Source organism: Sminthopsis crassicaudata, chromosome 4 (genome assembly GCF_048593235.1).
Source record: "Sminthopsis crassicaudata isolate SCR6 chromosome 4, ASM4859323v1, whole genome shotgun sequence".
In the NCBI taxonomy this organism is placed as follows: domain Eukaryota; kingdom Metazoa; phylum Chordata; class Mammalia; order Dasyuromorphia; family Dasyuridae; genus Sminthopsis; species Sminthopsis crassicaudata.
The window spans coordinates 74,905,863-75,482,578 of record NC_133620.1 but is presented as its reverse complement, the minus strand read 5'-3'; the positions used below and the strand labels follow the sequence as shown (position 1 = coordinate 75,482,578).

Sequence of the window (576,716 nt, the reverse complement as noted above, 5' to 3'; positions counted from 1 at the left end):
AAAGATGATCTAGTAGTAACACAAGATTCAAATTTGAATCCGGCCATTTTTCTGTCTGCTTCTCCTGGAAAACATACATTACTAGAACATGATTGTATTGATGTAGTAGATTTACAGACTAAAGTGAGGGAAGATTTACAAGAGGAACCTCTCTCAACTGAAATTCAATGGTTTATAGATGGTTCCTCACGGGTAGTAAAAGGAAAAAGACAGAATGGATGCTATCATTGATGGAGGAGGATTATCAGTTGTTCAGTCAGGATCCCTACCTGATAGCTGGTCAGCCCAAACTTGTGAGCTATATGCCCTTAACCAGGCACTGAGAAAGCTAAGCAGAAAGAGTAGAACAATCTATACAGACTCTAAGTATCCCTGGGGATAGTACATATATATGGAAAAATCTGGGAGGAACAAGGTATGGTCAACAGTAAGGGATTGGCACATGAGGCCTTGGTAACCGAGGTTTTGACCAATTTGATGTTGTCTAAGCATATAGCTGTTGTTTATATTAAGGGACACCAGGTAGGAGATTCCTTCACAGCTAAAGGAAGTCGTTTGGCAGATGAAGAGGCAAAGTGAGCAGGAGAGGGAGGATCTGCTGGCCCTGAGGACATGATGGTATTAATACCAGCCCTCCACCATCCTATACCCCAGGTGAGAAACAAAAGCTCCAGACTCTTGGAGCCCAGGAGGATGCAAAGGAATACTGGTTCTTGCCTGATGGATGAGAAGCACTGACTAAAGCAGGTATGAGACATGTACTTCAACGCTTAAATCAGGGCAGCCCTTGGGATGTTCAGAACCTGTGCTCATAAGTATGTGACATACAGATTGAACACTTTGGCTCGTCAAGTGGTAGATGGTTGTCTCACTTGTTGAAGGACGAATAAGGCAGCTCTCCATGAGCTCCACCAGGCAGAAGACTCCCTGGCATTAGGCCCTTTCAGAGCATACAAGTAGATTATACCGAATTACGCCCTGTGGGGCATCTCAAATACCTGCTGGTCGTAGTGGACCACCTGACCTCTTGGGTGGAGGCCTACCCTTTAAGCCACTCCACTACCTTAGCTGTGGCCAAAATCCTGATAGAACAAATCATCCCAAGGTACGGATTGGTGGAGCACATTGATTCAGATCAGGGTACACATTTTACAGATAGACTCTTACAATCCTTGGTCAAGGCATTGCAGATAACCTGGGAGTTTCACACTCCATGGCACCCTCTATCCTCAGGAAAGGTAGAGAGGATGAATCAGGAGATTAAGAGACAGTTTACTAGATTAACTTTGGAAAGCCAGTTGTCTTGGACTAAATGTCTTCCCTTAGCTTTGCTGAGGATTAGAACAAAACCTTGAAGGGATATTGGGTTATCTCTTTATGAATTATTGTTCAGTTATCCATACTCAGGGTCACTGAATCTGGAGAAGTCAAACCCGATTTTTGAGGCTAAAGATATCTTTTTGAGAAATTATATTGTAAACCTTGTAGATCATTTACAAAATATACAATGGAAAGGTCTCATTGCTCATAACCCCCCTCTAGGTTTTGCTGTTCATTTATTCAAACCTGGGGACTGGGTCCTAATTGGCTCTTGGAGGGAAGACTAGTTGACTCCGAATTGGGAGGGGCCTTTTCAAATGCTCCTGACTTCGGGCACTGCTGTTGAGGACTTGTGAATGCGATTGGACTCATCACACCCGAGTTAAAGGACCAGTAGAGGCTCCTAAGGAATGGACTATAGTTCCTAAGGGAGATTTGAGACTACAACTCAAAACGAAAACTTGTTGAGACACAATGATCTTTTTCTGCTACTGTGACATTATTATGTATATCATATTATTCTAATTGGGATTTGCCCTTTCAGCCCCAGTTCACAACCCATTATTAGGGAAAGATAATAGCTTTCAGTACCCGATACAGACAATTGCTGATACTTTCTTCTTCCAAGATTGCTGAATTTGTGGAGGACCTCAACAATTCGCTCAGTGGCCATGGGTAGCTGTCCCTCTGAGCCCAGCTTGGCTCTTGAGCAAAAGGTTGGATGTACACAACAGGATGGGGTTTTGGTCTGACAAAGAGAAACATCAATGGCAACTAACTGAGTCTGTCCCTGGTAGATGTCTGAATCAGACTGGAGAAAGGGAGTGGTTGGGAAGCAATGAGTGTGATTGGACTTACTCTGTGGAAGCCAAGACAACCCAATTAGATTGCACAAAATATACACATAGGGGAAATCAAACCCACGTTCAGTGCAACAATGGTATATGGCATCCTTGCAATAATTCAGGATGGGAACTAGATTATTGCCAATTTCCACCATGCCAAAATCTGAATTGGCCTCCAAATCGATGTGACATTGTTTTACTCATTGGGGATAAGCATGGTATCCGTGTGGGCCCTGGCAAATAGCAGAGTGTATGAGATGGGAGGAAAAGGGAATTTCAACCCAACCTTTGTATCAGTGGGCCTGGCGAAATTCAACCTGGGCTGGATATTTCACTTCCTTCTGGAGTATAATGGATAGATTTGAAGCTAACATTATGAGTTGTAGTTTTAAGGGGAAACAGCAATTATGAAGATGTCAATATAAGGACTATATATGGACTCTTTATCAGGGTGGTCCATTGGGGTCAGGACTCTTAGTATTATCCTATAGTATTCAATAGGACCAAAATCTTTGAATCAAACAACTCTGTATTGAAGAGGCATTATTGGATCTGTGGTCAAACTGCTTATACCCACCTACCTCTCAACTGGACTGGTGTGTGTTATGTTGGGCTAATCAGGCCAAAGTTTTTCTTTTTACCTGGCACAGGTGGGAGTTATTTAGGGGTCCAATTGTATGATGATTTAGAAGGAGAGAGACAAAAATGCTAATGGATGGGGGGACACATGACCTCTTGAGAGGATAGTTCAAGAATATGGGCCAGCCACATGGGCTCAGGATGGTAGTTGGGGATATAGAACTCATATATATGTATGTATATATATATATATATACATATATATGAGATTAATTTGGCTCCAGGCAGTTTTAGAAATTGTCACTAATCAGACCACCACGGCTTTAGACCTATTAGTTGAACCAGCCACCCAAACCAGAGAAGCCATCCTCAACATAGGTTAGTTCTAGATTACCTGCTGGTGGAAGGCGGGAAGGGGGGGGCGCGGTATGTGGAAAATTGAATCTTTCTACTTGTTGCATGCAAATTGATGATAATGGAAGAGTTGTAAAGAAAATTACTAAAAATATCAGGAAACTGCCTCATGTTCCTGTACAAACTTGGAACTCTCCATTTGGTAATTCGTGGTGGATTTGGTTCGATGGCAGCAGGTGGAAGCAAGTATTGTGATTTGACTGATTGTACTTAGTGGAATTATATTGTTACCAATCTGTCTTCCTTGCTTAATTTGTCTCATCACTAGAATGGTTCATAAAACCTTAACACAAGTTCTAGGGACCAAGAGCAAGATGCGTATGCGAATGTTACAACATCAGGGATGATCACCGGTTAATAAGGAGGATACTAGTGATGAAGACACTGATATTCAGAGTAACATGTTATTACAACAATTTCTACATGAGAGATCTTCAAAATGTCAGAAAACAAAAGGGAAGACTGAGTGCAAGTAGCTGAAGTGAAGATCTCTCATAATCATTGACTAAAGTAGATCAAGCCAACAGACCTAAGTTTCAGGTTCTTGAAGATCTCTCATAACCATTGACTAAAAAAGCAGGTAAAACCTGCAGGTTTAAGTTTTGGTTTCTTAAAAATTATGTGGTAGGGGGTGAAGAAAGATTTATAACCTGTCAACATTCCAGTTCCTAATCAGGGAGCACAACCTATATAACCAATCAGAATGTATGATAGGGGTACCGGGGGTGGGTCTGGGCTTTTTCTTGAGGTACTCTGTATAAAAGTTGCAAGTAGGCACTAGGCAGTGGCTCTCTCCTGCCTTCAAACACATCCCTTTTGCTCGGAGGTTGGATGACCGCTCAGCTCTTGCAAGGCCCTTATAAAGCTTTTGTTCTATACCTTGAGATGCCACTGAGAGTTTGATTTTGGATAAAATTGTCCCACACATATATATATATTTCTACACATATGTCTACATATATATTTTATATACATATGTCTTAATATATCTATATTTCTATATATATATCTTTAGCTATTTATATCTATCTATCTATCTATCTATCTATCTATCTATCTATCTATCTATCTATCTATCTATCTATCTTAAGTGAAAAAGAAAGTGTTAAGGGAGGAAAATGCATAGCTAGACAACTTAAACTAAAGCAACCTGCCTGTCTCCAGCACAATTGCCAGTTCCCTTCCTTGTCAATGATGTTCTCAGGTGATATCCTTGCACACATCTCTATTATTTCTGCTTTTCCTGGGGGGCATCTCCACTGAGGTGCTTTCTGAAGCCACTTGCAGGTCTTCAACTGCTATATCGCCTTTTTACCTGTAGGGGAGTGTCCTACTCAGCATTTTCAGTTTACAATCCTACTCAATATCGCCTTCTTTGTGATGGACACCCAGCTGGGCTCTCTGGTATTCAGGAAATTCCCTTAAGTATTTTCCTTTTCTTTGCCCTCATGGTTTTTGCTGTAGTCTGCTATTGTGTACATTCCTTTCTACTCTCATGATGATAATTATGTCTCATGAACATCTCAAACAGAGATTAACTTTTATGAGTAGATCTGGTTTCAAGAACTTGTGAATGGAGTTACAATCCATAAACAACTGACACTAAATGACCAAGATGCTTTCATATTATTTAGGTGATTCATACAACACAGGATGCAGCACTTTAGCTCTTTTACCCTCAAATGACTGATATTTCATATAAGGAAATTCCTTACTGTCTCTCTTCCTTCAATTCCAGGTTTACAGAATAGTTTAGAGCTGGGATGAACTTTAGACATCATTGAACCCAACCTCCTCATTTACTGGGCAGCTGGATGGCACAATAGATGGATCATTTGGAGCGCAAGAAGATCAGAGTTCAAATCTAGCCTTACACATTAGCTATGTGATTCTAGGCAAATCATTTTGTTTCTGTTTGCCCATCTCTAAAATGGGATAATAATAGCCCCTACCTTCCAGAATTATTATGAGGATCAAATGAGATAATTTTTGAAGCGCTTAGTGCAGTGCCTGGCTCATACTAAATACTATATAATAATTAGCTATTATGTTATTATTGATGAGGAAACTGAGACCTATAAAGAAGAAGTGACTCATCCAAAAGTCACCAAGAGGCAGACCTCTGGACCTGGAGTCCAAAAGTTGTTGTTTTGTTCATTTTTCAGTTGTATTCAACTTTTCATTATCCCATTTGGGTTTTTTTTTTTCTTTTTTTCTTTTCTTTTCTTTTTTCTTGTTGGGGTTTCTTGGAAAGATATTGGAACAGTTTGTTATTTCCTTCTCTAACTCATTTTACAGATAAAGAAACAGGCAAGCAAGGTTAAGGGATTTGCCCAGTCATAGAACTTATGACCCCTTTTTCCAACTTCAGGTCTGGCATGCTATCCATATCCTGAAGTCAGGAGGACCTGAGTTCAAATCCGACACACGGGCAAGTCACTTAACCCCAATTGTCTCAGCAAAAGGAAAAAAAAAAAAAGATAAATGTGAGTCATTTTTATTATTGAACCTCTCTGGACCTCACTAAAATGAAAGGATCAGATCTTGTTCTTAAGGTCCTTTTCTGTTTGAAACCCCCTAATTTCTGGTATCCACAATGATATTTGTAAGGCAATAAATGATTCTGAAATTAATTCTTACAAGTTCTAAAGAAAAAAAAAAGTTACCTTCAGTATAATTATATAATTCATTTAAGAGACAGTGTTGTACTTTGGAAGGAGGACTAATGTTAGAATTCAGATAAATCTAAATTCAATTTGATTGGGACTGATTGGATAAAGTATTTCTCAGTATTGAATCACGTGACCTGTGGGAGGCAGCCAACATTAGTGACCATTGGTCAATGATGGTTATGTCCTTTTAGTCTATCCAATGAAAAGGCTCAGGTCTTTTGCTTTTAAACCCTGGACAAGTCTCAAGTTAGTCAGGTCCCAAGAGTACATGGTGGAAGGATGCCACTTTGCATCAGTAGAGGGAGTCTCATTCAACAAGCATTTATTGCCTGCCTGTTAAGCTAAGAATTCTTTACAGCAGTCAAATCACAGGTCAAACAAAATATATTACTGTAGTCTCCTTCTTTGTATATTGGCAATCCACATTATATTATGTAGCCTCTGTAAAATAATTTTGGTGGTCCTTATTCCCACCTATCACTGATATGTTGATCTCTAGAGTGCGGGAGCTATATCTTCCCCTTAGGATTTTAGGGTTACCCCAGACATACAGTAAGTGCTTTTTTTTTTTAAATCACTTTATTCCTTTCTTCTTTATCATTTATTCTTGTTTACTTTTTTTTTTACTTTCAAAAGTTTTTGGCTCAAGCCCCCATTCTGCTATATTCGTTTTAAAATCAGTTGCTAGTTATCATTAGCATTTCACTTATATCATTGATTAACAAAGTGATTAGCATTTTAATAACACCAATTGGTAAGATACAATGTTCCAAAAGCCTTTCCACATACTATCTTGGTCCATGGAGAGAGTAGGCTCAGTCTTAGGCAGTTACTGAAAGTTTTCAACCCAGTAAATTCAATAGTATGAGTGACTTACTTAACTGCGGGATGAGTCTTTCTCTTGCTGCAGGGCATTAACAATTTTGCTATCAGGCTGATCTACCTGTAGATACTTAGGGTTGTGCCAGCTTATTGGGCTTGGCTGCTAACAAACTTTGGTGTGGACTCCAGTTTTTGGACCTTTGGTTCCTCACTCTTTTGAAGCTTACAAAGTCACAGATATCATCAATACTCTTTCATAATAACTAGTATTTATATAGTGCAAATGCTTTACAAATATCTTCTCATTTTATCACCTAGCAGCACAAAAAAATTGACACAACAGAGAGAGAAGTTCATAGGCCTTGGCCCAAGTCAGGGATGGGGCTTTCAGTTCTTGTCTCACCTGGAGGCCCACGGCAGTTTGCTCTCCTCACTCAAAGGCAAGCTAGGAGAAAAAAGGTCTTGTTGCTCCCAGGTTTTCCTCACTATTTATTTTCCTGAACATCTGCACATTATCTGTGTTAGGGAGCAAAGCTTTTCTATTATACATACCACTCACTAAACATCCATTTTTATCTTTTGAATATGCTTCTAAGACTGAACTCTCATTGATCAGTTTTTACATAAATTAAAATTTTTTCCTAGACAAAATATTTGACCAACAAGAACACTACATTCTTCAATCTTGTTCAGTGGCAGAGTCTGTTGTGCTTATTATCAAGCTATCATATCTGTTTGATATGACAGAGATTTTATGCTTGTTGTTAGACCAAAGATTTCTAAATTTGGGTGGTCAGTATAACAGCTTTAATAAATTCTCCTTAGATCATTTGATTTGAACCATTGTAAATGAAATATTCAGGAGAAATATTAGAACTCTGAAACCAAAAAATAAAATAACACATTTCTTCATGTAGTCTTCAATTTTGTAAGAATTTTAATATAAAAAGGTAAGCTGTCTGTGGTCATTTTAGAGACATGACTTCATTATAAACGGATCAGCCCATAATGGGTTTCCTTTCACTAAATCATATGTATCATGCACATCTGTTAAAGAGCCGGCAAAACGTCTTGTTTGGGAGGTCAATATGGTTTTGCCATTACATAATCCACATAGGGAGACAACAACATAGTCATTTCCAAGCTTCTAGTTGAAATGTTGAGGAAATCTGATATTTCTCTTTAATCCCTTCCCTGCAGAGGGTAGTTCCTGTTGCACCTGGATTGAGGGATTTGCACAATTTAAGGGCAAATATCCAGTTGGAAAAGTAGGAAAGACTTCAAGAGATGGAGTTTGTAACTCTCCAAGACCCACCAATATGCAGACAATTTAATAGTATGACTTAACAGTGACACAGCCAGAGTTCCCAGAAGAAAATAATTTCCATTTCCCTTGATGCAAGTTTTCATGAAATAGGGATTGTTAATGTGCCTGAACTTAGACCAACATTAGGAAGAGCTCTGAAAAATAAGTGATTTTCCAGTAATTTTCTCTAAATGTGACAGGGGAAAGTGCTGGCTGAATACTGATGAGTATGTTCTGAATTCTGTGATATGAGTGTGTATAACGGAAATTTTTCTTTCTTTCTTTTTTTTTTTTTTTTTTTTTTTTTGTGAAACCAAAGAATATTCTTATAAAATCGCTTACTTTCTTAAAATAATCAAAGATCATAAAGGTAGTACCAGAAGATTATAGGTAAATGGGGAGATCCTTGGTTAATGACAATAATAATGCATATTTTATTTTTAGACAAAATGTCAAAAGTCACACTGGATGATAGCAGCATAAAAGGTCATCTCACAATATAGACAAATAGCAGAATTCTAAGTAAATGCTTTCTGAAGTGACATAAGTCAATTATTTTTCTTAAAGAGGAAAGGTTACTTTAAAACTAACATATGTAGAAGCAGTATAATCTTTAGAGAGAAAAAAATTTGCTTGAGTTCTGTTTCTATAATCCCAGTTACTGGCAAAAGAATTAACAAAGCATAGTCCTTCTGCCTCTAATGCAAAAGTCATTTTTCTATTCTTTCTAACTTTCTACTTTGAAGGTTTCATGTGATCTCAGTAATGAACAGTTCAGTTTTATAATGGTACACCTATTTATATTTAAAAGTTATAAAATCAAGGCTTTAAACTTTAAGCTTGTTTTCTGCCACAAAATTATACTGAATTCCAATGTAGCATTCTTGAATAGGACTCTTGAATTGGATTATATTAATTTTCCCCCCTTTCGTAGTATTTTATTTTTCTAAATACACATAAAGATAATTTCCAACATTCATTTTGGCAAGAGTTTGTGCTCTAAAATGTTCTCCCTCCCTTCTCTTTCTCTCTCCTCCCCAAGACAGAAAGCAATCTAATAATAAATTAAATATATACAATCCTTTTAAATGTATTTCCATATTTGCCATTTGTTACAAGAAAAATCAGACCAAAAGGGGGAAAAAACTACAACAACAAAAAAATGCAAACAAATAAAAGGTAAATTCACATTCATTCTCCATAGTTCTTTCTGTGGATGCCGATCACATTTTCTATCCCAAGTCTATTGGACCTTGAATCACCACATTGTGAGAAGAGCCAAGTCCATCACAGCTAATCAGCACATGGATGATACTCTTATATAGGAAGTATGAATGTCATACAGAATTAGTTATTTTAACTAAATGTGAATAGAATGAACTCTTCCTATAAAATGGAAGAAGATAGCAGAGTGGATTGAAAGCCAAAATCCTACAATATGTTGTTTACAAGAAACACATTTAAAGCAGAGTGATACATACAGAGTGAAGGTAAAGGGCTGGAACAGAATCTATTATGTTTCAGGTGAAGTAAAAAAAATCAGGGATAGCAATCTTGATCTCAGATCAAGTAAAAGCAAAGATAGATCTAATTAAAAAGAGATAAGGAAGGAAACTATATTTTACTAAAGGGTACCACAGAAAACAAAGCAATATCAATATTCAACATATATGCACCAAGTGGTATAACATCCAAATTTCTAGAGGAGAAGTTGAGAGATGCAAGAAGGAATAGCAAAACTATACTAATGGGGGGATCTCAACCTTACTCTCTCAGAACTAAATAAATCAAACCACAAAATAAATAAGAAAGAAGTTAAGGAGGTAAACAAAATGTTAGGAAGTATGAATGTGATGTAACAGGGTCTGAGACATGGAGTGTTGAAGGGAGAATTAGAAAGAAGAGCATGATACAGTGGAAAAAAGACTGGCTCTGGGGTCAAAGGATCTGAATTTAAATCTCAATCATTTAATTTATGTGTAACTTTAAGCAAAAAAAAATTTGGGCCTCATTTTCCTCACATATAAAAATAAGGGGGTTAGACAAGATAACCTCAAAGATTTTCTTGCTCTGAATTTATGATCCCAAGATTTGGGTTAAAATCCTTCCTCTTGACCCTTCTGTGCAACCAGAGGCAAATCACTTAAGCTTTTTGAACTTCATTTTGAAATCAGTTAAGCTTTTTGAACTTCATTTCATATATAAAATGGGACTGACAAGTATTTTCCTTATGGGGTTGTCAGGATCATATAAGATATATGAACTGTGGTTCAGGATGTCCCAAGGATTCTGGACTCACATAAATCTATCCCCGTCTTTGAAGCCTAATTGGATTAATCCGGAAAAAATATATAAGATAACTTTTTTGTTTGTTTGTTTTGCTCTTATTGAACAAAAGTGGATAGTAGAGACCCTTTCTATATAAGTATACTTGATTGCCATTTCCAAACCATGATGCTACAGATGTTAATATCTCTCGCTACTACCCTCCTAGCTCCCCAGTTTTTCCTAACTTCATAATATTATAACTTTCATAATATTATAAACTCCAGGGAGGGCAGGGACATACTAGAAAATATGGAAAATACTTTGCAAAATGATGACTGTCATATCTACCCAGCCTTCCCCAAACTTTTCTCCTGATTTCCAGTAATGCATCTCCACTTGCCTTTCTGATATCTTGAAATGGGTGTTCAATAAATATCTTAAATTTAAACCAATATTGAATTGATTATCTTTCTGACCTCAATCTGACCCTTCCCCCAATCTGTTGCCAATGTCCATTGATTTCAAGTTTACGGTATCTCTTGAATAAGCCTCCTTCTCCCTTCTTATATAGTCACCACTTGGGTGCAGGACTTCCTCACCTTATTGTTGGACTATTGCAATAACCCTCTAGTGGGTCCATTTACTTCAAGTTTTTCCTCTCTCAAATTCAGTTGACCATTCATCTAAGTGTTTTTCCTAAAGTGCAAGTCCAACTCTGTTACCATCTTTATTCTGGAATAGTGATTCCCTATTGCCTTCAAGATCAAATACAAAATCCTCTGTTTGTCATTCAAAAACCTTCATAACCTAGTTTTCTTTTCCTTCAATTTTCCAGTCGTCTTATATCTTCCTAACATATAGTCTTTAATCTAGTGATACTAATTTCTTTGTTGCTCTCAAACAAGATACTCTGTCAGTGCTGTACTTTTTTTCTGGCTGACCTCCAATCCTAGAATGCTTTTTCTTTTTATTCTTCCTTCAATTTCCTTCAATTCCTAACCCAAATCCCATATTCTAGAAGAAACCTTTTCCAGTCTTTCTTTTAGTGCTTTACTTCTTTTAATTATTTCCTATTTTTTTAAATATATTTTTTCTTCTCATTAGATTGTTAGTTCCTCAAGGGCAAGAGCTTTCTTTTGCCTCTTTTCCCCCCTATCACCAGTGCTTAGCATGGTGCCTGGCATTCAGTAAGCACTTAATGAATTTCTGTTTATTTAATAAATTTTATTTATAATAATAACAATAAATAAATAATTCATTATTTAATAAATATTATTGATTATACAAGTATCAGTTTATTGTAGCTTTATCTGATGCAAAAATATAATTAGGAGTTTTGCAAAAAAAAATGTTTAAAGTTCCTACAAAAACCATTCCCACTGATATTACACATTGTAAGTTCTCATAGCATAAGGCAAGTGAAGAAATTCAGACCCAATGTTGGACAAAACTATAGTTTCTGGAAATCCTTAAATGTCAGGATTTTTCCCCCCCCTGGTATGCTGTGCTTGGATCATTAGATGAAACTTTATAAAACCAAGGTTTTCCTTATGGCATCATATCCTTCTGACATCTGGGTCTAGTCTATCTAATGCATATATGTTTTATTTTATGAAACACAAGAAATTATTTTTAGCTGTGGTTCTGCTTTTGACGGGCATCATCAATAGCACTTTCTCCATAGCACGGAGAAGGATGAGGAAGTTATACATCATTTTTTATTGAGTGCTTCTTAGCCAAAATTTCCTCAGGTCTCTTGACACTTTTATTTCCATCATTTCTCATTGGTAATATATTTATTTCTTAGGATTATATAACATTTTTCCTTGAAAAGAGAACATATTTTTAAAAGTTGTCTTTTTTACTTGACTGAAATAAAACACCTCATAATTATTTGGTTTCAATCAGAAGCCTTGGAAAATGTAAGGCAGCCAGTTGGTGTGTGAAGGACTGGATTGGGAATTAGAGGCCAAGTTATATAGTCCTAGCTATGCTACCTTCTAGTTGTGTGACTGGGAGCAAGTCACTTAACCTATTCTCATCTGTAAAAGGACAGTAATCACATTTTCATTATTAACATTTTGAGGTTTTTCTGAGAGGTGTAAACTACAAAAAAGGTAGAAACTAGAACTTGATTTTATTAATAAAGAAAACTTTCTCTATCAGCTAAGATTTATGCCTTCCTTACAAGAGATTGGTCATCCAGTTTCTGCTTAAAGACCTCTAATAAGGAGAAACCTACCTCCTGAGACAACCCCTTCTATTAATGGATAGTTATTATTACAAATTTTTTCCTTATGTCAAGCACAACTCCATGCATTGCTCCTTGTTTTTTTTTTTTTTTTTTTTTTTCTTCTGAATGTTTTATAACTGCATTCATATAGTTCTTATGTATGTCCTGGTAGGTAGGCTGCCAAGTATTTTTAACTTTGTGCAACTATTTTAAATGGAATTATTTTTCTATCTTTTCTTGCTAGATTTTGTTGGTAATATACCAAGTATTGATGATTCGTGTGGGTCTATTACAATTTTGTTGAATTTGTTATATTTTCAATATTTTTTAAAGCTATCTCTCTAGGGTTCCCTAAGCCATCATCTGTAAAAGTAATAATTTTGTTTCCTCTTTACCAATGATTATTCACAAATTTTATTTTTTTGTTATTATAGCTAGCATTTTGCATTGTTGAATAGTAATAATGATAATGGACATCTTATTAGGTTTGAATCCATTACCGCTGCCACCTTGTCCTTAGTTTTTAGATGTCAATCATGTTGAGGAAAGATCCATTTATCCTTTTGTTTTCTTGAATTTTTAACATGAGTGGGTATTGTGTTTGTCAAAAACTTTTTCAAATAAAATTTTAAAAAAATTAAATATAATAATGTATAATCTTTATGATTTGTTGCTGTAATCTCCTTGCTAATATTTTATTTAACATCTTTACATTGGTAATAAGTGGCACATAGTCTTTCTGTTTCAAATGTGCTTCTTGTGTATAGTAAGTCATTGGAATCTGTTTTCCAATCCATTCTATCACCTTCCAATGTGTCCAATAGGGTAGTTGGTCATGTGAAACTAATTTGTTTGGGATAAAGAATAGGAATAAAATGTAGATATGTGTGGGCATAGGAATTATGATTAGATTATGGTCACTATTGAGAAAGTGTCTAGAGAGAGAAGAGGGCCCAGAACAAAGCCTTACATAATATTTTTGGAGAGAGAAGCAGTATGACATGAGTGATGAGATAGCAAAGGAGCCTGAGAAGTAATTAAATAGTTGGGAGGAGAATGAGGAGAGAGCAATATCATGACATCTCAGAGAGAGAAGAAGGGGTGGTCAAACTGTCAAATTCAGCAGCAAGGTCAAGAAGGATAAAGGCAGAGAAAAAGACCATTAGATTTGGCCCTTTAGAGAGTGTTGGTAACTTTGGAAAGAGCAGTTCCTTCAGACGGTCCAAATGTAGCATGAACACAAGGACCTTCTATATTCTGGTTGCCTTCTTTTAGATGTTTTTCCAGATTGTCACTAGTGTTCGTAAACTGTGGTGTTCAGTACTTAACAGGATGTGATCTCAGCAGGACACAAAGAATACAGTAGGACCTCCTTGGACTTCTCTTGAAATAGCCCAAGATGATTCTAGCTTTTTGATTGCCATGCTACACTGTTGACTAGTGTTGAACTGGCAGTTCTTCAAAACCTGGAGATGGTTTTCAGAAAATTGGTTTTGAATCATATATCATTCCTTTCAGTTAATCAATAAACATTTTTAAAGTTCCTTCTATGTATAAGTACTGTTTTGAACTTTTTTTTTTGACCCAACTGTAAAATGTCACATAGATCTTTATTGAATTAATCTTAATGAATCTGACCAGTTTTCTACTCTTAACATTGTTTCAAATCTCGAACCTCTTAAATTGTTCAAAGCTCTTTTTCCCAGCTTTGAACCATCTTCAGATTTGATAAGAATGTTCATATAAATCTTTATCCAAGGCATTGATAAAAATGTTAAAACAGTACAGAATAAAGTACAGATTCCTGAGGCCCTCTAGTGGACATCCCCTTTCAAGATGACATCAGATCAATAATGATAGCTGAGTTCGATCATTCAACCAATAAATCCACTTAACTTTTCTTTTTTGAAGTTGGCATCCCTCTACCTTTTCTTTTCTTTTCTTTTCAAGGGCTCTTTATCTTTTCCACAACAATAACATGAGATAGTTCATTAAATGCCTTGATAAATCTTGGTAAACTCCAGCTAATGCATTTCCCTTAGTTGACCAAGATGATGCCATTTTTCATCTTTGGGCTCCACTGCCTAGCACAGTATCTTGCATATGAGAGACATTTAAATGCTTGTTGAATCTTCATAAAGAATTTTTTTTTGTGGGTCTTACTTATCAGAACATCCCCAGATCAATGTTTTAAGATTTTCCTGACCAATTACACTGATTAGACAAAATAATGTGAAGAGCTTGGATAATGTCTTCAAATAGTGGAAAAACAAAATATGGTCACTAGTCATCTAGTCAATTTTATCTCACACCAGTAATCCCAACTTCTTAGTAAAATCTATGTAATCAATCAATAATTGTTTACTAAATGCCATCCTGCCTGACAGACACTTTCCTATGTGCTAAAGACATGAAAGCAAAAAGCAAAAATCCTCAAACCAAAACTGTTCACTGCCTTCAAGGAGATTAAATTCTATTAGCCTGGAAATGGAAAGAATGCAGGATATGGAGTCAGAGGACATGGGTCATAGTCCAGTTTTGTTACCGATTACCTGTGACATTTTGGCAAGTCACTTAATCTCTTTGGGCCTCAGTTCCTTGTCTATAAATTGATGGAGTGGTACTAGGTAACCTCTGGGTTCTCTTTAAAACAAATGACTTTGTGATCCTGTCCTATCAGGAATTGAGGGTTACAATTACAGGGCATTTAACCAGAAAAGAAAACTTGATGCTCCTTTTTTTTTTTTTTTTTTTTTTACTTTTTCCAGCCTCATGTGGACAAAGCCATTTCTTTCCCAACTCCTCCCTTCCCATATTCTTGTAATTTGTTTTCTCCTTATTCTAACAAAGCCTTTCCTCTACTCCTAAGTATAGAGGAAGGGTTTTTTAAGCTTGTAGCAGGAAATTTGTCTGGAGGAACAGGTGGTCAAGAATCTGAAGGGAAATAATGGGAAAAAAGTAGGAGACCTAATAGTACAAATCACAAAAGTATATTGCCATGCAGTAATCCTCAAAATGATTTGGTGGTACCAGAAAAAAAATACAAAAGGAAATTAGGCAGAACAGATTATAGGAAACAAATCCAGTAGTCTAATGTTGGATGAACCCAAAAACTATAACTAGTAGGTTAGAGACTCACTATTTGATAAGAATTATTGAGTTTTGGAAAGCAGTTTAGTAGAAATTAAATTTACAGCAACATCTCATACACAGATACTAAGATAAACAGTTCCAAATAGATACATAAGTTACATGTGCATATTTGCAGCATGAGTAAATTAGAGGAGCAATGAAGAATCTGCAATTTAGGTCTTTGGCTAGGAAAAGAATTTATTACTAAACAAGAGTTAAGAAAGGATTGTAGAAATTTGGTTGCATAAAATTAAAGTTTCTGCACAAAAAAGATAAATGTATCTAGCATTAGAAGGAAAACAGTAAACTGTGAAAAATATTTACTGAAAGTTTCTTTGGTTAATCTCTCACTTCCATATGTTTCAAAACAGAGGAAACTTGTCAAATTGGTAAAAATAGAGCCATGTCCCAACTCATAAATGAACAGGCAATTTTCAAAGGAATGAATACAAGTACCAATAGAAATACAAAAAAAAAAGCTCCATTTAATAATTAAATAACTGAAAATTAAAGTAATGTTGAGGTTCAACCTAATACTTATCAAATTGGCAGTGACTAAAGGAGAAAAAAATAGCAATTATTCGAGAAATTCAAGAGTATAGGCATATTATAAATGTATTATTGGTGGACTTCTGAATTAGTCCAAGCAGTCCTGGAAAGCAATTTGAAACAGCGTCTCAAAAGTCATCAAACTGTGCATACTGTTTGCCTCAATGATACAAATGATTAAATAAGCATTTATTAAGCATATACTGTATTCCATGTATTATATTAAACACTGCAGATATGAAGACAAGCAAGATATGCATGTACTTTATAATTATTAGTAATATGTTTAATATGTATATATTATTATATGTTAGTGAAATATAAATATGTGCTCTATATACATAAATATTTATTATTATATAATATGTAATTTACATGCTTATATGATAGGGAATTATAAATGAATGTCCTAGGTATAAGTATGTCTTTTAACATAGATATAATGTAATATGTTTTTTTAACAAAAAAAATTAATACTGAGATAGTATATAAATTAAAAATTATAACTTTATCAAAAGTTGTTTTTTTTTTCATGCATACAGGAAGTAGTTTAAATAGAATATCAGCTTTGGGTGTTGATGATGGGATGTAATGCCTTCTTCCTGATGCGTCCTAGGAAGGGGTGTATTGTACCATTCAAAACGTAGTCTCTCCCTACAAAGAGCTCTCATTTTAATAGAGGAGATAATATGGAAACAACAATATATTTTTTGTATATACATAGTTATAAATAGGTATAAATGGAAGTAATCTCAGAGGGGAAAAGCACTAGTAATGCTTTTGGGGGGAGGTTAATGAAAAAGACATTACAGAAAATGAGATTCAGCCATCTTGAAGTTAAGGAAGCTAGGAGAAGGAAGTGGAAAGGGGGAGAATTTCAGGCATGTGGGGTACGTAGTAAGAAGGCTTACAGTCAGGAGATAAGAATGTCTTGTGGGAGGAACATCAAGAAAGTCAATGTCACTTGTTTGTATAATATAGGGAGGGTTTAAAGAATAAAGTATAAGAATATTGGAAATGAAGAAAGGGTCAAGCGTGTAACAGGTTGTAAGTCAAGAAGAGGATTTTATGTTTGATCCTGGAGACAACAGGGAGACACTGGAGTTTATTGATTAATTTAGTGGTGTGACATGGCCAGATCAATTTGATAGTTGAGTAAAAGGTAGACTGGAATACGAAGAAAACTGTGGCAGGGAAACCTACAAAGCATTGTCATAGTCCTAGAGTAGCTACTGTGTCAGAAGAGAGGAGAAGAGACATATACAAGAAACGTTAGGAAGGTAGAAATGACTCTTCTTGCTATAGTTTGGATATATGGAGTTAGAGACTATAAGGATGACAACTGGATTATGAGTTTGGGCAAAGGGAAGGATGGTGGTCTGTCAACAGAAATAGAGATTCAGAAGATGGGAGAAATTATGGAGACAACTGAGTTTGATATTTCTAATAGAGAATTGGAGATAGAGACTAAAGAACAGGAAAGAAGTTTGAGAATCATCTATAAAAGAATGATACTTGAACCTGTGGGAGTTAATTATATCCCTGAGAAAATGTAGAGAGAAAGGAGAAGGGAGTCCAAGACAAACTTTTGGGTTGTTTTTGCAGTTGTTATTGTTCAGTCATCTTAATCATGTCTGATGCTTTGTGACCCTTTTTAGGGTTTTCTTGGCAAAGATATATTTCCAGCTCATTTTTTCAAATGAGGAAATTGAAGCAAACTTGGTTAAATCTGCCCAGGAACAGACACCTAGTAAAAGTCTGAGGCCAAATTTAAACTTAGGAAGATGAATATTCCTGACTCCAGACCTGGCATTCTTTCCACTGTGCTACCTCACTGCTTTTGGGTATATCCATAGATAATGGGTATGATCTTAAGGAAGATCCAGCAAAGAAGATCAAGAAAGAGGAACCATATAAGAACAAATATAGGATAAGGTCATGAAAATCTAGAGGAGAAAGCTGTGTCAAACACTGGACACAAAAAAAGCAGAGAAGTAAAAAATAAAAAATAGACTGAAGATTGAGAAAAGATTGTTTGATTTGGCAATTAAGAGGACACTGGAAACTTTGGAAGCAGTTTCAATTGCATGATGAAGTTGGAAGCCAGCCTGGAGAGGGTTTAAAAGATACTGAAATCAGAATAAGTCTAGGATTGTGTGGAAAGATATAGACTGTAGACTGTATTCATGTAGAATGGTAGTAAGGATCAAGTGAGTTTAAGAATGAGTTTAATTGAAAAAAAAAAAAAAAGAATGAGTTTAATTGCCAAATTTAGGATGAGGAAGATTTGAGCAACAGGGAAGTAACCAGTAGATGTGAGACACTGAAGATTGGTGAGAGAGAAGGGATGTCAGAGAGGAACAATCTCCTGGAGAAATTGGGATGGGATCATATATGTATGTAAAGAGTTTTGCCTTGTCAATGAGAAGGGTCACTTTTCCATGTGAGAAAGAAAAAGCTAAAAATGGCATAAGACATTTAAGCAATATGAGTTGAGGAGCAGAGAAAATTTGCTCTTGGCAAATGACTTCAGTTTTTGTTTTTGTTTTTTTTTCCATGAAGAATGAGGTAAGATTCTCAATTGAGAATAGAAAGGGGACAGGGAGGAAGTAACTGAGAAAGTTTGTGGTGGGATGAGAAATTTGTGAAATTTTTTTTAATATTGTCTTTAATAACTTCAGGATGATATAAATCTGTGATATCAAACTCAACTAGAAATGAAGGCCACAAATCAAGTTTTAAATTACAATATTATCTATATTTTTATTGTTTCATTTTGTTAACTATTTCCCAATTATGCTTTAATCTGATTTGAGCTTCATTTGGAAGTGTTATGGGTTGCATATAGCTGTGTATTTGATACCTCTGATGTAGATAGCCCAAAATCTTTTTACCTATTTATTTTAATTTTTTTAATCCCATCAAATTTTTATCACAGTGACTTCTTTTGTAGTAAATTTGATGGTGTGGAATAATTAATTGATAGTAACTTCTTGGATTCAAAACTAGTTGAATGATTGGATCTAAAGAGTAATCATTAATGAATCACTGTTAAGTTGAAGAGAACTGTCCAATGAAATGACCTAGGGAACTGTCCTGAACCTCATCTTTTTCAAATTTTTAATTAATTACTTGGATTAAGGCATAAATAACATATTGTCAAGTTTATAGAACTTCCCATGAAGCTAGAAAATATAATCAATATATTAGGCAACCAAGTTATTCTTCAAAAAGATATTGGAGATCTATTAAAGTGAAATTCAAGAGTAAATGTTAAGTCATACTCTCAGAGCAAGTAGAGGATTAACTGTTAGACTACAATTAATGGGATCATTTCATAGTTTTAGTGACCTGTAAACTTAATATTAATGAATAGTATTATACAATAGTCATAAAGGCTAATAGGACAAAGTATAAGTAGGCATCCTGAACAATAGCAGTAGTATTTATCTAGTACTTTTCACTGATCATATCATATCTTAAATACTGTGTTTATTTCAGGGAATTAGATTTTTAGGAAGGACTTTGGCAAGCAAATTGGATGGTGAGGAAACTATAAAATAACACGCCTCATGAGGATCAAGAGAAGGAACTATGAATTACCCTGGAGAAGAGAAAAGTTAATGAGAACATGATTGTTGTCTTTAAATATCTGAAAGACTGACTCATGAAAGAGGGATTAGACTTGTACATGGCCCCAGAGGGCAGATCTAAGAGTAGAGCAGATTTTGGCTTAATGCAATAGTAAAAATTAACAATATACACAAAAAGGAAAGGGTGGTTCAGGAAATTTACTTCATTAGAAGTCTTCAAGCAGAGTCTGGATGGCTATATATTGGATATATTGGAGCAAGCACTGATTAAACTTAGATTCCTTCCAACTCTGAGATGATCCTGTCTTCAGTTCATTTTGATTTAACCAGGCTATTAGGATTATGTTAGTGAATTAAGTAGAATAGAATTAAAGTTATTTTAGTTAATGCTGTGAGAATAACAATTATGATTAATTAGCCCACTGTTTATTGATGCTTATTATTAATTGTATTTATTTATTAGATACTTTATAAAAGTTAAGCCTGTTATAATTACAACTATATATTGTGTTGAGAATTTGTTCCATTAGCAATACCCCATCACCCTCAGGAATTGCTATTGCCTCTCATAGGTGACCTTTGTTTTGAAACCCACAACTTCCTTTGTTCTTTAGGATAGTATTAGACTAACACTAATATTTGTAGGTTTATGGGGAAGCCTTTCATAAGATGACCTGTTAAGTGACTTGAGAAAGGCATGCTGACAAAGTAATTGTGATTGGTGAATATTGCCCCTAGCCAGTTAAAGGAGCTCCTTTTCCTCTCCCCTTTTCTGAAGATTGGCCAATCAGAAGTTTACACTCCTTCTGAAAAGACCTCTTATGGTCTTGCCAAGATCTATATAACTCAGCTCTTTGAGCATTGGGATCTATGATTGAGAGGAAGGTCTAATATCCAATTACGTAGAGACAACTGGTCTTTCTAATAAAGTAATCATTGTTTGGAGCTCTACCTCAGTTGTATTTTGTTGTGGATTGGAATTTTGTGGTCCCTATATTTGGCAAACCACCTAGGAGAGCAAAACCCTGATCCCCAGCCCTCTTAGTTCACCCTCTCAAGGGGGACCCAATAGGAAGTGTTCTCTGGACAAGTTTTTCTCCATTGGCTTTCCTAAGGACAGCCCTGGAAATTGGACTTCCCATGTCCTTCTCACCCAAATTCTTTGAGCTACAGATAAGCTTCTCCAAATTGTATTTGGTGAATATACCTTTATTTTTAAATCAATGATCTTTTTACTTTCATTTTGACCCCAGTCTATAGATGGACTGAAAAAGGACCTAAAAGTAATTTACCGATTAAATTCAGTATGTCTATATTAGATGGATTGTAGAGCAATCAGGTAAATTTTAAAAATTAGATGAAAAATTGAAACTCATAAAAAGCTTTCAGTTTTAAAGCATACACAAAACTGACTTTTTTCTTCTTTCTTTGGAAAAATGGCCTTTAAAATTTTTTTGGACTATTTGGACTATTTTGGACTAACTTTATAATCCTCATCACTTCTGCTTTTCTGCTAAGTGTCCCCTGGTCAACCAAAAGGCAGAGAAACCATCCAGCAAAGTCTGGGACAATAGCCATCTTGGGCTAGCAACAAAACTTGATTTTTTACTTTGGTTTCATTTTTCTTTTAGAATTTTTACGTATAAAGCAAGGTTTTTAAAGTGTAAAATTGATTTTAAAACGTGTCTTTCCAAATCTAAACCTGCCTTTTATTTTGGAACTTGTTTCTGGGTTTTTCTATGGATATAATATAGCTGTTAGTTATAAGCTAGAGTGCCAGAATTGGGACTTAGCCTGATTTTTGGTACCCCAGCCAGAGGCTCCCAAACTCTATAAATTGGTGCTCAGGTACTAAGGTAGCTAGCTCTCCTGAGATTGTTATAAGGGAACAACAGTGATTGCAATCTTGAAAGCAAGTACTGCCAACTAGAAAACCTTGAGCTGTCAGGAGAAAATACCTATTAAGGCTAAAGGTCTTCTCCATAAATCTAGACCTGTGGGAAACACCTGTTAAGATCCCTAGGGTCTCCTTTACATTTATGAAGTGGAGACTGTGACTAAGACTTCTTGAGGTATTTCTGCCTCTATAGATGAAAAATTGGTCTGGCCACAAAAGAATCATGGTTACCATATCCATTAGGCCAGCAGAATTAGACCAAGGAAGAGACTAAAGGAGATTGAATTAATTAAAACCGGAGATCCTAAATTCCCAATATCTAAAAAACTAGGAGAGACTAGAAGAGAGGTTTTAGGGTTCCTAGAAACCATCAAATTAAGCCTCCCAAAGCAACTCTAGTTTGTTTTGAACTGGAGAGCCTCAAAAGACTGGAAAAGTTTTTGTCTCATAAAGAACAATCTCTTAGATAAAGAAGAGAGTCTAATGCAAATAGGATTGTTCCTTTTACAAAAAGGTGAACTATTTTATCTGCAAATAAGAGAATCTTTCTGAGAAGTGGAATAACATCATCTCTATCTAGGAAGTATTTTAAGGACCCTAGACCAATAACCATACTATAATGTTAAAAAACAAAAACAAACAAACAAAAAAAAAACCTACTAAAGATTCTTAAGATACAGAACTGAACATTTATTCCTTCCTCATCATGAGAATTAGGGATATGGTGCCATTCCCATCCTCCCATTCCCCTAAGCAATCTGGAAAATCCATGTAAAATTTCTCAGCCCTCTCTTCATACCAAAAAAGTCTGAATCATTATGATATTAAAAGATAATGTATGTCTATATTTTATAAAATTAAACATTTTATGCATTTAAATGTTTTTGTTTCATGTGTGGCTTCCACAAAACTCCCCAAAGATTCTTAATAATTTCTTATATAATTTCTTACAGTTCTCTAGGAACTGTAAATTGAATGATACCCTTCAGATGGAGAGTGACTAAATAAGTTATGGTATATGAATATACCATATGGAATGGACTATTATTTTTCTATAAGAAATGATGGGCATCCCGATTTCACAGAAGGCTAGAAAGACTTGCATGAACTGATGCTGAATTAAGTGAATAGAGCCAACAGAACATTATACACAGTAACAGCAAGATTAGGTGATGATTAAATGTGATGGATTTGACTCTTCTTTATAATATGGTGATTAAGACAATACCCAAGACAATAACCCATTCCTTCTGAGCTACTGTTCAAGTCACAAGCTCTTTATACACATTGAAAGACCAGTTCAAGATGAGAGCATGCTTTTATTATCATAGTTCAGGATATTTCATTTGGAATTGCTTAAATAAAAAAGTGAGATCAGGGAATCCAAAGGTTCACTAGATTCCAGGGAGAAAACAATAATAGAATTTTGAGATCACCAAATAATAATGGATTTGCAAAGTCCCAAGAACAAATTGAGAAGGGTTTTATACAGCTAAAAGGAAATCCTCTCACAAGAATGCCTAGGGGAAAATCAAGGACTGAAACACTTAAATCTGATGTTCTTCTCGCTTTACTCCAGTTGCCATTCCCCAAACAAAGGAACATAAGATTATCCTTAAAGATTGGGAGTACCTATTTTGATACCAGAGCTTCTAATTCTATGTTAAGGAAGAAATTCAGTTCTATTTACACTCCTGAGGGGCCCATAGACAGCTAGAAATGAGAGATTTTCCAAAAACAGATACCTCTCTTGTCACCAGAAGAAATTACTGCTGATCTTCTGTCAGTAATATATTACTTTTTATGGAAACCAAATACATGATTTAATCTATTAGAGTGAGGCCTTTTATGCAAATTAGACACTACATCTCATACTTTCCCAATAACACTTTAACTTTGCATTTACCAGATGACACAACTTCTTTTTTCCTGGTATCAGTAGATCTTAGCAATGATTACTCTGATGAAGAAACTTCTTCATTGTTCCCTTTCTTTGTTCTGACACATCCATAATGGAGAAGGCCTCTGTATCCCTTCTGGGCTCCTTGTATCCCTTCTGGGCTCCTTGTATCCCTATGAGTTCCTTTGTATCCCTCCTGGGCTCCTTGTATCCCTATGAGTTACTTTGTAACCCTCCTGGGCTCCTTGTATCCCTATGAGTTCCTTTGTATCCCTCCTGGGCTCCTTGTATCCCTATGAGTTCCTTTGTATCCCTCCTGGGCTCCTTGTATCTCTATGAGTTCCTTTGTATCCCTCCTGGGCTCCTTGTATCCCTATGAGTTCCTTTGTATCCCTCCTGGGCTCCTTATATCCCTATGAGTTCCTTTGTATCCCTCCTGGGCTCCTTGAATCCCTATGAGTTCCTTTGTATCCCTCCTGGGCTCCTTGTATCCCTATGAGTTACTTTGTAACCCTCCTGGGCTCCTTGTATCCCTATGAGTTCCTTTGTATCCCTCCTTGGCTCCTTGTATCCCTATGAGTTCCTTTGTATCCCTCCTGGGCTCCTTGTATCTCTATGAGTTCCTTTGTATCCCTCCTGGGCTCCCTGTGTCCCTATGGGCTGCTTATCCTCTTATGTAGGACTTCAAAAAGTCAGCTATTCTGATTACTATTGCTGGTAAAAGAGGTCCATTACCATCCGTACCTCAAAACCCTTACTAAAGAAGATATTGTGTCTATTATTGACTTTCTTAGGAACCAAGATATTGTTGTACCAAGCAGATCTCCTTGTAATACTCCTATATTAGTAGTCAAGAAACCTAAACCAGGTCCGAGATAGATCTGTTTATTGTTTTATATAAGATTTATTTGCTTTTAATCCTTATGAAATACCTAGATAACCTCTAATCCCTAACCTTGCTATGATTGATTAATCCATCTCTTGTGAGGCTATCCACTTTCTTGAGAGAGATTTATGTTCTGCATTTTTTTTTTTTTTAAGTATTCTGATTCACTCAGATCCCCAGTACCTGTTTGCTTTCACCTGGAACAATAAACAGTAGATGTGGACTCACTGGCTTCCACAGTATGTTAAAAGTTCAAATTTATTCTTCCAAATTTTGCAGCAAGTTCTACCTTTGATTGTTTTCACAGCCTCTGTCCTAGTCCAATATGTTGATGACATTCTTCTAACTTCACCAACTACCAGATCTGTCAAGAAGATAACTGACATCAGAGGGACCATCCGGTCTCCACATCAAAGTTGTTCAAATGCCTAACATATGTTTGCCTAAAGGGCGCTTTTATGGAAAATTCACATAAGGCAAGCACCCACATGGAGATCAGAAAACATGATGTAAAGACGTTCTTAGTCTCTTTGAAGAATTTTTGGTATCGATTGTGAAACATAGGAGATGCACAATGTGGTTTGATCACATCAAAGAAGGGACTGTACTCTGTGAGCAAAGCATAATTGCAATAATTCAAAAGAAATTTGAGATGTGCAAATTGAGAGACATCTCCCTCCCAAATTGTCATACAGACTATTTGTGCCTGACCTGTGGCAGAATCTTCCATTGGTCTGATTAGCCAAAATCTAACATACTATGTTGACCCTGACATTGTGATATCACTTTGGTAATCTTCAAGCACTAAAGACAAACAACCACTGACGTCGGACTGAGGTAGAGTATCTTGTCTGTTTCCCAAAAATGTGGATAGGTTCTTCAGCAGTTATCTCTGCCCAAGAGTGAGAAGCAGGTATGTGCCATCCTTGGAGCAGCAGGAGATTGTTGGTAGTGAATCCCATCATTCGGTAAGATTACTAAATTTCTTTTTGCTCTGACTAAATATAAATACTGAACTTTTACAACGTGATCCTGAACATCTTACTGCTTTGACCAACTCTAAAAAAAAGCATTAATGTTTGTTCCTGGCCTCTCTAGGTATGTGAACAAAGAAAGGTGGCTTCCAGGATCTTTCTGTGTGTTTTGCTTTGCCTGAGGGCTGTGCTAACTATTACCCTCTTAGAGAAAAGGCATTCCTAGGAAATCCCTTAGTGGTGTAGAGCATTCCTACGAAGTTGAGACTTTACTGCTTCACCCCCACACCCAGACCTTTTCTGACCCCAGGCTTATAAGGGAAGAGATATTGCAAGATTTTGCATTTGTTAGTAAAGATGTCATCTTAAAATGGAGTTTTATTCTCAGTGCTGCAGACTTTTAAAATATGCCCATAGCAGTTCACTATGCTTTCTTGTGTTTGATGACCAGCTTACTCAATGGATTGAGATGTATGCTTTTTAAAGTCACTGCTGCCTTTGCTACCAAAATTCTCATCAAGGAAATTGTGCCCTGATATGGCCCGCCAGCCCACATAGACAGGATAGACTGTCTCATTTCAATGATTCAGTTTTCAAGTTTATTCTCATTTTGGTATTATTCAGAAATTCCACATTCCATATCATCCTCAAAGTTCTGGCCAGGTTGAATATAATGAATAAGGAATTTATGACCGTGGATGGCAAATTATGCTTTGAAATCTGTTTGAAATATCCTGATGTTCTCCATTTGGTTTTATTCTACATATATAATAGACCAAGATGGGAAATTACATATTTCTCCTAATGAAATGCTTTTTGGTCACCCTCCATAAGTGCAAAACCCTTTCCCCTAGTGTACGCATCATTTTTTTGGTGGCAATGCTTCTGTTGCCTCCTATCTACAATATGGAACAGATTGAAAGAGCTTCATGACATAGGAGCAGTAGTACAAACTGAATCTTTAGAGTTCATATTACATGACTTTCCTCCTGATGACAACATCGAGAACTTTTAGTGAATTATGGGACTCTGCTTGTTTGGGAAAATCCATTTTAAGTTCTATAGAAAATGTCTGCTGCTATCATGCTTGGAGGAGAGGACTCATGGATTTACTGTTTAATTGTAAAACTGATGTCATTTTCTGATTTTGACTCTTTTGAGTTCTGTATTTTTTCTAATCATAAGATTCTTCTAGTTAAAACAAAACTACCATTACCTGTATGGGTGTGGGTTGCTTTTATTTCTGTAATCCTGATTAGTTTTCTTTTTCTTTAGTTTATGATGATGATTGAGATAATATCTGAATGCAGATAAGGGTTTTTTATGGAACATTTTCACTTTTGATGTAGCTACCTACTATTTGTCACATACATACTCTCCCTTCAGGTTATATTTGTACCTGCCAGGAAAAGAGGAGCTTAGTTTGACAGCTTATGTTAAAGCATCTCCTTCATTTCTCCAAAGATGGCTACAGATTGCTTGATATTATGTGGGAATGAGAAAGATCATGTAGAAATCTTGGTCATTGTCTTGATTTCGGCAGCCCCACTTATCCTTTATTCTGACACTCAATCTACTTATTGCAAGTTGTTGCAAGTTGTGCCACATTGTTCCAGTCACTGGGCCAACCTTCAATCTAATTCCCTCTCCAATTTACAGTTTTTATGTTGTTCCCTTCATGGTACATGGACAGACTATAATTTTCTTGCATGGGTTTCAGTGATCATTAGTCATTATTATATTGATATCATTGGGAATTTAATATTGTTATAAATGATTTACTAGGTGGAAACATGACATTTCTGACCTAAGTAGAAGTCACATGTTCCAAGAATGGCCCCAATCCAACATAGATCTTACTAATATAACCAGATAGATGGATTTGTTCTATAACTAAGGAACTGTGTTCTGAAAATAAAACAGAAAACATATATAGATTGCCCAAGTCTAGCTCTAGTGAAACAGAGTGTGAATCTGAAATGAATATCTGAGGCCAGGTGGAAGATATGCTTTACAATCTCCATTTATTAATCCAAGAACTAGGCTTTATGCCATATACGTTCCAGGTTAGTACATAAACCATACTTTGACATTTCAGTATCTACCTTAACTATCAATACTCATCAGCAAAGAATTGTAAATAGTCAATAGTGTAATTATGATGCTCATCAATACCAACAGAATTGTAAATAGTTGTGATATTTATCAATACCAAAGTACTTGTGAAACAGAGTTGTAAATAACAGAAATTATCATAGTAATATATTTGCCTCAAGTATGTCTTTAATTCATTTTAAGGGATAAATAGTATAGTTGAAAAGCCTTGTTCCTGTCCTGTAGTGTTCTGGTTAGTTTTCTGGAAGTCTTGGAACCAGCCTTCATTTTAGCTGAGTAATCACCATGAGAATAGCCAGGTGTTAAAGTCCAAATTCTTTATTATCTCCTTCAGAGTCCAGTTTCCTTGCCTGGGACTTCAGCTAGCTTTCTTGAGGCCCTCCAGAATGTGTCTTGGTTTCTGTGGGGGAGGCAGGAGGACCACCATGACAGTCTCTGTCTTGAAGTCTGTCCGAGGGCTTGTGCTCCAGCTTCCAGCCCTCTGTCTTCTCCCAGTCTAACTCCAAGCCCCCTTCAAGTCTGACTCTGGCCCTTCTGAGTCTGTCTCTGGCTGAGGTTGTCCCAGTATATATACAATATACTGAGTATAAACCAATCATTATATCACTAAGGAACCATTATTTGTTGTAATATTAAATTAATCATACTGAACCAGAGAAGTATTAATCACCATGCTAAACTAGATAAGCATTGTATTATCAATTCAACTTAGTTAACACCTTGTTTAAATCAATCATACTGAGACATAAGTATTCTGTCCTTTACCCTGTCCCTTGAATTCTCCATCAAGATTATGCTAAATTTATCTCAAGTATGACTTTAATTCATTTTTAGGGAGATTGTGAGCCAATGCTTTGAATTGCTAGCCCTAACAGAGAGCAGATCTCAAGTAATACCTGGACTGAACTCTTCCTATTCAATACTGAATATCTACAATAGCTAAATAAAAGTGACATTGAAATAAAAGAATCAGAATATGAGGGTTTTGAAATGCTTTGGGGTATGAATTTTTCAGTTATAGTTGGAGAATACAGAAATGTGATGGCTTATTCAATTGAGGGCCCCAAACAAAAGCAGAAAAAGAAAATTACAATTCTCTGGCAATATAATCCCTGTTGTGTGGACCTGTTTATTTTGTCCTCTTGTCCTTGGGATTGGTAAGTATCTACCTAAGACAGAATATGCTTTCACAAAGAAGCTAGCTTGGAACTGAGGACAAAGTGAGAAGATGATGAACATAATAGTGAAGAAGGCATTGCAGAACAGCATCTTTTCAACTCTGTTACACATATCTGTGCCCCCAAAGAATGCTGGGATCTTGTCTATGCTGGCATAAGGCAAAAAGGAAACTTTCAACCTCACCCAAAGCAGAAGTAGTAATAAAATGGGAGTAGGGGATGGATTAAACTCTGTAACTCTGAGTAGACATATTTTCTTGGATCAATTATACCTATGTTGGAAATTCTTCATTTTTATCCATTGAAGTCCTTTCTTTATCTCAGAATGAAAGGGTTTTAAATAAGGCTTTTATTGGTAAACCTAGCCACATAGGTCATGAACTTCATCATGCTAAAGCTATGGGGTCACAAGATTTATCAGCAAATGCATCAACATACTACTGACTCTTGGCTAGCTTTCCCTGTTAATGCAAGTGAAATTATGGCATAAATAATGGGCAGTAGTATTTTTAAAAATAATCTTTTATATACAAAACATATGCATGGGTAATTTTTCTTTTTCTTTTTTTATTTTATAATTATAACTTTTTTTTGACAGCACATATGCATGGGTAATTTTTTACAACATTATCCCTTGTACTCACTTCTGTTCTGATTTTTTCCTTCCTTCCCTCCACCCTCTCCCCTAGATGGCAGGTAGTCCCACATATTAAATATGTTAAAGTATATGTTAAATACAATATATGTATACATATTTATACAGTTAGCTTGTTGCACAAGAAAGATTAGATTTAGAAAGAAGGTAAAAATAACCGGAGAAGAAAAAACAAAAATGCAAGCAAACAATAACAGAAAGAGTGGAAATGTTATGTTGTGGTCCAGTGTTCTTTCTCTGGAATGGGCAGTGATCTTACTATTTATTAGGCAAGTTGTACTTTTTGTTTTTGTTAGATGTATTGTAAATAATTCATGGGAACCAATAAAATTGATGAGATTAGAGTTCCCTTGATTTTCGGTAGTCAGGGAGCCAAATGAGGGAACCAAATGAAGAGGTTTGGCTTCCCTAGATCCCCCTAAGATTCAGCACAGGGCAGGGAGTTGTGGGAATCCCCTTCTAGCAGTGCAGAGGTCCTTCATAAAGGAATTAATGAACCCAAAAAGCTAAACTGGTAAAAGAGGTTTATTATTGGCATTGGGAAGTCAGCCTTTGCTATTCATGAATAAAAAGGTTGAATTCCTTGGTGGCAAGGTCCTGACAGAGAAGTAAAGTTTCTAGTGGAGGAGTTCTGACAAAGAATTAAAGTTTCTAGCAGAGAAATCCCAACAGAAATATAAAGTTTTGTTAGGGAGATAGGTGAAAAAGCTACAGAGAGGGTAATGGTGAAAGAAAATATAATTTCAGCAGGCAGAGGATTGCTGCTATGCCAGAGAGAGAGAGAGGTTCCTTGGCATGGTATATTAGGTCCTCTGCAAGGATTGAGACCCAAGTTTGCTCATTGTATAACAGAAGCTTAAGCTAGCGCTCTTGATGGGGGCTGGGATCAGTTTGAGCTGGAATCAGAAAAAAATTTGGAATTGAATGAGTGTCTCTGGCTAATTTTCACCTCAATAGGGAGCTTAATCAATAGTGAGTGTTATCAATGGAGGGTGATCCCTGTCTCTCAGGATAATAGAATGAAGCTATTTATCCTGTTTCCCTCAGGTGGGGTCTTTTACAGAGGCCAGGATTGAAGGAGACTTTCACCTTGAAGAAGTTTTCAGAGAAAGAGAGTTTTGGGGTCCCCCTTTGTCAAAATAAGCCACCTGAGTCTCTGTGAAAGTTAAACCCCTCAGAAATTTTCAGATCAAATTTCATACTTTATCACATCATAATGTAGCTCAAGTGAATTTTAAATATAGACTTCTTTTGCTTACTGTGATCCATCCTATAACAAATTTTATTCTCTGTATTAAAAAAGGCAAAACTGAAAATTCTAAAATTAATGTGGGAAATTCAGTAAAATACTATTTTACTTTCACCATCCCAGATGCCAGTAATGTGTCTTCCTTTTTGTGTGTTTTAATCTTTTAAAGGAAATAATGATCTTCCTGCAATGTGGACAGGTGAGAGTAATTTGATAGTGCACATTAATATAGGTTGTCATTTTTTTTTTTATGGACTCTTTTTTTCTTAAGCTGGGAGTGACTACAGTAATAGATTTAGTCAATAATTTGTCTGCTGAACTTGAAAGACTTCCTCAGGATATATCTGGAGCCATTCAACTTACCATAGCCATCATCTCTAGATTAATAGGTGGAGATTGACTTTGTGGATCATATGGATATGGAAAATCAAATCTTTACTGCACAAAGCAGAGCCTGCTCCATTATTAATCAGTCCTGTTGCTCCTACATCAGTCATTCAGGTGATATCACAAATGTTCATGAGCTTCAAAGAATTGTGAATGACACTCAATGAATAATAGTTAAAGGAACTCATGTGGCCCCAGGTAGTAAGAATTGGTAGAACCCTTCATCTTGGCTTTCTTAGATTACTTCTTTGTTTCAAGGTAATAGGATCTTCTTTTTTATTCTTAGATGGACTTTATCTTGTTATTATTATTGTTTTCTGGATGTATATTAACTGCTGTATTACATGTATCTTTAAAACTGGCTTCAAGATTGGTCTCAAAGTCTAACGGTGAATACTAGTTACTACTATTTCTTATCTTATTTAACTAACAGAAGCTTTTCTCCAGATGGCCCAGAAACAACCCTTTTATGAAGTCCAGTTAATGGATATCTGTCCACCTCTTCAGTATCTGACTCCCCAGAACCAATCAGGATTCTCTGAGACTTAGCCTGCTGCTTCTTCTCTTTCATTTCTCTTCCATATACTACTCTTCCTTTGATTTTTTTTTCTTATAAAATTTGTGGAGAATTTCCTTTCAGGTATCATTATGGAGTTTTTACTTGTGAGAATTATAAAGTAGTTTTTAATTTTTTTTTAGCAGATTATAGAAAAGAAGCATCTTTTAATATGTACTACCTTGATTAGTACTTGCCTTGTTAATAAGAGGAATTAAAGTACATCGTGCCATTTACCAAAAAAAAATATTGGCTAGGTATGACAAAAGAGAAAAGAAAGCTAGTGGACCTAGTCTGAAAGACTTTTATTAAGCAACAATCGTCAGAAACTCCTACAATCATCAAGATTACCACTAATCTATCGCTAGAGATAGAAATCTAATCACTCACAAGCCAAACAGATTACTCTACATGGCTTATACATCATTCTGTTAGCTCTCATAAAGATCACACAAATGCTTTAGCTCAACACACAAATGTCCTAACACAAATGGTTATACAAATTATGGAACAATCCAGTTTTATATCTTCCTTAGCTCATCCTTTGGCTCATATGTTACTCTAATACTTTACACATCCACAAATAATAGCTAATGCTTTCTCAAAGGTTTTAATCTTTGATTCTTCAAGCTTGATGACTACTCCATACTGTGAAGGCAGCCTGCAATCCCAACACACTCAAGGAGAATGGTTTGTTTCTGCTTCACCTACCTCCTGTTTCTCTTCATAGCCACCTGTCACTATAGCCCAGTGACCTGTCAGACATTTTGGCTGTGAGATGCATTTCCTGGAAACTCTAACCTCTGAGATGAGAGAATGAGAGAAGAGGCCTTATCAGGATTCCTTAATTCCTTTGCCTCCTTCTTTCAATCTGAATGTCACCCAAGCACCTGTCTAGTGTTTCGGGAATGCCCCTGCCAGTCTTCATTATAGGATTTTTACCTGTCTGGTTTGTCCTGAATTTTTTGGTCATCATCTATTGAGAAAAAACGGATTGAAATATGTGTGAGGCAACAATTCCTTCATTATTCCCTTTAGCAGGAGGTGGTGCTCAGTGTGCTGTTTAAATAAATGCTTTCTTTTGAGCATAATCTTTTATTCTAGTCTGCCAATAAACTTAATTGCTCACAGATCAGCAATAATATCCTTTTTATGAGCTAAGAGAAGTCCTTGTGAAAATGAACATAATGTCTCAAGCTTTCCTTTTACTATATCCACTCTGCTGATCTATGAAAGTCTAAAAGTAGACTTTATTTATTGACTTACATTTATAGAATTCTACTGGCTGCTCTTGGTCCTCCATCCCTGCTGTCTGACTCTAACCCAAAGGAGGACAAAAACTATGTCTTTGCTTTATTCACCATCCCTCCTGACTTGGTCTATTTTCCTCCTCTTATCTTGTCTGACTCCTCAACCACACTCCTGAAGAGTCATCCCCACACAGGTCACTGATTGTACTTCAACACTGAGACCATCTCACTTTTCATCAATGGGAGTCTCCTCCTTACATTTGGTCTTTCTGTGTGTGACCTACTATAAGTTTCACTAACAATTTACCTTAACAGACTCCTGTGCTGGGCCATCATATGGGTATGTCTTTAAAAACGCAGTAAAGAAAGAACGTTTCCAGGTGCAAAAACAATAATGATTGTATCACCATCCCGATAACTCACCTAAATTGTCCAGCATATCACTTGGAGACATGGTTTTTAAGCTACCTTAAAGATATGTTTTTTGCATCGTGCAAACACCTCACAACTGCTGAGCATCTTGCATATCCAGGGGACTTGGCTCACTGATTGCTTGGTCATGAACATTAGGAAGATGGTCCCATTATTGCCTCTCAACCAGGGCTTCCTTATTTCCAATCTCTTTAGCCACCTAAATCTTCTGCTTTGCAGCAACCACTAAACCTAGCTCTTAGTCAATCATAAGATTTCTTCCATTTCTGAAACATAGGAGTTTTCTTCATTTCTGAAGAGACCTCCCAAAGAATCCCTGAATCATTGAACATGGGCTATTTGACCAAGACAAAAGTTTAGGATATAATTGCTTAGAGACCACCTACCTCCCTAATATATTGATTGTTCCTCAGAGCTTTGCCTCAGTTGTATTTTGTTGCAAATTGGAATTTTGTGGCCTTCAATTTTCTAATAAGACAAATTAGAAGAAACATACTGGAAATAAGACCAGTTAGGTTTTTGTGACTTTCCAGGTAGGAATAAAGTGGTCAGCCCTTAAACTAGGATATAGGCAGTGACATGGGAAAAGAGAGGAAGAATTGCAAGACTCAAAGAAAATGAAAGAAGACTCAAGAAAATGTTGAAATATTCTTAATCTGGTGAAAATACTTAGAAATTGAGGAATAAAAAAACCCCCAGCAAGACTAAAATACGGATCTATATGCAAAAAACCATTACATTTTTCTAAATTTAATTTAAGCACAGTTAAGACTTATTCAAGGGATCAGTTTTTTGTTTCGTTTTGTTTTGGAATGTTTAGAACCAATCAGTAAACATTTATTAAACACACTATCCCAGGCTCTGTGGGGTTTCAAATACAAACAAAACAGATCCTGCTCTCAAGGTGTTTACAATTTAATGGGGGAAAACTTGCAGCTTATGTAAACCAAAAATTGGGAGGGAAGGCAGGACACTGCTGTGGAGCATGGTGGAAGAGTCAGAAAACTCAAACTAGTATGAAATGAAAGGAAAATAGAAATGAAGGGAAATGAAATGATTTAATCTGAGTTCCTTCCTAAAATGGAGGTAAAACCTCCATTTTATTTGATATTTGATCTTGAGTTAATTTTGGTTGGAGACCTTGGAATTAATTTCTTCTAGAATAATGAAAACACAAGGTTTCCAAACACTGAATCAAATATGTGTAATTAAATTTTAAATTCAGAATGGGAAAAACATGTGATATTGATTTTTCCAGGAGAAATGTGAAGGTGGGGAAATGGAACTGGAGACATTTAATATGTAAGTATCATTGTTTTGAAAATGTGTCTAAATTTGCATAGTATGACTTAAATATTTGGATCCTGTCATATGGGAATTGTAAAATGTTGTAAAGGAGGGTGTTCAGACACATTTGTCAATGAAACCAATTATTATTTATTAGTGTAGAGGGATAAAAACATTCTTTTTGTTATCACTATCTGAATAAAATAACTCCATTTAAAAAATAATAATAATTACTTAATGTTCCCCTCCCCCCCCCTTGGGGTTAAGTGACTTGCCCAGGGTCACACAGCTAGGAAGTGTTAAGTGTCTGAGATCAGATTCAAATTCAGGTCCTCCTGAATTCTAGGCTGGTGCTCTATCCACTGCACCACCTAGCTGCCCCAATAATTACTTAATGTTGAGAAATAAGAAAGGTCCCTGAAGAGTTGATAAAGTAAGCACAGACTCAGCTTTGACTTTGTTTTAAACAGACAATCTTAATGGACAAGGAAGAATTTATCAGAAAAATATTGCTTATAAGGGAAAGAAAAAATGTCTAGCTCCTCAGAGTATGAAAGTGCCAGCTCTTGTTTCACTGATATTTCTTCTAAGTTACCAGGCTAGAGCCTTGTAAGGTTATGAACATCTGGCTTCATAGATCATCTTCTAAAACAGAATCCAAACTAGGGTTTTATGTAGGCAGAATCTGTGGCCATCTCTATTTGAGCCATAGTGACGGAAATCTCTGCTTCCCAGCTTCTCTTCTACTGGCTTGTCTTAGGTGCGAAAATGCTCACTAGTAGAATCATTCTTCAGGCAAAATTAAAGCTTCATGAACAGAAGCCCTTTCTTAAAGTACACATATGTTAAATTAAACATGTTAAAAGTTGATTATAAGAAGTTATCAGATTGACTAGCTTCAGAGAACACAGTCTTTAGGAAATGAAAGTGGGAAGTATTTTATGATGAGAAGGGTAAATGTGGGTAAGCCTGGTGGGATCCTACAGTTGGAACCAGCGATAAGAAAGGGCAGCTGGTGTTTGGGGAGAAGCATTCATTGAGGGAGTAAAGACAGTTCTAGAAAGGAAGTTAAACAACATCTATATTGTTACAGATCTGCCTGGGATTGGTCCTGATCAGTAATAGGTGATGTATTAATTTAATCAAGATTTTCATGGTATTTACTTGTACCAGCATTATTGCCCCAGGTTCTTTATTAAGTAAAGTTTAGTAATATTCTGCTAAAGCAGGAGATTCATTTCAAGATTGGCATCATTCAAAAGCTATGCTGACAATCTGATAACCTTGGTATTAATTTCAGCTTAGTCCTGATTGCAGAGGCTTTGTATATTAATGCTGGACCTTTAAAAGGATCACAGAGATTTTGGAAGATTTTCCTAGAGACCCATTCTAGCCTTTACTTTGTTTAAATACTTATCCATATTACTAAATTATTTAATATTGTCAATAAATTACATGTCCAGTAACATTCTTTTTTTAAATTTTGTTTTGTTTGGAATTCAGGGTTGAAGACTGTGAGAGTAAAAACCAATTTATGGAAAAAAACATTTGCAAAAAGCTAGAAAAAGACCCAAATTAAAAACTCCCAATCAAATACTAAACTTGAAATTCTAAAATTAAAAGGAGAAATTAATAATATTGAAAGTAAAAAAAAACTATTGAATTAATAAATAAAACTAAGAGTTGGTTTTATGAAAAAAACAATAAAATAGATAAACCTTTGGTAAATCTGATCAGAAAAAAGAAAGAGGAAAAATCAAATTGTTAATCTTAAAAATGAAAAGGGGGAACTTTCCACCAATGAAGAGGAAATTAGAGCAATAATAAGGAGTTACTTTGCTCAACTTTATGCCAATAAATTTGATAACCTAAGTGAAATGAATGACTACCTCCAAAAACATAGGCTTCCCAGATTAACAGAGGAGGAAGTAAATTGCTTAAATAGTCCCATTTCAGAAAAAGAAATAGAAAAAGCTATTAATCAGCTCCCTAAGAACAAATTCCCAGGACTAGATGGATTTACATGTGAATTCTATCAAACATTTAAAGAACAATTAGCTTAATGTTATATAAACTATTTGAAAAAATAGGGAATGAATTCCTTTTTTGACACAGACATGGTACTGATACCCAAACCAGGTAGGTTGAAAACAAAGAAAGAAAACTATAGACCAATCTCCCTAATGAATATTGACATTAAAGTCCTAAATAAGACATTAGCAAAGAGACTACAGAAAATCATCCCCAGGATAATACACAAGTAGGATTTATACCAGGAATGCAGGGCTGATTCAATATTAGGAAAACTATCAGTATAATTTGCCATATTAATAACCAAATTAACAAAAATCATATGAAAAAGACATTTGCTTGGTTTACTTTAGTGTGGGAACATGACTAATTAGAGGAAGTTTTGTCATTTTGCTAATTAATGTTGTATACCAACTAAGCTACTTTTAAAACTTGTGAGAAAAAAATTCATAAGGAAACAAAGCAATAGCAGATAGAGGAATAGAAAGTTGATATACTTTCCCCCAAGAATACCCAAGATGCAGCAGTATTAGTACACTGGCTAGAATTCTGGGCCTAGAGTTATTAAACACTAAATTCAAATCTGCTCTCAGACACTTACTATCCTAAAGATTTTGAGCAACTCACTTAACATTTACTTCTGCTCCATTTCCTTTTCTGTGAAATAGGAATAAAATTAGCATCCACTTTCCAGGGGTGTTGTGAGGATTAAATGAGATAATATTTGTGAAGTGCAGTTTAGTACTGTCTGGCACATTGTAGGCACTTAATGCTTATTTCCTTCTTTTTTTTTCCCCAAGAAATGTTGCTTATACCTTGCATTAACTCCCCAGGTCTGCAGAAAAGTTACATAACTTTTCTGGGGAATTTTGTATTGTAAAACAAGAAGGTTGAACTAAATGTTGGAGCTAAAAGTTCTTTTCCATCTCTTAAATTTTATTATGACAGTGAAAGATTAGTGAGCACATGAAGTTGCTCATACTTAGGCAACATTTAGCTAATTCTGTGTTTCAATCTAATTTCCAACTCTTATCCAAAAGACTTGAACATTCACTGGCTTCCCTTTGGCATCTGACTAAAGTTTAGTAGTCCCCTTTTGGTAGTTCTGCATTTCTTTTGTTTATATTTCGTGAACAGTAGTATAATTTTTGTCACAGACCATTTATTCATCAGACATTTATTAGGCACACCCTATGAGCAAAGCATTGTTCCAGGCACTCAGAGATACAGTAAGAACAATAATAATATACTTGCAATCTATTCATAATCCCTGTGCCTCCATCTGGGTTACTACCCTACTTTGTGTTTCTGGTTGTGTCCTCCATGGGAATGAAATGTCACAGATTTAAGATATTCTATCAAATTCTAGAGGGAATGTGGGAAAATAGGTATACTAATCAATCAAGTGCTGGTAAGAGTTGTGAATTGTTCCAGTTCTTTTGGAGACCAATTTGAGCTGTGCCCAAAGGACTATAAAACTGCACATAAGCTTTGATCCAGCAATACCACTACTAGTTTTGTATCCCAAAGAGATCAAAGAAAAAGGGAAAGATATATATATATATATCTATATATATCTACATATATGTATATATGTAGATATATATGTATATAATGTATATATAATAATATACATATATATATATACACATAAATATATAAATATAGCAGATTTTGGGGGGAAATAGCTGAATAAGTAGGGTTATTTATTTTTCTTTTTATTAAAATTTTTTTATTAATTTTATAATTATAACTTTTTTGACAGTACAGATGCATAGGTAGTTTTTTTTTTTTTAACAACATTATCCCTTGTACTCCCTTCTGTTCCGAATTTTTCCCCTCCTTCCCTCCACCCCCTCCCCTAGATGGCAGACATTCCCATACATATTAAATATCTTATAGTATATCCTAGGTACAATATATATGTGCAGAACCGAATTTTGTTGTTGTTGTTGCAAAGGAAGAATTGGATTCGGAAGGTAAAAATAACCTGGGGAGAAAAACAAAAAAATACAAACAGTTTACACTCATTTCCCAGTGTTCCTTCTCTGGGTGTAGCTGATTCTGTCCATCATTGATCAATTGGAATTGGATTAGCTCTTCTCTATGTTGAAGATATCCACTTCCATCAGAATACATCCTCATCCAGTATCATTGTTGAAGTATATAATGATCTCCAGTTCTGCTCATTTCACACAGCATCAGTTGATGCAAGTCTCTCCAAGCCTCTCTGTATTCCTCCTATTGGTCATTTCTTACAGAACAATAATATTCCATAACATTCATTTACCATAATTTACCCAACCATTCTCCAATTGATGGGCATCCATTCATTTTCCAGTTTCTAGCCACTACAAAAAGAGCTGCCACAAACATTTTGACACATACAGGTCCCTTTCCCTTCTTTAGTATTTCCTTGGGATATACGCCCAGTAGTAGCATTGCTGGATCAAAGGGTATGCACATTTTGATAACTTTTGGGGCATAATTCCAGATTGCTCTCCAGAATGGTTGGATTCTTTCACAACTCCACCAACAATGCATCAGTGTCTCAGTTTTTCCACATCCCCTCCAACATTCATCATTATTTGTTCCCATCATCTCAGCCAATCTGACAGGTGTGTAGTGGTATCTCAGAGTTGTCTTAATTTGCATTTCTCTGATCAGTAGTAATTTGTAGCACCTTTTCATATGAGTGAAAATAGTTTCAATTTCATCATCTGAAAATTGTTCATATCCTTTGACTATTTATCAATTGGAGAATGGCTTGATTTCTTATAAATTAGAGTCAATTCTCTGTATATTTTGGAGATGAGGCCTTTATCAGAACCTTTAACTGCAAAAATGTTTTCCCAATTTGTTACTTCCCTTCTAATCTTATTTGCATTAGTTTTGTTTGTACAAAAGCTTTTTAATTTGATGTAATCAAAATTTTCTATTTTGTGATCAATAATGATCTCTAGTTCTCCTTTGATCACAAATTCCTTCCTCCTCCACAAGTCTGAGAGGTAAACTATCCTATGTTCCTCTAATTTATTTATGATCTCGTTCTTTATGCCTTAATCATGGACCCATTTTGATCTTATCTTAGTATGTGGTGTTAAGTGTGGGTCCATGTAAGTAGTAGGGCTATTTGACTGGCGTGGAACACTATTGTGCTAAAAGAAATGATAAGAGGGATCTACACAGTAAAAGCAATGTTGTAATGCTGGACGTATATGGAGTTTATTAGTACAGATGCAGACATAAAGGGAACAGATGTAGTTAAGGTATGTGGGAAAACATACAACTTATGTTATGCATTCAATATTTTTTCTACATGCTACATATTTTTTCTTGCTGTTCTTGGTTGGTCACCATGGAATTATGGTCTCCTCTAGACTGTTCTGCTAGAAGTTGCTCCACTGGATGCTGCCAGATGCTTCTTGGCCCAACATTGCTCTTCTCTGATAGTTGTTGTTAGATACTTTCTGACTCTTTCTCTGTCTTCAGCCTCAGTCTGCTGAAAACTTTGGCTGGGATATTGCTGTGCTCTTTCAGAAAGCGAGATAGCACTATGACTGGCAGAAATCTCATGAGTTTTATCCCACTTAGAATCTAGACACTGAGACCTTCCATTTCCTGTGCAAGAAATTTTCATGCCTAGTTTCTAACCTTTCTGCAAAATGTCAGAATATTTCCAGTATGCTAATGACTGGAAGTATAACTTCTTTTTTAGATGACTTTTCTTAGTACAGAGCTGGTTCCCCTTGGGCAAAGGCATTATCAAGGATTCTTACCTTGGGATCTGTGAACTTATTTTTTTTAATTAAAACTTTTTATTTTCAAAATATATGTATGGATAATTTCTAACATTCACCCTTGCAAAACCTTGTATTCCAAATTTTTTTCTCTTCCTTCACCCCATCCCCTCCCCTAGACAGCACATAATCTAATATTTGTTAAATATGTACAATTCTTCTATACATATTTTCACAAATACCATGCTGCACAAGAAAAATTAGAGCAAAAAGGAAAAAAAAATGCGAGCAAACAAGAACAAAAAGAGCGAAAATGCTATGTTCCGATCCATACTCAGTTCCCATAGTTCTCTCTCTGGGTATAGATGACTTTCTTCATCATAAGATCATTGTAACTGCCCTGAATTGTTGAAGAGCGTCCCATCCACCAGAATTAGGTTGGTCTTCATATGGTTCTTTACCATTCTGGGTGTTTTTCTGGATGAGGGTATCCAGAAATTTATCTGTAAAATGTAGCATTTGGACTTAACTATCCCTAAGGTGTTTTTTAAGCCTTAAATTTTGACTCTATGATTCAGGATATAGTATAGGTATTATTATCACTACTTAATAGGTGAGATAACTTAAACTTGGGCTTAAGGCAAATTTCTCATGATTATATAGATAGTAGATACCAGGTGTGTATGGGGTGTTCAGGAAGGGCTAGCATTCTGGAGTGAAGGATTGATGAACCCTAAATGCGCGCTGCTTATCCACCTTTCATCCAGTTCTCTCCTGTGGTACCAGGAGTCTCTGCTAAGTGTAGTGGCCGCACCTCAGTAAATTGTCTTGGTAGATGTGCTAACACAAGTTGAGAATAATTAGTAGTCCTCAAACCTATTGCTGGGTTAAGGAGATGTTTATTCCAACCATGTGAAAACTTCCTTCAGTGGAACCAAGCTGTAGGATGCTTAGAGCTTGGTCAGTTATGGAAGGTGCTAAGGTCATCCACTTCATCTTGATTTTTGCCTTTTGGATTTTGATGGTCTGGAAAAGATGGTGAGGCTAATGATTTTGTGCAACTATTCCTCACTTAAGTCCAATTCCTGCACAAATCACGACATCACAATTTGTTGTGAAAATGAAGGATGAACTATAATAAGAGGTCTTAGAAAGAGGGACTTAAACTTAGGTCTTCTGATTTAAGGTCAAATGGTACCAATTAATTGCTTCTTCTCTCATACTCTTTTTCATGTTGGTCTATAATTTGTTCTTCTGTGGTTGTTTATGTCCTCTGGTCCAAACTGAACCACATTTTTATGTATGCCAGCACAAATAGTTATAAATTTTTATGTAGCATGTAAGTATCTTGTGTCCAATATTTCTACTATGACTACTAGTTACAACCAATTCTGAGTGAATGCCAATGTGGAACTGAAGGCCACTCCAATAGGTTTGTTTCTTCTATGTAACATAAAATTCAAATATCAGAAGATAGACCATGCATTCAAAATATCCTTCAATTCTATTAAAGCACAAATTGAAGAGAATAAGGAAAGTAATGAAAAGTCACATTTAGAAATGAAGGACAAACAGATGAAAAATTGTGCATATTTGTCACTAGGGAATTCACATTAAGTCCTAAATTGTGGTGAGTAATTTAATTTGATGTTTTAAATCAAATATCTTAAGTTTAAAAGGACCCAGCTAAATATATTAATATTGTAATTTTGATAGCTAGAAGCCCACAGAAGTATATTTTATTTAGGAAGTATTAAAATTTTTTTCTTTAAATATAGAATCTTTGTCCTATAGATTTGAAATGCCTGTTTGTAAGCATGAGAAATAGGTGTTTTTCTACTTAAATGGAAAGTAGCCTAAATATAACAACAATACTGCCATCATAACTCAGGGCATATCTGTGCTAGGACATTCACAGATGACCAGATCTAGAAAATATGAGGCTGACCATCTTTCAGGGGATCTAATTTCCTGCCCAAATTAAATAGTGGGTCACTATGTACTTAACCCAATGTAACATTAAAAACATAGTGAAACATTTGTGAGCAGGAGAAAATATATTTCCCTGGAGTCTAAATGAACAAGTTGGACTCAGAATAAGAGCTAATTTAGAGGGAAGGGAAAGTTCTTTGGCCCCATTAGATAATTGAATCATTCTGTTATGTTTGATAAATCAAAGTTGTTGTTGGGGGTATGAGAGATGTTTCAAAGGGAAAGTGAACAAACCTTAGCAACAAATTGGATATGGGAGGTGAGAGAGTGAGGAGTTGAAGATGACATCTAGGTTTGGAGCTTGAGTGATTGGTAGAATGACGTCCTCAACAGTAATTGGAAAAGTAGGATGGGGGGAAGACTTCTTTTTTGAGGGGGTGGTAAAATATGAATTTAGTTTTCACTATTGAGAAATGTAAGCAAGCAGTTGGAAATATATTGGAAGATAGTATAGATTTGAGAATCTTCAGCACAGAGATGATAATTGAATGGGAACTTATGAGAGTACCAAAGAAAATAATATGGAAGGAGAAGGGAGCCCAGGACATAGCCAAGGGGAAGAACAATTATGATTAGGAAATAGGACCTGGGTGAAGAAAAATAAAGGTCACATAGGTAGAAGTAAAACTAGGTGAGAATAGTGGCCTAAAAACCTAAAGAGAAGATAAGAAGAATAAGAGAGTAATACAACGTTCTCTCCACTCTTCAGTGTGGTTTGGGTCAGAGGCACATTTCTTTATGTACTCAAACTCACATTACCTGTTCCTAGCCACTATTCATTTTCTATTTTTCTTTTTGGAGAGGAAATCAAAAATCCAAGAGAGTTAACTTGGCTATCTCAAGAGATGGCAATATCTGAGGCAAGGGTGTGCTGTAGCCAGCTCCAATAGGTTACTAAAACTAGATTATTAAATTTTCAGTGTGAACATTTACACCCCGAAAATCAGCAAATATTACAAATAGGAGATTAATTTATTGTTTTGTTGTTTGTCTAAACCTAAGAAAGTGTGCTAGCACATTCATCATCTGAGGAAAGAATTTATGATAGAGGCAGAAAGATCGTTCCCCATGTGGCCTGAGAAGGAAATCCTTGAACTATTTTGTCCTGAATCCCAGCATTCTAATTAAAGAAGGAAAATATCCTCCAACAGTTACCTCCAACTTTGAAAATTTGAGCAACTAACATATTATTGATAGGATGGGATTTTCTTGAGAAATATACTTCTTGGAAAGAGAAGATGAATATTTTCTGCATCCACTTTTGGGAGGACAGTCAGAAAGGTTTAGGACATGGGAAAGCAAGAGACCCAGACCTTTCTCTCTCCTAAGACTATTAGTTATATTGATGTTGCAGGTTAAGTGAGAGGGGGAGGGATGCCTTTTATCTGTATATTATCTTTGGGCAAAAGAGGGAGTCACTGAAATGTCAGTTTTGCTTATCTATCCACCTTCAAAGTTTTTCTCTTCTTAATGTGTCCAAACTCTCGAAGTGTTATAAAGTTGAATGTCTACATGTGGGTTTAAAGAAGTACTCATGAGATTTACATATATGATTATCTATAACCTAATCTCCACTTGTCTACTATTTCCTTCCACTAAGGTGGTTGAGTTTTGCTTTCCTCTTAAGTTTAGTACTCTTGTAGGACTGTAGCTTATGTCTTGTCTTAGTCCAAAGCTAGAAAATTTGTTCATTGCTTTGATATCATTTCATAAGAGATACTTTTGAAATCAGCAGTTAGATCATCCTAACAACTTGAAATAAGGTCACTTTTTGAAAAGAGATATCAAGAAAGAATGTGAATTAAAAGCATTAGAAAGAAAGAAAGAATATCAAAGAGATTTTGAATTTATTTTTAATTAGAGATAATTCCTTTATTTTATAGGTGAGGAAATTGAGATGCAAAGAGATTTACAGAAGATTACACAATTTTTAAATGACAGAGCTTTTGACTCTTCTGTTTCTCAGGTCAGTTTTCTTTTCATTTCACCAAGGTGTTTTCCTTTTTTATTTTTTTAATTGTTGGACCATTCCAATTTAACAAAAAAAATACTAACCAGTAGTTTATAGAAGTAGAGCTATACATATCAGACTGATAACATAATATTTTACAAAGATAAAATAATAAAATAGTTTATTTGAAGAAACAAAATATATTAAATATAAATAAATAATGGAGAATATAATTGTAACATAGGAACTAAGGAAAACCTCAAACTATATTATAAAGCAGAAATAATCAAAATTACTTAATAGTATTTAAAATATATAAAATCAGATAAATAAAACAAGCTAGACAAAGAATTGATTACAATTGAATTAAATGGGGCAGTATTCAACATTTTTGAAAAGACAAATTGTCTAGGAAATAATTCATTTTTGATCAGAACTACTGAGATTGCTGGAAAGCAGTCTGACAGGAATTAGACTTAAATTGACATATTATACCATATATGACAAATATTACAAAATGAAGATATGATCTGAATATTTAAAAAAAATAGCACTTTTTAAAGAAGCAGATCATAATCCTTTTATAGTTGTGGGCAAGAGCCAAATTATTAACTAAACAAGGAATAGAAGCAAAAGCAAACAATAAAATGTTATTTTGATTAAATAAAATTTTAAAAGTTTTTGCAAAAATTGTATTGTTCTTGGTTCGGTTTTCTGGGGGTCTCTGGGGCAGTCTTTCTTTCAGCAGAGCAATCACCACAAGAGTAGCCAGGTGTTAAAGTCCAAATCCTTTATTATAACTCTTTCAAAGTCTTGCCTCCTTTCCTGGGGCCGGGTTAGCTTTCTTAAAGGATTTCTGGAGTCTTGATTTCAGGGGAGAAAATGGAGGAGAGCCTGCCACCAAGGTGGTGTAAGATGGGATGAATGAATCTGAGTCTAAGGGCTTGTGCTTCAGCCTCCAGTCCACTTGTCTTCTCTAGCTCTCTATATCTGCATGAACCTAGCTGACGCTCCCAGCTTATATGCTTTTTACTGAGTATAAACCAATCATTATATCACTAGAAAACCATTATTTGTTGTAAGATTAAATCAATCATACTGAATTTAGAGAACTATTAAGCACCATGCTAAACTAGATAACCAATGTCTCAATCAATACCTTGTAAGAATCCTTGTTTTTGGAAGTTGAATGGATGTCCATCAATTGGAGAATGGTTGGGTAAATTGTGGTATATGAAGGTTATGGAATATTATTGCTCTGTAAGAAATGACCAGCAGGAGGAATACAGAGAGTCTTGGAGAGACTTAAATCAACTGTTGCTGAGTGAAATGAGCAGAACCAGAAGATCACTATACACTTCAACAACAATACTGTATGAGGATGTATTCTGATGGAAGTGGAAATCTTCAACATAAAGAAGATCCAACTCACTTCCAGTTGATCAATGATGGACAGAAATAACTACACCCAGAGGAGGAACACTGGGAAGTGAATGTAAATTGTTAGCACTACTGTCTATCTACCCAGGTTACTTATACCTTCGGAAGCTAATAATTAATGTGCAACAAGAAAAAGGTATTTACACACATATATTGTATCTAGGTTATATTGTAACACATGTAAAATCTATGGGATTACCTGCCATGGGGGGAGGGAGTGGAGGGAGGGAGGGGATAATTTGGAAAAATGAATAAAAAAAAAATAAAAATTAAAAAAAAAAAAGAAGGAAAAAAAAAAGAATCCTTGTTTTAAGTTCAGAGTTCTGGCTCATAACAAAAAATCAAATGAACAAATTTTGGGTAAGAAGAAAAGCAGTACACTGGGGAAAATATATAATTTTTATTTTTATTTTTATTTTTATTTTTTTTGTCAAAGGAATATTCTTTATTGGGAATTCCCTATAGAAATTAAATTGTAAATCTGGCACAAAAATAAATATTATTATTAAAAGCTGGTGCTTTATAGCACTCTAAAGCTTTCACAGTGCTTTATAGACATTGTGTCATTTAGCAAATTTACTTTCCGTCATTCTTTTTAATTTTTGCATTTCTTAATGTATAAATTGACTTGTGAATGTCATTTTGTATGTATAGTTTTTTTTTTATTATATATATATATATATATTTTATAATATTATCCCTTGTATTCATTTTTCCAATTTACCCCCCCTCCCTCTATTCCCTCCCCCCGACGACAGGCAATACCATACATTTTACATGTGTTACAATATAGTCTAGGTACAATACATGTGTGCGAATATCACTTTCTTGTTGCACAATAAACATTAGAATCCGAAGGTACATGCAACCTGGGCAGACAGATATTAGTGCTAACAATTTTCATTCCCCTCCCAGTGTTTCTTCTCTGGGTGCAGCTACCTCTGTCCATCATTGATCAACTGGAAGTGAGTTGGATCTTCTTTATGTTGAAGATTTCCACTTCCATCAGAATACATCCTCATACAGCATTGTTGTTGAAGTGTACAGTGATCTTCTGGTTCTGCTCATTTCACTCAGCATCAGTTGATTTAAGTCTCTCCAGGCCTCTCTATATTCCTCCTGCTGGTCATTTCTTACCGAGCAATAATATTCCATAACCTTCATATACCACAATTTACCCAACCATTCTCCAACTGATGGACATCCATTCATCCTCCAGTTTCTAGCTACAACAAAAAGAGCTGCCACAAACATTTTGGCACATATATGTCTCTTTCCGCTCTTTAGTATTTCTTTGGGATATAATCCCAGTAGTAGCGCTGCTGGGTCAAAGGGTATGCACAGTTTGATAACTTTTTGGGCATAATTCCAGATTGCTCTCCAGAATGGCTGGATTCTTTCACAACTCCACCAGCAATGTATTAGTGTCCCAGTTTCCCCACATCCCCTCCAACATTTGTCATTATTTGTTCCTGTCATCTTAGCCAATCTGACAGGTGTGTAGTGGTATCTCAGAGTGGTCTTAATTTGCATTTCTCTGATCAGTAGTGATTTGGAACACTCTTTCATGTGAGTGGATATAGTTTCAATTTCTTCCTCTGAGAATTGTCTGTTCATATCCTTTGACCATTTATCAATTGGAGAATGGTTCGGTTTCTTATAAATTTGGGTCAGTTCTCTATATATTTTGGAAATGAGACCTTTGTCAGAACCTTTGTTTTTAAAAATATTTTCCCAATTTGTTATTTCCCTTCTAATCTTGTTTGCATTAGTAAATATATAATTTTTAAATAAAGGATTGATATCCAAAATAAAAAGGTATTTAATAGAAATCATACAACCATTATACAATGACTAAGTGTTAAAATGAAATGAATAAAATATTTTCTAAAATAATAATATTAACAAAGTCATATGCATGGGTTCTAAATTACTAATAATAAGAGAAATATAAATATAAACAGAGCTGGGGTATGGGGCTTGTTATCTCACCATCAGCAAACTAGAAAAAAATTCCAAAAGATGGGAAGTTAATGTTGCAGAATTTATGGAAAGTCAAATATTTTTGTGGATCTATGTCTTAGTACAACCAAAGTTGAAAGCAATATTAAGTTGTGTAAATTTTTTAATCATATACTTTTTCCTAGTAAATTTATTTTTAATATAAAATACTTTATGAATTGTGTTGGGAGAGAAAAATCAGAGCAAAAAGGAAAAACCATAGGAAAGATTAAAAAAAAAAACAGAACAAAAAAGTGAACATAGCATGTGTTGATTTACATTCCATTTTCTTAGTACTTTTTCTGGATGTAAAAGACATTTTTCTGTCCAAAGTCCATTTGCTTTGGATTGCTTTGGATCACTGAATAACTGAAAAGAACCAAGTCTTTCATAGATAGTTGATCATTACACATTCTTGCTGTTATTGTGTACAATGTGTTCCTGGTTCTGCTTGTTTCGCTCAGCATCAGTTCATATAAATCTTTCCAGGCCTTTTTGAAATCAGTTTGTTCATCTTTTTCATAGAACAATAATATTCCATTACCTTCACATACCATAATTTGTTGACTCAATTCCCTAATTAATGGGCATCGAAACATTTTCCAATTCTTGGCTACCACCAAAAGAACTACTATAAACATTTTTATATTTTAGGTCTTTTTCCCTCTTTTATGATTTCCTTGTAGTACAGACCCAGTAATGGCACTGCTGGATCAAAGGGTAGGCACAGTTTTGTAGCCCTTTGAGCATAGTTCCAAACTGAACTCCAGAATGGTTGGATCATTTCACAACTCAACCAACAATGCATTAATGTCCCACTTTTCCCACATCCTCAACAATGTTTATCATCATCTTTTCCTGTCACCTTAGCCAATTTGAGAAGTGTGAGGTGATACTTCAGAATTGTTTTAACTTGCATTTCTCTAATCAATAGTGATTTAGAACATTTTTTTCACATGGCTATAGATGGCTTTAATTTTATCATCTGAAAATTGTTCATATCCTTTGACCATTTATCAACTGGGGAATGACTTGGACTTTTAGAAATCTGACACATTTCTTTATAAATTTTAGAAATGAGATCTTTATTAGAAACACTGGCTGTAAATATTTTTTCCCAGCTTTGTATTTCCCTTTTAATCTTGTTTCTGTTGGTTTTATTTGTGCAAAATCTTTTTAATTTAATGTAATCAAAGTTGTCCATTTTGCTTTTTATAAAGTTCTCTTGTTAAGTTGTTTTCCTTATTCCAAAACAATTAAACTCGGTCATTTCAGCTAATCAGCTAATCAAAGCAACTAAAAAATAAACTAATTAAATGATATAGAATCAGTTTTATTACTTGGTTTCTACCACCAAATGATTATTTGACTTCAAGTTCTACTTTTTAAAACTGATTTTGTTATCTGAATATGGAGCCATTTAGTGCCATGGGAAAGATCATCACTGCCAGACCATGGACAGATTTTTAAACTTTTCTTTCTTAGAGTGGAAAAGTCTATGGTTTATGTTTTAGCCTTTTCTGCCATGTCCAAACACCATTTAGCCTTGGACTTTCTGTGATCTTAAAAATTATACAATCTATTAGTTTGAAAGGCATTTTATGACAATGATAGAAACTCCCCAAGGACAAAGAAAAACCATGTATTATACTTCCTTTTTATCCCCCATAGTGCCTGGCATGACATCTAATGGATAAGTAGATGATATTATTGAAAAGAAATACAGAGTGATGAGACATATTTTGGCCAGACAAAGTGTCTGACAAAGAAATTTGGCTGTTTTCTAAGGGATTGGTAAATTCTGGTCTTTGCTGTTTTGTTTGTTTTTTTTATATCGAGAAGCTCCTGGGCAGTCTGTTTACATATCATGACTTCAAGGTCTTATGGTACCCAGGGCTTGGAAAGTAAAAGAACCACTATTGACAAGTGTCAACTCATTTTCAGATATCATCTGAGGGCACAATCTGAGACATTTTTTGAGCTCTGTAATATTTTGTTTCTGCACTGGACCTTGAAGCAAATATATTTCTGGACACACCCAAACCCAGGAATGTTCCATTCTCTGAAGTGAATGAGAAACTGAATATGTGATCACTTTTGGAGTCTTCATCACATAATGATAGTAGATTTCTAGCTAATGTGCTTTGTATATGTAATGTCATTTGATCTTCATAACATATCTGGAAGGGAGATGTTACCTACTGCTATCCCCATTGTAGAGATAATAAATTTGAGATAGGCAGAGATTAACTGATTTGCCCAGGGAAGATCTGTCTGAAGGAGATTTGGGCTCTGATCTTTTTGATTCCACTGAAATATCCAGCTGTTCATTGTGCCATTTAGCTGCCTGATTGTAGAAGCTAAAGGGAGCAGCTGCCATGGTGTGTCTCCACAGGGACTGCTTCTCAAGAAAATGGCTGAACTATAATGAAACTTGGACATAGTGAATTTGTTCTATATAAAATCATTTCAAGGATTTTTATTGTATTTCAATATCTATTAATCAATATTAGTGTGATTGGTTTATAGTTCTCTTTTTCTATCTTGTTCCTAGACTTAAATATCAAGACTATATTTGTTTAATAAAATGTGTTTGGTAGTATACTATACTTTCTGTTTTTGAGAATTTTTTTGGTTGTTGCAGTATGACTTGCTTAGTTTCAAGAAATGCTGTTTTCTTTTCTCCCCCCTTTCCTAATCCTTTCCCCTTTTAATATGTTCCAGGATCTCTTCTCAGAGATAAGTTATTTCTTGATGTAGCTGTCAGAGTTCAGTGGAAAATGTTCTATAACTTTTGTCTATAACCCTTTTTCTTTTCCATTTTGATGTCAAGCTACCATCCCACCCCCACCCTTTTTAACTTATTTGGGTTGTTCTTCAGGTCCCAAACAGTTCCTTATTTTTAGTGCAAGTTAGAAGAGGTTGATAAACCTGCCGTAGGTGATTTCCTGAATTATTAAAAAAAACCCTCCAATATAAATGATTGTAAGATCCTTTTCTCTTTCTTTCATGCAGCCTCTATGATATTACTTTACAGTTACTAGATCATTTTATTTCTGTTTGCTGTATCCAGTTCCCACTTCTCCTTCTGTAATATGTCAGTCCCTTAATGTTCTGTCTTTATTCTCTCACTATCCAGAATGATAAAGGAAGAAATTTGGGTCTCTCTTCCATTTTTCTCGAATCCTGGCTAGCTATTATCTGCCTCTCTTCTCCCCATCCTATTCTCTGCTTTCCTCACCAAGTGAAATTAGCCTAGATTGTTTTACCTCCTATAATTTCTTTTGATGAATTGAGGTTAAGTAACTTGCCTAGGGTCACACAGATAATAAGTATTAGGTGTCTGGATTTGAACTTAGGTCCTTCTGACTTCAGGGCCAGTATCTATCCATTATGCCATTTAGGTGCTTTTTATCTCCTATATTTTTGAAAGAGGGAATAGTACTTTCCTCCTGAAATGAATATTCTTTCACTTTCTTCACCTGCGTCCCTGCTTTTTTTTTTTTCCTGGTATACATTTTCCTCTTTTGATTTTTTTTTTAATCCTACTGATGCTCTCCTTGACTTTTCAATCTTTTATATATAGTGCAATTAAAAAAAATAAAATCAAGCAACACATTTTCCCTTTCTCCTTAGCCAATATAAAGATTTTTTCTTGTTTCCTGTCAAGTTTATTCTTTGATATTATAATTCTGCATTTTGTGAAGGATATTTTTTAGTGAATTAAACATAGGCATGATGGGATTCATAATGATATTCTATAAATCTGTATTCTGATGTTAGAAGTTAATATTATTGAATAAGGTGTGTGTGTGTGTGTGTGTGTGTGTGTGTGTGTGTGTGTGTGTGTATGTGTGTGTGTGTGTGTATATCTCATAGTTTGATATTCAGGTTTTCTTTTAATATTATTTCCTCAATCCAGTCTTTAGGTTCATGTTCTTGTAGAGCTTTTATATGTTCTTTCTAGTTTTGTTTTTTAAAACTTTAATTTTATTGTTTTTCCTTCTAACTCTGTATTTTTACATTCTATTTCTATCATTTTCTTCCACAGAATATATTGTAATGGAGAGCATTAATTTTCTAAAAATACCCTAGTGACTTTTGGAGCTGTTCCATTGTTTCAGGGGACCCTGTGACATAATTTTATCTCCTTTGAAGGATTTTGATTCCATTTCCTTCCTTTTGAAGTATTTGATCATTATATGTTTCTTGGAATATTTGTTCATTTTGTCTTTCTGTCAGCTTTTGCCTATTTTTATTTTTATACTACTATGTCTGTAAATATACTTATCATTAAGCTTTTCTTCTCTGAAGGATAGTGACCTAGTGTAGTTGTACCTTTCCTGTAACCCTTGTTACTTGTTCTCTCTTCTTTCAGACCATCAAGGTTGAGTGTGAAGAATGAGTCTGACTATGTGCTATTACTACTGTAATGAATGGGAAATGCAAGTGAGAAGCAGAATTTCCTGAAAAATCAGAACTTTGTTTAAAGTACTCTCATCTATTTCTTTGTGTTGTTCAAGTAACAGACCACATTATGATTGCTTTATGCATCCCTATTTCTGAATATTTTGCATTTATTAAAAGGGATCTTGCTTCATTTTTGTCTTTATGTCCCCAACACATAGAAAAGAACTTTTCACATGTGGGTGCTTAATAAACACATATTGATTGTATTAAATTATTATTTTAAACTTCCTTATTATTATTATTATTATTAATTATTATTTTTACTCATGTTTATGTGCTATCGATCAGTATCTTGGGAGAAGCTTTCCAGAGTCCTTCAAGTCACCTTGATATGTGGATACTTGATTATAGCAGTTAGCATTTTTACAATGCTTTAAAAAGTTTGCAAACTTTTTTGGGCATTTTATCTCATTTGAACCAAAACATTAAATAAGTTGGGGTTTGTTATCAAATTATTTCAGATATGATGATTCATAAAATAACCTGAGACTCAATAGTTGGTTTCCAGCTTTAGCAGAAATTGTGCATGGTTTTTCCAGGGATATTTGTGCATTAATCAGAGATCATCCCAAATAAGGACTCTCCTATCCAAATCATGACAGCTGATTAACTTCAAAAGACCCTTTTCCAAAATGATTAGTTTCTTCTTTCTGTTTAGTGAAGTCAATAATTTTGAAAGTTTATATTAAAAGTTTTATATACCAAGCAGGTAAATGTTTTTGCTTAATTAGGTTTAGTGGAAGATAGTGTACACAAGAAAGAAGGGTGGGGTTCTATAGCTAGAAAAATATTTTAGTCTGTGCTGAGCATGACTAGTTGATATTTTTGTTTGAAAGAATAGTTTTCTGTTTCACAATTGTTCATCATCTTAGTTGCTACAGTACTGATGAATTTTCTAACTGGCTGGATATTAAACCAACCATTTATAATAAATGGAAGGTCATCCCCATGCTGTTTGTTTGCCCTGACTCTAAAGGAATCCCTGTTGGAGAGTATCAGAATAGAGAACTGCTTGCTGCTACCTCCCAGAGTTTGGTTGCCTCTAATTGCTGTAGCATTGCCAAAAGAAGAAAAAAAAATCCTGTTTGTGACCACCATGTATATGTAGTCATGCTATGTATAATTGGAGGGTGGAGTCTCAGATTCCAGGCTCATAAGATCATAAGACTGACTGAGACTAATGTTTTTTTATGGTAAGATTAAAAATAGTGTTTTCCTTTAGCTGGGTAGGGAATAGGTTATTTGTATTGGGATTGCAGGGCATGGTGGGCATAGATGGGATTATGGGTGATCCAATTCCATAAACTGGGTTCCATTAGTATGTGAATTATTAACCCAGAATTTCCTGAATTAATCAATTCAATTGATCCTTATGAGATAACTTTTGTTTATGATCATGTTCTTTAAGCCTGTAGCACTATTTACTTGAGAAACTACTTTCTTCCTGAGTGCATAAATTGTGCATACAACTGGTATGACTATTTTGAAATATAAATGTCATATCATATATGATATACAAATATCATAAATAAATTAAAATTATATATAAATAATAATTTATTTAACATCTGCTTATTTGGATGAATTTTCTGGATAAATACAATTGTAATTGTAATTACAAGTTACAATTGATTATGTGTAGACTCACATAGCCATCTTTTCAGGGGGTTTCACAAAGATTGGTATTCCCATAATATATTGTGAAAAAGAAGCATGATTATTATATTTATTAATTTAGCAGTAAGAGGCAATAGTGCTAAGTAGTCCCAGAGACTGTTGGACTTGAACGATGTCTTCCTGGCCACTATTCATTTTCGGGGGCTTCTTGTTCTAGGATTATTTCAGCCAATCATGTCTCCTCTAGAACAGGGCAGGTAAGAGTGGACTGATGCATTCAAATAGCCAGGACTACTCTTTTTTCCATCCTGATATGACAGAAATCCCTAGATGTTCACAGACAAAACTTTACATACTTATCAACTAGCTGCCTTTTAATGTATTTATCAACTCAGATAATTCCAGAACTAGTACTTCTAAAACTCAAAGACAAATATAGACCATATCAGAATCAACAGAATTCTGTGATCCATAAGATGGATGATATGAATCTTTGACCATTCTACACACTTCCCTCAGAGTTGTCAATTACAATATTTTCTAACATATTAATTTAGAGTCAAATGAAAACCTAGAAACTTCAGAAACACTTCAGGCCATTTTTACAACTAGTGTTGATTCCCAACAGGCTAGTTATGGTGTGATTCCCTTTCCCAAGGAAAGACAGCAAATACGGCAGTGCTCTCAGACACGCAAGAATAGGATGGCTGTTAACATATGTCAAATTTTCTAGCAGTACATGTCACAAGAATATGCATATAGATATCTATAAATTATGCTATATCTCAGAATTTATTTCCTTTACTCAAAATCTAATATTGTAGGTCTGGTGAAAATTAGCTTCAGTGAAATAGAACTCCTCATTGGCACTCAGATCTTTTGTCCTCCAAGTGGATGGACTTATGGACTGGAAATGTTTGTAGTTGAATTTGGAATTAAATGACACACTTTTAGATCCTCTAATAGCCAACAAAAGCTGATTTTCTTAGATGTTTTGGGAGAAATATATTTAACAATGATAATGCATTAAGGTCATCTGGGTAGATTCAGCTGAGTAAAGCTTCCCTGTTTGAGTTGCCCTTTATGATATACCAATCACGTACCAGAGAACACCAGTAGCTCCTTTTTGTACTGCAACAAAATGATAGCAGGAGCCTGAAATTTTTGTCATCTGCACAATAGTTTCCCATTTTTACATTTGCCTCTCTAGATTTCAAATTTAATCTTTTCTTTCTCTTTTCCTTCTTACTTTGGAGGAAGAAATATCTTTTTTTTTTCCAAGCCTAATGTTTCCAGTATGGATTTTATTCTGAATTTCTATTTGATCAGTTATCTACTTTTTTATATTATCAGTCTCTGCTATCTTTTTCAAAAATTTTTGTAAACATGCTCAAATACCCTTTAATTTTCCTCTTCTTCCCCATTAATAGTCATTATATCCTAATTTTTTGAGTAAATTGTGCATGGTCACTGCTCTTACTTCTTCCTCACCCCCTGCTGCTTTAACCGCTATATTCTAGTTTATGCTCCAACCACTTAACAGAGAGTACTCTTTCGAAGTCATCAGTGATCTAAATGCCAAATAACAAAACCATCTCTTAGCTTTTATCTTCCTGTAGCATTTAACATGACTAAATATCTCCTTAATACTTGCCTTTGGTTTGTGGTATTAATACTACATTACCTTTGTTCTTTTTCAAGCTTTTCTTGATTGGTTCTTCTTTCTTTTTTCATATTACTTAAATGTAGGAATTTTCCAGGATTTTATCATTAGTCTTGTCTCTTTTCATTCTTTGTCTCAATGATTTCATCTATTCCACTGGCTTCAGCAGTTACATGGTATGCTGACTCATAAATCCTTATGCTCTGCCCTGATATATCTCCTATAGCTATAACAATTACAAAAAGAAATGTTTTCTTCCAATCAGTATCACACTCTCCCCTATGCAACCAAGAAGAGAGTCAGATTTAAAATAATTTCTTCAAAGCATTTGTTCACCAAATTTACTTCTGACATGTAACCTGGTGGATTTATTGTTCCAGAAAATGTCATTTTGGCTTCTGAGTCTGATTTGCTGTTCTGGGTTCTACAAGTCTCTTTTCATTGCTTCACTGACATTCTAGATGTCCTTCTATTCTTCCAAGCTTTTGAATTTCACAAGGTTGCAGCATTGTTCAAAACCCCTTCATCCTAGATCAGTAAGGAACAAATGCAAACAGGAAAGACTAGAATGAGGAGATAGTCTTCTGGCAGCAAGACGCTACTGCCATCATTGCTATTATTAGGGTTGGAAAGGGAATTAAGATCAGAAGCAGGATTTGGCATTTGACAATTGTAAAGGCTTAAGTGGAATAAGAATTCATTTATTGGTAAAAATTGTTGGGAAACTAGAAAGCAGTATGACACAAACTGAGTATAGACCAATAACTTACTTCATTTATCAACCTAAGATCAAAATCAATATATAACCTTGATTTAGAGAGAAATTTTTACAAGAAAAATAGAAGAATATGGAACATGTTACTTATCAGACTTTTCAATAGGCATATAAATGGATAATTTCAACTACATTAAATTTAAAAGTTTTTGTGCAAATAAAACAAATATAGCCACGATCAGAAGAAAAGCAGAAAATTAGGAAAAAATTCCTATAGATAGTTTACTGTAACGTGCTGCTGTCTCCAGAAGCTTCCCATCGCTCTCTGGGAGGAGATCTGCTGTGTCAACTCAAATCTCTTGGACAGATTCTTGTTCCTGTAGAGAGCCGACTTCCCTTCCTGCAGAGAGCAGCCTCAAGTCTCGTCCAGACAAAACTCTCCCTTTCCTCCAGACCTGTCCTTTTTTATCCTCCCAGAGAATAGGCGTGGGATAATTCAAGGGCTTCTGGGAAAAATTACTTCAACCAATGAACTTGCTCCTCCTAAGCATGCAAGCTCTTCCCCAGGAATTCACAAGTAAAAACTCCCAGTAAAGGCCAGAACTAGAGAATTGTCAAGTACCTACTTAGCACTTAGTAAGAACCTAATATCTCATTATCTCATTAGCACTTAGTAAGAACCTAACAGTTTACCAGATAAAGCTCTTACATGTAAAACATATAAAGAATTTGTTAAATCTATAAGAAAACAGTGTATACTCCAATTGATAAATGGTTAAAAATATGATATTTTTGATGAAGAAATAAAAACAATCTATAGTCACATGAAAAATGCTTTAAATAATTATTGATTAGAGAAATGCAAATTAATAATCTTATATCTATTTTATATGATTTATTTTATTATTTTAATATTAATATTATCATTTTATTATTTATTTCTATCTAACAGATTGGCTAAAATGATAGAAGGAGAAGTGGCAAATGTTAGAGGATGTGAAAAAATTGGGACACTAATTCTGGGGAGTGATCAGGAATTATACCCAAAGAGTTAATATGCTACTTATACCCCTTTAACCCAGCAATATCACTACTTAGTCTATTTCCAAAGATAATGAGGGGAAAAGAATCTATATATTCTAAAATATTATGTCAGTTCTCTATGTGGTGGCAGAGAACTAAATATTGCAGGGATGCCTATCAATTGGGAAATTACTTAAACAAGTTTAGCATTTGATTGCAATGGAATACTACTGCACTATAAGAAATAAGCTCAATGATTTTAGAAAAACATCAAAATATAAATGAACAGGCCCTGCCACTTTGCCATAGATACTGTGTCTGAGTCAATTATTCGTCAAAATCCATAGCTAGATCCCTCACAAAGCATTGAGTTTATAATTGAAGGATCTGTATTCAAGTCCCAGTTCAACTATGATTTACAGTTATGTAAAATCTTGATCTTGTTCCCTAATGTCTTTTGGTCTCAATTTTATTTTTTTTAAATCAGTCTCCCTGTTCCAAGAGTTTCTTCTTTCCATTTTACAAACACAAGAATGTAAATGTGGATTTGGCAGTATGAGTGTTACTGTTCTTGTCTGAAATTAAGGAAACCTCATTTGGATTCCTGGACCTCATAACTCCCAAAGTTTACTTTGTTTTGAAGCACTTAGGATAGCTGATTTTTCAGGTCTAAGATTTTATGATTCTGTGGTGTCTTTATGGGGACTACCTTCCCCTACTTGTATTTACAGTATGGGTCCCCAAAAAGTTGATACAAAGAGTTGAGCTATTCTTTGGGTTCACACTGACTCTTTTAATTTATGATCCTCCATTGTTTCATTTACTTACCCTTGTCAGGCAGTTAACAAAATTAATGCAAATGAAAGGCATTTGCTGAAGTGGAATTATGGAAGAGTTATATCAAAACTATGGTATACTCTCCTGTATTTACACCCATTATAAAAGGGAAGAGTATTGACATATGTACATTAGAAAGCAACACACAAAGGAAACTCATGGCTAAAGCCATTTCTATGTAAAACATTTTAGGGTCTCAAATGTCTTTTTTATAATTTTATTTATTTTTAATGTATGGAATAAAAAAACATTTTAATAGCATAGTAGAATTTTAGAAAGATGATTGTATTTGAAACTGCAAATCTATTATGTATAACTTGCTATTCCTTCTAAATATATAATAAAGTTTTTTTTTTCTTTTTTTCTTCCCTCTCATCTCTGTTTTAGAGATAGCTACCATTATACACAAGGGTGTATGTGTGTGTGTGTGTGTGTGTGTGTGTAAAATTGTTCCATATTTCTTTATCAATTCTTTCTCTGGATGATAAAACATCTTCCTTCATATGTCTTCTGCAGTTAATTTGGGTATTTATGATAGTCAAAATGACTTAGTTGCTCAAAGTTATTCTTAAAACAATATTACTGTTTATTGCATACAGTGTTCTTTTGGTTCCACTCATTTTCCTTTTAATTATTTTGTGTAAGTTTATCCATTTTTTCTAAAATCAATGAGTTCATTCTTTCTTATATTACATTTCAATTATATTCCACAATTTGTATAGCCATTCTCAATTAATGGATATCGCCACAATTTCTGTTTTTTGCTGCCACAAAGAGAACCAGATCTCTTTCCTCATAGGGGATTGTCAGTTCTTCCTCTGGGGTCAGCATCTCTTCTTGGCTCATCAAATCTCAACTTTACTTCTCAGCAAAGTGTGATTCTTGAACTAATTCTCCTCTGGGAACCCCCCCCCCACTTAATTCCACTTCAGTTTGGGAGAGGGCTAAGTGAAAAGGTAAAAGGTAAAGAGCAGTTTCAAAAAATGGATTCTTCCTCATAGTTGGCCTTCTTCTTGGACTGACCTAAGTTATTCTGTAAAAATGAGAATGATTGACAGATTTTCTTCTCAAAGACTCATTAGGAGAGTGAGAGATCTTTCAGTCAAAAAATGACTTCTTGACACTCTATAATTTCATCAAGTTTGATTAACAGACTTCATGCTTCAAATAACAACAATCAATAAGCATTTACTGTACAGCAGAAACATTAGAGAAGTAAGGGGACATATATGAGAGAGATCATGAAAGTACAATCAGCAAGACTTGACAGATTTGATCTGGAGAATGAGAGTGTGAAGAGTTGAGGATGACTTTTAGTTTGTCAGTCTGAGTGACTAGAAGGATGGTGATGCCCAAGAGAGTATTATAAAAATTAAGAAGAGGTAAGGTTTTATGGAAAAAATAACGAATTCACTTTTGGACACATAGAGTTAAAGTGCCTGAGATATATAGTCCAGAAAACAGTTGGAGATTTGAGGTTGGAGATTAGAAGAGAGTTTAGGATTGTATAAAAAGATCTAGGATTGATCAGCATAAAAATAATTGAATTTATGAGACCTGATAAGATCATCAAGTGAAATAATAATAGTGGGAGAAGAGATAGTCAAAGTAATATTTATATTTCATATTTCCTTTATATCTCATTGATAGTTCTATGCTCAGAAACTTCTCCATTATTCTCACTAAACTAGATTATGGGCCTTCTTGAACCTGGCTCACATTTTCTCTAAATGTCTGTTCAGACCATTCCTTCCTCTTGAATGATCTCACTATAATTTGTGGCCTTTGAAATAGTATTTGGCTGGGTGGGGAGGATTGTAGGAAGATGGCTAAGTCAGAAAATTCCAACCTCTCCTGCATTTCAGGGGTAACTAGACTAGAGAAAAACAAAACAAATAAGATTTGGGGCAGATCCAGAGTCTTTCTAGGTCAACAAGAAAAGCCCCCCCCCCCAAAAGACCCCAGAATGGAGAATTAATGGGTGTGAATCACAGGAACTTTTATCTCTCAGACAGATTGGAGAGTTGAATGTCTGAGCTGGGAAAGACTGAGGGAACCTCTGTTGATAAGGAATTCCAAGTCCACCTGTGCTGCTGAAACATATTCTAGGTGAGAAGGGATCAGCATACTCCATGAATGCAGAAGCACTGGGGCAGGGATGCTGCCCCTATTAAATTCTTATTTTAAAAAATGATCAAGCAAAGGAGAAAGAACCCAACCATATAAACTTACTATGGGAATAGGGAAGATCAGGATTCATCTTCAATGGTGGATATTGAAGTTTAAAAAAAAAAACCCTCCCTCCTCCAAAGAGTAATATTAAAAGGCTGCCAGCCCCAAAAGAATTTATAGAAGAACTAAAAAAAAGACTTTAAAAATCAAATGAGAGAGATGGAGGAATTTTTTAAAATCAATTCAAGAAAACAAGAAGATTATGAAAAAGAAGTCAATGAACTAGTCAAGAGTCCACAAAGTAATAAGATAAAATATAAAGATGAAAAAATAGAAGAGAATATGAAACATCTTATAAGGAAAACAAGAGATCAAGAAGAGAAAACATAATAATTGGACAATCTGAAAGACATGGCCAAAAAAAGAACCTTGACACAATAGTAATCAAATAACTGTCCTGAAATAATCAGAGAATTGTTCTGAAGAGAGCACAAGCAGGGAAAGTAGAAATAGAAAAAAATCTACCAATCACCACCTCAAAGAGACCTTACAAGGAAAACATATAGAAATATCACTGCTGTATTTTGAACTTCAGATATGAGAAAATTTTACAAAGAAACAAAAAATTCCAAATATGCTGGACCTACAATTAGAATTGCACAGGATTTATCAGCAGCTACAATAAAAGACTGCAGGGCCTAGAAAACTATATATGACAATCAAAAAAACTAGGGTTGGGTCTGAAAATATATTCAACAAAATTATGTATAATATTGAATGGGGAAAAATGGACATTTAATGAAGTCAGATTTTCAGGTTTTTCATCTTTGGACACATACAGTGCCCAAAACTTGAACTCAATAGAAAATTTAACATATAACTCAACAAAGACTAATTTCAAGATATTCAATAATTGACAAATTATTTATATTTTATACATGCAAATGTAAACTATGTGTCTAAAATTGACATTAGTAATTGAGTAGTCCAAAAAGAAAGATTGGGGTAGAGCTATGATATGATTCTACAAAGTAAAACTGTCTAGGAAAAGGCAAAAACAGTAATTATGTTATATGAATGAGGTGTGAAAACAGGAGCCAAGACAAAAGAATTAGATGGGGGTGGGAGCCTGGTAATTCTGAAAAGATACTTGCATCGGGCATGGGTTAAAGAGAGAATAATATATCTCTATATACCTATACCTATACCTATATCTATACCTATACCTATCTATATCTATACTTATATCTATATCTATATCTATATCTATATCTATATCTATATCTATATCTATATCTATATCTATATCTATATCTATATCTATATCTATATCTATATCTATATCTATATCTATATCTATATCTATCTATCTATATCTATATCTATATCTATATCTATATCTATATCTATATCTATACTTATACCTATACCTATCTATATCCACATCCACATCCACATGTATACCAAGAAGAGCATATAGCATCCTCCAAAAATCTATAAAGAAATAAGGGGGGTCAGCTAGGTGGCACAGTAGATAGAGTACCAGCCCTGAAGTCAGGAGAACTTGAGTTCAAATCTTTGCTTCAGACACTTTAACACTCAATAGCCATGTGACCCTGGGCAAATCACTTAACCCTAAATGCCTCAGAAAAAAAAAAAAAGAAAAGAAAAAAAAAGAAAGAAGGGGGGAGGGATTAGAATAAGGTAGAGGTAGGCATAGAAGAGTATTTAGATTAATGGGGGTGGGATAAATTATATACATTAATAGGAATGGGATGAAGAGGAAGGGAAGAACTAAAAAAAAAAAAAAAAAAGAAGATTTTAAAATCAAGTGAGGGAGGAGGAAAAATTACCCATACATTTATATGTGTGCATGTGCATGTACACACACAAAATTACATATAAATATATCCAAGCTTAAGTGCAACCTGCTTATGGGAATTAAGGGGGAGGAAAGAGGAAAAAAGTAAAAAGCATACAGCAGAGAGCAAAAGCAAACCTATAAGGAAGCAAAGAAAAGATGGATAATTATGAATACAATGTCTTCTATTATTATAATATATGCTTTATTGAAATGGAAATTTATTGTTATATATTTTGAATCCTTCCTAATATTCTATGAGCACATGACAGTTTTTCTTTTGTTTTATTTTTTCTTTTTCTGTCCTTTCTTTTGCTATTTTGTTTTTTTTCTTATTTTGCATTTAAGTTTTAAATTAAAAAAAAAACAACTCATTAAAAAAAACAAAACAAACCCAATGCTATTTATTCTATAAACTCTTCCTTGATTGTCCAAATGGAGGTGATCTTTGCTTTTGAGTCCTCTGGTACTTCAGACTTCCCCTATAGCTATTGTCATTATATATTTTCTCTTCTTCTGCCTTGTTGTAAGCCCTTGAGAAAAACTATTACATCTTCATATTTTGGCTTCTTTCCTCAGTTTATGACATGGTATTTCACCTACAATAGAACCATAGATGTCTTTTGAATGAATAAATGTTCAAAGCTACACATTACAAGCCATTCTTATCTTCTCTTCACTACCCATTCTTATATCCTTTTCTCTTTGTGGTTAAATCTAGCTTTACTCAATTTTATTTTTCAAATATGATGGATCCAAGAAAAACTTATCAGAGCAATAAAGGGTAGCACCCTAGTTGAAAATATTTGAAAGTCACTGCTTTAGGCTAACCTTAAATATCTTCCCTTTGGAAGATTTTAGAGTGGGGAATGATAGGAATAGTTGCTGATAAATGTGCTTATCATTTTGAACCATTGGATGTCACTCTTTGAGCAAAAAATATGTTTTCAGGCTAAAGAATATCCTTTTATGTTCAATTGATGTTTGGGAATAGTATGGAAACTACTAGTATTGTTAAGATGTTATACTGTTAATTCTTGCCTGACTTCATTGAATCATGTGTAAACTTGAAATTGAAACTTACTGAGAGATAGAAAAAGAATTGGAAGAAAAGCTTTGAAAAATTGTATTTTATCTCTAGTAAATAGGGTTTGCAAACCACTGGAATTTGGAGAATGCCCATTAGTCATAATTACAAAATGTAATTTGGATTTGTTGTTTGGGGAAGTCATGAAAGCAGATAGTCCATTACAAATGATTACCATGATATTTCTGACTAACTGAACTAAGTTACATGTAGAACTTGATGGAATCTCTTATATTTCAATACAATAGAAAGTTTTGTGGTTTTTATGTTCTTAAAACAGTTTCCAACTTTCCCCCTGTTTTTACAGAAACTTAATAAGAACCAGAACATCAAAGATATTTTGCTTTCAGAGTTTTTACATAATAGCAAAATTCTTTAATCTATCATTCTTTGTATCTTTGTAGTCAACAGGGGGCATCACATTTAAACATTTCGAGACACTACAAGTTCAAATGTAGGATTTTTGTTAATATTTGTCAAAATTAGATTTTTTTTCTAATCTTAGTACAGTCCTTTAATTCCTAATTGATCCTCTATTCCCCCTTCATATAGAAACTACTCCAAGCCTTCTTTTCTCTCCTCAAGCCTCTTCCTATAAATATCCCTCCATCCCAAATGAAGATCTTGCCATTTACTTTACTAAGAAAACTGAGTTTTAGATGTAAGATTAATTTTCTTCCCTTCTCTTCATTCTCCAAACCCTTGACATCATTCTTATCACCTCCTTTTTTTTCTCTACTTTTGCACTTAGTCCCATCCTCTTTCGGTTTCTCCAGCAGATTGTAATATCAATCATACCCCTCTTTCAAATGCTCTTTCTTACCACCTTCAAACATTTTTTCCTCCCATCCTTAAAAAACTTTCCTAGATTCTACCATTCAATCAAAATATCATACTTTCTCTTTCCCTCTCCTCTCTTTCTTATCTAGATTATTATAAATGATTATCTACACTTAGGGCTTCTGATTCTTCTCCTCTTATTCTTGCTCAGCCCTTTGCTATCTAGTTTTTGACCTTATGATTCAACGGAAACAGTTTTCTCCAAAGTTACCTATAATTGCCAGATATATGGTCTTTCTTTATCATCTTTTTGACTTAGTTGCTTCACTTGATACTGTTTATAACCTGCTTCTCCTCCATATTTTCTCCTCTTGAATTTTTGACACTATTCTCTTCTTCATTTTTTATCTGCCCAACTGTTGCTTCTCAGATTCTTTAGTGAGCTTTTATTTATATCTTGCTCCTTTAAATGTAGATGTTGCCTAGGTCTCTGTCCTGATCTTTATTTTCTTTCTTTTGGTGACTTTATTAGTTCCCATGAGTTTAATTATCTCTGCACATAATATTCATAAATTTATATGCTACATTAGTCAAGTCAAATATTTATTAAGTGCTACTTTGTATCAGGCATTGTGATAAGTGTTAGGGATATAAAGAAACCCCAAAACAGTCCATACTCTCTACAAGGCTCACATCCTGAATGGACGACACAATATACAAATTATGTACTGGATAAATTGGAAATACTCTCAGAGGGAAGGCATTATGACTAGAGAGGACCCGAAGGCTTCTTGAAGAAGGCTGGATATTAGCTGAGAATTGGAGGAAGCCAAGAAGCCAGGTCATAGAGATGAGGAGGGAGAGAATTACAGAGATAGGAGATAGTCATGAAAATCCTTGGAATAGAAAGATGGAATATTGTATGAGAAATAGCAAGGAGGCCAATTTCACTGGATCATAGTGGATGGCAGGAAGAGTAAGATGTAGAAATTCTGAAAAGGTAAGAAGAATTAGGTTATGAAGTACTTTCAAAGCCAGATGATTTTATATTTAATCCTGGAAGTAAGTGGGTGACATGATTTGACTTGTACCTTAAAATCAATTGAACAGCTGAGTAATGAGTGAAAAAAGATTTGGTCTTATCTTTTGCCCTGAATTTCAGCCATACATTATTAATTGCCTATTGTGCATTTTAGACTGGATATTGCAGAGAGATGTCAGTTTCAGAATGTCTAAAATAAAACTTGTTATTCATCCCTCAACCTCCCCCAAATCAATACCTTTTCAAAACTTTTCTCTTTCTATCCAAAGTATCACCATTCTGCTGATCTTTAAGATTGTATTTAATATTATTCTTGATTCCATACTTTCCCTTATACTATATAAGTTGATTGTCAAATCTCATTTTTTCCCCTCTACAAAGTTTCTCACATTTGACCATTTTTCTTTACTTATATAGCCTTAAACATTTCTCCCCTATATTATTTCAGTATTTCCCTACTTGATCTCCCTGCCTCAGATTCCAACCCATTCCAGTTTATCTTCTGCACACAATAACAAATATGATGATAGTTACCAGGACATCTCATATCCTACTGATCTCTGTTTTTCTCCTGGTTAGTCCAGATTCCTGCTAGTTATGTAAGTTAATGCAACTAAAGTCATTCTGTAACTCTCTACTCAGTCACTTTCTATCTTTGTTCCTTTGCACCAGCTATCTCCTATGTTCAGAATGCAGCTCTTCCACAACTCTACCTCATCTTCATCCAGGTTACATTCACTATCAGTTTTCTCCAGTGTTCTGTCCTGTCTTGTCTTGGATCTTTTCTCTTTCCCTTATATACTATTTTGTGTGGTGATTGTCATCTGTTCCCATGGATTCAATTGTCTTTTCTATGATGATGATTCTCAGATCTACTTATCTTAGCCTAACTTCTCCCCAACTTCAATTTTTGCATCTCCACTTTCCTCTTGGACATGTCACTGGATGTTCTTTAGATTTCTTAAAATCAACATGTCTAAAACTGAACCCCATCTCAAGCCTTTATTTCTTTTTAAATTTTTTTATTTTAATAGTATTATATTTTTCTCAAATCACGCAAAAATAGTTTTTGACATTCACCTTTGCAAAGCTTTGTGTTCCAAATTTCTCTCTCTCCTCTCTCCTTCCATCTCCTCAAGACAGCAAGCAATCCAATATAGGTTAAATATGTGCAATTCTTCTAAACATATTTCTGTATTCATCAAGTTGTGCAAAAAAAAATAGAATCAAAAGAGAAAAAAAACATGAGAAAGGAAAAGAACAACAACAAAAGATGAAACTACCATACTTTGTTCCACATTCAGTCTTCATGGATTTCTCTCTGGATGTGGATGACACTTTCTGTCACAAGTCTATTGGAATTGTTTGAATCACCTTGTTGTTGAAAAGAGCCAAGACCATTACAAATGATTATCATATGAACTTGTAGTTACTGTGTTTGATGTTTTCTTGGTTCTGCTCACTTCACTTAGCATGAGTTCATGTAAATCTTTCCAGATTTTTCTGAAATCAATCTGTTCATCATTTCTTATAAAACAACAATATTCCATTACATTCATGTATCATAGCTTATTCAGCCATTATCAAAATGATGGGCATTTATTCAATTTCTAGTTCCTTGCCCCTACAAAAAGGATTGTCACAAACATTTTTGCACATGTGGGTCCTTTTCCTTTTTAATAAGCTCTTTATGTTACAGATCCAGTAGAGATACTGCTGATCAAAGGGTATGCACAGTTTGATAGTCCTTTGGACATAGTTCCCCATTACTCTCCAGAATGCTTGGATCAGTTCACAACTCCATCAACAATTTCCCATCAAATAATTTTCTATCAGTTTCCCAGTTTTCCTACATCCCTATCCAACAGTCATTTTTATCTTTTCCTGTAATTTTAGCCAACCTGAGAGGTGTGAAGTGGTACACAAAATTGTCTTTTGTTTCTCTAATAATGATATAGGGCATTTTTTTTCATATAACTAGAAATAGTTTTAATTTCTTCATTTGAACATTGTCTGTTCACATCCTTTGACTACTTATCAATTGGCTTGTATTCTTGTAAATTTGAGTCAATTCTTTATGTATTTAAAAATGAAGCCTTTATCAGAAATGCTGTCAGTAATAATTTTTCCCTTAGCTTTTTGCTTTCCTTCTAATTTTGGCTGCATTGGTTTTGTTTGTGCAAAACTTTAAAATTTAATATAATCAAAATTATCTATTTTGCATTTCATAATGTTCTCTAGTTCTTCTTTGGCTATAAATTCATTCTTTCTCCACCAATCTGAGAGGTAGACTATTTGTTCTTTTAATTTGCTTATTGTATTGTATTGTATCACTCTTTATGTCTAAATAATGAACACATTTCATCCTTATCTTGGTATAAGGTGTTAGATATTGGTCAGTACTCAGTTTCTGTCGTACTATTTACCAATTTCCCCAGCAATTTTTGCCAAATTGTGAGTTCTTATCCTAGAAGCTAGTCTTTGGGTTTTTCAAACACTTGAATACCATAGTTATTGACTAATGTTTCTTATGAACCTAACCTATTCCACTGATTTGCTATTGTGTTTCTTAAGCAGTTATCACATAGTTTTGATGACCACTGCTGTACAAGCCATCTTCCCTTGTATTTTCCTCCACTAATTCCTTTGAAATTCTTGACCTTTTGTTCTTCCAGATGAATTTTATTATTTTCTTTTTCAACCCCATAAAGAAATTTCTTGTCAGTTTGATTTGTATGGCACTGAATAAGTAGATAGAAAATGCCATTTTTATTATTTTAGTTTGGTCTATCCATGAGCACTTAATATTCTTCCAGTTGTTTAGATCTAACTTTATTTGTGTGAAAAGTGTTGTGTAACTGTGTTCATATTATTCCTGACTTTCTCTTGTCAGGTAGACTCTCAAATATTTTATATTATCTGTAGTTATTTTAAATGAGATCTCTTTGCAACATATCTTGTATTTTCCCCCTTCTCTGATATTGCTTAATATACTGATCCTTAACCTTATCACCTTATGCCTGAAAATATTGTAATACTGTATAATATTGTATACTATATACTGAATACTATAAAATATTCCTGGTTCATCTACTTTCTTCACACCTCTTTCCATTCTAGTCCTTCATCTTTCATACTCAGCTTTAACATTGATCTTCTAATTAATCAGTATAGATCTGTTTACATCACATAATGCTCCCCTCCCTGCAAAAAAATCTCCACTGACTTCCTTTTTCTTCTCAAATCTTCTGGAATCAGATATAAAATCTGTTTGACCTTCAAAGCCTGGCCTTTTCCTATCTTTTCAAATTTCTTACATTTTATTTGTCCTATTTATTCTTTTCACTTTTTTCCTCCCATTCAATGATTGACACTTGCCTTATTGATGTTTCTCATATTTTTAATGGCTAAATATGTTCTCCATGCCTGATGTATTCTTTCTCTTAATTTTTTTCTGGCTTCCTTGGTTTTTCCTTTATATTCCAGCTAAAATACTATTTTCCATAAGAAGCCTTCTCTGATCCTCCTTTAATTCTTATTTCCTTTCATCTATTGATAATTGTTTGAATGTTGTTTCTTCCACTCATCAATGAGTTCCTTGAGGATATGGGTTGGTTTTTGCCTTTATTTTTGTCTTCTTAGAGCTTAGCATAATGCCTGATAGGTAGGTAATTAAAAATACATATTGACTTGATGTAGTGCAAGAACCATCTTTCATATAAGGACTTTTTTGATCCTTCCAATTGCTAGTGCACTTCCTCCCAAACTAACTTGTATTTGCCTTCTATATGAATTCTATACACATATATGTGTATGTATATATACAAACGTGCTGGTCTTCTTCATTTGAATGTAAGCTCTTTGACAGTAGGTATATAATCCTGTACCTGGCACATAGTAGGAACTTAATAAATCCGTGATTGATTATTTCTCTTGGGAAAATGACATGCCAGCCTAGCCTTTTGATTAATTTTTGACTTCAGTTCCACATCTCCCATCCCATTTCCCAATCTCTCCTCATCTCCTGCATTCTTTCTCCCTTACAAAATCCCAAACTCATTCAGCATCTACCAGCCCCAGTCTTTTGAGAACTGTAGCAGCTTATGCTTGACAAGCAATCAGGTTCAGTCCATAGACCTGGTCCATGTTAGTGCTTAAAGAGAGTCAAATTCTCATATTTTTACCATGGTGCCAAAGACATATTCATAATGAAGTGCTATTCTTTAAAGGCATGGCCTGTATTCCATGCGCGTCTTTTTAAAACACAATTGAACCAGATGATAGTGATTTTGATGTCAAGGAAGTAATTACCAAAAAACCAAACAATGCTGTAATACTTTGCCTGAGTGTATGTCAATTGAGGACAGATGAATGTTTTTGTTCTAACCCAAAGCTCAGAAGGCTGCAATTTTATTTGTGTAAAACCCAGATGTGACAACTGATACCTAAATGTCAGCTTTATGGGCAGGAAGCTCCTGAAGTAGGAAAGAGTTTAAGGGCACTTTCCCTCATATTCTTGTGGGCCTGTGGAACCCCATATTTTTTCTCACTGCAGAAGGGTGAAATTATATAGAAAGGCTGTTACTTCCTCTCATTTATTTTCATTAGCTTTGAATGAAAGTCAACTTTAGATGAAATTTCCTCTTGAATGTTACCTAGAAAAAAGGCCACCCATTATTTTTGCCCCAGGAAACACTTTCTCAATGTTTTCCTGAATGATTATAAGTTAATGTCATTAATACAGAAATATCATTTGAATAGAGAAATTAATGTTTATTGTATGAGATTTTGTCTTCATTTTTCTAACTCATGGAGTGGGTCTTCCAGAGATGGTGATCCCAAGTTCAAGGTACTGTGTGGATCTGCCTCTACTAAAATCATACTTCATGAGCCCCTCCAAAATGAATAAATTAAACAGTCTGCCAGAAAACATGGTTCATCCCAAAATTATTTAATCCTAGTATAGAGATGCTGTTCATGTGGGATTCATAGGGCAAGGACACATTCTCTTTTCTGGCTTGTACTCAGCTAAAAAATTATGAACAGGGTTCATTTCTCTGGTATCCTGTTTATAATTAGGGATATTCAGATGTCCTTTCTCACATTCACTGGCTCATTAAACCCTTACCCTAGCACCTGGCATTCTGGGGACAACATTACTTTTTGGCTCAGGTCTAGAGCCTTGCCTCAAAAGGGAAACAGAGAAGGGATTCTCAGTACAATGTGAATATGGGATGGAGTGGAGATGGTAGAGCAGCAGGAGGAATAACGAGCTCCTCCCTGCCCCCATGTTATTCCAAAACATATCTAGAAAATGTACCAGACTGAATCCTGATTGAGAAGTTTAAAAAAAAAACACAGTGGGACAGCTTTTTGGACGTTAGGGATAGGATCTGGCCAGGATCACCAGACTATGTGCCCAGGGAACAGAGTCCAAGAGTAAGTGAACTGCCAGACCCCAACTTTATGCAGACTCTGAGAGTAGGTCCTTACTGACATTTTTTGTACTTTGTATTTTGTGTACTGCTCAAGTCTAGATCAAAGATTCAAGACATACTGAAGAAGGGGTCTACACACATAGAGCAAGGAGGAGGTTCAAAAACAGGCAGCAATAATAGGGTTCATACTCCAAGGGTAGAGACAAGTCTCAGTTCCAGCTTCTAGCCTAGTCTGAAGCCTGCAGAGGAATAACCAGGATGAGAATACCAGACCAGAAGGAAGCTGAATCTGCAAAGCTCTCTAGCATATGGGGGCCGAGTACAGCAGTAATCCATTATTGCTCAGATCCAAACCCATGTTCAACCAGGGGAAATAAATCACTATTTACCCTGGTTTAGACTCCATTGGGAGCACTGAAAGTTTGCACATCCCCAGTTGTCCCTGAGAATCTGGAATAATACGATATTCTTCTATATTATAAGGAATGCAGCAATAGGAGCAGCTCAGGCCTTCCCAACTGAACTGCACAGAGCCTGGCCCTAACATCAAATCTGAAGTTGGAAAGTAGCTTGGATGAATGAGTAAAAAACACAAAAAAAATCCCATTATAAAAAGCTATTATGGTGAAAGGGATGCTCAATATACACATCCTGAAGAGTATGACTGTAAATAACCTCCAAGGAAAGCCTCAAAGAATATTACAGCATGGGCAGGGAAACTTTGGCTTTTTCCTCTCTGAGAGTAACATCTTTGTTCCTTTCTGTAGTCATAGTGGAAAAATACTACTGCAGGTGGCAACTAGCTAATGTCCCTCAATTACTTATATATTGCCTTCCAAACAGAGGGTGAGTTCCTTTTGTATCTTCACAAACTGACACAGTGCCAAACAGCATTAGGGGTTTAGATTTTAAAATTGTACAGTTCCATAACTATTCTGTTTTTCCATGTAGATGATTAGGTAAAGAAAAGGAACAAAAAATAATTGAGCTAAGGGGAAAAGATCATTATCCTTAAGTACCTACCTGATCATAAACTTGACCTTTCATGTGTAGGGTTTGGTTGGTTCAAAATAAAATTCCTAATTTGTAAATCAGACATGACATCTGATGGTAAAATTGACATTGGGACAATAGACCAGAGCTTCTGAGGTATGCCCACTGCTCATTTAAGGCCTCTTCCACAAAAGCATTTAAAGGGGGCAATTTTCTATTGGCAGAAAGAAGGAAGATACACTTAGAATAAAATGGGAGGACTCTAATTCACTGTTAAGCACTACCGACAATCCACCAACAAAACCTAACTCTAGAAAGGGCTTTTCCCACACAATTCATAATCATTCTCCATGTTCTGTAGTGACTGTTGGATTTAGAAATAAGTTGAACTGAGTTCAAGTCTCCCATCTGGTACTTACTAGATTTGGTATCAGGGCCAAATCACTTCTCTGAGTTTTAAATTCCTTTTATCTTGTTTTTTTTTTTTTTTTTTCCTGGCAAGGAGAATTATCTTTAACAAGAAAAAAAAAGAACAAAAATGGCTAATTAAATATTGTTATCAAAGATAAATAAGAAAATCATAAGAGAGCACTAGCTGCCCTTAAAATGTTTGTCACTTAAAGATTATGGAACACAGAAGGGTAACTTCAAGATTGGAGAAGAAAAGCAATTGTTTTCTTGATTTAAAAAAAAAAGATACTGATCTTCAAATAGAAATCATTTATTTGACTTAGGTTCCTGGAAAATTTTTTGAATAGATTATAAAAGTAATAATTAGTTTAATTTTGGAAAAAGAAGCAGTGATCCCAAATGATTCTATTAGAAACAGATCATACTTAGAAAGGAAATGTAAATAAAATACTATAGTATATAATTTTAGTGAATAATTAAATATAATTTATATTCCTTGAAATCTTAATTAGTAGATAGTACTATTCCCAGTATTCCCATTTTACAAATAAGGAAACTTTGAGAGAGGTTAGTAACTTGTCTGTGGTCATCCATTTTGATTTGAAAATCAATCTTTTCATTGTACCATGTAATTTTCAGATTTCTTACAAAAAAAATTCACAGTTTTCAGTGCTTAATAAAAACTCACACTATCACAGACTTGCATAGTTTATAAAAAACCTTTCCAACTTCATGAAGCAAACAGTATCATCAATAAATCAACCAGTAAACATTTATTAAATACTTATTAGGGGCCAATCATAGTGTTAAGTGATGGGAATCCAAAGGCCCAAATTAAACAGTCCCCTGTGCTTAAGGGGCTTATTGTATTGAGGGGTACAAATATTCTCCCTGTTTCATGAGTCAGGAATTGATATCCAAAGAGGTTATACCTTGCCTACAATCAGCCAATTGCTCCTACGTGCCTTTTGGTGTGACAATATCAAAATTTTAAACTTCCTATAAAGTCCATTTTAACTAAAGAATTTCCTGTTAGAGATTATAAATTAACTACAGATTTCATATTATGAGAATTATGGTGAGAGAACAGGAGTCTATCTTGGGGATAGCCTCTAAAGACCCTACCAGCTGCAGATCTGTGATCTGGCCTGATTGTGTGGCCAGTGCTTTCCAGTCAATCAGAACTGTTCTTCGCAAGTGGCCTCTTTCTCTTACTTTCTCATAGGGGTCTGGTCCCCGTAAATCACAGTCTTCGTGGAAAGCACCTCAAATGGAGAACACTGGGTTCTAGGAAGGAATCTCCATTTAGAAATACAAGGTCTCAACTGGAAACTGTATATTAGGTATGTAAAATTAGTATCTGCAAGCCAGTTGATAGATAAAAAATCTTGAACAGTTCCATAAACAGAAAAAAAAATGAGACAGAAAAATTACTTCCTAGAGCTCTATTTTTGCTTTTCTATTCAAAAGTGCTATTTCAGACACATATTAAACAGCATTGTGTTATAATGATAAATAGATGCCTCCTCTCCCCCCACAATACTTTGACATTCATTGTCTCTGTATATGTTTATATAAATTACTTTGTGGTAAGATGGAAATCATTGATAACTCTTTTAAAGGCTCTCTTTTAGAAAAATGCCTAAATAGAATGCCAAAATACAGACGATTGTAAGCTATAAATATACAGACAGGTAAAAATATATTTACAGGAAATGATTTCCATATTTCCATGGCTTGCCTAGTGGCCCTCTTCATTAGACATTTGCTCTAATATAATCACAGTTCTACAAGAAATGATGAATGAGGAGAAACAGGTAGTCTTATGATCTGATATTGAAAAAGTAATCAGGATCATAAAGACAATATATACAACTACAAAGATGCTAATGGAAAAACCAAAAAAAGAGGTGAAGGACTGAACACAAATAATAATGACCAAGCTTAACTGTGGAAATGAGTCGGGAAAATTCCTTTCCTGCTTTTTTTTTTTTTAATAAAGTGAGATAATATAGATGTAGAATATTGTACATGCAGTCAGAAATGATTAATGAATTACTTTTGCTGAAATTACTTTTTGTTTTGAATTCTTTGTTATAGAAGGAGTGAAGAGGATATATTTGAAACTGAAAGTATTGTAAAAATTACGTCAATAATTTTTAAAGTCCTGTTCCAAAGTCTCACTGTGACATGGAGGTAACCCTAGATTCTTAAAGCTGTGTCAACAGAGTGTGGGTTTTGGCAGTCTTACCGTGTTGGAAAAGTTTTAGATCCTCAGAACCATATTGAGTTTCACCCTCTAAATAACCAGGAAAGCTGACAGTCTGCTCTGAAGTTGATTGACTCTAAGGTATCACAGATCCTTCAGCACACCAAAGTTATTAGTTGGGAAGCTCTGCTTGCAGTGTCTCAGATAATCCACTTTTTAAAAAAGGTATATCTTTGGAGTACTTATCCCATATCATCTTGAATACAGGTCTTAGGACTATAACTAATATGAATTGAGCTCAGCTTTCTGAACCCCAACAACATGTCATTCTTCTGTAAAATGGGATGAAAGAGAAAAAAAGCAATTTCTAGGCTTTGGGGAGTAAGAGATACTGAGAGCTCATATTAACCTATGCACAATCTTTACAGAACCTGAGAGTATAGGAGATGTCAATGAGTCTCTTTAAAAATTTGAAGAGATAAAACCTTTCCTATGCTTTCTTCATTCCTCTGTCTCAATTTCCTGAAGAGAAAATAATTTCTTCTCATCTCTCCCCTTAACATCGTCCCTATCTTTCCTCTCCTGTCTCTTGGAAGAACGCCCATTCTCTTTGCCTGATTCAGTTCTATTCCTTCTGTTGATTTTCTCTTGTTCTTTGACAGTATATCTTCTTGTTAAGTGATTTTCATAAATATCATTCCTTCACTGTTAAGTCCTATTAGACACACTTTCTCTCTCCCCATTTGTTTAGCTTCTCACAAATGATACTAAATCAATTATAGGAGATTAGGGAATTTAGTCTATTGGTTACTAATTCAATCCTTTTTCCTTCCTTTATGATTTTAAGTTCCCATTAAATCTTTACTTTTATCTCATGAATTAATCTTTCTTTTTTCTTTTGAATCTTTTAGCTTTTTTGCACTCTGCTATGCATTTTTTCTTTGATAGTATTTTATTTTCCCCAAATACACAATATGAATCTGAAATAGTTAGCACTTTTGAAAAGACAAGTAAAAATACAAATAAGGAGAGTGATATAAGGAATAATTTTCCAATGTTCATTTTTATAAGATTTTGTGTTCCATTTTTTTTCTCCCTTCCTTACTTCTCTCCTCTCTCTCAAAGATAGCAAACAACCTGATATAGTTTAAACATGTATAGTCTTTTAAAACATATTTCAATGTTTTTTCATGTTGTACAAGAAAAACCATGAGAAAGGAAAATCTACTATTTGTTTCCACTTTCTTCTGTGTCTGCTGATCTCTGCTAACATCTTCCTTGATGTCATGATGGCCAGATTCTGTCTTGCCAACTTGAGGTATCATTAAGAGTTTATTCTGACATTCAGTACCAGTACCTGGCTATACCGCAAAGTGCTTCTCTGCTTATACATTTCTGGCTCTGTCTTGACCAGCAGAGTTTAAGGCTTGCTCTGCATCCTTTTCTGCTCAGACCACATCTCGAGTAATGTATTCACTGATAAGTGCCCAATTTTAGAAAGGACTTTTGCAATCTGGAGCATGTCTTGAAGAGGGTGACTAAATTGAAGGGAGTCGACACTATGTCAAGGTTTGATTGAACTTGAGATGCTTTAGCATGGAGAAAAGAAGACTTGCGACAAGAGGAAGAAAATAATGGCTGTTTCACAGTATTTTATAGACTATCAGAGAAAAGAGGGATTGCTCATTCTGCTCGACTTCAGAGGGCAGAGAAACTTGAGCTTTCTATGAAGAAAAAACTTCCTAACTGAATGGTTCCAAAGTGAAATTGGAACCTCAGGTAGCACTGTGCTCCTGATCTCTGAATGATTCAAATGAAGTCCTGTAGGACTGTTGTAGATAAGATTTCTCTTGAGGGTTGGATTTGGTGGTCTTGGAAATCCTTCCTTCCCCTTTATAATCTTTATTTTAGTGGTTTGTTCCTGTGCGTGTGTCCTAGAAACATCACTGATGGGTACTAGGAAGACGAGACAATACTTAATAGGATATGACTCATGTTGTTGGGAACTGGCAGCTTAGAAAGGGGAGGATGTTGGCAAGGGATCCGATGCAACAGGCTAAGCAGAGCCTACTGAGGTAGAAAAGGCCAAAGGAGGGCTTGGGAATGAGAGAGGAAGGCAGCAGTTCAAAACACATTCTGGGGGCTTTCCCAGTTCTCAGGCATTATTCTGAGAATACAGATTTTGAAACAGAGAAGTTGGCAGAATATGGTAATTGGAAAGATAGAATCATTTCCACCAGTTATATGTCCTGATGGTACTCCCTCGTTGCCAGTGTGCTCTATGACTAAGTTTGGAAGCAATTAGTACAGAACACTTGGCTTCTGTGTGTTTCCTCCAAGTGCAACTCTAATGTTGCACCTAATCACTGGACCAGTCACCAAAAGGTCGTTTGATATTTTAAAAATGTGTATTAGCCAAAAAAGAAAAAAAAAAGAATAAGAGTCTGAATGTAATGTAATTATAATTTTGTACTTAGGATTGGAGGGAAGAATGTGTATTTCTGTCTTTTCCTCTTAGAAAGAGGAGAATGATGAATGTTGAACACTGCATGTACTGTCAAACTCAGTTGATGTGTTGGTTAGTTTTGTGGAACCACTTTTTTACCTCTAATTTTTAAAAGGGTTTTTTGTTTTTATATCTATCTATGTCTCTATATCTGGATAAGGGAAATATGGAAATGAGAGTGATATAAAAACAAAATATCAATACAATTGTTTAAGTGATTTTAAAGATTATAACATGATATTCAAAATGTGGAGGAAGGAGAATAAGAATTAGTTATACATTTCAAATATAATGCTCATGAATTTTCCCTCACTTTTATATTAGTATAGATATAGTTTTTCTTTTTTAAAAGAAAATATTTTAGATATCCAATTCAGTTTGTTTTTGCATTCTTTCAAATCCCTGCAGAGCTGGAAAAACTCATGGCTAAATTCAATCTTCCATGTTGTTGCTCCTACACATGGAACATCTTTAAATATAAAGTTTGGTTCAGCAGATGTGGATTCCATTGTTGTTGTTTTTTGCTTTGTGCTTGATTGAGAGTGAGCTGGAATGGAAGCCATAGGGTAGACCCTATTAGTCTAAGGACACCATGGGGCCATGCAGTTGTAGCATAGCAGCAGGAGCACTAAGGACCTTAGATTATAGACCTAGAGCTGGAAGGAACTTCAGTTCTCATCTAATCTGATGACTTCTCTTTATAGATGAGGAAACTGAAGTCTATAGAGACTTAAAATAGCTAAAGTCACACAGATAATATACAGTAGCATTAGGACTTAAGTGCAAATCCAGGATTGTTTCTTGTTTATTATGTATATTTAGGATATTATGTATATTCTATGTTAACTTTTCCTTAGGGACTTCAGTTTCCTTAGGGACTTCAGTTACTGTGGCTATCATTTACCAGTCCTGTGACTTCAATAAAGTCATTTAGTCCCACACAGATAAAACACTTTGTCTCCTGTAAAGTACTCTAAATTTCAGTTATTTTTAGTACTGCTATTCATTCAATAAATTTATAGTTGAATATGGTAGGGAACTTGAAAACCAATAAGAATAGAATAAAAGATTCTAATTTCTCTTGTACATAGGGTAGCCCAGTACCATAATTTACAGATAGCCTCACTTCTAAAAAACTGTATCATATGAATAAAGAAAAATGGACTACTAGCACTGTAACTAGGGCAGGACAACTGGAGTTTTGCCTCAGAGTAATGAAATTTATAGGGCATTGGTAGCACTTAGCATTAGACTTTGACCCAAGGTCTGATTCCCTATAGTGGAGCATATATATTCTATCATATAAGCTAGGCTAGATTTCCAAGTTTATCTCACCCAGTTTAGGCCAGTTTTTCCTCTCTTTTCTCTCTCTTTAATAGGTTTTGAAATCATTCTGGAGATTTAATTGGCCTTATGGGTAAAGCTCCAGGCTTTGAGGTGTATTTCTAGTCTCCCAAGATCCTAAAATAGGCCACCATACAATTTAGTAGATGATTGTCTCTAGAGTTCTGTGGCCAACATTTTAATGAGATAGGATCCAATTTGATGATGAGCCTCTCCAAAATTAGGTTTTACTTGTTGACAGTAGACACATAGTTATAGGGTCTATCCTTGAAAACTATTTAGAACCCTGAGGAGCTTAGGCCCCTTAAACTTGGAGATGTTTCAAGGTTGCTAGAATCACCATACTCTTCCCTGATGATCTGACTTGTATTTTTCTGTATGTACAAACAGTTGGACCATATTTTTCTGTACTAGTGCTATATTTTTGCTGAAAATTCATCCTATGATATGGATAATTAAATCGCCTACTGCTAACTAATTTCAGGACTGAATTATTTATATTGGCCTATCCTTGGTGTTCTTTCCCTTGGCAATCTCATTCTTGCCCACTTAATACCACAAGCAAATTATTTCCACATTTATCCTTACCTCTGTTTGAAATTCCAGATCTGTATCTCTAAATTTCATAATACTCCTAGGCATCATATTGGCATTTCAAACATAGGTCTAAAAATGAGCTCTATCTTTCCTCCTAAATTTACTCTTCCTCCTGACTTGACCTCTTATCTATAACACCATTTTCCCATACTCACAACTTTTTTCTTTGATTCTGTATTCCCCATCAGTTCTTTTATCTCCCATCCAAGGTCATGCTGATTGGTGAGAACTCCCTCTGTCTAGCTGGCTCCAGTCTCTTACCTATGCCTGTGTTCTGCCATGCTGCTTGTTGCTCACTTTACCTGCCCACCTTTGCCTTTTAATATTTGTAAAGCACTTAGCCCAATGCCTGGCACATAGTGCTTAACATGTACCTGTTCCCTTCTTGACCCTTTCCCTATCTTACTCTAGGAACAATAATTTAGTCAAGACTAGTGTTGTCTCTAGAAAGGACATACCAATAGTTGAATGTCCTTTTGGCTTCTTTTACCAACCCTGTGACTTACAGCTTCCAGACTACTCTCCCCCTATATTTAGTCTTTTCCAACTAGAATGTAAACTCCTTGAAGGCAGTGGCTGTTTTGCTTCTTTATTTGTATCTCTTCATTCCAGTGCTTAGAATGTAGCAAACTTTTAAAAGTGAGGGAAACTGAGGGTATAAGCATAATAGATAAAAGGAATCAAAATGATTTATTTTTGTAGGGGATATGTTGATTTACTTTGTAGGTTGGATATGTTGATTTACTTAGCCCTAAATTCTAAGGCTCTGTGTGTGTGTGTGTGTGTGTGTGTGTGTATGTGTGTGTGTGTGTGTGTGTGTGTGTGTGTGTGTGTAAAGAATAGAAGGAAATTAAGCCCAAAAATAAGATTAGAAAATGGCTTTGCCGCATACTCCTTTTGAGAAAGATTAAAGAAAAGGAGCTTATATTGTGCCTTCTCTCCCTTTTGTTGATGTAACAAGATACTAGAAGGAATTGTGATTTTTGAAGTATGTATCACCTTTAAAGTGAAATGTCCAATTTGGATCCCAAGAGAGTTGTTATTCAATTTTATCTATGTTTTGTACATGTTTGTTGTATGAATGGAAGATAGGATTTTTTATAAGAATTGATATTCCTTATAAAATTAATTTTCTAAAATGACAATACTTGTTTTTAAACTGAAGTAAGATCTTACTATATGCATGAGATTGTCATATTTTAAGTCCGGTGTGTTCAAAAGATATATATTTCAATGAGTAGTTAGTTTCTTTAAGTTTTTTGGGAATAAACTGTTGAAACATACTATTGCTAATATCTGAAAGATGTGAAAATTTTAAAGATAATTTTTTTCTGGAGAATTTGGGAGATTCATCAATCAATAAATCAATAAGATTTGTTAACCCTCTACTGTGTATTGTATATTAGAAATATACATATAGAACATCAGTACTCCTGGCAGGAGTTTATGTTATAATGGGGAAAATAAATGCATATGTATGTTTTCCCACATATACTGGGTATAAGCATATCAATAACAACAATAATAACTAGGAATTATATAGTATTTTGACGTTCACAAAGAACTTTACATATGATTTCACTGTTCCTTACAGTAACCCTGTGTAGTAGATGCTATGATCCTCATTTTAGGGATGAGGACAGAAGTTAAATGACTTCATCATTTTCATCCAGCTAGTAAGTATTTGAGCAAGATATGAACTCAGGTCTTCCATCTTCTAAGTCCATAATTCTTTCTGCTATATTCCCTAGATTCTTATAAATACTATAAGTACAGATAAATGCATAGTTAAATATAAGGTCACTTGGGAGGAGGGTATTAGCAGCGGGGGAATCAGGAAAGGATTTATGTAGAAGGTAATGCTTGTATTATACCTTTTTTTTTATAATTTAAATTACAGAATAAAATAAGCATTTCCATAACATAGTACAATAAAAGAGATGATTGTACATGAAACTGCAAATTTATCATGCATACTGTGCTATCGCTTTCAACAAAATTGTCATATAAATTTATTTTATTTTCTTCCCTTTCCATCTCAAACTTGCACTGCCTCTTGAAGGAAGTAGATATAAGAAGGGCTTGAATAGAGACATCCAATTCAGAATCCATTGACTCAAATTCCATTTAAATTCCCAGCATGCCTGAACTAGATTAAATGTAATTGGAAAATCTTTAACTAAATAAAAATTTCATACAACATAGATTGTATTAATTCGAGGTTTTATAAGTCAATATATGGCTCACATTTTCTATTTCAATTAGACAGTATTGGTCTTGGGGAATGCCAATGCAAAGACACAGAGATGGGAAACATGACTTCATGTGTATGAGAAAGAAAGAAGTTTGGCTAGATTCCAAGAATGAGATGGAGTGTAGTTCCCAGTAAGGTTGCTAAGATAGTTTGGGGACAGGAGGTAAAAGATCGAGTTAATAGTTATCATAGAGGTAAGGGAACCTCTGAAGTGGATTCAGTAGGTACTGATAAAGTCAGATCTGTGCTTAAGGAAAATCCCTTTGAAAATAGTGTGGAGCATGAATGAGCATTGGGAGAGACTTGAGGCAGGAAGACCATTTAAAAGGCTATTATAATCTAGATAAGAGGTAATTAGACCATGAACTAAGGTAGTAGCTATCTTAAATGTGAGAGATGTTCTGGAGGTAAAAAATGGCAAGGTTTGGCAAGCTAGTAGAGATCTATCTATCTATCTATCTATCTATCTATCTATCTATCTATCTATCCATCTATCTATCTATCTATCCATCTATCTATCTATCTGTCTATCTAATCTATCTTCATCTTTTTGGAAGAATGAAGGATTTGGGAAAATATCATAGTTAAAAACTTGACAGAAGCACCTTCAACAAATGTAGGGAAGTTAGCAAGAAAGGAAGGTTTTTTTGGGGAAATTTAATGAATACAAATTTTTAAACCAACAAGTAAAAGTATTGGTGTTTAGCTATCCCTAGGACATCCCATTTGAAATGTCCAATACACCATTGATGATATGGAACTGAAACTTGGTGGAGAAGCTAGAACTGGAATAGAAATAATAAACCCATAGAAGTTGATAAAAAATGTGTGTGTGTGTGTGTGTGTGTGTGTGTGTGTGTGTGTGTGTGTGTAAGTGTGACACAAAGAAAGAAACAGAGAGAGAGAGGCAGGGAAGGAGGAAAGGAAGGAGGGAGGGAGGAGGAGACAGACCAGAGAGTGCAGAGAGGGAGAGTAAAAGAATACACATGCCCAAGATGAAGCTGTGTGGAACTCATATTTGGAGATATTCTAAGGATGATGAGACAGCAAAAATGAGGACAACCAATACTGTGATGAAAACCCAGAGAGGAGAGACTGAGTATTCAGAAGGCATGGGTGATCAACTGATAAGTACTATCTTCTCCTTTTATAGATAAGGATTGAATAAGTGATTTGCTGAGAGCTAGTAAATAAGTACACACATCTAGTAAATATCTGAGGTACAATTGGAACTGAGCTCCTCTTCTCTCCATGACAAAAATTTTTTAAAAATCCCCAAATTTAACCTCTGACCAACTTTATTAGTCTACATTCTTCCAAAGCACTTTTATGATTTATTTTCTTTATTCAGCTAAAATTTGCTCTTCTCTTGTTTCTCTCATAGCTTTCTCCCTTTAAGCCAGACATATAAAGTAAATATAACTATCTGGTTGGCAATCAAAGGCATCCAGAATGTAGCTCTACCCTACAGAGCTATTGTTTTATTGTTAAATCATGTCCAGTTTTCTGTGACTCCATTGTGGGGTTTTCTTTGCAAAAATACTGATTTGCTATTTCTGTCTCTAGCTCATTTAATAGATTAGGAACTAAAGCAAACAGGGTTAAGTAATTTGTCCAGACTTGAACTTGTAAAAACCAGTCTTCCTGACTCCCACTATTCTATCCATTGAGCCCACCTTCCTACTCACAGAGCCAATGCTATCCCTACTGTATTCCATTAAATTTTTTTTTTAATCAATGAAATCCACTTTCTCTTCTCAATTCAAAAATAAAATTAAATCTTTGTCAAAAGCATACATAGCAAAGGAAAATAAATTCCTTCATTGATCATGTCCAAAAATATGCCTTAGGCTATACGTTGGGTTTGTCTCTTCTCTATTAGGAGGAGAGTAACATATTTTGTCAAGAATCCTCTGGAATTATGATTTCTCAGATTTCCTAAGTCTGTTTTTATATTTCAATTGTTAGAGTATAAATTGTTCTCCTGCTTCTGCTCATACAAATCTTTCCATATGAAACCATTTCCATAATTTTTTACAGCATAATAACTTATATCATATCCATATACCATATTATAATATGTTTAGCAATTCATCAATTGGTGGGTAACCCCTTAGTTTTCACTTCCAAATCACCACAAAAGGGCTACTATGAATATTTCTGTACATCCTTATAGTTTGTTTTGTTTACAACTAATCCCTCTATTAACCTGCTCTCCTTATTTCTCCATCTTCCTTTCTTCCTTCCCCTCCTGTTTTCCTGTTGAGTGAAATAGACCTGTTATAATTTGAGTGTATTTTTTCTTTCCTGTTTTGACATGTTCAGATGAGAATGAGGCTCAAGTTTTAGTCTTTCCCATCACCCCATCCTTCTTATACTTGTGCATTCTAATTTTAATTTGGGAAAAAATTTCCCCATCTTTTTCCTTCCTTCCTCTTCATTAGTGTATTCTTTCTTTCCTTTTATATTCTTTTAGGGTCTTTGACATAACAGAGTTTTGTAAGCCACATTCTCCTTTTAGCTAGCTCAGCCACTGACAATATGGCTCAAAATGAGGAAAATTTCTATCAAGTCCTGCCTCTGACACACTGTGTTTTATAAATAAGTATGGGTAAATATGGGTATGACTTACTGGGAAAGTCACTTCCTTTCTGGGTGCCCCAACTAACCATTTGAGAATATAACAAGTGATTTGCAGAACTTCATCTGTAGAGGGAATATCCACAGTAGGAGATATCTGTTCTAATGAAATCACAGGTCTGAGGTAAACCACAAAACCAAACTGGATCCCTTGGGTTTGATAAAATTTTGAGATTTTGGCTTTGTTGCATAAAGCTTTGATTCCTGAAATTGAACTAAAACAGATCAGATAGAGCCAAGATGTAACAGTTAAGGAACTGAGGTATATAATGATTTCCACATTTATTACTTCCTTTTAGCAAGGAAAGTATTCTTAATGGTAAAAAGTATCACAATCTTTTGCATCTCACATTCATCAAGGTCTTTGGGCCAAATATAGTACATCTGCATAACCATTGCCACATGGGAAAATCTGGTTCCATTACCTCTTCATAGTTCTGCCCTCTTTCTGGGCTACCCACCCTCTTTACCCAAATGGGCAGCAACAGAAATAAACTTTCTTTGCTGTAAAAGTTCCCTTAAGATGAGTTGCCTTGAATAGAAGTGTTTGGACAAAAAAGACCTACCCAATTTGACTACTCAGAGATTACTCATAGAAAGCAGAATTTATTAGAATCTCGAGAAGTGGACCCCATCCTTGTCTGCAAGCTGAAGCCCACAGCAGGACAGAGAGCCACTCCCTTAAAAATGTTCACAGTTTTAATACATTTCAGACAAAGAACCCCCCCCAAATTCCACCCTCTATATGGTGTGATTGGTCACATAAGTCTGTATTCCCTATTTGGTCAGTGGAATGCAATAGATAAGATGATGTATAGCTTCTTATTTTTAATCCCTTCTTTGGATAATGAAAGGTAGTCTAAAATCACATGCTTCTGGAGAAGCTGAAACTAAGGTCTTTAAGGCTTCAATTAATTTAGCTAACAGTCTCTGGTCAATATGTACTTGATCTGTAAGTTCTTCATCTTTTCCATACAGAAGAAAAGAGAGCACAAATGAAGAATTAAAGCACAGGAAAACTACCTCGAAGTGAAAGATACTTGGTTTAGCTATCACTTGCTGAATTCCTAGTTGTGGCACTTTCTTACTTTAAAAAACAAATAAAAACACTTCCATTCAACAAATTATTGTTCTTTCACATACACGTGAAAGAATCCTTTGGGTTTTTTTGGGCAAAGATATTAGAGTGGTTTGCAATTTCCTTCAACTCATTTTTCATTTGAGTAAACTGAGGGAAACAGGGGTAAGTGGCTTGCCCAGGGTCACACAGGTAGTAAAGGTGTGAATCTTGATTTGAACTCAGAGCTTCCTAACTCCAAGCCTGGTGTTCTGTCTACTATGCCCATTTGAGCATTCCTCCAGAAGAAGAAGACTTTGATTAGAATGAGATCATTACTATCTCTCTGACTTTGCAAGTCTAATTTGTATGTTTCCTAATTTTTAAAATGAGAAAACTAAATATCACCTAAAATACCTTTTAGCAGCATATTTACAATCCCATGATCTCTGAGTCTCAATTTCCACATTTGAAAAATCCTCAAGGATCATTGTGAGACTTATATAAAATAACATAAGTGAAACTTTACAGGCTTTAAACTGCTCTTTAAATGATAGTTATTCTTATTTGCTTCACTTCTGGCATCTTTTCTCTTCTTTAACTACTCTTTTTGTTTAAGTGTTTTTACTTGATTATAGTTCAAGGTTTTTTTTTTGTTTTTGTTTTTTTGTTTTGTTTTGTTTTGTTTTTTACTATCCTCACTTTGGTTTTAGTTTCTCATATGTTTTAAAAACTGGGCATGTCAGTTTGAGATTCTTCCTTTTGGCTATGATAGAAATGGAGTTCACTTTTATATAGGAGGAAAACAAGTGACAATTTTTTTTCTTCTAAAAGCAGGGAAATAAAGGAAAAAATGGCCCAGAGAGCTGAAAGTACAGTCTTATTTGTTTAGCTTAGTAGTTTGTAGGCTGAAGTACTCTAGTCTGAATAATAATGATAATGATAATAGCCAACATTTATGTGGTACTTTAAGATTTATAAAACACTTTACATATTATTTGAACTTCCCAATCCTGTGAGGAGGTTCATATTGTTAATTATTATTATTATTATTATCCCCATTTTTCATATGAGACTACTGAAACTGAGGACAGTTAATCAACTTTGCTAAGGATCATTAGATTTCTTACCCCATCTTACCCTAGCAAAGTTGAGAATATTTTGACCTAGACCTGAACACACTTTTCACTACTGAATCCTGGGGTTACTAGGCAGCAAGTTATCCATAGGGGGGTAGAGTCATTAATTAGACTCATTTATTAAGGACCTATTATGTGCACTGTGCTAAGTCCTGGAGATGCAAAAAGAGGTAAAAGGCAGTCTATTTTTTAAGGATCTTACAATTTAATGGGGAGAAAATTGCAATCAAATATATGTAAAGCAAGTTATATATGTTAAATAGGAAATCATTGGCAAAGAGATGGTACTGAAATTTAGAGGGATTAGAAAGGCTTCCTGTTGATGGGATTTTAGTTGGGGCTTAAAGGAAGCTGGGGAAACCTGGCTCCAAAAAATTGGACTCAGAATAAGGAAGAGTTGAGTCCCAGCGTTGCCCAGTTCCATTTACTAGCTATGTGACTCTTAGCAAGTTATGCACTCTTTCTAACTTTCAACTTTCTCATTTGCAAAATAGGCATAATTAATTTATCTAATCCAGAGTTCTTCTGAGGCTCAGAGAATATAACATATGTAAAGTAGTTTGCAAACCTTAAAATGTTACATCACATGTCAATTTTTCATGTGCCAGATCAGAAACAAAAAAAATTTTGCTCCTCAGATAAACACCCCTGAGATATCCCCTTCTCTTCCACCAGGTCCAGCTTCTGCTACATCTATGAAAATATAAACTACCGACTTTGAGCAGTTGTGCCTTACTTATATCCAATTCACTTGCATTTGTCATGTCATTGGCTCTCTAACAATATCATTTATGCATCAAGTAGGATATGTCTCAGACTATCTTGATTGGTAAAGAACAATATATAGACATTATATAATTTTAAAATCTTTTTTTAATTTTTAAAATTCATTTGTGTAATTGGTATTTCATAAAGGGCATCTGTTCTTAATCTGTCCCCTAGTTTACTTTCTTTGAGAGTACTTTCTTTTTACATCAGTCATTATGTGGAAGTAAGGCAGGAAATTGTGTTCTAGTCTTCTTGAACTATAATACTAACATCCAAGTTGTTGGAGGGCTCTTCTCAGACTGATTAAAGTCAATAATCCCTAACCCAATTAGTAGGTAGTATCATCATTTTGGACTTGGAGTTCAGAAGTCTAAATTCAGATCCTTCCTTTGATTGCATTTATTTGTGGCCTCTTTCATCCTCAGTTTGCTTATTTTAAAAATGGGGATAAATAATAGGATTTACAGAAGAAAGTATTGTTGATTATCAAATGCAATTATGATAATGCATATCAATTGCTTTGTAAACCTTAAAGTACTTTGTAAAAGGGAGCTTATCACTAGAGCTTTAATGGGTAAAAAGAGCCTTTAATGGGTAAAAAGAGCCTTTAATGGGTAAAAAGAGCCTTTTCATTGCATTAGGGCATATCTAAGGAAGGAAATTTCCTTCTGTAAATGGAGGCTGTTACCTTCTCAGCAACTTCTAAAAGTTGCTTATAGCTCTGAGAAATTGAATGATTTGCATCTGATTACAGCATGTGTTTGAGGCAGCCTGAATCCAGGTCTTCCTGACAAGTTTTGTACATGGAAGAAAGAAGAAGGAGATGTAAAAGAAGGAAGAGGAGGAGAAGAAGAGAACTAAAAGGAGACCAGAGAAGAGGAGGAAAAAAAGAAGAGGAAAAAGAGAAGACAAAGAAAAAAGAGGAGAAAAACAAAAAGAATATGAAGAAGAATTTTCTTGTAGAACACTGGACAGGGGGATATGGCTTCTTAGACTTAAAGAATCTCAGAATTGAAAGGAATCTCAGAGGCTCTCCTAACCTGTCTCTGACATCCTTGACAATGATCATCCAGCTCTATTTGGAGTCCTTTAGTGTGAAGGAAACTCGATCACTTAAGGTAGTCATTTCACTTTTGTATAGCTCTATTAGGAAATTTTTAAATTATTCAAATCCTAAATCTGACCTGAAACTTCACTTATTGTGCTTAGTTCTGCCCTCTGGTGCTAAAGTGAATGAATTTAATTCTGCTTCTTCCACATAACAACATTTCAAATTACTTGAAGTTGCTATTCATAATCTTTATCCATCTCTTGCCCCTCTAAATTTTCTGTCATGTAACCTAAGTATCCACAGTTTATTCAACTAATCTTAATATGGTTTTGAATCCCTTCATCATCATGATTATCCTCCAGTTTATTAGTGAATTTCCTAAGACGGATCCAGAATTGAAAGTGTTATTTCAGATACAGTCTTACGGTACAGACCAAGGCTATATTTTCATTTTTGGCTGACATGTACTCCTGATTCATAATGAGTTTCAGTCTGCCATCTCCTCCCTTTCCCCACATCCCCCAAGTTTTTTTTTGAAAATCATTGTCTAGCCATGTAGTTGTCATTTTGGTCAATTCGACAGTTGATTCTTTACAAGTAAGCCTTTTATAATTTAAGTAGCCTTTTAAAATTTCATCTTATTAAATGAGATTTCCATTTACCTGATCAAGATTTTTTTGAGTTCTAAGACTTACCTTCAATTATATTAGCTATCCTTTCTGTCATTTGCAAATATGATTTATATTTTTCAAGTCAATGATAAAAATAGGAGCAAGAAAAAACTATAGGACATACTCCTAGAGACTTTTCTCCAGATTGGCATCAATTCCATATACTTTTAGAGTGCTCCATAACTTTTAGACCATCTATAAATGTAAATTTAACTGTTGGCATATGCAAGAACACTCTCCAGTAATTAATGAATTGGCATATTGCCAGAAGACTGAAACCATCACAATAGTGACAATCTTGCTAAAATAGAAGCAAGAAAGCTTAAGGAAATTGCAGCAGGCCCAGAGATTCTTTTTAGAGACTAAAACAAAGAAATTGATGGAACCGATTTAATCGTGCAATAATAATAGCAATTTAAAGTTTGCAAAGCACTTAAAAACATTATCTCATTTGTTCCTTACAACTCTATTAGGAAGGTACTGTAGCTTATCCTTGTACAAATTTAAATTTAAAGGTTGAATAATTTGCATAGGAATGAAAAATTAAAACCATGGGAGCTGATGTAGTTTTAAGATAGAGCATAAAGAGAGAAGTAGATTTAGTGTATGTTAGATTATATCCATAATTAGGATCTATCATTCTGATGATGAAATACAAAGGAAACTTAGAATTAAAAAGTTAGACAAGTATGTGGAAAGTCAAAGGAGATCTGTGTCATGAAAATCTCAACAAGACTATGAGATCAACCGTGTCTGAAGTTGGATTTAAAACCAAGAATTACCGACTCCAACTCCAGCACTACAGCTACTATGGCACATGTATCCAAGGTAGCAACAAGGATCATTTAATGGATCACAGCTTCATCTTGCTTTGTCTTTTCATGATTGGTTGGTTAGTAGTTATTGTCCTTCCTGCTTGAATAGAATCAAAATGTTATCAATGTAATGGGGTCATGGTATGATGTGTCCTGACTGGATGAACCCACCAATATGAGCCCAGAAAGTTCAAGTTAGGCATAAATAATCCATTTGAACATTTGGAGTAGAGCTGGATCTCAATTTGCCCATGATAAGCATAAATAAAAAGACTGTCATAATAATCGAAACTTTTTTTATCTTTCAGAGGATAAAAAATTTCAAAAATGAACTAGTCAGAATCACACACAGTCAACATGTACATTGAAACTTAATACGTAATAAAAAAATAGATATAAGGAAAGGTAATGAAAATATGTTGTATATATGTTTCTGGATTCAATTAAATAATCCAAACTATCTACTTATGTCTCTGATCTCACCTCCTTTGGTCTTCTCCACCATCCTCTCTTGGTAATTATCAACCCCTTCCTATTTATTGCTTCCCTCGTTACTGCTTTCAACTATGCCCAAGTCCCTTCATTCTTTAAAAAAAAAAAGCCTTTGCTATATTCTAAAACACCTCCAAACTATCATTTTACCTTTCCACATTTTGCAGCCAAAATTCTAGAAAAAATATTTTCTACTTCTTGCACTTTTTTCTCTTACTCTCTTCTCTACCATTTAATGACATCCAACTACATTACTCAATGGAAACTACTCTCTCCAAAGTTATAAAGATTTCTTACTGTACAAATCTGATGGCCTTTTTTCAGTCCTCATCCTTCTGGAAACTGCCTACTAAATTTGCTACTGCTAATTATACTCTCATTTTGGGCTTTTATGACACTATTCTCCTTTGGCTTTCCTACTGTTTCCTTTTAGATCATCTATAAATGTAAATTTAACTGTTGATATGCTATATGTGAATTGCCTTTGCTATCATCAAAATAATAATTATTGGTTATGGATATAATCTAAGATTTTGACCTAAAAATCCTACTTTTCTCTTTATACTATATCTCTTGGTGACTACATCATCTCTCAAGGGTTTAATTTTTCATTCATATGCTGATGATTCCTAAATCTCTATCTCCAGTCCTACTTAGTCTTTCCCCAAGCCTCAATTCTTCATTGCCAACTGCCTAATAGATATTTAAATAGTATATTCTGAAGACATCTTACATTCAACATGTTAAAAAAAAACATAAAAAATATACCTCATTGTCTTTATCTCCAAATTACTTCTCTTCCAAATTTCCCTATTTCTATCAAAAGTATCACCATGTTTCTAGTATTCCAAAGTTGTAAACTTGGTTATTTGTGACTGCTCTTATGACCTATATCTAATCAGTACACAAATACTACTGTTTTTGTCTCTACAATTTCTCATGAAACTAAACCCTTCTCAAATATAGATATTTATGACCTCTCACTTAGATTATTGAAAAAGCTTCCTGTTTTGGTCTATGTTTCTTATTCCTTTCCTTTTCTAGTACACTAGTATCAAAGTAATTTTCTTTAAGTGTAGATCTGAACAGATTACTTATCTGCTTGATCAACTCCAGTGATTCCCTATTGCCTCTATGATAAAATATAAATTCTTTCTAGCTTCTAAAGGTCTTCACAATCTTGCCCCCACTTATATTTCTAGTCTCATGTGATTTATTTTTTCCAGTGATACTCTTTCATCAAGCTAAACTGATTTGCTCTGTCTTCTTCCATCTCAGCGAGTTTGCACTGGCCATCTTACATGACCTTTCTTACCTATGTCTCCTCTTCATGTAAGATGCAACTCAAACACTACATTCTATATGAAACTTTTCATATCTCTTCAAGGGATATGAACCTTTATCTCACACTACTTTGTATTTATTTTATATATCCATCCATACATGTATACATAGAAATATATGAATGCATATTTAATTTTTTCTATCATAAACTAAAAAAAAACTTTTTTAATTCAATGTTATTTATTTTCAGGTCCAAATTCTTTCCTCCTTCCTACCCTTCTACTTCCTGACCAATTGAGAAACCAAGAAAAATAATTGTAATTTTTATTATGTTGGCTGTGCTTATCTACAAGTAAAGAAACAAATAGAGGACTTGGTACAATGTTTAGCACAGTATCTGATACATAGTAAACATTTAATAAATCCTTAACACTCCCATTTCCTTCTTTAGTAATGGTACAACTATCATGGGGGAGAAAGATACTTTTTTAAAAATATTAAAGCTCATACTTGAAAAAGCTAACCATTTCATACCATTATATGTCTGAATACAAGGTCCTGGATCAGCTTCTATCTCAAGGTCTCTATGTGTTACGAGTCTGTATGAATTTGCATTGTGATACTTGTATGCTATCTCTTAACATCTTGTAAACCACTTTACATCTCTTTTTAGACAGGTTATTCAATTCATTTGAAGAAAAAGAAGGAAACATATAATTCTGATTACATTAATTAAAAATTTAGGTTCTCACAAAAATCTTAATAAAAGGGATGTGAATCTTTATTTTGATTGTTTTGGCATAACACTTTTTGGTACAGTATTTTAATAAAACAATCCACTGAGATATTGCATAGAAAATACACATAAAAGTAACATATATACATTTGTTAAAAATAGAATACATCTTGGCAAATTACTTCCAGAGTCTGTCACCGCCTTGTACAGTGTTTTGACGTTGAATGTTATGCTAAATCAAACTTGCTGGAGTTTGGAGGAAAACAGTTCCATTAGTTTCTTTAAAAAATCTTTTTAACTGCCCAGGTGTATAAAGAATACTGGAATGTAAAAGTTGTGGCATTAAATGAATGGAAAGATTATGTCAAAATATTAACATTTCAGATCCATGCCATAAAATATTCTCTGAGGAAGAACTCATGGTTTTGGTTACAATCCACAAATGGTTCAGCTGAGTTCACATAATCACTGAAAGATCCATATTTAGAAGGTTAAGTAAAACAGATGAACATCATTTGGGACAGAGTAATCCTTCTAGGAGTTATGTTCTTTTTTGAAGTAAGTGGTATGTCTTTTTTTTTAATTTTTGGAAATGAAAGTATATGTATAAGTCCTATTATAGAGTATAAATAGGAAGAAAAGCATGATCTTAAGTTATAAATATTGAATAGATTATTTGGTAACCAGCTTCATCATTCTAAATATGGCCAAATAACAAAAAAAGGCCTTTAATTAACATTTGCAAAGGAGAAACATGGTTGTAATAACAGTTCAGAATACTAAACTACTATGTCAAATATCCCCTGATGCGCACTGTTGGGTGTTCAGAACAATCTTCAGAAAGTTACTGCTCCAGTGTAATAAATAAAGCAAATAATATAGTTTCTTCCAAACCTCCTTAAACATACACAGACACATGTACACATGCACACATGCAAACACACACGCAAACATACATGCACACCTCTCCCCAATCAACGGAATACTGGAAACAACTCAGCAGTGCCGAGGCAGGCATGAGAAGGAGCATAGCACCATTTTCAAGTTGCAAAGTTTACAACTGTTTAGAAAGAGAGGGGAAGGTCAATGTGGAAGAGCAAGATATTTCCACTATGAACACTGTTAAGCTACATGCGTTAATATGGATAGGCAGATACAGCTATATAAACAATGAATGTTGTCTGATATTCAATGGTCCCATTGGCACTGTAGGATAAGGCTCTAACCCTCATCCGGTAAGTCTCTGCTTCTCGCAGAGGTCGAGTGGTATATACAACACCTTTCAAGTTTTCATCCCTGAGAGCAAAAGGGACTGTCTGGGCCTCATCCACCATGAGGAATGTCGTCCTGGGATGCATCACTCCATCCTGTGTGTATGCAACCAACCGGATTAAGTCTTGATTGGCGGCTATTCCAAATGGGAGGGAGACAAGTTTGTATTCCAATGCATATGGGCTTAAGGCACATTCCAAATCATTGGGTGGACAGTTTTTAAGACAGAACCTGGAGATGATAAACACATATAATAAGGCAGTTATTTGTCTCTGAATTAGGAGAAAGTATTATGCAGGTAATTCTCATGCATGACAATTTGGAGGCTTTATAAAATATGCTATGTGATTACAGAATAATGAGGTCTAATCAAAGTTCTAAATTCTTGGCTCTAGACAAATGCTGAGTGTAAAAATTTATTTAAAGTGGACTAGCCCTCGTTTCCATTGGAATTTGAAGCCATATTCAATGTGCACAAACAAGGAGTGCAAATACTACAACACTTTCTTCTAAATATTGGGCTGGTGTTACATGATGTGTGTTTCTCAATGCTATCTTTAGCTATTTGCTCTTCCTACAGGTGACAGGGTAGGAATAATTGCCTAAACTAGATGATTACTGCCCTAATGTTGTGTCCAAGAAAGGCTCTATTTCTTTGGCTAAGGATATCTTGTGTATTTAATTAAGATACAGTATATTCATGCATGCAAGAAACACTTTTCTGGGGGGGAGGGGATAGACCATTTATGGACATAAGAACTTTGAGATCACAGTGCCTTTAACTGTAAGACATATTAATATTCAAAACTGCTTGAGTAAAACGGCATTGACACTAAAGCTTTGCTAATCATTTTGTTGTCATAGAACTCTTTGGAAATCTGGTAAAGCCTATAGACACTACAGAGAATAGTATGTAAAGTCAATGAAAGTTATGAGATTCAAAGCAAACCAATTATATAGAAATAAAGTTATTTATTTCCCAAAGTTCATAGACCCCCAAGTTAAAAATCCTTGTACCACATATTGCTAAAGAGAATGAAAAAATATATACAGGATTGTTTTCATTTCTTTTTGGGGGGTACATTTAAAATTTTATTTTAAACTTAAATATAAAGTGAGAAAGGGAAAAATTTCCATGTATTCAGCAGAATGAGAGAAAATTCAATATAAAAATAAATTTCCATTTTAAGAAAGTCTATAAGATGAATATTACACATTGTTTTCAAAGATGACCAATTTTTCATTGTTTCCTTGTTGGCTTATTTCTCTGTTGTGAACTTTTAACTTTTTTCCCCCCTCTCTTTATCTATCTCACCCTAAAGAAGGTTACATTTAAACATAGTTGTGTGTGTATATATATGTGTATATAAATATATACATATATACACACAATGGTATCTAGAAACATATACACATGTATACACTTATATACATTCAAACACACACACACACTCAAACCCTATTATGTTTATTTCCACTTGCCATCTTATTCTCTGAAAGTGGACAGCATCTTTTTAAGTCCAAGTTTTTTCATGTTTTTCTAAATTAACCAGCTCATCATTTCTTATATCACAGTAGTATTCCAACCTAATCACATCCTATCTGAGAGATTGTCTATTAAAATTTTCCTCCAGGGGGCAGCTAGATGGCACAGTGGATAGAGCACCAGCCCTGAAGTCAGGAGGACCTGAGTTCAAATCTGGTATCAGATACTTAACACTTCCTAGCTGTGTGATTTTGGGCAAGTCATTTAACCCTAATTACCTCAAAAAAATTCCCCCCAAATTTTCTGCATTCCTTATATTCTTGGCTACATAGATTTTATTAATTTTTATTAATTTATAGTCATCAGAATTATCCATTTTACACTTTTATTAATTTATAGTAATCAGAATTATCCATTTTACACTTCAACAATTCTCTCACTTTATGTTATAATTTAAGGTCTGATACTACTGAATCCATTTCCTTTATATCTTTTTCCCCCTGACCTTCTGTTCTTCCAAATGAAATTTAAGTATTATTTTTTCTAACTCAGTAAAGATAATTTTTAATGATTTATTTGGGATGACATTAAATTAATAGATAAGTTAGGTAATATCGGCTTTACTTATCCTTGAACAATAAATATTACTTCAATTTTTTAGCTCTGACTTTATTTGTATAAAAAGTTTCTTATATTTATGTTCCTATAGTTTCTATTTTTGTTTTGGCAGGTATATTCTCAGGTTTTTTATGTTGTCTAGTTATTTTAAGTGGTCTAAAACAATGTTGATAAATAGTATAATTTTTCTATTTCTTCTCTTTCAATTAAATCTACTTTAGCTTTAACTTTGAGTACATGATTTCCATCATTGTTTTTTTTTTTAACATAAAAATTCTATTCCTGCCCTTTATTTTATTTTTATGTGTATCTCATTTTTATTGTGTTTCCTGAAAGCAACATAGTGTTGAGTTCAGAATTTTAATCTGTTATCCATTTCTATTCTATGGGTAACTTCATCCCATTTATGTTCTAAGCTATAATTATTTTTTTGTGCATTTTCCTCCTTCCTATTGTTCTTCACTATCCTTCTCACCCTACGTATCCTGTCCCTCTTTACTCCTCTACTTTACTTCTACCTGGTACCTTCCCCTCTTATTTCTTAACTTGTACATCCCTCTAAAAAGTCTTCTCTTATTTTCTTTCCCCCTGCCCTATCTCTTTGCCTTCTTATTTCTTTCTATATTTAGGAGATTTTTATACTCTTCTAGTTATATATGTTATTTCCTCTTTCACCCATTCTGATGAGATTAAGATTCTAGCACTATCCTCGCCACTTCTTCAGTATGTTTTTTTTCCTTTTATACCTCATTTGTATGAGATAATTACTCCCTTTTTATCTCATATATATGTATATATATATATATATATATATATATATATATATATATATATATATATATATATATATATATATATATATATATATTTAGAACCACTCCAACATACTTAGCTCAGCCCAGACCTTTTTTTTTTCAAATTACCTAAATAATGATGACAGCTAAAAAAGTACTGATAATGATTTCACATATAAGAAGTAAACAATTTGACTTTATTGATTCCTTTATAGTTGGTCAGTATTTAATAGAATAAGTTTCTCATTGCCCAATTCTAGATTTCAAGGAACTCTTTCTTAAATTTTTGAGTCTCTTTCAAGTTGGTTGATATTCATAATTTTCTTGGATTGTTCTTATTTTTTCCTAACTTTTCCTTGATATCTCGTATTTGATTTTAAAAATCCTTTATAAGTTCTTTCAAGAATTCTTTTTGTGCTTTGGATCATTTGGTGTTTCTTTTTGAAAAAGGAGTGGCTTTTAAAGCTCCATTATCTTCCCCAAATATTAACCCAGGTCTTCTTCTATCCTTATAGTGGCTATGGTTAGGTACTTTCTCTTTTACTTACTAATTTTATTTATTATTCTTGTTTTATTTTGTTTTTTAGGAGCTATTAGTATAATTAAGTTTTAATCCTTAGGTATGGAGACCAACATTCAAGCCTCAGATCCTATTATTTTCTGACGTCTCTCCTGAAGTTCAAACTTGAACTTTCAATTCCTACATGGACAGGGCCTCTAGTCACTGCCCAGCAAATGATCTTGCTCTTTGAGTTTTCTTTGGTGACTGCAAACTACAGCTCTCCTTTCTGTTCTGGAACTAAATCAGGAAGTCTGCTCTTCTACAAGTCTCCACAGCCAGCAGGGTCCCTGTCCCTCTGCCACTGTTCTCATCAGGTGTGTTATCTTCTTCTCCACTGCAGTTGTAGCCCAGCCCAGGATGCATGTGATCTACGTAATTATTCTTGAAATCCCTCAACAATGGAAGCTTCTTCAGTCTTTTATTCAACTGTCAGATCCACTACACTGTCCACTAGATGAAAGTTTCTAAGGCAGAGACTATCTCCCAAACTTAGCTGTCCCCAAGGTGTTGTTTGTTGATTCTGCAGAGGCAACCTAAAGGTGTATGCACTTCATTCAGGCTGAACCCTAAGTCCTGGAGGTTAGGTTTTTCTTGGAGTCTTCTCAAGTTGTTTTAGAAGGGTAAATGACTTATCCCAACTTGCATTTATTTCTATTGTTCTACATTCTAGCTGAAGCAATGTTCTTTTTTTTTGTTTGTTTGTTTGTTTTTTGTTTTGTTTTGTTTTGTTTTTTTTTTGCAGAGGACATTTGGAGAACCAAAGATTTTTTAACCTACTCTGCTATCTTCCACGATCATTTTCATTTCAATGAATCATTTACCTATTTTTCCCATTTAGTACTCTTCTGTTTATTTAATAAAGTTAAAACTTCTCCCCTCAAGAACCTTGAAAATGATTCTTGATCACATATTAGAAAGCACAGATTTGGCCATGATACTTTGGGGTTTCTGGGCACTATCAAGAGGAAGTAGAAGGTTAGGCTGCAACCAGCTTCTGATTGTTGGACATTTATATTCCTATGCCATTTAATTAAACCCATTATCAATTCCTAGTGTCCATTAGACTTTAATTATTATTAAATACTTCCTATTAGCTGATATTAGAATATAGATTGATTCCAAATAAGTCTTTCTTTGCCATGAACATAAAATAATCGTTCATCCCAAACCCAAAGGAGAATAATGATGTAAACAACAGGAAAGTTACCAAAAAAACTAAGGAATTTTTATGCAGAAATGTTGACTCATCTTTCCATATTCCCATTCTCTCAATGAAAAACAATAGAAATGGTCCTTTAAGTTCTTTAAATCTAAAGAACTTAAAGCCCTGCAGCAAAATGAGTGAAACAAATATTTCAATGGATAAGTAAGCTTTATTATTTAATAAAGTTAACTACCATGCTAGTTTTCTATTGGGAAACAATAGCAACCAGGAGTGATAGCTCTTGCTTAATCAGCTTTTATGTGATTGCACTATTTTTCAATAACAAGAAAATGAATAGATTGTAGTATTGCTTCTCTTTGAAATAGTGAGTACTAGACAAGTTGGACAAGACTATCAGATATTATTTGTTGGAAGGGAAAGGATTTGGGAATGATTTGAGAAAGAAAATTTAGGATAAGAAAGTTAGACCTACCCTGAAACAGGCTCTCGTTGATAGTTGGGTGGACATGGTGTGTCTATACACTGGTAGCTTCCTCTCATGTTGAAACACATTCGATTGGGTCCACAATGAATGTTCTGTTCCAGGCACTCATCAATATCTAATTAGATAAAAAAGTACTATCTATTAGTATGTTGGGTTGGAAAAGTTGTGTTTAGTTATTATACTGGACAGTGTCCTCTTGCTTTTGAGACCACTGGGTAAGGGCACACTTACTTTTGAAATTATTTATCTACCGTTCCTGGTTGAATGAGCACTGGAATGAGATTGTAAAGGACCATGACATAGGAGACAGAGGAATTGGGTTCATGTTCCATAACAAGTACTGGCTATATGATCCCTGGGCAAGTCACTTTAACTTTTCAGTGATCTAGGACAATCTCCAAGACCGTGATTAACAAAGAACATGGTAGCCTGCATTAATGAGATAGTTTTCTTCCTGAAGTTCCCTATACTAATAAAATTAAAGGTTTAATCCTTGTCCTATGTCTAAAATTTCTTATCTGTAAAATGAGGATTTAAAACATCTGGATACACTAAATAGAAACTATGGATAGACAGGTGCTTAGGAATAGAAAATTTTCAATGTGACTAATGAGTCATGCAGTTATCATGAACTAGTCTCTCAAAAACCTATCATTTAGAAGTCCTGTATTTGATATTAATAGTAGAATCTTTCAGAAAAAACTCTTCTGAACAGTGGAGACAGGACTCAATGGTTTAGAAATTAAAATACTTGATTTCTAGTTCACATTCTGTTATGAATAACTCTGTGACCTTGAAGAAAGCCCTTACCCTCTTCTGGGCATTTATATTCTCAGTAGCAAAGTGCAGGAAATAAGTTCTCTCTAAGATTTTGTGATTTTGTAACATTTTCTAATTGACCTCCTCATTCCAATCTCTATTCTACCCTACTTCATTTGAGTAAAACTTTAGTAGTAGAAAAAGTAGTAGTAGAGAATGTGCCTTTGTACAGAAGTTTGGTGGTTATCCTGATAGGACTGTCAGAAAAATAAAGAGTGAAATCTATTAGAGTAAATAACCAGAGCTTTTCATTGGTTAGATTTGACCCAGATGGGACCATGAAAAATTATAGTACAAAAATATGCTAGCACTAGATGCCCTAAGCCATGATCCCAAGGATTGTCTTATATGTTTAGCCTGATTTTACAATGTTTTTTTAAAAAAAATTTATTTCACTAGAACTTTTGTATGGTTTAAGACTTTGGAGACTTCCTAGGGTGCTCATTTTTGTTTACCAAGGCAAAAACAAATTCAATTAACAAAAACAACTATCACCACTGCAACCAAACCAGTTAGTAGAACGAGTAGTGGTGCAAACTGCCTATGTGGTAATTTACATTATTAAATATCATAAACAAGTTCATTTATTCCAGAAACTGAGAATTCCTTGAAGCCAAAGGACTGTTTTTTATTTTTCTTTATATCCGCTGTCTAGCATAGAAATGATTTTTTTTTTGTTGATTGATGATAGTATAAATATTAATACTACCAGAAGCCTGTCCATTGAGAGATGAAGGATTAGCAACTGTAAAAGCTTTAAGTACAAGCTAAGTCACAAAGACACCTAGACCAGGTGTTTGCTGCACATCATTCACAGTCCCTTTAAGAATGCCCATCAGTCCAGAATACAAACTCTTGAAGTTAGTGGCTTATATGTTTGTGTTTCTTAGTGGATAGAGTGCTAGGCTCAAATCAGTAAGACCTAAGTTTAAATCTTATTAGATATGTCAACCTGGTCAAGCCATTTATTTAGCTTCTGTTCATCTTGCTTTCTTCATCTTTAAATGAGGATAAAATAACATCAATCTCTCAGATTTTAGGCATGTATCAGATAAAATGAGATAAAAACATGTATGCCATTAAATAAAGTCTATTAAAATACAAATGTTATTTCAAGAGGGAAAAAGTGTTAATTACTGGAGGAACTAGGAAAGATATTATATAGAAAGTATTAACTGGATTGTGGTTTTAAAGATGCCAGGAATTTTATAAGTATGAAAAAGGAGTGTATTTCAGAAATGAAGGAACACTTGTACAAAGGGATGGAGGTAGGAGATGGAAAGTTACAGAAAGGAAATAGATACAAGGCCAATTTGATTATAATGAAAAATATGGCAAGAGAAATGATATAAATAAAACTGGAAAGAGATGGGAAACAGATTGTAGATAATTTTAAATTTCAGGCTAAAGATTTTGTATTTTATATTATAGGTAAAAGGAAGTTAATTAAGATCTTTTTGTGTCCGGAGACATCAAATAGATCTGTGTTTTTATAAAAGTCAGTATGGCAATTGTGTGTAGTATAGAGTATAATGTTTAAATGATTAACTTATGATTAAATGTAAAATTATTAATTTTTTTTAGATTTCAGAGAAAGAAAAAAAGATTCTTGAAACATCTGGATTTTCAATAAAGGAGTACATTATAATCCAAATATTCATAAAATCAAAGATCATTTCTATACATAGGGACAGATTAGCCTGCTGCTGTAAGTCAATGTTAATAGACTTTAGAATATTAAATAAATAGAATATAAATTCAGAATTGTTAGAAATTTGAGAGAGACTGAACATTGATTAGAGAAATATAGTTTCCTGTTCCCTATGCCTAAGAAAATTTAAGATTGTGTTCTCACCTTATAGATTCCTACTATTTGAATATATCATCTGTCCTCATGCAATATCAGTTCCATTATGATTTACTTCTTTCAATTATTGATTTATTTTATATCGCTAAATGTTCAAAAATAAGAAAAAGCCTGAGTGAACTAATGGCAGCCTTTTGCTCCTCATAAATACCTTAGACATTTTTAAGAGATATAAAAATATCCCAAATTATTTTTTTATAGTTGACTTTTTAGGGACATAATTATTTTCTCTCATGTCTTTATAAAACCACAATAACATAAAACACATTTAAATTGCAAACATTTCACATTCCACCTGGTTTTAATTTTTACACATGATTTTCCATTCTCCAAAGCACAACTGAGATCTGAAACATAGTTTGAATTGAATGAAACTGACAAGAATAACTGAAAAAACAAACTGGCATAGAGAAGAAACATTATTTCTCAAGGACTCAATAGAATTTAAGCTTGAACAAATTGTTTCCGGTTGCAATTTGGTTCCTCCAGATATTTCAGTATTGAGTAGGTTGCCTTGGTATAGTAGTCAGGAAGAGGGATAAGAAACCATGGTAATGACCAAATATACAGCTTGAAGGAACTGTACCTTCAACAGCTCTGATTGTTCTGCCAACTGTGTTGCATTTATTTAGGGAAGGTGCTACAGAATGAGTTTGAAAATCATAGCCAGTGCTACACCACCTCAACATCTCTATTAACTGTTGCTACAAGTTCAATAATCTGTCTGCTTATGGTATAAGACAGTCAGAAGAGCTTTGGACTTGGTGGGAATCAAGAATTCCATGTCACTACTTGCTTTATGATATTGGATTTTACGATTAAAGAGGCGCAATTCAAATCTAAAATTCTATGAATTCTCTGAACTTTGCTTTCTTTAGAATTAATGTAATAATGTGTAATCTGCTTATATTTCAGTTTTTTGAAGAATTAATGAAACTATGGCCTTTAAAGCATAAAGTTATTAAGCAAAAATATTATTATTATTTTACTGTCTCAACCTGGATGTAAAGAATATGTAATTTTTTTGCATTATTAATGTCCCATTATGCTGTACATATTGCGTTTTTGAAGGTTATGCCAGTGGAATTGATGTATTTCTGTTCATAATAACTCAGGAAAAAATATATGGTGAGATTTGGAGGCAACATAGTCTGCATTGTATTGGGTGGGGAAGTATCCATACTGGTGAAATTAAAATATTTTAAAATATTTGATTGCAATGAGATGAACCAAATCAGTTCCATTTGTTCAATAATGAAGAGAACCAGCTACACCCAGCGAAAGAACTCTGGGAAATGAATGTGAACAACAACATAGCATTTCCAGTCCCTCTGTTTTTGTCTGCTTGCATTTTTGATTTCCTTCTTAGGTAAATTTTACCTTATTTCTAAGTCTGATTTTTCTTGTGCAGCAAAATAACTGTTTGGATATGTATACATATATTGTATTTAACATATTTAACATGTATTGATTGGTCTACCTGCCATCTGGGGAATGGGTGGAGTAAAGGGGGGAAAAGTTGGAACAGAAAGTTTTGCAAGGGTCAATGCTGAAAAATTACCCATGCATATATCTTGTAAACAAAAAGCTAAAATAATAAAAATAAAATATTTGCTTGCATAGGGTAGGAATTTTCAGCATTCAGGTCTATTTATCAACTCTTCATTATTTTCTAAATGGACAATGGGGAATGTGAATGTTTCTGTAAGGATGATGAGAGGAAAGAAGGCACATGACAAAAAAATCTATTAAGCTCCATTCTGATGAAAAAAAAGCTAATTTTTCCTCAGAGAATACCCTTTTAGAGAAAGAACACTTAGGGGAACATGAGTGAAAGATTTAAAAAAAAGTTACATTCATATAGATTTTAGTAACACATATGATTTAGACACAGAATAATGAACTCCTAAAACAATTTTTTTAATCTGTAGAAGCAGTGCAGTGCAATAGAAAAAATTCTGGACTTGAAGTGAAGTAAACCTAGATTCAGCACCTCCCTTGACTACTTGATAAATGCTTGACACTTAACAAGAAACTTTAAGATTCAATTTCCTCCATGTACTATAAAATGAGGATAATCATACTTGGAGTATCTCTATCACAGGATTGTTAAAAAGATCAACTGAGATAAGATCTATAAAACACTTTGGAAACTTTATAAAGTAATAAAAATGGCAGCCATTATAACTTAAGGGCATGTCCAGGTTTCATTTGGAAGGCCATCTGGTCTAATTTGCACTTAACCAAGAAACCTCTTTACAACTTCCCTAACAAGTACTTATCTCACCTGCCCTAAGAGGAACATCACTTTCTTAGTCAGCCCATTAAATATTTGAATAGTTGTAGAGGTTAGGAAGTTTTTCTTTAAATCAAAACTGATATGTTGTAGTTTATTAAATGCTTGTTCAGCTCAAGTGAACTGAAGGAGAACCCAACCAATGGGAAAGGGGATTGGGAAGATAAAAGATGAATTACTTGGGAAAAGAATAACAACAACCACAACAACAACAACAACAACAACAAAAACAAACATGTTTTGCTCTTACTGCTTTTTGATTGGGTTTTAAATCAATGTGAAAAAATGTTCTTACCTTGACATGTCTTGCCATTTGGCATAAGCTGATAGCCTGATGGACAGACACATCTATAGCTTCCAAAAGTGTTTTTACACTCATGCTGACAGGAATCTCTGTTTTCACATTCATCAATATCTATTCAGAAAAAAAAAGTGTAACCCTATAATACAAACAGGATATCTGACAGACTAAACTATTAAAAACCAGTTATTACTTTGCAATTCCCCCTCCCCCAAATTTCTTTATGAATATTACTGCAATCTATTTTTAAAAATTAATTCACGCTAGGCTAAGCTGCATTCTGTATGGACCTCTTTTTTTGTACATATGGTGGCTATAGTCCAAAATGGAATAATCTGCAGGTAAAATAAGCAGGTTAAAAAAAAAACAAAAAAACAAAAAAACTAAACACCACATAGTTCGCTAGGACCCATGAAGTACTAAATTCCCTACATTATCCAGAAAATTCAGTTTCTGTTTAGTTTAGTTGGGTAATAGCAATTACAATTATAGTTTGAACTTTTGGCTGTTAATACACACATGTGCTGAAGTTTATAATACATAGAAATGTGCATGTGAATGCCTTTCACCACTCCAATCCACTAACACACTCTGTTGCCAAAGTTGTTCTTTTAAGTGCAGATGAGACCATATGACTCCTTTACTCACCAAACTTCATTGGCTTCCCATTGTTTCTAAGATAAAATACAAACTCTTCTGTAGTTGTTAAGACCCTATAAAATCCAACTCCAATCTGTCTTTCCCTCTCATACTCTCTGAACCAGCCAAATTGATCTTTTCTCCTTGTTCCTCGTATAAATTTCCTGTTCCTGCTTTTATAGGGCCACCCCAAATACCTGGAATAATGTATTCTCCCTCCCCCGCCCCTTACCTATTTTTCTGAGTCCCTCTCTTCAGAATGCATTCTGGAAACCATATTTTTATATGAATATTCTACATGATTGTCCTGACCATTAGTTGCTTTTCCTCACAAATCACTTTATATTTATATAAACTATAAATACATTTATATTTATTTACAAACTACAAACTACTACTATTTACAAACTATATATTTAAACTTATTAACTTAATATGTAATTTTTACCTCCCCCTTTAGAATATATAATTATTATAAGTAGATATTATTTTATTTTTTGTACTGTATCTTCAGTGCCTAGCATAGTGCCTGACAAATACTAGGTGTTTAATAAATGCTTGTTAGTTGATTGATTGGAGTACAATACAGACACTCACATAATTTTCTCAAGACATAAAAATCTTAAGTTAAATATTTGATTATGAACTCTATATATTAAAACCCACAATTTTTCAAGAAAAATGGTGCAAATCAATTTTGTTACTTGTCTTCACACTCATAGATAATTTAAAACAGCTCTTGATAAAAAAAATCTACTGTGGGCTTCAAAATATGATTTTCTTGGTCTCAGATTTTTCTTGCTATATAAATTCTCCTTTGGGCTTATAAATAGTAACTTTATTGATTGACTCATAATAGTCACTATCTCTGGATACACATCATTTAATGGCAGAATGAGGATGAGACAAAGAAATGAATAAATCATACTACTGAAACTATCAGGGGATTTAAAAAAGGAAAAACAAATTGTTATGGATGAGCCACAAAATGCATAGCTGAGAGTTGTTGTTTCTTTCAAATGTAATATGCAATGACTTCAAAAAGAAAACCATTAATATTTACAAAGCACCTCTATATTAATTAAAAATAATTATCACAAATATGGTCATTTTCCATTTGGAAATTAATTTTTATTTCATCCCTTCATAATTTACCTCATGCAAACATTTAAAAAAGAGCAATAGAATGGATTGAAATTGCTGTAGTAGATTCAAATGTAATTTCTATAAAGAGAGAATTGCCTACAGAAGTGATTCTGTAGTCATCCTTCATGTTAAACTATGGAATGAATTTAAAAAAAAAAAAAAAACAAACCTCAATTTTAGTTCATTTCTGACTGGATATTATGATTTTACTTTGATCCTTAACTTAAAGCTGATTCAAATGCTTACTAAAATCATGCCTTCTCTAGAGGATTAATGAAAATACATTTGGGTTTATTGTAATTTATTCTTGCTATGTTCTGAAGCTGTTTGTGATTTTACTGTAAATCTTTTTAAAAATGCTTACTGTTGTAAAATAATTTGAATTTGAATAGTACTCTGAAACTTTTCATGGACAAAGTCCATTAATCATAAACTGAGTCATCTATTAAAGAAAAACACTCTTTATCCTCTAAGTTTTATCCCTCAATAGGATATTGTACATTTAGGTGTAAAGCACCTATTCTGTGATTAGTTGTACCTCCAGAGATTAGAAAATAAGTGTACAAACAGAAATATCTAAAAATACGAAGTTCCTTGGAACTTTAAAATTTAAAATTAATTAAAGAAAGAGAACTTGGTGGTTTGGCAGATATAAACAGGAAAGTTGTTCAATGCCTTTGGCATAGACCAGGCAAAGATTTAGATAGGGAGGATATCAGTTAGGATAGAACAAGAAGTTCCTTCACATTTATTATATTATATTATATTTATTTATTTATTTTTCCATGAGGCTGGCTTAAGACTTGCCCAGGGTCACACAGCTAGGAAGTGTTAAGTGTCTGAGACCAGATTTGAACTCGGGTCCTCCTGAATTCAGGGCTGGTGCTCTATCCACTGCACCACCTAGCTGCCCCCACATTTATTTAAAAAAAAAAGTCAAGAGGAATCAAAAAGAGGAATCAAAATGGGATTTGAGGAACAAGCAGTGGGTGAAATAAAGGTACTGACACTTACGGTAAAGAGGCATGAGAAGGAAGCATGAGAGAAGAAATAAGTACATTTTCTATGCACAATCAGATGACATATTTAGAAATTTAAGAACAATGAGACAGACCCTTTAGATCAAAATTTCAGGGGAAAAATGAAGGATGGAAGAATGATTGGTTAGTAAGTTATATAATATTATATAACAATTATATAGTAATTATATAACAAATAAATTATAAGATGAACTTCTTGCTAAGGAGGCCCTGAAGAAAGCCTCTGGGAATATTAAGAAAAAAGCCAGTGGAGTAACTGGATTGATTACAGACATCACAAGGATCAAGGTTTAAGAGAAGAATAGAGCCAAAAGTTTTAAATATTAAAGAAAGAACTAGAATGATAGTGGAGTAGAAGTCTTTTTATTTGGCCACAAAAATCTGATTTTCACAGATCACAAATCATTTTAGCTTTTGATTTATTTAGTCATTGAAGGAATGTCCAATAACTAAGATGTATTTCCCATTCCCTGTAAAGTATATGTAACACAGATGATTGAATCTGTGATTAAAACAAGGGCATAAATCTTGACTTAGAATTTTAAAGCAAACTTTTGAAAACAAATGAAATTGCAGTTCTCTGAATTTTGTGAAACCTATTCAAAAAATCCATTTAAGAGTGGTGGCGGCAACTTTATTTCATCCCTTCCTTCATCTTATCTAATAATGACCTACAAACTAATCCAGCATTTAAAAAATTAGTCAAACCAGGTGATGTATGGCATGTAACAAGCACTTTGTTAAGAACTTCAGTGTTTGACTTTTGAATCTGTTCTGGTGAAAATGGTCTGTTTTGACATCTCCCTGAGATAGCTATTATCTAAAGGTGTTACATTTTATGATACTGTCTGTGCACCCTTTTTTTAAAAAAAATATGTATTTTTAACACTATTTTAACACAACACAAATTTAACACAATGAAATTTGGGGGAATTTCATTTTACCACATCAAAATTATTTTTAGTAACAAAATAGGAGAGGAGATTTAAATGAAATAGAATAAATGATTAGATTAGATGAATATTATACAAAGAATTTCTTCAAAGTAAATTTGTGATCACTTTAGATGTCATAATGTTTCTGTAGCTTCTGAAATGAAAACTGTAACTTGCGATCATATGTGGTCAAGTGCACCCCAAATTATCATATATATTTCAAATATACTTATTTGTAAACTGGCCAATAAGTGAATCCACAAAAGGCAATGTGATATGACTGACATTTACCTATACATGTGTGATTTCTTGCCTCATAGCCTTCAGGGCAAGTTTTCCTAATATTCCTTTTAGTCCTGGAGATAGATGTTCTGCTGTTTCTATACTCTGAGTAGGAGCTGTAGCGATTTGAGTACTGTCTGTAATGCTGTTGAGGTTGATTGTTGTCTCTCACAGGGGAGAACTGTGCAAGATTATAACTACTGTAACGGGCACCATAATTTGGCAGCCTCTCCAATCCAGCGCAAGATTTCCCATCACCTAATAAATGTTGTCCAGGTGGACAGAGGCACTTGAAGCTGCCAGCAATGTTGGTGCACTGATGTGCACAAGGTTTAGGCACCTGTTCACACTCATTAATGTCTGCTCATGTGACATAATCCATAAAAAGAAAAAACACACACACACAACACAGAAACAAAACATCAGTCTGTGGAAGAAACTGAGGACATGATGTTATCTGCAACAAAAACATGCCAGAGGGTTCTTCTATTTTCAATGAGTTTTTCTAACAAATTTTCTCCTAACAAGGCCCTTATATAAAATTTTTAAATCGTATCACTTTAAAATATTTAGGTCTGCTTCCAAAAAATTCCTATGTATAAAGATTCCCCCCTCCCCTTTTTTTAAACATTCTATCAGAGGCAAGATGAAGAGAAATTAAAGTAGTTAGATTAGAACAATATTTTTATGGTAATGCCCTAAAATCCTTATGAAATTTCATGATTTTCATAATTTTCATGAACTTTTTAATTTTTTCATGAATTTTCATAATTTCTCTTCTCTTCATCCATATGAAAACTCTACTAATCTGTCTCTGGAAGAATTTTATCTTGATATATATTTAAAACTATTGTTATAGGTTGTTGTTTAGAAATTCTCATAATAAGTGAATTTGGTTCATTTATATAAATTGTGAGTTTATATACATGTGTAAGTTAATGAAAATAATATAAATTCAACTTCTCACGGACCAATCTTTAATCCCCAATACCTAAGAAATTGGAAAAGAACAAACTATCAGAGATCCACAAATATTTGTGATGCAAACAGAAAGAGATACAATATGTCAAAAAAAAGTAAGACTTGACTATACCACAACTTTCAACTTACACATTTGTGCTTGCAAAGCTAACTATTAATATGGGCAAGTAAATGGTGCCGTTGTGTAGAGTCAGCCTGAAGTCAGGAAGATTCATCTTGAGTTCAAATTTAGCCTTAGATACTTATTAGTTGTGTGACCCTGAGCAAGCCCCTTAACCCTATTTGATTCAATTCCTCATCTGTAAAATGAGTTGAAGAACAAAATGGCAAACCACTCTAATATCTCTGGCAAGAAAATCCCAAATGGTTTTACAAAGAGTTGAGCACAACTGAAACGAGCAAATAACAATTACAAACTATTAACATGACAATAGATTCTAGCATACTATGAGAATAGGACAGTGAAAGAATCCTCTTGATTCTGGCTAATACAAAGTGTACTTTATGGTGTATATAATTGTGCATCTATTTTGGGTAATTTAAACAAACAATTCTTACATTATGAGTATTGAGGGTCAAATGCCATATCTAGTAACTTTTTATTAGCATATTTGCTTAGAATTTGCATTTTGTTAATGTTATGCTTAAAGAAACACAAACAAGCATCACAAGTATATATTTTTAAATTTACTTTTAAAACTCCCTTAAAAAGTAATCATCATTATTATTATAACATTGGAGTGTTGCTATAAAGCAGGTAAACGTATTCAAATTGTATCATAGATTCTTTAAATTAACTTAGCCTTTATCATACTAAGAAAATTAAGAAATAAATATTGATGAATTTTGGGTTCATATGGCTGAATTCTTTTAATTTTCTGAATTATCAGACATAATTTTCCTTAATCATAGAATTCAAAGACAAATGGATAATTTATCAACTTTAAAAGGGATAGTGTCTCTATGAAAACTTTAGTGTATATAACTTTAAGCAATAAGCTGGATCATGAATGTGTTTCAGTAATAATTTTATTTATTTAATAAGATTTCCTGTTAACTCACCCATACAGGGTCTTCCAACTCCCTGAGACCGATAACCTCGTGGACACACACAACGATAGCTTCCTTTTGTATTTTCACAGATCTGGTTATATCTGCATTGATGAGTGCCATCTTTGCATTCGTCAATATCTATAGTTAAAGAGATAAAAAGAAGTGATGACATTTCCATTTTCAAAAACTAAAGTTCTAATTTTCCATCTTAAAACATATAATTGTTTCAGTTTCTTAAGACAGTAGAAAGGTTGGTTACAAAAAAAGGTTTAATTTGACTGCTACGTTTCTCTACTTTTATGAAACTCTTTCCTTCACTTCTGGAAACTATAACATCATTGTTCTCCTATTTCTTTGAATCACTCCTCTATTTTTTTCTACACTGGTTTCTCTGTTACTACTCCATCTAGTGTTTCTGATTGCAGATTATACATGCCTTCTTTTCCTGTTTGATCTTTGTCCATGTCCTATGAATCCTTCATAAAGTACAGTGTGGTGCAGTAGAAAAAACATTAGTTTTAGATTTGGAGGATCTGGGTTCAAATTATAACTCAGAATACTTTTGTGACAGTTTCTTTCTCAATAAAATGAGGGGGTTATTTTAGGTGGTTCTTTCCAGTTCTAGATATATAATCCTGGTTTCTATCCAATGTGGCATTTCCTTTGACACTGCGAGGAGCACATAGACTATTTATTTGGTTCTCTCTCACTACATGAATATGGATAACACATAACCTATCTTATTTTGACCATGCATTTCTTTGATTACATGTCATAGTTTGATTCTTCTTTGTAGATCCTTATGTGAAAGGGAAAGGGTAGGATAACAGATAAAATGCTGCTCTTGGAGGAAAGAGATCTGGGCTCAAACTATCTCAGGCATTTTCTAGTTACATGACTTTGAACAAGTCAATTATTCTCTGTACTGTAGTTTCTTTATCTATAACCATAAGTGGACTCTACAGCTCCCTTTAGCATTATGAAAGCAATATGTTGGCGCCCACTTTCATGCACTATTGCATTTTTCAACTGCTTTCTGAGTCATACTCATTTTTATTACTTTGAAGAGTAGTATTCCATAACTGGTGGCCATACAATGCTAGCTGCATACTGGATTTTAAAATATGAGCCTTTGTTTCATCTTGAAGTGTGATGTCCTTAAATGAACTTTGCAATTCTCCAAAGACAATCCAGTCTGCTTTACTTCTGTATTCAATTCTAGATTCAACCCATTGTTCATTTTTGGTCTGTGATAGAAGAATTTTATAAGTTCTCCATTTAACTACATCAGGGGTTCTCAAACTACGGCCTGTGGCCCAAATGCGGCCCGCTGAGGACGTTTATGTGGCCCCCCAGGTTATAGCAAATGGGCTGAGGGGCAGAGACAGAGTATGAGTTTTTGTTTTTACTGTAGTCCAGCCCTCCAACAGTCTGAGGGACAGTGAACTGGGCCCCTATTTAAAAAGTTTGAGGACCACTGAACTACATGCTATAGTCTAGAAAAATAGGCATTTATATCCATTTCTTCTCAATGGAATTTATTATTATTATTATTATTATTATTTGTTTAGGCAATTGAGGTTAAGTGACTTGCCTAAGGTCACACAGCTAGGACTTGCTAAGTGTCTGAGGTCACATTTGAACTCAGGTCCTCCTGACTTCAGGGCGGGCGCTCTATCCACTGAGCCACCTAGCTGCTCCCAGGAATTTATTTTTAAATAAAAATATATTTTGTCTTTTTTCTACTTCCTCCCTTTGGAAACAAAAAACAAAACTCATATTACAAATATAAATGGTTAAGCAAAGCAAATTTTGTTTTGTCCATAGCTAAAACAGATACATTTCCTTATATACCTTGAATCTATCATCTCATATCTGGAGATGAGTAGAATGATTGCTGGGTCAATGTATTGAATAGTTATAGATTTCATTCAAGATACTCTACAGTGTTCAGGGGTTTAATCAATCAACCAAGAAGCATTTATCAAGGATTTACTATGCTCTAGGCACTGTTTTAGACATTGAAGAAACAAAGATAACAAAATATTCCCTGCCTTAAAGAAGCTTACATCTCTATTAGGGGAGACATTTACACATATTAATTAAATACATGGTAAATGCAGAAGGGAAAACACTAACAACTGGGATACCGGGATGTCATAATGTCATCTATAAACAGAAGCATCTAGATAACCTCTTCAACTTAGATGTGCTCAATGTAACAATGGTGAAACCTTTAGGGAATCATAGTTCTCCCTATTTTATGCCTCAGCCTCCACTGGTAATAATGATCAGAGGATCATTAGATAGGGTTATTGGTGTTCACGTTTTCAAGATATCTTGTATAATTTTCATATATGCATTGGAAACACCTTGTTGGAAAAGTTCTCTGTAAGGCAGAATTTTGCTTTACTGATTAAAACATTTTTCTTTTTGGTAATCATCTAATAGTAAGTACTGTAGTATTTCATATTTCATATATCTTTCAGTCAATTGTATAATAATAAAGATATGATCAGATTGCTTGCAAAACTGAATATTGACTACTCTTTGAGAATGCCCTCAACAAGGATGCACAATACTATGTTTGGATTATTTTTATAAACTTTTTATAGTGATAGGAATATAGTCATACTAGTTGCTGATGTTCTCTTGGCCATTTTTGGAAAGTATTAATGAGATCCAAGGTATTTTTCCATGCTTTAGTTTTAGATATCTTTCCTTACTTTGTGTATCTTCTGAAATTATTCCTTAATAACCATATAACTTTCCTTTTGCACAAGTTTCCCCTATGTGTATAGGTCCAATCTAGTTGCTTTTTTTCATGTTTATTTATCTTTTCTACCATTTTATTATCTTAAAGACACATTCAGAACTAAAATGCAAGTGTGGGATTTACTGTTTGACAGCAAAAAAGATTTATAAAAAATATTTGCAAATCTTTTCCATCTTTCATCTGTTTGTTATGCTTCTTTTAGCTTCATCTTTAAATTCATTTGGGAGGACTTTGCTTAGTTAAGTCTCTTGCCAAGTTTTCATAAGACTATTTTATCCTACATTGCTACTTTCTGTTTTATGAGGCAGTACTCTTACAATCTTCCACCATCCTTTCTATGAGTTTACAGATGAGTTTATTTTCTTAAGGACTATTGCTTTTGGCTGCCATAGAGCTATGTTGGCAGGTAAATCAAATGTTTATTGCCAAAGATACTTTTTAGGTTCCTTTGGTCTTCTTCTTATTGCAATTTTGATATATTTTTTATACTTCTATATGAAATTATCATGATATGAATATTTCTTTTTTTACATAGTCCATTTGGCAGAAGCAATAACATGTTTAAATATATCAGATTGGGATTATTTTAATTAGCCACTGTATGGTCTTATTTTTATTCTAGTTTTATACTATTTTTGGTCTTTGTTCTAACAAATCAGTGGTTTCGTTTCTAGGGAGAGTTGATTTAGGAATGATTCTCCCAACACGAGCTCTTAGTATCACAGTTTTTGATATGGAATTGGGTAGTCCAATAATCTTTTTATCTGCAAAATAAAAGTAAGTGCTAGTGAGATTAAGTGACTTGCCCAAGATTATAGGGGTTGAGCCTGTCACAATAGCATGAGACTTAAATAAAAACCAGGTTTATTACAAGAGAGATGAACATGCATGGGGAACCCAAAGAGTTCACAGTCCTTGCGAAAATTTGTATATTTATGACAGTACTACAACAGGAGAAAAAGAAACAGGAAGGAGCATGGTATGGGAGGGGAAAGATACAGTTACCTCTCCTGAAAGGGAAGAGCAAGGAAATGGCAAAAGACACATTCTTTCCCCTTTGGGAATCCTTAGGCTTTGAAACCAAGAGAGTCCATTTATCTTCAAGGGACCTCAGCTGTATAAATAGTTCCCCAACCTGACACAGACTTCATGGTGCCTGTTTTGCCCCTCAAATATTAACAAAGAATTCAGTTTAGGGAGCAAACAACAAATTATGTCAGCTGAGGTGGGGGATGGGCTATGTTCTTGATGTATCCAGGTCCTCCGACATGCTCTGGAGTCCAATGTTTTTGGAAAATATGACAACTCAAAAAGACAAATTCAGAGGATCCCTTAATAGCTTTCAATATCTTCCCCCAATTATTGGTTAAAGGTGACCTTTGGGAATGCTGATGACCTCAAGAGGCCACAATTCAAACTTAGGTCCCATCACCAAAATCTGTGTAGTACACTGAATCTAACATGTTGTAGCCTATCTATTAAGAGTATTGTTCCTCAGAAAGCAGATTTATTATGTTGTTGGGAGGATACTGAAAGCATTCTTAGAATGGCAGAACTTATTGGCACTTGAACTTTGCCGGCATAGTCTTTGAGAACTCATATTGTCTTTTTAACTACACTGTGGCACTAGGATGCTACCAAATTGTTCTTAACTAAACACATCTTTGATAGAACTGTTCTTCTCAGAACCTCTAATGGTTTCCTGCCACTTAACACATTAAGTTCAATTTTCTTATAATCTGTCATTCAAGTTCAAGGCTTTCTGTATTAAGACCTGAGAGTACTACTAGCCTTATTTCTTATTATTCTCCAAAGAATTTGGGGACAGTTTGGGGACAAAAACCTCACCTTTTAAGCAACAAGACTTAAACAAGACTTCAGTCAAATTGGACTACTTACTTTTTCTCATATATACAATGTATTTTTTCAGTTTCCTGCCCTTCTTAATATTGTTCCCTATGCTTATAATATACTATCTTCAATGCTTATAATTCATTTCTGTTTATAAATATCCTATTCATGATTTGGGACTCAGTTAAATGTCAGCTTTTTTATGAAGCTTTTTCTAATTCTTCCTAATTGGAGATAATTTTTCTCTCCTATAAATAGATGTAGAATATAATTTGTACTTTTGGAGGCATGTATAAACTGCCATGAATTAGATATATTCATGTAGCAAAAAAATCCCCTCATCCTTTTGTTCTTTGACCATAATAGGAAATAAAAATAAAATTTTTTCAAGAATTATGAAATTTTCTTTCAATTCTTGTTAATAGGATCTTAAAAATCTTCTGACAAAATGAAACAAAGAGGAAAAATTGATTTTAATTGCTGGTCCTCAAAATTAAAATAATTGTTTACCTTTGAGATCAAGTTTGTTAAAAGTTTTAAAAACTAAATTGCTTACTTGGCTTGGTGATGATCAACTTTCTGAGATTGATCTTGATTATGGAACTGCTCATATACCTACCAATGCAGGTTCCATTTTCAGCTTTGGTCATTCCATTTGGACAAAGATCAATGCATTTATAGCCACCACGTGTATTTTTGCAATGTTGATCTGGTCTGCACACATTTTGTCTGCACTCATTCACATCTTGATAAAAGAACGAAAATAATTCAAATTGAGAAGGTATTTCCTCCTATATGGAATAAGCAGCTTAGGTTTTCAAAAACAACCCCACCATCATGAATCTCAACCAATGAACCTCATAAAGACTAATTTTGCTCAGAGTTGACATTAAAATCAAGTAAGACAGTGTATGTGAAATTATTTTGAACAAATACAGAAACATACAAATACCAACTGTTTACTATAAATGCACATATATACCTATATATAAATACATACACTTAGGCTTAAGACAAAGTATAAATTTATTTAATCTTTATTCAATTTTAAATGACATGATTTATATACTTTATATATTTATATTTATGCTGCAAATCTCCAAAGCAGTCACCAAAAATACTACAGTAATAATAGTACATTGAGAAAAGAAAGTATAGAATTTAAGGGTAAAAAAGACTTGTAGTCAAGAAAGAAGAAAGTAAAATAATGTCCTGTAGGATTTGTCTTCATAGTGTTTCTGAAATGACCATATGAATATCATATTGGTTTTTTTTTGTTTGTTTTTTGTTTCTTTATTTGTTTGTTTTTTGGTGGAGACCATGCTTTCTTTTATGTGGAAAATTACCAGTGAGGAATTTCATTCACCTAATGTGGACTGGCACTTGCTAATTAGAGTCAAGTTGTTAGAAAGTTGTGTGATGTACCTAGAGATTAAGTGACCAGTTCAGTGTTACACAGTTAATGTATATCAGAGTCAGGGCTTGAATCCAAGTCTTCCCTACTCTGAAGCTGGCTCTCTACCCATAGTGTTAGACTGCTGCTCATAGACATTATATGTCCTGAGTATACGTCTGACATAAGAAGTAATATAGAGTTGTTTGGGCTACACTATAAGGTTACAAAAGTCATAAACTTGAAATTAAAAGTCCATTTCTTACCCATGCATTTTCTGCCTTTAAGTTGATAACCTGGTTCACATCCACAGTGGAAACTACCTATGGTATTGAAGCAGCGCTGGTGACAGGAATTAGATTCTTGACATTCATTAACATCTATATTTAAAAAAAACAACAACCCAACACCATTAAGAATAAGCAATGTTGATTCAGGTAAATTTACCCAAAATACTTAGTATTTTACATCCTGTTTCAATAATTTATACTTACAATCTCTAAGAACTTCCTAAAACCAATCTAACAAATTATTTAAATAGGAACTATTATCAGTCTCCTATTATGTATTATTGAGACAATCTTTGAAACTTCCTGTTTTTTGTTTTTTTGTTTTACTTCTTCTATACTCAGTTAACAAATCCTACCAGTTTACTCTATACTGCAACTAACTAGATAGCTCCTTATATATGGATTATACTCAATGTCCTTTGCTTATACTGCTCCCTTTACTTTGACTGTTCTTTCAACTGTCTATCTGTTGAATTCACACCTGTCCTATAAAAGATTCCTCAAATAATGTGAGATTCAATGAGGAGGTTCTATAAAATGCTACTGTTTCTAGATCTCTCTGTATGGGTAATGATTATACCTCTCAGTCCTAATATAACACCATCTAATGCAAGGGTTCTTAACATTATTTTGTGTACATATCATGGATTCTGTTTAGCAGTCTAATTAAGCCAGTGAATCTCTTCTTTGAATGTTTTTAAATGCATAAAGTAAAATACAGAGAAATATAAAAACAACCAATTATATTGAAATACAATAATTAAATATTAACAAAAACAACTTTATAAATCTCAGGTTAAGAACTCCTGCTCTAATTTGGAATTATGCTCAAAAAGTTATCGAGCTGTGCATACCCTTTGATCCAGCAGTGTTACTACTGGGTTTATATCCCAAAGAGATCTTAAAAAGAGGAAAGGGACCTGTATGTGCAAGAATGTTTGTGGCAGCCCTCTTTGTAGTGGCCAGAAACTGGAAACTACGTGGATTTCCATCAATTGGAAAATGGCTGAATAAATTGTGGTATATGAATATTATGGAATATTATTGTTCTGTAAGAAATGATCAACAGGATGATTTCAGAAAGGCCTGGAGAGACTTACATGAACTGATGCTGAGTGAAATGAGCAGGACCAGGAGATCATTATATACTTCAACAAAAATACTATATGATGATCAATTTTGATGGATGTGACCATTTTCAACAATGAGATGAGCCAAATCACTTCCAATAGAGCAGTAATGAACTGAACCAGCTACACCCAGCGAAAGAACTCTGGGAGATGACTATGAACCACTACATAGAATTCCCAATACCCCTATTTTTGTCCACCTGCATTTTTGATTTCTTTCACAGGCTAATTATACACTATTTCAAAATCTTATTCTTTTTCTACAGCAAAACAACTGTTTGGACATGTATACATATTTTATATTTAATTTATACTTTAACATATTTAACATGTCAACCTTCCATCTGGGGGGGGGTGGGAAGGAGGGAAAAAATTAGAACAAAAGGTTTGGCAATTGTCAATGCTGTAAAATTACCCATGCATATATCTGTAAATAAAAACTATTAAAAAAAATAACTGCTGCTCTAATGAATTTATTTTCGAATAGAACCCTAACTATATTTTAGTCACCTATATTATTTTCTTACCCAAAGAGACATTAAGGATTGCACTGACTATCTTACCCAAACTTCAAATTTCCCTGTATGCCTAGCCCTGTGGTCTTCATGTTATGTATATTGCATAAAGATTTATTTAGTTTTGATATTGTAAGTGACAAGCATGATAAACTACTGCCTAGTCCATTCCATCATTATACAAATTTAAGATACTTCTTTACTTCAATTATCTCCCATTTCTCTGACAAGCAAAGTTAAATTGTGGAGAATTAATTACATGTTAGAATGACTATTACAGAGGGGCAAGAGGAAGATTTTTGTAACATCTTTTGATTCATCCTTCCCTCTGTACTCGACTGCTATCATATTCATTATTTCATGACTTGCTACAGTAGCCTTCTCTTTTCTCAACTTTCACTTTGCAACCATGGATTATCATTGACAGATTAATGTTTTATGATATGATTTTTATTAAAAAGTTTTTTAAGTGGCAGCTAGGTGGTGCAATGGATAGAGCACCAGTCCTGAAGTCAGATTGGAGGACCTGAGTTCAAATCTGACTTCAGACACTTAACATTTCCTAGCTTTGTGACCCTGGGCAAGTCACTAAATACCAATTGCCTCAGGAAAAAAAAAAGTTTTTTGATTAAGACGGAATAATGGTTCATTATTGTTTCATGTACCAAACATCCAAATTAATTAGTCTGTAATTCAAGGCCTCTTTACTTTGTCTCTGATTTGAAATAATTCTTACTCTCTCTCTGCTCTCATTGATGGCTTTTCTGTTTCTTATATAAGGCATCTTTATTTCTGTCTGTGCTCATGCTATTCTTTCTCCCTCCAATGCTATTTACTAATTTATCTTCTAATTCATGTCTTATACTATCTCTAAAAAGATATCTCCATATCTTAGCTTCTAGTTTGCTAAATTTCTATGGTTCTTGTCATCTTTGTCACATAAGCTAGCACTTGGTTATAATTCATCCTTGCATTCTTTTCTAGCTAGCTCACAGATAGACATCTTATTCCCTAAATAAACTGGAAGCACCTGGGCCCAAGTCTTCTGCTTCTTTTATGTCTTCTACAATATAATAGGTACTTTATGAATTGAGGGGAAAAGTTTGTGTCTTTATATTAGTATGGTAAAAATCATTTCACCACTACTCTTAATTTCACCTTTAAGATTTTTTTAACAATTCAAGAAAATAACTTAGTTGTAAAGGGAGCATGGAGTAAATACTATTCACATTTTGCTGTAGGTTTCTTCCCCTCCCAATGGCAAAGAATAAGATCTTATTGTTATAACATGGTATAGGGAGAATTTATGGAATCCCAAGTGCATTAAAATTAGAAGGGGGGAATCAATTTTATCTAATTCAAGGGTTTTAGAAATAGCTTTTTTGAAATGAGGTAAAAGACAAGTGCTTTTGCTTCTTAGTGTAACATGTCCTCATACATACCCTGACAACTCAGTCCATCAGTTGTTCGCCGGAAGCCACTTCCACATCTGACTACACATCGATAGGAGCCAATGGTATTGTCACAGTCCTGACCTGTGTGGCAACTATATCCACCCAAAGCACATTCATCAATATCTGCAACAAAGTGTTTCGGTTAATTGGGGTGAGTTGAATACTTAAGCTAAGAAACCATTAAAGTTGAGAAGTATGAGGTTAACTGCTAGACTTTCTTAAGAAAACTGTTTCAAAATTGAACATAAGTGTCTTTTGGTTGGGAGTTGGGAGGCCAAAAGTGGAAAGGAACATTATATAAGGTAGGTAGATTTTCACTTTTGAGTATAGGAGGGTGCCCTCCTAGGTAGAAAGTAGAGAAAAACCTTCTCTCCTTCCCTTTTTTGCCTTCAGTCATCAAACTCAGAATTTGAGTAGAAGCTAGGGCTGAAATATTAATTGTTTTTTGCAGCTTTGGAAAAATCTTTGTCATGCTCATAATATCCCTAATACTTGTAGTTTTGAGAATACCTTGACAAGTTCTTCCATCAGCAGCTATAGTGAGGCCTTTGGGGCAGGAACAATAATAAGTTCCCATAGCATTATGACAACTATGAGAACAGGGATTTCGAACTGCACATTCATCTTCATCTGAAAGAAAGAACAATCATGTCTAAACATCAATTAAGAACTGCACCTTTAAGACTTTTAGGATCAAAGTCTTGTTCAAATAGTAAGCTACAATCATTCTTGCATATTGAAAAGGGAAATAATTTTAAATATAGCTGATGTCATCCTAAAACATACATACTAGAAGCACTTACTAAAAATAAGTCTTTCCCCCTCAATTCCCCCAAATGTTTTTTACAGCTATCAGACTTACAAGTTCAGTTGTCTAAAAATCTAGAGCAACCATTGATGAAAAGCAAACGTGCTGCATCAAAGCTTCCATTCTCTGTGAGCCTGTTCCGCAGATGCTTGGAAGCCCTGATCTGTGGTTGTGGTTGCTCTGTGGTTTCCTGATACATGGGCAGGTGGGGTGACTTGGCTCTTAGTCTCATTCCTATTGTCCTATTCTAAGTGTTTAGCAATTCTGAGGGTTGGGTAAGTAGGTGGCTACACTATTACCATCACATATGTGACAGTTGTACTATCCCATCCAAAGTGTTTTCTATGTAAACACTCCAATCCTGGCCTTGGAAGTCAATCCTGGAGAAATTTACCAGACAAATTTATGCTTGTTTTTTCACTCACCAGCACAGAAAGGTCCAGCTGAATCTAACACAAATCCAGAAGGGCACTGATTGCTCCTGTCTCCTATCATGGAAGAAACCAAAATTTATTGGTGGGCAAAAACATAAACACTTCATTTTTTTCAATGTAACCTACACTGTAATAATGTTACAACACAATATTTGAAAACATGTTAACAGTGGAAAATTTTCATGTTTTTAATCTAAATACTGTATGAACTATAATCCCAAGGCTGTTGACATGTTGTCACCAGCTGTAGATTTCTGCTTAATTTGTTTACATGAAGTCAAAGGAAAACTTTAAAATGTTATTCAGGGGTAACTATAAAACAATCAAATGACTGTTGACATGCCAGACTGACCACAGAACAAAGTCCTCATTACCCTTGAAAACATTACTCAGAACTTTCCTCTTAATAGGAGTGATTTTTGTCAGGCAACCTTAAGGAGTCTGCTGCAACACATAATTTTACTTTCAGAAAAACATAGAATATTAGAGCTAAATGATACTTAGAGAATAGAGTCCAAATGTCTTGATTTGCAGATAAACAAACTGAGGCCTAGAAGAGTAAAGTCACTTATTCAAGATTATATAGGTACTATATCACAGAGTCAGGATCTGAAATCAAGTCCTGTCATTTCAAATGTAGTGCTTTTAAAAAATTATACCATATATTTTACATCTATAGACCAAATGACTAAGAATGGAGGAATTAGATTGTAAACTTTGTGAAGGCAGAGACTCTTAAGCTCCAATCAAACTATTCTTCATTCCAATCACATCCTGCTTTCTTCCTCACCATGTATTTATAAAGGCTATACCCTTTCCTGTAATATATTTCCTCATATCTACCTATAGAAATAGAATCTTTCAAGGACCAGTGGAGCTATCATTTTCTCTAACGTGACTTCTCTATTCTCACATTTTTCTAGAACATATTATCTAGATATCTTTTTTATCTCTTTAAAAATATCTATTATTCACAATAATTTGTGTTCATGTCAAATACCTTCATGATACTATGAAATCCTTATGGGTAGAGACTACATTATTTTCTTTTTTGTCCCAAGTGCCTGCTGTAGTGCTTTGCATATTAGTGAATTTAATTGAATAAGGACTGAAAATGCGATATATGGATGGGATTATGTATTTGATATTATGGGCTCCAAGCACTCAGGAAGTTCAAGAATATAATCTACTCACACTCAACAAGAGATAGACTACATTCCAATAGTCAGGGATTCTAGAGTGTCTGTGGACATACATGATCACTACTATCATCTTATGGAGAGAGAGGATAACTTTCATTTCCCTAAGCATTAGATCAGTGTTGTTATACTTCATCTTATCTTCTCTTTGTTTAATATATTAGAAATTTGGAAAGGATGGTCAGAGGCATTATTCTGAAAAATGTTCATTGCAAAATTGCCTTAGATGAATACTTTACATTTACAAAAGACTCACATTTATTCTGGTCAAATCCTAAAAAAACAAGATTATTCCAAGCTGTACCTTTAGAGATTTGAAAATTTGTTCATTGTATAGAGATTTTCAATAGTAAAAATTATGTTTGATAATTATAATTATAATTATAATTATAAACTCATACCCACCCACTACCCTGTGAAACATAGAATGTATCAAATGAAGATTTTTCTTACATGGCAATTTTAAGATGTCTAACAGTTGATCCACAAATTAATTGTTCTACATGGTTCTCAATTTAAAAATCCCCATAAAATAAAGAAATGTTAATATATTGAAATTTATATGTATATACATTTTTTTGCTCTATTTCATCTTCATTCTGGTTTTCCTGCAGGGCAATAATCTTTTAAATTAATTACCCATAAAGCTATAATCATTTCTTTGCAGCAAAAACAACTAGGTGAGCTACGTTAGGAGAGAGTCATAATTGATGGCAAGCATATCATCTGCATAAAGCATGTATAGCATAAATTCTTGCTAGAAGAGACCTTAGAGATTAGCTAAGCCAAGTTTCTTTATATAAATAAGGAAGTTAGATATTTAAATTAAATATGAAGAACTAGGACATAAATCTGATCAACTAAAATAATTAAAACATAAATTTGAACCAATGAACAAATTTAAGGGCATTCTAATTATTTAACTTGCATACAGGAAAAAGCAAAACAAAACTATTGTTAAGGAAAATAAATTGTGAAAGCAGTTTCACAGGGCAAAGTTTTGGGTTTCCTTGTCCCAAAGGAATGATTTAATTTGATTTAAACACTTGAGAATAATATGGCACAAAGTGAAATACCCCAGAAATCTCTACTTGACTTTGTGCCTGTTTGACAATTTTATCAAAAACTTGAGAAAGGAGATAGACGGTATATTCATCAGACATGCAGATGTCACAAAATAATCTTGACAGGCTTAAAATAATGGGTTGAATAAATTTCTCACTATCTTTTTCTTTTCTTTATTCAACATGGCTAATATGGAAAGAGGTTTTGCATGACTTCACATATAAAATGGATATCCTATTGCTTTCTTAAAGGGTGAGGGAGAGGCAGGAAGGAAGAAGAGAATTTGGAACTCAAAATTTAAACATGCATATTAAAATCAGGCTAAATTAAATTTAGTAGGAGTAAACACAAAGTCTGAATTTAGGTATAAAAAATCAATTCCATATATATATAATATATATATATGATAGGGGAGTCATGGATAGATAACAGGTGTTCTGAGAAAGAGTGACAGCTCCATATATTGATATGTAGTCAGCATTATGATATGGCAGTCAAAAATGATAATGTAGTCTTGGGCAGTGTCAGGAAAAGCATAAGCTTCCAGGATCAGGATTGGGAGGTGGGAGGTGAGGAAATGAGGGGGGGATAATCCCATTATATTCTGCCCTGATTAGACCTTATCTTTTATACTGTATTCACTTCTGGTTATGTGATTTAAGAACATTGATAAAACAGAGTGTCTAGAGGAAGCACTCAGGATGTTAAAGGGGTTGTAGTTCATGATATATGGGAACTGGTTGAAGAACGTGAGTATATTTATTTAGTAGAGAAGAAGAACAGGAGGTGGGCTCAAGAACTTGAAGGCTTGTCAAGTGGAAAAAGAATAAGATTTGTTTTCTTTAACCTCTATTGGACAAATTAAGAGCAATGGATGGAAGTGGAAAAGATGCCAAATTAACTTTTGATGTCAGGAAAAACTTCCTAACAGTTAGGTTGTCTCAAAGTGGAAAATTTTTCCTTGAGAAGTTATTTTGATTTACAGCTGACATGAAGGGATAACTAGGTGGAACAGTGGATAGAGCACTGGATTAGGAATCAGGAGGACTCATCACTCTGAGTTGAGATCTGACCCCAGATATTTACAAGCTGTGTGATCTTGGGCAAGTCTCTTAAATCCTGTTTGCCTTAGTTCCTCATCTGTAAAATGAGTTCAAGAAGGAAATTGACAAATTACTTCAGTACCTTTTCCAGGAAAACCCCAAATGAGGTCACAAAAGAGACCTCATTTTCGTTCTTGCCTGAAAAGTGACTAAGACAACAACAAAAAGCAGGGATCAATAGTTAATAATTATGTATAAAAATGTTTTACCCAATCAAAACCTGGAGACACACACACAAAAGTGAAAATGAAATTGAAAGTGGCTAAGGGAACAATACATCTATTATTTCTGATTTGTGCTTCACTATCTCAGATCAGACAAGAAAGACAATGGATCAAAGTGGAAGAATATCCATTTAAGTTTAAATACTATGCTAATAAAAGCCAGAGAAGCAAGTTTTAGTTGTCATGTTATTACATAATTTGTGTCACTTAGTTAATTTAAAGAAAGGCTTTGATTTTTGATAGAGCTGACTTTAAAGGTAAGCTGTAATGCTTTTCAGTGAAACCTGGAACTGGGATGTGCATGCTGGGTATAGAGATGATCACAGAGAGTCGGCTCAAGAGAAACAGTTTCATTCTAAGTCAACAGTGTATTTCTGAGGAAATAAAAAACCCAATCTTTTTTAAGGAGGGTATTAGAGATGTGGTGCATAATTGAGATGGAAATTGGGGTAGGATTTGAAAATCCTGGCTGGCACCTAAGAGACTGAATTGAATGATTGAATCTAAGAGCTCCTCTCTCCTTTTAGGAAACTGGCACCAGAATCACTTTGAGACTATGATAAGCCTCCTCCCCTAAGGATTCACATTTCCATACTGTCCTTATTCTGAACCCGAAAGCCGAATCCTCCAACTACTTTCATGAAGAAAACATATATGTGCACAATGAGGATCAGAGCAAATAAGGCAAATTCTTTTTGGCAATTTATATCCTAAACATGGCAGCTGTGCTGTGGGATATCTGCTGGGATACATTCTGAAGAAGCAAGAAAATAATCAGAAAAGAACAATGTGGATCATTTTAACTTGTGCCCTCACAGCTCAGAGTTAAAAATCATGCAAACATTTATTATCTATAAAATAAAATCATGGAATACTTGGAAGAAATTTCAGAACTACAGAAATATGAAAAGCTAATTAATGTGTTCTTTCTAATTGAAAAGGAAAACTTCACAGAGAGAGAGAAACATTAAAGCACCACATGGCATAAAAAGAATACAGAGATGAATTGATGTGAACTACATTTGCAAAAGAAAATTAGTCTAAAATATAATCACTTTAAGCAATTCCAGGCACAAGGAAAGATGTTCAAATCTGCTGATTCTTGCTTTTTCAATATTTGGGGTTTATCCAGAATTTGACCAGTTAGATCTAAAACATAGCTTTATATAATTTTGCACAGATTAAAACTATCATTTGGCAAATATATATATATTATATTTGGCTGAGGCAATTGAGTTTAAGTGACTTGCCCAGGGTCACATAGCTAGGAAGTGTTAAGTGTCTGAAACAGATTTGAACTCAGGTCCTCCTGACTTCAGGACTGGTGCTCTATCTACTGTACCACCTAGCTGCTCCATCATTTGGCAAATATTTAACACAAAAATAACATTTCTCTATTTTAAGGATTGCAGAAAAGTGTAGTTTGCTTGTTTAACTGCATGTATGAGTGAATACTATAAAGATGTTGACAAATTAAAGAAGGAAGCATTCCATTAAAATATTAGAAAACTTGACATAGTTCTTTCATGCATTCTAACAAACACGTAGGTGCCTTCTATTGCTTACTATATATCATTACAGTACTATTACAGAATAGTAAGAGAATAAGAAACAAAGAGTATCTAACACTGCATGATAAGTGCATTAGAAAGTTATAAAATAAAGGTTATGTGAGTACTGACAAAGAGGGTCATGGACTGGGAGAGCTCAGAGAAAGATTCTTGAAAGAGGGAGTAATTAAACTGGATTTTAAAGGATGGGTAGGAATTCAGCAGGTAAAGAAGGGAATGCAGAACATCCCAAACAGAGAGAAAAATAGCATGAGTAATATGGTGGAAGCAGGAATGTTCATGGTATGTATAATAAACAAAGAAAAGTTCAGTTTAATTGGAATGGAGAGGGAAAGAATATGAAATAAAATTGGAAATGTAGGATGGATGGGACCTGATATAGAAGGCCTTAAATATACAAATATACACATTTGGAGAGAGAGTAAGAAAGAAAAGCAGAGAGTTCTATTATATATGTATATCTGCTAGGTTGACTGCATCTAGCATTATAAACAACATTGTTTACTTTATTATCATAGTAGTTCTTTCTTATCTGTTCTTTGGGACTCTTCATCAATATTTCCCCATTATTCGTAAGTAATCTTTTCATTTACATTGTTGTAATACTTACATTAATTGCTTTTTTGATTCTACTTATTTTACATATATTTTAGATATGAAAATAAGGTAAAATCAGAAGACAACACAAATTTTTAGAAAAGACAAAAGGGAGTTTATAGCTTACTTTATTTCTTATTTAGACATTTTAAATTTTTTTCCATTTTGTTAGTTTAGGCATTTTATATTTTTATTGATTTTCTTCAATTTCCTTTTAATTCTCAGTTTTGTTAATATGTGACTACAAGATTTGGTGGTTCCTGTTTACTTTTTCTCTCTTGTAAATTCAACTTGTTTATTTTGTAATTTGATTTTCTACTTTCTTTTTCTTAATCAGGCTACTAATGCCAACTTATGGTAATTTGTTAAATGTTGTATTCCAAACATTCTAAATCTTGGGAATATATACATACACACAAAGCAAAAAAAAAAAAAAATTGGTCCTTGCCCTCAAGGAGCTCACATTCTAATAGATAAGCTAATGTGCAAACAACTATATTCTAAAAAGATGTTTATCTATTTTCCTTTAATTTTCAAAATTTCATCTTCTGTATTTAAGGTAACTATTTTAAAAAAATCTTTTAAATTTCATAGTCAGATTTTTAGTCCTCTTGTTACCCCTATTTTATATGTTTTAAGTTTTCAGAGAAATAAATTTTCCTGGGAGGACTACCTTAACTGTGTCCAATCAGTTTTGGTATTATTTCATTTTTGTAATTATGTTTAAATATTTATTAGTTCTGGGAGTTATTAAATATAATGAATGAGTCAGATATGTCACTATTGAGTCTCCTTTTAGATCTGTATCTTTTGTTCATATTTCCTTTATTCATTTCTATTTTTGTGGCATTGGCATTTATAAACAGTTTTTTAAAATTATATTTGGCTTTTCACATTTACTTATGTTTCTTTTATGTACTAGCATATGATCAATTTACATAAAAGCATTATGAAATGCTGAGAATATGCATATTCTTTAATAGGCCAATTTAGAAGTCACCATAGAACAGTCAAATTTAATTTATTTAATAATTCACAGACTCAGAAAAAAAAAGTGCTACATAATTTAAGGTATATGGAACATTTTGTCTTTGACTTTTTTTGGGGGTGGGGAGGAGAGAGAAGGGAGGTATGTCTTTCTAAGCTGCTTTCCAGAAGGGTTGAACCAATACAAAGCTTTCAGACTGGGGAAGAGATCTCAGAGGTCACCTAGTCCAAACCACCTGTTTTACATTCTGGAAAATTGAGGTTCAAGGAGGTTGTTGTTTGCCTAAGGTCACATATGCAGTAAGAATTTGAACCTAGGACCTTTAAATGGGAGTTAAAATGATCTTTTAACCATATCATGCTATGCCTATTAAAAAAAAAACAAACTATATATTTAAACAATAATTTTTGTGTTAATCTTTTTTGTTGAATTGTATCTATTTTTGAAAAAAAGAGTATTAAAATATCCTATTATTATTGTGTTGGTGTCTTTTTTACAATTCATCTAGCTTTCCTTAGGAAATTAGTCACAATTACATTTAAAATGTGTTTATTATCATTTTTTAGAATTGTTCATGGTAATTGTAAGCACCGTAGATGTTATTTTATCCCCTCATCTGTACTCTGTATGCTTTAAATATGTTTCTTGTATGCATAAAATTATAAGGTTTTATTTATCACAGAATTTAATCTATTCATATCCATGGTAATAATTATTACCTTGGTGATTTCTTCTATTAAGTTATTGCTCTGTGTGTTTTTCTCTCTCTGTCTCTCCTAAAATTCTTATTAGTTTTACTATCTTTTCTTCTCCCCATTGAGAAGGATTATTCTGTGCAGTTTTATTACTTATTATATTGATGTTAATGGGTGGTGGTTTAATAGATTCACAAAATAGAGGGGGTCTGATGTAGTGAACAAATTTGGATTCAGGGACCTGAATGTTGAGTTTTTCTGTACCTCAATGTCCTAATCTGGAAAATGAAAAGTGGTTTGAAAGAATGACCTTTAAAATCTCTCTTCATTCTAAGTTAAATTATTTTATTGGGAAGACTTGTTGAGAAATTAATATTATAAATGGTTAGTAGTGAAGTGCAAAGTTGATGGCAGTAGGGAGAAAGAAAATGAGACATATTTGGAGAGATGTTACAGAGGTGAAATTCAGTGTATGTGGTAAATGATTAGATTTCAAAGGTAAAAAAGAGAACAGTGAAAGACATTACCAATTCTTGGAATATTAGAAATTGGTTCAAGGATGATGGCACAGAAAGTATAAACAAAAGCAGGTTTAGGGAAACAATTTTGGATTAGACCACATTGAGTCTGAAGTATTCATGAGTCCATAAAGATGAAGTTGTATGATAGATAAGTGGTAGATGCAATTCCATAGTTCAGAAAAAAGGCCAAAGTGAGACATTTTAATTAGGATTTATTTGTATGTAGAGGGTAGTCAAAACCATAAGAGTGATTGAGATTGCAAAGGGAGAGAATTGAAAGTATAAGGTGAGAAGAGAAGATAAAACCTTGGGAAATACTCAAGATAAGGAGACAGGAAGAGCCAAGGCAGAGAAGCAGAGAAATAACCCCACATCTAGATTTGTGCATCACAAGGTCGTAGGTAAATTTTTGAAACCCAGTTTCAGTAGAATGATGAAGAAAAATGATATATTGCAAAGGGTTAAGGGAAAAGTGGATTGATTGGATGTATGCACATCTTTCAATAAGTTTAGCAAGGAAGGATAGCAGACAGATTTAATGGTAGCTGGATGGGTTCATTAGTTGGGTCCCACAGGTAGAGGGTATATTCTTCAGTGACCAAAGGGAAGAAGAGAAGATAATCCTGCAAAATCCTGAGGAATAGGGGAAGGGACAATAGCAAATGGTTTAAATATTTTCAGTGGAGTACAAAGTTCAGCTCTCTTCAATTAATATGGTGGAGAGACTATCATGTCAGTTTAGAGGAGAAATGAAAGATTTTGAATGGCTCCTGTGGGAAATGAAAGAGGGAGTTGAATAAAGGAGAATTGTCATTAAGAAACAATGAGAACACATTGAAACACAATAAGTCATGGCATATTCCTGAAAGAATAATATGTTTTAAATTGTATAAAGAAGAGTTCTGCAAAATTATTTCTAAATTTCTTTTCAAGCTCTACCATTATATAATCCTAAGTGTATACAATGAAGTCTTATATTACAAATTTAGGATATACCATGAATGCTGAGCCTGTCTCTTAACATCCTCAACTTACAATTGTTTTTGTCCTTTTAGTAAGGAAACAGTGGTATAAGAATAAGAGTCTTTAAAATTACCTTTAGAGATTGAAGCATGAATTTTAAAACCCAGAGTTTCTTCTAATTGGTTGTAATCAGATGCAATGGATGAAGCATGGAGGGTTTCTACTAGAAACGGCATTCTTCCCAGAGCCTGATCATAGGAAATCGTATGATTCCAAGTATATGGGACACTAACACCATCAACTGTGAAAAGTCTGGTGGAGTATGCATATAGTTGGCCAGGACCTGTTTGAATGTAGTCTTCTGTGTAATCCTAAAATGAACAATATGTATTGGAACATTAGTACCTAAAAGCTTGTAGTACTTTTTCTTTCTGAAGATTTTCCCCCAAAGCAGAATTTTAAAATGCTTTGTATCAAAAAACAATGTAGTCCTAAAACTTGTGATTATAGAGTCCTTCATGTTATATTTATATTGGTTTGACCAGGTCACTATTAGAGCTAGAGTATATAGAGTAAGGCTTGGAAGGGGCATGGGAATCAAAAATACCTGGGTTCAAATTCTGCCTAGAAAACATACTGGTTATCTGACACTGGAAAAGGTACTTCACCTTTTACTGCTTCAGGTAATGCTCTAAAATTACAGATTCTAGAGAAGATGCTTATAAAGGGCATTTCCTCACTGGTTCTATCCTATTTTATTAACAGCTCATATACTTTCTCCCTCTGCTCTGCCAAAGGCACTGAACTAAATCAAAAGTTAGCAAAACTGAGGTTATACATGTTGAGAAAGAGTCCTTAAAGATGACAATGCTTACCTTTAAATTATCTACCAAGTGACTTTTATGTGTATGTAATACTAGTTTGTCAAATATAACTACAAAAATTTAAGACAAGTGATCTAATTTACTACATCTTAATATATCAGGTAACAAACTACCATGAGGATATAGTAGGTCATGGTGGAAAATATTAGAGCATTTTTCCTTGAAGAACTTATAAAAAACTCTCAATAATATAACCTCAGTGATTTTATACAGTCTTTGTTCTAAAGCTGAGGAAAACTAAATGAAGTTGGATCAGATGACTTCTCTATAGTCCTTCTTGTTTTCTTCTATTTTTGACTCATTGATGTAGAATAATTAGACTGACCTCTTCTCTAAGGAGAGGACAGAATTACTGATGAATTAGTGAACACAGATCCAAACGAATTCTACTAACTTAATAGGTCTTTACTCCAGGCATTGTGTTACCTGTGCATCTTTTTTAGAACCAAACCAATACTGAGCCCAGCCATGATGCTATCCAATGCAGGTGCACTCCATTTTGTGCCACATCTGAACCATGAAGGTATTCATCTTGATCTACAGATTTAACTTGACTAGCGAGGCAGGAATACATGTCTTCCTACGATTTAGATTTAGTTAGATTAAAAATAGGTATGGCTATGTCCTTGTTTTCTGAGATTCAGAGTCAGACTATGCTTACCAAATGAATTAGTTACAACTTCCTGAACATCTTAAATTTAACATATTTAAAACTAAACTCATCAACTCTCCCCTCCCCACTCTCTCCTCTTCTTAATTTCTCCATTATTGTTGAGGGTATTACCATTCTTGACAACTTATTTTGACAACTTAGTTGTCTGAGTACTGTTATTTCTACTTTTGTAATATTTCTTGCATATTCCTTTTTCTGTACTTTGACATGACTACCATCACCATCAAGGCCTTCATCATCTCATTTCTGGACTATTGCCAGCTATAATCTGTTGGTTGGCCTCTTTGCTTTGGAGTATCTTCCTACTCCATCCTCAATTAAGTTATCAAATTAATATTTCTAAAACATAGCTCTAACAAAGTCACTTTGCTTCCAAATCCCCAGTCACAGTACTGACTCCCTCTCCTCTCCAGGATCAAATATAGAATCATGTTTGTCTTTTAAAATCCTTCATAACGTAGTCTTTACCTACCTTTCTAGTCTTTATTCCAAGGCATTCTATCTCCTACTTTCAGGCACTTTTCCTAATTGAGCTCTATGTGTGCGATGACCTCTCTCCTCATCTTCACCTCCTGGCTTCCTGCAAGGCTCATTTAAAACTGCACCTTCTTCAAGAAGTTTTTCTTATCTCTCCTTAATCTTAGTGCCCTTATGCACCTGGGAATATTGCCAATTTATTCTCCATCTACTTTGTTTGCATATTCTCTCCTGCATTAGATATGATGATGTTAGACGACTTAAAAACTGGGACTATTTTTGCTATTCTTTGTATCCCAGCACTTATCACAATACCTGGTATATAATAGGTGATGAATAATTGTTGTCTGACTGAAGCAGTTCTGACAGAAGTGATTAAGAGCAATGCAAATATCAAAATGTACTGGGAAACACAATGTTGGTAAAGGGACTTTTCTTAAATAGGTCACACCAGTGACCAGTGAACCAGTAACCAGTGAAGTTAGAAGTCTGAAATTATAAGCATTTTACCTTTACAGTAACATCTGCAGGTGACTGAAGTTGTAGGACATAGCCACTCACTACAATATCTAGCATCAAAGTTCCATCTGAATCCAAACCACGAGCAATGTGAGTCATGCGCAGAATTTCTCCTGTGAATTTCAATGCACTTCTTTTAACAGATGAAAGAACAATAATTTATGAAATCACTTGATAGATCTTCTCTATCTTCTAGTTCAGTCATGTTATTTTAATTCACAAAACACATCAGATATGGGAATTAAATTAAAATTTAGCTTGGAAATCACATAATTTTCTAGCTAACCAGAGCAGAATGTTTCTTCTTAAGCTCAAATTAACATATACTCATGAAAAATCACCTTATTTTTTATATTATTACAAAATGATTCTAAATATTTAGGCCTATGAGCAATGATTAATTATCTTCACAAAAGTTTTGGTGATTACAGGTCTCTAACTAGAGATCCTGAAATCAGTATGCGATAATAACAGTTAACATTTATATAATGAAGAATTTTCCTCAATTATGACAAAATTATTATCTTGGAATAGTAGGCTCAAAGTCATAAGTGACTTGCCCATCATAACACAATTTGAGAAAGGAAAGTTCTTGACATTCTCTTCCCAATAAGTGAAAAAAACTTGTTTGCCCTAGACTTCTGGTATCACTGTTAATAACAGCAAGCAAGCTGACTACAGCTGTACCACAGAATGGACAGATTTTTGTCTGAAAACTACCTAAATTCTTACCATGAAAATTACTATTATTTATTCATCAATTTTTGGATTGGAATAAAGTATAAACTGTTATGGTCAGGGAGATCCAGATATATTTTAATTTTTTTTATTTCCACTGAAGTCTCAACTTGATTACTTGACATTACAAAGTGTAAAACCCTTGCCAATACCACTACCCTAAAAAAACTTTGCCTTCTGAGTGTGCCTTTTGTTCAAGGACCTGCCTTATGTTTGAAGAAGTTCACCACCAGAAAGTTTCACTCCCAATCCATCTGTGGTAGATACATTTTCCACACCCCTAAGCACCATGAAATCTTTAGAAATATTAAAGGTAGTACCATAAGTATCCATTGAATTGAACTGAATTATTTCTTTGTTTCTAGATACTTAACAAAGAACTTCATTATCACTACTGGTAAACTCCATAGGAAATAAACCTATTATTAAAGTAGACTCATTATCATAAATTAGGTCAGATTGCCTTCCTATCGGAGATTTAAAATTCATTCTGACAACTTATGACCATGATACAATTCAATAAACTTTTAAAAAATTGTATACTGTATGCAAAGTACTTTGTTCCACACTTGGGATAAAAAGTCAAAAAAAATACCATGTAATTTAGAAACAATGGATTTAGTATAGATCTAGCTTCAATACAATTTTCACTGGAAACAAATAATTCTTTTTAATTATTCCTTATGATAGATTGAATCAATCATTTTGAAATTCAATCATCAAAAATGTAACATATAACATGTTTTATTTAATTCACTCAGCAATATCTTATATTGAGAGATGTTTGAGTTCAGCTGTAACTAACCAGTTGCAAATTCCACTTGTGTTTCTCTTTTGAAGACAGCATTAGTGAGGGTAAAACCATTGACAGCTTCTCCTATTTCTTTTGCTGTTGTCCAATAAATGGGATTCAGGATAGAAACTATCTTCCTCATTGCAGGACCTTAGGAAATAAAGTATGTACAATAAATAAGCCAAACATTTATTAGGTCTTTTTTTCCCCCAGTAATATAACTCAAGACTATGAATCATTAGGAACCAGAGTTCTTAAATACTTACAGATTCCTAAATACAAATTGTATCACTCTTTTGAAGACTATGTAGTGAGGATATTCTTACTAGACTAGGGAAAACAGGAATCAATATAATATATTTCTTAAAAGCCAACTGAAGAAACTAGTAAGGACCTGCTGTCTTGAAATTCTGTATAGCTCAGGGAGTAACTTTTAAAACTTTTGACACTTCAGGGGAATTTCTTAAGAAAATAATTTAATATACCATGAAGTATGTCTGAAAATCTACAAATAAATAAAACCAATTTTCCAGTCTTAGTGGAGGACAGGGATAATCTTAATGAAAGCAAGCAGGGTTCAGAGAGTACTCTCTGGAGCAAATTTGCAAATGTTTTTAGAACCTATTTTCAACTTGAATGAGCAAAGAAACTTACCAAGACTGCGAGGCACATTGGTAATTTTGGCTTGTATTACTCTAGTGTCAGAATGAGGGCTATCTATCACTGTGGCATTGAGGAAAGCAATTCCAAATTCAACATCATTAATATTTCCAATAACACTTCCTCTGGCCTGCTGTGGCCCACCTGTTGGGGAAAGGAGTTGAAGAAAAACATCCGTAGATGAGAAAACAATTGCATCAACAGTATGGAAGAAAAGAAGTATATTGTTTTCAGACACAAGCATTCTAGAGAGGCAGATAAAGAATAACTATGCTATCAAGAAGACCTGACTTCAAGTACCATCTGTGCCACATACTGATTGGTATCTCTCTGGGTACCCTTAACTTCTTGGTGACACAAGCAGCTATCCTATACTTTAGATTGCAGATTGGATGGGTAAAGGGAATATCCTTCCTCAGAGTACCCTACACTGATGAAATCAGGTTGAAGACCCTGCACACCCAGAGTCATATCAGAATTTGAAAAACAGGAATAAAGCCAATGTCCAAGCTTGTTAGCTTCATCTAAGAGCTCGCATTTTCAGAGAAATCTGGAGGATCTCCTTAGCAATTTTTCTTCATTTATCATTTTAAATTTTAAATGACATTGCATCTTGGTCTTGAGGTTACAATTAAGAATGAGGGAAAAGCATTTGACAACTCAAATGAAAAAGAAAGTTCTTTAACACAGTCAGGAACTAAACTTTACTACATGTTACTTATTTTATTTTATTTTATTTTATTTTATTTTATTTTATTTTGAGGCTGAGGTTAAGTGACTTGCCCAGGGTCACACAGCTAGGAAGTGTCAAATTTGAACTCGGGTCCTCCTGAATTCAGGGCTGGTTGTCTATCCACTGTGCCACCTAGCTGCCCCCTACAACCTATATTTTAGATGAGGATGAATTTCAGAAATTATTGGCCAACATATTTGGCTAATAAGTACCTAGAGATGGTATTTGAACCCAGATCTTCTGTCTCCCAATACAGTGCTCTTTCCACTATATATAGCATAACAGTTCAAAGGAAGAATAAATTCACAATTAAGCCTTGTGTGGCAGGAGGACAAGTTACAAGACTTAGTTATGAAAATAACACTGATTTGTGAATCTTATTAACTTCCCTACCTGGACATGTTTGTATATTGCATCTGGAAAGCTGAGTAGCATCTCCTGGACAAGGGCGTCCACCTTTGGATGGAGCTGGATTATTACAAAGGCGTTTCCGAGTTTTTTCTCCTCCTCCACAGGAAGTAGAACACCTGCTCCAAGTCTGCCAGTTTCCCCAATTTCCATCCACTGTATGTGTGCAAAATAATGAGTATTTATCTACATTTATATGGCTCTTTTCAGTTACAGAGGACTTTAGATACATCATTTCTTTTCTGATAATGTATCAGAATAAAACAAATGGTCAGTGTTATTTGTGGTAATTCAACTGAGCTAGTTTTTATTGTGCAATTTTAAGAACAATTAGGTCTATCTTCAGATATCACAAATTTAATGACAGCTATTATATAGACTCGGAAAATATAAGCTGAAAAGAAATAAAAAGCTTACTGGGTGGAGCACAACATAGCATTTTCACACTTTTTATTGTTGTTTGCTTGCATTTTTTTTCTTTCTAATTTGTTTCTTTTTTTGATCTAATTTTTCTTGTGTAGCAAGATAATTGTATAAACATGTATATATGTGTGTGTATACATATATTATATACATATATACTGAATTTGACATATATTTTAAACGTTTAACATATATGGTACTATTTGCTATCTAAGGGAGGGAGAAATTTGGAACACAAGGTTTTTACAAAGGAACAATGTTGAAAAATTATCCATGCATATGTTTTGAAAATAAAAAGTTTCAATAAAAAAAGCTTACCAGGGCACATGTCAATATTGCATCTCTGGATCTGAGAGTCTGCTCCAGCGCATGCCCTTCCACCATTGGCTGGATGAGGATTGTCACAAGTACGATATCTTCTCATTTGCCCTCCATTGCATGTCCTGCTACAAGTTCCCCAGCCACTCCATGGGCTCCAGCTACCATGAGCTGAAAACATAATGTTATTTGACATGAAGAAGAAAACTTTCTTCTAGTAAATACTGAAGTGTATTAAAACGATCATGGAAGTACTCATTAGGTTTAGCTGAGGTCCAAAATGGATATAAGGACCATCTTGAGAAATTTCATGAGATGTCTTCCAATGATTTTATAATAACAATCAGGATACCAGACACCAGCTGTTTTTAAGCCAAACTCACATATGTGGGCATTCATTTACTTTTGGCCTCTGCACTTCGGCTCTGTGACTAGAATGAAGCAAACAGATGCTCAATAATGCATTAATGACAAGTACTCTTTAAGTTGTCATGCATGTATTGTACATGATCTATACTAATATAATCTCTGCTAATACCAATCAAATAACATTTATCATATAATGTTTTCATTTAAAAATTTTTGAGTTTGCTATATAGACAAGGCATTGTAATAAGTACTATACTATCCTTGAAAAGATTAATCAACAGCCATTTAGGAAAAAACTCTCTTCTGTCCCTTCCTCATTCTCTTCTGTCCCTTCCTCATCCTCATCTGTCTGAAGCATCCCAATCTAAACCTGCCTGCCTCTTCTACTGTGTCTTCTGAAATTTCCATTCTATAGCAAACAAATTTCCTTTTATCTTGGACCTTTTTTATACTCTTTACTAACCTTGAAGGGATACCTGTTTTTCTGTCTCCCCCCTACCTTCCACCTGGGCTGACTTTGCATTCCTGGATATTTTCTCTAGTACTAACTGTATCGACTCTCATTCTCCTCAGTATACTACACTGGAAAAGGAGTAAAACAACTCCTTGTTCTCCATTATCACTTACGATATTCTACCTTTCCTTCCTTCATTCAGTAGTCTTTTTTTGAAATCCATAATTAAAATTTTCTGTGCAATCAAAATATTATCCTTTTGCCTCCTTTCTTAAGGAGTTTAGTGTCTGCATCACTAACTTCATCTCTTTCTCAACCCCTGTCCTTAGAAAACTTAAATTTCATTTCTTCAGGTTTCTTAAATCTTTTAACTACTCTTGTCTACTGGTCAAGTACCACATCTTGCCAATCCCCACAAGTGTTCCACTTCTTTAATTAGAAAGCCAGACATTTCTCTACTTGACCATAATATCCTGTGATTATTCCTCTCCCTATGTTTTTCACTTAATTTTCTTTGCTATCATAGACTCTTATTCCCTTCAACCTTCAGTACTTTCTCAAGCCATCACCTTGATTCTTCATTCTTTCTTCAACATAAGGAAAGCAATTAACTATTTTAATTTTATGCTCTTAAATTCATTGTCTTTCTAAAATCATTTTCATGTTTCCTTTTGCCAAACTTCACTCATAACTGAATCTTATCATTCATGAACTGCCAAACAAAGTTAGGGGAAATCTCATAACCTTTCTGCCTGGAATGGTTTCAGATAAACCAGAAGATTTTTATGAACTGATGCAAAATGAAATGAATAGAATGAGAATATTATAATAACAACAATATTTGTAAAGACAAACAACTGTGAAAGACTTAGAAATTCTAATCAATATATAACCAACCACAATTTCAAAGAATTCATGATGAAATACCCAACGCACCATCAAACTCCAAATATAGAGGCAATGGGTTTAGAGTGCAGACTGAAGTTTTTGTTGTTTTGGACATAGCCAATGCAGGAATTTGTTTTGTTTGTATGTCTTTGTAACAAATTTTAATTTTCTTGTTTTCTCAATTGGGTTGGGGAGTGGTGACAGGAGGTGGAAAGGAGATAATTTGCACTTGAAAATAAAATAAAATTTCATTAAAAAAAAAGATAAACAGTGAGGCAGCATGGTACAGTCTAAAGAATGCTAAATTTGGAACCAGATGAAGTAGGTTTAAAGTCTGGATATGACCCTCACCACTTGTGTGATTCTGGACCACCTCACTTAATGCCATGGGCATCAGTTTCCTCTTTTGTAAAATTTAGGGGTTGAACTACATGACCTCTGAATTCCTTTCATTGCCTCTACATCTATAATTCCATGAATTACACAGAGGTGGAGGTGAAGAGAAGATACTTCTTATAGAAGAAATACTGTAGGACACATTAGGAAAACATCTAGAAGGCCAATTTTATTAGAATGCAGTAATGAAAGGGAGTTATAGGAGATAAAGCTGGAACAGACACAGGTGAGGGGGCCTTGCATACCAGGTGAAAGAATTTGCATTTTATTTAGTAGGAAACGTAAATTTTTTTTCATTAGACTGGGAGAGTGTGTGCAACAATCTGAAATGTACTTAAATAAGATAAATTTGTCACTAAAAGGGGGAAAACAAAGAGAAAATTTCAATGGACAATTTTCTAATGTATTGAAGGCAAAATAATTTGATCCAAGTAAAAATAATTTGTACAGTCATGCAAACAATAGGATGGATTTAAGTATATATAGGAAGAAAATAAACATGAAGGAGAGCATTCACTACTTCCTATACTCACTTGGACAAGGATCGCTATTACAGAAGTCAATCTGGACATCATTTCCTTCACATCTGTGTCCTCCATACTCAGGGGCTGGATCAGAACAATCCCTTGTTCTCTGTCTGGAACCTCCTCCACAGGATACACTACAGGCACTCCAACTGGCCCAGGGAGCCCATTTGCCATCCACTGGAAAAACATACAAGACCTTATGCTATCTGTAAAGATGATCAGTGCTATTAGAGAGGCACATAATTGGGAAGTATTGTTTTAAGGGATCCCAATTTGGACATACATAGCCAAAAAGGTGAGATTTAATAGCATGCTGGATTTGCAGTTAAGAGGACTCAGTTCAAATTCTGCCTCTAACATTTTATACCAGCTATATAACTAGCTTATATAACTACAAGTCTCTCAACCACTCTCAGCCTCAATTCATTCACATGGAATATAGTGATACCAGAAATACTGATTTCATAGTATATAAGACTACAAGAAATAATGCACATAAAATATTTTCAAATCTTGATGTGCTATACAAATGTCAATTTTCATGAGTCATTATCTTTTTATTTTTTAAAGGCATTCTAAAGAGTATTTTTTGTAACATACCTGGACAGGGTCTTTCATTACAAACTTGCATTTGTGTTTCTGCTCCATCACAGTAGGCTCCATCAAATGATGGAGGAGGATTATTACATAATCTCACTCTTGTCTGAGTGCCTTTTCCACAACTTTCGCTACATGATCCCCAGGGCAGCCAAGTGCTCCATGCTCCTTGAACTGAGAACATACCAATGATCACAGTCATGTTTTTCTATGTTTAAAAAAATTCAACAAATTTGTTCATACAAATACAAAATAATATATACACACACCAAAGGCCTAAAATCATTGATTTTCTTTGGAATTAAAAACAAAGAAATATCTTCTTTTTCATCTCAGTTTTATATGAGAACTTCTTGGTATATAAATTTTGAAATTCTGTGGTAGACATGATGCCAAAAAATGATTTAAATAAGAAACATCCAGTCAAACATTATTTAGTAATCTTTAAACATCATCATGGAATTTTAAACTTAATTTGGTCAAGCTGGTGTATGCAGGCACAGTCCGAATGCTTACAACATCACCAGGCAATTTGTTCTCTCCATTACTGCCAGGGTGATGGAGAGCAGTTGGGAGAAAGTGACAGTAACTACAGAGGGTGACCTTGTTAAATGAAGTAGAGGTCAAAGTAGATTTTTCAGGAAGGAAAATTTAGGTGGAAATTTGAGGAGGTTCTTTGTGTTAGAGAGCTGTTTTAATACCACAAGAATTAGCATTTGCATTCACAATAAAATGATTATTTCCTTAGCAGTAACTCTTCTAAAATATTTTTCTACATTACATAACATTCTTGAATTAAATATCCTGAATTAGACTCTAACCCATTTCCTAAACAACAGCAATAACTGACCAAAAGTTTCCAATGACATGTATTAATGTTTTCCTTTTGGTATCTTTAATACATGACATTAGTGGACTACATGAGTGGGAGAACATCATATACCCTGTCAGGTGGATGGATGCACAAGGTTGGGAATCAGAGTTACTGTTTATTCTATGTAAGTAATTGAGAATTGAATGCCTCTTGTTGGTGACAGGCCAAATGTCAATATTACGAGGGCTTCCATGATCCTTGGCTCATTCAGTATTTCCATATGGAATGGTGGTACTGACACAGTTACTCTAAACATCTTAATCAATATCTAGGTGAAAATATTATACTAGGGCTGTAATATTGCAGATGAAAAATATAGATAATCAACTGATTGTTAACATGTAGATAACTGTTAATATGTTCATAGCTTGATATATCACCCTTTTTTATTCTAGGGAAATTTTTATTCCTGTAGCCAGTTCATGTTAGAGCATCCTCTCCTTTAAACAATGCTGAAGCCACACTGATAAAAAACTTTTCCAGTTTTCTTTTTCTGTCACTTCATGCTTTGGTCATTATAATATTGCCTTGTGGGTCACAGCTTCCCAAATGATAGTAGTTGTACTTTTGGTTGACTTCTGACTGAAAATTTTAGAGGAACACATTAAAAAAATTTAGCATATTTTATCTTAGACTTTTACTTCAATACTTGTTTTTATTTTTTGCAGATGACTAATGTTCATCATATAGGAATTACGATTTCTATATAATATTGAAATATTATACTAAGTTCGGAGGTATGGGTAGTTCCGGAATCTTCCCAGATGCTGGAATTAATCTTTACTTCTTGCATCTATGATTCTCTTATACAGGCAGATTAGTGGGTGAATGTCAGAGAAACATAGATTACCTCTGATATTAGCTTATAAGCTCCTTAGAACAACAGTATGCCATCTTTATTTCCTACTGTATCCAGTACCCATTACTCTGTGCATAGTGAGTAATTAATATAAACTTGCTGAATGAATTTATTAATTATAATATTAGAGGAAAGCAAGAGTTTTAGTTCTAGGGCTCATTATTCCTTTCTCTGTTCTTACTTCAGGTGATCTCAGATGTTGTTTTTGTGTTTCACTTTTCTTATTGGTAAAATGGTAGACCAGAATATCTTTGAGCTGCCTTTCAGCACTAGACTTCTTCGATGCTACAAGAATCTATTCTCAAATTTATTTTATCAACTTTGTAAAAGAAAACAAATCTTTGGGCTCTCTTTTCAGTTGAAATATTTTTATGTTACTTATAGCAAAACCCAAACTTTTACAATCCTATAGGCTATAGAATGAATGAACCCAAGATTGGTTATAAGAAAATGTATTTGTGAAAAGGAAGGAAATAATGACAAAGAACAGTGTGTTCCTATTTTAGAGAAACATCCAAACATAATGGAGAGTCACTCTTGGATGCAGGAAGATATGGAGTTACATCTGATTTTTGAAATTTAGCATAGTGCATGGTACAAAGTTGGCACTTAATAAATGCTTGTTGACTTAATTTGGCTTGAAACATTTTGACTGTGAGACCATGGATAAATTAGTCAGGAAAAGATGCTGATCAACATCAGTGAAGACATTTTCAACATTGAAAGTACCTCTAATTCATGAAATAGATTCTATCCATATTGAACAGATATTTTAATGTTACTGTGCATATTCTTACCTGGACAAGGTTTAGTGTTACACATGAATATGTCCACAGCATTTCCTTCACATGGCTTTCCATTATGCTGAGCTGGAGGATTATTACAAGTTCTGGTCCTGGTTCGGTTTCCTTGTCCACAAGTCCTTGTACACTCTTCCCAAGAGCTCCATTCTGACCAGTTGCCATCCACTAAATAAGGATGAAACTTTTCACCATCAAGTTTGTTTCAATTTAAGCTTTAGGGAAGGCTATAAACATGTCTAAGGTGTGAGAATCTGAAAAATATGGATCTAGCAGTGATTATTAAAATCTACCTGGGCAAGGTTTGCTTTGACAGTTGCGCATTTCTGAATCTGGGCCTTGGCAAGGCTTCCCACCATTGGCTGGAAAGGGGTTACTGCACTGACGAATCCTTTTCTGAACACCTTGACCACAGGTGACACTACAAGGTCTCCATTCAAACCACTCTGAAAATCCACCATGCACTGAAAAGAAATCCAGCTAGAGTCAATATGAATTCAGTGACTCAATTAAAAACAAGTAATTATGAAAGGCTCTGAGAGACATACAAAAATAAGATCAAATAATAAGAGAGTTCATAGGGGAAAAACACTTTTTGCCCTGAGGGAATTGGAAGAAAGCTTTATAACATCTGACATAGCCAACAGATGATTGGTAGGTGTCAGTAATGGAAATTGGTTGGAGGGTAGAGACACTAATGTCTCTGTACCCATCCTATCATATTTTTCTATGGTCTTTCTTCATTAAAAAATACACCAAAAAGTTGATTTATTTTAGTTTGACTCATTAGATATTTTCCAACAACCATCTAAACAAATTACCTTACAAAGTACATTCTCCACAAATTAATTGGTATCTCTACTTTTTTCCAAAGACTCTTACCTTTGTTCTAAATTTCATTCCTCATTGCAACTCTTCTGGGAAACTTGGTCTCCTTTCTTATATCCCTTTCCATTAGTTGCTTTAAATCTTTAAATTTTCACAGTATATTTTTTCTACCTTAAATCTTCTTCCCTTGATCATCTTTCTCAATGTTCCCTCAAGATGCTATCCTATTTTTTTTTTTTTTGCTTACTATCACTACAAAATATCTCAAACTAGTGGCTAACATCAATTTCCCCTATTTCTCACTTCTTTCCTCATCTTTGCTCATTTTACCCCTTGTAATCTGGCTTCCATAATCTTTGCCCAACTGAAATTATACTCTCAGAAGTCTGAATTGATATTGCAGAATGAAAGTTCACATTTTAAGTAGAAAACAGATGATCTGGAACATGTCCAGAGGTCATAAATTCTGAGCAAAACAGAACTCACATTATGTGAAAAAATACTAAAAGAACTGAGGATATTTAACTTAGAGAAGAAAAATGTTGTGGGAATATATTACTACTTTTAAATATTTGAATGAGAATCATATTCAAGAAGATTTGTTTTGTATATCCAATGATCAGTAATAGGATCAATAAGTAGGAATTACAGAAAGATCTTAACAATGTAAAGAGCTTTTAAAATTTTACGAAGACAATTTTATTTATCTCAAGTGGATCCTTGTGAGGTAAAATAAGTTCCTTTTCATTCTGGGTTTTAAATCATCTTCTGAACAATTATTATATGAGACTGTTGTAGAGAGCACTTATATTTTGGGAAGGGATTGAATAGATGATTTTTAAAATCCCTTCCAACTTTAAGAGTCTGTGATTCTCTATTCTGAAGAAACTAATTGCAATGTAGAAATAGTTGCAATAATAATTCCACTATAAAAAGCAGTTATTTCCATATACCTCCAAGTCTCAAAATTCAGACTTCTACAAGATAGAAAGCCTACTAGGAAAATCTAGTCCCTTTAAGATGCTATTAATAACTCCAATTTAATCTGGAAGAAAAAATTGTATGTATATATCTGTGTACATGTTGTCTCCCATTGTGGAGTATGAGCTGCTTTTTCCTTTTTTTATGTACCCAGTGCTTAGCACAATCGTTGGCATATAGTGAGAATTTAATGAATGTTTGTTGACTGGCTTGAACTGTGCAATGATTACATAGGACATTAAATTTAAAACAATAAAAGGATGATAACTTATCCTAGGATCATTTCTATCCGTATCTCATTAAACAAGATGAATTTTTTTTTACTATAGTAACAACAACAATAAGAGGACTAGCAGGAGAAATTAAACTCGTGGGTAAAGAATGAAATATTTATCATCTCTATCATCCTGTTTCTGGATTTGTCCAGAAGATATTTTCAGTTAGACTACAGAAGATTAGCTTGCCTCCCAGTATTCATTTAATTACAAAAAAACCAAAAACAATCATTTTAGTCACCTGAATAGCTTTCTCCAGAATATGCAATATACAAAGATAATAGGATAGTGATTTGTCCTCATAGTGTTTATTTCAAACCCCATAAAAACACAAGAATGAGGTAATACTAATAACAATGAAAACATAATAATAACTGACATTTATAACATAATACTTTTAAGTTCCTAAAATGCATCATATCATCTGATCCTCACAACAACCATGTAAATGCTTTTATTTTGCTCATTTTTCTAGTAAAGCTCAGTGAAATGGTAAATTGGCTGTGGTCACATAGCTAGTTAAGTGTCAGAGGAGGCACTAATCTCAGGCCTCAAGATAATGCCAGGGATCTAATAAATACTTAATAAATGCTTGTTGACCTGTGACTCTTCTTGTTCTCAGGCCATAACTAAAAATAGACATATTCTCGCTAATTATAATATAAAATAATAGAACACAATATTTATGTAATCAAGGCATACACAGTAGTGCAAAATCAAATATGTTAAAAGGAAAGAACATTGCAACGAGACTTGAAGTCCAGATCATCCTCTGATACATTCTAGGTTGATGGAATTGATCAAATCTCCTGACCTTTCTGAATTCATCGTCTTTATTTAGAAAATGGGGGCGGGATTGGATTTGTAATTAACGATCTTCAAGAAAGCAGTTTAAGCAGAATCCATCATTTGAAAGAGATGAGGAAGTAGAAACTGCATATTTTTCTAGAATTCTGTCAGTTCAAGTGGTGAGAGACAGCAGTTTAAAGGGATCATTTACAGTAAATGCTTTATACTTTGTTTTTAGGATGAGGAATATCTAAAAATGTTTTCAGGCCAAGGGGAAGGAACTAACTAGAAGCAAAGGAGAGGCTGAAAACACAAATACAAGAGGCTGTTTAACAAATACAGCAAGCTTCCAGCACAGTGGAGATAGCTTGGTCTTAAAAGGGTTATTTCTCAGAGACGGAAAAATGGGAGGAAGGATAAGCAAGGATGAAGAAGTTTTCAATTAGGAATAAACCCATAGGCTTTATATTTGCAATAAGTAGTCAGTATGATCACTTTATATAAAAAGGGAATAGAGTTAAAACTATAAACATTTACATATATACATATAAATTATATATATTATTATAAAGTGTATAGAGTTAAAACTATCAAAATTTATGGATTTTTATTAGGCGAGCTATCATGTAATTTAAGTGTAGGTAGATGATCAAGTTAGATAACACAGTTATATAGTTACATATATAGTTATATAGTTACATAACCACACTAATTCAGTGTTTGGGATTCTGATTTTATGTCCCGTTAGAGGGTGCAGACTTATCATAGACCCTAATCTTAAAGAAGACATGTAAATTTCTTGAGGTACTTTTTGATCTAGTAAGAGGCTGATTAAGGATGAATAATTATGTCTCAGAAATTGGAGGCTATTAGATTAGCCAAAATTTTTGTGGTCAGGAGATACCATTATGTACTGACACTATAAAAAGGGTTCTTTAGGGCAGAATTATCTCTTGGTTGAATGAATAGTTGGAAAGATCCTGACAAAAAGTACCATGAAGCTAAGAGAAGGACAGAGGGGAAAAAAGAATCAGTCACTTGCTATTTATTGTTATTTATTACATTTTACATGCACTCTGCCAGTTTTTTTTCTCTGAAATTATATATCTGCTCTGTATATAACTTATATATTTATTTATTAATGTACTGTGTCTTCATTTGAATGAAAGCTTCTTGAGATAAGGAAATTTTATTTATTTATTTATTTTTGGTATCACCACTTTAACATGATTATTTAGAAAGTTAAAAAAAATTAGTTTTTTGAAAAGATGGACTGCAAGCCTGAGTCTGATGATCAGTTAGCAAATCAATATTTTATTCAAGAGTGAAATAACTGATTTCAGAAAATGGGGTTCATTGAGTTGATACTATATAGCCAAAATACATTCACTTTAGAATTTCTAAATGTTAGTTCAATCCTATATAAATATGAATTAGGAATTAAGCTCTTGGCTTATAAAACGGTACCAACAACATTGGACCTATCTTATTACAATAAAGAGGCAGAAAAATATGATAGGTAGGTGACCTTAATATTTTGTTACAAACTTTGGGTACATCACTAATGGATGGCTTCTGATACTTACTAGCTGTGTGACTTTGGGCAAGCCATTTAATTGTTCTGAGCCTCAGTTTCTGCATCTGTAAAATAGAGATAATAGTACCTGTAGTACCTACCTCACAGGGTTGTTGTGAAGGTTAAGTGAGATAATGTGTAAAAAATACTTTGAAATGCTTAAACCATAAATGCCAGCTAGTATTATTCTCTGTGGCCATATTTTTCTCATATTGTAAAAGGGATATTTACCATTATTGTTCTACTCTAATTTTGTGATTCTACTGAAATCTAGAAGTACTTTCAGTAAAAAGAAAATAAGACTCAGGTTTTTGCTTAAATTTCCTTAGACTTTGTAAGCTAACATTCAACTTTTTGGTTGCTTACCTTGGACAGTGACAGGTACTCTGACAAGGACTGAGCCCATCAAGTTTCTAGCCACACATTCATAATCAGAGGTATCTTCTTTCTGAGCTACAGCAATCTTCAAGGAGTTGTTGGACAGCAGAGTAACTCGATCATCCCAGAGGAGAGGACGTCCTTGCCGAGACCATTCAATGGTTGGTGGAGGCTCTCCAATGGCTTGGCAATTCAGCACAATTGTGCTGCCAGCATCAGTAATAGTCTCCATTGGCTCAATAGTGATAATTGGAGGACCTGATGAGAAATACACAGAGAAATGTCTCTCTCTCTCTCCATATATACATACATACATACATACACACACATACATGCTAACTGACCCTCAAAAATACTTTTGCTATCATATGACCACAGATAACAGTAAACTTTCATAGCCTTTCTATGAATGATGACAATAACATATGATCTTTTTTTTCTCCTTTAAGTATTCCAGTTCAGTTTAGCAAATGTAATTCAATTAAATTATACAAATATTTATTGAGTCCCTACTATGTACTCAGTGGTATCCTAGAATTATGGAAAATACAGATAAATATATTATTGTTTACTTTTTCATATAGCATAGAATTTAGGACTAAAAAAAAATCATCTAGTTCAATTGCCTCTTCTTATGAGGAAAGTGTTCTATGCTGATAAAGTGACTTGTTTAAGGATATTCAGGTACCAAGTAGCACAGTACTATGCTTTGTATAATTCCAAATCCAGCTCTCTGCCTCATAACACACATGATAATAGGTTTTAAAAGGATCATTAAGCAATAATCAAGACCTTGCTAATTTAAACACACTCTAGTGGCCAACATTAAAAAAACTATTTGGCTAAAGAAGCAGGAAAATTCTAGGTAACGTTTCTTGATGTAAATGACATTCAATTTTGTGGCTTACTCTGAAGTGTTAAAGTCATGCTGCGCTCCACCACACCAGCATCATTTGTAGCTATACATTTATAGTCACCTGCATCTTCATTCTATGGAGAAAAACGATTTTGCAAAGATATGATTTAGGTCATGATTTTTTCATGACACATTAGTATTGATGAGATGGTATTGATTAGAGCAAACATTTAAGAGAAGGAAAGTACCTTTAATTTAATCTTAGAAAATACAAAACTTCTTTAGACCCATTTTGTTTTTTAATAACCACTTGTCCTTTCTCATAGAGCATGTTGTTATTAAATACAAAAAATAGCAACATTTTGGGGGTATTCATTTGCTACAGTTAAGGTGTCTATTCTCAATACTACCTTAAAGATATTCTTTATCAAATAAAGAGAACATTTTTTTTAACCAAACATCTACCATTGGTAGGTGGTTAAAAATTAAAATAAATGGTAAGCAAAAAGTCTTAGTGGGTTAAATAAGATTTGGGAAACCCTTGAGTTGAGGCTAGGAAAGAAAACTTGATTTTACAGACAATTGTGGGATATTGAAGGCTTTGGAAGAAAAGATGATATGAAAAGAGGGAAGATTTAGGAAGATTAATATGTTAGTGATAGAGGAAAGATGGGGTGGGGAAAACAGGAAAAAAAAGGAAGGTATTGAAATTCTTAGTGGGGTAATAAAACTCTTGTTCAAGAATGTGAACAAGGGCCTAGTATAGTGGCGTTGGAAATAGAAAGAAAGGAATAAGTATGAAAAATAATATGAAGGAAAAATTGACAGAATTTAATGACTAATAAAATATGGGAGGCACAAAAAAGAATCACAAATAATTCTGAGTTTTAAAGTCCTGGAGAAAGATAGTAAGAGAATTAGGGAAGTTTAGGTGAGGGAAAAAGAAAAGATTTAAATTTAGACATATTAATGATGGTGGTGACAGTGTGATATTTCTTTGAAAAGCTCAAACAAGTTATTGCAAATATAGTTTGGGTATTCTGGAGAGACATTAGGGCTCAAAATAATTTGAGATACTGAAGAGGTGATGGGCATGAATATAACCTTTGACAGAATATAGCGGACAAAGCAGAGCTTTGAGATAAATGTTCATTTTTATATAGAAATGTTAAGGGAAAACAAAGCAAAGAATAATCTATAGAAAGAAATTGCAGAAAAGTCAGATAATAAGGATGAGCATTGAATTTAGTGATCAGGAACCTATATTTTTGTTGAATCTATATGTAAGTGATCCTTGAAAACATCCTGAAGTGCTTTATGAAACGTGAGCCAATAAATTACTGGCATATATATTAACAGAGAATTTGCTAGAAGAATGGGCCACAGATCTGGTACTAGGAGTGAAAGAATTTAAAGAATAGCTGAATTTATGTTAAAAGTCTTTGGGATAAAAATGTTTATGGCAGCTCTTTTTGTTGTAGCTAGAAACTGGAAGTTGAATGGATGTCCATCAATTGGACAATGGTTGGGTAAATTGTGGTATATGAAGGTTATGGAATATTATTGCTCTGTAAGAAATGACCAGCAGGAGGAATACAGAGAGGCTTGGAGAGACTTACATCAACTGATGCTGAGTGAAATGAGCAGAACCAGAAGATCACTATACACTTCAACAACAATACTGTATGAGGATGTATTCTGATGGAAGTGGAAATCTTCAACATAAAGAAGATCCAACTCACTTCCAGTTGATCAATGATGGACAGAAATAACTATACCCAGAGAAGGAACACTGGGAAGCGAATGTAAATTGTTAGCACTACTGTCTATCTACCCAGGTTACTTATACCTTCGGAAGCTAATAATTAATGTGCAACAAGAAAATGGTATTTACACACATATATTGTATCTAGGTTATATTGTAACACATGTAAAATGTATGGGATTACCTGCCATCGGGGGGAGGGAGTGGAGGGAGGGAGGGGATAATTTGGAAAAATGAATAAAAAAAAAAGAATGTGAAAATAGATTTTACATATAATTGGGAAAAATATTATTAAAATAAAAAGTCTTTGGGATAGTCTAATTGAGCAAAATTATCCTATATTAAAACCTATGTCATGGAGCCCATCCTGCAAGATCACATAAATCTTGAAACTCACACCTAGTCATTATACCTGGTCCCCAGGGTCTCTTCCTTCCTTCAGAAAGTATAGTGTAGAAAGCTAATATTTCCATACAGATTGTCCATTTTTGGGTGCCTGGCAAACCATTTCTTCATTTTTCCATCCAACTGTATTCCTCTGTGCCAGGACCTTCCTGACCTCTTCAAGCTACTTTTTTATGTGTTATCTTTCACCATTAGATTGTGAACTCCTCAAAAGCACTGTCTGTTACCTTTCTTTGTACAGCCAGAGCTTACCACAGTGTCGGGCACATAGTAGGCTTTTAAATTTTTTTTTTAAATTAATTTTATAATTATAATTTTTTGACAGTACACATGCATGGGTAATTTTTTTTTCGCAGCATTATCCCTTGTACTCACTTCTGTTCCGAATTTTCCCCTCCTTCCCTTTACCCCCTCCCCTAGATGACAGGCAATCCCATACATGTTAAATGTGTTATAGTATATCCTAGATACAATATATGTGTGCAGAACCGAATTTCTTGTTGCACAGGAAGAATTGGATTCAGAAGGTAAAAGTAACTTCGGAAGAAAGACAATAGTGTAAACAGTTTACACTCAATTCCCTGTGTTCCTTCTCTGGGTGTAGCTGATTCTATCCATCATTGATCAACTGGAACTGAATTAGATCTTCTCACAAAGTAGGCTTTTAATTAAAGTGGACTGACTGAGTCTCAATGTTGCAGACTGATCCTATGATCTTTTATTTGCTTGATGAGTTGAACATAGCATTCATGTTTAATGATTTAAAATTAGCACTTAGGAAAAAGTTTCTGATTAAGTATTCACAAATAAGCATTGATATGACTTACTACAGTGCCGTAGATGGCCAGAGAACCATTGCTGAGCTGTCGGATCCTATTGCTTATCTGTACTCCAACTCCACTTCTACTCCATTGTATTGTTGGTGGGGGATCACCGTTAACTTCACAATTCAGGATCACATTACCTCCAAGGGGCTCAATCCAATTAGAGTGATAGTCCCCTTTGAAAACCGGAGGTTCTGAGAGGAAGATACATGAACATAAGACAAATATTTAAAGCTAAATGCAAAGAAAAATAATTCTAGGCAATGTCTACCCAATACAAAGTAAGCAATGTTTTGACTATTATTTTGTTTATTGAACAAATTAGCTGTCCAGCTTAAAAAAAATCCATGTTGGAAGCTTCTTGAATCTTCCAGATTGCAATAGCTAATAATCAACTTAACTATATAACTGACAAACATCTATTTTGATTTTCTGGTTTGTTTAAAAAAAAAAAAAAGAAAGAAAGAAAGAAAAAAAGAAAGGTTATATAACATAGGTAGCAAATAATCTGTTTACATATTTTATTTGCTATTTAATGCCTAAACTCTTTTTTTTTTTTTTTTTTTTTTTTTTTGAGGCTGGGGTTAAGTGACTTGCCCAGGGTCACACAGCTAGGAAGTGTTAAGTGTCTGAGACCAGATTTGAACTCGGGTCCTCCTGAATTCAGGGCTGGTGCTCTATCCACTGCGTCACCTAGCTGCCCCCAAGGCCTAAACTCTTAAACTTTTATTTTGTCTCTAAAGAAGACAAAGCTATGAGATAAAAATGACTGGATAAACAAATTGACAATATTGTAGGCTTTAGACAGTACAGTAACACTCTAGTTAGCTGGATCTTTTAAGCAATTTGCACCTCTTTGGAATGGGCACAGAATACTCTAAGAACCATTGTGTAAAGCCTTTACACAAAAGAAAAATATCTTTATTTTTACTTTGAAGAATATTTTATATGCTAATTATAATCACCAAGATATAGTTAGATGGCATAGGGGCTAGAGGGCTGGATTTGAACTTAGGGAAATCTGAGTTCCAATTATAATTAGGTCATTTATTAGCTGTGGGACCCTGGCATATCACTTAATCTCTTTCTATCTTAATCAACTTTTTCATCTGGAAATGGGGATAATAATAGTTCCTATTTCCCAGGATTGTTATGAGGATTAAATAAGGAAAATTTTTGAGATCTAAAAATATTATATAAATATTTATCATTATTTTAAATAAGGGCCGGGGAATCAGTTTTGGAGGATATGGCAAGTAGAAAGTCAAGTAAAATACTATATTATGTATGCAAGTTATAACATTACAAATTTTCTTTTTCTCTTAAAGAATATTTTCAATAAATGATTCTACCTGTGCATTTTAAAATATAGAAAAATATAGTTTTGATGTAGAGAAAGAAAATTAATCAGTCTTCTGTCTAGGTTTAATTTGTAAGCTAAAAAGGGATGACAAATTCAGACATATCTAACAAACATCCACCCATCCATCCATCCATATATATATGTACTGTAGGTGTATGTGCATGTATAAAATTACTGTTTCTTTAAAGCTGATTTCTCTACAATTTTTAACAAATAACCAGCAGACTACTTCTTAGTTTCATGTCAGTTGTATTCTTAGCCTTTTCAACTTAGTAGGATGTAGTAGACCTTGAGCTCTGCTGGTACATGTCCAAAGAACCCAGCACCATCATAGCCATAAGAGGAGAATATTGCTAAGTAATGTGAATGCTCCTTTTAAAGGTAATACATAGTACCTCTATAGTACTTACACCTACCTTTCACATATACAAATCCAATAGCCTTGACAAAACCAACTTTGTTTTCTGCTGTACATACGTAAGTGCCAGAGTCTTCCTTTGATACTCTTTCAATAATTAGTTCACTATGTCCATTTACACTGTCAAATTGTGCTGAAGAGAAAAATTAAGAAATTGAACAAATGTCTTTACAAATATTACAAATAAAGTATTAAGCAATTATTTATGAAAGCTAAATATATTATAGATCTAGGGTTAGATATGTAATAATAACAGATATAATAATTTGATAATATTATATATATATATATATATATGAAATATACTTCCTTAAAAGCACAATACAAATTTTATCTCATTTGATCTTTCCAACTCTGGAAGGTGGGTACTATTATTATCCCCATTTATAGATGAGGAATCCAAGGCCAACAGAGGTGAAATCACTTGTCCAGGGTCACACAAATTGTTGTAGCTGAGACCAGAATTGATTTAGAGTTTTTTTTTTTTTAATTCCAGTTCCAATATTCTACCTATTGGGCCACCTCATTGTCTCATTTATGGAGCAATGGTAAGATAATGAAAAAGTTTCTATGAGTATGTTGAAGATTTTCACAGGTTTCTTCTCTTTGCTTTTTAGTGTCTTTATAAGTATTTTTCCTCTAGAGAAATGGAAAAAACAAACAAACCAGCAAAAGCAAATAAAAGAGAGAAGCTTCTAAAATTAAAACTAATACCATTTAGAAAATTGTTTTGCATTTCCAGTATACTTTTTGTTCCTGGAATTTCCCTAAAAGTTGACTAAAGATCACTGTTTCATCAGCATTTAGAGACCTGGCTTGGAAGTTAGAAAAACTAAATTCCAGTCTTACCTCTGACTAATACTGGCTATATGAGCATTGGCAAGTAGTGCCATAGACAATTTCCCAAGGCTCTAAGTTGCAGAAAAAGTAACAACCTGAAATGGGGGGGGGGTTTCCTTATTCAGGAATTATATTAATGAAATCTCAGGTCAAGTTCCTATCTATTTTCTTTGTTTATTATGAGTTTAAATACCCAAAAAAGGATATTTTCATATCATAGAATTTCAAAGGAATGTACTTTAAAATATGTTTTCAAGATGTTATTTTCAAAGCCTTTTTCCTTCTGAATTTCCACTTTCTCCCTTTCAGTTTATATACATACATACATACATATATATATATGTATATATCGTGTGTGTGTGTGTGTGTGTGTATCACTGTTATTGATCTTACACACTTATCCTGTTCCTCAGTTTAAAAATAGAGGGGGAAAAACACCTTTGTTACAAATAAGCATAATCAAGTAAAACAAATCTACATAGCAACTATTTTTCACAAAACGTATGTCTCTTTCATTTTGAGTCCATTGTGCCTTTCATTAGGGATGAATACCATGCTTGAATCATAGATTCTCTAGGAATGTGATTAATCTTTGCTTTGACCAAAGTTCTTAAATATTTCAAAGGCATTTGAATTATTGAATAAATTGTTCACCTGGTTCTGCTCACTTCACTTTATATCATTCAATAAACATTTATTAAGCATCTATTATACTACAGGCACTGTGCTAAGTGTTGCAAATACAAAGAAAGGTTAAAATAAAAAAAAAAATCCTGGTTTTCAAAGAGTTCATAATCGAATGAGGGAGTTAACATGCAAACAACGATGTACAAAAAACCCTATATATATATGTGTGTGTGTGTGTTTGTAATGTGTATATATGATATGATATGATAATTGAATCACTGAGCATTGATGATATCAAGTAAAATAGTATAGAGAAAAGGGTTCAAGATGAAAGCTGAAGAATGTCCATGTTTAGTAAGCATGACTTTGAAGAGAAAATAGTAAATAAGAACGAGATGGAGGAGTCAGGTAAGAAGAAAATCAGAAGAGAGTAATATCAGAAAAACCCAGTGAGAAGCAATTATCAAAAAGAATACGATAATCAACAACATGAACAACTTCAGGGAAGTCAAGAATGATGAGAGTTGAGAAAAGGTCATTAGCTCTGGCAATAAAGAGAATGCTAGTAGTAACTTTGGAGAGAGAATTGCATTGAATGATGAGGTTGAAAGCTAGACTGTGGAAAGTTAAGATAATAAGAAAAAATGAGAGGAAAGGAAATGGAGCCTTTCTAAATAGCCTTCTCAAGAAGTTTGGCCATAAAAGGGAAGAGGTATATGGAACCATAGCTACTGAGGATGAATGGATCAAGTGACTTTTTCAGAGGATAGTGTAGATACATATTTGTAGGCAGCAGGGAAGCAACTAGTAAGTATAGATTTTTGAAGATAAGGATGGGATGGGATCATTTGTACATGTAGAGGGATTTGCTTTGGCAAGAAGGGCCATTACATCATATAAGATGGATGAAGGAAGAGATAATGGCAGAAGACATTTGAGATGAGGATAAAAGGAGGAGGGAGAACTTTAGTTTTTCTGATGATGTATGAGTTGAATTAAATTCAGCTAAGAGGGTAGATACTGTAGGAAGCTTGAGAATGGAAAAAAAGATTTGGAAGAATTGCTGTGGTGAATGGGATAATGACTTAATTCAGGAGGATTTAATAGGACTCATCTAGTCTCATATATGGCAGAAGTAAGATAGAAGAGTTGGTCATGGAAAGTGAATAGATTGAGCAACTGAATGGCTAGGTATTGAACACTTCCTCAAGCCTTTCCGACTGATCTATCCTTCATTTAGCCTCTAACAGGATTTTCCTAAATGTACTGTCCTATTCATAAACTCCAGTGGCTCCCTGTCACCTCCAGGATCTAGCATATAATACTCTAATTAATGTGCAAAAATCTTCAGGTCTCAAATCCCAAATCCCATATTCTTCAAGAAGCATTTCTTAACCCTTCTTAATTTTAATGCCTTCCTTCTTTTAATTATTTCCTATTTATCCTGTCGATATCTTATTTGTACATATTTGTTTGTTATTCTCTCTTTGATTAGATTGTGAGCTCCTTGAAGGGTAGGAATAATCTTTTCTTCTTTTTGTATCCCTAGCACTTAGCTTATTGTCTGTCACAAAACAGGCACCTTTATGTCTACTGACTTATGGAATTTCCCATTTTATCTTTATTTCAAAATTCAGAAACGTGACAGAAACTCCCATTTTAATTAAAAGAATTTGGCAGATTTGAAAAGAGAAAGGTTAAGCATCTTTCAGCTTTATGGTGATATGATTATTTATTTTATAACATCTGGGACTATATTTACTCTGCACTCCCAAATGATGACACAAATATTTGTGGAGTAATTACATGTTTTGGACCAGGTCAGAAGTAAATACCCTCAGTTCTTAACAAATGCTTACTGATTGATTTGATCAATCAGCATCTTTCATACACCATGCACACTACTCTAGGCATAGGAGATACAAAAACAAAAAACTGAAATAATTGTTTTTTAAGAAATTTAAATTACATTTTGAGTGAAAAATAGACTATGTAAAATATATAAAGAAAAATATAAAATAAGTGCTAAGTGTTAACAGAAGGCAATCAGGAGGTAGGTCAGTATAAAGTCAGGACAAAGAAAAGTTTCCTGTACATACATCTTGAAGAAAGTTAAAGATTCTGTGAGGTGGATCTAAAGAAGGAGTGTACCACATGGAGAATGACCAAGGCAAAAATATGGAAATGGGAGAAAAAATGCTTGTGTATGGGGAATAGATAAAAAGGTAGTTTGGCTGAACTGCAACATTCAGGAAGGGAGATAATGTATAATGAAGTTAGAAAGACAGATTTGTAAAAGCCTTTAAAAGCCTTACAGAAATCATCTAGCCTAATTTCTAACTAAAGCATGAATATTATCTATGACATCCTCAATGAGAGGATTGATTCTCCAGAGTTATTTTTTTTCAAACATACTCGACTTCAAGAAAGATTAAGCCTTAAATGTCAGTGACAAAACAGTGTTCCAATTTTTTTTCAGATGGAGTTATTTTTGTGGTATGGAAATGCAATATAATTGTCACAACAAGGAAAAGAAAGCTCCAAATATTAAATAGTGTTTTTCATATGTCATCAAAATCTTAAAGGTTCTAAATATAAAATATTGTTGTTCATGTGTCATCAAAAGCTAAAATGTTGATAAAGAAGCAGACTAGAATGGAAGTTTTACATAGTTCTTTAATGAAAACATGCCCTTTATTGTTTCTGAGGCACTGCTCATTTTTGTTTTGTTTTGTTTTCCTCACTGGGCAATTTCAGGGAGGAATTTATTTCCCAATGTTCATTTGTACTTGCTTTTAAAACAAACCTCAAAGAATTTTCTGGGGGCACTTAACCTCACTTCAGTGGGGCTGCATTAATAAATCAGAAGTGAATTTTAGGATGTGATGCCAGTTCTCTATCCATTATACTTTACTAATTCAGTAAAATCTTTACACTGAATTTTGTGCAAACATGTATTCTGGTTCTTGCTTAAATATTCCTAAATTAGGGTGGAAAAAGGAATGGAGAAGAAGGCTGTGTAAGTACCTTTGAGTGATAAGGTGAAATTTAAATTTTTTTTGTTTTCATAAATATATCACTTACCTGGGATAATATTGTTGTTAAAGGTCCATGTCAACTTGGGCAGTGGAAGGCCAGTGGCTCTGCAGCTCAACCTCAGCTCATCCCCTTTATTTAAAGATATGTCTCCAGGAAGTTCCGTAAATGTAGGTAGAACATACACAGTCAGGGTGATAGTATGTGTGTCCTCACCTGCTGCATTATTAGCAACACAGGTGTAACTGCCAGAATCCTCAGGCTTAAAGAAAAAAAAATGCTTTCAAGCATCTGTGGCATTGTATAGCAATTATAAAGCTGCTTAAATTTCTGCAAGTTCATTGATGATCATCTTTTTTTGCCCCTGAAAATTACTACCTAGTGAAAAAATGACTAAGAAAAATACAAACTAGAACATATCATATACAACTATACAAATAATTCTTACAATAATTCTGTATTATAAAATTTTCTTAGCTACAATAAATACCTAAGAATGATTTTTTTTACACTATCTGTACAAAAGATTGGGAAATCTGAGTATTCTGAGACTTCTGGTAGTCAGTACATCAGATTTTTAGGAGAAGATTGAATCCTGGAGCTGTGAGGAAAAGGGGGCATTATTGTGGGAAGGCAAATGTGACTAACTGCAATGCAGGGATATACTACTGACTAGAGAGGATTTTAGAATAAGCTCTCTAAGAGCTCTCCCATTTTTCTCATATTAGAATTCTAAGATGGGAACTTAAAGCCAAAAGATTTTAAAGTGACTGAGAAAGACTGCAAAAGATATCAGATGAGCCCTACTGAGTAACAGAAGAAAAAAATGAAATTGAAATATGAGCCTTTGTCAAACAATAGATATTTTTTAAAGGGCATGCATAGTTATCGTGGACTAATTAAATTTATTTTATTATCCTGTGAACTAGCTTTTTGAGTGAAAACTGAGGCCTTAAAGAACAACAGATTTTCTGAAAGTGAAACACTAAAAGAAAAAAGAATCCAATTATATTTACTACAACCATATCCAAACTTTATTGGACTTTTACCAGTCCTCATCCTTTTTTAATTTTCTGAAGAATTTGACACATTTATCCCTCCCTCCTGGATTCTCTTCAAAAGATTTCTATCAGTATTATTTGCTGGATGATCATCCAGGCCTTACCTTTTATGTATGGGTGACTCCCTACAGTTTTATCCCCTTTTTTGTTGATCTTGACTTCCTGTGGGTTCAGTTAAAATTTTTAGCCAGATGAAATCCCCATCTGTATAGTTCATCTCTCTATTAAGCTTCAGTAAATGCCTTTGAAATGTTCTTATATATCCTAAGGGCATCTCAAACTCAAATTCTAAAACAGAACTCATCTTTTGCCCTGAATCCAACCTTCCTTCAGATTCTCTTGTTTCAATTGAAGGCACTACCTTTCCCTTAGGTCACCTAGGTTTACAACTTGGGAGTAATCTTGATTTTTCATTCTTCCTTTTTCTTCCCCATTTACAATCAGTGATCAGTTTTTTTTAAATTCTATTTTTAAAACATCTCTTGCATCTATCTCTTCTTCACTCACATGGATATTACCCTATTTCAGATGTTTCTCATCTTTATATTGGATTATTGCTATAGCCTTCTATTTTTCTTTCAGTCCAACCTCTGTTCTTTTGAATCTATCCTTCACATAGCTGCCCAATTCACTATCCTGCTTTAGGAAACTTCAGTGGATTCTTGTTGCATCTAGGACAAAATATGTTCTACTTTGCTTGGCATTTAAAATTTATAATCTGGCTCATATATATATTTCTAGGCTTCCTTCATGGTGCATTCTACATCTAGACAAACTGGCTTCTTTTGTATTCACACATGTTCTCATCTCCACTTCCATGGGATCACAGGAACATGGATTTAGAGTTGGAAGGCAGCTTAAAGTCCACCTAGTATCATCCCTTGATTTTACAGATGAGGAAATTGAGACTCAGATATTAAGTAACTTACTTGCCAAGGTCACAAATCTTTTCACAGATTTTCTCCCAGTCCTCTGAAGATCTTTGTTCTTACTTCTGCCTTTTAATATCCCAAATTCCCTTCAAGGCTCTATTCAAATGGTTTCTAAAATTAGTCTTTACTGACTAACTAATTGTCATTTTCCTCTCTCCCACAAATAACATTGCATTTACCTTATATGTACTTTGTATTTCTTTTCCCATGTATATGTAATGCTTTCTTTCAGTAGAATGTAAGTTACTCGAAGGCAGGGACAATTTCATTTTTGTCTTTGCATTCCAGGAACATAAAATGCCACTTGGCATGAAATAGGTGCTTAATAGCTATTTGTTGAATCAAATTCTTGTCTGTATCTTTATTTGGCATTTAAAAGATGCACTAATATGATTTATCTTTGTATACATATATATGTATATATATATATATTATACCTAGTAAATATTAAGCATTCTATAAACATTTGTTATTGCTGGTAATAATAAATGTAGTACTTAAATGACAAACATTTGGCAGAAGTAAAAGCTAATAAAACTGGAATTTTTAGGCTAGAAGAGAGCCATGTTTATAGGCAAATAGGGTCTATTTCCTATGCTGTTTCACTTATACTTTGAATTTCAATTCAGTTTGGTTCAGATTAACTTGACAAATAATGACACAATTAAACATTCTAATTTACAAAATTCATTAAGCTCTTGGTTTTGGAAAAGACCACAAATAACCTTAAAAGATTTGTGGTACTCTAAGTATATGCAGTACTAAAAAAATTATATCTGTCCTACCTGGGTTATTCCTAAAGCCTTCTAATTTTTCATGTAATCCCTGGCTCATAGAATTCCCCACAAAAACACAGATTTATGTATATTTTGGGGTATATAGGTCAGTATTTTTATGGCTAAAACCACATTTTCAGGGCGAGTAAAAGTATGAAGCCACTTTTGACAATCTGTTCAGCTTTTTTAAACTTACAACAGCATTTTCCAAAATGAGTTCTCCATATGGCTCGGCTGTGTATTTTCCCAGTAAGTCAGTTAAAAGAATGTTGTCTTTCTTCCAGTTTATTGCTGGTGTAGGGATTCCATCAGCCACACATGGTAGAATAGCTTGTGAATTTTCATTGACTGTATATTGTACCTCTGTAGTACGGATTCTAGGTGGCACTAAAAAGAAATTTTTTTAAAAAAGTTCATTTGGGAATTTCAGTTTAATCTCTGAATTCATACTATAAACTTATAATAAGAATGAATTTTTGGATACTTTAGCTGGTGCTTCTCAAAACCATTAAATAATTTGCATCTTTTTTGCTATATGCAAAAAAACAGAAACAGCAGGTATTCCAAATGGAAACAAAAATAGGTCATGAAGCCATTTTTCTGTTACTAATACCCTAAATATGCTTAAATTTGGTTTTATAATAAAATTTCTATTCCAAGCTTAAAAATCTCTATATCTCATTTTTGTGCCATCTTACTTGAAAAGAGTTAGAATTTTTATTATACCTTTACAAAATATGCTTTTGAAAGGCTCAAACTCCTGTCATTGTGAGAGCTCTGATTTTCATTTTTTATTGTGTACATACCAAATCCTCTACAAAATTCTTCCTTAAATGAGTCTTTGTTGTATGCAGACGATTCTGGATTCTTGAAGGCTTCATCAGCAGAACACAAGCTCTGGCAGATCATACTCAATTGGCAGTGGACTATATATACCTCAGTTTCATGAAGATTTAGAGAGACTTATTGCTAGATTGGCTGCAGTACAATTTTCAACCACAGTAATTGTTAAAGATCAACTGCCAAGTTGTAGAGGGGTTTGTAATCTAAGTTGGTAAAAGTGTCCATATGGGTTAAAACATGGATTTTTTTGGTACTAAAGTATTTTAATATTTTGATGTATTTTTTATTCCATTGGTATAAGTGTTCTTCTCACTGCCATACATATCAACAGCATTGGATAGTAGAAAGAATACTGGCTATTGATTGAGTTTTTGTCAGTTACCATCTGGGTAACACTGGGCAAGTTCCTTAACCCTCTGGGCCTTGACTTCTTCATTAGTAAGATGGGAGGGTTAGATTGAGAATTATATTATACAGCACTACATTTATGAGCTTTTTTCTTAGCTCAACATCCAAAACCCCAAAAATATGCTTGTGTTCATTGCATGGAAGAACAGTTAACACATTCATAAATTGGTTTTTGTCTGTATTTAAATTTTTAATTTTAATTATGTGGCCACAAATTTAAAATGGAATAAATAATTCTGTCAACTGAATGGTTTCCTGATTTTCCTCTTGTTCTATCTCCTTAATATACTAAAATAATTTAGTATAAACTATTAATACAGGATTGTATCATAGAATTACTGCTAGGAATAACCAATAAAGTCACGATGAAGCAGTTACCTAATTCATACTAAATTTCATAAAAATGCTAAGGAAAAATACCATTTAAAAATGCAAGTATATTATATTCCATTATTGTACCACATCCAAATGAAACCAGATTAAGACAATGAAATTCACCTTTTATATTTACACAACTAGAAGAATTTTAAAATTAGCTTCGTTTGTGAACCATAACAAAGTCATTTACTCAATGTGCCTTATTTAAACTTGGATTTAAATATCTTAAAAAGTACTGAAGAAGGCAGATTTAATTCTTACAACATCAAAGTAGTATCTGTGCAACCTGAAAACAATGTTATTTCTAAAGGATTTAGATTAAATATGAATAACCTTTTGTGCTTTCTCAAAAACCTTGGAATTAGTGGGGTTTTCTTGGCAGGAATACTGGAATGGTTTATCTTTTTTTTTTTTTTTTTCAATGAATAACTGAGATAGTATTTAGTAATTATCTGAACTTTTTTTTCCCTGAGGCAATCGGGGTTAAGTGACTTGCCCAGGGTCACAGAGCTAAGAAGTGTTAAGTGTCTGAGGCCAGATTTGAACAGAGGTCCTCCTGACTTCAGGGCTGGTACTCTATCCACTGCACCACCTAGCTGCCCCAAAATGTTAATAGACCAAATATTTTTTTTTTTTTCCTTTAGTAAGTATCTAATGATGGATTTGAACTCTTAAATTCTGGACTCTAAACCTAGTGATCTGTCCAGTGCTCCATCTAGCTGCTCCTCCAAAGACAAGTTAGAAAACAATTTCCAAAGTGACTGATAGTATCACATCCATTTTAACAACCAGTTATTAGAGATTTCCAACCTGGGGTATAAATTCTCCCAGTATGCATAAGAAACTTGCCAAGGTTGTATAAGAACTATTTGGTAAACTATTATATTATTCTATTAACATATTATTATTATTCTATTAATTCTATTAACAAGAATGGTCAACTCTAGAATTTATTTCCTTTTATATGGGTAGGGAAGATTTACTGAAAACCAAGCGGCAGGGAAGCTAAAAAAAAATCTAAGAACTCTAGAGCTAAATTCCTTCTCCCACAAACTTAGAAATACTTGGTAAGTATGAAGAATATGTTGATATGCAAAAATTCCCACCCCATTCCTTTCATATTTACACTCAATAATTTGTCTTCTACATTTTTTAATATTATTTTTTTCTCTCTCTTATGCTATTAAAATGAATCAGCCTGAGACAATTTTATCTTAGTACAACTTACCATGGACAGTGAGGCTGGTGCTTGAGCTACGTGATCCTGCCACATTTGCTGCCATGCATGTGTATTGCCCTGTGTCCTCAGGCTGAGCAAATGCGATATGTAAAGCCCCAGAGCTGAGGATTCGCTGGCGAACTGATTCTGTCACTTCATGCCCATCTTTATGCCAAGTGATGTCAGGAGGTGGGGAGCCCTCAGCCTCACACATCAAAGTGACAGGCTTATCCACAGAAACAACATATTCCTTTGGATGGGAACGAATGACTGGAGGAACTAAAAGATACTTACAGAGTTAAACTTAGACATATTTTGCATTTTGTTTATTTGCACATTTATTTTATTTGAGCAAAACAAATGAAATGCTGTGTAAAGCTATTGTTGTGGTTGTTGTTGTTGTTTTGCAAACTTTAAAGTCCCATATATATGTGAGCTATTGTTATTATTGTTTTGTTCCAACATCAAAATTGGTTTACTAAGCTTTCAAAAGAAAAGATTATGGAAAATACAATCTATTATGTATTAACTCAGGGAAGAGCATATGTGCATATACCACTGGTGATTTGTAAATTTCATTTGGTATCCTGATGAAAATGTTAATTTGAACATCTGTATTGTCTGAATTTTCCCTTCCATCTATACTAGATACAAAAAAATAAACTCCTTGTAGATTTGAATAGAAGAAAAGTGTTCATCTCTTCCAAATACTTTTTCTTAATATCCTATCCTGCATTGTCCTATTCTTCTCCCTTCTGTCTTTCATTTTCATCTACATATCCTTCAAGAATAAAATCAAATTCTACCACCTTCATGGTAAACCTAATTACCCTAGCCAGAAGTAATCCTCCCCTATCTCAATTTCTATACCACTTAATGTTGGTAACATCAAGACCACTGAAGTACTAAGTTTCCCTTTATTATAGTTAATTTTGTACATGTCTAATTTTTCCTAATTTAACTATAAGCTTCTGAAAAGTAGGGACATCTTAATTATCCCCATAATGCTTAGTATGTCTTTTACTTTACTACATTACACATTTTCTCATTATTTAAAAAATGAATGAATGGAAAGAACCTTGAGGATTTATGGTCAGTGGACTAAGCTGAAAATGGCCTATGTTTTCTATGGAAATTTCAATTTTCCCAAAAGTATTTTATAATATTGTAATAGTAAAAAAAGCTGAATACTCACAGTCAACTCCCTATGGATGACCTAAAGTTAGAAACTTTAAATCATGCATTGTAACTTGTGTTTTGTAATTACAATGTTTGAACATATATGTATATAGAATACATCTTAGATGCAGAATCAGCTTTAGATGTCTTTGCATCGATGGCAAATTTGTTCCAACTACATATAAAACTTCAAAAGATGAATAAGTATATTAATTGAAATGAGAAAAATGTTTATATTTTATTTCCTTTTCCATAAAATCCAAAGTTATTATTTATTTTGCCTTCATTAATAATTTTAATTTTACCTTCATGAATAATTACTCAAGAGTAAAAAGAAACCAAAAGAATTATTCAAGAAAATTGAATTTATAATTACTAGAAAAATGTGACTTATAATTTCTGGGAAATTCATCAGAAGAATCATACTAAAATCAATCAATCAGCAAAAATACATTATGAGTGACACAATAAGAAAATATAAATCAAATAGTTCAGGATTCATTTCTAGCTGTCCTTTGTACCTTAAAAAGTTGATTTCAATATGAAACTCCCCTTGAAGTAAGCCATTGTATATATAATGCAAAAAAACTTCATTTTAAAATCACCTATCTATAAAACTAAGAAATTAACTTAAAGCTTTAGCTTTCTTCTAGATTGCCATAATAAAAAGGGAAGGGGGGGGAACAAAGTTATAAAAATTCTTAAGTATCTTAATTAAATATAGCCAATCAAAGGATTATTTTGTCTGAAATGCAACAATTAGTTTGGCTTTTTAAAAAGTACTTCACTGAATTGTCTGAATTGCCTGCATGCTCTGGTGCTTTATAAATGGTTTTACTTGAAAATGCTCAATTTCATTCAAAAGTCAGGTCAGATAACTATCCAAGAAAATTTTGAAAGGAAAATTCTTTATAAAATAATTTAAAATGTTTTCTATCCTAAAACTGCAAAAATACTTCAGTATATGACCTGTACTTTAATGGAGATAGACACAATGATTACCTTGCACTAACTGTTGAGAATCAAATACATTCCAAAGGTGATGTGACTTTTCCAGTTTCTAACATGAATAATGGGGATATCACCTGCTTCTTCCATACTTTTTAAAATGATGTAAGAAAGAAAGGAAATGTTTTATCCTGTATTTTGAACTTCTTGGGGGAAAGAATGACAATTTTAATTATATTTGATACAATATAATAAAGTCTAAATAATACAAAAATAATCCAACATACCTTGGACTTTTAACTTGATCTTGCCTAGGGCTGTACCAGCTGGATTTTGAGCCACACACATATAAGTACCAGAATCATCAATAACAGCCTTGGTGATTTGTAAACCACCACTAGGAAGAACTGTATAACTTTCTCCTACATAAAATTTTTGGAAAACAAAGATTTAGAATCCTTTTTAATTAAAAAAAATCAGAACAATTTCTTAATTGTAAAAGAATGGTTGGATATGTATCATATAGGAACTGATACCTGAGGTGATGATATTAATGCCTTCTTTTTGCCAAGTAATAATGGGACTGGGCGTCCCTGTTGCTTCACATGGTAGTAAAATCGGGTTGTTCAGAATGACATCTAGATTGCTTGGCTGGGACTGAATGATTGGAGGCTCTAAGAAAAACCAAATAATGCAAAGTTTGGAATGCTTAAGTATTTGAAATAAACATCTATTATAGACATAGAATTAGGCATGTCTTACTTCACAATTCTAGAGAATTAGCAATTGAGCAGTTCTAGAGAAAGACAAAGACCACATTGCATGCATAATAGCTTGCCAGGATAGTGAGCTTCTACTCAAAAAATAGCAACAAAAGATAAGTAGGACCAGATTTCATAAAGTCAAGAAAGGAAATGATCAGAGGACCATAGATTTAAAGCTAAATGGGCTTTGGAAGCTATTTAAATTAACTTTTCTTTTACAAAAGAGAAATTAAAGCCCAGAGAGGTTTTGTAGGTCACCAAGTTCCCTGACTTCAAATTCAGTATTCTTTCCATTGTATATTAATACTAATAAAATTCAGGAGCTATTCTGTAATTTATCATTTTCTACCTTTAAAAATCAGTTTTTAATTATTTGACATACTTTTCTAACCATAATCTGGATTTACTATACTGGACAGTAATACTGTTTCAAGAATGATTAGAATTTTTAAAAATAAGAGGGCATTTATTGCATAAATGACCTTCCTTACCTTGAACATGAAGGTTTACATGCCGATGTGCAGAGCCAGCTGCATTCCTAGCCACACAGGTATACCTTCCAGCATGGTCTAATTTAGCAGCTGTTATTTCGATTGCCCCTGGGGAGAGAATAGACACAATGACATGATGCATATTGACAAAGTGCTGGATGATGCACTATAACAACTTTTTTTTTTTTTTTTTTTAGCTGTACTGTCCAAATTTTATCTCATTTACATCTCAAAATTTTGTTGGGCAACCAAGATAGTAATATATTCAATCCTTCTACTTAGAGGAGTGTTTATCTATTTAGAAACAAGTATATCTCGGAGGGGTCCTACTGTGTCAGTTTCTATTCTGGCTCATCTCTTTGACATCTCTCCTATGTAGAGTAAACCTTCACATAGAGGAAAACAATTTTTAAATGCCCCCTTGTATCTGTTCTTGATTAATATAGATATGCAAATTTCATTCATTCCATAAATATTGATATACAAATTTCATCCATTCCATTGAACATTTACTTTGTACTTAATAAATAATTATATATAATTCACACCTTAAAGTTCATGAAATGTTTTCCTCTCAAAACTCCTGTGAGAGAGTACATGCATTATTACCATCTTTTCCCTGATTTATTCCTTCCCATTAATGATGCAAAAAAGCTTAATTTCATCTTTTCTGTACACTCTCCCCTCTATGAACTTTCTTATTTTTATAAAGGTTACTACCATCTTGGAGGTTATATTATACAACCTTAGCATCATTTCAACTCCTCCCTTTCCCTAACAACACATATTCAATCATAGCCAAATTGTGCTATATCTATGTCCATAACATCTCTTGCATCAGATCACTTTACTCCTCTACCACCTTAATCCACCTCTTACTTGGACTCTTACAATGGCCTCCTAATTGATCTCTCCCTGTCCTCTGTTTTTACCTCACTGGAATCCGTTCTCCATACAATTGCAAAGTGATTTTCCTAAAATACAGTTCTTACCATGTTGTCTCTTCAGTCCTACTCTACTACTCATTCCCCATTCCTCAGATACAACTGGCTTTTAAAGACTTCCCCCTACTTGATACTAACCCATCTTTTCAACTTCATTAAATATTATTTTACTTCTTAAACTTTATGTGCAGCTAAACTGGTTTCTCAGTTCCTCAAATGGTACTCTACATGCCTTTGATGGGATTCTGATTGATGACTTGCTCCCAGCCCCAAGGCCCACAGAAATCATTAATCATGGGTCTCACTAGAACAATGAGCAGACCAGCATGTTCTGTAACCATATAACCAGATCACTACATCATGGTTATCACAAAATATAATGTGGAAATAGCACCAACAGGATACAGAACAAGACACTGACCTGCAACTCAATAAATCTTTCCCCCTGCACACTTCCCTTTCGTTGCTGCCCTTGGGTAAACCTATGCTAGTTAAGCTATTATTACCATATATTAATATTCCACTAAGTGGGTTTTTTCTCTATACATTCTGGTTAACCACATGCATAGTTCTACTCGGGCTTTAGGACCTTCTCATGTTAGCAAATTCCTCTTTTAATCTAAAATTTTATAAATTGTGATGTAGTCAGCACCATTTACTCTCTTAAAAAACCCTTACCTTCCGTTGCTGAACTCCTGACTTTTTCAAGGAGTTTGGTCCAGTCACTGAGCACATAAACCTTATTAAAAAGCTTTTGCTTGGGTTGGAGACTGTTTGAACCTGAATTCTTTCAGAGGGAACACCACATATGCCTGATAGCTCAAGACCTTTACATGTCCTTTCTTTATTTCTGTCTCAGAGAATTCCCTCACTTCTTTCAGGATGTCATTCAAGTAGTATCTCCTATATGAAATATTTTTGATCCTTTCCAATTGATAATGTCTTCCTTCCCAAAGCTACCTTGTGTCTATTTTGTATATAGTACAATCTTAAAATGATAGCTATCATTTATGTAATACTTTGAGTTTTGCAAAGCACTTTCATTTGTTTTCTGATTTGATCCAATAATCACATTAGGAAGGTATATATATATATATATATATATATATATATATTCCCCTCCCCCCCCAGGCTGGGGTTAAGTGACTTGCCCAGTGTCACACAGCTAGGAAGTGTTAAGTGTCTGAGACCAGATTTGAACTCGGGTCCTCCTGAATTCAAGGCTGGTGCTCTATGCACTGTACCACCTAGCTGCCCCCATTAGGGAGGTATATTATCCCATTTTATAGAAGAGGAAACCACAGCTGAAAAAGTTTAAGTGACTTGCTTAGGCTTATTGAGCTAGTGAGTATATGAGTAAATGTTTTTCAGACTCAGGTTTTCCTGCTCTAAGACCTTTATCCACTTTGTCACCTAGGTGCATGTGTAATACAACCAAAATTTAGTGTCCTCATATGTAAAATGGTGACATGGATTAAAGTGACATAGCTAAGCTTACATAGCTAGAATGTTTGGGGCAGGATTTAAAGGCAGATCTTTCTGAATACTCTAATGTCTAGTGTTCTCTCCACTATTTCTAACCCAGCTGTTTTCTTTTATGTATGAATACACTGTCTCCCTAAAAAGAATGAAAGTTCCTTGGGATCAGAATTATTATTTAATTAATGCACTTAAAACACTTAACACAGCGCCATGCACTTAATAAATGCTTACTGATTGGCACTTTCCCATCACTTCAGTTCTACCATCTCTCACAAACAAATGATAATTTAGCTAGCTTGAGCTTCCTCATCACCCTAACTCCATAATACAAAAATCCCCTCACATGTTTACTTGTCCATTTGACCTCCATCCCTTCCTGATTCCTTACCATACTGATCTTTCTCTCATTTTTAGACTTGATCTATCTCCTTGTTCATTCCTTGCTGCCTATAAAATGCTCAATTCTCCCCCATCCTTAGAGAACCTTAATCTAGCTAAGGCCATTATAGGCAGGCTCATTAAAAGACTCATGTCTAGTCATGGGCTATACTGTACTGCCTAGAGTTGAAAACAAAGAATATAATTCTACTATATTCATACCTAATCTGACCACAGCAGGAGTACTGTATTCTATCCCAAATGTCAAAGTTGAAGAAGGGCATTGTGAACAGAACTGGCATCATGAAGTTTATCTCATACAAAGATAAATTGAAAGAACTGGGATTGTTCTGGAGAAGAAAAACCTTAGAGGCTAATCCAAAGGTAAAATGGGCTTCTTCGAGTGGTTGCAGATTCCCTATCCCTATTTTAAGAGAAAGCTCTTGCTATTTTGGGGTTATACTGTAAAAGAATTCTTCTTTAGGCATTTGAGGTCCTTTTAATCTTTAATTTATTATTATTTTTATATATAACTCAGGATACTTGGGTGGGAACCAGCAGAGTTAAGGACCTTATTACCTAGTTGCATAAAAATGTATAGAAATGACTATAATTTAAAAACAAAATACAAGTATATGTTACTGGATTAAAATAAATTCTATAACAAAGATAATTTCTGGCTAGAGAAATCATAATTCACTTAAACCACAGATTCTATAAACGGACATTTCAGTATTTCAATACCCTAGTGGAAATTGTGTTTTCATATGATAGTATACCTGAAGAAAGAATCCTGTAGCCATCTCCTCTGGGAAGCAGTCTTATTCCATTCTTTGACCAATGAATTGAGGGTGATGGTACACCTGAAGCAGTACAGGTAATCATTACAGGAGACAATTTAGTTACTAACAGATCGGTAGTCTCATCTGCTATGGAAGGTGGAACTAAAAAAGAAGAAAAAAAGAAATTATACTATAAGTATTTTTCAAATTTCCAAAATATTATTAATATGCAACTTTTTCTTTTTTTCTTTACAGTGAATGCTATTTGATTGCAATATTTGTTCATATTCTTTTATAAATTATCTAATGAGGAATTTCTGATTATATCAAATATGTTATTAATTGGTTATATGTATTGGATAACAAACCCTAATGACAAATAATTTATACAAGTATTTTTTTACCCGTTCAACTATGCATTAATTTTGTCTATGAACAAGGTTTTCAGTTTGATACAATCAGAATGATCTATTTCAACTTTTAGAAGTACCTCTTATACTTGATGGGCTAAGAATTCAAGTCTTACCTTTAGGAATAAGAGATATGGATTAGCTCCTGTTCTAATTTTTTTATAGTATAATTTGACTATTAAGTTCATGTATCCATTTAGAATATATTATGATATATGCAATAAGGTATTAGTCTAAGTCTGCCACACTGCTTCAGAGTTTTTTCAAGGGATCTTATCAAATATGGAGTTCTTTCCTAGGGAACTTATGTGTTCCACTTTATTCAATATTGTAGTTTCTGCTACTTGAATGCTACTTGACTACAGAATTGAGAAAGCCACAGAGGTGGGTGATATAATAGCAGTTATAACAAAGTAAATATGCATGTTTGCTGTGATAAAACCATACCTTGTACAGTGAGTCTCATGACTCTCTGATCCTCTCCAGCATCATTTGACACAGTGCATTCATATACTGCAGTGTCGTCTACAGTAGGTGAAATGATTATTAGAGATCCTGAAGACAACAACCTAGGAAAGAGGTTTCAAAAATCTGAATTACACAGGACGTAATGAATTGCTCAGTTTTTTCATAAAGAGTTTTTATTTCATAAGGCATTGATTAAAACACATGGATTTAAGTAATTATTATAGACATTATAAAAAATTTAAGTAATTATTATATTATAATTATATATATTATAAACATATAAAATTATTATAAACACATTATTAAGTAAAATAATCAACTATCCTAGAAATACCCAAAATCCAAACTGTTATGCTAGAAAAGATGAAAAAATGGATTTTTGTATCTGAAGTCTAGATGTTTTCCACCTCATCCTACTTACTTTTTGGTTTAGAAAGTTCATAGTGATTGCAAAAATGATTTTATGATTTTATGAATCTTTAAATAGAATTAATAGTATAAAATATTGTGTAAAATGTGCTTTTTTAGGGAAAATTTTCATGATTCCTAAAGATAATTAGTATATGGTTTTATGTAGAGTCCTGAAAGAATAGGATGAATACGCACAAAAATATTTACAACAGTTCTTTTTGTATTGGCCCCAAATGGAAACTAAGGAAACAATTACCTTTCAGGGGATGACTAAAGAAATCATTTCTATGGATGTAACTGAATATTCCTGTGATAGTAGTAAGGCAAATGGATTGTTTGAGAGGGAACAAGGAAGATCTCTAAGATCTAATGCAGAGTGAAACAAGTAGAATTAGGAGAATAGTCTGCATAATGCAACCGAAGAAAACAACTTTCAAAGAATTTAAAACTGATTAATGCAATCATAATCCATGAGTCAAATAAACTGAAGATGAATTATAACCATCTCTTTCCTGCTAGAGAGATGATGGATTTAAAATCTAAAATGAGACATGTATTTTTGGATGTTGGACTATGTTTGCTGCATGATTAGTTCAGTTGGGATGGGGCAATGGAAAAGAATAATAATGGAAGCTTTAAGATAGATTAATATTAAAATAATTAAAGTCCACTTTCAAGCAAAATCAAGAGAACAATATGCACAAAGATTAAAATAGTATATCTGAATAGATCACTCAAAGAAGTTGAGATGTGAATAATTGAAGAAAAAACCTTTTGAGAATCTCACAGAAAATATTGATAATGAAATTTACCTCCTCTCTTACCTTCCAGAGAAATGGAAATTAATGAATACTTTATCAGACAAAATTTCTGTATCAGGTTTTTTTGTTTGTTTGTTTTTGTTTTGGGGGGGGGGTTTGCTTTCTTAATTTTTTTTTTAGGAAAGGAAAAATTCAATGTGACAGGATAAGGTATGGTTGCATTATACCTACTATGTGTCAGGTACTGTGTTAATAGTAATTGGTAGGATGGCAAAAAGCATCAGCAATATGTGTGCATGTGCATACTTAAAGCGATTGGATATGCTTATTAATGTTTGCCTTGGAATTGGCATTGGTTCTTTAATAAGTCACAGGAGAATATTAAGTTATTTTAGCTGATGCCTTGAAATAAAACATTGATTTAATTAACTTAAATTTTGATTTGAGGCATCTTTGTGAATGTATAAGATTCATTGGACATTGTATGTACTGTTGGTTTTAGGTTCTGCCACAGTAACAACATTTAAGAGAGAAAATAAGGCTCTCTTCAAGGTGAACAGATAGCAGAGAAGTCAAGAGTATCAGATCTGGAGTCAAGAAAATTTTGAGTTCAAATTCTACATTAGCCACTGCTTATATGATCTGGGGCAAGTCACCTAAGTTCTCTCAGCCTCAGTTTCTTCATTTGTAAAAGAGAGATAATGGCATCACCCTCCTCACAGAATTATTCTAATCATTAAATGAAGATACAAAAAGTGCTTTGTTAATCTTAATGCCTCTCTGTAAACATATAATTCTAAATCTGATACAATAGTCTTGAAATTTATTTTGAATATATTAAAATTTTTAATTTATGTTCATCAGTAGCCCTAATAATTCAAAGTTTTGATTTCCTCAAGATTTACATATTCAGAGGCATATAAACCTAGAATGGAATAAAAAGTTATAAAAACAATTATTTTAAGTCTCACAGAAGAGTTTGATCCAACAAATTTTTATTTCTTCCTTTTATGACTAATTTGAACATAACAGTTTGGAAATTGATATTTAATATGTAACAATTAATATTTTGTTTAAAAAATTTTTTTGGATATAATTATCTTTCTCTCTAGACATTTGTATTCACAGAACTATATTTCCAGCACTTAGCACAATGCCTTGGACATAAGCATATGCTTAATAAATATTTTCTTATTCCTTCATTTTATAAGAGAAGATAATAAAGACAAGGGAGGATAGGAACTTATAAAGAAATTGCTTTTTAGCATGAAGCAGTAAATCCTATTTCATGGTAACATGAAGATAAGCCTGCATTCTTAAATGTCACATTTGTATAATATAATCTCTTGTAAATCCTACCAAATTGTAAAACATGCAAAGTTTTGAGTATGGCCCCATTGACAGACTATAGAACACTGTTCTTTAAGAACCAGAAAAGCTAAATTTGTATAGGCTTGTGACCATTTTGTCTAGAAGGTGAATCTTTCACTGACATGAAAGATAGTGTGACAAGAAAAATTACTGAAATCAATTTACTTATTCACAAAGGAGTTGTGATCAGTATTGGTGGACAGAAATCTAAACAAATCAAATAGAAAATAACCTTAATGGGTAAGGCAATAATAGATGGGAGTGGGGTATGCATAAAGGCCTTTCAAGATAGATAGTTGAGCTGAGTCTGGAAGGAAAGAAAGCATTCTAGAGAGTAGAAGAAGAAAAGCAAGCATTCCAGATGTGGAAGATAACCAGTATAAAGTCCCTACTATGGGAGATGGAATTTTAATGTGTGAAAAACAATATGATATTGATAAGGCAGTGGACTTGAAGTGAAGAAGACCCAAGGTCATAATTTCCCTTGGTCAGCTGTGTGAACATGGATAACTTGCCTACTATCACATAAACTATGAGTATCTGAGGTTGTATTTCAATTCAGAGCTTCCTGTTTCTGGGCATCCATTCATTATTAAAGTATGCTCTTAGCACTCATAAGAGAAACTATAATTTTTGTATATTTGCTTGGAATAATATCTATTCTTAAAAACCACAGAATTACAATATAGCAAAAGTAATCAATGAAATGAAAAGAGAGCATGCCATACATAATTTAGCATAAAATCTAACCCTCTGCTGACAGAGAACTGTCTTAAGGTGGTGAAATCAGCTCAGTCAGGTTTCATCTGGTCTATGTTGGACTTTCAGATTCAGTTTAGTGGAATCACACATGCATGACAAACTGCAGTCATAAAATGAGACCACACCAACATAACTGCTTTCACAAATAATTTACATATCATTACATATAGGTTTTGGGTTATGCACAAAGAATGATACTTGAAAAACACTAAAGAAAAAAGAGAGCATCCAAGAAAGTCTTGCTTACACACCCAGTGGATAAGATTCTAAGACCTGGTAAGGTAAGAGGTCAGATAAGGAGGAGAACCAAAAGGCAGAAGAGTTGTGAAAAAGAGTGTACAGAAGGAGAGGGTTTTTAAATATCGCAGAAGATATGAAGAATGAGAATTAAGAGAAAAACTGTTAGATTTGACAAATAGAGGTCTGGACAGTTTGGGGAGGATTTGGCAGAAATACATTGTGCGTGTGTGTGTGTGTGTGTGTGTGTGTGTGTGTGTGTGTGTGTGTAGGATAAGAAACAAATTTCTACAATTTGCTTATCAGTTAACTTTCCTTAAGTTAGGTACTTTCTGTCCTGTTGTCACTGATGAAAATTTAAATTTTCTTTTCTTTTTCTTTATTTCCTCTCTCCCACTGTCAAATGGGAAATGAGATTTTAGGATGAATTACTTCTCACCTGTAGGAATTTTGATTCTGATCCACATTAAGAAATTGTCCATTCTTCTTCCAGCTTACTGATGGTCTTGGGATTCCAGAAGCTTCACATGCCAGAGTGGTTTGAACGTTTACAGTAACAGTAATATTGGTAGGTCCAGGAGCAACAGATGGAGGGACTAAAATGTATCACAAAATAAAAAACAAATAGAATGTATTTTGCTCCTGTATTCAAATACTTCATTTGTAGCTTTTCTTATATTTCTAGCTAGTCATGTAATAAGGTTCTCTAAATTTATATACATGGCTCATTGTTTTAACCTTCAGCAGAAATTCTTGATTATTATAAAATGTAATATACTTAAATAACCCAGAATGTCAGGACCTTCATGAAAACTGTCAGTACAAAATATCAACAGCTAACTTATATCCTTGAAGTTTTCCAACTGTATTTCTGGATGTTTATAGACACACTTATTTACCATGGACTTGTAAATCAATTCGCTTGCGTTCTGTTCCTGCAGCATTGGTGGCCATGCACAAATATCTGCCAGTGTCACTGACATGTGCTGAGTGAATATGAAGGAATCCATTCTCTGAGACAGAATATCTAAAATAAAAGCCACAAACAAAGCTAGTCATGTTCATAACATGCTGAGGAGAATAAGCATCAACTTTTCTCAATTTGTCTTACATAATTTCCCTTATTTAAAAAAAGTTTGTTTAGTCAAATTTCTCTTAGTCATGACCCTTTTTCTAGGTTGAGTAAATTTCCAATAATTCAATAAAATTAAGCAGACAGATTACCAAATCTCAGAGCAAAAGGGCCTGTATTTGAAGATCTTAAATATGAAATTTGTTGTAAAGCTCTGGTTATATATCTTAAATATTTCATACTCTTATCCATAATTCTTTAATATAATTCCACCATTAATATATTAGAGTAAGGGGAACAATGGTTGCTTCAAACATATAGTAGGCTTACAATAATGTACCAAAGGTACAAGAATTCATACTTCTAGTTTCACAGCATGTCATTTCTCTCAAGAACAAGACTAGGTTATTTAAAATTAAACATTACTCTCAATATTACCTGGCATTATTCCCAGTTAGAAGAGCTCCATCTTTTCTCCAGGTAATTCTTGGAGTTGGTACACCTTCAACTATGCATTCCAAAATAGCCGATTTATTCAAATGAACAACAACACTCTGAGGGCCACCTTTTATGGTTGGAGAAACTGTATATAAAATATTCAGTTAATACTAGAAACACATCCTCACTTAAGATGTTGAAAAGGGTAAAACAAGTTAAACTTTGAGTTAAATATGTAGATTTGGCTTCAACTGATTTGTGTTAATAGAACTACAATCAGTTTTAGTTCTGAAAATTAAGGATGCCATTACTCAAGATACCTTGTATCCAATACAAAGAAGAAACTTTAAAACTCTGATATCATGTGAGAAATCTAGTTCCTTGCAAGAAGTTTCAATAAAAATCATATTTGGTCTGATACAAATTAAAGATGATATTTCATGTTCCTGCTTGGCCAAAGAATAGTTTGAAAATGTTGACACTGGCATAAGTTTTCTTTAAATGAAGAACAGAAATGGGATTTTTAAAGAAACACACATCTGTGATTAATCTTAGTAGTCCTCGGTGCAATTCACTTTATTACACACTGAGTTCATCTGGGAACAGAAAACCTGAATTTGAATACTGGCATTAGTGACATTAGTTGGTCATTCACCAATACACATAATTGTACAGGTTACACATCTGAGTGATATTTGAGGGAGAAAATCTGAAATATTTTCTCTGAAAGTTGGCAAAGCTTAGTCTTTGGATTTTATCTGCTAGAGATGATTATCTCTAACTAAAAAATATCTATTTCTAGGCCACAATCAACATAGGTGAGATGAAAAATAGGTTGGACTGATGAATGAAGGATTAGATACATGTTGTCTTAAAATACTTTGTTCTGAATAATACCAGATATTCAATTCTAGGGCTGTTCCTAAGAGCAGTGTTCTATATAGTATCATTTTGGATTAACTTACAGCTTAGACAACACACACTCCTACTTATGATTTTAATTACATTTAATTCGCTTGAAATATAGCCATTATATAGAAACTAAATAATCTTGTATTTCAAAGCAATTAACTTTAGTGATTTAGCTTATAAAATGTCATTTAGCATAAAATGTTATTCAACATTTAGCATGTAAAATGTTAAAATAAATCTCTGTTTTTAATTATTATGGAAATATTTGGCTACACTTTAAATATGTGTAAAATCAATGCTTTTTTTTCTCACCATGTACAGTCAGAACAAATTCCCTTGTAGTCTTTCCTGCAATATTACTTGCAACACAGGTATAGCTGGCTGTATCCCCTAGGTCTGCATTGTTGATCTGTAAGTATCGCCCACCAGACAGGATACGTATTCTTGGAGTTGCCTAAATTAAATAAATGAAACACAGATACAATAATTTATGCACATATGCTTACATATGCTAATATGATCATTTTTAACCTGTAAAAAAAGCTCAAGGTTAGGTCAAATGAGGTTACTTTACCAGAAATGCTTTCTTCCAAAGGAAACATGCAAAACTTCTGATTTTGACCAGTGATTTCAGGCTACCAAAAGTTGCCTCCCCAAAACAGATAAGTTGTTTGGGGGCATGAAGAGATTAAGTGAATTATCCATAATTAGACAGCTAATTTGTGTAAAAGTTTGGAAATGAACTCATGTCTCCTTGACTTTGCTATTAGCACTATTCTATGCCTGTGACTACAAGAAAACTAGTTGCTATAGGGAATAGCATGCCATGCCTGGAGCTAAGAAAACCTGAATTCATATCTAGCCTCAGACACTTACTAGTTACCAGTACAAGTCATTGAACTCTGTTTGCCTCAGTTTCCTCATTTGTATAATAAGCTGGAGAAGGAAATGGCAAACTAATGATGTATCTTTGCCCCAAAAAACACCAATGGAGTCACAAGGAGTCAAACATGATTAAAAAAATGACTGAATAACAAATGCATGTGCCTTCCTCTCATAGATGTTATTTTTCTAAATCATTCTGATGAGAAGGGCAGATGTTAAATATTTCATACAAAGTCATTAGAAGTTTGTGATTTATTTATAGTGACTTAACCAAGCATTTTCTAAATGGGAATTAGAACCAAGATTTCTTAAACTCCTGTCTATGATTCCTTTCATCAATTACAATTGCCTCCTTTCCCTCCTTTCCCCTTTCCATATAATATCAATAGTATTTTGATATTTCTGCTTTGGGCTGAGGAAGAATAAAGAGAAGAAAGAGGAATCAAGGAATTCAACATTTAAGACAAAGGCAAAACATTCCAGATCAGAGCATCAACTTCTGTTGAATCAAGCAGACCCTAAAAAGTCACATGGAGGATATTAATGTCAATCAATTCCTGGGTTACAGAGATCCTAGAGAATTCTTTTTCTTCAGAAACCAATTTCCCAATTCTACTAAGTCCAAAAGTTGTTTTTAAGGAATTTTGTAATGTTCTATTAAGTGATCCAAATCTAGTTCTGGGTCAAAGGGAACATGCAGCCAAACTGAAAAGTCCAATGTTAGGTTAGTCCCAGAGACCCATTGTCATGTCAATTTGAAAGGGCTTTCATCATCTCAAAGGGGATGCAGTGGAATAACCAAATTCAAGCTTGTATCACAAAGCATTCTGATTTTTTAGAACATTTATATGTGGCACAGAGTTAAATAGCTAACTCCAATGAATCTAATAACAGTCATTCTATAGAGGAAAGGTAAGAACAGTGCACTGTATATATATATCGCACTGTATTTTCTTTTCTTCAACAAAATATCCATGAAACTAAACTATCTGAAGTTTACCTGTAATTGCTCTCCATTTTTAAGCCAAGTAATTATGGGTGGGGGCACTGCATCTGATTTGCATTCCAGTGTAACTTGTCTGTTTTGTAACACAATGATGTCCTGAAGATCGCTGGTCCCAGAAATATTAGGTGGCACTGTATATGACAAAAAATTCATTAAAAGCCTCAAATAACAAATCAATTTATTCTAATCTGTAATATATGCTTGGAGAACACTTTTTTATTATAGTTTTTTTTTATTTACAAGATACATGCATGGATAATTTTTCAGCACTGAGTCTGTTCCAAATTTTCCCCTCCTTCCCTCCAACCCCTCCCCCAGATGGCAGGTAATCCAATACATGTTAATTATGTTAAAGTATATGTTAAATACAATATATGTATACATATTGGAGAACACTTTTTAAATTTCAGGGCCTTTCCATACATATTAACTTAGATGTTAATTAGTAAGTTAGTTAGAGGTCAACAACCTCATGAGGCAGAGTAAGTATTATTATCCCCATTTTCCTGATACAAAGATGAGGCTGTTTATTCAGAGTTCCCCAATTCAGAACCAGAACAAGACCCATAGTCTCCTAATTTCTATGTTGTCCTTTTTTCCCGCCAGACCAAGGATTTTAAACTATGAATTTTAAAAAATATAATTTGATTACTATATTTCAATATAATTATTTTCTTGTGTAGTCCTGTATTCTAGAAAAGAAAAATGAATGTTTTAAGCATTTAAAAACATTACTGTGAGATAGTATCCATAGAGTCCATGAAAAGAAAAAACTTTAGCACTTCTAAAGTAAAAAGATTCCGAATTATGTCAGAAATCATTACATTATCTCTTTTTTTGATTCCAAAAATACTTGTAGACTTGACATTCTACCATTCTACCATTCAACTTGGGGTTGTACTATTCAACCAATAGTTAAACACACAAAAAAAATTACCCAGAAGGCATCTTAGAATGTATCAAATTATTGAAAGACCTTGTTAATTAAATATATGCTTGTTACTAATTGCCTCTGGACATCAGAAGGTATTCTTTAACATATAGAGTCACTACCTATTCATAAAAATGTAGCCTGAAAAATATCTATTCATCTGAACACACTTAATTCCAACTAAATAAATGAATCCTCAAAATTTAAATTAGAAATCAATATCTATTAAAGGCCGAACGTTATTGTGCAATGACAGCACAATAATATAAAGCCAAGTACTATCCATTTTCCAGGTTGTTCATTAGGCCCAAACGTTCTGTATTGAAGCCAGAGAAAAATAGCTTGGCTCCAATGTGACTGTTCAAATCCCCTTCCTGTTTTTGTTATGTAGGAAAGTGCTTTAGGAAGAATATCAGAACCAAAAAATAAAGAGAAAAGAAAATTTTAAAATATGAATATATCTAATTGCTAACAAATTAATTTGTAATTAAGTTATATAAAATATGTAGCCTAATGATTTTAGAACTTCTGGCCAAACCTACCATGCACTCTCACCAAATATTCTCTGTCATCATCTCCTGCAGGACTAGAAGCCAAACATGTATATCTTCCTGTGTCTTCCACCTAAAGGAAAAAATGATTTCATCATGTGATTAAATTATATCTACAACATATTAGTTTTATAATGTATATAAAAATAGGAAGAGAATAATCCAGATCCCAAAGACTGCTGAAGAAAGCATGATTCTCAAAAGATTAAGGAATTCATTAGCTTTGGGAGTTTTTTGTTCCCTTTAAATCTCTGATAAGGTACTTAATTGTATTACATTGCAATACAATTCCAACATTCCATGTCAGAGCTGCTTGAAATTTATATGTATCTGATGAGGTTTTAGTTATAGCTCATAATATAAATTTATAAAGTCTGTTGGGAGATTTCCTGAATAAAAGTAAATTAATTTGGAGAGTAGAGTACAGGTCATAAAAATGAAACACAATAATAAAATGCATATACACACATATAGCTTTCTTATACATGTACATGCATATTAGAACAAAGAGGTCTGTTTCTAGTTAATGTTTGATAGTATTTTAGTGCAATAAAATTATACTGCATAATGCCAGACATTTAAACAAAAACTGAAAACTTTTATTAAAAAATTAATTTGATTGTAAATCAATCAAATCATTAAGTTGTCCAATTCTAATGGATAAGAATGGCAGAGTGGAACAAAAGTGAACAGGGGATAAATAAATGAATAAGTAGACCACATAAAATGCCTAACAGTATTTGCTGCACTAAACACGAAAAGTATGTCTAGTGACCTGATTCATTACTGGAGGAATGGAAAAATGATTTCTTATATTCTCATTATAAATAAAACTAAAAGACAAAATGAATTTATAGCTAACATTAGTCCATATGCCACCTATGGAAAGGAAAATATGAGTTGGTATCATTTTGTTGCTAAATACAATAAGAAAACATGATCATAAATGTGGAACAGGAATACACCTGGGAGATCTTCATTTTGCAGATAAGGAATCTGAAATTATTTATTCAGAGACACAAGTAAGTAATAGAGCAGGGATAGAAAATCCAGTGCTCACATTAACACATCATTGAAGATGAAAACTGTGGATGGAGATGGGCTTAAAAGAATGAGTAGAAAGGTTAATCTTGATAAGAACCCAGTATAGCAAGTTTATAATATGGTTAATAGGATGATAAAGCAAAAGATTAAATGGTAATTGATAATAAATGCTTAACTGATCAACCACAGGTCAAAACTGTGATAGGAAGAGAGAGAGAGAGCCCATACTATGGTAGAAAGAATCTTCATAAAGTTGAAATATAGATTTAGGAGGGTGAAGTCACAGGAATAGTTGGGGGGAAGAGAATATAGACTGTGAAGAATAGGACCAAGATAGATAGGGAAGAGTATAGGAAGTGAAGAGATGGAGAGGATATATGTGTACATACATACATGTATTCCACACATATATGTATTTTTTTCCACCTTTAGTAAACAAGTACTCTGCAGTGCTAGAATCTCAAATAGAATGGGAAATAGGAGTAGCCACATTCTAGGATTATATGATGACAGACCAAAGAATTGATGGAGACCCTTGACACCTCTGATTCAAAGTCAGAATCTCTCACTAAATCCTAAAGACTGAGAAAGACTAAGAGGGGAATGGTTATTAAATCCCTGGGAAATGAGTGCATGTCAACTTTTTGTACCCATCTTAGTCTTATCCAAAGATGGTAGAATAGAAGGCAAATAGAGGATATATCTTACCCCCAAAATAAAGTCCTTGAGGGCAGCCATACCAGACATTTCTATCCCAATGGTACCTAGTATTAATGACTTCTATCTGCAGTGTTTCAATAAATATTTGTTGACTAACTATATTAGTATAGTGCTGTTTTGATTAAGCTGATAACTTAATAGTTTAAACAGATTTTTTTTTTATCCTGAGTAAACAGGAGGTTTGAAAAGGGGAAAGTCTGAGGAGAATCTGAAGAATATTTGCAATATAATGACAGGAAAAAAACAAAATAAAACTTCAAAGAGTTCAGCTAAGCTTTCTTTCCTCCTTTCCAAATTCAATGAGAAAAGCATCTGAACATGTAATTTCATCAGGAAATGTGTCTGTTACTTGAGCAAGGACAAGAGAAAGAAATTATTGTGCAGGGTTGCTTAAAGAGCTAAAAGGCATCAGAATGTTTCCTCTGCCCCATATGAAAAAGGTATAAATATTTTTATTTACATATGACAGCAATTCTATTACAATTAAATTTGAGAAAACTTTATTTTTCAAATTGGAATTTTTTGAATTGAATAGTGTCATAAAATTGAACCATCTCAATTGAAAATTAAGCTATCATATGCAAATTACTTATTAAAATCTCATTAGGTTATTATTCTATTTAACTGGTACAAATTGAGTAATTTAGGAATTAACAACTTATAATGAGAGGCAGCATATAATGATATATTTTAAAAATACTTATAAATGTATTTGGCATCTAAGGATTTAGGTTTGAATTTCACCCTTGCTTTTTTGTAGCAGTAGGATTTAGTAGGAAGTAAGATTTAAATAGTGCTTTAAGGTTTATGAAACACTGTTTTATCTCACTTAATAGGAGATGCTATTTTGTCCATATTTTACATATGAGGAAACTTGAGTCAGACAGATTAAATGACTCACTGAGAGCCAGATACCTAGTCAGTATCTGAGGCAGCATTCAAACTCTGTTCTTCTTGATCCCAAGTTCAGTACTCTTATCCTTTGTGCCATCTATATAATCTGCCAATATACTTCAACTTTGCTTCAGCTAATGTACCAAGTTTAGCAGCAGATACTAATGGTAATTAAATCTCATTCTGAGTTGACTTGCCCTTCCACATGTGACCTTTAAATTGAGAAGGTTAACTAGTATTTTTTTTTTTTAGCATAAATCAGTTTACTTAGGCTTAAGCAACCATGTTGCATTGACAAAAATACTTTTCCTAGACATAACAAAGTTAATTGACCAGAACCCAGACAAAAGGACCAAGAACTTTTGGCAATGTTCCAAATGGCAAATACAGGTGCATATTTCCCCTTCTCCCTCAACAATGTGTGTTTACAAACAAGATTTCACAGAAAAACACAGTTACATAGTTACACAGTTACACAGCAACACAGCTAACACAGTACTAAACACTGTTACACAGTAACAGCTTTTATTTTCAAACAAAAGCCCCTGGGTGCAAATATTTCCCCCTTCCCTGCCAGAGCAAAAAGGCATGACACAGAATAGGATGGGACTGAGGAATTGAAAATTCAGGCTCTAACAGAATTGTATAGGGTTACTCCCGTTGCTGAGATATTAATACCCCATTGCTGAGATATTAATACTTCACTTGTGTGATGATTGAGTGATTTCTTTGGGTTATATGCCAAAGAGACAAAAGAGAGTAGGATCCAAGTACGTGGTAGCATAAAAGTTGAAATAAAGTTACGAGTTATTATTAGACTGTCCATACCTATAGTTGGGAACTTGCAACCTGGAAAAAAAGTTACACAGAGGCTGGATAATTCTGAAAGATCCCAGCCTAGTGAAAGTAAAATCTCATAGCAAGTATTCAGGCTACCTGATAGTCCAGTATCACCCCAGAAAGGGAACCCTAGGAACTACTTATGGCCATAATCCCTAAAACACTATTTTTTGGGGTTTCAAATTGTCTTCGAATGAGAGCAAAAGACCTTCATATAAATAAATGCTAAAAATTATTTAGATCTGTTAAAAACAAAATCCAAGGCTTATATTTTAATGGTTTTTTTTCAAACTACTAATTCCTAACCTAGTTACATTTTTTAAAACAGATCAGAACTGCAAAGTTATGGAGAAATACAGTTGTAATATACCAATATAATACCTGAGCACTAGGTAGTCGAAGAACTTCTCCTCCTCCAACAATCTGAACATCATCAATCTGTGGTAAGGGCCGTCCATCTTTCATCCACATAATTTTGGGAGTGGGAATACCAGAAGCCATGCAGAAAAGCTCAAGGAGATTATTAACTACTACAGATATCTCTTCTGGATGATCTGATCCATTGATATGAGGTGGCTCTGTTTAAGAAAGAGAAAAAAAATTAAGTTTTAAACAACATCAAAGAGCAACCCCCCCCCCAAATTTAAATCTCCTCAAATTCATACTTAAAAGAAAAAATAATTATTTAGTTGGGTAGGATAAGTTGGGTAGAAATATAGTTACTTTACATTATTCTTTATTGACACTGACATTAATTTAAGAAGCATAGATCAGAAGGTCAGGCCTATAAAACCCACATGGAAATTGGAGGGCTATTATGTGATGAACAGTGGGAATGGGAATTGAATAATTGAGATAGTTGTGGTTTTATAACCTCAGTTTTATGTTGTTTTTACAAGCTGGCATATGCTTGAAATGAAAAGAACTGAGCTCATAATTTCTAACTTTTACTTAAAACAACAGTAGTTTAAAAATAGGCTACTCCAGTTCTATTGTAAGCTATTTAAAAGAAAAGGTTTTGTTTCAAATTTATAACTCCATGATCTATCTAGCACAGTGTCATGAACTAAGGTGCCCAAACACACAGAAGTCTTGCCATTACCCACAATTGTGCCATCTCCATATTTAAGAATTCCAAAATTCCCTTACCTGACCATAATATATTGCTTTCCTCCTCTCGCTCTGTTACCAAACTCTGTCTACACCATGTCTTCTCAGTTCTCTCACAGGTGAGAGAATTCACCTTTACCCTGTTCCCTTCCCTTGGGCCCCTTTCACTTTTACCATATTGCTGATTGTACTTTGCCAACCCTTAACCTTGGATCACTACCATTAGTCTTATCTTCTACTACATATTGTTGACTTGAGATTGGAAAAAAAATCATACCAGCATTCTTAAGGGATCTACTACAAATTTATGTTGCACAGCCTCAACTGAGAGGTCACTGCTGCTAGGTAACCCTCCTAACAATATGCTTATCAATTTATTTCCCACATTTCCCACAGTTCTTTCAATTCTTTTCACTCTTTATCAAATCTCCCATGGTTCCCTCCTTCCTCCATCCTCTCAGCTAAGAACCTTGCCTCATATTTTACTGAAAAATTCTCCCTCTTTTTCTGTCTTCCTCATCTCATATTACTGCTTTCTGACATTCTCCTTTGTCCCTTTTTTGACTTGAAGAGGTAGAATTACTCCTTGACACGACAAATACCTCTACTTATATAAACAATCTTGTTCTATCTCATCTCCTCCAACATCAGTCATCCTCACTCTCTTATCTTCAATCTCTCCCTATCTGTTGGCTCATTATTCAATGCCTTCAAACAATCCCATTTCTCTCATCCACAAAATACTCTCACTTGATTGTTCTATCCAAATATCATTCTATATTTCATCTGCCCTTTGTGGCTTAACTCTTTGAAAAAGTTTTCTACAGTAGTTGCATCCACCTTCTTTCTCATTTGCCCTAAATCTGAATTCCAATCTCATAATTCCATGGAAAATCTTTTCTCCAACAGTTCCATTGATCTCTAAATTGCAAAACTCTAATAGCCTTTTCTCATCCTCAAATCTTAATATCTGCAGCCTTGATATAATTGATCATCCTCTTCTCCTTGATATTCTTTTCTCTCTAGGTTTTAAGACCTCTCCCTTATCTCCTATCTTACCATTTCTCCATCTCCTCTCCTCAGCTAGATCCTCATCTAGATAATTTCCTCTATTGAGTGTCCCACAGGGCTTTATATTATTTATATTATTTCATTGGCTGATCTCATTAGTATCAAAGGATTTAATTACCATCACTGTATGATTTATCTCTCCTGCTCTAAAATCTCTGCTGACCTTCAGCAATCACTTTGCAGATATTTCAAAGTGACTATCCAATAAAATCTTAAACTCAACATATCTCAAGTTGAACTCACCTTTCCACCTAAAATCCCCTCCTACTTTCCAAATTTCCTCATTACTATCAAAGGACACTATTATCCTCTTAGACACCAAATTTATAATGTAAAGATCATCCTTCACTCCACTCTCACTTCTAATATTCAACCTATTAACATGGTATGTCAATTTTAGCTTTGTACCATCTATTAAACATTTTTCTTTTTATCCTCTGATTTTATCCTCTAGTGTAGGCCTTCATCTCCTTCTGCCTAGACTTTTGCAAATGCCTGCTAATTGGTTTGTCTACTACATGACTCTCCTCAATCCAGAACATCCTTCATTAAGCTGATAAAGTAGATTTTCCTACAGTATAAGTCTGACTATGTTACCTCCCTTCTACTACTGCCATATTCCGTAAACTCTATCACTTCCAAAATAAAATACAAAATTCTCTATTTAAGATCCAAAACTTTTCATTATCTAGGAGGCCTCACTTTACTTCTCCTTATACTCTTTGATCCAGTGACAATAATTTCCTTATGGTTCCCTGAATAAAATATTACATTTCTTGGTCCTGTCTTCCATGCTTAGAATGTTCTCCCGCCTAATCTCTGCCTACTGGATTCTCTAGCTTACTTCAAGTTCTGACCAAAATTCCACTTTATATAGGAAGCTTGTTCCAAACCTTCTTAATTTTAATGCTTTCTTTCCATTAATTATTTCCTACATTTGATTGTTTGTTGACTCCTACATTAGATTATGAACTCCATGAGAAGGACTGATTTCTTTCTTTTTGTCCTTAGTGCTTATCACAGTGCCTGGCAGATTGTAAGCTGACCTATGCCCCTTATTTTCATCCTAAGCCATGGTAATGTGTCTTTTAAAAATCACCAACCAGAATCCTATTTTCTTCAGCACAGCTGAAAGAAAAAATGGTTTTTGATATGTGTAGAAATATGTATATAGAAATTTCAAATGTTTAATATATATTGGGTTACTTGCTGACTGAGAGAGGGAGGAGGGAAAGAAGGGGAAAATTAGTACACAGGGTTTTGTGAGGAGGAATGCCAAAATTACCTATGTATGTATTTTGAAAATAAAAACCTATAATTTAAAAAAAAGAAAAATACTTTTTCTTGTTACAAAGTCTTTAGTTTTCTCTTCACAAACCTCAATTAATTTTGAGCTTTGGTATTGTTGTCACTTTTAAAAGGTTCATACCACATTTCTGTATTCATTTATTTATCCTAAATTACATATTCTGTATATTTCTTTTAAATAATCTAAGACTGTTGATAACTCCTCTTTACCTTTAACCCTTTTACATAACCCTCTTTTTTCCTCCTCATTAGAACTGGTATATAAATTATTATACAGTATTATGTTATTATATTGGAACAGATGTATTTAGATGTATTTATTCTAAGTCTTTGAGAAAAGTTCGGAAACTGGTTAATAATCAACTATACAACTTACATATGAATAATGACGTATTAGTAAGAATGCAGAAACAAAAAAAGGAATTGTCCTTTCCATCAAGAAACTTTTAATCTATTATGAGGCTTCAACATGTATCCAGATAAGTGCACACAAAATATATACAAAAATATATAAATTCCAGGGGATGGCAAGCACTAACATCTGAGGGAATCAAAAAACCCTTATTGGAGAAAGCAATTTAAGTGTCCTTTCAAGGAGAATTAGAGATTTCTTTGAGACACAGTTGAAGAGGATGGAAATTTTAAACCTGAGGGAACCATCTATTAAAAGAATGGAAGAAACTGAATGTCATGATCAGGGGAATACTACTAGCAGGGTAGCTTGACTTTACTAGATTCTGTGTCAATGGAATGCATAATAAGCCTAGAAAGGTATATAAAAGTTGCATTGTAGAAGGCTTTAAAATCTAGGGTGATGAATGCACATTTTAACCTAGTGGTACAAAGATAGTTATTAAAAGTATCTGAGTAGGAGAGTGGCATATTCAAATGCGTGTTTTAGGACTTCTGATCTACAAATATGGTGGTTAGATTGGAGAAGAGAAAAACTTGAAACAAAGAAATCAATTAGAAATTCCCTACGTAGTAGGGTGAGAAGTGATGAAAATCTGAACTGAAGTATAGAAAAAAATACAGTGGAGGTATACTAAAAAACTGATGGGATATTGAGAGGAAAGGTGAAGGAAGATTCAAGGATGACATCAAGATTGTGAATCTGGGAGATTCAAAGGATGGTGATATCTTTAAGAGAAATAAGGAAACTTAGAGGAAGAATTTTAAGGAAAGAATGATTTTTATTTTGAACATGTTGACTTTGAACACCTTCTAATAGATGATCAGCATGCATTTAGTAATGTGGGGCTGAAAGTAAAGACATAGATTATATCTGAACACATAATAAACCCTTAATAAATACTATTTTATCTATAAAAACAGCTTTGGCAGTCATCTTCATAGTGATAAAAACTGAACACAATGGAGTTGACTAGATCACCAAAGGAGAGATTATTTTAAAAAGAGAAAGAGAAAAAGTTCAAGACAGCCCTGGGTATTCCCATAATTAGAGGCTAGATTCAAGATAATAATCTAGGCAAAGGAAATTGAAAAAAAAATAACTACCATTACATAGTATAGGGCTTTATCATTTGTAAAACTCTTTACAAATATCTAATGTTAGCCTGTCAACAATCCTGAAAAGTAGGTACTATTATCATTCCAGTTTTATTTTTACTAATTTGGAAACTAAAGAAAGCAGATTGAATGATTTACTCAACACAGGATCAGTTAGTATTTAAGGAAATGAATTCAGGTGATTCTGACTCCAATCCCAGCAATCTATCCATTTTACTAACTGTCTTTAAAGGTTAGATAAGTAGGAAGAGATACAAAAACCAAGAGAGACCAGAGCGTGCTGGAGGAGAGGATAGTCAAAAGTTGCAAATGTTGCAGAGTAAGTATGCAACTTTTTATATTTTAATTAAATTATTATAATAATTATTATTATTTTGCTGAGGCAGTTGGGGCTAAGTGACTTGCCCAGGGTCACACAGCTAGAAAATGTTAAGTGTCTGAGGTCAAATTTGAACTCAGATCCTCCTGACTTCATGGCTGGTTCTATATCCACTGTGCCACTTAATTGCCCCAACTTAATTTTAATTTTAATTTAAAAATTTAAGAACTTACTGGAGAGAACTTTTTCAGTTAAGTAAGAGTCAGAAATCAGAATTTAAGATTCTAAGAAGAGATAGAGAAGTCAGAAAATGAAAACAATGGTAGATGACTTTTTGAAGTTTAGCTCTGAAAGATAGAATAAACATAAAATGGCATTAATTCAGTTTCATAAATATGTGTATATATTTTCAATGGATCTTTGTTAGTATTCTCTTTTTAGAAAGTATGCTGACTTCCTAATTTTTTTAATGTGTTAAAAAAAATTAACCTACCCAGAACCTTTAGGACAAAGTGCTTCTTGACTTCTCCAGCTTCATTGGAGGCAATACAAGTGTATCTTCCAGAATCTTCGATCTCTGCTTCAACAAATTGAAGGGCCATTCCTTGGTTATTAATCTTCAAATGGGTGTCCAGCTCCAGAGGTTGATTCTCTTTAAGCCATGTCATAGTGGGAATTGGGATTCCATTAGTAATGCATATCAGTGAGGTAGGACTACCTTTTACAATTGTAATTTCCTCAGTTCCAGCTGCATTGTCCATGCTTGGTGGTACTACGTAGGGAGAAAAATAAAAAATCAGATCATACAAATTAATCTTTCACTGGTGAACTTTGGGAGATGATAGTTAAGTACAGAAGGGGGGCTGCCTGTATTTGTGAAGTAGAATACACCTAGCAGAACTTGAATTCTTCCAGGACAGACTTAAGAATTCATGTGTGAAAAGGTTCTAGGAGGAGAACTTGAATGCAGGAGCCATAATAATAATAATAATAACAATAATAATAGCATAATAATAAAGAATAGAGCTGGGTACAAAACATAAGCAACACATTTCTTCCATTTATAAATCCCCAATATTTCTGAGAATGGTGAATTTAATACATTAAGTGTTTATATACATGCATCTGTGTGGATCTGTGTGTATGCATATAAAGTCATATATATATTCAATAATTATAATTATAACCTGACATTATGAGAAAAGTCTTAACTTTCTTTTGGGAGGAGAATGAATGACCTCATGCCTGGAGAGAAATATAATTATTTGAACTTTATACTTGGAACAATATGAAAATCAAGGTCAAACTTGGGTAAAAAGAAAAAATCCTGGCAGGAACATAGACAAAGGGGCCCCATTGACAGGGTCCCAGACTGTAGGAAAATTTCTATTCCTTATACTTAAGGGACTCATTGTGTAAATCCTTTCTTGACCTGTGAGTTAATTCATTCCTTACTACAAAATATGATACTTTAAAAATTAAATGCATCAATCAGCAGGGAGAAACAATGAAGAAATTAAAGATGGATTCTGTCCACAGTATTTCCCTATGAAATAAATAATCAAATAATAAATAGAAATATTTTCCTTATATATCTAAAGTTGTCAAGTAAGTAAGTAAAAGATTTCATATTACACAAGATGACTTACCAAAAACTTGTAGATTATAATGTTTATTATCTACCCCAGCTCTGTTAGAGGCCACACAAGTATATATTCCAACATCAGATACCTGAGCTCTCACAATTCTGGAAGAGGAGAGTACAAAAACAAATATTAAATTCCTAACAAATATACAAATCATCATAATTTCTACACAGTACTAACAAGAATCAGGAAGATATGATAAAAAGACATTCCATTCCAAATTATTATATAATACATAAAATATTATAGCTAATTTAAAACATACAAAACTAATAGAACTACAATTATGAAACATTTGTTACAGAAATTAAGACTTAAATAACTGGAAAGCTATTCACTGCTTGTGGCTGGGTTGTGCCAAAAGAATAAGAATGACAAAATGACTAACTTAATTTATACATTTAGTGCAACCATATTACCAAGGGAATACTTTATGGAACTAAGTAAAACAACATCAAAATTTATTAAAAGGAAATAAAGTTTAGGGTCTCAAATAAAATGACAAAGTTTAAAGATCAGACATTAAAATGTATATTATAAAGTAGTAACTTTTGAAAGCATTAAAAACAGTGGAACAGACTAAATATGTAACAAATGGAAACAAAAACATTGGAATTCCAAAAAAATGGAAACAGTAGGTGAGTATTTGGTGAAATAAGAGCATAAATGATTAGGGGAAAGAAGCCCCTTTTTGACATAAATTTCTAGAGAAATTAGAAAAAAAGGATTTAAAATACTATCTTAAAACATGTTCCATAATAAATTCAAAAAAAGTTTTATGATTTGAATATAAAATGATATACCTTAAAAAAATTAGAGGACAAGGAGGAAGTACTTTTTTATAACTGTGATTAAGGAAAGAATTCTTAACCAACAGGATACTATGGAATTTCATAAAAGATAAAATGGATATTTTTAAATATTTAAAGTTTCAAATAGTTTTTTAACATGAGTAAATATAGGAGGCAAAATCAACAAGGAAATTAAAGTAGGAAAAATTTGTGCTCCAAATAGAAATAGAAAAAAGTCAAATATCCACAACATATAGTAAAATGACATCATGGCACCAAGTACCATTCCCTAATAGATAACTGGTCAAATGATATAAACATAAATCTTTCAAAAGAAGTACAAACTATAATGACCACTCAAAAAATGTGTTCCAAATCACTAATAGTAGAAGTATAAATTAAAACCACTAAGATTTTATTTCATATGATGCAGATTGGAAACCATGGCAAAAAAACAAACAAAAACAAACAAACAAACAAAAACCACCTGGAAGTCAAAGTCACGAGGCTTATAAGAAGATAGGTACACTATTGTATAATTTGTGAGTTAGTTCAGTTAGTATGGACAATGGATATTTTTGTATTTTTTATTTTATCAATGTATGATTAAATATATGTAAAATGTTTATTAATATACATGTATTAATAACAATATTAAAATGGAGCTGAATGTCCATTTCTGTATTTATTTTCAACAAAAAAATTTTTAAGATAGGAAAGCAATGTTCAGTGTTTGGATCATAACATGATCCAAAAAATATTTAGATGCATCACCAGCAGATGGAGAAACATGACTAAAGTCATTGTTAGAGGGACTGCAGGAAGCAAAGACACTAATATCATTGCTTATAGAGCTGTGAATTGATACAACCATTATACTAAACAATTTGGAATTTCATTTTTAAAAAAGTGACTAGAAATTCTATATCTTTTCAATCTGATATCCCTCTGGATGAAAGAGCCTATATAGAGAAAAAGTAAATACAAAGAATTCAGATAAGCATGTGATTACTTACATAAATTGATACAAAGTAAAACAGAACCAGGACAATATAAACAAAAATTATACCAATGTAAACTCTGATGACAATAAAATGAAATGGAATGCTATATAATCATGATGAGCAAACATGGACCTAGAGAAGAGTTGAAAAAATATATCTCCTTACCTTCCATGTAGGAATGGAAGGCTAAACTTTTAAAACGTGGTCAAAACTCAGTTTTTTCAAAAATTATTCTATTTTAATTTAAGGTACAAGAAGGTTTCTTGATAGTAAAATGAAGAAGAGACAAATTTGGAAGTAAAAGTAATGTAAAAACAAGATGTCACTAAAAATTTAAAATAAAACTTGGTTAGATGAAGGAAAGATCCATTAAATATAACCATTCATTTAAAAATATAACAAAATAATAAAAAAGCTGACCTGATCACCTGCCCTGCAGCCAGAAGTCGGATTTGGGATGAGATAGGTAGAGGGAGTCCATTCTTGAGCCAATTTATTTGTGGTGGTGGAATTCCAGTGGCTGTACATTCAATGTTTATTGAAGTATCCAATAAGGCCATTAACTTCTCTGCTTCCTCCTTATTACCCACAATTGCAGGTGGAACTACATTTTGCAGCAATAGAAGAAAGGCATGAAAATGACTAATTCAAAACTATCTCTAGTAGTGACTTGCCCTTTATTATACATCCCAAATGGTAGCAGTGCTGGCATTTTGACCAGAGAATTTGTCCAAGAAAACCTGTTATTAGATATTCATTTCTCTTGATGTATTCCTAAAGTAATAAAAGTATAACATATTGGAACTGAATGTGTCACAATTTAAAACTCACCATAGACATTCAAGTTAAAAATTCGGTCTTCTTCTCCTGCAGGATTAGTAGCTACACAAGTGTATTTCCCCATGTCAGATGTGAGAGCTCCGAAAATGTTTAGCGTGCTGCCATCTGGAGTCACTCTATGGAAAAGGTCATAGGTAGAATGTACTGAGCTGATTTATGTGGTCCTATGATCTGGAAAACTAACTCTTCTTGTAGTTTTAAATGGTAATTATTGTGTTCTTAAACATCCCTTCCCATCATAAACTTATCATTTCCTTTCTGACATTATACTTTAAGTTGTTTCTTCTGTTTCTTCTATCAGTCCTAGAAGGAAATGTGGTGCAGTGGTTAAAAAAAAAAAAAAAAAAAAAAAAAAAAAAAAGGACTGTATTTGAAGAGGAGTTAAGATAGAATCACAGCTGTGTTGGTATCTGAATGATGTTTGACAATTCATAGAACCTGTTTTCTGTAAAATAAAGGAGTTATAGTAGATGATCTCTAATATTCTTATTAGTTCTAAATCTATAATCTAGAGTCATATGTCATAAAATTGATGTGAATTCTACACATGCAACTAAAAACTGAAGTCTTGGGCTTCACTATCTCAAATGTTAACCTGTAAGGAAAAGTAAGTGAATCAAAATTGAACCAAACTTAATTATTCTTACATATTCAGAATGTTTTGTTTATAGATTTTAACACAATCTCTGAACTAAATGAAAAGCATATTAAAGCTCTGCAATGAAAATCTATGGAAATATTTCAACAATGAAACACACAAAAGATTGAATACTAAATTTGGGCTTGGAAGAATATGTTTTTAACATCATATAATTCACGCATCTCATCTGTTTGATAAAAGAATTCTATAGAACATGTAGGGTTTTTTTTTCCACTGAGTGGTAAAATGACAGTAAGATAAAATTAATAAATTGTTTAAGCTTTTTTTGTATCTTCTATAATTAAGAATACAGATACTTTGAGACTGTTAATAAATTATCAATGTTAAATGATTTTTATGAAGTAAAATTGCTTACTGTATTATTTGGTGAAATTTGAAAGTATATAAAATTTGATTGCAGTGACTTCATATAACTTTTCTCAACTCTCAAATAGTTCCTTGCTATTCCTAGTTAATCCACAGTTGTTACCATAGTTTATTTTTTTCAATAAAATAAAAACTTAGAATTTTAATACTATTGCCACTTCACAAGTCTAAGGGCTATATTAATGCCAATGTCTTAATTATTATTATTATTATTAATAATTTTATATTGTTACAAATAATATAATTATGTTATATATAAACAATATGGTATATTAATAATATTATTATTCATAAAGTTTACAAAGCACTTTAATATAGATTTTAAAATTTGATATTTTAAAAATAAATATATTTAATATTTGATAGAAAGCCTGACTATTAATAATCAAAGTGAGATGAAATGAAGCAAAATGGTCCTTACTTGAAATTGATTAATTTAGATAATTGACTCAAAAACACCATTTCATTTTACTTTATAAACTGGTATATAAATTAGAACACCAAATAAATTCTTTATAAAATTTTGCATATAAAATGATAAAAAAATCAAAGGAAGATAACATAAGATAAAAAAGGTGATAGCAAGCTTCATTTGAGTATGTATCATTTTTGTTTTATACTTTTAAAACTTTTTTATTTTTCATTTTCTCAAGAAATACTTATTGATCATTAGGATGGTAGTAATATTCCCAGGCCTCCTCAGAATCTGTATTATTTCCAGCCTTCCTCTCCAGCCACTTCCCCCATAACCCTTTGACCATCCATCATGCCTTTCTCCCACCTCCCTCCAATTCTTAAGCCATGAACACATTAACTTTGCCAATGTTCCTGGACAGAATACCTCAATCCACTCCCTGATGACTATCCCAGTAACTTTCCTTAATGCTTCCCTGGCCAACAATGTGTTTTATTTCCCCCATTAGAATATAAACTTCTTAAGATAATATACTCTCTTTACTTTATATACTTATTTATAAGCACTTAGCATAGTGCTTGGCATGTAGTTAATATCCCTAATAATTTTAAACTGTGCTCTTCCCAAATTTCCTGTTACTGTCTAAAGTATTACTATTCTCCCAGTCATTCAGGGTATTTTTTTTCTACAAAGGAAAAGGGCAATTTATTTATTTATTTATTTTTTTGTCCACACCAAATTAATGGATCCTATTACACAGAAGTCAGCCTTTGTGATCATTTATTTAAGGAGAATTTACTAAATCATGTTTCTTAAAATATATCTTTTTATCTAATAAATGAAACTTAAAGACAAAAGGGTGAAAAATATGGAGACAAGGCATCATTTTTACTGACATGCTAGAAGCTATAATATTCTTTCATCTTCTGATACAGTTCACCAAAAACAACAACAGTAAAATCGCATCACTCTGCGAACAAATTTTAAAGTAAGCATTGACTGAATAAGAGTACCATTATGTAACATTCTAAGCAGTTAATACATAAGAGGTCTTATGTATTATACTATTTTATACATATATTATACTATTTTATATTATATTATACATATTTATTATGTACATATATTATATTATATTATATTATATTATATTATACAATGTACAATTATAAGAGTAGTAGCTGACATTTATAATGAAGTCTACAGCATATCATGCAATGTTTAGGTTGTGGAAATAATAAAATCCTTATTTTAAAAAGGTAGAATCTGAGAAAAGAGAGATTTAATTGACTTACTCTGAGTTACTAAATGATGGCGCCAGGATTTAAACCCAAATATGATTCTCTTTCCAGTGCTTCCTAATGCACAATTTTGAAGATCATTTGTATACTATTAATTCCAAAGTTCACATGTAAACATACCGTATTCTTTCTGTTTCACCATTGGTTATGGGTTTTCCATCTTTCAGCCACTGAACAACTGGTCTGGGAATTCCATTGGCATTGCAGACAAGATGAATATTTTCTCCCAGAAGAACACTGACTTCACTTGGCATTTCAGAACCAACAATATTTGGAGGAACTTTGGAGAAAAACATCATAACTTTAATTAATGAGAATGTCTACCTCTAAAGCATTAAATAACTTGATATCTCTGTTTAAACATTATATAAAATGTAAGACCTGGAAGAAAACTTAGATATTATTTACTTAAACTATCATTTTAAAAATCTGCGTAAGGTATCAGTCATCATGTAAATAGTATGTCTTCTTTATCCTTAAGATCTAATACTTGTCCAGCAGACCCTGGATTCTACAAATTGAAAGATGTTGGCATCTAATGGGTACTTCCAGGAGGCCAGATGGACAGTCTGTTCACACTCTGCCATCTTAATCCTGAACTAAGCAAAAGTTCGTGGGAACCTTCACCAGATTTCTTTTTAGTATATATGTCCATAAAGTACCAGTGAAACAGGGAATGAAAAAAGAAAAGTGAATCTTTACTGGTTTCTTTTTTCTCTTTTCAAAGTCTATAGCTTTGCTTCTATTCTATTTCATGCCCCTTTCTATCAGAGGAATGGAATTTTAGGGGGAAAAGAAAATTAATTCTATGTTTCCTTTCATCTTCTCTTTGGAACTAGGATACTCACTAGGTAAATTGGATGAATTGGAATGAAGGCAACAGCACTGTTCAAGTCCTTCAACAGAAACTGTGAAAGTCCATGTTTGGGAATTGGGGGGAAAATATATGAGTCGAACGCAATGTTGAGTCAGGGAATGGAGTGGCTATAAAGTGTTCTCTTCCATTTCACCTATGCTGTGTTTCATATGAGCTCAGATTATGAAAGCATAGGCTACTCTAACTTTAAGTTTCAAAAGAATCAGAGCTACTTATATTTAGGATAAAAACATCAGGATAGTTTAAAACCACTCATTTTGTATATAAGTGACAATTTCAAAAAACAACAAACATACAAACAAATTCAGCAAAACATAATAATGGAGGTTGAATAGCCATGAGAAACAGATTACTTTGATACTGATAAATATGAAAAGGGCTAATGAAAATGTTATGAAATAACTTTTTCATGATGTTGATAAATTTTATGTTAGGCCTATTTATTGCTGTTAATTGAAAAATAACCTTATTTGTATCCAGTGTACCCACACATACCTTGAATGGAAAGATGGTAACTTTTCTGAGCTTTTCCTTCTATATTTGATGCAATACAAGTATATGTTCCACTGTCTGAATTTTGAGACCGAGCAATCTGTAGCTTGCTTCCACCAGACAAAACGTGGATCTCAAGTGAATCAGAATTTTCTATGGATACATATAATTTTTTTTAAAAAGCTGATAATTTGTTCTTAACATTTGTTAAAATGTATCTGCCTATGGTGTTTCAAATTAAATCAAGAGGTTATTAAACTGGAAAGAATGGAAAAAAGAGAAAATACATGTTTTCTGCTATCACACTAGTCACCACAGAGAAGTACTATAATGAAGAAAAATATAACTTGAGACACCCATAGTTCCCAAGAGACAAAAAATCCAAGAGATAAATTTGTAGCAAAGCTAATGGCCATAAATGTCTATGAAAAATAATTGTAGTTTAGGCTATAAGGAAGAGAAATTAGACTTCTAAATTTAGAGGTTACAAATTTGACCACTTGGTATTACTGAAATTTGGTTGCGTAAAGCACTTGATTTGAATATGACTTTGTGTAGATAAGTTGTATTCAAAAATAAATAGACTGGGTAAGAGGTGGGTTAGAGTAGAACTGCCTATTAAGGAGGCATGTTCATGTGAAGAACTCTAGGAGAGCAGCAAAAAACACATAGGAGAAGGTAAAAGGAGGAAGAAACAGAAGTGATTTTGTCATTACAGACCATTGGAACAGAAAGATGGAGTCTATGAGGAGGCATTACACAATAATGAGAAATTTTATCTAGATTTCTGCTGGACAACTTTTTCTTTTCAAAAGAGAATAGCTATTTTATGTTTTGACTTTCTGATAATTTCATCCTTCCTAGAGTCAATAAGACCTAAAATCAGATTAGGTCACAAATACTTATTAGCTATATGATTTTGGGCAAGGCACTTCACCTCTGTAGGCCTCAGTTTTTTTCAATTGTGACACAGAAATAATAAAAGCATATTACTCATAGGATTGTTGTGAGGATTATATGTTTTTTTTTTTTTTGTTAAGCTCTTAGAACAGTGGCTAACATAGTAAAGAATTAATAACTGCTTTTCTTCTTTAAAAGGTAGAAGAACCAACAATTGAATCTTATATTGCTTCTAATTTTCTGTGTCTAGAATGAAAATGATGGGAAAACCAATACAGGAGGAATGCCTATTTTTTTTCTAGAATTTGTTATAGAGAGGGAATCTGGGCTCTCTGACCTGTACCCTAAATTCTGGGACAATAAAAAAGAAAGTTTCAAAAGTTTCACAGGAAAGGTATGTAGTAAACTATGGATTAAAATTCTATAGGGAAAGTTATTCTAGGAAAGATGGCAAACTATCAAGAAAGATTGTGTAGAAATAAAGGGAAACAATCCCAATAAGGAAAAACAGGGACTTATCTGAAGAGATCTGATATCCAAGATAAGGAAGGATTTTGCAAGAAAAGATCTATTTGTTTTTAATGAATTCAAGTTACCTGGACCAGATAACTCCATCCTTGTTCATTGAAGAAAATGGTAAATGTTGCTTTATATGTCAGTATTCGTGATTCTTAAAGGAGCATGGAATGGGAAAAGCATTGCTGGATTAGAAAAGTGCAAATGTCCTAATTTTCATAAGAGGAGAGAAAAGGTCTTACAATCTATGGGCCAGGGAACTCAACTTCAATTCCTAGGAAAAATTCTAAAAAGAATCATTAAAGGAAAGGTTAATGAAAACCAATAAAAAAGTAGGGACTACAAAGAGCCATTTAAGAAGAAATTGTAATACATTTTTAGTAATACATTGGATAGAATATTTAATATTATTTTTGTGAAAAAGTTGAAGGCATGTGGATTAGGTGATAATTTAATTAGATAGATTCAGAATTAGTTAAATGGCCAGACTCAAAGAATTGTCATTATAAATTTAATGTCAACTTGATGAATCATCTCTAAAGTTTTCCAGGCACCTGTGCTTGGATCTATGCTATTTATCACTTGTATCAGTGAGTTAGATAAAGGTATAGCCATTGAATTTGCAAATGACACAAAGTTGGGAGGTAAAGTTAATATATGAATGACATTGTTTGGTCTAGAAGTTTTAGTGGATTAAAAACACTATAAAAACAAGTCAGCAGTGTGATATGGCATTCAAAAAGGTGAATGCAAAGTTACACTGAATTAAAATGTACATTGTTTCCCGAAATAAGAAGATTATAGATCCTTACTCCGGTCGCATAAGATAACATTTGAAATATTATGTTCAGTTCTGGTTCCAACAGTTTAAAAAAGGAGAGTGGTAAGCTAAAATGTTCTAAATTATGAAGGGTTTTATAATTATAGCATATGAAGGTTGGTAATAAGAATTGGAGAAATTTGTTACTTGGAGGGGAGAGGATGCTGTCTAGAAAAGATAGATATTGTTACATACTTTTAACAGACTGTCTTATGGAAGAGATATAAGAATTAGTGCTACTAGAGAGAATCAGGAGTAATGAGCAAAAGTTGCAAAGAGATCACTTTAGGCTTTTAGAACTGTTCAAGAGTGGAATAGGATAACTTGGGAAGTGGAGGGTTCATTTTCAGTGAAATGTTCAAATAGAAACTGCAAGACCAATTTTTGACTTATACTGATAATTTATTTCAGGTTTTGTTTGGCTCACGTGCCTGCTAAGTTCCCTCTAACACTAAAATGCAATACTAAAATTTCATGATTTGTTGAGGTATTAAGTCAAACTTTTCTTCTTTAATATATTTTTAAAAATATTGGTTACTTGATTGATTAATTGGCATGTATATAAATTGATGAAATAGTTAATTATAATTATTGTAACATATATATACATATATGTATGTAGGTAGGTAGATACGTATTTACACATATCCTAATACCTGTGATCTCAAAAGCAATAAAAGGGAATTTTAACCTCTGGCAAATTCTATAGAATTATAAAGGCTTCACACAAATGGAGGTTAGTATAGATCAAATGACATAGTGATGACAGTGCAATCTTTAATCTGCCCTGGTATTAGGGGATTACTAATTTTTAACCTTTATATACTTCAAAGGTGAGTAATGTTAAAGTCAATAACTACTATGAGAGGAAAGCATAATCTTGAGTAAAGGCGTGGTCGCCAAATTTGAAGATGACAAAAGCTGAGAGGGAGAAATCCTGAAAGGCTAGAATAGTAGGCTAATTATGCAGTAATATTGAAAATTTGCAGCATTGTCCATCAATAGAAATAAATAAAATTAAGTGTGCATAGTTGCATTACCTATTGGTTTTCTGTTCTTCAACCATACCAGAGTAGGTGGAGGAATTCCAGTGGCATCACATGCAAGAGTCACAGGATTACTGATGGTCTCAATAACCTCCTCTTCTTGGGGTCCTTCTATCCTGGGTGGTACTATAATAGCATAGAAGTATCATATATTTTTGTTCACTGCATTAATTTCAGCAAAACTATCTTATTTGTATCTTTAGAACAGTAATTTGATAAAGATCCTTACCATAAACATTAAGATGGAAATTTTTATCATCTTGTCCTGCTACATTTATAGCTCTACATACATATTGGCCTGTGTCAGATACCTAAAAATAACAAAAAAACTTATTAATGTTTTCCATTCAATTATGAATGATCACATTATATATGGTATAAAATGACTAAAATTTCCAGATATTGTATGCTTTAAAAGATCCATTCTTTATTCTGTTTCATTTACCAAATCTTTTTTTTCTGTGAGAAGTAAATTTATTCACATTAAAGGGCTTCAAAGTCACAAAACCAAAGCAACAGAAGAGCAGAATCACACTTGAATAAATATGTGGTTTAGTTATGGATAATTCCTTTAAACAACTTTCTGTCTAATCTCCTAATTGTATAGATGAAGAAAGTGGAGTCCAAAGTAGTCAAATCAATGAATCTAACAACACCCTTTACTTTTATGAAAATTATACTCATAATAGAAAAGAATCAAGGAACCACCATGTTCCCCCTCTTTATTCCAACAAGAAATGCTATGCAGAGAGTAATGTACCTCCGCTCCCTTGATGTGTAGCATTTGTCCATCACCTAAAATCTCCACGTTAGCAGATTCCATGATTATTCGTCCATTTTTGTACCAGGTTATGACTGGAGGTGGAACAGCATTAGACTCACACTCCAATGACACTGGAGATCCTTCTCGTACATTAATTACAGAAAGAGATTCACTGCCATGATCCTTAATGCTTGGGGGAACTGAGAAAAGGAAGAAAAAGGTTTTTGCATTTAGATGAAATAATTCCTTGTGAATTCAATAATGAATACATTTTTGAAGTACCGTGAAAACAAACCATAAACAATCAGGGAAATTTTTTTCTTGCTTTCACCAGCTTGGTTCATTGCTATACATGTATATTCCCCACCATCAGATATTTTGGCCCGAATAATTTGAAGACTCCTTCCACCTGAATTGTATCAGAGAGAAAAAAAATCAAAGACAGTATAAAGATCAATTTAGTTATTACATTAACCAGGTAGTCATTTAAAATGATCCATCTTTAAGTTACAATGGACAAAGACAAATTTTAATGTTGAAAAGGAAGGAATTCATTCTCTGTTCTTTCATTATTTCTATTATCACCCTACCTATAAATGATATAATTCACAGGATTTTCTTATATGATGGAGAGAAATCAGAAGTGCATAATTTAAGTATACTGCTAAGAAACCAATAATTACAATTTTCTCAAGTTTTTTTTAAATGAACATTGAGTTCAAATCTTAATTTCTACTCTATGCATAAAAAGGAAGAGTCTGTGAGACAATAAATTCAGTATAAAGCAGTCCTCAGCTATAAGGAGCTTAGAATCATGTTTCCTAACTTTTAAGCTTATTAATGTTGTTGTTGTTTTTTTTTTTTTTTAAATCACACTTGGCTCTTGACGCTAAAATTGAACATGAAGTGAAGAAGGCTTTAAGGGACTTAGCTCTAACATTTGGATCTCATACTTCCTATTCCCTTCCCCAAAGAGAGTTTGGTGATGTGCCAATGCATTGATTATTTGAAGTTTGGTACAAATTTTAAAAATTTTACCCAATATTACCGATGAACTAAAGAATAACAATTTTTAAAAATGATCTTCCTTGGCTCCCTATTGATTTTTAAATTCTCTGAAAGTTTTCAAAATTGCCAATCCCACTTTTACTTATTTTATTAATTACATAAATATTTTGTAATTAAAAAGCTCATTCAGTAAAAATTCAGTATTTTTCTATCATTTTCATAAAAGGGTTCAATGCATTTCAGTTCTCATATTTGAAAACCACAATAGTAACAAGGAACAAGCCCTGTATCTGTGATTTCATTTGTTTATGGAATTTTTGAGAAATAAACTCCTACCAATGTTTATTGTTACCTTCTCAAGAACTTAGATTTTTAGGAGTTAAGAACTGACAACTTGCTTAGGATCACACAGTAAGTATGTTAGATTTGCTTGTTTACTCAGGTTGTCCTATTGCAAAGATAATTCTTTCCACAATATACTCTATTCCACTCCAATATGCTGCTTCTTTGACTAAAGTAAGAAAAAAATAAAATTTTCTATATAAATTAAAGTTATAAAACTTATTAAAATTATTATTAGTAGTACTAGTACTAGCTAGAATTTATAGAATGCTTTAAGGTTTGCAAAGTGCTTTTCAGATATATAATTTTATACCCTCCACAATTCTAGGAAGTAAGTGCTATTTACTATTCCCATTTTACAGATGAAGTAATTGAGGAAGTTATTAGATGAAGTTAAAATCCACTAACTAGGATTTGAACACAGGCCTAGCACTCAATACACTAAGCTACCTACTATAGGATTAGAAAATTATCCAATTAAAATTTTTTTAAACAAAGATCTTCACTAATCTAAAAAGTAGTGTGCTAAACTTTCATTCTTGATAAGATGAATGGAAGAGAAAGTTCTCCCCAGATTATCAGAAAAAAACAGCTTCCTTACCAGGCACAATGAGAGCATTATTGCTCAAGCTGATGGATTTTCCATTCTTGAGCCAGCTGAGATCAGGAGGTGGAAAACCCGTGGCCTCACAGGCCAAAGAGATGAAATTATTCACCACCACAGTCAGATTTTCAGGATTAGTACCAATGATACTTGGAGGAACTACAACAACAAATACACTTAAAATTTCATCCAACATTGTCAGCAATAAGTACTACCCAATTTCCTCAACACAACTCCAGCCACTGTATGCTGCCAAAGTACTGAGGAAAAGACATTGTTTGTATTTAGGAACTGGTCCATTGGTTTCTGCAGGGATCTAAAAATTGTGTGATGAAAACCAATCCAGCTGTCATCCTTCTTATTTAGAATCCCTAATGCCTCCACCGATTTTGTTTGCAGCTCCTTTCTTACATGGGGGCTTGGCAGGAATAATTCTTCCCCAACAGCAAGGGAGGACAAGAATTTTTAAAGCTAAACAGAACTATGCTACAGTGTATTTATATAGAAAAACTGGCTTTGTTTAAGTTTGTTGTCAAGGTACAGAGTTATACAATCTTTTTGTTTCTTTCCTGCAGATGTTCATTCTTTCTTCATATTTTCATTCAAAATTCCTTTCTTCCCCATTCCCAAAGTAAAATAACTATATGACTTTTTGATTTCATGGCATCAGTAAATCATTTCTTCATTTGTTTAGCATATACTTATTCACTATCTGTGTACTCTGTGAGTGTGATATAAAGTCTAGATGACACTCATTTATAACTGTCTAAAATTGTAGAAACTTGGTTTCAAGATTAGTTGCCAAAATTTTTTTAACCCAATAAGTTTGTTGATTAATAATAAAATGGACTTCAAGGGTAAAATCAAAGTAAAAGCCCTCAAACCAACCAGAAAGTTCACTATTCTTCAGGAGAGAAGAGAAAGTAGGATTTGAGAGGAATTAATTTTCCCCCATTTAAATAGGCGTTTCATAATATACAATTAGAGAATTCAATTCTTCCTGGTTGGTTTCAAGGGAATAAAGATTCCACTAAGTGACTGAAGAAAAAAGAAGTCGCATTTTGAAATTCCAATCTTTAAAGTTAAAAAGTTTGTTAGACTCCCTTCATTACCTATCATTTAAGGCCTTCTATTCTACTTTTTTATTTTGTGCAAGCTAATTGGGGTTAAATGAAAAGCCCTGAGTCATGGAGCTAGTAAATATTAATATTAAGCTTCTGAGATTAGATTTGAACTCAAGTTCTCCTGCTTCAGGCCTGGTACTCTATTTACTTTATCCACCTAGCTGTCTCAAAGCTACCTATTGTAGATACTTCTCCCTATATTTATAGGCTGGCCAAATAGATCTACATAAAAAACATCCTAGGGAAAAACAAATTAATTTTAGCTCCAAATTAAATGTCAAGCTTAAGAAAAAGTTCTCAAATATTTCAAAAATAAAATTACAAATTTATAGGTACAAAATTCTCCCATGTATACTTTTGTTGTTGTTTTTCAGTCATTTTCAGTTGTGTCCAACTCTGTGACCTCATTTTGGGGTTTTCTTGGAAAATATATTGAACTAGTTTACCATTTCTTTCTCCATCTCATTTTGCAGATGAGGTTAAGTGATTTGCTCAGCATCACAAAACTCATACCTTAGGACCACATAATGTCTGAGGTCCAATTTGAATTTCTGAAGATGAGTCTTCCTGATTTCAAGTCCAGTGCTTTATCCACTGTACCACTTACCCTGCCCTGTCCTGTATGCTTACTCAAAATAAATGTCTAGGATGTTTAAAAGAAATGTTTTGCCAGATATGATTTTCCAGAAATACTACTCACTAGAATTCATGAGCTAGTATTTTAATGAATTTATATTTGGATAGGGGGACTATTTATTGATTTTGTTAAACTTTTATAAGCAATGGTCTAGGTCCCTAAATTTAAAATCCAGAAGAAATTACTATATGGAAATAAGTTTGTGTTATATAATCCTTTGTCTTTTTATTATCAAGGGAATGCTAATTAGCAACCAAGTGCTCAAAATATATAATAACTCTCAAAGCATTTAATTTGCTACTATATCATTCAGTAAGGATTAGATATCTAGCCCAATGTTCAATCTATCACCACCATCTCTGTGGGGTTATTACAATCTCCTCAGAGACTTATGAATTACCTGTCTCCTATATACTTCATAGTAAGTTCAACTTTTTAAATTTGATAACCTTTTTGCAATGCTATTCCAACTCAAATACTATCTCATTTGGACACAAATGAAGCTATTCTAATTTATTCTCTCATTTATCTCAAGAGTAGTGATCTGGGGCTATATGTCTCCAATTCCAACACCATTTCTACCCTATCTCCAGGTAGTTCATTGCTACTGCTGTAGTAATAGAGAGAAAACTAGTATAAGCATAAGTTAGCAGGTGCATTTTAAAAATGATTTTAGAACCCATGTACTAAAGTCAAACTTATTTTGTAGTCCTTGGGATTTCAGTCCTGCTTATGGTTACATGTGTAAAAGAATAACCATTTTCTCTTAAATTATTGACAGGCAAGTGCTTACTCTGCTTGTGAGATCTGAAATCTGTATTCCTTGGATGAAAAATAGCATTACTGAAGGTATTCATATCAAAAAGGGAGAAAGGCTAACATGAAGATTGTGAGATAAAAACATAATCACCTCCAAGAATTCAAAAATATGATTTTCCTGATTTGCCAAACAAAAAATAGTAGACATTTTGGAAGTGATAACTTACCGTGTACATTTAGATTAAAATATTTTTTGGCACTTCCAGCTATGTTCTCTGAAACACACACATACCTTCCGATATCTGCTGTTTGGGAATTTAGTATCTAAGGAAAAAGAAGATATTCCAAATAAAATAATTCAGGATATTTACATAAACACATATGCTTTCAACATGTTTTCAAAACTGAACTGTTCTTTCCTTTTCAGTTACTATCATAAAAATAGGGGAAAATAAACTATGTTCCAAGCACCATGCTAAGTTTTTTCTCCTTTTAACAAGTCGTATCTTCATTGGATCCTTAGGACAACTCTGCAAGTTGCTATTATTATCTCCATTTTATAGCTGGTACGGGAGAAGTGACCTGCTCAGGATTGGCTAGGAAGTGTCTGAGGCCAGATTTGAACTTGGGACTTCCAGACTACAGCCTGAGTAATCATAAACTACCTTTGTAAAGAAGTTGGAAAAACGCTTCTTCAAGTCATGTAGATCATGTTACTTTCTTGATCTTAATTGTTAGTTAGCTATCTATTATTGTTTTTGTTGTTAATTATAGAAAAGGGATCCCATAATTAGTTCCATCCTGAGGTATCTTTCCACACAGAGGAAGCTTCTATACCATATGTTTCTTGGACCCTGTTCTCTGTCCTAGATAAAAGGATAATCAAAAGTTACATTTAGTATTTAGAGGATGGTTTAGGAATTCAAAGCAATTTTTAGGCACTGAACTTGTTATCTTTACTGTAAAAACAACTCCCATGGTAAATGTTTGGCATTTTAAATGATAACATTTAATTATTTCCATCCATGTTATTATGCTGACTTCCTAAATAACCCAGTCAGTGGTACCTTAGTGGGGCTGAATTAATTTAATTTTTCTAAGTGCCAAATACTTCATAATACAAACTCTACTCTTTAGTGAGTATAAATGACACATAATATTTATGAAAATAATGATGTGAAAAAAACAAATGTGAGCTATAGAATCTGGGATCTATATGCTCTTCCAATTTTCTAAAAGCAAAATTGGGTTAATTTTATAACCCTTTATTATTGAGCAGTATACTCAAAGTACTTTTGTTTTTTAGGAGAGAGAAAAAAATACATACATGTATCTGTATTCTAAGGGTTGATATTTTATATTTTATATATTTTATTAATTAATTTATTTACCTTAGGCTACAAGGACTTTATTACTAAAATACTGTAAAATGATATTTTTATTTCCTATGATAAACAACCTGAAGGTAGCATGCTAGCAAAGCTCATGTGTGTCAGATTCCTTTATGATTTGTAGTAATACAAATAAAAACAAAAGTCAGATAATTTCCAAGTGACCTTAATTCCCCTTCCCTGTAAAGTTCACCTGTTGAATGTCAATTGTCTCTTACCTGTAAAGTTCTCCCATTGGATAGAAATATATGGCGATCATCTTCCACCAATGGCTGCCCATCTTTTTGCCAGGAATTGTTTGGTACTGGACTGCCACTTGACACACATTCCATTAGTGCAGTCTTATTGACCAACACAGTGACCTCCTCAGGTAAATCAGTGTCAGCTCCCTTAATGGATGGTGGTACTAAAAGGAAAATACAATGAAGAATTTAGCAATGTGAAAGCAAGTCTTTTTTCAATTTATTCTAATTTTTAAGCATGTTTAGAAAAATTTTATGCTATTTTTGAGAAAAAAAGTTATACATGTGACGTTATACATGGGTACACAAACTCTTAGGCTAGAGTGTACAAAATACCAGCTAGACTTTACATCCAAACTTGCCTAGATTTTCATTGAGGCTTAACTACTGGGTAGGGATTTAACTTCATATCCCCAAAGCACTTACAATCATATGTCAGTGAATCAAGCTATAAATCTCTTTGGTCAAATATATTAAGCTAGTTTTTTTCCAAATCTACAGAAATCCAGATCTTTTTAGTACTATTTCCAAACTAATTTCTAAGTGTTACTGAAATATAACATTCAGTTAAAATGGTACTATAAAATTGAGCTATAAATTATTACCCTTGCTTTAAACAGACATTCTTGAATTTTTATGTATTCAGATATTTTTGCCAGAGTGTATTATATGGTAAATATAGTAAGGAAATTAGTTTTTAAAAGGTAACATGTTGAGCTATTTTGTAGAGTGAAGATATTTTTTAAAAATCAAACAATAATTAACATATTTGCAAGATTTCATAGTTTATAATGCTCACTTAAAATGAAGCATGTTTTTAATTTTACAAAAAGTATAGACTACCTTTATAATATATATGTGATATGGTAAAATTGATGAATGATATAAAACAAAAATAAAGAGAGTAACAACAGACTCTGTTGGGCTGAAGAATCCAATATTAAAATTTATATTGCTTATAATATCTTTAGGACAGGGTTCTAAACTATGGTCTATTGGTAAAATCCAGCCAGTGAGCTAAGAATGATTTATTCCATTTTAAAATAAAGTTTAAATGTATTTTAAAATGTTAAAAAAATATTCTTAGCTCAAGAACAGTGCATAGTAGGCTAGATTCATCCTTTGGGTCACTAGTTTGTGGACCCCTAATTTAGATTATAATACTAAATGCATACAAATGATTGATTTTTATATAAAAATAAACTGATATGTCAGAGTCAAGAGTTTGTGTCCACAAAAATCAAAAAGTTAAAAAAAAACTCAAACCATTGCTTTAATTTCATATTACTATATCCAAAGACCTGAGTTGATGACTGTTTCTGTCAGGTCACATCAATTCAGAAACTGACAACTCTTTTATAGTAGCATGCCTGGGGCCTGGCCAATCCTCTGACTGGAGATCATAGTGTTTGGACAGCAGAAATCTCTTTCCAGATCCTCTATTTAAAAAAGGGACCCAGATCATTAACTTCATAATTTCCCACCAAGCTTCATCAAGCTGGGTACCTTCCATCCCCTTTTAGGTGCTTATATATTTTTTATTTCCCCCATTAGATTGAGCTTCTTGAAAACAAACACTACATTTTTCCTTTTTTTTCTCCCAGCACATGGGACAAAGTAGGCACTTAAATACTTAAGTTATTTAAGTACTTGTTTTATGATACTAATACTCTCAAAGAGAAGATCAATTTATCAAAGCACTATAGAATTTAGAGCTGGTACAGACCTCAGAGACTGTCTTACATTAAAGTCCTCATTTTAAAGAGGAGGAAACATGCTCAGCAAGATTAAGTGACTGACCCCAAATCACAAAGGCAATAACCAGCAAAGCCAGAATTGGAATTCAGATCCTCTGATTGTAGATGCAGTATTCTTTCCACTATGACATAAAAAGAAAAGAGTGAGACAAACTTACAGAGCACACGAATATCATACTGAAGGGAATCTTCTCCAGCCTCATTCACAGCAACACAAGTGTATCTACCAGCATCTTCTATTTGGGTCCGGGGAATCTGTAACACTCGTCCTCCTGAGGAAAAAAATAAGCAAATAAAACAAAAATAGCAATTTTTAAAAAAGTTTGAAGCTGTATTTCATAATGTGACTTATCATTCTATATCTAAGTGTGTTTTTAATTATGTTTTTATACCAGATAGCTATGGTATGTATTTTTTCAGGGCTATTTCATCAATTGCAAGTTGAGTTTTGATACACAATTAACCTAGATATCTCTATCAATGACAATTTCAACCAATACTTTATTCCACTGTAAAAGTACTGGATGACAATGACAGTACTCATCTTGCTAAATAACAGTAGGTACTGAAAAGCTTCCACTCTCACTGCCAACAGAGCAAATAAGAATAAAACCAATAATTGGCAATATAAAAAACCCTCTCTAAAATAGTGAATGTATTTTAAGAACTGAAAAGATATCAATGTTAACAAAACCAAAACACATATAGTCAGAACTGTAACTATGATGGGATGATTTGGGTTTTCTTCGAAGACTCCAAATTTTAAAGGGTTTTGACAGCATTTACATTTTTTTTGAAAAGCACAGAAACAACTGATTATAACACACAATTTGCAAGCTTAATCAATTTAAATTAATTAAATTAAATTAAATTAAAATTAAAAAGCTAAGAAACCATGCAATTATTGACAGGACACTGGGATTCTTTATCACTCCCTTATAGTGGGACTAATTATTGCTTCTTCACTTTGGGGGAATGTGAAGATAGTGAAAGCAAGTAAAGGAAGGTGTAATATATGACTTTATTTCTCATTCTCTATAGTGCTTTGTATTCTAGATTTTTTGGAAGTGAATTTTTCTAAGAAGGTTAGTTTACAAGTGCCTTTTCTGCTGTTTGCCCCATTTTAGAAAGTTGACTTATTTAGGTGACAAAATTACTAGTGACAGCTCTGCAAAAGGATAAATAAATGATGTTTTCTAGTCAATTTGTGAACATTTGTAATCTGCCTTTTAACTGAACAAACATGCAGAAAATGAAATATTGGAAACAATATTCTTTATTATCTAAAATTTATACTTGCTATCTTTGAGCTGGCTAGCAATAATTTTCAAAGTCCTTTCAAAATCTGTAACCAATAATAATGAAAAAGTAAGCCTGATCATCCCATTATATTTATAGAGTAACAAATATACAAATAAAGTATCCAACATCATTCAACAGCTAGTTTGTTTCTTGATCTTAATTCTGACTTTCTAGACTACATGGGAAAGCACCTCATAACCCCATAGGAAGCTTATCAATCTAACATGTCTAACAAATAAGGGTAATCAGTGTCAAGTGTTACCTGGTAATATTAAGACTTTATCATTAGAAGTCAAAGGATAACCATCTTTAAACCATGTAAGAGTGGGAGGAGGAACAGCATTTGTTTCACAATAAAGAGAAATGGGATTGTTGATTATCACATCTTTGACTTCACCACTCCGGCCTGTATCCAGCATGTTTCCAATTTCCCAGAGTTTCTGAAAACTGGGAGGTACTATGGAAAGAAAGGAACATTTTAGATATATATTTAAATCACACTAAATTTTATAAGCATATTAAATCTGATAACAAAGGATAAAAATTGTAATTTTTTAAAGTTATATTGATGAGAGGAGAAAGATGAAAGAAAAGATGACTAATGTCACAAATATATATGTATATGTAGAAAGCTTGAACATTTTGTTGCTGTTTTGTTTTGTACTGGAAAGGTTAGAATAAAAAGTCAACAGGGACTTGAAACAGAAGATAAATGAGATGTTAAAAAAGAGTAGCTAGCTGCCTTCAATGATTTCAAATCACAAAGCCTACATGAACTACATCCAAAAGAGCCTGAAAAAATTGGCAGATATGATTGCTAGTCTTTGTGATTTTTAAACATTTTGGACAGTAGAGAATATGTTACAAATAAAAATGTCCCAGTTTTTTTTAAGGGAGAAAGCTAGAGTATATTGACTGGGGAACTGAATTCTTATATCTGGTAAAATTGCATAAAACATTTATTAAATCAATTAAAATTATCTAGACAGTATATCAATGATTACTGAAAGAGTACATCATTCTTCACTGCAAGTCTTCAAGCAGAATCTGGATGTATACTTGTTGGATATATTATAATGGGAATTCTTGTTTGGATATAATTAGTCAACATGGCCACTGAATTACTTTCCTACTGTAAAATTCTTTAATTATATGATTCTATGATATGTGCCACTGAAACACTTGTGAGTGGGATGAAAGATAGTTGTAAGAAATGATTTTTTAAAGAGAAACTAGGTAGGACAGTGGATGGGGTACCAGTCCTGGAATCAGAAGGACCCAAAGTAAAAAGAAAGAAAAATAATAAGTTTTCTAAATTGAATTTGATTTAGCACATATTGCTTCCTTTGTATAACACACTCTGCTAGAGGAGGAAAGATAAATACAGATTTAAAAAGTACTTGATCTTAAGAGTTTGACAATTTAATTATCTATAAAAGATAATAGATCATTAATATAGGAAGTCAAATTATTAGCAAAAAAAAACAAGAAAATGATTATGATGAAATCATACAAAGACAAACAGAAACAGTGTCTATCCTTTTAAAAAAAGTATACATTCTGTCAGATACAAATGAAATACAAGTAATTGTTGAGACACTAACAGTTGGGGATATCAAGAAAATTCTTATAGGGGAATGATGTTTTGAGCTGAACTTTGAAGAAAACTAAAAAATCCAAGAAGCAAAAATGATAAGGGTACCCATTCTAGGCCTTAAGGTCATTCTTGTGTAGCAATGAAGACAGAAGATATAATGACCAAGCAGGGAAATTTATTGGTATTTTTGAATGCATGATTGGAATAATGTGAAAGTCAGTGTAAGATATGGTGTGGTTAAATTATAAAGGGATTTAAATGCTAAATAAAAGGGTCAAGACTGAACCTTAGATTTTATTAGTATAGGGGATTCCCAGGGGAGATCAGTACTTTTTCAACAATATATAGACTTTTGAGAGTTTCCTAGAGCAATTAGAATAAGTGCTATAGTAAACTAAAAATGACTTGATGACTGATTAAATATGGGAGGAACTGAAGATGACTCTGAAGTTGTGGACCTAAGTAATTGGTAGGATGCTGCTGCCCTCAACAGAAATAAAAAGTCAGGAATAAGAATGGATTTGTGGAGGAAGATCACAAGTTCTGTTTTAGACATGTTGAATTTGAGATGCTATACAATATCCAGTTGGAAACATCAAAATGGTAATGTTTAATTAATGTGGATCTGATGCTTTGAAGAGAGACTGAGATTTAATAAATAGATATGAGAATCAGCTCCATTGAGATAATAACTGAACCTGTATCTGGACATCATAAATATCTGAACCATGTGAGTTTTATTAATAAGACTGGGGCATTCAGTTACTTTCTTGTTACCTTGTATATTCACATCAAATTCTAATTCATCTTCTCCAGCGATGTTAGATGCTACACAGGTATATCGACCAGTGTCTGATACTTGAGCCTCCTTTATTTGAAGTGTGCGTCCATTGACAGCAATATTAACATGATCATCTGATTTAAGGGGCTGTGATATAATTTAAACAATATTAATATGAAGAAAGTACCACATAACTATCCTATTTTATAGACACTATACTGTTTTCTTCATTTTGCAGACAAATAATCTAATCATTTTAACACACTCTGAAGAAAATAAGGAAATACTATTTTGAATTTCTGTGCTTTCAAACCAATTGTTTCATCGAATCTTTATTACAATTCTCTTGGACAGATAGTACAAGTAATAGTATTCCAATTTCACAGATGAAGAAATAGAAGTGTAGAAGTTTAAGTCCAAGATCAGAGTGTTATCACTCTAGGATAGAGATTTTGTTCTTTTGCTTTAAATTCAATACTATTTCTTTTTTTTTTAAAATAGATTTGATTTAGTATTATAATCAATAGAGGTGTTGGCAGTATTTTCTAAAAAGCATAACAATCATTTTTCTTCCTAGGATTAGAAAAAAAAAAAGAAACATTGATTCTTCTGATCAAGATCTCCCTTGATGATTATGCTTTTCTTTAGAGTGAATGTTAATTGCTGTAGTTTGTGTTGATTTTTTTTCAGAAATACTATAGAAATAGAATTAATTTTGGAATATTTTTAGATAAATCTATAAAAATTGTGATAAAACATAAAAATGTGATAAAATATAATTCTTAGGAAATGGCACCATTTTGGAAAAGAAACATCAAAATTGTTGCAAATGGAATGGTCAATTAATCACATTTCTCAGTAAAAATTAACTGGACAAACCAATGTTTCAAAGGAAAAAAAAATTGGAAGAACTGGTATGTATTGATTTGATACCAAATTCAATGTCTCTTCTCTATTTAATATACTAGGGTTCCTTTTTAGTGATTGAAAATTTTTTAGCATTAATATGCTTTTATGGGTTTTGTGTCCTATCAATAACACTAGGTATAACTAACACATTAATTGTAGCCTTTAAAGAGTTCTGCTACAAAACTTTTCATTTTATGTGTTTAAACATTATCAATTCTTTTAAACATCTTTTTGAAAGTAGACAAGTTGTGTGAGTGTGTGCATGTGCATGTGTGTATCGCTTATTTATTCCAATAGGAAAAAGACAATGAATGAATGAGACTATCATATAATCCCCATACTCATTTTAGCCAGTAACAATGAAATTTTTGTAGGAATTAGCAAGCAACCATATTTATCAATGTCTTGTTTCCCGTTTCACTCTTATGAAGGTTGTTTAGTAGCAGAAAGAAGGGGAAAAAAACAGATAATGAGTAACTTGGCAATTCAGGATTTTATTATATCCTTGTGTCGATTCAAAGAGGGAGAAAAGAAACAAATTGAACTTAAAAGTATTATTTGGGAGTCAAATTTAGAGTTTAGATTTAAAGATAAAGCTACCAAACAAATGCTTTTCCCATTGAAAGGTCTCTTCTTTATCCCAAGAGTGAGAAAAAGTTCATTTAAATATGGAATTATCAAGAAAAGATGACTTTAAAATAAAAAAGTGTTCTCTCCATTTTAAAGAAACTTAAATAGACTTGATAACCAATTATGAAACATAGTCACAACTGGAGTAGAACCTGTAAACACAGCATGGTGGGAGTTCCATTTTTCTCTTCCTGCAATGTCTTCCAGATGAAATTTGCTTATTATTTAAACTCTAGCTGCCAGTGTTGTAAAATACAACTGGGATTTGAAAAAAGCAAACTTTTGTTCTTTGGATATTTCAAAATATGACCAAGAATTCAAATTTTCCAAGTCAAATTTTGCTAACCATTTGATTAATTATGTGCAAAACATCACAAACACCAGCAGTTTAGTTGTTCACTTCTGTGCTGACTAATGTTAACAAAATCTATTTTGGTCCCCTAGTCACATCAGCCCCCAAATTTAAAGATATTCATGGGAAAAAATCTAGTGGATAAGATAAAACATGTGGTTTGATCACAAGATTAAATGACCTGTGCTTTATTTTTAAAGTTGTAATTGCCCCAGAGTATTATAGGAGCTACTTTAATGATCACTTTCAGCTTCATGAACTAATCTGTTAAAGAGTTAGAATAGTCCGAGCAGATATTTTGTTCAAATCTAAGGTTGCAAAGTGTGTATCACTATAATTTTGTTGATTGCAATAATATTTTATTGAGCTTGACAGGGCCTAATCACAAACTCTGCAAGACAAAAAAGGAAATAAAATCCTCTTTGCATAGATAAATTTACATACAATAGAATATTTAAAATAGTATTTTCAGAAATTATAATGACCAAGCTTTGTCCCACACAAGACTTATGTTTTCCCGTCTTTGGAAAAGCAGGAAAAGATAGGTATGGTATCCTAAACATCTTGTTGGCCTTGGCTGATGTACTGGTTGGTTTTGTTGAATTATTTCTTTTCTCTATTTTATTATTTATAAAAATGGATGGCTCACCGGAAGATTAAAGGAGGGACAAAATATTTAGGAGATGAAGGCAATGTGAAAACTTATAACATCAATAAATTAAAAAAACACAAACACTTCAAATATATATTTATTATATGTTAATCTATAGAATAATATTTTATATTTGTTAATATCATACCAATTTTTAAATTTCACAATCTTTATTTCTTCTTTAGAAACAAAGTGACACTGTGTACACATGTATTTGAGTATACTTTTAAAAACTAGATCACAATATTAACTAAAAGTAAATAAAAAATTTTGTCACTGACCTGTCCATCCTTATACCAGCTGAGAGCAGGAGCAGGAATTGCATAAGCTTCACATTCCAGGGTTAGGCTGTTGTTGACTTTGATTTTTACTTCTTTAGGAGAAAGACCTGGGCCCAAAAGGTCTCCTCTATTAATTATAGGTGGAACTGCACAAAAATAGAATTTGAAAGTACAGAATTCAGGCACTTCCATGTTTGAATGACACCCTACATAATATTTCAAACGTGCTTGGAATTCTTTGGCAAGACCTTGAAAAGAGAAGGAAGGTATTGTTCTACATTTTTCACAGTAAAAGGAAATAGGGCACCATGGGTTAAATGGTGGATTGGGTGGAAATCTTGATTTTTAACATTTACTTGGCTGTGTGACTGTGGACAAAAACCTCAATTCATCTGAATTTGACATTTTTCAACAATAAAAAGGGATAATGATCTTTGTTACTCCAAAGTTACTGTGAAAATCAAATGAATCTTTATGTGGATATAAAGACTTTTATAAATTTTAAATATATAAATATTGGTTATTATTATCATATATTTTTTCAACATTTCACAAAATAGTATTTTTATTGTAATGTACTGGCAAAGATTTCTATTTTTCTTTATTGGAACAATTCAAAAGCCAAAAGTTCAATTTATTTCGGGGTTATTTAGTTTAAATCCACATCCATAAACATAGGCAATAAATGCATATTTGATATCACAAAGGGAGTGCTATCAAAAAATATAAGCCAATTAATGTAAAACCTAATCAATAACAGAAAAACTCATAATATAATTATTACTAATAATAATGGTTAGCTATGTCATATTTTTAACATAAAAGCATATTTTATTTATCTATCAATTTTATACAGAACAAGCGATTATTAATGACTCAATTCTTGACTGCTGATAATCTTTGAGATGTAAAGGGACTCAGGACAGAGGATAATACAGAAGGTAAAAATGAGAAGCTTAAAAAATTATATATTCAGAATAGAGGGGTAAGAACCCAAAATAAATGGTCTTTCTCTATATTTAAGTCCCTGGAATTATAGAGAAAAGTTAATATTTTGATGATATTTATTTTATTTAGTTTCTATATTTAAGTAAATTATATAAAATCATAATTTTTATAATTAAGAGTAAAACTAATACAAAAGAAAAACAGACTTGTGAGAGAATCCAAAAAGATGGGGCAAGAAAATAAGATCTTTTGTTATAATGAAATACTTACTATAGACTTTTACTTCATAGTGTTTTACCATTTCTCCAGCTTCATTAGTAGCTACACAAGAGTATCTACCAGCATGATCCTCTTGAGCATTTAGGATCTGCAGAGTCCTCCCTCCTAGAAAAAAAAATCAAGAATTTCAAAACCTGAAATCTGAACAGTAGAAGGCTTCTGAAACATTATTCTTGACTTTTCCTTTTTCCAGATTATCATCACAGAGTAAATTCTGAAATAGGCAATTGACATAGAACAAAGTCTGATGTAAATTTATTTCAGATGAATATAATAGGTTTTCTTCCAGTTTCTTATTTTAACTCTGTTTCAAATGTGTTTCTTGTAAACAATATATTATTGGATTTGGATTTTGAATTCATTCTGCTGTTTACATTTTATAGATGAATTCATCTTTATCATATTCATAGTTATTATTACTAACTATACATTTCTATCCTATTTTTCTTCTGTTTATTCATCCCTCTTTGAATGTGAACTTCATATTTATAAAGCAGAATAATCACATTTATGTTACTACCCTTCCTAGTTGTTGAAAGAATTAAATTAGATCACAAATGTAAAGTATTTTGCAAATTTTATAGCACTATAAAAATGCTGCTGCTTATCATTATTTATTTATTTTTAATTATTATAGGAAACTAATGGTAGTTACCAAGTCCAGTTGATTTTTCCTTTGTAAATGTTTCATATATATCTATCTTCTTATCTCCTCTTATTTTGTGATCCCTAATCTAATATAATTAATAACCTAATCTATATACATTATCTTATGCCTTGATTACTACAACAGTTCCTCCATCTGTTGCCCTCCATTGTACTATCATCCAACATACCTTGCATACCAAATTCAGTCTTTCTTAGCATATTACTTTCATATCACCTGTTCAAAAGTCTTTAATGAAATTCCATTGTCATTAGCAGTGATTTGTCATCCAACTACTTCACAGACCAACAAAATTGCTATTGAAATGTCTATCATAAACCACCCTGCCCTTTGCAGCCTCTATGTCTGGCTCTCTGTGGTTCAGAGATTAGTGACTCAGAACTGAAGAGAATGAGAGAGCTACAAAAATAAGAACAAGACAGAGGGAGAAAGAAGAAAAAAAGGGAAAAAAAAACATTTCTTAAGTTTTCACAACATAGAAGCTTTTAGTAGTAAAAGTTTTGCAGCCCGGCAAAATTTTGTTGTGAATCTGGTGTTTAAGTTACATTTAACCTATATTGCATAATAAAATTGAAGCTCAAAGTCATCCAGTCAGTTAGTCAATAAATATTTATTAAGTACTATTTGTGCCAGGTGCTGTCCTAAGGGATGGGAATACAAAAAAAGGCAAAAGACAGTTTCTCCTTCATGGACTTCACATTTTCATTAATGACTGGGACCCATCATATTTTTTCCAAACTTAACTCCTACTTTTCCCCAAACATGATTCTTGAACACTAGGACAACTGTATCACTGGAATATTATTTGCTTATGTTTTGCACATTTTTTCTTTAAAGGGATACTACAATGAAAGACAATTAGTAAGATGAATTATTATCTCCCTTAGCTTAAATTTAGGATAAGGGACATTTCATTTTAGATTGTGGGATCCTGAAAAAGAAAATGTTGGATCTAAGGAGAGACTAAAGTCCTACCTTGTGTTAATCATTATGCATAAATTAGTGTATGAGTACAGTCTATACATTATTGTTGTTTTCTACATTGTCCTTTGCACGTAGTGGACAATTTATTAAACTGAATTGAACTGCTTAGTTGTAAGTTTTCACAAGTTCCTTTAAAGCAAAAATCAAAAGAAAATGTCATTTTAATTTATGAACTGGTATTGACATCAGGATTTTCTTATAGATTCTTTTTTGAGTTACCATTTGTCTACTTCCCACAGCTACTAAATTAATGCCATTGGTTAGTTTCTTTAATGTACACTACCAGTTATGTAATTGATGAAGAACTGACTTTTACCAGAGAATACAGAAAAGAATTTAAGATAACAAATATGAATTTAATTATTTCTGTTAAACAATTTCCAAATGCTACTTTTGTCATAATAATAACTGGAAATCTAACAAATATACATTGATAATTAAAAGAGAAATAATTACCTGGCAGAATCCTGATATTTTGATTTGACTCTATAGGAGCTCCATTTTTAAACCAGGTGATGGTAGCTGGAGGATATGAATATGCCTCACAAACCAGTGAAGTAGGACTGTTGAGAATAACCGTTACATCTTCAGGATTACCATCATTATCAACACCAGCAATAGTAGGAGACACTGAAAAAAGAACAACAACTTGATAATGAAATATCTTCATATATATATATTATATATTTAAATATAATGTACATATATAATGTATGTATCACAAACACAAGTTTCTATGTCTATTGTGCACCTTCATATGTTCGCTGAATCTATTAACAAAAGTTGTTTTTAAAAATCCAACCATGATTATTGGTACAAATAATTTTTAATTAAAATGTTTATTATATATCAGAATAAATTATCATCTTTTCTTAATACCATAAGTATTAATATGTTGGAAAATTAATAATATTTAAGAGTTAAAATAGAATTATACTTTAAAATGAGTTAAAGGGGATTTCAAACAAATTTGGCATCTTTTGATAAAAAGTTTCATCCTTTTATTAGCTCAGTAGTTACTTTCAAGTACTGAAAGATATCTTACTTGTATACATATGAATTTATTCATATAATTACTTATAGGCTTGGTACACGAATTAAAAGTAAGTCATATTTCTTCTTCAGAGTGTTTACTTCACTACTTCACATCTGAATGACTATAATTTTTTGTTTGATCTTGCTGCTTTTCTCTTTTCCTTTCTATGCATCTTTAAATAGTATTAATTGAATATTTCTATAGTAGTTTTAATTATGTAACCACATCTATTTTAAAAAAACAAACTTTAATGTCTATTTCCAATGAGATTATAAATATCTGAGACTGTTTGACCCTAATTAAATCTTTTAAACTTAACTCCTCTTCTCAACATAAACCTTTCCTTATGATCAGTATGGATTTTTTCCTAACATGTCAATTTCTCACCTTCATGTTTTTCATTGTTTCTCCATTTAAATATATAGCTCCAACTCTCCCCATTCTAAGAATCCTTTAAAGGTCAATACTAGTTTCATCTTTTATACACACACACACACACACACACACACACACACACACACACACACACACACACTTTTCCTATCTTAGCCACAAGGGTTTGTTCTCTCCATTAAATTCTCTGAGAATTTACTATTTTAATATTTATCTGGAATTTGATAATATATTAATTATCCTTTACCATTTAACTATTTAAGTGTTTTCATGTCTTCTTTCCTCAATTACATTATAAGTTCTCCGAGCAGGGAACTTACATGTCTCATCAAAATGCTGTAAATATTATAATGTAATCAATATATATTTCCTTATTATTTGATTAATTTTAGTGAAACAAAAGAATTGTATCAATTAATAGGTATATTTATAATTGCAAAATTATAAATGGCAATTAAGAATCTAGATTCACTCCTATATTTATGCCATCACCATAATATAGTTCTTAATTATTACATCACTTTTATGTCACAAAGACTGCCTTCTAGAACATAAATGTTATCATGCATGATAGAAAATACATATGAAATATATAAAACATAATAAGTCCAATTTACACTATTTTATGATATTATTTGTATTAAGTACTACCTTATTCTTTTATTATTGCTTTTTAACTCCTTATATAATAGAGCTCCATAAATTAAATGAGAAAATATTTGTTAGGTGTTTAGTCTGGTGCCTGGGGCATAATAGACACTTAATAAATGTTTGTTTCCTTCTTTCTCTATTCTAAAGAAATTATGCACTATAAACTGAATTTAGCCAATGAAAAATGCTGTTATTAAAATATAATATATAAAATACACATATAATTGTGTATACATATGTTTGTGTACATATACATATAAGTTTGTATCTATGTCTGTATCTATGTGCATATATATATATATATATATATCTATACACATATGAAATGAAATTGTATACATACCAAACACATTAAGACTGAAACTTCTGCTCTTGTCACCAGCAGCATTAGAGGCCATGCATGTATACCTCCCAGTGTCTGACACTTGGGCATTGGTAATTTGAAGAAAACGCCCACTAGACATAATTTGATGATCTCCATCCTCAATAAGAAGCTGTCCGTCTTTTAGCCAGGTTATCTGTGGAACTGGATTCCCTTTAGGAAACAGAATTTTTGAATGTTAGCCATGAATTACATGACTATAACTTTCTGGATCTTAGGGTAAACTGAATTATTGTACTTCCTAGTCTTAATTTTCCTCATAAATATTATCATATAGATATATTACATGAATTAAGAGAGCCTATGAGGTAGACAAAAACAAATGTGTGTCTTACCTATTGCTTCACATGTCAGCGTAACACTAAGTTTTTCTTTTACCTTCACATCTTCCAATGTATTCTCACCAACAATGCTAGGAGGCACTAAGCAAAGAAAAACAAAATAAAAGCAATCGTCCTGTTCTTTCTAGTAACACTACAATCATCTGAATCTTCACTCTAACTCCCCTTGGTCTTTTCAACTCTAATAGCCACTCAACTAGTTCTCCCTGAATCCAGTCTCTTCTCTTTAAACCCAATTGTCAAATGGATATTCATATATGGTGACTATATCACTATATAAATCCATTCATTTAAATCTCAAAGGGGATAGCAGACAGATTAGAAGTTGTAATCTTTATTGACTAGGGAGATGAGACAAAGACATATAAAAAGAAGGAAGATGAGAGGAAAAGAGAAAAAAGGGAGAGAAGAAGGGAAGGCAAAAGAAAGAAATATGAAGGGAGGAAAGTAATTATATTTAAACTAGTCTGAGATAGAATATTGGTGAAAGAGAAGTATTGATTGTGTTTCTACAGAAGTCTTATAGTTCATTCTGGGTCTGGGGACTGGATGTGAAAGATTGACCTCTGAGTTGAGCCTCAATTTCATAGAATTGAAAATTGAGATTGAGCTAGAGGATGAGTGTCCCTTTAGGAACTGACAATAGCTATGAAAAAAAGTTTTGAAGGGTATTGGGATTTCTGGAGGGGGTTTCAACAGACTGGTAAGTCCATAAAAGCTTGCTTTATATTGCTTTGTGTTATGAAGACATATCCATTAGATTAGCAGTCCTCAAACTTTTTAAATAGGGGGCCAATTCACTGTCCCTCAGACTGTGGGAGGGTCGGACTATAGTAAAAAGAAAACCTCACACTCTGTCTCAGCCCCTCGGCCCATTTGCCATAACCTGGAGGGCCACATAAACGTCCTCAATGGCCCTATCTGGTCCATGGGCTATAGTTTGAGAACTCCTGCATTAGATTATAATGAATTCCAATGTGATGGATTCTTAGAAAATAAACAAAATTTGCTTATAAGTTTAAAGAAAGGAGATGGAAAGTTTTGATATGTAAATTAGACTGAGATCCTAATACATTTATTAATAATTTTCCACTATATTAACAAAAATAATAATATTATTTTAGTCCAGGGATTAGAAAGATCACATTACTTTTTTATGATAAATTAATAGAAAAGTTTCTTTTAAAGTAATGGAATACTTCTGATTTTTTACCAGTACACAGAGGAACACAAGAAACTGAAATTGCCATAAGAAAGAAGGAAGAATAAGAAGAATGAATTTTTAGTCACAGTGAATCATAATTAGTTATCGGGAACTGCAGTCAAAACTTCAAAATCATTGGCAACAAATCTGGCACTAAGCTTTACTCTGAAGAAATATCAGGCCAAAAAAAATGTTCTTCATTTATGGAAAAACCAAGAGATAGGAAGGCTAGGCTATCAAAAAATCTTAGCTAGTGTGACAGCTCTGGGATCTTATTCAAGGAAATATAATTATAAAATCAATCAGGAAACAAATTTCTACTTTGTTCTTAGAATAATAGAGGACAAATTAGAAGAATGTCTTCTGATGAAAACTATTTTTTAAGTGTCCAGTTGGATGGATTCTCTACTTACCTAACACAGAGAGACTAAAGATTCTCCTTTTTTCACCAGCTGTGTTCCTTACTACACAAGTATACTGGCCAGCGTCTTCTACTCTGGCCTGCATCAGCCTCAGCATCCTTCCTCCTACATAGATAAATCACCAGATAAAGTTTATAATGTATGGATTTAGAGCAGAAAGAAATCTTAGAGGTCATCTAGGCTAGTACCTTAATTTTATAAGTGAAATTTATAAGTAAAATCCACAGAGGTCTAGCAATTTATTCAAAGTGATGAGTAGTAAATGAAAAAGAATATTTGAATCTATTTCCTCTGGTTTTCCACTTATGGTCTAGTGATTTTCAGAAGTACTAATAAAAATTCTTTAAGAGAATTTAGTCACTTAGATGATGTTTAGTGTAAAAGTATTTTATTTCAATTTAATTGAGGGAGAATTCAGTACTTCTTAGGGGAACTCATTTCACATCCCAACAGAATTTCTTTTTTATCAAACAAAAATATGCTTCTTTGTATACTGTTTTGCTCATAAAAGATATTAATATATATTGGACAGATTTTAATTTGCAACCTCCATCACTGTTTCTAGTATATCCCACAAGTCTAACTCTCTTTTTTCACATGACAAATAATCTTTCAAATGTTTAAAAACTATTATGTTTCTCTTAAGTATTTTTATCTTAAGCTAAACAATTTCAGTTCCTACAATAAATTTCTTGTTACTATCACTACCTTGACAATACTTTTTTGGTATACATTTCATCTTGTTTATTGTTTTGCAAACTTTGAAGCAATAAATAAATATATTGTTGTTATTCTTAAAGTGTGATATCTAGTACAGTATCGTATATGGAATACAGTAGAATATATGGAATTTTTCTGATACAATGCACAATTTCCTTGTTCTGATAATCAGTTTTTCTTTAATGCAGGCTAGGAAAGTTATAGTATTTTTGGCAGCCATGTCACATTGTTAGCTTATGTTGAATTTGGATGGAGACCACTAAAGCCTCCAAATCTTATATTTTTTCAATATAGTTCATTATTTTTATTTTGAAATTAAAGCAAAAATAACATTTCAGTATATACAGTATAACACATGAGGACTGTATATGATGTTCCACTACATACTACTTGTCTTTTTAAAATTCATGTTACTTTAAAAATGGTCTGTGCTTCTTTCCGAATTTCCTTCTTTCTCTTCTATGCATTATTAGGTTTTAATAGTCCCTTTTTTGAAGAGTAACACTATCGCAAATACTTTTTCTCCCTTCAATTAAAAATGGACAGGAAAAAAAACCCTCACAACAGCTAAGCACAATCTATTAGGAAAATAAATCTATGGGTCATACCCTCCAAAATGTTTCTTTCTATAGAATTAGTTCATTATCTCTTTGTCAGAAGGTGGGTAATATTCGATTTTATATATTCTCTGGAAATATAAATGGTCATTGCATTGATCAGAGTAATAAAGTATTTCAGAATTTCCTTTATTTACAATATTGGTATCTTTCTATAAATTGTTCTTCTAGTTCTGCTACTTTTCATTAATTTATATTATATTTATTCCCTTAAATTGCTTTTTAAAAATCAATAATGCAACAATACTCCTTTACATTCATATACAAAAACTTTCCAACCATTCTCTAATTAATGAGTACTTTTTAGATTCTAGTTCTTTTTATTTTATTTATTTTTGCCTTTTAATTTCTCCTTCAAGGAACTTTTTTTTTGGTAATAATTCCCTCACTCTAAATCTCTCTTCCAAATCTGTATTTGTTCTCCCACTGAATTTCTTTCTACAGAAAATTTGTGTGCATATGTTTATTTAAAATTCCTTTCTTCATTACACCTAAGATGAAGCTCACCTGATGCTTGTTTCCCAGTTCTTTCTTCCACGTTTGTGTTTGCTTCTCAAACAACCCAATTATGAGAAATAGCAAGTTCCAACTGTCTTTAATCTTTCAAATCTACAGTATTCTTTTAATACTTCTTTTTCTTTCCCCTTTTAAAACTCAGCACAGAATCAATTCACAAATCAATCTTCCTTTTTTTTTTATTTAACTCTCTCAAAAACCTCTTGGAAATCATTTTAGTTCTGAAGAGACACATTTCTTTTATCAGAATGTTAGCAGAGCACCATTCTAATGATCCTTCCAACTCTCAATTTTATTTTTTGAGGTTTCTCTTGATACTTGTGTTTGCATTTCAAATTCTACTCCTATTTAGGTCTCTTCTATTTATCAAAAATTAGCAAAATTCACTATTCCATAAAAGTCCCCTTTTATTCTATTGTAGAATTATACTCAGTCTTTTAGGAGAAGTTCTTGATTAAAATCCTTTATTTTTTTGCACTTTGAAGCATTAAGGATATATCAGATCTCTTCTTATTATTAGTAGGCCTTGTGTTTATTCATATTTGAACTCCTTTGTAAATGTTTGCAGTATTTTTTCTTTAATATGGAATTTCTGCATCTTAGCTATGACAACATTGGTGTTTTTCCTTTTGTGGCTTCTTTCAGACAGTGATCAATACTTTTTAAAACTTGGTCTTCTGGTTGTAAAAGGTCTGGCCAGCTTGTATTTATTTCTTAAAATACAGTTCCTTGGATTTTTTTTTTTAATCATATTTTTTAGAGAGTAAGATTTTTCTGTTTTCTCTCTTTTATTTTCTGAGTAAATTGTTTTTCATATCAAGTATCTTATATTTTTCTATTTTTTAATTCTAAAAATTCTATTCTAGCATTTCTTCATGTTTCATGTAAGTTATTCATTTCTATTTGATCTATTTTAGTTTTCTAAGACACTGTTACTTGGATAAGTTAATGCCTTTGCCCTCTAAGCTGTTTATTCCCCTTCCAATGTTTTTTTCCAGAGCTTTTGTTTTGCTTTTTATCTTTTTGCTACATATCTTCTAGATATTCATGTAGCCTTCGTGGAAAACACTTTTTTTCTTTTTAGTCTCTACTTTGTTATGCTACTTTTTTCTTTTAGCCTAGGTATTATGAAAACTCTAAATCTGTAATAATTTTTATACTGACCTGTATCTTCTTTGGTTTGCTACTCTTTTGATTTTTGGTTCCTGGATTAGAGATTTGTTCTAAAGACAGTATTTATTCCCTTGTTGTGTTTCTCTATGGGGTAGTTGGGCTTGTTTGCTCTCACTCTATTTCACTGGGTTCCTGTGCTTTCTTCTACAGGTTTAGGCCTATCCCTGTCAGGGATACTCCACTATTCACTTCTGTTCCCTGTGGCTTCCAAAGTTATCAATCCTCCTGGCTCATTCTCATGGGGACTCTCTTTTCTGTTGGCTCCTAACACAGATCTCTGTAGACCACATATATCTCTGTCCTGTCTCTTGATCCTCTGGGAAACTAATGGCATATTTGGCTGTAATGGCACTACTTTACTTGTGGCCCTTTTTCCTTTTGCCTATAGACTTCTATAATTCTGGGATATAAAATGTTACCACATTTTCTCACTGTATTTCCCTGTTTGAGATGATTTTTTTTCCTGGAATAGGTATGTTAAAGCAGCCTTCTTGACCAAAAGTCATATAGGTATTTTCCATAGGTATTATTATTAGCAGTCATTCTCCAAATTTGTATTTATTAATTTGTTTTTATGAGCCAAAACATTTTTTATATACTGGGCTGAAATTTTTTTATCCCACTGATAGAACTTCATAATTTTCCTTGTTAAATTTAATCTCATTCAGCCCATAATTCTAATGTTGAAAAATTTTTTTTATTAACTTTATTGATCAATATGCTGGCTATCCTTAAGGCTTTATGTCACCTACAATTCGACAAACATAGTTTCAATGATTTTATCTAAATTACTGATAATGATGATAATTAATGATAACCAACGAAAGAACACTGAAGAACTCTACTACATATTTCAGTCTAATTTCACCTCAGCTATAAATGATACTCTTTTCATCTAGTTTTCAATTTAAAGTCACTTTACTTAATGGTCATCTAATCCATATTTTTCCATCAGGGATGGATATGAGAGACTTTGCCAAAAGCATTATAGAGGCACAATCTGTCTACATTAATCCTCTGATATTCCACTATAGATATCCTGTTTATAAAGATAAGATTACTCCATCATGAATTATTCCTATTGAGGTCCAAATAGCTTTTAGTAATAAAAAGTTACAGAGCTAAAGAAGTCAATATTACTGGTCTAGAGTATTTGGATATCATTCTCTTCTCATTAAAAAGACACGAAAAACTCCAGGATATTTGCCCTTCTTTGATTCTGTGATACCTGTCCATTCTCCCCAGTCTTTCAAAGGTCACTGATAGTAATTTAGTACAGACATCTGCCACTTACTTCATTGAGTAATGTGTCTTGAAATAATTTAGGGTATGTAAGGATGAGGTTCCCGCAAGAAAGGAAGTGTAAGGGCCTTTTAAATGGGCGGTACCACAGTGCAACAGGAGATTCGAGTGGCCCAGAAGTTATCTCTGTGAATATTAGGACTGCCCTGTGGGTGGGATCTTAGCCATATTAAGATAGCTTCGAAATGGGTGATGACTCTCTTGCTGATTGGCTGTGTGTGTGACCTCACAGGCCCTTTATAAGCCCACTGCAGACAGCAATCGCTCTCTTTAACCTGGCGCTTTTTAATCTGGCTCCCTAACCTGGGTGGCCAAGCCAAGATGGATAGCCAGAAGAGGTAAGGATTTTGGGTCTTCTGATAAGGTGTTCACTTGGGAATCAACAAGTCAGGGCATCAAGTCAGGCATTATGTGAGTAGGTATAATAAAGGCTTTTAAGATTACATGTGGCTGTTCTTGAGCATGCTACCGGTTATTAAGCTATATATTTAAGAGATCGTGGCCAGAGACCTTTGAAGGCCTCAGAGGAGGTGAGCCGGGTAGAGTTGACACTGCAAAGGTCAGTGGTCAAAGGTACTCTGTTGGGCCTAGGACAGACTGGTAATAGTAACTGCCAGAAGGGCATGTTACAAGGGTACAAAGTTGTAGATTTTAACAACTCACTTCAATTCAATGTAAATTCACTTTTCATAATTTGAGCTTCTCTTTTTGAGTCCAAATAACATTTTTCTTGAAAGCGAAATCAGATGACACCATTAACATCAATCAAAAAACATTCATTAAAGACCTGTCAGCTTAGTGTATCTTTAATAAATGCTTGTTAACTGAAACAAATAGGAAACAATGAAAGAACTTGAATAGTTCATTTCCTCAAAGAAATTATGTCATATCAAAGGAAATACCACATACATATCAAAGTATGAACAAAATAGATATAAAAGCTTTCTTTGAACAAGATCTGTGGTGAAACATTCTCTGTTACAACAGAATGCCATTATTTAAATTAATTAATTTATTTATTTTGCAATTGTTAATCCTAGAATCTGAAGTTATAAAAGTTTAGATGTTTAAATGAATCGTCTGGAGTCATAGAATTGCCATTGAAAGCTTGATCCTCCATTCTGAAGCCAGCAGCTCTCTGAACCCTGGTGGTCAGGGTTACTTCTCAAAATAAATCGATTATAATTATAAATTGGAGGGATCAGGCATAGTCTCATTTGGAAGTAATACTTGGACTAAGCTTTGAAAAAATTAGGATCTAAAAAGTGGAGATGAGAAGGTAATGCATTACAAGACTGAGGAACTAACTACCCATGCAGAAGTACAGTAATGACAGAAAATTGTTGTGTATAATATACAAAGAATAGCTAATTAGATTATGTTGACCAACAATTGAGTGAAGGAGAGTGATATAGAAAATGAAGTGATGTTCAAAAAGGAAGTGGGACCTGGATTGCAAAGGACTTCAAATGCCAAATGGAGGATGTTGTTTTTTATCTTTGGGTTAACTAGGAGTCACTGGAGTTTGCTGAGGAAAGGAATGGTGTGGTCAAACTTGTGCTTTAGGAATATCCCTTTAGCAGTTGTCTATTTCAAGTAGGTACCTATCCCTTCTTTGAGCTCTTGCTCCACAGTTTAAAAAGCTGTTGTTCCTACGACTTCACAGCAGGTTAATTCAGTCTAGATTTTAGTGTTTCTGATACTATCACTATAGATTATGCTTTTTTTTTTTTCAGTTATCTTATGTTATCTGAACAAAATTTATATTATCTTGTAATGTACCCCAGATTGCCTAGACAGAAAGAAGAAACATATGAGGTCAGGAAACAGCTTACAGGCTTGCCACAGAGGCTTGGTTTTGTAGGGAGGCTTCAGTGATTCAATCACTAATCACTTGCATCTATGGGCAGGTAAGACCAAGAATCACAGGAATAGTAGCACTGCCTAGGCCACCAAGGGTGCTACCAGCCGGACCCTAAAGCTACTATGCAGAGGATCAAACTTTGTGGAACTCCAGAAATGGCCTCTACATTTATTTTAGGTTTTAATCTCTCAGCAGCATATAGAAGATTAAGAAACTTCTTGCCACCAGAGTCCTTGGTGTATTTAACATCAGAAAGAGTTATGGTTTTACTGATATAAGTGATATCTGTATTTAAGAAGACATAGTACTATCTGTTTTATTGTTATACCTGAACAGGATCCTATCATCCAATTTGCAGATGAAATCTCCTCTGTAAATTATCTCCCTTTATCAGAATGAATTCTTTTAGAGCAATGATTGTATTCTAAACACTTAAAACTGTTTGGTACTTAAAAACAGCTTGTAAATGTTTTAGTTAGTTAATTCCGTGAATATCTCTTAAAATTTTTTCTCTTGCAAAAAAGCAAAGTAATTAAGTTATGGTTTGGTTTAATGAATTTCATCCTTTAAAACATAAAAGAAGTGACCAGGCTCAACCTGATTCTGTCCAAGAAGGAAGTAATGATAGGAATCTTGAAGACAAATGATCATTTTGTTTCTTCCTCTTTTGAAGGAAGGAAATGCTTACAGCAATGTTTTCCCACTCAAATCTTAACTTTTGATAGTCATTTGATTATCCTTTTACACATCTCTGACTGTGGAGCAGCAACTTTTCCAATAAAGACAGAAGAAGGAAGGGTTTGGAATTAATAATAATTTTCTGTTTTAGTCATGTTTCATTTTAATTGTTTATACAGCATTCAGTTGGAGATATCAAATGCAAATACCAGAGTTCACAACAGAGAAAAGGTGTTTGTATAATAAGTCTTGAAGCTGTCTGATAGTGATAATATTTAAATCCATGAGATCTGCTAAGATCACTAAGAGAGAGTGTAGTTGATAAAGGAGCAGGAAACCCAGGAATAAGCTTTATGTCACACTCAGACACAGCTCTCTTCAGACATATCCCCATTCTCCACTTAGCCACACTCATTTTGAATTTCTCTGGCACTCATTCTGAACATCTTCAAATTCTCTATGATGTCCCTACACTGGACTTCCTTGCCTATCTTTTCCTTTCCTTTTTTTTATTATCTTCTTCAATTAAATTGAAAGCTCTTGAGGATATGGACTTTCTTTTTTGTTTTTGAATCTAAGCATTTAGCAAAATGCTTGACACATAGGTGCTGAATAAATATTTATTGATTGAATATTGACTCTCATAAATAGTGGATTGGGGGAAGGATGTTGAGCTAACTGAGAAGATTGAGAAGAAACAGATAACAGGAAGCATGATAAGTATTCCCAGCACTTAGGCCAATACCTGGCACATATTAAGGGCTTAATACATACGTGTTGGTTAACTGAATGATTATTAGGAAGGCAAAAAAGAGTAGATTACAAGAACTCAGAAAGGTAGAACAGGAAAATATTACATTTTCGTCAGAAGTCTCTAGTTTGCTTTCTGTCATTTTAAGCATAAAATATTAAAGTTGTATCTATATGACATAAAAACAATCAGTCAAAATAATATTATCATTATCCAACACATACTTCTTTAAAGTCCAAACTCTGCTAATTGCTATGATAATAACTGACACAACATTATTCTGTCCTCCAAAAGCCTCATTGCCAAAATTGACGAATTCTTTTTAACTGACAGTCAAATCAGTTATTAAGTACAGACTAAATACGAGAAGAAAAATATCCAATATCAGGAAAGACTTCAACAACTTAATCCTTGTTTAGGTGACTGATTTCATTCATTCACAGGATCATAGACTTAACTTTAGAACAGGCTATCATTTAATCTAACTTCATTTTACAGATGAGGCACACAACAAGCAAGCAGCTTGTCTGTTGCCATTTATCTAACATAAAGCAAAGCCTAATTTCAAAAATCACAGTCTTCTATATCTAAATCCAGCACTTCTATTATAGAATACTGACTCCAAATTTCAATTTAGAGATATTTGAGTAACCAAAAACACATGGGTCATTCACACCCTGCAAATCACCACCATTTAAAGCTCAGGGCCATAATTTCTTGGTGTTTACAGGTCTCTCATTTAGCCGAAATAGAAATCAAAGTTTCTGAAAGCAAGTTATATTTATATGGAGTTATTTCATTTTGTCTAGCAGTTATCTATCTTTGGTCCACTTAATAATGATGGCAAGGTTGTCACCAAATCCATTACTATTTTCAAAATAGCTGTACTTTAAAACCCTCAGGAGGACAGATTTTTACTGAGCCAGAAGCATACTGCAAACTGGGCAAAGGCTGAATGTCAACAAGTCATGTGCCATTCATCTGATACTCATTCATCTCTTGTGCAAGGCAAAGGTTCAGATTTTGTTACTGAAAAACTCCTTTGGCAGAGCCTCAGGGTGAAATAATTTGAATCTGTTAGCTCATGGATCTCCAGCAGCTGTTCAAGCAAAACAAGAGAAAACAAAAACCCCACTCTTTCAAGTCAACCAAAAAACCCAAGTTCATCACTCTGCTCAGCTTCTAACTATCCCAAAGGACTCTGGTTTGGCTGTTAAATGTTCCCACTTTTCATCAATAGGGATTTGGTTAGTTGTACTCTTCTGGGGAGATGGGAAGGTAATGAGGAGGGAAGGAAGGGAGAGGCACCTTACAGATTAGTGTATAAGCTGTTTGATGACTATAAAATACTGTGCAATGTTCTGCAACCAACATTTAGCAATAATTTTTTAAACTTCTAGTACATTCCTAAAGTCAACAGAGACTAGAAGTACTCATAAAATGATGGAAGTGGGAGCCATGCAAGAGGAAATAGCTCCCAAAACAGAAATAACAGACCTCTTAAAAGATTATTCATTCCAATAATATAGTTAATAGCATTACGATATCTTTCTCCAACTCCTACAATATATAAACTTGAATCATAAAACCTTAGAGCTAGAAGAGACCTTGTAGACCACCTACTCACAATATTCATGATCTTAGAAGCTCAGAATGATAGAGCTAGAAGGGACTTTTGGGAGTAGCACACAGTGTGTGAAACAGTGGGAAGAACATTGGATTCAGAGTCAAAATTCTGACTTTGCTACTTGCTACTTATTGGGTAACCTCTTGACCTTTGGTAAGTAATTTAACTTTAAAAGATCTCAGTTTCCTCATATGCAAAAGAGGAGGTTAGATAAAATACTCTCTCCAGCTCCAAATTACTTGACCTTAAAGACAAAGAAACTGGCATTAGAGAAATCCAATGACTTTGCTAGTAGATATTAAGTTCAATTATCACAAAGTTGGACTTAAAGCCTATTTCTCCCATTCTTAGGAGAAGCTACTGTCCTTGACAGATGCTTTTTCAATTTATATTTATACATGGTGACAGGGAAATAACTATCTCATCAAGTCTCTGTGGATTCCTTCTTTCATTGGTAAGTTCTTCTTGGAAGCTCCATTTTGAGGAACAGTCTTGACACTCATGCTTCATTCTCTAGACTTTGCTAGTATACTTCGTCCATATTATTTCTTAGCCCTCTTCTTTCACTGATGAATCCTTCCTGGAAGCTTCATATTGAGGAAAGACTTAGACTAGTAATAACTTCATCACTGTGGAATTCCCAGCCTTCTTTGCTCTTCAGAACCCTTTCCCCTTCCCATCCTCAATAGAATGTAAGGTCCTTTCAGGACAGAGTCTGGATTTCTGTTTCTATTTGTATACCCAGTGTCCACCACAAAATAAGTGTTTAATAGATGACTGAGTTGAACTAGAGCAGATCATTTCACTTCTGAGTAACTTTGTTTAAAAAGTTCTGTCTTATTTTGAGATTCAAGTTTTGAAATAATTTAATCCTTATTCTATACAATAGCTTTTCAAATATTTGAAGATGGATAAATTTTTTTTTCTCTCCCTGGTATACAAAAATTAGAGTATGGACTTACATGCCCTTTAACTACTTCCATGGCCGAAAATGGTGATTGACTCAAAGTCACTCATACCCTCTAGCCCACATTCTCATGTAACCACTTCTTCACATCTGCCTAAGACTGTCTTTTCCAGGAAATACAATCCTAGTTCCTTTAGTTGCTTCTCAGATGACAGTGATTCCAGACTTTTCACCATAATACTTGCCCTCCCTTGAAGAAATTCAAGTTTGCCAATGTTTCTGCTAAAATGTGGATAAAAATACTCTAAATGAACTCTGTTCAGTTTAGAGTATAGTGGCCTCTTATCTCCCTTGTTCTGGAAACTACATTTCCATTAATTCAGCCCAAGAATGTGCTAAGGCTGATTTTTTAGTATTCAGGTCACAGTCAAAATTAAATTTCCAGACAACTAAACCATTAAAATTTTTTTTCTTTTTAAATATTTTAAGATTCTTTTCTTTTTTCTACACCCCTGTAACTTTTCTGTGGTTTTCCCTCTGCCCCTCCTCAACACTCATAGACTACTACCTTGGGATAAATAGAGTCAAGTAAAACAAATCAACACATTAGCCATGTCTGATAACATATACCTCCTTCCATACCTCCAGTCTAACAAGAGGAATTAGGCATTTCTCATTGTTAGTCCTCTGCCTTGACTAGTCTAGACTAATGCCTGTGGTTAAAGATTAAGTCTATGATTATAGAATAAGGTTAAACTCACTCACAAGATTCAATTCATCAGAACCAAAGAAGGTAAACAGACTGGATAATTCCCAAAGCAATATTTATATGAATCCAAATAATAAAGCTAGCTTTTTTTCTTTTGTCTTTTCTTAAAAAGATAATCTGAAGGCACCTTTGGAATCTAGGTTGTTTTCATATAAACTATTAAGGTTTTCCCCTATTCTGTCCTTCAGCTGTTAATCTTCTGAGACTGCTTCACATTTATTTAGGTAATTTAGTGGTGAAATAGAGTGCTGGATCTAAAATATGGAAAATCTAAAGTTCAAAAACTGGCCTTAGACATCAGCTGTGTGATTCTGAACAAGTCACTTTACCTCCATCTTCCATCTGTTTCCTCATCTATACAATGTGAATAAAAATGACATCTCCCTCCCAGGGGTACTGTGAAGATCAACTGAGATAACATTTTAAAAACATTTTGCAAACTTTAAATTGTTATATAAGTGATACCTGTTATTATTCTGATTTTAAATTTTATTCTAGTAATGATAGTCCACGTTTTCAGCTTATTGTTGTATTTCTGAATTCTAATTTCATTTTCATCCATTTTAGTAGCATTTCTTTAAAGCACAAAAATTTTAAAGGTATTTGAAAATTATTGGAATCAGGCACACTTTTAATTCAAATTCTACCTCAGATACTTGCTTGTGATATTCTCTCTCTGTAAAATAGTGATAATAATACAATGTACTTTACATGACTTTTTTTGAGGATCCACTGTAATAATATAAGTTAAGCTCTTTGCAAAACTCTAGTGTTATATAAATGCTAGCTATCTTGACTGTGGACAGGGTCCATGTCATATTTGTCTTTGTATCCCCAATACCTAGCACAGAAGTCACTTAATAAACATTAAATGGTGTTACTTCGAATATCCTTAATTAATCTGAAATTTTCTTAAATAATCAAACTTCTAAAATCTGGTTTTTGTGGTAAACCCTACATCAAAATCCAAAATACTGAATAACAAGACATAGAGAAGAATTTGTGCTTAGCTATGGCCACTCTGTGATGTACCATCAATACTTCTGGTCTCTTTATGGAGGAGTCCATAGTAGCATCTATTTTACTGATACCTGACAGAATTCTCATGGAACTACTTAAAGCAATGGGCCATCCATCTTTAAGCCAGGTTATTGAAGGTAGAGGAATTCCTGATGCTTCACAAGTCAATGTAACAGGATTCTTTTCCACCACACTTATGTTTTCAGGTACTTCCTGGTCTCCTACAATGCTTGGCGGGACTGTAACACAAAAGCAAATAAATCAATAGAAAACAAGTACCTAATGAAATATTTTTCCCCTCTTGTCACATATTCTCGCAAGCTAAAAATAATAAAAAGAACTAACTTGAAGCAAGCACTAGACATATTAAATTAAAATTGTTCTCTCTTGGTATTCAAAAATAGCATTGTGGACATAACATGTCCTTTAAATACCTTCCCTTTTCCAAAGTAGCAATTGACTCTGTCACTTATACATTCTAATCTAAACTCTCACATAACTAGTGTTTCACATCTTCTAGATTAACTATGGTTAATGATTGAGTCTTTAACAATGGAATAAGGTTAACACTCTAAGATTAGATTCAATTAGGACCAAAGAAGGTAAGCAAATGAGATAATTTCCAAAGCTATCCTTACACAAATCAAAATAACACAGCTGACATTTCCTCCTTTGTCTTTTCTTAAAAAGATGATCTGAAGGTACCTTTAGAATCTAATATCTATTAGGTCTTAAAGATTGACACTTTGGCCTCTTAATACTGTGTAGCAAAGCAAGATTTTGTGTATTTCTTTCCTGGCTTCATGACACTGATGTAATTCCATGGCATTTAAATACATATTGTATATGGGGCACATTTGTGCATACACAATGATTTTTATTTTGATGAATATTTTTTATTTATTACCTAGTATACAAGCACCTTTAGGTGCTTGTATATCATTAAGGAAAGGCAAAGGAATCACAAAGATGGAAGATATAAGTTTTATTTTAGCTTAGGTAAACATATTGATACTTTCTAGGTTCTTCTCTTCGGGAAGAAGTAGTTCCAAATAGTTTGAGGCAAATATATAATTTTATTTTTTTTTCTGATTAGTTTCATAAAAAGCTGTCTCTATCTCAGGAAAAAAGAAAAGAAAAAGCAATAAAATCCAGAAGGAACTAGAATAGAAAAAAAAAACAGAATATATTTAATATACATGAAGAATTGTAGGACTATATCAAGAATAACCTTTCAGAATATGGAAAGCAAGGCATATATCTAACCTTTAGGATGTTAGACATACAATTGAAAAAAAAAAAACTAAGTTAAAGCCTAAAACTTAAAAGTTAAAATTGCCTATTTAATTTCCTTTTTCTTTATTACTCACCATGAACACTCAAGTCATATTTTTTATCAGTCATTCCTGCCACATTTACTGCCACACACACATAACGGCCAGTGTCTGAGACGTGGATGTTTTTCAGTTGAAGAAGTTGTCCTTCATTCAGAATTTCCACTCCTCTCCCAGTGAGCAAAGGGCGACCATCTTTCATCCAGCTTACTGATGGCTTAGGAATACCTTTTACTTCACATTCCAAAGTGACACTCTTTCCTCGAGTCACGGTGACTTCTGCAGGGTGATTACTGTTTCCTGATATAGTTGGACGAGCTAGAGAAGCAGGGAGACAAAGATATTGTAAAATCCAAAGCTATGCTTCAAGAAAAACACAAGTATTTTCATATAAACAAGAAGAGAATGAATAAAATTGACTATAAAAGTCAATAGCTATGAAAGATAGTTTTTTAAAAATCTAGGACTTCAAGAAATGAAGTTTCCTGATCTAAATACATTTAAGATTGAGAATTGAAAATGATCTTAGAGAACAAATATTATCCAATCTCTTCTTTTGGAAGACAGAACCTGAGGCCTCAAGATATAGAATGACTTTGCAAGTTCTAGTAAAAGATCTTTAAAAAAAAAAACATCTTTTCCTTAGTCTTAGAATGCTGTAGTTCCTTTTGAACTATTTTATCTTTCTAATGGACTGAGTTTTTCAAATATAAACTTTGAATAATATGATATATTATATAGCAATAACACATAACATTAAATATCATTAATATGTAATAATTAATAATATAATAATGATTATATAATATATATTAAATATAATATATCATGTAACATAAATATTATATAATATAGAATAAATGTTGAATAAACAAATATATATATATATAAAATATAAACTTAAAGTAATAAAAAACCCATCTTTCTAAACTTAACTATTAAGCTTCTTATAACGTATCATAATATTAGATATAAAGTTATTTCAGTCCTATAGACAGGATTTACAAAGTATTTTTAGCATCTTTTAGGAAACATCTATGAAACCAAAAAGTAGACTTCAAACAAAATTTCAAGATACAATGTCATAATCTTTTAATATATTTTAATACTTTCAAGTATCTTTGAGCCAGGTTCTTTAAGGAAACCAATTATATTAAAATAGTTATCAAAATTTATTTTTTAAAAGTTCCCCTGGTTAGGAAGTCTTGTTTGGGGCATCATTTTTTTTTCTCAAAAATTGTTGTTTTTTTTTTTTTCTGAAACAAAAGTATAGCATTTTAATAATGCAAATATTCTCTCAGTGATATTATGTAGATATAAAACATGAAACCTTTAGAGAATCAAAACTTTAAATCACTTTTAAAACAATGGAGAGAAAGTTGATGGGAAGAATTAGGCTATGGCATTTGCCAATGATGACTTAGTACACTAAGAAGTGGCTTAAAATATAGGGTTGGGGAAAAGAGATATCAGTCATTAAAGGACATGAAACAACAGCTCTCTAATTTTTTAAAATCCCTCACTTGATTTCAACAATCAGACTAGATGTCATATTATATCAATCTTCCCTTTCTTATCTATGACAAATACCTTCATTTCTTCTTTCCTTCTAATTCAAAAAAAAATTGGCTTCTGAATTCATCATTCAATTTAAGCTGCTATACCCCAAATAACCAATAATCTAATGGCCTAAATCTAAATCTAGATATAAATTAAATTGCTTCCTCCCAACTTCATCCTTTTTGACTGCTCTATAGTGACTGAAGACTAACTACATGAAAAACTTTTTATTATTTTGGATTTTTTTCTATATGATACCAAATATTTGGAAGTTTCCATATAATTGAGGATTGTACAAATAGATTATTTGATTGTTGCTTTAATTTTTAATTTTTTGACAAAATAGTTGTTGTTGTGATACAGCTTTAGGATTTTGACTGAATCCTAACAATAGCATAAAGAGAAAAGATAGAAATATAGAAAAAGTAAAGGTTGACTTACTGTAAACTTGCAAATTATATTTTTTCTCTGCATTCCCAGCAACATTTGATGCAATACATGTGTATAATCCTGCATCAGACCTTTCAGCAATTGAAATCTGTAGCTGTCTGCCTCCTGATAACATCCTGACCCTTCCTGTGGAATCAGTTAACATTGGAGACCCTGAAAAGAACATCCAGTTTCAGAATTTGTACATATTACTTTGCTAGGTATCATGCAATAACATCTTTATTCAAATAATCAAGAGACAATCTCCTTGGCAAAAAAATGGGCATTTAACAAAAGTCATCTTAGATTCATGTGGTACAACTTCTCTGTCAAATGAATGGAAAACATTCAATTCTATACTTGAAGGAAATATAATGTAATCTGTAAATTTCTTTATAAAAATTCAACTTTGAAAGGAATAGAAAACAAAAAAAATAGAATTCAAAAACTGAATTAAAGAGAGAAAGACAAGGGGTAAAATAATTGGTCAGGTGTAAGGAAATATATCTATAACCCCTGCTACAAAGGAGGCTGAGGTTTGGTTTGGTAAGTTTGAAGCCACAAGAAAGCTAAAGCCAATCAGATGTCTGCATGGTAAATCTCTAGATAAGGGCCACCAGGAAACTTAAAGAGGCATAAACTCTTTCACACTAGAAAAAGACATCATGTTTTCTTTCTAATCAGTACTCTGAAGTTAGTCTATAAATGGTGAAATAGAGAAATTAAGTTTTTAAGAGAAAAAAAATAAAAAGAAAAGAACCAATTGATAATTTTCTAGTCTAACATTATATCTTAAGATAAAATTTTAGACATGTACTATCAAACAATCTTAATCAAAATTATTATTTAAAAAATACATCTCATGGTTGATAGTCACAGATAAATTTTAAGCCAAAATATGTTAAAAGTGGGGGCTTTGATTGCATTTCCTTTTAAAATTATAAGAAGTCTTTAGAATTCATCTAGTTCAGTCATCTAGAGAATAATGAAGCTGAGAGGCTTTAAGTCCATTCCAAGCCAGTTCTTCTGATTTAAAATGTTATGTTGCCACTATAACAGAAAGCCTTCACTAACATTTGGCACAGATGCTTTGTTAATTCAGACGCTCCACTAAGTACCTAATTTTACAATCTAACAATGACAGAAGAAATTATTTTACTGCTCTCTTCTGATGATCAGTCAGTGTTAAAAAGATATCTTAGTTTAGAAGAGTGCCTCTAATTGAGTAACATGCACATTTTACAATAATATAGTCGAATGTTTAAGGCTATTCTATGTTACATAAATACAAAATTCAGAAATGAACAAAAAGCCACTAAAATGAAATGCCAAGTTTACAACAATTAAAACAAAAATAAGAGAGAATATTTCTTTTTTTAAAAACACTTTTCAAAGGGCAAGAAGAGGCTTTTCTTACCTTTCTTTTTCCAAATAAGACTTGGTGGTGGAATGCCACTGGACTCACATATCAAACTAATGAGGCTGCCTTCAATGACAGTCAGTTGAGTAAGTTCTTCTGAACCATGAATATTAGGTGGTACTGAAAAATGGGGGGGGGGAAGTTTTAATAACAGCATTTTTCCATTTTATATACCTTTTCCTTAAGCATTTTCAGACTTATGTGGCTGAGGAGGTGAATTTCAGAGATGAATTTTGTGATTTTTTTGAACTCAACATTGATATTTAAACTATGTCTAAGAACCAATACAAGACCCTTTACTTAAACAGATTAGATCCAACTCTTAGGACTTAGGTAAACATCTGTCATAGATACTTAAGGTCATTTCATGTCTCTTACTTCCCTAAGAGAGACCAAATTTGGCATCTAAAAGATATAGTTATTCAATTTACTAGAGCCTAGTAGGGAGCCTAGACATAAGGGAAAGAATAATGAGTTTGGAATAAAAAGATTTGGATTCTAACTCTAGTCTATTTCTCTCATATTAATAATAAGTTCTTAAAATTGGGGAGCTTTTTTTTAAGGACAAACTCCCAAATAGCACAATTTGGCCTACAGATGGTCCTTCTTGTCAGCATTAATATTTACATTGGTAACATTAAGAAGTTTTTATGCTCATTAGTTTCTTAGAAGCAGGATGTCTTTTGTTACCTATCCTCTTCCAATATTAGCTAAGTGTTTTGATATTTTGAGAGGAATAATAGACTTTTAGTCAATATGATTATTTCTTATTCTTATAAGAAATCTTGTAAGATTTCTACAAATCTAAGTATTTCATAATTTTTCTGGGATGAAGAAGAGAGAAAAAGATTATGACTATATTGGTATTTTTACAGATTGTCTTTGGTCTCCTCTGAGTTTTGTATATTATATACATAGAGAGACCGTCTTAAAGTCAGATGACTGAAATTTATCTCCTAATATAGCAGTTGGGTAACACAGGAGATAGACCCATAGGCCTGGAGTTCAAATCCAATTTTAGGCATTTACTAGCTGTGTAACCTCAGATAAGTCAATCTCTCTTTGCTTCAGTTTTTCAACTATAAACATTATTAATAACAACTATCTTGCAGGAGTTTTTTGAAGATCAGATATTTGTAACAGTCAGACAGATAACAGGGACTATACATCTTATTTCCTTTCTTTTCCTTTTCCTCTCCTAATTCTGAAATTATGTGATTTTTTGGGAGAAACTATTTATACTTTTCTCATTTATAAAATAGGAATAAAAGTACCTTGAACTTCAGTACAGCATAAATTTGATGAGAGAACTTTGAAGAGCCTTTAAAGCACTATGGAAATATGAACTATAATTCCATGACTATTAGAAGTAGTATGATATAGAGACTAAGGGCTAGATTTGGAATCAGCAAGATAAGGAGTCACATTCTGCCTCTAATACTTACTTAGCAGCTTTGTCACTAAATTAAATTGTGCCAACTAACAAAAGATTAAAAAAAATAATTTGGTGTCAACTTTGTGGGAAGACATTCCACAGTGGCCTGCCATAGGGATTTTTGTTTGATTCTGTACTCTAACTTTTTACTAATGACTGGAATCAAGTCATAGATGGTATGCTCAATATGTTTACAGCTGACACAAAAGGAGGGTTATTTCACCAATCAACTGTATGACAATGACAGGGATTAAAAAGATCTTGACAGGTTAGAATTGGGCTGAATCTAACAAGATAAAATCAAATCAGAGTTAATATATTGATGTCATAAATTATATTTGTGTTAAAAAATCAGAAGGCACAATTAGACAGGGATTTGTCTGAAGAGTTCTGGCAGCTTCAGTAAACTAAAAGCACAATAGAAGCCAGCAATGTGGTATTTGGGCAAAAAGTTAATCATTTTGTGCTGCATTATGAAAAGCAGAGCTTCCATGATTAAGTGGATAACAGTTCCCCTGCTCACTTTCCTGGTGAGGTCACAGTTGAAGCACTATGTTCAGTTCTGGGAACCAGAACTAATGAAAACATGAATAAATTGGTGTGCATCCAGAGAACAAGCAGGATAACAAAGGCCTTTGAGATCATGTCATATGAATATTAGTTAAAAACAATATAAAAATCATAAAAAATCATAACCTCATGTCCTGAGACTAACATGAACTGAGAATACCTATGATGCATTAGTGACATGTAGGATTAATAAACATTTTTTAGAGAAATATGTCTTTATTATGTTCAAAACATATATATATATATATATATGTAAAATAAATCCTACTAACTGAAGTTGACAATGATTTGGCAAATAAATGTTTTCAGAGATGCTTCTGCTGCTGATAAATTCTTGAAGGGTACCAGAAATGAGAATAATAATTTGATAAGTCTTCTTCATTAGTCGCTTTTAGGCAATGGAAGAATATATCTAATTATTGAGCAAAGTAAGAGAAAAAACGTAAAAGACTTTCCTTATTAATTTTGGGTATCCCAGAATTTTCTAAATTATCACAGCAGCTGGGTAATAAAGGGGATAGAGCACTAAATATTGAATCAGGAAGACCTGAGTTATAAATCTAGCTAGTTATGTGACCCCGGGCCAGTCACTTAACTCTGTTTACCTCAGTTTGCTCATTTGTAAAATGAACTGAAAAAGGAAATGGAAAACCATTCCAGTATTTTTTGCCAAGAAAAACCCAAATGGGTCAGAACAAGTTGGACACTACTGAAAACAACAACATAGTCACTGGGGAACAAGAGACATAAAAATGAAAATATAGCTCAGTCACAATTTTAAGGTAATTGGTCCCTTATGACATGACATAATGTTTTCGAAAGATCTCATTAATCTGGGTACAATGAATATGTTAATATTCACATCTGAACATCCTGTTCTAATATGGTCCATATAGAAGGTGGTCCCTCCGTAAAAGGGACCACCCAACATGTTGAAGGACTTTCTTCCATATTTCTTGCCATTGTATAAATATTTTTGGAGTACATGAGCTCCTCATTTGTTATCAATCACTCTTTCTATGTCACCAATTCTTCTTTTTCAAGCATACATTTTTCTGATAACATCTTTTTTCTTTTTCTTTTGCATAAGTATTTGCTTCTAATATTCTCTAGCCTGATCCACATTACCATATACTTGTCTATTGTCATGTGAGTGATACTCAACTTCCCTTACTTAGGACACTATAATATTATGTCATGACTCTCAGATGTACAACATTGGTCATACTTCAATTACTTCAAGGATCAATTATAAACTCCTGTTGGGCATTTAAAGTTGTTTGCCAACTGACCCCCTCCTTCCTTTCTCTCCAAGGACTGATACTGTAAGATGGAAGCAAAGAGCTGGATTTAAACAACTCAAAAATGTGGCCAGTCCCCTTTCTAGTCCCAGAGTGAGAATAGGAAACATAATTTTAGAATGAAAGCCGTAAATTGCTTTTTACAGAAAACCTTTGTTTTTCTAGTTGACTGGTCAAGATAAAGAAATCTGAAACTAAGTGAGATGAAAGCAGCCTTCCTCTTAACTGCAAAATGATACAGAGTGTTATTTATATTAACATGACATATATTAGCAAACAGTCTTATAAGAGAATGTTTCCCTTATTTTGTCTAGAATACAAATATGAAATATTTTCAAACTTACCTTTTGACCATTTAAAAAGAAAAAAAATTACACAATCACATAATTCAGAATTACACAAATTGCACAATTTGGAAAAAGGGCTAAAATATTGGTTCTTCATGGTAAATCAAAGAGAGCAAAATTGGCAATATCTCAGATACTGGAAGAGGCTATCTTTCTTATTTAGATAGACATTTCTGGATATTTTATTTTTCTATATTTCACTCACCATGAGAAAAAAACTGATATAACCTGAAGAAACAATTTTATTAATTCTTAAAGTATGAATAAATTTCCTGATATTTAGACTACACAATATTAAGTACTTGCCTGATTTTTCTTCCTCTCTATTTAAGTAATTTCTTAACCAAAAGTAAATTCTTTGAAGTATATGAAGACAAAATAAAAGAAACATACTAGTTTTCTACATCTTTGTATAAAATTAATCTCTATTACAAAGCATTTTTTTAAAGAAATTTTGCACAGTTTTTTGAAGTAAAAATATATTTACCTAAAGAAGTGGCATTGATAAGAACTGAGATAAACTGAGATAAAAAGACTATTCTATGAGAATATTTTGAGCTTTAAGATACGGTGATAAATAATGATGCTTCTATATTTGCTAAAGTTATGATTATGTTCATATAACTTAAACTTTTCAAACCTGCTAGATTCAGGGGTGGACCTACACCTTCAATCCTTGCTACTGAAGAGAATGAGGCTAGCACATTTCTAGCTTTCTGAATTGCCATAAATAAGCCAACGAGGTGTCCAGTTTAGGTTTGGCATTAATATGGTTGCTCAAGGAAGGGGTGAAGCAGCTCAGGTCAGAAATGAGGTAGAGCTACCACTCCAGGTAGGCACATGCTCCTAAGGAATCCTTGTACTGCTGGTCTAAATGGGAGATAGGCAGACCCAATTTTTTTAAAACCAAAACAAAACAAACAAAAATTTGAACCTCAGTTTTCTTACTCTAAAATGAGAAAGGAACTGGTAGTGTTTATTTTCAAATTGTTGTGAATCAAATGTAATAATGTATAAAAAGGGGATTCTTAAAGTCCTATATGGATATTAACTGTTTTTTTAAATCACTAATTATTATTAGGTATCTATTATCATCATTTTTGAATGAGGAAAAATAGAAATATTTGATAAAAGTTAACATTCTGCTAGAATTCTTTTATATTTAAAATTCAAAATACTATTGTGTAAGTATATAAAGTGACTATATTTTGTAACTGAATAAAAGATTCAGACTGTAAACTTTTGTCCTATAACAACATTGACAGAATCCTTTGTATCTCTGAAATATCAGAGATAACTACAGGAATGATATATATCCTGTTGTCATGGGATTTAAATCTCTTTTGCTAGGTCTCTAAATTTTAAAAGCTTTTTTATTTCATGTGGTATGAAAATTATGAGTATTTGGCAAGTCCCATTCTTATGTTTTTGTGGATCAATGTTATTTAAAGGTAATTGTGAAGACTGAATTAGCACCCTGGATACCTTAGACTTAGCTGGAGTCAGGATAAACAAAATCCTTGGTCTTTATTCTTGGTCATTAGGGGTAGAAGTGAATTGGATGGATGCAGGATCTCCACAACCTCTCCTCTCCTTATCTACCACCAAAAGTGACTCTGGCTTGTCTTACTCCACCCCCTAATCCCTCCCACAATTCTCAGTATACACCAAATGTTTGAGCCAGCACAAAATAGTGGGAAGGGCCATTTTCCAACCATAAGCTAATAGAGTATTGTCCAATGCGTACTTATCCTTAAGTGCTTGGTTTTCTGACCCCAGTGCATCAACTCAGAGTTTCAGCCCTTTACAGGTAATTATGGGCAACAAACTGAACTAGTAAAATATAGTTCCCATTGCTGATTGAGTTTTCCAGAATATTCTGAGGTTTGGATTCTGGTACTGGGAAATTTGTTGTCCAATTAGTGCGCAAAAGATTCACCAGATTATATTTTATTAAGTATTCAGTAAAAGCTATCTTTGTAGAATCACTGAGATAATGCTGCACAATTTTGAGTGGTTTCTTGAATAATCTACATTGATCATTTAAGTCTGAACTACTTATTCTTATAATTTTCAGTAATAACAGCTTAGTCCTGAATTGCAATTGATAATGTAATTATCAATGTATTGTAATGTATCAATTGCATTAGAGTATATCTATTTTTAAAATCTTATAACATCTTTAAATAATTATCCCTGATATGCTTTTAATACATTTAATCATCACCTTAAAGCAATGATTATGTATTCACATTAGTAGGTGCAGTCAAATGAAATCAGGCAATACTTGTTTTCTGCCCTATAGAAATTCATAGAAAAGAACTAACAAGTAACTGAACTTGATTTTTTTTTGCTTTTCTTGGACCAGTATAGATCACTCTTACCCCAAATGTTGAGGTTGTAATTCTTCTCAGTTTTCCCAGCAATATTTGTTGCTTCACAAGTGTAGCGGCCAGTGTCTTGAACCTGTGCTCCTTCAATCTGAAAAAAAGTATTATTTAAATTAAGTAATTTAAAGTTGAAAAGATTTAAAATTTCATATCTAATCTGACTTAATTTTTTCATATTAATCTGATTCATTACAATACTTCTAAAATATTAAATAATTGTTTTTCTCAGAGTACATATTAAAGCCAATTTATATAGTAATGAATCTCCTTATTGCCTTAAAGCTTGAAAAATTATTATGGTTATGATATTTCATATAACTTATCTTTCCAAAAAAATCAGTAAACTCTGACAGTGAGTTGGGGTGATAATAGGTAAAGTATGGGATGTGAGGATGTATTTTGAAAGGCTACAAAATGAATTTTAGGGGAGAAGAAAATTTGACAAACTTGAGGACAAACTAAAGAAAGTTATCTCAACCTAAAAAAAGGTGACATTTGAAAGAAGACTCACTTTAAAGAAAGAAAAAAGATGTATTAAGTGGTAGAATCTAAAGGGAGAATTTGAGGAAAAGATGACAGTCAACATGACAAAGTATAAATTAGAAGAGGCAAGTAAAACAAATTAGTGAAACAAAAAAGTTAGTGGGAAAAATGAAAGGATTTAGGATGTGGATGTAAATTTTCTAAGAAAAAAATGGAAATAATATGTAGCTATCAAGTTTGCAAGATATAATGTTGGGTATAAAGATCTCAAGGAGTACTTAACAACTGGGGAATAAATATACATGAGTAGTTAAAAATATACCTGATTAAGTATCTTAAGGAATACTCATGTAAAGAAAGCCAAAAATCATTACAAGGAAGCACAGAAGAGAACATTTGGGTAAAAATCAATTGAGGAAGACACAAAAGTGATTTTATAATTGGGCTAGATGACAGACCATCTGGACAAACAAAAAGGAATTTGGGAAACAGATCAAAAGTCTGTCATGATATAGAAATGATGGGGAACTTCACTTATCCAGACATGTTATCCAAAAGCAGAAGAGCTAACAAATTCTTTAATTTTCTTACCAATAATTTCATCCTACAAAGGGTGAAAGAAACCAATCAAAGTAAATTCTATTCTGATTCTCAATAATAAGCAATCAACCAGCATTTATAAAGTAGATTACGTGTGTCATGAAAGACAACAAGGATAAAAATATCAACAAAAATGAAATGGTCCCTGTCATCAAAGAGCTTATGTTCTAAGAGACATGTACTAGGATGATAATCATGTCACAGAAAGAATAGAGAAATGAAAAAGACATGGTTGAGGGAAAATTACTAATATTCTGAACTAATTAGATCAAGTAGTGAGGGGGAGTAAGAAGCAGAAAATTTATTCTAAGATTTTGAACAGAATATTTAAAACTAATGGAGCCCTCAACAGAAATGTGGCAGTTTGAGGCAAAGATGGGTTTTGGAGAAAAATAATGAATTCTGCTTTGGAAATATTGAATTTGAGATATCTATGATGTATCCAGTTTGCATTGAACAGCAGTTGGTGCCACAGTTCTAAAGTTGAGGGGGAACCTTTAGATCTGAGAGACATCTGTATGGAGTTTACTGAAATAAAAAATGGAAAGAAAGGCAATAAAAATCACAGAGGTTTTGGACCTATGAATATCAATTGTTGATATTCTCAATGGGAAACCTTTGTCTAACAATCAAAGAGTTGACACAAAATGAAAGGAACTGAATCATACAGATATTGACTTTATCTTCCTGGAAGATCAGGAGGTCACTAAGAGTGAAACAGGAAGGAAAAAGATTCCCCCCCTAAAAAAAAAAACAACCTTGGGGTCTACTTAGCAAATGGCTACTGATGCTGAAATTATGGGAACTTTAAAAAAGTAACCTCTCCCTCCAAAGGCTTGGAATAGAAAAGGAAAAAGAAAACTAGGCAGAGTGTGACAAATACAGTCGAGATTTTGTAGAAGTGATTTGAAAGCATTCAGAAGAAGTATAAATATAATTCTTTAAACTAAAATTCTACAGGGAAGTAAGGACAAGAGTGTTAGGAAACTAGAGTTTACTAAGAATGAAATTTTGAACACAAAGAGAAAAAGTCCTTACAAGGAATAAAAAGAAAAAAAATCATTGTGGATTCATATGGAACTCAACATTAAACTTAGTTTTTTTTTTTTTTTTGTTTTTATAATGCTTAGATATTTCAATCTCACTCAGAGATAACTCATTTGCCCAAACCTACTACTGATAGGCATTGAGGCTTTGACCCATTCTGTTCTTAACCTGGACTATCTTGCTCTTCCTTAGATAATGTCATATCCCCCTTTTCTTGGAGAGTAATCATATTAATGCTAAACTTGAATGTAAACATGTAATCTTCACTGTCTACTACTACTTGTAATTCTTGAGCTCGAGAAATCCTCAGCTTTCCTAGTAGCTGGAAATACTGCCATGCACCCCCCCCCCACATCTGAAGTAACTTAGATTTTTAAAAAGATGTAAAGATAGAAGTGCAAAGTGATAGAGGATGACTAGAAGAGTGTGGAAAAGAGTGTGAAAAGGGTATCATAATAATTTCAGGAGTGATAAAACTCAGAACAGGATGAGTTTCATGAAAAAAGCAAAGCACAATACAAAAAAGCTTTCTCTTCATTCTCTACCTCAGACATTGGTAAATAATCTGTATTTTCTTTTTTATTTTAACTTTGAATGTATTATTGAACTTTTTTTTTGAATTTGTCATTAGTGCTCCACCCAGAAGCCAAAATTTTTTTTCATGAAATAAAAAACAAAAAATCAACCATAGTCTGACCAGATCTCTCATCTCTGCAAAGAAGGGAGTATTTTCTCACCTCTTTTTTATCAGGATCATTATAATTACAAAGTTTACTTTCAAGGATTTTTGGTGGTGTTCTTTGCATTTATATTTTTGTAGTTATGGTATATTTTTCTAATTTTCTTTACTTCATATCAGCTTCATCAGCCTTATAATGCTCTGTATTCTTCATATTTAACAATCATTATGGCATAATAAGCTACTCTCATGGTGATCTTTATACTAATTATGAACAGGTTAGGTGAAATATCCCATTAAATTGTATTTCTTACCTCCTCTCCAAAAAGACTTTTTTACTATTGTTTTCCTTGAGCCCAAATTTCTTTTTTTAAAGTTATTTATTTATTTACTTTAAATTTATGGAATAAAACAAACATTTCTATAATAAAGTATAAAACGATAATATTATATGAAGCTGCAAATCTGCTATGTACAACTTGCTATTCCTCTTAAAATATAATAAAATTAACATATCCATTTCTCTTTTCCCTTTTTCTTCTTGCTCTCTCATCCTAGAGATGGCTACTATTAGACACTAAATATATATATATATATATATATATATATATATATATATATATATATATATATATATATATACATAGATATATAATTATTCTAGAAATATTTCTACTTATTAGTTCTTTTTCTAGATGTAGATAACATCTTTCTCCATATGTCCTTTATAGTTAATTTGGATATTTATAATAGTCAAAATGACATTTTCTTAAAGTTATTCTTAAACCTATTTTGCTATTACTATATACAATGTTCTCTTGGTTCTGCTCATTTCACTCTTCCTTATTTCATGTAAGTCTTTCTGTGTTTTTTTTTAAGATCATTGAGTTCTTCACAATCATATACCAAAACCTGTTCAGTTCATTTACAGTTTCTGAATTCCTTTATATTGAAAGTATCAATATTAATATGGGCCAGTTCTTCCTAATAAAGGTTTCCCACTTAGGGCATTAACAGTTAAATTAATATTTATAGGTATAAAGGTCTATTAATTAATACTTGTAGATCTATTGTGATTCTTAGTGCTCCGCACTCCATTTCTGATAGTCTAGTATCATCAATTCAGATATGAAAGGCTTTTGCACAGAAAAGGGCTATTTTCTAATTTTTGTTGTTTAATGGATTACCAGGGCTAAGGAAGTCATCATTTTATCCTTGAATTACAGATACACTAAGTCATCACAAACTTACTTGATTTCTTAATTATACTTATTTGCAAAACAATTAAATAGAAATAGTTTAAAAAATTTTATTTCAATACCTATGCTTATTTTATAATTTGGAATGTTTTGAATTTGAATGTCAAAACTATTTGCTTGCACTGTGCTTTTATTTCAGAACACATTTCCACAAACAACAGAAAGTAAAGCAATTTTACTTTTTGCATATTTATTTCATTTACTCAATGAGATTGTCAGCTTTTTGAAAGCAGACATCATGTCTTCTTTGTTATTCTAAAGAATTTAAAATAATTTTGCTTAATCTTTTGCAAAATATATACTTAATGATTATTTGTTGATTGAGGATGAAACTATAATACTCTTTCTCTGCTGACATATATTTAAAGATTCCAAAGTAAGTATCAAAAATAGAGTTAAAAATAGGGAGAGGTATAAATGATTTTACACTTATATTTATTTAAGCATGGAATGAAAGAATTTTATATTATCCTTGAAGTGGTATTTGGATTTTTCTGGGGAAAAATTAATAACATTTTGATAATATTCATTAAATTTTAATAGCATCTACTAATTGAATTGTGAAGTTGAAAAAAGAATAAGAAAGAGTAAATATATAAATTTTACCTTCAAAACACTTCCATTTTCAGAGATACTGAGGCCTGATTTCTTTAGCAGAGGTCGACCATCTTTTAACCAAGTCAAAATGGGTGGGGGAATAGCATTGCCCTGACAGTGTAGCTCCACAGCTTGGTTAATGAAGACGGAGACATTCTGCTCTTCTCCCATAATATTAGGTGGAACTAAACAAAAGATGGAAAGATATTTTTTTCTCAGAAAGGAAGAGGTCAGTGCATGTTTAATCTTCATTAATCATTATGAGATACAATGAAATGTTTTATTGGTTATCATAAATGGTTTTTCTGCAGGCAATCTGGCATGTTGCCTTGAAGTCTTGTCTAAAGAAAGCTGGTCTATGACACAGCATAACAAAGGCACAGATTAAATCTGTTCTTTTTAAACAGACATTTTTTTTTAACTGAGGATTTCATCTTTAAAAATTTTACAAAAGAAGGGTAGTGGTAGCAGGTCTCAAAGCTAAAAATGATCCATTATCAAAATTTAGATTTTTTTTTAACAAAGGATCTTACAACAAACATGCTAAAAAAAGGGGGGGAGAAGAAAAGTTATTCATTAATGAAAGAAAAGCAAGTTCATCTTCAAAATGTACTGTTTGTAAAGTACAATTCTACAATAGTAGAATTTTCAAAAAAAAAGTTATGTAGGTTATACAGGACATTAGAGACTATCTAATTTAACATTTATATAGTATATGTAACAATTATATATAATCATTTTTATATTCTAATTTTTAAAATTATATTAAGACTTAAAGAAGTTAAATGACCAGCCCAAGATTCTAAGCCAGATACAGGATTAGAACCCAGTTCCATGCTCTTCTTAACCACTTTCTTACCACTTATTTCATATCAGTTTCTTAATTATATATTAACCAAAGCCAGTGGAGCTAAAACCACACAATTAAGAAAAGAAAAAAGTAGCTTAGTGACAAACTATTCACTAATCTCATAATAACAGTATAAGAAGCAAGGCATTAAATTTATAATTCTCTGATAATAATGATCGACAGACACTGAAATGGTTTCCTGATGAAAGTTGTAAAAGTGTCCTCCTTTGAATGTGGTAAAAAGTGGAGAAAATAATTCTTTCTCTTTGGTGGTATAAGTTGAAAGTACACCAGGAATGAAGCAGAACTGAGAGAGTAGATTGAATAACCTATTCAGGACTCTTTTTTGCACAGTTATATAATAATTCAAATAAAAACCAATGAAGAAGTTGTGCCTGCTATAAAAGGGCCACCCTGAAGAAGCTGTTTGTCCCCCAGTAATCCTTTCCATGAGTTTTTACACTTAGAAGAATGTTTTCATGTTTGTAAAGAATAAATAGATTAAAACAAAACCATTTACCAGTATAAAATAGGGAATTTCATTTGTGTCAAAGATTACTCCAATATGGAGGGTATTGCCCAGGTTTTAGAAAAATTTTTGCTATAGAAATTTTGTTGTAATGATATTTGTTGTGACAGGAAGTGATCTTTAGAATATGGTAAATTATTCAAATACTGTCCTTTCTGGTTGTAGAAGTCACTATTAAGAAAAAAAGGGTAAAATTTGATTGACATTATGGACCCTCATACTAAGATAACCCTCTCTTCGTTCTCCATGTGTTGCTAATGTGTGATAGAGTCGTTATAAATTTTTCCAGAGGTATTGCTGCTCTTGGAAAATGTACACTGAACAATGACTTAAATGGACTTTTTGAGCAAATATTTGGGTAAATACATTTTGCACTGATTTGTGATGCCTTTTCCCCTTTTATATGAAAATAAACACAAATATCTAGCATAAGATTATGTTTCAAGGCATTTTTGGGGAGGAAGGGGAAAAATGAGATTACAGGAAACATTGAAATTTTGTTTGAGAAATAACACAGTTCTGCCTTAGATAAAAGGCAACTCAATTAGCTTGTTTGATACTCAAATTGCATTAATAGTAGCACCATAAGTATAACCAGTGCCACTTTCTAACACATCATTAAATATATACTTTCACTATATTTTCTTCTATTTTTTAGCATAGAATAGCTGATTTCACAGTTTGGAAATAATTTAAGGGAAAGTCTGGTCTCTGTGGATAAGAAGAACAGTACTACTATAAAAATATGTTTATCTTTGTTTCGTTGTAGTATGCACAAAAGAGTCTGTATTCTTTATGGATGTTTATAGAACTGAGAGTTGGAAACAACCAAGGAAAGTACAATGCTAATTTATTTCAAAATATTTTATTCTTCAATTACCTTTCTCTGCAGTTAAGTGAGCTGAATCAAATTGAAAAACAAACTAGCTTTTTAAAACTGAGAAGCAGACTGCAAAAACAATAGAGTATTTGTTTCTTGGAGAACATAAATTAAAATGAATCTAATTACTTTGAAGGATATACATTACCCAAATAAATACATTTTATCTCTCTTGTCTTTCGTTCCCAACTTTTTGTTTAGTCTGGCTAAGAGAAGGTCCTGACCTTCAGTTCCTCAGCTTCTTTTTCTGTTATTCCTACTTTGTTTCCTAGTTATGTTTCTTGGGGAAGATTTCACAGCAGGGTAGTTTTTCATTTTGTGTATTATATTTGAAGAATTGCTAAAATTCAAACAGCACAGAATTATAAGATTTGAGATCCTAATTTGTGATCCTTGGGAAAACTGTCTGAGTTCTTTTATTTTATTTTTAAAAACTTATTTATTTATTATTATTCCCCAGTTTTAAAGACATTTTTTAAAACATTTGTTTCTAATCTTTTGAGTTCCAGATTCTCTCCCTCATCTTCAACCCCCATTAAGAAACCACACATGAAGTTATGCAAAACATTTGACTTCTTTTTTTCTGATTTCTTTAAAGTAACAGTACAATGGGAATACAAAACCATTGTTCTCAAGTTTCTTAGTTAAGGTCCTCAAGGTGAGACAATATACATTCCAAAGATGCAACACTACAAAGGTGAGATTCTTACATTGTACTGATCTTATTCTAAGAAAAACTTAATTCTTCTCTCTCAGGTAAATCTATGCAAAGCTCCCCTCTAAAGATTAATATGCCTCAGTTGCAATAAGAGACTTGGCTCTTCACTTTACTATTTCAATAATAATTCAAACTAGTGGTTTCATTGGTATGGTTATTCCCTCCCTAGATACGGATTATAACATCACTGCATTTTTGTTGATGGTCTTTGGAAGTTGCTCTGACCAAAAAATATATTATCCTAAAGCCAAACTAGTAATAAATGAAAGGACTTGGGTTCAAAATCTGTATATGTCACTATTGTATATGTTTTTGGGCAGATCAATGAACTTCTCTGGAACTCACTATCCTCTTTTGTAAAATGAGGGTTAAACTTGATGGCCTCTCAAGGATCTTTTAGAACTATGGAACTTTAAGGCTCTCCAAATATAGGTAGGCTGATCCTCATTGGTTGCCAGGTCTGAATGTCAAATGTTTCCATATTGATAGAAGCTGCCAGCATTTGTTGTCTGCCAACAGGAACACAGAGTTACCTTTATATTATGAAAAAGCATCAATTTTAGAGAAAGGAGAGAGAGAGGGAAAAGGCAGAAGAAGAGGAGGGAAGAAGAAAAGGGAAGAAGAGGGAGAGTAGGAAAACTAGGAGAAGCACAAGTAGTAGCAGGAATACCAATAGTCATATGCCCTCATCATTTCAATGCTTGGACTATTTGCAAGATACTACTTCAAGAACCTTCCCCCTACCTATCTATCCTCCACTCAATTGTCAAACTGATCTTAAAGCACAGTTTTGTCCAAGTTACATCTATTCAATAAACTCTAATAGCTTCTTATCACCTCCAAGATCAAATAGAAAATCTTCAGAATATCTTAAAACTTTCATAACATGGTATCCTCTTATTTTCTAGCCTTTTTACATCTTACTTGCCTCCTCCACCAAGTATTCTACAATCTATTGTAGAAAAATGGTTTTCTTGATGTTTCTTTCACACAAAATAACCCACCTCTAAATTGTGAGAATTTTTGCTGGCTATCTCCTATGTCTGGAAATCTTCTTCCTCATTTCTTCCTGCTGGTTTCCTTGGTTTCATTCAAATGCTGACTAAAATCCCAAATTTTGCAGGAAGCCTTTCCCAATTTCCATCACCACAAATCCTAATGTCTTTTCCCCCCTGGCTAGCTTCAATTTGTCTTGTATATATCTTGCTTGTATACAGTTCCTTGAATGGGAATACTTCAGGAGCATTGTCTTTTACCATTCTTTGCACTTCCAGTATCTAGGCATAATGCTTAAAACATAAAAAAATGCTTAATAAATTCTTGTTGATGGACTTACTAATGAAATTAAAATGTTTTCAGATGAAAAATGTACCACCTTAAATTTAGTTTTTAATTATATAATCACAAAGGAATTAAACAGTTAAACAAGTATCATGTTCTGAGTATGCTAAAATACCAAGCTTTAAATTTAAATGCAGATCAAAAAGTTCTAACTTCCTCACAGTAGGCTACATTCTTAGAAAACCTAACAGAATCAGAGGCATCTTTTATCTTATCCCCATATGGCAAGCAACAACAATAATAAAAATATGCATTTTGTACGTATATTTTTAATATTTGATAAAAGTATCTTAACAGCATGAACTCTTTGTTGATAGTTCTGAATGAAAAATTAAGTAAAAATGAGAAATAATCATGTGCCTTTGAATGGAAAAATTGGGAAAGATTGCCTTCTTAGAATTGCTGCTAATATTCTTAGACTTCTTATACTCCCCTATAAACATCATACAACTTAGGTATATTTCTTTTCTTTTTTCTTTTTTCTTTTTTTTGAGTTTTTAAAAGTTTTTCTTTTACTCATCCAACAGAAAAAATAGACATATAAAATCACCTAATGCCACTGAGAACATTTATTTTATAAGGAAACATGTTGTGAAGAAAAAAAAATCCAGAAAAAGAGGTAAATTTTAAACATTTGAGGCATAATCAGTCATACTTTCCATTCTATTAGCTCATTAAAGCACATTAAAGCTCAGCATCATTGGTATAAAAACTTAAAATGGCATTAGAATTTTCAAATAAGGAATATAAGTGGGAAATTTTAAAAATGTTTACAATAAACTAAGAACACCTGAAAGCTGGACCAAATTTAAATCACATTTTCAAAAACCCTGCATGTTGATAGCCGCAAATCATTATAATTATTAAGCTATGTAAACAATAAAGCAATTATGGCTGAGAGAAAGTAATGTTCTCTGCAGGATATGGTATGCATGTTTATTTTTGGTTCCAAAATTTAAAAAAAAGATAAAGTTTATTAAAAAAAAACAAATCAACTTTTGTTCTGAGTTGATCACATTAAATATCATTAGTATCTTTTATCACATTTTATTAAGTCTTCCCTCCTCCTGCATAATCTTATTGATACATATAAGTAACAAACAAGGGAACCAATATTCCTCACCATATACTCTGAGGTCAATATCCCTTTGTTTCTCCCCAGCAGCATTCACTGCCACACAGGTGTATTTTCCTGTATCACTGATTTGTGCACTAGTCAATGCTAGTATTCTACCACCAAAAAGCACCTATAAAAGAAATAATACAAAATCAAGTTTAATAGATTTCTCTCTTGAAGATTTGTTTTAACAAGTAATGATAACAAAACTAGATAGACCAATTTTGCTTTAAGATTTGCAAAGAGCTTTACAGATATTTTATTGAATGCTCACAACAACTCTGGGAGGGAGGTTCTATTATTATCCTCATTTTGCAAATGAAGAAACTGAGGCAGATAACTAAGTAATTTGGCTAGGATCAAGATCTAGTAAATTTCTGAGGCAGAATTTGAGTATAGAACTTTAATCTGAATTAAATGATGCTATCACCTAATTTCCCCAAATAATGAAATAAAAGGGATTTTTGTTTTGCAACATGCAGGAAATTTTATTTTTCTAAAATTAATGGAACATTAAACATAGAAGAGACCTTGGAAATAACTTAATGTCACTGAGACACATTTATTTTATAAGAAAACATTTATTTTATGAAAAAAAATCCAGAAAAAGAAGTACATTGACCTGCCCTGATTCAAAGAGACTTAGTGGGCATATATATCCCCAGATTTCCCATCTCCTATTTTAATACCTTTTCCAGTGAATTTTGTCTATTGGTGTCATCTTAACTTACAGAGAGCTCTAGTTTGCCTTAATGTGAAAGCACTGTCCATGGTAGATATAAAGGACAAATAGCAGAGATTAAATTGTATTATACATAATCATAAAATTTCTCCATACTGAATCTGGTAACAACTGTTAACCCAGGGTATCATTTTTATGAAAAAAAAATGTGTGCGTGTATGAGAGTGTATGTGCGTGTATTGCAGGAAGGAGATATTGTAGGCAACACATTAGATAATCATTCAATTTTATAAGAGAGGAGAAAAGATGAAATCACAAAAACAATTAATACCCAATTATTCCTTTTCCAATTATTGTTAATAAATATTAAACTTAAATTTTAAACAGGAATATTAATAGATGACACTGTTGTCTATTTTTCATCTCAGTAATCCATATTTACCTTCTATCAAGCCTTCAAAGGCTCTGGACAAGGAAGAATTAAAGAAAGCATGATGTATTGAAAAGGGAAAAAAAACAAAAGAGGTTAGGAAACTAATTTAGTTGATTAAAATACAAAAGCAAATTTTGATTTTGATTTGATTTATTTTTCTCATTTTCTTACTCAATAAAATTCAGTCAATTAGGTCCAAGTTCACTTGCCACAGTCACAGAATTTTGCAAAATCTTAAAAAGTTTGAAAAAGGCTTCAGAGGCCGTTTAATTCCTATTGGGCCTGGCAAAAAATACCCTTATATTAAAGGATAAATAATTACCTAATCAATTCTTAAAGATCTACTTGAAGCACAGCCCTTTACTATCCAAAATAGCCCCATTCTATTTCTTAAATTGGAGAGTTTTGATTGTTTAAAAATTTTCCTTATATGAATCCTCAACTTTCCACTTAACTGTTTCTGATTAAACACCTAAAAGGAAGAGTTAATCCAGAAAAATATGTAGTAAAAGATAGTTATTTTATACTATAGCTGGCAACACAATCTAGACAAAGAAAACGCAAAAGGAAAATTTTTGAAAAGGGAAAGATTATTCAGCTTATCAGCAGAAGCAGGAGCCATATTTCAGATATAACTAGTCTGGAACAGAAGATACTATCTCTGCAGAATTATCTTTTATTCATTTCTATACATGTACAATTTGTTATTTTCATTCAGTCATTTTCAGTCATGTTTGACTCTTTGTGACATCATTTGAAGTTGTTTTTTTTTTTTTTTTTTTTTTGACAGAGATAAGGAGCAATTTGTCATTTTCTACTCCAGCTCATTTTATAGGTCAGGTAACAAAGGTAAATAGAGTCAAGTGATTGATGAGGGTCACACAGCGAGTAAGTATCTGTGGTCAGATTTGAACTAGGAAATATGAGTTTTCCTGACTCCATGCTCGGGGCTTTATGCACTACGGAGGCACTTAACTGCTCCCAGTTTATGGTTACACAGTTAAACATGAATCAGGGGCAAAACTCAAATCCAGATTACCTGATTCCAAGACGAGCCCTAAATGAAGCTATCATCCTTTGCAGATTTTTCTAGCAGTGTATAAATTCCTAATTTTACTTCTTAGGTCTTAGCAATAATTGATTTCTTTAGTATAGTGGCAGCAAATACCTGAATTCCATCCGAAAAGCTGGAGACAGGGCTACCATCTTTTAGCCAGGTCAAACTTGGTGCAGGAATGCCTCTGGCCTCACACTCTAACCTTACCAGGTTATTAACAACCACAGACATCATGTCATTACTGCCAGAAATTGATGGGGGAACTAAAAGAAATAAAAAATTATGATAAGGCAAGTTAATATTAAAATTATTTAATTCCATGATCAAGACATAGGGGGTACCATAATAGAAATAGTATTTTCTATTTCTACAATAGTTTTTTTAGCTTTTCCCAAAGATTTTATATACATTTAAAATTTTATCCTCATAGTTATTGTGTGAGATATAAAAGGAAATCATTATTACCCAGATTTTAAAAACTGAGGAAATGGATACTAAGAAAAATGTGTTGATTTTTCTAAGGTTATAAAGCTAGACACTGAGAAAGCTGGGACTAGACTTCTCATCCCTTTCCTCTTCTGCTATAAAGTGCTCCCTATTTAGAGAGACAGCGGTTTTTTTTTTGTTTTGTTTTTTTTTTTTTTTTTTTTTTTTTTTTGCCAAAACATTTGTGATTCATAGGAATATTTATTAATAAACATGTTTATTGTAACTAACCAATAAAATTTCTATGACCTGCTAGAAAAACCATTTGAATATATTTAAAGGTCAAGCAGATATTAACATGTCCCAAATAATAATAATATATCATCAATATATTTTGACAGTACATATCAATAAATTTTAAATGCTTTAGTCTCTAAACCAAGATAACATAATAAATGTTTATATTATATATAAAGACTTATTGTCCTTGAGTTGTTTTGAATAACTGCCCTGCCCAGATTAATTTGAAACTTACCATGAACCTGTAGGCTGTAAAATAATTCAGCACTCCCTGCAGTATTGATGGCTACACATTTGTAAATACCAGTATCAGCAATTTGAGCACTATCAATCTCAATGATCTGTCCCCTTTTCAAGAAAGTGGCACCAGCAGAGCTTGAAAGTAGATGATTATCTTTATACCATGTAATTGCTAAAAGAGGAATATGAGGGAACAAAAGTAAGTATGAAAAGCTTCAGCACAATTGCCATTCAGGAAGTCACTTACTTAGTCGCGTATTCATGTTGGTTCCCCAAGTTGCTCCAATCTAGAAAACCTCTTTAAAGGTGAATCTATAATTAAATACTCAGTTGGATCTATGACCTCACCAAAATAGGAGATTCCCCCCAGCCATGCAGATATTAATCGTCCCCTTTCCACCATCCTATGTGACTATTGTTTATATTCTCACAAAAGTTCATCATAAGAGGTTCACTCAGAATGTGGAAGGCTTTTCTTTCTCCCAATATCACAAATATATTAATGGAGGACTAGGATTGTCTCTCCATCTCTAATAGGGAGACATTAAAATTATCTTTCACTCTCTGAACCTAAAGATAATTATCGTTAGATAGAAAACACATTTACTTCATGTTATTTCTTTTTTTGATGTTCTTCCAATGTAAAAATTGGCCTGGATCCTTTCTTATAATTTCAAGATTCATTGTTATAAATTTTTGATGTACATTACTAATCAACAGGACTAAACAAATGTTGAAAATCAAAATTTTTATCAGTAATAGAAGTTTAGCATGACAATCAACATAGTTTTTGTATGATGCTTTGTTGAACTTATTGTCAGATATTATGCTAAGCATATTTTACTAATATTAGCTTATTTGATCCTCACAGCAACACTGTGAGGTAGATGTTACTATTATCCCCATTTTATAATTGAGGTAACTGAGATAAACAGAAATTAAATAATTTGTCTAACACCACAATGCTACGGCCTGAGGCTACCTTTTAACTCAGGTATTCCTGACTCCAGACGCAGTACTGTACCATGTACATATATATGTACTATGCATATAGCTGCCTCAGTTGTATATTCTTTATAAAACAGGAATAAATATCAAAATGGAAGAGTAATGTTGTATGAGGAAAACTTCTGGGCTCTAAGTCAGAATGACTATTGTTTAAAATGTGATCCCCCCATAATTGATAGCTGTATAACCATAAATGTGTTTCTGCATCTGCAAAATGGGAATAATAATATTACCCGGAATCAAATGAGATGGTATATATAAGGTTTTTGCAAATTTTAAAGTACTAAATGTCTTCCATTTTTATTATTATTAATAATTGGGTAGGTTATATGAAATAAACATTCATAACAAGTGACTCATATTAATGCCCTTTATGTAATTAACAACAGCAATGCAAATTCCCAAACTTCACTTTTTAATACTATTTATACCTAGGCTTTACTTCCTCCTAATCTTAGTAATTTTATGGTTAGAGCTCAGAAAGAAATTATTTTCACACAAAGTTTTATAATTCCTAGAATCTCTAAAACACAATAAGATAAGACATACTAAAGTAAACAAACATACCAGGCAAAGGATTTCCAGATGCTTCACATTCAAGCTGTACTGGACTGTTAATCACAACTGTTTCATTCAACATCTTCCCTGCATTCTCAAGGTGGGGAGGTTCTAAAAGTATAAACATTGTGAATAAGACGGATAAAAATGCATATTCTGTGAAAATTTTATCACTAAAAAATTGGAATTTTTTTTGTTTATGGATATTGAGTAATTTTTTTTAAAGTATAGTTAGGCAGAGAATGTGTTCACCTGAAAGAAGTTACCAAGTACTTCTTTACATCAATGAAACTGAAAGTTACTAATCCCTTCCCTATCTCTGTAATTACTGAAACATTTTACATGAAGGTGACCTATACCATCTGACATTAAATGCAACAATTATTGAATATCTCAATGTTGAATGCACTATGAATAGATCTTTAAAAGTTTCTATGTTGTATAAAATCTTCCTCTGGGAAGAAATACAAAAACACTGTGCATGACTTATGATTTAAACACATAGTAGCTATTGTAGAAAATATACAGGCTAAGTTTTTTAATAAATATTGATTATATTTCTGAATATTTTGGGTAATCTAGCACAAAAGTGAACAATTTTCATATTGGGGATTTCCTCCCAACTAATTTTATTTCTCCCTAAGCTTTGTGTCTATCATGGCCTGGAGACCACTTCATCTAGGACAGTCCCTTTAGCTCTAAAATATAAAACTGCACTCCTAGATCTCTCTCTCTCTCTCTGATTAGATGGTTCTTCTCAGAATCTCATTTAAGAAGGGTATCCAGGTTTTTCAGTCACTCATTCTCAGCAGGCTTTGCTTTTCAAGATTCATTATGCCACTGCCTCAAGTACTTTCCCCATCCCTGTCCCTTAAAGTTCCCTTTAAGTGTTGTCCTCTCTATTAGAATGAAAGTTCCTTGATAGTGGTGGTAAACAAGCATTTATTAAGTACTTTATTTACTATATACTATGCATTTTGTTTCAAATATTATCTCAAAAGATCGTTCCCCACCCCTTGTATTTGCTTTCCCAGCATTTAGCAAAGTACCTGATCCATGGTTAAGTAAGTGTTTGTCAACTGATTGAATGATTATTTTAAATCTTTCAAGCTGTAGTTCAGATTGTCATTGGGAAAGACATAACACACAGGGAAAATTCACTTAAGGGAAAGAGATTTTTTAATCCTGTTTTCAGTTAAAGACTTATACTCCTCAGTTTATTTTCTGAAATTACTCTTAAGTGGCTAAGAATCATGAAGGCTAAAACTTACAAGAGAAGACAATGGGACCAATCAGAATGATTTCTTAGGTAGACTATAACACATTGGAGGTGCAATATGGCAATTTGTTTCCAGGACTGCAAACAATGCAAAGCTCAGATGAATGACTGAACTGAGATGATTCAAAAAAGCACTTGACAGACAGGGACGCTGGCTGAGACCAGTAAGATGTAAAGTTATAGGGAAGAATGTAAAAAATTAGATGGGTTCCCACAATAAGCTTCACAACTATAATATAAGGTAGAAGCAAGGTTAAGCACGAGGAAATGCTATAGACAGTCTGAACTAACTTAGTAAAAACTGACTGTTAAAAAATAATATGAGCACTTACAAATTGGAAATAGACAGACACTTCAAACCAGGGTTTGATTTATTGTTCTGTTGATTGGCTGGCTTAAGAAAATGATGGAGAAAATTGATAAGAACTAGATAAGCATTTAAATATCCAGGCATATGAAATATTCTAAACAAGGGTGGGTGATCACTCATCAGGCATACAATGTAGAAAGATGGTTCTTTTAGCTATGAATGAGATTTGAAGTTCATGACTGAAATTTTCTATTCAATAATCCTTAAAGGTGGTAAGATCTGAAGCAAATATCACATTATGTTTCTGCCATTTTCCAATATTTTATGTGAAATCTAGTTAAAATACATGTATTATGGGCAGACATGTAAAGATGTCACAAAATGAATATGTAGCCAAAGAATTCAGAGAAGTCATTCTTTCCCTTTTGCTTAATAAGGGGTTGAGTCAGAGAGTTAGAATTTATGGCTTAACTTATGCACCTAAGCATATATGCCCTAGGTCTTTTGTAAAATCAGCAAACAGAATTTCCTTTTTCTCACTTCTACTTGCTTCCTCTCTGAGTCAGAAATTTTTAATATAGGGGATACTCTATCCATCTATCTCTCTCTTAACTAGCTGTTTATCTATCATCTATTGACTTTATCATTTGTCCATCTACCTATATATATATATATATATATATATATATATATATATATATATATAATAAATGGAATACACATTATATACTATACATATATATGGATATATTATATAATCCATATATATTATAAATGTCTATTATAAATATATATTTATTCCATTAAAGAGCTACTCTAATGCTTTTGTCAAAACATGGGAATGACCATGGATTCCTGAAAAATGACAGGGGAATGTAAGTTTTGGCAGGTTCTACAAAGCTTAAAAAGCTTTGCATATGGCATTGACTATAACACCAAAGATCAGCCAATACTAATGTTGATAAGCCCATTAAAAACTAATGGAATGGATGATTAAAACCAATTCCAATCTTTCAGTGATGAAGAAAGCCATCTACACTCAAAGAAAGGATTGTGGGAACTGAGTGTGGACCACAACATGGCATTCTCATTCTTTCCGTTGTTTGTTTGCATTTTGTTTTCTTTCCCAGTTTTTTTTTTCCTTCTTGATTTAATTTTTCTTGTGAAGCAAGACAGATGCATAAATATGTATACATATATTGGATTTAACATATATTTTAACATATTTAACATATATTGGACTACCTGCCATGTAGAGGAGGGGGAAGAGAGGAAAGAGGGGATAATTTGTAACAGAAGGATTTGCAAGGGCCAATGTTGAAAAATTACCCATGTAAATGTTTTGTAAATAAAAAGTTTAATTAAAAAAAAAACCTAATGGACTTATCAACAACAATGTCAATTACCAAATGCTGTCTTTCTGTCTGAAAAAACAATGTATCAATATCATATACTAATGTAGAAACAGGCTGGAATCTGTAACTTTTTTTGAAATTTACTTAAGTATATATATATATATAATATATATATACATATATATATATAGACACACATACATACATACATGTGTGTATTTGTTGATCTTAGTGCATACGCATACTACAGAAAATGGTACTGACAACAGGAAAATGGCTAAAAGAAAACATCACATATTTGGTCTTCAAGAAAGGGATAGATTTTTACATATTCTTAATGAACCTCTCCATTTACAAAGGAGTAAAATTACATGATATACAAAAGATGATACCAAAATTATTGCACCCACTTTTGGGTAAGTGATGAGGAAGATTCAGCCCTAGCATTTAAAGCAGTTTGAAAGGATAAATTGAGTTCTTGGGAAATTCTTTCAATAGTTCCTCATTATTTTTATTATAAGTATAGTTAATGCTATAGTAATATTTTACTGGCCCAAGAGTTACAATATACAATATATAATAACCAAGATATGTAATGGCAATAGTGAATAGTAGCTGGAGTATGTGACAATGATAGTAACATGAAAGAGTTATTGCCACTTAATTATCTAATTTATCATAAAGAAGTTGCAGGAATAGTGCCACAGATCCAATTTATTCATAAATAAATGGAAATCTGGTTTCCTTATCTTTTAATCTACATGTAAGAAACCAAAAAGAGCAGAGGGAGGATAAAAAGTTTTTGATTGGTAGTATTTGGCAGTTATTTGGTAATAAAAAACGCATATACATATATCCACACACAGTGTATATGTAATATATATACATTCATACATATATAGATATATATATGTATATATGAGAAAGGTAATTTGGCATCACATTCCTCCTCCTTGACATACACACACAGACAACACACACACACACACACACACACACACACACACACACACACAGACACACAGAGACATATATAAATTAGAAGGTTATAATAATAACAAATATTTCTGCAGATATTCCCAGTGGATTTATTAAAATTCCCAAAGGGCCCTGGTAAACAACAAAGCCAGGAGGATTTTACAGATATTTGTTAAAATATCAAGACAAGAAAAGGGCCCCAAATCAAAGGTTTGTTTTGCCAAAGCAGTTAATATCAGATTTTACTTTTTATTATGTTTTATGGAGAAACAAATACAAGCAATTAAAAAAATCGTGCTTTTAGCACCCCAAACAAAACATGTCTTAGGTGGCTAACATTTGCAGTATAAAATTCAGCCTTATACTTTGGCCTAAAGAATAAAAGCTTCCAGCATTTTTAAAGTTTTAGAGGGAAAAAAAGGGCTGGTAGGGTATCGCATTATGAAGAGGAGTTTTCCCAGGAAGGATATTTCTGTACTGAAAGAATTGGATTCATGTAGTTTTTTTCCTGAGTCGGTTTAAATTCATTGTTAACATTTTAGAAACTCCTGATTTCCTATGAGTAATGGAAGCATTCAAAAGTACTTAATAAAAAAGCTGTTAAGGATTCCTTGTACTGAAATTTTTAAGAATAGATACTTTATCTCTAAGACAGCCAATGATTCCAAATACTGTAAACCATTATCTGTTGAAAGAATCAAGTACATAGTCTTCTGAGTAAAGATTAGAAGCCAAGATATTTAAAAAGCAGAGTCTAGAATAGAGAAAGGTTAGTCCTATTAGAATGAATGAAAGTATAAAAATTTCCTGACTTCTGAATGGGTTATACATAAAAGTTTATTTGTAAATCAGTTGTTTGAAACTAGAAGTACATTCTCCTCTATAAAATTTAAGTGTTAGTTTGACTCCTAAAATGATTCACAAAAGTGGATTTATAGAAGTATTTTATAGCATTTAGTGTTTTATGGTAGTGAAATGCTTTAAATTTTCTTTGGAAAAGAATAGGAAATATCATTATAAAACTAGCAATTTAACAGAAACTAATTAAACTGAAGATAAATTTATATTCAATTTATTTTTAATATTGATATTTGCTCTTAGAACAAACTTTTGAAGTTTGTACCACAAATAACAATTTCTGGCAGATTTTGCTAGGCTGATAACCATTATATGTCCAACCATTGTCTTTCACCTGAACATCAATGTAGTTCAATTCAAGGTGCCTCTTCACTTCAAGTTCCAGGTGTTATCCAAAACAGCTCATGATGACTGTAACTAAAGTTTATAATACTTCAATCTGTGTTCTTTGCACATCAGTAAAATCATTATTTTTAAAATAGTAAAATTAATGCTTGTGAATGTGAATTTCTTTGTGCTTTGAGGAACTTCCTCCTATCATTCCAAAATAAAAATTTATCAATATTGCCTAGAGGCTAGAATACAACCCTCTAGCTTGGCAGAAATTGGAAGAGTGAGTCCAGACTCAGGAGATCAGCAGATACACAATGAGCAACAGAATGAAAGGAAAATAATGCAACCCAGTAAAGCAGCCACAACTCATGGATGTCAATAAATAAGGAGGAAGTTACTGATAGTTTTTCAAGGGAAAATAGACAGTAGCAGCCCCAAACACACACAAAGGTTCAGAGAGTGATGAACCCTAACTAAATATGTTGCCTACTTATGCTCTCTCCTCAAATAATTTTTCTTGTGCATTCTCTCACCCCCTCTTCTACTATAGGGAAATATGTTCCTTTTGTATAGGAAGACTTTATTTGTCGTTTATTTTGCTGTTCCTTTTAATTAATTGTATTTTGTTTTGAAATCGATGTGACTTCTTGTTGGTTTAATAAAAGAAATATTAGTGCAGACCTTCATTTAATTCTTTTCTGATACTTTTTTCCTCATTCTAAAAAAGAAACAACTAAGGAAGGCAGACATTGCTTTTACATCAAGTAAATGTAGCATGCAGAAAATAAAGGTGGAATCCATAAACTCTTTTTTCCTGGCTACTTTTCTCTTCTATGGTAGAAGAGAAGCAGGGGTGGGGATGTATATTCCCCAGATCAATCAGTACTGGTCTGGAAATGGTGAAAGTAATGAATGAATGGAAATACTTGAGATCGTCAACATGCACATGGGCTTGTGTCCAATCATTTTTAAATAAGGTTTTTGGAACTGAGAACAGATTTTCCTATAGAAACAATGTTGGTTACATTCCCAGCTTAGGTCATAAAAGCCAATTTAACCCCATCATGTAATCCAATGTCTCTACACTTGCTATGAAAAAAAGTATAAAATAATATTTTTGCAACAGTGAAGGAATAGAGAATAAAATGAGAAAATAAATTTTCCCTGGCATTGGGTCTAGAAAAAGGAATCTTTACATCAAAAATAATTATCAGAGAAAATACACTTGCTAAATTGCATATAATGAGATTACTGCAGTTTTGTGCTTCTGAAAAACTTACTGATAATTATAGGAAATTGCCCCATCAAAAGAAAATGTGCAAAATTTCCCCACCATATTCTTAAATCTCTAGGTACTTTTAAAAATACCTTTGTGGTAGGTCTGTGGTAGGTGGTAGTGTACCATATACACTTTATTCTCAACACTTGAAAAAGAGTCAAAAAAGATATAATTTAGTTCCTCTCATTTTGTAGAAACAACAATAATGATTTTATGCCTGAAAGAAATTAAAGATTGTGGTAGGTAGGTGGCAGACTATTTAGGATGCTGAGCTTGGTGTCAGGAAGACTTATCTTCCCAAATTCAAATCTGCCCTTAGACATCAACTAGTTGTATAACTTGGGCAAATCACTTTGCCTTAGTTTCCTCATCTGCAAATGAGCTGGAAAGGAAATTGCAAACCACGTCAGTATCTTTGCTAAGAAAACCCCAAATGGGGTTGTGCAGAGTCAGACATGATTGAACAACAAAAAAGAAATAAAAAGTTATTAATTCCATCCTGCTCCTCCATTTTTGATAATTGTAACTCCTAAGGTTAGCATAGGTACATGAAAGTGAAAAGGACTTGAAAGAAATTTTCTTAATATAAAATCAAAAGTGGTGGTAGGAAAAAATCAGTGTGAACTTTTATAATACCAAAAGAAGAGTGATTACCTAATTGAGCCTTTAAGGGTTAAATGACAAAAGAGGAAGAGAGCCCAAAAACTGTGCTAAAAGAGCTAAAAATTCTACAGAATAGGTGAAAATAGCATTTCAGCAGACTGAAAGAGAGCAGTCAATTCATAATAAGTATTTACATTCACTAGAAGTGAGGCATTTTGTTAAGGATATAAAAACAAAAATAAAAGTCTCTTCATTGAGGAGTATCCAATCAAGCTGAAGAAAAGAACATATATTACAAATTTAAGTACTGCATACCTACATGATTTTTTGGCTGGGAGGGGGAAGAGGTACTAGCTGCTGTTTGAAAAAGTGTAGGGAAGGGGAGTAGTGCTTCTCAAGCTTTCACTGATATCCCTGCTATGAGTCAACCTGAGGCCATAGTATTTCAAATCAAAAGACATTTAATTCAACAGCATAATTGATAGAGAGCAAAGTAGCTTTAGAGAACCAGCAGCTAATGGTTAAGCAACAGATAGAATAGATCTGAGATGCAGAACAGCATTGAAACTACGATAAAATTATGACCAAAAAAGAGAATAGTACAAGTAAATCTGTAGAAGTTGGAGGAGAATCATCAATCATCAGCAACACTGAAGATGGAGAAGGGTTCTAGCATGAATTTTGTTGTGGAAGAAAATTCTGCTCTAACAAACCATGTTTCCTAAAAATGTCATCTCATTCTAAAATATAGTTTGATGGTTAGTTTTATGTTTTCGTGCTCCCTCTTTTCCCATGGTGAAATATTAGTGGGACCAGATGGGGCAAGGATAAAGGATAAGTTTCCTTATTTAATTTTCTGTGCTATTTGAATGTCTTTGTCATTGAATGTCTTCTGGTTGGTCTGGTAAAAGGAACATTGGTGAGGACTCATGAGTTCTTTTGAGTAGATGTAAATATCAAAGATAATTAAGTTATAGTAGCTTTCAGGGAACCTACAATTGAAGAAAGTACAACTTACATATATGTTTTCCCTACTACTCTGATACTGGGTAATTCATTCATAATTGATTTATATTTCTTAGTCTGTAATTCAGATTCCACTGATCATCCTGGGAAAGCCTGACAATTTTTCGAAATGCTTTCAATCTTATACACGTATATGTCAATGTGGAAAACACAAGGGTAGGTAAGAAAGGTAGTCTGTCCAAAAGTTGCAGTTGCTTTTACTTAAAGGTATATTATTCTTTTATGCGAAACCAATTTGATGATGGAGCAAAATGAGATGAAGAAATAATTAAACCTTGTTAAAATACATTAATAACTGAAATGGAAAAAATAAAGAGCAAAAATAAATTAAACATTTTGTTTCTAAAAGGAAAAATAGCTAACTATCCTAGTTAAATCTGTGATTAGACCATGAGGTTCCATTTTAGGAAATAGATTAAAAGAGAGGTGCTATACCAATTCACGATTGTCTGAATTACTGAAGCTTACTTAAATGAAAAATGTATCCATTAGGAAGAAAAGAAGACATAATTTTAAATATATTCCTTAAATGCAACCCAGTTTAACAATAAGATTTCAAATTGGAAAATGAATTCCCAATCCCCCCCAAAAAACAGTTTGGGAAAATCTTATAGCATGAAATTAGAGAAAAAGAGAAAGAAAATATAAGTCTTGCAATTGCAAAAACATTGCTGGACTCTGAAGCATGGAATAATAGTCTTTAAGAATTTTAAGGACCTCAGTGGCCATCTAGTCCATAATCAAAAAGAGGTCTCTATCCTCTGCTTGAACTGCCTGTTGAAGTGAGTATTTTATGTATACAAATACAATGTTCAGTGGTGGAAACATAGAAGTACTACCCATGAAAGTAGTGCCTTAGTAGTTTAGATTCCTACCAATTTAAAAAAAAATACGAACATCACTGATCCTTCCTAGATTTTACATAGCCCTCATATGGTATTTTGTTTTGTATCTCTCTAATGCTTTTACCATTTAGTAATATGGGTTATTAGGTACTGATTCTTGTGCCTTTTCTTTCTACAGACTACAGGCTCTATAAGGATGATATCTTAGCAAAATTGCATCTTTCTGAGCAGGAAATAAAATGTACTGTACAGAATAGCTTAATAAATGTAGTTCTTGCTATATCTCCAATCTTCCAAGAGACATCATGAATTAGTCAACAAACATTGAGCACATAGTATATGTGCTTGTAAATTCCTAAGTGAGCTCTTAAGGAGCTTATAGGCTAACAAAAAAAGCAGCCTAAGGAACAATTATCACTAGTTCATTTGAAAGAACAAGGAATTACTGAATATTAACTAACACCTATTAAAGCTTCATCAAATGACAAGCCTTGGCAATAATTCAACTCAAAGGACCATGGTGGACTCTGTGCTTTTATCTAAACAACATATTTTGCTATCTAGTTTGTAAATGATAATTTTAATTGTACATTTTTTTTGCATGCAAGGTAAAATAGTGTGGATTTTGCCATGTTAAGTTTCTAGAAACAATTCCTGATTATATAATCCATGATTCTATAAAACAGAATCTATGGTATCAAAAAAGTCTCAGATAGATTCCTTATAAGAAAAAATGGCAATTACCATGTACATGTAAGCGAATATGCTGTTGAGCTTCTCCAGCTGCATTAGTAGCCACACAGGTGTATCTAGCAGCATCTTCCAGAAGGGCTTTGGCAATTTGTAGAATTCGGCCAGAAGACTGAAGCTGATTGGAAACAAAAACGTTACAGTGGCTTGTAACCTTCATATCTGAGCCTTGAATAAAAGCCACATGGAAAATAAGCTGACATGTGAAAAAATATTTCATTCTAGTTTCTCTCCACTACCTAAATTATCTTTTAACATATTAGGTCAGGACCAATTGATTATATATATAAAAGAGATCATGCTGGTTGAAAGACACTATTGAAAAGAACATTGTAAGCTAAGATAAATCTGCTACTAATGACTTGGAATTCCAAGAAATATGAAAAAGGGAACCTGAATTACAATTACTTTTACATATATATGTGAAATTTTAAGCTATCTTTCAGTGAAATAAAATGTTTGTAGAATTTGCAAATGGTTTGAAAATTACATTTTTTTATTACAATAGCTATGCCTCTAATTCAATTCCCACAAGTTTTTTTTTAATGAGTTGATAAAAATTTATCAAAGAGCCTACTCTGTGCCAGGAATTATGCTAATGGTTAAGTAATAAAACAATATAAAAATCTATAATACAGTAATTTGACTTTCCAGACATAGAAACATGATTTTAGAAATTCAAAACTATACTGCTTTATCCTTTTTTTAAAAAAAAGTTTTGATTTGGTAGTTATAATTATTATTATCCTGTTATCTGAATTGTTGAGCTAGTAAGCTAGACTGGAATTTGGTATCATTGAGTTATTAAAATATAATTTAAGATCTATTACATGTAAGTCACTAGTAGTCATTGTGAATAAAATAAGGAAAAATAACAGGTTGTGCTTCAAGAAATTATAGTAATGAAGACCAGATCATCTTTTAATTCTCTATAACCATAGAAACTTAGAGTGATGAAGCTAAAACAGACATTGGGAGAGTTAAACTAACTCATTTAACAAATGTACATAAATGTCATGCTCAAGATCATATAGCTAGTAGCATATTGTCAAAGCTTGGGAAAGAACCTCTGTTTTTTGACTGTTAGAAAACTGTTAGATCATAGAAGCCTGTCAGTGAGTCAATGAGCAGAGGACCACAGGAATGAAGTTCCATAACCCCATTACCCCATTTCTCCTGCTTGTTTTTTTTTTTTGTTTTTTTTTTTGTTGTTGTTGTTGTTGTTGTTGTTGTTGTTGTTGTTGTTTGTTGTTGTTTTTTGTTTTGGTTTGGTTTGGGTTTTTTTGAACATCTGAGAAATCCAAATTCACCAAAGGGTTTTTTTTGTCTGTCTTTTATCTTAGACTCCTTCTTCTGAAGTCTCTATAATTCCATCCCTCAGATCTTAATTTCCATTCTCTCATCCCAGTTTCATCCCCTTCTGCCATGATCCTATATTTCAGAACCTATCTTCCATGTCATTCTCTCAATAGGAAAATCTCCTTAGCCCGAAACTGTCACAATAATATATGGTTTTTGTAGGTATTGAAAACAAAAATCTGGCCTATGTAGGTAAATCCAGAAAAAAAAAGTGAAAACACACCAATACTTTTTTGTTGTTGTTGTTTGTAACTCACTGCAACTTTTTGAGGTTGGATGTGATGATAGCTTTATTGTTTACTTACTTTGATGTTTCCTCGAGCAGTGTTCACTGGTTGTCCATCTTTTAACCAGGTGATAGAGGGATTAGGAATGCCATTAGCTATGCACTGTAAGGTCACAGGTTTGTATATCACTACAGATCTCTCAGAAGGTCCTGTAGACTTTATCGTTGGAGAAACTAATAAAAAAATAAGTATAACTTCCATTATTTAGATAAAAATAAGCATTTAATTCATGCAAGCAATAAGCCCTTAAAGAAAAAAAAATCTTGCTGTAGGTTGCATTATTATATTATATGGTGTAAATTTTTTGTAATTCATATTCAGGAAAAGAAATGAGAAAGTATATATCTCTCTTTTGGTACAAGTGAGGAACAATGAGTGAGGAAAAGTACATATATTATCAGTCTTGTCCAGTGTACTAGGATTAGTTTTACTAAACTTTTGTTTTTAAGTTTCTTTTTCAAATTCTTTTGCTGCTGAAATGGGATAGGGAGAAGAATATATTATTACTAAATTAAAAATATAAAAACAAAAGATATCAACACAAATTTTAATGTAAAACAAAGTATGTTAATTATGAAGGTCATGATCATACAACCACAAATAGCAAATAGTCATGTGACTCTGGATAGGGTACTGAAGCTAGATGGAGAAAGAAAGGCCTGAATTCAAATCTAGTCTCAGACAATTACTAGCTATGTGAGTTTTCAGTTATTTTACTTTAGTCTACCTTATTCTCATCCATGAAATGGGGTTGATTATAGCAACTACATCCCAGGGCTGATGTGATGATCAATCAGATAGTATTTGTAAAGTACTTTGTAAACCTTAAAGTGCTATTTATAAATGCTAGCTATTGGCTGGATCACCTTTGAATTGTCTCTTTAAAGAAATCCTTATGATTTTCATTTATTATAATTATTCTACAAATCTCTGTAAAGTTTATAGCTGTTGACATCAATGTTTTTAGCCACTTGTATTAATATATATTTATATCCTTTTCCCAGATTTGGAAGTCATGTATGAACTTAGGTTTTCCTGATTTTAGGTCCAGTGCTCCAACCACTATGCAAAACAGCTATCTAATTAATATTAATTATTGTTAATAATAATAACATTCATTTCACAGAATCAAAGAACTTAATGGGGACAAAGAGTTTTGCAAACCTAAAAGTGCCATATAAATGCTAGTTATATATTATTATAATATAATTTCTTCATTATAAAAATATTGTAATTCTTTGCTCAGAAAGGGTGAGATCTTCCTTAATATGAATTACCTCATCTCTTGGTCTTGGACTCTAAGAACATCTAGACCTGATAACTACTTCCAAATTGACACTCTGGATAAACAAATAAAATGAATAAATAAATGAGGTTATTGTCCCAGAAGAACCTCTAAATCCTTTTATGGCCCTATATCTGTAATATGACAATTCTGTGATCCAATCCTTGCTCAAACATACCAAGAACTGTTACATCAAATTCCTTTTCATGAGATCCAGCTGTGTTTGTTGCCACACACTGATAACGACCTGTGTCAGACACTTGGGCCTGTGAAATAACAAGTTTTCGTCCATTTAATAAAATCTTGAATCCATCTTCTTCATCAATTGGCTGGCCATCTTTCAACCACCTGGAGCAAAAAAAAAATCAATATGGAATTCTAGCAAGTTGTTTAAAATAAAGAGATAATTAGAAAACATTCATCTCTAAAAATTTTTTTCAATTTATGAAAGTATATCCTCCCTTAATATTTCAGCCTACTACTTTAATATATTGAATCATAAGCAAGATTCTGCTAAAAAGGTGATGCTGCACAGCTAAATGAGTCCTTTCTACCTTCACTGACTGGCTTATAGTTATAGTGTCTTGCTGACTATGTCACAACTTAGCTACAATAGATACTTGAATAAGACAGATACTTTTAATCCCCATAAGAAAACCACACTATACAATAAAAACAAGAAGTAACTATATGTTATTTGCCAAGCACTGATCAATAATTAATTCGCTGTGGAAATAAAACTATAAACAGCTGAGGGGAGAGAGGAGAGTTGTAGCTATAGCTTTTGGAAATTATTTTTGCTCTTTCACTATTTTAGGATAACAAAAAAACCATAATCACTTTTCATCTCCTTTCAGTCTCCCATACATACGTCAAACATCCAGTGCCTCATTAATAAAAGCTCACTTGCTCTTTAGCTATTGTCTGAAACAAAATAGCAAACCCTCAAAAAAGAGTCAGCAGTCCAGAAGAAGAGGAAAGAGCAAAGATATTTGTTTTCTCCTGTTTTCTTTTTTCAATAAGCTTCTTTTTACTTAGTTTACTGCACATTTCAGAGCAATAAAAGATACTGTGCATTAAGACTTTCATTTCTAGTCTCTGCTAACTAGATATGTAATTTTTATCAATATCTTCTACAGTCAGATATATTCTTTAAAATGAAATTTCACTTTACATAACAAATTTCAATGCTCTATAGAATTGTCTGTTTTCAAATTATCTATAGCAAAAAAGGGTCCTTTTATTATGGAAATGAATAAGATAATTCTTATGCAGCTAACTTTAAAAAGGTCTTTGTTTTAGATATCTGTAAATAACTTGAAAATCCTTGCTAATTAACTCCAACACCATTGATAAAAGAAGTTGGATATGTTTAGCAGACATACCAAAACCCTTACATGATAGTTGGTGGGGGTGATCCCATCACTTGACAGTCCAGTTCCAACAAATTATTAACAACCACGATGAAGTCAGATGATTCATCTCCACCTTCCACAGTTGGTGGTACTATAAGGCAATACAAGAATGTACAATCCCAGAAAATTTGTGTAATTATAACAAATGACAGCAAAAATAGAAGAGAAGAAAGATTATGAATATCTGAGCAACTGAAAACATGGGAGGAGGTTTTTAGATAAATAAAAGTTTTCTCTTAAAATTGGCATAAACTTTTTTTTCTTTTGAATAATTTACAGCATCACATTTTCCCAATTGTCCTAACACTATGGAATGATTGAAAGAGAATGAATAAATACTTATTTCATGATGAACCCACCAAAATAAGAACAAATTCCGTGGGCACTTTTGTTGGTTTAACTTGATTTGGAGCCAATGACAACCAATACAAAATATATTACAAAAATGCAACATTAAAAAGACTAATGAAACTCATTTATGATAATTTTCTCATTCAATAAAATAAATTGTGACAAAAGACTTTTGTATGAATTTAAGAAAAAAAGCAGGTGGCTTATTGATTTCCATACCTAAGACATCAACGTTGTATTTGATTTCCTTTTCTCCAGCAACACTGTTAGCCACACATATGTATTGTCCATGGTCAGTTTCTAGAACATTCATGATTTCAAGCTTTTTTCCACCAGCTACTATGTGAATGTTGTCACTTGCTTTTACAGGTGCACCATCTTTTAGCCAGGTAAGGACTGGAGGAGGGTTGCCAGCTGCTTTACACTCCAGTATCAGGGAATTGCCAATAATCACTTGTCTATTCAGAGGTGTTTCTGAGTTGCCTTCAATAATTGGTGGAACTAAGGAAAGAAATGTGATTTTAAGGCTATTTTTAATGTAACCATAAAGATAAATGGCTAATAATTCCTCACCTCTTTTGTCTCATCAAATTTTTTTATAATTTTATTTTCTCCCTAACTTACTGAGAAGAGTATTTCATGGTTCATATGACCTACCATTCTGATTTTTTACTTTGACTAGGATCCTGCATATTTGACTTGAAAACTATTGTTCAAATAATGAGGGAAGATGGAGAAAATATGCGTACCAGTCTTGAGTATCAAATTTATAAAAAGATTCAATGAATGCCTAAACACTCAGAGACAAAACAGTTGTCAGAATGAATAAGACATCTTGCTTCACAGGCCCATGGAGATTCACTTTAGATTCAAATTAAGAGACTGATTCTTTTTTTTCCTATTCCCATAATTAAAAAGAGACCTTTGAAACAAATAATACTTTATTAAATACTTTAATACTTTAATAAATACTTTAATAAAAAACTACTATTTTGCTAGCATACCCTTACAAACAATAGAAAAGGCAAAAATAATAAAATTTATCTTTTCTTTACCATACACATCCACTTCATATGCTTTTTCAGCTGTTCCAGCAATGTTTGTCACATGACATGTATATTTTCCAGAATCAGATACTTGAGCATGAGGGATCTGAAGAAAATGCCCCTTATCAGTATAAAGGGCTTGTGGGTTGGATATGATCAGCTGGCCATCTTTATGCCACGTTATGACAGGCACTGGAAGTCCACGTGCTTCACACTCTAGCTTAATTATGCTGTTGATCAGTGCAGATATTTCAGTGGTCATATTACTTCCTTTAATACTAGGTGGAACTACAAGAAATAAGAATAAAACCAAAAATTTCTTAAATCTCAATAATCTTTATGGGATCGTGAATGTCATACATAATTCCTTAAGACAGCAATGATTTAATCAATATGGATACTTCTTCCATTTATTGGTTCAGACTGCAATAACTCCATAGTACAATAGATGATTCTGTGAGTCAAAATGAGCAATGACAAAAATTCCTCACTGTACAGCCAACCTTTTGATAAGTAATCTTTGAATTACCTAAATGGATATCCTGACAATTTTGGACCAATCCAGCATAGTTGCAGTTACTAGCTTTTGTCCTCTGTGCCAGGATGAAGCATCAGAGTAGTACCATATTGGAAGTTAAATTATCACACATGTTACCCATTCAGTTTAAACTGCCAGGCACTGTGCTGATCACTAGAGATACAAAGAAAGGTTTAAAAAAAACAGGCCCTGATTTAAGAAAGATGGAGACAACAAGCAAACAATTATGTACAAACCATCCTATACGATAAATTGAAAACAAGGATAATCTAAGGATTTTCTAAAAAGAAACTAAAATGAAAGAAAAATATGAAGTATAGAGATCATCTACATTGGAAGTTCTAAGCCATATTGGTTCCATGCTTCCCTTTGCCAGCCTAATGAAACCTGTGGACTTCTCAGAGACATATTAAATACAAAATACAATATATAGGATAACAAAGGAAACCAATTATTTTGAAATACAATTATTTTTTAAAGCACATTTGACAGACCTAAAGTTAAGAACTTAAATCAACTCTCTCATTTCAGATGATGAAAATGAAGACCGGAGAGGGAACAACACTTTCTGAAAGTCACAGAGAAAATTAACACACATTCTCATCAGATCTTACAAACTCCTAGATAATTCAAGTCTTCTTCCACTACATCACAGCTGTTTCTATTTATAATACAATTGTTTTTCATCAAAATTATATTAATCATCATATTTATCTACCAGGGCTATCAAGAATACAATTTCAGGGATTTATTTAGTTGTAGAGTTCTAAAGTAATGTTATATGTAAGAATAACTTTTACTGAAATATCTAACACAAACACAAGAAATCTGGAATTAGGTCAAGGGGCAAAAGGGAAAATGTTTGAGTCAAAAAGTTGGTACAATTGTGTTCTTTCCCCAAGAAATAACCTTTTCTAACCAGCTACTGATGATGACTGGGACCTTTCAGTTTCTGCCTGTCAGTATATTTTTTGGAACTACTAACATTTCATGTGCTCAGCTTTGCTCATCTAATTGGTGACATGTGTAATTTCTAGCATTCAGTGTCAACATGCCTCATTTTCTTCACCATGTCCCTGAGGACTTATTGGTAGAAAAATAATACTAGTGGCTTGATCCCCATGACAATCTTAATTCTGCCATCCCTGCATTATGCCATAATTGCCACAGTTTAAAAGAAAACAAATGACTCACAATATGTTAACATTTCTAAATACTTTATAGAAATAATTTTTAGAATGGATCCAAAGTGACAAATTGCCATGGACACAGTGTTGGTCCCAGTCTAAAAATGGCTAAGTCAAGGAGTAGAATATATATATATATATATATATATATATATATATATATATATATATATATATATATATATATATATATATATATATATATAAAATGAGATTTTTTTGTGCTTTTAAGGAATGGCAAATTAAGCTCAAACTTTTAGTTATATTTGTCTTAAAAAGTAGGCAACCTAGTTCAGCTGAAGTACAGAACTAAAGAAATCAATACTTATAAGTTCAATCCATTATGGACCATATTTATCTTTTTTTCTTATGTCTTGCAACAAGAGTTTACATATGAAACTTCACCCATCATTTTAAAATTTTCTTAAGTTTCTTAAACAAAGGGAACCAATTATAAAAGTATGAATTATATGATGTATAATTGTTTTTGCTTAAATTTATCCATAAATTAAATAGTTGACTTTGGCTATTTTACACATGCCTTCAATTCAACAATTTCTGAATGGTTTACATTCTCCTAGTAACTGAGAGTTATATATTTGATGACTAATCCCACTGACTATATGTAGTTCTTAAAGGAGAGATGCATTTAGTCACCTGCTCTAATCACATATCAATGATTGTGAATAGAAAAAGAACCATCTAATGTAGTGAATCGACTGTAAAATACCCTCAGTGATAAATGCAAATAAATAATCCTGACAAGGAAAGCAAAGGATGAAGTCTGTTTCCCTTGGAATCCATCTCTGTAATAAAAATATTTTTTTAACTTAAGGGGAAAAAAGTAAGTTTCAAATTAGCACTCAGTGGTGCAGGTGTGCACAATGGGAAGGAAATAGTATTATTTCCTGAATTGTGATATTCAAACTTCACATTTTGATGATGTCTTTGAACTCAATAATCTCAGTGTGTTTTAGTCATTATATGAAATTTTCTTCCTAAGAAGCCTGAGGGGCACGTGTGTATGTATGTGTGTGTGTGTGTGTGTGTATGTGTGTGTGTGTATTATTAACAAAAGGATGGTCATTTTTCTGTCTCTCAGACCAAAGATCCTGTATGTATTTAAGAATGAAAGAATGAAACAGAATAGGGGAAAAAGATAAAGAAAATAGAATAAAGACTCAAAAACAGAGAGTGAGAAAAAAGACAGTTCATATTCCATGGAAACATGACTTTTTTATCCCACCAAAAATCATTAATCACTGACAAGAATCTGGCAAGCCTACAGCAGGCTAGAGAAGGCAACTCAACAGCTTAGCAAGATATTGCATTATCATTTCAATTTCTGGACTCTGGTAGGAAGCCAATGGTAGCAAAAATGGTTTTGTTTAACTTGGCCACTGATGTGTCTAATCTTTTTCTAATGTTATGCTCTTTTGTACAGGATATATCTTTTCATGGTTGATTTCTTCTTCCACCCTGGATCTTTTTATAGAAGTACATGTATAATCATTGTGTGTGAAACCACGGAGCTTTGATTCCACTAAGTGATGAGCACCATATTCACTCACATCATGAGAAATTCATATCAATATACTACTGTATAAAGAGAATTCAGAGTCTAGTTAGATGAAAACAAAATTTGATTGAGGATACTGAATATGATTTTATGTGCAATTTAACTTGTAATGATAATTATTAAATACGTTTTCTTTTCAACATATTATTATCTAGTTATTTTTATTGCTTTCTCTTCCAATCTTTACATTTTTGTCATAGCTTGGTTTTCTTTATGGATCCCTTAAATACTTTGGTTTTGGATAAGTTTTAGTCTCCTTGGATTAGAATATCACCACAGAATAATGGTAGTTTTACACTGTTCTCTCCTCTGCCTCAAAGTTTTTTCTTGAGCATATTGCATATTGACAGAAGCAAATATATTCCTAATCATATGTTCTTTGAGAAAAAGGACAATAGAATAATTTTGCCTTTTCTTCCTATCTCTAGATGACTAAGGTATAATATACATCTATCTCTAGATGACCAAGGTACAATATACATCTACCACTTCTGTCTTTTGGGGTACGAAAGAAAAAAAAAAGAAGAATGAAAAGAAAAATAATGAGGAAATATAAGATTACTCTTTATTAGTTTTTATCTTTGCAGAAGAAAGGATATAAATAAAACTACTAATAGAATCCATTGTATTCTGTCAATGGCAAAGTCCATGCTAAAAAATAAAGTTCCCAAAACAGTGCCTTTTACAGAGTATTGTTATTTCCATATGGTTCAACTTGAAATTATTTGATTTTCCTCAAGTCTTGTCCTCTACAATTTACCTAAAATGTACAGAATGAAGGAAGAAATGGTGTTCATTGAAGTTCTATTCTTGTTTCTTGTTGATCATACTTATTTGATCTAACTACTTAATTTATTGTGTCCTCCTATTTACTATTTGCAAAAGGGAAATAATAACATTTGACAACTACCTCAGACAAATGTCAGATGAATTTACATACTAAAAACCATAAAAGTTTTTGTGTTAGATAAGACCAAAATATAGGAGGTATTTTAAGAGGATTGCAAAGTGTTCAGAATCAACTGTAAATTTATTTAGAAAGCATGATGGTGTGACATTTACATCTATATACATAAATATAAATATCACTAAAATTCATATTTCTCTATATTAAACCATTTAGAAGGTGGTATATCATTCTCATTTATGTATCTAACAACAACTCATTCATAGACTACATTAAGGTACACAAAACCATTATTACTGATAATCATGGAGTTTTGGTAATATATCTGGGATCTCAGAGTTTAAGAACTCAGGACTCAAATTCAAGTCTTTTTACTCCAAATGCAGTGTCATCTTTCATAGTTATATTATCCACAGGAAGAACTTTTCCACATTAATTGATCTTATTTGAAAATCTCTCTGTAGTTTCAAGAAACCCCCAACCTGACTAGGAGCTGCAGTGGCATGGATAACCCTGAGTAATGATAAAAATGTTTCAGTAAAATTGTGTAAAATTGCAAATCTATTCAAGAATATACCAATATTGACTCATTATTTCCTTCTAAAATAACATTATTTAATTTTTGAGATTAGAACCAGTAATTAAAATTATATCAAAACAAAGAATGTTTATTTTTTCCATTAAAAAAGGTAAAAGTCATTTTTATAACTTACCATAGACAGTCAATTTGATATCTTTGTTTTGTTTGCCAGCTGCGTTGGATACACTGCACTGATATCGTCCTTTGTCACTTCGACGAACATTCTTTAGATATAGAACTTGTCCTCTGTCTAGAAGTTCAATGTTTGTGTCTCCTAAAACTAAGGGCCTGAGGAAGAGATAGTCATCATGTCATTTCATTATTCTATTTTCACTTCTCAAAATATGTATTTTCCTATTTTTTAGCACAACAAAAATTGTTTTTAATGAATTGGTTACACAGATGTATGATAATAATAAAATATCTCAGCTGTTTATTTGCATAATAACAGCTAACAATTATATAGTGCTTTGAGTTTTGCAAAGCCCTTTACACATAAATTCTTACTGAAGTGTCACAACAAATGTTGAGATAGGTGCTATTATTATCCTCATGTACAGAAGATGACTATATAGCTAATAAGTGCTGAGGCAGATTTTGACTTCATTTTTCTACATTCGAAGTCCAGCATTCCATATGCTACATCAATTAGTTGCCATGTCCTATTTTGATATGGAAATTGTCCTCATTTCTTAAAGAATACATAAGAAGTATACAAGTTCTTGCCACATTCTTTCAATATAGAAAGAATCTGAATATGACTCAAGGGAGGATTGACCTATCCAGGTTCAAAATTCTGGCTACTTTAGGATTACTTTTTGTCTAAAGTGATGCATGGAATCTACAAGATTAAATAATAAAATATATATTTTAATTTATAGATTTTATAGCCACATTTTACTTTTCATTACTATTTTTTGGTTTTCCCCTTCAAAATATGTGTCAGTATCCTACATTATTTCAAAAAGAACTGAAAAATTGGTTATTATAGATATAGATCATTAATTATTCATTTACATTGTAACACCTGTTAAAATGCCTTATATGCAAACACATAGCTATCAAATACAAAATCATTATTCCAATGAATAAAACAACTAAAAAAACTTAAGCCATATACAATATAAAAAAGAGCAGAGAATTTTTAGAGTGATAGGACCTACATTTATATTGTAGGACTTTCACTATTTACCTCTCTAGCAATTAGCTTTTTCATCTATAAAAAAGTAAAAATACTGAGGTTAAATACAAAATATCTTTAAATAATCTTTCTTCCCTAAATCTATGACCCTAAGAATAATGAATGTCACAATATGTTGAGATTTCTCAGGAAAAACGATTCTAAAAAACTTTATGGAAATCTTTCTGTAAACTTCATAAAACCATTTGCTGTTGATCACAACTTGATAATTCTTAGTATCTAGCAGCAGTTTTCACTAGCCCTGTTATGTAGTTCCAAACTATTCTCAGATTATTAAATTAGCAAAATAGTGAATAGTAAATTAAGAAGACATATGAAAGGTTTAATAAAAGAAATCAGAATCCTTTTCTCTTCAACACAAGTCTTGCTCTGGTGAGCTGCTAATTTTTTGGTGGGGGGAAGAATAGATCTATAACTTTATTTATTATAAGAAATTTTCTCTAAGAAAGCATATTTTTAAGTCAGCTCTTATGTCAGAGGACCAATTTGTACAATGGTTTTCCTGACTTCAGGGTCAGTTCTCTTTCTGTAGTGTCAGGCTGCCTTACTTAACCATATGATGCATTTACTGGGTTTCCAATTAGAGACAGACTAGAAAAGAAGGTAATTCCTCTGAATGGTATAATTTTCTTAGAATTCAATAGAATGAAATATGTTTTAAACAATAAACCATTTGTTCCCATATGCTTTTAAAATTCTATGGCTCTAGCAGCAGAGCAAGAGAAAACATGAAAAATTTCACATTTTCAAAATTTAAAACTGTCTCTTATCTACCATCTTTTAAAAGTGATAGGTGTTTGGAGATAGAATTACTTTAAAAATTAAAGAACTTAGTTACTTTGCATTTTATCTCAGTGCATTATTTGGTTAAAGTATCTTGATGGCAGGGACTGACCAATTTTTTTCTTTGAATCTTTATCAGGCACATAATACATGGTTCAGAAAAGCTTTTTGACTAACAATAGAGAAAGTAAAGCCTATATAACTTAACTTTTATTCATCAGGACTCTATTTATTTGGATCAATGTGATCATTTGAATCTTGTGAAAAACCATATCTCCTCTTGAGTTCTGGAGCAACTACCCATAAGTTCTGCATTGGCCATAAGATGGTACTTTTTTTCCTCTTATAGAAAAAACTGGAGTGTTCATTCTAATATTACTATGAATGTTATGGTCATTCATAATGACCACAATTATGGTCAAACTTCAGGATGGTTGTCAAAAGAAAATTCTGAGAACTTGATGTGCTTATATGTGAATAAAGATATCTGTATCTTTAATCAAATGATAAATTCTTCATGACCTATCATTAGTATCTATCTAATTAGAGAATTAAGGTTTGACTTCACTTCACTCTATAATTAAGAATTCTATTGAACTAACTTCAACTTTTCTAAGTTAAAATTCAGAAAGGTCAAAGTGATGGGATTATTTATTTTTTTAAAATCTACTAACAACATTTACAATGTATTTTATAAAACTTAAGCATGAAACATACTACATTGCTTTCCAGAAGCATTTGTTAATCATGTTTAAAATATATCAAGGCAATAAATGAAGGGAGGAAGTCTATTGTGTTTCTTTACATTATGTCCTTCATAAAGATAGCTAAGGGGCACAATGCATAGGGAGCTAGGTCTAGAGTCAAAAAGACCTGCATTAAAATATGGTTGTGTGATCCTGGACAAGTCATGCAATCTTTGACTGCCTCAATTCTCTTACCTGTAAAAGGGGGGGTGATAATACTAGCATCTAGCTCATAGGGTTCTTGTGAGAATCTAGTAAGATAATTGTAAAGCACTTAGTACAATTTCTGACACATAGTAAAAGCTTATATTATTAGTTATCCTTCATATAATTATATTCTATCAGTAGAGGCATTGCTCCAGATAAAAAAATAAGTACTTACTTTCCATCTTTGAACCACTGAATAGCAGGAAAAGGAGTGCCTTTGACCTGACACTCCAGGCTTGTGTCATGGTTGAGGATAACTGAGACTTCACTTGGGAAATTGGCACCTATTATGGTGGGTGGAACTTGAACAAAGAAATTTTACCATGAGAATCCATGAATTAACACATGGGAAAATAAATGTTCCTTCATCAGTTAAACAAGTTTTTAAAGTTCAGAATGCAGAAAAAAGAACAGCAGAAGAGCTAAAATTTAAAATGAGAAACTGGAAAAATCTCATGACAGATTTGTAACAGTGATTTATACTTCCTGGGCTAATACCTTTGTTTTTAAATCAGTGATTGCACATGTGCAGTCTGTGGCAAAAAAGTTTCATTCTTTCCAGTCAATCTCATGCATATCTAACTGGACACAGTTTTTGTGTGTCTGAAGGGAGGCAACGATGGATAATTTTTAAGAATTTATTAAAAGTGTTTCAATAGTTCATATATAGAGTAATGGCAACAATATCAAGATGCTACTGTGTAAAGAATTAGAATAGCTTTAACTTTAACTATCAATTCCAATTTATTCCCAAACAATGAAGAAAAAGAAACTGTAGTTTAAGAGCATTTTGTCCTCTCTATTCTTTCTCCATCACTGATCCATTCTAATGTAGTTAGTTTACATATGATATAATGTGGTACCAATGTTTTAAGAGTGTTCTGCTTACTGAGTACAGAAATGTTGAAATCCTTCTCAGAATTTCCAGCAATATTAATTGCTCTACAGGTGTAGTGCCCAGCATCCTCCGGAGAAGCTTTGAAGAGCTGTAGCATCTTCCCATTATGTGTTATCTGGACGGTGCTACTTTCAGTCACCTTCAGTGTTCACAAAAAATGAGTGTTACTTGTATACTTCATAGACATTCAGAGGTCAAAATCAAATTATAACTTCATTGGAACATAAATATTTTTTGGATGTGGTCCTACCTGGACATCATCTTTGTACCACATGATGATAGGAGACGGGTTGCCTGAGACTTCACAAAAGAGATTTGTGGCCTGGTTTAGCACAACAGATACATTTGTCACTTGTTCTTTATCTTTGATTTCAGGAGGAACTACAAAAAAAGAGAAGCTTTACTTTAAAATTTTTATAGAAAAAGTCAATTTCTAAAACATGAACAATTCCTTTTTTTTCTCCTAAATATTGAACTAATAAGAAATTCAAGGTGAATGCTATGAAGGCTCCCATCATGGAAGGGCAGAACATATAATTAAAGCATTTGGATTAACTTGATGGTGCAGTGGATAGAATAGCAGAAGTCATGAGGACCTGAATTCAAATCTGATCTCAGAAACTTCACACTTACTAGCTATGTGACCCTGGGCAAGTCACTTAACTCCAATTGTCTGTCCAACCAGAGCAAATCAAAGATATCAGAATTCTTTAAAATTTCTTTAAATTGTCTAGTTTTCTGTTCTATATTACATTTCTGTTTTTATTATCAATTAATTTTGACAGTTATTTAATTTTCATTTGATTTATTTACTTAATCATTTGATCTCTTTAAAATGAAATTAATAGTTATAACTTAAGTGTAAAAATTGGTTCATTAAATCATTTCTATTTGAACAAAGTGATATTCATAAGTTTTGGCTGAAAACATTCAAGGGGCTTATCCCTACAACTGCTTAGAAAGGATTCTGAATGATGGAATGAATAAAAACTTTAAGTAAGTACTTGAAGAAAGACAACTTTAAGGGATAGGATTTTTGTATTTTATGCCATTTTTACCATGAACTTTTAAATTATATTTTCTTTCTGTAGTTCCAGCTTCATTGGTTGCCACACAGATGTACTCCCCATTATCATATGGTGTAACAGAAGCAATAACCAACAGTGCTCCATCATCCAAAATCGAAAGGCCTGGTTCTCTGCCAGTCAGCTCTCTGCCATTATGTAGCCATTTGATTGTTGGTTTGGGGGTACCTAAGGAGAAAAAGAAAGAATATAAGATTTTTTGTAGAGTATAAAAAGTTTTTAAGAAAATAATTGTAATTATGTCAAGAAGAGAGAAAATTGTTGGTAATTATAAATTAAATATATAACATTAGACTATTGTCAAGGTATTTGTGATTTGACTATTCTAAAGTCTTATTAAAATATTAATTCCTAGAATGCTTTCTGAGACACATAGGCTACATTTAAATTTGAAGATAAGTTATCTTTCTTGAGATAATCATAAAGAATTAAGTAAAAAAGTTTATATGTTGTAGAGGATTAATTTTGTCATTTCAAAGAAACATATCTAAAAGTAAGTAAGTATCACTATGTGTAAAAAAATTCACATGCAGATATGAAAACACACATTTTCCTTTATTTACAAGTCTGAGGGAGAAAAGAATATAGTATATTTATACATTAGAAGGATACATAAATTATATTGCTATGTGAGTATACCACACATTGTCCCAGCAGATGGAAGATATGGATTAGCAAAATGTAAAATTGGTTTGCCTCTTTTTCCTCATCTGTAAAATAAGCTAGAAAAGGAAATGACAAAGTATCTCTGCCAAGAAAGCCCCAACTGAAATAATGAAGAATCAGACATGATTGAAATATGATAGAAAAAATTTCAAGATAGCCAAGAAAGATGAACTCTGGTTATTGACGGACATCAACTCTGGTCTGAAGATATTTCAAGATGTAGGAAAGATCTTTTTGTAGAAAAATAACTACAATCTATTTTATATTATCAAATAAGCAGCTACTCTTAAATCAAATAACTTTAAACTGTCATATTTTTGTAATGACATTGATAGACTGGAAAGTATCCAGGCCACTAGGATGGTCAAGGGTCTTATGGATCATGCTATATGTAGTAAAAGTGTCATCCAATTTACACAGAGTAGACTCATTTCTTTTTAAGTAGTTGGGTAGATTCTCAAAATCATTACTGATTTGGCGCTGTTGCTGTCTGAGGTCTATCTAGTCTATAGAAAGTTGGTACCAGAGATTTTGGAAGAAATTTAGGAGAATTTTTACTACCCTCAGTAACATTGACCAGTGTAACAAATGTAGAGATAGAGTGAATTCTCTGAATTTTTATCCTTAGATAAAACCTTAAAATCTTTTAAACCTTAAAAGTTTTGTTAGTAGATCTCATAATGGCAATATATGTGTTTCCTTTTTTATCCTTTGATATTACTTGTCATGTGTATTGTACTTTTTTGTTTTGTATATTATTACTTCTTATTTTCTACCATGAATCACTGGACTTACATAAATGAAGTTTGGCCCAGAATACCACATGGATACCAGTCAAAGAAAATAGGTATTTTAAAATGGAAGAGAAAAGAAAATAAGGGTAACATAGCAATCTTTATATATTATAAAGCTATTCATCTAAAAAGGAGGATTTGATCAGCTCTGTTTGGTTATTTTGTGATAGAATTAGAAGCATAGATCAAAGTTGTAAAGAAACAATTCATAGGCTTGCAATAAGGAAACCCCCCTTTCTAATATAATGATTCTAAAGTGAAATGGAATTTTAAAGAAGAAACAGATTGTCCATCATTTGGTTTTCTTCTTGTTGGTAATATTAAAGAGGAGGAATTTTTCCTGTACTGATTGAATGAGATGGTCTCCAAGGTCTCTTCCAACTTTGAAATTATGTGAGAATCATAGTGATGTAGTAAAGTAAAGAACCAGCCTTGAAGTCTGAAAGGTCTATGTTCAGTCTCACTTCTAAGACATACTCTGTGTGAATCTGAGACAATAACTTAATCTTTTAGAACTCAAGGCCAATTGTCCAAGAATATGTTACAGAATTTTTCACTTGCACTAGTTGAAGTTTCTTCACTTGTCAGTTCTCTGTAGCAGTGAAACTAAAGCCTAGATGTTGCCCCTGTGATTAATAGAAATGTCCACATTAAGAGACAATGGTCTCCCCCCCCCCCCCGAGGCTGGGGTTAAGTGACTTGCCCAGGGTCACACAGCTAGGATGTATTAAGTGTCTGAGACCAAATTTGAACTCAGGTCCTCCTGAATTCAGGGCTGGTGCTCTATCCACTGCGCCACCTAGCTGTCCCAGGAGACAATGGTCTTAACCATAACTAGACAACTCATACTTGAAATGCAGTGTTTAGTTCAGAATGCCATATTTTAAGAAGATTGTTGAACAAGTTTGGATATATCCAAATAGAAAAACAACCAGGATGGTGAAGGGAACTGATGTTATTTTATGAGAAGAATATCTGAAGGAATTGAGCCTAAATGTTTGATGAGGAAATCAGGATAAAAAGGCACAGTATCTATCTCCTAATACCAAAAGGGTTTTCATGGATAAGGTTAGCTTTTATAAGTGTAAATCTAGAAAGAAAAACAAAGAACAATGTGTCAAAAAAGGTAAATATGACCTATAAAGCAATCTCTTTAATCTCTTAAAAATGTTTTCATACATGGTATGGAAGATTTGGCTAATGACTGCTAAGGTCCATTCCAAATCTAACTTTTTATGATTTTTATTTTTCTGTATTATTATTCTTCTGATCATTAACATGTTTCTCTTATTCTTCACATCAGAATTTTTGTAGAAAACTTACATGTCAGCAAAATCTGATGCATTTATTATGTATGTGGCCTAATGGCCACAAGCTGAAAGAAGTTAGCATTTGACTTCCTTCATTGTTCCACACAGTGCTTACCCTAAATATTAGAACTCTTAAAAACTATAAATTATTAAAATTAGCTCCTAATAATAAATTATCATAGAATTTCATACCTTTTACTGGACATGGAAATGCAATGCGTTGGTTGACCAATCTTTCTTGGAATGGAGTATTATAAGGAGGATCCAGATCTTCTACCACTGGGGGCTCTAATTTAAAAAAAAAAGAGAAAGTATTAATACCACAAATATTTATCAGTTAGAATCACTGTGAGAGATGGTATGTAAGGATACAAAGATGGAGAAATGCCTAACAATCTATTAAAAAGAGCACTGGACCGGAATTAGGAAGAACAGAGTTCAAATTCCATCTCAAACACTTATTAGCTGTGTTATCCTCAGCAAATATTTAATATTTTCTTGCCTTAGTTTCTTCATCTATAAATTGGAGATAATAAAAATACTTTCTCCCACTGTTTTTTGGGGGAAATGAGGCAATTGTAAAGTGCCTTATAAACTTTAAATCACTATATAAATGCTATTATTAGACACATTGTTTGAATGCTAAATATAATCTTGGCAAAAAGATGATTTTATAGAGAACTCACACATGACAAGTACTCACAAGATGTTCAAAAAAATGAAACAAGGACACTCTCAAGGTCTCTCTTAAGAACTTTAGAACTGATTGTTTGACATGGGAGACACTGGCATAGGATCGCCTAGTATGGCATGCCCTCATCAGAGAAGGTGCTATGTGTGCTCTATGAGCAAAGCCGAACTGAATTCACTTAAATGAAATTTGAGATGCACAAAATTAGAAAAGGCAACCCAAATGTTCATGGAATTATTTGTGTTTGACCTGTGGCAGAACACTCCAAACTCAAATTGGTCTGATGAACCACAGTTGAACACATTTTAACTCAGCTCTAACATAATGGTGTCATTTTGGTCCTCTTTAAGAACAATTATTGACCAAGCAACCAATTATTTTATTATTATTATTATTATTATTATTATTATTATTATTATATCTTTATACAAGAGAAAGTTTAGACTTTAATACATTTTTTAAAACATTTTACATGAATTATCTCATTTGATTCTCAAAACAAACTTCTGAAATATGTACCAACAAGCACTATTTCCCCAATATTACAGATGAAGAAATTAATGTTGAAAGATTCAATAGCTTGCCTATTTTCACACAACTGGTAAGTGTCAGAGATAAGTTGTAAGGTACTTATTTTCTGATTTCAACTCCAGCATGCTTCCTACTATATACTAAACTACTCAGTAATCTATAACATAAAAAAAATTAGAAAGTCTGATCAGATACCTTTCAATAACAATAAAAAAGCCTTACACACATTTCATTTCTCATATTCTATACTTTGGACTTGAATTTCTGAAAAGGGTCAATATATGTATAGAAATATACATACAAAATGCACATACATATATACATAAAAATTGTATAAATTACAGCTACATATATAAAGATGAAGTTCAGAGTTGGAAGTGATCACTTCTATATGTAATTGGAAGAGACAAATAATAATTTATCTGGTTGAGATTGTCACACAATAATTTAAATTCCAAAGACAAAAATATAATAAATATATAGAGAGATTCACGACAATATTTTTGTCTGTTCCAGTTACATATGGAAGTGATTCCTTTTAATTCTGCCTATAGGACTATACATAAACATTATATCCATGGAAAAAATCAAAAATATTTTAAGGAAATTAGTTATATACATTTGAGTTGTCTTCTCCAACACCATCTTTTTCTATATAAATATAAAATTACCTTGAACTTGTAGTGTTATCTCTGCTTCATCACTGCCAGCTATATTACTAGCAACACATTTATATACACCAGAATCTGAAAGTTGTACTTGGCCAATGCTTAGTGTTCCATCTCGACTATTGGCATAATGCATTCCATCAATCACCATGGAATTTCCATCTTTAAACCAGGTAAGTGCAGGGAGAGGTAATCCTTGGGCATTGCAGGGGATATCCACTCTTTGACCAACTTGCACCTTTAAAAGCCTAGGGCCACGTTGTATCCTTGGAGGAACTAGAAACAACCAAATAATATAAAATTTCCAAACGAAGTAATATTATGCAATTTGTTCAATATCCAATTGCCAATCTGTGGTATGAAAAATATTTTTTAAAAGGACCATTTACGAATTACTCTGCAAACCATTTAACATTTCAAATAAATTAAAAGTAGGTGAATAATTTGTCAAATGTGGTTAATTAGAAATTTTTTTTAAGAATTTATGTATCTGGAGTCATATTTTAAAAGGTGTAAGATACATGGAATGGAAAGGATATCATTCCAAATTTTAAAAATAGCACTTGCTAGCTGATTGTAAACAGGAACAAGCAATTAACAAGTGGGGAGAGAGAAAATCATACAGGTAATTACAACAAAAATAAAGAAAGTATAGTGGAAAGGAATGAAAGATTTTAGAGAGTCAATCAGAATTACTGATTAGGCATTTGACACAATCCCTTCAATGTTAAACTGAGTAATTTATACCATTTACATACAATAGATGACAAAAAGCCATTGTATATTTTTGGAAAAGTGAATTATTTCATGAAAACTATTGATGAGAATTTTTTTTCTGGCAGTTCAATATAGAATGCATTAGAATGAGGAAAAGAAAGACTATCTAAAAAGTAGTTGCAGTAGTTAATAAATCCTTAATAGAAGGGGGGAATCTAATTTTCTATATGCTTATTTACTTAAAGCCAAAATAATGTTTTGTGTTAAAATTCCATCATTGCTTAAATTAATATTCTTAAATTAACTTATATCTTCCTTATTTTTCTTTATTTCAAGAATAGTACAAGCAGTGAGTCTGGAAAATGTACAAAACTTGGTAATATCTAAGCTTCAAAAATTTTGGAATATTCACTTTTTAGAAGAAAAATAATTAAAACAAATTAGTTGATCACTCTATGGAAAACAAATGAATATTTCTGGTCTGTACAAGAAGCTGTTGTGATTTTTAAATTTTTTTAGCAATGCTTTTACATATAGTCTAAGCTTTAGATATAACATAAAAAAAGATGATTAATGAGTTTTCATGGTCACCAGTTCACAAAATCATCACTGCCAGTTTACAAAGTTATCACATAGGACACATTGTCTTTATTTTGCCTCAAAACTTACCATGGACACTTAATTTAACTGACTGAGTCACATTCCCTGCAATATTTGTGGCAACACAAAGATACATTCCACTATCTGAAACACGTGTTTCAGTTATTTTCATTGATCCTGAAGAAAGGAAGATGTGCCTGTAAGAGAGGAAACATACATATAGTGCCTTTAAAAGAGTAAGTACAATCAAACCTCCCTAATACTCTCCTGTGAAATTACAACTTACATGACAATGAAATAATAACCTCTCTTTCACAAGCTGTCTTCATAGCTTAAAAAGCAGAAAGGAAAACAATTATCTGTTTAATTTTGGTCTGCTAGCATTGCCTTTGCCTGGATTTTTTCCAGTTGAATTTAATACACACTTAAAAGCTTACTTGTGCAAGGCGCTGTCCTTGGTTCTGGATATAAAGACTAAAATGAAACTGTTTCTTGCTCTCAAGGAGATCAAGTTATACAGAATAGAATAAAACAAGTAAATGGATAATATAATACAAAACAAAGAATGAAGTAGTAAAATTAGACATTAAATGAATCCAGGAAAATTTGAGAAAGGTAGGAGGAATCCTGGAGAGGCCAAAGAAGACTTCAGGCATTTGAATTAAATCTTGAAGAAACCTCAGGAGATTGACATTTGCAAGCTGTAAAGCAAAGAAATTTGCTATTCATTTGAGTATATAGTTGACTGTATTAAAATGAGGATCAATGTTAATTATGACACAAATGTGTCATAATTAAAGTACAATCAGGTATCTTTCAGTCCAGTGGTATCAAACTCAAGTAGAAAGAGGACCATTAATCACAATTTAACATTATTTATATTCTATTGTATTCTTATTTATTTTGTTAAATATTTCTTAATAGCATTTTAATGTGGTTTAGGCAACACAGTGGAGTTGGGCCCCCAGAGACCATATTGACACTTCTGCTTTAATATATTACTTCTATCTTTTAATTTATGACAGATGACCTAGAAAGTTATTAAGTAAAAAATTCTAGAAATGGATAAGTGTATTGTATATTATTCATATTGAACTAATTGCATTCCAGCTGTTAAGATAACAAAATCCTCATAATTTGCAATGAAAAAGAGAACAATGTAACAGGGGCCTAGCAAGGATATGAACATTCTCAGTACATATGCAGTATATTCTAAATACTGCTGTAAGTAGAAAGAGATAGACACTCCATCTGAAAAAGTATAATGACATGCAATTGTAAAGCTGTGAGCACTGATCTGGAGTATGTGTAGATATTTTATACAATTGACTCTAGAACCATTCAGCTAGGCAGAAAGTAAAGAAAGCTGTGCATATTCTGAGAATGAAACTCCACTGGTCAGGCCCCCATTATAAAAGGAGTTAACTTTATGAAACACACAGGTATGGGAGAATATTAAGATTATTTAATAATCCTTAAACTTGAATTAAATAAAGAATAATGTAGGTGTCTTCTATAAAATCACATTTTCTAATTAATTCTCTGAATGACACAATGTGAATAATTAAAAATTGTTTTCAAGCACATAGAACGTCAGAAAAAAGCAGTATCTAAGAAATTATTTTTTCACTGGACAAAGTTCTTAGCAAATTTTATTACCTGGGAGAGAATGGGGAGATGAGTTGTGTTTCTCTGGCCCACGTAATTGTGGGTGGAGGCAGGCTTTTCACCTCACATGGAAGTGTAACATCTTCACCTGCTGTCACTGAGATCTCTATGGGCTTATCCTGTGTTAGTCCTTGTTGATCCCCGGACACTCTGGGTCTTACTAAAATATACATTTTGTTTACTTAGGGAAATAAATGCATTTAAAATTAAACAAAAGAAAACATATATCACTTACAAGAAATATGGTGAGAAGAGACATGGAAAGCACATTGGGCTTTGCAAATTTAAGAGATATCTGGGTTTGAATTCTACTTTTGATCATTGACTATAATCAATGTTCTTACTATATGATACACATTGGGCTAAAAGTGGGGATACAAAGAAAGACAAAAACAGTCCCTCAGGGAGTTTACATTCTATCTACATGAGTACTGTCAAGTGTTTTTGATGTTTTAAAGTCTCTTTTTCTTCATATTTAAATATTATAATAAATTTACAAATAAATATAGAAATAAAATAAAATCAATCAATGAATCAATTTAATTTATGTGGTTACTCCATCCAATGATACACAGCATGGATGCAACCTATCCATATTGTCTAAGCTATGCAATTCTCATCCATGTCTATTCCTTAGTTTGCTGCCTGGAGTCCATGCAGCATGCTGATAATTTCTTACTTTTACTATATGTCTAGAATTTGTTCTTTTTTCAATCATGTATTTTTAATCGACATGCTTTACAAATGCCTTTCTTATGCAATTCCTTCTAAGTAATGTGTTGCTGCCTATTCAAGTCAACCATTTGCCTGTCCCTGGGTCTCTAAATAATCTTCTGTTTCTTGACCAATCTTTTAGTAAGAATACTATGATTAAAATGCTTCATTTTGTTTTAAAAAAAACCCACTCTATATCCTGGAAAACAGAGTGGATTTTTAAAATAATAACCATTTGTTAGTATTTTATTCTCCAGTTAATTTAATCAGCATAGGTAGCTAAGCAGATGACTTTATTTCATTATACCTTTTAATTAAGAAATACATAATCCAATAATTAAATAGTAGATCACAACAATCAATGAATAATTTTTAGCACGTCATGTTTCTTTATGTATAGTAATTTACCATAAACAATATAAAACAAGCAAAAAATTACCTGATTTCAATTCAGCAGAAAACTTTCAATATACATCCTATCCTTTTCCTTTACATTATTTTTATTTAATGAATTGTTTCATACTTTAATTTCCTGTTAATATTTGCATATCTTATTTGTGTTTTATATTAGTGTAAAAGAAAAGCAATAAAGCCAATTTGTCTAGACAGTAGTAAAGGGAATAGTGTAATGTGTAAGAAGACTGAAAAGATAAGAAGTAATAAGGTTTTGAAGAGATTTAAATGCCAAATAACAAGCTTATATTTTATCCTAAAGATAATAGAAAGTCATTACACTTCATTGAAGGCATGCAGATATGTGTGTGCGTGTGTGCATGTATGTATAGTATGGGGGGGATTAAGACATATGGTTTAGGAAAATCACCTTTGTGGCTCTGTGGAGGCTGGATTCGCATGGACAAAGAATAACAACATGGAGTTCAAATAGGAAGTTATAATCTAAAGATCAGCTGTTGTTTGTGAGACTTTAAAAGTCTCATGCTTGGTAGTGGATATTTGCACAAATGGAGTGAAGGGGGGATAGGTTAAAGAAATTTCAGAGATAGAAATAAAATAAATGTACTTAGATACGTCAGATGAGTGATAGTGAATCTAATATAACATCAAGATCATGAACAGATGTGAATGATCAAGATAGTGGTGTCCTTGACAAAAATAGGGAAGAAAGGTTTGGATTGGGGAAAACAATCATATTATTTGGGATGAATTTTGCCTGTTCATCTATGTGACATTCTCTTCCATCCAAAACAAAACTGAAGTCACTCAGTGCTCCATTATCTAAGAGGGCCTGCCATAGCCATGAAGCAATCTGCATAGGTAAGGAGAGGAATACAGGTGGAGGACTGACTTTCCCCTTGGCAACCATGCAGCTGCAGCTATGGGTTACTAGGTCCCTTGAGATTAGAAAGAAAAAGTAAAGATGAATAAAAGATTCAGAGAGGGAGTGCAAAAAAATAATGGGGAAAGACTAGGTGTGGTTGTATTGATGACAACCCAAGATTGGTTTTTAACAGGGAAGGTCCTATAAAATCCATCTTCCCATGCTCTGAACATACTCAATTTAGTGAAAACAACTATTGTTTTTCTAAAAACCAGGTGGTAATCAAACAGTTCTATCCCTATTGTTAAATATTTCAATGAACTTTTTAAGAGTTTGATATCCAGAAGAAATACTTTATTGTAGTTGAAATGGAATTTTACATTATCTATATCTTTCAGGAAGATTTGTGATGGTAAAATGTCATCCACTGTCGAATACTGCTTTCAAAAAGCTTAGTTGTCACCTTCTGATAGCCTTATCAAGATTATCCTAAAAGCATGTATAGATTATGCTTTTGGACATTTTATGTGAGTGGAAAAATAGGCATATGAGTAAGTAATCATCATGTTCTCTGGGGGGGTGTGATAAAATCCCCCCCATTATTAAGTTTGGGCTAGCTTCCTGGAGGCCTCAGGAGCAGCCAGAATCAGGATAAGTAAAAGTCCTTGGTCTTTAGGGGGAGAAGCAGGGAAACTTCCAGGAGTTTTACCAAAGATCTCTACTCAATTCTGGAGTCCAGAATCTCTACCTTTCTCCTCCTCATTCTGTGGCCAAGTGAGTCTCTGGCCTCTGTCACCCTACCCTCTAACTCTTGCCTACCATTACCTTAACATCAAACATTGAGCCAGCATCAACTGTAAGAAGGGGCATTTATTCAAACATATGCTAATAGTCACTGTCTTATATTGAATAGGTAATTAGCTTTAAGCTTGCGGTTGTCTGATTCAAGCATATCTTTCTCAGAGTTTCAGCCCTTTACACTCAATATCTACATTATTTTATCCTTGTACAAATACCTTTAAGAGGAATATCTTAATGTCGTCACAAATTTTTTCCCCTTGTGAATATTCCTTTGAAATTCCTTTGTAAATATTCAGTTTAGTAAGCTGGTTTTCAATCTTTGTTTTCTTTAATGACTCTTCCATTTCTTTAAAAACCCTATCCTGGTCTATGAACCCAAAAGTCCTTGAAGGTACAAATATTTTTATAAAAATTCTAACAGATTTCCCCCCCAAAACTGTATTTTGTTTATTTCTTTCCAGTCTCTTTCTTAGACATTTTTTGAATGACTTTAATTTGATTTTATTTCTTTGCTTACAAAATTATTTTCCTTCCTTCAACTGCTTCTCAGTTTTATGGAGCAACTGCTTATAATCTTTCATCATATTTCTTTATATGATTTTATAAATAAATTTATATTTAGAATATTGTTTCCTATAGCAGTAATATCTGTCTGCTTGGCAAGAAAATCACAAGTGCTTTTGGACTGATGTAGTTTTTGGGAATTCTTGGTTTTGTCAAAAAATAATCGAAATACATGTTAAATTTGTATAAATTTTTATAATTTGTATTCATACAAATTTTCTATCAGTTTCCCTTTTTGTATCAAAATTTGTTCAACCAGCTCAGATGGATATTGTTCTAGTTGCAAAATTTATCTTTTCCTGTAATAGGGTTTGTTTTTTTCCCCTGAGGCAATGGGGTCAAGTGACTTGCCCAGAGTCACATATCTAGGAAGTGTTAAGTGTCTAAGGCCAGATTTAAACTCAGGTCCTCCTGACTTCAGGCCTGGTCCTCTATCCACTGCCACCTAGTTGCCCTTCCTGTTTATTGTTTGTAATATTGTAGTATTGTAATATTACAATATTGTAATATTAAGATACTTGTCTAAAAGAATACAGAAAAATGATTCTGGAATTTTTTTAACCTATCATTAAATTATCATTCCTTTTAGTTAAACTATAATCAACACAAGTTTTTAAAGTTATTCAGAGTTTGACACATAACTTGGTACAATACCACACTCAATGCTTTTCCAGGGTGTTAGACCATGTGCCAAGGCTTACATTCACCTGGCACAGCCTTTGAGAATCCAGGATCATGTCCTCACCAAAATGAGGCATCAAAGTAGGAATTTGTGAATAGCAACACCTGTAGCATTTTATTATTGGGGTTTAGAGGATGAAATAAAATAGCACATATAAAGTTACTTATAAAACTTAAAAGGCAGTAGAAGGAACAAGCATGTATTAAATAACTACTATGAGTAGGTATTATGGTTAAGTACTTATCAAATTTCATATGATTCTCATCATAATTCTGGGAAATCCATTTTATAGCTAAGGAAACTGAGGCAGACAGAGGTTAAAGGACTTACTCAAAAATCACAGAAGTAATGTCAGAGACTCAATTTGGCCTTAGGCCTTTTTGACTCCAGACCCAGTGCTCTATCTAATGCTCCATCTACCTTCCTCTAAGCAGCTTAAAGTTCTATAGAAATATCAGCTATTTTTTTATTTTTATTAATTTCTTTAAATGATGTGTAAAGAGACTTCATACAATCTCAAATTCCAGGGTCATCTAATGATTTCCAGACATTTTAAATGAGGAATGTGGAAAAAATGATAGGAAGGCAATTAGAAAACTTTTCTTCTCACTTTTTTGCTTCAGTACAAGGATTAAGAGGTCAGTTGAAATGCAGTCTTAAAGTAAGCCATGTGCAAAAGTAGCCCTCCAGGGCACAACTCTAACCCAAGACATAACTGAGGTTTGGCTTGCTAATACTTTTAAACTAACTGATATTACTGAATGAGGGTTGGGTGTAATGAGCATACTACTCTGAGAAAACATTATAAAATTTTCCAAGGGCTTATATACTTTCCCCCTTAAAATCAGAGTTGGGTAAAGCTGCCCTTATATGAGATTTTAGTTGGCAGAAAGACTACATTTTTGGGAAAATCAGGGCTTAAGTTAAGGGGTACAGTCTTTGGATAAGGTTATGTAAAGGACAGCTGTGTATTTTGGCAAAGATAAAAAGTGTCAATGAAAAACATTCTCCAAATAGGCTCTTACCATAAACTGTCAGCTGAACTTTTCTTTTGGCATATCCCGCTGCATTGGTGGCAGTGCAGACATATTCCCCACTTTCCTCACCTCCTGGTGACACTATATATAAACTCCCATCTACTCCTGCAGAAAATTTAGCATTGCTGGGAGAAATCAGTTCTCCTTTCTATGAAATAGAATAAAGATCAATGAATGTGTAAATGTGTTTAGGCAATAAAGATATTTCTCCCTATCTGGGAGAAAACAAAAATATATGATCTTCTATTCCCAAATAAAATGTAACTTTAACTATTTTAACACCAATACCCCTTCTATTACAGAATAGAGATTCAAAGGCAAAGAAAAGTATCAGGTTACTTCATCACACAAAATGCAAAGTATTGCTGAGACTTTTCTTTCCTTATCTACCAAGGAAAAAGAGAAAAAAGACTAAATTTAATTCAAAGACACTAAATGGGTAAGCAAGAAAAATAAGACTTAGAAATAGCTTTGGATTATGTGATGAAGTGAAACATTATGTTACAATTTATTGCTACACAGCAAATACAAATAATTGTCACTGTGATTTTAATATATGTTAATGATATCATTATGAAATTATATCATATGCTAATGTATTTTTGTTATATATACTAGACTAATTATTAATCTTTATTTGGTATTTTGCCTCTACTCTTACAGAATTTTGGCTCTGTTAAATCCATATACTGATGTCTCATTATGGTGTAGATGTGCCTTATTTTTTTTGCAAATGATATTTATGCAATGAAAGATGAAATACTACTAGGCTTTCACAAGAGGCAGGGAATGGATTCTGTATCATCATTAGAATAGTTGTAAGTTTGGAAAATTTTGTCTCCAAATGTTTCACCAAGTGATGGATTTTTTTTTGGTAGCAGTAATTTAATGTATACCATGTATGAGGCCATATGGGAGTGAATGTCTACATCAGGGTAGGATATAGTCCTGTCAGTAAAGTTATATTGAAGAAGCCCTACCTAATCTATTATCAAAGGGGCCAAGTTAAGGAGCAATAGCATTTCTTATAACTAAAATAAGATACTTACCTTGGACCATACAATAGCTGGTTTGGGAACTCCACTTGCTTTGCACGGTAAACTTACAGGGACTCCTTCAATTGTGCTGAATATCTGTTGTCCATGTTGAATAATTGGCAGAACTAAAAAGAAAAACAAATATTGAAACCTGACCTGGCTCAATAACCAGTTCTACTATCTACTTCTCTAATCTCCATAGATTCTGGTTCAATTTGAAATTATTATATTCTTTAAAAAGTTTGAAAACCTTAGCAAGTAAATATGTTGTCTGTTCCTCAGAACCTAAGCTAGCATGCTAAAGCAATGACCAATAGACAATGACTTTCTCAAGAATCTCATAAAAACTCATAAAATTTAATAATGAAGAGGGCCTAAGTCGAATCTCATGACAATGAGTATGGGGAAGAAAGAAAAACAAGATGGAAAAATCCTTTACTCATGCAACTTTAAGAAAGAAGTATATCTTAGGGAAATATTCAATGAATAAGCTTTATATCTGCTTAGGCAAGATCTGTATCTACGTGATTGCTGTAAGTCATACATGAGAATGCTTTGGAGATTCAAGGCACTAATTCCAATGGGTTATCTCATCTAGGGATCAGTTTAGAGATAGATAGAAATTGTAATAGCTGGCTGACCCTCAAGATGTGATATCCATTTGGGCAAGTTGAAGACCAAAGAGGTTAAACCCAATGGTTACTGTAAGGTCCTTTAAAATTATTATAATGAAAATGACCAATAAACATTTCACTATTCAGAGAAGAATGAAAGAATGAAATATGCATTGTCTCATACATACATATGTGTGTATATATGGATGCTTATATATATATATATACATATATGAGACAATACATTTTTGTTTTTCTAAATTGTATGTTAAATTTAATATAGTAGTAAAAAAAAATTATCCTATTTGTATCCCCTCCTGATCGTTTTGTTTTAAATTGTGTCATTTCAAGATCTTATTAAGGTCTCTTTTTTTGGATCTCTGGAACTACTTTTTCTCACCCCAAACAAATCAACACATTGTCCATGTCTAAAATGAATGTTGCATCCTGTATAATCTAGTTCATCATTTCTCTGCCAAGAGTCAGGAGACACATAAGGTCATTTCCTAGTTTGCCAATGTAATATTTTCAAAGTATTGTATTTTTCAACTGGAAGTATAAAAGAAGTCATAAGACAGATGTATTCACTAACAATATTTTTTTTAAATGTTGAGCCAGTTGCTCTGTAACTGCCTAGTTGCAATTATTGATAAGCTGCCTAGATGCTGCAGTGATGCACAAACAATGTGAAGAGATCTATAAGAACTTTCTAGATAGACTTGATAGACTCCCTATGGAAGAGTTATAGGTATACATGGATAATAGTCACACAAGCGGGGTAAGGATGGATAATGACCTGTATATAGAAGAGATAACAGATTTGACAATGGTAATAATATTTTTTAGCCAATGAACTATCTTGTCTTAAGCTATACATTACTAATCTGCCCCTCTTCCAGAGTTAATTTTCATTAACTTAATAAATGTTGCTAATCTCCCAAGGAAGAAAAGAAAAGAAAAAAGAATTCTAATTCCTCAAATGATTACAAGATAGTCACTAACAAATGAGATAAAACAGGTCAACCATTAGCAGGAGCAAATAGGAAAAAGATGTTCCATCATTTAAAAAATCAATGACTTTTAAAATGTTTAACATACATGAGGATTGCATGCATATAGTAAGCAGTAGTGATAACATGAAAACTTCAAACAATCTCTAAAAGACTACAAGGTTGTTCTTAAGGACAAGCTTATTGCACAATCATCAAGGGAAAGGCAATTTTGGAAGATATGAAGTGTTCGGCTTGCCTAAAATTAAAATATATTTTTAACATTTTTCCTCTTTCTCTGAGTTGTGTTCTCTTTTATCAATTAAGAAACTACTTACACAAGCACTTGGCAAGCATGGATTGCCAACTCCCACTAGCATTTTTATTTTTTTAGTAGAAAAGGGGAGTCTGGAGAAGTCATTAATCATTATAGCTTTTTTTTTTTTTAAGTAAAACTTTCTATAAGAATAAAAACTATGCAAATTTATTTCAAACTTTAAAGGGGTATTAATTTGGTATTTAATTTAATTTGTAATAACCAAATTTTAGCAACAATTTAGGGGAAAGATTTCACTAAATAGATTTCTTAAAATAGATTTCTTACCATACACATTAACAGTAGTAGTTTTATTGTGAGTTCCAGCAACATTACTTGCTATACAGGTATATTCACCACCATCCTGAAGGCGAACTCTTTCAAGGTGTAGGCTCCCATCACTACGAATACTGATATAAGGATTGGAAACCAACTTAAAGGGAAAAAAAAAAAAGTAATTTTAAGAAATTAAGTCAAGAACATGCCGAGTCCTGAACTTTAGATACTGTTTTAATCAGATATTAGGAATTTTTTTAAAATTAAGAAATATTTTTTATAAATCTTTTTTTGGTACAAAAATATTAAAAAAAAAAACCATCAGATTACAAGGGAGAACAAGTACACAGAACAATAAGTTATAACTATATTTAATAATGAGAACCCTCACAAGTAATTTACATTAACATTTATTAAATTCAAGTTACATAGTTTATATATATATATACATATATATACATATATATTTAACTATTACCTGTAACATGCCCTCCTGGCAGTAACAATTACTAGTCTGTCCTAGGCCCAACAGAGTACCTTTGACCACTGACCTTTGCAGTGTCAACTCTACCTGGCTCGCCTCCTCTGAGGCCTTCAAAGGTCTCTGGCCACAATTTCTTGAATAGTAGTTTAATAACCTGTAGTGCACTCAAGAACAGCCACATGAAATCTCAAAAGCCTTTATTATATCTACTCACATAATGCCCTGACTTGTTGGTTCCCTAGTGAACACCTGATCTGAAGATCCACGTGTTCACTACCAAACTTCTTACCTCTCTTGGCTATCCATCAGGTTGGCTTGGCTACCCCAGGCTAGGGAGCCAGGTTAAAGAGTGTCAGATTAAAGAGAGAGACTGCTGTCTGCAGTGGGCTTATAAAGGGCCTGTGAGGTCGCACACACAGCCAACCAGCGAGAGAGCTGTCACTCATTACGAAGCTATCTCAATATGGACAGGATCCCACCCACAGGGCAGTCCTATATCCACAGAGATTATTTCTGGGCAACTCAAATCTCCTGTTGTACTGTGCCCGCCCATTTAAAGGGCCTTTACAATTCCTTTCTCTTGTTTTGCGGGAACCGCATCCTTACAATTACCTAACATTCAATTCTATTTAAAAAAGACAAACTTGGCTTGAAGATGCTCTTTCCCATGGAGAAGATCACATTACCTCTATCTAAACAGATCATGTTTTTATTTTGGCATACTATGGGCCAGTGTTTCTAGAGGTAGTCATTTTGGCAAAGAGAAGGTACTTAATCTTAAGTACTAGAACTGAAGTCAGAAGTAGTTTTTGCTCCTCTCACCTCAGATATACATTTACTATTTGTGTGACTAGAAGCAAATTATTAAATCTCTCTAGGTTTATTTCTTCCTATGATGAGGAGGGTACAAATGTGCAACTACATGATATAGTAGATAGAGTGCTGGGCCTACAGCCAAGAAGACCAGAGTTCAGAAACTTACCAGCTATGCAATCTTCAGCAATTAATTTCTTTTTATATCAATTTCCTCAAATATAAAATGAGGATAAAAGTAGCAACTATCTTCCAGAATTTTTGTGAGAATCAAATGGGATAATTTTTGTAAATAACTTAGAACAGTGACCTATATATAGTAGACACTAAATAAATGCTATTTGTACTCCTACTGCTACTGCTAGAACTACTACCATCACTACTACTAGAACTAGTACGAGTAGTACTAGCACTACTATTACTACCACCATTAGCATCGCCACTACTATTACTATTGCTGCTGCTGCTGCTACTACTTCTACTACTGATCCTGCTAGGATTATTATGAAGATCAAATTAGATAACAAAGCATTTTGTAAAATATACAATAGTTTATGAAACAATTATCTAAAGTATAAGGTATTATAGACATGATAAACAATAAATACTGTGAGAAAAGGAATCATCTAGTTTCTAGTTAAATATGACATGCTATTGGGTGACTGCCTAAGAGGCAACATAGTGTGGTAAATAGAGAAAAATGTTCTGGCTTCAAGTTCTGCCTGTGACACATATTGGTTGGGTGACCTGGTCATTTAATTTTTCAATGTTCTAGGCAATTCTCTAGGATCATAAGATTCAGAAAAGTTTCCATCTTGCCCTTTGTCTTTTAGTAGTTTTCCTATACTAGTGAAACTTTGAAGTTTACACTATCTCTTATTTATTACCACCATTTCCACATATATTTCTTTTTTCCCTCAAGGGAAGTCAATATGGAGTAATGCTGTATTTACTGTTGACATTACACTTGGAGAAGTACAGTAATCAAATGAACAAGAGGTTATAATATTGAGTTTTGAGGGTACAATTAATGATCATTTTAGATCCACTTTCATGGCATTTATGTATCCTATAATAAATATATTCTATATAAATAGCACTTTTTTTATTCAGAGTGCTCTTCAAACCTCCATCAGCTCCTAGTACTCCAGACTACTTTTCCACCTCTGCCCCAGCAGACTTCTCAGCAGGCAACATCTCCATCCTTTATCACTTCTTGCTCTGATTGTTGAATTCTTCTTTGATTCTGCATTTAAGGGAATATCTACATTATCATATTCTCTTCCAACTCAGATCAGGGATAAGTGGCTTGTCCAGGGTCACTCAGCTAGTAAGTTTGAGACTGGATCTGAACTTAAGTCCTCATGACTATCTATTGTGCCATCTAGCTATCTCCTTCCAGTACCCTTTTAGATGCTGTCTTTCCCCTTTAGAATGTAAATTTCTTGAGAGCAGGGATGCCTATATTTTTCCTTGTATTTATATTCTCAGTGGATAGTATGTAACAAAGTAAATGCTTAATAAATATTTTATCTATATATAATTGATGTGATTTTATATGTTGCTGAAGAAATGAGAGAAATCAAAGTACTCCATAGATTGGAGTGGAAATGTAAGATACTTTCAAGAAATCCAATGAAAGAATCCAACACTTATGACAATAAAAAAAAGTTTGCAATGAAGTACTTTTTAACAGTTGTGAAATTATCTATTGAAAATAGTCTGTAATCAAAGTAAGTTTGTCTTTGAGAGGAATTGTGGTACATATTCACTTTGTAGTTAAAGGATCAGAGTTCATAGCTTATCTCTATCATTTGCCACCTCTATAACCTCAGTGAAATCAGTAAAATTCTTTGGTTCCTTCATTTGTAAAATGGAATTATTAGATCATCCCTTCCTGATCCAATACTATGATTGTGTATTGATAATAGTTAAAATTACTTTTAAAAGAGCATTGGTAGATATTTTACTTGGAGGTGTTACATTTCATGTTACACTAATTTAAGACATCACAGTCTTAATTTTATGTTAGTGAGATAGTTCTCTCTTTCCCTCTCCTGCCCTCCCTTCCTGTGTCTCTCTTCCCCTCCCTCCCTATTATCCTCCCTTCGTCTTCATGTCTGTCTCTATCTGTCTGTCTCTCTTTCTCTCAAAAGACAAAATATGAATGGTGAGATTTAGTATTTTGAAAGATCTTGTAAAACTATTCCAGAGACAAATTTTCTTCCTTAATGTCCCTTTTATTTCTCCCCATCTCCCAATCCAAACCACACACTATTTAAATACATTCATGTGCTAATGTTTTTGGTAACTTGCCAAATGTAATTTATAGTATATAAATATAATTTATATGCTAGTATTTATATAATTTATGTATAGTGAATAAATGTAATTGATAGTATATAAATATAATTTATATCATATTTACCATATATCCTTTAATTTTCCAATTGAAAGAATGCTCTTACCAGAGCGGAGTTTTTCAGCCATCGACGTTCTGGAATGGGATTTCCAGCCAACAGCATGCAAGGTAGAGTCAGCTGCTGCCCTTCAATCACATTGGCTACAGCAGGGCTAATTCCAATAAGTGGAGCAACTGAATACAAGACAGAATTTGATATATTTAATCAGGCCTCATCTACAACAACACCTACTTGTCCTTTATCTGAAAGCCAACATTAACTAAATGCTATATATGTTACATTGATTTTCACCTTTCTGGTTTTTTTTTCTGATTTTCACAACTCTGGAAGGCAGCTGCTATTATTATCTCCATTTTACAGAGTCACTGCTAAGTTAGCTGAATTGCCCAGAGTTACACAGCTAAAATGTATGAGACAGGATTCAAATTCAGATCTTCCTGACTCCAAGTCTAGCATCTCAAGGCACCAAGGCACCTAGTTGTCTAATATCCATTACAAAAAGAACATAATAACTAAAACCCAGGCCTTCTAACTCTTTCTACCAGAGCACATACCTACTTGCCAAAGCAATGACAAAATATAAATGGTGAATTTTTAATAGAATCCAAAGGCTTGCATAATGACTAACATGACTATGGGAAATAGAAATCTTAAATTGTATTTAAAAGCCTGTATTTTAGGATGAAAATTTGGGAATCAAGACTCATAATTAAGAGGAGTAAGAAATTCTGCATATTCACTGATGATACTAGGGGGTTATTTTCTGTTGTTGTTTTTATTTTAAAGAGAGAGAATCAAAGTATCATATCCAAGGAGCAGGAAATGAATATACTACTCAAAAGTCAATAAAATATTAAATTATTAAGCACCTCATGTGCAGAGTATTTGTTATTATTTGTTAGATTCTGAGGTGAGGATATATAAAAATTAAATGAGGCATTGTTCCTGTCCATGTGAAACTCAAAAATCTAGTTAATGTGACTATAAATAGATAACAATTATAATAAAAGTTTAAAAATATGAAAATAATAGTCACTCTCACTTTCAAAGTTCACTTCCAAACTATAAATCATAACCACTGTGCACATAAATCTTACTTTTATGTGCATATCTCTGATATCTTTTCTAAGCTCCTCTCTATTGGGAATATGTCAAGTTACATACTTTATATATTTTATACATATTTAACTATTGCCCTCTACCAACTATTCTATTGCCCGCTATTGCCAACTCTGCTAGAAACTTCCACCCTCATATGGGTAACCTTTACTTAGGTATACCTTTGCAGAATATGGAAGGCTGCAGAACAGCACTCACATTGTGTATCCCTTTGTTGCCATTTAGGCTAAGAAATTGATTAACTGTATACCCAAGACTTTGAGTGTTTAACTGTATATCAGAAGTCCCCTTAGCTAGGGACAAAGTTATCACTTAATTTCTTTGCCTCAGTTTCTTCACCTGTTAAATTAGAGGATTTATTCTCACTACTGTTGTAGTTCAAATGTTCTATGAAGTTAGAAAACAAAATCTGTTGGTTTTTTTTAAAGATGAGCCCAGGGACTTACCTGATCATAACAGGAATAGAGTATTGGTATTAAGGTATAAAAGATACAGAAATGGACTGTTTGTTCAAAGAGTTAAGGTGGTTGTGAAAATTCTGAGATATCCTTTTAACAAAATGGTTCCCAGAGTCTTCTTACCAAGCCCTGTCACTGTTATGGTTGCCTGTGCCTGGATCTTTCCAAATTGGTTTTCAGCTTCACAAATGTAAGTACCTTTATCACTGGCCCATAAATCTAAAATGAAAAAAGAAAGAGATTTGTACTAAAGTATTCTTAAGTACCAAAACATTTAACTCAATATTACTATTTCAATAAAACTTTCATAAAGAAAAATATGACTGGCTCATTTCTTGGAATTTAAAATACTTAAGTTCTACCATCTCTCTATTCTTTCATGAATATCACCCAATCAGAACACATGGTAAACCTGTTCTACATCAATTATTCAAAATCAAAATAATCAGAATAAGAAGAATTTTGAATCAATTATCTTACTAAGTGGTTGATGCAATATGAACTTTGAATAATTTTAAAAGATTTATACTGATTCTTGGAATAACTGTTGAAAAATATTATTGGAAATTAATCTATATTGAATTATATTTCCAACCATTTCATTTTGCCAGTAACCTTATTACTACTTATCTACTGTCTGAGGCTACACAGTGTGTTTGGACTTATTTTTGACTCTTCCCTCTCCAGTCTTTTGGAATAACAAGAGAAGAAGCTAGGAGCATAGTAAAAGCCTGTACAGCTTGCCTTCTTTTCCATGATCCCACACTCCCTCCAGGGAAGAACCCTTATGGTTTGAGACCTAATGAAATTTGGCAAATGGATGTGACCCATTATAAATCTTTTGGTTGTCTATCTTTTATCCACATTGTGGTAGACACCTTTTCAGGATTCATATTTGCAATGTCAGCAGCAAAAGAGACAGCCCAAGTGGTCACTGAATTCCTTATACAAGCATTTGCAATTATGGGTGTGCCACAAGCAATAAAAACAGACAATGGACCTACATATACATCTAAACATTTTGTACACTTTTGTGCACAGTATAAGATTTTACATACCACAGGCATACTCTTTAATCCTCAAGGGCAGGCAATAGTAGAAAGAAGAAACAGAGACATTAAGACACTCCTCCAAAAACAAAAGAAAGGGGGAGTCACGGGTAACCCTAGAGAACTTCTAAATTTAGTTCTCTATACCATTAATTTTTAAATTTTTGACAAAGATGCATTGGCTCCAGCAGACAGGTTTTATAACCCACTGGAAGGGCAGTGTCCAGTGTGAGCAGCTCCACTGTCTTTAGATAATCGCCAGATGATGTGGAGAGACCCAGAAAGTGGTGAATGGAAGGGACCAAATAGGTTAACTGCTTGGGGGAGAGGGTTTGCTTGTATCTCCACAGATGGAGAAGGAATCAAATGGGTGCCAACGAGCTGTATTCGCCTTGCCCATCGGAGAGAGATGGAGAAGACCCTTGAAATGAAGGAGAAGACCCAAGAAACATCGGGTGGTTCCATTGCTGACTGTGCCCACCACCAAAAGAACCTGGCAGTTATGGTTTTTGACTCATGGACATCAAAAATTGTTGGATTTGAAATCCTCAGAAATCATTGGATTCTCTGAGATGTGATAAGACCGTTATAGGACTTGAAAATCCTCAGGAATCATTGGATTCTCTGAGACATCCTAAGACTATTATAGGACTTGAAAGTCCTCAGGAATCATTGGATTCTCTGAGGCGTCATAAGACTGTTGCAGGACTTCAAAACCTGTAGGGATCATTGGATTCCCTAACACGTGAAGCAATGTACAATAGATTGGTTTTGGACTATCTCTTGGTTGCTGAAGAAGGCGTATGTGTGACAGATGTTTGCATACCCTCCTTCTCTAGGACTTCTGGAAATATTTTACAAAACTGTGTTGATTTATATTGTTTGTTATATCACTACTTGCATGTACAATTCCTGTTTGTTCGAGTCTGCACTGACTGTGGGGAGAGTCAACCTTCAAACAAGTTAATAGGGAACTGTCCAATTGGCAATTAGTTTCAGGTGCTTCATTATCCAAGTGCATTGCTCAGTTCTAGCCCTTTACACTTATCTACTGTCTGAGGCTATACAGTTTGTTTGGACTTATCTTTGACTCTTCCCTCTCCAGTCTTACATATTCCCAATCTGTTGCCAAATTCCAATTCTGTTATAATTTATCCCTTCCTTATAATTTTGTTATTACAATCTCTCTTTAAATATTCATAGTGGGAGTTTTGTGGTATCATTTTAATTGGCAATTTTACCTTATTACAGAATAAAATCCATAAAAATCATTTTTATCATGCTATTATTCTATTGCTCAAGATCCTAAAATGACTCTTTATTGCACATCACATCAAGTCCTTACTGCTCTGAGACCCTCTATAATCTAATACACCTTCCCCTTCCAAATAAATTTCCCACTTCTTTTTTATAGATTTCCTTCATTTTAGAAAGGTCTACCTTCTTGGGTGTTTTCCACATATTCAATGGTAATCAGATCTTGTTTGCTGATGTTATGTCCCCTTATTGAAATGTTACTCTTTCTCATCACATCTTAAATATTACTGATCCTTCCTTCATGAAACTACAGAATCATCTTATTGTAATTACTTTCTAGTTCAATCCAAATTTTAAAATGTATTTCTGCTTTAACAACCCAACACATAGTTAATCTAACTTTTGCTTGAAAGACTTCAATAAATCATTATGTACTAACCTCAGAGACAGGATATTTGACGTTTGAATAACAACAATCCTCAGGAGGTTTGTTCCTTCACTGAACCAAATTCAAGGGTCCACTAAAATTCTACCTCTCCTATGAAGACTTTTTCCTAACTAATTCATGTTTTAATTTCCCTCACAAATTTGTTTTATATAGTCAACACCATATAGTTTAGCACTTTATTTTTCTTTTATAATATCACATATATTAATTTTATCTCTTTAAATAGACAAGATCTTTCAAGAGCAGGGACTCTGACATTTGCTTCTTTCACATCGACCATAAAATGTAGGAGATTTAGTAAATATTTGTTAATTAATTTAGCTCATTGAGGGCTCTAGAAAATCCTTAGTTCTTAACTACGTGCAAAGTAAATATCTGTATCAGGAATCAACAAACTACAGCCAGTAGGTTAGATTCAACCCCACTGCATAGCCCTCAAGCTAAAAATGATTCTTAAATTTTAAAATGAAGCCTTAATACATTTTAAAATGAGAAGAAATTCTTAGCTCAAGGATCAAGATAGATTTGACCATTTGGCCTTATTTTGCTCTCCTTTGATCTAAATAAAAAAGTTTTTAAAAATTGGCAAATAATTCAAACATTTTGCCTTCCTAGGGATAACTTTCAAATACTTTTAAAAAATGGAATGGCTTTTAATAAGTGCTTAAAATAGATTGATTTTTGAAGTCATGAAAATTTAATGGGATAAATTAATTAGATATATTAATTTATTGATATATATCTATAATCAGATAGTTTACAACAGGATATTTTGGCTTCAGATAACCATAGCCCATAATCCACGGTTTCTACATAGTTTTGAAGAATGCTCATGTATATTTAAATATATATTACTTGACAAAAATAAGTTAACTAATTCTCACTAATGTTTCATGCTTTTATGAAACAAGCCGTTCAAAGCTGATAATAAAGAAAAAATCATTGATCCACTTATTTCTATAAAAATGTCAAATACATTCTTAAAAGTTGATGTTCAATTCAACATGATGATGATGAATTGTCATATCAATAAAACATTGTTTATTAATTGTGTTCTATACCTTTTAACTCTCTGGTATAATTAAAATATCTGCATAAATTATATATGCTTATATAAATGTGTGTATATACATATACATATTTATACAATTTAACTTACTGATGATAGAGAGGGATCCTGTTCTTAGTTGACTGATGGAACTAACTGCAAAGGACCTTGAGAAGAGTGGCATGTTGTCTAGCCGTCGCCATTTGATTTTTGGTTCTGGGTATCCCTGAACATAACAAGGTAATGTCACATTTGAGCCAATTTCCATGGATATATCACTAGGTTCCTGTATGAAATTTGGGGAAGCTGAAAGAAATCAAGATAAGTTTATTAAAAATAGAGAAATGGTGTAACATTAAGGACCATTAAATAAACATTTTCCTATTCAGAATGTTAATTGAATTTATGTTTGTATTATTCCAGAAACATTTTTCTACCTAGTCACAAGTCCTGTGGCACAAAGAAAAAATAAATATTTCTCTCCTTATTTTACAAATTAAACGTTTACATTGTAATCTTCAGAGTATCATAGATCAGTAGGGTGCCCTCTTAAATCAAATACACTTTCTTCCAAGAATTATATTACTCAATAATTAATACTATAATGTTCTCTTTTTGACATTCATTTCACGGAACTTTTTAAAAATACTGACTTTTTGGTACTAACGTAACTAATCACTTTGTGATAGAATTTTAATTAGGATGATTTTCTTAACAAATTTCATGTTTAAAATCTATTATGAAAAATTTCCAGTGTGCATCCTAGAAATCTTATTTTTATTCTGAATTCCATTCACTTCTCATAACAAAAATATTCCTTTCACATTTATGTTTCGAAGAAAAACCCAATTTTAAAAATCATTACTATGAATAAGAATAATAAAGTGTGAAATTCACTGAAAGGGAAAAGTTAATTCTGGGCATCCTCAAAAGAAATCTAAGAAAGGATCAAGTTTAACATTAACATTAATTAACAAGTATTCAAATAATTAAAAATAAGGAGTATGTCACAGAGGGCCATTATAATTGGAATTTAATATAACTAAGAAATTTTTTTAGAAATTCTTAATAAAGTTAAAAAATTAAGATTAATATGGAAGTTACTATATCAGAAACAAGATAGACATTTGCCTTTTCCCTAGCATTTCAATAACCAAAATATAAGGGAATACAGGTGAAGGAGATAGAAGATGCATTTTGACCAATTCAGAAAAGGAGTAACAAGCATGAAGGGAGTGGTCTGTAAAACCAACTAAGTGGAATAATCAACATGTTACAGATAATTTATGAAGCAATAAAATATGAACTATATAGCATTACTGAGTAAAATGCTAAATTTATTAACTTTTAATTTAATTTAATAACTGAGGGAAAGAGGAAGACAATAGGATTTCTTTGACAAAGAGCAGGGAAATATATGCTAAGGGGTCAAAAGTCATTACCAATTACATAGATTTAAGAACTGTAAATGAATCTTAGTTTTTCAAAATTTCAAGGTAAACACAGAATCCATTATCATATAAAGTTAACTGTGGAGTGAGAATGACAATTCCTGGTAAATATGCATAGTATCTAATGCATAAAATGTTGGGCTATGTCATCTTCTATGCTTCTGTTGAATCTAAAGTTCACTAGTATGATGACTATTTAAATTACTAACAAGAAACATTATCTAAGCCAAACATTCAATGTAGTATATACTACAGATTCACTTAAGATAGTATTTAGTGATGACAAGTTATTGGAGCTATGATTCCTGTTCATGTCTTGGTGAAAGCAATTGGATCTCACAGGTTTTTACTGCTGTAGAGATATAACAAACAGGTAGATGCACCTAGGCTGAGGAGTATAGGGATGTCAAGAACAGTTCCTAACTGCTTGACTCTACCTCTCCATTTTGGAGTATGGGGTGGGAGGGAGGGGAGACTACCTTTCTCTATCTCTTCATCTGGGTATTTCTTCCAACACCTTTCACATACTCTTAATTCCACTCTTACAAGAACATTAGACTATTTCTCTTTTTCCTCAATAAAATAAAAGAAATTTGTAAGAAACCTTTTATAATAATGATTTCTTTACCTCTATAAATCAAATAAATTATTACAGAGAGCACTAAAGACTAAGACTACCCTTACAAGAATAAGAATACTCTCACTATCTTTTAACTAAAGCAGAACTATGGTCCTTAAGGTCATAACAGTTTTCTTATAACATATTCAATAGGATTCTTAACTACTTCTGTAATTGCCAAAGTAGTGGATTGTCAGGGGGAAGTTATGAGATGTTCCTAATGAAAAATTGTCATGTAAAAGAAGGATTAGTTGTATTCTGTTCCCAGAGGGCAGAACTAGGGATAAGTGGTGGAAGTTTCAAAGAAACACATTTAGGATTGATGTCAAAAAAAAAAAAAAAAAAAAAAAAAGCTTCATAACAATTAGAGCAGTCCAAAAGGGGAATAGGTTACTTAAGGCCAGAAACTGCACAGACTATCTTCCTTAATATCAAGTGGCTTTTGGAATCTAACCAGAGGAAGTTGCTTTTTCCCATGGGAAATAGTGGATTCCCACTCACAGGAGGTCTACAAGCAAAAACGAAATGATCACTTATAGGGTACATTATACTGGAGTTTCTTTTCCAGAGTTGTACTATCAAGCCACTAAGATCCCTTCTTTCTTAACATCCTATGATTCCATGAAATTATCTTCCCCAAATAAATAAATTACTTTGATCACAGTTCTATTCATTTAAAATGAAGAAGTTTCTCAAGAACTCGGTGAAATTGGGCAATGAAGATGACCAATTTGGAAAAATCAGGTTAAAAAAGAACTGTTCTCCCTTTAATTATAACTCAAGGAAAAGAATCAAATAAAGGCTTTTCTTTTTTAAAGTTAATTTTTGTGCTTGTTGTTTTAAATGCATGGCTCGGGGGCAGCTAGGTGGTGCAGTGGATAGAGCACCAGCCTTGAATTCAGGAGGACCCAAGTTCAGATCTGGTCTCAGACACTTAACACTTCCTAGCTGTGTGACCCTGGGCAAGTCACTTAACCCCAGCCTCCAAAAAAAAAACAACAAAAACAAACAAACAAACAAACAAAAAAAAAAAACGTAAATGCATGGCTCGGTGGATAGAGTGCCTGGACTGGAGTCAGGAAGACCTGAATTCTAGTAGATCCAAATTCAAATAGACCCTTACTATGTAGTCCTGGACAAGTCACTTAATCCTATTTAAGAAACCTGTTTAGTCATTTGTAAAATGAGCTGGAGAAGGAAATGGCAAACCACTCTCTTTGCAAAGAAAACCCCAAGTGAGGTAAGGAAGAATAGGACACAACTGAAATGTCAGCAATATATTTGTGATTTCATAAGACTGACCTTTCCCCTCTTCCCCTTCCTCCTCTTCCCCTCCCCAATTGTGGTCAAAAAAAAGGTAAATATTCAAAGGAAAGAGGGTACTGAATTTCCAGTAGAGATATACATTCTTATCAGGTAGTTAAGTAAAATGCTTATCTAAATTACTAATAACAAGAGACATCACTGAAACTAACCATTCAATGGAGTATATATGATAATTCATTTATGATAGAATTTAGCAATGACAACTTATTGCAATTATCATTCTCCTTCCCCTTTAAAAAAGAATCATTTGTTCTCTAAAGACTCCACAGGTTTAAGTCATTAATATGGGTTAATAACTACAGACAGTTGGTATATGAATAATAATTTTGAAACAAATTTTTGAGATTACTGGAAGATAGACTATCTTGTCTTGTGACACAATTTTGTTTACTCTAGTGATAATTAAAATAGATACTAACTTTGGCAACTATTGCACCACCACATGAGACAAACAGATTGATATAAGAATTTCCCCTCCCCAAGGGGCTGAGCATACTGTGTTGAATTTACCAGACCACAAAATACTAAACCATAACCTCAGAATGAAATCCAAGGCAGTACAGAATGCTACAAATAAAATCTCTGCCAGGGCTAATTTTGTGTTTGATGTAGTCACTGTTCCCTTCTTCAGACTGACTTCATAATCTACTAGTTCTTTTTCAGAAGAATAAAAATCATTGGTAACTTTCCCTGTTGACCTGAAATGGTACCCATTAAAGTTGCAGTCTGGGGTTGGGGAGGAGATGGAGCTAGAAAAAGAAAAAGGAAAGAAGCTCACCACAAGAAGTAAGCAACCAAGAATTACATTAAATTTTAAAATATAATTTGATGTCATGGCTATAAAGTAATAGAATCACAAAAGTGGTAATTGGAGAGCTTAAAGAAAAAAAAATCCACTGTAATATAGCTAAAAGCATGTTCCTCTTTCAAGCCACAAAATACCTAAATTTAAATAAAATAGTAAGAGATCTAAATGATTCTGGCACTCAAATGAACATTTATGTAGTGCTTCAGTCTTAACACTCAGTATTTCACAAGATCCTTCTGGTTAAATCTAATTAAGTTATCCTAAATATAAGAAGAAAAACTAGTGGTCTTTATGTATTTATTCTAAGTATTGTTAATAATTTTGCATTTTTGCATTTTCTTTTAATGTTTGAAGAATGTAAATAAATACTGAAAAGAAAAAAAAAGTCATCTTGCACAGGATTTATCATTCTAGCACTTTTATAGAAACTGGGGTACTTCTAGGAGATTGAGCATGGAAAAAATTTCTGGATAGATGTTCAAAAGGTATGAGAAATTCAAAGACAATGATAAAATTTATTTGCTACTATAACTTTTTTCTCTCTTTCATCCATTGGCTGCTATACCATTTGTTATCATGTTATGCTTCAGAAGAGATGTATTCTATAAAAACTCTAAAGTAGCAGCAGAGAATGAGGATATGCCTCAGAAATGTTGTCAAATAGCATGAAAATTAACTATAGATTCTATTTGCCTAGGAATAAGGCTAAAGCCATTGGAATTAGTAATTCAATGGTCAATCTAATAATGGAAGTTCCTTTCCTTTTTCCTTCTATTATCCTTCTCTTCATACCCTCTTCCTTTCCTTCTCCTCCTCTCCATTCCTTCATTTTTCTTATCTCCCCTTTCCCCCCCTCATCTATTCTTCTTCCTGGACATTATTTTCCTCTTCCTTTCTTTATCCTTATCCTCTTTTCCCTTTCTTGCCCTTTGCTTTTCTTCTCTTATTTCCTTCTTTACCTTTCCCCTTCCTCTCCATTCTTTGTGTTTTTTCTATGTTAAGACAAAGTATATACCCTACCATCAATAAAGTCAACCATAATTTGGTAAAATTTTTTTAACCTTAGAAAAGTTGTTTATGTATTTTGATGCAAGATGTTCAGGACTGTGAAAACTACCATACTCTTAAAGATGGGCATCTAACTGTTCACTTAAATTACTGAATACACGATGAAGCTATAGTTTAGATATTACTTTTATTTAGTTCCCAGAAGAACAGATATACATCTTTTTGTCTTCCACTAAGTTGCTACCACATTTGATGGCCTTGCACTATACATTGGGAGATGTTATTTGTGAGGGGTTAGAACATCACTCTTAAAACTGAAGTGAAATAAAAGATTTGTGAAAGGTCAAAGACCAAGTTGCCAATTAATAACCATTTGTACCTCTACTATCTATTCTCAAATAAGAATCTTAAATATTACTCTATATTCCAATATCCAGACATATATCTTTTCAAATTTGAGGTTGTCGAGGATGACTTTTGATGGAAACATTTCTTAACACCGCTCATTTAATATAATCAGTATTTAGCTATAGTATAGTATAGCAATGAAAATCTTAACTCTTGCTTAATATCAAGCTTCCAATTTTGTAGTAAATTATATTTTATCATCTTAATTTAATTGAACATTGAAAAGTAACTGGCTGATTCTGAATGATGAAAGAACAGGGGAAGAAATCTACTCATTCTCTATAGATATGTATGAGATGCTTACAGCCAACATCCAAAGTTATGTGACCAGTTGCCCTTCCAGCTTCATTGACTGCTACACAGGTATAATCACCAGCATCCAAATCTTGGGTCTCTTGAATTTTCAGAATGCCTCGTAGTGAGTCAATATGGAGAAATGCAGAAGCCCTCAATTCAAGATCACCTAAATTGAAACAAAAGGAAATTTAAAATGAATATTCCCCATAATTTTTGTAATCAAATTTTGTGATCAAATATGATATATATTTGGTAAAATAATATGAAATAATTTTACTATAAATCCTTTGTATAAATTTTTTCTTAAATAATATTTATTTATTTAATATTTTCCCCAGTCATATTTAAAACAATTTTTTTACATTGAAAAAATATTTTGGGTTTCAGATTCTCTCCTATATCCCAACATCCAGCCCCCATTAACAAGCCACATGTGAAGTTATGCAAAACATTTCCATAAAATCATGTTGTGAAAGAAAACAAATATCTCCTACCCTAATAAAAAATAACTCAAGAAAAATAAAGTTTAAAAAAATAGAGAGTATGATTCAATCTGTATTCAGATACTATCAGTTTCTTCTCTCAGTATGGATAGGATTTTTCATCACAAGTCCTTCAGAACAGTTGTGGATCATTGTATTACTGAGAATAGCTAAATCATTTACAGCTTGGTCATCCCAGAACATTGCTATTACTTTGTATACAGTATATTTTACTTTGCTCGAGTTCATGGAGGACTTTCCAAGTTTTTTCCAAGAACATTCTGCTCATCATTTCCCAAAGAAAAATAAAATTCCAAGACAATCATACACTACAATTTATTCAGCCACTCCTCAATTAATGGGCATTCCCTTGATTTTCAATTCTTTGTCTTGATAAGAGAGCTGCCTCAAATATTTTTTGCACATATAGGTTCCTTGCTCCTCCCCCTTTTAAAATCTCTGTTGGTACTCATGCCTAATAGTGGGATTGTTAGGTCAAAGGATATATATGAATTTATGGCTCTTTGGGCATAGACCATATCTTTAGATAATTTATCAATTAGAGCACATTTTCAAGACTGAAACTGCTAAAGTGTTTGTTTTTGAGGAACAACCAATAATCATGAATTCGTTTTTCAGACTATATTCCTATAGGACTGATTACCTAATCCTATAACCCCAAATCTATAAACTGGAAAACAGGAGTTAAAGAATAGTCACTGGTCTCCCCAAAAATTACTAGAAAAACTGCTGAGCCTTATTTCTAATCCCCTCTAACTTCACAATATACAGGAAATGGAAAAAAAATGTGATATGATTATTGGCTTTTTACCGCTTTACCGTGATCAGTAAAAGCTAGACAATTTCCCTTCACTTAATCTTCCTTCTGTTACATGCAGTGTCAAGTCATGTGTCTATGTCTAGAAATGGTTAAAGCCAGGGATTTCAGGTTGGCTTAAATAGCATCATTAATATTTCTATTATTTATTCACTATAAATATATAATGTTCAAGTACATTATTGTTTAGAGTTTTTTTTAGTAACTCTAAACACCTTTAAAAATAATGTTTCTGTAAAAGTGTTCTTTCTTAATTCCTAACAACTAATCATGGAATTCAAGTTTTTTGTTAACTGAAATCTAACCAGATCTGTTTTCAGGAGTCCTAGGAAGAAAAACTTCCTCTATTTATGCATCTTCTCATAAATATTTAATTGGGGAGCATATAGGTGGCATAGTGGAGTGGATAAAGCAGTGGCCCTGGAATCAGGAAGACCTGAGTTAAAATCCAACCTCAGACCTTTACTACCTTTGTGACCTTGAGCAATTCACTTAACTCAACTGCCTCAAAAAAAAAAATTAACTAGCGTACTGAGAAGTCAAAGGACTTGTCTACAATCATATAATCACCATATTCCTGAGGCTCAACTTCAAAGAAGCCTTTTTGTTTCAGAGGCTAACTCCATGGACCATAAAAATACAGGGTCTCTCAGAAGTGTGTGTCTTAAAAGATAATGACCAAATTTCAGTATGGCAATAACTACCCTGGGCTCAATGAAATCTAATGGGATGAGAAGGACTGGAGAACTGAAAGGGGAGATGTAGGTCTTTGAGGGTCACTGTTTTCAAAAATGGTTTGAGAATCACTAAAGAGTTACTAATTCTGTGACCTTAGGTCACCAGCGTAGGTCTCAATTTTCTTATTTATAAAATGAGGGATCTGGTCCAGATGCTAAGTAAAATTTCTTGAAGCAATAAGTTTATAATATGAAGTACTGTTTCCCAATGTGTTCTAGGAATGTAGGCATTCCTTGCAACTACACAAAAGAGCCATACATTGCAGTTCTGGGATACCATGAAAAAAGCTGGTTCAACTTCCATATGGCAAAGGGACAATTCTAAAGATTCTTCAGGTCACCAAATGGAACATTATTCAACAGATGTAAAGCAATGGGCAGATTTCTTTTTCTAAAAGAGCTTCAAATAAAAAGACATTACATTAAAAACAGCTATTAATGCCAAAACTAAGTATTTTTCAGCATTCCAAAAAAATAATCATCCTCTTGAGTTTGCTACTACATACCATGAGAAAATGGGAAGCAAATAAAGCAGTGTCTATGAGCCTCTGAGAAATTATCATAAATAAAAGCAGATGATGTTGACATAAACTTTCCTCCCACCATGGGAGGATGGAGTGTGACCTTGCTATTCATCAAGTCTTAAAATATTTGGTCTTGATACATTGGTTTTTTTGCCTCTTACTTCTTTCATCTGTAGTTGTATTTGGTCATAACAAGATTAAATACTTTAGTTGAATTGTTTTCCCCCCACAAATTACAAATTAAAATTCTAAAATTTAGCAGTAATGAAACACAGCAACATAATTTAGAAAGTTGAATTTCACTGAAAGCAATCCAGCTTACTACTTGCAAGTCAGATGTTTGTATATATTCTTTCTTTCCTTCCTTTGTTTTCAGGAGAAAAAATTATCAAATTACATGCAAAAATACATCAAATTATTAGGGTCATCAGAAACCCTAGATATGAATTCTAGAAGAAGTGCATAATCATAATAATTTGCTTAATTAAAATTAATCAAAGAAAACTTCCTCATCTCTACTGGCTTTCCTGATCCCTGGTATTCCTTTTATTTCAGAATCTATGATCTTATGCTCATTTAATTCCACCACGTAAAACAGCAGACGAATAATCTAAACTTTTTCTAAGACCTTTTTCAGGCATTCAAAATTTTCCTATTTGTACTGATTTTCCCTACATTTTACTGAGCCCCTCATATTATAACCTTTGCTTAGTTCTGGCTATGGTGGACAAGGAGAACTGCTGGTCATATTCTTTGAAATAGAACCTTTCACCTAATTCAGTCATAAGAGTAATCTAGTTAAATAAACTCAGTGCCTTTAATGTTTCAGAAAGGTCCATTTTTGCTACATTTTAATGATCTCCCTGATTCTCCTTTGGGAATTTTTTCAAGACCTAGAAGGAAGAAGCTGAGTACTTGATGTATAATCTATAATTTTGGAACATGTCATTGTTAATCTAATTGAAATAAAAAATATATATTTGTATAAACTTTTCAATTAGAATTTTCTGGAGAAGGGTTGATGGAAGAGGTATTTGTAGAATTATTCTCAGGCTCTCTTTTGTTACCATTTTTTCTATCTTCACATACATATAACAGAAACCAATTACCTGAAAAGTGGTAGGGAAAAAGCAAGTACAAGAGTACTAACAGAGCACTCAATCATTTGGGAGAACCTACTTAGCTATTTTTATTGCTTTGTGTAGATCAGTGATAGAATCTGAATCATTTTTCTCTAATTTAAAAACACTCACTGTTAGGGCAATAGAAATAAATAGAAATAAGGTCAATTTCCCCATGCATTTTTTAAAATTCTGAAAGTCCATTAGGGATGAACTTGATTTTTTTTTAAGCCAGTCTCCACAAATTGTTTCTCTTGGATATAAAATAAATTTATAATATTTTTCCAATTATTTATTCAAACATTTTTGGTCATTATAAATTAATCTGTGTTGAAAGAAACAAACTGAATTAGCAAAAAGAATTAGAGAAAAGTTCTCCCTCCAGAGGAAATGGCATTATAAATATTTAATTCACAGGACAAAGGAAATGGTGTTACCCTTTTCTATCATTAAATGTGTTTGTTTTCTGGATGAAAACTTTCTTCTTTTCACTTCATGTTTCCCAGGGCTCGAGGTGAATCCATAATTTTATGATTATGACATCAACTTGTTACTATGGGAATGTTTGGGATATAACAAACAGAATAATAACAATAATTTTTTTAACTGCTTAACATTTTTCATCTGAGGATTACAAAACATTTTACAAGTAATAATACTAGCAACATTTCATAAAGTGTTTGTAAGGGTATTTTTCCTTCTCATTTATATGCTTGCATTGAAATAGCAAAAAATACTATTCCCATAAACATTAAAGAAAGGCAGAGCTCAAATTTCTGACTCCCAATCAATACTGTCTTCACAGGATCCTATAGAGGGGTCAAGCAATTATGTTATTCTATTATGCAATTGTAGTAAATATGTGTGTCTCTATGTGTATACTTTATATATACAATAGCATATATACAATTATAGAATAGAGTTAATGTCATTCAGGGAACTAGAGAGAACTAGATTCCAAGGCCCAGACTTTGCTACTAATTTTTTGTGTAATCAAGAGACATGTTAATTCTCCTCTCAGGTCTTCCATTAATTCATATATAAAATGAGTGAACTATATGAATTCAGAAGTTCTTGTTTGTTTGTTTTTTCCCCTGAGGCCCAGGGTCACACAGCTAGGAAGTCTTAAGTGTCTCAGACCAGATTTGAACTCGGGTCCTCCTGAATTCAAGGCTGGTGCTCTATCCACTGCACCACCTAGCTGCCCTGAGACTAATGTTTTAAAAATGAATTTAAAAACACACATAAAAATTACAAAGGAAACCAACTATATTGAAATGTAGTTGTTAAGTTTTTAATTTCATAGGCTCCAAGTTAGGGAACCCTAGACTAAATAATAGTTGATGGGCTTAACAGTTTCAAGTAGGAAAATATAAAGTTATGAATTAGAGCAAGGAGTCATCTAATATATGATGAACCCAATAATGAAATACATTTCTTTTTCCATCAAACATTCTGAAACTTCAACAGATACATTTGCTTAAAAATGTTACTATTGAAAGCTTTTTAGAAACTCTACAAAACTTCCTAATGGTAATATCTTTATAGTAATAGTAATTAAAAGCTACCATTTATAAAATGTTTGCCCTTGAGCAAGTCATTTAAGTTTCATTCATTTCAATAAATCCATGATATTTACTATACATGGTATTGTATAGGGGAATATATAATATTTAGCTAAGACACACTTGTTGCTTTAAGTGGATAAAATACAAAAACAGATAAATATAATAAACAACAATGTGACAAATGCATTAGGTAGAAAACAAAATGTTACATGAGATCAAGGTCAGACAAGGGATATCAGAGGTTTCTTGGAAGGCATACCATTTGTGTAAGGGTTTAAAAATGAGAAAGAATTAAATTAATGTAAGGAGCAATGGAAGATGTTTCGGGCACAAAGAAGTTTTCATATTAGATTGGGATGACAAAAACTTAATTACCTATACAGAAAGGGTTATAAAAAGAATCATATGATATCAATTATTCAAAGTTCTTATAACCATAAAGCTCTGTACAAATGTCAGCCAAAATGTGAAGTACCATCATCATAATAACTGATGTGAGGCAATTTGGTCAAATGCAGAAAGTTCTGCAAAAGGCTGAAACAGGAAAACGAGTTCAAATTCCACTTTTGACATTTACAAGCTGTGTGCCCATGAGCAAGTAAATCTCTCTCTGAGCTTAATCAATGCTTTAAGAATTATCTAATAAATGATAGATGGGCTGCAGTCTCTATCAGCTCAAGAGTAATGAAATCATATTTTAAAAATATATTGTTGTGTAAGCCTTCCATATAAACTGTATAGATATAGATATATTTATATCTATACCTATATGTGTATATATATATACATATATATGTATATATCTATATCTATACATATATATATATAGTCTAAAGATTAAACAAGCTAAACCCCAAAAGCAAAATTTTTATTCTAAAATTAGTGATTTTTTCAGTTATGATGACTCAGGGATATAGTTTACCAAGGCATATAAGAATCATGATCTACATTGGTGGATGAAATACCATCAGAGAGGCAACACAGAATATAAAGTATTTTAGATTTGCAGCCAGGGAAATTGTTTAGATCCTAAATATGCCTCTTACTAACTACATGATCTTGGCCAAATAATGTAAATTCGTTGAATTTTTATTGCCTTTTCTGTGAAATGGGAAGGTTGGACTAGATGACCTCTAAAGCACTTTTCAGCTCTACATCTACAATCCTATGATCAAGATAATCACAGATCCTTGTTTTTTTCCTATGGTACTTTATTATGACAAGATAGTTTATATATACTTTGAATGTAAGAACCCTAGAGAGGCAAGTAATGTGTTATTATTAATATTTTACTGATGAGGGAACTAAGATTCCAAAAGATAGTAACCGATTCTTCTAACTCTAAATCTAGTATTCTTTCCACTATATTTTTCTGCTGTTCTAAAGAAAATAAACTCAAATTGGTGAGGATATTTTAAATCTTGACTATGGTATTTCTGGAGAATATGCTACAATACAGGAAGGAATCCTAAACTAACAAAGAGAACGTTCAGCTGGACTAGCAGAGAACTTTTCCGTCTTTAATTTTCACGGTTCTGTAATCTACACCAGATGTGAAGTGCTGAAACTTTAGAGTTCAAAACTGAGCTCCAGTCACCACTGAGGTCATAAACACATTTTTATGGTGCTGCTAAGTCTCACACCAAAACAAACTTTTAACAAATCATTTTTTGGGGGAGAGGCAAAATGAAACAGATAAATTTAACAAATGTACCTTTAAACCATTTGACTTGAGGCGAAGGAACACCAGTGGTTTGACATTCCATAACTGTTGTGTCCCCCAAGGCAACCAAGAGTTCACTCTGAACTACAGTCAACTTTGGGGCATCTGAAAAGGAAGAAGGTGTATAATATAATCAGTATGTATCATAGCAGTTCCTCCATAATGCTTTCAGAATTAATAAAAACATTTTTTGGTATTTATATAGCTGTGATATATAACATATTGAATATGTACAAAATGAAAAGAATACATATGTATACACATGGAAAACTAAGCATTTTTAAGATTAAAACAATTACAATACATTTTCCCAAATAGATCAATACAAATTTAGTAACAAATTAGGAACAAAGTTTTAGGCAACAATTTTTTTTAAAAAGAATCACTAGAAAATAACAGAATGAAAAGGTCAAGAAGAGAATCCTCTTTAAGGAAAAAAATACACTTAAAATGTTTTTATCATTGCACACATTGATTTGAGAATCATACAATATGAATTATAAATAAGATTTTCCACCTTATTTTGATGACAAAAATGACAAATTATAGTGAAAGAATTTGTATTTTCAGACCAGAAGCTTAAAAATATTATTTAGAAATTTATAAGAAAAATGTTAATGACATAGTATCATCACTATTGCTCCTATCCAATAGTTTTTCATCAGTAACAATGAGAAACCCTATTACAACATTATATTTAGAGCCTATAAATTTGAGGAGCTTTTTGTAAGTGCCTAGAGTTCACACAAAAACATCATATTGTTTAAATATGAAGTTTTGAAGGTTAATCATTTTTATAAACATATAAGAAAAACAAAATGAATTACATAAAATGCATATAGCATTAAATAAAATGTTGTAATCCATCTTAAATAATGACAAAATTTAATATTTTGTGAGTAGAAGAAAAGGAAGTTGAATTTATCACCTTTGTATGTGTAAGATTAAGGAGGATTTGAAATAGTAGGGTATATCAAAGAATGAAAAAAAAATCTGAAAGTTTCCTTGGCTAGAATGCATCAACTCACAAATATTAATGTTTCAACAAATTATATTTTGCATTTCAAGATATTAAAAACATAATGTCTAAAAAAGTCTTGTGGTTATCAATTTCTATAAAATAATAGCATTTCTGTAATTGCTTTTTTTATCATTCACTCTTCTTTAATTGGTCTTCTGAAAGATGTATACTTGCCAACATATCTCAGAGTAGAAGTCTGTTTATCTGTCCCAGCCAAATTACTAGCCAAACATCCATATTCTCCTGCATCTTTGGGAATTGCATTTTTTATAATCAAGGTGCCTTCTGAGGTCATTCTATACCTGGATGAAAAGAATATCTTATATCACATTCAACCGGAGATACTATAATATAGTAGCATCTTTGTACAATGTCTTTCTTTAAAGGAAATAAAAATATTTTATAGACAGCACATATGGCAATGAATATGGACAACCATAAGCATCACCATTTATAGAGTGGATAAATGAGGGCACCTGGCATCAAATGCTTAAGAGCAATGAGTTAATGATGGTCCAGGGATAGAATATGGCTTAAAATACTAAATTCTTTATGGCAAACCCAAAGTAATGGAAGCTTTGTTTTTTATGTTCCACGTGTTCATTATATCCTTGAAGTGTGGTGGGATTCAATGGCTTTTAAAACTAATGGAGTATAAAATGCTTGTACTTATAGGATGAGAAAATATACTCTTACAATGTCTGCACCCTATTTCATTAGAATCAATGTCCTTTTCTCATTTGTGTATTGACTTTCAGAGAGAAAAGAGGGTATAGTTCCCAGAATATTACCAGAAATGAATGAATATACTTGAGTTGTATCTTGATTATATCACTATTTAGCAAGGTAATCTTGGGCCAAGTACTATTCTGTAGGCATCTGATACTGCTTGCTCAAATATAAGATATGAATATTGAAACCTATAAACCTCATGGCACTGTTGTGATAATCAAAAGAGATGTAGTCATAAAACTCTCTATATAAAATGTGTCATTGTCAGATCCTTGATCTTTTCCCTACCTAGAGTCCTCAGTTACCTTAAAGCACGTTATCTAAAGGATACTAAACATCACTTAACAGCTAACATAGTTTCTGACATTTAGCAGTCACTTAATAAATGTTGATGATTTGAATATGATGTTAGTAAGTGCATGTTCTCTTTTTAACTTGTGAATGTAATATGAAACTTTACAGTATGATTTTGAACAACCCCACATGTTGGGATTACTGACTCATAGGATTAGGAATTTGGAGTTAGAAATGACTTTGGAAGCCACTGAGTCCAATCCCCTAGATATACAGAGGAGAAAAGAAAGACACATATCATGGTTAAATTATTTTTCAAGGGTTACATGGCTACTATATGTCTAAGGCAGAATTTGAATCCCACTTCCTTAATCCAAACTCTAGTGCTCTAAAAATTCTTTGCAAGCCATTTCTTCCTTATTTTTCTGATTTCACTTCTTGCTGTGTTTTGGGAACATCAGAGAATGCTAGCCAGAGCACAATCTCCCTTACTTTCAGAGGGTTAATAAAATAAGTTTCTTTTACAACAGGAATTTTTAATCTTTTTTTGTGTCACAGACTTCCTTGGCAGTTTGATGAAGCTTATAGTTTTATTAATTATAGTTTTAAATATATAAAATACATGTAATTACATAAGAAAGCAATCATAACAATCATTTTGAAATATAGTTATCCAAATATTAAAAAAACAAGTTCATGATGCTAAGTGAAATGAGCAGAACCAGGAGATCATTATACACATGGCAACAAGATTATATAATGATCAATTTTGATAGACATGGCTCTCTTCAATAATGAGGGGATTCAGATCAATTCCAATGATGATGTGATGAAGAGAGCCATTTACACCCAGAGAGAGGACTGTGGGAACTGAGTATGGTTCATAACATTGCATTTTCACTCTTTTTGGTGTTGTTTGCTTGTGTTTTATTGTATTTCTCATTTTTTCTGGTTTGATTTGATTTTCCTTGTGCAGCAAGATAATTACATATATATATATATATATATATATACATATGCATATGTTGAATTTAACATATATTTCTACCATGTTTAACATATATTGGACTACTTGCCATCTAGGAGAGGGGGTAGGAGAATGGAGGGAAATTGAAACACAGTTTTGCAAGGGTTAAAGTCAAATAATTATTGATGCATATATTTTGAAAAATAAAAAGCTTTAATAAAAAAGAATGTTCATAGATAACTTTAGGAATAATTGTTTTAGGAGTTTAAAAACTATTTTCACTATTTAGAACAAAGAATAATCCAGGAACATGTTACAAACTCAGTACCTGTTTGAGCCCATGATAAACAAGTCATTGTAAGTCCAGACTATCTTTGGTTTGGGATAACCAGTTGAAGAGCACATGATGGACACCTCAGATCCCGTTGTGAAAGACTGATTCTTGGGCATGACTGTAACTTTAGGTAGTTCTATAAATTAAAAAAAAATAAGCAGAATAATAAATATATGTAGTAGTATTCTGTCACCTCTATTCCATCTTCTGAGAATATCTAGAAATTACTAAGAAAACCTTTAAACCTAGATATTTCTAGTTTTTATTATTATATTTATATTGTTGTATGTTATATAAATTATAAATATAATTATAAAATTATATTTTATTATAAATAAATATTTATTATCACTGCCATTGTAGTTGTTATCACTACCCAAGTTGCTGTCTAGAAGTTTTTAGTATAATCCCATTAAAAGACTGGTTCCGCTTGATTAGAAAAGCATTGATAAAGTGAGATTAGCAAAAGATCTTAGCTCTTAAGATCAACTTGATCTTTAATTTGTGTACTGTCTCTCCAACCTTGCTGACTTATAGATTTCTACCCATCTATAGATTTATAGATTCTATAGATTTCATCTCAAACAATGGATTCTAGAAATTTTCAAAATCTTATGCCTGGCCTTCAGGGCCATCCAAAATATGCCATCCCCATATCTTTATAACCTTATCTCACAATTCTACTATTTATGCCTCTTTATTACAGTAAATGATCTACTTTGCTTCTCATTTATGCTGTATACCATCCTAATGCTATGTCTTTGCTTATCTTTTTCCTTTTCAATATACCTACTGAATTATTACCCATAGTTTTAAATGCATAAGTGCATTTAAGTCTAACTCATATACCATTTCCTTTGTGAAAGGGAAGACCCTGATCTCTCAAAGCAGCAACCATTTCCCTAGGCTCTCCAATAAGATGTTTAGTGAAATTTTTATGAGAGAAAATGAAAATTAATATGGTATCCAAATGGACCTTTAAAAATATCTGACTATAAAGAATTCCCTTTTTTTCCTTTTTCAGGTCATTTTTCTTATTATCTGCATCATAAACAAAAATGTGATACAACAGCACCAACGTACATAGGCTACAGTGCTGAGAAAGTTAGATTAGTCCCTTCCCTCTTGCAGATTGTACCATATTCTTCCTCTCTTCTTGTTTTCTACTGTATAGTTCAAAGTATTAAAAATTATTTAAGATGATTTTCAGAACTGTGGGTCTCATTGATAGTTCCATGGGCCCAAGATTGGTGTTTAATAAATGCTAATTTAAAAGAATTGAATTGAATCAAGAAATAGGAGATGGCAGATCATTGGTTATTAAGGTTGAATTATAATTCCATCTGGGAAACATAAATTCTGAGATACTGGAAAACTGTGCATGCATGTGTGGGTGTTGCAGAGAATCATTTTTCGAAGGAGTAGGTGAAGAAGGGATGTTTCTTGTTATTTCTTGTTTATTAAGCACCTACATTGTGCTAAGATTTCAAAAAAGAAAAAAAAAGTGTTTTACGTGTCTAACTTATACTGGCACGATAATGCTGCAGAGCTTCAGGAGGCTTTCAGGACATTCACCCAAACGTGATCATATAAGCTGCTGTTGCCTATCCAGCTTATTATTCCTGAGCTTCTCTGGCACTGATCCCAGCAATGACTGTACTCCCACCCACTGCAGTTCAGATATCAAAGTAAAAGAAAACATCAATTACCCATACCAGGATACAGAGAGCTAAGAGGTCACTTTGCAAATAAAGTGGGGATACAGAGTGGTGCTAAGGGTCACAAAATAAGTATGGAAGCAATGCACAGATGTGATGACATCACCCCCCCACCACAGAAGGTGAGAGATCTGCTCTGGCATCAGAAATGATATTATTGCTGACAGAAGGAAAATCAAGAAGGAGGTAAGAACATAAGAAATAAAAGAAAAAGTCAATCAGGATCAATGAGACATAATAGGATGATATACTTTTCTTCACTTTTCTTCCGCTTTTATTTGAATAGACTAAAAGGAAGAGTGACTGTACTTGATTTTTAATTGAAAAAGATATTCTATTCCTAAAGACCCAACTTGGATAATTTCTCAATTCCTTTCCACTTAGTGCTTTCACCTGAATCAGTAATGCACTCAGTTTTACTGGAGGAATTTCTATTTTCTTGCAGATCTGAAAATTATTTTATAAAAAATGACAAAATGTCTTATGAGGTAGTTTAGGAATTGATAAACACTTGGGGATGTGTCAAGGTCATAAAAGATCTGATGAAATTGAATGCTTATGTGGTAAAGTGGAAAGAACAGTGGTTTTGAAGTCTGAAGACCTAAGTGAAAACCTGAGTTTTGCCACTTATTACCTGGGTAACTATGAACAAGTGACTTAATGTGCCTAAATCATCCATAAAAAGAGATGGACTAGCTGTATTCGTTGGACTCTTTAATCTCTAAAATAATGATCATCTGAATGACTATTGAAGCATGTTTTTTTCATTTTATTAGTTCTTGTGTTATTTTTCCTTTTATTCTGTTTCTTCTTTCATAACTGTGACTAATATGGAAACATATTTATACATATTTTATAAATCTTTCATACAGAATAGTACATTATAAATATTGTAAAAACAATGCTACAGATTTTCTTAACATGTAACTGGGGAAATAAATAAAATACTACTTAAAAACAAAATAAAAACTTTTTAAAAATCCATGATCCCGTAATCACACCAGAACCTTTCTTTTCCTGCTAGCTTTCTTTTCCACTATATCTCTTATAAATATTCCCCTCTATTTATTCCTGCAGCTACCTGGTTAGTAGACCTTCCACACTTCTATAGACTATTTCAATAGCTTCCTATCTTGTCTGTTATGCCCTCTGATCCATCCTTCCCTCAATTGCAAATGCTATTTTCCTAAGGGACAAATCTGACAATGTTACCTTATTCCTTCTCCTTTTCATGTACACATCATCATCCTAAGCAGCATTTATAAGCAACTTATGATGTGCCAGGTACTGTGCTAAATGTTTTACAATTATTTCATTTGATCCTCCCCATATTGTTGGTAAGTGAGTCTGGATTTGAAATCAGATCTTTCTAATTTCAGGCTCACCATTCAATCTACTATACCACCCCCTTATCAACAAAATCCAGCAATTCCCTATTGTCTAAGATCAAGTATGAACTTCCCTATCTGGCATTTAAATTTCTTCCCAACTTTGTCTCTTTCTACTTTTTCAGCCTTCTTAGACGTTCCTTCTCTCCAAGAAGTTCACAATCCCATTCCATAGACCAACTTGCTGATCCTCATACACAATAGTTTATCTCCTTCTCTATGTATGCACTGGCTGACCTCCATGTCTTTCTTAAAGAGACATGTCACCCATGCCTTTTAGAATTCCTAGTTTTCTATAAGAATCACCTTTGAGTGCCATCTCCCCGTCGATTGTGGTCTTTCCATCTAAATTTATATTTTATCTGTTTTATATGTATCTAGTCTATAACTATATATGGAAGTACTTTCTCTCCCATTAGAATGTAAGTTCCCTGAGGGTAGGAAATGTTTTACTTTCCGTTTTGTATCCCATGGACTTGCATAGTACACAATGTACTTAACTATACTTGTTTAAGCATTAATTAATTGAACAAACCAGATAATTAGGAATGGATGATAATTATTAAAAGAAAAAGTGAAAAAAGATAAATAATATATTTTATTTTAGTTTAACCATGATGAAATTTGGATTAAAAAAGAGAACATTTTTTCCTAGAGTAGGATCCATTCCATCTTGCTGACTTTAGATGAATATCAAAATTAGGAGAATCCAGAAGTAGAGTCACTATGAGTCAATGGAAGCTTGGAAGCCATGCAATGTGAGAATCATCCCAGAGAAACATTATTTAATTTGTTTCATTATTTCTCCAACATTCCTTTTACTATTCTACTTCTTTGACTTTGCCTGTGCTATATTGTCCTTCTGTTATTTTGTTCTTTTCCAATTCCATCTATTTAATTTTTATCTATATTTTAAAAGCTTGCACAAATGATAATTAACCCATGAAAGATTCTTTGATCTTCTCCCAGTATAAAATATCTTCTTCACTTGAAGTCCTATAGTATTCTGTGTGTGTGCACAATTGCACTTTAATAATAAATTGCGCTTTATTATTCCACTTCAATATTCTACTTTGCATTAATTCATTTTTCCAATAAAATAGGCAAGTAAGTTTTCTTAATCTTTTTTGTATCCTTTAGAGAATCCATGTATATATAGTTGGCTCAACTTTTTTTTTCAATAAAGAAATTGACAGATAAAGAGAACGTTTAATTTTATTATAACAACCTTTAAACATTTAAAGAATCAAATGAGAAATTGAAATATATTTTATACTGTTCTAGAGGGCAAAATTGAAACCATCATATACTATATGTATAGGTATTTATACATATATACACATACAGACAGATTCACATTTATATCTGTAGTGCCTATTTAAATCTATGTATCAATATACTAACTCAATAGAATTACAAAAGCAACATGTCCAATGACAGAAGATATACATAAGTATACCTATGCACACACACAAACACACACACACACATACATACACACACATATATGTGTGTGGGGGGGACAGACATCTATATTTATGTCAATATTATTTTATTAGCTATGCAACCTTTAATCACAGTATATAATCTCTGCTAGTCTTTCTTGAGTTCAATTATATTTGTTATTGCTTTATCTGAAACCATGATTTCAGGTTTTGCTTTGAAGGAATCATTGAAAAGGTGTTAGATTTAATTTCAGCTCTTTATTTTAGTTGTTTTGAAGCAATAAAGTTGTTTTGTTGTTTTCTAAACACTAAAATTACTTTCCTTTATATGAGGGAATTTTAACCATTGGCATTTAAGGTTTTAATTGCTAGGTTTGTTTTTATTTTCTCTATCAAAATATTACCCAAAAAAAGGACTTAATTGAAGAGATCTTTGGATTATTGGCATGTAGAATCTTAAATGAAAACATTTGAATTTAAATTCTAGCTCTACCAATTTATGTGGCTTTAGGCAAAAGCTCTATTTCCTTATATTTAACATGAGATTAGACTTAATGATAATTATTTTTTCTTAAATTCTCAATTCATGATCCTATCTACTAACAAATAATGAACTACTAAAGAATTAAATAGAAATTCACTGCAGTAAAAATTATTTTTTGTACATTTTGGTTTTCAACGTATTTATTTACATTGTGTGGGGTTGTGAAGTTGTTAGAGCCGTATTTAACAGTAAAATAAATAATACCACAGCCAATAATAGTAACATTCAAGGTTATTCACTCAGATTAAATATTTCTTTGCTTTGCCTAATGACTCATTTCTACATAAGGAGTTCATAATGAGATCAATCAAAATTCTCCTAATGGAATAGATATTCCAAAAGGAGTAAATGTGGATATTCTGGTGTATATTTACTGCCATCTACAATTACAACACAAATATCTGTTGCAAAATTTCCAAAAACCTTATATAATTTGTTATAACATTTAATGAAACCTGTCTCAAATAACTGCTCAAAATCACAAGGAAGTTTTCCTTTAAACAAGTCAATGCACACTGAGACCTTCCTCATTTATCCTCAGATTGTAGCTCATGTAAGCTGTATATTTCCATTGTACAAGCATTTTCAAATCTAGCGGGATATTATCTTACATGAACAATGAATTACACTACTTTAGTGTGTTTCACACATTTTCAACAAATAACACTAACATGATGTAATTCCTACATTATAAGAATAAACTAGTTTAAGAGATTTTTTTTTTGGGGGGGAATTCCATATATCTAAAACTATACTGTAGATCTAAGTTTTTCCATGTGAATTTGCTTTTGTGTTTTAATGGAAATAACCTAACATAGGTCACAAATGGAAAAGAAATTAATGATTTGGCAGAATCTTAAGAAGGTTCTTTGATAACAATGTCATTAAAGTTGGTACCCTAAACTGAACGAACATCCCAAATCAACTCTTTCTCATAAGTTATGTATGTGTTGAGATATAGTCAACCAAATCATGTTTTTAACCAATAAGTTAATACTTATTAAGTACCTTTTTATGGTTCAAATTGGAAAAGTATTGTGGGAGAAACTGAAGAAGAATAAGATATACTTATTTCCCTCAGGGAACTTATTATTTAATTAAAGAGGCAAAGCTAGCATAAACAAAAAAAGTAAACAATACAGAGTAGGATAAACTTATGCTGATTCATTTAGTATAAACAAAAAAAATACTTTGGGATGTTGTAAGAAATCTAGAAAGACTAGAGAGATCCAGTAAATCTTTTTAAAGGAAGCAGAACTTGATCTGATCCAGTCATTCTCTTCCTCCTCCTCCTCATCTCCTCTTCCTCTTCCCTCTCTTTTTCTTCTTTATCATCATCTAAATCACGTTTTAACATTTCCAAAGTGTTTTTGACAAAAAAATCTCATTTTAACTTCACAAAAACTCTGGAAATAGGTGTTATTAGGATTCCCATTTTACACATGTGGAAACTGAGGCAGGATTACCTAGCAAGGAAGTGTCTGAGGCTATAGTTGAGTTCAGCTCCTCCTGAGCTTTCTGAGCAGTTAGGTGGTACAACAGATACAGCTAAAAAGACTCATCTTCCTGAATTCAAATCTGGCCTTACTTAATGTGTTACCCTAAGAAAGTCATTTAAGCCTTTTTGCCTTAGTTCTCTCATCTGCAAAAAGAGTGAGAGAAGGAAATGGCAAACTACTCCAGTATCTTGGCCAAGAAAATCCAAAAAAAGGATTTGATATGACGAAAAAATGACTTAACAACAACTTCCTGACATCAGGTCCATTACTCTATTCACTTTGTACGTTGAACCAAAGCATTTGGAATGGCAAAGGGAAAAATGAGCAACTTCCTAACAAGGGAACCATCAACAGAAATACAAAGGCATGGAAATAATTTGTGGGGTAGTTAAGATGAAAACAGATGAAAACTGATGAAAACAGAAGGTAAATAATGATCAATAATGGAGATGGGTGGGATGGGAATAAATTATGCAGGTCAAACTCACAGAGATGAAGTCTGACTTGAAGCATTAAAATTATTCAAGATTTCTGAGCAAAGGAAATGTATGATAACTTTTAAAAAATTGTCCTGTAGATATATAACTGACTATAGAAAGGCACACAAGTATGCTACAATAATAGCTATTTATCATTGAACTATTTTATATAGCAATTTGGAATTATGCAAGAAAATTTTAACTATATATTACATTATTATCCAATAATCCTATTACTTATCAGATATCTCAAAGAGTTCAGATAGTCATTATATAAATGTATAGAATATTACTGTAGTAAAATATGAGAAATTCAGAGAAATATAAGATGACTTGTATGAGTTGATGCAAAGTAAAATAAGCAAAATAAAAAATCAAAATATCCAAACAACTGTAATAATGTAATTGAGAAGAAAAGTATAAGAAAGTGGAACTGAGTAGTTAGAAAACCAATAATGGTCCCAGAAAACAAATACAAAACAACCACACTAACACTAAGAAAGAAGTAGGGCCATTGCTAGGCATGGTCCCTACATAAGGTATTTTTACTTAACTATTTTTCTTTAGTATAAGATTCAACTTTGAAAGGGAGTTCAGAGAAACATTTGCAATGTAAAATCAAAAATATCAATAAAACCTTTAAAAGTGATTTAGAGAGGAAGCATCGAACAACTGTTATTCCTAAAGTAATCTATATGATAAAGGTCTGTTTGACAGAGATGTCAATGGTTCTTCCCCTTGAATAGACTTAGTGAAGCAAAACATGGAGTAAAAATGAGAAAAAATTATATTTAGGATAGAAAAAGCCTGAGAGCTATAAGAATCCAGTCATTGAGATACAGCAGATAGATAGTGGAAGTAATATCTAAAGGACCTTCTCAAATATTTAGTAATTATCTGACCACAGGCAAGTTGCTTCATCTCTCTGAGTATGTTTTCTGGAGAGAAACTAGGAAATTGAGAGATAATGACTCCTGTAACAGTCACAAAATGAAAATGTTCAAAGGCCCAAATGAAAGAATGTATTTAAGCATCTTGAAAACTTTAAGTACTATGTAAATGGCAGTTATTTTTCAGTAAAAAGAGGAATCTCCAGAGAAGTTTTTATGGAGAAAGTAAGATTTGAGTTGGATTTGGAAAGATGAATTTAGCTCTTAGAGTATAATTAATAAGGTAGATTCCTTAGTCATTTTCTGATTTCTTTTAAGTCTGCTAATATAGTGAAGTTGATAGCTCAGAGGACAGGGTGATAGACTTGAAGTCAGAGTGATATAGATCAAATCTTGCTTCAGACATTTACTGTGAGAGCCTAAGAAAGCATCTATTTCTCAGAGTCTTGGTTTGTTGATTTACAAAATGCAAATAATAAAGCACTTAACTAAGAGAGTGGTAAGGATCAAGTGAGATAATATATGCAATGTACCCTGCAAATCTTAAAGCATTCAATAAACACTGGGTGCTATTATTATGACTGATTGTTTCTATCATAAAAACAAGCAAGATAGGGTAGTGGCACTAATTTTTAAAACAAATTGTCCACATATGCTAAAACAAAGAGTTAAGTGGTAGCAACTTTTGATAGAAGGAAAATAAACATAGAATAACAGTGCTTTTTGTAGCAAACATGTTTCATGTGAGGAGAGTCTTAAGGAGATTTTGACTGTTGAAATTTTCTCCTGAATTCTGTTCAGTTTATTTTCTAATTTATAGAGGAGGGACAACTTGGCACTTTCTCTTATGCAAAAATGTTCACGGAATCATCATATAATAACAAATGCAGATAAAAAGCTGGTAAGAGGAGATATCCCATGAGCTATTCCTTGGTTTCTTAGGATTCTTTTATTATTACTTGCATTCCAGAAATAAAATCTGAGTAAATATTCTCAACTTCATAAAAAAAATCAACTGCACATACAAATTTTATACTTTTAGCATTTCTGAAAAATCAGAGAACCAGTTCATAATGGTTTGTAATTTTTTCTCATTTGTAGAAAGAAAAATAACAAAATATAATAACAAAAATACCTAACTTATTTCTCCTAAATAAATTAGAGTAGCATAAGCTGCTAAATGAGAAAGTTGGAAAAGATTGCTTATTGGGCTTGTAAATCTTTCCAATTTCTCTTAAATCAAAGAGGACCCAACAATCTGTTTCAGGATCTCTGACCCATCCTTCAATCATCTGTATTTCCTGTGTTAAGAAGCTAACTTCAAAAAGTAATGTAATGACTATCATTGAGCCTGCTGAGAAGTATAATTAGCAGCTGTATACCATTTTAACAGATGTGTACCTACTGATTTAGATCATTTAGTTTAAAACACATGGACATTACTCTCAAATAAAGAATTTAACTTCTCTTTATTTCCTGTTTTGAATAGGAAGATAAGACTCCTGTTAATCATGTTGTCATTTGTAATTTAAAATTTTGGGCATATGAAGAAGCAACTATATAAGCCCAACTTATATTCTACCAACATTCTCCAAAAAGTCTTCCTCAACTTTCATTTTTTCTTTACTGTTTCCTAAGGGAAATAGCAAAATTTAATATTTATCATCTCAAAAATATATTACTATAACTTAGATCTGTCTGGGTAAGCAGATTGTAATGCCAGTATCTCTGTAATGAGCTATTTTATGACCTATGATCTGAATACTTTTGTCCCATGGGTTTAACTTACAACTTCTATAGCATTTCCTATTCCTACAGCCTCTTATTCACCTACTTGAGCACAAAGATTCTGGTCTAAAAATTTCCAAATCAAATAACTCCATAACTCCCTTGGTAATAGGAAAGAGGGTGACACAATAGAAAGAAACTGGAATAAAGACAAACAGATACACAGAGGAAGAGACATATACAGAAAGAAGCAAAGAAATGTATATAGACAACATAGGGAAAAGAATGAGATAGATGAGAGAAGAGGAAGAGAAGAGGGAGAAGGGAGAAGGAAGAATGAGAGAGAAAGAAAAGGGAGAGGGAATGGAAAAGGTAGAGAGAGAGAGGATAGGGAAACAAGGACAGGAGAAGGAAGAGAGGAACAGGGAGAGGAAGAAGGGAGGAGGGATGGAAAAAAGAAGGCAGGGAGGAAAAGAGAGAAAGAAACAGAGAAACAGACACAGAAGAGAAGAGGAGGGGAAGAGAGAAAAAGGAAGTGAAAGAGAAGAAAAGAGAAAGAGAGAGGGAGAGAAATATCAGAAACTGAGATCTTATCTTGAGCTAAACTGCCAAACATTGAAATTCTTCTGCAGAGATTGCATCTCTGATGGGCTAGCCACATAGCTCCAATGCAAATGCACATTATAGAATTTGCACAAAGCATTTGCACATAGATCAAATGAAGTGACACAGACACTCTCAAAGTCTCTTTCTGAAAGACTTTACTACTGATGGTGAGACTTGAGAGAGGTTGGCACAGGACTAGCCAGCCACAGGATTATATCAAAGGAGGTGCTGCATTCTATAAGCAAAGCAGAATCCTATCAGAACAAAGGAAACATGAGATGCACAAATATGGAGAGTTATCTATCCAAAATGTTCAAATGGACTATTTGTGCCTGATCTATAGTAGAGGTATCTAAACTTATACTGGATTAATCAACCATAATTAAACACATATACTTTGACCCAATATTATGATGTCATCAGACCTCTTCTAGTACAAAGAATGAACAACCTGAGAGTCCTAAGAGGAAGATGTAATGCTTGGTTTGGGATATTGAGTCAGATCACACTTGCTATGTTTGAATATTCCATGGTTTTTATTTATAAGTTTTTCACCAGTATTCAAGTTATATAGCATCACAGAAACTATTTGAAGCTAAGGATATATATAGATATAGATAGATAGATAGATAGATAGATAGATAGATAGTAGATAGATAGATAAAACATTATTTGATAGTCCTGATATCAGATCAAATTAAAAGTCTCAGGAGAAGAAAGTATGATGATAGTAAGCAAGTTTGACAATAGATCATCATTCAAAGATCATTAAAAACTAGCTAAATACAGACTAATCAACAAGTATTTATTAAATATTTACTATATGCCAGGTGCGAGATATACAAAGATAAAAACAAAATATTTTCCATTGGCAAAGAGCCTCTATTCATAACTAGACCAATGTCTATCATGTTCCAGATTCATTTATACACAAAAATTTATGAAATTGTTTAAAAATACACAGGACCTGCGATGTGAATTGATGAAAGCATTATCTGCAAGGATAAAATCAATTTTGAACTATTAATTAAATATATTTGATGTAGCTCTCTTTCTAGTTCTAAGGTCAGTTCCCTATAATGTCTTATTGACTGTGCTTAGCACAATGTCTGGCATGTAGCAATTACTTAATAATATATCCCTCAACAAGTCAATCTCTCAGTGCCTTAGGCAACTCTCTAAGACTATATCTATATCTTACTGAAAAGGGGCCATTTGGTAGAAGGAGTTTCCTTATTCAGCATTTCCCTATATAGATGAAATCACAGGTACAGTACCTATTCCTACTCCTACATAACTGTCTTAGATTCTAGAAGTTTTCAAGGAAAAGTCCCTCTCTGTGAACTGTAGGCTTAAATGGATCATGAAAAGACGTGGTTCTTATGGAAATGGTAGGCATTTGCTGCCATATTTATTCCCTGTAGCTTACAGTCACTAACAAAGAAAGAATATCCTCAATTATATCATCTCTAAAATATTTATAATAATACCAATTAAAATTACCCTGAGAGTTTGAATGAGAGCCCACTTAGGAGCACAGAAGATGTAAATTCAAGTTTAGTCTTTGGCACATCCTAGCTGTGTAAATCTAGGCAATTTATCTAATCTCTCAGTGGCCCAGGAAACTATATAATTATGCCTACAAATTGTGGCTAATGTTCAACTTTCACTAATAAAGAAAATCTTTAAGATCTCTAAAGCAATAATACCACAAGTTCAGTAATAATACAAAATACCTACATATAGCATTACTGTGAGGCTCAAATGACATATGTGTGTATATACGTATAGGCTGAGGCAACTGGGATTAAGTGACTTGCCCAGGGTCACACAGCTAGGAAGTATTAAGTGTCTTAACTCAGGTCCTCCTGACTTCAGGGCTGGTGCTCTATCCACTGTGCTACCTAGCTGCCCCCCAAATAGCCTATATTTTGAAACTTTAAAATGTTATAGAAATGTTATCACAGAGTAGAAAGAAGAGTATTAAGATGTCTGGTTATATGGAAGTCAGGAACATTAGAATGGAGCCCAAATCTAAAAGAAATGTTGGTTCTCAAAGAAATCAAACACTGGGAAAATAAAATGTTAGTAATGGTATAGTGTCCCTTCTACTCTGTACCAGATTGTTAATATTATAATTACATGCAATCTTAATATTCTGGTAAGTGGAAAAGGACTGGTTTAAAAACTCATCAAGAGGCAAAAATGCTTTTGAGCATATAATGGTGATATTAATTGTTTATGTTGATCTTCTATGTAGGTTTGAAAATAGTTGCCTGGTATATGAAATCCCATTTTTTCTCCATCAAGGAGCAACATAAATTATTTTAGTTTGTATAGAAAATGATCCTACCCACTATAGACAAATAAATATGTTGAATTTCAGAGAGTATTTAGTTGAATGATACAAAAGAACATTTATTAAGGACTCTTTCCCTAATAATAATCTTTCAGGAGTTAACTTCTCTAACAATTGGAAGTTCTACTTCCTATTTAATATAACTCTCACAAGCTACACTTAAATATATTTCCTCATGTTCTATCTTTGGTGGTGATGGAAAACAGCTGCTCTCCAGTCTCATAATAATAATCTTCAATCTCCTTGAAGCATTTATTAGGTCATCCCATACTATCCTTATGTAAACTAAATAATCCTAATTCTTTAACCTTTTCTTACAGGTCTTATTTTAGAACTATTTAATAATCTTTCCTACTCTCCACTGAACATAATAGGGAAATAATTCTTACCACCTACCACTAAATTGTTATAACATCTGTCAAACACATAGATTACTAGAATGGAAGGACCATATAAATGCCAAACACAGTATTATTTTATACATTTTATTATGTGGAACTTGGAATGTATTACCAAAAAAAAAATAAAAGGCTCACTTCAGTCCACTTTAACTAGTGGACTATATTAAACAAATAAGGCAAGTGACCATTAAATTTCATCACCAAACAGACCTGTCCTTGTATCTTAATTTTGAATAAGTCTGCTTTAAGTAAGAAGGGAAATGATTGAAAATGTATTAATTTTATTAAAGGCATGGAAGCATAATGATATAATGAATAAAGATCCAGACTTGGAATCAGAAAGATCTCAATTCAAGTACTGTGTAGCCATGGGTAAATAAGACAATGTTTTAAGTCTGCTGGGCAATTCTTGGACATCAGAGAATACAGAAGATTGGCTGACCTTCATCAGTAGAAGTTCCCACACCTAGAGTTCTTTACACTGTTGAAATCATGAGTATTGAGTATGTAGGGGAATCAAACAAAACCACACATGTTTAATAGTAAATGGAGGAGCTAGGTAGCACAATAGATTGAGTGCTGGGCCTTTGGTCAGGAAAACCTGAGTTTAAATTCAGTCCTACACATAAACCATGTGACCCACAATAAGTCACTTAAAGTCTGTCTCAGTTTCATTAGCTGTAAAAAGGAGATGATAATAGGACCTACTGTACAGGAAGGATTATTGTGAGGATCAAATGAGATAAGATGTGTAAAATACTTAGCATGGTGTCTGACATGTAGTAAGTGCTTAATATATAAGTTTCTTCTCTCCTCCAAAGTCTCTCAGAGAGTTGGAATAGATATTTCTCCTGGATCTAGAGTTATTATTCTCTGATATTTTCAAATTAATCATAAATGATGTAAAGGCTTCCACAGTACTGCATATCACATTTGTAATCAAGAAACTATTAAAAGCCAGAATGTTAATACAACACTTTACTCATCTGCACTGACACAAGCTTGGTACTCCATGCAGTCCACAAAAATTAGATACTGGCAACAATGAGTGATTAAGGGATTTTCATTATAATTAAATAAGAATTTACTGTATCTGAGGCTACCATAACTGAATTCGTTCAGTTATGCAATATTTATTAAAACAATATTTATGCAGAAATATGACATGTGTCTTTCAGTTCAAAAGTACAGAAAAACAGCTCTAGAATGTAAAAATGTTAAGAATAGTGTTTTTCAGTGAAAAGAAATATTGTTTATTCAGTGTTACTCAAAATTGTATATTACTTGAACATACTATTCAAAATAGTATTAATTATTTAAATATGGATATATACTATTCAAAATAGTATTAACTTTTAATATGGATATGATGAGCAAAGATCTTGTATGAGGTAACTTTGTAAGTGATAAGTAAAGTTTATTCATACTAACTTCTGTAAAAGAGAAAATACTAAGTAAAAGAGATCCAAAATATTTCTCTCCTATTATAAAATTCATTTGAAGAAAATTCACTACTTTGAATACTGAAAATACTGCACTTTTATATTATATTTTATATAACATGTATATATTATGAATTACTATTTCGAGTTCAATGCCTTGAATATGGCTCACAGAAATAAAGAGAGGAGTAGGAGTGACATTTTTAGACCTGCACTTCAGAGTGATGAATTTGACATTGAATGTAGGATGGATTAAAATGGGGACAAAATTGGGGTAGAAAGAACAGCTGGCAGACTATTGCATTCATTTAGGTCTGAAGGAATGAAAGTATACACAAAATTTGGGGGAAGTATCAGAGGAGAGAAGAGTTGTATATAAGAGATGCTATAAAGGTAAAAATCAACAGGAATTGAGAAGAGATTGGATTGGATATAATAGGTAAGAAAGAGTGAGGAGTAGAGAATAATATCTATATTGTGAATATGGGTGACTGGGATAATGACATTACTCTGACAAAGTGAAAGAATGAAATGGCCTACCTCTTTATTAAGGCCAGTTTTTCTACTGATACTCCTGATCTCACTATCAACAATCTTTTTGGGGAGCTTGCGACCACCTGCCATTTCACAACTCTTTCATTTAGCATCTCTGCCAACTTAGTGACTTCATCACTGTTGGTTACTTCACTATTGCCTAGTAACCTACTCATATTTCTTCTATCCTAAAACAAAAACAAAATCCTTTCTTGATACTCTTGACCCCTCAAACTGTCACCCTTTACTGGTAAACTCCCAGAAAGAAGAGTATTCTCATAGAAAGAGATATCTATAAATGGATAGAGTTCTATACTTGGACTAAAGAGATCTGAACTCAAATCTAGCCTTACACTCTTATTGTGATCTTGGGCAAGGCATCTAACTTATTAGTTCCCTTAGTTCCCTAAACTATAAAATGCAGATAATAATACCTACTTTACAGGATGGTGATAAGAATCAAATGAGAAAATATCTGTAAAATACTTAGCATGATGCTTAATAAATGCTCATTTTTTTCCTTCCCTACATTTGATGACTTCATTATTTCATAAAAAATTCACTACTAAAGTCGTCATAAGATGATTTTTAACTCCACCATTTGATTGAAATTACACTTTCAAAGGTTACCAATGGTCTTTCAGTGTGGCTAAACAAACACTGGAAAAAAATTTCAGAGCTCATCTAGTCCATAGCCTTTGCCAGCAAAACTATACTGAAGGCATCTTCTCATCCTGAGAAAGATTTTTCTTTCATTTCTGTTATTTGGAAACAATTTTTCAATGGCCAGCTTATTTTATAGAGATGAATTCTATGGCCTTACATCATATAAGTTATCAAAGTTTCATTAATTATATTAATATTTTCATGAGTTAAGAACAAAGAAAGCATATTATAAGTATTATGCCTCCAAGTACAGCAGTTGATTTCATAAAACATCTGTAGTTTTGCAGTAGAATGCTCAACCATAATATAATACATTTGGGTGGCCACAAATTAACTGTAGTCTCTTATTTTCTACTAAACAGTGCCATAAATTCTGGAATATATCTTCCTGTTGGCTTTGAAAGCATTTCTTCATCAAATGTTTTTCCCCAAACCCACTGCCAATAAGACAGGACATCAAAAAAGAATGTCTCTGAAAAGATTTACACTATTTAGAATCTAAGAATCTAGAGAGTAAAATGTAAATAATATATTTTGGTAGTTTATTACAGCACTTAATTAAATGATTTAGATAATAATTCTTCTGTTCTACCACAGAGAAGAGAGTGAAAAACCTTCTTTTCTGCAAATAAATTTCAGAATTCATTCACCAAAGTAGTTTTCAGTGAGCCTAAATGTCACATGAGTAGCTAAAAAGGATTAGTCAGATACTAAAAAAGAAACAATTTGCTGAGACAAAACTTAGGAACATAAGCTAAAAGATTTAAAGCTGCTCAGGTTATCAGAGGCCATCTTTAAGATGGAATTGATAGAAACCTCATTATCTATGTGATACTGGGAAAATAACTAAAACTCTATCTCAATTTTCTCCCTTGTAGCTTGTATTAAACTAAAAATAAGCCTAGGAAGGAAAGTTGTAAGATATCAGCATCCTCCTTTTCTTCAAGTTTTGGAGAGAAATATTCTTTCTTTATAAATACCTTAAATATCTGATTCTTCTAGAATCCTCAGTGCTTAGAACAGTGTTTGGCAAATGAGAAAAGCTTAATAAATGCATGTTGATTTAACTACATGAGAAACTATGGCACAGAGGGGTTAAGTGACTTTCCCTTTTAGATAAGAGAAATGGCATAGCAAAGCCAACATTTGAACGTAGGTCCTTTAACTATGAATCTGGCACTCTCCATTATGAGCCTGTATTTCAAATGCTTTATTGTATATGGGAAAAGAAAAAGAAGAAGGGAAGGAAAAGAGGAAACCTCCTCAATTTTTAAAATGAGAAAGTAAGGTATCCAGAGATTGACTAGTTCTCCCAAATTTCCACTAAGAATAGAGGTACAGTTAGAAACAGAATGTAGAGATTAATTAGTTCTTTAGAAAAGAACTTGGAGTTTCACAAATCTTTACAACTTCAAGGAACATTACAGGACACAAGTTACAACCCAGATCATCCAGACAGTGTGCTGTCTTAGAAATATAATAAATTAATTCTAGGTCAATGTTGCCCCATATATTTTACTAGATTAACTACCAAAAGTCAACCCACAAACCTGAGAATTTTCTTTCATTACTAAGAAAAAAAGTAGAATCAAAAGTGTGCTTTTTCAGCAAAGGGTTTAATTCTCACAATGGTTTCATATAATTATTTTTACACAATGGTCATTCATTCAGGTCACCTTATAAATGTCATTACCAATGCGTTATCTCAGGCAGGTTTAGAATTATTTGCAAGATCATATTGGGCAGAGCCATTCCCAACTTTTGGATGCAATTAATCTCTTACATAAAGAGTTTAAAGTAACATATTCTGCTGAGACAGCAGCAGAACCGCAATTTAACTCTAAAAACCAAGCCAACAGTAATTTGTTTATTGCTTTAAGTTTCCCAGCTGCTCTATAGCCATTTGGAAAAAAATATATAAATGCAATGAAAAAGAAACTCCCAGGCTGTTTCTCATCTTCAATTGATGACCTTGAACATAACTTAATTTTAATACATATAAGACAAGCTGTTAATGCTGTTGTATACAAAGCTTGCTATCAGAACATTCTGAAGAGGCACATTTGAAGATTTAACATTGGTTGGCCATTAGTTTATAACCTCAATGGGTTCTTATGGCCATTTATGTCAAATAAGTCCCTAGAAGCAGCTCTGTACAGAATGCAAATGTTCAATTTCCCTAAGATGTAAAATAACTTACTTTCAAAAGAAATTAAATTATTTATCAAGAAGGGCAAAATCATGCCCTTGGACACTTAATCCCCTTAGTTTTGTAATATTCACCCTAAAGACAAGCTACCCTATGTAAGTGAGGAATGTATTAACATAGCACACTATCTGTAATCAGCTATAAACCACAGATCATGCTTCCAATATACCACCCTTCCATTTACCTTGCCTGAGAGATATACTACTCATCCCAATCTACTTCTGTTTGGAAACTATACTATCCCTGTATTACCAAGAAACTCTATTACTATAACAGTGCTTCTGAAAAAGAAAATAAGCTTCTTTAAGGATCCACTCACTATCCTTGTGTCTTCCAGATCAAAACATTCTTTGCTGATCATAACTCCTTTCTATGCTTATCTCCCCTTATTAAACTATAAACTTTTTGAAGGCAAAGATTATCTCGCAATTATATTCCCAATAATTGCTCCTACTAAGTACTTGATAAGCAGGTATTTGTTCATTCTTGTTCCTATAATAGAAAGTTGGAGCCCAACATCAGGACCTTTTCATTATTAAGAGTCAGTCAATACATTTATTAAACACCTACTACATTATATGCACTGAAAAGCCCCCGGCATGTTGGGTATATTCTTTATGGAAGGATTTACAGAAGGGTAGGAAGAAGAAATGAATAAGACAAGAAGGTAAGGATTAATTGAAATCTGCACCTATGGAGAAAGTATCTGAACTAAAATGATCAAAGCTCCATGATGCAATCATAGGTTGGAAAATCTAAATATTTCAAGTGGCTTTTTGGAAGTATAATTTGGTTGACAGTAAAAATTTATTCTGTAATATAGACAACTGAGTCCATTTAAGAACTATAGACGTAGTATTCTTCCATTCATATTTGTAATTTCTTAAGTACTTGGAGAAATTTATACTTAGCTAGCAGGGGTGCTAGGAGGAGGGCTGGGAAAGCAAACGAGTTTTAAAAAAGAAAAAAGAAAAACACTGCAGTTCAGAAAACTTTCAGTATAATACCTTGCACAGAAAGGAAGACTGAAGCGACTGTTGAACCTCCTTCATTAAAAACCACACAATTATATTCTCCAGCATCAGTGAATTTTACACTATTAATCTCCAAGGAGAGGTTTATCATAGTCTTGATTCGAGCTGGATCGGCCAGTCTGACATCTCTACCATTTCTCTGCCAAGTAAGGTTGTAAGGCACTGCACTTATGACCAGGCATGTCAAGGTTGCTAGTTCTCCAGGAGTAACAGTCACATTATTAGGTACTTGGATAACAGGAGGGGGCTCTGTAGGAAATCAAAAGACACAAGTCAAAAACTCAAGAATTATTTTCAGTCATTTATATTTGAAATGAAAATTGTTTTGCTTTTTTTCCTTTTTTATATTTTAATATTTTCTTATTTTACCCAATTATATATAAAACATTTTTTACATTTGTTTTAAAAACTTCAGTTCTAGATTCTCCCCTTCCTCCTCATTTTTCCTGCATTGAGAAGGCCCAATGTAACTTATGCAAAACATTTCCATAAAATTCATGTTGCAAAAGAAAATAGGAGATCTCTCTCTCCTCCCAAAAAAATCCTCATGAAAAAGAAAAAAAAATAAAACCCAATATGCTTTAGTCTGTGTTCAGACACAATCAGTTCTTTCTCTGGGTATGGATAGATAGCATTTTTCATCATAAATCTTTCAGAGTAATGTTGGATTATTGTATTGCTGGGAACAACAAAAATCATTCACAGTTGATCATTCCACAACTTTGCTAATATTATCTACGCATACAGTACATGAAATGAAAAATTTTAAGATGAATCTATTAAAATTTACTGTGTAAAAAAGCACACTAATACAATATTCTGTAGAGTAGAGAAGACATAACTATGTAGAAAAGCTAGAAGAAAAATATTAAGAGACATGTTTTGGCAAATGTAGGAAACAGGTATGGAAAGAAAATTGGACTCTGAATCATATGACCTGGCTTAAAATCCCAATTCTATGAGCTAATATTCTATGATGTTGGACAAATTATTCAATCTCTCCATCTTTCAGTTTCCTTATCTATTAAATAAAGAGGTTGAATTAGAAGGTATGACAGATCCCTTTTAGTTCAAAATCTATGATCCTCTAATCCTGTAATTTAAAAAATCCTATAAACTTAGAGTAATACACTAAATTCATAAATGCTAAATGTTGTAAAAAGGCAAATTTAGACTTGGGAGCAAGAAAATACTCCTTAATAGCGAGAATTATCCCCAAATACAATGGTATGCTTTGGGACATTAAAGAATCCTCTTTTCTGAAGATTTTGAAGAAAAGGTTGAATAATCTCTTCTATGTTTTGTAGAAGAACAATTCTTGCTCAGATATAAGTTAGACTATATAGCTTTGGAAGTTTCTTTCAATTCTGAGATCATTAATAAATAAGCAAACACACACACATACACATATACCTATAGATATGAATTTAAAGTGTTTCCAAGCCTTTGACAGAAAATTTCACAATTAGGAATTTTTTAGTCTACATCTGGTTCATATGCATGCACATACACATATACAAACATACATACATATATATGCATATTTACATGTATAGACACATTGAGGTTTGTACGTATGTAGATACATTGAAAACATATCTGTGTGGCTCACATATAGAAATCTGTAAAACACATAGAGCCAAGGCTCATTAAAGTCAGTTCACAAGCCTTTATTAGTCCTCTCTTCTCATTCAAGCAATATGTCTGAATCCACTCTTCCCTTAAACTACTTCACTGTTCTCCTTCACTTAAATTAATACTGCTGGGAAGGAAAAAACAAAAGCTCAAGTGTTTGTTTGCTCAAAAGTAAAAGAATGTTGACACTATTCCAATTCCTTCCATAATTACAACAGTTGAAAAAATGTGTTGTTCATGATGTACGTCAACTTGTTAAAATGAAAGTTCTTTAGAAGACAAACTGTATTTTTGTAAGAACAAGACACTACAAGTAGTTTTGTTTGCAGAACAAGTGATGTGCATTCTTTACTTACATGTTGCCATGTTACATTTCAAACCTAATTTACTAATAATAAAAATAACGAATCTTAGATTCATAAGCATAACATACATTTTGAAAGAATTTTAGTCTTAAATTGCTTTAAAATATTTGTTCATAAATAAAAAATAAAAATTATGTATTCATACATATAAAGCAGATGAAAAGAGAAAACTGAAACAGAAATACTGCTCTGACCAAAACAATATATGGTTACTATTATTTGCTAGCACGTTAAAAATAGTATGCCATTACATATGGTAAGAATTAATTGTGTTACAAATAAGATGTAAACAAATGTTTAGTTCTGGGCAGGCAGAATGTCTGAAATTGTAGTCTACATTTCCAGTGGCAGTCAGGATGCCAACTAAGAATTTGAAAATCTTGAAGAAGAGGAATAAATAAGCAGTGAGTAGGTCAGCCTTCTTCCCCCTCCCTCACAAAAACAAAAACAAAAAACAAAACTTTTATCCCTTTGTGGGGGCATTCTATCTCATTAAGATGTAATGAAGATTTCCATGTGTTTCTTAATGTCTTTTGTAAAATGTTTTAAATTTTTTTAGACAGACACACAACATAAATCTCAAATAATGATAATCTTCTGTGTTTGGCTATTCTAGTTAAAAAAAACAATCTGAAATGTTAATTATTTGATTTTTGCATTTATTTTGTGACTTTTGAATAAGCTTATAATTTTATATATACATGACATTTTCTAGATGACAATTTACCAACTGGTATTTCATGTAATATATAAAATTATAAGCTTATTCAAAAGTCACAAAATAACTGTAAATAAATCAAATAATTAACATTTCAGATTATGTTTTTTTTTAATATTTGTTGGCTTTGCAATTCTGGTAATCTTAAAGTTTAAAACTAGGGCAAGATTTTGTGATACATTGTGTGTATGTACACATAAATTTATACAGAGTAAAAGTGAAGGAAAGTGAGAGCATGAAAGATGATGGAAAGAAAAAGAGATGGATGGATGAAGAGGAAAAGGGAGCAAAGAGAGAGAGAATGAGAAAGAGAGAGAGAGTGCAAAAGATGATAAAGGGAAGGAAGAGCATGTAAAGAGATATACAGAGACAGAGAGAGGAGAAGAAACCCTATAAGATTCAAGTCTAATTGATATATATATCAATTAGACATATATATGTATATGTATATATGTTTGTGTGTGTGTGCATATATAAAACAGTAACAGAGGTGAGGTTGGTGAAGCAAGAGGACTTCCTCTACTGGTATCTAAACATCTAATATTTATTACTATATAAATCTATATCTATATAAATATATAAAATGCATGTATACACATATGTATACATGCATAGATGTATCATCATGCATGGGAGGGCATATACATATACGTACATACATATTAATGATTTAATAACAGAATAAGCCCCATCCATTAAATAATTTTATTCTTTCAAAGAAAAATGATTGTTTCTATGATTTGAAAACTATTCCATTCTATAACAATGAGGCTTACTTTAAATTAACCCACATTACTTAATCAGATAATGCATAAAACAATGTTTTATTATATGGAAGAATTAAATTATATTTACCTGAAACATCAAAAAAAGTTTCTGCCCGACCAGTTCCTGCAGTGCTAGTAGCTTCACATTCATAGTAACCTTCATCTGACAAGGTAACTTTTTCAATATCCCAATTTACAGTTGCTGATTCTCTGAAAAAAAAATAAGAAAAACTTTCCAGTAAGTATTAAAACAAAATCTAACTACATAATACCAATTCTACATCTCTAACTCCTGGACGATGTTTAGAAAGTAACGTTGTTATCATGATGTCACTAAAGATAACAGACTGTAGAGAGATGCTGAATATTATTTTAAGCTGTGGTTCTGACCTCTGGAATCATGTTTACTATATGAGGTATATACAACTTCTTTGTCAGAATAAGATAAAACTGGGGAAGGCATTTGTCATATTACTTCTCACCTCTAGTCAATTCTCAATTTACTTTACACTCTCATATAAGCTACATTCAAAAATTCATATTATAGGGCTGAAAATTTAGAGCCTATTTCAAATATAGAAAGTATTTGCTTTTTTATAAAAAAGGTCAGCAAACATGATTAAATAAAGTTCATCTGGTGTTAAATGTATTAGGGCCTTCCTCAGTGAGTAAGACTTTTTTGTTTGGTTTGATTTTGTTTTGTTTTAGAAATGGTCTTTAGAAATGAGAGAAGCAAACATAAGCACCCTTAATCCAGACCTGTTATCTGTTCCCTCCTGTATGTAGCAAGTCAAATACACCAGAAATATGAAACTTCATATACTTGTTGAATAATCTACATATCAGCAAATTAGAGGGAGCATAATATAGATGAAAGACTGATTGCTAGATCTGGGGTTGTCCAAAAACCCAAGTTCAAATTCTCTCTGCTACATAATAATCAGGTAACCTCAAGGAATTCACCCTTGCTCTCCAGACCTTGGCTTCTTCATCTGAATAAGAAAAGAATTAAACTAAATTCCAAACTAATTCTAAGTTGCCTTCCATCTCAAAATCAGTGATCCTGATTCTGACTTCTAATACTGTGTAACATTGAAGGGCCCCTCCACTGTCACAGAGGAAGACCCAATCCCATACTATTTATAAGCTAGGTTCTATTGTGATACCTAAAATTTTCATTAATTAAAACCACCTCTCTTTAGCTTCTCTCATCCAAAGAATTTATTAAAACATTCACCAAGGACTCATCAATTCTCAAAGACTCAAAATTACAGAAATAAATAAAAAATTATGGCTTTATTCCTAGGGGTGTTTTAGAATTAATGAATAAATGTCTATACTCGAAGTGCCACTGTCAAAAGATGCAATCTAAACTTTGAAGAATTATTATTACTTGACTACATTAGTCAGTTACATATAGTGAATGTTTGATTTCATTAGTCATTTATGTTTCTAGATTATTGAATATGAAATTAAGAAAATAAGTCATGAAAAAAACAATTTTATTCATCAAAGCAGGGAAAATTTAACTGAATAGTTCATGATGTCTTTGCCATTATTTTCACTTAATAAAAGTACAAAAAAAGTATAAAAAATTACAAAAGCCCCTTATAAAAGTGGGCTGTGTAATCTAAAATGGCCAACTATAGTGGTTTACAGAAACTATTTATTCTATATTCAATTAACAATGTCAGACTTACATAAGGCATTATTCTTCAATTGTTTTTTTGTGTGTGTTTGTTTGTTTTTAATGTACTGTTTTATGGTAGGAAGGTTAAAGAAATCCTTTCCTTATCTTTTCTCTAAAACTTCTCTCTTCTCTGTCCTTACCAATTTTTAAATGATTACCTAATTTTTCCTAATTAAATTCCTTGCACCTTGTTGTGGTTTTACCTATACAAAAATGTGCTCCTCACTTGAAATCAACAACCTGAATCACTGCCTACAAGCACATTTTGCCTTACTGATTCAGAGTAAGAAATATTACATTTTTGGTGAGGGAGTAATGAAGAAAAAATTGGGGTCATACAGATAAATCTTTTTAATTACTATTATGTAATTTTTTAAAAAAGGAAGTCTAATGTATTTAATGGGTATCAAATATCAATGGACAGTGACTTGTTTTTACAAAGAAGAGGTTCTGATCCATGCTTTGTAATGTTTTTATATGACATAACCATATGTACTCCTATGTCCTGCTTTCATTCCAGCTATCAACAACACCTAAGGAGGGAATAACTATGATTATACTGAAACAAGGCATTAAAACAAAATTTATGGCGCTTTCATACCTTCCCTTGGGGAAAGAAGAATAATGATGCAATTTAATTCAGATTTTCTTAATGACATATAGCTTTATATTTGATAATTGTTACATACTTCAAGTACTGGTTCACTCCTAGTGTCGCTCCATTTCTGACAAAACGCAAAGTAAAAGGCAGAAGACTCTCTACAGAACAAGGAATATAGCCTGGCTGGAGGTAGTATCCTGGGGTTTTCTTGGGCATTGTAACTTTGGGAGCATCTGGAAGAAGCAAAAACGACCCATTATATGTGAAAAGTCCATTCTAATTCTGGTTACTTACTGATATTCACAAATATTAATTTTGAAATTATTACAGGAAATCACTGATAATCTAATTACTGATATTATCCACATGTCCCATTTAAAATATTTCTTTAAAAAGTCTAAAAGCATCAGTGTTGCAACCATTTCTGTGAGGTCCATATGGTACAATAAAGATTTTAGAATGTTACATATGAAAAAGCTTTAAGGATTGTCCTACTTCCACTGATATCAAGTACTTACTAAACCCATAAATAGGTAATTGAATTATATCTTTTAGCTATTGTCCTACCTAGCATCATAATTACAGAAGCTGGTAATTATGAACAGAGCAATAATTAGGCAATTTGGTGTCAAAAGTAGATAATATATTCAGATCAAGAAGACCTTTTAGAACAAAAAATACAAATTAACATTTCTAATCAAATGAATAATTCATAACTGAAAATAATAAAAAAGTCATGAAGACAAAATTAATAGGAAGACAAGTTAACTGCTATAGTACCTCTAAGGATTATAGATTAAAAGCTGTAAGCAGCTTAGAAGCTATCAAATCCAACCATCTCAATTTACAGATGAAGAAAATTTCTAACAGAGGAGTTAAATAGCTTGTCCAAGACCACACAGTTAGTAATGTAATGAGGCACTCAAATCCTCCTGACTTCGTCTAGTATTCTATCTCCTTTATGACTTACCTGATCTCAAATCAATTTTAGTTGTTTTTAATTAGGTAATGAGAAGCTCAGTTTAAGTTGTTTCTATGCTGCTAAAGGAGTACATGTATTGTCAAAAAAAAAAAGTAAATATAAAAAACATAAATATTTCACAATATTTTAAAAATCATAATTTGTGTGATCTTAATGTTTGTGCCCTGGGGCAGTGCTCTGGTCTCAAAATACATGCAAAGATAGTTTTCAACATTCACCTTTGTAAAATCTTGTGTTTCATAATTTTTTCCCTCCTTCTCCACTTTCCCCCTCCCCTAAATAGCAAGTAATCCAATATGGGTTAAAGAAATGTGCCACTCTTCTAAACATATTTCCATATTTATCGAAGCATGGTATTTCCGCTTTTGTTTGTTTGTGTTATTTGTTTGCTTATTTTTTTTTCTTTCTCATGGTTTTTATTCCTTATTGATCTGATTTTTCTCGTACAACATGATAAATATGGAAATATGTTTAAAAGAATTACAGGAGCAGCTAGGTGGCACAGTGGATAGAGCACCAGCCCTGAATAAGCCCTGTGTGACCCTGGGCAAGTCACTTAACCCCAATTGCCTCAGCAAAAAACAAACAAACAAACAAACAAACAAACAAAAACAGAACTGCACATATTTAACCTATATAAGACTGCCTGCTGTTTTGAAGAAAGGGGAGATAAGGAACTTAGGGATAAAAATTTGTAAAATAGAATTTTCTTTAAAAATGAATACTGAAAACTATCTATACCTGTATTTGAAAAAATAAAATACTATTAAAATATAAAACATAAACTTCAATTTATATATGTCAAGAATTTCATTAGAAGTAAAACTTACATGTTCATGCTGAAAAAAAAATAAGATTACAGTTAGATTGATTCAAGAACAACACAAAAACAAAACAATTCTTACATATAGATAATTGGTAACATAATCTGGTTTGTTTGTCCATATAATTCATAATTCTGTAAATGTTGTCCCCTAACAACCAAAAGTCCAAAGTCATTCTTGAGCTTCTCTATTAACTAAACAAAAATGTTCAGTTGTTAATTGAACATTAATTAATCAAAAAAAAAAAAACTAAGATCTGAAATTACATGTTTAATCTGAAATACACAAACTAAAATTGGATAATTTAAATTAAAGTATATTTTTAGAGATCAATTTGATTTTTTAGCTCCATCAAATTAATAAATGTCAAATTAAACTTCACTACATTGTGGGTGGATTTTGTTTAAGTGTTCAACAGAAACTATGGGATATTCCATTTTATAGATAAGGTAATAGATATAATCAACCCAAGTGACTAATACATTAGTAAAATAAATTATTTAAACACATAGTAACTAATCTCTAGTCCACTAATGCTTTGTAAGACAACTTTATTGTATTAATTTCTTGATATACAGATATTCAGAATTCTTAAGAATGACTTACCTGGAATAATATTAGAGAATGACACACTTGAAACTCTTTGGAAAAGATAATCATCCTTATCATAACCTGTTACTTTAAGGAAAAAAGCTTCATTTGGTGGAATGAAGTCAGAAATGTTCCATATGCCATATGGTTTTCGATCAGGATAATATTTAACAGGAATAGTTTTAAGAGGATCGCCAGAGATACTCAGAAGTTCAAGACGATCCACTCTGGCAGGAACAGATATCCCAGAGGTATTCAAAAGGACATATGTAGGTATACCTACAAGAAAAAAATAGTTATTTGGAAGAGCACTTACTCTGTACTTATGTTTTGATATAAACTTTGGCTTTTGCTGTTAAAGAAAGAATTTAGGGAACAAACATTTATTAATTGCCCTATTATGTGTCAGGTACTGTTCTAAGCACTTTATAAAATTTTTTACCATTTGATCCTCATAACCCCCCAGGGTGGTTAGTGTTCTTATTACTCCCATTTTTCAGTTGAAGAAACTGAAGTAGAAAAAATTAAGTGATTTGCTGGCATCTAGCCAGAAAGTGTTTGAGACTCAGGTCTTCTTGTCATTAGATATACCATTCTCTCCACTGTGAGATATACGCATACACACAATACATATACACATATTTATGTACAAAAGTACATATATATATATATATATATATGTATATGTATATATATGTATATATACATATATATATATAATCTGTCTAAATGTATATTATACATGATTAATAACTATATATATATTTTGTTATATTCATATTTATATATAATAAAACGCTATATGTGTATATTACACATGTATATACCCATATGTCCATATATGTGTGTGTATGTATGATTATATAATAGATAATTTAGGCTGCCAGCTAATTTTTTATATATCCTTTTTTTAAAATTATTTATTTAAAACCTAAATATAAAATAGGAAAAGAAAAAAATTATCACATATACAACAGAAAATTTAAAATATAAAATTATAAATTTCCATTTCAAGAACATTTATATTTTAAATACTACACATTGTGTTCAGAGCTGTTCATCTTTTTTTTTCTTCCTTGTAGTTTTGTTTTATTCTCTGTTGTTCACTTTTTGCTTTATTCTTTTCCCCCCTTTCTCATCCCTATCCACAAGAAAGCCACAATTAAGCACAGATACACACATACACACACACACACAGGCATACATACACACACATAGATATCTTTAGTCACCCTATATGTGTATATATGTATGTGATATATTTATTACATACATTTGTACACATATACATTCATATACCTCAATGTATGACCATGCTGTTTGTTTATTCTGTTTCTATGAAGGTAGATAACATATTCCTTCCTAAGTCCAATTCTTTATATATTTTTCTAAATTTGTTAAGTTTCTAAATTTCTATTTTTCTCAATTCACCAACTCATTATTTCCTATACCAAAGCAAGATTCCACCTTTATATTGTCTTTTTATTTTAGTCTAAAACAATACTAATTAATATGGTATTAATACTAATTAATATGGTAATTAATACAGTGTAGGTTTTCTTATTTTTCTCTTTTGATCAAATCTGTTAGCTTTAACCTTTCTGAACTGCCAATTCTTAAAGATAAGTATCATCCTTTTATGTGAAAGACAATATATTCTTAATCAGAGAAACTATTTAGGAAATCCAGTATAATCATTTCTTTTAATACTTTAAGCCATTGATGTATCTTTTAAAAAGTAAAACATAAATATAATACTTTATCACAGAGGTATCTACGTGGACATTTTAGAAGATTCATGATTTTTATTCAACCTACCATGGCCACAATGGGCACAATAACATATGATTAATTGATTCTGTGCTCTATTTCTGAGCAATATAAGCATAATTTGAATTTTTGTGGATAATGAAAAAGGTAGATTAAGTTAGAAGGATTCAGTTCCACACATAGCAAGGGTATACAATGGTTTTTATATGAATAAGTGCTTTTGAATAGTGTTTACAATGTTTCATTAGTAACAGTGAAGGATAGCTTAGGCAAGATGAATGGAGTTAAAAATGTTTCATTAGTCAAAGTGAAGGAAAGCTTAGGCAAAATGGATTTACTTTCACAAATCAGGAGGTGACAGCACCCTGGTCTAAATGTGATGATTTTACCTTGATGAGTTATGTATATTGAATTTTGGGAAGGGCATTTGACAAGTAAAAAGACCTTGATTTTTTACTTTCTGAGGATAAGTTGAAATAACTATATAGCTTTACTCTGAAAAAGTGAAGACTTAAAAGGGAAAAGAAGATGGCAAGATCACTTTTGATCTTAAAATTGTGTGATTCTGTAATTTGTTACTGATATCTCTGTCATTCAAAGGAAAATAAAACTAATATATTTTTTAAAATGAACAGGATGTGTGGATCAAGAGAATAATCATTCGAAGAGGAAATATGCAAGATATTTTGTTTGGCATTCGTATTTTTTTTCATATTATTTAGATATGGCAATGACTTCAAGTTCACCTACATCAATTTCATGTAACAAAAGTACACAATAATACAGGAATAAGTATAATAACCAAAACCAAAAACCATTTTCAATTTGCACTTCTATGTAAATTTAAGAAACAACCATACAAACCTTGTACTGGTCTGCTAACTGTTTTTTTGAAGTCTAGTGTTGGTTTTCTTGAAAAGCCAGCTCGGAAATCAATGGTACTTAAGCCAGTAATGCGAACTGAATGTCTTCCATTGCTAGATGTCTGAAAAACATTGAAAGATATACCATATCAACAGTTACTACTAATTATTTATAAAATATTAAAGCAATGAGTGTGGCTTCAAAAACAGAAATGTTCCATCATAACACCAAATATAGGAGGCTTCACTTTTACTAAGCACTCAATGTTTAAGTTTACAGGCACTGAGAACAGAAGACACAGGCATGTGCAACAACACATACATAAAAACCTATTCTCAATGCTAGTAAACTTACACACATATGTATATATCCATGTGTGTATATTTATATGTACAGATACATGTTTGTACAATATATATACATGTTCCTCTTCCCAGTGCCTGATATATTTACCTGAGTTATACTTTTAAAAATAAAAATTTGGTAAAAAATGAAACCTGCTTCCTGGCTTTTTTATGTTTGATTTTTATTGCACCATTTATGAACTGGGACAAAATATTCCACACTTTACTTTTGACTCTGATGACCATCCACCCCCTGATTTTGAAATTTTTTTTTTTACCCTTATATTCTGTAATAATGCACTGTCCTAATTCATTTTCTACTCTATAAGTTTTGGGCTCCATTTCTTCCTCCTCTTGACCTCCAACTGTCAGGCTAACATAAGCATCCACAGCAAGGTTCCGTTTTTGAGTCTCTAATCTACTCTTTCTCTCTTATTCAGAAAGTTCATCCATTCACTTGGTTTCAACTTTTTTGAGTTGAATTCCATTCAAGGAACATTTATTAAGAACTCAAGCCCTTCAGACTACTGTACTAGGTACTAGAAATACAAAGACAAAAATGGAACAATCCATATCTTTAAAGAGCTTATATTCTATAGGCTGCTAAATACACATCTCTATGGGGGCTGGAGTTCCCATCATCTGCTTATCTTCACTTGAATCTTTCATTAGATCTTCAAATTACCAAAAGGAATTCATTTCTCATTCCCACACCTTCCTCTTCCCCCCACACCCAAAAAGAAAAATAACCTCCCTTCTACTTTGTTAACTCACACAGATTATTGTAGAAGCCTTTCCCTTGACCCACTTAATTCTGACCCCTCCCCAAATTAATTCATTTTACTTAATTCAAATTAATACATTCTACTTAATTAACATATCAATAGTTCTTAGATCTTTTGGTTGTTTAAGTTCCATAAGTTTCTTTCAATTTCTTCTTTCATCAGTTGCTCTGGCTTATTTCCAAAGTCATTTATAATTTGATTCTATCCAACTAATGAAAATATATGTGTGTGCATATGGATATACTCATACATCTATAAACATATACATATACATACATATATATATATGCATACACACACATGCAGATATATATACATATACAGATAGGAAAAGAAAAGGGAATAAGCATTTATATAACACTTTTGTACCTGGCATTGTGCTAAGTGCTTTTACAAATATTAGCTTATTTTATTCTCACAATAAACCTAAATGTAAGTGATATCATTATTTCTATTTTTCAGCTGAGGAAACTCAGGTTTGGAACAGCTAGATGGTGCAGTGGATAGAGCACCTGCCTTGGAGTCAGGAGGAAGTAAGTTCAAATCCAGCTTCAGACAACAGCATTTCCTAGCTGTGTAACCCTGAGTCAATTAATATTAAATTTATAAACAATATTTATGAATTAGTTATATCTTTGTCTACTTCCTTTAATTCTATCTCTTTCTCAGTTACTTTTATTGATTTATATTTTCAGAAATGAGTCAGAAAAGAAGAGAAGGAAGAGCTGCCATGTTATTTGCCCAAAAATAGGGGAGGAACAGGAAATAGAATTCTACAATCTTCTTCCACAGACTTTAAGAAGCTTAGATTCCCTATTATGTTTGCTAAGTTGATTAGTCTATAGAAATATGAGTTTGAAAACTACACCTGATTTCACTGGTATAAGGAAAACCCTAATCTAAAAACTCCATTAATTCAGGTCAGCACTGTCTCTGCAAGTTATAATGACAGTTAGTTGAGACAGATTATATGATTTATCTGAATTCATGGAATCAACATGTCTCAGCAACAGGCCTTCAATTCAGAAAAAAAAGTGGTTTTTTTTGTTTGTTTGTTTTTTCTATCTTTTTTCATGGTACCTTTCTTCCAGGTCAATACATAAGAAAATTTGATTCAATTGGACAAAATTTTATTAAGTACTTGCTACTATTTGCAAAGTACATCTCAACATCTGTTATATTAAGTTAAATCTTGCTGTCAAACTTTATATAAACAATCATAAGTACTTTGGATTAAGGTCAGAGAATTATAAAGAAACTCAAATTGGTTATAATTAGGATTGTGATATTCCTAACTGCTGTCTTTTAGTTTTGGCAGATCAAACTGCCAAAATGTGTCAGTATTTAAAAAATAACATTTCATATCAACATTAATAAAAAAAAGATGAAAGAAAAAAATAGCTCTTAGCAACGTATTAGATAACTGTACTTTTTTTCATTAATTACAACGAGGAACCACATATTTAATTATTACAAGGATATAGTTATTCTGAACTGTCTTATACTAAAAAATATCTTCATTAAGTAGACAGATAAATTCACACAATAGATAAAGAATGGAAAGACATCCATCTTTGTAAAGTGATAAAATATAAATGAAGCATTTTATATCATATCAGAAGGTCCTCATCCAGGATATAAATAAGCTCTAATTTAATAATAACTAAGTATAGCCGTACCATAAACAGGAATCTTTACTACCCTATAAAGAGAGTCAGTTTAAAAGAAAATTGTTCATGAGTCAATATGTTCCCTCCTTATCATACATATGATATGCTCACTGTGCAGAACTGTTTCCTTCCCGGGCAGATAGAAGATATTAGAGACAACATTGGACCCGAGTCAGAAAATCTGAAGGCAAAAATGGCCTAAGACACTTAACTAGGTCCCTGGTATGACCCTGGGCAAGTTAATTAACTTCTGTCCACATTAGTTTTCTCATTTGTAAAATGGTAATAATAATAATAATAATAATAATACCACCTATCTCACAAGATTGATCCAAAGATCAAATAAAATTATATTTGTAAATCATTTAACACAGTCCCTAGCAGAACTATCTCCTTTTTTCTCAATGAGAAGTGGACAGACATAAAAATGTCTATGGTGAGAGAAAGAAACAGAAGAGAAAAGGGAAGAAATATGTGATTCATGGTGCTAAGTTTTCTTCAGGCTATTAATCACATATTCCCCATAGAAATTATATATATATATATATATATATATATATATACACACACACACACACACATATATATATATATATATATATATATATATGAGTTAAGATTTCCATGTTAGTCCACAAAATATTTTAAACCAGCACTTCAAATTAAATAATTACTTATTAATAGTAATTATTGTTAGTAATTACTATTAATAATGGTTCAATGAGTGCCATTTCCTTGAGAATTGGCTTGAGAACTTAAATACAATTTACAACATTTTTTTTTTCCTATTGGAACATTCATTTTGAGTTTCAATCAATTCACAGATAAAATTTTAGTAAGCTACTTATTTGCAAATTAGAGGTTTTCTATATGATCACTTATGATGATAAAAACTATGGATCTGAATAGACTATCTACCACTTTACCAAATACTATCTTAAAGCCATGTAGCTATCTTTTTATATAATCAGCCCAACCTTCCAACATTATGACAAGCAAATTTGTTACATGAAAATAACTTTAGATACATTTTTTGGTTCCCCTTTCCTTTATAAAAAAAAAAAGAAAGAGTCTTAGTATAAAATAATTATTAAAGATGACAAAGTGCACAAAAATATTCAAAAAATTGCCAAGTTGCTATCAAGTGCAATTTGTCTGGCAAACAATCCCTGGGTAAACCAACTGACAAAGGTTATGTTACAACAGATTTATTTAACAGCAGTGAGAAATTTAGAACTTTACCAAATGTTTGGAAACATGTTTTTCTTTCCCATTATTATATACTAATTGGATTATGTCAAAATAAAATTGAAGATTAAACAAAAATTTTAAAATAAAATTTTTAAAATTGAACATTTAACATGTATTTAATTTAAGAATAAATAGATGGTACATGTGTGCTAAAATCAAAGACAAGAAGATATGGGTTTAAATCCAACCTCAGTTATTAACTGTGTGACCTTCAGTAAATCATTTATTCTTTGCCTTAGCTTCCCTCTGTAAAATTAGGATAGCACCAACCTCCCAGGGTTGTTGTGAGGATCAAGTGAGATAATACTTGTAAATTACTTAAAAGTACTATATAAACACTAGTTGTTATTTTGGCATGCCCTTCTAAATTTTTTTATTTACATTTATTTTAATCTTTTAAAACAACCAAAATTAATAATCTATATGTGGAAAAAAGAATAATAGTCTTCACATTATCTGTAAAATTTTTAAAATGCTGGGAGAATTAAGGAACATTCAATAATAAATGATTTCATTTATTTAAATTACAATACAAACAATTTATATTTATAACATAAACATTCAAAATCTTTGTCTATTAGAAATCTCTTCAAGTGACCATTTTTAAACATAACTTTTTTACCAATATATAATTCAAATTCTCAATTCATACCATTTTTAGCTGTAACAATAAAGACTATTTTTTGCCATGTGAACTCATAATTTCCCATGTTCCAGTATAAATGTTGACGTTATGGCTTAAATTGTATCCAGAGCATACAGTGGTTACCAAGTCACCTTGAACTGCCAGGGCCCAAAATAAATGAGACCCCAATTGGCTATAGTTATCATTATGAAAGCTCTATGCACTTTAATTTCCAGTCAAATTTCTCTATAACTCTTTGAATTCTGGCCATTTTATTTATTAGGTAGGGTTTTTGTATTTTATTGTCTTATCTCCTTTTCATCTTTCCTAGAATTCCATTTTGCAAAAAAGGGGGGTGGGGAGACAGATAAAATAAAATTGGCCATTTTCAGATTAAGATAAATCATAACTGTGAAGTGAATAACAGAAGTAGAAGACATATGGAAGACATATGGTTATTCTAAGTGTCGATATAGTATCATTTAAACAATGTCAAAAAGTATCACCTGATGCTAAATTAAGGGAACTTTGGGTTTCCAAGAATGTATGTTTACATGTGATGTTTTCATATCCTTTTAAGTGAGAACAGTAAAGAAACTTGTTAAAACAAAATGTCATATGATAGCTCAGGGTTAAAGAAAGAGATTATATACTAACTCATCATTCATTAATATAGAATTATTAGCTACTGAGAGTATCACATAGCATAAGTTTCCTCTCTGTCTCTGATCCTAATTTTTCTTTCATATGAAACAAAATAATTGGACTAGATAAACTTTAAAGTCTATGCTTTCCTAAAATTCTAAAGTTTTGTGGTTTTAAGAATTAGCTAAACATTCAAGTGACAGCTTTCTAAGGAAAAAAGCACAGGGCAAGGTAAATTTTGAAAAGGAAATAAAATAAAGAAATATAAACTCCATGGGGATGTAAAAAGAGGAAGATCCTGGTAACCAGTGATATCACTGTATGCTACTGTACCAGGTATGGAGGTTAGCAGTAGTGGAAGGTGAGGGCTGGAGAGGGAAAGAAGGAGGATTCAAGAAGGAATGTGGAGTTTAAGGGAATAAATGAGTCCAAAACTAAACTTTACCTAATTAATATTTCCCCCGGAGTTCAACATTGGTTATATGATATTTTATGACCCTTGAAGATCTTAAGAGATTTTAGAATATTAACTCTTTAAGAACTTTTTTGAATGATATTCATTACATAATAGAAGTAAATGTATATTCTTCTCTATTTTGGATGACTGAAGTAGGTTTATCTGGCTTTGATTCAGCTGTCTGGATAAATACATGTCTTTAACAATTCTCTCGTATAAACAATACATCATTTTTGGTAAATTCTTTCCATTTCATAAGATGATTATTTAACCTTACAGAGTTCATGAGAATTTGCGTATGTGTGTATGGGGATGTTGTTCATGAGCAATAAAAGAAAAAGCATGTACTCTCCCTGGTTCCTAATTCTATTGGGCATTTATATGTGTAGTCTGATTATGCCTATGCCTGTATATGGTCAACATATTTTGGTTTTATTTTGTTTTGTTTTTATCATTAAGATCATCTTAAAAACTGAGTTATGAAAAACTGTTCAATCAACCAATTAATAAGCATTTACATGCCTTCTACATACCAAAAACTATGTTGATAGTAGAAATACAAATATAATAATAAAACAATCCTTATCCAAGATGAATTCATATTCTACCAGTGGAAACTAGATGCATATGGGTATGTATTTATATGTTCATGTGGGTGTAAGTACAAATACCCTATGTATATGCATGAATGTTCAAGATATTTGTATTTCTTTTTATCAGCTTTGTTAGTTACTGATTAAATGATATTTATGTTATACATATGATTGATATACATATGTGCTGTGATGATAATTATTAAATATATCTATTTCTATTTTTTCTTTATCATATGTACATTTATATACCTACATATATCTATTGATAAAATATATATGCAAAACAAATTACAAGGTAACTGGTGAGGTGCAAACACCAGTAGTTTGGGAATCAAAAATATCTCATTAGGAGATCTTATTAGAATGTGTCTTTAAAGAAATCTAGATGTTCCCAGCATTGGAAGTGAGGAGAGAGTGCATTCCAGTGAGGGAGGACAACCTGTACAAAAAATGTAGATATAAGAAATTGAGGGTCATATATATATATATATATATATATATATATATATATATATATATATATATATATATATATATATATATATATATATATATGGAAAAATAGAATATATAAAGTATAAGCTGAACTGTTGACCTGGGAAATGGGAAACAGGTCAAAAAAACATCATCTAAGAATCATGATTTAAAAAAAAACAACTTACTATTGGAATTTGAAGGCATTTGAAAATAGAATTAACCAACTATTCATCTTCTAAAAGAAATCTTAAAAGGAAAAGTTCCAAGAATGGCACATTCTAAATACTGCATTTCCAAATTACTGCAAGAATCCACAAAGAAAGAGTTTCAGAACTAAGGAACAACCATAAGAATCACACAATATCAAACAAAGAGGATATCTTGAAATATAAAATTCCAAAAAGTTAAAAAATATGCTTACGTTCAAAAATTGATTATTCAGAAAAGTTGAGTGTAATCATACATTGAAGGAAATTTTTAATTAAATAGAGGATATTTAACCATTTCTCATTAAAAGAACAGAATTAAATAGAAATTTTGAGATTCAAACCCAAGGGGGATGGGGGAACTTTCAACAATTCAGTTTTTTTAATTAATTGGAAAGTCCCATTTAATGTTATAGTGCTAATATTCTAATACCAAGAGAAAAACATAAGTGTTCCATCAGAAATTTTGTCTTCAAAAGGCACTGAGGAAATTAAATAAGAAAAACAGAGGACATGGAAATGGATGTTCCTATTTTTAGGGTTTTAGACTTAGGGAGGCTAAAAGGAATATGTTAGTATTAAAAAAAAAAAAGAAGAACAAGAGCTTAGAGAAGCTTACTATTTGTAACTGAGATCTCTCAATTGAGAAAAAATAGTGCAAAAGGCTGTATAGAATCGATATTGGGTGTATTTCACCTTTATTAGAATCAGACTAATGAGAATTGTGTACACACATAGGCAGACAAATAGTTTTGTTAAATTCATCAAACTCATCATGGAAACAGGCAGGGACAAAGTTTGAAGAGACATTAAAAGGAAGAATAATCCCAAGGCAAAATAAACTTCATGCTCCTAAATGTGGGATTAGAAAAGGCAGGGGAGAACTGGAAACTAATGGGGTTCCCATCATTTGGGGAATGGATATATAAAAGTACAATATGTGAATGCAATATTATTCACCATAAGAAATATGGTGTTGTTGGCAAGAGATGTTGGTCTCTTTCTACATGTCTGGCATGTCTCCTTAGTATTTTCTCATATATCTTTATATTATCCATGTCACCTCAAAAAACTGTGGATGACCTTGAAGACTATTTTTTACTTTATGTATTCTTTCAGTTTTTGATGTTATCAGCTCTTTTAGGTTCAATTTTCATCCATGAAAAGATTCCCAGATCTATATAGTTAGTCCTGATCTTTTTCTTGAAATCTACTTCTATGTCATTGACTGCCTTTTGGATATCTCAAATTGGATAACCCAACATCTCAAAGTCAACATGTCTAAAATAATTCATTAACTCTCTTCTGTAAAGTCTTCTCTTCCAAACTTTTTTATTACTGTTGAAGGTACCACTATCCTCCATGTCAACCACATTTGCAATATCAGAGTCACTGTGATCCCTTACCTTCACTCATATTTGATACCTAATCCATTGCCAAATCCTGTAATTTCTACATTTACATCTTTCATATGCATGCCTTTCTCTCTACTCATACATGGCAACCTTTGGACCCTCATCTTCTCATACCTGGACCACTACAATCTTACTCTCATTGTTTTCCCTGAACTAAGACTTTCCCAACTCCATCGTCCAGACAACTTCCATTATGATCTTCACACAGATCATCTTGCCTACTCAATAAATTCCAGTGGCTTCTCATTATTTTCAACATTAAAATTAGATTATTAAGAAGCTTTTTGAAAAGACACTATCTTGAAACAATATAGTAAAAAATTAAACAACTAAGTGGATCACTATATTTTAGGGAACTAAATTTACATAAAATTTCCCTTACCTTTTTTTCCAAAAGTGACTAATCAGTAGTGGTACCTACAGCTTTCGTAATTATAATAAAAATTAATTTTAATATTATTTTTTCATGTTTTTAGTCTTAAAACATGTCTATATCTAGATTTATTTTAGCTAAAAATAATTCAGGGTAGATTTATTTTCCAACACAGAATATAATTAAGAGAATAAGGTACTTTCAACAATGAGATGAACCAGATAAGTTCCAATAGAGCAGTAATGAACTGAACCAGCTACACCCAGCAAAAGAACTCTAGGAGATGATTATGGACCACTACATAGAATTCCCAATCCCTCTAATTTTGTCCACTTGCATTTTGGATTTCCTTCACAGGCTAATTGTACACTATTTCAAAGTCCGATTCTTTTTGTACAGCAAAACAACTGTTTGGACATGTATACATATATTGTATTTAATTTATACTCTAACATATTTAACATGTATTGGTCAACCCGCCTTCTGGGCGGGGGGAAGCAAGGAAAAAATTAGAACAAAAGATTTGGCAATTGTCAATGTTGTAAAATTACCCAGGCATATATCTGGTAAATAAAAACTATTAAAATATATAAAAGAGAGAATAAGGTACACTAATATGTAGTTTCAGTTAGGAATAAATACTAAACTTATTTATAGAAACAAAATCATAATACATCTATACCATGGTAATAGAGAATAAACCATAAAGTTAATCTTTATGGTACTGAATTAACTCATGATCTTGATAAAAAATACTAAGCCATGAGAAATTCAACATTCCAAATTGAAATAAAATCTAATTAGAGTAGAATTTCATTCTCTTTTCTAATAGGAAATAATGCTAAAGGTTTTTCTTATTTTAAAAAAATAGAACAATTTGGGGTTGTAACCATAATATCTGACTATATTTTCACATAAAACCAAGAGGAAATAACACCACTTTAGAAATAAAAGCATGGGATGGGTCTCAGACTAAATAGCTGATGATAGAACTTAGATTTCCACCGAATGTATGCTTTCTCTTTCCTAAACAGAGAGATCTTTTGTTTTCCCTTTTATATTGAGCTAAGAAATTGCAAAGTCGAAAGAAAAGCACCTGGAATTGGCAAAGAGTAAGAGAGCTAGCATTATTTAAAGCTCCTTTTTAGTATTGCAAAATCACAGCCTATAGGAACTGGAAGGGGCCTCAGGACTGATCTGGACAAACTCATATTTGAAAAGAATGTCCACTAGAACAAAATGACAAATGGTCAACCAACTCCTCTTCCTGAAGGCTTCTAAAGGAGTTAAAAAAACTCTGTCCTTCTTGAGGTAGTTATTTCATTTTAGGACTGACTTAGTTGTTAGGAAATTTTTTTATCTTAAATTTATCTCTTTCTGACTTCTACTCATTGCTCTTAGTTCTGAACTTTGGGATCAAAGAAAAAGTCTCATCCACATTATATATATATACATGTATATATATATATATATATGTGTGTGTGTGTGTGTGTGTGTAAAAGTTCTTTAAGCATTCAGGTTCCCCCTGAGTCTTCTCTTTTCTAAGCTAAATATTTCCAGTTCCTTCAGTCTTCAAATGGCATAAAGTGAAGGCTCTTTACAATTATACATCCTATATATAGATACATGTGCATAAATATGTTAAGAAAATTCTCCAATCTGGTATTGTCAAGTTCAAATAACGGATACATTCCAGGAAAGAGTTAGTACAATACATTCCATAAACCCCAAAGAGAATTGGTTGCTGCATCCAATTCATCTAAAGGGTACACCTGGTGTAGCTAGTTTGTAAGTTTATTCATAAGTTAACAGGTGAAAATATTTGGCTGCTAGCATAATCCTTCCTCTTGTGTGGTCCTTGGTACACATTGTGTTGATTTGATTTTAGTTGCTAAATAAATTCATGTTACTTGAATATGATTTCAAAAACATTCTGATCATGTTTAAATGTCTTCATAGGCTCTGGAAATCAACATGAATGCCTTTAGTGTAACTATATAATTGGAACTCTATCTTCCACTTGGAAGATTATCTAAGCACAATTTATCCAAATTTTCTTAATGGATATATGCCCTAGGGAATAGACACATATGTGAGATTACTCAATTATACTGATAATCACATACTAATCGAGGGATTTTGTGCTTTCTACAGTCTAGAGTTGCTCTTTTTTTTCTTTAATGTTTTTGCTGAGAATTTCCCTGAAGTAGCCGAAGGCCAGTTTCAGCTTCACAGAAATGTGTACTTATGTGATTATATTCAAATTCTATAGCTACAAAGATAAATGTCTGGATGGAAAATTAATACTGCATCTTAGAAATTAGATCCAGGATTTACCCTTTTAAGGAGCCCCCCTACAGATGGGAATGTGTGGCTTTAAACAACTTTCTCTTTTGTTTTAAATAAAAGAATAATTTATGTTCTCTTAAATGGTTGCTTTTATGCATGTTTTCACTAGTATCAGATGTTAACTCAAAGCATTTGACTCATTTGTATGAAAAGCACACAAGATTTATATTTATCTCTTTGTTGACTCTCCCCTGAAATGTCACAGTACATATACATTGCACTTTTGATAAAGAAGCCACAGAAATTGAGAACTGCAACTTTTATATGATCTATCACTTTAGACAAATCACTTAAATGTTCTTTACCTCATTGTACCCCACCTATAAAATGAGGCTCTGAAACTTAGCCACCCCACCTAATTCATGAAAGCTGTTATGACAAATAATATATATGATCTACTCTTTGCTCGTGGGATGAAAAAAATGCTACATGAAACATATTCAGAGCATGATTAAATCCAGGCACAGAGCATACTTCCCATAAAGCAGGAAACATGAAAGACAGGAACAAGGATAATTCCAATTTTTGATTGTTCTGTAGAAGGGCCAAACGTAATTAACTTATTCAACAGCTTGTCTAAACTACAATTCCAAGTTAGGAGTTATATAGAATGTGAATTTTTTGAAGACAGGGAGTGTTTGATTTTTATCTTTGAATCTCCAGAGGCCGGAAATTTGCACATATTCATGCTTCACTAAAATTTGCTAAATTTTTTGCAAGTGTATTTCTTTCATTCATATAGCACAATTATTAAAATCTTTGTAAAAAGAAAATTATGATTGGCATTGGAAAATGCAATGTTGGAGTTTATAGTCTGTGAAGGAAATGAGATAGTCATTCAGCAAGAATTTATTGTGTTAGACAATTTGCTAATTGTTAGACATATGAAGACAAAAAAGAATAAAAATGCAATAGTACTTGCCCTCTGGAAGCTTACAGTCTATTGGGGAAAAACAAATAGAGAAAAGTAATTTCATCAGACTTCCGGCCAAGATGGTGGCGTGGAGGCAGACAGCTGCTTGAGCTCCACATCTTCTCTCAGAACTTACTTCATGACAAGCCTCAGAATTAATGCTTGACCAGAAAAGAAACCCACAAATAATCACCAAGAGAAGACACCCTTGAAATTCCCCAGAAAAGGTCTGTGTTTGCTCGGGGGAGGGTCAAACAGACTGGGCGAAGACTGAGGGCAGGCAGCAAGAGTGAGGCAGGCAGCTCACACAGCTCAGACCTGAGGGGGAGGGGTGCAATCTCTTCCTTTTCTGCGAAAAGACTTTTACCCCAGTGTGGATACTCCATCTTGGCAATAAGCCAGGAGCAGCTGAGAGGGTGTAAACACTGGAGGTGAAGAATAAAACCCCAGAAAGCTAGCTCTCTCTATTGACCCGGCCACCCCTACCCCACCTGGAGTGACTCAGCTTTCTTAGAGCCTCAGAACGCAGAAGCAGCACAGCCATCACTGTCCTGTCAGTGCCTCACTGCTGTCTCCCTCAGTTTGTAGAGGAAGCCTGGAAACACCATCCAGCCCTATCCCTCCCCTCCCCCACAAACAGACCAATTGTTTCTCTTGTCAATTTGTTTTCTTCCATTCCCGCTCTGACAAAATGAACAAAAAATTTAAAAGGGCTCTAACCATTGACAGCTTCTGTAAGGATAGAGAGCAGACTTCAAACCCTAAGGAGAGTAAAAGCAGACTGTCTCCAGAGGAATCCCCTAAGGGGGATATGAGCTGCTCCTCAATACACAAGACTCTCATAGAGGAAATCAAAAAGGTTCTCACGAGAGAGCTAAAAGAGAAATGGGAAAAGGAAAGGGAAGCTTGGCAAGAGAGCCTGGAGAAGTCATTCCACACATTTAAAGACAGAGTGGATAAAGAAATCAAATCATTGAAAAACAAAAATTAGTGAATTAGAAAAGGTAAACAACTCCAAGGAAAGCAGGGTTAGTGATCTGGAAAAAGAAAACAGCTCTCTAAAAAATAAAATGGATGAAATGGAAAAAAATTCCATAGAAGATAAAAACTCAATTGGACAATTACAAAAAGATATAAAAAAGTGAGTGAAGAAAATACATCATTGGAAATTAGAATGGAAAAAGTAGAAATGAATGACTCAAGACAAAACCAAGAAGTAGTCAAGCAAAACCAGAAAAAATGAAACAATTGAAAAGAATGTAGAGTACTTTATTGGAAAGACAACAGACCTGGAAAACCGATCCAGGAGAGACAATTTGAGAATAATTGGACTCCCTGAAAAATGTGAGCAAAAAAAGAGCCTGGACACTATTTTTGAGGAAAATATCAAAGAGAACTGCCCAGACGTTTTGGAAACAGAGGGTAAAATAGACATTGAAAAAATTCATTGATCACCTACTGAAAGGGAACCTAAAATCAAAACGCCAAGAAATATAGTGGCCAAGTTCAAGAACCATCAGACAACGGAAAAAATATTGGAAGCTGCTAGAAAAAAGCAATTCATATATGGAGGAGCCACAATAAGGATAACCCAGTATCTAGCAGCGTCCACATTAAAAGAATGCATGAAATGATCTTCAAATACAGAACTCAAGAGATTTCTAAAAAGGTAAAAAGAAATCTTGAGAACTATATTTCTGCCATAAAGATATGTAAAAAACACATGTATAATTTGTCCTAGAAATTAGAGGTGGAAATGAAATTATATCATAAAAAAGGGTAAAGTACTACATCTCATGAAGAGGCAAAGGTAACCTATTATATCTGAGAGAAAGAAAGGAGGGGGATGAACATAGTGTATATCAATAGACATATTTGATTTGTGGTGAAACTTCTTCTACTTCCTTGAAAAGTGAGAGGGAAGGAGTAAGCTAAGGGGAAGGGAATACAGAAATTGTAAGAAAAAGGGGTTAAATAGGGAGAGGAACTTTAAGGTGGGGGAGGGATACTAAAAAGGGAGGGCTGTGAAAAGCAAGTGGTGTCCACGAGTTTAATATGGGGTAGGGGGGTAAGAGGGAAGGAAAGGAGAAAAGCATAAGCAGGGGTTAACAGGATGACAAGCAATATAGAATTAGTCATTATAACCATAAGTGTGAATGGGGTAAACTCCCTCATAAAGAGGAAGCAGTTAGCAGACTGGATTAAAAGCCAGAATCCTACTATATGTTGTTTACAGGAAACACACCTGAAACAGAGTGATACATTCAGAATAAAAGTAAAAGGTGGAGCAGAATCTACTATGCTTCAGGTGAAGCCAAAAAAGCAGGGTAGTCATTCTCATCTCAGATCAAGCAAAAATAAAAATTGATCTAATTAAAAGAAATAAGGAAGGGCATTATATCCTGCTAAAGGGTAGCATAGATAATGAAGCACTGTCAATATTAAACATATATGCACCAAGTGGTGAAGCATCTAAATTCTTAAAAGAGAAATTAAGAGAGCTGCAAAAAGAAATAGACAGCAAAACTATAATAGTGGGAGATCTCAACCTTGCACTCTCAGAATCAGATAAATCAAAACACAAAATAAATAAGAAAGAAGTCAAAGAGGTAAATAGAATACTAGAAAAGTTTGCTATGATAGATCTTTGGATCTAAATGGAGACAGAAAGGAGTACACTTTCTTCTCAGCAATTCATGGAATCTATACAAAAATTGATCATGTACTAGAACATAAAAACCTCAAAATCAAATGCAGTAAGGCAGAAATAGTAAATGCATCTTTTTCAGACTACAATGCAATGAAAATTACATTTAATAAAAAGCCAGGGGAAAATAGACAAAAAAAAATAACTGGAAACTAAATAATCTTATACTAAAGAATGATTGGGTAAAACAGCAAATCATAGACATAATAACTTCACCCAAAAAATGACAATATTGAGACATCATACCAAAATGTGTGGAATACAGACAAAGTAGTAATAAGGGGAAGTTTTATATCTCTACAGGCCTACTTGCATAAAATAGAGAAAGAGAAGGTCAACGAATTGGGCTTACAACTAAAAATGCTAGAAAGGGAACAATTAAAAACCTCCAGACAAACATGAAACTTGAAATTCTAAAAATAAAATGTGAGATTAATAAAATTGAAAGTAAAAAAAAACTATTGAATTAATAAAACTAAGAGTTAGTTCTATGAAAAAAACAACAAAATAGACAAACACTTAGTAAATCTGATTAACAAAAGGGAAGAGGAAAAGCAAATAGTGAAAAGGGAGAACTCACCACTAATGAAGAGGAAATTAGAACAATAGTTAGGAACTACTTTGCTCAACTTTATGCCAATAAATTCGATAACTTAAATGAAATGAAAGAATACCTTCAAAAATATAGCTTGCCCAGATTAACAGAGGAAGAAGTAAGTAGTCTAAATAGTCCCATCTCAGAAAAAGAAATAGAACAAGCTATTAACCAACTCCCTAGGAAAAAATCCCCAGGACCAGATGGATTTACATGTGAATTCTATCAAACATTTAAAGAACAACTAACTCCAATGCTATATAAACTGTTTGAAAAAATAGGGATTGAAGGAGTCCTACCAAATTCCTTTTATGACACAGACATTGTATTGATACCTAAACCAGGTAGATCGAAAACTGAGAAAGAAAACTGTAGACCAATCTCCTTAATGAATATTGATGCTAAAATCTTAAGATATTAGCAAAAAGACTTCAGAAAATCATCCCCAGGATAATACACTATGACCAAGTGGGATTTATACCAGGAATGCAGGGCTGGTTTAATATTAGGAAAACTATTAGCATAATCAACTATATCAATAACCAAATTAACAAAACCATATAATCCTCTCAATAGATGCAGAAAAAGCATTTGATAAAATCCAACATCCATTCCTTTTAAACACTTGAGAGTATAGGAATAAATGGACTATTCCTTAAAATAAATAAAGAACATATATTTAAAATCATCAATAAACATCATATGTAATGGCAATAAACTGGAACCTTTCCCAATAAGATCAGGAGTGAAACAAGATTGCCCACTATCACCATTACTATTCAATATTTCCTTGGCAATAAGAGCCAAGAAAGAGATTCAAGGAATTAGAGTAGGTAATGAGGAAATCAAACTATCACTCTTTGCAGATGACATGATGGTATACTTAGAGAACCCCAAAGACTCTGCTAAAAAGCTATTAGAAATAATTCAGAACTTTAGCAAAGTTGCAGGATACAAAATAAATCCACATAAATCCTCAGCATTTTTATACATTACCAACACAATCCAACAGCAAGAGATACAAAGAGAAATTCTATTCAAAATAAGTCAATAGTATAAAATATTAGGGAATATAGATCTACCAAAGGAAAGTCAGAAATTACATGAGCAAAATTACAAAACACTTGCCACAAAAATAAAGTCAGATTTAAATAATTGGAAAGATATTCAGTGCTCTTGGATAGGTCGAGCGAATATAATCAAGATGACAATACTCCCCAAACTAATCTATTTATTTAGTGCTATGCCAATCAGACTCCCAAGAAACTATTTTAATGACCTAGAAAAAATAACAACAAAATTCATATGGAAGAACAAAAGGTCGAGAATTTCAAGGGAAGTAATAAAAAAAAAAAATCAAATGAAGGTGGTCTAGCTGTACCTGATCTAGAACTATATTATAAAGCAGCAGTCACCAAAACCATTTGGTATTGGCTAAGAAATAGACTAGTTGATCAGTGGTATAGGTTAGGTTCACAGGACAAGATAGTGAATAAAAATAGCAATCTAGTGTTTGACAAACCCAAAGATCCCAACTTTTGGGATAAGAATTCATTATTTAACAAAACTTCTGGGAAAACTGGAAATTAGTATGGCAGAAACTAGGCATGGACCCACACTTAACACCATATACTAAGATAAGATCAAAATGGGTCCATGATTTAGGCATAAAGAATGAGATCATAAATAAATTAGAGGAACATAGGATAGTTTACCTCTCAGACTTGTGGAGGAGGAAGGAGTTTGTGTCCAAGGGAGAACTAGAGACCATTATTGATCACAAAATAGAAAATTTTGATTACACCAAATTAAAAAGTTTCTGCACAAACAAAACTAATGCAAACAAGATTAGAAGGGAAGTAACAAATTGGCAAAACATTTATACAGTTAAACATTCTGATAAAGGCCTCATCTCCAAAATATACAGAGAATTGACTCTAATTTATAAAAAAAATCAAGCCATTCTCCAATTGATAATTGGTCAAAGGATATGAACAGACAATTTTCAGATGATGAAATTGAAACTATTTCCACTCATATAAAAATGTGTTCCAAATCATTATTAATCAAAGAAGTACAAATTAAGACAACTCTGGGATACCACTACACACCTGTAAGATTGGCTAAGATGATAGGAACAAATAATGATGAATGTTGGAATGGATATGGGAAAATTGGGACACTGATGCATTGTTGGTGGAGTTGTGAAAGAATCCAACCATTCTGGAAAGCAATCTGGAATTATGCCCAAAAAGTTATCAAACTGTACATACCCTTTGATCCAGCAATGCTACTACTGGGCTTATATCCCTAGGAAATAATAAAGAAGGGAAAGTGACCTGTTTGTGCCAAAATGTTTGTGGCAGCCCTTTTTGTAGTGGTTAGAAACTGGAAAATGAATGGATGCCCATCAATTGGAGAATGGTTGGGTAAATTATGGTATATGAATGTTATGGAATATTTTTGTTCTGTAAGAATGACCAACAGGATGAATACAGAGAGGCTTGAAGAAACTTACATCAACTGATGCTGAGTGAAACGAGCAGAACTAGGAGATCATTTTATACTTCAACAATGATACTATATGAGGATGTATTCTGATGGAAGTGGATATCTTCAACATAGGGAAGAGCTAATCCAATTCAAATTGATCAATGATGGACAGAATCAGCTACACCCAGAAAAAGAACACTGGGAAATGAGTATAAACTATTAGCATTTTTTGTTTTTCTTCCCATATTATTTTTACCTTCCTAATCCAATCCTTCCTTTGCAACAAGAACTACAAAATTCGGTTCTGCACATATATATTGTATTTAGTATATACTATAAGATATTTAATATGTATGGGAATGCCTGCCATCTAAGGGAGGGTGTGGAGGGAAGGAAGGGAAAAATTCGGAACAGAAGGGAGTAAAAAATTACCTATGCATATGTACTGTCAAAAAATGTTATAATTATAAAATTAATTTAAAAAATAAAAGAAAAAGTGACCATTGGTCAACTGGTTGGACAACTGGCAAAAAAAAAAAAGTAATTTCATTAGACAAAAAGTACTTTGGGGATTAGAATAAGCTTTCTGAAGCATGTGTCACTTGAGCTGAACTCTGAAGGAAGACTGAGATCGTATGAGATAATAGTGCCTTTCAGATTCTCAAGAATAGCTTATATGAATAAAGAAGGGAATGGAAGAAAATGGGAAAGGAACAAAATAAGCATTTATCAAGTTCCTACTATGCCAGGCTCTATGCTAAGTGCTTTGCAAATATTGTATCTTATGTGATCCTCACAAAAACCCTAAGAGGGAGGTGCTGTTTTTATTTCCATTTACAGATAAGTAAAGGACAGAAAACAGCAGTTAAGTTATTAACACTCATAAGTGTCTAAAGTTAGATTTCAAACTTGGGTCTCCTTGACTCCCAATCCAGTACTCTATTCACTGTGCCAAAAGTCTAGAAAATTGTCTATTAGAGTGAAAGAGAAAAATATGAATTTTATCCTAGAATCAGGAGGGAGCGGCTGGAGTTTTTTTTTTAAGAACAAGAGTGATAAGGTCAGATCTGGACAGAAGAATGTTAGTTTGGCAGCTGTGTGGACATAGAATTGGAGAGGAATAATACTGAAGTCTGGGAGACCATTAGAAGATTACTGAAATAATCTACGTGAAAGATAATGAACACCGGAGCTTGGACTGCCTGTGTATCTATGTTAGGTGTTTGCTAAAGTGAAGGAATTTGAGATAACAGAGAACATAATGCCCAATAACATAAGAAAATCAATAGTTTATAAAAAATAAAGTGCCGTTGGAGTCTGGAAAAGAAACAATATAAACAATAGCTAGTTCTTGTATAGTTTTAAGGTTTGCAAAGCATTGTAATAGTTTTTTTTTTTTTCATGTGATCTTTAAAATAGTCCATCGAAGAAAAAGCTATTATTATCCCCATTCTACAGATGAGAAAAGTGAGGCTTAGAGAGAATAAATGATTTGCCTAAGGTCTCACAATCAATATAGGTATCTGAGTTAGGATTGAACTGCTAGGCTGTGGGAGTAAAAGTTCAAAAAACTACTAGGCAAATAACAAGAAAAGACTTAGTATATTATATTCCAAACTCTCCCCCTCTTCCAAAATTAAGTGGATCTGTGATTCACTCCATTCCTCTTCAAGCACTGTTCCTGCTTTTCTTGATATCATTCTCTACCATGACCCTCTTCTTCTTCTTTCCCCTCCCACAGATACTCTCTCCTTGCTTCCCCTCCCTTCTTTTATGTGTTCATTTTCTTCTATGAACATATAAGCTCCTTGAAGACAGGAACTGTCTTTGTTTTTGCTCTTATTTAATTTGCACTGCTTTGTACAATGCCTAATATATAGTAACAATAAATGTTTGCTGATTTGACCTAATATTATATTGGAAATATTTCATCATTTTTGCTCCTACCTCTATGTGCAAATACTGGGCTAGATGCTGAGGATAGTGAAGTAAGAATAAAACAAGATTTACTCTCAAGAGTCTTTAATTGTGCCTACAACATAAAATGATAATCCTTAGATGTAATGCTTTTATTACAAAAAAAGTTATATTTTCCATCTCTATGATCATCTCAGTGAAAGTAGGAATTAATTTTTTGAACTTTTACTCCCACAGCCTAGCATAATACCTCATTTAGTGAGTGCTTAATAAATACTCGATTGTTTGAATGTGAATTGTTTGAAAGAATAATAACAAGATAAAGCTTTTTCTATCTAAGCTCCACTAAAAGATGAGAAAATATTAATATTAATAATAATAATATAACAACCTCCACTTGAAACCTACATTAATGCTTACTGATATGACCATGCTAATTGGACTCACCATGTATCATCATACAATTTGCTTTGGAGAGTTTTCATTTTGGAGATTGTGATATTACAAGATTCACAGCTATGTATTATTCAAGGAATACTATCTGTGTTTTTTAAAAGGATGACATTTTACACAAGGAAATAACTTGGGATCTAGTAAATACTGGGCCATTTCCCAAATGCAATACAATTTGCTCTCTTCATAGTCAGTTTTTGACCCTACTCATTGTTCTTTGTATACAAGATATATGTTCTGTTGTATTAACTCAATCAACTGGTCATCAAACTACATGTATCAGTCAGGATAATAGACATTTTTCAATGATGAAAACTTTTCTAAGTGTACTATTTTATATTATTATCTATTGTACTACCTAGATTATATAACAACAACAATACTAATAATTGTGATGTTATCATAGTTTACATTTAAATAAGCTTTTCCATTTTTCAGTTTATTCATATTACATCATTTCATCTTCATCCTGATTTTATGAATGAGACTAATTATGGAATAGAGAAAAAGCCTATGACCATAATAAATGGCAAAATCAATTCTAGATCACTTCAAATCTAGATAAGGAATAGGAAAACTACTAAATATAATTATAGTTTTCTTAAACTTTAACTTATAGAGAAGGATAAATTAGCTGCATGATGGAGAGCTTTAGCTCTGAGCATTGTAAACTTAGTGAATTTATGGGCTACTTCCAGGCACTAGAGATAATTCATATACTGAAAATGTCTTTAAAATATATTACATGAATTCCTTTTTATTAAATTGTTATCTATGTTTGCAAGAGATTTGTATTATAACTGATCTATTATATACTCTCTATTAAACATATTACCATAGAAATAAAATAATAATGATACATGCTTTGTGGAATAACAGTACCTTAATTGTCCACATGCCAGGTTCTGGCTCCTTCACATTCACTACCTTGGCAGAGTTATGGATATTTAATAGCTCATTCAAGCCAAATCCTTTTTTTATCAGCTTCCCTGAAAGACAGAAAGAAATGTAACAAGTACAGTACTTCTTTCAGCTTTGAATATTGACTGATTTATCACCACATAAATTCAAGAGCAAGATCTGATTTAAAGTCGCAATTTTATCTTATCATATTCTTGCCAAGGAGCTATGTACACAGGCTTAAATATTCACTGTCTTTTTGTTTGTGGGATAAATGAAGTGCATGCCCAACTGCAGTATACATTTTTACTAACGGATATGATTAAGAAATCATAAAACAAGGAATGTTTCCTATATCCATAATATTCCTTTAGGATATGAGCTTTAGAATCAGCATCACAGATCCACCTCTCTCCTGCTGACTTTTATATATAGAAAGAAAATAAGTAACTCTTGTCATATCGTGATCATATTTCCAAAGGCAGCCTAGATTATAATGATCAAAATAATTTAAAAGTCTATCCCCTAGCCACAAGGGTCATTTAGATTTTATGAATAGCAATTTCAGCAAACCCATTAAATAATTATTTCACATTAATTCTGGAAATTGTTATCATCAGAGCCCCTAGTAGTCATCTAAAATTAAGGCAGCAGTTAATAAGCATTTTTAACTCTCTATACCACATGTTAGGAACTCTGCTAAGCATGGGAATACAAAAACAAAAAGCAGACCTTTCTATCAAGGAATGCACAGCTTAATGGGGGATTCAACAAGAAAGCAATTAAGTACAAACCATATGAGAGATAAACTGAAGATAACAATTTTATCTAATTTATATCCAAAGTACCATGCAGTTTGCACATGGAGTATGGGGAAGGGATATTATCCTGAAAATTTTTTTTATAAACCATAATCAAGACAACTAATTCTAATTATTTCCTATGAATCTAAAATGAATCTGACATATCCAATAAATTGACTCTATAAGAGCTATAAGTTAAGCTTCATTTGAAGTCATGTTTTGTGATTTATTCCAAACCTGGCTTTCCAGTGAAGAAAAGAACTAATTTGGCATTTGTAGAAACTAATAAATGCCAAAATAATTGCACAGAATGATAATATATATCATTGATGAACTTGAAAGGTTTTTAACATTAATTCATATATGATATTCTATCTCTACACTGAAAATTCAGAATGTAGAACCTCATGCAAAGGATCCTTGGTTTATTAAAATGGCATAAAGTCTTATTAGAAAAAGCCTGAATCTTCTTCAGGTGATGTAAGAAGTTCAACAATGTATGGATTTGCTTCTTTTGTCAATGATAATGTATTTCTTAATGGATCATGTCCAAAAAATTATAAGGAGAAGAGTTACATATGGCCTTGAAAGACCATGTGCTCTAATGGTATGAATATATCCATAAAAATATTTAGATTTCCAGATGTTTTTTTCAATCCCAATTTAATTGCTAAGGTATGTGAAGCATTTGAGAATTTTTTTAGACTTTAAAAAAATTAGATGTTAGGCACTTTTCAAGACAACAATTTTTCAAAAAACAAAACATAACAAAAATAGAACTACATTAGCAACTGAACTGAAGCAATGAAACAAATGTGCAGGAAATGTACAACATAAGCTCAATATTCAATTAGAAATAAATTTGTTTGACTGCCAAAAGTAAGCAAAAATATTTTCTGAATTAAGATGTTAAGACCATATTTTGGTGGTATGTCCCAGTTGCGAGTATTTAGAAGTCAACTACTGTAGGACTGAAATCCAGTGGATGCTACATGAACATTTGGTATACATTAAGGAATGCGTTATTTGGTTATACTGGTTTGAAAATTATTCAAATAAAATTACAAAGTATACTCATTTGTCTTATGAGAGTTATTGTATATATTCTGTGACAAGCATGATATTATTTGCATATTTTATAATCAAAATTTATTTTCCCCTAATTGAGGAAGGCTTTTGTAAATTTTGAAATGAAAGGTATAAATGAAAGGATCTTGAAGAAATCCAATGATACAGAAAGAAAATTTAACAAAGTTCAAAAATGTAAATTTTTACAGAAAGGCCTTAATAAATCAAGTTATATATCTTTTGACTTTAATTACTCAAAACTAATGGCTAATGCCCAAAAAAGTTGATTATACACATAAAACTAAACTTAACTATATTTAGCAGATTGAAGAATCTTTAATTAATGTTTTACCTAATTTTTATTAAAATTAACAATGGGATTAGATTAAACCATAGTGTCAATGTGCTCCTGAAACATTTCTAAAGCTAGCATGTAGATAGTTTGCCTCTTAGCTGTGGCCTTGACAATAAAAATCAAATTTAACAACAAGGACATTTGTTGGAAAATAATATGATTATTTTATGTACCATTTTAAAAAGAAATGTGTTTTTCTTTACTAAATCTATAAAATTACCATAAAAGTTATATTTTTATTCTATTAGCAACTGAAACTGTTACTTTCCAGTTAGAGGTTCAATAAATCAAACAAATCACAATTCATATTTGTTTTCCAGTTTGCATTTGGTCTAATCCTTCCTAAATGTTCTGTTTTGTTCATAACAGTACATATGTAAGCAAAACTATGCATGCATGTATGTTTATGTATTTGTACCTATGTCCTAGTTACATTTAGACGCATATTTTAGCTATATTAATGCCAAACAGCATATGCAAAAAGGAATTCTTACAATATCATACAAAATAGGTGCTCCTTTGGTCTCTGTATGAAGACATCATAGGAAAGGGGAAAAAAACACCCTTCTATCTGCACAACTGTTATCAAGTTCTTCCAGACATTAAACTGAAATCTTGGTTTTTTTGCAAACTTCCATCCATAGTGCCAAGTTTTGCCCTTTGGGCAACTTGGAATAAATCAATTATCTTTTCCATACAATAGTCTTTTAGATACATAAAGACAGCTATTATTTTCCTTGGAGCTTTCTCTTCTACAAACTAAAAAAAAAAAAAAAAAAAAAACCTAACAATCAACCTATTTTTTTCAACTAAACTTTTCGTTTATTTTTTTTTCATCCTGATTCAAGATGCTTCATGATTCTACTTGTCCTCCTCTGGATATTCTCCAGATTATCAGTGACTTTCTTAAACCATGGTACCCAGAACTGAAGAAGAAAGGTCTGATGAAGATGGAGAACAATTGGTTGGCACATCACTGACCATTTTAATTATGAGCAACTGATCTTAGCTTTAAATCCAGGTCCTCTGATCATTCATCTACTATTCTATCCATTGAAGATCTTGGTACAAGCAAACCCTGCTTCAGTGTCCCACAGAAACCTCTAAGACTTTAATTTACAGAAAAGTTGCAGTTTGGTATTTTCCACACTGGGAATTTCTCTATGCCAACAAAATCACAAGTCTGGGCCAAAATATATTTATTTATACATGTACATATATAAATATACATTATATAAATACACATAATTTATATATACTATTCATAGGAGATTTCATTTGAATCGCATTGAAATCTGACATTATCTATAGATTTTTTAAAAAGCAGATTTTTAAAATGGCTTTGCCATCTGTTCTGTGGTTTGTTCAGTTGTGATTAAGCTACATAATATGGTTGGTGTAAAGGAACAAACACAGCACTTTCTATCCATTTAGAAAAAAATTAAGTATATGAAGGTGTATAAATATAAAACTTACCTAATGGATTACGAATTTCAATCAATGGAGAAGGACCACTCAGAGATACAGTAACTTCCTTTAGACTGGGATCAAAGGGGATTTGCCAAATATTTACAGCTTTTTCTAAATGATCAGTGGAGAGGAGATGAACTTTTGAAGCTTGTACTGCTTCTTCTACCCATTTTAACACCTATTAAAGAAAAAGAAAAAGAAAATATCAGTGATATCAGAAGTAGTGGCGATTTACACACAAAGTAATTTTCAAGCTGCAAAAAATGATCTGAGTCAGTCATAACACCCTGGAAACTTTTTTTTAAGGTATGAGAATGATTTCACCAATTAATGATAAACAGTTGGGACTACCTATACCTGATGAATGTAACTGTTCCCAAATGAAATGCTGATTTGATCTTTGCTCCCACTTCTGGCATTTTCTTGAGTTAATATATTTAAAATAAGTTTTTAAGAAAATACATGTGGTAGAACAACAACAAAATGTAAACAGTTATATTGTTGTTATTCTTATCCAAGAGAAATAATGGTAATAAAACTTTGATAGAAAGATTTATTTTAAAAATTGGACATTTTTGGAGCAGAACCGAAGATGGCGGCGTGGAGGCAGACAGCTGCTTGAGCTCCTCCTTTTCTCTCAGAACTTACTTCATGACAAGCCTCTGACTTAATGCTTGACCCAGAAAGAAATCCACAAATTATCACCAAGAGAAGACATCCTTGAAAGTCGCCAGAAAAGGTCTGTGTTTGTTCGGGGAAGGGTCAATCAGACTGGGCGCAGACTGAGGGCAGACAGCCAGAGCAAGACAGGCAGCTCACACAGCTCAGACCGGAGGGGGAGGGGTGTGATCTCTGCCGTTTCTGTGAAAGGGCTTTTGCCCCAGTGTGGATGCTCCGTCTTGGCAGCTAGCCAAGAGCGGTGGAGAGGGTGTAAACACCGGAGGTGAAGATTGGAACCCCAGAAAGCCAGCGTCTCTCAGAGCCCGGCCACCCCCAACCCCCACCTGGACTTACTCGGTGCGTTCTCAGAGCCTCAGAGCGCAGACTCAGTACAGTCATTGCTGTTCTGTTAGTGGCTCTCTGCTGCCCTACCCCCAGTCTGTAGAGGAAGCCCATTAATACCATCCAGCCCTATCCCCCGCAAAACAGACCAATTGTTTCTCTTGTCAGTTTGTTTTCTTTGATTCCTACTCTGACAAAATGAACAAAAAATTCAAAAGGGCTCTAACCATTGACAGCTTCTGTGTGGAGAGGGAGCAGACTTCAAATGCTGAGGAGACTAGGAACAGAATGTCCCCAGATGTATCCCCTGGGAGGGATATAAGCTGCTCCTCAATACAAAAGAACCTCATAGAGGAAATCAAAAAGGCTCTCACAAGAGAGCTGGAAGAGAAATGGGAAAAGGAAAGGGAAGCTTGGCAAGAGAGCCTGGAGAAGTCATCCCATGCATTCAAAGACAGAATGGATAAAGAAATCAAATCATTGAGAAACAAGATTAGTGAGCTGGAAAAGGTAAACAACTCCAAGGAAAACAGGATTAGAGAGCTGGAAAAAGAAATCAGCTCTCTAAAAAATAAAATGGATACAATGGAAAAAAATTCCATAGAAGATAAAAACTCAATTGGACAATTACAAAGAGATATAAAAAAAGTGAGTGAAGAAAATACATCATTGAAAATTAGACTGGAACAAGTAGAAATAAATGACTCAAGGAGAAACCAAGAGGGAGTCAAGCAAAACCAGAGAAATGAAACAATTGAAAAGACTGTCAAGTACCTTACCAGAAAGACAACAGACCTGGAAAACAGATCCAGGAGAGACAATTTGAGAATAATCGGACTCCCTGAAAAATGGGAGGAAAAAAAGAGCTTGGACACCATTTTCGAGGAAATTATCAAAGAGAACTGCCCAGACGTTTTGGAAACAGAGGGTAAAATAGACATTGAGAAAATTCATCGATCACCTACTGAAAGGGACCCTAAAATCAAAACGCCAAGAAATATAGTGGCCAAGTTCAAGAACCATCAGACAAAGGAAAAGATATTGGAAGCTGCTAGAAAAAAACAATTCAGATATGGAGGATCCACAATAAGGATAACACAGGATCTAGCAGCGTCCACATTAAAAGAACGCAGGGCCTGGAACATGATATTCCGAAAGGCTAAGGAACTTGGTATGCAGCCAAGAATAACTTACCCAGCAAGAATGAGCATCGTTTTCCAGGGAAGAAGATGGACATTTAACGAAATAAATGAATTCCATCTATTTTTGATGAAAAAACCAGACCTACATAAAAGGTTTGATCTTCAAATACAGAACTCAAGAGACTTCTAAAAAAGGTAAAAAGAAATCTTGAGAACTATACTTCTGTCAAAAAAATATGTAAAGAACATATGTACAATTTGTCTTAGAAACTAGAGGTGGAAAGTATAAAGTGGTGGTACTACATCTCATGAAGAGGCAAAGGTAACCTATTATATCTGAGAGAAAGAAAGGAGGGAGATGAATATAGCGTGTATCAATAGACATATTCGATTTATGGTGAAACTTCTTCCACTTCATTGAAAAGTGAAAGGGAAGGAGTAAGCTAAGGGGAAGGGAATACAGTAATTTCGAGGAAAAGGGATAAAATAAGGGGAGGATCTTTAAGGTGGGGGAGGGATCCTAAAAAGGGAGGGCTGTGAAAAGCAAGTGGTGTTTACCAGTTTAATACTGGATAGGAGGGTAAAAGGGAAGGAAAGGGGAAAAGCATAAGCAGGGGTTAATAGGATGGCAAGCAATATAGAATTAGTCCTTCTAACCATAAATGTGAATGGGGCAAACTGCCTCATAAAGAGGAAGCAGTTAACAGACTGGATTAAAAGTCAGAATCCTACTATATGTTGTTTACAGGAAACACACCTGAAACAGGATGAGACATTCAAACTAAAAGTAAAAGGGTGGAGCAGAATCTATTATGCTTCAGGCAAAACCAAAAAAGCAGGAGTAGCCATCCTCATCTCAGATCAAGCAAAAACAAAAATTGATCTAATTAAAAGAGATAAGGAAGGGCATTATATCCTGCTAAAGGGAAGCATCAATAGTGAAGCAGTATCAATATTAAACATGTATGCACCAAGTGGTCCAGCATCTAAATTCTTAAAAGAGAAATTAAGAGAGCTGCAAGAGGAAATAGATAGCAAAACTATAATAGCGGGAGATCTCAACCTTGCACTCTCAGAATTAGATAAATCAAACCACAAAATAAATAAGAAAGAAGTCAAAGAGGTAAATAGAATACTAGAAAAGTTTGATATGTTAGATCTTTGGCGAAAGCTAAATGGAGACAGAAAGGAATATACTTTCTTCTCAGCAGTTCATGGAACCTATACAAAAATTGATCATATACTAGGGCATAAAAACCTCAAAATCAAATGCAGTAAGGCAGAAATAGTAAATGCATCCTTTTCAGACCATAATGCAATCAAAATAACATTTAATAAAAAGCCAGGGGAAAATAGACCAAAAAATAATTGGAAACTAAATAATCTTATACTAAAGAATGATTGGGTAAAACAGCAAATCATAGACATAATTAATAACTTCACCCAAGAAAATGACAATAATGAGACATCATACCAAAATGTGTGGGATACAGCCAAAGCAGTAATTAGGGGAAGTTTTATATCTCTACAGGCCTACTTGCATAAAGTAGAGAAAGAGAGGGCCAACGAATTGGGTTTACAACTAAAATTGCTAGAAAAGGAACAAATTAAAAACCCCCAGACAAACACAAAACTTGAAATTCAAAAAATAAAAGGTGAGATTAATAAAATTGAAAGTAAAAAAACTATTGATTAATAAAACTAAGAGTTGGTTTTATGAAAAACCCAACAAAATAGACAAACCCTTAGTAAACCTGATTAAAAAAAGGAAAGAGAAAAAGCAAATTGATAGTCTTGAAAATGAAAAGGGTGAACTCACCACTAATTAAGAGGAAATTAGAACAATAGTTAGGAGCTACTTTGCTCAACTTTATGCCGATAAATTCGATAACTTAAATGAAATGGAAGAATACCTTCAAAAATATAGCTTGCCCAGATTAACAGAGAAAGAAGTAAGTAGTCTAAATAGTCCCATCTCAGAAAAAGAAATAGACGAAGCTATTAACCAACTTCCTAAGAAAAAGTCCCCAGGACCAGATGGATTTACAGGTGAATTCTACCAAACATTTAAAGAACAACTAACTCCAATGCTATGTAAACTATTTGAAAAAATAGGGATTGAAGGAGTCCTACCAAATTCCTTCTATGACACAGACATGGTACTGATACCTAAACCAGGTAGATCGAAAACTGAGAAAGAAAACTATAGATCAATTTCCTTAATGAATATTGATGCTAAAATATTAAATAAGATATTAGCAAATAGACTTCAGAAAATCATCCCCAGGATAATACACTATGACCAAGTGGGATTTATACCAGGAATGCAGGGCTGGTTTAATATTAGGAAAACTATTAGTATAATTGACCATATTAATAATCAAATTAATAAAAACCATATGATCATCTCAATAGATGCAGAAAAGGCATTTGATAAAATCCAACATCCATTCCTACTAAAAACGCTTGAGAGTATAGGAATAAATGGACTATTCCTTAAAATAATAAGGAGCATATATTTAAAACCTTCAGTAAACATCATATGTAATGGTGATAAACTAGAACCTTTCCCTGTAAGATCAGGAGTGAAACAAGGTTGCCCACTATCACCATTACTATTCAATATAGTACTAGAAACTCTAGCCTTGGCAATAAGAGCCGAGAAAGAGATCCAAGGAATTAGAGTAGGAAATGAAGAAATCAAATTGTCACTTTTCGCAGATGACATGATGGTATACTTAGAGAACCCCAAAGACTCTGCTAAAAAGCTATTAGAAATAATTCAGAATTTTAGCAAAGTCGCAGGATACAAAATAAATCCACATAAATCCTCAGGATTTTTATACATTACCAACACAATCCAACAGCAAGAGATACAAAGAGAAATTCCATTCAAAATAACAGTCGATAGTATCAAATATTTGGGAATATATCTACCAAAGGAGAGTCAGGAATTATATGAGCAAAATTACAAAACACTTGCCACAAAAATAAAGTCAGATTTAAATAATTGGAAAGACATTCAATGTTCTTGGATAGGCCGAGCAAATATAATAAAGATGACAATACTCCCCAAACTAATCTATTTATTTAGTGCTATACCAATCAGACTCCCAAGAAACTATTTTAATGACCTAGAAAAAATAACAACAAAATTCATATGGAAGAATAAAAGGTCGAGAATTGCAAGGGAACTAATGAAAAAAAACTCAGAGGAAGGTGGTCTAAGTGTACCTGATTTAAAGCTATATTATAAAGCAACAGTCACCAAAACCATTTGGTATTGGCTAAGAAATAGACTAGTTGATCAGTGGCATAGGTTAGGTTCACAGGACAAGATAGTGAATAAAAATAGCAATCTAATCTTTGACAAACCCAAAGATCCCAAATTTTGGGATAAGAATTCATTATTTGACAAAAACTGCTGGGAAAACTGGAAATTAGTATGGCAGAAACTAGGCATGGACCCACATTTAACACCACATACTAAGATTAGATCAAAATGGGTCCAAGATTTAGGCATAAAGAACGAAATCATAAATAAATTGGAGGAACATGGGATGGTTTACCTCTCAGACTTGTGGAGGAGGAAGGAGTTTGTGTCCAAGGGAGAACTAGAGACTATTATTGATCACAAAATAGAACATTTTGATTACACCAAATTAAAAAGTTTCTGCACAAACAAAACTAATGCAAACAAGATTAGAAGGGAAGTAACAAATTGGGAAAAAATTTTTACAGTTAAAGGTTCTGATAAAGGCCTCATCTCCAAAATATACAGAGAATTGACTTTAATTTATAAGAAATCAAGCCATTCTCCAATTGATAAATGGTCAAAGGATATGAACAGAAAATTTTCAGATGATGAAATTAAAACTATTTCCACTCATATGAAAGAATGTTCCAAATCACTATTGATCAGAGAAATGCAAATTAAGACAACTATGAGGTATCATTACACACCTGTCAGATTGGCTAAGATGACAGGAACAAATAACGATGAATGTTGGAGGGGCTGTGGGAAAACTGGGACACTGATGCATTGTTGGTGGAGTTGTGAAAGAATCCAACCATTCTGGAGAGCAATCTGGAATTATGCCCAAAAAGTTATCAAAATGTGCATACCCTTTGACCCAGCCATACTACTACTGGGCTTATACCCCAAGGAACTACTAGAGAAGGGAAAGGGTCCTGTATGTGCCAAAATGTTTGTGGCAGCCCTTTTCATAGTGGCTAGAAGCTGGAAGATGAATGGATGTCCATCAATTGGAGAATGGTTGGGTAAACTATGGTATATGAATGTTATGGAATATTATTGTTCTATAAGAAATGACCAACAGGAGAAATACAGAGAGGCTTGGAGAGACTTACATCAACTGATGCTGAGTGAAACAAGCAGAACCAGAAGATCATTATACACTTCAACAATGATACTGTACGAGGATGTATGCTGATGGAAGTGGATTTCTTCAACATAGAGAAGAGCTAATCCAATTCCAATTGATTAATGATGGACAGAACCAGCTACATCCAGAAAAGGAACACTGGGAAATGAATGTAAACTGTTATTTTTACCTTCTGAATCCAATTCTTCCTGTGCAACAAAAAATTCGGTTCTAAACACATATATTGTATCTAAATTATACTGTAATATATTTAACATATATAAGACTGCTTGCCATCTGGGGGAGGGGGTTGGGAGAGGAAGGGAAAAAATCTGAATAGAAGTAAGTGCAAGGGATAATGTTGTAAAAAATTACCCATGCATATGTACTGTCAAAAATGTTATAATTATAAAATAAAATAAAAAAAAATTGGACATTTTTCCCATTAATTCTCTTATTTGTACTTTCCTCAGATTCTATTTAGGAGAACAGTTCATTTGAGTAAACAATTAAGCCTCACTTCAGTTATTATTTTTCAAATATTAAAAACCACAATCATCAAAATGACAAAACTAGTAAATAGCAATGATGAAAGAAAGAAATCAAAATATTATTAGGGAAAAATACTTTAGACTATGTTATTCATTAGGAATGCATTCTTAACTAATAATTTCCTTATAAGTATAACTGAAAATTTTCAATAATAAAAAATAAAATATCAATATAATTACAGGTACATTCCTAGATATACATAGACAAATTATCAATATCGAGTCAGATGGAACTTATTTGAAAGTAGAATGTTTTAAAATTGTTTCTACAATGAATAATTCTCTATAATACATATTTCTTTGGTTCCTATTTGATTCTGAATTACATTTATTACATTACTTGCTTATACATGCAAGTTTAGGAACTGGAGAGACAAAAAAAAAAAAAAACAGGATCCATGTCTGTAAGGCTTTTAAATTCTACTTTGGAGATACAATATATAACTTTATAATAAGCTGCTTGTCCTGGCATCAAGAAACAATTATCCTTCAATTCCTCTTATCCCTTTCTTCATCCTTTAAACAGTCTAACAAATAGGGCAGGGAGAACACTAAAATTTCCTAACCATCCATTGAAATATATATTCATTTATTTGCTTTTTCAACAATCGTTGATTAAGCCCCTATTTTATGCACTACATGGTATACTTGGTTCCTGGTAAGGTGATAAAAAACAGATGAGACTCTACTATAAAGTCTATTTGTGGGGTAATAAATATGCAAAAAGAATCACCCTATAATATAAATAATAAGACAAGTAGAAAGCACTGTGATAAAAATGGGGAAAGACTGGTTGGGATCTCGGAGAAAATCAGGAAAGGTTTCCTGGATTAAAAGTCATTTGAGTTCAGACTCCAAGTTCTGGTAGCTTTGAAAGCTGTGTTTTATAGCTTCATACTCTCAACATACATGTGGCATAGGGCCCTCGCATAAAGTTGTTACTAAATAAATGCTCAATGAATCAATGAAAGAAATTGTTCACTGACATTAAGTGAAGCGAGTAGAACCAAGAGAACATGTATATAGCAACAACAAGATTATGAGATATCAACTATGATGCACTTGGCTCTTTTCAACAATGAGGTGTTTCAAGGCAATTACAACAGAATTGTGATGAAAAGAATCATCTGCATCCAAAGAGAGGCCTATGGAGACTGAAAGTGGATCACAACATAGTATTTTCACCTTTTGATTGTTGTTTGCTTACTTGTTTCTTTCTTTCTTTTTTTCCATTTTTGATCTGCTTTTTCTTATACAGCATGATAAATGTATAAATATGTCCAAATGAATTGCATATATTTATCCTATATTAGATTATTTACTGTCTATAGGAGGAGACAGGTAGATTTTGCAAGGGTAAATGCTGAAAACTCTTTGCATTGCATGTATTTTGAAAAATAAAAGGCTATTATTTAAAAAAGAAAAAAGAAATTGTTCAACACATATAATCATGGTTATTGAACACTGAAATAAATACTGTTTTAAAAAAAGTTTTTGAAAATTTAGACTAGGTATGTCTAACCTTACAATTTTTGAGGTAAATCCTTTCTGACTTGGTGTTAATTGGTTCCACTCCCAGTCTTCCTTGGCTTTAACACTCTTCTTAACTTTGGGCAAGAGACAAAAATCCAACAACTTTGGAACCAAACAGTTTGTCTTGTTTAGACACGGCCAAGGTAAGTTCTCTCTCAATAGAGGTTGATTAAGGCCAAGTTCTCTTAACAAGATAGCTATGGGATTTATATTTCCTTGGTAGTCATGATTTAGTTACACAGGATTAAATTTCTTTCCTTATAGTTACCCCCTTATTTCCAGATAAGAGATTTAACATATGTGTGTATATCATCCCCCTTCAATATAGATGAACTATACTACCTTTTTACACTGAGTTTTTTTTAAGCCTAAGGTTCAACAGAGCACCTTCCATTCTATGCACTAATAAGGCCAGTCTTACAAAGGACCAGTGGAGTCTCTCATAAAAGAAGTTCCAATTAAACTGATGAGTTAACCTATTTTATTTCCTTAAATTAATTTAGTTAATTTATTTCTTCAATAAAAAAGTATTTTTTTTAGTATCTACAACAGTCAAGACAATAAGTTGAATCTTGTTATAAATACAAATATTTTTAAAACATAGTGTATCTGTCCTTGAAGAATTTATAATCTTACAGTTACATAAGAAATAGTGCAATTCCACTCAGTTGTCATTCAGGATTTGAATTGAGTCTTGATGACTGGGGTTACAAGACATAAAAGTAATAAAGGAGAACATTTCAAGTATGGAGTTAGAAGACGGAATTCGATGCACACAAAATAGGAAGAAGTTAGTTTGGATGGAAGATTGTATGAGAGACAATATTATATTGTTGTTGTTGTCTGTCCTTTTTCAAAGAGAATCAATGATATCATAAGATTATGTCTTAATTCGTAGGTGAAGTGTATTTAAGTAAGGCAAAATTGTACAAGTTCAGTGGTAAGACAACAATCAAGACAATTGGAGATAGCCCAGGATACAGCTTAGCATCTTTGTTGTCCAACTAAGTTCTAAGCACCTGCTTTCAGTCGCCTTCATGTCATTGAAACAAAATGTTTTCATCAGTCCATTCCACCAAAAGAAATCTTCACATGCTTAAAATGGCTACTGTCAGCACTTTCCCTCCATCTGATATATCCTGTCTACTGAAATAGTTTACCAGGGTATGGTCACTACACTTAATAAAGCTTCTGGATTCCCTGAGTGAGAATTGAGCACCAAAGGTAGATAGTAAAGGTAGATGAGTAGTCCTAAAAAAGGCTCAGAAAGTCCTAACAGTAGAGGTACTAGTCCCCTTTGAGAATAATACGCAACCATCCCAGAAATAAGGTGGAGCAAGATTTTGACTTTAAATGGCAAACATAGAATTTGCACTTTTATTCTATAGACAATAAAAAGTCACTGAAGTTTTTTGAGTAAGAGAGTGTAATGGGCCAGAACTTGACACAAGGTGCTAATGCTTATTACTTAGTTCACACCTTTAAAGGAGTTCACACATTAGTTCACACATTCACACCTTTAGAGAGCATATATAAGGAGGAGTTCACAAGCCCACTAAAGGACAAGCCCACTCTTGGACTTCGGGAGATTCACAAGTCAGAAACCCACAAACTCACTCTCTGAGAAGAAGAGTCAACATTCATTCCAACTTCCATCTTTGTGCTGGATGGAGATATTAAGAAGACGAGAAGCTAAAGCTGGCAGAGACAAAGGACTAGCACCAAAAGTTCTTGGAACCAAGGAGAGAGACAGGCCTCTAGGAAAGCTAAACAGGCCCCAGGAAAAGATTCAAGACTTTGAAGGAGAAAATAAAGGATTTGGACTTTAACTCCTGGCTAAATTTGAAGTGATTATTGAACTGAACTGAAACTAAGGCTGCCTCCAGAAGATCCCCAAGAAACCTGCTCCCAGAAAACATTATACCTTAGAGAAGAGTGCCTTGATCATCTTGGACTTTGAAATATCAGTTTGACAGCTGGATGGAAAATGAATTGGAAAGAGCATAAAAGCTGTCCACAGGATAATATAGTAATAGTGTAGAAAAGAGGATGTGAGGAGAAAGAAAGGGACAAAAATGAGAGGTGTGATGATCTACTTTTGACAAAAAGAGGGAAATGAAAAAATTCTAACGTTTTCAGGGGAGAGTTAATGAGTTCCATTTTTAGCAAGTTGAGTTTGACATGGTTCTCATGGAATACTCAGGCAGAAAAGCTCAATGGACAGTGGGAGATGTTGAAGATGTTCAAGAGAGAGAGATGAGGGTTGAATATATACAGATACCAGGGAAGAGAGATGATAATGTGAACCCTAGCATGCAAGCCAGTGTAGCAAGAAAAAAAAAGGGGGCATGGGACATAAACACAAAAGGATAGGGAATGGATGATGAGCATTCAGAGATTAGTTAAAAAACATTGCAGCATGAGAAATCCTGTCTCTCTTTTTCTGTGTGTGTACACACATACACACACATACATACATACATATGTATACTGGCTTCTTGATATTTCCTGTAACAATTATACACACATAGACATACACACACAAACTTTTGCATTGAACATTGATAAATGGTTTGGCTGAATGTTGGTTTATTATGTATATTTCAGTTTCTCAAGGGTAGGAATTGTTTCACTATAAAGTTATTGGGTTTTTTGGTATTGATTTTTTTTTGTCTTTTTCTTTTTCTATCAATAGCACCTGCCATGATGGTAATCTTATACATTATTATGTGCTTAACAAATTTTGTTGGCTATGATAATTATAATGTTTATGATTATGTGACAAATGAGTAATACAATTTTCTCATTCTAACATGCAGTGGCTGTATCATCTGTGCCCCAGAGAACTGCAGTTGATGCAAGACGCCATAGAACATATTGCTAAAATCAATGCTTTCTTTGTAGAGATACTGTCTTTTCATAAAAAGAACAGGGAATTTGGGAGCTGTTTTGCAATTTACTACATGGATGATCCTGGAAATATGATAACAGCTACTTGGATGCTTTAGCTTTCTGATCTATAAAATTAGTTTGAATGAAATAACTTCTAAATCTAACCCTAAACCCATGATTCTGCTACCATTTTCTACCTAACATAAATCCAATTCACGTACCTAAAAATCCCCTAATGTACTCTTATGAACATGCAGCTAATTATCCCAGTAAGTAGAACACCAACCTGGAATCAATAAGATTCATCTTTATGAGTTTAAATACACCTGAGACACCAACTAACTGTATGACCCCAGGAAATCATTTGACTGTGTGTTCCTCAGTTTCCTCATTTGTAAAATGACCCAGAGAATGACAAATTAATCCCTTCTAGTATCTTTGCTCAAATAATGTCAGAATCAGATATGACTGACATTAACAATACTTATGAAGTGAAGCTTTCCTAAAACAGTGGTATTTTCATGAGATGAGTTTTGTCGAACTGAGCAGAATACAAGTAGCTTTTGATTTTCCCTTATTACAGTGCCCAATTCATCAACATTTACTAGGTTTTCACAAAAGGATTACTATGTATCATAATATTACTTGTTGGAGTAGACATTGCACAGACTTCTGTCAAGAGGCCAAAGTAACTTTTTAAAATCTGCTTATAAGAAAAATTAAATTGAGAACAGATGCAACCCATTTTATTAGAAAATATAGATATTACTAACACATGAATAAAAGTGGATCACTTATAATCTGAAGTATGCCTATAAGCCTGGCCTCCATTCGACCATGTGTTATGTACTTAGGAAAAGAAACCCACAACAATCCAATGTTTTAATATAAGAAATATTCTCATGAAGTATTAACAGATTGAATTAAATACCATTTTGATGATCAAAGAAATCAGTTCAACTCTATTTTCAGGTGTCACATAGTTGTAGAAATAACTGAATCACACCATTGACTTTAGATTGAAGAGTTCAATGATTTTAAGTGTTTTCTCATTAATTCACATAATTATAGGGTGACAGACTAGAAGAGACCTATGAGATCATTGAGTCCAAACCCTTTATTTTATAAATGAGGGGGAATGAACTTGAAAGTGTTCATTCAACTTCTAAAACCTTAGCTGCATTTGCTATCCAGACTGGATCACTCTTAAAACTCAGAGTGAAACCTTGCATTCCTAAAGACTCCACAGTGTCATATAAATCCTACTTCCCATAAAACATTACATATTCAGAGTAGTTACACCTGCCTATTTAAGTATTAATGAAATATTAAAATAGTTTCAAAGAATAAATTAATTCTGTATAGTCTCTGAGACTAGTGATGTTACTCAAATTGAAAAGGGGGTCACTAAAACCATATATAAGAATCCATGCAGCCAACATAATGACTTAGAAAAACACATTTTGTTTTTTTGTTACATATTTCTCAATTTCATCTCATTCTGGTTCAGGCTACATTGAAACCTTTACTTTAGACTAACATTCTTCTGACTCTTTTTTAATGTAGATATAGATATAGCTATTTATTTATATCAATGAAACATTTTCAACATTCATCTCCAGTATATATTCTCACTTACAAATTATCTACATTTCCACTCTATTTTATGTCCATTATAAAATTTGAAGGAAGGAAAGAAGATTGGGAGAGAAGAGAGAGAAATCAAAATAGGAAATATGTGTGTGTGTATATCAGCTTTTTACTATCAGATTTAGAAGTCAAAATTGTTGTTGTTGTCATTTTTCATCATGCCTTACTCTTTGTGACACCATTTCGAATTTCCTTGGCAGAGACAATAGAATGCTTTGCCATTTCCTTTTCCAATTCATTTTAAAGATGAGGAATTGTGGCAAGCAAAATTAATAATCTACTTGTCCAGGTTCAAGTCTGATTTGAACTCACAAACATGAATCTTTCTGTCTTTCAGCCCAACACTCTACAAACTATGTCACCTAACTGCTCCATAGCCCAAATTTATTATTTATTTGTGGAAATTCCTATCTTCAGTAATTCACTCAGCATCTAAGCCCAAAATAGCACAGTTTAAACTGCATTCTTATGTATAATCCTCAAAGACAGTTCCATTTTGTTGTTATTATTGTTTTTGATGATTTTGTTGATTTTTTTTCCCTTTTATTTGTTTATTTATTTATTTTAATACACACAGCTTTGTGAATCATCTTGGGAAAGAAAAATCATGGGAGAAGGAAAAAAAACACACAAAAAGAAGTGAATATAGCATGTGTTGATTTATATTTAATCTCCACATATATTTTTTCCTGGTTGTAGATAGTATTTTCTATCCAAAGGCTCTTGGGAATGTCTTGGGTCACTGAATCACTGAGAAAAACCAAGTCTTTTCTATTTGATCACTGCATGTTCTTGCTGTTATTGTGTACAATGTATTCCTCTTTCTGCTAATTTCACTGATCATTATCAAATTTTAACTCCTAATGAATGGAAATCTATAGCAAAGGCATATTTAGAACCTGATGAAACTTGTTGTGGCTTTTTGAGTATAGTGAACTCTGTAGAATACAAGCCCAATGAAATAGACATCCTGGAGTTAATATACTAGTCACCTTTGACCAACTAGCTGGTGTAGGTCCTTATGCAGACACTTTAGCACAGATTAATTACCCTTTGGCAGCATATGAGCAAATTGCTTCTGCTGCTACCAAAGCATGGGACACCCTCTGAGGAAAACAAGATAGAGGGGAAGCCTTCACAAAAATAGTGCAAGATCCAAATGAACCTTTCCCAGGCCTTTCTAAAATCAGCTTGTTCATCATTTTTATGGAACAATAACATTACATTACCTTCATATACCACAATTTGCTAAGCCATTCCCCAATTGATGGGCATCTACTCATTTTTCAATTCTTTGCTACTACAAAAAAAGCTGCTATAAACATTTTTGCATATGTTGGTGTTTTTTTTTTCCTCTATGATTTCCTTAGTTTACAGATCCCATGGTGGCACTGCTGAGTCAAAGGGTATGCATAGTTTGATAATGCTTTGGACATAATTCCAAATAGCTCTCCAGAATGGTTGGATCATTTTACAACTCTACCAACAATGCATCAGTGTCCCACTTTTCCCACATCCCCTCCAACATTTATCATTGTCTTTTCCTAATCATCTTAGCCAATCTGAGAGATGTGAAGTGGTACCTCAGAGTTGTTTCAACTTGCATTTCTCTAATCAATAATGATTTAGAGCATTTTTATATAACTATAAATGGCTTTAATTTCTTCATATGAAAAGTATCTGTTTATATCCTTCAACTAAGTAGTCAATTGGGGCATGACTTGTATTCTTATAAATTTGACACAGGTCTTATAATTTTAAAAATGAGATCTTTATCAGAAACACTGGCTGTACAAATTTTTCCCCAGCTTTGTACTTCCCTTTTATTCTTGTTTCTGTTGGTTTTATTTGTGCAAAACCTTCTTAATTTAAGGTAGTCAAAGTTATCCATTTTGTCTTTTGTAGATCTGACTCTATTTGTGTGACAAATGTTTTGTAATTGTGTTCACATATTTCCTAGATTTATCTTAGCAAATATTTTATTTTGTCTGCAGTTATTTTAAATGGAATTTCTCTTTTTATATTTTGCTGATGGGTTTTGTCAGTAATACATAAAAATGCTGATTATTTGTATAGATTTAGCTCCTAATTATTGCTTTAATTTCTTTTTTATTGGTGGTAAGTTTACTCTTTTTGTTTTTGATGCTGGTGATTTGGTTTTCTTCTTTCCTTTTTCTAACCAAAATAGTGAAAGCTTTATCTATTCTATTGGTTTTTATTTCATAAAACCAACTCTTAGTTTTATTAATTAGTTCAATAGTTTTCTTCATTTCAGTTTTATTAATCTTTCCTTTTAAGTTTCAGAATTTCTAATTTGGTATTTAATTGAGGGTTTTTCATTTGTTCTTTTTCTAGCTTTTGTAGTTGCATATCCAATTCATTGATCTCCTCTTTCTCTATTTTATTCATGTAGCTATTTAGAGATATAACATTTCCTCTAAGAATTGCTTTAGCTACATTCCATGGGTTTTTGGTATGTTGTCTCATTATTTTCATTCTCTTAGATGAAATTATGGATTGTTTCTGAGATTTGTTGTTGGACCCATTCATTCTTTAGAATTAGATTATTTAATTTCCAATTGGTTTTTGGTCTATCTTTCCTTGGTCCTTTTTTGAAAATAATTTTTATTGCATTGTGGTCTGAAAAGGAAGCATTTATTATTTCTGCCTTTCTGCCTTTGATTATAAGTTTTTTAATGCCTTAATACATGGTCAATTTTTGTGTAGGTGCCATGTAGTGTTGAGAAAAAAAGGTATATTTCCTCCATTTCTGTTTATATTCAATTTTCTCCAGAGTTCTATCATATCTAGTTTTTCCAGGATCCTATTAAACTCCTTAGTTTTTTTTTTCTTGTTTATTTTGTGGTTAGATGTAACGTGCTCTCCTGGCAATTACAATTACTAGCTTAATAACCGGTAGCGCACTCAAGAACAGCCATGTGTAATCTTGAAAGCCTTTATTATACCTACTCACATAATGCCCTAACTGATGCCCTGACTTGTTGGTTTCCGAGTGAACACCTGGTCAGAAGACCCATGTGTTCACTACCAAAACCCTTACCTCTTTTGGCTACCCATCTTGGCTTGGCCACCCAGGCTAGGGAGCCAGAGTGAAGAGCACCAGGTTAAAGAGGGCGGTTGCTGCCTGCAGTGGGCTTACATAGGGCCTGTGAGGTCACACACACAGCCAATCAGCGAGAGAGTCACCCATTACGAAACTATCTCAATATGGCCAGGATCCCGCCCAAGGGCAGTCCTAATATCCACAGAAATTACTTCTGGGCCTCAATCTCCCGATGCACTGTGTCCGCCCATTTAAAGGGCCCTTAGTTAGATTTGTCTAATTCTGAGAGAGGAAGTTTGAAGTCCCCCACTAATATAGTTTTACTGTCTATTTCTTCCTGTAACTGGTTTAATATATTCTCTAGGAATTTATATACTTTACCACTTGGTATATATACATTTATTATCATTGCTAATTCATTATTTACATTATCTTTTGACAAGATGTAGTTTCCTTCCTTATCTCTTTCAATTAGATCTATTTTTATTTTGGCTTTATCTGAGATCAGAATTGCTAATCCTGCTTTCTATTTTTTTTTAACTTCGTCTGAAGCATAGTAAATTATGTTATAGACTTTTACCTTCACTCTACATATCTCTCTATGTCAAATGTGTTTCTTGTAAACAGATGTTGTCGATTTTCAAAAGTCAAAGAAGAGACCCCTGGGATTAACCCTGTTTTAGAAATGCCAAAGAAAGACTATGTTGGCCACTATCATTTGCTGAAGATCTTTTCAGGAATAATGATATAGCAGTTAAGTAAATGGATACAGTAAAGATAAGAATCAAAGGTAGCCTTTAATACAGAACTCATTATATGGGTTGTACAACCATTATATAGGATGCGAAGTTTTATATTTTGATTGTCTTTCTTTTCTTTAACTTGTATTATTCAGAAGATTTGCCCTCTCAGGAGAAAGAGGGAAAGCAAAGGAGAAGTTGAGGCTTTTATTTGCAGTCCAGATGAGTTTCTGAAACAAGGACTCACTTGTATCTTGTGCATCATTTGCCTATACTGCCTTGGCTCTGAAATCAGTGCTAGTGACCTCATGATAGCAGTCATCTTCTCTAGCCCCTCTCACTTCATTTAGATCCTACTCACAAGTCTTGACTTATTAATCAAGCTCTCTGTAGAGACAGACTCTCTACCAGGAAAGAGTGGTGGTGGAGAAAAATCTGTCAGAGTTTGACTTGATCATCTGGCATCCAAAACCAGTGACCTGATCCTTGGCAATGCCTATAGTGCATGATCAGCAAGAAATTACTATGGTATTGGAAGAGTTTTTTGGAGGGTAATAGCGATGTCAGATATGGTTTCATCAATATAGGTTGCTTCTGATGAAAAATTTCATAAATGTAGATCAAGATCTGCTCTGAAACTTAAAATTTTTAAGAACTGGTTAGAGGGGCTAAATAAGTTACCCTGGTAAGTTAATATATATCAGAGATGGAACCTGAAATTCAACTCTTCTTGAGTCAGAGATCAAATCTGTATTGACTATCCTGTGCTAGCTCTTGTTAAAAAAAAAAACCCACAAATTCCTATTTTAGTCTTAAGTGACAATACAGTCAAATGCTATGACAGGAACTTAGTAAAGAGAAATCTAATCTCTTCAGGTCACTAAAATGGTCACTAAAAATTTCTCAGAGAAAGTGGGACTTGAATTGACTTGAAAAGTCTTGGGTAAAAGACTTGAAAAAATGGGCAAGTAAGGCAAAGAGGAACAATGGCAGCATTTTTCAGACATTGAATAGCTGGGTAAAATTATAAATTTATATAAATAAATAACTTTAAAAATTATAAAGGCAAGGACAAGCAAGCTATTCACATAATACATCATATGGTATAGAGAAGCAATAAATGATTTTTGATTGACATTCAAGACTATTGTATAGTTTAGCCACAAAAGAGAGTGTCTCTAAGAGATATTTGGGAGATAATACTGGAAAAGTAATTTTAAGACATGCTGAGAAGAATCTTGAAGGAAACAAACATTTTTCTTCTTCCTTTCTTAAAATAAAAGATAAGATGTTTGTCCTATATTCTGTAGTTTTGGAGAGCCAATATCAGTTTTTGATTAAGGAACTCTGAAAAGGTGTACTTGCATCTAAGATAGCAGAGCACTTAAGGCTAATTACTTATTCAATGTGAGATAATGGTTCTATATACATATATTTAGATGATATGGTGATATGATGGCTCCTCTCATGTTTGGCACTTGCTGAATGTGTTGTGGTGAGATAATCGGAAGCAAGGATTGGAGGTCTGAGGAAGAAGGTCAAAGTCTCTCAGCAATAGCATACACAGGAGGGAAGACTTCAGGCTCCAGACTCCAGAGTCCAGGTTCCATTTTTGACAAGCCACATGGCAGCTTGCCTGCCTCTTTCACTTCTCTTCCTAAAGACCAAACACTTTGACTGATCCTGAGGCCCTTCAAAGAGCAAGTCCGGACATTATAAAAAATAACATTTTAGAAGATGAATCTGACAGCAGAATCTGTTTTCTCTAATAATCATTTTCTAATTGTTGTTATATATACATATCATATAAGTGTATATGTATATATGTATTGCACCTTGATGGATGTTACTGTTGCTAGGGAACATGCATATAGATTTATGGATGATATATCCATATATATAGTATCCAAGACAAATATGATCCTTCTTTCTTTTCAAAATCTCCAGCAGCACAGTTTATTCCTTAATAACACAACTGGGTATATCCAACATTTATTATTGATTCCTCTTTTAATTTCCTCTAATCCCCTCTTTTTCTCACACTCCTTCCTTTTCTCTTCTTTCCTCTTAGATTTTAAACTTTTAAAAAACAGGAACTATGTGTTTTATTGTTTTTGTTGTCCAAAATGCTTTGTAAAGAGTAGCTGCTTAACGTATTTATAGTGGTGACTTTTTTCTGAAATGAATTCTTTATATTTTTACAGTGTATAACTGCATATAATGTTGGACTTGGAAGCAGGAACTTTGCCTGGTTAACCAGAAGATGGCTTTTTCTTAGCCAAGCTAGTAGGAACTGTGCTCAATCGGTGGCAGCTGTATATGTCTCCAGCTTATGCAAGCTAATACACCACTATATTTAAAACCAATGATCATGTTGGAAATGTCTCAAGTTTCTTTCATGTCATATACCACATAGAACTGTATGGTTTAATCCTTTTTTATTAAGATCAAGACCTGACACTTGCTGCCAAACACTGATGGGAACATGCAGTGAATTAAATCTGTGTGGTTTTCCTGCTACTTCCTTTAAAAATATCACTGTTGGTATTATTTTCCTTAACTAATTCTCAGATCCACTGCTCTTTGGGAAAAAAAAATCATTTTTCATAGCAGCTACTTGTGATAAATGAAAAACATAAGACCATGACTAATTCTACACCTAAAACTTGATAAAACAAAAGGACCAATACATACTGGCTTTATTTCTAATTCTGTTAGACATTAATTATCAGACACTAGAAGGTCATCCCATTTTAAAAAAATCTTGCTACTTGGAAGTGACAAGTACAAAATATCCTAATGAAAAGATCATATGAAAATCTAATAAAAATATGTACAAGATGAAAGAAAACAATCTTCTTTCTTTGTTGGGAGAAAAGGAGGGTGGAGTAGTAGATACAGCAAGAGTTTGTATTAGGTCATTCAAATTAACTCTAAGAAGCATGATAATTTCATGGAAATAAAACAACTGGAAATCAGAAGAATTAGGTTCAAGTTTATTCTTCTGCTATCTGTATGAGTATGGGAATCCACTTTACCATTGGCCTCCATTTTTTAAGTTATAAAATAAGAAAGCTATACTACCATAGTAACAACAAGATTATGTGATGATCGACTATGATAGATTTAGTTTTTTTGATTTGTTTGCTTGCTTTTTTCCTTTAGGTGTGATTTTTCTTGCACAACACGACAACTATGGAAATATGTTTAAAAGGATTGTACATGTATAAATTAAATAATATTTCTTGCTGTCTTGGGGAAAGAAGGGACATAAAGGAGACAGGGAGGAAAAAAGTTTGACATAAAATCTTTTAAAAATGAATGATGACAATTATTTTTACATGTATTTGAAAAGCAAAATACTATTAGGGGAAAAAAAAGAAAGCTGTTCTAAGTGATTTCTATGGTCTCTTCCCAGCCTTGAAATTTATTGATACCTTTACTTTCTGTCTTCTCATGCAGCCACTATGATAGTTAGTACAATTCATCTGAACTAATGCAATAATCTCAGTTGGTCCCTAGGGGATCCATCCAGCTGCCAGGGTAATCTATCCTAAAGCATGATTTTGACCATACTTCTCTCTAAGTCAAAGAGGTTTCCTAATACTTTTAGAGTAAAACATGAACACATCTAAAATCTTAACAATCTGGCTCTAAAATATATTTCACATTTTCCCCCTTATACACTTGACATTACAGTCACACTGGCCTAGTCATTGATCTTTATTCTTGACAATACATTTTCTGCCACCATATCTTTATAAAAGCTGTTCCGTATTCATGGAATGTTCTCCACTTATTTGGCACTGATTCTTAGAATCTTAATCTGGACTCAAGCCTTGGCTCAAAAGATACCTCCAACTTTTCTGATTTCCTGGATTGTCATACTTGCCTCCATTCTTAAAATTACTTAGCATTTACTTTGCATATATTTTGTTTTAAATTATCTTTAAATAAGTTGTGTCCAACACTCTCATTTTACTGATGTTATGACTGAGATCCAGACTGGCAAACTGACCTATACTGGATCACATGGAGAGTTAGTGAAGATTATGGATATGAACTCAGGTCTTTTGACTCCAAATCCAGTCACTGCTCTTGTTCTACATTACCCTATCACTGTATACAGAAATGATTATAAAATATGTGCAAATAATTTAAAGAGGTAGAGAGGGAAGGTAGATAAGGAAAGGTCTTGTGCATGAGGGGACATTTAGCATAGGATTTGTAGGCACCAACAGTTTTTTCTGAGACAGCATATGAAACATGGGGAATTCATTGAGCAAAAGCATTATATATAGGGTACAATTAGCAGGCTAGTTTTACTAGAATAGAGAGGCAAGAAGTAATATAAAATAAGATTAGAAAGGGGAGTGGAAGCCAGATTATGACAAACTTGGATTTGGTATTTTGTCCCTGATGATGAAATAACAATTGGTCATTTTTAAGTAGGGCAATAACATGGTCAGATGTATGTTTTAGGAATATCAATTTGACAACTTGCAAAAGATATGTAAGTCAGTATTCAAGGTCATTTATATAAGATTATGCTTATTGTTAGAGAATAATTAGTTATCATTTGTTTCTGGAATAATGCAGAGTAGGTAAGATTTGAGTTTTTGTAATGCCCCTCAGGTTCCTGGAAAGAAAGATTCCAAGGAGTCAATATGTAAAAGAGTCTACATATCTCTATTCCAAACTAAAATTTTGGGGAATCTCCCCTTGGATGATACCAGGGACTCTTTGAAGGCCAGAAACTTAGATTTTTCCTCTCTGAAGCTCATGCCAACTCTACCCAAGAAGGAAGTAATATTAAGATAATGATTTTTTAATGTGGAGTCTTAGCCAAGTGAGCTAGAGCTTTGAGCTAGTCTGATTGGAAAGGAAAGAGGTAAGTGACAATGAGATCAATTAGGAAGTTATTGCAGTTACACCTTAAAAAAATCACTCTCTTCTTCATTTCCAATGTTAAACAGAATTAGTAGATATATGTATTACCATCATTTTTTGTGTAAACAAGATGTAACCTTTTGTAGTGATAGGATGCCCACTTAAAAGTCAAGAGATTTTGGTTTAAACTCTACTTCTGACTTTTACTAGAAATGCGATTATGAGAATGCCTATAAAGCTCAGTTATTTCTACAGACTACATCACAGAGTAAATATAAAGAAGACACTTTGTAAAACCTAAAGCAAACTATAAATGTAACATTATTTTCTTTATCAAATGTATAAAATATGCTCACTAAAAAGTACTTTAATTTTTAAAAACCACTAAAAGCTTAAAGTCAACTATCATTACAAATCTACACACTTCTTTCATATGTAGAAAGCTAAAATTAAAATAAATGACTTTAAATGGATGCAAACAGATGGCTTGCAGATTAAATGCAGTAATAGTATGGGAACAGATAAAAATTGCAACTAAGAAAATAGATCATCCACAAAGCATATTTGCTTGATTATATTAGCTAAGAGGGCCCCTTTCCTTAATTGTTCCTCTATGTAACTCTTTGATTCAATAAAAAATATTGAATTCTAAAAAGGAAGTTGTTCACATGCATATGAAGATGAAAGAGAAAAAAAACAGTTACCACTAAACAAATGGCATCAATAATGATATAAAAGGTTTAGTTATAAATGTCTAAGAGCATCCTGTCACTCATTAGTGCTATAACTAATTGCAAAAGAAAGAAATTATTAAAAAATCAGATGTTATCACAAAGAAATTGAAAAATCTCAAAACATAGAAAATCCAAAAAAGGGCCCTCATTGATCAAAACTTGGACAACTAGAATAGGCTTATAATTTGTTTCCTTACCTAAAATTTTTCCACTTCATTTAGATTACAAGATGATTTTCATAAGGTACAGGTATGTTCATGTCATTCCATCTCTGACCCTCACATATATGCTCAATAAATTTCAGTGGATCCTTCCCTATTATCTCAGGGATCAAATATTAAATCCTTTATTTGGCATTTAAAATCCTTACAGTATAGTCTCTTGCTATTTTTCCAGTCTTCTCATTAATCAGTTCTACTCACTATGCTTCCACTACTTGCTGTTTCTCAGACAGAAACCCAACCTTCTCATCTCCAAAGTCAACACCTATGCATGAACTATCCCTCCTACCTGTAATACTCTGCCGCCTTCTCTCCATCTTCACCTGGTTTCCCTGGCTCCTTTCAAGCCTTAGCTCAAACTCTCACTTTCTGTATCACAACCTCTCCATTTCAAACACCTTAAAGATGCAAAAGGTTTAGATTGGGCTAATTCCTTTCCTGAAAGAGCAACTTGTAGAGAACGTTTGCCCCTCATATGACTTGTACAACTGAAAATGTGCTGACAAGTTTCATGAAGTTTCTCCTGGCAGAGAAGAACATTAAGATGATAGTGTAATGCTCTAGGCTTAACTTGTGTACCTGAGCCAACACTTCTAATAGCATTCATTTCCCCTTAGGGTATCAGATCCAGTTACCTGGTGACATACCAACGTGCTTTCTCTTCTGTCTTTTGCCTGAAGCACCCACCTACTGCCAAGACTTTTAAGACACATTAATTTTGAAAGGCAATGTTTATACAGGGTGTAGGAAAAAAAGTACAAAAGAAACTTAAAACCCCTAAAGACTTTTCTTTTTTTCAGATCAATAACTAGTGAGTACCCACTAAAAGCAAAGCACTCTGGGGAATGCTATGGAGGAGAATTACTCTTTGTTCTTAAGGAGTCTATAGTACAGTTAAGGAAACATGTCATGGTGACAATTTAGGAATAAAAGTAAGGACAAGTAGATTTTATTTTTTAAACATTGACATTGATTAGTCATGTGGCTTAAAGGAAGCAATTTAAATGACTCTGTGACTCAGGTCTCTCCTTTGTAAAATATAGTATTTGTATTTTCTGCCTCTCATAGACATTAAGGAAAAAGCATTTTGCAAATGTTGCCATAATGCACTTTATCAATGTGATCTATTACTACTAACTTATTACTATTAGTGCTTGAAAGTAATAGAAGGGAATTTTATTAATGCTAATTTAAAGATGATGAAGAATCAGGAAGAATAGAGATACAGATTGGCTTAAGTTGCCTATTCATGCAGAAAGTTCAACCCATGCTAGTTCTATATCACCATGAAGGAAAATATTTTAATTTCTTCAAAAAGAATCTTTACAGTTTGTGTCATAGTCTGGAATTAAGTAAAGTTAAAAAGCACAAATTCCATAGCTGAACAAAGATCATGTTAAACAAACATCTACAAACCCTCTTTTAAATCTTTAGTAGCTCTTCTAACTAAATCACCACTACAGAGACAGTGGCTTGAAATGATTACAGAATCCAGAAAAAATGCAGAAAAAGAAGAAAAGAAAAACAAAATGAGAATTTGAAAAGGAAAGGAAAATAATGAATTCAAACAAAGAAAGTAAGTCCATCTATGTACCAAAAGGATTATCAAGTTACCTAAAAAGGGAAAAAACACAAATCATAAAGCACAAGGCATTACAGAGAAGGGAGAACATCTTCAAGATAAATCAATACATAAGAGAAAACTTCCAACTTATAATCTAGTAGGTGATTCATGGAATGCACAGTATTTCAGACCCAGCTATCATACCATACTGGCAACTGTTCAAAGAACAAAACTGCTTTGTTAGATTAAAAAGAATTTAAAATGTTTAATAACAACTATTAGCTTCCATGATTTTACAATCCACATCAAAAGGGAAGATTAAAATGTTGTCAGAATAGACTGAACATTTATTATAAAGATTAGAAGGCTTTTGCAATATTTGAATAGATCTGTGGTCTTATAGAAGTGGGTATGTTCTCCATTTGTGTAGCTCTCAATGCATTCATGCCAACTCATCCTATATAACTCATTCATGTCTTCTCATAAATTCACTTTAGGATAAATTCTACCCAAAATGCTGTGAATTTTCCTTGAGGTCTATTCAAATTACATGTGTAACATCTGGAACATCTCAACTATTCATTGGTTATACTTTACTCTTTTTTTTTTCCTGAGGCAATTGGGGTTAAGTGATTTTCCTAGGGTCACACAGTGAGAAAGTATTAATAAATCTGAGGCCAAATTTGAACTCATGTCCTCCTGTGGGAAGAATGTCAAGAAGATCAGTGTCATTGGACTACAAACTGCAGGAGTGCATTGAGGGGGAGGAAGCCCAGAAAGAGAGAATGGTGTCTGATGGTTAAGTGCTTTAAGAGTCAAATAGAGACTTTTGTGTTTGATCCTCCAGGTAATAGCTGCCCCATACTTTACTCTTGCTTCATGATCAAAATACTTTGGAAAGGTGACAAATTTTTTTCTGATATCCTTTGTAACATCTCTTTGGCATTATTTTATATTTGCAGTGATGCTGACATAATAACAATAGCTAATATTTCTATAATGGTATAAGGTTTGTAAAGCACTTTAAATAAATTGTCTTGTTTTAACCTCACTGGGGGAAAGGTGCTATTAACATTCTCATTTTGCAGATGAGACAACTGAGGCAAATAGCTATTGTCTTAGGCAGGATATGAATTCCTATCATTCTGACTCCAGATTAAGCATTCAATCTTCAGTGACACAAGGAGGCCTTTTTAGGCTTTATATTATGAAATACTTTTCATACCAGCTATATGCCTCTCCACTGTCTTTCATATATATCATCTTCAGTCCTTCAGATATTGTTGTATTCAATGGTTTATAGACAAACATACATCAGAGGTTTATAAAGAGGAAGTGGTGCTGGTAGAGGGTAGAAGTTTTTGTTTCTGGGAAAAATTCAGGGTAATTTGAAGTACTGTGTAATTTTTGAAAGATGATTTAACTTATTCTCATCCCCATTTAATTTTGATCCCAAGTCATTTCCCACACAGTTTCTGTGCAAACTGCATCTATACATGTACAAAATGCATGTATGGATAGAAAAATCATATGAATTATTTATTCAAAGATATATAATAATCCATGAAACAGGCAATACATACACTTGATTTTTGTCCAAGGGCAAATCCATTAGCCTCAGTAATTATGGATTTGACTTAAGATATTGTTCACTGTTCAGGGCTTGATACAATCAATATAATCTCACCCTCATGCAAGAACATCTGGAGGACTTCACAATTTAGAGTACAGGAAACCCAAACTGATTATTACCTAATTCATTGTTAAAGGAATAGTTAGGTTATGCTAATGTACATAAGACAATGCCATTTAGAAAGTAGGCATCCATCGGATTGTCCCTAAATGCACAGCTTTAGGTTGTTCCAAACCTGTTCAATCTGTCAAAATTTGTATACAGATTGATTCAATACCATCATTAACTTCAAGAATCTTAGAGTTCATAGCATATTTTTATCATAATAATAACACAAGAAAACAACAATGTTGTGAGATAAATGCTCTTATTATCACTCGCTTTTTACAGGTAAGGAAATTAAGGCTGAGAAAAGTTAAGCAATTTGTCCAGATCTATACAATGAGTATGTATGTGGGAAAAAATTTTGATTTCAGATGTTCTTGACTCCAAGTTCAGTGCTTTATCCAATGAATCACCTAGTAGTACCAGTGGAGATGGATAACAAATTCAGAAATCAATTTGTTTTTATGTGACTCTAAATTCAAGCTATGAATTGACTTTCATCTAAATGGAAAGCTTTAGTTGCTCAATTATCCAAACCCCTTAAATCTAAAGAGCAGTAAAGGAAAACCCGAAAGACTGGATGGGCAATCTTTGTCTATTTTGCTGTTTAGAACCATCTGGGTAATATTAGTGGTACAACTGCTATTTAATAATTCCTAGGCAACACAAAATAAATCATTAATACCAATGATTGCTATGTGTTAATTGAATGATATGGGGAAATAATTCTTTGCTATGTTGACTGGAACCACTTTAGTGTGTCATGAGCAACATTAATCCTTCAGCACATCCCATAGCATAGGGTTTGGCTGTTGTGGAGAATAAGGAAATTCAAAGTGGCAGGAGCTGTCCAGCTGAAAGGACTTCAGAAGAAATCAGAAGTCCGGGTTACTACATAGCAGTGGGCCTAAAAGGATGCATGCATTCACAAGCCAAATGAGTGTGGCAAACTGAGATAATGCTATTACATACTCATTCCAGAATAATTACAACATGCAAAATGCAAAAAATAAATAAATCCAAAGAAATCTTGCAAATCTTGCCTCTTGGTACTCTTCTCACAAACTTTAACGTAAATCCTGAATTTGATCCTAATTTTATTCCTAACTCTAATTAGAGCCTGCCTCTGACTTTTTTTAGTTTCAAAATATATCTGCCTAGGTCTTGATCTCAAAATCTTGCAATAGAATTCTGGTATAGGGCTATACCTACAATATACCTTTGGGTTTAATATGCATTATTAAATTTTCTCCATCCCTTTCTTAAGTTAAGACAATCAACAAAACAATCATATAAGCCCTCATTGGTAATATTCTTTGATTTTTGAGATGTGAATGCTCACACTGAAAATTTAGCAATCAGTTCACAACTAGGCTAGAGCTGGTTCCAAAACAACAGATTAATTCTATACAGTGACTTCTCAGTTATACTTACTTTTCATAATGTTCTGATTTCCACCTCTGCTTCTCAAACTGGAGATAAGTACCATAAGCTATTGCTCAGTCACAATCTTTGACAAGATCCATCCCCAGACTCAATGAAGCTTGGCTGACCAAGGGGTAGTGAGATAGAATGGTAATGTAAATACTCAGTCATTGTCAGGCCAAAGTGGGGAAAAGTATCCCTAGGGATCCTATTCCTAGTCCTCTAATACTGCTGGTCCCTGTGACTTGTGTTAATAGTCCTTGGATATTTATTCTTTCTCTACATTTTTCCATTAAGATACATGAATGTGAATTACTCTCAAATTTATAAATCCAACTCTAGTCTCTCTACTGAGCTTTTGACCCTTATCTGAAGATTTCCATTAGGCTTTCCTTTGACATACTGCCAACGTTATAAACTTAATATATTCAAAATTAGCCCACTTACCTAAACTTAATTCTTCTTATGTATTTCTGTCAAGTGTACTGCCATTCATATATTATCTCCATCTCTTATAACACTATGAGATTAATATATTTATGCAGACATTCAGTTACAAAATTTATTTACTCAAAACTGTTCTATATCTTCTTATTCTCTCCCAACTGAAATTAAGATAGCTTAATCTATCAGTTAACCTTTCTTCTCTATATACTACTTTTCTTTATACATTTTATGTTCAAGTCAAATTGGAAAACTGCCCAGTCACCTTTTCAGTGCCTGTACTTTCTTACCATTTTGCATATTCTTAGATATTTCTAGACTAGTGATAGCTTCATCTTCTCTCTGTCCACTGAAATCCTACCTATTTAATACTCCATTCAAATTCCACCTCTTTAATGATTTTTTTGTGATTACTTGACCTGTGATTTTTTTAAGCTATGAGATAGATATAAATGATTTTTTTGATATATTTGTGAGAAATACCTAAATTAACCTACATGAATCATTTTGATTTATTTCCTATCTGCCTTAATTAACTTTGATGATACTAGAATCATTTTATAGTGTAAATCCATTTAATTTGTTTAAAGTATTAAATTATACATTTAATAATTCTAAAATATCACATGCCTGAAAACTGGCCAATAATTTGGAGAGGAACAATAAATCACATGGACTAAAAATTTGTCCCAGGCAAAGTCTCACAAATTATAATATTCACAAATAATTATTAATATTCACAAATCATCTAGCACTGAACTTCATTCAAGCATGAGTCTAACACAAATAAGGATTAAGTTTATGAAAATGAAACAAATTATTTGAATGTAAATAGTTACAGCTTAACACAAAAGTTCCCAAAAGCTATAAATTTCTAGGAAGAAATAAGTAAAAGTTTACTAAGTAGGGAATTTTTTGTCTTGTTTTGGGTTGTTCATTTAAGTACCAAATTTTTAATTGGTAAAAATATTTCTTAACAAAATAATATCATTATACTGATTTTAATTAAATACTAAAGAAATATTTTAGTTGTAGTTTATGCTTTCATTTAAACAATTAACTTTTCATTTTTATGACTAATGGAACATGTGCTATGTTAAAGATTATAATAAGTATAATAATGGAAATCACAAAAATTGTATAATCATTGACACTGAAATGTTCAAAATTTTACTAGGGAGAAAAAATATATATGAGATATTTATTTTAAAAAATACTTGGACTTCATCAAGGTAAGACCATTAAAACTTTACCTGCCAGGGAAGCCAAGAGGTAAAGATGAAGAAACAGAGCAGGTAGCTGCTGAGGCAATTGGGGTTAAGTGACTTGCCCAGGGTCACACAGCTAGGACGTGTTAAGTGTCTGAAGCCACATTTGAACTCAGGTCTTCCTAACTTCAGGGCTGGTGCTCTATCTACTGCAACACCTACCTGCCCCTTCTGTATCTAATTTTAAGGCTTGAGATTGTAAGAAAATAATTATGCTCAGCAAAAAGGGATATAACCCATGAGATAGTTTGTTACTTTACTACGCTTTTCATGGGTATTCACTTTAAGGAGTCTGAAGAAGATAACAGAATTCTCATGCTATGGACATTATATGACCAGAGAAGGCAAATAATGAGTTGGCAGATCCTTCTAAAATAGCCACAAAGCTGGAAAAGGAATATTTTATGTCACTCACTTAAAGTTGGGTATCATATGTATGGCAAAAATAAGTTCCTTGTGCCAATGCATTATAAAAAGCTCAGTATCACTGGCACAGCAGTGAGAGACTTGCTGGATCTTTTAAATGGATTTTTATGACTTTCTATATAGAAAAGTAGCTATGTTTCCTTCCAAAAAGAAAGAAATTTAAGGGGAAATGTATCTGGAGTCATGAAATAGATATTCTACTCATCTTCTCTCATTTGATCCCATGAGGAACATACATAGTTACATTTTTAAATTTCAGAAAGTCATTGTTTTTATGTATATTCCTCATGCATCAAGGATGAATGATTTCACTGATATAGAAACTCCTTTGCCTGATATGTTTCACAAATCCCTTATGTCTAAAAATATTTATGAAATGATGTGACTAAGCTTTGTGAATATAAAACCCTCAATTTAGCTAGTCCAGTGTCACATTACAGAAATAAAGTCCTTTGCCACACACAAAGCTTTTCCAGGACCTGAAAGCATATCTTTTAAGAACATTTTAAGATCCTTTGTGCCATGATGAAACATGAGTTTCGGCTTTTGTTTTATTTTTACAAATTGAAGCAATGCCCCAATGAGCAACAATATCAGAACTATTTTTCCAAAAGCAGGTTCTTATATAGTCTTTGTGTCATATTTTGGAAATTTTCACAATATTTCAATTTTTCATTTTTATTATAGTAAACTGAAATCTTTGATGTTACTTGTGTTTTGGGGCACCCTGAACCATGCCCATATAAGTTGTTGAACTTAATCGACAAATGTGTATATTCTAACTGTTCCACTGACTAAACTTTTCCCCATTGCTCTTCCTCTCTTTGGGCCTCCCTCTCACCTGACATAGAATAATATTGACATTAAGACAATTAATAATCTTATAATAACCTATAAGTGTTCAAGTAAAAGGAAAAGTCAATCAATACAGCAAACTTCATTGTTGCCTTATTTTAAGATATTTCCATAGACACTCTAACTTTCAGCAACTACCATTCAGATCAGTCAACAGCCATCAACATTTCAATTGAGGCAAAATCCTCCACCAGCAAAAAGATTACTACTTTCTGAAGGCTCAGATATTGGTTACTATTTTTAAACAATAAAATATTTTTAATTAAGATGTACATTTTTAAACACAATACTATTACAAATTTAATAGATTATAGGATAATGTAAACATAATTTTATATGCACTGGGAAAGCAAAAAAGAAAAAACAACAACTTATGATTCAGGAAAATTTTTAAAAGTATTTGATTCTCTTTATTACACTATTCACTTTACTGCAGTGGTCTGGAACAAACCCCATAATATCTCCAGCATATGCCTGTAGTACTTTAGTTGAACAATTTAAATATATTTAGTAGAAAAAAAATTTAAATTACCCTAAAATACAGTATCACATTAAAACCTTTTACACGTGTTAATAAATGTTAGTTATTATGAGTACTGAATCATACAAGTTGAATGAAATTTAAATTTTATTTATTCATTTAATCTCTGCTCCTAACTAAAGTTCTAGATGAGATCAATAACATCCACATATTTATATCATAATATTATTCAATGTTCAATGTTCATGTTTTGTAAAATGGAGTACAACCTGTGTGTTCATTTCTCTTAAAGGAAGTTGTTAATCTCTAAATGGAGTCTCAAGAAAATGATGAATATTCCAGTGCCATGGAAATCATGTCATTGGTGAAGGCAGAGCTTCAATTAGCAAATTCTTCTACTTCTAGAATGGCCACAAATTTGGAAAGAAATTGTGTTGGGTTTAAAGACAGAATGGCAAGAGACCCAAATAAGCAAAATCAGTCCAAAAATATTTAAAGATGAAAATGGAAAGAAGACAAAAAGCAGAAGAAAAATGGAAAAGATCTGTAAAGATTACTCTGACAATTTTTTTCCATCATTAAGGAAAATATAGCTACCTCTCTACCATATGCAGACACAGAAATAGTATCAAAAAGAAGAGATGTATAAAATGATAAAATGCAGCTAAATTAGACCAAATATACACAGAGGAGAACCATGCTGAGAGGTTACAGAATCCCAAGGATCATTTCACAAGGCTTCTAAAAAAAGGGAAAGATACCAAAGATGAAAAATCTCAAATCTTACCAGTATAGAAAAAAGATCCAGTAAACACCATTTTCTATTAATATATAAGCCTAATTTCTTAATTCTAGAATAAGAAAGACTAATCTTTATGTAGCACTTTAATTTCTGCATATATTATGCTATGAGAATCATCTATTCACACATAGAGGGTATCTTCAATAATGTAATTAGTGAAGAAACGGTAAGCTTTCATAACTGATATTCCTTAGTAAACCATCTTTTTATCTTCATGACAATGACAATATAAGATCCTCCTTTGTTCATTATTTTTCTTTGGAAAAAATGTGATTAAATAAAGCAAAACACTGCCTTATGGCTTCTTTCAACAAAGTATCTCTGATTAGATAAGGTATTTCGGTTCATTTCTTTAGTATTATTTTCCCATTTGCTATACTTTTGCTTCTAAGGCAGTTATATAGTGTAGTGAATAGAGTACCAAGTCTGGAGGCTGGAAGATCTGAGTTCAAACCTAACTTCTTACTGTGTGACTCTAGATAACTCACTAAACTTTCTTTGTCTCAGTATACTCATTTGAAAAATAAGCTAGAAAAGACAATGGAAAACTACTTCAGTATCTTTCCCAAGAAAACCCCAAAAAGGATCATGAATAGTGGAAACATAACAACATAACTGAAAAATCACTAAATAATACTGAAATAGTTATCAAAATTTTTTTCAATAAAATACGTTCATAGTCACCATAATAAAAACTCCTGAATTAAGATGGGACAACATATAGGGACTATTCATTACTATATTCTTCTAAAGCTTGAATGGACATGCAGATAGAATTGGTCTTACATATATGTAATGGTATGAAACAAGGTATTTCAGCTAAAGTTTATGTAGTTTGTCCCCTCAGCTGATTTTGAATGATTAATTTGCATATTAGTGTTAGTATAGATAAGTATTCTTTAAAAATGAGCTGTGGGCAGAGACAATAGAAGAACTTGTCCCAAGATGTAGATTTTCTTGCCTCTATCTTAATTAAAAGGCAAGGTAAGCAAAGTCTTAGATTTTGTTGTTGTTTTTTGTCTTTTGCTACCAAAGAGCTCCTTGACTTCAGGGAGGTGATGCCATGAGGTGCAAGTGAATTGGGCTGTGCAAGACCACCTGCCTTACTTTTCCTTCCAGAGCCATCTGGGTCCAGTGGCTATACATAGATCAGGATGACTGGAGATAGCCTTGGATGAAATGGGAAATCTGGGCCTTTTTAAACTAAGGTCTACAACAAATTTCAGTTTGACTAAGGCTGCACTGTTCAGTGATTAAGACTAGGTAGTAATTGAGGCAAAGAATTTCCTCTTTCATTTAGTCCAAAAAAATCTAAATAAATATATACATGAATTAATGAATTTGAGAGGGTTTCTGGCCAAAGCATAAATGACTACATTCAATCTGAATCAATCAGGACCCAAACAATGACCAAATAGGACTTGTCCAAGGAGCTAGGATTTAAAAAAAAAAAAAAAGAGGGCAACCCACCCAGTTCTAATAGTAGTCTGAGAGAAAGAAGGAAAATCTTGCATTTGTGGTCAGGGCTATTGCTGCTTAGGAGATAGTAGAACTCACAGCTTAGATGTCAGGAGCAGAACTATGGAAGTGGAACCACTGGCTTATTCTAGAGTATGGCTTTTTTTCTCCTGATGGTGTAGAGGAAGCATCTTAGGTCAAAATTTCAGGTTAAACTCAAACTTGACATAGTATAGACCTAGGTAATTGTTTACAACATTATCCCTTGTACTCCCTTCTTACCTATGTATATGTAGTGTCAAAAATGTTATAATTATAAAATTAATTTAAAAAATAGTATAGACCTGAGGGCCAAAGTCTCATTCATGTACCTGACCTGATAAGATCATGAATATAGTTTTAGACCAAGAGAAACTAAAGAACTGATCTCTGAGGCAAGCAGGCAGAAGATTCTGATAGAAATCAGTTTAGATCCATGAGCTCACTGTTTAGGAAGGTGGTCCAGTCTGAAATTCAAGTTATGTGAAACTCTTGAGATTCACCCTGTAGAGATCTTGAGCCATCTCATGCCATGGGTATGTCCCTGAGGATAAATTTTCCCTAAAAAATGTACTTATGGGACATTCCATTGTTGCTATTCTCCTTTGGGTCAGTCCACCACGGAATTCTGCCTCATGATATCTTTCCCTTTCCCTTCTCCTTTATTATATGATGTCTCCCTTAATTCCACTGAATGGGATATACTTAGTGAAGACCTCTCATAAGAATGTGGTCTTGATCTATGTCCTAATTGTAACTTGAGACTTTGCAATGACAAATTGAGCTATAGCTAAAAAGCTTCAGGTATTCCACTATCTTAGATAAATATTTCCCTGCTACCCCCTCTTAATTAGCATTTAAGTACTTAATGAGTAAAGAGTTTGTTATTTACTAGTATTCTTTTGTTTCTGGGATAAATTTCTGCATCTAGTATGTATCCCTGGACTCCCTGGGGTTTATATAATCCAGTCTTTTGCAGTTTGCACTTTGTACTCCTCTACTGACATCTTGTTTGTTGGGAGTTGCCCTTTCTCCTGAGATCCAGGAGGGCCTCAGGTTTCAGGAAGTCACATTATCCCTATTCCCAGTCTTAAACCTTGGGTTGTAGGGAGTCACGTGGTCTCTAAAGGATAGACGCACAGGAAGTGATGTGACCCAAAGGAAGTAATGTGACCCACAGTGTAATATTCTTCTCTAAAAATATAATATTCTATGGGAGCAGGTTTCTTGGGGGGCTTCTGGAGACAGCCTTAGTTTCAATTCAGTGTAATTACCCCAAATGCAGCCAGGAGTTAAAATCCAAATCTTTTATTGTCTCTTTCCAAGTCTTGTCTCCTTCCTTGGGCCCGGTTAGCTTTCTTAGAGGCCTATCTCTCTCCTTGGTTCCAAGAACTCCTGCTGCTAGTTCTTTGCCTCTCTCTGCCAGCTTCTGCCTCTAGCTTCCTCCAAATGAGCTTCTAATGGGCTTGTCTTTCCTGGCCCTAGACCTCCTCCTTATATGCCCCACACTGAGTATACCCAAATCATTAGATCATAAGGAAACCATTATTTGTTGTAGGATTAAATCAGTGCTAAACTAGATTTAACCATTGTCTCCTCAATTCCACTCGGTACCTTGTTTCAAGTTCTGGCCTATAATATTTCCTTATAGGATCAGATCAATCATACTGAACCATGCTAAATTAGATAATTATTGTCTCTATCAATTCCACTGATTTAGCCCCTTATAAGAATCCTAACACCACAGGAAGTCATGACCCACAGAAGCAGATAACATTGGTCAAAGATGGTTGCATCCTTTTAGTCTATCTAATGAAAAGGCTCAGGCCTTTTGCTTTTTAAATCTTGAACAAGCTGGAAGCTGGTCAGGTTCACAAGCACATGGCAGGAGCTGGAATGGCTTCCAGGTGTGTGTCTGGACCAGATATTGAGTAATGTGTAAATCATTTGATTGTTCTTTGTTTTCACTGAATATTGGGGATGAAAGATTAAATAAGACATATCTCTATATTCAAAAAGATTAAATTTTTATGGAGGTAGTAGAAATACTAATGCGCAAATAACTGTAGTACAAAGCAGATTGCAATAAAAGCAAAGAAGAGAACAAAATATATTTCTGCCAGTTTAGGGATAGAAATATTACTTGTATCTTCAGGTTTCAGAGAAGAGGTGGCATCTGGGCTCAGCCTTCAAGGAAGGAAACTATTTTAACAGGGCAGTGTGGGCAGTCCATTCCAAGTATAAGAGATAATATTAGCAAAGTCAAAGACAAGCAAAGGAGGTGATTTAGTTTAGCAGAATTTAGGCTACATGGAAGGAAGTTACATAAGAACAAATTTAGAAATTTAAGTTTCATTCAATTTTGAATGTCCTTGAATTACCATTCAGAATAGAGAGTTTATACTGTGTTCAACAAGCAGTGCAGTCACTGAAAGCTTTTGAGAAAAAGAATGACATGATCAGAATATTGCAGGGAACACCTGGGATATAGTGTAAAGACTTAAATTAGAAAGGGAATGTCTAGAGACAGGAAAAAATAGGAAACTATCTGTGGATCCCAATGAAAATGCAATGAAAGCAGAAACTAGGATTATTATAGTGGGAATAAAAAAGAAAAGTCAGGATGAAAGGAATACTGTTGAGTTCAAGGAAATATGGACTTTAAAAAAAACATTATTTAATTTGATGATAAGGAGATTAGATGAAAACAATAGTTTCAGGAGTGACAAGCAGAATGCTACTTAAGAAGTATGAGGGTGGTAGGAAAGAAGAGGTAACCTTGTAGACTGGTTCTTCTAAAAGTTTAGCAGGAATGAAAAATAAAGGATGAGATTTTTTTTTATTGTTTTACTTGATTTTTAGACTCAAGGAAAGATGGACATATTCATGGTTGAAAGCCAAAAGAAAAAGCAAATATATCTAAAGAGAGAAAAGTGGAGCAAGGTGATATAAGATATAGAATATGACATTCATATCCATAGTTTTAGCAAGAAAAAGGATTACTTCATCTTCTTAGATTTATAGGCAATGAAACATGGGTAAAAAGAAAATGGAGTAAAAGAACTGAGAATCGCACAGCAGATGGCTTTGATATATTCACTTAGAAGGCAAGATCATCTTCATAGAGTGAAGAGGGTAGAGGTAAATAGATGTTATTTTCCCCCAGCATGTAAGGTTTTAATCTGTGACCTTCAAAAAAAAACAAATTCTCATTTAGCATAAATACCAATAACTTCTATTACTTTCCTACTATTGTATCATCTCTTTCAACTGTTACTAACAAAACCATAAATTTCAGAGCCAAATTAAGCAAAAAAAAAAAAGCTATCATAAAAGCATTCCTTTTAATAACTCCAGCTCTCACTCCATCACTCCACTCTTTGCCCTCTACATTTTAAAATAGTACCATTATAAGAATGAGAAAAAAACATTTTTCTTATCTTCAATAAGTAGTTCATGAAACTTGGCTTATGTGATGAATGTGACAGTCAATAAAAGATGAATAAAAGAATTGCTATTCATCCCTGAAGGATAATTAAAGTTAGTGAAAGTTGCTAGTGGATTAATATTATGTTTTTCCCCAGGAGCAGTTAGCCTCTTGAGAGTAGGAGCAGATAAGGCTGGGAGCTAAACAAGTTAGCTGTTTGAAAATCAAGGGACATTGGACTGAAATAGAAGACAGTTCATTAAATGAAGCCAGAATTAAAGAAAATAGAGAGAGATCACAGGACTGAAACTCAAACTGAGGCTATAGACAAGCTTAGAGAGGGAAGCAGAGGTCTAGAAAAAGGAATCTCAGAGCTCAGGATCTTAGAAGTGAAATAATTTCAAGTATTTTCTTTGCAAAATATAACTTTGTGTTTTTTTTCATAAAGAAGAAAATAAATCATTCCAACTCTCTTCCTTTTGAAACTCCCCAATTTATTATACTACCTTTCCTATTAAGAGAAAGCCATTATTATTGTTTTTCTCTTAACTAATGGATATCACATTTTTTATTTTTTCATTTGCAAATAGAATAATCACATTTACAAAGAGGCTCAAGGCTTGACTTATCATCATAGCATTTAAACTACTCCCCAATTTAGTAATTATGCTTACCTATATTTCCTTTCTATAAATTCATTGCCACTTTGTCATAATATTCAATGCAATGTTGTACCTGGTTAACCCTGTAAAAATACTCAGTAGAAGACATTCATTTTTAAAATAAAATCCAAATGACTTTATCACTATAAATAGCTCTATGCTTGCAAAATTGAAGTGCAACTTGTTAAAAGAACAAAGTCTTTGAAATGAGTGGAACAAAGTATAATTAATGAAGGTAACAATTGTTTTTCCTGATGGTGTTTAGTTATGTATTCTTTCTTCCTTATGATTTAATACCAATAAGATCATTTAGTGCTAATGGTATAAAGATCAAATATAAAGCATCACCTATGCAAATATATAAAATCTTCTGCAAATGTAAAATAATCTGACTTTTCTAATACTTAAAATGATTCTTAATTGTAAAAAAAAAAAAAGAAGAAGAAGGCTTTGAGACTATGGAAGACAAAATAAACACTTTAATAATTATGTGAACCTCACAGGCATTAGTGGGTCCACTTCACCTTCAATCTTAAATGAAATAGACTTCATTAATATTTCCAACCATTTCTGCTTCTACTTGGGTTAAAGTTCTAATAAGAATAAATTCTCTAGGGAAATTGTGGTCTTTACTTTCAGGCCCCAGTTGAAACAGGAAGTATCAGGAGTAAAATGAAAAAAATACTAAAAGACTTATCCAAATATTTTTGAAGCTGCAAAAATATTCAGTGTAACTTTTGGGCAAAGGTACAAATTGCCTTTTATTTTGTAAAAATTGGCTCACCCATCTTGGGTTTATATTGGAAAAACCATCTGAACACAAGCTCAGCTCTGTTAAGTATTGTAGACTTACTTTTATAATAAAATTGGGATTTGTCTGGAGTAATGCATTTTAACATCACATCTTCATTCCACATCTATATTTTTAAACAAGGAGAGCCCATTAGAAAAGTAACAACAAAAATTCCCAAGAAACAGAACTCAGGCTATTGCTTCTTCAGATTTTAGCTACTGTAGCAATGTATTATATGCCAATAAAGACCATTTATTACCTAATGATGATAATACATTGATCTAATTTTATTACCTGTCTGCTATTGATATTTTTCAATATTTCTAGCCATTTGGAGATGGGGGTGGGGGAGGAGAGTGGCAAAGCAGCATTTTATTGAAAGGTTTCTTAATATGTTAGAATAACATTTGGATATCTTATAGTCCTCATAATAACACTAACATCACAAATCTTTGTCCAATGAGAATTTCTTAAGAGGAATACAATAATGGGAAGAATGTAGTCCATGCAACTCTGTGTAATTGAGGAAGTACTGGGTAACTTAAAGGGGGTTAGCAGAAAAAAGCCTGAAGTACTGATAAAATTACTCTCTGAGGCAAGCAGGAAGGGCACTGATGGAAATTAGGGAATACAGTCCCACCTCCTGTGGATGTCTTGGGTAACCCAAGCTTACTATATCCATTCTGAAAGCTAAAGTATGATGTCAAAAAAACCAAGGTTTAAATTTCCCCTGTAAATTTATCCATGGCATATGCCATCTTTGTTGAATCCCTTTTGGGTTAGACCTCCAGAATGTTCTGCCTTGTGATATCTGTATTCCCATTTCCCTTTCCCCATGCCCCACTCATGGTATCTTTTCTCCTTTTTATAACTATTTCTTTTAGGATGCTAAACTTCTCTTTGAATTTAGGCTACAAGGTATATTCTCTTTCTCCTGGTTAACTGTGAGCTCCATTGGGAAACTTGTCTTTTCCACTGTTAATTGTTAAAACCCCTTTCCTTGCTAACTATATAATCTCCCAAGTCTATTTCATATTTACCACTCCTGGTGCCTATTTTACCCCTTCATTTTGTCTGTAACCTATTCTCATAAATAAAATTACTCTTTGGCAAAGAGAAAGGCCATTGTGAATTTGTCACATGACCAAAAGCCTTTTTTCGTGTGCTTACACCCACACAAAATTTGATGCCAGTTGTTCACCTAAATCTCATCATTTGATACTACCCAGGACCTCATCATAATCTTGTCTTAGTGATTTTAGAAAGCCTGGGTCTCAGATTTTGTTTATATAAACAGAATACTTTTCCTTGAACATTCAGGAGAATAAGTTCAACAATGAAGTCTGGAAAGATACAAGGTTGCCAGAAATAAATGGCAAAATGGAGGTCTTTTTGAAGCAAGCAAAAACAGAACTATCTAAGGTTTGTAAAACTATGAGATCATAGGATCTGTGGGAGCCCAGAGATCATCTTGTCTAACCCCAGAATTCTTAGGGTCTAGTGGAACTAATACTATATTGAGACTCTAAAATCCACAGTTTTAACCCAAGCTCACCCACAGTCATATGACTTTAGGCAAGAATGTTAACCTTTCTTTGTCTCTTTCAGCATTGTTTTTGCTATTAGATTAGATTATTTTTTAAGGAACAGTTAGAATTAGGAATTTGGGTACCTGCAACAAGCAGTACAAAAAGAACCTTCAAGTCAACTATTCAATTCATGATGTGAAAAATAATAAGTAATTAAGACAGATTCAATGGAGAGTAATAGGTAATTAGTTAACTGTGATGACACAGAAATATTTCATTAACAATGAAAGCTAACAAGGCACTACTTTAATAATTCTTGTTAATTAGGTCCTGATTAGGCTCCCTTATTTTAATGCTGATAGAGACCTATGTGTTAATTTGGAGGATCTTTAGCTTCATGGGTAAAACCTAAGCAGTCTTTCCTATTTATAATTCTACTCTACAATTTGAGGTAATAAAAATATGTAGACCCCTAGCATCTATCTCATAATATATGAAGTCAACTATTGGGACAGAGTCAGAGTGACTCCCATGTTTTAACTTTGCTTAATCTCTGGGTATAGTGCTTAATCAGCCTGTAGCTTTTAGTTCCCTTTGGGACTAATTCTATGTCTTACAGAGTAATACTATCACCTGAGAGTTATTCCTATCTTTTTAATGATGCTATAAATGAGGAGATGCTTATTGTTATAAGTCAGTCATTTCTGCCTCTTTCACTCTTAGTGACCTCATTTGGGGTTTTCTTGGCAAGGATACTGGATTCATTTGCTATTTCCTTCCTCTATTGTATAGATGAGAAACTGAAGCAAACAAGATTAAGTGATTTGCCCAGTGTCACAAAGCTAGTGAGTGTATATGGCTGCATTTAAACTTATTGAACATGAATCTTCCTGATTCCAAACCCAATGTTTTATCCACTTAGCAGCCACTAAAGAGACACTAATTCCACCTCCTTCTCTACTAATCAGGATTGTCTTACCCTCATGTGTAAATTATTTTACTCTTGACTAATAAAATTCAAATTAGAATTTGGAGGCCAGTACCACTACAGCTGCCTGATGCCTTGTTGTACCAATAAGTTCTTTTTATATTTTATTTCCTGATTTTGCCTTTAATTGGATAAGTCATGAGTCAAACAAGATTTTCTTTTTTAATAATTCCATGTACCTTTCTAGATAAATTTATTGCAGTTACTGAATCTTGAGAATCTCCTTTGACAATTCTAATAATGGCTTTATTTTTCCTCCATATCATTAATTAACTTCTATACATAGCCAGGTATTCTTATCACATTTATCATGCTGCACAAGAAAAATAAGATAAAAAAGGAAAAAGAGAGAGAAAGAGAGAGAGAGACAAACAACAATAGCAAAGGTTAAAAGGTGAAAAGATCTATGTTGTGATGCACTTTCTGTCCCCACACTCCTCTCTTTAGATGTAGATGGCTCTATCCATCACAAATCTATTGGAACTGGCCTGAATTAAATAATTTATTAACAGGTCTTTAAAACTCACTAATGTTCATAGAAAAATAAAACAAAAGCATGTTAAAGTTTAAATAAACTTGGGGGCAGCTAGGTGGTACAGTAGATAGAACACCAACACTGAAGTCAGGAAGGCCTGAGTTCAAATAAGGCTCAAACACTTAACACCTCCTAGATGTACGATGCTGGGCAAGTCATTTAACCCCTATTGCCTCAGCAAAAACAAACAAACAAAAAAACACACAAGATATCCAGTAGATATTTTAAACTTTTTAAAACAGGTTTATATATCACTATTGCAGGCTCTAGTACAATATTTTTTAAAAAGTTGAAAGTATTACTACTATTAATTTTATAAATAAATTTACAAATAAGCTGCATTATAAACAGAGCTAACATTTTCATGAGTGTGTCATTTATTCCTTAAACCATTTGGCTCTCTAAAAACAGATGGTATCAAACATTTAGGATTAAACAAAAACATATTGACCAAAGTTTTCAAGTTCATATCTGAAAGGCAAAGTTGACGTGAAGAGCCAGCTGCCATATCTCCTGATGTAACTTGTTTGTTTATAATTTTTAAAAAACATTATCAACAGCTTTTGAAAGACCTTTTTTAGTATTTACTTTCTCTAATGACTTTGAAGAATATTTTTCCTCTGGGATTCTTAGGGGGAAAAAAGTAAGAAAGAAAGAGAGAGAGAAACATTTTCAATGTTTGTAGCATAGAAAAAATTAACCTAAATTACACAGAGATTCAGAAATAGCCCACCCCATCCAAAGATTTTGCTTGTCTAACTCTATTGCAGTCAGGTGATTCTAAGAATGCATGAAGAAACTTGAAACATGTATGGAACAAAGACAGTTTCCTTTAGTTTATCCTGGGTTACAAGGAAATCTCTCAAACTTCCCTTCAACTATTAACTATTTTTCCTCTTTCTTAGATTGTCAGAAAAGTGAATCCTCACAACACTTTTAATACTATCTAACCATGAGGGGAAAAGTCAAAAAGTAACAATTCTATTAATCTGTTATGTGATATAAGCACAGCATTTAAAACTTTATATGTCTGAGAAAATTAGAATTTATCATTTCATTATATAATCTTCTAGATTTTAAATTTTCAAAAGCAAATTGTTATCTTCTGGATTCACAAATATTATAATATCTTAGGAACAATTAACCTACAATTATTTATGTCAATGAAATTAACTAAAAGTTTTTTCTTACATTAAAATACCCTTTACCATCTGCAGATAACATGAAAGCTGTAACCTATTAACATTATTTTTATTATGACTCTCCAAAACAAAAATGTAATGAACGGTGTCCTGAAAATAACTCTGTGTTCTTGAGGACTATGCCAGCAGAATACAAGATCTGGTTGGGAATATGGTACTGGTTTACAGGATTTGATTGAATTATGTTTACTTTCTGAGGGCCAGCCTTGGTACAGAGAGTAGGCCAGATACTAACTAATGAATGACTTATCTATTCACACAGAAAGAAAAGCATAAAATCACCATTAGTTTTGTGTTAAAGATTTATGGGTCACAAGAGAAGTTTCATATCAATACATCCTGAGTATTTTCTTGAAAAAAGAGAATAAGGAGACTAGGTATGGTAAACAGCAAATGTTACCAAAAGTGACTGGTTCTTGATGAGAAATTTCTGAATAATCCGACTGTCAGATTTTTATGACAAGAATCTAAATAACAAGTTGAGAAACAGAGAGACAGAGACAAAGAGACCGAAAGGAAGAAGAGAAACATAGAGAGAAAGACAAAGAGACAGAGAGAAAGGAAGAAGAAAAGAAAGAGAGAGAAAGAAGAAAGAAAAAGAAAGAGAGGAAAAAGGAGGAGGAGAAGGAAGAGGAAAAAGAGGAGGAGAAGGAAAAGGAGAAGGAGGAGGAGGAAAAGAAGATGGAAGAGGAGGAAAAGAAGGAGGAAGAAGGAAGAAGGAAGGAAGGAGAAGAAGAGAAGGAAGAGAAGGAAAAGAAGGAGAAGAAAGGAATACAATTAAAACATCTCTAATGTTAAGTATTGGTAACTATTGTTAAGTATTGCTAACCTGACCTATTTAAACAAAAAGGGGAAAAATAGATAGAATAGATTCTCAGCATTTCCTAAGGAAGTTTAACCGATGTGAATCAATCAACAAAAGAGAATGCCAAAAGAGACTGAAAACTGCCAGCAAATATTTGATCATTTTGCCAAGGAGAGTGTTATAGGGGCCAAGAGCAACATGGTTTTATAATATAAACTTGTGTATAAATTATTATACAAGAGGATGGTGGAAGATTGTAAGCAGTACTGACTCATAAAAAGTAAGAATTATTGGAAGGTAAAACAAATTTACAGAAGCTTGACATGAGACTATCAGATCAGATCATGCTAAAGATATTCAACGATAAAACTGGAAGTTGGTTAACAAGAAAACAAGACAAAACAAAAAACCTAGGAAAATTATTTTTAAACTTCCAAACGAAATAATTTTCTCTTTTGATGATACTGGAGATGCTATATTTGGACTTCCAGTCACAGTCCCAAACATAAGGACCTAGAAATGATATTTAAAAAAATAAAGATAAGAGCAGCTGCTTGGGACCAAATATACAAAGGAGGTCTTTGTAGGACATGATATAATTATGAAATCAGGGAGAGATTTAATTTTCAAAATGTCTTTAAAAAGGAAATAAATGTTATATACTTGGGGGAGAAAATGCATATTTGTTGAAAAAAAAATCTATCCATATCACTATTTTCCCATCTCTACAAAAGTCTTAGGGGAATAGTCTCTGCAAATGACACATATTTGGTCACTAAGAAGGAATTAAGAAGGTTTTTTGTTTTGTTTTGTTTTGTTTTTTTAATACGATTCTACCCTCCTTTCTTTTATGGACGAATTTATCCCATTCACATTCATGGTATTGATTTTTAGGTTTGTTTTCCTTCCAAAATATTATTTGCTGTTGACCTTTGTCTTTGAAAGGAACAAAAAAAAAAGAAAAAAAGAAGAAGAATGAAAAAAAAAAAGGAAGGAACAAAATCAGTTGTTCTGTCTCTAATGCCACACTAAATAGTATATTCTTGTCCCCGGCTTAGCCTACTTTCCTGGTTACTTTGTTATGGCTAACTCCTACATCCATTTTCTCCCTGTAGTACCCCAATGAGAAGAAATGGTAAGCTTTTCTTTCTCCTACTTTTTCTAAGCTATTTCTATTGTCTCTCTCTGCCTCTCTGACTCTCTCTCTCTTTCTTGTGTATGTGTGTATGTGTGTGTGTGTGTGTGTGTGTGTGTGTGTGAGAGAGAGAGAGAGAGAGAGAGAGAGAGAGAGAGAGAGAGAGACAGAGACAGAGAGACAGAGACAGAGACAGAGACAGAGACACAGAAAGAATATATAACTGGAAGAAAATAATCTTTTCTCCTCCTTTCATAATTTATCCTTTTCAAGTTGCTTAAATTGACTGTAACCTGGGTTTCACTTGTCTACTGCATTTTTTGTTTGTGTATTTTGTCTATATAGATCTGCTTTTTTTAAACAGACATTAACTGGACTCCACTGATTTCATTGATCCATTTCCCCTTCATACATTAATCTCATGTTTATTTTTCACCTTTTTTAGGTGTAGGACTTTTTCTATGTTATATTCTTTCCTTTCTCATATTTCTTTTGTAAACCTTTGTAGGGATATTTGGCATGTGACTTGATTATATCTTGTAGTTTTTTTTTATTTTTTACTTTTCTCTAGAATAACATTTATGAGTATATAAAAATCAGGCTTTCATTCAGATGGTCTATGGAATATATAATTTATACTTTTACTATGGTTCAGACTTCATCAAAGTAAATGATGAAAAAACTTTCTCTGATTTCTGAAAATATGGTAACAAGAATATATGTCTAGTTCAAGGGAGACCACTTTCTTCAAAATATCTTATGTTTTTTTTCCAAATTGGTTATGAGAATATTCACATGTCCATCTATAATATTCTCTTTAAAATGTAATGTTCTCTGTTGAAATTTTCTTGGGGTCTCTGGCAGCAGCCTTCATTTCAATTCAGTAATCATCACACGAATAGCCAGGGGTTAAAGTCCAAATCCTTTATTGTCTCCTTCAAAGTGTTGTCTCCTTGGCTAGTTTTTCTGGAGGCCTTCTAGATCTTGGTTTCAGTGGAGAAGGGAAGAAGGAGAGCCTTCCACCACTTCTCTGTCTTCCTAGTTCTGATTCTGGCTGAGTTTGTCTGAGTTTATATGCTCTCTTATCATAGGTACGAATCTTGTGGAGCTATATTAAGTACATGTACTGAACTAGAGAACTGTTAAGCACATGCTAAATAATCATTGTCTCTCTCAATTCCACTGAGTTAGCAACTTAAGAATCCTTGTTCCAAATTCAGAGTTCTGGCCCATAACATCCATATAATCTTTTGATCTTATTTGAGAGGCTGAATGGCAAGTATGTATGATATGATGTGTACGTTTATGTTCAATATAATTCCATATGTTTACATTGACAAATATATATTTATTCACATTGAAGAAATTGATATTGATCAGGTCCTCATTGAGCTATACATTTATTTTAGAGTCAAAACTGACTACTAGCATCAAGAAATGCTAATAAATTTATATATGTGAATCATGTACATGTGGATGTACACAAAATATATCAACATAGTCTCACTGAGTTCTTTACGGCTTTTTTGACATTTAAATAGGTGAGCTTAAAGAAGAGAAAGAATCAAAACATGTATACTTTGTTTTCACAAATTTCCTGTAGAATTTGATGTTATATTCTCCTCTGACACATTTTCACATTCTAGAGGAAACACCCGTTTCTACTTATTTTCAAGGTCAGTCTTAGGGTCATGTTTTTCAAATAGCCTCTGGTGTAGGGCCAGGAACATAGACAAATAAAATGACATATATTTTTAAAAATACATATCGTTCAGAACAGGGGCTTCAGAAAGTCTCTATCTTAAGCCAAAAAAGAGAAAGACCCGTCTGAATATTTAGCCTGGAGTGAGCTGTACCCAAAATAGCAGGAACAAGCTAGACATATTATTTAAAACACCAGTGACAGATTAATCAGTACAGTTTCAAGCTGTGCCAAATTCACACTCCATCAAACATCACTGTTTTTTTAACATCAATTCTGACAGCAATGAAAACCAGAAATCAAATCTTATAGTCCACACAATCTTTATTTATGGTGGGTTTCTATTTGGTTTTTGTTTGTTTGTTTTGTTTTTTAACAGATATGTTGGGAGACTTTAAGCAATTTTATTTTTTCCCAGTTCTCTTACTTCCTATCTAATATATAAGAAACTCAACTCTTTCTTTTTTACCAGCAATTCCCTAGATGCCAAAAATTAGGGTTGTCTCCTTTACTTCCTTGTAGAAAAGGAGTTCTTAAATGGGATCAATGAATAAATTAGAGGAGATACTTGAACTTAGATATGAAAATATCATATATTTCTATAGAATTGGGTTCTTTTGTAATCTTTTGTATTTTACTTTATACATTATTCCAAGGAAGAATTTATCAGCACACCAGACCACCAAAGAATCCATGACAACAAAAGAGTGTTAATTCTTTTGGGGAATGTTCTCAAAATCTTTACTAGTGGAAAACATGTTCTAACCAGGCCTTCCCAGATGGAAAATTCCAAATACAGGTCAGTGATAGAGTTACTCTTAGAATCAACCTATTCAAATTGAGAAAAAAAAATCATAACCAGAAAGATGGCCAAAAGTCTCTTCTGAGTCTTTTTTTTTTCTTAGTCACTTAAAAGATTGTCAGCTAAGTTGTGACAGGATTGTATTCTGCCAACTGAGAAAAGACAAAAATCAGATTTCTTTTGAGATAATTAAATAATAAAAAGTTTCTTTTACAATGAATGCAATAGTGTTCAGTTTGTGACATTGTAAATGTAATACTCTTTACTCCAATTATCAGTTAAGAAAGGAGAATTTAAAGCCTCCTTGAGAATTCAACTTTTAAATTGCATTATGTTTACAACACATCAAGGTTGCATAAATGTATGTGTAACCAATCACTTGAGTAACAAGAAATAAATGCAGTTGTACCATCAAAATAAAATGATTGTATCATTTAGAAGACTTTTCTTTCATACTTTAAAATCTATTATTAACTTGTAAAACCTAGTATTTGAATAGATTCTCTAAATTTTTCTTTTACAAATTATCATAATCCTGCTATTTTAATATAAATTTAACTGTGATTGATGAATAATTTAAAGAATATGAAACATTTAAATTATCAGATATCTTTTGCCAATTCTCATACAGGGTTTATATTTAGAATGATCCATGTTCTATTGATATGCCTACTTTCTTCAGTGTTAGAGATTTCAATACCTCTCAAATTATTCATTCTCAGTCATTTTCCTCCACATCTTTCCAATAGAACATTGACCTTATACACTTCTCTTCATCAGAGGTATAAAACACACAGGGCCAGGAGTGTGGTCCCAACCAAATTAAAATGTAACTGAAAAATATTTAACAAAATAAATAAAAATACAATATAGATTTTATTATATGAGATAATACTATGTAATATAGATAATTTAAAAAGAATATAGATGTTAATATGTGGTTTTCTAAATACCTATAGGGATCTTTAGGTCCCATTTCTATTTGAGTTTGATACCCACTGCTCTGTATGCTTCATAAATATTTGGCAAGGTATGCAAAATGCATGTTAGCAGTGTTAATTAAACTCTTTTTACTGATCTAAGGAAGGAAAAGATTAATCATCAATTCCATTTTTATTTAAATAAATTTCTATTTAAATCTAAGTATATTAATAGTTACACAGAAGATTCCAAAATGAATATATTAAGACTCAATGCTGAGCCAACAAAATTTTATCATTGACTATCCAACTCAAACACATGTGGCTGAATAAACAATAATTTTATCAAATAGCCTTTAACAACTGAAAAGGTGATAAAATGAGTCACAATTAGTTCAAGCTAGCTAGATTCATTATTTCTTTATTCTGATGATATTTTTTAAAGAAATCATACAGACTTTACCTCATTGACTTGTTTTTTATCTAAGTGGAAAATCTGACCCGAACTTGTAGAAGCAATCTCTTCATAAACTTTATAACCAATATGGCCTCTATCATCACAGTCTCCTGTCAGCACGAATACCACCTGTAATCAAAATGATTCCTGGGATGAGTTTTTTAAACCCAATTGCATAAAAAATACAGGATAAAAGGGTCAAGCTTTTATTGTCAATAATTTATCTCTTGGACATTTTTATTATGTATTTCAGATGGAAAACATAAAAATTGGTGCACAAATAACTTGTAAATAATAGGAATGCTGTTAAGCTTCTTGAGAAGATGTGTGGAGTCATATATGAAGTCAGAATGATGCAGGTTTAAATCTATCCTCTGACATTAGTTGTATGACCATGGACACTTTCAGTGTCCTCAGATAACTTTCTGAGATTGTAAATTATTGATGAATTATTTATCTGAATCAGTACTAAGAGTTTTCACCCAAGAAGATTCTTACCCATGAAATCACAGGTCAAGATCCAAATTTTCTCCCTTAAAAAAAGCAAATACCCGAAAAATCCAACTCATGAAGTATAGAGGGCTAAAACTCCAAAAAGGTATGCCTGAATCAGACAATCTGAGCACTTAAGGCTAATTATGTATTCGATGTGAGACAATGATTCTATTAGCATATGTTTGGATAAATGGCTCTTCTCACTGTTGGTGCTTGCTGAATATTTGGTGTTAAGGTAATCATAGGGAAGAACTGGAAGGCGTAGGGACAGAGGCCAAAGTCACTTGGCAGGACAAGGAGGAGAGAGGTTGGCAACTCTGGACTCCCGAATCCAGGATTATGCTTGGCTGCCTCTTTCACTTCTCCCCCTACAGACCAAGGTCTTTGATTTAACCTGACTCTGGCTGACCCTAAAGCCCTCCAGAGACCTAGTCTGTACTCCACAATGAAGATTAAATTTCTATATATAAAGATATGTGTATTAACTAATATGTATACATAGGTCCAGTTACTGCTTTGCACAAATTATAGAATTGTTCAGATCTAATAAGTGATCTCTAGTGCTGCTTACCCCTATGGTCACCTAGTAAAAGCCTGGGAATGAATTTACACTTACTTGTGACTGCTTCTGTTGGATGAGTTGTAATACTTCATGAGTCAGTCTATAATCTTTGGATCGTGCATCAGTAAATACATATATAAAAGACCCAGGAAGAGAAATTTCCAGGGCAATTTTGATGGCTCCAATGCTCATTTCTGGACAATCACCACCACCCTGTTCAAAAACACAGAAGTTCTTTCATTAGTGGGTGAAAAAAGCATTATCAATTATGTTGAGGTTCTTCTAATGAGTAAGATTCATTTTCCTCTCTTCCAGATATGTCCTATCTAATAAGACCCTTTACAAGGAAAAAAAAATGTTTGAATAAGTTGTAATATACTAGTTTATATGATCAAGAATGTCTCATACAGGTTAACATACTGAAGGTAACTCAATGTTTCTATATGAGTATTTTACTGAGAAATAGGAAATGTCACTGACAAGAACATGAATATTAATGATGGCAATTGACATATATATGTATATGTAAAATATAGGCATATATTGCTATTATGTATATTATATAATTGAAAAATTATATATGATGACTATTATCATTTACATTACACACAGTAGCCTATCCCCCTCATTTTATCTACCTTAAATAATGTCTGTGGTCCTCTCCACTTCTGGGTTCTATGAAAAACAAATGCTATGACCCTTTTAATTTTTTTTCTGTGTCTAACAGCTAATTGTAAACAGCTTTTCTCTACTTGTCTTCCATCCCACCTCTCACATATGCTCTAAGAATCCAAATTATTTTCCCCTTCCATGAAAGGCCAGCAATGCAGATAGGGAATGACTATTCACCCAATTAAATCTGACTCTATGGATTGTTTTTGTTGTTGTTTTGTTTTGTTTTCACTACTAAGACAGAATAACTGGATAATAAAGAAGATCCTGTTAGAATCCTTCCAACTCAATAATTCTTGGGCACTTTTAGAGCAGTCATTATCATCTTGAAAGAACTTAAAGAGGTCAACTAGGTAATCCTATCCCAGTGAGCTTCACAGTTATTTTGATCAAATTCCATGTTTATTAGTTAACAAAAAGTTATAAAATTATTTCCAGTCTTACAAAAGTGTAGGACACTATTCTTTGAAAATTCTGTGATTTCATCATAAAGAATATTTCTTTTGACCACTGTACCCAGCAATACCTCCAAACTTCTCTAAATGGTTTTTATAATTTATTTTGGCCAAAAGAATTCATCTCTTGATGCCCAACCTTCTAACAAGTAACCTTTCCGAATTTAGTTTGGCTGGTATTTGAATAACAGAAATAATCTGCCATTGGGCCCGTATTCAAACCTTTTCACCTTAAGCATACCTACTAAAAGTCAGTTGGCTTAGTGAAGTACTTAGAGTCCTTGCCATATACAGTTCATTTGAAAGCCAAGAATGTTTAATCTAGAAAAGAGAAGACTTGGGGGGGGTGGAGGAAGGGTCATGATAGCTGTTCTTAAGTACTTGAAGATTATTGCATAGGAAAGAAGGATTAGACTTGTTTTGTTTGGACCCAAAAGAACCATTAGACTATAATTAAAATATAAATCCTTCAGAGCAGGGATTTTTATCCTCTTTTTTTTTTTTTTTGCATGTTCTTAAATTTAAGCTAGTGCTTAAATTCTAAACCACTTGAATTGTTTGTGAGGCACAAGAAGTATGTGATCAACATTCTATCTTTTATAATTCTCAGTATGTTAAGTGATGATGACAGAAGAAAGAGAGCCTATATCAGAGACCTACATTCAAGAATTGCCTTTAATAGGTTTGTGTTCAATTACATTCTCTGACACATGCTTGGCTATGTGACTTTAGTCAAGCCATTTACCTCACTGCCCAAAAGACTGAATTGTTGAGTAGCTTTTGATATTCTTTAGTGGAGGAAGACTATTCAGCAGAGTTTTCGAATTGTGAAATTTGGGTTTAAAATAAACAACAAAATGTAACATTAGTTGTTACACTATTTTCCAGGGTAAACCTCCAATATCATTTGCCTTTATAGATCCTACTTTGGAGTACTTAATCTTTTTAGTTACTTCTTTAGTTACTTAGTTACTTTTAGTTACTTTAGATACTTCTTTTAGTTACTACTTACTTTAAAGTATCTTTATTCATTTGTTTCTACAGTACATTGATGAAATAAGATATTATATTTTAATTGGGCTATGATCAATACCAAGAAGTACAGATGCAGCATAAATCGCCATGGCTAACTTTATAATAAGTGTACAATCAACACTTAACAGCATTAGCAAATATTCCTTTGAAAGTAGAGAAGAAATGATAAAAGGAAAGAGAGAGGAAAGAGTTCATTATTTTTTGTGTATATGACACCTATTATTTTAAGACAAAAATACAGTAAAAATACAGTCAATTAAGGAGAGAATATGATAATTAAAGGAGACTACTAGTAGAACAAATACTTAAAGAGGAATGATAGTGTTATATAAATTACAATTGTAAATAAATCTTCCTATGATAAATTAGTACTTGGTAATCTACAGTGATTCAATAATCAAAATGATTTCACTTGACTTTATGCTGTACAAAGAATTAGCACTTTGGAGTCAGCTTCCTATGACTCCATTCCAAAAGCTGTATATCAAGAACCATTGGTTCTCCTAATATATTTTAGCCTTTATCTTACTATTACTTAGCTTATATGTGATAAGTTTACAAATATAGTGGTAACTCCATATGTTGTTAATTGGTTCCATAGGGCACAAGTGGTAAAGACAAGTAACCAATGAATTTTTCCCATAAGGAGTACATCTCCAGTTCCCCAACTGGGGTTTACAGCTGTGGAGAAACAAGCCAGCTCAGTCCAGCCAGGCTCCTCTCTTCTTGACCCAAGTCATTTTCTGAGAGGAACTAAGACCTTTAAAACTCTCCCACCACCCCATTCTGTCCATGCTTACTGGGGCTGCCAGAAGTCCTGGGTCCTCCACTGGCACCCCCACCTCTACCTATGTTCCTGCTGCTTCTCCTCCTCCTGAACTTGCTCTATGCCCCTCCCAGTATTATTATTTGGGGATCCAGGTAACTATACAGCAGCCACATAGTCCTTCAGAAACTGCCCCAGGAACCTGTCCACCGAGGCACATAATCTCAGCATTGTAGACTTCAACCTAAATGCCTTTGCTGAGCAGGAGAAACCAGGGTCGATGGAAATACCAATGGCAGCAGGAGTTGGACAGTACATCTGGCCAACGTCACATTCCTCCTCCTCCTCCTCAACCAAGATAACAACCATGTGAGACATGTTTTTCTCATCAAAACTGGTCAGCAAATACTGAATTTGAAGAATTTCAAAGCAAAGAAATGTTGAAGTCCTACTGTAACCATAAGCTCAATTACAAACAGGAGTTTAAAAAATTCTAATTCATTGTTTTACTTTAAATATTTTAAGTGAAAAGTGAGGCTGTATTTATTTGTAAGAGAATACAAAGTTACCTACCACTTATTCCTATCGCTAAAAGTAACTAATCTCCTATTCTATAGATACAGTAATAGTTATAGTCTTTCAAAAAAGTACTTATTTAAATGCTTCCTAAAATTTGTATCTATTATTGTAATGTGAAATCCTTTATTATTCTTCATACAATTTATAATGGTACCACTTCCCTATAAGAAGACTGCCTGCTCTAAAGCAAATATCAGGTACCTCACATCATTAGATGTCTCACAGAACTGGAACAGAATCTAAAGTCTTTCAAACTCCAGCTGTGGTCTAACTCAAGGTTAGTAAAAAGAAAAAGGCAGTTTAAATAATTGTGTATATTTCAACAAAAAGATTCAGAAGTCATTTTAACCCTTTGAATGACCAAGAATCAATTTATCCAGTGGAATTAATTTTGTCATCAGACAAATCTTGAGTACAAACCTTTGGTTTAATATGTACCAATGAGAATTTTGTGAACCTATGACAATAATGATTCGTATATTTAAATGGACTCAGGAGTTCTAAAAGTAGTCAGTTAATCAACAAGTATTTATTAAGGGCTAACTTTGTGTCAGACATTATGGTAAGCATTGGAGCTATAAAGAAGCCAGTGGGAACATATTTTCTGTTCTTAATAAGTTCTTCTATTCTAATGAGGGAGAACACATTCAGGTTAGATAGCTAGACAGAAAAACAGATAATCAGAGAGAAAGACAGACAGACATGGAGGGAGGGAGGAGACACAGAAAAACACACAGAGACAGAAACAAAAACAGAAAAACAAAGAGATAGAGACAGACAAACACACACAGCAATCTTCCCCTTCTCTCCTTTCCTGGTCCCTTTTATGTGTTGTCTTCCCAATTAAGATTTAAGCTTCTTCAGGATAGGGAATGGATTTTTGTTTGTATCTATATCCTCATTGATTATTATATTGTTGGTACACAGTAAAGTGTTTAATAAATGCTTTATCTATCTCTGCTATTTCCTCTTCCTTCAAGTACTAGCTCAATGCTATTCTTCATAAAGTCTATCCTGATCTATATAACCTAAAAGTAATTCCTGTTACCTTGATTCCTTCCGTCAATCAATCAAAAAGCCATTTATTGAGTACCTATGTGCCAGAGACCATGCAAGGTTCTGGGAATTCAAAGAAAAAAGCCACATGGTTTCTGCTCTCAAAAAACATACATTCTGTTAGGAGAGAACATGTACATATAAAGGTATATACAAAAGAGAGGCAAAGTATTCAAGAGAAGATGGAGTTAGCACCTGGGGAATTGGATTAGTCAAGCTCTCATGATGAAAGTGACAAGTCAGGATTCTTAATTGAGGAAGGAGTATATTTCAGATATGGAGGACAGCTGGTGCAAAGATATGGAGGTTGGAAGTAGAATGCCATGTATGTGAAATATTAAAAAGACCAATTTGGATGGATACTATCAAGATATCAAAAACATATGCATAAAGGTCTTTTTCAGTAGTTGGGTGGGCAAGAATGGTTCTTTGTCATTAATTGAGCTTTATACAAATTCTACTCTTTTTTAAGATAACCTTTTATATTTGGTCTTCATAATTTCTTTATCTGAATCCATTAAAAAAGTTATGTCTATGGAAGCAATATCTATATGGCAAATTTGTGTGTGTGTATTTGTAATTGTTCATTCTTTTTTCCTTTTTCTTTCTCTCTCTCTTTCTCTTTCTCTTTTTTTTTTTTTTTTTTTTTTTTTTTGCAAATAAATGTATCTATACAAGTTGAAAGCAAAACAGAAATCAGAGAAGATATACCAGATAAAACAGGACAAATGGAGTAACTCAGTCTAATCAAAAGGAGTCTGAGACCTCACCAAGGGGACATTCCCTAAAGTCGCCAACATTTCAAAGTAAGAATAGGGACATGAGGAAGATTGATAGTTCTTCATATGTTAATGTCTTTCCAGGGTTCGTATGTTTTTTTTCCTCTTTTCAGCAACCTGAAGTAAAATTGATAGTGTCCATTTTCTCACTTTTAAAGTTAGAAATCATACTCTTTTCAACAGTGGGAAGATTCAAGGTAGTTCTAATGGTCTTATGATGGAAAGAGCCATCTGCACCCAGAGAGAGTACTGTTGGGACTGAGTGTGGATCACAGCATAGTATTTTCACTTTTTGTTATTGCTTGCTTGCATTTTGTTTTCTTTCTCATTTTTTCCCTTTTTGATCTGATTTTTCTTGTGCAGTATGATAATTGTGGAAATATATATAGAAGAAATGCATGTATTTAACATATATTGAATTACTTGCTGCTTGGGGGAAGAGTGGGAGGGAGCAAGGGTGAATGTTGAAAACTATCTATGCATAGTTCTGAAAATAAAAAAAAAAAGCTTTTTATTTTTTTAAAGCTAGAAGTTATAGCAAGCCAGACATTAAGAAACTGGAATTCTTTCTTTCCTGCTCTCACTAAATTTGTCCTGTCTCTGATGCACATGTGAGGCTCTGATCTCCACCAATGAAGATAAAGCCCCATACAATACACAAAGTTCTTTGTGCTACAGCCTTTATTTTTGAATAACATAATAATCTTGGGGTAAAATAGTGGATGATGGGTAATGTCTTGACTTACACTTGAATTGAATTGAATTGAGTCAGAGGTAAGTTATTAGCCTCGGAGTCATCAAATCCAGTGGCAAGATGAAAGTTAAGAAGTATGGTGATGGCCTGGAATGCAATCCATGACCCTGTCATCTTCCATGTCTGACCAAGCTCTAAGTGCTCCACAGTGCCTACTTCAGCCACCTTCATGATCATTGAAACAAACTATTTCATCTACTCATTTCACCAGGTAAGTCTTCAATGCTCTGGCAGACATTCCCCAAACTTACTGTCAGGTTTTAAGTCAGTTACCCTCAATTTGAAACCATTTGTCAAGATGACTTGTGTGTGTGTGTGTGTGTGTGTCTGTCTGTCTGTCTGTCCACATTTGTATAAATGAAGAAGGAACATTTTCATTCTATCACATCAAATCTTTACCACTATTATTATTATTTATTAGACTTTTAGTTTTATTCCTTCAAGCATCATGATGAATCTTTCAATTCTTCATCTTAATTTTCCATGAAAGGTATGAAGTCTTTGTGGGTTTTTTGTGATGTTACCCATAAAAGTATTATTGATAGAAGAAGAAAAGGAAATTCCAAAATCATAGCTCCATCTTTCCGGAATGAAATTCTGCTAACCTAAATTATTTGAGAAGTAATTATAGAGTGAAGATTTCACTAGTCTTCCCAAGTTTTAAGGTTTTTATTGTCTCTGTCAGACTTATAAATATCCTCCATTATAAACCAGGATCCTGAAAGTGAAAGGAATGCTGGCTAGAAGAGTAAAATCAGATTTTTTTTTACCCTAATAATTTTCATAATTCATTAACTAGCTCAAAAGATGAAGCAAACATTACCTAGTCCAAGAATTTGATGCAAATTGCTCCAAAGTGAAGTTTCACAATAACATAACCCAAACTGGCACAAATAATATGAAGTAATTAAAACTATTATTCTCTTAATTTTAAGTATCAACCCAGTAAATATTAATAAATACTGGAAAGATAGTCCAATGGTACTGACATTTTGATATTCTATAGAAAGCATTTTTTGCAGTATCCAGAGAAAAATCTCTGCAGTAATACAGAATTAAATCCTTAATGCATCTTTCCAAAAACAGGAAGATCAATCTCAACCAATCTAAACCAGTTAGAATATAAATAAATACCTATAAATACATAAATAGTATGAAATACCATCCTTCCTTGAAGGCCATCAAAAACAGAAACATTAAATTTCAATTTTGTCTATTTCTGACTCTCTTTTTGTTTTAATATTATGTACAAAAATACAAATATATAAGATATAAAAGAGAAAATTAGTATTAAAAAGGAATGCAAAAGGACTATTCCCCAAGGTAGGACTTTAGCTGAGACTTAACATTCAAAAGACTGAGAAGAAGCTTGATTCTGTAAGCAATTGGGAGCCACTATAGTTGTGTGAAAAGTGTGAAAAAATGATATGGTCAAACCTGTACTTTAAGATCAATTTGGAGAATGGAGTGGACTGGAGAGAGAAAGACTTTAGACAAGGGGAGACCAAGCAGAGTACTATTATTAAGATTCCAGGTGTGAAATAATGAGGGCCTGTACAAAGGGCAGTGTCAAAGGGAAAAAAAAAGGAGATATATAGAAGAGATTCCACAAAGATAGAAACAACTGATTGAATATTGGAGACACAGACAGAGACAGAGATTGAGAGAGACAGAAAAAGACAGAAAGAGATAGAGAGGGATTGAAGACATCTACGTTATAAACCTGAGTAACTTAAAGGATGATAGTATCCTCATAGTGATGGGGAAATGGGGAAGGGGAGAAAGGTTAAGAAGGAAAAATAAATGAGTTCAATTTCGGACCTGTTGAGTTTAAGATTTTTGTAGGACATCTAGTTCAAATAATCCATAGAAAGTTAGAGATATGGCTTTGGAAAACAAGAAAAGTTAGCACTGGACAAATAAATCTAAGACTCATCTACATAGACAGATAATGGTTGCCACTGTGGGAGTTGATGAGATTCAAAAACAGGTCATCCAGTCTTCACTTGGAGCCTAATTAGATCATTATGTGAAACAGAAGAGAGGGAAAAGACAAGAGCGCCAAGATAGACCTTTGGGGGAAAGGCATTGTATGGGAAGGGATTATATTTGTTCTGTTTGGCCCCCAAGGGCTGAGCTAAAAACTATGGATGGAAGTAAATACTTTCCCCACAAAAAAAAATGTTAGACAATTTTTAACAATTAGAAGTATCCAAAAGGAATAGACATCCCCAAATGAAATGGCCTACTTCAGAAAATAGTGGATTTCACCTAATGGGAAATTTTTAAGCAAAGGCTAGATGGATACTTATCAGATATACTGTAAATCAAATTTTTCTCCCAGTGTTGGTTCATTTGCATGTTCACCCAGATACTCTCCAACTTGAAATTCTATGGTTTTGGTACCAACATAAACTTAAGTAATCATTCACTTACTCTGAGTCAAATAGTACAAGAAATTTTAAATATGAGGGTTCACAAAGAAAAGTAGATCATTGTTTCAACACTAGTAAAGGCAATACTCTGCAGCCTTCTCTTTAAGCAATTGATTTTGAACTTAGCCATCTCTGTTCCCTTGAAATAATACCTAATGGAACTTTGGTTCATTTCCATCAAAGGAATGTTTATGATGAAGAGAGATGGCACTAACCCTACAGATATAATCCCAAACCAGAGGCATTTCTTTTATTTCTCCTATATCTGTTCTTGAAACAGTCTTCTAATCATAAAACCCTCCAAAATGTAGCCTTTGACTTTTATGGAGAAACCAACAGAAAGTCTCAAGGCAGCCAGTAAATTGTGGATGTTAAGTTAAAAAGGAAACATTTTTAACTCACATATGTCAGAAATTCATGCTGGCAATGCTCACACATCCCAAAGGAGAGATCGGTGTAGACCATTTAATTTTTCCCTGCTGTTGCAAAGCCGGTGTCTTCTTTTAAAAAATGATCACTCTGCCTTGAGATCTACATTTGCAGACAGGGGTTTTTATTATAATGGCTTTGACATTACTTTTTTGGGAACAAAACATTTTTCTCTGTGCACATGCACAAAATTATATACTTCAAATGTTACCTTTCAGGTGACAGTTTATCAATGTTTAAATCTTTTAATCGAAAAGAAAGTGTAAAAGTAGTCCTGGTAATTCTCCTAGTCTTTAGTCAAACTGCTTGCTTGTCATTATCATAAATATGATTTCCTACAAGGGAAAGTAAGGATTCTCTGCCATCCCTCTACTTCAAAACATTAAAATGCAATGCTCAAAATTCTGCATTTTGTCATTTCTTTTTTATTTACTTCAATTTTTAAATCCTTTCTGACCAATCAAGTTATTTTATTAATTCCAAGGTTTAAATTTATATACTTGGTTGGGTGCTTTGGATTTCTTTCTAGGTTGAGCCATTTGGATCACTCAGGGAAATTCAGGAACTCTGTTTTTGGCAGCTTCTTCTTATAGACCTGGAGGCCTAAAGTTCTTGTGAGTTTGAATCCTTAATTGAAGGAAATAAATAATATTAAATTTTATATTATATAAAAATAACTAAAACCTCTTAATTTTATACTTCCATTTCCAGAAAGGAGAAAAGTTGTTTTGTTTTTTTTAAATTGTTGGATAAAAAGTTATTCCTCTCATTCATCCCACCTTCTCTGTTCTTCATCCTCACATCCATAAAAGATAGATTCATTCATTCATGTTTTAATCAGCCCAAACTTTTTTCCCTTTATATATCATCAGGACTGCAAGGAAACATAGATTATTTAGTTTAGGCCCTTCACTTTACAAATAAGAAGCCTAAGGCCTAAAAAGATAAATGACATGCCAAGATTACCTAATTATTGTTAGGAGAGGAATAAAAATCCAGACTTGCAGAATTCTTTTCTGTCATATTTCTTCCCTTAAATATCTCCTTTTAGAAGAAGGGAAAGAGATACAAGGTAAGAGAAAATATAAGCTACTCACAGTTTTACTTATACATTTAAGAAATGTTTCTTTCAAATACAGAGGCTCATTAGCAAACTATCCTCAATGTAACAAGAAAGGAAGAAAACAACCTACTCCCCTCCCAGATTCTCTTGATTATGACCAAAAAACAAATGGCACCACTACCATCAGTGTATGTGAAAAGTAACTTAGCCTTTCCAAAAATGGAAGTATCTGTAGTTATACAAGTCAGTGTACAAAGCATCTTACCGTAGCATATGCTTTGGGTCTTCATCATTACTTTATGAATAGGTGAAATTATAACATTCAATTTATAGAGTTAGAAACTGGGACTGAGAGAGGTGACCTACCCAGAGTCATATAACTAATAGGTGTCAACAGTGGAATTTAAATTTAGGTCTTGTGCTCTGGCCTTCATGTCATACTAACTCTTTTGCTATCTAATTCATAGAAGAAAAGTATTTTATAAATCATCAAAGCATTAAATAAATATGAGCTACTATGATAGGTATTATTCTTTTATTCTGCAACTACACAGAAGAGAAAAAGCCTCCCCATCCTTTGGATAAACAAGGTTAGCCAGGAGAGGAAGAGTCAAGTTCAATATTTAACCTGGAATATGATTATCTATCATCAACTGCTCAAATATAACCTCCATAAGAGAAATAACTAAAGGTAAAATGTGAAGACAGTTGTGCATTTCCAAGAAAAACATAATATGATAAAATATGTCCAAATGATCTAGCTATTTTTCAGTTCTTAGATTTCATTTTAGTCTGGAAATGGAACAAAAAGGAATCAGAAGACTCCCCTCTTGGTTTATGTTTCAGTATCTATTTTATTTGTCATGTTTTACTGATAGCGATATTTTCAAAGTACTAAAGGTATTTTAGATTGACTAAAATATTTGTATAAGCTCTGAAAAAAGACACATTTGATCATAAATGTCATTCCTCAAAAGAGGGGAGATCTCAGTTATTCTGACAATTGTGTTTTAAAGATTAATTCCTTAAAATATCAATAAGACTAAATTGATATCCAAATTACACATGTACTTCTTGATAACCAAATTGGGACCCAAAAAGGTCCCAGAGACAGATGATAAAATGGAATCCCCTCCTCTTATATTTGAGTAGCATTTTGCAGAAGCAGAATGTTCATCATCATCACTATTTCAATTAGTTTTGTAAACATTTTTCTCTCTTATAAAGAAAATGTAGTGGAATAATCAGATTTGGTCATAGTACAAAAATAAAAGGCATCAACAAAATTTTATTTTTGATATCATAATTTCTAAGGAGAGACTGCTATATGGGATGGGGGAAGTGAATGAAAGTAAGAGTCTAAAAGAGGCAAAAAAGTGAAATGATGAGCCCTGTCAAAAACTTACAAGAAAAATGCTCATGAAAAATAAGACCAGAATCTCCCAAATTTTCCTTTTCTATTATTCCATAAATGCTTAAATTCTTTTCTCCCCACTTTCATCTGTCTTTAAAGAAGTAACTTGCATTTGACTCAGCTGAACTTCATACATAGCTCATTGTGAGGATCAACCTTTTACACAATGCAATTATTTTAATAACCATAGTACATATTCTTGCACTGAAACTAGCTTGCTCAACTATACTTCCTACCCAACCTAAGTTCTAATTTTACCCATCCCAGTCTTATGAACTGTCGCTTTCTTTAGCTACACGTTCTATATATTTTTTAATTAATCCATGATCTCTGCGACTAAAGTATGAACTTCAATAAAACTAAAGTCAACTAAAAGGTGATGACTGGAAGTTTTTCTTCCAAAAATGCAGATATGTAGTTCTATAACTAGGGAAATAGAATGTACACATGGAAACTATTGCTCTAAGTTGAAATGTACATCTAAGCAGCTTGAAATAAATCAAAACTCTTACAGAGTTCTAACGCACCAGTGACATATACTGGGCTTCATCACTCACAGAAAACTTTGCATGGAGGTACAAGAAACAAAAAGAATATTTTAAAGCCTCCAAAACCAGAAGTCTCTATCATCAAAACAAAGGAAGATGTTACATCCCAGGCATTTCATTATGTGTGGCTCCTGCTGCCTATTGATACTCATATAAGCATTTAGAAGATGAAATTCAAGTCCATAGTTTTAAAGAGCAGGTTGAATCTCAAATCTCCAACACTACACACAAAAGTTTTAATACTATTCATTCTAAGAATTTTCCTTAATAACTTAAAGAACAGCCTCACTTTAAGATTGCTTGAATAGATAGCCTTTTCTATTCTCAAAATACAATGTTTCTAAAAATATATTTTGAAAATCTGTATTTATGAAGATTACTTCATGTATATATGTATGTAATGTATATATACAAAATGTATATATACAAAATATACATTATATGATAATATATGATGAATTCTCTGGAAATCAATACTTTTATAAAAATAGATTCCATTTTCTATATGAAATCATATTTTTCATAAAATTAATTTTATAAAAGCAATGTTATCATGTATTGTATAATAAAAAATAGCTCTACTAATAGCTTCCATTTGAACACTATTAAAGGTACAAAGGGCTAAGACCTTAGTCAAAACTGTTAAGGTAGGAAAGTTTACTCTCAAAAGCATCTTTCCCATCTGTTTCATCCCTTAAGGTTTTCTGTGTTCTCCTAATTTCCATCTCTATCTTTCATAATAGAGAAAGATCTGATTTCAGTATTCAAACATACAGGTATATATAGATACATCATACACATATACACTTGTGTGGGTGGGGGTGTCACAAAATTATAAGTTATTATCACTAAATTATTGATTTGCTTATCAATTTTATAGACCTATGTACCCAGGTCACATAAAAATTTATTGGGCAAAAAGGGGAGAAAAGTTTAAGAAGCCTTGGTCTATAATATATTATCCTTCCATTTCTATTTCATCTAAACACTTTTCACTATGTTTTGTTCTTTTGGTTCCCATATTTTCTCGCAAGAATCTATGTTCCCAAGATTATGTGATGATCAACTCTGATGAACATGGCTTTTTTCAACAATGAAGTGATTTAAGCCATTTCTAATAGACTTGTGATGGAGAGAGCCATCTGCATTCAGAAGGAGTACTGTGGGGTCTGAATAGGGATCACAATGTAATATTTTTACTTTTTTGTTATTGTTTGCTTTTTTCCTTTCTCATTTTATTTTGTTTTTTTGATCTGATTTTTCTGTGCAGCATGATAAATGTGGAAATATATATAGAGAAAATTTGCATATGTTTACAATACATTGGATTACTTGCTATCTAGGAGAGAGGGGTTGAGAGGCAGGGAGGGAGAAAAATTTGAAATATAAGGCTCTTCAAGGATGAATATTGAAAACTATCTTTGCATGTATTTTTAAAATAAAAAGCTATTATTTAAAGAAGGATATAAGTTCCCTTCCCTTTTGATCTGATTTTTTTTGTACAGCATGATGAATATGGAAATAAGTTTAGAATAATTGCACATGTTTAACCCATATTGGATTGCTTGCTGTCTTGGGGAAGGGGGGGATGAGGGAGATAACATTGGAATGCAAGAATTTGCAAAGATAAAGATTGAAAATTATGATTGCATGTATTTGAACAAACAGAATACTATTAAAATAAATAATTTAAAATATGTCCCCAATAATTAATGCTTCTTCATTACCTTTTTAAAAAATCTATTCTATATTTTTATTTTTCCACAGTCATTTTCCAGTCTTATGCCCACTCTAAGTCTCAATGATACTCATAAAATCAGAATTGACTCCTTTTGTTAGAATACTAATATATCTTTCTTGTTACCCATATCTTGTGAATCTTTAACTATTTGTAGCCATGGGATATATTAACAGATGGTCTTAGATTTCTTGAAATTTTTCCCAAAGAATTCCTGAGAATCTTAATAGCAATTCTTTTTCCTATGATGTAACTGTTATTGTATGGTGTCTAACTTGGTAGGAATACATAAGAATTCTTCACTTGCAAGATCATTTCTTCAAAGGCACAGTGTATCAAACATGAAAGAAGTGAACAGACATCTGAACATTTTTTCATACTGGAAATAGAATTTCTCTAAAACCAGCAGTGGTAATGAAAAAAAGAGGAGAGCTTAAAACTTAGTGCACCCCCTTCACAAGCTTATTAATTATTTTTTACATGAAAAAACTTATTCCTAAGTTCTAGCACTCATTACTATTGCAATTTTAACTTATGTACACATATTTACTCTCCCAACATCAAAAACTTTTAAAATTATTTATCTTCCTTTATCATAAATTATATTAGTTTCTTAATGAGGAAAGGAGAAAATATCTAACAAAAGTAGAGTTACCTCAATTATCTGCACTAAAGAGGGAAAAGGAGGGTAGAGACAAATTATAATAACAAAACTATAAAGGTATTGGAGGTAATAGAGTTTTGTACCAAAGGTACTAGAATTTTGAACCAATGTTCCAAATTTAGGGGTTACTAATAATACTTGAAGAATATCTCAAAAGTATAGAAACAAACAGACCTTAGCATCAGATGAAAAGAATAATTCACTAAAAAAGAAAGCTCTTCCTGTGTACCACCCTGTTCCTAAAACCACAGTCTTAGTATTTCTATCTTACCTTCCTTCACCTACACAACTGAGAGCACAACATCACGATCATCTACTTATTATCTCATCAATTTAAAATTATTATTTCTACTAGTTAAAAATACTTCTTAATTAAATCACTGAGAACCAAGTTTGGGCAGAGATTATACGGCTACTTGAATCAAGCAAAGCCATATGTGAGATTTTGTTATTCCCTAAAGAATTTACGTAAGAGGAAAGTGCTATTTCAGAACTTGACAAAAACTGAGGGTGCAGTAAAGCTAAAGCTCACAGAAAATATGGCCTAATAGTACATTTCTGACCAGCAAAGGGAGAACTGAGCTACATTAGAAAAGGGAGGAAAGTCACAGACTCTATCAACATTCTAGAGCAGAAGATTGTGGCTGAAAGTCCTAAAAAATGGACATCTCTTTCCTTAGCTAAACCAAAACACCTGTCTATCCAAAGGCATTATAACATAGTCTGCTGTTCCATCACTCAAATGTTCTCAGGAAATTTAACTTTTCCTCAATAACAAAGGGTTAACTAGAAATAGAACATAAATGTCAAATTAGGCAGAGAGCCCAGGCTCTGCCTAAATGTTAGGAATTTCCCTTACTGGGGGCTTGGAGTGATTATGATTGAACTCATAACTTTTTATCTAAAATAAACTTCCTAAAACTGAAGAGGAAGGAAAATGGGAACTTTAGAGACCATTATATTGCTTCTAGACTTAAGTAATCTAATTAGTATAACAGGGTGTTACATGAATAATATTTGGTACTTCTGAATAACCTATAGAACAAAGATATTTCTCAGGCTAATTTACCTTCTCCTCTATGATTGTCACTAACTTTTTTTTTGCTTGCAAATATAAGGTGTTATAAATTATATCATGTTTTCAAATTTATAACACCTTATATTTATGAATGATAATTTATAACACCTTATATTTATGAATGATGACAATATCACTTACTAAATGTTATAAATTTAAACACTCTCCAAATTGTTCAGGTCAGGATAAAATTTACCTTGCCCTCTATACTTGCTCAAAATCGCATCTTCAGGACTTTATTTCTATCCTTGCTCAGTTGACTTATTTTTCTAGTTTTGGGGTCACACTGCCTCTGTGCCATACCTCAGCTAATATATTTGTCCAGCTTCACTTTTTCTAGGGATATAGTTGTTCAGTTGTTCAGTCATTTTTTTTTGTTATTTTACAGTTGATTCATTGATAAAGATATTGGAGTGGTTTGTCATTTTCTTCTCCAGTTTTAGGAATGGGTTAAATAACTTGCTCAGGATCACACAGAGATAAAAACACTACTATTTGCTCAGGGATATATAGATGATAATTAGTCCATAGCTGTCTACATTGACTACAAACAAGCAAATAGATTGACTTTATAGAAGAAATCCAGGTATCTAATTAGAATTGTCTGCCTTGTTTTCCTTTAAATGATCTCCTCTGAATTATTTTTTACCTTTCTAGTGACTTCACTCTGAATCTTTTAGAATTCTTTAGCTTTTATTTATCAGATAATGGACTGAAGTAATAACTATAATTCACATGTATTGTGAACACTTCCCGGTTACAATTTTCCATATAACATCTCATTTACTCCTCCAACCAATCTTATAGGATAGATAGTAGAAAATTATTTTTCCCTTTTAATGATAGAAAAACATGAGGGATTTTAAGTGAATTGTTCCACATCATACAGCAAAGTTAAAGGTAAAGGTAAAATTCAAACCATAGTCTTTTAAATTCAGTTTAGAAAACTGGACTTTGGTAATTTCTTTTAAGGTCTTATAATGTAGAACTTGCACAGAGGGGAAAGGAAATAGAGGCTGATCCTTGGAATGGAAGCCAGCTAAAACTCAGAAAAGTATTCTGGAAGGCTTTTTCACCTTTCAGTATGCTAAATTGGCTTCCTCTCAGATGTTTCATGATTTTTAGTGAGAGGGCATACAATTGAAGAAGGACTCTATGGCTACCTCGATGAGATTCCTAAATGGATAGAGTCCAATTAAATTTTTATCTCTATGACTAACGCAGTAGTTAGGTTCCAAGCTACAGAGAATAAAAATAACTTCATGTAATTTTTATTAAACATTGTAAGCAATTATGCAGATAAGATCATGTATTCCTTGACTAGGGATTCAAAGACTAATACAAGTGATTTAAGGCCTGAAAAGATTTATAAATATTACTGTGATAATTCACAAACAAATAGCATCCTGATTCAGTAGTGAGGCTGGGAATTAGAAAAATCTACATATTTCTGAAATGTGCAGCAGGTGATCTTTTATACTGATTAAGGAAAATGGAAGAACATAACTAGAGATAAAATAATAGAAGCCTGTCAAGAAAAAATAAGATGAAAAACACTTCATTATTATTTTTTAAAATATGCATTATCCAAGATCCTTTTCTTCTCATTTTACAAACAGGATTGTGGTCCTTTCTATGTATTAGTACCATAAGTATGAGTTTGGGAAAGCAGAGCATTTTTATGAACAAAAAGGGGCTTATTTTCTTAAAGAGATTTTTTTCAAGGTCTGATATGCAAGAACAGTAAAATAGGAATAAATTAATGCTTTAAAATTACTTACAGCACTTCCTTCTGCAGTGCTAATCTCCATTACTATGAATGATGAAAAACTCCTGGCCAACAAAGTAGAATGAATGACTACCATCCAAAACTCTTCATTTTATACTCTCTACCTAAAGGAACTTAAGAATGGTGATAGTTACCTTTAAGACTTCTAAGTTATAAAACTAGGTGGAATGTGCTCCAGTGCAGGTTGAAACTAATTTGTAGAGTAGAATTATAAGGCTTTTTTAGAGACAGTTTTTAAAAAGTTGAAAGTTTACATTGTATGGGGTTTATTCAAACAAACAAAAAAAAAACTTAACAGATTTAGAAAGAACAGGAATCCCCAGGTGGATGGCTCTAATAGGATTAGGAGCTAGGTCTAACTTCTATTCTACAAGTTCTATGTACCATTCAGTTATCTCTTAAGGAAACGGGCACAACCTTTAGTCAATTAAAACTCTACTGGATCAAATTCAGTACTTATCATTTAGTAAGGAATAATTCTTCATTTGGGTAAAGACCATTTAGAGTATATAATTTGTAGTGTTGCACCCCAATGGGCTGATAGACTACTGTGACATTTACTCTCACTAATACCTATGATATCAGATTTAGTCACCTATTCAGACACATACCCCGTAAAAATTGAGCCCCATTTTGAAAAATAAGAAAAAAAATTCCTCTCCTTTCTGTCCTAGAAGAGCAATCTCATTAGTGGTAGTTCTTATTTCCAAGGCAAAGGGTGAAACTAGAAAAGCACAGAACCAGCTGTTTGCTTCTGGGCAACAGAAGGGGATTAAAAAATCAGCACTTGCTCTTGGAAGTACTACATACTTAACTCTTAGTACATTCATTACTCATCTTTGCCTTTTCTTTACTTCTCATCCTGAGAGTAAAAGGCTGTAGTTATTCCTCTAATACTATAAAGAAACTCAAGCAGGGAACTAAATATATACATACAGGTTCTTAACTAATGCTGAGGAATTTAAGACCCAAACCTGAAACTTAAATGGAAAAGAAATTACGATGCAAATAACCATCTTTCCTTAGCTTGAAAATAATCTTTTTCATGGCTCCCTCACAAATATACTTAAAGCCTCATTTAAATATTTCATTCTATGTTCAAAAAACAAATCATGAAATGGAAAATATTACATTTAGGTTAAATTTACTTTGTCATTAATTGTTCAATTTGAGATTTAGTAAATGTGAGAGGGTGAGGGAAGAAGAAGGCCTCTAAAAAGATTAATAGAACTTGCTGAGGGTGATGGCAGAACAGTACCCAATTCTTCCCATGATTCCCCTTTCTCCTAAAAACCTCAAAGGAAAAGTATGTAAGTATAGTAATTTGATAAGAATGTTATGGCGACAAATGTTAAATAGCACAGGGCCAAGCACAGCTCCTTGGGGAGACTCCACCAAGATATGAAGAAAAAGCCATTTTTGTAGCTATCACTCTAGTGGTAAGGAAAATATTAGTCTATTGTCCGACAGCAACACTCACAGTCTGTAGTCCTAGCGACCAGTTGTTAACCATTTTGGAAAGAGTTGAAGGTGCAGATGACTAATTACATTACTCTGACATAGTTTCTCATGCTTCCAGTATGACTCTCATCTTGTTGGGCTGAGGATAGCAGAAGGGACTGAATTTGTAGAACAAGTTGCTGAAGGTTTTAAAATTCCAGATTCAGCTGCTAACCCTAGGCAAAGCTTGGAGACAATGCAAATAGGTCTGGACTGGGAGTCACATATGAGCTTTCAAATTCTCATTCTGACCTTGATGACTGTGATCATGACTTAGTCATTTTCCCTCCCCCAGGTGTCAAGTTTTCTCATACAGACAAGGAAGTAATTGGGTTAAGGGATCTCTGAGATCTCTCCCAGCTCAAAATCTGTGTTTTTAAGAAATTAACTCTAAATAAATGGAGGTATCTATTTTCTACCTCCCTGCCAAGTGAACACTAAACTTACACTCATCACTTTCCCTTCTCTATTATAAAATATAGATCACCACCATTCACAAAGGAAAGCAGAATGCTTATTAATAGTCAGTTTTCAGCTTCAGTTATATTTTTATTGTGTCCAACTTTTTATAACTCCATTTGGGGTTTTCTTGGCAAGAATACTGGAGTAGTAAAGATACATTTCCTTCTCCAGCTCATTTTACAAATAGGGGAGCTGAAGTAAATAGTTAAGTAACTCAGTTAGTTAGTAGTTAAGTAAGTGCTCAGTTACACAGTTACTAAATATTGGAGGCCACATTTGAATTCAGGACTTCCTGATCTCAGGATTTTAATCTGTTCCCTCCACCACTATTAATAAGCACAGCAAGACCTAATGTGAGAAACAACTAACACTACTATCCATCAATCAGTGAATATTTATTAAGCATTTACTTATCTGCCCCTATGTACCAGCAGATGTGCAAAGTCCTGGGGCTATAAAAAGGAAGTAAAAACAAAAATTTATTACTCAAGGAGCATATACAATTTACTGGGGGAAATACTACAACATCCTGACTTTTATTTCCTTTCTTTTCTCTTGCTTTAGTAAATATTCTTACTTTCCTACCTCTTAGGAATTTTCTTTAAGGTAACAAATAAGTTTGGGGGCAACATTTAAGAATTAAACTATAAGAAGGGATTCTCTTTGCAAACCAAAGTTCATAAACAGACGCAAAAGGTTTTACCATGGCAACTTATTTTGCTACAAACATAAATAAATTAAACTCCAACTTCATTAGACTATCCTCATTTTCACAGCAGAGAGGTAGGTAGGTGTCCAGTACACTCTTACATCTGTTTATAGCATTTTCCTAACCTCCCTTGGCAGCTTACTCTGTCATCCAACTGCTTTGATAATTACAGTTTAACATCCATTTCCCCCCTAATCTTTAGTCTGCCAGAGACTAAGCCTATTTATTATTTTTCTGTTCTCATTAAGGAATGAAAATAATTGGACAGCATCCCCATCTTCACCATAAATCTATCCAGTTGCTGTGTAATGATTCTCTTCACTTTTTGGATTTAATTCTTGATGGTCAGTTTCTTTTTTGCAAGTTGGTTTCCTTAAGTGACTTCTCAAAGGAGAAGTATTTGTAAGATTTTTCCCCCCTAGGATCTGCTACACATTGAAACATAAAAACTATAAATCTTATAGCTATCAAGATAGCTTCTTAGAATTTTTTTTCACTTGTGGACTTTTAAAATATTTGATCCTTGTTAATTGCAAAGGCTGAAAGGTTGAAAGTGTATTACTTAAACTGCTATAGAAGTAGACACATCCTCAACTTTATTTCTTAAAGAATTTGCTTTGAGTCAAAGCTTTTCATTGCATATTTATAAGGTTTCATTCCCAGAGCTCCAACTTATTTGAATGCTATTTGAAATAATTTGTTTTCTCTTCTTTTTCCCAAGAGAAACTGAGTTGTTTTTCAAATGATTTTTCTGTATTACAGATAAGTGGGGGTAGAAGAGAATGAAATAAAAGCTACAGATTTTTTTTTAAGTTTACTGGTCTTTTCAACAAAATCACAATGTTTAATTTCCCTACAAACTGTAATTCATTCTATAATTACAAATTCATGATATATAAATAATGTTATCATTAATTATTATGTTTATATTTAATATAACATATAAATAACAAATGCTATAATTCTAGCTAACCTTTGTGATACACATCAGAGAATAATTCATTTGATTTAAACAAAATTAATCTCCAAGCAAATTTCAAAAATCTTAAGTGCATGAGCAATATGTCATTAAATAAACCCAAAAATGGGTTAAATTACACTTAATTGTATTTTGAGAGAGGGATGCTATAAATGCCTAATGAAGAAATGAGAAAGGACACCAATATACATTTTTAATCTGGAAGAAGTTCCTGGTATTGCAAATTTGAGGTAATAAAATATAATTATTTCTTCTTTTAATCATGATTTTTCCTAGGAATTTCTCTAAGATTTAGAAGGGCTATCCAACAAGTGACTATGACCTGTAAGCCAGGATCAGTAGTGTTTGGCACACAATAGAAATTTAATAAGTGTTTCTTGCATGAATGAATGTTCTTTTGAAATGACTTCAGAAAGGAGTGAAAGAAATGATAGAAAAATATTAAGATAAAACATCTTCCTTACTTTTGTTATAATTATGTGTCATGGAACAGAGTTTTATAAAATTGTTCACTAATATTAAAAAAGAACAATATTTTGTCACGCATTCAAAAAGTATGATCCATATGACTCAGGATTCTAGATAGTAATAGTTTTGAGGAAGTTTTTTTCCTATCCAGTGGTTTCAGTCTCGTGGCTGACTTTTCGTGACCTCATTTGGGGTTTTCTTGGCAAAGATACTGGAATGGTTTGCAATTTCCTTCTTCACCTCATTTTACAGATGAAGAAAATGAGACACACATAGGTAACTGAGTTTACTAGGGTCATTCATCTATTAAGTGTCTACAGTCAAATTTGAACTGAAATTTGAGGATTCACAATTTCAGGCCTGGCACTTAATCTACCATGACACCCAGCTGCCCACTGGCCCTATTAAGTGCTTGATAAATAATTGTTTTTAAAAAAAACAGCTCAGGAAGGACTTGAACTCAGGTCTTCCTGACTTCATGCCTGATACTCTATCCATTGTGCCACCTAGTTACTCTGCTGTCTGAATAAAGGTACTGCAAATTATATTTACTTTGTCAATGGTGTAGGTAATACTGGTCCTAGAGTTGAGAAAATTTGAGTTCAAATATTGCCTCTGATACACACCAGCTATATGATTTTGAGGTAAATCCCTTAACTTCTCAGTACCTCAGGAAATTTTCATAGTAGGGGTAAGTATTCTTTTTGGGAAATTCATGTACCAATGAAATCAAAAATACAATAAAATAAAGAAAATAATATTTTGCATTTACTTATCTATATTCATATTTTTGCTCCAAAGGGATGAAAGCTCTTTGAAGGACAAATATTATTTTCTTTCTCATTGTATTCTGGTACTTGGCATAGTTGGTACTTAATAAATGCTTGTAATATGAATAAATGATTCCATGTTAGCTATTTTTTATAATTTCAAATTGGAACATACATAAGCCGTTTTCTCCCTCTTCTTACATTTTACTTCAAAACTCCTTTAATTAGATTTTCAAAACTCCAGGCAAATACCAATTACCAACTCTTGTTAGATGTATGCTTTCGATAGCCAAGAGCCTATCCTTCCTTTATTTTAAGCCAAATTCATTCTCAAATAAAAATTTCTTAACCTTCACAAATTTTCTTCTCTATTCTGAACCCCTTGTCTTTGATGGGCAACAATGATGCAAAGGCTTTTCAGTATTTTATCCAAAGCTTCCTAATGCTTAACAGTTAATTCTGACAATATTATTTGTGCTTATGTGAAATTCCAAAGAGGATAGTGGCCATCTTGTTATTCTTCTAATATTTCCTTCTTATTTGTGTACTTTTTGCTGTACTTTTGGAAAAATGAATTTATTAAAAAACACATCATGAATTTATCAGCTCTTCTGTTTCCAAAAACCTGCATACTTTTGGCAAATGCCCAGGTAATTCAAGTTCATCTATAACTCAATAGGATGACTCCATGCCAGGTTTGTGACTTATTTTCCATACTTTTCTTACAATTCCTCCTTTCTACCTTTTGCCTCACTGGATATTGAGGTTTGCATCGTGGGGCTGCATCTATTTAAAAAACAGATATGATTTTAATATACATAGAAAATATATTTGGGAGGAATTTTTAAGGCTATTTTATTCCATTGAGTCAAAAATTTTTTTTAAATCAAATACAAAACTAGAGTAAGACTTTATATTTTCTACACCTTTCAAGCAATTGGGTGGCTAATAGGACTATCTCCTTATGAATAGTGCCTCTTCTATTTTTATGACATCACTCCTTCTTTCTTGGTTCTTTTATCTGTTCAACCATTTCTCAGTTTCTTTTGATGGTTCACCATCTATGTCATGCTCTCTAACTGTGGGTATTCTCTAGAGTTCTGTCCTAAGTCCTTTTTTCTTTTGGATTTATACAATCTCACTTAGCTATTTCTGACTCTTTTCTTACCTAGCCTTAAATCATTGAATGGGTATTGCCTCAAACAAAGTAAAATATGACAAAGACCTTAGCTTAAAAAGATCAAAGTCTTCCACTGCCTCTGAGGTCATCTCCAGCCATCCTGACATGGTTTTGCCACTGAACTCAGATGATTCTGGAGGAAAGAATGAGGCTGATGATTTTGCTCTGCCTTGCCTCACTTAAATCCAATTCACTTCAAGTTAAGACATCACCTTTCTGATGTAATAGGTCTTCTTTGAGAATGAAGGAGGAACAAGAATGTAATTTCATTAAATGATCTCATCAGCTCCCATAGATTCAATTATCTCCTTTAAGATTCTGCTAGTGAAGTCACAATTACCCATCTCCAACTGTCTCTTAGACACTTTAAATTGTATGCCCATTAGATATTTTCAACTCAACATGCTTAACACTAAGTCTATTAGCTTCCGTTCACATTTTCTCTTACCTTTCAAAGCATCATCATTCTCTCACCTCACCAAGATCTGAAAATACTGGCCTTCCTGGATTCCTCAGTTTTGCTCACTCCACATACCTAATCTCTTTTTGAATTTTGTCATTTATACCTTCACAACATCTTTCACACAAATCTCTTCCCTTCATTCACCCAGCCACAATCACTTTCACCTAGAGCAGGATTTAAACTTTTTCCACTCAGAATTCCTTTTCACCTGAGAAATTTGTGTGCGACTCTAGCTATGTAGGTATAAAAACAGGCATACAAATCAAACATTTATTGATAATAAATCCTAATTTTGGAACTACCACATTTAGTTATGAGACTGCACATGGGATTGAGTGTCACTTATTAAGAAGCTTTGACCTAGACAATTGCAAATGTCTTCTAACTGATCCCCCTGCCTCCACTGTCTCCCCCTTGTCCATTCCAATATATCCTCTATGCCACTATCAAGGTAACCTTCCACAAGTGTAGATGACCATACTGCCTCACCCCTTACTCAGTGAGCATTAGTGGTCCTCAATCACCATCAAGATAAATATAAAATCATCTGATATTTAAAGCCTTTTTCCTTATCTTTCCACCCTTTTTTCATTTCCTTTCAAATATTTTGGGAACCATTTACATGACACTAATTTCAGTTCTTTGAAAATTATATTCTATCTTCTATATCAGTGATTTGTGCTGACTGTCCCCTATGTCTGGAATGCCCTGGCTCTTCATATATGAATCTCCACTTCTCAGTTTCTTTTAAGGTTCAATTCAAATTTCACCTTCTAGAAGGAGCCTTTCCTGGTCCTTTCAGATGCTAATATCTCCCCTTTCAATCAACTCCATCTACTCTGTACATATCTTCTATATACGTATTTATTTACATTTTTGCTTCGTCCCTTGAAGTGCAAGGACTTCTCTTCCTTTCTTTGTATTTCTAGCACTTAGCTTGGTGCATGATATAGAATAAATATGTAAGAAATGCTCACCAACTGCTTGACTTGTCATTTAAATGTCGTTTATTATAGAAAATCAATCACAAAGCATTTATGTTTCTTTTCAGAGAGAATATCACTTCCACAAGTAGATTTATTATGGCATCTTAGCATATTATTCAAATTAAGCTAGGATTTTCAAAGGCTGTTACAGGATAATACAAATAACAGGTATTTGCCTTTTATTCAGAATTAATTCTATCTGTGTTTGGAAAGTATCATAATTAGTAGGTTAACTACTAGATAAGCATTATTTGGCCAAGTCAACTCATGAAACATAAAAATATTAAAAGGTCTCAGTTCACTGTGGACAAACCCCTTTCACTAGTGAAGTGCAATTGATCAAGTGTGTCAAGTATTCCAGGTGTGCTAAGAATCACTAGTCTTTAGATAGTCTATAAATATTTACTTAACTATTAGTGCCTTAAATATGAGATCTTTGTCTAACGAGAGGACCTAATTTCTTATCAAATGATATATATCAAATTACATTTCTGTAAGAAGACATAAGAAAATTGCAGCCAACCAGTTTACAATCACTGTAGAAATAAAGATGTTAACTGAAGTGGTTTTAACACATCCCCAACTTATATAGGATATATTTGGTAATGTTGAATATGGAATCAGAATGACAGGTTCAAAGCCTGCCTCTGACCTTCACTGGCTGTGTAATCATGCACAAGACACTTAATTTCCTGGATACTCGGTTTTCCCATCTATAAAATGGAGAACATAATAATTGTATTCACCCTACTGTATTATTGTAAAGCTCAAACATGATAATATAGCACCTCCATTTTAAGGAGTAGGACCAGGTCAGCTATATTTTCATTCCTCTATCAGATGGACTCTTAATTCTTTGGACTTTCTCTACCATGCCATTTATACCAAGTATCTTCTTCTCTTCCTATGTTTCCCCAATTTATTCATCTTCTACTTATGTGTTTTTTTCTGATTATAATATATGTTCTTTGAGGGTACTTGTCATTTTAATCTTTCTCATTGATTTGTATATGTAGCTCCTAGCACAGAGTAGTGTTAAGTTCTTAAAAATGCTTGTTGAAGAATTATTGACATTTATCAAAATTATCTATTTATATATTCTTGAAATGGCAATGGAAGGTAATTGACTATACCTACTCATCTCTTTTAATACCTGAATTAATAATTGCTATTTTTATTACAAATGGATAATGAAGGCAACTTTTAATAGAAAAAAGCAATAATATATATTTAAAAAAACAACAAAAAGTCATGATTCAAGAAATGTGGAAACAAAACATCACAATGTTTTGTTACAAAAGAGGAACAATAAGGGGAGAAAGTCAACAACTAACCTGAACGTAGAGTTCTCTGAGTTCATACTGAAATTTCTTGGGATCTGTGGTGATTGTTACTGGCCCAATTTCTAAGGAAAAAAGAATTTAAAGCAGATTAATAAGAACCTGTAGACATCATCCAAATGCATTTTAATTATATGTCTGTATATCTTTACATCAAATTACTGATCCATAAAATGTTTTAGAAGAGCATGAAAAACAATCAGTAATTTATAAAAACCAAATATTAATCAATTTAAAGTCAATTCTCAATTCTTCACCCAAAAAAAGGGCAGCACAATGCACACACACACACACACACACACACACACACACACACACACACACACACACACTAAAGGTGGATTCAGATACCTGACATCTAATTTTAGCCACTCCAGAACTATGAACAGAGAAAGACCCTTTAACCTGTGTTAGCTTTTTTACCTTCATAAACGAGATGACATTACACACCAAGGGAAATAATGAATGTAAAAGCACTTTGGAAATTAAAATATGCTATGATTTAAGATAGAAGATATATGGTAAGTCTTTTTCCACTGCTTTTTCTCTCTGCTACTTTTCAGCTAGGTCTACCTACTCCAACCATTACTTCTCACATGTTATCCACAACCACAATTTTCTTACTATTATTAATATTTATGCTACTACTTCACCTGAAAAACAATAGGTTAAGTATGTGCTAAAATGTGGCTTCAGTAACCAAACCATGCTGAATAATAGTTTGGACCTGAAGAGGCTAGTTCTCAATAACAGAACCAATTAAAAGTTAGATTGTATAGTTTAGTCCACATAAAACTATATTTTAGTCCTTGCTTCCAGAATCATTGAATCTTTTTCATTGTCTACAAATTCTTAAGGACTAATGCCTTTATATTAACTTGATTCATCAAAGACCATACTTAAAGAGTATTAAAGTCTTTCAAATTAAGATTGACCTATATATTATAACTGCTAAGGAAAAAAGAAAGATCCTAAGTAACCTATATACCAGTAAAATTCAATCAGTGATATGATCCATAGTCCTCTATTCATGATATAAGAAATAAAAAAGATCTTTCTGTTTTATTTAACAGAAAAATCACAGGGGAGTTCTTATGAAGTGCTTTATGCTTTCAAATTAGTTTTGTCTATGATATCCTACACACCTAATACACACATGCAAAGGGGGACATCAAAAATAAATGAAGTAAACTAGAAAAGAGAGGTAATGCATATCCTAAAATCTATATAATTTTTTTCAGAAATGAAATTTTAAGATGCTTCTCTCTACTCCCTAATATATTACTATATTAAACACTGCAAGATGGACACAGTGTTGTGAAAGACCAGACATAAATAGAACAATTTGCATTCCTTATGAAGCAAAAGTATATAAGGAGTATAAAAGCCATATACTCAGTATGTGATGAATGGAGCCACTATATTATTTTAAGACTAATAAATGAGGCTATGGTATGGTATGTATGGTATGGTATGGCATCTAGGGCTAAGGGGTGATCTCCAGATGAATTTGAGGGACTAATCAATAATGGATGCTAATTGTACCCCAGGCCAAGATCTCCAATTGAATCGTAGGTAGAAGTTATTATGGGAGTTTCCCCTTCAAATGGGAGTGTGGGTTGCTCCTAAAGGTAGGGAAGGATGGAGATTTAGAGTTTTTCCAACCTAGGTCTACCCTCCCCCCCAAAGATCGGGGGATATAGTTTACATCAGTCCCACCTTCTGGGGAGATCATCCAGTCATAAATCCAAGTTATGTCAAACCCTGCAGACTCACTTTCTGCAGAGGTCTTTAGCAGTCTCACCTTGCCATATCCTGTCAGAAATCCCAGTTATGGCCCTAAGTTTATATTTTCCCTATAAAATCTATTTATGGGTCATCCCATGGTTGCTGCCCCACTTTGGGTCAGTCTGCCACTATACTCTTCCCCATAGTGTCTTTCTCCTTTATCCCTCCCTCATTCCACACAATATCTCTCATAACTCTATTTGATGAGAGATAGGAAAGGGGGGAACCCCGTTGGTCAGCGCAAAGATAGTAAGATAATCCCATGAGGCACAGTGTCCCTTATAAATGAATTTATAGGCCCGAAAACCTAAATTGATAAAAAGGTTTATTAGAAATTTGGAAGTAAAGTCAAAGGTAGACAGACGCCAGGGCCAAAGGTGGTTACTGGGTGGGCAGGAACCCTCCGGAAGACCATGTTTGGGGGGAAGGGCTCCTGCAAAGAGAAAGCTCCAGATTGGCTCTCTTATACCTAAAAGAGGGTTGTGGGCATGCCTCAAGTTCTTGGCGGGCTTTTCAGACAAGGAAGAAACTGTTTGTAGGGGATTGGGGAAACCTGAACAGATAGTGGGGGCTGAGAAAACCCAAGCCAGCTCAGATCCGGTGGGGACTGGGCCCATATATTCAAAAGGATGTTTTTTGACCAGGACTTGTAAATCAAAGGTCAGCCATGGGGGTTGGGAAATCAGAAAGGAAATCTTAAAGGGATCTCAATCCCTATCACATTATACCTTTCAACTACACTTCTGCTTATGGCTAACTCTTGGGGGTGCTAATGATGTAAATTGTGTTCCCTTTAACCTTTGGGGGGGTCTGATATACTCCTTTGGGGGTAGAGGGTGTTCCTGAGGAAAATGATATAAATTGTGTCTCCTTTAATCTGTGGGGAAAGGGTGATTCGGGGTCTCAAGCTCTTCCTTGGGAGGGGCATACCTTTCCCAGACAACACCCTTCCCAAGATAAGTAATTTCATTCTATTGGAAATCTAGGCCTGGGGCATAATCAACATTGAGTGGCTCAAACTTCCAGTTAAGTAATCTCATTCAATTTTGAATTGAATTGAATTGAAAATCAGTCTCAGATTCATCCAAAGATCAAAAAAAGCCTCAAACTTCAGAGGTTTAATAAAAGGCAACTCTGAACCTCGAATCTTTGCCAAATTCCTAATCAGGAATTTTGCCCACTAAGAAGTCTGTCTTCTTAGCATACTGTTTTCTTAACCCAGCTTTGCTAATTCCTAAGCAGGAGCAATTTGCCCTTCAGGAATTAGCCCACTGATGAAGATATTTTCTTCTCAGTGTAAGTGCACCTTTGCTAATTCCCAAACAGGACCCTGCCCACTAAGAAAGCTGTCTTAATGTAAAAATATTCCCTTTTGCCACACAGACTTGGGGTTTGCAAATTCTTTCACAAGAGACATGTGACATGGACCAGGGGGAATCTCTTACCCTCAATTCTCCCCTCAACACTAAATCCCTTTCAGGATTTAAACTGCCATTTAGGAACATGCCCCAGCCTCAGGGGGTGCTCCCTTTGTACTGGGTAACTGTGAGTTCTACTGAGGAATTTGTCTTTCATATGCTCTCCCAGTCTATTTCATAATCACCATTCCCATTGTCTTTTGTATCCCTTCATTTTATCTGTAACTTCTTTCCTAAATAAATCTACCTTTTGCCAAAGAGAATGGCCATTGTGAATTTTTCATATGACTGAACCCCAATTTTTGTTGCCTACAATCATCTGGAGAGTTCATCACCCACGTCAAACAGAATCCTTTAGTCTTTACTATAATTATTATCTGTGGCTCTACTGCTGACAACAAAACAAGAAAGAAGCAACTGAAAACAATTACACACCTATACAATACTTTTGGGTAAGGTCCCTTTAAATGGGCGGCGCCACAGTGCAACAGGAGATTGAGTGGCCCAGAAGTAATCTCTGTGGATATTAGGACTACCCTGTGGGTGGGATCTTGGCCATACTGAGATAGCTTCGTAATGGGTGACAACTCTCTCGCTGATTGGCTGTGTGTGTGACCTCACAGGCCCTTTATAAGCCCACTGCAGGCAGCAGTAGCTCTCTTTAACCTGGCGCTCTTCACCCTGGCTCCCTAGCCTGGGTGGCCAAGCCAAGATGGATAGCCGAAAGAGGTAAGGATTTTGGTAGTGAACACGTGGGTCTTCTGACCAGGTGTTCACTCGGGAATCAACAAGTTCAGCATCAAGTCAGGGCATTATGTGAGTAGGTATAATAAAGGCTTTTAAGATTACACGTGGCTGTTCTTGAGCGCACTACCGGTTATTAAACTATAGATTCCAGAGATCACGACCAGAGACCTTTGAAGGCCTCAGAGGAGGTGAGCTGGGTAGAGTTAACACTGCAAAGGTCAGTTGGGCCTAGGACAGACTAGTAATTGTAACTGCCAGGAGGGCATGTTACATTTTGGCAATTAAGTAATGCCTTATTTCTGAGAAACATTCAAGAGTATAAGGAATTGAATCAAGCATTATAAACCTTATTAAAGTCAGTGAAAAGCAGAGAGTATGGCAAAATCTTGATTTATTCTCCACACTGCTTAATTTCATTCTAATTCATCCAACGACAATCAATACTGCTCACTTTAATGCAGTCTTAGGCTATTTTATTTAGCCCTGTCTTCCACTTTATTGTGAAGGTTTCATATTTGGCCAAAATTAAATCACAGACTCTACTACAAGTACAACTTTGTTTTCTGTTATTGTCTGAGCATGGTTAGTGTATGCTGAACCTGAGAATCCCTTAACTTCACACAGAGATCCTAGAACTTGACTTCTTTTCCTCCTGGGTATATATACTTTAATCACCAGAGAAGCCTATGAATTTCAGCAGCAAACAGATGCAGTGTAAGCAATTAAGTCAAGTCAGCAAGCATTTTTAAAGCAGTGATAAATTGGGGATTCAATGAAAGGCAAAACCAATCTCTGCCCTTGAAGAGCTTACAATTTAATGGAAAAAACTACACAAACAACTATATATAAACAAGACACCTGCAGGAAAAATCAGAGGTAATCAAGAGGGAAAATTCTAATATTCAGGGTCATCAGGAAAGACTTCCTGCCCAAGGCAGGATTTTAACTAAAACTTGAGGGAAGCTTGAAGGCTTAAAAGGAATTTCAGGCTTAGGGAAACAATCAGTGAAAATGCACAGAAGCAGGGGATGAAAACATAAATGAGTGTTTTTCTCTATTGTTATGACAGATATTCAACAAGTTTCCCATTTTATTTATATTCAATAACCATTGCTGATGAACAAAAGACACAATTCTCTACAAATGGACAGATTCTTTTGTAGAACAAAGTAAAGCTAACTTTTTTATTATTATTATTGAAAGATTTACATGAATTAATGCTAAGCGAAGTGAGCAGAACCAAAAGAACACTGTACAGAGTAACAAGATTATGCATTAATCAATTTTGATGGACTTGGCTCTTTTCAACAATAAGGTGATTCAAGGCAATTCCAATAGACTTGTGATGGAAAGTGCCATTCATATCCAGAGAGAGAATTAAGGAGACTAAATGTGATCCAATACATAGTATTTTCATCTTGCTTATTTGTTTATTGTTTAGGTTTTTTTCTTTCTTATTTTTTTCCCTTTTGATCTGATTTTTCTTGGAAATATGTTTGCAAGAATTGTAAGAATTTAACCTCTATTGAATTACTTGCAGGAAAGGGAAAAAAAATTGAAACACAAGATTGTGCAAAAGTGAATGTTGACAATTATGTTTGCACGTATTTGCAAAAATAAAATACTACAATAAGAATAACAAAAAAAATGATTATTTAAATATAGGAAATGGTATATCTTCAAAATTAAATGAATTGTTAATTGAAGAAAAATGATTAAAATGGAGTTTAAGGGGTAGATTCTTTTCTATAATACCTTCAGATTCATTTTCCTACATATTTATCAAATGGATTATTTACAAAGCCTCCTCTTCCTCCTCTTCCCCCTCTACACACACACCCAACATCTTAATTATTGTTCTCTTAATCTGAATTGTTCAACTGAACTTGAGAAAATAATGGGGGGAAAGTCACAATCAAGTTTTTTTTTTTTTTTTTCCCCTGGCTCATTTGGCAAGAGTTATTTCCTTTCCTTCACTTCCTTTTTCTTTTGAAATAACAGAATTTGTGTTGCTCACAATTTTTTTTTATTCTTACTGTGCTTCCTTGATAATAGAGGAATATTTTATACTGCCTAATGGGAACAGAATTAGGGAAAGCTATAGTTGCAGAACTTTAACATGCTAACCTGGCATATTGACTTTTTTGATAATATCTTTCACAGCTTATTCAGTATTCCAAGTTAATGTTGCTAATTCATTGGCAAGGCATTGTCTTGTATTCTGATCTTTTTTTTTTCTCTAAACACAAAAATTATACTAAAAAATGTATTTTTGAGTTGTATCAAAAGAATAACCATACTATGTATATATGATAAATACTAGATTCAATAAGCATTTATTTAGGACCTACTGTTTGTTGTCCTAGCTGCTGAGGAAACATGAAGACCAGGAAATATCCTGAAGTCATTTACTATAGACTAATCAGTCAAGTGGCAAGGATTCATTCAGTGCCCTTTCTAGGACACTTAAGGGACACTAAATTGTATGAGGTATCCTACATGAATTTAAGGAATTATAATACTATTGGAAAAAGATATATAGGCAAGTGAGAACTAATAAATAATTTTAAGTCATTGTATGTCATTTAGAAACAACAGAGATCAGTATGTGATGTGTAGTTAGGTAAGGAATTCATGGAGGAAGAAAGAAATAGTCTAGATAAGAATTTATTATAGAAGACTGCAAATACTGGGGAACTCTGGAAAAGTATACTTTTAGTATAAAGTTAATACTTATAATACTTACCTCCCAAGGTTTCTGTGAAGATGGAGAGAAGTGCTTGGTAAAACACCCGAGACAATTTGGAAGTTTATCAGGAAAGGTCTCTCAGTGGAGTCAGAGAGCAATCCAGCATAGGCCACAACTTGGCAAGCCAACACCAGGACTTGATGACAACTGAATTGGCAATGCAAGCTTTTAGAGCACTCAGCTCACAGACAATATGTGGGTCAGATAATTGGTAGGAGGTTACAGAAGATGCTTTCCTGTCACTGGATGCAGAACTTCTGTTGTATTGCCCATATGCACTACAGCAAGTAATCTCAGAGGGATAGTCTTAGAGGGACCAGGACCTGGTCATAGGTCCAGGGCAAAAAATAACAATTGAGGTGATTCATGGATCAGAGCACAGGTCAGAAGAGCAATTACACCTCTCCTTAGATCATGCCACCTTGGAAGAATTGAAAACTTACAGATCTTTTGAATTAGCACTGAAAATAGCAACACAAAGTAACCTGAAACTTGGGACCATGCATACTATGTCTCAAAAGCAGAGCCCAACTTTAATAAAGTTATGTCAAGAAATAGACTGGAAAAATGAGCAAGCAACAAAAAAAGAACCTGACCATAAAGAGTTACTGTGGTAACAGAGAAGAAGAGAACACAAACAGAGAAAAAGGTAACAAAGTCAAAATGGATACATCAAAAAATGAAGTGATCTGGTCTTAGACCCAAAATAGGATTCCTGGAAGAGTTCAAAAAAGAAGAAAAATCAAATAAGAAGTAAAAAAGAAAAATTGGAAAAAGAAATGACAATGATACAAGAAAACAATGAGAAAAGATTCAACAGTTTGGTAAAGGAAGCACAAAAAAAATACTGCAGAAAACAGCACCTTAAAAAAATAGGCCAAAATAGTGAAAAGAAATCCTTAAAAACAAAATTGGCCACATGAGAAAAGATACATAAAAACTCACTGAATAACATAATTCCTTAAAAAATAGAATTGGCCAAATGAAAAAAAGAAGGAATAACAACTCCATCAGTTCTTTGGAGATGGATAGCATCTTTCATCAGAACTCCTTTGAAATTGTCTTGGAACACTGTATTCCTGATAATAGGTAAGGCTTTCACATTTGATCATTGTATAATATTGCTATTACTATGTACAGTTTTTACATATGGATACTTTTCCTTTAAAAGGAAATATCTTTGGGACATAGGTCTAGCAGTTTTATTGCTGTATCAAAGGGTATGTATACTTTTATAGCCCTTTGGGAATAATTCAAATTTTTCTCCAAAATGGTTGGATCATTTCACAACTCCAATAACAATGTTTTAGTGTCCCAGTTTTCCCTCATCCCCTCCAAAATCTGTCATTTTCCTTTTCTGTCATATTAGCCAATCTGATAAGTAGGAAGTGGTACATCAGAGTTGTTTTAATTTACATTTTCTAATCAGTAATGATTTAGAATATTTTATATGACAATTGAGAGCATTAATTTCTATGAGGTCTTTTGAATCTGTGTTTTGTTTCATATAACTAATGTAGAAATCTGTTTTGCATGATTGCATAGGTATAACCTATGTCAAATTTTTCACCTTCTCAAAGTAGGGAGAGGGAAAGAAGGGAAAGAAAAATTTGTAAGTCAAAAAATTTAAAATGTTAAAAATTGCTCTAACATGTAATTTGAAAGAAAATAAAGAACATTTTCTATAAAGATTTTCACCTATATATTAATCACTGTGTTATTTAATGTATATGTATTTAGATTAAATTTTACCCTTTCTTTTCCCTGCAAAATCAACTCCTTTTCTCCAACTATATCACTTTTTTAAATGGTAAGACATCGTATATGTGCCTCTCATGTCTAAATGGGAACTGAATACCACATATGTATAAACTCATTTCACACTTCTATATCTATCCATCAATCTAAGACACCAAAGAAAAAAATTAGAGGAATTATCAACTAAAGATAAAAGACTTTATTTTATAAGGGAGATTATATCCCATTCTCATTTTTCTCTTAATTCTCTTTTTTATCTTCTGTAGATTGGAGAGCCTATTATTTTGTTGGGCGAGAGAATATGAAGATTATTTATTTTGAAAATTATGTTGTCAAAATAAGAGGCAATTGAAGCACAATGGATATAGAATTGACTTCTGAGTAGGAAGATCTGTATGCAACTTCTCCCTGTGGCACACATTGGTTGTATAAGCATGGGCCAGGCAGAATGTCTCAGTACTCTAGGCAGTTGTCAAACTAAGATGCAGAGAACATGCCAACATATATTGATAAAGACAGGCTCTCCATTCCAGGAAATCCCTAATCTAGTACCTTTCTCTTTTGCTACACTGTCATTATCTTTGGAAATATTTGTAAGCTAAGTAAGGACCATGTCTTTGGCCTGTGGCTACAGGAGAAATAAAATCAAATGAGATTGTATTCTGAATTTTTCACTGGCATCCTATAGCATAATTGGCATATGATTTCTCAGCAAGTAAAGATTGCATTACCAGTCATCAATTTATACCTAATGGTCCAAAGGAAAGTAGATATGGCATTCATCATTTGGATATACAAAATAAAACTGTCAGAAGGAACTTGAGTTCAAAAACCCAAATTTCCTACAAATTCCTTTTATAGTAACAACACAAAATAGCAAACAGAGTATAAAAAACTGTACAATAATCAACCTGTAACATATCTTCTACATCCTTCATTATCACTTTCTCAAAATTTCTGCATGAAAAAACTATCAATTTTATAAATAAAATTTGACATTCCAAAGGGGAACTGGAATATATCAACATATTTTAAAATTCTCTCAGAATTCAACATATGTAAAACATTATAAAATATTTTCTCAATAATATTAACTTCTATGCCCATTTCTCTCTATGATCTAAATGAACTCAAACTATACTTACTTCTTTTGAACATGATTGTTATTTCTCACACACATCCTCTTAGCTTTCCTAGGTTCTCATTTTGCTAAAAAAAAAAGAAAAATGCTGCTGTCCAGCACCAATGCTCAAGGAGAAATCGTCTGCATTTAATCTACCAGAACAGGACTTGTTTCCTGACATTGATTTAAACCTGAGCCAAGTATAGTTCAGAACTCATTTAAGTGAGAATAATCAGACTCAAAATAGAGAAAGCAATTTTCATGACTACTGAAAGACTTTCAATGACTGTTTTGGCAAGAAATCAACGTTCTTGGTTTGTATCACAAATATATATTCAATGATATATTAACATATATATCATTTTTAATTTAAGGACTATGTTTCTACCACCCAAAAGGATTACCGAGATTGACACAGAGGTGTGTCATAACCTGAAACACACACATTCATTCAAATTACAGAATGAGTGATTACCACAAAGAGAGCATTTATAAACTACTTTCGTGGGATAAGGTTAGAAATCAAAATCATGAATCCAACAGTTATATAGCTGTTTAAACAAGGAAGTGTAGGAAAATGCCTTAATAATTATAGCACAAATTCTAAGATGGGCTGTTATTGCTTAGGTAGGTCTTTGGCCAGGAAAAACACTGTTCTCACAATAAAAAGGTTTTGAGATCATTAATGACAAAAAATAAGTTATATTTTATCCCAAAGATGACATTTATAGACAAAACTATCTTCAATTAGCAACGACTATTTCCTCAGAGGAAAGGACTCAGAACAATCTTACTCATATCTCTTGCATGTACTGTGCAGAAAGGTCTCTAATATAATCAAAGGGAATAAAGAACTTTAGAAAATTAAGTAGTATACACATAGCAATACTCCAATAAGAGAAATGACTTCTATGTCAGTATTTTAATGGTTTATTATAAGCATCAATGATATTCAAGCCAAATACAGAAATTACTTGAGAGACATAAAAAAGAAAAATATTTCTGTGAGGATAAAATATGTAGGAGCACAACTAAGAATCTGATCAGACTGCGTAATACCAAAGTGATTTGAAACCAAGTCCTAAGGAAAAAGTTGTCTTATTTCCTTGAAAGTTTAGTGGAATGGAATATGAAACTACAGAATAGAAACTACAGAGGCTATTGGAATTTAACAATGGACAGAGAGCTACATAAAATCTAATTAATAACTAGAGATGTCTTTCATTATCTCTCCACTTTTTGGCAGATAGCAAATATAACATGAAAGCAAGGTAGACTAGATAGCTTTATATCCTGCAATCATCTTGACTGCAGAATTAACTACACAGAATTCTCCAGTACAATAGTAGCAAACTTAACTAGAAATGGGGGCCACAAAACTATATATCAGGTTCGTGGGTTGCATAGTGCCTAAGAAAACCACATATTAACATTACCTACCTTTTTATACATTTGTCTATTTAATCTGGGTTAGGTTTCATTGGGCTACATGTTTAATGCAGAAGTAGAGATTATAAAGATGAGCTAGAAAAAACCAGTACCAGCAATATTTGCATTTGGTTCCAATGAAACATCTATAAGGCATAACTTTTTTTTTCTTTTTTTTGCAAGTGCAATTTTTATTTTTTATTAATTTTTATAATTATAACATTTTCTTTGACTGTACATATGCATAGGTAAATTTTTTTTACAATATTATCCCTTGTACTCCCTTCTGTTCCAAGTTTTTCCCCTCCTTCCCTCCACCCCATCCCCTAGATGGCAGGCATTCCCATACATATTAAATATCTTATAGTATATCCTAGGTACAATATATATGAGAAGAACCGAATTTTGTTGTTGTTGTTGCAAAGGAAGGATTATATTCGGAAGGTAAAAATAATCTAGGAAGAGAAACAAAACCAAAAAAAAAAAATGCTCACAGTTTACACTCATTTCCCAGTGTTCCTTTTCTGGGTGTAGCTGATTCTGTCCATCATTGATCAATTGGAATTGGATTAGCTCTTCTCTACATTGAAGATATCCACTTCCATCAGAATACATCCTCATACAGTATCATTGTTGAAGTGTATAATGGTCCCCTAGTTCTGCTCGTTTCACTCAGCATCAGTTGAGGTAAGTCTCTCCAAGTAAGGCATAAACTTACACATTGTCAAGAGACATAATGCTTTTTTAAAAGATGCAATGATGAAAAGATGCAAAGATGCAATAATAAGGCAAACCTGATACATTTTCATTAATTCCTAAAAGTTTTTTAGAAAAAAAAAACAATATGGTCAAATGCATTTTTTTTAATTTGCTATTTTCTCTAATACTATACTATTCTTTCATACATTTAGTATTTAATATCTTTCAAGATACTTTTGCTATGATGGTCAGAAAGGAACAAAAAAGTATATTTAAAATTTAAGAGATATTTTATAGCGATTAGGTAAAACTCTCTAAGATTCTATCATTCTATGATCAGGGAAAAACATTATGATAGGAAATATAGCCATGAGACATTAAAAGCAGTAGAATGAACTAGGCAACAACCATCTAAAGCAATTTTTCATAATCTGAGTATCTACAATTTTTCAGAACTTCACATTGTTCTGGCATTTATCCTTTATAATGGCATAGACATGTTGCATTTTACCACAAATGACAAAGAAGTCATGGAAGGAATCTAGCATGATCATACCAGGATTTTGAGGTTGTGTTTATGAATGCCTGGCTCTGTGTGGTATTAATTTGTTTACCATAGTCTCTGGGAAAAGGACAAGAATATTTCTGAATGTTGCAAAATAGAACAAGTGTTTTCAAATTGAAAGAGTTATCTATTCATGTTGCTCAATGAAGTCTTTGAATCATGCAATGAAATCTCATCAATGCAGTCTCTATCTGGACATGTTTTATTTCAATTCTCTCCCTTAGGGAGGAGGATACCCTCATCCATTTTCTTTTTCTCATCTTCTCCCTTCTGTTAGATCTCTTTCCATCACCCTCCTTGCAATATTATCGTCTTTTTACCCTTAACAAAATCCCCAGAAATTTATCAACTTGATTAAAGGCAGTGAAGTTCTCACAGAATCTCAAAAGAGAGAAAGGTGTCAGGTAATATGTAATCTAATCTGTACAAGAAAAAGAACTGCAATCAAAATATAACTGAAAAGTAGTTGTATAATTTTTTTGATGTCCATCTAGATTATTCCCATTACTTCCCAAGAGAGCTCACTTTTAGATAGTCCTAATTGTTAAAAAAAAGTTTTTACTTACATTTAGACTAAATGTGCCTGTCTGAAATTTCTACCTATTATTTCTAATTCTATACTCTAAAGACAAATCTGATTCTTTTTTCGCATAACAACCTTTCAAAAAATTGAAGGCAGCACTAAAACAAACGCAATCATTTCTACCACTAAGTCTTTTCTCTAGATTAAACAACCTCAATTAACTCAATCAACTTTCTTTTGGGATGTTATTAAGGTCTATGTCCAATATGAACATCCTCTTCTGCAGATTCTCTAGCTTATCAATGTTCTTCCTGAAAATGTGGCTGTTAGACGTTACTATTTATAATGCCCTTGATACAATTTGACCAGGGAATAGGATAGCATAATTATCATCCATCTATGCCCCTTTTAATATATCCTCAAATCATATAAATCGGTTCATTTTTATTGATTATAATACAAGATTCCCACACATTTTTCATACAAATGTAAGTATTCTATACCAGTTGCTTTAAAAAAATAATATAAGTTCTTGAGGGAAGAAATTTACATTTTTTGCCTTTATATCCCCATTGCCTAATACAGTATCTAGCCCATGGAAGATATTCAACAAACAATAACTGATTGGATTAGTTGGCAGATTCCCTCTACTTTGTTAAGAGCAAATTCCATCCAAAATCAAATATTGTTTTGGGAACAAATCAATTGTAATTTCACCAAATTCTGTCTTGCAGCTAAAACAAGTAAGTTATAATTGTATGCATGTACTACAGATGTGACTGACAATGCTCTGTTCTTTTGCCTGATATTATATAGGCTTTTTCTTGCACTGACAAACTACCACTAAAAATTTTATGAACCTAAGTTGATCTACCAACTCAATCAGGATGGTGAATTTGTTCTGAATGCTATATCTCCATGAATTAAATGGTTCCCTGAACAAGTGACTCTGCCAAAATGCTACCCCCCACCTTCTGAACCTATTCCCAATCTCAGCTTTTAGAATACTGTACTTAGAATATATATCATCAACACTAATTAATAACAGATGTAACCAAAAGAATGTCCAAGAAAACTGATATATTGGTTTGATATCCTGAAAGAATCAGAGAATTGTATAGTTAGAAGGAACCTCAGCAATCATCTAGTCTAACTTATATCCAATAAAGAATCTTCACTACAATACATTCCATCAAATAGACCCCCGGCTTCTGCTTCAATACTTTCAACAAGGGGTAACTCACTATCTCCAAAGGCAAGCTGTTCCACTTTTGGATAACTCTCATTATTTTAAATTTTTCCTGGCAGCAAGGCTATTCTCTTGGAAACTTCATAAAATCACACAATTTGAGAGTTGGAAGGGGCATAGAAAACCATTCAGTCCAAACCATACACAAAAGGAATACCCACCACAATATAACCAACAAGGGGTCATTCAGCCTCTTCTTGAAGACTTGCAAGAATGGGGAACTTACCACTTCTCAACACAACTTATTATACTTCTAGTTAGCTCTATAGAAGAGCTTTTAGAATGGTTTTCTGACATCGTCTAAACTCTTCTGTTTAAAACTCCCTTCCATTGCATCTATCCACTGCTCAAAGAGAGCAAACTGAATCCTCTTCCACACGAAGGGTCTTCATCTAGCTATCATCTCTCCTGAATCAGAATTTTCTTCTTGTAGTAAAACATCCCAATTTCTTCAATAGATGTTCACATTTAGGAGGCTTAGCATCATGGTTTCCTTCCTCCAGAGACTCCTCAGTTTATCACTGTCTCAAAACTGCAGCATCTCTACTTAAGATGCAATCTGGCAAGTGCAGAATACAAAGAGATGATCAGGCCCCTATTCCTAGAAATTTCGCTTCTCTAATTTTTCCCCAAGATCCCATTTATTTGGGATTGGGCTTTGGGGAGATAGAAGGGTGCTTTATTATACTGCAAATTGAAATAGAGCTTGCATTTCACTTAAAATCTCTTCTTTAATACTGCTTAACCATGCTTTCCTCATCTTATATTTATAAAATTGATTTTTTGTTCCCTTCTATTAAAACCTTACATTCTTACAAACTTTATCTTACTTTTTTTTCCAACGCACTCAACTCTCAAGATCTTTTCAGATCATGGCTCTGAATCCGGTATATTGGCTACACTTTCCACCTTTGTGCTATCTTCACATTTGATAAGTATGCAAGTTATTGATTTAAAATGTTAAATGACATAGACTCAAACAAAGAATGCAACTACCATCCATTATGGCCCCTTGTGATATTCTCTGGGGCTAAAAAATAATAATAAGTATCCCTTATGCATATGATAATGCTTCAATTTCTGAAAGATAAAAATAGCTGTTATATCTTCTTTAATTTTCTCAAGTGATACATGCACTGGTTCTTCAAACTATTTTCATAGTATAGAAGGACCCAAGGTCCTTCAATAACATTAGAGAATCAGGCCCAGAAATTTAAATGTCATGCTCATACATTATCTGAAATTTTTACATTTCCCAAACTAATTTTTCTCCCCATTATTTTTCTCTCCCTTTTTTCATATTGAAAGTATTGAAAACATAGCCTGTGCCAAAGATTGTACTCATAATGCATGTGGCATAGTACTTGATTAGATTCATTAAAAATTAATGAATATTTATTCTGTGCAAGATATTATTCCAGGAAAACATCTCAATCCAAAAATAAAAAGGAATAATGATAACCCTTTTGACTTGCCTGATTTTTGATAAAAATGCTCAATCAATATTACATATGCATAGGAAAATTTATTAAGGCATAAACTAAATTTTCACATATCATCCTATCTCCCAGGGCGATACGAAGTTCTTTCTCAGGAAGTATAATGATCTAGCTCTCAATTCTAAATATAAATAATAGTCTTATTCAGGAGTATGTGCTAGAGCCAGCTTGATTTGACTCCCAAGGGTCTATTGTTAAATTTTCAATGTGAGTATTTTCCTCTTAGAAATTGGCAAATGCTTCAAATTAGAGCCTTATTTTTTGTTTTTTTTTTTATTTTTGTGACTTTAAGAAGTGATGAAGAAAATGTTAATGATGCATATTAAAATGAAAAATATGTTGTTTATCCATCCCGTTGTATTCCCTGGAGCTAGTTGTTAAATATTGACCAGAACACCTCTAACCTTATGTTAGAATAAAATTTTCAACTGATTTCTTCCTCCACTTTTATGAGTTTGGAAGAAATAAAATACATTAATATTTCATAAAAGGTGATGCTAGATGAACCATATTTCCTTTTCAGATAGGTTTACTAGAATTGCTGATTAGGGAACTGCTGTAAATAAAGCATACCTAGATTTCAGCAAAGCATTTCACAAAATCATTCATGCTATTCTTGGAAACAAAATGGAAAGATGTATCCTGGATAATAATAGTACCTTTAGGTGGATTCACAATGTAAGGAGGTCAAAAGTGTAAATCAACCAAATTATCACACAATACCTAAAATAAGGCTATATTCTTATATCCCGATCACATAAGAATGTGCCTCAAATCAATAAAAGACTTTTAAACTAAACATAAAAGTGACTTGATGAATTTATAGGTCTCCATTGAGTCAATGGATGAACAGAAGGGATGTTGCACATGAAGAATGTTCGAATTGGCTGAGGAAATTTGGTCATGCACCATGGATTTCCTAAATAAATATCAAACTAGTGGTAAAAACAAAAGACTGATTCCCACAAGTAGAGAATGAGGATAGAGCATTCCAGCTTAATACCCCTAAAAGTTGTATAAGGTAGAGATGAATATTATTCCTTTCGGTATGATCTACTTTTATCTTACTAGGTAGAGAAAGACTGTATGAGCTTCAAAAGTTCTCAATTCTTTAGGCTTTCCTCCTTTTCTATCTTCCTAGCAACATCTGACCACTCTCTCCACTAGATTCTTTCTAGTGATAGAGTATAGCACAGACTGTGGGAAACATGCTTTGTTACCAATTGTTCTTGTTCTACTCTACTATCTTAGTAACACCTTTTTTCTAAAAATTGAATCTGATGATCAAATGATATAAACTGATTAAACAGCAGGAAGCTGAGTGAGCTATATAGCACGAAAATAAAATCCCCAACTCTTCAGAAGTAAAGCCCTAAAAGGATATAGCAGCAAAGCTCTAGCCACATGCTTGATTAGGATGAGAGGGAGTTTGGAGAGTTACTCTAAAACATTCTACAATACAATTATAGAAACTCAAAATTGAAAAAGACTTTAGAGACTGATAGTTATAAAATTTTTTACATAGTATCTTTCTCAAGTATTTATTCAGTCTTTGGTGAATTGAAATTTGGGTGACTAGCCCAGACCAAAAGGGAAATAAGTAATTATTGGTTATCAAATTGGAAGGAGATCTTTCAAGATAAAACAAATTTTGTTCCCAAATTGGTTTTTGATAAATATGTTATATTAACTATGTCATTTTAAGGACACTTCTGAACCAATGAAATCAGAGATCCATGTTGTAGCCCCTAATAAGAAGTGAGCTCCTTTGGGACAGGATCTATTTAAGTTTTGTCTTGATATGTCTATTATCTAATGCACCATCTTTCCAACAGTAAACATTTAATAAATATTTGTTGAACTGAATGAATCCTCAGTCTCATTAGCTTGGCACTACTCTCCAATGATGCAGATCACAACCCATCCTTGGCCAGCCATTCTATATAACTTTCATCTACATCCTTTCAAAATTTGCCACAGGCAGATACCCAACATTCTGAAGGCCTTCCTAATTTTATCCCAACATGGAAAGTGAACTAGTGCAATGCTCTGATTTTCCACTTGTCATCCTGAGCTTACCATATGACTAGCCCAGTTCTCTTACTCTCACACAATTCTTGGATGACATCCTTTACTCTTATTTTTCTTCACAGGTTATACAAAACATTCTGCTCAAAATAACCACTCTGGTGTCCATCTTTCATTACTTTTCTATTGCAATGGTATTCTAGTTCTTACTGCCATATATCAACCTCAATAAAATGTTTGAAAATAAAGGGTCATTATTTTTAAGGGAAATTTGGGGTTAGTAAAATACTCTTCAATTTACTGAACAACCTAGACCCCTCTTCTGATCCTTTTTTCTTTGGGTCTAGTTCACTGTCATCTATCATATTAATGAACAAACTGTATAGAGTGATCTCTTAGATGAATATTGAAATCTAGATAATTGGGGCAGCTAGGTGGCGCAGTGGATAGATCACCAGCCCTGAATTCAGAAGGACCTGAGTTCAAATCTGGTCTCAGACACTTAACACTTCCTAGCTGTGTGACCCTGGGCAAGTCATTTAACCCCAGCCTCAGGGAAAAAAAAATAAAAGAAAGAAAGAAATCTAGACAATTGACATTCTTCATCCATTTGGTCTTTATTGTGTGAATAGACTCCATAATGAGGATCACTCATGTTTCTTGAGTAACAACAAGTCTCCTCGAAAAGAATCTCCAAAGTCTTGGGGGTTGATGCAATCAACAACAATGTTAATGACAAAAAGGAACATCTGGAGGAACTCATCATCAACAAGGAATTTTATTTGCTCTTTATAGAGGAGTGGCTCTTTTCTGTTACAGTGGCAGATATTTTTGACAGTCGTAAATATCTGTTTTATGATTTGGCTCTTGTTTCTTAATTGCTGGAACTCTGTCTTCCCAGAAATCAGCCGGAGTCAGGATCATTAAACATCTTTATTCTTGATCTTTTACAGTCAAGGTCAGGGGGTTAGGCTTAGCAACCTCACACACACCTTCCTCCCTCAAACACCAGGACAGCTGAGTCAGCTTCTGTGTCTCAATTCCTCTTCCTCCTCCTACTCCTCCCACACACGTCACTTCCCCCTCTTTGTCCCACCAATCAAGTCAGCACAGAACAGCTGGGGAGGGTCAACCTTCAAACAAGTTAATAGGGAACTGTCCAATTGGCAATTAATCTCATGTGCTTCATTATTCAAGTGCATTGCTCAGTTCTAACCCTTTACACTTAATAATCATTAAACATGGTTATTTGTGTTGTTACATTTTCCAAAAAATCTTAAATGATCTTACTTTGTGACTAGGAGGGCACTTTGTCATAGAGAATCCTGCAAGATAATATATTGTTATGCCAACTTGCATATTTTCTTTTTTAAACATTTGTAAAATGATAAGTATGAGAACCATTCTTGAAGATCATCTTAGAAAACTTGCTTACTCTGTAGAGGTGAGAGAGTTTTCATAAGGGTTGGTAGTTGATGTTTTCCTGTCTTTGTTTTTTAGAATCTCCAAAGTCTGAGTTTTTTTCCTTGCCTTTCATTTTTCCCCTTCTTTAGATATCTTTCAATTGACCCCTCTGTGCCATAACAATTATATCATCTCTCAGATATATCTTCTCTGTATACATTTAATATGTTCCAGATATGCTTCCTTTATGGGAAAAGATGGGCTTGTTGCAATAGTTTTTGCAAATCTTTTACATTTTCCATCTATTTGTTGTCTTACTTCCATTTTCATTTTGGGATTACTTTGTCAGATATACTGAAAAACATTAGTTAGATTGATTTTTATCCTCTGCTACTTCTCTCTGCTTTGTGAGATAAAAATTCCCATAATTGTTCATCTTCATAAAATTTTTTAATGAATTTACATTCTAAACTGTTATTGTCCTTGATAGTCATCTCTCTTTATATGGCAAATAATACAAATGTTTATTGACTAATGCACTTTTCTGAGCATTTTTTGGTCTTCTTGTGGTAGTATAAAACTTTATTGCTTTAACCTCTAAATAAAATTGTCAGTGTTAATATCATTTATGTCAGATGTTTCTTATTTTTTATTTTCAATAACTTACTTTAAAATTCTAAATTATATGTCTCTTTTTTTCCAGCTCTTTTTTGTTTATTAAAAATTCTCCTCTTCACTCTGATAAGATGATGGTCTAACTATGTACAACTGACTAAGGGATAATTCCCATGTTTATGTTGTTTTTTCCTATAGCAAATGTGGTCAATTTAATTTTCATGATGTTTCACCCATGTACTTTCCCTCATGTTTCTCCACATCCTGACTCATTTTCACATGAAGTTATAAGCTAATTTTTGATTGGTGTTTTCAAGTTCTTCATATAATTTCTCTGAAATTTCTTCATCACTGACTGATATTGATATAATAAGCTACAGTTATTTTAATTGTGATCTCTTTCCAAATACTTGTTATTACCATTATAATATGAGATGACCAAATGTCTGTCCTATGATCTTTGACAGCCATGGGACTAGAACATATTCGAGAAATTGAACCATATAAATACTGATTTGCACACTATAAATCATAAGGAAAAATCTAAGAAAGTCAGAACGCTTTGAAAAAAAATATCAATTAATTAATAAGTTCTTTTTGAAGAGGTAAAGAAATTTGGAGAACTAGTCTCATCATGAACCAAAGGTGCAAGAAATATCATTTCATTGAAGACTTGGTCATATTGTTTTACAATATTTATGATGAGCATAAGTTTAAAAATCACCACAAAACATATCAAAACATTTTTTGTGGAGACTAAAGAAGTAGAAAAATTTTATGATGAACTTGATGAAATCTCTCAAAGCAAACCAATATGTACATTGCTATTTGATGACTTCATTGGATGGATGAGTATAGGATGACATCATCTATGTAAGAAAATGTGGTTCAGAACTAAGAAAGAATCCAAGATTTGTAGGCTATTCTGAAGTCACTTTTCCATATAAAATTAATACTTTTTTAACAATCAGAAAGCTCTATAATTAAGTACTGATATTCATCACAAAAATTAATTTGACAACATTTTAGCAGAAAGGAAATAACTGGTTACCTATAGAAAAGACATTTGTTATTGAGATGTCTACATGTAGTCAAACCATTGACTAATTAAAGCAAAGATCCAAATCAATGCCAACTTTAAAGAAAGAGTAAAGAGAAGAACACATATATAAGCACTTATGTCTATGGATATACACATATGGATGTATATACACAAGAATATGTGTATATATACGTGAATATGAATATACACATGAGTAGACACACATTCATGATTGTGATATTTTCAGATTGGCCTGCATAAGCAAATTATTTTTAAATGCATGTTCCAAAAAACTGTGACACTGAAAGTTATCAACACAATGAGAAGGTCAAACAAGAGGTCAATAAATACTTGATGTTTATTAAGTACCTAATGTGTGTTAGGTATTGTGCTTAATGCTAAGAATACAAAGAAAGGCAATCCCTGCCTTCAAGATGTTCACTAGCTTATAGAGAAGACAACATACAAGCAACTAGGAACAAGTTATATGTGTGTGTGTGTGTGTGTGTATATATATATATATATATATATATATATATATATATATATATATATATATATATATATATATATATACATGTGTATATATATATATACATATATATATGTATATATATAACATTATATAATATACATATCATTTATATGTATATAATAGTAAATGATCAACAGAGAGGAGGCACAAGAATTAAGAGGAAATGAGAAAGGCTTCTTATAGAAGGTGAGGTTTTAGCTTGAACTTGAAGGGATCAAGGGAATGATAGGGATGAGAAGGAAGCATATTCCATGACTGAGATAGCCAGGGAAAATATTACTCAATCAAAAAGTACACTGAGGATGTATAAGAAAAGAAAAGTTGAGTGGAGGAGGCCTAGATTACATAGGGCTTTGAATGTCCAACAGAAGATTTTATATATGATCTTGAAAGTGAAGGAAAATCCCTGGATTTTTTTTAGTAGATCGGGTAACATGATCAGAACTGCACTTGAGGAAATTCACTTTGGCAGCTAAGTAGAAAATTAAATATAGTGGAAGGAGACTTGTGGCAGGCAGAGCAATAAACAGTCTTCTGAAATAGTTCAGGCTTGAGGAGATGAAGACCTGGACCAGGGTGGTGGCAATATAAGAAAAGAGAAGGAAAAGTATTTGAGATATGTTATACAAATAAAACCATTAGGCCATGGCAACATATTTGACACACTGGACTCTTTCTCGTCCATGTAGAAATTATTTGCTTTGATCTTGAGTTTTCTTCCTGAAGCATTTTATATTATCATTATTTCTTTCTTTCTTTCTTCATTTATTTATGTATTTATTTTAGCAAAAACAGAGCACTGGAAATTAGGAAATATAAACACAGGCCCAAGTAATTGGAAAAGAGAAGAACATTGAGTTGAGAGAAAGTTGCTGAAATATGAATGACAATAATCTGTTTTCAAATGATAAATGTTATGCTATCAAATAGGCTTTTTAAAATATCATCATGACTTTTAAAATGCTGATGAATTACTCAACTAATAGAATACTTTGAGGTATATAAAATTACATTTAATAAGACACATAGAATCCATCCTCTCTGGTTAAAATACAAACTAAAAAAGACAGTTTAATAATTGAATGACCTATGAGTGAAAATACTCACATTTCAAGACTCTGATGAAATCATTTGGGAAGCAGAGTACTACAAAGTAGAAAAGTTTGATTGCTCAATGTATCTTTGATTTATCTGTTTATAAATTATTTATTTACATATTGTTTTCATAAAGTACCTCAGACTATTTTATATAGTTAATGAAGGATGACAATCTGTGGGGGATATAAACTGAATGAAAATGGTAGTCGAAAACTATTTGGTGAAGAAATAAAATAAAGATGATGAGATTAAAGGAAGCTTTCCATAAATAGAGCTTACAGTCTCCTCCTCCTCCTTCTTCTTCATCCTTTTTCTTTTCCTTCATCCTTCTTTAAGGGTCTTTTATATTTTGCCTTGAACCAAATTATATTCCTTAGATATACCAGAAATCCAAAGTCTTCAAAGTTTAGAAATTGGAAAGGTTGGATATTTGACTTTATCAATCAAATGAATTCTCCTTTCTCCTTCAAATTCTCCTCAGGTCATAAAAAATTATAATTGCTATCAAAACCAGAAAACACCAAGTATTTCCCATTGATTAGACACTTGTATTGTTTCTTTGTTTTGGAATCATAAGTCATTTAGGTTCCCAAAATAGCTTCCTACCCCTGCCTGAAACTGGTTACATATAGAGGGAAATATTTTCAAACAGGAATTGTTGCATGTTATTGAACATGGAGTGGCCTTCCTAAACTGTAAAACCACAAAACCAAACTTAACACAACCAATATGCTGTTTGGTCTTATCCCCTAAGCAACTGACCAAACACTACTATAAATTTGCCTGCCAATGTTTTTGACAGAGATTAAGAATGTTGATACTCCCCCCCAAAAAAAACTAACTGAACAAACACAACTTAAATAACAAACAGACAGGAATGCAAATGACAAACAACTTGTAAGATTACAAGTGGTTCACATTCAGCCATATTGATGTAACTATAATACTGCATGAACCTATTGAGCTTGCTGGATGAATGAGAACATAAGAGTGCACACCCTACATTTCAGACACTACTAATGATGGAAATCAGCTGTTGCTACCATGCTTTTCTTGGCATTTGAAACAAGGAAATCATTGTCCTCCTGATTTAATAACAACTTGTAAAAAAAATAAAATAAAACTGATGTTCTCTAAAGATAACAATAAGACCAAGATCCTACTGGTTTTTTTTGTTAGTGAAGTAAATGTGAAATCTTATATTAATATGAAAATATCATTGCCCACATATAAAATAAAGTAGACATGAATGAATAAATGAATAAGCATTTATTAAGCATTTACAAGGGGCCAAGCACTATGCTACACAAAAGGGATAAAGATATTGAAAAGAAGATGGGGAAAATAATATATAATGTGGAGTGTTGTCGGATAGGAGAGCTTTGGTTTGGAAAGTTACAAGGATGATGTGTAATTCCATGCTGAAACAGATTGATTTACCTTTTCTATAGCAATAGGAGTATTGATTTGATATTGGAAATAAGCCAGCCTTTGAGCAAACTGAAAACAAAAGTTATTGGAGAAGAACTCTATATTTGACAAGATGTTCTAGAAACACTGGAAACTTAGGTACAAATTAGTTTTGGACCAATATCTCAAATTGCATAGCAAAAATGAACTTCTTGTCCAGTTGTTCCAACATGTCCTGTAATGCTGGAGAAACTGAGACAAGATAGAGATTAGAGAGTATTTCAATAATTTATTTAAAAGGGAGAGATTTACTGGGACCAAATGGATCTATGGTTTGGTCCCAAGGCTGAATGAGACTATCATCTCCAAGAATCCAGTAAACAATGTGAGTTCTCAATGATATATATATATACATATATATATATATATACATATATATACACATATATATATACATATATATATATACATACATATATATATATATATATATATATATATATATATATATATATATATATATATATATATATATATATACATACATACATACATGGCTCAGACTCGGGATAGACTGAGGCAGGGGTGGGGTCAGAGTGCTGAGAGCAGGAACAGGACTCTGACAGGGTGGGATGAGCCACCTGAGATTGGATGACATAATGGGGAGAGGAACCCCAGAGATGGGGAGAAGCATCTTAATAAGATGGTATCTTATATTCTGATAGTTTGGGATGAGGAGTGGCATTCTGATATTCTAAAATATAAAATCTTTTATCCTTATCAAATATTCTGATTAAGAGGGAGGGGTGGTTTTTCAGAATTGATCAGAACAATTATAAACTGAAGCAGAACAATTAGAGAAAGTGAGTCAGAACAATAAAAGAGAACTATGTCATAACAGTCCAACTGGACTTCATGAACCCTAGTAGATTAGGAATCTCTTCTATACAAAATATAAATATTGAAAGTCACATAACACAAAAACAGAAAAGAACTAGATCAGATGTCTTTGACAGCCACAGTTTGAAGGAAAGATCTTAACTGAACAAAGGACATAGGCAATCAAAAAGATGTAAAAGATTATTTTAATTATGTTAAATTGAATAAGTTTTGCATAAATAAAATAATGCAACTAGAATGAAATAAGTTATTTGGTAGGAGGAACTGTCTTCAACATATCTAAAACTTACAGAGAATCCAAATGTAGGTGACCAAGAGCCACTTTCCAATGGATATCCACATATGCAAAAATGTTTGTTGCAAAGTGGTCAAAGTATATGAACAGGAGATTCTTAAAATGGTTGCAAAACTATTAATAGACATATAAAAATTGCTCTAAATTATCAATAACAATAACAAAAATCACAGATACTCTGAACTTTCATTACAGACACACACAGAGGATTGGCAAAATTATAAATTATTATAAAAATTATAAATTATAAAAATTATTATGGGTATTATCAGTTTTGGAGGGGTTGTAGCATGACACGTACATTGATGTAGGTACACAGTGAGTAGGATCAAGCATTGTACTAATTATTCTGGAAAATCATTTTGGATTTTTTGTAAGAAAATGACAAAAATATATTTTTTGACTCAGAGATCCCATTGCTTTGCATAATGACAAAGGGGATCAAAAAAAGAAGGGAAGTTCTTATTTCCACACATATATTCACACTAGTCTTTTATGTGCAAAAGGAAAAAAACAAACAACAATCAGGAAAGAAGTTAAGTGTTCATTGCTTAGGGAAAGGCTATAGAAACTGTAGTACATTCATTTGATAAGAAATTACTATTCCATTAAAAAATAATGAATACAAAGAATTCAGAAAAGCATTAGAAAATTTTTATGTAATAATTAAAAAGTAAAATAAGTTGAGCCAGGAATATACTATTAGATAGTGATCACATTAAAAACAAAAATGTCAAAAACAAAAGTAAATGCCTTGAAATTATGATAATCAAACTTCACTGAAGAAGACCTGATTCCAAATCTTTCTAATGATCCTATGTAAATGGTTGGCCCTCTTTGTACTTTAACTCCGCATCTGTTAAATAAGAAATCTTTTGTTTATCTACTTCTTTCCTATTTTCATTTTATTCTTTGTTATAAAAGATGGCTAATTGATCAGGGAAGTGAGGAAAGGTTCACTTAAAAAGGAAGGCACTATCAAGATAAATCATTAATAATTCATTTTCTAAGAACAAAATCATTTAGACCAAATGACCAAAATATTTAGAAGTTCAAAGTAGAAATAATCTTCAGAATATCAAGTGCTCATGGGTAAACAGAGCTAATGTAATAAAAATGACAATTCTATCTAAATTAAGCCATGCCAAAGCGCCAAGAAATTACTTTACAGAGCTAGAAAAAAATAATAAAGTTTATCTGGAAGAACAAAAGGTCATTTTTTAAGTAAAGGTGACCTAACTGTTCCAGATCAAAAACTATATTATAAAGCAATGGATGGTAAAACCATTTCATACTGCCTAAGAAATAGGGTAGTTAATCAGTGGAATCTAGTGTTCGATGAACCCAAAGACTCCAGCTTATGAGATAAGAACTCATTATTTGACAAAAATTGTTGGGAGAATTGTAAAGTAGTTTAACAGAAACTAGATATTGATCAAAACCTAACACCCTATACCATGATAAGATCAAAATGGGTCCATGATTTAGATATAAAGGGTGATACTTAAGTAAATGAGAACAAGTAATAGTCTAACTCTCAGATCTGTGGAGAAGGAAGGAATTATGGACTAAGAAGAACTAGAAAATATTATGAAATGCAAAATGGATAATTTTGACTATAATTAAATTTTTTTAACATTTATACAAACAAAACTTGTGCAGCCAAGATTAGAAGGGAAGCAGAAAACAGATTTTATTTATTTATTTTTTTTTTTACAACCAAGAGTTCGGAAAAGGGTCTCATTTCTAAAATATATAGAGAATTGACTCAAATTTTTAAGAATGCAAGCCATTCTCCAACTGATAAATGGTCAAAGGATATGAACAGATTATTTTCATATAAAGCTATTAAAACCATTTCTAATCACATGAAAAAATACTCTAAATCACTATTGAACAAAGAAATGCAAATTAAGATAACTCTGAGATACCACTGCACACCTATCAGATTGACTACAAAGACAGGAAAAGATAATGATGAATGTTAGAGGGAATGTGGGAAAACAGACACTAATACATTGTTGGTGAAGTTATGAACTGATCTAACCGTTCTGGAGAACAATTTGGAACTATGCACAAAGGGTTATCAAACTGTGCATACATTTTAATCCAGAAGTATCTCTATTGGATCTGTATCCCCAAGGGTTCATGAAAAAGGGGTCATGTGCAAAAATGTTTGTAGCAACCATTTTTGTAGTGGCAAAGACCTGGAAACTTGTTGATGCCCATAAGTTGGGGAATGACTAAATAAATTATGGTATATGAGTGTTATGGAATATTACTGTTCTCTAAGAAACAATCAGCAGGATGAATTCAGAAAAGCCTGGAGAGACTTACATGAACTAATGCTAAGTGAAGTAAGTAGAACCAAGAAAACATTGTACACAGCATCAATAAGATTATGTGATAATCAATTCTGATGGGTAGCAGAGGTGATTTTCAATAATAAGGTGATTCAGACTAATTCTATTTAGACTTGTGATGGATGTATCCAGAAAAAGGATTGAGGGGACTGAATGTGGATTATAACTTAATATTTTCATCTTTTTGGATACTATTTACTTGCTTTTTTGCTTTCTTTTCTCATTTTTCCCTTTTTGATATGAGTTTTCTTGTGCAATATGATAAATGTGGAAATATGTATTATACTGCACATATTTAACACATTAGATTACTTGCTGTCTAGGGGAAGGGAGTAGGGAGAAGAGAGGGAGAAAAATGTGCAACCCAAGGTTTTGCAAGATTGAATTTTGAAAACTATCTTTGCAAATATTTTAAAATAAAAAGCTAATATTAAAAAAGAAATAACATTTAGCTATAATAATCATCTGCAAAGAGCATATCCTTCAATGACTTATAAATAATAGTATAATACTATTACTAATAATTTATATATTAATATTATTGCTGCTAACTACATGAATAGGCATATTGTGATGAGGCACAATTTCATATGTTGTAACCTTGACAATCATTTTTTATTTTTGCAAAAGTCAGATAATAATTAAAATAGTTTCAACTTGTTAATTAAGGTACTGGTAAATTTTAAATGAAAACATAAATGATAGCATAAACATAATGAGAAAATATCAAAACACATCTGGATTGTATTTCTTAACATATGTCCTTATGTTGAAAACTAAAGGAAATAAGAAGACAATGGAGTCCTTTAGGTGATTTGCATTCTCTCCTGGAATTCAGTTATCTGGATGACTCAGTGGAACTTAAAGAGATTTTGTTAAAATGATAAGAGCCAAGAGATATTTCATTGGAAGACTCATGGCTAATTACAGTAAAAAATTCTCCATCATCACCTTATTCAGAAAATTCTAGGAAATGGAAAATACATTAAAACAATAGTTAATTTCAATCATTCCTCTGACCTGATATTAACCTAATTAACCTAATAGAATCTAACTTTAAAGATAATTTAAATATAAATGTTAAATTGTAAGTAATTATATTACCTTTTTATACTTGCTTTCCATATTTATTTTAACATATGACATGGAAAGTCACTAAAATGCAAATTGTTTATAATATTTCAGTATGAACCATTAAATTTTATTTTAAAATTTTAAACATAAGAGAAATTATCAAAGCAAAAGACATTAGGCATTTAACTCAAATTATTATTTAAGAACTCACAGTCCCAAATTTCCCAAACTTATATAATTTCTGACCACAAAAAATTATAATTTAATATTGTTATATATAGGAAGCCACCTCTTCAATTCATTTTTTTTCATTTCCATCATAAATTTCCCTGGGAAGTAATTAGAAAAAAATAGATAAGATTAATATAACAATTATATTTATACATGTCCTAATTTGTTCCCTTGCTGGCTTTCCTGAAATATAAAAATATAAGTCTCAGTCAACCAGTCAAGATTTAAATAGAACGAACAATGCAGCCCTGATTCTGACTAGTTGGTTCGTCCTAGAGCTTGATTTCAAGGAGAATGCTCTAGCCAATCATTTTTATTCCTCTCCAGATTGCACTCTTTGACTCTTTAATATCCACATATAGAAATTATGAATACTTGCTTATAAACTTATGTTTAATTTGAATGTAAATTTGTGCTTCACTTGAAGTCAAGCACAAATCTTTTTTTTATTAACAATAATATAATATCAACATTAGTATCATTGAGAGCAGTATCTGTCAAACTAAGGGCCAAATCCAGATTGCCACCTGTTTTTATACTTTTGGAGAATCAAAATTGTTTCTTTTTATATTTTTAATATAATAAAACTTTGTTTTAAGATATAAAAGCTATTCTGAGTTCACAAGTATACAAAAGTAGCCAGTTGCTTACTAGAAATAACTTGCCAACACCTGATTCTGATTTTCTTCCTGTTTTATATAGGAAGTAAATTTCTGTTTATATATCTTTGTACATATACTATATACATATAAGCTAAAAGACCACAACATAAGAGGAAAAAAGGTTAAAATGTGTTATATTATTTTACTGAGTTTTTATGAATCTTAAATTCATTAAAAAAGAGAAAGAGGAGAAACATTATTATGCCATTGTCCAAATATAAGCATTTCCCCCCATAATTGTCTTAGAACATGGCAAATACAGTTATCAAATCTTGGGTTTTTTCCTCCATTAACACCTGTCACATCTAGCCTTATCTCCCTATGCAGAGACACTACCTTAGTTCTTTAACAAATTTGTTAACTTTAGCCTAGATTATTGTACTGACCACCTAATTGGCCTTTCTGCCTCAAGACTTTCTCCACATTGTTGCCCTTATAACTATGTTGTTGCCCTACTCAATCAAATGATTCCCTATTATCTCTTTGATACAATCTATAAACATCATTGTTTAGCTTTTAATGACCTTCACAAACTAGTTTAACCTATCTTTTTTGTCTCATTGTAAATATTCTGCTTCTCACACTCTGAGATCTGGTCAAAGGGGCCTCTTCCTTTGGTTCTTCAGACATGAAACTCTATACTTCCAATTTCCACAAATTTCATTAGCCTTGTGAAACATCTGGAATGCATTTCTTCTTTACCTCTGTCTCACAGAATCTCTTCTTTTAAGATGCAGCTCAAATACCTATAGATGAAATCTTCATTATCCCAAAAACTGCTAATGTCTTCCCTCCCAATTTATCCAATAATTACTAAAAGCATACACACACACACACACACACACACACACACACACACACACACACACGTGTGTGTGTTGGGTATACAGTACTGGGTACTATTTCATTCATTATTTTTTATTTGCATATTTTTTTAATCTCTAGCACAATGCCTGGAACATATATAGGTACTTAGTGAATATACGATTTACCATGAAGATATGAGTAGAGTGCTCAGGTTGTCCCCCTGCCATCCCATGCCTGATCACATGACCACCCTATTGTCATTTTTTTCTTAAAGATTTCCACAATGGCGGCCTGTTTTCCTACTCCACTTCCAAGTTCCTTCTTGGTTATATGCTAAAGCCCATTTTCACTTACAAAGCTGTTATTTTCTTCTGGTTAATATCCAGTTTCAGTTATTCAAAGACTATTGTTTTCTTTGTCTCAAAGCCTTGGAAGAACATAGAGTATTTTACATATTTCTTTATATCTTCTTCAGGCTTATAAATTCTCAGGGCATGATAATATCCCATTGTATTCCTACCACAGGTAGTTCAGCCATTCCTCAAATCATTGGACAAATTGAACACTGGATTGTTTTAATATTTGCTGTTACAAATGATGATATTAAAACTGGCATATTTGGATATATTATGGAAATGCTATTATATATTATATTATGTAATATGCCACAAAATAGTATAAATATGTAATGTGATATATAGCATATTGCCATATAATAAATACAAACATATTTATTATACAGTAAGTATATATATGTAGAACTAGAGAAGATATTACATACTATATAATGTATATATTGTATAATGTATTACATTGTGCAATATTACATTCTATCAATTACATCCTTAAGTACATTAAAAGTAAAAAGTCAGAACTTTTTACTCCAGGCCAGTGTTCTTTACCCAATATTAAGCAACTTTATTATAATTTAGTCTCTATAAAGAAAAATATGAATAAATGATAAAATGAATAAAGATGAAAATTTATATCCATAGATCAATATCCAGATCTTTGCTGAGATATGGCAAATAATCTATTACACCTGTAGTTTCAAAGAAATCCTATACAAGTTGTTTTTGATTATGCAGGATTAAAATATTTCATATACTATTCAAATTGTTTCCACAAAATATCTTCTGATGACTCAATAGCTTTTGTCTAGAAGCTTTTACTCTGTACATAATTTTGTACTTAATTTTAGAAAAATCCACAGTTCCAAAAAGCAGCTTGTACCACAAATTTAAATTTAATTTTCAGCTACAATCATTTAATTTTGCTATTTATAACAGAAAGAGACTGAAAGGGCTTCCAATGACAATAATAGTTTCCAACCCCTCTAAAATAAGTTACTATTAAATGGAAGTTGCTTCAGAACAGATTTTTAGCTTTAGGTTGTTTCATCCAGAATTATCATAACGAAGTAACCATTCCAGAATTGGAAAGGACTTTTGAGGTCATCTAGTTTATCTTTCTTGCAAAGTACTGCTTTCAGCAACATGCCCTTTCCCCATCCCAAGGAATCATTCAGCCTTAACCAGAATATCACTTGACTTCCTCCAACAATGAAAAACTTTTTACCAAGGAAGTCTACACCACTCATTGAACTGAAATTTTCCTTAGTAACCCTCAATGCTACCGTTATTTTCCTAAAACATATATTAAACACACTCCCCTCAATAAAATTTAATGGTTCACTATCACTTCCATGATCAAAGTCAAAAATCCCCCTATAATTTAGTCTCTTCCTATCTTTCTATTCTTATTGTACCCTTCCATTCTTTGACATTAGACTCCAAAGTTCAAAGAAGACACTATCTCTTGGCTTCAGACATTTTCTTTACTTATCCTTCACATGCCTGAAATGGTCCACATCTTTATTTCCACTTACTAATTTCTTACTAAGACTTCCTTTAAAAGTCTCAACTAAAATCTCATTATCTACATAAGTCTTTTCCCTGCCCTTATATGCTAATAATTTTCATCTTTTAATAAAACCAAGTTCTTGACTCCAAATCTGAGACTCTTGTTACTATATCATAGTGCTGAACACACACACACACACACACACACACACACACACACACACACACACACACATCTTAAAATCCAAAGTAAGGAATTAGAAAAATAAGTACCTTAAGTGTGTATAAGTTCTTTCTTTTTCTTTTTTTTTCCTTGAAAGTCTGAACTTTTTCTTTTTTTTTCCTTTTTTTTCTAGTAAATTTACTTATTTTTAATACACACTGCTTTATGAATCATGTTGGAAAAGAAAAATCAGAGCAAAAAGAAAAACCCATGGGAGAGATTATAAAAAAAGGAAAAGAAAAAAGAAATGAACAGAGTATGTGTTGATTTACATTCAGTCTCCTTAATTCTTTTTCTGAATGTCCAAACTCTGTTGGGATTATTTGGATCACTGAACCATTGAAAAGAACAATGTTTTCCTGATTCTGCTTGTTTTGCTCATCATCAATTCTTGTAACTCTTTCTAGGACTTTCTAAAATCAGTTTGCTTATCATTTTTTATGGAACAATAACATTCCATTATCCAACTGATGGGCATCTACTCATTTGTCAATTCTTGTTAGTACAAAAAAGAGCTGCTATAAACATTTTTGCATATGTAGGTCCTTTTCCTTTTTTTAAGGTTTTCTTGTGATACAGACTTAATAATAGCACTGCTGGGTCAAAGGATATGCACAGTTTTATAGCCCTTTGGACATAGTTCCAAATTGCTCTCTAGAATGTTTGGATAATTTCACAACTCTACCAACAATTCATTAGTGTTCTAGTTTTCCCACATCCCTTCCAACATTTATCATCATCTATCCTGTCATCTTAGCCAATCTGAGAGGTGTGAGGTGGTATCTCAGGGTTGTTTTAATTTGCATTTCTCTAATAAATAATGATTTAGAGTATTTTTTCACGTAGATATAGATGGCTTTAATTTCATCATCTGAAAAATTGCATGTCTGTGCATATCCTTTGACCATTTACCAATTGGGAAATAACTTGTATTCTTATAAATTTGACATGGTTTTTTAATATTTTAGAAATGAAATCTTTATCAGAAGCATTGTCTATAAAGATTTTTCCTAGCTTTGTGTTTCTCTCTTAATCTTTTTCTGTTTTTTTTTGTTGTTGTTGTTGCAAAAACTTTTAAATGTAATGTGATCAAAGTTGTTCCATTTTGCCTTTCATAATGTCCTCTAGTTCTTGAGTCATAAATTCCTCCCTTCTCTGAAGATTTGATAGTTAAATTGTTCTCCTAATTTGTTTATAGTAAAGTTCTTTTTTTCAATGTTTACTGTATAAAAGAAGTATTGGTCTCATGCATTTCAGTTGTCCAAATGAAGGGGGGGAAAGAAATCATTTTCATTGGCTTTTCTTATACCTGGTACATTCTTCCTCATCATCTCACCTCCTAGCTTCTCTAGCTTCCTCCAAATTACCACTGAAATCTTCTCCAAAAGCTAAGTCTTCCCTCTAAAACTATTCCCAATTTATCCGGTATATATTTTATTTAAACATAACTGTTTCCATGACATCTTCCCCATTTGATGATATGCTACTGGACAGCAGGGACTATTTATTGCTTTTCTTTACATTCAAAATGCTGGGCACATAACTATTGCTAATAAATGCTAACCAATTAACTGCCTACTCTCAGGCCCACTATATATGAAGAGTGGGGAGTGACTTGGATTTAAAGATGCAATGTTATATAAATATTATGGGTCTGCTTTGCATTTTCAGGAAATATTTGATTAATTTAGTTAGGTACTGGAACTTGAAATATTGATGGTAAATAAACTGGTAAGGACACAATCTCTACAATGCTAATGAAATCATACACAAACATTACCAGTAGGTTCCTCAGAATACTGAGTATAGCAGATACCCTCTCAGGAAACCTAGAAAAAGTATAAATTCAAGTTAAGAGGAATCATTACTAGGTTGACCTTATATTGCATGAGAAAATATCTTGGTTTGAGAGATCTACAGGATTCCAAAGAAATCCTAAAGAAGATTATAATCACAATAGATTAGATTTAGAAAATATATATTTCTGGCCATAGAGACTTCAGGAATACTTAGTAGAAATAAAACAAGACACAGAATATAAGAAAAAAGCTAGAAAGGAAAGAATTACAAGGAAAATGGAATCTTTGGAAAATAAAACTTCAGTCAAGATCTAAATGCTCCAAAAAAAAAAAAAAAAAAAAACAGAATAAGCCAGTCTGAAAGAAATGACTCAACAATATAATCAGAAATATTTAAATGAAAACAAAAGGTTAAAAAAGAAGAGGAAAACCTAAGAAACAAGTCAAAAACAATTGACCTGAAAACCAAGTCAAGCCAAGATAATGTGAGAAATATTGAACTATCTAAAAACTTTGATAGAAAAAATATTGAAAATTATTCTTTTAAGAAATTACAAATGAAAATAACCCAGAACCCAGACCAGATGGAAACCACTTTTTACATATGAAAAGAAGGCTCAGAATTAAAATTTAGAGAAATATCATAGCCAAATCCAGAGTTTTTAGGTCAAAAACAAACAACAAAAATTCACCACAAACAGCTAAAAAAAATTTTTTTAATTACCAAGAAGCCAGATTAAGAATTATACAATATTTAGTTGTTGTTACTTTAAAGGAGAGGATAACTAGGAAAATAACAATCAAAAAGGCTAGAGGAAAAAATCATAATAAAACATAACCCTTTGGGGCAAAATTAATATTTTATATAGAAAAAAGACCTTTAACAAAAAATGTTTTTAAAATATTCCAGATAAGAAGTCCAGAACTGAGTAGACATTTGGAAATAGAAATAAAGGCGCTAATTGAAACACAGAAAAATGTCCATATTTAATTGGATAAAAATATCTAGGGATGACTTCATTATATGTTAATATAATTAGAAACTGTAAAGAGCCGCAGATGGTGGGGAAACTCTGGGTAAGGTATAAAAACCTTTAGCCCAGAGGAAACCTGCTGACAATATCTGGTGAGAGAAGTATGAAGCATGTGCAGCTATATTAATAGAGAATCAAGATTTGTTGGTAACTCAGAAGCAGATCACTGGACTCTTAAATATAGTAAAGTGCACATCATCTTGGCTCTCTAAGAAAGAAAAATGGGAAGCCAAACCGGATTTTGTCGGTGGGTTTCCTCTGAGCAAAAGGGTCTTATATCTTACCCAGAGTTCCCCCCCTATCTGTGGCCCTCTACATCAAACAATTGGTTTTTTCAGAGGTCATATCTTTAAGGGTCATACAAAAAGTTTAAAATGACAGAGACTGTAGATAGTTTTGTTTTAATATAATGGAATTAAAATATGAAAAAACCAAGGAATTATATCAGGTAGAAAGGAAGGAATATCACTCTCATAAGAGAGGTGCATAAGATGAGAAATATATGATCAAATGGAAAAGGGAATGGATATCACCTAAACCTCACTTTCAACTGAATCAGTTAAAGGAATATAATTACAGCTGCATATAAAAACACACACAGAGAAATGCATGAAATTAAAAAAAAAAAAGAAATAGGAAGATAAAAGCAGAAGGGAAGAATAGAGAGGGATCTAAGAAGGAGAATAAGATATAAAAGAAAAACAAAGTCAAATACTGGAAGAAAGATTGTGAGAATGATTAAAAGGGAAGGAAGAAAGCATACAATTATGGGATGAAAGGAGGGACAAAGTAAAGAAAACAATTACAACTGAAAAGAAATAGGTGGTATCAGATTGCAAGGATAGTCCGATTCTTTCTTTTTTTTTCTTCCTCTTCTTTTTCCTTGACTTTATCTTCCTTTTATTAATAATGATGGTAATAATGATAGCAGAATTTATGTGGTGTGGTGCCAGTTATGTGCTATAAACTATTCTAAGCACATTATGAGGAAACTGAGGCAAGCAGAAGTTAAGTGATTTGTCCACAAATAACTAATTAATTAATGAGGCCAAATTTTAATCAGGTTTTCCTAACCCCTAGGCCAGTGCTCTATTTCCTGAGTCACCTAGATCTTATTTGTAAGGAGGAAAGTGGAAACAAAATTAGAGGAAAATACAAGAGTACAAAATGAAAGGAAATACACAATTAGCAACCATAACTTTAAATGTGAATGAGAAGAACTCACCCATAAAATGAAAGAGGATTTTGTTCAATCCTATCATACTCCAAGATACTTGCTAAATACTTGCTGATTTAATTGCCATCAGAAGAAGATACATTGTGTAGCAATTAGAAGGAAAAAATTATTCACAGATCAAATATTTTTCTGGATGAATCAATGATGGCTAATTTTAGTCTCAATGACCAAATATTTCTAAAGGTTATTACCATTCTTGTGATTATATTTTGGTGTCAATCTCTATAGAAAATTAATCATTCAACTCAGTCAACTAACATTTAGTAAATATTTACTATGTGTCTGGAGCTGTGCTAAACACTAGGAATACAAAGGTAAAAAACACTATCCATTATCAAGAAACTCATAATCTAATAGAAAAGAACAAGTTTGCACAAGTATGGATAAAAAAGGATATAAAACAATTAAATTTGGGGGGGTGGTATTCTTAGAGGAAAGGCATTAATCCTAAGGAAAACTGGTAAAAGCTTCTTGAAAAAAGAGAGGACATTATCTGAAGTTAAAAGAGATGAGGGCATACAACAAAACCAGGGAAATTAGTCGGAGACTGAGTGCTATGTGTTCCGAATAAGGCTATCACTACATCAGAAATTTATTAAGTTTAGGCACTATGCTAGATGCAGAGAATTCGAGACAAAAAATGAAATAATTTATATTCATAAAGCTCACATATCACTTCAACAAGGAATAAAAAGATGGTATATATCTCTCTTCAGCTATTACTAATAATTTAATTAAAAAGCATTTTAATTGCACAGGCATTATGCTAAACAACAGGGATACAAAGTTAAAGCAAAAATAGCACCTGTTTTAAATTTGCATTCTAAAGAGAAGACAACATGCATATAAAGAGGTGCATACAAGATATATACAAAGAAAATGGTTATAGGAAAGAAGGCACCAGATGGAGAATGGGGATGGGAATGAGAATGATTAATCCTAGTTAATCTAAGTCTCCCATTTTTTTCTTCATTATTACTAAAAGTCTGACGTTCTTTCAAGAGCGGACCCTATATCTCCCAGTATAATTTCAACTATAGTACAATTATTTATCAGAGAAAATATAATTTTGTTCATATATATTAGGATATATAGCAACCTATCAAAATCGTCAATTATTATGCTAAATGTTGTCATCCTTATGACTTTCTTTTACAGGTAACACAGAAAAGACTACCCTGCAGGGCAGTATACTCTTCTATGATATACTTAAATAGCTTACTTACTATAATGCTATTTACCACATGCACTTCTAAAGCTGAAGAGACAAATAGAATTGATTCACTCAAAACTTTCCTTTTCTTTTCTGTAGAATTCAAATTCTGCCATACTTTAGCAAGAAATAAGAGATAAATGAGTGGAAAAAACAACAACAAAATGGTGATGTAAAGATCTGACTAATGTCATGAACAATGTCATAGAGGTTGAAAAAACATGAACAAACAAGCTCCCATACACATCATCCATATGCATAGATACCTAACACAAATACAAAGCCAACTGTGATGTTGCTTTGCCTTCACATGAACTCCAAAGCATGTGTTCTGGCCATTGTTTCCACTCTTTTTTCCATGAGGAATCTTAAGTTTAGTTTTACAATCATTTCTGCCTCCAGTTTTCCTGACTATATTTTGACAATATTCAATCAAATTTGAAAGAGTCCTAGACAAAGAAATAAGGCAAGATTAAAGGTAATGCCATAGACCACTGTGTGTTGGGATACCAGCATGGTATAGTGGAAAGCATTTTGGATTTGGAGGTGGAGGACTTCTAGGTTCCATCCCACTTTTGCCATTTGATAGCTATGTGATCTTGGGCAAATCACTTAATGTCATTATGCTTATTTTCCTCAATTACACAATGAGGGAACAATCTCTAAGGTCTCTTCCATCTTTAAATCTATAATTTAGGCAATATGATGAACTTTATTAAAACCAATATTAAGTACAATTTATGAAAACTACTCCAAGTCTTTGCTTGATATAAAAAAATGCAATAATCTTTCAACATGTATCGACCGCAATCTCCATTTTACCACCTCATCTCCCCTACCCAAAGAAGTCTACTATGGGAAGGGTTGGAAATCGAATTATTTTACATGGGATTGATGGTAGATCTCCATCTACTGGAAATCCTAGGCTTAACAAGTTACAAATGTTATTAACCTTTTGTTTCTCTTTTAAACTTAACAGTTTATAGTCAACTTTCATTCACAATGTACCTTATGTCTTCAAGAAATATAAAAACACATTATATAGCATTAGATTTTACATAACGTCTTGTCAATAGAAGAAAGATTATATTATACAATGAATTACCAATAGATACCTATCCATGCTTTCATTAACTTATCCCCATGAACCTATAATAATTATTATATGGATAAAAGAAAGTTCTGTAAATTTTTGGCTGGAGATTTCCTTTCAATAAAGGAAAGCACAGATAAGTCTATAACTTGGGAGACAAGTCAGAATTTAAGTGACTTGTCCCTAATCACATAATCAAGAAGTGCTATTATTGGGATTTGAATTTAGGTAAGATTATGCCATGCTGCCTTATGTGATCTTTCTTGGATTCAATAAAGTCTTCCCCTACCTTTTAAAAAAAGCTAAGTTTTATTCTATAACACTAAACTTCAAGAGCAGAGGCAATGAGAAAAAAATGAGAGAAAGAAGAGGAAAAAGAAAAAAATGAAAACCACCCAGAAGTAAAATCAGAGACCACATGATATGGTCTAATTACAAATGATTACAGATTGATTCATAACTTGGATAGATGTCCACATTCATAAGAAGCTAAAATGGACAGGGTATGTGTTCAGATGATAGTGCTAACAAGCCAACAGTGATGTCAGACTAATGCTTGACCATGGGAAAAATCTGAGAGTATATGGCAAAATTGGGACTGGCTAGGTGTGTACCCCAGGCAGAGGAAAAATTGTTCCCCTCTTTTTTGAGAAAATTGTGTTTCCTATTTATGACTGGCCATGAGAGGCTTCTAACTTTCATTTAAACATGTGACAAATTAACACAAAATACACAAGTACATGTCACAGATACAGAATTTTATGGCATTAAAAATGGATATTTAATAATTTCTCCGAGTCCTCACTACATGACCTGCTCTTGCTTATTACCTTACCTTGCTTACAATACTCCAAATTTTGATAACTGTAATAGGCAACTCTTGAAACATAAGACAAAACATGCATATTAATGAACTGACAATTGATAATTTTTTTTTTGCTTAGATAGATAGATAGCTATGAGTAAGGTTTCTAGTCTCTATTGTGAGTATATCAAACCAAGATATTAGATCACAAAGGGATCAATGGTAGCTGAAACTGGAATTCTTATCACCAATTAAGTACCAGTTTAAGCACATATATGAACAAGATGCTAAAATGTCTCTTACCCACAAATCCCCCTAAAAGTATAGTACTGTTCTTCATTAACACAGTCTAAAGTAATATCTTTCATATTTTAAATGGAATGACTCAGTTATAGAAGTAATAGATCTCCCAAGCTTTCACAAATTATAGGGGGGAAAGATTTCTTCAAGTGAATAAAATTGTAAGTGACCAGTGTTTCTCAGTTATTTTTAGAGCACTTGATTAGATAGAACACAGTTATTACTTTAACCAGCTTCTTTAAAAAAAAAAAAAAGTTGTAACAAATTCTTTTGGGGGACAGAGACTACAAAGCTGTCTTTCTTTGTTTCACATAGAATCATAAAATCTTAGCAATAGAAAGTATCTCAGAAAACTATCTAGTCAAAGTGGCACTAAAAAAATTCCTTTGCCAACATGTCTAAATGCCGATAGATACTCTTTTTGTTGTTGCTGTTGTTGTTGTTTTTATTATCATATATTTTTATTTGCAAACTATATATGCATGGGTAATTTTTTCAACAGATACTCTTCTTGAAGACCATACCACAATGTGAAAGTTCTAAATGTTGGAAAGTTTTTCCTTTTATCTAATCTAAATTTGTTCCTTTACACCTTCTAGTTATTGATTCTAGATTTGCCCTCTGGAGCTAAATATAGCAAATCAAGTCCCTATTCCTTCTGATAGATGTTCATATGCATGAAAACAGCCAACAAATCTACCTCCTTCCTTCCTCTCCAATCTTTCATCTCCTTAGTAAATATCTACATTCCTTCAATCAGTATTCAAGTGATTTTGATCTCAAGGCTTTTTATCATTCTGATTGTCCTCTAATAAGTCCAACAGATAATCAATTTCCTGCCTGTGGTAAAACTAAACATAAAACTCCTAAGATGGTTTGACCAAAATGGACTAGAGCAGATCATCATCTTCTTAGTCCTCTTATTTGGCCTCAAATTATATTTTTAGATGCTTTACCACATAGTCTTGGCAGGCTGACTTCTTCTGTCCAGGATTGTCTATCTATCTTAGATAATCCTATTATGGTTGTCCTGTTGTTGATTCAGTCATCACCAACTCTTCATGAGCCATGAACCATGTCCATGGGTTTTTATTGGCAAAAATGCTGAAAGGGTTTGCTATTTCCTTCTCTGTCTCTAAGACATACAGGTTAATTGACTTTCCTAGGATCAGATAATTAGTTATTACTTAAGGCTAGATTTAAACTCAGACCTTCCTGATGCCAGAATAAGCATTATGTCCATTAAACCATCTAGCTGCCCCAACTATTAAATGCTCTCTTTGTTAAATGTAATACCATTTATTAAAATGGATATCACTAGTTCGCTGTATCAGTTCAACAATATTCACTGCCATCAGAATACTAACTCTCAAATCCAAGGCAAAGAAGTAAGGGATGTATAATGATAGCAATAACAATAATTCACCTTTAAGGAGTACTTCTACATTTACAAAGTATTTTCTATAAAACAGCGAGGCTCAGAGATATTAAATAACTTGCCCAAGGATAGTGCTACTAATGAATTTCAGAAATGAGATTTGAATATCATCTAGATCATAAAGAACTAGATATCTTTTGGTATTTTAGATATCTAGATATCTTGTGGTATTCTTGAACTGTTTTTCTTTGTGATTTTACAGCATTTATTTCATGGTATTTCCTAATCTACCTCAAATAGAGTTAATTATATTTAGTACAGCATATCTCCTCTATAAGAGAATCTTAGATGAGTAGCAAAACAAGTTAAAGTACCAAATGAGCAAGAGTCAGAATTGGTTAAACCAAACCAACTAGAAATATTCAAACTATTTTCAAAACCTCCAACACAAATGATATTTTTAAATACCTAACTTTCACCAAACAGAAGCCTACTGTACTGTAAAAACAATTAAATACTAAAATGATCAACATTTTCACCAAAAATTTACATTTAACATAATTGTGTGCTCATATATTGTATCTAGAATATATTGTAATATATTTAACATGTATAAGACTGCCTGCCATCTGGGGGAGGGGATTGGGGAGGAAGGGAAAAAAATCTGAACAGAAGTAAGTGCAAGGGATAATGTTGTAAAAAAAATTACACATGCATATGTACTGTCAAAAAAAGTTATAACTATAAAATAAAATAAAAATTAAATAAACAAAAAAAAAACATAATTGTGTGCTTAACATTTTTTTTGGTGAAGGATCTCTGACCTATAATAGATTGTGAGAACTTTGCTTTTTACAACAAATCACAGAGGGGATCAAAAAAAAGCTGATTGGGTTGAATTTTGTCAAACCTAAATTACAAAATACTTCACATTTTAACTACGAATGTGGCAAACTGAGTGCTTCAATTTAAAAGAAAAGGTTAGTTTTAATGAGTTATATTTAACATTTCCAAGTCAATTAACTTAAACAATCATTCAAGATCTAAGGATATTTTTTCCATTGGTTTGAGGGAAAACATTTAGCTTTGCTTATCAATACAATAAAATATATGCATTAGAATGTTGAAATCATAGTTTTGAAATAGATTAATTGGAAGGAGAATTAGTTTGGATATTGTATATAAGTTTGGATATTGTATATAAACAAGCAACCTATCTATCAGCCCATTCAAGTAATTTCTTGTCCTTTCTTCCAAGCTTGGGGCCATTTTTGCCCTTAAAATTTTTTGATTAAACAGAAGGGATATTAAAACACTCTATCCATCTGTAACAATCACACTCTATGCTAAGATCAGAGGGCTGGAACATTATAAATGGAGAACTTTCAATTAAATGTCAAATAGACAAGAACCCTAATTAATAGAATCTGCTAAGAGCTGAAAATAGATATTTTCAGTGACCATCAAATAGTTCTGCTTCCAATTTTCTGCAAATACATAGTCTACTTTGTGTCTGAATGAATAAACTAGTGCAAGAACAATTCTTATGACAATGCTTAAGAAGTTCATTCATCTTCATTAGCTAAAAGAATTCTAAAATTCACAGCATCTGTTTAGAAAAAAATATTTTAAAAGAAAGAAAAGAAAGGAGAAAAAGTAAAAGAAGAAAACCACATGGAAATTTGCATGTATTTTTAAAAATGTTTTAATAACAATTCCCTGAGAATTATATCCCTCATGCAATTTTTTTCATTCTTTTCTTTCCAAGCAGTCTCCTTTTATCAAATCAGAAATTCCAAAGTAGCACTAACTTCAAGAGATAACATATCCAGTAAGCCAAAAAAAAATTTTTTTTACCTTTGCGATCTACTTTCCTATGTATACAAAAAAAAATAGCAATCATAATATGTTTCAGTCATCCATATTCACAAACATTAATTATTAAAGCAAGTTCACTTGATATTATATCTTGGGATTGTGGGGGAAAACACAAACATTTCTTTCTGGATAAAGGAGTATAACAGAACAAAAAAATCACAAATAGGCCTATCTTAAACACATTGCCCATCTAATAGTATTTTCTTTCTGTGAGCCTTCACAAAGAGCCTATTTTTTTCTTTAAAGCAAAGAATCAAGTTTGCTGCAAAATCATTCCTGATTTAAGCTCTAAATGGAAGGATGTGTTAGAGAGAAATAAACAAAAGTAGAGTAAAAGTACCATAGATACACAAAACATTTCAGTCTGAATTTCATGTCACTTGAAAAACATTTCGTGACCAACTCAACTTACTTGGAAGATTTGGGGGTGTGGGGTGGGATTGTTTTCTAATAAGCAAATACAGATGTTGGGAAAAAGTTTAGATTTTTGACACTGTTCTTTGCTAACAGAATTTCCAAGTGTTTTCCATAAGCAAACTATGTTGAAATATCTGAAATTTTTTCTTAAAAAAATCCAACTCACTTTTGACACATGGAATTTACCCATTCTTTGTTATTGTGTTTGCTTGATTGTTATTTGTATGCTTTCGGATAAAAATTCCTAAATGTACTAACATATTTTTATGCACATTAGAAAAATCAATAATTATGTAATTAATCTATGGCCTTCCTTTGTTATATTTGGGTTTCTGAACATTAAACATTATAGTTTAAAATTAGAAGATACAATTAGCTTCTTTTAGTAACATATTTGTCAAATGTTGCTAAATAAAATCATTTAAGTTTCCAGTAGGTGATTCAGGTACTAAATGCTAAATCATTATAACACATAATAAGATTGGCTTAAATTTAAGGTCTACTTATTTTAAAATATAATCTCTGCCTCTGTGTAACAATGGCATATCTATCCTTAAAAGCAAATATTTGTCAACTCAAAAAGAATAAAAAAGAATGGAGAGAACAGAATGGGCATTCATGGTATTTATATAGTTCTTTATATCTGAGTATCAATTTCAATTACAGTTGTGACTGTCATTAACTTACCATATGTGACTTTGAATAGGGTACTTTGTCTCTCTGAGCCTCAGTATCTCCTTTTGTAAAATAATGGTTTTAAGGTAGTTAATCTTTGAGATCTCTTCTAGTTCTAACATCATGTGACTTTATGAATAATCCTGACTCTGAGCCAAAAAATGCATTTCCTTTTCACTTTAATATCAATAATTTTGATGGTTCATTATTGTCTCCATTAGAGAAGACTAATAAAGAAGTACAAAATAATCCCCAAGTATAGAAGCAATGTTTTTCTGTTCAGTCATTGTAAGGTATGTATAACCTTTCATGACCACATCTGGGGTTTTCTTGGTTTAAAAAAAAAAAAAAAAAAAAAAAAGAAGTGTTTTGCCATTTCCTTCTCTGGTTCATTTTACATATTAAGAAACTGAGGCAAATTTGCCCAGGGTCACACAGCTAGTAAGTATTTGAGCCCCAATTTGAATTCAGTTCTTCCTGGCTCTACTCCTGGCACTCTAACCACTGAGTCACCTGGCTGACCAAGAAGCAAAAGCACATAGCAAATGAAAACATAACAATATATAAATGAACTAAAATACCTGATATTTTCCTGTATTGTGCCATAAAATTTTTAAGACTGGGGATAGGTGTTTGAAGTATTTTGAAAATTACTTTATACCTCTCATATTTATCATCCATTCATTTAACAATTATTGCAGTATGTGCCTACTTTGTAGAAGACACTATACTAGGCAAAGGACTCAAAATTGAAAAAACTTATTTCCTCAGGTAGCTTCCATTATCCTGGGAGGATGCAACCTGGAGACAGGGAAGTTAGCACACATATATTTACAAAATGCATATATTGTAATGTTTGGCAAAATCTAGGATACTGACAATTGGAAAAATCATAATTAATCTTATGTCAGAAGTGGTCAGAAGAGGCAAATCTTGAAGACAAGATATCAAAGCCATGTATGTGTAAAGGGAAATCATTCTAAAGATAAAATAGAGACTACGCAAAGAGTTGGAGGGAGAAGACACAGTCACATCCACTGAAGAATACACAGATCAGCTTGACTTGAGTGAAGAGTAAAAGAGGGAATATCGATAAAAGATGAGTTCATAAATATAAGCTGCAATGACATTGTAAATGGCTTCAAATGGCAGGAAAAACTGTACTTTATTCTAGAAACAATAAAGAGCTACCAACAGATAATGAGCTTTTAGGAAAATAAAATGGACAGACCTGGGCATATGAGACCTAAATTACCTAGAGAATGGTATAATCTAATATCTCCATATTTTTAAAAATAAAAGTATGCTTCTACTTTTATATGCTATGTTAACAGAAATAATATTTTTATGAAGTTAAAGTGATTTGCTGATAAACAGAATTTAAATAATGCAAATGGAAAATTTTAAAATTAAATTACATATTATAGAAATAATAAGAGGGAAAGACGAATTCTGGCATGTTTTCCTCCCTGGTTTCATTAAAATGAATAGCTTTTCAATAAAATTCTTCACATAAATTGCCAGTTTCTATGTTCCCAGAAAATGTGCTTTTACGAAATGATAATCCCAACATATTCCATTTTTTTTAATGATTTTATTGTACTGTGGAAAATTATTTGGTCCTTCATTTAGAGTGCAAATGAAATGTTTATAAAGTGCAATTGGATACTGGAAAATGAGTATTACAGCAAAGGTTAATTATGAAAATCAACTGTAGATAATTACCCACACAATAACCTTTGGCTCAGGATCACAAAAAAAAAAAAAAAAAAATCAGGGTTGGTAGAATAACCTTGAAAAGCTAGTCTGGTATAAATTAATGACTATCCATTCCAAAGACCTAACCCATTACATATTCCTGATTGCTATTTCCCTTCAGACTACATTAGAATCCTATGTGACTAGTCCCAAAAGCCATGTTAGATGCCATCATATTACTGACATACAAAGAATGAAATTATGATCTGCCAAAAAATGATTTCAATTGGGGATCCTAAAAAATAGAGGAAGTCAAGTTTTCTTTGAATGATTCCTTCATTTGCAAGATTTCAATGGGCAATATTAAGCACAAATTATAAGTATGAAATAAGTTATTCCTTATTCTTTTCCCACAAAAATTACATATAAATGTTACAACTTATGTAAAGATAATTTGTTAATACCAAACTTATGAACACAGACAGTAAAACAGATTCTATCCAGCTAGTGAGATGTGACAGGAATATTAGAATTTGTGCATATATATATATATATATATAATATATATATATATATGTGTGTGTGTACATATGCATATATATACATATATATGTGTATATATATATGCATATATATACATATATATATAATTTATTTTATTAAATATTCAATGAAAAACCTATTAGCTTCTCTCTTTCTTGCTCCTTCTATCCCTCAAAGCATAATATATATTAAAAAAACTTTACTTGGCTATACAGCAAAGAAGTAGTGGATAGAGGGCTAGGTTTGCAGTTGCTAAGAAGTAGATTCCAATCCTAACCGACCTCCACTTGCTTCAATTCTTCATCTGTAAAATGGTAGCGGAGGAAAGGTTCTTTCAGTCATTTTATAACCCTACACACTTTGTTCCAAAACAGTTCATCACATCCCAGTAATAACCAAACTGATCTTGATAGAAAGTTTTCTTCTTACCAAAATAAATCCTTCATATTTTGTTTGTTTGTTTTTTTAAATCAGATATATAGTTTAATTTGTATGTGTTCTGATGTTTCATCCATTATTCCTGTTTGTAAACTGTGTGGGCTATATAAATAGTTAAAAAAACAGGATCAAATATATTGCAATCAAATAAGGAAAGTCTGAATATTGACTGCTTGGTGACAAAATGTTACAATTTCTTTCTTAAAGACAATGTAATTTTCAAGAATAAACAATTACAGAAACATTTAGAATTGCTAAAAGTTGGGTCTTTTCATACTACAGAATCAGAATTTTATTTTCATTGATAAGCTGCTATTTTATAATTTGTTTTTCAATCCTTAAAATTTACAAAAATCAAACTGAATTTCCAAACTATTTCATAATTCCATTAATAATTAAAAATTAAAAAGCATACTTTGCCATTATTTCATATTAAAATATTTAATTTTAATATGCTCAAAGGACCGGAAAATAAAATATAATAAATAATTTCCCAACCTCTTCTTCAATGAAACATTAACACTGAAAATATTTCAGGCATTGAAATGAAAACTAGGAATACAATACAATACAATACAATACAATACAATACAATACAAGAATAAAAGGCCCACTAACCAAATTAAATAATATCTAGCAATTTTTTTAAAAATCCATGGATATCTAAAATATAGATTGATTTGTAAAGAATAATACCCTTATAAATATTTTACACATAAAAATTACTGTTCACCAACTAGGTTTCATTTGAATATGTAGCTAAGACCAACTTATATAGAATTTGGAAGAAAATTAAGAAACATTGAACAACTATAATATGATACCTACTTTTATTGTTGTTCAATCATTTTTAATGGAGTCCTGCTGTTTGTGGCAAAGTAAATGTCTGAGGCTCAATTTAAACTCATGAAGATCATGACTAAGTCCTAGTGCTCTATCCACTCTACCATCTAATTGCCTCTTGGTACCTACTACATATTCTTATATAACCTAGTTACTGAATCACAAATATTTGAAAATGTTAAGTTTTTTTTTTTTAATTCCTCTGTATATACACAGCATTCACATCAGCACAAGGACTTTAGAATGGGAAAATCAATTATATTTAATTTTTAAAATCCGGAAAAATGTGAAATTTCTTTGTAGTACATTAATGCTGTTGTGGTAAATAAAATACTGCAGTTTCTGAGGATCAGCATTACTCTGAATAACCCAGAAAAAATCATTATGAAAATATACATGTTTTTTGAGGGACAGAATTCAATATTAATGGTTAAGCTTTGCTTTACTAAATTTAATTAAATTCTTGCCTTGTGCATTGGAGGATTTAAAAACCCTCAGCCCATAGGGAAAAAAGGACTTCCTCTCTTGGAGCATAGTATTTGGATGAGATAATCTTTGTTTGAATTCTAGTTCTTCTGCTTCCTACCTATAGGATATCTGCTAATCATTAACCCTTTCTAGCTCTCAGCTCATCTTAAAACTCAAAAGGCAAAAAGAAATAGAAAAAGAACAAGCTATTAATCAACTCCCTAAGAAAAAATCCCCAGGACCAGATGGATTTACATGTGAATTCTACCAAACATTTAAAGAACAATTAACTCTAATGCTATATAAACTATTTGAAAAAATAGAGATTGAAGAAGTCCTGCCAAATTCCTTTTATGAGACAGACATGGTACTGATACCTAAACCAGGTAGGACAAAAACAGAGAAAGAAAATTATAGACCAATCTCCCTAATGAACATTCATGCAAAAATCTTAAATAAAATACTAGCAAAAAGATTATAGAAAAATCATCTCCAGAATAATACATCATGACCAAGTAGGATTTATATCAGGAATGAAAGGCTGGTTCAATATTAGGAAAACTGTTAGCAGTTATGTCAGAGTTCACACCTTTAAAAGGAGTTTACATCTTTAGACTTCTGAAAGGACTTTACACCTTTGAAGGAATGAATTAACACTTTTAAAGAAGCTAGCTCATTGGTTCTGTAAGGATTTCCCACAAGCCTATGGAGTACCCACAAGCTCATTCTCTGGGAGGATAAAAGGAGCCAAGACTCAGTGGGGAGGGGCCTGGAAGAAAGCAGTCTGGAAGGGGTCAGTCTGGATTGGGTCAAGGAGAAGAGTCCAGCAGATTCACAAGTCTAAAGGAAAAGCCTGCTCATGGACTTCTGGGAGATTCACGTGTAGAATTAAATTCTGGGAACCCCACAATCCCACACTTGGAGGCAGAGTCTGATTCATTCCCATGTCTACCTTCTTTCTGGGTGGAGGCTTTGGATTCAGAGGGATCTAGAGACTGAAGCTGGCTGGAGATATTCTGAAAGGAAAAGATTCAAGACTTTGAAGGACACAATACAGAACTGAAAAGAAGGCTGCCTCCAGAAACTCCCCAAGAAATCCTGCCCCAGAGAACGATCACAATCTAGAGACAACAGAACATTACATTTTTTGCACCCAATGTGGGGCAAGGACTTTTGCTTCTCCTGACTCTGTCTGATTCTGAGCCCTTCAGGGGGCTAGCCTGGATTCTACATTCATGGACCCCCTGAAAGGGTCTTAGAAACTCCTGGAGTAGCAATGAACCATATTTTTAAAACTATTGAAATATATTATCTCTTAAAGTCTTTTCCAGCCCTATGGTCTTTACCCACACTCTAGTCTTATTTTTGTCATAATTTGCAAGACTTCTTTCTTCCCCAGAGAAAAAAAGTAAGGGTGGAGGAGGTAAAAAGGCTGCTAATTCCAAGGTCTGCCCTGCCTCATCAAATCTCAGTTAAATGCAGGTGGAAGAAAGCTGAAGAAATTTCAGGGATATTTTTCTAATATCTTTGCCTCCAACAAGTCTCTCCTTGGACTCTGTAATTCAAGGTTATAAATTTGCATTATAGCCAAGGACACTAGATAGAAGACACAGTACCATTATGTTTATAGAGACCTGGTCCAAATCAGGCTCATTAAGTTAAAAAAAAAAAGATATTCTAGAAAAAAATTAACTCCCCAGAAAGTGGCAATTTACTCTTAAATATTTTATTAAGAAAAAAATTAGCACATTCCAATTTATTTGAATGATGACTAGAGAGAAAAACCTGCCAGAATTCTTCTTTTTTCCTTTTGTTAATGAATCAGAGAACAAACTTCTTTTTTTTTTAATTTAAGTTTTTATTTACCAAATGTATGCATGGGTAATTTTACAACATTGACAATTGCCAAACCTTTTGTTCTAATTTTTCCCCTTCTCCCCCCCCCGCCATGGCAGGTTGACAATACATGTTAAATATGTTAAAGTATAAATTAAATACAATATATGTATACATGTCCAAACAGTTGTTTTGCTGTACAAAAAGAATCGGACTTTGAAATAATGTATAATTAGCCTATGAAGGAAATCAAAAAATGCAGGTGGACAAAAATAGGGGTAGTAGGAATTCTATGTAGTGGTTCATAGTCATCTCCCAGAGTTCTTTCATTGGGTGTAACTGGTTCAGTTCATTACTGCTCTATTGGTACTGATTTGGTTCATCTCATTGTTGGAGAGAGCCACGTCCATCAGAATTGATCATCATATAGTATTGTTTTTGAAGTATATAATGATCTCCTGGTCTTGCTCATTTCACTCAGCATCAGTTCATGTAAGTCTCTCCAGGCCTTTCTGAAATCATCCTGTTGATCATTTCTTACAGAACAATAATATTCCATAATATTCGTATACCACAATATATTCAGCCATTCTTCAATTGATGGGCATCCACTCAGTTTCCAGTTTCTGGCCACTACAAAGAGGGCTGCCACAAACATTCTTGCACATACAGGTCCCTTTCCCTTCTTTAAGATCTCTTTGGGATATAAGCCCAGTAATAACACTGCTGAGTCAAAAGGTATGCACTGTTTGACCACTTTTTGAGCATAGTTCCAAATTGAAGAACAAAATTCTTTAATCATTTCTCACCTGCCTCTACTACATTGTGATTCTCTGATTTTTCCACTATGTCTAGGAACTGATATCTTTCCACTCTCCCTCCACCACCTTATCTATCTTTTCTACACCTTTTGAGTACTGTCTTCCTTCATTAGGTTTTAAGCTCTCTGAGGACCGGGATTCTTTTTTATGACACTGCCTGTGTTATGCCACACATAGCACTCAGTTCTGCCTCAGTTTCCCCAAATTATCCTGCCTCAGTTTCCCTAAACTCTTTTGCCTCAGTCTCCTAAATTGTTCTATTTCAGTTTACCTGAATTGTTCTGCCTCAATTCCCCTGGTTGCAAACCCTCCCTTCCTGACCATTAGGACTGATATAACTTAGGCTGGCTACTCTAGGGTCATAAATGTTACCCCACTCCTACTTCTGTGTTTGTCCATCCTGATTGCTGAAGCCCTATAAAGAATCCCTGGATAATATGGAATATTATTGTTCTATAATAAATGATCAACAAGATGATTTCAGAAAGGCCTGGAGAGACTTACATGAACTGATGCTGAGTGAAATGAGCAGGATCAGCAGATCATTATATACTTCAACAACAATACTGTATGATGATCAATTCTGATGAACATGGCCCTCTCCAACAATGAGATGAACCAAATCAGTTCCAATAGAGCAGTAATGAACTGAACAAGCTACACTCAGCGAAAGAACTCTGGGAGATGACTATGAACCACTACATAGAATTTCCAATCCCTCTAATTTTATCCACCTGCATTTTAGATTTCCTTCACAGGCTAAATGTACACTATTTCAAAGTCTGATTCTTTTTGTTCAGCAAAATAACTGTTTGGTCATGTATACATATATTGTATTTAATTTATACTCTAACATATTTAACATGTATTGGTCAACCTGCCATCTGGGGAAGGGGGGAAGGAGGGGAAAAATTGGAACAAATGGTTTGGCAATTGTCAATGTTGCAAAATTACCCATGCAAATATCTGGTAAATAAAACCTATTAGATATGAAAAAAAAGAATCCCTGGAATTCTTCACTCTTTACTGAATGCTTTGAGACTGTAGTCCCATTCAGTCTGCTGGGGTCAACAAGGATCTTGTTTTAGCCCCAGTCAGTCTCTCCCTCTCAAATAAAATATTAAAAACTCTCTAATCTCTATTTTGCTTCATTTTCTCCAGCATTATACCTGCTGTGTTTATATGTTTAATAAATATTTATTGACTGAGAAAAAAATTTACAAGAGATTCCACAGCATCAGTTCAATCTGATCTAACCAGTAATTCTCATTTGACAGAATTAGTATTGTCCCTTTCAAACAAAATTCTGCAAAATGGAGTTTTATGGTAGAGATATTTTAAACAATATTTTATTTTCCCAAATACAGGCAAAGATGGTTTTCAACATTTACCTTTGCTAAACCTTGTGTTCCAATTTTTTTTTCTCTCCCTCTTTCTTTCCCCTCCCTAAGACAGCAAGCAATTTGACATAATTCTAAATATGCATTCCTTCTAGCCATATTTCCATATTTATCATGCTGTGCAAGAAAAATCTGATTAAAAGGGGAAAGCCATGTAAACAAACAAAGGTGGAAATACCATGATTTGATCCACATCAGTTTCTATAGCTCGTGCTCTCACTCTGTGTGCATATGTGTCTTGCTTTTTGTCTCTGTGTCTGTCTCTCTCTCTCTTTGTCTGTCTCTGTGTGTCTCTGTCTCTCTCTGTTTCTCTCTCAATCTGGATATAGATGGAACTTTCCATCCAAAATTTATGTCAAGTCTATTAGAATTGTCTGGAAATTGCCTTATTGTTGAAAGGAGCCAAATCCATTACAGGTAATCACATAATCATGTTACTATGTACAATGTTTTCTTGTTTCTGCTCACTTAATTCAGCATCAGTTCATGTAAATCTTCCCAGACTTTTCTGAAATCAGGCCGCTCATCATTTCTTATAGAACAATAATATTCTATTACATTCATATACCATAATTTATTCAGCCATTTCCCACCTGATGGGCATCCACTCAATTTCCAGTTCTTTGCCACCACAAAAAGGGCTACTGCAAACATTTTTACATATGTTGGTTCTTTTCCCTGTTTTATGATCTCTTCAGGATAAAGATCCAGTAGAGACACTGCTGGATCAAAGGATATACAATTTCATAGCCCTTTGGATATAGTTCCAAATTGGAGGACAGATACTTTTAACTTTAGCTTCTCCATATGAAAACTATGGAGGAAATTTCTTCCTTATTAAATAGAACACATTGAGTTACAATAAGATTTTATTTCACAAGTATTTTTGAGGGTTTTAACATGTGTAAGGCATAATAATTACCAAAAAAAAATAGCTAAACACTTTGGAATCAAACAACTGAGATTAGAGTTGATGTACTTCCCTTTTCAGTCAAGACTCCTTCCTGATTTGGTTGAGCTATAAAGTTATGGAAAACCAATAATCTGAAAAAATTTTCCTCACTGCAAAATCATTTGAAGTGCTTTAGAACAAATTTTCCAGTGGGATCTGTCATATACTTTTCATTCCTTCCAAGACCTAGCCTCATCTATTTCTGACCAAATAGTTTATAACAGGTCAAAAGGGAAATTGTGTAATTACAGAATGCTAGGTCAATATACAGTACTTCAATACAATACACATTATTTTGAAACAGCAGGGCTCTGTAGTCTGGCCACAACATTCTGAGCCCCCTCTGAAGTTTAGAGAGCAGGGATTTAAGAACACTATAAAAGAAGGAAATGCTACAGTCGGCAGGAAACAATTAAGACATAAATAAGGATTTCAGCAGAGTCAGGGTCAAAATAAGGACACATTTTGGAAATGTCTTAGAGGTGAGAATAGACAGACACACAGAAAATGAAGGAGAAAAGGGGGTGTCAAGTTAAGAGATTGAATTTAAAGCCATGGTGGGGTCAAATAAGGACTGAACCACAGAGAATTCACACACACACACTTTTTGTTAACTTTCCATTTCTAAAAGCAACATTCAGCTCCAAAACCAACTAATATTATTAGTTGATTAGAATTTGCAAGAAAGCTATATAAAACTCTGGGTAAGACGTAAATTTCCCCAACAAATTTATACTCATCTAAACTATTAAGTAATAATTGCTCCCTTCATAAACTTATTGTCCAATGGGGAATCTCATACATATGAACATAATAACAGTACAAAAGTAATACAGAAGTATATCAGAGAGGGAAAAGAGAAATGCATTTCAGGGAGAGAAAAGGGGGGAGGGAGAACATTTATTAAATATTTACCATGTGTAAGGAATTGTTCTAAGTACTGAGTATACAAATGAAAGAAAGAAAAATAGTTTTAGACTTCAAGGTATTAAATTCTAGACGAGGAAGACATCACATAATGAGGACTTCAAAAAATGGAGATGGAGAAGGTATGATGGTAAGAAAAAGGCATCAAGATCTCATTATTGGTGATAAAAAAAACTCCTCTATCAGAGTGGAGAGACCTATAGGTGGAATCCAAGTTTCAAGCGTGTTGAAGAAATTGAGATGATGCCAGATAAGATGAGCACACAAAGTAGTGCACACAAAAGTACAGGTGTTAGAAAGTATAAGGCATCTACAAAGTAAGGTGAGTAGTCCAGGGGATAGGGAGATAGAATGAGGTCCCGAAGTATTAATATTTGTTGTGGGAATGGTAAACTCATTCCAGCTAAGTGATGATTGAAGGCAAAGGGGGAATGAATGTCCTCTACAAGGTCAATAATAAAGAGAATAATCTGCAAGGAGATAATCTGCAATCCAACATGAATCAGGACAGATCATAAGACACATGTAATGAAGTAATTAGGAATGTTTTGGGGGTACCTGCATATATGGTACTCAAATTTTACTAAACATGACCCTCCAAGAAAATAATGTATTCTGTTATCCATATATTTTTAGAGATAGGAAGAAAGAAATCTCCATAGTTATAGAGATAAGTAACAGCCATATTTAACCAACAGCAAATATTGAGTATTTTTCCAAGAACTGTCAGCTGATGAAAAAGTCAAGATTGTTTTCCCAGGTTTCCCAACTTCTAGTTCAAAATGTTTTCAAGTTGTTGGAATACACAGGAGCTGTTGGAATACATGGGAGCCACCTGACAGTGACTGCTGGAGATCCAACCCAGACCTGCAGAATGGATCTCCTCTTGTGAGAAGATGATAAAAGTAAACTGAGAGGCAATTGCTGTTCTCTGACCTCTCTGACTGAGAGGCCATTGTGTTGTTTGACCACTCTCCTCTTCCTTCTGCCTCCAATTTATCTCATTCCCAGTCCCCAACACCTGTGTCAGCAAAGGCTGCCCTACAACTCCTTCAGATGCTGTGATCCATAGCTATGGAGGCTCTCAGAGAATTGACCTGTCCCTTAACATCAAGTATATCAAAGCATTTCAATTTATAAAGGTCTAATCCTGTATTATATTTCTAAATCTTAACCTTTCAGTTATTGTAATCAGCTTCATTGTTTTCTGAAATAGTATGTAATAAACTTTTCTATCTGGTAGTTATTAATCTTTATCTAAGATATATATATATATATATATATATATTTTTTTAATAAGCAAAGAAAAATGTTCCTAGATAATTGACAAGCTATTCTCTTCTCTGTTGCTTCCCGATTCCTTCTTTGTCATTTTGTTCCTAGTGCTTAGCACAGTGCTTAACACACAGTAAGCTTTTGTGATAAATGGTTGGTGATTATTCATGATACTTTATCAGACTCTCTCTATATACATTTTTTAAATACACATATACATAAAATCTATACCTACTCTCCTTTTTTGAAGGTGACTTTTGATGATATTTTGGTTGTATTCTTTAGTTTGTATTTTTTTTAAATAATAGTAAACAAATAAACACATCCAATGCTTTCCACAAAATCATTTCAGCTCTCATTTTGACCCACATAAAAATTACATTTTCAATGGAAATAAAAAAGATGGTATCTGTTATTTCAACTTCAAAAATAATTTAAGTATATTTGCCATAATTCAATATTCATTTTGTGATCTCTTTCCATGGAAAAGAGTTCATTGGGAAGTATCATGGTAAATGGGAGTGAGGTCAATGTAAATATTTTAGACTTACAGAAAGTTTCATTAACTAAAAATTGTTCTGCATTCTTCCAAAGGCTGTCTAAATTGTCTTAGTTATGTTTCTCCTAAAAGATCTTTAAATTTCTAAAGTATTAAACCAAATTCCAAATGATATCACAGAAACTTTGGTAATATTAATTCTTTAAAACTCAAAATATAAATAGTATAAATAAAATACAAATAAAAATAAAATATTATAAATAAAAACTATAAATAAAATAACAATTGTTTTTTTTTCAAACAAGAGATTTGCTATAGTATTCCAAATTCAGTCAGATACTCCATAAACTACAATTTTAAAAAAATCATTGCTCAATTGTATGCAACCTATATTGATTGCCCCCACCTTTAATCAAGATAATAATTTAAAAGAGACTAGCAAAGACTGCAGTTCCTCCTCAACTTAGGTTTTAAAAACACAGCAACTGCTTCAAGTTAGAAATGTGGAGAAGAAATCTCAAGTTCAAAGATTAGTTTCCCACTTTGTGAATTCTGAGAGTAAACATGAATGACTTTGTTCTGGGAGTTTCAGGCAACTAGCAGAGACCCTCAAACTCAATTGAGACATTCCTATTGGCACTGTAAATAGAATTTGGCACCCAAAAGTCACTTAATGATTTTTCTGAATTGAGTTCTTGGCACCTTAATGCCAAATTTAGTTTGTTGCTACAAGGTATTTTCAACAATTGGAAATTGATGATCTGTAAAACTACCAAACCAACATGCTGCTCCTTAAAAAAAAAAAAAAAAAAATACAAGTTTCCCTTGGGAAGAGATGTTGAAATGGCTCTCTTATTTATTTTGTTAGGATTCAGTGATTACATTAAGTAATAAGATAAAAATGTGGAATTTTTTTGAACTGTTAGGAAACTGAAATATTTGAGCTGGCACCAGAAACCCAATTAAAATATTACAATTGATGCCAGCCAGTGGCTAAATACAAGGAGGCTCTGACTCTCCGAGCTCACCTCATAGGTCTCATAGGTGCTTCCTATTTCTATCTGCAATGAACTCACACCATCATTTTTTATCTTCTTGTGGATTCCATTATGCAGCCTGGGTAGACCTATAACTCAAGAACTCATGTCCTGCTGCATCCATCAGAACAGGCCACACATAGACACACAGACACACACATACCTTATTTCTTCAAGAGAAAGCCAAGACTTACAGCTGCTCCTAGGGACTGACTACAGAGCTTGACAGGGACTAGAAACTATTCCAGAACTGATATAAATATTCCAAAAAGTTAAGGTTGAGCCAAGAATGAGCCAAGTCTTATTCTACCCAAACTAACATGCCAATTAGAAGGTCATTAGAAACCGGCATATGTGGAGTTTAACAATTTATTGCTTTATTTTAGTAGCCTTACTTTTCTTTCACTCTCATAGTAGGTAATTAGTAAATCTAATTTAAATTAATTAAAAATTAATAAATACTGTCTTGACTTATATTTCTCCCACAGAATATTTTGGTGTCCTTAGCACGCAAATAACACTTTTCTACAAACTAACTACTGCTTAACCCCTGAGAGACAAACTTTATTATTAATTCTATCAATCCAACTTACCTTATTAAAGGAAATAAGTATATGCCAGGAAATCTAAAGAAATGTTCTTTTCAGAGAAAGAAGCAGAAGAGACTAAAGATTCTATTGCAATTGTCTTTTTTTTATATAGCATGTTGCATAACTGGGTCAGAGGACTTTAATGTGGATTACATTAAAACCAAAATTCCAAACTCTGGTTAAAAAATTATCTGGCTATTCTTAACATTCTCTTTGCATCCCTAACAAATCTTACATTCTGTGATGAGAAATAGGAATTTTTTCTGTGGTTATCTATTCACAAATTGGAGATTTTAAAGAACATAAAAGTTTAGCATTTCACATCATTGAGTTAATGATATAACCTTCTGATTGTTTTTTCATAAAATTTAATTGTATTTCTTTAACAAATATGGATTAATTCAGTGATCTTTTTCACTATTTAGATTTTGGTTCATGTCGCTGATATCCATTGCTTCAGAGAAGTTTTATTTTCAGACACTGCTCTGCCTAAACAGTGGCCTATCATAACTTTCTCTAAAGTTAATAGAAAACATAAAATATATCTTGCTTTAACTAGGGAAAAGTTAAGACAATGAACTCTTTGTCTCCTGTAGTTTTCATTTATGATTTCTTGAAATGTAGCTAAGAAAAACTAAGCTTTGATAAAGCTTATTGGGATTCAGATGGAGCTGCCTAACTATGTCTTTAAACCTAAATCACTCTACTCTCAACAACCTGCCAATAAGAGGCCCTAACCTAAGCCTCACTTGCTCATTGTTTGGGTTTTGATGACTTAGAGTAAGGATAAATTGTAATTATTTCTGTTCTGGCCAGGAATTCTGAGGGTCTTCTTCTAGACTGATTCTTTTGTGAAGGCATATTTGGTCATCTTTTCCCTCCATTATCACGTATCTTTTAATTACTGAAAGGAGGTTTCCTCAGACAAACTGAGACCTGGGAAAGACCTAGTTAAAAAGCTAAGATTTCCTACTGCATCTGGGGAAATCACCAATAATCCTGACCTTTAGCTTACCCCTAAATGCCTATGACTCTGGAGGAGAAAGAGAGGCTGATGACTTTGTCCAGCTCTGCCTCACTCAAGTCTAATTCACTTGCAAGACATCTTCCTCCTGATATCAAATTGGATCTCTTTGAGGAAAAAAGGACAAATGAACAAACAAACAATATTCATTGTAGTATGTACAACTGCAATATGATCAATATAGACTGCAATATGGATGTCCCAATGATGAGTTTCCTGGGGAAGAAGGGAGCTTCAGAAGATGTTCAGAAGCTGTGTGGCTGGTGGAAAATGGAACTAAAATTAAGATGGCCTAGGAAAGACAGAAAGTGGAAATTTAGTTGAGACTTAAAGGAATTCAAAGATGCTAAAAAGTCAAGATGAGAAGTGAGAACATTCCTGGAAAGGAAAAAAGACAGTGAAAAAGCTTGAAGTTGAGAGAATACAAGGGTGGGAGGAGGAGGTCAGTGTCAAAAGGGTCAGAGAAAATGTAGAGGAATAAGATATAAGAAGGTTGGAGGGTAGGAAGAGGCCAGATTATGAAAAGTTCTAGAAGTCAATCAGAGGATTTTATATTTGATCCCAGAGATAATTGTGTTTATGAAAATGTGTGTGTGTGTGTGTGTGAGAGAGAGAGAGAGAGAGAGAGTGAGAGAGAGAGAGAGAGAGAGAGAGAGAGAGAGAGCAGAAACAGAAAAAGAGAGAGAATATCACATGATATGATTAGATTTGAGTTTACTGAAGATCAATTTGTACTGGTCAAGGATATATCATCTGAGAGTTCCTTATATGGATGAATACCAGTCTATTCCCAATCCCTTGAAAGAGGAGAGAGATTACTGAAAAAGAAGAGCATCTCATCTCATCTGATGCTCCTCTCCTAGAATATAAAGTCTGTGATATGAATTCTATAGAAAGACATCAATCCCAAAGTATTAAATTTGTAGCACAATGTACTAAAAATTGATGCTTTCAAACTTTGTCACAGAAGACTTAAAGAAATTAATTGGGACTTCTCATTTGAAGGACAAATACTGAAGCTGAAGCTTAGATATTCTGGTCACATAATGAGAAGACAAGACTCACTGGAAAAGACTGATGTTGGGAAAGATCAAAGGCAAAAGGAGAAAGGGACAACAGAGGATAAGATGATAAATAGTATTATGGAACCAATGAACGTGAGCTTAGCCAGACTTCAAGAGACAGTATGGTCTGTGGAGTCACAAAAAGTCAGAGATGACTAAATAACTGAACAACAACAAAAATCTAAAATACTGGGAAAGACTCTCGTTTTACTGTACATTCAAATTTGTCAACAATTTTTTTTAAGCCTGAAGTTCCCAAGGAAATTTCCTTTTGCCACAGTCTGGGAATTGCGGTCCTTCTTACCTGGTGTCACAATCTTAATATCTTTCCTAAAAGAAAGTGATGTCATCTCTGTGGGGGCCCTGGTGGGGCATTCCATTAGTATCTTTCACTACAGTCAATAGGAGAAAATTAAAGTTCTGTCTTTAAAATATTGAGAATATTCTATTACATAAACAGAATATTTAAATAGAATACATATTCTAAATAAACAAATATCCTATTACAATTACTGAATAGTTTAATAGTCGATTTCTTTTTTTCATTGGGATCTAAATTATTCCTAAATTATTATACACAAACTATATAGGTTTATAGTAAAATAAGACCTCAATTGTAATTTAATTAAACTGGATTTTTCACAGATCAAATTTATTTATGCCTGCCCATCCTGAAAATTACTATCCACATTCTCTCATAAACTCTCCATAGGAACCTGAGTCAACATGGTGGAAGAATTCCTTGCTTTCTTCTGATGTTATCAACAAACCTGGGGAATATACAGACTGTACACATACTCTTACCACATAAACAGCCAATCATCTCTTCTATTTTTCAGTCATACATTTCTTTAATGCTATCCATTTTTACTGCTGCTCCTATATAATTCCCAAAAATTTTATCATCAATAACTTGTATAAATAAATCAAAATAAAGTTGATTTCATTACACATCATAAATTTCTCTTACATTTATTTTTTTGTTTTATATGCATTTTGATACCATTTTTCCACCAGTTTCAGTGCTTTTAGACCTATTTGGGCTTCTCCAGCATGCCTTCTTGTCCCAAGAAATTAATTGCTTTTCTTTATAAGATTGAATTAGTCTTAGTATTCATATCTCATTATAATTCTTTCCTACTGCTATTAGGCCCTCCGATTTGAGGGTAGAGTAATGAACTGTAAAACCTTTATTTAAGAAAGGGGTTCAATATGATCTTCTCCCCAATTCCCATTAGCTGCACTGCATGAATTTCTTTAGACTTCTCTATCTGGCCTCTTTTTCCATCATGCCCCTAATCCAAGTATCTTCTTCCACCTTTCCTCCCATTTTCAGCTTCTTTTGATAAGTGACCTTCCTGCATTAGATTGCAAATTCCTTGAGGACAAGAACTTTTGTTTTCTGTATTTGTATCATCCAGTAGTGCTTTAAAAAGCACCTGGAACACAGTAGAAACTTACAAATTATATTTGTGCTAATAAATCCATAGTTTCATTGTACTCAGGTGATTTAGATATGATTTCAACATCAATAATGACTTGTTTGATGTCAAAATAATTTCATTTTTTAAAATGTTATTTAAATTTATCACCTTATATGCTTTCCGATTGTATTCTCAAAGAAAATATTCATAATGTATAGAGTTAAGGATTTTTTGCCATTTACAATGAGCCTCTATCATTTCTTATTCCTGGCCCACATTTTCTATCATTTCTAAGTGCCTTTGTGTATTCCTACCTTTTGCAATGAAGTTACTTGAATACCAAAGAATTTACTAATTTGGTCTGAATGCCTAATTAAAATTCTTTGTATGATTTCTTAGCCTATTCATCCTCTACAGTGGATGCTGTCCACAAGCTACTAATTACAATATGATCTTTTTGTAAGTACTAATATCAGCACTTAATATAAAATGATCAATTATACTATAAACTTAGAAATAGAAGAGACCTTTGAATTCATCTTGTACAATATCCTAATTGTATAGTTGAGGAAACTGAGTTAGAGATAAATTAAGTAAATTATTCAATAACCCATTCAAGTAATAAATGGCAAAGTCAGAAAAGAAATTCTGCCACACTGACTCCAAATTCAACATTCTCCCTTTCATGATCTCTCCCAATGAAAAGATATTTCTTATCTTTATAATGGCACATTAAAATCAACTCCACCTATCCTTTCAGTTGTTATGCCAAAAAAGAATAGGGATCATCTTTCCATTGAGATGCAATTTTCATGTATCTTCTGGTTTCATTCATAGAAAGGCTGTCAAGACTGTTGTAATTTCATTCATATAATATTAAGTCTACTTATTCATTGAAGAAGGAGCTCATATTTAAAGTGCCAAGAACTAAGTTCAAATGTATATGCTGTTGAACACTGCACATTACATGCTCTCTTTGTCTGGTAGTCTGTCACAATTATTAGAGAAATAAAAGTGGTCTCATGCTCTAGCACACAGGGTACATTATCTGATTAAACTGTCCAATACCATAGGGTAATAATGGGCAAAATAAGGATTTGTAACTAGGTCTATGACTCCAAAATGATTGTCTGTTCCTTTTTGTCAAAAAAGTTTCCCACTATCCACAGAATGAAGTCAATAAAGACTGAACTTCAGTTAAAACTGAAAAGGGAAATTTGTCTAAGATATCTTCTCAAAGAGAGAGAGTTAAATGAACACAGCCAGAAAGCAAATTTATACATAAAGGAAGCCATGGCTTCTTTAATGGGGGGGGGGGGAACCTATACAAAATTAAGAAAAACTATAAGACATTTAAAAAATAGAAATTTGGGAGTAGAATATTTGATTCTCACTAAAAGTAACCTCAATTGTTATATTAGTGTCCCGTATAAAAAGTCGTCATAGAAAGATGAATGTTTTTATTGCAGGGGTTCTCAAACTAAGGCCCATGGGCTAGATGAGGCCCTGCTGAGGACGTTTATGCAGGGGCCCGCCGGGTTATGGTAAATGGGCTGAGGGGCAGAGACAGAGTGTGAACTTTTGTTTTTACTCTAGTCCGGCCCTCCCACAGTCTGAGGGACAGTGAATTAGCCCCCTATTTAAAAAGTTTGAGGACCACTGCTTTATTGTGACAATTCCCAAAAATAGCCTGCCTGTGGTTCTCAATGAATGAACATAACTATTCCAAGAGATCATTACTTTTTAACATTTAAACAATGTCTTACAAGATGTCTATTGATCAATAATCTTTTTCATCATATTTTCTATACATAGTTGCTTGCTAAGATTTACACAGCATGAAAAGGTTTAACTTGTGGAAATCTGTAAAAGATCAAAATCCCAGATTCAAAAAAGGCACTGACAAAAATGAAAGGAAAATTTCCAAAAATGGATTAAAATTAGATTGTTACAATGAAAAAATTAAATAAATAAAATATATGTATGGAGTTGTATTGGTTCTTCCTATTAAACATCAAATATTTTAAGCCCAGTAAGTTTTGGAGTAACATTCAAAAAATCAAATGTTTAAAACTGGTTTGCTAGCTTAAAGTACATATACTAAGTAAATATATTTTAAAACTATGTCTCGATTCTTTTTTAAAAAAATGTTTTAAAGTAAAAAGATTTACTTTTCTTAAACAAGTGACTTTTTAAATGATTTTTATACATTTGCTTTTAAAATAAATCATAACAAACTTATATTTTTGTCTTACATGGGTTACATTATGTCCATCTGAAAACATACTTGGACATACCAATGCACAGCTCAACAGAACTCAGGAAATGTTTCAGTGATATTTTCTGTCCCTAGAGAACCTTCACTTCAGTTTATGAAAATACACTAGTGCCTAATGCATGAAAATTGTAACAACTTCCTCCTCACCCCCTCCTCTTTTAGGCGATGAATCTAATTAAAACAATATGGCAAGACTCCCTTAATAACCTATGACCACAGGTTAAAAGCTAGTTCCTTATAAGACAACCTAAACACTTATCTTAAGACAATAAAATTTCCTCTTTTTGATGCACCATATGCTTTTTCTTATACTAAACAGATAATATTAAAGGATTCTAACATGCCTGAAACACTTATTTTTAGTATCAAGCCATTTTTTAAAGAAAAGGTAATTACTAAAATTATATTTTACAACATGTTGAAATATAAATATAAATGTAGCCATATCCATTTCTTTACTTTTATTAGATTGGCATTATAAAAGTGTCAAACCTATATAAGTATTTTGAAAGGTCTTCAACAATGAATATAATAATACAAATTATATTCTCTTAGTAACTCCCTGATCTGTTGACCTTCAACAATGAACATGAAAATATAAATTAGATCTCAGTAACTACCTGATATGAGTTGATTAAAGTTGGAGTAACCAGAATTCAACAACCTTCTAAGTCATACCTATGTATATATGTATGTATGTATATGTATATAAACTTGATTCATCATTAAACCAAAGTTTTCACTAACAGAAAAAGTTAATAATAAACTCTATTAGCAATATATCTCCAATGCTTAACCCAGTGTAGATGCTTAATAAATGCTTATTGACTGACTAAACCACAAAAGAGCATCTATCCTCTAGATGTTTATATTCTTCTAGGGCAAAACAACAGGCACACAGATAAGTGAAATATATACAGAATCATATATAAGATGAACCATAACACAGATATATACATACACATATATATGTATCTCTATATATATAAATGTGTCTATATATGCATATAGTATATATTAGTATGCATATATGTATGTGTATATACATATATATACATATATATATATACATATATACACTGAGATGCACATACATAAATATAAATATATTATATATATATATATACATAAAACTTCCCACTCTGGTTACTGCTCAACTCCCATTTTTATTGTAGGTTGAGTCCATAAAGTGTAGCTGCTACTGTTGGTTTCTAAGGGCAAACTCTGTGGATAACTAGTCTACTATAAGTAACAAGCCCTCACCACTGTATTTCCCATTAATAATTAGCCAGAAAGATTTAGCTTTTATTGAAGGTGTTTATTAAGATAGAATAATAAGAACAGTTAAACAGTGTACCCTCCACCACCACTCCCAGCAAAAGAAAAATAAACAAAAATTTAGGTTATATTCTCTCTAAAATACATGTGGTATCCAAGAAAAGAATAGGTTCTTGAGTATCAATTTCTGCTCCCAGCTTGAGATATTGTCTCTGACTTGTTCTGTAGCTTCAAAGACATAGCTAATAGGGGCAGATAGAGAAAGGGAGGAGAGCAAATCTTCCCTCCAAAATTTTCTCAATCCAGAACACTTCAATTGCTGAGTGCCTTGTTCTTATATATGGGGCCAAAAAGCATGACTGATTCTCTTAGCTAATTGCAAAATGTTTTCTGTATGGAATCAGTTCCCTTTATTGGGAATTATTATTTATGGGAGGCCCCTTAAATCTTTCAATTGACTAAGGAAGTTTATTCACATATTGCTCTGAGATTGTAGGAAAACTCTTTAAAAATTTGTTTTTTTTTTACTTTGTGATCATATTATTGGTCTTCTCTAACTATATTAACTGTGATGGAGACTATAACTCTCTCTCCTCCAAACATACGTGTGTGTGTGTGCACCACACACCAGAATATAAGTGACCATCTTTTCATTGTTCTCACTATTGGAAGTTTGACAAGGACATCCATCTATAACCTCTTATATGAACTCTCAGAATTCTTTTGCTTTGAGATTGCATTCTTAGCACTTAAAAAACAATGTTTGGTATGTACCAAATGTTAAAAACAAATCATTAATTCATTTATTCAGAGTCTATCATATGTAAAGCACTATGCTAGAAAACAGGATGGAACCTTCACAACAACATCAGCAACTAACTGAGAAACAAACCTGTTCATACTCTTCAGAAGCTTCTATTCTCCTGGGAGAAAAAAATCTACAAGAGGACTGATGGTCTCACAATAGAGTATTACAGTGGTCCATGATGACACAAAAATAGTTAAAGGAGCAACAGATCAGTTCATTACCTCCTGCTTTTGTTTATAGGAGTGGTGACAGTCACATAAAATAGCTCCTTTCAGGAATTTAGGGACCAAAATATAAAGTTCCAAAATTAGGTTTAAATTATCAGCTATCCAAGTCTTCCCCTTGCCATATTTTCCTATACCATCATTCTTACTGATGTAAAAAAAATCTGAGACTTTTAGTGAATAACAAAATTAAAATAATTCAACAGTAAGAAATGGTGACCCAAAATAATCCAATCTTATGTTAGAGATTTGACTAGCAATTTCAGTAGCATATGGAATTCCAAAAATGCTCTCTATACCTATTCATAACATTAATTCAATCTTACTCTTCATTACTATTGACGGGATCAATATTTAATCAGCATTAAACCATTATTAAGAATAAAGGAGGTAATAGCCCTTGTGTACTCTATCCTCATCACCAGAAGGCTCCTATGTCTGAAATATTTAGCAAAATATAACATTGTAGCTAGCATTTGGCTTTCTTTCATAAAGTAATAAAAGACAAATCAGTGTATTACAAATAGATATCAAAATAACCTTTTAGGATATATTATGGAAAATGTCTTGGAACTAGCTATTATCATAGACTGAACTGAGCTCTACAATCATCTGGACATAATATACACCCATAAAAATTTAACAATGTATTTAATAGATGCTGCCATCCAAATGTCCGATCTCTAAATTATGCAAAATGAAACACTTTCAAAACAGAGATCGAGATGGTAAAATCAAAATCGTGTGGGAAAGAATAAGGCATTTCCCCTCATCTTGTCTGGTACTAGAGTTTTTCCAGGTATATTTTCAATGAGTCTATAGCGTAAGTGTTTATACTCCATTGCTTTTATCCAATTGTAAAAATAATTTATTTTATCTACCTATACAAAATTAAATAGACCATTAGAAAAAAGAGTAATAGTAGAATGGTGACTTATCTCAGGACTATTTCTAATTGAAATCCATAAAAAAAAAAGATGAGAAAATAAAATGAATATAATTATTACAATGTTCAAAATCCCATTGTTACTACCAGATTTTCTTTTCATTCTTTCTAAAAATCAGGATGCTATAATAAAAAAATAATGATTTGGGTGATCCAAAGATCCAAAATATAGTGATAGAAATTAATTTACTCTTCAAAAGGAAAACTTTAAGACCTTCATTCAAATGCAAAAAGTTCATTTGAGCCTGTTCAAGCATAATTAAAATGATTGCTAGTGCAGCTAGTAAATTTTTGAGATGGAATTCATGTGCAACACCCTCTACATTGCCATGCTAAAAAAGATATCAGAAGTATGTGCAAACAAATCTGAATAAAGTGAGTATGGGAAGCCATATTTAAATTCAACTCCTCCTGACTTCAAGCCAGCAAACTATCTAGTGTTTCCCTATCTAAAAATTGTGTGGCTTAAGTATAGGAAATGATTGCTTTGAAAAAAATAGTGTTATGTAGCAAAAACAGTTCCAAATTTGGTCTTCAGAAGTCCTGATTTGAAATTATACATCAGATACTGAACTGACTAGCTTGTGATAACAAGTAAGTCATGTAACATCGCAGATTCTCATTTTCTTCTTCTATACAATGGCGATAGTTCTCATAATACATACATACCCTACTGGATTATAATGTAGAAAACATCTGTAAATGTCACTATGTTATATAAATGTGGGGGGTTGCATTATTCTTATAGAGATATGAAAGGTCAGAGCCATCTCCAGGAAACGTAATATCCCATATTGTCTAGAACAATAGAACAGAGTGTATGAATGAGAGCTGGAATAATAGTGGGAAAGATAAATAAGCACTAGACTAAGGAAGGTCTGAAATTCAAGATTCTGTACCTGGTAGGTAATGATAAATCATGGAAGGTTTATAAGCGGTTTTGGAAGTTTAGAAGAAATGGATTAGAAAATAGTTTGTCACTAGTATTTATATAATCCTTTAAAATTTGAAAAGTACATATATAAGCATCAATTCATTTGATCCTCACAACATTGTAGCATAGGGACTATCATCATTCTGAATTTACAGCTGAGGAAACTGATGCTGAAAGTTCACTTAATGGGATTTGCCCAGGATCAAACAGCTAGTAAGTGTCTGAGATAGGATTCAAATTCAGTTATTTCTCACTCTAAGGCCACCACCTAGCTATTCTAGGAAAGAAGACACTAAATGTTGAGAGATCTTAAGGCCAGATGATTACATTATAAAACAAAGAGTAATGATTCTGGATTCAAAGGGCAAAGGTTAAGATCTCACCCTAGTTTCTACCTCCCTGGGCTTCAGTGCCCTCCTGGGTAAAATTAAGAATCTGGACTAAATGATCTCTACAGTGCCTTCCAGCTCTTCTCCATGATCCTATAATAAGGGCTCTACTTAGCTCAGTTTAAATGTCAAAATTAAATGGGATACTCAAGAAATAACATCTGCCTTGCTAACTTCTGCCTAAACTTAGATGTCACCATTTTTATCTACTGGAAATGCTGAAGAATTGTTTTCCTTTTTCTGCTTTTTTTTCATGTGGGATAAATAATGTATATTCCCCCAAATTCTCCACTCCAATACTCCATACAACATGCCCTTCAGCTCAAAGCTTCAAATGTAAGATTAGCTATTTTGAGTTTCTAATTTATAATAAAAATAAAAGTAATTGAAAAGCATTGAAAAGCAATATCATCACATGTTGCAGGAAGCAAATCAAAAAACTTTCATCAGTTTACAATAAATACTTCATAAATCTTGCCAAAAAGAGAAAAAAGCCTAAGTGATGTTGGTGAATCAAGGATTTTATGTGATTTTTAAGGTAGCATTGGATATAATGAAAAAAGTCTTAAGTGGGAAATGAGGCCATTACTATAGAATACAGCTTTAGATCAAGGAAAAATTCAATATTTTTAATTTTATTCTGCCGTGTTTGATTTATGTAAAAGCTTCATGTTGGCTTTGTGTCTGGAAATGTGTCCTTCTTCAAATATTTTTAACATTAATAATTTGCAGATTGAAATCTGTGGTTAAATACATTTCTAAGAGGACATTTGCAGCTAGAAAAGGTTTACACAATGATACACAGCAACCATTGGAACCAGAGTGAGCATTAGAGAAGATTCCAAGGAAGTCAAAGAAAGCCAAGATGTTTGAAAGCCCCAGATGAGGTAAAGAAAGCCAAGAGAGCCATTTTTAATATAAAGCCCAGTCTTCCTTAGTCTATGTGTATTTTCATCCTAAAACTGTAATTAGGGACATTTGTTATTGGTCAAATAATAAGTTCTCTTCCCAAAAGAAACAATTAGAATAAAAGAGTAATCAACATTGAGGGAAAAGGTTTAATTAGTCTAAGTTCAAAATAGTGGACATTCTGTGAGACCATGAAAGAGAATGCATTGTATAAATGTAGGTTCCAAATACTGTTTTCTGCATTTCCATGGAAAATCTCATTAGAAAAAATGTTTTCTGGGCCTTCAGTTTGGAAACTCAATGGATCAGTTCTTTGGTGCCAGATAAATAACAACATCATCTTAATGCTTATGATTCACAAAGCATAATTTTTCCAAATAATTCAAAATACCATGCAAGCATCTTCTTGTTAACCTCCAAGCCTTCCTTAGGAATACACAGGTAGGAATTATTATTACCAGCATTTTCCAGATCCAGAACTTTAAGTATAAGAGAAACTCATCTCGCCAAGAGTAGGCGAGTAGGCAAGAGTACCTACAGAATAAGGAATAGACTCATGAATGGAAACCAGATCTCCAGATTTGACATACTATATTTCCATCTAATAACCAATTCTGTTTGAAAGGAAACTAATTTCACAATAGGGTACAATAACTTCCTTCAAATGAGGGGAATGAAACATGTGTCTTTAAATATTCCATTTAAGGACATGATTTTTTTCATTCTTAGTATTTTAGGAATATTTGTTTTTAATGATGTACTTTGTTTTTTAATAACAAAAAGTCCACTATGAAATGAACCACAAAGAGAATCAGATTGTAGCTGTCACAATGTGGACACATCAGGCTTCATTGGCCTAAATATATATATATATATATATATATATATATATATATATATATATATATATATATATATATATATATATAAAATTTCATACAGTCCAAAGGGACTTATTATTCAGAAAAGTCAGTGTCATAGAGGCAGAAAATGTCATCAACTAAGAAGTAATATTAGCAAAGTCCCCTATTTTCTAAGCCCCTCAGAGATCAGCAAGTACTTTAATTTTCTAAAACTAGTGGTAAGATTTCCTATTAGAACACAGTCAAGGAACCAAAAAAAGTCGTTTTTCCCATTTGTTGTTGTTCTATCATCTTGGTTTTGTCTAATCAACAAGAGTTGGATAAAATTCTTCATGATGCTATTTGGATATTCTTGGCAACAATACTGGAAGAGTTTGCCATTTTTTCTCTGGCTTATTTTGCAGATGAGGAAACTGAGGCAAACAAGGCTATGTATGACTTGCCCAAGGTCACACTGCTAGTAAGTATCTGAAGCTACATTAGATCTCAGATCTTCATGACTTCAGACCAGGCATTCTATCTAGCTGCCCCTACTGAAAATAAAAAGACAGTACTTGTTCTCACAGAATTCATACTTTAATGGTGAAGACAACATATAAACAGCTAACAATCTGCAGATGAATACATTGGAAATAATTATGGGAGAAGGCCCAAAAGTTAAGAGGGATTTGAGAGAACTCCTGAGGTAGAGATCAGGAGGAAAAGCATTTTAGGTTTGTGGGTGAGTCAACAAAAATGTCTGGAGACCAGATATGAAATATCTCATCTGCTGGAGAGAATTATATAGTTATTTACCCTCTTCTGAAAAGTTTAAAAATAATTAACTTGATACTTGAATCAAAAGACAATTCGTGCTGATAGTAGAATAGTTGATCTCCCCCCAAAGTATTACAGATATCCTAATTTGATTACCATGTGGTTATTCTATACATGCTTTTATGTGTACATAGCCTCCCCTCTATCTCAAGCTCCTTGAAAATAGGGATTATAATCATGTTTATTTTTGACTCCTTAGTTTCTGCCACATAGCAAATGCTTAATAAATGCTTAATTATTTGATGAATTGGGAAATAGCTATGAACAAAAATTAATTTTGGTGCCCTCTTTTTTGGGGGGTGATGTCTTTCTTCCTGGCTTTTAACAGACTTCCTTTGATTAGACAATTCACAAACATAATGGTTCTGCTTCATTCTTTCTAATCATTTGTCATATTTGGAAATGTACACTCTAGAAGGTGAAGGACTGAATTATACAAGACATTAATGGACATCAAATGCAAACTAAACAGGCAAAGAATCAACAATCTTTTAGTAATTACCTACATTGATCTTCAGAGAGAAAAATGCACTTTTTTTCTTATCTGCTTTCTTACTACTATTATTCCAGCCCACCCAGAAAAAAAGACTACAAAAAAAGTTAAAGCGAAAGGAAAGCCCTTAGTTGTCTGTCTGTTGTGAGGAATTACAAAATAGGTTTATAAACAGTTTTTTGATGCTTGATACTACATGAGGAAGAATAGACATGGATTTTTCTTCTCATATGCATGTGCACCCCATGCACACACATGCACAAACTACAAGAATTCTGCTTTAATGCAGCACAACAAAAAAATTGAAAGGCTGCTGTGAGACAAGAAAACTGTTAAACTACACAAAGTTAGTCTAGGAGCAGCCACTATTTAACTACAAAAAAGTGACACTGAATAAATGCAATCACCAACTAGACAAGTGACTGAAGCCAGACATGAGATAAAATATTGACTCTCAAAGGTTCACAGAGGAAGAAAAGACAGGGAAATAGAGAATAAGCACTGGTAAACTAGTCTCAGAACCAAGAAGGACTGGATTCAAGTTCTAATTCTAAATCATATAGAACATCTCAGCATCAGCAGGAAACTGACTATAAATTGCAGAGAATATGATGACATTCATTCTTCATCACTGAAATCACCCATCCTGATCCTGTGTATGTTTTATGTATGTACAATCTAAACTCACATATAATATGTATATGTAATAGATACACACATATAACAAGTCATATTTTTGTTATGCAGGAACAAAAAATACACTTGTGGATCCTAATTGTTTTTAGCTTTTTCATCTCAAACAATAGCCTTATTTATTTTATCGAGCTTTCAAAAGAAAAATTTCCCCCAGGCAAAAAATGAATAAAGCAAGTTTCATCTTTACAAATTTTTTTTTAATCAAGGAAAAAACAAAGTCATTGGAATCTAGTTACTAAAAAGAGATACTGGCACAAAATTAAATTATAATTGCTCTGCATTGCAGTCCCACTACTTTGCCCAAATAAAGATCACCACAATCAGACCTATATGATTCTTTCAGATACTTAAGCACCATATGTAGACATTTCAAATAATAGCAACTGGAGTGTCATCCAAGGAGTGAAGAAAGCATATGGCCTCTAAAATCGAGTCTCATTAAAACACACAAACACACATAGATCTACTCCTAATTAAGAAATGCACTAGACAAACTAAGAGTTTATAAGTGTATACACATGGAAAAATATAAATCAATTGATAAACTTAAAAGTCCTTAAATATGAGAATAATGAACTTGATTAAATAATAAATATAAACAGGAAATACCAATGTCTCTATCACTGAATAAACCATATGCACTCCACCATGATTTGAATCATAGATAAAAGAGAACAATCTTTTCAGCAGCAGAATTCAGCCCACAAGAATCAAACCAGTTTAAAAGGGACAAAGCACAAATTCTCTACACACCCGAGCTCTTTTATAACAGCCATGTCAATTACTATAGACTTCAGCAGAGGTTAAGTAACACAACTGACCTCTTTCAACAATGTTAAAGCTTTCCCCATTCAGAGCCTAATAAACACATGTTCCCAATATCTCCCCTGATGAATAAGTCCCTTTCAAAGCAGAAACAGGACTCACATCAACACTAACCTCTTGATTAGAAAGCACATATTTACCCACAGGATCTCCCTCCTCCTTCCCTCCCATCTCCCCTCTCAGTCCCTCCCTTTACCTGCTTCAGGCTACACCCACCATCAATTAGTTACATCAAATCCCCTTTTGTTTCCCTCCTCAGGTCTTTTTATCACTCTGGTTATTTGACTCCTGATCAACTGCCTCACCTGGCTGACAGCCAGGTTCAAAGCAATCCACACCATTTTTCTGTAGAGCAATCTCTAAGAGTTTATATAGTCTATCCAGCTTTGTAAAATTCCCATAATATGACAGTTAGTAAAAATGTTTTACTCAATCTTTCCCGTGGTCTTTCAATTTTGTATAATCATATTTTATTTACATAATAGCTATTAAAAATAAACCAATTCTAATTGGAGGCAAAGTCAAGATGGTGGAGTATAGATAGGACTTTGCCCAACTTCTCCCCCAAAGTGCTCCAATTTCCTTTACATAATGACTCTAAATAAATTTTAGAGTATTAGAACACCCCAAAAGATGGACTAGAACATTCTCCAGCCAAAAATAATTAGAAGAACAGTCGAAAAGGTTTTTGACACGAGGGTGAAGTCCCAGTGCAGGCTTCACTAAGAAAGCCAACTCTAACCCAAACTCCGTCTAGCCCTGGCACCATCCCAGAGTCTGTGAGGTGGGACCTCAGAATCAACAGTAGGCTTCTAGACCTCTCAGCCTGGACCTCTAGGGAGGACTTGGAAAATTACTGGAGAATTTGTGGCAACGGGGTAGGAGTCTGCTGTGCAGTCCCAAATTGGTCTCAGCAGGATTGCACCAGAGCATCCCTGCCCCAATCCTGGGGTCTGAGCATCAGCAAAGTAGAATGCTGTTAATTCAACACAGTAGAGTTTACACCTACATTGGGTCAGGGACACTCCTAGCAGCTCTAGGGCAGAGAAGAGGGCTTGTGGTCAGGTTCTTCAAATGATCTCTGAAAAGAGCTGCACAAAACTCTTAAAGCACTCCTCTACCCTGGAAACAGAGCCCTACTTTTAAAAAAAGTTAAAAACCAAGTAATGGGCTAGGAGAATGATCAGAAAACAACAACAACAAATATTTGTGATCATTGAAAGTTATTATGGTGAAAAGGAAGATCAAAATACACACTCAAAGAATGATAAAGTTAAAGGTCCTATATCCAAAGCCTCCAAGAAAAAAAAAAATGGAGTTCAGGTCATGGAAGAATCCAAAAGGAATTTTGATAAGTAAGAGAGAGGAGGACTTCCATCCAAGATGGCGGGGTGGAGGCAAGCCAGAGTGAGACAGGCAGCTCACACTGAAGACCAGAGGGGGGAGGGGTACAATCTCTTCCATTTCTATGAAAAGACTTTTACCCCAGTGTGGATATTCCGTCTTGGCAGCAAGCCAGGAGCAGCAGAGAGGGTGTAAACACCAGAGGTGAAGAATAAAACCCCCGGAAAGCCAGCATCTCTCAGAACCCGGCCACCCCCACACACACACCCAGAGTGACTCAGTGCATTCTCAGAGCCTCAGAGCACAGATGCAGCACAGCCATCTCTGTCCTGCTAGTGGCTCGCTGCTGCCCTCCCCCCCAGTCTGGAGAGGAAGCCCGGTAACACCATCCAGCCCCATCCCCCCCAAAAAAACAGACCAATTGTTTCCCTTGTCAATTTGTTTTCTTTGAGTCCTGCTCTGACAAAATGAACAAAAAATTCAAAAGGGCTCTAACCATTGACAGTTTCTGTATGGAGACAGAGCAGACTTCAAACACTGAGCAGACTAAAAGCAGAATGTCTCCAGAGGAATCCCCTAAGGGGGATATGAGCTGCTCCTCAATACAAAAGACTCTCATAGAGGAAATCAAAAAGGCTCTCACAAGAGAGCTAGAAGAGAAATGGGAAAAGGAAAGGGAAGCTTGGCAAGAGAGCCTGGAGAAGTCATTCCACACATTTAAAGACAGAGTGGATGAAGAAAACAAATCATTGAGAAACGAAATTAGTGAGCTGGAAAAAGAAACAGCTCTCTAAAAAATAAAATGGATGAAAAGGAAAAAAATTTGATAGAAGAAAAAACTCACTTAAAAACACAATTGGACAATTACAAAAAGATATAAAAAAAGTGAGTGAAGAAAATACATCATTGAAAATTAGACTTGAACAAGTAGAAATGAATGACTCAAAGAGAAACCAAGAAGTAGCAAGCAAAATCAGAAAAATGAAACAATTGAAAAGAATGTCAAGTATCTAATTGGAAAGATAACAGACCTGGAAAACAGATCCAGGAGAGACAATTTGAGAATAATTGGACTCCCTGAAAAATGTGAGGAAAAAAAGAACCTGGCCACTATTTTCCAGGAAATTATCAAAGAGAACTGCCCAGACGTTTTGGAAACAGAGGGTAAAATAGACATTGAAAAAATTCATTGATCACCTACTGAAAGGGACCCTAAAATCAAAACGCCAAGAAATATAATGGCCAAGTTCAAGAACCATCAGACAAAGGAAAAAATACTGGAAGCTGCTAGAAAAAAGCAATTCAGATATGGAGGATCCACAATAAGGATAACACAGGATCTAGCAGTGTCCACATTAAAAGAACGAAGGGCCTGGAACATGATATTCTGAAAGGCTAAGGAACTTGGTATGCAGCCAAGAATAACTTACCCAGCAAGACTAAGCATCGTTTTCCAGGGAAGAAGATGGACATTTAATGAAATAAATGAATTCCATCTATTCTTGATAAAAAACCAGACCTACACTAAATGTTTGATCTTCAAATACAGAAGAAATCTTGAGAACTATATTTCTGCCATAAAGATATGTAAATAACACATGTATAATTTGTCCTAGAAACTAGAGGTGGAAAGGAAATTATATCATAAAAAAGGGTAAAGTGGTGGTACTACATCTCATAAAGAGGCAAAGATAACCTATTATATCTGAGAGAAAGAAAGGAGGGAGATGAATATAGTGTGTATCAATAGACATATTCTATTTATGGTGAAACTTCTTCCACTTCATTGAAAAATGAGAGGGAAGGAGTAAGCTAAGGGGAAGGGAATACAGAAATTGTGAAGAAAAGGGGTAAAATAAGGGGAGGAACTTTAAGGTGGGGGAGGGATACTAAAAAGGGAGGGCTGTGAAAAGCAAGTGGTGTTCATAAGTTTAATACTGGGTAGGGGGGGTAAGAGGGAAGGAAAGGAGAAAAGCATAAGCAGGGGTTAACAGGATGACAAGCAATATAGAATTAGTCATTCTAACCATAAATGTGAATGGGGTAAATTCCCTCATAAAGAGGAAGCAGTTAGCAGACTGGATTAAAAGCCAGAATCCTACTATATGTTGTTTACAGGAAACACACCTGAAACAGGGTGATACATTCAAACTAAAAGTAAAAGAGTGGAGCAGAATCTACTATGCTTCAGGTAAAGACAAAAAAGCAGGGGTAGCCATTCTCATCTCAGATCAAGCAAAAACAAAAATTGATCTAATTAAAAGAGATAAGGAAGGGCATTATATCCTGCTAAAGGGTAGCATCAATAATGAAGCAGTATCTATATTAAACATATAGACACCAAGTGGTGCAACATCTAAATTCTTAAAAGAGAAATTAAGAGAAATGCAAGAATAAATAGACAACAAAACTATAATAGTGGGAGATCTCAACCTTGTACTCTCAGAATTAGATAAATCAAACCACAAAATAAACAAGAAAGAAATCAAAGAGATAAATAGAATACTAGAAAAGTTTGATATGATAGATCTTTGGCAAAAGCTAAATGGAGACAGAAAGGAGTATACTTCTTCTCAGCAGTTCATGGAACCTATATAAAAATTGATCATATTCTAGGGCATAAAAACATCAAAATCAAATGCAGTCAGGCAGAAATAGTAAATGCATCCTTTTTAAACCACAATGTAATTAAAATTACATTTAATAAAAAGCCAAGTGAAAATAGACCAAAAAGTAATTGGAAACTAAATAATCTTATACTAAAGAATGATTGGGTAAAACAGCAAATCATAAACATAATTAATAATTCACCCAAGAAAATGATAATAATAAGACATCATACCAAAATGTGTGGGATACAGTCAAAGAAGTAATAAGGAGAAGTTTTATATCTCTAGAGGCCTACTTGCATAAAATAGAGAAAGAGAGGGTCAACGAATTGGGCTTACAACTAAAATTGCTAGAAAAGGAACAAATTAAAAACCGCCAGACAAACACAAAACTTGAATTCTAAAAATAAAAGGTGACATTAATAAAATTGAAAGTAAAAAAACTGTTGAATTAATTAATAAAACTAAGAGTTGGTTCTATGAAAAAACCAACAAAGTAGACAAACCCTTAGTAAACCTGATTTAAAAAAGAAAAGAGAAAAAGCAAATTGTGAGTCTTGAAAATGAAAAGGGAGAACTCACCACTAATGAAGAGGAAATTAGAACAATAGTTAGGAGCTACTTTGCTCAACTTTATGCCAATAAATTCGATAACTTAAATGAAATGGAAGAATACCTTCAAAAATATAGCTTGCCCAGATAAACAGAGGAAGAAGTAAATAGTCTAAATAGTCCCATCTCAGAAAAAGAAATAGAACAAGCTATTAACCAACTCCCTAAGAAAAAATCCCCAGGACCAGATGGATTCACATATGAATTCTACCAAACATTTAAAGAACAACTAACTCCAATGCTACATAAACTATTTGAAAAAATAGGGATTGAAGGAGTCCTACCAAATTCCTTTTATGACACAGACATGGTACTGATATGTAAACCAGGTAGATTGAAAACTGAGAAAGAAAACTATAGACCAATCTCCTTAATGAATATTGATGCTAAAATCTTAAATAAGATATTAGCAAAAAGACTTCAGAAAATCATCCCCAGGATAATACACTATGATCAAGTAGGATTTATACCAGGAATGCAGGGATGGTTTAATGTTAGGAAAACTATTAGTATAATTGACCATAATAATAATAAAATTAATAAAAAACTATATGATCATCTCAATAGATGCAGAAAAAGCATTTGATAAAATCCAACATCCATTCCTTTTAAACACTTGAGAGTATAAGAATAAATGGACTATTCCTTAAAATAATAACGAGCATATATTTAAAACTGTCAGTAAACATCATATGTAATGGCGATAAACTGGAACCTTTCCCTGTAAGATCAGGAGTGAAACAAGGTTGCCCACTATCACCATCACTATTCAATATAGTACTAGAAATGCTAGCCTCAGCAATAAGAGCTGAGAAAGAGATTCAAGGAATTAAGAGTAGGAAATGAGGAAATCAAACTATCATTCTTTGCAGATGACATGATGGTATACTTAGAGAACCCCAAAGACTCTGCTAAAAAGCTATTAGAAATAATTCAGAACTTTAGCAAAGTTGCAAGATACAAAATAAATCCACATAAATCCTCAGCATTTTTATACATTACCAACACAATCCAAGAGCGAGAGATACAAAGAGAAATTCCATTCAAAATAACTGTCAATAGTATAAAATATTTGGGAATATATCTACCAAAGGAAAGTCAGGAACTATATGAGCAAAATTATGAAACACTTGCCACAAAAATAAAGTCAGATTTAAATAATTGGAAAGACATTGAGTGCTCTTGGATAGGCCCAGCAAATATAATTAAGATGACAATACTCCCTAAACTAATCTATTTATTTAGTGCTATACCAATCAGACTCCCAAGAAACTATTTTAATGACCTAGAAAAAATAACAACAGAATTCATATGGAACAACAAAAGGTCAAAAATTTCAAGGGAAGTAATGAAAAAAAAATTAATGAAGGTGGTGTAGCTGTACCTGACCTAGAACTATATTATAAAGCAACAGTCACCAAGACCACTTGGTATTGGCTAAGAAATAGTCTAGTTGATCAGTGGAATAGGTTAGGTTCACAGGGCAAGATAGTGAATAAAAATAGCAATCTAGTGTTTGACAAACCCAAACATCCCAACTTTTGGGGTAAGAATTCATTATTTGACAAAAACTTCTGGGAAAACTGGAAATTAGTATGGCAGAAACTAGGCATGGACCCACATTTAACACCACATACTAAGATAAGATCAAAATGGGTCCAAGATTTAGGCATAAAGAACGAAATCATAAATAAATTAAAGAAACATGGGATAGTTTACCTCTCAGACTTGTGGAAGAGGAAGGAATTTGTGACCAAAGGAGAACTAGAGACCATTATTGATCACAAAATAGAAAATTTTGATTACACCAAATTAAAAAGTTTCTGCACAAACAAAACTAATGCAAACAAGATTAGAAGGAAGTAACAAATTGGGAAAACATTTTTACAGTTAAAGGTTCTGATAAAGGCCTCATCTCCAAAATATACAGAGAATTGACTTTAATTTATAAGAAATCAAGCCATTCTCCAATTGATAAATGGTCAAAGGATATGAACAGACAATTTTCAGATGAGGAAATTAAAACTATTTCCACTCATATGAAAGAGTGTTCCAAATCACTATTGATCAGAGAAATGCAAATTAAGACAACTCTGAGATATCATTACACACCTGCCAGATTGGCTAAGATGACAGGAACAAATAACAATAAATGTTGGAGGTCCTGTGGGAAAACTGGGACTCTGATGCATTGTTGGTGAAGTTGTGAAAGAATCCAACCATTCTGGAGAGCAATCTGAAATTATGCCCCAAAAGTTATCAACTGTGCATACCCTTTGACCCAGCAGTGCTACTACTGGGCTTACATCCCAAAGAAATACTAAAGAAGGGAAAGGGACCTGTTTGTGCCAAAATGTTTGTGGCAGTCCTTTTTGTAGTGGCTAGAAACTGGAAAATGAATGGATGTCCATCAATTGGAGAATGATTGGGTAAATTATGGTATATGAATGTTATGGAATATTATTGTACTGTAAGAAATGACCAACAGGAGGAATACAGAGAGGCTTGGAGAGACTAACATCAACTGATGCTGAGTGAAATGAGCAGAACTAGGAGATCATTATACACTTCAACAATGATACTGTATGAGGATGTATTCTGATGGAAATGGATATCTTCAACATAGAGAAGAGCTAATCCAATTCCAATTGATCAATGATGGACAGAATCAGCTACATCCAGAAAAGGAACATTGGGAAATGAGTGTAAACTGTGAGCTTTTGTTGTTGTTGTTGTTTTTCTTCCCAGATTATTTTTACCTTCCAAATACAATTCTTCCTTTGCAACAATAACAACAACAAAATTCAGTTCTGCACATATATATTGTACCTAGGATATTCTATAAGATATTTAATATGTATGGGAATGCCTGTCATCTAGGGGAGGGGGTGGAGGGAAGGAGGGGAAAAATTCCGAACAGAAGGGAATACAAGGGATAATGTCGTAAAAAAAAATACCTATGTATATGTACTGTCAAAAAATGTTATGATTATAAAAATTAATAAAAAAAAGTAAGAGAGAGGAAAAATTAGGAAAAGTATTGAGAGTGGCACAAAGGGAAATGCAAAAAGCTAATGGGGAGAAGAATTTCTTAAAAAGCAAAATTGACAAATTGGAAAAGAATGTATAAAAACTCTCTTTAAAATAGAATTGAACAAATGGAAGCTAATGACTTTATGAGAAATCAAATTACAAAAAAGAAAAACCAAAAAAGAAGAAATAGAAAAAATGTGAAATATCTCATTGGAAAAACAACTAACTTGTTAAACAGATGCAGGAGAGATAATTATTGGTTTACCAGAATGGTATGATCAAAAAAAGAGCCTGTACATAATCTTTCAAGAAATCATTAAGGAAAACCTTCCCAATATTCTAGAACCAGAGGATAAAATAGAAATTAAATGAATCCACCAATTACCTCCTGAAAGAGATCCCAAAATGAAAACTCCCAGAATATGATAGCTAAATTCTGAAAATCCCAGGTTAAAGAGAAAATATTGCAAGCATCCAGAAAGAAAAAATTCAAGTATGGTGGAGCCATAATCAGAATAACAGAAGATTTAACACCTTCTACATTAAAGGACCAGAGGGCTTGGAATGTGATATTCCAGAAAGCAATGGAACGAGGATTACAACCAATAATCACCTACCCAAATGTAATCATTCAATGAAATAGAAGATTTTCAAACATCTGTGAAGAAAAGCCCAGAGCTGAATGGAAAACTTGATTTTCAAATACATGACTCTGGAGAACCATATTCAGAAAAGTGCTATCATAAGGAACTTAATAAGGATTATATGTTTACATCCTTATTTGTGATGATGATACTTGTAACTCATTAGAACTTTCTCATTATTATGTAGTTAGAGGGAGTATATATAGACAGAGGGCACAAGTGTGAATTAAATAATGTCCTGGGAGAAAGGGAAAAGAAGAAGTGGAATGGTGCAAATTATCTGCCATAAAAAGGAGGCAAGAAAAAGTGGAGAGAAAGAGAGGGTGAGAAAGTTAACCTTATTTTCATGAGAATTGACTCAAAGAGGAAATAACACATATATTTAATAAGGGTACAGAAATCTATCTTATCCTAAAGAAAATAGGAGGAGAATGAGATAGGGAAAAAGTGGGGAGGATGACAAAAGAGAAGACAAACTAAGGGAGAGAGTGGTCAATACCAAAATACTTTTGAGGAGAGACAGGGGAAAGAAGATTATAAATGGAAGGAAATACTTTAGCATTATTAATTATAAAAACAATTTTGAAGCAAATTTATCTGATAAGGCCTTATTTCTCAAACATAGAGGGAACAGAATCGAATTTATAAAAAATAAGAGCCATGCCCCAACTGATAAATGATCAAATGGTATGATCTGTGCTGAAAGGGCTATAAATTCATGCATATCCTTTGACCTAACAATACTACTACTTGGCATGAATACCAAAAGAGTTGTTTATTTTTTTTTGGGGGGGAAGAGAAAATCACCTATCTATACAGAATTATTCACAACAGCTCTCTTCTCACGGCAAAAAAAAAAAAATTGGAAATGGCTCAATATGTGTGTTTATGGCATGTTTATGATGGAATTTTATTGTTCTATGGGAAATAATGAGCAAGATGCTCTCAAGAAGAAAAAAAAAAAGCCTGGAAAGTCCTACATGAACTCAACCAAAGTTAAACATACTGAATATACAAAACAATAATAATGTTCCAGGATGACCAGCTATAAATGATTTTGCTATTCTCAAGAGTACAATCAGCCATGACTACTCTGAAGGACTTATGATAAAATATCCTATACATACCCAGAGAAGGAACTGATTGTGTTTGAACAGAGACAGAAGCATTCTTTTTTTCTCTCACTCTGTTTTTTTTTCTAACTTATTTTTTCTTGACAGTTTTTATTAGGATGGGAAATCTGTTTTTGGGTTTTTTTTTTCCTCACAACTTGATTTTTATGGAAATGTTCTGCCTAACTTCACAAGTAGTTTCTAAATTCTGGGTAGCGATAAGAGAGAAAACTTAGAATTCAAAAATTTTAGAAACAAATGTAACTTTTTTTGTTGTTGTTTTGAACGTAAGGGGGGGGGGATATTAAATAAATAAATAAAGCAAAGATATAAAGTAAATTTCACTTTGGAACTAACACAAAAGTACCTTTCTTGCTATTACTTTGTAGTAGTCACCAAAGTGATTATTATCTTACTTAATGATTTCTTACTTTGCCTTCATCACTGATTGGGTGTTGCCTCAGTCAAAATAACTTTTACTTAAAAATGCCTTTGCTTAAAAAGGCCAAGGTTGCCCACTGCATCCAGAGCCACCTCCAATTATCCTGATCTATACATCTTGCCACTGGACCTAGATGGCTCTGGAGGGGAAAATGAAGGAGATGACTTTGCACAGTCCTCTCTCACTTAAATTCAACTTATTTGCATGCCATGGCATCACTTTCTTGATATCACATTGTCTTTGAGAATGAAGGACAAACAAGTCACCAATAAACATTGATTGAAAGGATATGAATAAATGATTTTTTAAAAATTTATATGCACTTCCTATGTGTGAGAAACTGGGCTAAATACAGGAGATATAGCCCCCGCCCTCAATGAGCTTACCGTCAAATAGGGAAGACGGCACATTTTACAAAAGGGTGAGTAGGAAGAGTTTTTTTTAGTCAGGGAAGTCACAGAGATAGATAATTAAAAAACTTAGTAACAGAGTGGATCCGAGGAATGAGGGGTGAGTATGAATGAGAAGTCCACGATGACAGTGAAGTTGCAAGTCTGGTCAATTGGAAGGATGGGGTACCCTAGCAAGTATGAAGCAAGTAGGAATGAGGGAAGGGCTGGGTGGGGGAAAATACATTTTTTTTCAAAAAGCCTATCAGGTACCGTCATCAATAAAGAGAAGAGATTGCTGCAGAAATGCTGGAGATTGCTGCAGAAATGCTGACAGACCTTTTACAATCTTCTCAGTTTAATGTCAATATTCTAAAGATAATCTGGCTTGAGTCCAATACACAAAATGCACTTTCCTCCTTATAGTTTTTCACTATTTATCAAGGTAATACTGCTACTCACCTTCCTCTTTGTAATGCTTTACAAATGACTTTGTAAGACAAATCTTGGCTACTCTTGGCAGCCAGATTTTTCTGCTTGACAGAGTAATTGTTTATTGGCTAAAGTAATTTCCTGGCTCTTCTCTTCATTGCAGGAACTACTAGCTAGAAAAAGTAGTGAGCATTTATAGAGCTATTTAAGGTTTGCAAAGTGATTTACAAATATTATCTCATTTTAATATTACAACAACCATGGAAGTAGTTTCTATTATTATATCCCATTTTATAGATAAAGCAACTGAGCATGCAGGAGTTAAGATCACACAACTAATAACTCAGAACAAATTTGAAGTCATATATTCCTGAGTTTAGGTTCAGTGTACAAAAGTTAAGTTTCTTTCAGAAATGGTGGCAAAAGCAATGATTTTACCTTCATCCATTTTCTATTTTCAGCATCATTAGTTTGCTTAAAAAGAACAAGTAAAGATTATTACATAGTCATTGTCTGCTGGTTTACTTTGCCCTTTCTTCTAATTTAGTGTTGATTTCAATCTCTGCTGCAATGAATATGACTGCACTTAGACAGCTGGTTCAGAAATGGTTTTCAAGTCAATAACTAATCATTTCCTATCTGTTAAGATATAGCAAATTTCATTTCTAATATTTTTGGTTCTTATGTTGTCTAACATTGTACCATTATCTTCTTGAATAAAGTGTTCATGATATAAACCTACACATTTCTAAGCATTTTCTATAATTTCAAACTATCATCTGACCCTAAAACATAATTTCCAACATGTTTCTCACCATCCTTCCTTATATCTGCTTCCCCATTTGTCACTGACTCTCAAAATAAGATCTTCAGTTTTGTAGGAAATTATTTCTACATCCTTATCCTTTGCCACAGACTTTGAAGCATAAATTGTAATTATCCACAAAGTAGTTTATTTTTTCTTATGCTCATCACAGAGATTATAAGAAGACCAAGTATCTTATAAAATATTTCTTATTCTCTGTGGATAGATGATATAAACAACTCTGTTAACTCTTTAATTTGATTTTATAAAATGAACCTGTAGAGCCATCTTTCCATTTAGTTTCAACATTAGCATTAATGTGGGTAAGTCCTCCCAGGAGTGTATGAACTGATACTAGACACTAGGAAAAGATCCCACTATCAGAGCATAAATAGTACATTAATACCTGTAATCTTGCTAAAAATCGAGATTCTTAGAACTCTCTGTGCTCCTTTCTGCCATTGTGCTTCTATTACTTTGGAAGTAGAGGAGATGACTGTACAACACTAAGAGCCATTTTATATTTGTTTTTGTTGCAGAGATTATCATAGCCAAAAAATTAATCACCAAGTGATTAGCCCAATACTCTATCCACTATGCCACATAGTTGCCCAGGCACAGCTTTACCATCACACAATTAAGTAGAACTAGAACATATAGATAATGCAAGATCATACTTATTTCTTGACTATTAAGATTTTTTCTTTGATAAAGTGCTGCCTTAAAGGTTTTCAGCAAAGTGACCCCCATGTATATGTCTTTATTATTTAGAACACCTCAACACATAAAGCAGAGATTATCTTTTTGATCATCCCTCTGATCATTAATATAAAGTGAAGAGTAATATACTTATATGCTCACCAAGATGATTGTCAGTATCATGAAATAGATCCAGTTCAGCCATCTAGACTGCAAAAGAATCACTATTTAAAGATGATGAGATCTTCCACATATTTCTATTTTCAGATGATACTGCCCACAAACACTGAAGAATCACTCAGAACAAATTCATCTACATATCCATACAACAGAATGAATGAAAAATACTTATTGCTCAGATAATAGTATATATTTGAAAGACCAATCTATAGAGTTCATGAACTTGTATTCAAATACCTTAGATAGAAACTCAATAAATTGACAATAACTGGAGCTCAGAAAATGTATAAAGGAGTAGTTCCAACTAATTTTGGGAAATTGTAAAGGTCTCTTAATGACTATAAATTTCCTGTTTCAAAACAAAGGTCCATTTAAAAAACTAACCAAAAAACCAAGGCTTTTCAGGAGATGTATGGCTGCAAGTCAATGAACACTGCAATTTCTAAAGAATAGATCCCAAAGGGCAATGAAGAGACATTTGGTGGGCGTAAGCAGGTCATAACACATTACAAACAAATATGCAGGAGAAGTGCCATATAGACTGTCATCCAAGAAATGACTGATTGAAAAAGAAGATGTGATAGTCACGCAGGGAGAACAAGGGATTAAAAATATATATACAGCTCACATAGCCCAATTGTATCCTCTAATGTAAAATGAACACAAGGAAGAACTAAAGATACTGCTGGACCGCCTGTGAATTTATGGAAGGATAAAACTGAGAATCGCTCAAAATATGTACACATGGATGGGTACCTGAAATATCCACATCAGTGATACCATTGTGCCTTAAGAGTGTAGGGGAAAAAATTTCAAGCTATAAAAACAAAGTACCATAATGAACTATAGTGGTTGGCTTGGAGGCAGTTATATTCAGCTTTAAGTCAAAAAAGATAATATTAGAAAACACTTAGCACATTATCTGACACTTAATGGACACTTAATAAATGTTTATTCTTCCCCTTTAAAATTTCCCACTAATAATTTCTACCTCTATCCCATTTCTAGATACCCTATGCAGCTCTCTAGAGTTATCTACTGAGTTATTTAGTAAGTAATAAAGGTTGTGGTCTGCTTAAGTGGGAGGAGCTTTCATGCCAGAAGTTCTTTAGTCTTATAAAATTACTGATTTTTTATAGATCCTTATATAAAAAGTTGAGTTTTATTATGTGATTCATATCTATCTTCCTCCTTAATTTTAAGTTCAACACAGTATGATGGGAAGCCCTACCTGCAGAGGACAATTCTGAGGGTGATAATAATATTTCAAGCCTTTTTGCCAAATGTTGGATGTAAAAAGACAAGGCTAGAAGCAGAACATGAAAAGTAAATTGTCAAAGGCCAACTTTGGATTTAGGACTAGTTATAACATGGATTTCTAACTTAGGCACTGACTTTTGGTGACTATGGCCAATTATTTTAAAATCATACCCTCATTATAGCCCTACCCTTGCATGTTTCTTATTTTATATTTGCTTAGCTTATATTCAATCTGATCTAATCAACATTTATTAAGCACTGGGTCAGGCACTGACACATCAGTGATGGGGATATAATTAATAAATTGTACAATATATAATAAATAATAAATTAATAAAAAGAAATACAGTCCCTGATCTCAAGGAACTTACAACATAAAAAGGGAGAGAAAATACAGAAAGTGGTAGCAAAGGGAGAGATGGAAAGGTATCTAGCACAAAGATATCTTGGTCTATGGAACTGAAACCAGGCAGGGAAGCAGATGCAGAGTGTAGCTTATATAAGGTGTGTTGTTGTTAAAGCAGTCATGTTCCAACAAAAGGGGACTGAATACCAATGATGAATATAGAGAGGAATCTTTCCAAAAATTTATATACTGGGCAACCTCCCATGACACCCTATCAGTAAGCAGTTTCCAAGGGTATGGCAAACTGTTTATTTCCTCCCCAACCAATCCTAAAAGAACAAACACACAAGTTCCCACATAAATTCCTGAGAGTCTCTGAAGCATAAAAATTGATTTATTCAACAAATTATATAAAAGATATATTATTATATGTATGTATAGATATATATGTATATATATAAAAGATATATGTATGTATAAATATATATACATACACATTGGAAAAATAATATATGCATGAAATAAAAAGTATTTTTCCACATCCTTTCATTTCTAAACTTCTCAATTATTGATATAAGTATGTCACCAAATGTTATAGGTTGCACAGATATTGACATCATCTATCTTATCAACTCATTTTATAAATGAGGAAAGTAGGATTCATTGAGGAATACCTATTGTCCCAAAAATAAACAGATAGAATGTACAAAGCCAGGATCTAAATCTAGGTCTTCTGACTCCAGATTTGATTCTCTTTTCACTATAAAACACATTAGTAAGGTGAATTTCGATTTTTTTTCTTAGCCAATATTAATCTAGTCACTGAACATGTCACTGAACACTCTAATCATGATGCCTAAATTTGCCAAAGTTTGGCAACATGTTTTGTTTGTGTTTCTAAAAATACATTTAAAATTTATAATTTTGAAAATATATTTAAATCTACCTTAGGAACTTCCCCTCATATTTTTAGATTTCATTGATTTTTTTCCATATCCTAAGCAAACAACCTAGTTTTTGTCTGAACGTGCTCTCTCTCGCTCTCTCTCTCTCTCTCTCTCTCTCTCTGTCTCTCTCTCTCTCTGTCTCTCTCTCTCTGTGTGTGTGTGTGTGTGTGTCTCTCTCTCTGTCTCTCTCTCATTCTCTCTCTCTTTCTCTCTCTCTCTCTTTCTCTCTCTCTCTTTCTCTCTCTCTCTCTCTCTCTCTCTCTCTCTCTCTCTCTCTCTCTCTCTCTCTCTCTCTTTTCTCTTCCTCTCAAAAAAAAAAAAAAAAACAAAGACAAAGACAACTAGCACTATTTAGCACTATTTATAGTGGAGTTATTGGCTTGTCTTCTTTGACTAGTTTTGATAGTTTTTTCTGACATTAAAATTATAATCTCTATGTTGATTTATTCAGCAATCTCCTAATATTGTACATCTTATCAACCTTCACTTTTTCCTTCCAATCTTTTCTGAATATTGCTGCCAAAAACATCTTCATGTTTTATTGCCTCTGTTTTATTAGTTATTTTAAGTTTCTTTGCTAGTTTTTTTTCTGACCTCATCAAGCATACCTTTTTTCCTTTTCCAGTTTTCCCCACTAACACTCAATTTTCCCTGCTTCATTAAGCCTTTCTCATTCATTGAGAAAATCTTCTCTCACGCTCACCCTACAATGCTTGTAAGGACAAGAAAGTAAAAAAGTTACCACCATTCAGGGTACATGGAAGGGGACTGAGATTTCCATGAAAAAACAGTTACCCTGTTTTCTGTTCAATAAACATGATTGTTAAAGATGACATGGTATATCATTCAGTGGATCTAAATCTTTGGAAATGAGGGCATGCTGGTCATATAACATCATGGACATAACTGAGATTAAGTGACCCAGTATCCTACACTAAGTCAGAGTACAGGAATTCTCAGTTTAGTCATTAGCCACTACTTGCCTTCCCCTCCCTTTGCACAGAAACAAATGTTTTGGTAGCCATCTATGCTATTTTTTCCCATTTCTTTCTGCATGTACCTTCATGTCCACTTACTCAACCATGTGCTAGAAACTTAATTACATTTTTCCAGGAGATCTTCTATTCTAGCATTGTAGCAGCTAAAAGAGTATGGGATATGATCAAAATTATATCATGGAAAAATAAGATAAACTTAAGATGCTAACTGACTCTCACTTCTTAGCCTCAAGCTCAGCTTCATCCTCTCTCAGAAAATTTCTTCTACAGAGTATAAATTGTGTTCTTTAACATACTTGAAATTCACAAAACAAGTGTGAAAAAAATAAGACAAAGTGGGGGAAACTAAGTTTTTCTCTTCCCTTCACTCTGGTTTCAAATTTTCATACTAATGACTTATCTTTTATGGCATTTAGTCTGAACTTTATGCTTTTTCCTTGCTACGGGCTATTGACATTAATATTCTACCACAAGAGGAATTTTTGTTTTGCTTTTGATAGCCATCTTTCAACAAATCTGGCTGTAAGTAAATGAGGTCAGCATTTGATGGGCCAAATATTCTGTGGCTTGTTGTCTGTACTTGCTTAAGTCTACCTTCCTCATCATTTGCCTGAGCCTCTATCACTGAATGCATCTTGTAATGAAAATTAATGCCCTGATTAAAATGAGTGATATGAAATATGATCTATTTGGCCTGTTGGCATAAAACATATTTCACCTCATTACCACATTTTTAAAGAATAATTAGCATCTCTGGGGATCATGTGGCTGTTTCCCCCTCCTTTTCTTAAAGGTCTGTAGCACTTTTGTTCACAATCACAAATATATTCTTTCTGCATCTCCTGCCTCAAACCTCAAGTTTTACCCATAGGAGAAATCTAAGTTATTGGCTCTCAAAATCACTTTAGATTGTTACCAGCTCAATAATTTGCATAGTAATGGAATCCACTAGTCTAGATTTGCAACATCTGCATTGACTTCTGCCTCACCTTCTTTAATTTTCCACCAAAACTGTACCTACATGCTAGACACACAGCAGAATAAATCAGAGAATTGAAGGAAATAGTTGTAAAATTCTCATTCACCTTCACATGATAAAAATAAAACTTACCAAATTGATCTATCTGTATATAATAGAGAAAACAGGAAAATAAAAGACAAACTTAATGCTGTTTTAACAGCAAATGTGCCTTAAATATGTTAAGGATGTGTTTATCATTAAAGCATAAAAAAAGGAGTAGGGAATGTTAGAAAATTTATTTATTCATGTAAAAGGGCACAAGCTTGAACATGTAAAACTAACCACAAAAGTAAAAGTACAATAATTAGTAAGTCTCCCATTATCAAAAGTAAACAACATCTAAAGTGATTTTAAAAAACTGGTGGACACTTATGGTTCTGTTATCCTGTCTCCAGATTAATATATTCCTATAACTATTATTTAAAATTTTTGAACTGAAAAATTTATTAAAATTAATTGCATGAATAAGAAGTAAAGGTATGAAATGCTGTTATTTAATCTATTCTTGTTCAAAACTAAGACAATAGATGATTTCTTGCAAAAAGTGCCTCAAAGAGCATATATTTGGTAGACTAGGATTATTCCTAATGACTATCTTTGTAACCCAGAGAAATCATTTAACTTTCTGGACCTTGGCTTCCTCATCTGTAAAAATAAGACAACAGGAAGATGAATTATTTGCCTACTAAGCTCTCTTTCAGCTCTGAATCTATGGTTCTGAGTCTTGTGCATTGTTTTCTCAATGTAAAGTAAGAAGGTTATATTAGATGATTTCTAGTCCTTTCAGATCTCACTGAGGCTTCCCAACTTTCCAACTAATCATTTCATGCACTACACAGAATCAGGATTATTTGGATTTATAAACAATATCTGTAGGTACAAATCCTTAAAGTCAGCTGTGGGAGTTCAGGAAGACAAATAGAAAAGTATTCTGTAAAGGGAAGAACCTTGATTCAAGAAGCAGAAGACCTCTCTTGGAGCTTGACTTGGGTTTAAGTCCTAGCTTTATCACTTGGAGAAATCATATTTCATTCTCTATGAAAATCAATTTTCTTCATGTGTAAAATAGGAATAATAATACATGAACTACCTACCACATGGGGTTGCTCTTGCATAGCACTATATCAATATAAGAAATAATTAGTTACAAGAAAAGAATTCAAATCAAATTAAGAAGCATATAAGTGCTTCCTATGTGCCACACAGTGCTAAGCACTTGGGAATACAAAGAGAAGCAGAAACACAGGTCTTTCCATCAGTAAGTTTATATTCTAATAAATTTATAAGAATTCAACTTGTTTTTTATTTATATGTAGAGGTCTCTGACAAAGAAATAATACACAACAAAAAATTCTTTTCACAAGCTATACATAAAAATGGAAGAAATTTTATTATAGGTCAAAATACTAATCCAATCTCACTCTACTGTACATTTTCTTAACTAAGTGTTAAGAACCTAGGTTTTTATACTATGTTGATAACTATATTACAGTGTAATTGGCTTCTTTTATTATCCATTTGCAATGCATCTAAAAACATTATTCTGAGAAGAGGCCTAGAAGCTTCGTTTAACTGTGAAAAAAAATCTATGATACAAAAAAAGTTAAAAATTCCTGATTTATGATAATTACACCAAGTGGCATTACATGGTATTCCAAAGGGAATTGCTGTATAAGACATCATTCACTCCTTTTTGCATCTGCTGTTTGGCCTGGTTTTAATTTCAGGGGATAAAATGCCCCTCCCAGGATAAGGTCATCATCACTTTTAAACTCACCACCATGCTGTTAACTTAAGCCTTAATTGACTCTAGCTCCCTAAACTTCCTCTTTCATCAGTTTGGAATACCAGAGGGCAGAGTCAAACTCCTTCCAAAGTCTTACTTTATAGAAGGTAGAAATGAACTCACACATCAGTCCAGCTTTTATCTGCTTCCTTCCCTATTTTAATTCTAGGGATGGAAGTCCCTAAACTAAAGGTATCTACCTTCCTATTGTATGATTCCTATCCCCCTTATGTATTGTCTTTCCTTTAGACTTTAAGCTTATTGAGGGCAAAGTTTGACTTTTATTATTATTGTTATTAATTATATTCCCAGCATTTAACACTGTGATTGGCACATCATAGCCACTTAATAAATGTTTGTTGGATCATTAGAGTGAATTCTCGAAGGTAGAGATCTAGCCTGAAACTTTTCAATTTCTTATAAAATTTATTCAGGAACTATCATCCATGAATTTATTTTAACACTTCCTATAACTTTTCATATTTTGGGTCAATATCTCATCAGTAAATTTCATGCATATCACTACCTTTCATGCAAAGGTATAAAATCAAACATTCACTTATGTCTTAATGTTATGAAAATTCATTAACATATAAAAGGCAAACATATGAAATGTATAATTTATTCTTGGTCAAAACTATATGCAATAAAAGAATTCTATCCATATGGTTCTAAAGAATACTTAATCTGATTTCATAGGCCTGTGGGTCTTACTTGATTTCATACTGTCATGTTATGAACCCCATCCCTACCAATAGCATCCTTCTCTTCACATAGTAGTTTAAGAGAGATGTAAAGTCACCCTTCTTTCTATACCTTGATTCTCCAAACAGTAAACTGGCTCCTTCACAGGTTTAGAACTTCAATTTATATTCCTGATCTAGGTGACTTAGCTTCTTTATGAGATGTTATAAGTAAGTAATTTACATAAGCTTGTTTCACAGAATTTTAAAATTATGTAATTAATAAAGAATGCCATTAGCTCATGTTAAGGAGAATGAAATATTGAACTTAGGCCATTTATGTCTAAAAATGGCTTTAGTGATCAGCACTTAAGAGGGATATGTGATACTGATTTCACAAGATGTTTGGATATTCTAATGATAAGAAAAAGTAGAGATCTAAGTTTCAGGAACTATGAGTATAAATATGGGAATTCCCAGACATGAGACATGTCTTATATCAAAAGAATGGCTGGAAGGAAAATATAAAATGAAAGGAGGTGTCTGTTCTTTAAGAGGAAGGCTATCTATATTCTACTCTTAAGTTCTCCCTCCCCTAACTTTTTCCTTCCTTCCTTCCTTCCTTCCTTGCTTCCTTCCTTCCTTCCTTCCTTCCTTCCTTCCTTCCTTCCTTCCTTTCTCCCTTCCTTTCTCCCTTCCTTCCTTCCTTCTTTTCTCCCTTCCTTCCTTCCTTCCTTCCTTCCTTCTTTCCTTCCTTCCTTCCTTCCTTCCTTCCTTCCTTCCTTCCTTCCTTCCTTTTTTTGGGTTGCAAAATAATTTAAATTAAGTGACTTAACCAAGGTCACACAGCTAGAATGTATCAAGTTTCTGAAGCTGTATTTGAACTCAAGTCCTCCCAATTCCCAGGTCAATGCTCTATCTAGAGCACCACCTAACTGTCCTCCCCTAACCTCTTCTATTATTAAATTGTAGGACACCTTAATTTCTGGGATGTTTGTTTCCAGACAAATATACAAAATAAAGGCATAATCTTGGAATAAAGAATTGAAGTAGAAAGTAATGTCTACCAGAAGTTCTACTTGCCTCCCTCTCTGTTATTCATTTGCAGGGAAGATTTAGGAGACCCTAAAATGAATGTCTCAGACCTATTGTGAGACTATTTTGACAGAATCCTCTGCAATGATGAGTTTTGGAATGCATCTGAAATCATAGTTGACAGGGATCATAGATTTGAAAGAAAAGTAACATAAAACTAAAAACATGGAAAATGTAAAAAGAGAAATTAGGTCAGGATTTTTACCTATACTAAGAGCTGAATATGAGTGAGTCCTGCCTCTCTCACTAAAAAAAACAAAAAACAAAAAACAATCAAACAAACAAAACTGAGGTATTACGCCTCTGAAGTCAAAACTAAGAGTGGTGGCAGAGTCTACTTGCCTGGTAGAAAAGAAGCAGCATCTCAACTGAGGATTCTAGCTAAAGCTAGAATTAGAAACAAAAAGAATTTCTATAAATATAATTCCGGCAGGATATTGTCTAACAAAAAACACAAGATCACTAGAGAACCTTTTAGAAGAGACTGCATTCAGAAGAGACAATATGACACATGATACTAATAGAAAGAAGACTAAAAAAGCCAGCATGTTCACAGCACTGAAAATGCCATCAGCCCTGCAAGAATCATAGAAATAAATCATCCCTCTATATCTATTTCTAGTTCTATATTCATCTATCTACCTGTCCATCCAACTATTTATCTTATACAAATCCCACAAATATGTACCTATAAACATGGCTCATACTGCAAAAATGTTGTGATCATATGCATTGCTAGCAATGCCTACATTTCTCATTGATGGTATGGGATTTGAGGTTTTTGAAAATACATATAGAAGGGATACCACATTCATCACTGATGGTACAAGGTTGGTTTGTTGTTGTTTTTTGGTATGTATACATGGGATAGTATGCCCCACAGAAAATGATCTATTGTTACTTTACTTCTTTTTTTCTGAGGGAACTGGGGTTAAGTGACTTGTCCAGAGTCACACAGCTAGGAAAAGTTAAATGTCTGAAACCACATTTGAACTCAGGTCCTCCTGACTTCAGGGCTGGTGCTCTATATACTTCACCAACTAGTTGCCCCCATTACTTGTTTCTTATGCTATTTTACTCATAGCTTTTAACTAATTTTGTCCTCTGGCAGACTAGTAAAAGTAAATACACTGCTTGGGGCTCATGGGAACTAGGGAACCACAGATTATCTTTAAAATGTGGCACATTTTCTAGGAGGCTTATTTTTAAGGAGGGTATCCCAAGAGTTGCCAACCTATGGCTAAATTTTTTTAACTTATTTTATAAAAAAAACTTCATTGTCCACATCTTAGTTCTATTTAAGGGCTAATTTCAGATAGGTACTTATGACTCCCCCACTTTCCTTCCTAATAGAGGGTTACTCAATTCCTACTTAATAACTAAAGGTAAACTTTGGTGATAATCTTAAAACCAGATCCACAAAAACCACACTCATGTTATTTAGGTGTATACGTATTGAAGTCATAAGTTATCCTTAATTTAAGTTGGTCATCCAGCTTTCCCTTGAAGATGTCTGTTTAAAGGGTACCCAATCCTACCCATTCCTCTGTAAAATGAAAAACTTCTTCTACTCCCAGATAACTCTAATTGTTAGGAAATTTCTCCCTACATTGACTAACTTTCACTCATTGTTTTGTTATTTTCAATGGTTCAAAGAAGAAAAACAAAGGACAACCTTTATTTTCCATGACAGTCTTCCAAATCCTTGAAAATAATAGTATAATCTCTACACTAAGTGTTTTCTCTTTTCTAGGCTAAACATCCCAGACTCCTTCAAATGATCTTTGATGGCATGGTCTGACTGAAGTCTTCTCATCATATTATTTACATTCTTAGGGGTAGCATGTAACTTATCAATGCCTTTGCTAAGATGTGATGCTTATAACAGGATATAATACTTCAGTATGTCTACCTTAGCCAAAAATGCGTAAATTATTAAATAATATTGAAAAATTACATTGAGTTCAATTATTTAACCTACGATTCATTTGATGTTATGTTTCCCTTATTGAAACCTAAGAGCACGTGATTTTTTAAAAATTCTGTCACAATATAGCAAAATCCATGCCAATCTTTTTTTCACAAGTGCAGTCATGTCCTCTAATTATATACTTGTAGATTTTTTTAGTTTAGTTAATGTACTGTATATTTATCACTATTACAAGCTTATTTTTTGGTCAGCTTGTCATTCTAGGTTTTTGAAATCCTTTTAGGCCCTTGCTGGGAAATATAAGATATTAGCTATAACTTCCAACTTTTAGTCACCAACAAATATGATCAGCATGTCATCTATCTCTGTTTTCATTCAAGTTAATGATAAAAATGTCAAATTGTACAAGGTTAAGAAGATAGATTCCTAAGGCACTTCACTAGAGAACCTTCCAAGCAGACATCCAACAAATAACATCTGGTCTTTTTTTGCTCCTTTCTTATTCTCCATGATTATTGAAAGATCACATAAGAGTAGTCCAGATATCTTACCCATTAGGCTGCTTATTTTTCAATATCTTAAAATATAGAATTTGCCTGGTCTAAGGGACTTGAACCTAACAAAGGCAGAAAGGCACTTCTCCCTCGCTCTGTATAGCCAATTAGCTGCCAAATTTCCTTATTTACAACTTCACTGCATCTTCATGGATGACCTCTATTCTCCATTCACAAAGCTACCACTTTAGTTCAAGCACTCATTAATCTCACCTACATCACCTCAATAGCAACTTAATTTTTCCTGATTAGTCTATCATTGTTCAAATGCATTTTAGTCAACTACCAAAGTGACTTCCTAACTTCTTGGTCAATACATGAATTCTTCTGCTCAATAATCTCCAAGTGAGTCCCTTTGCCTCTAGGATCAAATATAAATTCCTATTTAACTTTTAAAGTCCTATACAACTTGGCTTCAATCATTTTTCCAACCTCATTGGACATTATTCCTCCTCCTACACACTTCAATTACACTGTTTTTTTTTTTCCTCTGCTTCTAGCCTGTTAACATTCCATCTCCCATCTCCATGTGTTGCATGTCTGGAATGTCCTCCCTCCTTACCCCTGCTTTGAAGAATCTATTTCTTACTTTAAAATAAGACTCAAATCTCATTTTCTACATAAAATCTTTCCTAGATTGGCTAAGATGACAGGAACAAATAATGACAAATGTTGGAGGGGATGTGGGGAAACTGGGACACTAATACATTGCTGGTGGAGTTGTGAAAGAATCCAGCCATTCTGGAGAGCAATTTGGAATTATGCCCAAAAAGTTATCAAACTGTGCATACCCTTTGACCCAGCAGCGCTACTACTGGGATTATATCCCAAAGAAATACTAAAGAGCGGAAAGAGACATATATGTGCCAAAATGTTTGTGGCAGCTCTTTTTGTTGTAGCTAGAAACTGGAGGATGAATGGATGTCCATCAGTTGGAGAATGGTTGGGTAAATTGTGGTATATGAAGGTTATGGAATATTATTGCTCGGTAAGAAATGACCAGCAGGAGGAATATAGAGAGGCCTGGAGAGACTTAAATCAACTGATGCTGAGTGAAATGAGCAGAACCAGAAGATCACTGTATACTTCAACAACATTACTGTATGAGGATGTATTCTGATGGAAGTGGAAATCTTCAACATAAAGAAGATCCAACTCACTTCCAGTTGATCAATGATGGACAGAGGTAGATACACCCAGAGAAGAAACACTGGGAGGGGAATGTGAATTGTTAGCACTAATATCTGTCTGCCCAGGTTGCATGTACCTTCGGATTCTAATGTTTATTGTGCAACAAGAAAGTGATATTCGCACACATGTATTGTACCTAGACTATATTGTAACACATGTAAAATGTATGGTATTGCCTGTCGTCGGGGGGAGGGAATAGAGGGAGGGGGGGTAAATTGGAAAAATGAATACAAGGGATAATATTATAAAATATATATATATATATATATATATATGTATATATATATATATATATATATAATAAAAAAAAAAAATAAAAATAAAATAAAATCTTTCCTGATCCCCTAAACTGCTACTAGAGCCCTTCCTCCCAAGTTACCTTGTATATATTTATCCTTGTTCACTTGATATTTCTTATAAATATATCTTCATGTATATATATATATATGTGTGTGTGTGTGTATATGTATATATACATATATATACATATACACACACACACACATATATATATATATACACACACATATAGGTATATATACACACACATTATGTTTAATATATATTATTCCATTAGAATATAAGCTCCTTGCATTACATTCTTTGCTTTTGTATCCTCATCACCTAGCACAGTGTCTAGCACATAGAAGCTACTTAACTATATCAACTAATCAGTACATGATTTCTCTGAGCCAGACCTTAAGCCTTTTCTCTATCCAGAGGAGTTTATTGAATAGAAACATTCATATTTTAGAGAAAGGGATTCATTTCTGGCTTCTTTCTTGGATCTTGTCTCCTGTGAATCACTGAGTATCTTTATTACTGTCCTGCCTATGTTAAAATCATTGTTCTTGGTGATATCTAGCTTGGCAGATAGACATACATTCTCTTAGAAGATTATGCATTCAAAAGCACTTTGTAGCAAACACAAAAGTAATGATGAATCTCTTGAGCACTCATGTTCAAAACTGAATTTCACTAAGATCAGAAGTTGCAAAGAGGGGATGAGCATGTGAAAGAAAGGGATTTGAAATTGGTCTGGAAACTATTGGAGATAAAAATATAAATTCACAACTAAATGGTGTATAGTTTGCATCAAGCCAACAATGCTCCCTCATTGAAACATATGTGTGTTGTATGTGTATGTTTGGTTACATAATTCTTGGGTATTTTTATATGTGTACTTACATGCACATACATATATATAATGTATATAGATAGATAGATAGGTGTGTGTAATATATGTGTGTGTATATATATGTGTGTGTGTATATATATATATATTCATACATGTATCTGGAAATGGAGTTCCGTAAGAATGAAAAATCAAGGAAAACAAGAAGATTTCCACTGTACTGAATAAATCCTATATGAGAGATTTATGGGAAAATATAGATAATTATTATATAAACTATGAAAGCTTGGAAAATTTATTTACAATCTATGAAGAAAATACCTATGCTAATGAAGTAAAAAAAATCCATTAAATTATCAAAAGTATCTTACTAAATTCAATATTTTTTTAAAATCTGTTAATCCATGGAATGTATTATATTGACCATAATATGTATAAGCATTTTTAAATCCCATTTTGAAGACCATGCCAAATAATAAAGTTTACTATGTTAATAAGGCATGAAGAGGGATATGGAATGCTGCATACCAGCTCCTTCTAAGGAGGGTACTAAATCACATTATTTGATTAAGGTTAGTAAGGATTGCAGAGTATCTAATAAGAACAGTATGTTCACATTTAGCTCTCCCTTATAGAGAGTGAATACATTTTCCCATGTTCAGTGAGGTCTTGTAAAGTAGCTGCAGAGAAATTATTTACATTGTGGTACATGATTAGCTATTGAGTTTCCCCAAAAATATATAGTACAGATGCAAAAGGCATATGACCTTTAGTACTTGAGTGAGGATAAAGCATTATAGAACAGCCAGTTCATTATAGTGGCTATTTACCATTCCAGAAAATGTAAAAGGAAGGGCATTCAGAGAAAGAAAGTTAAAACAGTAATGTAACTGTACTCTCCATAAGTTCTTCCCATCTGTACAATGTACTCATGTTACTGCCACAGTTAAAACAATGAAAAGTGTCCACATGGCAAGAAGGAGGTAATATGAACAGACAGCATTCTCAAGTGTTTATAATCATAGATAGTGCAAAAAACAGGTTCTAGTCAACTTTTCCTTTGTTTATATATCTACATTTCTCTCTCACCAGAGCAGTAGTCTTAAAACAACAGATGCAATGCATATCTCTCTTTTTAAAAAGGCCTTAACAGTCCTCATTCTGTGGTCTATTCTACATCTAATACAGCTCTAAAAGCATTTGTTACTTCAAGATTAAAAAGATACTATATGTGTTACTATAACAGTAACTTTTAACAGGCCATAAACTATTTTACAGAAGTTTAAAATGTGATTCCCCACAACTACCTAATAAGTTAAGTAGAACAATAATTATCCCCATTTAACAGATGAAGAAACTGAGAAAGAGACAAAATTACTTGTCCAATTTCACAAAGCTAATAATGGTCTAGCTAGGAATTAAACATATGTTTTTAAGGTGGAGTAGACTTCTTAAACTTTTTCCACTCATGACTACTTATTGCTTGAGATATTTTTACATGACCCCAGGTACACAAGTATATAAAATAAGTATACAAATCAATCACTTGGTGATAATAAATCTTAATTTCACCACCCTCTTATGCAAGCCCATAGGGGTTGCAAATCAAAGTTTAGGAAGCTAGAGAATGGAATGTTTTATCTATATATTTCAATAAATGCTTGTTTATCTCAGAAGTTATCTCAGAGTTCAGAACATATCTGATATGAATTCCCTCAAAAAATGGTCAATGACCCCTTGATGGAAAATTTTTAGTGATGGGAAACCCACTACCACATAAAGCCATTCATTACACTTTTGGGTAGCTCTTAATGTTAAGAATTTTTCTTTCACATTGAAATGAAATCTGACTATGCAATTTTTACTCATTGTTCTTATTTCTCAGATTTCTTGGCTCAAGTCTAATCCCTCTTCCGTGGGACAGCTCTTTAAACACTTGAAGACAACTTTCATGTTTGCCTGCATCTTCTTTTCTTCAAGCTAAACATTTCCAGATCACTTAATTGACTCTTGTATCATGTGGTGAAGGAATTCCAACACCTTCCTTTGGATGCATTCCAAGTAATTAATGTCCTTCCTATAATATGGTACCCAAGAGTGATTCCAGTTTCTTAGATTTGAGACCTGACTCAGACTTTGTATAATGGAATAAGATAATTTAGACTCTATCCCTTTTGCCAAAAGGTGCAGCTGGGCGGTATAGTAGATACAATGCTGAGCCTGGAGTAAAGAGAACTCTTCCTATGTTCAGATTTGACCACAGATACATATTAGTTTTTGATCCTAGGCATGTCACTTCATCTTGTTTGCCTTAGTTTCCTCCTCTGTAAAATAGACTGGAGAAGGAAATGGGAAAACACTCTAATATCTTTGCCAAGAAAATCCCAAATGTAGTCTCAAAGAATTGGATAAAACTGAAAAGATTCTACCACAACATCACAGAATTGGGACAAGCTGATGACTACTATAAGTATCTCCATGGCTATAAACTGAGTGATACAGCGAAACAGAGGTGCACTTGGAGTCAAGAAAACACGAGTTCAAATCCTGTCTCTGACTCTTACTAGCTGTGGGACACTAAACAAATTACTTAATTTCTGCTGTGTATCCTTATCTGTAAAGTGGGGATAATAATAGCACTTATCTTCCAAGATTGTTATGAGGATTAAATGAAATAGTATTTGTAAGGTGTTTTGCATACTTTAAAAGTATTGTATTCTAATTACCATCAATATTAATGGTATTTTATAATTATTTGATTATCATTATTAATGATATTTTGATTTCCAGACTGATTGTACCATTTATTATCATTATTTCTTAACTGTGTCCATTGTTCCAAAAAACATCAAGGTGAATTGGGGAATAGAAGAGCCTGGATGAGGAAGAAGGACATCTATGACACAAGTTAATATTATTATCAACACTCCCCTAATCATATTTCCAGCAAAGAAATGAGGGTGATTTCTAACACTGATTAATGATCATATGAAAATGGAGTTTCCTATATGGTTCATTTGATTTGAGAATATTAACTAAACCAGCATTTAGACTGTCATTAATAAGATATTATCCAATAATGAGAAACATATTCAGAAGAAAAAGAAATTGCTATATTCAATAAAAGCTACATTATTACTTCACACTAATTTCTGTAAAATTTACTATAATTCTGAATTTGCAAAACAAAAAGCCATTTTCACCCAATAAATGCCAGATAGGCAATCAGTCAAGAAAAACATTCAGATATACCATAAAAATCACATTCCCCATAGACCCACTAATATAAGCTTTACAACAGTGCTAAGAAGAACACTGTAACACCTCCACACATGTTGGACTTGTAGCATAAGTGTAGTATAGTGTAATGTAAATAAGATCTTGTCTACCTGGTTCATTCATTCTTTCATTAATTTACTTACCTTTTTCATTTATTCAATCAACAGGCATTCATTTGACTTTTATTTCATAAAAGTCAATGTATTAGGTGCTAAACAAAATATACAATAAATAAGCCATTGACTTCCATCCCTAAGAAACTTACAAATTAAGAGAGTTATTGTACAAATTACAAAAGTAAATAACAGAAGTCATAGTGTGGCAAGATTCTTATTATATTCATCATATAGCCTTTTTGTTAGAGAGGCTTCAGGAAGAAGACAGAAAGAAAGGTGAATTAGCTATTCCAAAAGAGAAAGCAAAATTGACCTCCAAGTTTCAATGCTACTTAGGGAGATGATACCATTGACTAGAATATGGTATTGGAAAGTTACTCAAAAATATAGGAAGTGATGTTAGGATAGCATTATGTGTTATATTATATATCATATCAAAGCATATCATATTATGTAGATCTGGAAGATTTAACAAAATGTATCGTTTTCTGGTTCCCAGTAGAGAACAACTAGTTGTCATCTAATCTTAACCATCATTTCAAAAGGTACCTTTCTATATAGGTGATGTATTGAGTACTGAAGTACTACTTTCAATTCTTTCAGCCTCTGTAAATCTTCATTCAGTGCTCTTCTGCTGGTCCCTTAATTTCCTAACAAGATTTTTTTTTTATAATATGAAATATTATTCTACTCCCTACACCTTTTTAATAGTTTTCAAAAGGTTGAGGAACCAATTTAGAAAAAAAAACTTTTGAGCTTCTTGATGATAAGAAATATGCAGGTTTTGTCTTTGTATCACAAGCACTTTGAATAGTATTGGTCACATAATAAGTACTTAACAATTGTTTGACAAGTCTGTTTCTTGAATTGACTCCAATATCAGGGAAGAACTGGTTTCTAGGATAGAAATGGTAGAAATCTTGGGAAGAAGTAACAATTTGAGGAAAATAACTAGTGTTTGGGATAGGAATGATGAAAGCTAACAAAATCTGAACAAGTGAGAACAACAGTAAGGTCTTGGTAAATCTCAGAATAGCATTAATACCTTAGAAATCACTTGTTCCAATTCCATTTGGTAGATAAGAATGCTTAGGACATCATTGGGAGGCTAGGTAACACCCAGTGCCCAAAGCACAGGGCCTGATATTTCTGAGTTCAAATCTGGCCTCAGATACTTACTAGCTGTATGACCCTGAATAAGTCATTTAATCCTGTTTGTCTCAGTTATCAAATCTGTAAAATCAACTGGACAAAAAAATGCAAGCCATTCCAGTATCTTTGCCAAGTAAACCACAAATTGGGACACAAAAAGTTGGACATGACTGAACAAGGCACCAATAAAACAAATAATAAATAAGTTGTGTTTCTTATAAGTAAAGAAAACCAAACTCATTTAGTGAAGTTGTTAATAAAGTTATGCAACTTCCATATTTGTGAGAATCATAATCACTTTTTTAGTTAGCAAAAAGAGAATTCTGGAGGAGGTGGTGATTCAGAAAAAGGATTCAATTGGAGTGGAAAAGTTTGACAACAAAATCAGAGAGGGCAGTGTAATCATAAAGTGTGATTTAAGGAATCAAAAAAAATATGGGGACAGAATAATCAAGGGGAGACTGAGAGTAAACTTGCCTGGAAAGAAAAAAGAGAATCCTCTGGAGAGCTGGAAAAGATAGCAGAATAGAGGCATCTTGAAAGTCCTCTGTTGAAGAACTTTGAAACAATTATAAGAAAAGCTCATTTCAACTCCATAACCCACTATTTATTCTAAATAGCTCTATCCCTCTCCACTAACATTGATTATTATGGTTTCATTACACTTTGTCTTCGGCTCCCAGTTAGAATTATTCATGAACAGAGAACACCTAACTGTATTTGTACTATTCTCTATCCCCTTCCCCCAGTCTATCCTCTTTAGCCGACATCTACTAACAAGTCTTGGCAAGATTAACTATAGGTTGCCCTAAAGTGATGGCAGTTACTGCACTTTCTGTGTCTATGAACTTCAAGGAATTCCTCCCACCTGCTCCAAGAAACTAGTTAAAGGAAAATTCCCCAATGCTTTGGTGCTAATGGGAAAATTGCTTCAATTAGTGTGTTTGAACTTCCAAAAAAATAAACCTAGGAGTGTGCTTAGGCAAAGCATCTTTGAATCTGCACATAACCCCTAGTATATAATGCAGTTCTAGAACTTGAGAGAATTTGAAACATCATCAAAATTCCCCATGAGTCTCAAAAAAAAAAGAAGCAAAAAGTTTCTTATGAAGAAAACCAAAATTTCTTAATAAAGTTGTTATTCACAGATTTTTTAAAATCTTAATTTTTTGGCTAAAAATTCAATAACACTGCAAAAGAAATTAATTCACCTTCTCATGTGCCAGCAGAGAATAAAATTTCTCAACAATAAATGACCCTGTCAAAAAAATAATTAAATCTCAAATTGCTTGGGACTGAATTAAATACTTCCTATCATGCTTTTCCTGTGAAAACCTAGTTGAACTACTTAATGTCAGTTCATGAGTGGTCTTCTTCATTTGCCTCTACATTACACAGCTATTCATTTTTAATTAATATATAAAATGTAAGAATGCCTAAAATCAATTACCAAAGAAGACAGAAAAGGGAAAAAAAATAATTAATGGGAAATATACTCTTACAAATTATGCCAATCACTATTTAAATTACAAAGAAAGTAAATTAGGGAAGTTTCTCACCAAACTCTGAAGTTTCCTAAACAACTAGAAAATTTAATGTTAAGAAATTATCTAAACATACTCACAACAGAGTTTAATCAACTAGATAGCATTACTAAACTGTTTTTCCATATATGAAAGCAACTCATTGGCTAGCTAAGGAAAAACTACATTCCTACTGGCCCTTAAAATGCAAGCTGGCCTCATTCTAAGAGACAAGGGGGAAAAAATCTTGTTTAAGAAATCATCTCTGGAGGAAGTACTGAGTTCTGGAGAAAGCTCCAACCTCTTAATCATTCTTAATCTTTTATTTTGGGTGTCTTGCAAAGTTTGGCAAAAGGCCAGGAAGATTTCTCTCAATAGCAACTTGCAGCAGAATTACATAACCAAAGGAAAAATGAGATTACAGGCAATCTGTGAGGGAAATTCAAAGCTACTGCATCTGGTATCCCACCCTTGTATATACAGTAAAGTAGAGTCTGAATTTCCTAGAATTCATGATTCTGTAATGAAGATTTCTAACAGACAAAAGACATGACCAACTTTGAGAGTCATCTGGTGGAAATTCTACACTTAAAGTTCTGAAGTTCAAGAAATTTTAGATGCTGAATCTTCTAGAAAGAGATTTTCTGATACTTCCTGCCCCCTGAAGAAGTCAACATGGTTTATTCTACTTCATTAATTAAGTATTTCATATAAGTTACAAACTAGATGTGGCAGATAATATAGTTAAATATTATCCAACAGGAAACAATGAAGCTACATCTGATAGAGGACCAAGTCTGTAGAAGGAGCAGTGTAAAGATATTGATGGCCCAGAAACCCTCCCTGTACTGAAGGTAGGCATTGTCCCTCCTTTCAGGGTATCAAAGGCAGGATCTGAATCAAGATCTTCTTAATTTAAAGTTCAGCAGAGGATCCACATAAATTTGCATATTTTAGAGGTAGGAAATCTAAACCAAATTCATTTTTGCTGCAATATAAGCCCATTTCTTCTCATTTTGTTCTCATTTTGTCTTTATAGGGAAAATTCTGATGAGAACCAAACATGATAAGAACAGATAAAAGCAGTGGGAATTAGAAGAAGCAAACTGTAGAGCATTCCATAGAAGACTTGCAACTATTCTCTTTGATATACATCTATAGGTTGCATAGAATTTAGAAGTTGTTTCTTTGATTTTTTTCCTTGACCCTATAATGTTAATCTCAGAACAGATAGGAGAGGAATAAAAGACTATTCAGTAATTACCTAGTTTCTCACTCTCTTAGTAATACTAAATTAGTTCCTAGTTACTAGGTAGTAGTTGATCAATTGATTTTCAATTAATTTTAATAAATTCAGTCACTCAGTTATTGAAAAAGCACTTATTCATCACTCACTGCATAACAGACACTACACTTGATATTATAGTCAAAGAAAACAAAAACAGAAACAGGTCTTTTTCTCAGGGAGCTTACATTCGATTATGGAAAAAAGAACATGTACACAAATAAGTAAATACAAAGTAATATGGTAGGGAAGGAAAGCATAAACAATGGGGATGTGAAGGGGGTTTCAGAAATGTCTCATGGAGGAGCTAGTAATTAATGAGAATATTAAAGAAAAGGAGGGATTCTAGAAGACATGTTTGAAAAAGGACGGAATATCAGGAACAAAGTAGAGCTTGTGAAAAGGGTCAGAGATTGGAGATGTGTCATATACAGTAAGGAGCAACAAACCAGTTTGCCTGGAATGTAGAATCTGTGAAAGGGAGTAATAGGTGATAAGCCTGAAAAAAAAAAAAAAAAAAAGAAAAAGAAAAAAAAAAACACTGGAGCTAGACTGGGAAAGGTTTTAAATGCCAAACAGAAGGGTCTGTATATCAGCCTAGAGTCAAAAGAACTTCTTGTTTCAGATGAACTATACTTTAATCAAGTCAAAACTAAAGAAAACTTTTGGATTACATTATCAACAAGAAAGAGGATTAGACATTTTCTCCAGTCTTCACCACCTGTCCAAAATAGGATTTATGAGTAGAGATAAAGCAGTTTCAGCTTTTAAGTCTAGGACATCAAGACCCCAAATAAGGTTAAAAATCCACTGACTAACCCTTTCAAAAACCCATTCATTAACCCTTAATACAATCAGTAAGTGATTCCCTCCTCTACCACCCACTGTGCTGTGGCAGCAGGGATTCACAATCTGAGCTTGCAACAGTGCTCCCCTTCCTCCCAGTATCTCTGAAATTCAAATAGTACAAATGTGTTCAGACTGCAGCAGCAACAAGGAGCCCAACATTGTACTGGGCCTCAACAAAGCTCTATCAGACTACTGAGGAATAGAGAGAATTCAAGTAAGACAAGTCTGTAAGACTGTGAATTGCCCAGTGTGGGAGAAGAGCTTTGAGATCCAGGTCCCAAGGAAAATACCAACAAAGCTTTGAGAAGAATTTAGAAAGTGAGTAATAAAGGAAAATAAAGAAAAAAGGACTGAAATTACCAAAGACATCCAAAGGGAAAAAACCCTCAAAAATCTTGAACATAAGTACATAAAGTAACAGAAAAGATATTAAAAAGAGAAGGGAAATGGCCTACACATAGGGCATCTGTAAATAAAGATGGTTAAGACAAAGGAAAATGAGTCAAAGGGAAAAGAATCAGGAAGAGGCAAAGGATCTCATGGATTCCCAAGAAGGCATGGAATCATAGCAAATATTCCTGAATAGTTTGAAAGAGAAATAAAAATTTTGAAAACAGATTAACAGAAATAATTGGCAAAATAGAAAAACTTGAACCCATAGTAGCAAACAAAAGGAATAATAATTGATTAGGAATACAGAAATGAAGGAAAATCTGGAATTAGAGAAGTAAAAAGCAATAATATTAAAAGAAAGCATGATTTCTATATAAGTGAAAGATAGTGACCTTCAAAACAAAATATGCAGATAAAATTTGAAGATTTGTCTCCTAAAAAAGTACAAGTAAAAAAAAAAAAGCAAAAATAAAACAAAAAACAAAACAAAAATTGAACACTATGATGTAAGAAATGATACAAGAAAACCTCAACTATAGAAAACTCAAATTAAAAAGAAGTAAATGAAAAATGTTATCACTTTGCAAAAGGTCTCTTCTTTCACACAAGTCTAATGTAGGAATTTGTTTGGCTTGAAAATACATATTTGTAATAAGTGCTATTTTCCTTGACTTCTCAATGGGTGAAAGATGAGGTGTTAAGGAGAGAAATTCAAACTGAAAACAAGATAAAACTGAGTTTTAAAAAGGAGTGGGGGGCTTACAAGACTCACTAAAGGATTCATTTAAATAGTGAACTTCTCTTTAGAAGTTCAATTTAACATGTAATTTACATACATTTTCAAAAATATATGTACTATATAAAGTGACATCAAAACAGTCCACTAGGTTCAACTAAAATATCTCCTATTTTGGTCCATTTCTTCCTGTTGCATCTTATATAGATGCAAAAAAAATCTCCTTATCAAAATTCTTTCATCAGGGAGTTGAGCTCAGAAGGAAAAGGAACTTTGATTCCATCCCTCTAACACCTCTTCCTCCCACATTTCTTAGATATCAAAAATATTTCAATTTGAAATAAATATCTTGTAAAGTTCTAGTTAAAATTTTTTATTATATAATATTTTCTTTTAAAATAGTGTGACTATTTCATTAACAATATTCTCAGATATTTTGACACTGTAAAAGCCACTTAGAAAACTTCTTTAGGTTTCTATTAGCATGCAAATATATATAAAATGTATAAATCAATAATCTTTTAAAACATAATTCAAGCCTTGCCATATCATTCCCAATTAAGAAACTGAATATTTAAACATCTTGTCATAATAATAATACACATACACACAGATAAACTAGTTTTCCTGATAAATCTATAATGCTCATCAGGTTATCCCGCTGATTTACCTATCAATATATTCTCAAAGTAAATAAAAGAATTTTGAGCCAAAAAGTAGTTTAAGGATAATTTGTCCTTTTACAGAAGAAACAGGGTAAGGCCCAGAAACATTAAATGGCTTTTCACAGTTAAACAGCTAAGGGCAATTCCCAATTCAAACTTGTTTCCACTGTATCACATTTCTGTTTTGTATAACATTAGTTACTTCACTTGATCAGATTTGTCAGAGTCATATTTAATTTTGTTGTAATGTAAGAACTTATATAACTATCCCTTGTTTCCTCATCTGTAAACTAATGAGATTGTTTTTAGAGCTTCCATAAGTAGGAAAGTCAGTGCCATGGTACAGATTTTCAGGAAGACTTGAACAGGGAAGACCATAGCCTTTGAGGTAAAAATTTCAAATACTACTGAAAATGTCAAGGCTAAGATACAAGATAAAGAAGGCATTTCCCCCAGTTAACAAAGCATTTTTTTACTAGCAAGCATCAAGATCGACAGTCTTTGACTACAGCATTCAGGAGTAGACTCTTCATCTTGTGCCAAGGTTTCAAGGGTGATAACAAGAAGAGCAAGAAGTCTTATAAAACTCTTCAAAACAAAACAATCATAAGAGAACGTGGGTTAATCTTGCTATACTAAAATACTACAAGGTGAACAAAGATGGCAAATTAATCACTGCTGGCAAGTATGCTCTTTTGATAAATGTGGTACTGTGTTGCTGGAGTCTGTATGGTCAACTCATTTTAACAGACATGAAAACGGTAAGTGTTGTCTATCCTACTGCTTCAAAAGACAAATAAATGCATGTGTTAACTTTTAAAATCTCAACTAAAAATACATAATATGATGGAGTTGAAATCAATAAATGTGTGTTAGTTTTTTAAATCTCAACTAAAATATATATGATGGAGTTGAAATTAATGAGTTCTAAATTTCTCTATTAGTTCTCAATCTATGATTCTATGGTCATATCAACTACATAGATATTTCTATGGATGAAAAATTTGTAATAGTACGAGAGTTTTATGCTATTTGGGTAGGGAGGAAAGTTTTATGTGTGGGCTACATCTTTGGGCTAGGCAAATCAATCAAGATAAAATATTTAACTTCTCTTTCTCCCCTATTGTCTTCTACATCTCTTTTATGTGAAGAATGTAAATGTAATTAAATCAATCAACTAGAACCTAGTATTCCAAATGGACAGTGTATAAGTAATAAGGATTGGGGAAGGTAGGTTTTAAGGAATTCTCTTAGCATGCAAATTCAAAGTGAATGTGTTAATATCATCATTTGTTAACATCAAAAAGCTGAAGTGACTTTTCCCTCTTCTCCTTTTATATCCTTCTGACACTGCCTCATTTCTCAGGTAGCCCCTGGGTGTGCACATACTTTTTACTCGGAATGGCATATTCACACCTCATTCCCCTCTTCCTAACTGCTTTCTCTCTTCTTTGCTTTTTCTTCCTTTTCTCAGTAACTCCAAAGCAGAACAGCAGCTACCTAAATGAAAGACAGTTTTTGGATAGTATCCCAAATCTCATCTATCAGCACATTTCAGCAAACAGGAGGGTTAATGTGAAAATTTTTTGACAAGTTAAAAGAATTGAACAAATATTTTTCCTATTTTCCCTAACTTGATTTTGTCATTGGTATAGCAGTTAAGGACAACAAAGACCAACTATTTGTTATAAGGACATTTGTGAACAGCTATGAAATGCAACAGTACAATTCATTTTATAAACAAACAAACAGTGAAAGCATTGTTATCGATGACAAAATGGACAGCAAGGAAAGGTTTCATTTACTCATTCTTTTGTTCAGTAATAATTTCAATAGAGAGAGGACTCATTTATATAAATAGGCAAGTTAATTTGAAAAGGAAAAAAGATTTAGAAGTTGATCTCTGATCTGAGATTGAAAGAAACTAAGGTGAGTAAAGAGCAATTCTAGATCCAGAGGCAGGTGACAGAAAATGGAATGCTGAATTCTGAGAGACAACAAAAGAAAGCAAAGGAAGAAACATTTCTTAAGTGCTTACTATTTGCTAGACACTGTACTGTTTATCTCATTTAATCAGTTAAGAAGGCATTTTGGCTGAAATGGAGAATGTGTGAAAAAAAGAATGATATAAAGCAAATCAGAAAGGGTAGATTGTTAAGGATTTTAAATGTCAACCTAAGGAATTTGGATTTTTTTTCCCCTAGGAGCAACAAGGAGCTACTGAATATACTTGAGTAACAGAGTGACAGGATCTGACTTGTAGTTTAGAAAGATTATTTGGTGGCTCTGTGGAGGATAGATTAGACAGGGAAGAAACTAGGAATAGAAATGCCAATTAATAAACTATTGTAATAATTTAGACAAGAGATGATGAGAGCCAGAACTAGAGTGGTAGTCTTAAGTGGAGCAAAGAGAATAGATCTGAAAAATACAGTGAAGTTAGAGATTATAAGACTTGGCAACTGACTCGATACATAATGAAAAATGATGATGAGAGAGAGTGTGAAGAGTCAAGCATGACCTTGGGGTTGTGACCTTAAGTAAAGAAAACCTAAATAGGGAGGTTTGGAAAAGGGATTGATTTAAGGGGGAAAATTTTGGACATAATGAATTTGAAATATTAAATGGACATCCAGATAGAGATGTCAATCAGGAAACTGGTTTTATATGATATAGCAATATAAAAAATTTGGAATCATATACATAGAGGTGGCAAATGAACTTATGTGAGTTAATGAGATTCCAGAAGGAGAGGATATGGAAGAGAAAAGGGCCCAGCAAAGAAAGGTTAAGAATATCTTCCCTTAAGGGGGATGGGACACTGATGACAATCCAACCAAGGTTAGTGACAAGGAATAATCAGGAAGATCAAGAAGAAAGCAGTATCAAAAGGGATAGGGAAGAAAGACCATCCAAGAGGAGTATAAATTAGATAGCGGTCAAGAAAGATGAGGATTGATGAAAGACCAAAAAATTTAGAAATTCTCAAAAAATATAATTGAATGAATTATTGACCTATCACAGGAGAGATCACTTAGATGAACTCAATTTGAATTAACTATTTTACCAATATTTAATAATATAATGAATAATTAGTCAAAGGATCTAGGCTGAAAAACACAGCTCTTCCACATTTTTCTCTGTGTTTTTAACTTGTTAAATCTATATTGCTTTGAGTGGATTTGTCTTTGGGGTATTTGTTGACTACAAAATAGCTAAACTTTTAAGAATATCACATTAGTTTAATCAATAATTAATCTTTCATATTTGACAACAACTGAACGGTGTGAATCAAAGTTTCTATTCCAGTCTTTTGAAGATTACTTCAAATGTTCAAGACAGATCAACTTCCACATATGGTTACAAGGTAGTCTTTGTATGTTGGATTCAACAATGTTAAAAGTAACAAAGTTTCATAAAGTATTTTTAAATGTTACTAATAGAATTTATCTCTAAGAAAAATCAAGCTCTTCTATGTCAAAAATCATGAAATCCTTGCACTTTATCACAATTAACATTTCTGATTTAGCATTATGGCATCTAATAGATCAGATAGTCTAAGCCATAAGGGAGCATCTTCTTGAGGTGGTACAGGGAACAGACAGGTAGGTAGTTCAGTGGATAGAGCACAGGATCTGGACTCAGGAAGACTTATCTTCCTGAATTCAAATCTCACTTCAAACAGCTACCAGCTCATCCTAGGGCAATATATGAGAAAAAACAAAAAAAAAAAAAGATGATTGAATTTGGAATCAAAAGACCTGGATTCAAATCCTGGTCCTACTTCTAAATACATTTGTAAATCTGGCAAGTTATTTAAACTCTCTGGTTTATATTAATCTTTTTTTATATATGTGATCTCAAAGTCTTTCCAGATCTAAATCCATATCATTTCCATCAATATAGAAACCACTTAACTATATTACAAGATCACAGATTTAGAGTTAAGAGATCTTAGACACCATCAATTCTGTCCCTTTTATTTTATAGATGAGGAAATTGAGGTACAGAGAAGTTGTCACTTATTCAGGATCACAGAGCTAATAAGTATCTGAGGAAGGATTTGAACTCAAGCTTTCCTGACTACAAGGTTAATTCGCTCTCCACTACATCATATTAATCCTCATAACAAATTAGATGAGACAAATTCGTGTTTTACAGTGAAAATGAAAATTTCAAAAAAGTCTCTTTCCAAATAAATCTCTCCTTCTACTCTATGTTAAAGCTGATAACTCACTAAAAATAGCTGAGAAGCAAGCTACTTTTAATAAATCACATCAATTTATACTCATTTAAAAAATAAACAAGTGTAACATTTAGATTTCTGAGGTCCTCTTCTGTGTTCAAGATTCTATCTCAGGAACAGAGAGAAGACAAAGAAAACCAAAAGCAAGAAAAATGTGGAATCACAAGAGAGAGAAATTCTAAAGTATTTTTTTTATTTCTTAAAATTAGTGGTAATGTGTACTAATGAAACTCAGATAGACAGACAGCGCTCTAAAGGAAAGGGAGCCTTAACTATGGATAATAAGAGCTCCCATGAGCCTCACAGAGAGGTGCCACTTATTAAGAGAGAAACTGAAAAGTAAATAGAATCATGTTACAGTGAAGCCGATGAAATTCGTGGCTGGAGGGCAAACATAAATATACTTTTGTTCAAGTACTTTTAAAGTACAGACATACCATATTACACACACACACACACACACACACACACACACACACACACACACCTCTGCTAGGATGATAAAAAGACACAGGCATTTAGTCTACACCCATAAGCAGAGATAATTAATGGCAAATGAATACAAATATGAGCAGAGTCAGCTAAAGGCAATAAACATGTATTTATTAAACCCCTACTGTGTGTGTGGCGCTGGCCTAGAGAATGAGAGAAATACAGAGTTAACAAATATTTCATCTATTTCCTGTTTCCTAATTGCACATGCCAATATTAATTGAAACTTTTTCTGGTTCCACAAACCAGCTTTTTTCCCTTTCCCAAGAAGGCTGTCTTTACAGAGTTCATGTCTTCAACCTGAATACCGGCTAATAGCAAAGCAATCGGATCCCTTTGTCAGCGGCTGACTACACAATTAAGCACAGGAGTCTAAAAATATATTTAAAAGCCATTCATCTTGAAATACAGTTGCCTTGAAGTACCTGTGGCAAATTCATGTTCCAGAGTGGAGGAGAGCGAGATACTGGTTCCTTTCTCCTCCCCCATCCTCCATAAGCCAAATGCCTAATGGCTAGAAGATGAGTAAGGGGCAGAGTTTTAAAGTAAAGAACAATTCCTTGTCTGTTTTGCACTTACTCAAAAGACCCTTTAAAATCCGGCTAGAACATCTTGCACATTTGAAACACTTAGAAAGAAGAATGGTCCCGAGAGCATAATAAATAACAGAACAATCATTTATGTTATTTCCCCCCCCCCCCTTTTCCTTACCTGGATCATGGAAAGGCACCAGAGCAAAGTTGTAGAGTGGTCTCTTGGGTCTCTTCAAAGATGTCTCCAAGATTTTGGAGGCTCCTTCGATAACCTGAACTAAATCATCGTACATGGAGCCGGTGACATCGAAAACAAAAGCCAAGGTGGATGCCCCCTCTGGGATCTCCTCGGCGCCACCCGGCTCCTTTTCTGGGCTGCTATCTTGAGCTAAGGAAGAAGAAAGTAGAGCCAAAAAGAGTACCGTGTGGACTCCCACACCCCAGCCAGGGATGATTTCCCAGGAAATCATTTTTTTTTTTCCGAGTGCCTAAGCAATGTGCTTAGTCCTCCTCAATAACCAGCAGAAGGTTTGCTTTCAAGAGTAATTCATTTAGATCTTTTAAATCTCTTTGAACCGGGGTAGGGGTAGGGGTAATAGTTTGTACTTGAGGATTAAATTTGTGTAAACCCGAAAACCCCACTCCCTGGCGGGGATTGGAAAAGGCAAAGATGCTGCAGTTTTTGTTTGAAGGTAGTTTCTAACTATCTCCCACTAGAGCTTTGGCAGCCCCTCAAGGAGTGAGGGAGGAGAGCCCCATCTATGCCCCTTGCATGCTGCTGTAAACTGCTTGCTCCTGAAGTCTTGACGGGAGTCCCGAACTGCTCTGCTGCTGCTCTGCTGCTGCTGCTGCCGCCGCCTCAGCGACTGCGACTGTGGCTGCTGCTGCTCCTGCTGCTGCTGTGCTGCTGCTGTTGTTGCTGTTGCTGCTGTTAAGGTTCTGAGAAGCTTTGGCCAGAGACTGAGGCTCCCAACTTTCCACTGTTGCAGCTCAAAATCAAGGAGGGGAATCCCTTCTTCTGATTGGTCAATTGCATTCCCCCCTCCCCTTGCTTTGGAGGCACCTCTTTTTTAAGCTGACTTTTCTTTAAGCCGATTTTAGGGTCAGTTTAGTCCCAGAGAAGCGCTCACGCTCCTGAGAAGCTCCTCTCTAACAGGCAGCACACCTAACCTGCAAAAATACCAACGTAAACAATGGCTTCTAAGAATGTGTGGCAAAAACCCAAACACGAGGGGCATAACACAAAGGAAAACTTCCCTGGTGTGTAAGAAACTGTCTCAAACACCTATTTCACAACTCTCTCCAGAAGCCAGGGTACAGCAAGCTGCTCAGCCTCCTAGGATCGTCCCTTAGCTCCCAGTCCAATGTGACCCAGCCAGGAGGGGGAGCTGACGAGACTCCCCACTTCAGGAAAGCTCCCAGCTGAGTAGCTGCCACACTTCTGTTCTTTGATCTTTGAGCTCCACAGGGACTACAAAGCTGTGTAAAGTGAGGAGAGAAGGGCCTGGGTAAAGGAAGAGAATGGTGGGGAAAACGGGAGAGGCAGCAGGGATCGAGATTAAGAGGACCAAGAAAAAAGGACCAAGCACTGGGTATGTTGTTGATTGTAGTCAAAAGGGAATGAGAATAAGGAAGCTGAAAACTTGGCGAAGGCAGAGGGCCAAAGGAAAAGAGCTAAGTATGATGAAAGGATAAAGAAATGTGGAAGAACCCTGAAGTAAAAAAAAAAAAAAAAAAAAATAGAGGATGATTTTGGAAAGTATCATGATTTCTATTTGCTGAGAACATTCAGCCCTTCAGAGGAAAAGAATTGGGGAGAGTATTTACTGTAAAGCTCAACTAGAACATCCCTCATTTTAAATCTCCCACTCTCCCTATATATAACAGCCCTTTTTAAAGCCTCAGCCAAAAATCCATAAAATGGTGTTCCCCAGCGCCCCCCGTGTCATTCTCTTGCCAATAACTTTAAGGAAACTTAGTCCCTTGGAAAACATTACAAAGTTTCTCTGTGTTATTATTACACACATTATATTATTACTAACACGGGTAAGAGGGTGGGCAAAGCTGAGAGAAAAGCTTAGGATTTCTGTTGCTTAAAGAAATAAAATTCTTGTTTTTGTTCCCCAGAGGTAGAAAGAGTATGCAGTGCTCTGAACTGTATTTAAGAAGAGGAATCTCAATCAATGTACAGAGTGAACATTGGATCATATGTCTAAGAAAAAGGGTTTTTTAAGCCTTTGATTTTATGCTAAACATCTTTTCTCCAAAGCCAGCCATTTTGTTTTTGTGATGTTTCTATTGTATGTCTCTCAGTGGGGCAAAGACCATAAAATGGTGGGGGAATGGGAAGGTGTATATTCGTGGAGAACCAGTAATAATATAGTTTCTTCCAGAGTAGCATCTAAAGATATTTTTTTTGTTAAATTACTAATTCTTCTGTTTATCTGGATAGTGATTATATATCATTTCTAAAATGTTCTAGGAGTTCAGTGTCATTTCAACTGATGTTGATTCTAGGAACTGAGCCAGATGTGAGAAAGTGTGTGCGTGTGTGTGTTGTAGGTAAGACAGATCTTTGAAATGGCATATGTCTGAAGCAAGAATATGTATGATTTCTTGTATGATTTCATCACCCTACTAGAACTATTACTAGCATGTCACCAAGCTCAGGATTACTTTTATAGTTGCCAAACTAGCAGGAGTTTATTTAAAAGTGGAAGAAAAATAGATGAAAAAAGACATTTCAGTCCTGAGAGCTTACTCCCTCCCTATCTTCCCTGGCCTTCCTGAATTGATTGCTAAATTGTGTGATTGAGCACACCCAAAAGACCCCCTTCTGCTTAGAAGAATATCTAATAGCTGTCCCTGATGGTCAAAAATTTTTGCTGCAAGAGTTTCTCAATTTCAGTACAAAGCTTTAGTCCCAGTTAAATGCAAATATAGGCCTAATGTAGAATTCTTAACTCAGTCGACCCTTAAGAAATGTTTATAGCTGTTACATATTAAAATACCTTGTTCTACTGGCTCCCATAAGTAGAAACCAATCACTGATATTTAAGTATAAAGGAGTGTCAGGATCTTCTTAAGATCAGATTTGAATAGGAAGAGAGCATTAAGAGAATTGGTATGTAAACTGAAGGAACTATCTCCAAGGGAAAACAATTCAAATATGAAAATGCCTACACCCTCACCTCTTTCTAGAAAAGGAAGTAAGAATCCACAATGAGATAACTTAGAAATAGTAATATATTAGTTAGTAATCAGGATAGTTGGCTCTGGTTATTTCAAGAAAAAATTATCTAGGTGAAAAAAATAGTATAATAAGCATTACCAAACAAACATTAAGAATTTTCTTTCAACTTGGGAGAAAGAGCTAAGAACAAAATGTATTATTCTAATGAATTTTCTCTCTCAAAAAATACCATTATTGCCAAATTCAGTGACACCCTTTTCTGTCTTTATCCAGTTTTACTTTTCTGCTGCTCTTGATACTGTGGAAGTGGCCTTTCCTTTTTCCTTTTCTTCTTCTTCCTTTCTTCTTTCCTTCTATTTTCTCCCTTGGTTTTAGAGGCTTTACATACTTGGTTTTACTTCTACCTTTCTGACATGTCCTTCTCTGTTTCCTTCACTGACTCTTCATATTTTTCCAATCCCCCAATATGGAGAGCTACAAAAGATCTATCCTTAACTCTCTTTTCTTCTGTCTACACTTTGTCTTGACAATCTCTTTCACCTTCATGGCTTCAGTTGACTCTCAGAAGAGGAGTTAGTACTATAGATTACTCCCAAATATCTACAGTACTGACTTCTCTTCAGAGATTGATATCTTTAACTGCCAACAGAATAGTATTGATCAGGTGTCCCAGTGATACTTAAATTCAACAGCTCTAAAATTAAGCTAAGCTTTTTACTCTTCTTGGTAAACCTACTCCTCCTAACTTCAAAATTTCTGTCTGTAGCACAACTTACTTAGTCTCCTGTTGTTCATAACATTGAAATTACTTTTGACTCTTTATTTCACATCCTGTCAGTTTTCATATCCTGTCATTTTCTCAACATCTCACACACTAGTGTCTGTCCTCTACCCCCACTGCAACTAACCTTGTACCCTCCTTACCAACTACTTGGACTATTAGATAAATTCTAATAGTCCTTTCTATCTACCTTCTTTCTCTCCCCCAATCTGTTATTCCACTGACAAACTAAATGTTCTCATGACATTGTCACTATTTGTCTCAAAAATCTTCAGGGACTCTTCATTAGCTTTTAAATAAAGTTCAGACTACTTTCTCTGGAACTTGAAGTCCTTCACAATCCTATACAGTCTCAATTTTTTCAGCCTTATTTCCTATCACTTCCCTTTATACTATGCTCCAGGTAAATTTTCCTGATTTCTGGCTCCAGAACATTTCCTACACTATGTCTTTGCTTTCATTCTATGTCTTGCGCATGCCAGATGTATCTCTGCACTTATTAAATTTTTATCCATACTTTAAAGTTGAAAACAAAACTAGAATACAAATTCAACCTCCTTTACAAAGGCATCTTAGATCACCCTGACAGTAACAACTTTTCATTTCAGGCATGATTCAATACCTTGTCTTATGTCTCTGTAATATATTTGTATAATATTGTAATCTCCAGAAAGGCAAAGACTTGGTATCTCCTTTTCTCTATGATACAAGCTATCATAGCTATTTAATAAGTGTTTTTAATCAATTCAATGAATAAATGATTGAATGAAAAAGGTGGATTTAGGTAACCTAGAACTGAATTTCAGTGGCTACCTTCCTATGATCTCTATTATTCTAAAGCATCATCAATTTTCCCCCAAAATTATGTAGTATAATACAAAGTAATAGTGTAGTGCCACAGAGGATAGAAAATTGGGCTTAGAGTCCAAAAGACTTAAGCCCTACTAGCTACATGACCCTGAGAACTTACTCTCTGGCTGTTTCAGTTTTGAACTGTAAAAGGGAGATATTAATAGCATCTACCTCCCAGAATTGTTGTGAGAATAAAATGAGATAATAATTATAAAATGCTTCACAAATTTTAGACATCTACATATTATTAATATATCACATATCAATTAGTTGGTGATTTACTAACAACAACAAATCTACTCTTAAAATAGACAAGATCATTAAGTCTATATAAACTTTTATCTTAGGAAAATGATATAGTATGGGACAAAAATGTTTTTTTTAATTAGGCAATAAAATCTACCAACAGTCACAGTAGAACTGTAATCTTTACAATTTGCTGTTCCACTGTGAATCTCTGTTACATATAAAGAGAAAATTAAGACATCTAATGGCTAAGCATTGTATAGTGAAAGCAGTTATCATGTTGATTCTATAAGAGCCCAATAAAATGATCTTTTAATATAATTATATTAGTAGGAAACATAGAATTTAGAACAGGAAGAGATTTTAAATATCTTCTGGCCAAAAGCCTGTATCTTAGAGATGAAGAAACTTGGATTTACAGAGATTAAAATGATTTACCTAATGTCACACAGAATGATGTGTCAAAACCTAAATATAGTTGTGTTACACCAAAACCGATAAGCTACACCAAAACAAGTAAGTTTCAACTACACTAGAATGCCAAAGATAATAACAGTGAATGTGTTGAGGGTAGGGATTTAATTATTTTTCATCTTCAGCCTAAACTAAAGACTTTTAAAAATTGGAGGCTGAGTGATCCATACTTCTGAGGAAACTCCCTTTATCCATAAAAGTCAGCAACACATCTGTAATGTAAGATTTTTGAGAACTGACTGGGACAAAGTTAAGTGACTTGTTCATAGTCACAAAGCTAGGATGTAAATATAAAATTTAAACCTAAGTATCCTGATATGAAGACTGATGATTCACAAACCAGAGAGTCTTAAATTTTTTCTACTAAGGACCCCTTTTTGCCTGAGAAATTTTATTTGACCTCCAGATAAATAGGTGAATAAAATAGGTGTGTATGCCAAACATTTACTGATAATCAACCATAATTTAATGATCCCCATTCAATTATTCATAGTTTAAGAAGCTTCAGACTATATTGTATTGCCTTTCTTCCTTATATGTGCTAAGAAATTAATAAATGCTTTTTAAGTTGATTTGACTTGACTTGAATTTAAAGGATGAGGAAGACAATAACTGAAAGAGAGAAAGCAGGTTTTGAAACACGAAGTTGCCTCATGTCAAATCCTTGATTTTAAGGCACAATATAATACCCTTGCACTTCAGTGACTAGTTTTCTCTCAGAGACTGAGTGATTATTCACAAATTTAGACTCAAGTTAATTTTATATCCCTTGTAATACACATTTCTACAGGGAAATTTGCTGTTTATAATTGCATTAAAATAGTATATTCATGAACCAACTATAGTAGAAACATTTGGCCTAGTAAAGGAACTGAAAAACAGACCAAAATAAAGTTAGAATATTATTTTTCTTGCTTTGTATCCCTTAAAGAGGCAATAAAAGGACACAAAACCATCATGATGTTGTGACTGGAAAATTAATCATGTCAAATATTCCCCTATACTAATCAAGTTATAAGTCTGGAATGGACTTATAAAAAACAGATGTTTACATTCTTGTTCTCCTCTGGTACTAATGTCAAAAGAAGAGAGCACAGAGAGACTGTGTCATTGCATACTTTGGGGAATGTAACACTTTGCATTATTTTCAAATGAAGCCACAAAACTTGTGGTCAGCAAGTAGGAAGGATGGAAAGGGTGAAAAAGAACATGAGGTCTAGTCTCATGCTCCTTATATAGGCAAAATCCCCATCAGCTGTAATGGAATGGGAAGTATGCTGCAAAGGAATAGAGAATTGGCTCACAACAAAGTGGGAGAGGACAAAAGACAACATATGTCTGGTAGCTTGTCCAGTGGGAGGCTCCCTTTTGGCTCATCTCATACAACAGTTCCCTAGAACTTTCTGTGGTTCAGATTTGGATCTGACTTTAATCATTATTCTCCCTGGAAGATCCTCTGGAGTGCCCCCAAGAGGAGAACCTAAGGGTGTGTTTACAGCATGCTTTAATCTAATGATGACATGGCACCCAGGAGAACACTCATGGAGTTGGGGGGGGGGGGGGAAGAGGGATCACAGACATTTGGACTGAGAATGAAGCCTGCTCTTGGCAAAACTGTGAAGTAGGAGAAGATTTATATTCAATGCATTTCTATCTCTCATTTTGTTCTTCCTTCTCCTTTTGCTGTCCCTTAGTGTAGCTCTCACCATCGTTCCCATGCTCTTAATCCCACCACATTTTTGGTGACCTTTTTGTATTTGATGTGATCTTGTAGTCATCAGTTTATAGGTCTGAAGGTAGTAAAGTGACTTAAGTAAGGAGACAAGAGTCAAGATTAGAAGCCAGTTCTATGCCTTTTCTACTTTACCAAATTGTTTCACTGTGGTAGGCCTAGAGAATGTGCATTTTGGAACAGGCAGCTATTTTCTTCAAATCACACCATGCAAATGATCTTCTTACGCCAAGACCTTCTGAGACAATAGAACTACACCCAGAAGGAATCTTGAATGCTTCTCCCTATCCTGTGTGCTTCCTTTCAGCCTCTATTCTTTACTTTTATTATTCCTCTCATTATTAGACTTTTTATTAAACCATGTTTAATATTTTATGTACAAGACATAGAACAGTTACAAAAAGTGTCTAACTCAGGCATTCAAGACCCTCTCAAACTGGTCCCAACCTAACTGTTGGACTTTATCTCATATAATTTCCCTTCACATATTCTACATTCTACCAAACTGGACTAGATCTCCCCTTCCATTCCTCTGCCTTCTCCTATAACTCCTGCCTTCTCTATACCTTTGCTCACCTTGCCCCATATCTCTTCCTACTATCATTTGAAGTATTTCCCTTTATTTGAAGCTCAGCTAACATGTTCTCTTCTTCAAAAAGACTTTCTTGAATTCCTTATCCCCTTTCAAGTAAAAGTCTCAGAGTCTTAGAGGTAGGCTTCAAAGGCTATTCAATCAAACTCATATCTCTACAGGAACCCCCACTGTAACAGCCCCAACAAATATTCATTCATCTAACCTTCCAAGGCAATTTATTCCAATGTTATACAGTTTACATTATTAAGAAGTTTTCTTTTGTCTCAAGCCTAAATCTGCCTTTCCATAATTTCTTCTCCATTATTCCAAGTTCTGCTCTCTGGACCATAAAAAGCCTATGTCATGGCCCCACAACATCCTCATGATCCTCTCTAGCTTGATAATATTTTTTTCTAAAATATA

At 33.1% G+C, this 576,716-nt stretch overlaps 1 protein-coding gene across 2 annotated transcripts; it reads right to left on the bottom strand.

The window, feature by feature from the left end:
* Positions 1–91,347: 91,347 nt before the first annotated feature.
* HMCN1 (hemicentin 1) lies at positions 91,348–569,496 on the bottom strand. Of its 2 annotated transcripts, XM_074308592.1 has the most exons (107): positions 568,620–569,496; positions 455,698–455,768; positions 429,647–429,805; positions 428,542–428,664; positions 380,281–380,452; positions 376,561–376,667; positions 355,408–355,528; positions 352,789–353,052; positions 350,465–350,609; positions 348,174–348,295; positions 344,574–344,849; positions 325,653–325,794; positions 323,506–323,633; positions 322,302–322,415; positions 315,325–315,483; positions 309,512–309,706; positions 305,722–305,817; positions 304,067–304,194; positions 300,314–300,458; positions 298,119–298,231; positions 297,058–297,217; positions 291,984–292,152; positions 290,394–290,521; positions 289,011–289,283; positions 287,310–287,405; positions 284,321–284,515; positions 283,513–283,643; positions 283,254–283,401; positions 282,540–282,666; positions 279,561–279,715; positions 274,646–274,924; positions 273,810–274,091; positions 273,222–273,330; positions 272,003–272,172; positions 270,558–270,712; positions 268,888–269,011; positions 259,287–259,388; positions 257,707–257,883; positions 256,857–257,008; positions 254,580–254,703; positions 249,148–249,323; positions 244,468–244,564; positions 238,428–238,550; positions 237,023–237,184; positions 235,058–235,339; positions 233,759–233,926; positions 221,735–221,848; positions 220,112–220,198; positions 219,738–219,929; positions 217,771–217,944; positions 215,655–215,768; positions 214,437–214,582; positions 211,609–211,759; positions 209,497–209,691; positions 208,091–208,204; positions 206,152–206,339; positions 204,770–204,866; positions 202,020–202,181; positions 200,364–200,477; positions 200,066–200,268; positions 199,535–199,616; positions 199,300–199,431; positions 196,027–196,176; positions 194,775–194,934; positions 191,903–192,027; positions 191,492–191,675; positions 189,280–189,377; positions 188,124–188,402; positions 182,674–182,870; positions 178,786–178,867; positions 177,307–177,443; positions 175,734–175,875; positions 174,510–174,654; positions 173,899–174,026; positions 173,439–173,595; positions 169,437–169,558; positions 168,577–168,741; positions 164,994–165,101; positions 164,275–164,412; positions 164,026–164,160; positions 161,621–161,890; positions 158,960–159,150; positions 156,043–156,256; positions 151,490–151,624; positions 149,714–149,904; positions 146,769–146,850; positions 145,849–146,118; positions 141,327–141,497; positions 141,031–141,201; positions 138,504–138,674; positions 137,910–138,080; positions 135,270–135,440; positions 134,514–134,684; positions 133,382–133,531; positions 132,740–132,877; positions 131,188–131,309; positions 128,777–129,014; positions 119,709–119,771; positions 118,986–119,105; positions 118,464–118,598; positions 115,353–115,466; positions 114,313–114,438; positions 109,076–109,204; positions 107,042–107,392; positions 102,985–103,104; positions 97,696–97,822; positions 91,348–92,829 (listed from the first exon to the last, which is right to left on the bottom strand). In XM_074308592.1, the coding sequence occupies exons 1-107, from the start codon at positions 568,909–568,911 to the stop codon at positions 92,463–92,465; spliced, it is 16,932 nt and encodes a 5,643-aa protein (XP_074164693.1). In that variant the 5' UTR covers positions 568,912–569,496; the 3' UTR covers positions 91,348–92,462. The 2 variants fall into 2 exon arrangements, with proteins under 2 accessions (XP_074164693.1, XP_074164694.1); XM_074308593.1 differs by lacking the exon at positions 107,042–107,392 and having other exon boundaries at positions 568,620–569,495.
* Positions 569,497–576,716: the final 7,220 nt, after the last annotated feature.

Excerpts from the sequence above, each read along its gene's own strand:
- HMCN1 (XM_074308592.1), bottom strand. The coding sequence starts at position 568,911 with ATGATTTCCTGGGAAATCATCCCTGGCTGGGGTGTGGGAGTCCACACG. Across the intron at positions 274,092-274,645 it reads ATATGAAGTGGATGTGTATG|TTCCACCAATTATTGAAGGC; the intron begins GTAAAGAAAAGA and ends TTCTTTCCTTAG. Across the intron at positions 204,867-206,151 it reads CCAATGGGAGAACTTTACAG|ATACTAAATTCCCAAACAGC; the intron begins GTAAGAGACAAT and ends CTTTTTCCTTAG.